Source organism: Periplaneta americana, chromosome 4, assembly GCF_040183065.1.
Source record: "Periplaneta americana isolate PAMFEO1 chromosome 4, P.americana_PAMFEO1_priV1, whole genome shotgun sequence".
In the NCBI taxonomy this organism is placed as follows: domain Eukaryota; kingdom Metazoa; phylum Arthropoda; class Insecta; order Blattodea; family Blattidae; genus Periplaneta; species Periplaneta americana.
In genome coordinates, this window is record NC_091120.1 from 77,772,201 (window position 1) to 78,348,916 (window position 576,716).

Genomic DNA, 576,716 nt, shown 5'->3' on the forward strand with positions numbered 1-576,716 from the left:
AGAGTGCTATTGAACTTAGTTTCATTTCGAATATAGGTGATGCTTTAGTAGAGCACTTGATCCTTTCAATGCAGCTGAAGTTACAATCGGAATAATAGATGTAGGTATTCCAAGCCTCTTAAACACAACTTTCATGAAGAGAGTAGCGGTACCTCTTGCTCCAACCAGAAGTCCGATTACTTCAAGCTCTTTTAGCCGGTAGTTTTGGAGGTAATAGGGAATGGTGGGATTGTTGATATAATTTTTTTCCTTAGGCACTTTTTCCGGCTGTTCTTTATTCGTTTCGAAACGCACAATAACAAAATTCCGTTTACTTGCATTATGTAAATCCCGGTAAGGATCTCACTGGCAGTGTATTTTGTATGAATAAAAGGTCGTGAAACGAATTAATCTGAGTTTGCATTATTTTTATGGAGAAAGTCGCTTTGATATGCGAATGTTTTGGATTAAGAGCACGTTTTCGAAACGAATTATGCTCGTAATCCAAGGTTTTACTGTACTCTATAAGATTTCAAAGAACATCCTGGAAAACATCGACTTCAAAGGAAATTGCAGGAACTGATGTATCATGCTTTAAACAGGTACCCAAATGTTTTCAACAAGAAGGCAGATAGTTTGAACATCTCCTTGCTGAATTAGGGTGTGTAAATTGGGTTGCAAATCCGTATAATTAGAGATATTTTACTTTAATGGTTTCCGAAAATGTATGATAAGACTTTCTTGTGTTAAATTCTAACGTACCTTGTTTACATGTTTCGACCATTTATGGGTCATCCTCAGAACTTGTCGTTGTTGGTCTTGGCGCCTCTTGTTTTGTTTCCTGTGAGGGTGTGTCCGTGTGGTATAATGTAGAGTCAAAGAGTGTGTGTGTTCTAAAATTGACACACGAAAACACACCCTAACGAAATTCTCAACACACAATTCAATTTCAGAACATACACACTCTTTGACTCTACATTATACCACACGAACACACCCTCACATGAAACAAAACAAGAGGCACCAAGACCAACAGCGACCAGTTCTGAGGATGACCCATAAAAGGTCGAAACATGTAAACAAGGTACATTAGAATTTAAAACAAGAAAGTCTTATCATACATATTCCGAAGTGATACAGTGTTAAAAGTTGTGTAATCAAGATGTTTAACAGTTTGTAGTTTTTTACATCACCAATACCACTCTCTTCCATTAACCAAATCGCGAGCGCGCAAGTCAGTCAAGCTACTGTTTTAGTGGTCGGGAGACATTTTTACTAACCAAGTACTTCATAATGTATAATAATTCACATATAGAGACCTACAGAATGCTGAAAATGTCTACTGACAAACTTCATGAATAAACAGATGGGGTGAATAGAAATAATTGTTTAACAACAAAACACATATTCGTATATGTCACCCTTTGTCGCCTGAGGGCATGGAAGTTTTCGCTAGGGTGTCTCTTTAAATAAGCTTCGTTGTTTTGAAGCATGAGCGTAATGAGAGTGGCAACGAGGTCTTGTTTGTGGGGGATCAAGCACGAAAGTGCAAGTTGCTTGCAATGCTTGTTTATAAGTTATGATGAAGTTTTACTGAAAAAAAAGAATAAGATATTTTGTAATTTGACTAAAACAAAAATATGTCCTCTCTACTTCATTGCAAAATAAATAAAAATAACTTAGAATCTACCACCTTGAACTCATGTAATAGGCCTACATAGGTATTGGCGGACTAATAAAATCAATCTTGGCAATTTACTAATGGATTCTCTAGGAATAGTAACTTTTTCTCAACAGCTTCTTTTCAGTCTTCATCGATTCCTCGTACTCGACACTGCACATGTTTCTGTTTCACAATAATTATTTCACTTTAAACATAGATTTTATGTAGTTTGTGTTTATTTATTATTTTTCTTCTGAGACATCACAGACAATGTAGGATGCAATATAAACTCGTTTCACTTCAATACTAACAAATTTAGTCTATTTTTATTTTGAATTTTTCGGTCTTTTATCGTCCATTGGTCATTCTTTAATAAATTTCCTACTTTTTGTTGCATGTTTCCCTTTTTCTACTTTAGAACGGATTTGTTTTCGGTAATTTGTAGTTTGTATTCGAGAATATACTGCAGATTGTATCAGGCAGAAATTTTCCTTATGGTTGCGTCAGTCTGACTCCTGATTCGGCATGTTACGGGCTTTCCCCCATTCAACACAACACAGCAAATACTGTAGCCGTAGTTCCCGCAGTCAGCATATTCTATTTCACAAGTGAAGATGAGAAGATGCGGAAAATAAAGCAGCCGACGATCCTTCAAACTGAGACCACGCGAATGGCAATGGCTCTTTATTGCATTGCTGAATAAGATGTATGTCTAACAATTTCAGTTTCTCCTAATATTTAAATGTGCATTGGCGTGATTTCGGAAATATTAATTATTATTATTATTATTATTATTATTATTATTATTATTATTATTATTATTATCATTCAATCTCATCATCATTTGTTGTTTTGTTCTGTTTTGTATCGTGCAAAACTGTAATTGGCCTTGTGCTGTTGTTTTTGCACGTTAATATTCTAAATAAATAAATAAATAAATAAAATAAATAAATTATTATTATTATTATTGTTATTACTTTTAAAATTGTGAGTGTTTTTTATTTTAATGTCATATGTTCAGAAATTTAAGGTTATTTTATAGATCAATTTTCGAGCCCTATATAATGTATGTTGGAACTCGACGCCATTTGGCAACGGAATATAGCATTATCGTATTTGTCTTGATTGACAGGTTCGTTGAGAATGAAGAAACAATAAAGTATGACCAAGGGACGAACCATATCGGAAGCAGGTCGATACAGTAAATTTATTGTCGTCAATTTATGGTTATATTACAGACCTACAAACTTCCATGCATAATGCGCGAATCATCGACAATTGAATAGCCGCCCAGAACAAGGTTGTAACCAGCAAATACGAAATTCTTAAAAAATGAGGAAAAACATATTGTAATGTACATACTTTTGATATTTTAGAACAAGGGTGACAATCAGACATGTGTGCTGATTTCAATACGCGTACAAGCATTACACGTAGTGCATCATTAACCACCATTATTCACAAGAAAGTGTACTTATGAGAAATGAGGGCTACAACCTTGTTCTGGACGGCTATTCAATTAGGTCCATATAATTATAGAAAGTGGCTTGTATTAGGTAATTAATTTTGTTCATTGTTTAATTTTTTAAATGTGAATCAATTTATTCTAGTCAACCTTGTGAAAAACTTTCTATGCACGTTTGAATGTTAAATTTCTCATGTTTTGCGATTAATAATTTGAATTTAAAATATCATTATTGATTGCTAAAATTATTTTGGGAATAGTTTAATAAATTTTGTAATTTATGTGCAGGAAACTGATACCCTAATTGATTTATGGAAGACATTTCCAATACGGTAAATTTCCAAGATGTACTTCAGTTTCTCTTCCCAATATCATTACCCTATTACTCCATCATACCTGAATCATCTTCTCATCGTCTCTGAATAGTTTGTCTATTTCAATAAGGAAATTAAATAAACATATTACCAACTACATCGAATTAATAATCCTTACATAAACTACATCGAAGTTTATTTTAAACTCATGGCGAACAAAACTACTGACAAATCGTTTCTCTTCAAATGTTTTGGTTTCTCTCATTCTGACTGCATATAATTCTGTATCATCATCTTATACCCATTACTTATTCTTTAGCTAAAAGGAACATTAAAGGAATACTAACTGTAAACAGGATCAGAAGACGAATGTGTGATAACGAATGATCATCTTGCAGATGAGTTCCCATTCTGGGATCAAGGCGAGCTTTGAAAACTTTATTCACAAAGGGCTTCACCAAGTGGTGAAGGCGAAACAGCTGTCACTTTTAATCCCTGGTCGCATTTATCACAGGCTAACAGGATTACCTCTCTATCGATCTGTGTAGGTGAGATGTTTCAGATTCTGAACTCCAACGCTGCAACAATTTTCAACTCTTCCCTGTGTAATCGCTTCATCTTCCATACCACATACGTCGTAATTCTATAGCATATCTAAATGAATGAAGCATTATTTTTAACGGTTTTTCAATACGATGTTCAACTTTGAAATCCGTTCTTCCTCTCATAAATATTGCAACCCAACTTCCGTAAGTGACGTACGAAGGCAATGAGACGTCAGTGTATTCGTCATATCCGCATAGGCCTACATTTTCTTGCCGGACAACCTTTCAAGGAAAAGTACTTTGTCAACGGCAGATATTCAATTTTATCAAAATTGAAATTTTTACCTAACATAGTTTATTAAAAATTTAGAATATACATTATAGATGAGGTATGGGGTTATCTCAAAAGTAGAATGTATCGCAACAAGCCTCGCACCATCATCCAGCCGAAACAAACCATAAGGAACGAAATCAGTGCCATCGAACCTGTTTTGTTGGAGCGCATTATGCAGAACTTTCATAGCAGATTGCAGGAATGTATTCGTTCCCGTGGAGGCTACTAAACTACTTACGAAATGTAGTTTTAAAAATGTAATTAGACAATAATAAATTGCATTGTACTTGATTACTTCCAGTATGGGCTATATGTTTTCTTTCAATTCGTCCTGAGTGTCCCACAACAGGGCTATAAAACCGTCATATTCCACTGCCGCACCTTATATAAATTGCACTTTTAAAAATAAATAGATATATTTTATCAACGTGAAAATGAGTTTAAAAATAAATATGATAATTTATTGAAATAATTGAAATTTGAATATTCACAATTAAAAATGAGTCACATATAATTAATATATAAAAATACATTTGGGCCCTGATATTTCAATTCTTATTTATTTAGAAATGTTTGTAGGTTTTTTTGTCTCCACGTATTACCGTCTATAATGGCAGATTACAGAAATTATATGTTCAGTAGACCTATATGTTTCACACGTGAATGTTGTAACTGGACACAGCCTATGTATGTACACATCTATAAATAAATAATTTATGAAACAATTACAAAATAAATCACAGCAAAACAAAATTATTTTCACTGACTACTTACTTTACGAGTCTCTACACATTATAACGAGTGACTTTAAACATTCTGAGTGTTTCAAAAGAAACAATTCTCCTTCTTTCTGATAAAATACGTTTTCTTCTTTCCTAATGAAGTGCTTGGTGTCAAATTCTTCTATTGGAACAATGATTTCCAACCGTTTAGCTTTGTTTTGTTTTAAATGTTTGCTGAACAGCATACCTGAAATGTGTATGCTGTGCTATACTCCATATACACCTACAACATTACTGTTGCGCGTTGCTTGAAGGTTTTAGATAACCAAACGCAGGACTCTTGTCATCACTCATCACTTCATCATATTCACGTGGGTAATACGTCATAGCAACGTAGTTGCAATAAGATTATGCTCATTTCTTTCATTTTACGAGGGATGGAAAAAAATTGTGGAATTATGTAATTTGAGATGATAGTAGACTTACTTCGAGATCTCTCTCTGAAAGAAAATTATATTCAACAGGATTAGAGATCAGGTAGGATCCTTTTTGTCCAGCGTTGCATAATGAAGAACGACGATGATAACAGACATACGCATTTTATTTTTAACTGAATATGAGAAATTGGATTTGGACAAATAGTAACTATTGATGTAACACATTAATAATTTAAATTATTTCGAAGGACGACATTCTTATTTGTGGACCTACACGAATGGAACATTCTGAAATATTTTTACTGCAATTATACTGACGAAAAGCTAAATTCCTGTATTTTCTTTTCACTGAAATAACTTCTGGCTATTCATTAAAACACACAGAAATTAACAAAAATTGTTTACAAACTACGCTTAATGTTCCTTCGGGTGTTATAATCTTCACATCAAAGAGATAGAAAATTTTCTACATTACCTTGATATAGGTCTATATTTCATAATACATATACCAAATTTCTAATTATATTAAAGGATTAACTAGAAGTCCGGATATATTCCAAGATACACTGTCCTCGAGGTACGATAGTAATATATATTCATTTCATTTCATTAATTTATTTAGTGTTCTTCCGAAGGGCAAGTCTTTCACTGCAAACTCAGCCTTCTCTAACCTTTCTTATTTTCTGCCTTCCTTTTCGTTTCCTCATGTGATCCATATATCTTAATATCGTTTATCATCTGATATCTTCTTCTTCCCCGAACTCTCCAACCATTCCTTCTAGTGCATCCTTCAGTAGACAGTTTCTTCTCAGCGAGTGACCGAACTAATTCCTTTTCGTCTTCTTGATCAATTTCAATATCATTCTTTCTTCACCCACTCTTTCCAACACAGCTTCATTTTTTATTCTCTGTCCACTTCACACGTTTCATTCTTCTCCATATCCACATTTCAAATGCTTCTATTCGCTTCTCTTCACTTCGTCGTGACGTCCATGTTTCTGCACCATATAATACCACACTGCATACAAACCACTTCACTAGTCTCTTCCTTAGTTCTTTTTCAGAAGTCCGCAGAAAATACTTTTTTTTTCTATTAAAAGCTTCCTTTGCCATTGCTATCCTCCTTTTGACTTCCTGGCAGCAGCTCATGTTACTGCTTATAGTACACCCCAAGTATTTGAAGTTGTCCACTTGCTCTACTGCCTCATTTAGAATTCGCAAGTTTATCTTCTGTATTTTTCTTCCTATGACAATGCTCTTCGTCTTATTTGCATTTATTTTCAGCCCATACTGCTCACAGCTGTCAATTAGATCCAGCAGCATATCCTTTAGTATCATTTCCTCTTCTGCTAACAACGTTATATCATCAGAAAATCTTATGCATTTTATTCTTTTTCCTCCTACTATCACTCCTCCCATGTTCTCAAAACATAAAGGAGGGAAACTTAAAAAAGGGGGGGCAAAAATAACAACAGTGAAAAGCCAAATTACATACTATTTTTCAGAATATTATTTATTTAAGTGTTTCTGAAGAAGATGAATAAGTAATGAAATGTTTCCTAACAATTTTTTTACATTTTAATGAATCAATATCATTGTTGCCACATTTAGTAAAGTTGGGTTAAATAGAATATTTAGGATACCGTAACCTTTATTATTATACTTTAAAATTAATAATAATTGCATTAATAACTATAGAAGCAGAAAGAATGCAATTTCCTAATTATTCTAGTCTTTCAGTAACTCTATAATATTCTTCTCTTGCTACGTAGAAGGGTAATGAAGGACATTCCTCCAATCTTCTCGAACAAGACTATACAGGACTGCAGCCATGACGTCATTTGTACTATTTCGACAACTCGCCTAGCATTCCTCAATGTTTTAAATTTATTGCAACATTTATCTACGAGCTTGCTCTACACAAAAAATGAAAGTCATGCCAGCATATAACATCGTTAAATGCTAACAGAACAGTTTGCATGTAAAAGATGGACAACACAAACCTATAAATATAAATTACAAGTTAAATAAAGAGCTTTTTTCTACGCGTGTACGGTCAAACTTTGTCATAGTCAAAACCCTGTGTGTGCATACAAGTGTATTGCTCGGCAAAGCGAATTTCAAACGCGGAAAATATGTGCAACAACGCTTTGACGTCATCATATTGTAACATAAACAGACATCTGATCGATTGCAGAACCGTGACCTACAAGGCTAAGTAGGAAGCTCGTTTTGCCGGGTAATACATGAGTAGAAGCATATACACAGTATACTAGTATATGCACACATGTGTACTTTAGTATTATTGCTCTGTTGTGTTGACAGTTTTCGAACGGCGTTGGTCTAAACCAGTGGTGGGCAAAATGAACGCAACCCACAAGACAGGATTTAAATGGCAACTACATACTGTGGGACGGGTTGCACTCTACAGTGCAGTGACGGATTTACAGACAGTTGCGCCACTACACTCCTACCTACCATATGTAATTATAATAGTCCATTCACGTGATATATAATTAATCATTTTTCAAAGCGATTTCTTCGAAATTGGGATTTATATCTATGCATGCTATTTTCAGTTGCGCAAGGAGATGAGCATCGCTTAAGCGGGATCTGTGGCTGGACTTTATAAATTTCATTTTAGAAAACAGCTGTTCGCATTGGTAGGTTGATGAATACATACCGTCATTTCCCATAACTATGGTTCTGGAACACAACTATGGTCCACGATACAACCATTCAAAGACCATTGTAGAAGTAACATAGACCGTTCGTACATAACTGCAGTGACTTGAATTCAAACTACAGTACAGCAAGAATATAGATAAACGAGGTACTACGTTGTGGAGTACAAAATTTGAATAGTTGTATCGTGGACAATAGTTATGTTCCAGGACCATAGTTATGGGAAATGACGGTACTCATTATTTTTGAAGCAAACTGTCTAAGCAATGGATATGTAGTACTGGACATCTTTTAAAAAAAATTAGCCCCCAGTAGACCTTCACATTCTGCTTTCAAGAAGCCATCATTCTGCAAATCCAGTCCCTCTAACTGCAATTCTGGGATAACATTTTCAATTTAAACATGAAAAGGGGGTGGCAAAAATATTTAAATCTTTCTCCATCCTTCGAAAATCACTGAATCTGTGTTCTTTGAACTCGTATAACAGGTGATCTGTTTTAAGAATGTACATATTTAAGTTCGCGTCCTGAATATTTGTAACTGATCCTAAACTTGAGAAATGAAAGTACCGCCTTCCTTGTAAGTGTGATATCCTCTTGATTATATGATTTTGCGAAAGACATTGTGTCACTAATGAAGTTCCGAAGTACAGCAATCAAGTATAATCCGCCACGTACACGCGCAGTATTTTCATGGAGTGGGGGAAGGGGAAAGTAGGGGGTAAGTTTGATGCTTCGCTGAAGTCTGACTTCACTGGGGCAATGCCGCAGGAATGCCCACCATTGGTCTAAACCGTACCTTAAGTAGTGAAATTATCATAATTTAGATATGGCACGAAGCCCTGATTCCACTAAGGTGGACTCAGGATGTCAAATACAAAACTTACGAATAGATTTATACATACTAAATTAAAGGTTATATTATTTTTATTTTTGAAGATACAGCTCACTCGCATAGGTAATTTTGTCTGTCAAAATCTATATGTAATAAGCAATTGAGAAACTTACTACTAATAGATAAATGTTGTACTAAAATGTAGGTTGATACTATCAGAATTTTGTATAGCGTATGTGTATGGATTTGGAATAATTTATACATATATTTTGTGTATATACAAAATGTTCCATAATTGTAAGTACAAACTGCAAAAGTGAATAGAGGACAATGCACTAAGACAAAAAGTCATAATAAGCATAGGTACGGAAACCAACCGGTTCTATAGGGTTTTATTATGTCTCGTTAGTACAGGTGCTCTGCATTGGAGGATGATAGGGCATAACATTTGCTTAACCCTAGGATGCATGGCCTCTAGGACTTATATCAATGCATAATGGGGGCCTCAAAGGCCCCCCATTATAAATTCAATGGATATTCTTATCTTTTAAGTTCAATTTCAATCTTGTGGTATTTTTATTGTTAGTTATTCAATATGGTGCCATAATAGAATAATAGTCAAATAAAGTGAAGTTGTCTATGTTCTACATGATACTGCCTCATTTCAAATTTATCCATAAATGCTATTAGCTAGTCGATCATATGTCGTGCAATTCTGTAACTCGCACGCGCAACGTGTTAACGATATTTGATATCAGTCTCATCTTGTTGATATTCTATTTTTACCTTTAGCTGTTCTAAAGCAGATCTAGACAGTACTTCTTTACTAAAACGTTCACTGTGTTTATTTGTAACATAAAATGTTATGCGTAAGAACGTGTAATAGAGCATAATACAAGCTTTACCTTCCTTCTTAATAAAAAATCTTTCTCTTTCGACTCATCACTAAAGGGAAATGCTCTGGGGATTATATTGTTTTTCACTTAAAACGAGCAGCTACTTACTGAAGACACGAGCGAACTTGCGTGTTGCAACAACCGCATAAAGACAGTGCAGATAGTACAGAGTGCGTTCTACCTGCACTTAGGTTGTGTTGACACTTTGAGAGCACGAGTTGGTCACCCATGGTCATGGGTGTACCACAGAAGCTGCTTTTCCCAAAGAGGCACATTATCCAAATGATCGCGTAACTCATAATGGAATAATGGAGGTACGTACGATCATTAAGTCTGACAATAAGAAATGAGGTTGCAAGTGTGCCAGATGTATTCACTTGGTGGCCACAGTGATGTTATAATTATCTGAGAAAAGTTTGGTTTCAGTACCTATGTTTATTAGGACTTTTTGACTCTTACATTGTTCTCTAGTCACTTCTGGAGTTCGTACTTGTAATTGTGAAACACTATACAGGCTGTTTCAGAGGTGGTGTTACAAACTTTCAGGGATGATGGCGAAGGGCACATTTATCAATTTGAGATAAGGAACCCTGGTCCGGAAATGACCGAGTCGAAAGTTACAAGCAAAAATAGTTGTGTGGAAATGAAATAATTTTATTCCTCTGTACACCTTATTTATGTGTATTTATCTATACATCTTACAAATACTGCATTCATCTGACGTTGATTACGTTGTCTACTTACAGTATTCCATTCAGTGCGCTGTCTGAGGGATGGGGACAGGGAAACTACACTAAACCAATGCAGATAGCGTAATGTGTAACAGACATGGTCGGTCCTGATATGCACTTCTGTAGACAGCAGTGTATATGTACAAGTTTCAGTGTCCAGTCGATCAGTCCTAGTGAAATGGAGGAGTACACGAGAGCGCAATATGCAGACCTGATTTTCGAATACGGATGAGCCAATGGGAACAGTAGACAAGCTCACACATTGTATTGGGCCAACTACGCACGTACCCATATCATTTTTCCACGACTGTTCCAAAAGTTAAGGGAAGGGGGGCACATGGCGCCAAATTACAATTCCATTTCCATACAGCTATTTTTGCTTATAACTTTCGACTCGCTCATTTCCGGACTATGGTTGCTTATCTCAAATTGATACATGTGTCCTTCGCCATCATTCCTGAAAGTTTGTAATACCACCTCGGAAACACCTGTATTTGTTTCATATTATGGAAGAAACGAAATAAAAAATATAATTTGGACCGATTTCGAGTTAATCAAACACTGAATTTTTTCATGTTGAAATAGAGATCTGTGAAGTTTACACTAAAACTATTAAGTTTATGTGCATCATTCCCGTAGAAATTTACCCACAGAGATTAAATATCAGTAGTTCATGAGAAATCGCTGTACTTTGTGGAACAGAATATAGGCTTATGCTCAGAACCATTTCTTTGGAATCAAGAAAGCTGAAGACGTGTAGGTTTTTTTTTTTTTTTCGAGATAATCTCTAGACATTGTTAGCGCGGGCTTGGGTGGATGATCAGCAAACTAACTTTTTTTGTATTCATAAACCAGTGTTAGCGATATGATATGATATGAATCCTGTACAAGTAACCAGTCGATAGCCGGGGCTAGTTTAGCACGCTCGTTGTGCGGGCTACCGAAATGTCTATTAATAGCACCCTACAAATATATTCCGCAACATCACAATATTTCCTTTTATCAGAAAGTATAAAATTAGCGAAATAAGAAATCGTAAAGAAGGAAAGAAACTCTCCACACAACATACATTTTATTTTTATTTTAGTAGGTTATTTTACGAAGCTTTATCAACAGCTTTGGTTATTTAGCGTCTGAATGAGATGAAGGTGATAATGCCAGTGAAATGAGTCCGGGGTCCAACACCGAAAGTTACCCAGCATTTGCTCATATTGGGTTGAGGGAAAACCCCGGAAAAAAAACCTCAACCAGGTAACATGCCCCGACCGGGAATCGAACCCGGCACAACATACATAAAATATAGTGCAGAGTCAATTTATTGCCACAACGTTTGCTTGATCTTGTAATAGTGCATACCTAAATTTAATACAACATCGACTTCGTAAGTAAGGAGGTTTGCCACTAATGGAAGGAATTCTACTCGCCGTACGTACTGTAAACGTTGCTATTTCTGAATTAGAAACCTTTGGCTGGAGAGTTTACCTGGAACTTGCGAGTGGAGTGTGGTATAAATACATTCTCCGTCCATTATTGGCACACACAGCAAGGCATGCCACGTCATTCTCAAGATAAATAAATTGGATCTGTAATGCAGCATAGGATATATCACAGAATCGAGTTTATGCTCCTAGCTGCCTCTGATGCGGTTGAAACTGTTTCACTTTTAAAGTAAGTACGTGCCAGATGCAAGGTTAGTTACAAAAATGAACGTCTGGTGTTTAAAGTAATGTAAAGTGGTGAACTTCGGAATGGGATTATAGCAAAGGTGGAGGCCTGCGCATGTTATCGACGCGGCAGACGAGGCTCGTGACGTCATCTTTATTACAAATCGCAATCGGACCTCATAAAGCAGCGTGGGCAGTACTTATGAAAATAATATTTTATATCAAACAGAAGCTGTGCTTCAAGTTGTCGCTATTGTAATGTTTGTTATTATTATTATTATTATTATTATTATTATTATTATTATTATTATTATTATTATTATTATTTTCCCATTAGCATCACATTATCAACAACATTATTATTTCACTATCATTATCGTAATCATCATTATTATGATGATTATTATCATTATCATTAGAATTATCATCGTGATTATTATTTATTATTATAATTATTTCCTTGGATCATTAGATATATCGTATTAGAATCTTCACTAATCCTTAATCTATTATTCTCGTTCATTTAAAATATAGGATAGACAATTGGCGAAAAATATGTAGAGAAGAATAAAGAAGTGTAATGTAGTATTTGTGTACCTAGAAAAGACTTTTGACACAGTGAATTGGAATAAAATGTTGGGAATCCTAAAGAAAATAGATGTGGATTGAAAAGAGAGAAGCCTGCTCAGTAATCTTTATATGAAACAACGAGTGAAAATCAGGATAAGAGAAGAAATGTCAGAAGGAAGTGAAATTGGGAGAGGAGGACGTCAAGGATGTCCTTTATCACCTACCCTGCTCAACATCTACTTGGAGGATTTAGTGAAGAACTGTTTTCAGAACATAGGAGGAATGATAGTAGGAGGAAGAAGAATAAAATGCATAAGATTTGCTGATGAAATGGCGTTGTTAGTAGAAGAGGAAATTATACTAAAGGATATGCTACTGGAGCTAAATGACAACTGTGAGCAGTATGGGATGAAGATAAACTCAAATAAGACGAAGAGAATGGTCATAGGAAGAAAAATAAAGAAGATAAACTTGCGAATTCTGAATGAGGCAGTAGAGCAAATCGACAATTTCAAATACTTGGGGTGTACTATAAGCAGTAATATGAGCTGCTGCCAGGAAGTCAAAAAGAGAATAGGAATGGCAAAGGAAGCTTTTAATAGAAAAAGGAGCAAATTCTGCGTACCTCTGAAAAAAGAACTAAAGAAGAGACTAGTGAAGTGCTTTGTATGGAGTGTGTTATTGTATGGGGCAGAAACATGGACATTACGACGAAGTGAAGGGTAGCGAATAGAAGCACTTAAAATATGGATATGGAGAAGAATGGAACGTGTGAAGTGGGCAGAGAGAGTAAGAAATGAAGCTGTGTTGGAAAGAGTTGGTGAAGAAAGAATGATGCTGAAACTGATCAGAAGAGGAAAAGGAACTGGTTGGGTTACTGGCTGAGAAGAAACTGCGTACTGAAGGATGCATTGGAAGGAATGGTGAACGGGAGAAGAGTCCGGGATAGAAGACATGAGGCGATAGACAACTTTAAGATATATGGATCATATGAGGAGACAAAAAGAAAGACAGAGAATAGGAAAGACTGGAGAAAGCTGGGTTTGCAGTGAAAGACCTGCCCTTAGACAGTATACTGAATGAATGAATGAATGAATGAATGAATGAATGAATGAATGAATGAATGAATGAATGAATAAATAATGAAATTTATTTTTTTTAATGTCTTAGATTAAAGTATTACTGGTATACGTATCAGTAAACAAATTATGATTTTTCCAATATTATTGAGGCATAATTAAAGCACTCGTAGGAGAAACATTGTAACACTTCACTATGATGTATTACGGTGAAACACTGCCAATGACCTCACTAATTTTCAGGCTGTGGAAAAGAAATTTCAAAGAAATATCGAAGAAAGTTTATGGATCACATATCTGGTGATATCATATGCTCAAAATTACAAAGAATATGCGCTAAGAGGTAAACTGAATTTATAGATGCAATAAATTGTATGTGCATTCCTAACGTTCGTCTTGCAAAGTAAATGGTAGTACTTGGAACAGGCCACTTAGGCTACGATATAGACCTAAGCGAGAGGACGAGAATTCATTTAATTCATTTGTCTAAATTGTCTTTATATGCATATATAAAATCTGTGTTTATTTAGTTTGTTTATTCATAACGATTGTAAATATTTTACACCAAAATTCTTAATGCGTTTTTCCATTTCGATATGTTTAACAATGTACGAAATTAGTACCCTTTCAACACAGGGATTAGCTAACATAATTTAATTATCTTCAACTATCCTGTCTTTATGCCGTCCGACAATAAGCGCACATAGAATATACTGCCCCGAGGTTTCGTAAATCCCACTGAGAACGCTAGCTTGTGTGCACTGTGCTACTACACAATCTCCCGACTGGCGGTCCAGATACACAAAGGAATTCATCAACGTATTTTACCCGTAAACTGTTAGTGAGGTGATTGAACTATCGTTCTCGCGATATTGCGCATGCGTCATGCTCCAGCTTCATTCCATCACAACAGTGGATTATTATTAGACATGGTAGATTTCTGGAATGTAAGATAAAAATTTAGTGCTTTAAAATCAAATTTAACATTTAAAGCACTTTTAATAGTATAAGTTAGAATTTTCTAGCATTTTAGGGTGAAACATTTTTAATGGAATGTTTGATGATAGAAATTGTGAAAATAATGAATAAGGTAAAATGCTACCTTTAAAGAATGCAGAAAATTTAATGAAAATCTGTTATCTATAGTAATAATAAATCTTTAAGCGAAATTTTTCTGGGAATTTTCGATTTTCCAAAAATAATTGGTGTTAACATGTATAATTAATCATCCTGAAAATGAAAATCGCTTTTTTGAAATTTTTGTTTGTATTTCTGTCTGTCTGTCCGTCTGTCTGTCTATCTGTCTGTCTGTCTGGATGTTTGTTACCTTTCCACGCGATAATGGCTGAACGGATTTCGATGAAAATTGGAACGTAAATTAAGTTCGTTATAACTTAGATTTTAGGCTATATGGCATTCAAAATACTTCATTTAAAAGGGGGATTATAAGGGGGCCTGATTTAAATAAACCGAAATATCTCGCTTATTATTGATTTTTGTGAAAAATATTACATAACAAACGTTTCCTTAAAAATGATTTGCGATAAGTTTTATTCCAGGCAAAATTTTGATAGGACTGATATTTAAGTCTGTCTGTCTGTCTGTCTGTCTAGATGTTTGTTACCTTTTCACGCGATAATGGATGAACGGGATTCGATAAAAATTGGAATATAAATTAAGTTCGTTGTACCTTAGATTTTAGGCTATACGGCATTCAAAATACTTTATTTAAAAGGGGGGTTATAAGGGGGCCTGAATTAAATAAACCGAAATACCTCGCTTATTATTGATTTCTGTGAAAAATGTTACATAGCAAAAGTTTCTTTAAAAATGATTTTCGATAAGTTTTATTCCAGGTAAAAGTTTGATAGGACTGATATTTAAGGATATACAAGAGTTTTAAAATAACAATACAACACATTTCCACTGCCGCCTCAGATTATAGTGTCGTTGTTCCGTAACTTCTATGTGCAAAATATTAAATTTTTTAGTAGGAAAAAAAAACAAATTTATTCATTCTATGGCAGTAGTCCATAGGAGATCGTGAATTCTTACATTTTTGAAAGAAAGAAATATAATTAAGTTATATATAGTAGATTGTATACCCAAATGCTGGATTGGAAAGATACATGCCATTATTCATCACCACCTCAATTACCAATACCAAAAAACATTAATCAAATTCTATAATCAGTTACATGAACACAAGCCATCTACAACACACAATAGAAACAGGAACTCAACAAGAGTAAAAACGGCCTGCTGATATACCCACACATTCTAAACACGCGACATGACCACACATGTTAAGGCGTGAATAAAATATACTTAACAAAAAAAAAAGATGCACAGTAAGTTTAACATAAAAATGATCTTCGTACACAATCAACTCTATTAATTTGGAGGGATTTATTAAAGGATGCATTTAAGACTAATTTAGAAACATGTTAAAGGAATTGTCATTGCACCAAATGAGTGGTCTCTGGACCAAAATGATCGCATTTTAATTATTTAAATACAATTTAAATTAAGTAACGTATTAAACGATTTATTCTTCTATCAAACACGAATGTTCCCTGAACCCAATGTTCTATTTTAATTTTGTAATTACTTTATATTTATTTCTAATAAGTGCAGCGGAGCGCACGGGTACAGCTAGTAGAGAATAAATTATTAACTTTGTCTAAATTCACTTCCTATAATTGGGTACCTCCTCTTACACAAAAGCAGTCAGAGTTTACATACGTTATTCAGAGATCGCGTAAAAAACAAATATTCTGTCTGTAACTACTATACAAAGTTTCATGAAATTCTGTTGGATAGGAGAAAGGTTATTAATTCTGTCTAAATGCATCCCCTGTAATAGGGTAGTTCATCTCATTAAACATTAGGGTTTGCTCACAAAATAAATATTCTGTCTGTAACTACTATACAAAGTTTTATGAAATTCAGTTAGATAGAAGAAATGTTATTAATTCTGACTAAATGAATCCTCTATAATGAGTTAGTTCATCTCATTTAAACTCTGTTCATAGTTAGCATAAAAAAAAACAAATATGCTACCTTAACAACTGTATAAGTTACAATTTCATGAAAATCTGTTGGATGGGTGAAGAGTTACTAACTTTCATTAAATGCACCCCTAATAATGGGGTAGTTTCTTTACACCAAAGTAATCAGAATTTTTATACAAAACAAATATGTTACCTGTAACTATTAAACAAAATTTCATGAAAATCTGTTGAGTAGAAGAACGATTATTAATTTTGTCTAGCTGGATTTGTGTTTAAGAACACTGTGGAACATAGGCGGAGAGAGAATCGTTTCCTTGGGAGGGGGGTGGGGCAAAGCAAAACCACATAATCCCCATATAACGGGGTTATGGGGCAGATCATTTACCTTCTCCCCCCGTTTTAGCTTGACCATGGTACAGTATAATATATCGGAATATGATCATTTTAATAAAGGTATTTTCGGGGGACATGTTTCTTACAGTGTTACATCCATATCCGCGATCTTTCGGACCGAATTGTATAGGGCTTGAACTGTAGATCTACTACAAATTATAATAGGGCATAATTTAAAACAATTCCTCTCTTTCTCTCTCTCGTACAGAATACAGTAGCGTGCAAATTAATCCGAACACGACATATTTTTACATTTTCTGTCATTGTTGGCCTCACAGCTGCTCATACCGCTTTAATTGACATCTGTAGTACGTGTAATTCCATTGTTGAAGGTCTGTCATTATTTGTTTTTATAATATGTGACATTTTGCCTCTAGTTTTGTACTTATAAGCATTTCAGTTGTGTTGAAGATTTAATACTGCAATCCTGTGTACATTCTGTCGTCTTCACAAATGGATACAACTCCACGAAAATGGTCTAAAATTATAACATTAGCAGAGCATTCTTCTATGACACAGAGGAAAATTGCTGCAGAATGTCACATCGGTTTGGCTACTGTTAATTCGATCATAAAACGATACAGGGAGACTGGATTCATCACACCCCAGAAAAAAGGAAACTGTGGCCGGAAAAGGAAGACTTCACCTGCAGATGATCGTTTAATTGTCAGGAAAAGTAAATTAAATCCTAGACTAACTGCTGTCGACTTAACCCGCGAGTTAATGGCTACCACTGGGGCGAATATTCACGTCACAACAGTTCGGCGTAGGCTTTTGGAAGCTGGACGAAGGGCTCGTAAGCCTATTAAGAAGCAACTGCTAACCCGTGTTATGTGCAAAAAACGCTTAATGTGGGCAAAATTACATCAACACTGGACAGGGAATGGCTGGAAGAATGTACTTTTTTCCGATGAGTCTCATTTCGAGGTCCACTGCCACCGTGTTTCTTACGTACGGAAAGGATCCGAAAAAGTAACAGCAGCTCATCTCCAACAAGCACCCAAATACCCCACTAAAGTAATGTTTTGGGGTTGTTTTACACATGAAGGGCCTGGAGCATTAATACCTATCAAGGGAATGATGAATTCTGACAAATATATTCACTTATTGGAAACCAGAATCGTACCCCAGCTGCAAAAATCATTTCGGGTTGACAGAGGTGTGTTCCAACAAGACCTGGCACCATGCCATACGTCTCGAAGAACTACAGAATTCTTCAACAAGAAGAATATTCAGGTACTCCCCTGGCCAGGCAACTCACCCGAATAAACCCCATTGAGAACTTGTGGTCAATTTGCAAAAGAAGAATGCAAAAAATGGATTGTTCTACAAGGGAGAAGATGATTTCTGCCCTCATTGGTGTATGGTTTCGCGATGAAGAAATGAAGAATATTTGTGGGAAATTAGTGGAATCCATGCCAAATCGTCTCAGAGCTGTTATTAGGAACAAGGGAGGCCACATAGATTACTGAGGTATGTCTTAGATCCTTTTTTTTTTTATCCCGTTTGATTGTTTTTGCATAAGTAATTACGTTGTTCGGATTAATTTGCACGCTACTGTAGTTTAATAGTTTATATTACATATCTAAGAACAATATGTGTAGACAAGGTCAGGTAAGCCAAGAACAATTACAAAGAGAGTGTATGATCAAAAAATTCGTCAACGCATATACTGTACATCAATAAAACTACGTAACAGTGCTAACAGAAACATTTTTATATTAAGCTTTCCTGAAAATGTCATATGAAATGTAAACTCTAATTATGTTATTTAATCTCGTCTTTAAGTTTACATATTATACCGGTATCACTTTTCTTTTTTCTGCATTATTCTGCAGTACGTTATTCATATTTCTCCAAGTTGTAGCCTGAACACCTGCAGACTTTTAACACATGAATACAGGCTGTTACAAAATAAACATTACAGTACTCCCATTCCTCAAATGAGGTATAGAAATTCCTATACATTCAAAAATTTAAAATAAATATTATAGTCCAGACATATGATCTGAAGACATTAATTCGTCAATTTAAGCACAGAAACTTAATCATAAACAAACGCAAAAAAGAAAATCTTTTGAATTCAATGTAAGGCGCTTGCCTGCCGGTCTGAAGTTGCGCACGGGCGCGGGTTCGATCCCCGCTTGAGCTAGTTACCTGTTTGGGTTTTTTTCCGAGGTTTTCCCCGACTGTAAGTTGAACGCTAGGTAATCTATGGCGAATCCTCGGCCTCATCTCGCCAAATACCACCTCACTATCACCAATTTCATCGATGCTAAATAACCTCGTAGTTGATACAGCGTCGTTAAATAACCAACATATATATATATATATATATATATATTGAATTCAATGTTCTCTAAGCTTTATAAAATGAGTTCAGGAAAGTTTAAGGGGACACTGCCCCCATACCCCCCATAATTCCGCCTATGCTGTGGAATGTGGGGCTTATGTGAAGTCGGCATTGAACTTCCGAGTTCCTTAAAAGCCATTTGTAATAAATAAGAATTAGTGACTAGAAATATGCAAATAAATTTAGAACCAGGAAGTGGACGACAAGGATCATGGTGATGACGGTAATTAAGGTTACATAAGTAGTATATCACCATCAAATTAATCACAAAAATTTAATTTCGAAGTCTGAGCTCTATGACTCTTGAAACCAACACTTCATGAGGATTATGAATCAACACCGCCCATCCATTAGCAGCGGAATTATTTTATGTATTCAACCGCATAAGATAACACAATACAAACACGGACCTAAGAAAGTGAGAAAGTGAAAGAGAGAAAAGTCCACATTTCTGCTGCTAAATTTATTTCCAGAAACCTTTCACTAGAACCACGAAAATAGAAATTCTGATTTATTTTTAATCTGTTTAATTACTTTCGATTCCATGACACATATACGCCTGTATGCATAGTTCCTCGGGTTTAGCTAAACACTGCATTTCGTGAATTGTTTGGACTTGTTTAGATTATACATTTTAAGAGCTGCGTCAGTCTGTGGCAGTAGAATACACAAGTTAAATTGTTTGATTTTATACAGATCGTTATTTCTCCTCGAATAATTTATATCCTTGCTGTTTATTAAATTTGGACCTCGTTAAAAGACAAGTATATTTTAATAGAAATACCTAACTTTCTTTATTCCTTGTCTTATTTACCGACGTTTAAATGTAAAATGAGGACAATGATTTTTTTTTGTAGGGATATTTTCGCAATAAATTGCGTTCTGGTTTTCTCATGACAATATTTAAGATACTTTACGTCAATTTTAGACAAAGTAAGGAAATATAGAGGTTATTATTTTCCTTTCATTCTTGCAATCTTCATTTCATATTCATTATTACAAATAAAGCACTACAACAAATACTGCTGCTGTTATTGCTATCCCTCCTAAAATCTATTAGAACAATCTTATTTTCTGAATAACATTCCGTCATTGAGTCTCAGATCTATCTGCCCGAGATATCGAAAAAACGCACTATCGGTATTATATTTTTTCGAATGCCATGGAATGTTTCAAGAAATTTTGGGATAACGAGTTCCGAACACAAATTTTTTTAAGGCAAATAGAAAAATACACACAATTTGTTTATGAAAAATAAGGAACAGAAAACGATAATAAGAATGCCGCAAAATTATATAATTTATTTTAATTCGAATAGAAATCACTGTTAAATATCGACTCATATATAATCGTACTGCGATTGTAAGAATTTTAGGATTATAGTTATACAGGGTGTTCAAAAGTGATGTAAGACTTAGCAGATAGATAAACAGTTATTATATTTTCCACCAGTTTGCAATGTACTTCATATTTTCTTTTCCAAGATGAATTATTGAAGTGTAATTCTAATTAGCATTAAACGAATCTACGCAAAGATGTGTCTCAGTGAAACATACAGCAGAGTTCGTACTGGCCAGTCTCTGTCTGATGATTTTCCAATTCACTGCGGGCTAAAGCAAGGAGATACACTATCATCTTTACTTTTTAATTTTTCTCTAGAATATCCATTGGGAAAGTCCAGGATAACAGAGAGGGTTTGGAATTTAACGAGTTACATCGGTTGCTTATTTATGCGGAAGAGTGAATGTGTTAGGAGAAAATCCAAACACGGGAATTTTACTGGAAGCAAGTAAACAGATAGGTTTGGAAGTAAATCTCGAAAAGACAAAGTATATGATTATGTCTCGTGACCAGAATGTAGTACGAAATAGAACTATGAAAACTGGAAATTTATGCTTTGAAAAGTTAGACAAATTCACATATTTTGGAGTAACAGTAACAAATATAAATGACCAGGGAACGGATTTATATGGACTAAAAATATATGAAATATGTAAATATATATGTAGTTATTTTTACCAAAATATGGAATTAAATATGGATTTTTACCAAAATATGGAATTAAATATGGACTTAAAATTATAAAAAAATGACTATGTACGTTAAATATTGGTACATTTTAATCAAACTAAACAAAAAATATAATGGACGTACCTTATCTTCCAATGTAGTTTCAACAAAACACAATTTTTATTGTCTGTTACCATAACAATAGGTTACAAACATTTCTTTCAAGTGCTGAAAAGTGAATCTTCTTCTATTGTCTCTGAGGATAGATTTATACTGACTAAAAGAGCGTTCGACGTCACAAGAAGTAACTGGTACATAATTCAATTTCACAATGTCTGCTGGGGATAAGTCCAAGTTAATCTTCACTGTTGATTCACCACTCATCACAGCAACAACCTTTTGTAGTTCTTCATATCCAGGGTTTTTTGAAAGTACAGTGTCCACCTTAGCTCTTACTGCATCTGCAACTTTACCTCTACCACGATTCAGTTGTTCCACAGTACTATTTATAATTTCAAAACTTTCAGATAGTGAAAGGTGCCTATTTTGGAGACTTTTGAGCGTTTTTATGATGCATGAAAATGTATGCTGAATGTGAGCTAAGTCATTCTTCACACTTATGTCACAGGTAACTGTTTTCGCAGTATCAATTGAGACTGCATCTTCAGAGTCCAATGCAAGGAGAACATTGTTAATAGAGTCTATATGTTCGGCATAATATTCAACTGCTTCTAGCCATGTACCCCATCTAGTTAAAATTGGCTTTGGTGGCAATGGAATTTCAGGGTACATTTCTTTCAACACGTTAACTCTACTGGGAGCTTTGAGAAATACTTTTTTCACTGATGAAATCAACAAATCTACTTTAGGGAAATTGTCTCTGACCACTTCTGCCACACGATGAAATGCATGCGCCACACAAGTAAAATGAGTCAATTTAGGATATACAACAGATAATGCTTGTCCAGCTTTGACCATATAAGGGGCAGCATCGCTAATAAAGAATAACACATTATCGTACATAATACCCTTTGGCCACAGGATACCCATAGCTTCGTTGAACAGTTTAACTATAGTTTTGTTATTGCACTTTTCTAGAACATCACAATGTAAAAGAATTCGTTCAGAATATTGTTCACTTAACAAACCGATAACTACATTACCAACAAGTCTACCTTCTTTGTCGGGAGTCTCATCAATGGAAACCCAAATTGAACTATCTTTAATTTCATCTCTTATCTTCTGTATTGTCTCATCGTAGATGGATGGAGCATACGTCTTCCTAAGTGTTGACTCATCCGGGATTGTATGTTGAGTATATTTTTCAAGGAATTCCCTGAAGACCTTATTCTTTAGTTTGTAGAGAGGAATATCAGCAGAGATGAGAGAACGGCACAGGTCGATGTTAAACTCAGATCTTACATTTGATGTTGTTGGTTGTGTTAAAAACAATAGTCTCTGCTTGGAATTTAGTTGTTTGTTGGCCTGATGTTTACTAGTTGTAATGTGTTGTTGCACCAGGAACTTTTGTGTAGATGATACTGCACACTGACACAAATTACAAAATAATATTTTATTGTCAGTTGATAAACCATCTTCTTTAAATTCTGAAATGTAACTTGTTAGTTTTGATTTTAAATTGACTGAATGACGTACTTTTGGCATATTTACCGTCTTTATAGTATGATTTACAAAACTGAACCTATGTGTACTCTGACTGGCATTTAACTGTTGAGCTGCACAACTGAAGTCTGTTAAAAATTTTAAATTAAATTAATACAGTTTTGTAACTTACTTTCCCATTGTTGATAGGACTGCTAATTTTCAAATAACTCTGATGTTAAAGGGATTACTGAACATGTGTTTAAATCTCTATTGTTGAAATGTATTTTTAAAAGTTAATGGAATTTTGTTTTGTTTTATTGTTAAACCTAATATAATATGGACTGTTTTATATGAAATATGGAAAATATATGGAAATTAACGAAAATATGTACTAAACTCTAAAATATGGAAAAATATGGAAAATAAAAGTAGGATTTTTCAACCCTACACATTGTGAAACATAAAGATAATGCAAAATATAAATTATATTAGCTTTATAAGTAAATATGTATTTACATATAAATCCTTTCCCTGTAAATGACACTCGGGAGAAATTTAAACGCAGAATAAATAAGGGGAATGCCTGTTATTATTCGGTTGAGAAGCTTTTGTCACCTAGCCTGCTGTCAAAAAATCTGAAATTTAGAATTTAGTTATATTACCGGTTGTTCTATATGGTTGTGAAACTAGGACTCTCACTTTGAGAGAGGAAAGAAGATTAAGGGTGTTTGAGAATAATGTTCTTAAAAAATATTTAGGGCTAAGAGGGATGAAGTTACAGGAGAACGAAGAAAGTTAAACAACACCGAACTGCACGCATTGTATTCTTCACCTGCCATAATTAAGAACATTAAATCCAGATGTTTGAGATGAGCAGAACATGTAGCACGAACGGACGAATCCAGAAATGTATGTAGTGTGTTAGTTGAGAGGCCAGAGGGAATAAGATCTTTAGGAAAGCTCGGACATAGATGGGAGGATAATATTAAAATGAATTTCAGGGAGGTGTGATATAATGGTAGGAACTGGATTAATCTTGCTCAGGATAGTGACCTATGGCGGGCTTATGTGAGGATGGCAATGAATCTCCGGGTTATCTAAAAGTTGTTTATAGTTCCAATTATCTAGCTTCTCTCTTACGTCTTCTTGACGATTCCCTTAAACCCATTACGTTTTGTTTTATGTAGGGATATTTTAGTAAAGTTATAGCACCTAACTATATTATTTAATTAAAGAATTCATGAGTTATTGTCATTTCAATAATCTAAAATATACGCAACCTGTGTTATTCAGTTCACGAATTACTCTAGTAACTGCTGTGAAATGCACTCAGAAGGGAAAATGAAATTACTTCTCTTTTCCTAAAACAATGTGAAGAGTTGTTACTTTTTTAACCTATATTCCATTCGCGTTGTGCACAATGTTTGCTTTATTTCTTTACAGAAGTAAAAGTACACAAAACGACAGTCCAATTTCATTAGGTCACAGGCAGCGAAGAGAGTTTTTTTCAATTCTGAACTGTAAAGGAATAAAGAAATAGTTAGTAGAATTGATTTCTTGTCGTATTTTAGAAGCGACAGCCTGAGTGATGGACACAGTAATTAGAGGGCGCTACATGCTCACTGAATGCTTTGTTCTCTTGTCAGGCCGTCACTTTATAATGTCATGTTTGCTTTTTAGTACTTCCGGCTTCCAACTACAAAATGTCTTCATGTACTTTTAATTTTTGTGTCATTAAGAATGAAGTGTTGGAGTGTATGAGGTCATGTACATGTTGAAACGCAAAGAAACAAGTGGCATTTACGTATGAATTAACATCTCACGTTTGTTACTTTTAATATAAATGTACAAGAACGCCTTCTGTCATGGCTATTTCGAGCACGTAATTTTTCTTTTTATATTAATTTTATTCTTTCTTAAAAATATTACGAATTTCACTTTTGTTTCAATCTCTCTGATGTTTCTATACAGGGTGAGTCTAAATTCAACCGTCAAACTTCCAGAAGTTGTAGAGGACATCCGACTTAGGGTGACCAGATTCACATCGATAAAAAAGAGGACACAGAGCTTAAAAACATTGTTCGAGAAAAAAGGACAGAAAATATGTACTTAGATTTAGGGCTTAGACTTAAGCCTATATTATACTTTATGCTCGACCATGCCGAAATGTAGTAATTATACACCTGGTAGCAGCCTTTAATGGACCTAATTAAAGTACACCTATTCATTAAAATTCAGGTGTTCCACCAAACAGAAAATACCATTGTAGCAATATGAAAGCGCAAGTATCGATTATTCTCGGATGTGTAATCGAAAGACAACAATAAATCAATAAATCACCTATATTTGAAATAAAGTCACTTCTGTTACTGTAATAATTAGCGTTAATTGTAAATAATATTCAAATAAATTCAATTTGTCTTCTCGTTTTTCAATGTCAAGGTCAATGTCGACATCTGTTTCTCGGAAAAAATCAATATTTCGCGTCTGCGCAAATCTCACAATTTACGAGGTATTGCACAAGGTCAGTTCCGCTCCTCAGTCAGAGAAGAATAACATGAATACTTATGAATAATTTCAAGTTAGAAATATGGTCGAACATAAAAAGTCGTATGAAACTTGATTATAATGGTAATTAAGACGCTCCTATGAAAATTATGAAACTCGCTTGCGCTCATTTCATAAATATACTCGCGTCTTAATTACTACTATTATAGGCTCGTTGCATAATGTACTATTAAATTACGTCAATATCTATTTTATTACAAACTATTTACAGTACAGATTTAGCCTTACATCATACTTAAAAGTACGTTAATATAATTATATTCTATTACAAAATAATTATGAAAAAACTTGATAATAATAATAATGAATTTACAGTTAGCTACATATGAAAGTCAAGGGAACTATAAAAAAATTATTAAATAGAACAGAAAATACCTATTTATATTTACATTCTCACCCCGATTTACTAGCTACCTCTGAGCAACGCCCATAACAAGGAGGAGCAAAGGGATTTATGAACGTTGGCAAAGAGTATATTCTGTCGATGCTGCTGCCACCTATAGTCAAATTACTTGCAAAGGCGTCGAATCAGATAATTAAAAAATATGAGGTATACATGTTACGAAAAGGAGGACATTTCTTGATGTTTAAAAAATCCCTTCCGGATCCCGGACATAGGCCTAAAAAGGACATGTCAGGACAAAAGAGGGCGTCGAGTCACTCTAATCCTATTAAACAACTGAAGCGTTGGGCCGAATAACAACCTATGTCACACTCTGCTAACTGTGTAGGAGGAACAAAAATGGTACATCGTAATTCCGCTCATAAATTTACTATTGGACGGGCAACATAGACCGTTATTCCATCAATATGTTTTGTACACTAAATGAAGTATACGATTATATGTTATTGAAAATAATATTACTCATCATAGAATATGCTTGTAACATTTTTAACTTCCCAGAAATGCTACTGGGGAATACAGACAATAAACAGCTTTATACAATCAGAATATTGTAAAATATATTACATCAATAAAAAGGTTAAATTATGAACAAAATGATTACGACATTTAATTTTAAATGCTATACAATATATTAATTCATTAAAGTTACACTCATATTATGAATAAACATACAATAGCCTATTGGTCGAATAATAATACTATATATATATATAGTATTATTATTATTCGACCAATATATATATATATTATATATATATATATATATATATATATATATATATATATACTATACTATACTATACTATACTATACTATACGTTACTGTAAATGTTCTTTCCGATTACAAACTTGAATAACTATCGTTAGGAGACACTTAGAAACATGATATTGATATCAATGGAAAGAGAAACTCAAATATGTTGTGTTATCCATTCGGTTAAATCACATGTGCTACTCTTAAATGAGTAAAAATTAGAAAACATGAAATTGTTATCAACAGAAACAGAAACTTTAACAATTTTTAAATTTTTTCACTGGAAAACATGAAACAGAAGGAAAAACATTTGGTTCACAACCATAAGTAAGTCACATGTGCTCAATGTGAGTTCCTTGTGTCATACGACACACATCAAGTCTGTAGTCAATTTCCTGCCATACACATTGTAGCATTGGACCATCCACCAGTGCAATGGCCTCTGTGATGCGGACACGAAGATATTCAATGGTAATGGTGGCTTATACACTTGTTGTTTTACCACAGAAAAAATATCACAAGGAGTGAGGTCGGGGGAACGTGGAGGGCTATGCAAACATTGTAAATCTCCACGGCCAGCATGTCCAATCCACGTCCTTGGAAGTCGTGTATTCAGTTCGTTTATGACATCTAAGTGGTAATGGGGTGGTGCCCCATCCTGCTGAAAAATGAGACTTTCGATGTCCTGTTACAGTTGTGGAAGAAGCCGTAACTGTAACATGTCTAGGTACGAATTACCTGTGACTGTCGACTTGTTCACTCATATTCTTCTAAAATTGCGTTGTACAGTGACAACAGACTGGGATATGTGAAAATCTAGCACACAAAATGCCCTCCTGTCTTCGTTTGCAGACATTTTTCTGTTATATCGTCTCCTAACAACGAAATTAATAAATATGCTACAGGTTCACCAACATAACGAAACATATTTGAGTTTCTCTTTCCATTGATACAAATAACATGTTTCTAAGTGTCTCCTAACGTTAGTTATTATAGTTTGTAATCGGAAAGATCATTTATAATAACATATTATTAGAAAATAACTGCAGTATTGAGATGTAGGGACACTATTAAATTAATCAAAGTTGTAACAATAACAAATGAATAAACAAAATTAAGTATTACATTTGAGAAATTGTTGGAGGATGGAATTTCAACCCCTGTCTCGAATATTCAGCATTCATCTCAACAGATGAGTTATCTGTTAAGTATAAATTTTATTAATAATGAAGACAATAACAATCACAGTTTTTAAATGCTGACTGTAAGAGAGTGATACATTTTAAACAGCTTCTTTCTGACATCAAGAGCTAGTTGTAAGCACATCTCTTTACAAGAATTTCCACAAATCTGCTATGTACTACTACTTCCAAAAATCAAACTTCACAGGCCGATTGACTGGTTTACGCAGTCTCTAACTGACACCTGAAGAGTTTATTCCCACTTTAAACTGTTTGACTGACACATATCGCTGAGGTGTCTGTCAGCTGTAGAAATTACCAGCAGTAGCTTCGTGGCGGCGGGGTAACTCAATTCGTAGAGCAACTTGCAGGTCCCGAGTTCAATTCTGAACGGTGACGGGAATTTGCTTTGTTACTGAAACTTGAATATCGGCCCCAGGAACCCCCTAAGTCTACCTTCAAATTGAGTTCCGGGTCTTGAGTGGATTAAAGACTTTCGGAGTGTGGTTCTGATCTCACCACTTCATTTAGTGGAGGTCATGAAAGCAGGGAATTAGAGATGAACAAAACTAACTGCCGCTCTCGCTCGCTATGTTCGTTACATTTGTCTTTCGAGTCTCGTCTCGTCATTCTTGTGCGCTTCGAGTCTCGCTCATCATTCTCGAAATAGCATTTGGTCGGCGTGGAAATATTTCGTAACATTGAATAACATACATCATTGAAATAAATCTATACTAATAATAAATCTGTAGCCGAAATTTTTTTGGTAATTTTCGATTTTCCAAAAATAATTGGTCCTAACATATATAATTAACCACCCTGACACCGAAAATCGATTTTTTGACATTTTTGTTTGTCTGTCTGTCTGTCTGTCTGTCTGTCTGTCTGTATGTTTGTTACCTTTTCACGCGATAATGGCTGAACGGATTTCGAAGAAAATTGGAATATAAATTAAGTTCGTTGTAACTTAGATTTTAGGCTATATCGATTCAAAATACATTATTTAAAAGGGGGTTATAAGGGGGCCTGAATTAAATAAATCGAAATATCTCGCTTATTATTCATTTTTGTGAAAAATGTTACATAACAAACGTTTCTTTACAAATAATTTGTGATAAATTTTATTCCTTGAAACATTTTGATAGGACTGATGTTTAATGAGATAAATGAGTTTTAAAATTAAAATAACTGCCATCTAAGGCCGTGTAATGAATTAAAAAACAAATGACTTCGTCTATAAGGGGCCTTGAACAGCAACAATCGAAAGTTATGAAAGATAGCCTACAGAGAATGTTTCTGTGTTTGTATGAAGTAATATCGGAAGCTAAATCAACCGACTTGTGTAATTAATTATTATTTCACCATTGCAAAGTGTAGTTTCTCTAGATGGACATAATGCTATAATGTTATTACAGTTACTTCTGATATAATATAATATAATATAATATAATATAATATAATATAATATAATATAATATAATATAATATAATATAATATAATATGTAATATTACATAATATAATTTAAGTTATTTGAAGGGTTCAGAACCATAGTGGGCCAAGCGCCATTTACTGAATACGTAGAAAACAATGGTTAAAATTAAGTTATTACTATAATTCAATGGAAACATATAGCAAGTAAAATAAAATATACACATTAAATCTAAATGAAGTCAATCTTCATTAAACTATGGTTGCATGTAATAAAAATTAAGAAACAGGTTAAAGGAATTGTCACTGCACCAAATGAGTGTCTCTGGACCAAAATGATCGCATTTTAATTATTTGGATGCAAATTAAATTAAGTAACATATTAAACGATTTATCCTTCTATCAAACACGAATATTCCCTGGATCAAACGTCCTATTTTAATTATGTAATTACTTTATATTTATTTCTAACGGGTGCAGCGGAGCGCACGGGTACGTCTAGTAACATTATAAATGTTTAAACGAGACAAAGTGACAAAACAGAACAGTCTCTTAGTTACCGTATCAAATTGTTCTGATTTTATTATATTATATTTCCTATGGTTATATAAAGAGAAAAAAAAATTCTCAAATAAATTTGCATTTCTCAGAAACATAAAACATAACGTTAATATCTTTTACTTGAGATTGCACACTTGAGCTCAAACATATGAAAAGAATATTCCTAGACTTTTAATAAGGGCCTAGTAATTAAATAAATACTGAGGAACGGACTATTATACACTGAAAGGTAGAGATAATGTTTCAAATAGGTTACTCAATTGTTTATACATGTTGTGTTTATGCATATAGTTTTAAATCAGGATCCTTATCAATTTTAAGTAGCTTATTTTACGACGCTGTATCAACATCTCAGGTTATTTAGCGTCTGAATGAAGTGAAGGTGATAATGCCGGTGAAATGAGTCCAGGGTCCAACACCGATACTTAACCAGCATTTGCTCATATTGGGTTGAGGAAAAACCGCAGAAAAACCTCAACCAGGTAACTTGCCCCGACCGGGATTCGAACCTGGACCAGCTGGTTTCGCGGCCACAGGTGTGAAATCCTTATCAATGTTTCTGCATATTGAAACAAGAAAACAGTTTTTTAATGGAAATAAGTATCCTAACACCTATTAGTTAAAAAATATAGTAAAAATATTATACTGGAGTTCACTTTTTTGCTGTCGTGCTGTTTTCTCCTTCAGCCTTTTCCTGCTTCCTCTGCCATTCTCACCTATAGGCTCTTCTCCCTCCATTTTCACGGATATTACATGCACAACTGGACTGCAGCTGCATTAAACTGATACAAAGTTCGACAGTACACTACGTCAATACTGTAAATTGCCAACACTGTTGCCAAAGTAGATAAAAGGTCAGTCAGGTATAAATAGCTGTGGTCAGTCAAAGCTGCTTGACGTTCGGGACTTCGGAAGTGATCAATCTTGACGTCTCGCAGTCTTTACGTCAATGACGCGACGTATACAACATTCTCGTTCGGCTTTGCGGGCGGTGTTAGTCTTGCTTTCTCGATTGTTGTTCATCTCTACAGGGAATGAATGATAGGACGAGGAGTGGAGTGATTCTTATTTATTTTATTGAATTGAATTTTGAAGTTAAAAGACTTAAGTTAAAAAGTTCTATCACTGTCTCCTTCGTTCTTTCACGGCATTTAACGAGGTACACTTTACTTGTTTCTTACGATGATTGCCATAGAAATTATTCTTAGACTTGTGATGCAATTCCAGATATTTTGTGATGACAAACAATTAAACAAAATAATTGTCAGAGTTTGTTAGCGAAAAGGAGAGTATTCCAAGAAAAATTCCTCGCAGGGTTTTTTGTCCTACACAATTTCCGCTTTGATTTTGGGCGGAATCCGAACCTGGGCTTCTAACATGGAAATCACGTTCCACTTCTTCAGCTAAATTGATAACTATGAAAATTTCAGAGAAGTACATTCATACAAATATCGTATATAACTTAATTTCTAGACATTTGAAAGTGTTCATATGCGAACTGAATTCATGATAAGTTTGAAATAGAATTATAGAGATTAGTAAAACATTTCAATCGTTTTACTGTAACTGCAAAGACCGTTATAGACATAAATATTATTACATTTCGAGTGCGACCTTTTTAAAACGTCCCTTACAAACTTGCTCACATATTTTATAAATCATCTTTTATGGAAGGTAAAAAAGTTGCTACAAGTTCTATGCGTGATTTGCCAAATCGTTTCTCCGACAAGAAGATTACATAACTTCAGATCCCAAGAATTGAATTTCCCTCATGTTATATGAAGTTCACAGTCATCAAAATTTCAACTGACGTAGAATATTTGTCACCACCTTATATTAGATTCAGAGAAAGAAAAATGAACGTGTCTTCGAGACGCTATTTTCATCCTAAATGTCGAGTGAAATCTTTATAGCTACTACCTTACTTCTGCAAAGACAGTTCATATAGTTGAGACTGTTATTTAAATGTACTCTAAAATATTTCCACTTTAGTAGAAAATTCTGCGCTGTATCAGGAAAATGTCGGCTTGTAGAATACGTCACCCAGTTTCGGGAACGAAACTGGAATTGTATAGGTTTGAATGTTTTATTTTTGTTTCAGTTTACAAATGGAGTGTATGGGTCTACAAAAGAAGTAATTAATGAGGAGCATGCAATATATTTTATCCTCATATGAAGTGACTTTCTGAAATTAGTTCTAGTTCAAAACAAATTTTTCACTATGTTTCATTCAAAGTGTATCGTACGTGTCTATTATCAATTCAATATTGCAGAACTCGCGATTATATATTAAAGTAACGACTGCATAGATCTCTAGCTGCTTTCGATGCCGAGATATTACTGAGCGAGACAGCGAGGCATCGCTAATTTCATATGTAACTTTGATGCTCTCATGCTCTTAGCACCATTGGACGTGGTCAAACAAGTTACATTGGTTCATGGCCTAACTACTAACCACATACCATCCGGCTGTGGCTCATAACTAGAACCCGAATGTTAGGCAAAATCCCTTTTTTAAACTGAGTGTATGTATGAAAGACATATTAGAGATAAACACGTTTCCACACATTTGGGGACGATAGGCCCAATTTTTATTTTGCCTTTTTTTTTTGCCTATTTTAGCTCCCGTTGCCTATCTTAAGTTTAAATGCCTTTTTAAAGTCATTTTTACGTCGTTATTGTACATTTTCTATAATTTTAATGCATTTAAAATGAACCGCACATAAATTATATAAAAAAAACAAAACACAACTGTTGTGCAAATTAAAAATATATATTCACCTCACACAAATATTTGCTGAGAAACATATTCTCCAGCACTACATATGTTTCAAAAAGTCATAAACTTTTCTCCCCTACCGATTCAATCTTTTATATCACTTCACAAAGATGTTTCAACAGTATAACCCTCAGTGCTCAGGTCACTTGGGTTTACCAGCGAAAGAAAGGTGATGAGGGAAGTATTAAAAGCAAGTCTCCAGGTCCCGTTACTGTTGTCACTTGCACGCACAAGTCACACATACTTTGAAGTCTGTAATCCCTTCTCACACCCCTCTTTTTTAGACAATACACAGTCGGTTTTTCCCATCTCTGAAAGAAAGTAGAGACAGTCCTTCTGAAATAAGTTGTTTTAAGTTTGCTCCAGTCAATTCAGTAGAAGTAGAAAGATCTTCCACCGTGAAAAAGTTCTCTCTGACAGGCGGCTCACTATGACAGTTGACAACTTAAAAAAGCATCTTGTCGTGACCATGTAACCAAGGAAAGTGGGTTTATTAAGTATTTGACTATTTTTTGTCTGTTTCCATGAATAATAAATGCCTATTTCACTACCTATTTTTAATATTTTATTGCCTATATGCCTGCCTATTTAACCAAAATAAATGCCTAAGCATCCGGGCTCTACTCATAACGCTGTTACACTAAGCATTTGCAATCTGACGTCTTTTGCTTCACCACGGATCACGGTGTCCATACTCGGTGTGCGGGAAAGGCGTATTCTACATTGAAATTATTAGTTTGATTGGAGAAGAAAGGATTATTCTAAACCTACTGCATTGCTTTACCACACATGCAACTATTGGTTTCCCCTCTTACTCTTTCCTGCAAGTATCCATTCCAATATCTGTCTCAATGGTCTATCGTCCTCATTACTAACATCTTTCTTCATTTGGTCTTTAACTTCTTCATTAACGGAATAAAGTTATCAATACATTGTGTCGTAGCCCTATTTAAATAAATGTATTTACTTTTATAAAAAGAAAAAGTTATTTTTCAGTATAATTTATTGAACATTCAATTTGCGGTCATGCTACGCAAGTCCTGACAGCAGTTCTAGTGAAATGCAATTCATCTAACAGCAACAAATTTTACACAACAGAATAAATAAAATCATAAGTTTTGGACACAATTATAAAATATAATTTATCAATATTTACATAGATAATAATACAGAAAATGTTACAAATAAAAATGAAATAGGGGTACAAATAATATGAAATAATGTGACATACGTCCTGAGCGGAAGACTTCCAAATTGCTGCTCATTGATACTCTCTTTCGCGGAAATGTGTTAGTTTGCAGTTATTAGAAGCTGAATTGTTGAAACGTTTAGGCCTATCATTATTAGGTTTTCGAGGAAAGTGAAAATTTTAGCGGTAAGTTCTATTCTTGAATATACATTGTTATTTCTCACTGTTAGAAATATTAGTTAGATATATTCCTAAAGAGAAATAGTCTACGTTTATAGCAATCCATGTTTAATTGATTTCGTTTTTAATTTATGATATGTTTTGAGGTTGTGACTTACAACATCAGTGTGTCACAAATATGGAATATGGAATAATAGCAGTCTATTAATGTTTCATCTCCAAATCTTGATCTTTTGTTTCGTTACTAATATTGGCACGTGTAGAAGGAGGGGAAACCTCACCTTCGAACAAACGTGGAAAACAGTGGAAAAGACAATGCAAGAAGCCATGAAACAAGTTCGAGAAAAGATGTGAGAGACGATTCATCTGAATTCAGTATTACGGTTAGGAAAACACCTTCTAATGAAGATGCTGAATGCTTTTCTTAGTGGAAGCCATTTTGGCTTTGAAAGTTTGTTAATCTTGTACCTTGTTAAAAGTATTCCATGTTTGTACCTTCATTTTTATGAAAGAAATATGTTAGATTTTGACGAAATTATTTTTTTCAGACATTTTATAACATCTTACGAACTTCTAAGTCCGGTGTACCATTCACAGGGACATTCAGCAATAAACAGGACGATACTTTACATTCAGTATTCAAACGTTCCAAAACTAAAAAAAAAAAAAAGTATTTCATATTTGTCACACTTCCTCTATAGATAGTTTCTTTAATTTAATTATGAGTACATGACATAACAATTTCTTTATGTATAAATATTCTGTTTAACCAATATATTAGTTTGTCTTTAATAGTTTCATATTCTTAAAATTTCCGAAGTTTGGAATTCTAATAAAAATCCTAGGCACTTCGTAATTTATACATATTTTTCCATATTTATTATTTATTACTTTTTTCACCCTATCTCTCACACTCTCTCTGTCTCTCCGTCTCTCCGTCTCATCAGAAGATTTCCATAATGGTAAACAATGTGATATCTCTCACCAAAAGCTGAAACAGCCGTTAAAAGACCTGGACTCGAATCCCGATAATGGCGGAGACTTGTTTCCGACGAAAAAAGATCAGGTTCCTGAAGACTTTCTTCGGGATTATCACGTTTCCTTTGATTACTCCACAGTCACTCTCCACTTTATTCATCGTCATAATTATTGAAGAGTACAGGAGAAAAACATGACGACTCCAAAATTATTGATTTTCTGTTTTAGATGTCATATAGGCCTAATAGTTTAGGTAGAATAGATTTGTTTAGTTAAAATGCATAGAATAACAACCTCATTAGTCTAAAAATTTTGAAGAATGATAACCCAAAGACAACAGGATATAATGGATGTTGAAACTTTAAATTATCATGAATAACATGAGTTATAATGTTTTTCCCCTGTAGGCCTACTCTTCAATTGTAACAGTGTTCACCAAAAAACGTGTGACGTGCGTACAGTATTGTGATTTGCGTACAGATGACAGTACTCTGAAGAGGCATAGTATACTCTTTTTTTTTCTTTAATTTATTTATTGTCGCTTTAACTTGTAACAAAAGTCATATCGCGACACAAACTTATTTTAACAATAACATAACATATGACAAGTTAATTCATTACAGTAAACATTACATAATTTTATCAAATAATCCAGTTAATTTGAAAAACTTTGTCACAATATTCCAGTAAGAAGGTTCACCAAGAGATCTTGCTATATCGATGGGGGTTTTTAGTTGTTATAACTGATTATATTGAGGACAGTCCTGAATGATGTGTTTAACAGAAAGAGTTTCACTGCAAGTGTTACAAACTGGAGGAGGTTTCTTGTTCAGTAAATAACCATGTGTGAGCTTGGTGTGTCCAATACGTAGTCGGTTGATGAAAACTTGATTCCTTCGGAATAGGTATTTAGTTGGATAGGATAAACTGGAAGCAGTTCTAATTTCTCTGAGTTGGCTAGTAGATGTTTGAACCCAATTGGAGTATCATAGATCATTTAACGTTTTTCTAAATGAGTCGCTATATCATTATTCCAAGTGTCAATGTCCATATCCTGTATAGGAAGACGAGTTGAGTATACTTTTGTGAGGTTGAGGTGGGAGAGTACTCTAGTGAACCTCCATCGCAATCTTAAGTCTACATAGGTGAATTGACAGAAGACACCACATTGTTTGGTCACGATTTTCTTTCATTCATAGTTTTCTGACCAAGAGAAGGTCTTTCATTGAAAATCCAGCATTCTCAAATGTTTCTTCTTAGTCTCCGCATGCGATCCATATATCTTAATGTCGTCTATCATCTGATACATTCTTCTCCCCGAACTCTTCTCCCGTTCGCCATTATTTTCAATGTATCCTTCAGTAGTCAGTTTCTTTTCAGTCAGTGACTCAACTAATTACTTCTTCTCTTCCTCATCGGTTTCAGCATCATTCTTCATTCAACCCAGCTTCATTTCTTAGTCTGTCTGTACAATTCACATGCTTCATTCTTCTCCATTTCCACATCTCAAATGCTTCTAGTCATTTCTCTTCACTTCGTCGTAATGTCCATATTTCTGCCCCCATACAGTGCCACACTCCACACAAAGCACTTCACTAGTCTCTTCCTAAGTTATGTTTCCAGATATGCTCCTTTCCATATTAAAAGCTGCCTTGGTCATTGCTATTCTCCTTTTGGCTTCCTGGTTGCATAAATTTAAAAATCATGTGGAAGTTAAAGTTCAGATAAGGAAAATTATATTACAATTTCAGTCAACAACTTATCAATTTGGTACAAAAACAAGTTTTGTTACAATACCCCACTCAACACTGCAACACAGTAGTCATTACACTCCACAGAACGACAATGACTATTCCCTTGGATTATTGAGAAGAACAACAATGTACTCCTAATCTCAACTAATGTTCACAAAGCACTATGTACAAAACAAAACTGTCAGTTCTCAGTTCACAGTTCGTTCGCCTTGGCTAGTTCTTCTAGCGCACTCAGTCAAGTTCACGGTACATCGAACCCTAGGCCTTCTAGATACAGTTCACTGCACTTCGAACCCAAGACTTCCAGATGCGGTTTCCTGCACGTCGAACCCAAGACTTCCGGACGCGTTGCCTTCGCCTGCACGCTGCCACAGTTATTCACTCAAGTTCATTGCATCTCGAACTCAGATCCACTGGATACGTCTCCGCTAACTAGCTCTCTCACAGCTGACAAACTGACTAAACTGACACACTTGAAGGCTGCTCGCGCTTTATTTATTAAATCACACGTTCTCGAATCTTCGGTTTGCGTGGCTTTGCGAAACTTCCAGATGTTCCCCCCTGCTCCTTCTGCTCCGCGTCACGCCGCATCTTCCCTCGCACTAGATGCGCGCGCAACTTTCCCGACGCGATCAGGTCTTCCAACATGGCGCCACAATATAATGTTGCTATGTTTTAATGGTGGTTGAAAATTGAAGTTCTATGGAATATTTTGTCACTCGAGTCGATGAGGTTATAAAGACATCTGAAATTAATCAATAGGGATTTTACGAACAATAGTTAGAACAGAGAATTATTTGAGAAGCAACAATAGTGATTTTCTGTTAATACTTACGATGTTGAAGGTGGGCCGGAGTCAGAGCTGAAGTCAACTCATCGACACATTACATGGTTTGTACGTACTATGTAGAAAGACTATAGTACCAAGTATTTGATGCTGTCCATTTGCTCTGCTGCCTCATTTGAAATTCTCACGTTTATCTTTTTTTATTTTTCTCTCTATAACTATGGTCTTCGTCTTGTTTGCATTTATTTTCATCCCTTACTGAATCACGATATATATTACAAAAAGCAATAACATTAAATAATATAGGAGTTACAAGGCGCCTACAATCTGCAGTTCTAGCCTTCGGGCTCATCTTCCATAAAAATGAAAGGAGTTGAGTACGGAGGAATGGCTAGTCGGGATGTATGACCATTCATTTTCTTTGTCTAATTGTTTTCAAATACCACACTGTAGAGATAAACGACTTTATTTCCTTACTTGATGAAATTCACACTTGAAACTTCTCCTGACTAAATATCTATCCCGGATGGTAGTTCTGAGTGTAAAGACCAGCACTTTCATGGTTCACTTAAAATGCAATTCTGATATCAGAACCGGTTGCAATTGAAGTGTTTTCTGAGCAAAAAGAACGTTGAGAGTTTCCACTCCTTTTATTGTGCTTAAGTCCGATATTGAGTTTTCCTTTGACCGTAATTATCTGTGTGCTATATTCGCTTTACGTCTCTGCATTTAATCAGAGATGGCATCTCGAGTGAAGCTTAGTGGTAATTCCATTTTCTCTTCAGCAGTTCCAATGATTGATTATACAAGTGCTTCCAATTGACACGCTAATACCAAGGAGAAATTCAAGGCTCCTTGAGAAAAAACAAACACTGCAACCCATCAGCACTCTCCCACAACCTGTCAGCAAGTCTGTACTTTTGGCGCCCATCGTGAAGGCATAATAAATGCACTCGCAGGACTTCTAAATAGATAAGCAGCACGTAAAATCTGATCTTTGAAATTATCCAAGTTTCTGTTGAAGATTAGCAACTCATTCCCAGATACAATTTCTTTAGTACACACAATTTGCCACGTCGAAAAACAGTGAATTGGTGGGATCAGATTAATATTCACAATCTTGTAGTTTGAGTATATCTTATTTACACTTATAAAGTACCTGCAATCTTAGAAATATTTTGTCTGGACTCTGAAACTGGTTTTCCAACTATCATTTATTACTATTATTATTGATTCTTTATTTTTCTATGTACACTTTTAATACTTAAATAGGGTGTTTCAGAAATACTTTGACAAACCTTGGGGGCATGTTCCTTACACCAAAACAAGAAAAAAAAGGTCATATAAACATATGTCCGAAAATGCTTAGTTTTTGTTATTAATGAAAGAACATAATGAAACAATTTATAGTATGTATCAACAGTTCAATGGCCTGCACGTTCCCCCGACCTCAATCCTGTGGATTTTTATCTGTGGGGCCATCTAAAACAATTGGTTTATGCACCAGGCATTCCTAATGGAGAGACACTTCATCAACGTGTCATGGAAGCCTGTGAAGCCGTTCGACACCGTGTGAGAGTATTTGTAAGGGTGCGACAGTCCATGATTTGACGAATGCATGCGTGTGTGGAAGCAAGAGGAGTACATTTTGAACATTTGTTATGGGTTTCTGAATTCTGCAACACTAGCTACCAAGCTGACATTTTAATTGTAAATGTGCGAGCAACAAATTAATACCATCAGTGTTAAAAATGATGTTTTAAAGACTGAAACTCCTTCAATTCATAATGAATTATATTAACAGTAGGCTCAAGTTAGCTTACACAGTAGAACCTCGATAATCCGAACTAATTGGGGCTGAGGTAGTTCGGATTATCAATTCGTTCAAATTATCAAATATATGGAATTACTCTATCTGAACTAAAAAACACATTGTATACTACGCCATTGTCTTTATTTCTTATTCTGGTTAACGTTCCGTTTTATTAGATTTACACCTCATTGCGGATAGAAAGACCTGTATTTAATCTTTTCCTGTATTCTATAGTTTTCTGTGTTTTCCAGTATTGTGCGGACATTCGGTAGTGCATTCCGAATATTGAGGTTTTACTGTATTTATAATATGTGTGAAACACTGTGTTATGAAAAAGACCTAAAAACCTGTGAACTTAATACCAATAATAAAGGCGTATCACGATGTCCGAGGAATTAAAAAAAAATTCTTGTAACTTTTGTTTACAGTATAGTCTATTTATCTCATGAAAATTCTTCTTAATTTTGGACTGAAACTTCATGAAGACTCGTGTTAATACCAAGTTGCGTCAAAATCTCTTAACACTTTTTGAATGATGTTACGTTGAACTCACAGGAACATGCTGGTTTAACTGCATATTACTTCATACTGTAGAATGCATAACTTTGTACAAAGATCTAGTAACTAGTTTAAACAAAATGACTTGATAAATGTCTGTAACGCTGTTATTAATGTTCACAAATATAATTTATACGAAAAGTTTCAGAATCTTTGCACATACAGAGGGGAAAAGAGCAGGAGAGAAAGAGAGAAAGAGAGAGAGAAACGTCTCTGGCTTCCATCAAAACGACTAATTGCTCTCATTCTGCATCCGACAGAAGTAAAATATGGAACGGGTGAAGTTCTTGTGATGGTAATCGAGATAGGTTGAAAGAAAGCTCATTCGTATTTTGACTCGCTTGCAGTTGACGTTCTTTTGTCTAAACGAAGTTTGTTGAACGATATCTCGTTTGAATCGTCTCAATTTCAAATGATTTCATTGGGTTTATGAATAGTAACCAGCGTGTCGTAATCGAGAAGAACGATTCCATCGGGAATAAGGTATTGATTTGTGAATTCCTTTAATTGGAAAGAATTGTTGTCGCTCAACATTGCTTCTCTAATTGCATGAGCTATGATATTTGACACAACTTTTTCCCGTAGATTGCGTTACTTTGATATAAATTTACTGTCATGCATTGAAAAATAAAGCAATTTTAATTGATGAGTGTCAAACTGGTAATTTTCTTTCTTTATTTATTTTAACAAAACTTGGGCTAGAAGCGAAGTATAGTCTAGTATCTTTGATTTAGAGCAGCGGACATCACCATAGTGCACCCTCGGACTAGCGTTTCTTACCCACGCATAAGGCTGACTTGCAGTCGTGACTGCTGACGGGTATGCTTTCTACCATCTGCACGACGGTGCATATTGCTCATACACTTCTTACCCGTTAGCCATTTCAGCGAGTGTTGACCACTGATTTAGAGTATCTCTGGTCGTTAGTAAAAGTATTTTGTTGTCGTTAGTTATGAATATTTCTCGAAATATTTTAAATCAGATACTATAACCTTTCCTGAAAATGTTTTCCTTATTAAGCAATAGTTCAGCTCCTTGATTACGTTAGGATTTTTTAATAATCTGTACTGATATAATTATACATTGTTTTTATTCTCCCCTTTTTAACCCTTGTAACTTATCTCTTCGAGAATTTCATGTTTCTTATCTGGTGTCTTTTTGGCCCCAAGGATATTTGTTATTAATTAGAATATTTTAGAGCCTAATGAATTTTTATAAATAGTATTAGCAAATTGAAAGTTTTTATTGCACTCAAGTTTACTCAATGTATTTAAGCAGTGAATGAATTAATTTAATTTAATTGCTAGTTTAATGACAGACTATTTATTCTGTATCTGTGGTTTTATTTTTTCATTTACTACAGAACATATTCACTTCCCTTGAAATAGATCACAAAAAGGAAAATTTGTTATTGCATCAAGTGTTAATTATTATGTTTAGACAATTAATTAATTAATTTTATCTCATAGCTTACTGCACTAGAAAAAACGAAAAGCTTATTTTACAAATACAAATACTTATTTTTGCACCTACAACATTTTGTCCATAAATTGTGCACCAATACGCCTTGGTTAAATCCCAAATCTCTCCGCAGTGCATATGAAGAGAAGACATTTGTCACCGTTGATAGTGACTCGTCCGTCGAATGCGGACGTTAAGCCTGGCGGCCCCCTTGGTGCTATCCGACAGGAGTAGGCTACGTGCCGGCACCGGGTTTCCCCTTCTACCTTCCTCATCTTCATCATCATCATGACCCATTCCCTACACTACACTTACACGAACACTTAACATACACTCACCCTAGTACACGACATAACTTTTCACATATACACATCATGCATAAAATGGCCCGCCGTAGTGGTGTACAACTTGAAAAATGGGTCACAGTCCTGCCGTCTATCCGCTGTATGCGGAACCTGAATCACGCAAAGTGAAGTGGGTAGGTATTATACCATACACACATTTTATCCGTAGCCTACATGACAGTTTATGCTGTATTTGTTTCATTTGTTTACTTTTCAATGTACATGTTCACTTTGAAAAAGTAGTTTTAATTGTGAAGGAAACTAAAATAACCAAGGATAGCATATCGAGCTTACTCGAATGTTTCGGAGTATATAGATGTAGATATTAACATCAAAATACAGTGTGGGGTCAGAAAAGACCCCAGGTAAGTGTCGAGGGTTAGGAAATATTATTTTTATATGATAAAGAATCGGTGGAGCGGAGAAAAATTGTCTCCTGCACCGGGATTCGAACCTGGGTTTTCAGCTCTACGTGCTGACGCTCTATGCATTAAGTCACACCGGATTCCAGTTCCGATGCCGGATTGAATCCTCTCAATTTAAGCTCCACCTCTTTACTGGCCAACCCTCATGCACTGTGTCACAAATATGTGACAGTGGCACAATGTACAACACACTAATGTGCAGAGGTGCACTCATTACGAGTGACTAAGTGGCCGGGATCCGACGGAATGAGCGCCGTCTTAAATCACAAGTGATTATATACACATATCATATTATAGCGATGTACCGAAATACATATGATATTTCCATGCAGGAATTCTGCGTTATATGATGAAGGATCGGTGGAGCGGAAAAAAAATTCTCTCCGGCACTGGAATTCGAACCCGGGTTGTAAGCTCTACGTAGTAAATAAAGGAGGTATAAGAAACAATTTTCTCACCAATCGTAGACACTATGCATTGCAACGTAGAATTGAGCAATTTCTTGGATACAAATGACTGACTAAGCTGTGGACAGAAAGTTGGTAAAATAAAGTGGGGAATCCACAGATATAACGAAGTCTGGGAACATGAACCACACAACATATTAATGACTTCCTCAGAAAACAGTGACTAATTGTTTTGAAATGATAGACATACATAAGTCTCATTTGTAGCAAATAGTGTTGTAGCTATTTAGATTATATCAATGAAGGTCTCAGAAAATTATAGCCTATTGTCAGAGCGTGTTTCTTAATCAGTACTAAGTCTACAGGAATACAAACATAACAATGGCGCTTGATTTGGTGTCAGTATTGACGTAGTTATCAAAGGTTAGATGACTTACGGAGTATGTTTGATAAACTAATGTGTTTAATGAGAAAACTGTATGAGATATACAGGGACATCTTTTTTAATTAAATTTTTATTCTACCCGAGTTTTTTAATGTACTTCACTTCCACCCCCTCGGCTATTAAACTTCCAATCGTCTTCCACACAGAACCAAGGCCGCGTATGCAGTCAAAGCCGCCTTAAGGTCCTAGTAAACTGTACTGAGTTAGTGAGTATAGTACGTTCCAGAAATATGTTCGCTTTTTCCAGTGACAAAAGAGCTTTCAATATTGAATCACATTTTCGCACAGGTACTGTCGTCCGTTTGCCTACGTCTCATCCCGGTTTCCCACACCCGCTTCTGCTCGCCCCTTTGTAAAGGCGAGTAGCTGGGCTGTCTTAGCTCTTTTCAGAAAACATTAATTTCTGTTAGGAATTGGACGTCTACGTAATATTAAACTGTTTAAAATATCTTAAATAAAAGGGCCTCGTTAAGTAATTAACTGTCACGTGATTTCCTCCCTTTCAACACCGTACGACATAACCACTTGGACGGACAGTAGATAGCATGTCTGAGTAATTTTATCTTTTCGGATCGGGCAGAAGTGAAGATTGAATTTGCAGTACGTAAGGTAGGCTACTCTTTTGCAGAGTAGATACAGAATTATTTCTACATGAGTTACTAGTACGAAGGACGAAACTGGTAATTTGAATGAGGTACAATAGTCTATAGTGCGATAATATGTACAAAAGGACTGAAGCCTGTATCGAAATGAACGGCCACCAGTTTCAAAAATATGTTTAAATATCCATATTGTGATTATTTTTCAATTTAACTTCTTTCTCTATATTGTATGCTAATGTGCTGTAGACAATATAATATACACTGCTTAATGTAAACGTCCGAATGGATAGCCCATGAGTAAAAGCAATACAGTACTGTATTTTGATTAAACAAAAACCTAATGAAAATTATAAAACTCAAAATCGCGATATTTCCTAGTTTATGTAAATGGATGAACTACTTTTCTTCCCTCCTATACCTAGTAAAGTGATTTGTTTGTATTTTACGCCAATATCATCGAACTCCAATCGTGGAAGGGGGTAGCAAGCGATGTTTTCGATTCTCAACCATTAATCCAAAGATATACCCAGGTTAATATTATAAATGTTAGTAAAATTAAAATGATGTCCTTGTATATGTGCATTCCTTGAGGCTGTAGCAAGAGAACGATGGAGGCAAGAATTTGGTCAGGCGGAAAATTTTTAAGAAAAATATAGAGGAATAAACAGTTATTGTATTGTTTATCACGTTTTTAAAGTACTATTTCATATTGTCCGTTGGCCTAGAGTGTGTAACGTAGACTCCTTCCTTCAGGAAAACTCAACAGAAGAGTCTGGCGAAGTCTCATCCGGTGATTTCGCTGAAAAATAATTTTGTTCTCAAAGAAACTGGATCATCGCCATGAACTCGTTTTGTGTATGGCAACTATCGCCGTACCCTTGAAAGTACACTCTAGTAGCAGCTGAATGTCATCGAGTTGGTCAATGAAATCTATAAACATGCGCTAGTTCTCTGCTGCGTTCACTGTTCCATTGAAAGAAAAAAGTTTCTGTATTCCCTCTACAGATGTTTCACACCAAACTCCCAATTTCACTGGGTGCGTAGGCGATTGATCAATGGCGTGCGGATGTTGTGCAGTCCAAATGCGTATATTCTGTGACTTAACGTATGCACGGAAGTGGAAACATGACTCGTCTGTGAATCATTTGATGGACAGTATGGCCAGAATTTTGAACAATAAACGCCTGGAACCAACGATAATATTTCACTCTTCCAGCATTACTGCTTCCATTAGCTGATGAACTTCTGTCAACCTAACACGGCTTTAGTTTGCCTTCTTCGAAGCCTTGTGACAGAACGAGTAAGAGTAGATGCCAGATCTCCTGTGACAAACTGCGTGCCACAGAACACATTCATGGAGTCAAGAATGCAATGAATGTGTATTTGCCGTAATATATAGGTAAATCGGTTGTGTTTAGCACTATAAGCATTCCTTAATATAATTGAATTGTTTAGTTTTAAAAGGACATCAGTCAACAGACACATTTTATTGCGAAATTTAGAAAAAAAACTTTCTAAAATGCTAAATAAGAAACTTTGGTCAATTATATTGAAATTGTGAAGTTATGTGGTTTAATTTTGATTCTCAGACGAGAGATCGTAGTGTTGTTTTAATTTCTGATTCTTCTAATTGAAGAGTCCACTGCAACAATGATGGATGTCATTTGGAATACATTTTGCAGGAGAAGCAATTGAAAGTTTGAAATGCTTAGCACTCAGAGCTTAACTGTGATTTTCCGATCATTACTCGACAATGACTATCAGTGTTAATGCCATATAACTCTCTACGTACATTCTATATGTCTTAAGCTATGCATTGACAGTCTTGGTTCATTTTCGACAAGAAAGTGACATCCATCAGTCTTGCAGTGGACTCTTCAATTAGTAGTTAAATGTTGGAGACTGATGTCCTTTTAAAATAAATTGAACATTGACATTTTCCATTCATTCGTTTCCCAACTAACATAATATTTACTGCTCATATTATAAATTATACAGTTCCAAATTTTGCAACATTGATGCAGCAATCTACAAGAGTAATTGTTATTTATACCATTTGGAATATAATAGTTATAACAACATTTTCATGGGTTAAATAACCACCCATCCCATTATCTTCTGGCCTAGTTGCCTTATAAGTGGTGCCTTCTTGGTATCACTTGTGAGGTTGAAAACTGTCTTCGGAAAGTTGACTAAACAACAACAACAATATATACTTACATCATAATGAAATGCTAACATAGGCTACTATTACTATGTATCAACTCTTGGCTGCGCTCTCTGGTTCTAGTAATGCGCTCTCGTTCGTTAATTCTCTAAGAACGTTCAGAGCTGTTGTCTCTTTCTCGAGCCTCGTAAGTTTGAATTCTCTCAGTGGCAAGACGCTCAAAGCTTCGGGTGCTAGTTCCTCTTGCTCGAACCGCTGAAATGTTTGCATAGTTATTTCGTACACGATTCTTCCATTCTTCCTCATTCTTATTAAGTCTCCGAATTTTCTTTTACCTTCAGGAAGAAATGTTTCGGTGTAACTGAGATTTTTTTTTGGTATTTTCAAGCATAGCCCTAGATCATATATGTAACAGATAACTCATCGCTATGTTAAAATCGGCAGCACTTTGAAGAGAACAACTGCCAGGATCGCCACCCGTCCGCTGTAAACGAACACGAGATTGCAGTACAGTCGCTAATGCAATTCAAATGGGAATTATGACGTGACTCCTTATGTAACAACTAGATGGCGGCGTAGTAAACCTGACAAAAGTTGTTAACCTCAAACCCTATAAGGTCGACCTATCTGGGTATATATGATCTAGGATATAGCATAGGGTTTCTGCCTAACGTTAACGTATAGAACCTTTTTTCAGAAAATATTACCCGAAATTCATAATGTCCAGATTACATATTTTATGCATTAAATAAACGAAAAAAATCGAGTTCAAAGCACCACATGCACTACCGTTCTCTAACAGGCAGCGGTTCCTGAATGCTGTCTGCCATGATTCTCAACAGAGCAAGGCACAACCGCGCGGTGTTATCTACAGAGCGTTCGCTTACATAATGTAGTTGACTGGGCGTCGTGCGACCTGCACGAAGGCCTAACAACACGCTGCAAACCATTTCCCGAACATTCTGGAGTCCACTTCAGTAGGTATCTTTGTAAGAGTGGTTGTGTTGACTTTAAATTACATGTTATTCATCTGACTGTTTTCGTGAAGTGTTGAAATTTGGGAGCGGTTGTGTTGACATAAGATTGCGTGTTATTCTTCTGATTGTGTTAGTGAAGTGTTTAGATTAGCTTCATCACATGACACCACAGAAATTTACATTAGAGTAAAGGGTGTTCATGGTAGAATTTTATCTGAACAAGAGTGAGTGCTGAAAGGTAAGCGGACGATTTACAAGAAAATTTCTTAAAGTTACCGTTCCATATAACACCATACGCAACCTCGTTAAACATTTAGAAAAACTGAGTCAGTATTGAATAAAAATACCGTAGCAAAAGACCACCGTGTGTACATACTGAGAAAAAGCTGGATGAAATAGGAGAAAGATTGGAACACACCCCATACAATTCTCTCCTTCATCTAGCACAAGAAACTGGTGTGTCTAAATCTCCAACATATGAAGCCACTAAAATTCTTAAATCCTTAAGAGATGTCAGAGATGAGTTGCAGCAGGAAATCATTTCCAATACCTGTTGCAATCAAGGTAAATTCAGTAATAATAAAACTGTTGAGGCCTTTGTTTTCACTTCATTGTATTAGTGTGATTGAGGCGGCGATGATATAAACGTATTGCTATTTTCAAACTCATATATCTTGTTAAACATTAGCATTTAAAAATTTTGCATACAATAACACTTATCGAAAACATTATTTAAAGCAACTTTTGTTATGTAACATTTTTCTTAAAAATCAATAATAAACGAGATATTTCGATTTATTTAGCCTACTTCAGACTCCTTGTCATCTCCTTTTGAAGGAAGCATTTTGAATGCGCTATAGTCTAAAATGTAAGTTGGAACTGACTTATTTTAAGGTACATACCAATTTTCGTAGAGATCGGTTGAGACAATATCGAGTGAAACGGTAACAAACATATATACGAACGACAAACATACAAACAAAAATTTCGAAAATACGATTCTCGGTCTCGAGAAAGTTAATTATACATGTTTAGATCATTTATTTTCGCAAAAGCGAAATTTACCAGAAATTTTTTATTATAGTTTTATTAGTAGTATAGATTATTATAATTGTAACCAAATGTGTCTTTTGGAGCATTCAGTTTGGAATATTTCGAGTTATGTTTCTGTGAAACAATTTTTTACGAATTTAATTCATTGTGATTGGAATGACGTTAAAAGTTTTAGACAGTTTCATATTAAATGTTTATATTATTTTATCCCTCCATATTCAATTATGAAGAGAACAATAAAAAAGTGAAGTTAATGCTGGAGATACATGTCATGACGTGATGTCACCAGATATTGAAATTAAAACAGAAGTCGCAACTGTCCACTGACGACCGAGAACGAAGTATTGCAGTGCTTCCAATTTAATTTACTTCCTGTCAATTAGCTTCTAGTCGTCCAGCTCTATTTTACTGAAACAAATAAAACAATGGCTACTGCTACTATTTCTGTACATGCTCATGTACATGCATTCTGTTTTCTTTGTATGACTGAGAATTAGTGTCGTACAAACCCATAGAATATTTATCATCTATCTTGTTTCTATTTTTTTTAAAACAAATTGAACAGAGATTGTGTGTAAACCAAATAAAGGTTAGGTATGAAGTACGTCAAAAATATTATTTCCTAAAGACTCCTTATGCCGTGTGAAGCAAAAATGAAATATTCCTGTTCTATATTATTAATACAAAATTTGTTTAGTGTGTGATATACTTTTATTCTGGTTGCGGTATTGATTAAGTAGTATTAAGTATTGCATATTTTATTGTTATCAAGTCTTTTTTTAATTGTTTGAGATTACAACGTGCTTTTGTAGTTTTAAGTCATGAAAGAAGTGAAAGAAAATAACTATAGATAAGTATTTCCATTCTGTTCCACAACTTATTTGTTTTTACTCATCTTCTCATGGGAGTTGTAAATAGTTTATCATGCAATTGATATCCAGAGTTCTGATTTTATCCATATTGGGTACATTCCAGCACTATAGAGCACTATATTATAACTTTTATTACACAACAAGAATGTAACTTTATTGTTACGCCAATAATAATCACTTTCTACAATTTAATTCTACTCCCGTCACCAATGGAATTTCCACTCCACACAGTAGTAGTATTCGTTGCACTCCACAGACGACAATGACAATTTACTTGGATTATTGAGAACAACAATGAACTCTTAATCTTAACTAATGTTCACAAAGCACTATTTACAAGACAGAACTGTCAGTTCTCAGTTCACAGTTCGTTTGCCTTGGTTAGTTCTTCTAGCTCAGTCACTCAAGTTCACAGTATCTCGAACCCCAGACCTTCAGAGACAGTACACTGAACTTCGAACTCAGGTCCCCCAACTGCGGTCCACTGCACTCGAACTCAGGACTTCGGACGCTCACACTGCTGCGGACACACTCAAGTCGAACTCCGGTCTCGAAGCTGGCTTCACTGCTACACAAGACTGTCTGGCTTGCTGTCCAACGATTACAACTAACTGACCTGCTGCTCAAGTTCACTCGCGTGTCGTATTTATAACTAAACCATATTTTCTGGAGAGTTCGCGATCAGTCGACAGATGCCTAGAAGATAACGCCTATCCAGACTTCTCTGGATTTCTCTCCTCTCCACCGCGATCGCTCTCTCTCCTCTCCACGCCACAGCACATGCCACAGGAAGCAGATGCGCGAGCAACTTACGCCGAACCACGGCCGACCTAGCCCTTCTTCTACCGGTCGTGAGATCGAATCTCAGCTCTGTCACATTATTTTTCACTATACTGTGAAATATTATCTTTTTTATTCCATTTTGAATCTTGCGTACACTACTTTTAACACTTGAATATAAGTAATTGATTAACTAGCGGACTTACTCGTGTTAATTATGTAAGTTTGTACGGCTTACATGATTAACACGAGTAAGTCCGCTAGTTAATCAATTACTTACCTTTTTTATTTTCTTCTAGATGTTTTAATTCGACATAAAACCATGTAAAGCTTTAGTCGCACTCCTTCATATTAATATTTCATTGTGTAATACATTATATTGTCACATGGCATTTCAGCATATAAGAGAGCCAAGATTTGTGTACAAAATTACCACAGTTTTCACGTATTTCATTATTTATAATAACGTTAGATGCTTCTTTTCTATATACTGTACATGTACATCGTAAGATACTTTCATATTGGAACCCTTTGTCGATAAATGATTATTCTTTATTTCTTCTTATTATATATACCATATAATCTGCATATCGAGCAAACTGGACCTATTCATCAGCAAACATTAAAAAAAATTGAGGAGGATATGCCAGCCTAAAACAAATCCGTTCTTCGTTCAAATTAACTAGGTTACAAATTTTCCCTGTCACAATTCTGAAAAATATGTTCATTATTGAAGGTAAAACGCTTTTTCCGTGGTAATTCTTTACATATTTCTGTCACATCACTCTTTTTATAGATAGATGTTATTTTTGGTTTGTTTCATTACTATGCCATTTTCCCTCCACTTTCTGTTTTATTCGTTGTAACTTAATGTCTTATTTATTATCCCCATATTTCATAAGCTCCCATCTAATTTATCTAGGCTAGACAATTTGTTGGTTTCGCTTTTCAAATTGCCTTCTACCTATCTTCTATAGTCATTTCTGTTTTAATGTCTTTTACAATATTTAGTTTTATATTTTATTCATAGATGAAATGTATAAAAATAATAAACTAATTATTAGTGTTTAATGAATCTATTTTCAAGTAAAATACGTTATTGTATTAACTAAATAATTACATATATATAATATAATCTCTTATATTACAAAAATTCGAATTATCAAACAAAATAATAAATCTTTATCAATAAATCATAAGACCAAACCGATATAGATATAAAATTACTAAAAATAAAAAAAATGAGTCTTAAAAAGGATTTTCGTGATAGGGTAAATAATGTAATGTATTAATTACCTTCATTACATATAATGTAATTAAACTTGTACCTAAGATATCATTTTTAATATACGCTTTAATATATTTAATAAATGCATTATCTGCTAAATTAAGGTAATGGGATCCATACCATAATTGGTGGGGGAAATAATTTCTTCTGTAATGACCAACAATTCATCTAAACTCCCCATTAATTACTTTAATAAGATAATCATTTTTCAAATTCATGATTTGCGACATGAATAAATAATTATAATCCGACAGCCTATGAACAACCATGACCGACCAGCCGACTGCTGGCCTCACGTCCACATGCCGAAGCAGAGGTGCACGATCATCCAACCAGAATGGAGGTATCGTGTGGTTAGCACGATGATCCCCCCAGCCTTTATAGCTGGCTTTCGTAATCGGACTTCGTTACCTATCGTAGCTCCCCAAGTATATTACGATTCTGGGTGACACAGGTCCCATACAATGGCCGAAATTTCATAAGAAAATTTATTTCCCCATAGGAAGTCGAACCAGCGCGCATTCCATAACGCGAGTCCTAGGCAGGATGCCTTAGACCAGCGGTGACCAAAACTCGAGCTGCAGTGATTACCTGCGACATATAGCCTATGAAGTAAGGAGACGGAGGAAAGGTGGTTGGCATGAAAACTACAACCAGTGGTGGTTCTTGTACTAACATCTTGATCAATCCCGCGGATAAAAATCTCAAGCTTTGCTGTCTCAGTAATGTCATTGCTGTCATCAACAGCCAGTGAATAATATATGATTTTTCTTGCTTCTTTTTTTAACCTTCCTTTCGAATATAATCAGGAATTTTCTAAATTCTTCTCTCGATACTTAGTCGAGAAATACGTAGTTTTTCAAAATTAAAAACTTCTTCTGGACAAGTTATTTAAGCTATTTTCATCACTACCCTTTTGAGAAATTCTGTTCTATTAAAAGGCTTTAGAGCACGAGATATTTCAAACCCCATTAGGTAGCTGACTTCCTTACATTTATTTATGCTCGACCATGCCGAAATGTACTAATTATACATCTGGTAGCAGTCCTTTAATGCATGTCATTAAAGTACACCTACTCATTAAAGTACAGGTCTTCAGCCAATGATAACTCAGCTTACATGTGTTCAGCCAATGATAAGTCAGCTTTGTACCGTTATAAAACCGCAAGTATCGATTATTCTCGGATATGCAATCGAAACAGAATTAGCGAAAAGTCACGGAGGCTGGAAATCCAATACTGTCGCAGAAGGTTATGTTCTGTTACTATAATAATTAGCGTTAAATGTAAATAATATTCAAATAAACTCAATTTGTCATCTCGTTTTTCAATGTCGAATTCAATAATCAAGGTTATAATATTATAATATTATCAAGTTTAACGGGACTACGTCAAGGTCAATGACATTATTGTTCCTTGGAAAAAATAAATACTTTCGCGTCTGCGCACATCTCACAATTCACGACCTAGAACAAGGTCACTTCCGATCTTGTCAGATACCTACAAATAAAATGTATACATCTGAATACCGGTAATTTCAAGTTAGAAATATGGTCGAGCATAAAAAGTCGTATGAAACTCGCCTATAATGATAATTAAGAAGCTCGTATGAAAATTATGAAACTCGCTTGCGCTCGTTTCATAAATATCCATACTCGATTCTTCATTAGTATCATTATAGGCTCGTTGCATAATGTACTATTATCTCATCTTTCTCTTCCAGGCTATGATTTAAGACATGTCAGTTCCTGGCGTTTAATAGTTCGTTGGCACATAATATTGAATCCGTTTTTCTACAATATTATTATTAAATGAATAACTAATAAATAGTTACCCTCATCTAAAGATTAAGATGATTAAAACTGAGATAAAAGCTAATAATTTTATCCTTCTAAAGAGAAGATCTAAAAATATCAATATTCAGGCACGTACAGAAGAATTATAGAAACATATACTTAGTAGTCAATAATAATAATAATAATAATAATAATAATAATAATAATAATAATAATAATAATAATAATACATTATTCAGCGTGGCAATATGCAAAGTAAACGTGTTACATTTTGTCCGACAGAACAACAAAAAAGTTCTCATTCTTTACGAAAGCACCTCTTACTGCTTGTAGAGACAGTTTGTAAAGCGACATGATACCGCCACTGCTTGCCTTCAGTACGTGAATGAAAAACACAGCAATATGCAGGAAACTCCTCGTACACGTTTGAATGTGATTACATGATGTAATCACGGTACCCGCTTTGGTCACCGCTGCCTTAGACCACAACGCCACGGTGCGAGACGGGGGCATCAATAGAATAAGAAATTAACTTAGTATAATATATTCTCTTACTATTAACCAACAAATAAGTTTAATATGATATTACCAAATAACTTTCGTATGAATAAAGAGGCTTCTAATCTCATTATTTTATTGCTATTTGCGTAATTAATTATTTAAAATTGGAAAAGAAATTAAAATTATGAAGCAATTGGACTGATATTAGAGTTCCCACAAAATACATTAAAGTTACAAGAAAATTACAGGTACCTTTGCAGTGGTAGTAATATCTTAGTGTAAGAAGACATCTTCTCTGTTATTATTGTGTGATGTTTGAGGTAGCCTAATAAATTTCTGGATCTGCCTTCCTACAATTATTGCTTTAAAACTAAAGTTGAAGCAAAATCATTAAGATATGAAAATATGTCATATACGTATGCGGAAGCTTATATTTAGAAATGTTAAATAAAATACATAAGTTATAGATCTTACATATCGTGTACATTTTTTCTTTAATCTTATCCTAGAGTAGGAAACTTTTGTCTACTTCGTAATAAGAGAAAAAACAAAGATTCAGGAATGTTCTTAAGTTACATTGCTAGTTGAAATGACTTCACAAACTAAAATAACAGTTTCCTATATTGCAACAATCTGGATTTCTCGGTAAATGTGAAAAAAAAAGTACAGCTGTACGTTCTTTCCGGAACTTTCTTCTTCAGACAATGAAGTTTCTAAAAGAATCAAGACTTTGATCGGTTTCCACGATCCGACAGCGTTCAAGTTTATTTCCTCTGCGGTAACTCAATCAACTAATAATATGTCTGGTACTAAATGTCAGACGGAAGTGTGGACTAGGCTTTCCCCACTTTGTTTTACACTAATTTATTTTATACTTCCACAGTTCAGTGTATTATATATCTCGCCAATTTTTTCTGATTTTATGACGTCAAAAGCATGTATTGAGCAGTAGGTGTATTCTCCTCTCATATAATAATAATAATAATAATAATAATAATAATAATAATAATAATAATAATTTTATTTTCCCTGGCAGTGTTAAGGCCACCTGGCCCTTTCTTCCACTCAACCAGGATCAAAGCACATACAGAAAAATACATACCGGTAATCAAGTATTAACTTAAAATAATAATAATAATAATAATAATAATAATAATAATAATAAATAAAATAAAATAAAAAGAGAGATTGAATACATATGAATATAAACCACAAACAGGGAAATACATTCTGGTATACAAATATTACAGTATATATTGTAGATTATTCGTCTATAATTCATGCGCTGGATAACGTTTCTCTAACAGTTCGGTCTGTAGTTCTAATTTCTTTTCAATTTTCTCTTTAGTACAGTAGAGCATCGATTATCCGAAATAATTGGAGCCGGAGGGGTGTTCGGATAGCTGATTTTTCGGATAACCAATCATTACGAAAACAAATTGTACCGGTGTTACAGAAGCAGTATGAAACAAAGAAACACTGATACTAAACACAAAACCGTACATATATATTTTGTATCACATGTCTTACAAATAACACAGAGAACTGACTAGCCTAGTTTGACAAGTTCGAAATGGCTATTAAAGCAGACCTATAATTTAGGAAAAGAAGTTTAATTTTTCTTTTTTTCTTTTTGCTTCAGAGCTGAGACTCATTTTTTTTTTTTTTTTTTTTGCAGCCAGATATCGCAAACAGCGCTACCGAAACTTCTTCAAAGCACGCGCGCAAATTGAATTTGCCGACTGGAACGCTTTCGGTTAACCGATGTTTCGGTTGATCGGTATTCGGATAATCGATGCTCTACTGTATTTCTCAATGTGTGGTAGTAACATTCCTTACTTTCTATCATTAATCTACGTTTATTACTCTAAGTTAACTGATGTCTTAGCCCAGGAATGCAGAACTCAGAGAGAGAGAGAGAGAGAGAGAGACAGAGAGAGAGAGAGGTGGAAGCATGAGGAAAGCATTGGTTCCACTTCCACAGTTTACAGGCGTTGAACTGTCCACAACCATGTGGCGGATTTCAACAAGCTGATGCTCATGAAGAAAATGGCGAAAGTATTTCCGACCACAATAAATATAATTAAACACTAAACTTAACCAACGAATTAGGGTTAAATGGAACATATATAATGGTATGTAAACGAATAAAATGCGTTTATATGTAAAAATAAATACATTTATAATATAGGCCTATACTTTAATGATCTAAATGAGACAGTAGAGCAATGCCATCATGAAAATCAAGAAATTTATTACAGGAAAGCTTCAAATAATCACAACAATGCATTTAAACTGTCACAGGTTAACCAAACAGTAAAGCAGGAAAAGTTAATTACCACAATTGGATAAAATACCTTTTGCAAAGCCTCCTTTGTACCGTAACATGTTACAAAATATCTGCAGATGCAGTAACTAACGTTTGTGTCATATGACAGTTATCTTTGAATAACTTGAAAAAAGATTAGAGATATCTCAAAAAGGATTGTACCACTGTTTTTCTCAGAAAATTTCACATGATTCTGAGTATCTACATGACCCTCGTTCCATTAAAAATTTCAAAGTTTCTTTCAAAATAGGAGCTTTTGAGATAGCTGAGGGCTAGAATCGAATGTGTCACTGGTAGAACATTTGGTCTTACAAATACTGGTAACACCAATAGTAATCGAAAATCAGGCATATGGAAGATATTTATATGGTTCCAGTCTTTTGATTCAACTTGTATAATATCATTTTAAGAACATATAAATATCAATTTTCAAGGAAGTAACGCATTTTGAGCACTCCTAACATAGTGAATTTTTTCACATTCTGTACATACGAATGAATCAATACAAGAGAGTCGGAAGTTAATGAAATTATTTTTTTTTCTCGAATAATATGAATTATTGTCTTACTAGAGATATGCTTTGTATAGATTTTCCTCCTGAAAATTTTCTGATATGCCTACAGAGTAATTCAGGAAGAATATTATATCATGTTTTAGGGAGTGGTAATACTGACTATTCAGAGTCAAAAACTTGTTTTCAATTTTCAGTGTGTGTAGAGATACAGCTGTTCGGATCTAACGCTTCCAGTTCTGTCATGGTTCCTCTTGTTTCCGTGGATTTTCGCGCCAGAAATTTACTCTAACAAGGAGAGGACACGCTCTGTATATCACCGAATGGAATAAGATTGTGTGACATGAAAGTACAAGACGTACTGTTTAAAGTCATACCTGGTATGGGTGGCCAATGACCCCTCGTTTTGAAAATATTGGCTATTGTTTCTGACATACTTCCGTTAGGTGCTTAATAGGGAAGCATTAGACTGTGTAACAGCGTAGCCCATATTGTTGGATGCTGAGTTGTTATCCAGGCAACCTAAGTTCGAATCTTAAATGGTCCTATTTTTTTTTCTTTTAATAATGATTAATATTGTGATTACAGTAATCTATTTAGATATATCATATTTCTCAATGTATTGAACGCTTCATCATGTTTTAAACAAATTATAATTAGGTAACATTGTATTGTAAAGGATAAACAATGAAATATTGCTCATGTAGGCAGGTAAGATGTGTCACTGGTGTCTGTTTGTTTCTGTAGCAGCTATTCCATTTCATTGTGTCCCGATTCATTATGATAAATGTCATAAAAACACACAAAACATACATATTTCCTGCACCATGCACAGCAAATGAAAGAAGGTTGTCCACAGTCACACACATTTCTCCGCACTTCTACTGCGAAACAGATGTCATTCACGTTCACAAACACTTCTCGTTCGTTTATTAATTTTGATGCATACCACGCGTATTTCAACATGGCTTTGAATATAGTAGCTGACAACTGAAAGTGAATAAAAAAAAATAAAAAATAATAATAATAATAGTAATAATAACAATAATAATAGTAGTAATAATAATATCAAGCTTTAAAAATGGGAAGGCATTAGGATTCGAACTCAAGTTTCCTGGATGACAACTCAGCATCCAACCATATGAGCTACGCCGTTATACAGTCTAATGTTTTCCTTTTAGACGCCTGACGGAAGTAGGGCTATGTCACAAACAATACCCAATATTTTCAAAACGAGGGGTCATTGGCCACCCATACCAGGTATGACTTTAAACAGTACGTCTTGTACTTTCATCTCACACAATCTTATTCCATTAGGTGATATACAGAGCGTGTCCTCTCCTTGTAGGTGGATTTCTGCCACCTACTCTATGATAAAGAACTTTGTCACCCTCCGGTATGCTTGTACGAAGTTTCCTTGTAAAATGTGGGCTCTGTATTTAGTAAATATATATTTTTGCATTTATACTTAAAAATTTAATTTGAAATATATCCATAAGTTAATGAAATTTTTGGAAAATGTATTACTTATTAAAATTTTCCCATCAATCTTAATATAAACAAAGAAATCTACAACTATTTTAGTTTAACAGCTTTCACTTTAGTGGATTGTAAAATCTTATTTCAAAGCTCTAAAAGTCAAGTGTTAAATCACAGCCTTTGGTATACATACAAAGTCACCGTATCCTTATACATAACATAAACTACAAACCGCACCGTGTTCTGACTTGTGTCATCTCCTGCAGTATTTTAAAAGTAGGTCACGACAACGTCGACAACTCTAGAATTGTATCTAGTTTAAAATACATTACCACTTGTAATGCTGACACGCCTGTCTTGTAAAGCAGCGTCATGCAGTAACCAATGCCAAAACCTCCGAACAAACACACAAGCTCTGCTTTCATATGTGCTAAACCCACACTCATGTATCTCCAATATTCAAGTGGAAGTTGAACGTGCGTCACTAAGAACCGTAAAAGTCTATAGAAATGGGAACAAGAGTAAATTCTATTGCGAAACGGCAGAGCATTGGGTTCGCGCTTTTAATGGAAGCACGCTGCCAATGACGGTATCAAAATTAATGCGCAAGTACCAGAGAAATAAATTCACATTTTTATGACGTTATTGGCATGTTTTATCTAATTCGCGCCACATACATTTGAGAAGTAAACTGTTCAGTTATCATTATTACTATTATTATTATTATTATTATTATTATTATTATTATTATTATTATTATTATTACTATATTCCAACAGTTATATTATCGGTTGTTCTTTATGGTTGTGAAACTTTGAGAGAGGAACATAGGTTAAGGGAGTTTGAGAATAAGGTGCTTAGGAAAATATTTGGGGCTAAGAGGGATGAAGTTACAGGAGAATGGAGAAAGTTACACAACGCAGAACTGCACGCATTCTATTCTTCACCTGACATAATTAGGAACATTAAATCCAGACGTTTGAGATGGGCAGGGCATGTAGCACGTATGGGCGAATGCAGAAATGCATATAGAGTGTTAGTTGGGAGGCCGGAGGGAAAAATACCTTCAGGGAGGCCGAGACATAGATGGGAAGATAATATTAAAATGGATTTGAGGGAGGTGAAATATGATGATAGACTGGATTAATCTTGCTCAGGATAGGGACCAATGGCGGGCTTATGAACCTTCGGGTTCCTTAAAAGCCAGTAAGTAAGTAAGTATTATTACTATATTCCGTTTTCCGTTATTAAGCAGTGTCATATGAACATCATTTCAGCTTCAATTTTTCACGTCATATTCTTCTGTTATGACATATTTATATATTATTAAATACTTTCCCTGAACAAGGATTGTCTAGAAAACCTATACTATGTACAAAATAAAATTTGAGTAGATGTGTTATATGGGTAGTTGCATTATGGTTAGTAAACCAATGAAAGTGAAAAATATAATTACAAATCTGGACATGCAAAGATAGCAATGTTTTATCTACCGTGATTTATTAACAATGTATTTTCTTATTTTCATGGAAGTAAACGAACATTAGTGATTACACATGATGACAAATAAGAAGTGTTCCAAAAATAAACTTTATTTTTTCGAAATGAGCCCTCGTACTCCGACCATAAAGCCGATGATTTCTATATCTTGCAGCAGACGTTCCTGTAGATAATATGGGATTCATTCATTCCTTCATTCTTAGAGTTTTGTCCAAGGCAAGTTTTTCACTGCAAACTCGGCAATCTCATATCTTTTCTATTTTCTGCTATCCTCTTTGTCTCCCCATATAATCCACTTACTGTATCTTAATGTCGTCTGCCATCTGATATCTTCTTATGTCCCGAACTCTTCTCCCATTCACCATTTCTTCCAATGTATCCTTCAGTAGACATTTTCTTTTCAGCCAGTGGCCTAAAAAATTCCTTTCCCTCTTCCTGATCAGTTTCAGCATCATTCTTTCTTCACCCACTTTTTCCACCATAACTTCATTTCTTATTCTGTCTGTCCATTTTACACGTTCCATTCTTCTCCATATCCACATTTCAAATGCTTCTAGTCGCTTCTCTTCACTTTGTCGTAATGTCCATGTTTCTGTCGTATACAATACCACACTCCACATAAAAGCACTTTACAAGTCTCTTCCTTAGGTCTTTTTCCAGAGGTCCGCAGCAGATGCTCCTTTTTCTATTAAAAGCTTCCTTTGCCATTCTGTTCTTCTTTCGACATCTTAACAGCAGCTCATGTTACTGGCACACCCCAAGTATTTGAAGCTGCCCACTTGCTTCACTGCCTCGTTTAGAATTCGTAAGTCTACCTTCTGTATTTTTCTTCCTATGACAATGGTATTTGTCTTATTTGCATTTATCCTCATCCAATAATTCTCACAGCTGTCATTTAGCTTCAGTAGCATATCCCTTAATATCGTCTCCTCTTCTGCTAATAACGTCATATCATCAGCAAATCTTATGCATTTTATTCTTTTTTTTCTCCTACTATTACTGCTCCCATATTCTAAAGCATTTCTTCACTAAATCCTCCAAGTAAATGTTGAATAGGGTTGGTTGATTATAAAGGTAATCCTTGACGTACTACTCTTCCTATTTAACTTCCTTCTGACATTTCTTCTCCTATTCTGACTGACTTTTTCTCGTTGTTTCATACAAAGATCATTGAACAGCCTTCTCTCTTTCCAATTCACATCCATTTTCCTTATGATCCCCGTCAATTTATTCCAATCGACTCAATATGGGTTTATTGACTCTTAAATTAATAATTTTTTTTCCATGTCGATATCTTTCTGTTGGATCTTGCAAGTCTCAAAGGGAATTGCAGGGAAAATTATTATAAAAGGTTTCCGATGGTGATGTAATGCGATCATATCTATCCTATGAGTACTACTGGTGGTTTATATACCATAAACCTCTTCGAAAACAGTAAACCCAGTATTGCGCAGTGGTGCTGACCACACGATCAGTGAAGCCTAACATGTAAGAGAGTCACGTGTTGCTTCAAAGATACCCTCCCCGTAACTTGGTAAAAGGAAGAGATTAAATAATAAGACAAAGAAGAACAAGGAATGATTTGGACCTTAAAATTGTTATTATTTCCTCTGATACTACATACTGTATAAGGAAATGAATTTTGCGGCCTCAATCCTTCGTCTCTAGCTTTGTGAAATCAAAGTATGAGAACCATGACATAATAGCCTATTTTGATCAATTTTGTATAATATTATCAATACAGTAACACAATTGTTGCCTGGCTTTGGAAAAGTCTCCTAGTCACTCAATGTATTCCAGTAAAATCATTAACCTCATCGAGGCAGCCAACGTCCGTCGAGGCATGGCGCTGCTATTTTTTGTGAATAAAATGAAAGTTTTAATTTCTGTGATGTTAACATTTCATGGTTTTGTTAATTTTCTTATTGTTTACATTTAGCGACAAGGATAATTGAATATTATTGATGTTCTAGAACAGTATTACTTCTTTAAAATCTTAACCGGACATGCAGGGTCTATTGGACCGTAGTATGTTTTATTCACTTTCTAACGAGCTTTCAGTCTTTCCATCCATTCGTTGATGATAATGGAATGTTGGGAAATTATTTTGAAGCCTGAACAACAATGACTATTTTTAAATAACGTTATAAATAGGTTATAAAATAAGTGTATGTATGTACTTGTGTGTATGAGTGTATGAAGAGATACAGAGGGAGAGAGAGAGTGTGCGTGACATATTATGAGTGTGACATTGAGAATGAGTGTGAGAGACTGACAGTGAGTACAAGTGTGTGTATGAGTGTGAAAGAAAGAGAGTGAGTGTGAGAGAGAGTGACTGTGAGTGAGAGAGTGAGTGTGTGTGAGAGAACGTGTGAGAGGTAGAGTGTATGAGTGTGAAAGAGTGAGTGTATGTGAGAGATAGGGAGAGTGTGTCCGAGAGTGAGTGTGTGTGAGAGAAAGTGTGTATGGGAGAGGGAGAGTGTGTGTGCGGGAGAGGGAGAGTGTGAGTGAGAGTGTGTGAGAGGAAGAGTAGGTGAGTGTGTGTGAGTGAGTGTGAGGAGTGTCTGATAGAATGTGTGTGAGAGTGAGTGGATGTGTGTGAGAGTGTGTATGAGAGTGAAAGAGAGAAAGCGTGTGTAAGTGAGAGTGTGTAGGTGTTTGAAAGAGTGAGGGTATGAAAAATTGTGAGAATGTTTGAAAGTGAGAAAGAAAATTTAACTCTTGTATGTATGCCATAAATGGGAAAGTATAATATTTGTGTAAATGTGTGTGCATTTTACAAGCAGAATAAGTAGAAAGGATTATGTATTAAATATGTGGTTTTTTTTTCTTATGATAAAATGTATTAAAATTATTTCTATAATATATTGTCATGAATACTTTGGTTGTTACAATATTATTATTGAATAAGTTTAATGTAATTATTTCGTTATGCCGTTGCATTAAAATACCGCATGAATCCGATGGAACCTTTTTGCTAATCTAGATTACAAGGGTAAATTCACACCGTACGCTTTGAAAATAATAATTGAATTAGAATATTTTGTATTAATCTATTTTTTTAAATTACTTCATATATTATATTCTTTTTGTTGCAGAATTGTGATACATGTGGATGGTTCCATACGCCACTGAATCCAGAGCCTGATGGTGCAGGATTTGTAAGTCAATATTTTTATTTGCCATATCTTTTGAAGTACATGAAAATACATTTTGAGGTAGTGCACTGCGTATTTCAAGCTACTGTTCATAGCTGTGTTCGCTATGACTTCAATTTGACGCTTATTAATAAGCCTTCATAATTTGTTTCATCTTCAGTGTACTTCATCACAGAAACATGCCTTCTCAGCTTGTAGTCAAAACACATTACGTTACAAGTAGTGATGGAAGTATTTGAATAAAATAATACGAACTATTTGATTCCTGTCAGTTCTCGAGATATATCTCGGACCGTGAACAAGTATTCGAATACTGTGCTCAAATGGTAAAATATTAATTTTTACTCCATATGTGCTGTACTTTTGGTCCAGCAAAAATACTTCTCTTTACGAGAAAACTCTTAAAAATAAAATTATGTTCTATGGACAAAAAGAAACTGAAGTGTTTAAAATTACAGTATTTTCTGTGGCCTAATTAAAGTTTAAATAATCATGTAATACAATATTGCGACAGAATATCAAGTTTAATGTGCTTAAGGATCTGTTTTAAATTTACCCCAGTCCTCGATTCACTCAATAGTAATGGCGTATGGCATTACGCCCATCTAGAGAAACTACACTTTGAAATAGTGAAGGATTTATCAAAATCGATTATGTAACTTCTGAGATTACTTCATACAAACACCCAAACATTCTCTTCATATTAATATTGATAAACATTGACACATTTATATATTCCCACCGTTAAATGAATATTTTCCTACTGTTGTGCAAGATCGCCTTAAACAGATGCAGTCATTCGTTTTAATTTCATTGCCTAGGGTATATTAGTCTAATGCGGAAATGATAGAACGCATTGCTATTTTAAAACTCGTATATCTCGTTAAATATCAGTCCCATCAAAATGTTGCATGCAATAAAACTTATCGGAAACCTTTTTTAAAGAAACGTTTGTTATGTAACATTTTTCATGAAAATCTATAATATGCGAGATAGGCCTATTTCGATTTATTTAATTCAGGTTCCCTTATAACTCCCTTTTAAATAAAATATTTTTAATGCCTAAAATGTAAGTTAAAACGAACTTAATTTACATTCACATTTTCATATTAATCTGGTCAGCCATTATCGTATAAAAAGGTGACAGACAGACAGACAGACAGACATAGATTGTACAAACAAAAATTTCAAAAATACGATTTTTGGTCTCGGGATGGTTAATTATAAATGTTAACACCATTTATTTTTGGAAAAGAGAAAATTACCAGAAAAAGTTTGGTTGCAGATTAGTTATTAATATAGTTTTGGATTTATTGATTTCAGATCTTCTCCGTAACTCCATATTGTTTATGTGCTTTATTTCATAAATTCTTCACTTTCTTGTAATGTACTCGTAGCTGTTTATTAAAGACAAGAGCCTTCTTACCCGTTTCAAGTTAATTACTGAAGCTCACATCCATGCAATGCTACACCGGAGGGTACTTTTCAATCAAATTAATGAATATCATATATAAGATAATTATTTATCGAATTATTTTACTACAGCATCACTTATCATAAGTCGCTGTACCTGGAAGGGAATATAATTTTAAGTCGTCCGGTATTGGGAATGGGCGTTCTTTTCCATATTCAGATGTCGCCTGTCAGATCCAAGACCGTTTTGTGTCCTGAAGGACCCCGCAGCATCTGAAGTAATTAGCGTCGGTTCTAACTCCAAAACTCCGATCTCTCGAGATAGATATAGCAGTCGCTCCCCGGCACCGGAATTATTGTAAGTTGCTTCACTGCGGTGATACATGTGTCTCCAATGAAAAACAGGAATGCGAACGCTTCGTTAAAAACATTTTGAAAGGAAAGAAGTGTATAACTTTAAGCAAAGGATAATTTCGATGGTGTTTGGGTAAAGGGAGATAAGTCATACAAATAAGTTTTGAGACAAATGAAAATTAAACTTCGGACCCTTATTGCAAATAATTCTTTACACAAATAAAACACGTCAAATATTAGTATTCTTTGGTTTTTTGCTCAACTACTTGCAGAATATAACTTGTGTACTGACCTGGGGAACAAAACTCCACTTGCACAAAAAATAACTTAACCCCCTTTTTTCCTCACACTATCGATTTCTTTATATAAAATATACAGACCTACAATATTATGCAATTTTCTATATTTAAGTTAGGGTCCAGCATAACAGAGTAGAAAACGAGAATTTGCATTATTCATACTGACAACGATACTAAATAGAAATATATAGTCTAACCATTTTTTCCAAATACTGTATACACACAATACCTCTTTCAGCTGGACTTACAACCATGCTAACTGGTCATGGAAGAATCAATGCATATTATCATAGATTCCACATTGTAGAAGACTCGACATGCAGTTGCAATAACGGTGACGAAACGGTAGACCATATTTTATTCGAGTGCACGAAGTACAACACTGCCGGAAACAAATTGGAAAGGACCATAAATTCCAAAGGAGGAAGGTGGCCACCAAACAGACCTGATCTCATTACCAAATACGTAAAAGAATATTGTAAATTCATAAGAGAGGTAGATTAAGAAAGTAGGCAAAGTATGTAGCAATTCGGAAACACAAATATTGGAGAACAGTAAATATCATTATCAAAACCATATAGAACTATGTCACACTGTCTCATCTGTGATTGTAAGAAAATAGTAATTTTGTAAGCTCAAACAGACATGTAATATTACTTATGTAATGGAGCATGTTGTTCAGTAAAGACATTAAAAACAACAGCAACACACACACGGCTGAATAGTGTAATATTACAGTCTAGTATACATATATACAGTCACGAAGCTTGGGATGATTTTTTGCATTTCTCGCGATAGTTTCTAACCGCTTGAGTACTAGGAACAATAGACTGTGCCACTGCAACCGTGATCTAATACGGGCCGTTAGGCAGACCATGTGACTCGCTTAACCTTAACCCTATCACGTTTCAACTATATAAATTAGTTGGAGTGCATAAAGAGTAACAAATATTTGTCCAACATGTAGTGTAATTACATTAATAAAATTTAAAACAATTATTATGAGACACTTCAGATATATTTCACATGCGAATTAAGGTGTAATATTATTTTGGTGTGAAAATTACGTTGTTCATATGTGTAATACCTGCCTTTATTTCGATTAAATACTGCGAAATTCTTGTACATTCATTTATGCACGATTCAGTAATTTTCAGTTGCACCGCACGGATATTTAGATATGTTGAAATTATAGGTTATATTTACTGTACCAGTTGCCCCTTTCTGTCTAATTTTATTGGTCTCCAATGCTCTGCCATTACATATGTATGTTATGTTATGTGGAAATTATAGGTTATGTTTGCTATATTTAACATATATTCTTTTTTATTCTTCCATTCTAAACTTAAAATGTTGATGCGAACAGATTATGTTAACATGTAAAATTCTCTTCACATTAAAATAACACAGTTTTGTAATTATTTCTGCAACATATTTTGCAACAAGAAGCAAACGGAAGTTATGAACACATTACAATAAATAAAATTTAGCAGTAATACGCAATAAAGTTATAATATAATATTTCACTGAGCTCCATACACTGAAATATAAAACCCGAACATACATTACGGCCTGGTCTAGATCGAAAAGGCATTGACTGTGCCGTATTTCACACTGTTTTGAGAAGTTGTGTAAACTGTGAAGTGTTCGTTATCAGTTGTAATAACTGTAAATGGCTAAAATGCAATAATTTGAATAATAATAGGGGACAAGGACACGTTTGTAGTACTATAAATTGTAAGAAAGAGAGGTCGGAGTTATCCTTCCTCCGAAAGATCCAGGAAGGTGAGTTTATAAAATATAATATATACTTTATGAAAATAATATATACACCTTATGTATTTCATATTTCATTAGTGGAAGGAAGGTGTTAATTTTTTCAAAAGAACATGATATCGAAAGTACAATACATTTTATCGTCTGCTAGGAAAAGGGTCTGTGATGAATCGATAGTAGCGATCCTGGTGGTTAGCAACTCTCTATGGATGCATATTTATTAAGTATTGAGCTTCGTGACTGTATATAGTACTAGACTGTGGTAATATGTCGTTGACTATCATCCAATCCCATTATCTCCGGGCTTAGTTGCCTCATGAGTGACGCCTTTTTGGTATCACTTATGAGGTTCAAACTTGTCTTCGGACAGTTCACTAAAAATAAACACCATATTATATGCATGACAATATTGGAAAAGTAAAATTATTTTAAAATAAATACGACATTTTCCAATATCATTAACAATCAATATACGTTTTCAAAGACCTTATGTTACTAACACGTTTGCTTTATCAGGGATGCACCGGGACGTAAAATACGTCACTCAGAATCTAATTGTATTGATTTGAATGTTTTATTTCTGTTTCGGTTTACAAATAGAGAATATAGATCTATGATAAGAGGAGTAATTAATGAAGGGCATGCAAAATATTTTATCGTCATATGAAGTAACATTAAAATAAATAGGCTACATTTCTCAATTATTAAAAATCAATATACGTTTTAAAGTTCCTGTGTTATTTATATGATGACTCGCCAACCTCATTGAATAATCAAGACTTCCTATATGTAGTCAACATGTAGATATCTATTATTGGATAAAAATTCGTTCCGGCACCGGGAATCGCACAGTTGCTGCAGTGTCGTTAAAAATAATCCACTGAAACATGTATAGTATGGTTTAAAAATTCTAAGTTTACTTTGATACCTCAAAAGTGCTAAACAAGTAATATTTCCTTTATTAATTGCAGTCTTTGATGCCACGAAAATGCTGCCCAGAACCTTGTTCAATATCTCAATAGTCAGGACGGTATCTCCAGTTGCAAATATTACTGGTTGTGTTTAAAATGCGGTTTGGGAAATTACCAATGCAGAATATGTAATAAATAATCTTGCACATAAAAACACATAAGCTGATGTTGTGTCAATAATTGTCACGAGAGACTATATTAATAATAATATAAACATAGTCAAGATAATGCACTGGAAACCAGCAACCGTGTCTCCAGCTAATGTTACTGTTACAGGTCACCGTTGATAATATAGAATTCCCATCGTACACTGTATCGGAATGCTTAGATTACAACAGATCCAAAAACCCTTGCTAATAACCAAGATATACTGCTAATAGAGGAGCAACAATCCGCATAATCTCAATAAACGTAGCTATTGTACTGAACATATTCATAAAATGAATACAGCCTAACTAGTCATATAAATACAAAAATACGTTTCGATCAAATTACAAATTACTGTACATTTCTAACACTAAACACATTACTTAACCCATGATCATCAAAAAGTCATTTTATTTTTTCAGTAATATCAAATCAGTAAAGACATTACGTTCCACGGTCTAGTCATAAGATATATTTTTAAAACTAGAAAGAGGACCAGCATCAAATCTTCATTTATTCATTCAAAAACCTTTGATGTTTAATACAAAGAGAAAATAAACAAGTTCAACTAGAGTCGAAAGACAAAGAGTTATGATCTTAAAATTAAGCACAAATCATATCTCATAATATTAATTGTAATTTGATGTTGATATTGTTGTTGTTGAATGCTCTGCGTTGGCGTTTGATAACATTAAGAGTTTTGTTCTCCAATATTTTGTAACACTACGTGACAGCCGTGCCAAGATTACACACACGTTCATATGGAATTCTTTCATACATTCACCGAATGGCATAAAACGTAACTCGGTGACGACAGAACTTCAATAAAATCTATGTGCCTTGCCAAACAGTCGTGATCCAAAATGTCGACAACCGTTTTTCGTGAACCGTCAGGATAGGATTTAATTTTGAACAAGAAATTTGCAATTTTTATTTTTACATGCTGCATTTATTCTGATGGCATTTATATACTTCGTTTTTATCTCTTTTGCTCTTGATATTTTGGAAGGAGAATGACTTCAATGTCGTTTGCATTTGAATGTGCAAAGCCTTTTCTTGCCAAGTAATATGCGGTATCATACCCACAATACCAACATGAAAAGAGATCTACTGGATGGTAAAAATAGTCTCGTCGTTATGAAGCTCAGAAATAATTTGATAAGGGATCAGAGTATCCACACATTTTCGTCAATTGACGACTTTACAACTTTGGATAACAAGTTTTCTGAACAAGTATTCTTCTACTGGAGGTTTTAATGGATTGTTTTATGGCACAAATTTCACCATCAAAATACTTATTTCCTTGTAATAGAATAAAAGAAATGGATTTAACTCACCAGCTCCTATTCTTTTCTCTAAATCTACTAAAGAATCACCTACATAAATATGCATCCAATAGTAAAACATGTTGCATTTGTTACTGAGAATCTCCGGATTAAGTAATTTCAGGACAGGTAAGTTATACTCAGATATTTTGTAATTACTTCCTGATAATTACAAAATTCTATGTGGTGTGTTTGAGTTCAATTGAATTTGTTTTCTCAGCAAAAGTTTTCCTATAGGCTAGATATTTATATAAGCTTCGTAGCTCAGTGAAAGTAATTTGAATACTCAGTTTTCTGTATCAAGAGAACATGTTTTGTATTTGATTTCAGGAAGTCTGATAATACAGGTTTACAATGAATTTTTTTTTTAATTTTAGCTCTCCTTTATGTATTTTTGTGTACTGAAGCCAGAAATTACATAAGAAATTACACATCACGCACTATTTTTAGACAAAACTATATTTTATGTTTTATATTATTAACATACCAGAGATTTTCTGCAACCATAACCCAGTGCTCTAATGTAAAATTTTACACTAACCTGTAGATGAGGATCAGAAACATAATCTAGAAGGCTGTGTGATGTACAGAGTGAAAGTCCTGAAGAGTTTATAAGTTTAAAATCAATAATTTAATAAGATATTTAGGATTACTCATTGAAAATGTTGAGCTCTTACGCTCCAGATTAAAATAAATAAATTTGCTAACACAGGGACATTTCTTCATTGGTACAGGACCACAGAAGAGGAATTTACGCTCTACTCTTCATAAGAGGATGCCTTAGTATACTGCAGTCATATTCCAGGTTTGGTACAGAAGTTCAATTTTCAGTACGAAGTGGATGAATGGGCACTTTTATCGATTCCTCCAAAAGAGGTCATTGATGAATGCTTTTGCACAGTGGCAACAAGTATGTTTAGTTACCTCTTAGTCATTCTGTACACCTTAAAGAAACTATGAGAATCTTGAACTGGTTCTTACAAAGATAAAATATGACCATGTATGATCTTTGAAGATTTGAGAGAGTTGTGGATGCTTCTTGGTTCCCAGGCTGGATATACTAAATTTTCATATTTCCTCTGTGAATGGAACAGCAGAGCAAGAGGTAATCATTGGGAACCAAAACACTGGCTACAAAGAATATCTCTTGAACCTCACACAAGAGAAAAAGCAACAAACACAACTTCACCATGAAAAAAAAGCGATATATAAAGCAGCTGACTAAATCTGAGTTGTTAATTATGACACTCTAATAGCTTTTGGAAAATATACATTTAATATTAGCCACAGGACGTGTTTCACTTCATCACTTTTGGTATTAAATTCAATAACTCTACCTTCACATTGCTAAAAGTGCAAATGCATGTTGCTGAAAAATGGTACGTGATAGAGAAAATCTGAGCTCAGATTTGGATTTAGCACTACAAGACACTGTAAATGTGACATACATTTTTAGAAAAGTTTTTATGACTTTTAATTTTGTAGGTCTGTGTAATTTTTCATACTAGAGATCTTTTTCTTTTAGTAGTAACGACAGTGAGTGGTCTTGTGATATGAACATGATACGCATAACTTCTACTAGAGTTATGTTCACTGTTTCTTGAATGATTCTCAGTGCATAGTTCTGTACTATTCCAGCTACTCTATAACTTCAGCTTATATCACAAGGATTTTACCAGTTCTGAAATATTGGCCTGATGCACGTCCTATGTCTGTAAGTAGTATTAGGTGTTCTTCTGAAGCATTCTTATTCCTTGCCAGCTACTCATTTGAGAATATTCAGCCTGTTAGATGCTTTTATATATTCAAATTTATCACGTGATTTTTCAAAGTAAGTTTACTATTTTACTATCAAAAAGGCATCTAAATATTTTGTTGTATCGGTTTCAAAAATAGTACAGACCGATTATTTAGTCCTGATAGCTCAGCGACGCGAAAGAGGGGAAGTAATAGGAGGAGTTAGGAGAGTTCCGGAGTAGAGATAAGGGCGAGCGGTCGGTAAAGGAATGCAGTACAGCTTAATTGTACCGGAAACATACCGCTCTACCGCACGCATGAAATCCGATCGCTCCGAAGACAAGCGAGTGCATAACCCAAACACTCCTTGGCGTAACTAAATGGACTCGCCTGATCCAGGAGCAGATCGCCGGGGACTGTCAGGACTAAATAATCGTACTGTACTATTGTAATTTAGAGATAGCTCCCTTGCTCTCGATCCTAGAGAGAAGAGTTAAAATGTTTTGAGTTCTGTGTTAATACTCGCGTAATAAATTCTTGCTACACTATTTGTCATATTTCAAGTGATTTCTGCATTCGTGATTTCAAAAGATTTATTTTTTTTATGTTTTTGAAGACTAGATTAGAAGATTGTCCACATAAAAGGCTGATTTGGTCTTTAGTATTTGCAGGAACGTTGACGTCATAACCCACGACATTTACCTGGGATGTTTTCTGACCCCACATTATATTTTATTCTTAATATCTATATCCTGATAGGCCTACTCCGAAACATTGCAGTAACCTAGATATGGTATCCTTGGTTATTTTAGCTTCCTTAACAATTAAAATTATTATTTCTTGATTATATATTGATTTTTTTCATGTTTATTGCTTGGGTTCGTGGATGGCCCCAGCTTTAGAACTCGTCTTTATTTTCGATTTCGAATTGCTTTGCAGTGAAAGTGTTTTGTTTTAAGTAAAGTGAACATGTACTTTGAAAAGTGAACAAATGAAACAAATGCAGCATAAACTGCCATGCAGGCTATAAGTAAAATGTTGTAGGTTCAAGAGCAATTATTTGTATTTGTAAAATTAGATTCTTGTTCTTTCTACTGCAGCAGATGATAAGACTAAATTAAATCTTTAAACATAATTAACACTTGATGCCATAACAATTTCCTTTTTTGTGCTTCATTTAAAGGAAAATGAATGTGTTCTCTGATAATTGAAATAATAAAAACGCAGATACAGACTAAAATATAGTCCGCCATTAAACTAATTAAATTAATTATAATTCATTAATCCATTTTTTAAACATAATGGGCCATATTAATAGACATTATTAGCGCGGGCTTCCGGTGGATGATCAGCGAACTAACGTTTTTCGTATCCATAAACCAGTGTTAACGATATGATATGATATGAATCCTGTACAAGTAATCACTCTATATCCCGGGCTAGTTTAGCACACTTGTATCGCGGGCTAGAGAAATGTCTATGCATAGCACCCAGTCTAGTAAGTCTAGGTGCAATAAAATGTTCAATTTGCTTGTAGTGTATATAAAATGCATTAAGCTGTAAAATATCTTAATTATTATCAACAAATCATCTTGAGGTCAAAAAAAAAAAACCAGATAAGTTGCATGATATTCTAGAGCAACTACGTTGCGAAATGTAGTTACTGAATAAGATAGTACCAGTATACAAAACATATCTTTGTGGTAGGCATCAGTGTCTGTATTATTGCATAATATCTTTGTATAATAAATAGTGATATCTGCTGAAGCATTTTCCATATATTTTGGTATTTTTTAGTTTTTACAGATATTTTTACTCCAGATTATATCATATGCATTCTGGAAATCAATAAAACAGCTGTAGTGTTCTTGTGCTGATTGAAAGCTTCTTATATACATATATGTAGACTGATATTCATTGACCCATTACTTTTTGGCGCGAATTCATCCTGAAACCCGCCCTTATGCAATTCTAAGAACCATGTTAATATAGGAGACACCGTTCACTCCATAGTAAATGCAATTACTCTGGTGAGAAATGGGCCTATAACTATTGTTACTTGCTCATTTGTTCTTTTTAGTACAGGAATGATAACTATTTTTCCAGTCAACTTGTACAGATGGCAACCAAAGCAGGTTAAGTAATTGTAGCAGAACATTTCTACCGTGATCGTCCAAATGTTTAAAAAATTCTGCATTTAATTTGTCTGACTTTAGTGATTTGTTATTTGCAACTAGACTTACGATGTTCTCAGGCAGATGAAATTTGGATACATAAATATGGCTGTGAATATACTCAGGTGCTTGATTATTTCTTTGAATAACCTATTGTTTAAAATCTCTACCACCTACTTTTTCCTTATTTTTAACTTCTTCGCGTAGTGTAGGATGCTTATATGTGTGAAATTTATTGAAAATTGTTTGATATAACAGCATAATTGCTAAATGTTTAAGCATGAAGATTCAAAGAAATATATTATTACATTTTTGGTTGGAATTGAAGAGTTTCATGGAAGAAAGTCCTAATCTACGTTTTTAAACTTTTGAGAGAAACTGTTCTCCTTTCACTAACGTAATAAGGGAAGTAGTGCGTTGTGCTCATCTTATTCAATAAAAAAGGCATAGTATGATATCCCACAACAAAGAGAGTTCATGAGGTTTTTCTTGTGGAATATGTCTAACTTTCCTATTTTTGTGAAGATTATTAATTTTGTGGTCCTACAGAATTTTCTGTTCTGGTTATTGGTTACTAACGGAGAAAAATTCGCTCCGGCGACGGAGATCGAACCCAGGACCCTCACTTTCTCCGAAAAGAGAAAAAACCAAAGAAAAAAGATTCGATCCGATGCTATGAATTGAGTCTCGGCGTAGTTTAGTGGCATAACACTCAGTGCGTATAACTGGAGACCCTGGGTTCGATCCCCGACGCCGGAGATAATTTTTTTTTCCGTTATTAACCAATAATATTATATTTTTGGCAACCATTTCTGATTCATGGCAAACTTCGACATTGAATAAATTTTTAGTTGAAAAAATAGTTCAATAAAACACTACTGTAATATTTGGGTAATAATTTATAGTGACTATTACACTTTTACTACGTCATATTACTTTTGACCAATAAAACGGCACGAAAGGCCGTCTTTCAACCAGTCATGGCTGCTTATCGCACAGTTTTATCACTTCCATAGAATTTGTTTATTTTTATCGCTTCCATAGCATTTGTTTGTTTTTATCACTTCCCTAGCATTTCTTTCTTTGTCCCAACATTTCAAACTGCAAATTCTTTATGGTATTATAAAACTTGGTTTTCGATCGCCATTTCTTTTCCGCATAGACAGTCGACTGAAAATGGAGGCTCCTTTCAAACGGTTTGGTGAAGGTAACATTAGTGAAATAGAATTTTAATAAGACAATTAATATCTATATTATTGTATTAGAGTAGTTTATTTCTCCTAATCTTTATACACTTTCGTCTGTTTTTATCACCTCCCTACCATTTATTTCTTTGTTTGCCAACATTCAACCTGCAAATTCATTACGATACTGTACAACACGCTTTGCGATCGTCATTTGTTTACCGCACAGAAAGTCAACTGAAAATGGTGGCTCCGTTCAAACGTTTTGGTGAAGCTAACATTAGTGAAATAGAGTTTTAGTAAATGAATTAATATTTTATTGTATTAGAGTAGGTACTTTATTTCTTCTAATCGTGTAATAGTCAATTAAATACCATTCGAGTTTTGATTTTCTCTAGATAAATCAAAACCTCTAGTGAGATTACTTTTATACAATATTGCTTCATTTCTATGCAGAAAGTGTAGTGTTTTATTAAAATTATATAAATAGAGAGGTTTTATTAAAATAAAATTTATGAGAGCATACTTTTCCATTTCCTTGATAACATCATAACATTAAATTTTACTTCAAAATAAGTATTTCGAAACCTTTAAGACTACAAAGTGATATTTTACTTCAACGGATTTAAATCAATTTTCTTTTTATCTGTCTGTGTGATCAAATTTCACTGTTAGAGTAGAAGACTAGCAGCGATATAGATAATCTAATAATACGCTCTCGTATATAATCTTCTTTTTATAAGCATATTGTTTTCCTTCTGTGACCTATGTGAAAACAAATCACGAAATACGAAGGTTTATGTCTGCGTAAAATCCACAAGACAAAATCAGATTAATTTGATTTCATTTCGTTTGAGCTGCAACTCAAAGAGCAGTTCGTGACATTTCCTACGAACGCAGCATCTTCCTCGTGTTAACAGTGCTCTTGGAGCTTTCCCAGTCTCTCAGTTAAATTAAATTCAACGTCCAACGGCAAATCTGCTCTGGAGACGGGCTAAGGAGTACAAATCAAATTAGAAACCATGACAAGAACAATCGCACGATTCAATAGCGCAGAAATGGTGGAACAAGTTCAGATTTTATGTAGCCTCTTTATAATGCAACGATGCCTCATGAACTGAATAGTTCCCTGACGAATTGTTTTTAAGGAATTGCGGTTCTGACGAAGAATAAAGGAAGCTAGGTATCGCAATTAGCATTACTATTAACATAATCGTTATTATTATTATTATTATTATTATTATTATTATTATTATTATTATTATTATTATTATTATTATTGTTGTTGATGATGTGCGACCGTCACTGAACGGATGACTACTGCGTTCTACTCCCGCTCACACTTATCAGGATGTCTGACACCACCATTACACTTGATAATAGAAAAGAAACGAGTTTACTGAAAGAGCTGGGGCTCTCAGTATATTATAGGAAAACTATATGGTTACTGAGCTTAGGTTCTACATTCAATTAGTTCAGAATGAAACTATACTTGATTTATACAGTATATACAAAATATATACACAAAATTACAAGTTGGAAGGATTTTCTGTGATTTGTCCAAAGCCTTTGACTGCATAAATCATAAAATGCTGCTAGATAAATTAGATTATTATGGAATTAAAGGTGTTATACACCAGTGGTTTTACTCATATTTCATAGATAGGAAACAGAAAGTCGAAATCAATACAACTATGAAATCTGCCTCGGCATGGGGAACTATTAATAATGGAATACCTCAAGGATCAATATTAGGTCCCCTACTTTTTCTAGTGTTCATAAATGATCTAGCCCCCCTAATAAAAGATGTAGGTCATTCCATATCATTTGCAGATGACATAAGTATAGTAATTACAGCCAATAACTCCAACACATTCCAATCTTCAACAGAGGAAATTCTCTTCAAAATATGTGACTGGTTCTCAGTCAATAAATTAGTATTAAATTGTACCAAAACTAACATAATTCAATTTAAATCCTGTCCAAATTCAACGTTGCAAATTTCTAGTGCAATAATTAACAATAGATCTCTATTGGAAACAACAACCAAATTTCTTGGCTTAAAAATCGATAATGTGTTAAATTGGAAAAATCATATCAAAAGAAATTATCCCCAAACTAAATTCAGCATGTTTTGCTATTAGATCTATGTAAAATATAGTAAATATCAATACCTTAAAAACAATATGCTTTGCATACTTTAACTCGGTAATGAGTTTTGAAGTAATATTCTGGGGAAATTCCACAGATAGTAACAGTATATTCCTATTATAAAAAAAGAGTAATTAGAGTAATAGTAGATACCAGATCTAGGGAATAGTGTAGGACTATTTTCAAAAAACTACAAATAATGCCCATTGCTTGTCAGTATATCTTTTCATTAATAATCTCCTTCTTATGTAATCGTGAAAACTTTGTAACTAATTCAACAGTTCATAGCATATATACACGTCACAAAATGACTTTCATACTCCATCAGCAAGTCTATCGTGCTATCAAAAAGGAGTGCGTTATATGGCAGTAAACATTTTTAATAGCCTACCTATCGATATAAAAAATGAAACTCAAAACATAAGATTATTTAGGGCCAAATGAAAGAAGTACCTAATTTCTCACGCCTTCTATTCTGTAGATGAATTCATGACATTCAATAACGCTTCATGAAATTGATACTAAAACTTTGTGTTGTACTAGTAGATTATACTGTAAATCTCTTCTGTATATATTTCATCTAGACTGTGATTATAAATTAAGACTTTATAATAGTATTAAGTTTTTTGACTTGTTCCATATTCTAGATGTGAAGCAATGTATGAATACTATGGAATGTTAATAAATACTATACTATACTAACGAGTTACTTACATGGTATCTCTCTCATCGGAGCTGACGCCATGACAATGTACTGTCTTCCACTTCTTCTTTACCAAAAACTCTGATTGTGACTCACTGTATCACTGCCTACCGCCAATCCTCTCACCATCACTTTTTATGTTCTCTTATAGGTTTCCCGGTCGGAGTACCACCCACGCTATCCACCAGGTGTGATGGACTTTAAACTCCTTTTGATTATACGTGCTTGAAGATGTCGTCTTAATCAATCATCTGTTACAATTGATTCAATTCAGTTCAATACAATGATAAGTCGCTTTAATGAGACTACGCGTAAGAAAAGAGTTCGAACAATGCGTGATTTAATTTAACCAATTCAAATGCATGCTTTGTTCCACTGGACCAATGCGTTTAGTCCAGCAGTGATTCATGGCGTAAGAATACTTTTATCGTAGCCAGTGATTTACGGCAAGCGCGACAAAACTCTTTAACGCTGGCTAAGCGTCTCTCTATTTCACAAGCTGGGGTTTCATTGGGTGTGTGTTTAAAACCATGTATTTCGCTGACACTGTTCCTGGACAGTTTCAAATTTAATACTCCACAGGAAATTATGCTACAGGGCGTTCTTGAGCCCTGGGGCATAACATAATAATAATAATAATAATAATAATAATAATAATAATAATAATAGAAATAGAATCAACTCATCACAAATGAGATTTCTACGATCACTGACAGGAGTTACCTTGCGGGACCGCATTAGGAGCGAAGACATAAGAAATCAGTGGGAAGTTGAGGAGATGACCGCAGACGTCCAACATTATCAACGTAAATGGAGAAACTACCTTTTTAGGATGCCTGAAAATCGTTTACCAAAGAGACTTTTGTATTATCATCCACGAGGACGAAGAGATTTAGGCAGACCTCACCGACGTTGGACGGACCAATTCCATTTGTAGTTCACAGACGGGAAACAACCCAAAACTGTGTATTGGCAGAATAATAATAATAATAATAATAATAATAATAATAATAATAATAATAATAATAATAATAATAATAATAATAATAATAATAATAATAATAATAATAATAATAATAGTAATAATAATAATAATAATAATAATTATTATTGTTATTATTATTGTTATTATTATTACGCCGACATTTCCTATAGGATTATTATAAAATATAAGATGAACCATGTCGCGGGTCAGCGTCGCCGGTGTGACGGAATTTTGTCCCGCAGGATTCTTTTACATGCCAGTAAATCTACTGACATAAGCCTGTCACATTTGAACACACTTAAATGCCATCGACCTGGGCCGGGATCGAATCCGCAACCTCAAGCATAGAAGGCCAGCGCTATACCACCCACGCTACCGAGGCCGACAGTACAAGACAAAGCGTACGAAGATGTGTCATGTATTGACTCAAGCCAATTTGAATGATAAAACGTTTTTAAAGAAAGATGTTCACCAGTTTTATTTCTAAGGAGGAAGTGGTGAAAATTTGGTGATTTTTTTTATCACTTTCACGAAGTTTTAGAACCCTCCGACGGTTGTGTTATTACGAGTAATTACGCCATCTTTAACAGCATTCACAAAGTTTTAAATGCATGCAAACTTTTAAACTCATTTTTCCGTACTTTGTTTTACCCACTTCTCTGCATTCACATTGCTACGGATTCCACAAATTGTATGATAGGAAGCTGAAATGTTTAGAATAATGCATGTTCTTTAAAGTACAGTAAAACCACAATCTACTGTATACAATCACGAAGCTCAATACATAGTAAATATGCATCCATAGATAGTTGCTAACCACTAGGATCGTTACTATCGCTTCATTACAGACAATGCGAAATAGTACCTGCACAGTCTATTGTTTCTAGTACCCTCATAAACTCAAACTTCGTGACTGTATATACTAGATTGTGGTAAAACCTTGGATTACGAGTAACTTGATTTGCGAGTGTTTTGAAAAACGAGCGAACAATGAGGAAACATTTTTGTGTGATAAACGAGCGACGTCTTGCAACATGATCAGCACGATTTGTATGTATAGCTCGCGCAAGAAACGATTACCGAAAACCAATGGTGGCGTTGCTGTCTGTTTTGACGTGTGTATGTAGGCACGCCGAGGGGGGAGAGGTGAGGGCCGATGGAAGTACTGTCTTTTCCAAGAAGATGAACAAATGAGGACATCATTGTGAAAATAAAGAACGTAGGAAGAGAAAAATTCGAAGCTAATTAAACGCGCAACATATGTTTACGAATGAAATAATAATACCGTGCGATACAAGACACGATTCACATGCAATGGAACAAACTAAAGTCGTAATGTAATTATCACAATGCAAGACTGATTCTATCGATGTCATTTCTCTTCCGACTGTACTCTTGAATATCATTCAAGTTATCTCGTGGCCTTTCCTCTCGCCCGCTCTTCCTTATCGCAGTGTTTGATTCGCATTCCTTCCGTCGGTAATCCGTACTTGCGAGACCTACAACTTGCTTCGCTTGCGAGCAACAGCAAGAGGCACTGGAGGGGATCTCGTCTGAGGAGGAGAAGGGGGATGAGAAAAGAGCGCACGAATTCGTCGCTTCAAATGAGATTAAAGAGGTGTGTAAAAAGTGGGAAGCAGTACAATATTTTGTCCAAATTCGCCACCCTGATAAGGTGTAGCAGTGCGTGCGATAAATCTGTTTAACGACAACCCAATGTCACATTTCAGCAAAATCCTCAAAATGAGACAAAAGCAGTGTGTTATTGGATAGGTTCTTAGTCAGCGCAAAATATTCCAGTCAGTCAAGCAGTCAAAGTGATTCCGTTAGTGATAGCGAAAATATTTTCTTTAAATGTTCAAGAGGTTTACTCAGCAGTAAAATAGGTGAAAGAAACTCAAAAACAAAATACAGTAATGTAATTTATGTTGCAATATTGCATTGAATTTTACCTAAATTGTACAGTATTTTATATGAATAAAAGTTTGTGAACGAATTAATCTGAGTTTGCATTGTTTTTATGGAGAACGTCGCTTTGATATGCGTGTGTTTTGGATTAAGAGCACGTTTTCGAAATGAATTACGCTCGTAATGCAAGGGTTTACTGTATACTTAAGTTAATGTTGCCATTTTTTTTTTCGAAAAATAAAATTGTTTTTGAATAAAAATGAAATGTGTGCATGCACTCTGTATATTTTATACATTTGAATATGATTATGTTTAGTTTTTTCCCTGTTTTTACAAGATAAAGTTAGAAATGTAAAAACACAGTAACTTTACAAAGAGATCAAAGGTAATGTAGAAAAATTTCGGACATGATACTTAAAATTTAGGGTAGAAGAAAAATGTTTAATGTGTGCAAATTATTTTTTTTTATATAATTAACTCCTAAACTACTTAATCTATAAAATGAAACAGAATCACGTCATTATTTATATCAGTAGGATCTGTGGGTCTACAAAAGGTCAAGTCTCCAGCTTAAAAAATGTATAAAATACAAATTTCACTCACCTCCTCCCTTAAAGTAAAAACAAATTAGTGGTAGTGATCAGTTACTGTTTCAGAAATTTCTTCCCCAACTATCTTACAGGTCGGATGACAGAAATGATGAGTTTGCATTGCTTTTTATGGAGAAAATGCTTTGATATGCGAGTGTTTCGGATTAAGAGCACGTTTCGAAACGAATTATGCTTGTAATACAAGGTTTTACTGAACACGTAAATTATGTTGGCATTTTATTTCAAACAATAAAATTGTTTTTGAATAAAAATAAATTATGTGCATACACTCTGTGAATTTTATACACTTTAATACGAATATGTTTAGTTTTTTTCCCTGTTTTTACAAGATAAAGTAACAAAAATATACAAACATAGGAACTTTGCAAAGAGATCAAAGGTAATGTAGAAAAATTTCGTACATGATACTTAAAATATAGGGGAGAAAAATAATTTTGAAAATGTACAACTTATTTTTTTAATATAATTAACTCCTAACTACTTCATCTATAAAATGAAACAGAATCACGTCATTATTTATATCAGTAGGATATGTAAAAAAAAGGTCATGTCTCTAGCTTAAAAATGTATAAAATAGAAATTTCACCCATCTTCTCCCTTAAAGTAAAACCAAATTAGTGCTAGTGATCAGTTACTGTTTCAGAATTTTTTTCGCAACTACCTTACAGGTCGAATGACAGAAATGAACAACATGGACAGGGAATGTACCCGCTAACAATATGGAAATAACACGATAGTGTTGTGTACATTTTGTTGTAAAGTTTTCTATTATGCTCTTTCTGCTGGACTGATAGCAGAGGTCGTCAGCACTCAACAGAACATAAATAAAACACAATAGAAAGCGACGTACTGTTATCACTTCACATCTGTTGTGATAATAATTGTCACATTCACTTCCAGCAAATAGGGCTACGCATTGTCATTTGTATGGCAACATTGTCAAAGAAAACATTCTAACTAGAACCATACAGTTCGGTATGAAATAACGCAACTATCTGCTCTGTGGAATGCATGGAATTGGTATAGAAATGAAGTATGTCCTCGCAAAACACTTTTTCTGTATGCTTGGAACAACTGTGAAAACTCTCTAGTTATTTTTCCCCACCTCGACTTTAGAATGAGCGCTATTCATATTGGTATGCACTGAAAATGTAATGGAACTGTATTACCATTAAATTATTTTAAGTTATTGCACAAAAAGTAACGTAAAAATTTAACCACCCTATACTGCATTTATGAAACACAAGGTATACTTTTTATATCCAAGAAAAGTGAGAGAATTAAAAAGAATCTGCTGTAGACGAGGAAAGGTATAAACTAGACTTCTACTAAAACTGTTGCTTCAACAAGTTAAAAAAGCGTAAGGTAATCCTTAATGAAATATGGAGTAACAGACATCAGAATAAAGCTGGCTGTCGAGTCAAAACTCTTGGCAAACCCAAGTTAATTTTGTCATTAACAAAGACTGTGTTGGGGCAGGTTTTATCCGCGTCTTTACTGCGTAAACCCAGCATTTCTCTATCATCTTATGAAGAAATGATTTGACCTTTTCATCCAGCATTTTGAAAAATTCTGCAGTGCGTCAATTATAAGCAGTTATTTGAATTAGAAATAAATTGAAAATACAGAGGGCGGAGAAAAAAAAAAACAATAATTATAAAACCGCTGCTGCCGTTTTGCGTCCCTCTGCGGTCGAATAATGAACGAATTCATTCCCGCTTTCGATAAATTCGCCGAACAATAACATCCGTGTTGATCCCGCTCACTGGCGAAAAATATTTTCAACACAAACAGAGGAGGATTTTTTTTTTTCTGAACGACTCTGAAAAGAATATTGTTGGTTTCTCATGCCAATTAAATTATGTGGGTTCAAAGAATTATTCAAGAATTCAGTTGGATAAAATACAGCCTGCTCACTATCTACAACTGTATCGAGAAACCCATTGCACGGTCCTGGACAGCGGAAAGATACTTATTGCATGAACTGTCTAAATTTTGGCCTTCATGATGTATCAACAACGCTTTCTTGCTCTTTCTTCCACGGCCTCGTGAAAGTCGATGTTGAATACAACAGACAATAATAAAGAATCGCAATATGACTTTTGCTATAAGTTAAAGCGACAATAAATAAATAAATGAAAAAAATATATATATACCGGTATGTAATAAAGAACAATTGACTGTAGAAGATTGCATTTAATATTATACATGAATCTTTGATCGTATATAATTTTATTTTATTTTTTTTTTAATTAATTTAACATCCATTTGTCCGATTTAAATGTAGCCTATGTTCTCCTGGTTATGAAGGTTAAATGTGCAAACTTTGCCAAATATCAGTCAAAGCGTGTATATTTGTATAGAGTACATACATACATACATACATACATACATACATACATACATACATACATACATACATACATACATACATACATACATACATATATAGCCACATAAGATATTAACCATACATGAATATAAGAGAAAATCAATAACACATCACGGAAGGTTTGAATGTTACATTATTTTCTCACGTTAAATTTGAATCCATTTTAGTTTGCCCGTATGTTTGAAATCTCAGAGTGATTGTTACAGATCAAACCTATTTAATATTGCTGGATTATACCCTTTTAGAAAGCGAAATAAATTAAAATTCCATTAGTGCAATGAACAACTTTTACGCCTTGTGCGTGGAAAGCGGTTAATGGAAGGGATTAACAGTTAACATCTCAATCAGGACAAAATATTCTGCTAGCGTCACGTTGGTCGATAATAAATGAATCGAGGCCTTCCGCCCTGTCACATAGTCCGCTCTTTAATGTAATGTAACCGCTCACGACACCCACATCTCCAGCTATACATTTGTCACACCACGATGTGAATAACAGCGGCTGAGAGAAGCTTACCCCTACAAAATGGAGTACGAATGAAAGGGCTTTTCTAAGGAAGCACCTAAAAGAAATCTCTACGAGAATAGGTGAGCATTTTTGTAGCTACTCCTTCTTTGGTTTCGTTCCATTAAATCTCTTCGAATCTCGTTTTTTTTGTGAGTTTTATTTTAGTAGATATGTCTCTTGTAGTTACTCTCTTCTATGATTATTCTAGTTCTTAGTGGATTGTTACGTTTTCATAAGATCAATACGACATTTTCCTTTGTGCTGTATTATGAACGACAATGCTTCAGTGCTTCTTCATGGTTTCAACTGAATATTTTAAAGATGACATATATCTGCCGGTCGTGGCAGATGTAACTTCAAGTGGCATTAAAGCTGAGTGGGGTCACCGTTGTAGCGTAGAGCAGTGATTCTCAATCGGGGGGCCGCAGAGCAGTTAATGGGGGGCCACAAGCAAAATAATAATAATAATAATAATAATAATAATAATAATAATAATAATAATAATAATAAAGAGGAAGAGTACGTCACATTAAACACAAGAAAAATGAGAGTAGCATTAGCCTAGTGAAGATAAGGTATCTGGACACTTAAAAATAGAAGAGATAGTCTACTGTGGGTAAGGATATTGTCCCCTCTTTTGAAGACGCAATCCATACGCTCCTAAAATGCACAGCAACAAATTACCTGAGAATTAGCGGAATAGGAATAGACTTTTTTAAGATGAATGAGAAGATAGCTTTCACAAAACATTAAACATTAACAAGCATAATAATTTAGGCAAATTCCTGTTTAGGGTTAAAATTAGATGGGAAGAGAAGATAAAGGGACACTGTGAGGAGAGATGATAATGTGAGAGAATCCTTCACTCTACAAAAGCTATTAGTTAAGGAGTAACAAATTAGTAGTCTGTTAAATAGTTAAGTAAACAAGTGAAACGATGAATTAGAATAATAGTGTTAAATGATTTCATATGTGTCACGGGAATCCCTCCATCTTTCCGTCTAATGCCAGGTCGATGAAGGCCAAATTTGAACACTCACAAACGTACGAAATATCTTGAATATATATATATATATATATATATATATATATAAATTAATTTCTGAAAAGTTTAATGCAGTATCTCATAAAGAAAAGATGTTTTAAGTTGTTTTCCTATATAGTAGTAGTAGTAGTAGTAGTAGTAGTAGTAGTAGTAGTAGTAGTAGTAGTAGTAGTAGTAGATTTATTTTGCCTGGCAGAGTTAAGGCCATGAGGCCTTCTCTTCCACTCAACCAGGTATCAATAATATACATGAAATACAAAATTTGATTACAAAACAACACAAAAGAAAATACCTTAGAAATTACATAAAATATAGTAGAAAATTACAATAGTCAAGATCAGTTACATAATATAAAATTACAAATAGTCAAGATCGGTTATGTAATATATAAAAATAAAGTAGAAAATTACACATAATCAAAATCAGTTACATAACATAAGGGGAATATACACACTCACACACACACATACACACACAAACACACAATTTATGAGACCTATAATGCCCGAGATAAATACGACGATTAATGCACTTGAGATATATTATACAGTTAATATACTAATAGGAGAATACATGTGAGTTACAAGACATAAAATGTTGATTAGCAAAGTCGTACTAAATGGCATACAAACATAATTGATTAATAAATATATCAAGATAATAAAAAAAAAGAAAAGAGAAAAAAAAGAAGAGAGAGGAGAAAAAAAATAACAACTTGGTCATTTAAGACTATTTAGAAACTTCCGCAAGAGTCTAGTTCTGTTCATTAAAAATATTTCTAAGTAATGTGTACTTAAAAGATTTTAGACTCCGACTGCTCCTGATTTCCTACTACCCATACATATACTAGTTCCCCTTGGGAGGGACACGGACTTGAACTGTCCTAACACATAGTCCGATTGGGTGGGACCACTGTCCTATCAGGGATTAAAAAGATGTGCACTCCCTAAAGTCCTGCCGCTCAACATGTTCCCCTACCGGCCGCCTCCGAACTCCTGAACAGCCTGCAGAATCCTTTCACCTTTCCATGTAGGAATCACCGCGGTCCCACGAAGTACCATGAGCCCAGGATAGAGCCCACGATACATAGCACTACCAGTAGCAACTAAGGGCCACTTATCGCAAAGTCCAAGTTCGGTGGGGATCCGCAGCCGACTCTGCATCAGTAGCAAGCCCAAAACAGAAGCAAGAAACAGAGATGATGAAGAAAAAGAGAAGAGTAGATGAAGTTGCGACTGTGGAATGATAAAGTGAAACGGGAGTACCTAGAGAAAATCCTCTGAAACGTTTGCTTTGTCCACCACGAATTCCATGACGAATTGGTCGGGAATCGAACCGGGTCGCCTAAATGGAAGGCCAGCATACTAGAATTTGAACGCTGCTTTGCTAAAAGTATAACAAACTTATTAAGACGGGTGTCCATTCATTGTGTTCTGCCCAAAGGCAGGTCTTTCACTGCAAACCCAGCATTCTCCAGTCTTTCCTATTTTCTGCCTTCCTCTTTGTCTCCTCATATGATCCATATATCTTAATGTCGTCTATTATCTGATATCTTCTTCTGCCCGAACTCTTCTCCCGTTCACCATTACTCCAGTGCATCTTTCAGAAGGCAGTTTCTTCTCAACCAGTGACCCAGCCAATTCATTTTCCTTTTTCTGATCAGTTTCAGCATCATTCTTTCTTCACCCACTCTTTCGAACATAGCTTCGTTTCTTATTTTGTCTGTCCATTTCACACGCGCCATTCTTCTCCATATCCACATTTCAAATGTGTCTAGTCGTTTCTCTTCATTTCGTCGTAAAGTCCATGTTTCTGCTCCATACAATGCTACACTCCACACAAAGCACTTCACTAGTCTCTTTCTCATTTCTTTCTTCAGAGGTCCGTAGAAGATGCTCCTTTTTTCTATTAGAAGCTTCCTTTGCCACTGCTAATCTTCTTTTGATGTCTTGGCAGCAGCTCATGTTTCTGTTTATAGTACACCCCAAGTATTTGAAGCTGTCCACTTGCTCTACTCTCTCATTTAGGATTCGCAAGTTTACCTTCTTTACTTTTCTTTCTATGACCATGGCTTTCGTATTGTTGACATTTGGGTGTCCATATCTTTATCTATTTTCACATAAAGCGTGTTACGCCTACATTTCAGTACATATATTGGAGTCGCTCGTCACTCGCGATTTCAGATTTCCGCACTACCAATGTTTGTTAACAGTCCGCTCTTACTTCGGCTAGAGCAGTGATACATCTTTTGAAATCTGAGGAATATGCGTACAAGGGTTTAAAACAATCGAAAAGTCTTCAAAACTGGCAAAATGGCGGCCATGTGAAATTCAGATATAATTTTCACACTCCCCCATCTAAAATGTTTAATGTCTATTAAACCACTCAGCAAACGCTAAAGAAGAAATAGGCCTACTCTTTAGAAAACTCTAACGATGCCTAACAATATGTAAGAAATAAAATTTGTTAAGAAAAAAAATATATACCAAATTTTCAAAAAACATTTCAAACAATTTTATCCTAACCCTTACGATGTGGAGACTAACTGCCACACAAAAGCAAGAAAATTACCGAAAGCGGAAGGAGGCAGAGGACGGTTCACAGAGAACGGAAATGTCCGCCAACATTCAACTTGCCGGCATGACGATTTACGGAAAATTTTCTGTTCAGTCGTAGCTTGAACCCAGGCAGTTCTATCCATGATTTCTTACTACTATCACGTTTGTTATTTATCCATGTCTATTCGTCACAAATTTGTATTTCCAAAATACTTCGAAATTGTGAAATTCACTCAAACTCATGCAGAAAAATTTCAAAATTATTTACTCCGATCTAAATTGGAAGCTGTCTTTTTTTTCATTTCATGTCCCTGTCTAATAACGGAAGTAGTTGACAATATATTGATATGGCGATAATGAGTTACGGTAGAGTGACGACGGTAGTAAATGCCCACGTAATGAGGAGGAAACCACTTTTATAGTCCCATTGTCAACCATAAGTATCAAAGGATTTGCCCGGAATGAAATTCCGATCTCCTTTGATGAGACAATTTCAACTGGCTGAGCTATAGTTGGAGCAAGCTATGGATAATAATCTTGTTCCAGGAATTACTTATAAACTAATTTAAAAAATGGCGCGTAGTCAACACTTCATTTCACATATTATGCAAAAAAAATGCCTTTGTCACCAAAAAGTGGTCATAAAGTGCCATAAAATTACAGCACATGAGAGACTACAAATTATTTTAGAATATTCTAAATATATAAAACATATATAAATATGTAAACATGCTATTTTGTTATATTCTTCCTTACGTTTTCCATATTAACAATTTGTAGCCTACTAAATGAGTTGCTTTTGCTATATTTAAATGTATTTTACTTTCTTTTTTTCTATTATGGTATTGTTTTCATGTTGTTTAATGTCGATTTTATTATGCTATTATTATTATTATTATTATTTTATTTTTTTTTTTTTTTGTAAAATGTTAGTATTCTGTTCCGTAACTTTTTGTTAAATTTTGCTTGTATACTTTGTGACCTGATAGAATGTAAGAGAAGGCCCTATGGCCTTAACTCTGCCAGTATAAATAAAGAATTATTATTATTATTATTATTATTATTATTATTATTATTATTATTATTATTATTATTATTATTAAATAGACCTTCATACTGAAACTGTATCTGTCTTCGATGCTTCGTATTTTCATTCATGTAAATTATTATAATTCTTAAAAATAGTTAATTATATTTATGGTATGTATTTCACGTTCTTGATAACTTGAGACATAATATTTTGTAAATATTTCAAGTGTGAAATGTTTCAAATAAATAATCTGTGATAATATATTTAATATAATAGAAATATGATAACAGGGAATTTTAGTAGTGGAATTATGCAGCTAGTGCCGACTTGCTATTCCTAATCGCCACCTCGTTCAGTCCAAGACTTCTTCTTCTTGAAGTCCCATAGCACTGATGACCTCTCTGATGTTGCAATACCATGTTTTTCTTGGCCCATCCCGCACTCCTCTTTCATTTGGTGACCAATCAAATATCCTTTTAGACCAGCGTTGTTGATCCTTCCTCCAAACCATCATAGTGTTCTTCTTTCAATCCTTTCTAAAACTGCCTCTGCTGTCTGCATCCATCTTCTTATTCCTTTGCATCCGAGGTACTCCTTCGTAATTAATCCATTTCCACTGCTAAAAGTTTCCTTCTACATTCAGTATTCGGAGTCCATACTTCACAGTTATATATAACAAAGGACTGTCTCAACTATTGTTTTTCCTGTATGAATCTTAGTTTTCTGGCTATTTTTTGTACCACCTATTGAATTCAAGGCTCCCAAAATGTTCGTTGCCTGTTCAATTTTAATTTTAATATCTGCAGATCCAATTCCTTCCTTTGTAGTGCTTAAATAGTTAAACTTATCTAATTGTTTAGTTGGTTCTCCGTTAGCAATAGCAGTTTCACATTTACTATTCGAATTAGCGACCAAATATTCTGTTTTTGTAATATTAATTTCCATTCCATATGCTTGTTGTTGTTTGCACAGTTTCTTAAGCATAAGTTCTAGATCATCATCATCTTGAGCTATGCAAGACTGAAACACAGAGAGATTCACTAAAACCTTGGTTTTTGTCAACCGACGCATGCGACGTGCGATGTGCGAGTCCCGCCTCGCAAAAATCCGGACTACACGATAGATAGTGAGTGGTTTCTATAACTGCGAGTTGCGCAGACCTCACAACTCGCATTTATAGAAACCACTCACTAACCCTCGTGTAGTCCGGATATGTGCGACGCGAGGCGAGGCGGGCCTGCATGCGTCAGTTCAGAAAAACCAAGGTTTTATAAATAATTTAAGAGCGGATACAGCGCACACTGAGCAATAAGTTATCGACACTTACTTCACCTCCTTCCACCTAAACTGAGTCAATATTCGGCTATTGGGAAGCAACGCATGGCCGATTAGTAATGTGATTATAATTTTGCATTTAATTAATTGTAATCCATAGAAACTACTTCAGCATTGAAGCTTCATGATATGAAATAAGTCAAAAGTTAAAGAAAAATAATTTTTATTTGCTTATTTAACGACGCTACATTTAATGTCGATGAATTTGGTGATAGCGAGATGAGGTCCAGGATTGACAATAGATTACTTGATATTTGCCTTGCTGTTGAGGAAAATCTTGGAAAAATTCCAACCAGGTAATAAACACATGCGAGAATCGTATCCAAACCCGAACTCTGCTCCGGATTCTTCTAATGGGAATTTATTTTGCAAAAATGAAGTTCTGTAAAACGTTTAACTCTCGCTTTACGAATGGGGAATATTATTTAAATCTTGAATCCCTATCTTGTGTTATTTTTTCTATGCTTTAATTGCACTTAGATATATATACAGATTCCGTAATCAATTGATGTATACACTATTTGAAATACTATTTCACAGCAAAGAAATGAGATAGAAATACGATTTTTGCTGTTTATGTTTCAGAAGACAGTGGAAAGCATGGAAATATGTTCACCTGTTTGTAAACAAACATGACGGTGCAATTATTGCTCGATGAACGTAATTAGACATTGAGATACTTTTGGAAAGTGGAGGATGTTGAGGTTCAACGATGTTGGAGGATTGAATTTGGATCACATCCACCATGAAGGTTAACTATCACAAGAATCCGAGACAATTTTGAAGTCGACGGAACGATGCAAGATGTGTTGAAAGGACGCTGCGGAAGAAAGGGAAGTTCCACCGATAACATAGTCATGCAGGCTTTTACACAATCCCCAAAGAAGTCAATGAAGCTCGTGAGATTGATATCAGCAAATCCAGTGTTCATCGAATTTTGCGAGCTCAAAAATGGAAGCCTTACATTCCGAGACTTGTCCACGCACTAAATGAGGACAACCCAGAGATGGATATGACAAAGAGGAAGTGTTGCGGAGTTCCCGCCTCGATCTCAGGATTTAACCCCTCCAGACTTCTAACTATGGGGAGCTCTAAAGGACACAGTGTACGCCACAAAACCACAACACTGGAGGAACTGAGAGTTCAGATTGAACATGCCTGTAACGATATTCCATTAGCAACAATCCAGTTGGTAAGTCGCTTTGTTGTACGTTGTTCTTGGGAGTGTACTATGGCAGAAAGGAGCCATTTTGAATATGCACGTGCTTATTTCTGTCTCACCTCGTTCCTGAGAAACAATGTTTAAAATGTGTATACATCAATTTGGGACACTCTGTATATTGAAAATAATTCTCTCTTCCCAATTACTGAAATGCTATTAAAAAATCTGGACTAAAATGAACCGCATAACGTAATAACTGTGATGAAGCTAGTACTCATAAAAATTGACTTTACACAGCTTCAGAACACATTGGTTGGTAGATCTCAAGCTGTTTATCGCCCTTTTCACTTATATTGGTGGCAGTTTTCCCTCGTGGCATAGATGTCGTCGACAAACCGGCAGGAGAATACATGACATGTGGAGAAACGCGTCGGTGGTCCTTCAGACTCTTCTGCAACATGGTGAACATAAGTTGCTTATTCGAAGACTAAGGTGCGACATCGTCGACGGCATTTCTTGTTGGAACTGGAGATCACATGGTGTGACCATATGTTATAGAACGGACTTCGAATTGCTGCCTCAAGAAGCCAACTTGTGTAGCAATAGAAATTATTGGAGTAAATCAGAACACCTCTACAGTAATCGAGGGGGAAGAAAAAGGAGTCGTTGTCGCATGTGTCCCAGAAAACCAGACAAGAATACAGAATTTAAGTGTGGAAAATGTCAACTGTGGGCATGCCCAAGTTATTCCTTATTGTAATCCAGTGCGCTAAGTGCAATGAAGACTAGAACTTGTATGAAATGGCAAAGTTGAAAAATGTTCTATTGCTCATGACGGGCCCAAAATCGATAATGTTTAATATAAATAGGCCATGTAATGTAAAACCAGGGTGCGAATTAACGGGGGGATAGGGGATTTCCCCCAAGTTGGAAAGTTATCCCCTTCTCATAAATTTATATTTACATCCCTGCCAGGGATAACTTTTATCTCCCCCTCACAAAATATAATTGTTTTAATACGAGTATACTTTATAAAGTACGATTTCTCTGCGTTTGTCTGAACCTAAATGTAAAACCAATGCAGCTTTTTATCATAGCATGAGTCAAGATCCCAGATTATTAAACAAATTTTATTCTAATATTATATTAACCACGAATCCTCTCCAAATTAATAAAAAAAATTATATTGGATTTATATTTTGGGTTTAAACATAATTACACTTTTTAATCTGTATTCAATATCAATTTTAATTTTATTTTTGTCTATATTGGAATCCCCTCCTGAGCACGAGTCTTACTCATTCAGGAGCGGGCTAGTTTATCTTAAATTGTATTAACTTGTATTCATTTCAAACTTACTATCAATTAAATAAATAAATAAATATGTATGTAAATAAATAAATAATAAATAAATAAGTAAATAGTATGTTCGAATTTCACTAGTTTCCAGTAATAGGCTCAGAAACCTAGAAAAATTTGAATTTCCAGAATTTGCACTACTGACAACAGCTGTTCTTGCTACCAACATAATAGTTAGAAAATCACTACGAGTTGTAGTATTTCTCAATATCGAAATTCGAAAAGAAATTGGCAAAAGAAAATTCAACCTTCTAACTAGAAAATCACCACAATCCACTAGCATATGTAGGCTAGTAATGGGGGAAAAATGCTTAGTTTCACCCTTAGGGTATTAAGTAAGCTGATCCGGACTATATTAAGCATCCCAGTTTGTATACTAGAAGCTGGCCTGGTTTCCTGTTATTTTAGTGTCGGATGCGGATTCCTAAACACGAATTTCTTTTTATGAACATCTTTACAAGTCTTAGAAGTTTGTAATACGGCTACTGTAAGAGGAGTATATCCAGTTTTATTCCGATGGTCAGTGAGTATAATAATGGTCTATACTGAAATAACTCTCTGTCCGTTATGGTAACTGTCAAAATACAAATTGTGTAATTCAATTTCTAATATTCTCTGAAATAAAGATGATAAGAAGGCTTTGTTTCATTTTGTTAGCGGGAGTTGTTTGCATTCGTTAAAACTTGATTACTTTACATCACATACCCTTCCCTACACTCAGACACTTTTATAGCGGTTGCTTTGACGATAGTTGGGCTGTCTTCTTCCATTGCACACACAATATTTATAATCCCATTATGCTGGTTCCTTTGAACTTCATGCAGAAAACGAGGCCACAATGCTTTTAATTTACTTACGGTCAGATGGGCATAAAGAATATATATATATATATATATATATATATATTTGAGACTTGTGGACGCCTTTATTTCAAGCGAAATGTGACATTTAATTTTCTGGGAGTTTTATATGCATGGATTGCTAACTTGATTTTCCGAAAGAATCCGTAGTGACGACCCCGGCTCAGCGCAGACGAGTGCAAGTTTGAAGCAATGAATGTGTGCATAGAGGAGGAGAAATTCCGAGTCTCTCTAGACAAAGATTACGACTTGAAAGCTTCAGCTTCTGGACTTTGTAGCTAAAATAAAATTTTATTATACTGTCTGTATAATTTGTTTATTTCATGTCAGAATGAATTCTGTCCGAGATCGTAGAAATACGATGTAAGCAGACCATAAAGAAGATTGAACACAGAGGACAGAAACAAGAATATAAATCAAAAAATAAATCGTATAAATAAATGATAGGTGGTGATGATAATTCCGGCCATTGTACACTTAAGCCTTGGTTTTTCTAAACCGATGCATGCAAGATGCGAGGCCGCCTCTCACAAATCCGGACTAAACGAGAGATAGTGAGTGGTTTCTATAGCTGCGAGATACGCAGATCTTCGGGCCTCGCACCTCGCATGCGTCAGTTCAGGCAAACCAAGGCTTTACAGATTGAGGCAGCTGTGATACTGCATAAAAGCCTCCCAGGATTTGGATGTGTTTACAATTCTGTGTTGTCTCAGACGGAGGTTGTGTCGTGCTGACCCTATGTCACGAGTCCCACCGATATTCGTTTAATATCAGATCGAAACAAGACTAAATATGGCCTTAGATAAATCGCCTTTCATCATCATCATCATTATCATCATCTTCGTCGTCGTCATCATCATCAGGCCTGAGAAATATATGCCGTTATACTACCAGTGCGCTTCGTGCGCCTCTAACTTTGAGTACGTCTCAGAGTTGGGGTGAGTTAAAACAATGTCTTTCGTTCGTTTGAACTCATGCTTATCATCAAGGTAAGTTAGTTCTCTGCATTTGGATGGTTGAAAGCCACTCTTTTGACTTCGAAACACAACTATCTGCTAAAGAAAAATTTAAAGACATCATTTTCTTTGTTAAAGAAAAATTGCACTATTTTAAATACATTTTTATTTTCTGTCTGTAGAAAATGCACCCAATATAACATTGACAAGTATCAGCCTTATTATTTCACTATGTTAATATGATGGTATATTACGTTTTTGTTTTATATAATTTTTCATTTCATATATTGTTGCAGTGAATAACAAACCATATTTTCAAATTTTCAAAGGAGAATGATTACCTGGTGCTAGAAAAAACAGGTTACATCTAGAAAAACTTCATTCTGCAGAAACGATGAGGACATACTGTTCTCCAACCAGGAGATTAACCGTGAAAGGAATGTGCTTACTATTGCGTCATGTATTGGAGCGAAGTAGATAGATAATATTTTACTGTTATCACGTCAGTTTAAAAAAAACATGCGCTCTCTTGCATATGTTATTTTCTGTATAGAGAAATTAAAAGACCAGGAAATTAACCGTGATCTAATTTTGTAACTAGGGTAGTATAAATATGTGTGCATCAATGTTATCGTTAGGGCTTTGAGAGTTAGCCATTGGAGATGCGTGTACCCACGTGTGTGACCTTATGACATCTTATGACATAAACATTCATTCATAGGAATAACCCGTTGCGTCTCATTCCCCTGAGACTTTCTCCTGGTTGGAGTACAGTATATGAAATATTTTACACACGCATTATATATCTCAAAATCTGTATCATCCTCATATAAAATTGTCACAAATTTTACATAGAGCTAAATATCCATAATGTTTATACAGTATTTTTTTTTCCTCTTGTTTGCTACATTTTTTTCCTATTTTGTGTTCCAACTATTCAGTTCGTTACAATATAATTTACTACAGTCTATGTTATGCCTGTAAAAATACATATAATATGATATTGACAAGTATCAGCCTAATTATTTCACTATGTTAATATGATAGTGTAACACGTTTTTGTTTTACATAATTTTTCATTCCTTATATTGTTGCAGTGAATAACAAACCACATTTTCAGATTTTCAAAGGAGAATGATTGCCTATTGCTAGAAAACACAGCCTTATATCTAGAGAAACTTCGATCCACTTCTGCAGAAACAATGGACGAATATTTCAGATATTTTACACAAGCATCATTTATCTCAAAATCTGTATCATTATTACAAATTTCCTCATTTGAAATTAATTCGTTCTCGGCATCTTGCTATTATTCTTCTTTACAAGACGTTGAATGTTGCCTGTTACGAATAGGAGTAGTCTATTCGGTCGTAAGATAACCGATTAGCTAAAGTTCACTGCTGAACGAAACACACTGAAATCCCCCACCCTAACGCAATTACGTATTGGTACCTAAAGTCAGAGGCGCATGAAGCGCAAGGTAACGGTATACAATTCTTAGCCCTAATCATCATCATCATCACCATCATCATCATCATCATCTTCTTCTTCTTCTTCTTCTTCTTTTTCTTCATCAAACTTCTATACAGTTGGCTTACTTACTGATTTGTTGGAATTTCACGTGCAATTTCCAGTAGTGTCTTCAGTGGTTTTCTTGATTTATACTTACTTTTCGTACGTAATTGAAACTATTTCCTCGAAGAAAGTATAAGCCTAAACATAAAGAATTTGGGGTTCCAAAAATATAAACAATTAAATTTGATTTTCTTTTCAGTCGTATAGCCTTAAGTATAATAAGTCGATTTAGCGTAAGAGGAATTTCTACTGAAGTATTAAAGGATATTAAATTATGTGGTAGCAACTCTTGTGGTTCCAAAGAATTTAAGACTTCAGTTACAAATTCACAATACTGTCCTGGACTGCGTAAAGATACATATTACATGAATTATCTAATTTTAACCTTCATGATGTGTATCAACAATGTTTTTTAATTTCGTGTTATAACACAATAATAGAGAACAAAGTCAGCCGAGTTAGCTCTGTGGTAGCGTGCCTGCCTCCAGACTAGCTGACCCAGGTTCGATTCCCGACAGTGTCAGAAATTTTCATGTAAAATTTCTACCTCCGGACTAGGAGAGATGGCGGTGCACAACTTCTAATTCTCTTCACAATGCATTTGAAGAGAAGACATAGTCACTGTTGATAGTGATTCGTCCGTCGGACGGGGATGTTAAGCCTGGCGGGCTCCTTGGTGCTATTCGACAGGAGTAGGCTACGTGCCGGCACCGGGGTTCCCCTTCTCCCTTCCTCACCGTCATCATCATCATCATCATCATCATCACTCATTCCAGACACTACACCTACACATACACTCACCCTAGTACGTGACATAACTCTCCACAGATACTACACATGTACAGTATGGCCCGCCGAAGTTGTGTACAACTAGAAAATAGGTCACAGTCCTGCCATCTATCAGAAATATGCGTAAAGTGAAGTGGGTAGGCATTGAATACGTACATATAATAAAGAACAATAAATTGACTGCAGAAGATTGCCTTTTAACATTATACATGAATGTTTGATCGTATTTATTTCTATTTTTTATTTTTTTTAATTAACTTAATGTCCATTTGCACAATTTTAATATAGCCTATGTTTTTCTCCTCGTTAAATGTGCAAACTTTGGCACATATCTGTCAAAGCATGCAGATTTGTATAAAGAACATACATACATACATACATACATACATACATACATACATACATACATACATACATACATACATCGGATGGCAGTAAAAGTGAACGTGGAGTTGGAGCAGGAGTAGCAATATTTCACAGTAATGAACTAATCCAACAACTAAGATTCAGATTAGATAATAACTGTTCAAACAACCAAGCTGAACAACTTGCTATCATGAAAGCGTTAGACAATATAAAACGACTAAGAACAATAGGTGAAAGAACATTAGACGAAAGACGAATAGCCATCTATACTGATAGTAAAATTACTCTGGACTCTCTAAGGAATGGAAGCAACCACAACAATCTAATTGAAGGCATCCGAACGAATCTACGGCTGGTGGAGAACGACAAATGGCTAGTGGACTTCGGATGGTTCAAGGCTCATGTGGGGAACTACGGTAACGAACTGGCAGATCATCTAGTGAAGCAGGCAGCGAGTGACGTCGATCTACAAATGTGTTACAAGGTCCCGATGAGTGAAGTAAGGAACCAGCTAGCGGTCATATCCAAGGAAAATGGGAAAGTGAATGATCAACTACTTCCAAAGGTACTCTAACCAAGGCGTTCTTCCCTAGTGTCCAAGATGGATTGAAATTGAAGATAGAAGTAACTCCTAACTTGACAACACTGTTGACCGGACACGGAAGACTCAACGCATATTTTCATCGCTTTAAAATCAAGAATAGTGCGACATGTGTCTGTGGAGATGGGGATCAGACAGTGGATCATGTTATTTATGACTGTACGAAATTAGGAAATGAAATAGGAACACTAATCCAGTCTATACATGAATGTGGTGGGAAGTAGCCTGTGGACAAGACAAAATTAGTGAAAAGTTATGTAAAATATTTTATAAAGTTTGCAAGACTTTGAACAACTACAGTAGGCTGGCTAGTGTATAAGGATAAGTTATTTGGGAAGATAAAGAGGTTAAAGTCAGAATTAAGTGATAAGGGTCCAAAATAGGTTACTTATATTCTGTAAATAAGCTAGGATATTAGAGGATATAATTTATCTGAAAATGGGCTCATCAAAAAGATAGTATATATGTAAATACTGTAAATATTTAAATCCTAGAATATGCAAATAGGTTCTTGTACTTCATAGGTTAGGAATAGGAAAATAAGTTAGAGTAAGAAGTACCAATATTATCTTGGCAGTTGCACATAGTAGATGAAGTACACTAATCCATATTTAATCTAGAACGGCAACATAATAATAGACAATGTAAATGGATTATGTACTTGAAGGTAAACCTAGGCATGTAGTATTACTTCTCATTTGTAATGGAACATGTTGCTCAAAAAAGGTACATACATACATACATACATACATACATACATACATACATACATACATACATACATACATACATACATACATACATACATACATACATACATACGGTTCGATTCCCGGTCGGGGCAAGTTACCTGGTTGAGGTTTTATCCTGGGTTTGTTCTCAACCCAATATGAGCAAAATGCTGGGTAACTTTCGGTGTGGACCCCGGACTCATTTCACCGGCATTATCACCTTCATCTCATTCAGACGCTAAATAACCTAAGCTGTTGATAAAGCGTCGTAAAATATACATACATATCCACATTAACTTTTTGTATGTTATTATTATTATTATTATTATTATTATTATTATTATTATTATTATTATTATTATTGTATTAGTGATAGGTACAGTAAACAAATGTAATCGATAAACTTAACGGTATGGTAGTAGCAATGGCTTGCATATATGCAGGGAAGAAGATCGACTGCTCAAAAGGGAAATAAAATGGAGACACATAAGAAAAAGGAAAATAAGAGGGTTATACAGAAAAGACTGGTGACATAGAGAAAGCTGTAGAAGAAATAAATTTGACAGAAGAGTAATGTTCAGATGGAAGTATATGGAGATTGGAAAGTGAAAAGAGGAGGTAGTTTCAGCAAATCGGGAAGATTGATAGATGTACATTTCAATTCCCTATAACTCACTTTGGATATATATTTAGAGGCAATTGAAAAAAAGAATCTAGTTGTGAATACCAGGGTTCGGATTTGGTAACATGTTTTCTTTCTGTTGGTTCAACATACATGATTCTCCTGTGTTTACAAATTCTGTTCCATTATCCCGGGGCTGTATAAACACAGGCCGTTCGAAATAACAATTTGCTTAACAAATTAAATTTTAACTATGTTTTTCTTATTTTCGTCATTTTTAACCATTTCTAAACCTAGCCTACGTTTCTGTTTTTTACATTTTGTTTCATTACGTCAATGTTCAGTTATTCTCTGATATTTACAGTAGTGAAGTTTGGCTCGTGCTATTAGAATATCAACAATGACGGAGAGGCTTTCAAGTAATATTTAAATTGTTTGGTAACACAGAGTGAAAGTAACATATTTTTCATAATAAGCATGAATTATTGTAAAACATCTATGTCAATAACATAAATAAACATAGAAGTATAATTACTGGGCAAATTTCATGAAACTTTTGGTACTTCAGTAATTTATTTTTTTATTGCAATAGGCTATTTTACGACGCTTTATCAACATCTAAGTTTATTTAGCGTCTGAATGTAATGAAGGTGATAATGCCGGTGAAATGAGTCCAGGGTTCAGCACCGAAAATCACCCAGCATTTGCTCATATTGGGTTGAGGGAAAACCCCGGAAAAAACCTCAACCAGGTAACTTGCCCCGACCGGGAATCGAACCCGGGCCACCTGGTTTCGCGGCCAGACACGCTAACCGTTACTCCACAGGTGTGGACTGGAAATTTACATATGCCCGTTTACAGTACTATAACAGCAATAATTTATCAAACTTTGTGTCATGTGACATGTCCTCTAGTCTCAATAACATCTTTACAAAAGAGTCGAAATTCTAACACTTCTGCAGAGTGTTCCTCGCTGTCTGTTCTTCTGCTCCTGAGTGGATGCACTCTCGCCTGAACCGACGCAAGCGAGGTGCGAGGCCCGCCTCGCACAAATCCAGAAACATGAGAGATAGTGAGTGGTTTCTGTAGTTTCGAGGTGCGCAGACCTGTCTCACTATTTCTCATGTTGTCCGGATTTGTGCGAGGCGGGCCGCGCACCTCGCACGTCGCATGCATCGGTTCAGAAAAACCAAGACGTTAGGTGATGTTTTGATCCGGAATGGATTGCTCGAAATCATCCTCCAGGTTCTGATGATTTCATCAATGAGTTTAGGCCTATTATCATACTGAAACATACAATTGCCATGGAATCATATTTTTGGCATTGTTTCAGGTTTTCCATTGAATGTAGGCACCTTATAATTATATAAATTTGTCCATTTTCCCTATATGAAATGTATATTTATGATCCCATGAGATGATAGATAGGTTCATATTAGGTATCATAATGGAACCACCGTCTTGTTTTACTGTAGGACAGTATTTTCTTTCTGAGAGGTTTTACTTGGATTTTACTAAATCCTACTGCTTCCATATGAGCTGAAAATATTCAACAACATCTAATCATATTACACTATTCCAAATATCTTCCTTTTTAAAACACATCCTTTGCAAACTTTAGTGTCTTGAATCTATTTGTTTCACCAATAAAATGTTTATTTCATCGAAACCTGCCATAATAGTTGTTTCTTCATAAAGCATGATGGATATTCTAGTAAGACAGTTCTTCCTGTAATATCCTGTAGAAGTGAGCGCAATTTTGAAACATAGTCTGGAAGTACTTCAGATTTGTTGTACAATTTAACTGTCATTATTTCCATTTCATTAGTCCACTTTTGGTTTTTTGTGAAATTCTTCTGAGATTTCTGATATTTAAATTTATTTGCTATATACTGTGCTGTGGAACGTGTTTTACAATTTCTCTTGAATCCCTTAAAAATTACCTCTATGTGCAAGTTGAACAATAATTCTCTACCCTCTTCTTTTATCTCATTTCGTTTCCCATCTCTCACACTATAGAAGTGCTTTTAAGAATAAAATGCAAATTAAATTAAATTATGTTTCATTTAACGACGCTCGCAACCGCCGAGATTATATCAGCGTCGCCGGTGTGCCGGAATTTTGTCCCGCAAGAGTTCTTTACATGTCAGTAAAACTACTGATATGAGCATGTTGCATTTAAGCACACTTACTTGCCATCGCCCTGGGCCGGGACAGATCACGCAACCTCGGGCACAGAAGGCCGACACTCTACCGACTGCGCCACCCAGGCCGTCAAAGAAATTTAAACAAAGAAAACTACAGTAAGCATGTTTCTATCAGTGCAGTGCGCATTGATATAGGGAACACAGCTTCACCAGTCTTGGGCTCAAACTAACGCAGAAAGTTTTGTTTACTTTGCTTCTCTTTCGACATTTTTAGAACCATTCAAATTTAAACTGGCATGTACACACCCACGAACTAACGGTTAACTCGTCTGGCCGCGATACCAGGTGGCCCGGGTTCGATTCCCGGTCGGGACAAGTTACCTGGTTGAGTTTTTCCGGGGTTTTCCCTCAACTCATTATGAGCAAATGTTGGGTAACTTTTGCTGCTGGATCCCGGATTCATTTCACCGGCATTATCAACTTCATCTCATTCAGACGCTAAATAACCTAAGATGTTGATAAAGCATCGTAAAATAACCTACTAAAAAAACTAGCATTTAACACTGGCATTATAGGCCTACAGGTGTATTGTAACATAACCGAACCATGTTAAGTCTGAAACTACTATAGCCCAGGCATGTTCAGCGTTGGCAAATCTAGCCTTTAAACGAGGTTCAACAGTGACATAGAATCTCAGAATCAAATGCAGGCCCACGCTTAAAAATATTCTACATCTCTGTTGCACCTCTTTAAAGGCTAGAAATGCCCGCGCTGAACATGCCTGTGCTACACTATTGTACCATATTGCTCATGTATCGAAGGTTCAAGGCCAATGATGCAACACACTGCTAGCAAGACATAGCTAATTATGAGAATGATGTATTCACTTACACGTTTGGTTCTAAAAGTTTGTATAACGTATTAAAAACAATTATTTTAAAGGCTTAAATGTCTAAAAAGTAATAAAAGTATAAATTTTTCGCAACATTCACCATATAGAAAACATAGGAAAATAATTCAAAATAAAATTAGGGTATTTTGGTTCACATTTATATAATACTAGTTCATATTATATTCCGCATTGTTTGTAATATCTTAGAAAAAATATTTAATCAACTTCCTATACCTACTTATAACATATTGTTAGATATAATTAGAATGCTCATTGAAACTAACTTATTACCAAATTTTATTACGCATCTTTCAAATAAACTTAATAAATATTGACAAATTCATGATGTCCGTTTAAACTTGAATGTCATTTAACAATATTTTGAGCAGAGTGTCGCACAGAATTGCATTGCCAACAGTTTTGTATCTGCTGCCCTTAAACCAAACATCAGATATACTAGAGTGCTTGTTTCTGGTAGATTCCAGTGCCATCTTAAGAGTCTCGCACAAAACATCCAATTACCGGAGAAACAAAAGACAGTCATTTACTAAAATCGATTCTTCCTCGTGTTGTTGGAAGAGTGCGAACGCCCCTGCACACGATATATCCATTGCACCATATTTCATCACTAGGGAAGTCAACGGATGCCCTCGTTAATGTTTCCAAGACACAGTGATGTATCCTCACGTGGATTATGGGTCAGAGTAGAGTGTGAGTTGCTATTTTCCCAGATGGGGACACGATCGTCTCTCTTATAGTCGAAAAGTTGTATTTAAAACTATTAAATATTATATTTTTGCATTTCGCACAACAAAAACCATAGCGACTTTGTTATTAAATCTTGAACATTATATAGAGCGTACACATAAAATCTCTTTGCTGTCGGTAGTCATATAGGCTATACGACCTTTGACACAGAAATTGGTCATTGTTCGGAATATCTCGGCAATTATTTTATCATTCAAGGAATGTACCAAAAAATGTTCACATCTCAACATGCAAAATACCTGAGTAAGAACTTTATTACTAAATTAATGCACACATAAAATGATGGCTGTGAGATACATTTAACAATTATTATCAGAATAAATGCTAGAAATGAAGATTTATTTTTCTCTTCGTTTCAACTGGAAGATGCCTCCAGCTTTTAGTGTCGATTATAGCACAGAGAACTAAAGTAAGTGTCAGGTATGGAATTTAATTCTCTTGGTTTAACGTTGGTACTGAAGAGAAAATGACATCCTTGCTACGCCTGACCCCAAGATAAACTGTAAGTAAATTTTAACCTTTATTTTCTCCGTTTTTAATATATGGCGCTTGGCCCACTATGCTCTAACCTTTCAAACACACCCTCTGATTGAGGTTCTGGCTAATATGTACATGTATTATCAGTAGGCCTGTGACATTGGAGCATGTTTACAGTGAAAAGAAGCCAATTCACTACAGGATATACACAGAGTACGCAAGGGTAAGTGTGTACGGAGACGACACAACGCCACGGTACAGTTCATTCAAGTATAATACAAACTGTCATGAAGTGTAGTGTGCTCGGCAGATGACTCAAAAGGAAAGAAACACGACTCGAAACTAGAATATTTAGTTTCACAGTATGGTGCAGTTTGCATTCTAAATAACAATCTGTATTGTAAACTTTGCAATGTTAGCTTTACATCTGCTAAAAACAAGGAATATAATGTTCAAAGGCACGTGAGTACAATGAAACATAAACGGCTGGAACAAGGAAATGTGCAGAACGTTTTTCCAGCGTAAAGAAGGTGATAGAGATGTTCGATAAGAATGATGCAGCTTTTGTAGATATTGTTCTATTACTTCTTTGTGACTCAAATATTGAACAACAGTGTCATTTTATGGTATCATATTTTGGATTTATTCCTCATCCGATTCAAAGTTTAGAAAAGAGTGGAGTTAAACTGGTGGAACATATTTCAGTAATGAATAATATTGTGTCTAAACTAGATAGATAGATAGATAAGTGCATTTATTGATGCATAATAAATTATACAAACTCATGTACACAAGATCCTTCGCACGAGCCCGTACGGCCATTCGTGCTGTAACTATGCACAGTTTGAATCTTCAAAACGAAAATAATGCCTACTAATAATAAAATAGTGAAACAACAGTTATTATTATTACTACCGTTATCATTGATTACCACTATTATAACGAATCTAACTTTATACCAAATTTCACAAAAATAATACAAATAAAATAAAAGGGAGATATGAAAAACACACACGCACAGTGACACACACACACACACACGCACACATACAGACATATATATGTATATATATATAGTATAAACAATTCAATTTCTTGTTGAAGCTGCACCAAATAATCCAAATAATAAATATAAAAGTAATACAGTATATAAATAAAAACATACACACGCAATAAAATACAAAAGACACAGTAAATACAAAAAAAAGAGCATTATCCCCTAATTATATCATTCGCTCAGTGTTAATATTACTCATTGCAACACTAATAAATCTTTCCCTTATCCATCGGCTCCCTCCCCCTCCGCCAATTCCACCCTCAACTGTCGAACTTTTGCCATAAATTTTCCCACACTGTCACAGGATTTAACGTTATTTAATACAGCGTATGTCGCCAAGTGCCCCCTGCTAGATGTAATGAAGGACTCTGGCAGGAATCGTTTCCTCTAAGCTTCTGTGGCTCCACACTCCGACAAAATGTGGTGTGATGTCTCGCCTCTACCGAAAGAGGACATATTCTCGCCCCCTCTTCGTTGACGATTTTAAGTGCCCTCCAGGCTCCTAGACGAAACCAGATTAAACCCAGTCTACCATCTTTGCTACCTCCATAGAGATATAGTTCGGCCCCTCAATTTGTTTTGATAATCGAATACCGGTAGTATACAAGACGACGTAGGCAACAAAATCTGAAACAAAAATGAAATATGTATTACAAAAAAATAATGGGTTCAGTTCACTCTGCCTGGTAGCTAATTTTCAATCGGATGACAGATATACAGTAGATAATTTAGATGTCGAATTGAATGATGTCAAATATTTCACATATGCACCTGTCGTTTCGCACCTTTTCGGCATTCAAATCCATACTAGACAGTAGTAGACACTCATTCGCTTTCGAACTTTGAGAATGCATCTTGTTGTCCACTGTAATTACAAACTAAACACGCAACAGACAATATAACTAAGCCCACGTGTGTTGAATGGAATTTTCTAATAGTTTAAATAAGTTAAATAAAGATAGAAAGTAATTCAAAGAGATGTGTGTATTATTCTCTTCTGCAGACTGTACTGTACAAGACGGAGAGGTGCAGCGTACTCTGTGTACCTATATATTCTGGAGTGGGTTGGCTTTCTTTCACCGTAAACATGCTCCAATGTCATAGGCCTAATTATCAGTAAGGTTCGGATAAAGTAGCTGTAACAGGATAGGCTGTATAGCTGTATAGGATAGGGCTTTGAATTTCCACTAGCTAAAACTATATCTGCTGGGAAGAGCGCGCTCCCATCCCCTGGCTAAAACATCAGTGAATGGACAGTAAGGTCGATAGGAACTGAATATTCGTCGTCACTACTGTCGGCTGGGGGACAAGCGATAACTAGTTAGTGTTTGTAAACAAAACGCACAGACCAAGAATGCCTATCCTGATACAATTAGGCTACTTTATCCGAACCTTAATATATTATCAGACAGTGTTGTTGTTGTTTATTGACATTTCTGGCTTTGAGCCAGAGGCCGATTTAGGGTCTTATACGCGCAGGACGCCCTCTCCAGCCATTGTACATAAATAACAATATAAATATATTTACATATATGAAACTATTTCTGCCATAAGTGCCAGTAGGTGTGTGAGTGCAATGACTGATTCCATTTATTTTGTGTAGGCCTAATTTGTTGATTTTCTATATTTGTAGGGGACTAGTTAGTATTAATATAACATACATATGGTACATATCAGGAATGGTAAACGGGAGAAGAGTTCGGGGTAAAAGATATCACCTGATAGACAAAGTTAATGTATTATTATGGGGAGATTAAGAGGAAAGAAAGAATTTGGGAAGAATGAAAAATGCTGGGTTTGCAGTTAAAGACCTGGTCTTGGGCAGATCACTATGTATGTATGTATGTATGTATGTATGTATGTATGTATGTATGTATGTATGTATGTATGTATGCATTTTTACGTACATACATATTTTTTGTTGAGATTTTAAAGTTTCCCCTTCCGATGGCAGAAGCGTCTGAGTGGTTATGGAGACTTTCATGGTGTAGTGTTATTTTATTGATCTGCCTCTCTGTTGCTGTCGTGTGTCCTCTCAGACAGTATTCAAATTTCCAACAAGTGTTTGCGGTTTTGTTTGTGTGTTTTAGTTTGATGGTTGGGGCTGGTGGTAATTGTAGAGGAGTTTCTCCAGTGTTGTTCTGTTGTTTGTGTTCGGTCGATTTGCGAAGATGTGTTCTCACTTGACGATATGTGTAAGATGAGGAAAAATTGTTTGTATACATCTGAAGTCTGACCAGAGTAAAATGTAGCTATAAAGTCGGCGATGGATGCAATGAGGGGGAAATAAACTGACCACCCTACCCCATTATCCCCTGGCCTAGTTGTCTTATAATTGGTGCCTTCTTGGTATGCATACATTAATTTTAAACTTCACATTATATAACCATTCCAATTTACTCAATCTAATAACGATTAATATTGTAACGTCACATTACATAGTAATTGCATTTAACTTAAATTAGTAACATATTTTATTCTTTTAGATACTACTGAATTGTACTTCAGTATTTCAAGACACAATGGTATTTATAAACTTTCTTCCATATAATAACGTAAGTTTATTTGCATATGCCCATAATATTTTATCGTAACCTACATAGACTCTTAAAAAAAGTTTTCATTTTCAGTATCGAAAACTTTTGACGATGCTCCACTAATACTACACTACCTCATCTAAATATAAGGTAACTCTCAAAGAACTATACTTAAAGAATTACATAGGCCCATCTCATACTTAAATTATGTTTATTTAATTTAATATACCCATAGAAATCTGGTTAAAAATACTTCGATTTCGACCCATAATTTTAACATCGAAATACATACAAAATATGTATAAGAGTTTCATTTTCCAGCTTTGAAAACTTCTAAGAGTTTTTTTTTCAATATTACATCACTGCTCCTAATAAAAGATAACATCTAAACCACACACAAATAATCACGTAAGTCCAAATCGTAGCTATATTTAATTTAATCATACTTGTTTAATCAATTTAATACATGTATACTATTTCTTCTATTTTAGACAATACCTCAACATCGGCCCATAATTCCAAATATCAACCTTACCATACAGACACACGAGAGCAACCACATACTCAACCTTAAAACAATACCACACTAAAACACTAACATAGATACAATAGTCCACACATGTGGAGTAACGGTTAGCACGTCTGGCCGCGAAACCAGGTGGCCCTGGTTCGATTCCCGGTCGGGACAAGTTACCTGGTTGAGATTTTTTCCGGGGTTTTCCCTCAACCAAATATGGGCAAATGCTGGGTAACTTTCGGTGTTGAACCCCGGAATCATTTCACCGGCATTATCACTTTCATCTCATTCAGACGCTAAATAACCTAAGATGCTGATAAAGCGTCGTAAAATAACCTACTAAATAATAATATATACAATATGTAACATAGTCTATACATTTTACATAATGTAAATCAAAATTGTAAACGACTTTTCACTCGCACTAGTAAAATTAATAACTAATACAAATTTTGCATAATCAATCAAAAACACAGGTCAAAAATAATTGTAAAAATGTAAGTGAAAGCTCATAGCATAAATGTGAGAAGTTTTACTTTGTATCCCTTAACTTCTAACCTTTGCTTTTATTGATATTTGATATTCACTATGCTTGTGCACATTGAAAATAAGGTTAACATATTGGATAATGTAAGAATGTATCTGATGATGTCGCTGGCGTAATGAAAACGTTCATACAAACGGCAAAAAAAAAAAATATATATATATATATATATATATATATATATATAAAGTAACTATTCCTTAAATATTTTATAATAAGTCACAGACTGAAAATATTAAAATCTTTTAATTGAAATCACTTGCGAGATTCAGACCTGTCTTTGGACAGTTAACTAAACAAGAACAACATAGTAACCACAACTATAGTGCTTCTACATAAAACAAATGAAGTATTACATAGCGTTACAGAATATAGCTTTTCAAGGTGATGTTTAAGGAAACTATATGGTGCCGTTTAAAAGTGTTCCCGATGACGTCATAACTCGGAAAGTAATAGTCGCAAAAATACTTAGTTTTCAAAAAAATATTCCTTTCTAAATACAAGATTTGAAGTGTCTGAGCTTTTGTCCAGAATATCCTCATTCAATTTTGATTGGAAATATGCGTTAATTTGGATAAACCCTGTATATGATAAAGTAATTGCTCTTCATCACTTTTGTTATTCGTTTTCGATCTGTTACGGTACGAATGAATTCCTTTATTGTTCTCAAGACCGTTTATTCTGTTGTATTATTAGACCTTACATCTGTATCCGACCACGATTCTTCTCTCTTTTTCATAATTTCTTGCGGTATATTTTGTTTTTGTTGATGCACGATGTATAATGCTGTCTTCTTTGTTTCCTTCGTCAGCACGAGTTCTTGTTCTGTAGACCCATTCAGTCTGTGCAGAACATGTTCATTTGTAACTCGGTCGATCCATGAAATCAGAAGTAAGTGGTGGTAAAATCTACAGCCCAAACATCGATCAGTTTTAACTGAGACCTATCTTAATGATGTTTGAACAAACTTCCACCATGAAATTGTAAATTACTCGTACGTCTGTCGTTTTTAAACTAAACAGAGTTACACTATTGCTCTTTTTTCGTAGACTTTGGAGTCATCTGAATAGTTTTAACTCCTTTTACGATGGACTCCTTCAGACTGTAAGATTTTCCAGAATAAAGTTTCACTAATCGTATTAACTTTTAAGAGGATTCGGAACGCCTTACCCCTGTAATGTTAAATTTACTTTAATTCATTACCCATTTGTTCAGCTTTTACTGTGAGAAGAAGTTTGTAAATTTATTTCACGTTCGACCTTTATTTAAACTACATTTTAACATAAGCACTTTTCACTTTTATTGCAACTATGCGAGATAGAATGTTTAAATAATTATTATAGATTAAAAAGAAAAATTAATTTCGTATTTTTTTAATTTTTGTGTTAAAGGATAACTCCTTATTTAAACTTAAAACAGTGAGTAAGGTAGTTATGGTAAAAATTGCATTATTTTAAATTTGATAGAACCTATAAGTAGAAATATAAATTAATTTTCTCTCATTTGTTCATCGTTAATATCTATACATACACAAATACTGTTCTGCCCAAGGGCAGGTTTTTCACTGCAAACTTAGCATTCTCCAAAATTTCCTATATTCTACCTTCCTCTTAGTCTCCACATATGAACCATACATCTTAATGTCGTCTATCATCTGATATCTTCTTTTACCCCGAACTCTTTTCCCGTTCACCATTCCTTTAAGTGCATCCTTGAGTAGGCAGTTTCTTCAAAGAGAGTGACCCAGCCAATTCCTTTTCCTCTTCCTGATCAGTTTTATCATCATTCTTTCTTCACCCACTCTTTTCAACACAGCCTCATTTCTTATTCTGTCTATCCATTTCACATTCTCCATTCTTCTCCATATCCACATTTCAAATGCTTCTAGTCGCTTCTCTTCACTTCGTAGTAAAGTTCATGTTTCTGTATCATACAATGCCACACTCCACACAAAGCACTTCACTAATCTCTGCCTTAGTTTTTTTCAGAGGTCCGCACAAGATGCTCCTTTTTTTTTATCAAAATCTTCCTTTGCAATTGGTATCCTCCTTTTGATTTTCTGGCAGCAGCTCATGCTACTGCTTATAGTACATCCCAAGTATTTGAAGCTGTTCACTTGCTCTATTGCCTTATTTAGTATTGGCACGTTCTTCGTTTTGTTTACATTTATCATCATCCCATACTGGTCACAGCTGTCATTTAGCTCCAATATCACATTTCTTAGTATCGTCTTCTCTTCTGCTAACAATGCCATATCAGCAGCAAATCTTATGCACTTCATTCTTCTTCCTGTTACTATAATCCCTTCCATGTTCTGAAAACATATCTTCCAAGTAGATGTTGAACAGTACAGGTAAAGAGCATCCTTGTTGTACTCCTCTCGCTATTTTACTTCCTACAGACATTTCTTCTATTTTGACTTCGACTCGTTTTATGTAAAAATTACTGAACCGCCTTTCTTTCCAATCCTCACCTGTTTTCTTCAGGATGTCCATCAGTGTTTTCCAATCCACTCTATCAAACGCCTTTTCCATGTCCTTAAATACTATTTACACTTTATTCTGTACCTAGAATCAATAAATTTATTGCGGAATGATGAACATGATGTATAATGGATTATAGTAGAAAATCAACGAGTCTTTATTCAAAATGAACAGTACACAAAGTAGGGTTTATCCTAGTCAGAGGAGATTTTCTTCGCGATTAGGCAAAATAATTTGAAAAAGAAAACAATATAACTTTCTACTAATGAGATAAATTATTTTGTCATCAAAAACAAATAATTGTCCTTTACAGAAATTTTTTCACACTTAGTTATGATCTTCGTATCGATTGTAAATTATAGTACAGTAGAATCAACGCAGAGGTCCACATTGTCAACGGTCTGATTTCACAACGCTGTTAGTTATGTGACAAGAATGGAATATAGTGAAGATTTCAGTAGACATTAATACCGGTACGTGTTACATATCAATATATTTTATACCGATTTTTGTAAATAAAATCAAAATTACATACGATTATTATATTACTTTGTTTCCGGCTTTCTTCGCATTGACCTAGTTCACCATTATACTCTCACAGATCACGTCTGACCGGGTGTGATATTTCTACAGGTAGGTGGCAGGAATGTCGCTATAGATGATAGGACAGTAGATGGGAAATGATAGTGAAGGGTTAATTAGGATTGACGGAGTTCGACATTGGCCCATGTTATTGGTAATGTCCTCAGGATTTAACTGAAGGGCTTGGAAAACCACGAAAATATCTTGTGCTCAATGAACTCTCTTAATTTTGTGATAGCCTATATTTTGTATAACTGATCTGAACTGCGCCCGAGCACGAGTTTCTGCTCTTTCGGGCTGCAATGCCTAATGTAGCTCAAGTATAAAGTATTAAATAAATAGATAGATAGATAGATAGATAGATAGATAGATAGATAGATAGATAGATAGATAGATAGATAGATAGATAGATAGATAGATAGATAGATAGATAGATAGATAGATAGATAGATAGATAGATAGATAGATAGATAGATAGATAGATAGATAGATAGATAGATAGATAGATAGATAGATAGGTAGGTAGGTAGGTAGGTAGGTAGGTAGGTAGGTAGGTAGGTAGGTAGGTAGGTAGGTAGGTAGGTAGGTAGATAGATAGATAGGTAGACAAGTAGACAGATAGATAGATAGATAGATAGATAGATAGATAGATAGATAGATAGATAGATAGATAGATAGATAGATAGATAGATAGATAGATAGATAGATAGATAGATAGATAGATAGATAGATAGATAGATAGATAGATAGATAGATAGATAGATAGATAGATAGATAGATAGATAGATAGATAGATAGATAGATAGATAGATAGATAGATAGATAGATAGATAGATAGATAGATAGATAGATAGATAGATAGATAGATAGATAGATAGATAGATAGATAGATAGATAGATAGATAGATAGATAAATATATATATATATATATATATGCACACAAAGAGATAGATAGATAGATAGATAGATAGATAGATAGATAGATAGATAGATAGATAGATAGATAGATAGATAGATAGATAGATAGATAGATAGATAGATAGATAGATAGATAGATAGATAGATAGATAGGCAGGCAGGCAGGCAGGCAGGCAGGCAGGCAGGCAGGCAGGCAGGCAGGCAGGCAGGCAGGCAGGCAGATAGATAGATAGATAGATAGATAGATAGATAGATAGATAGATAGATAGATAGATAGATAGATAGATAGATAGATAGATAGATAGATAATCGACCTCTGGGATCGAACTCCAGATCTCCCGAATACAAGCCGGTAATAATAATTATTAATACAACGTGCTTTGTACATAGCATAATGATATGCAATATATATATATATATTTCTTGTTAATTTATGCAAAATACCTATGGTGATTAGGATCACGATTTATGTCCATATCGATAGAATATCTAATAAAGAATTGTTTATTCCTCTGGCATATTTCAATAGCGTGGACGATTTTCGTGTAAATTTAATTTAAAAAAATCTAATTTGAAGCCACTGAACAGTGCGATCAGGTTGCAACGTTGTGTCCAGAGAGGGAGGTGGGGTGTAGTTCACCTTAGCAGACGGTTCTGAGTTCGTTGACCTTTTGCATCTATATTAATAGAAGAAACAGGTGTATATTAGCGGCTATGTTACCAGACTGCTGAAACTTACAACTTAATTTTCTAATTAACACTGTATTTAATAGCAAAACGTATTATAGGTTTTCTATAGTCTACATTTAAGTGTACCCTATCGTGTCCATTTCAATCTGCAAGGTTGTTTCACCAAATACCTTACTATATTAATACCGGACATCTGTATACTAGCATCACTGACGTGAGTGCGAAATATAGCGGACCTGACATCTAGCGAAGCGGCGTGGAATTACGTCCACAAATACAAATGTTAGCACAGCGGGATTCGGACTATTGTTTAAAACGTGAGTTACTAATGTGGAATAATATACGAGACACTTAAGAATTTTTTAATAATATTTAATATAAAATTATCTTAGGCTATATCAAAACTGCATATTATGAGAAATATTGCATACTTCATATTACTTTCCGTAATTAATTGTTACATATTCATTCTTTGGTTTAGTGAGACAAAATCAATTCTGATATTACGAGTGAATTCACAATAATGCTTTATATACGCATTGCTGACAACTGCAAAGATAAAATTGATAGTAATCTGATGCTTGTAATAATAAAATTAGTAAAGGCATGTGGACAATAATAAAACTTAATTTGATAAAACTTTAAAATTTCAGAAACAATTTAACTTCTATTCATTTATTAGGTCTCAGTAAAAATGCTAATAATTTGTATTTTTCTATACACACAAAGACGAAGAAATTAGGCCTACTAAAGAATGTTGTCGACTCACGTTTTATGATCCCTCGGAAATCGAAAGTACGATTTGGAGCAATTTGTAATGCTGTAATTTTGTAGCACTTATGAACAGCACATTTGCACCCTGATATTTTAACACAGCACTAATTAATAAAACTATTAACTAGCCCAGCAAGAATATACATTGCAGTTGATTACAGCTTCTTTCGCGAGTATCGCCACACCGGCCGCCTAGTTAGCAGCACCAGCGTCGTTCGCACAAAGAACTGCTAGCTGTTCGGTATTGTTATAGTAAGGTATTTGGCTTCACTTCCACCATATATATACCCCCAATTTACGTACTTCTTCTTCTGCTTCAAGCTGTAGGCTTTAAGCCCTTTGGGGCTCCTTTATTTCTTGTATCCATCTTTTTGCTAGTCGGCCGATACTTCTTTTTCCAGTGGGTACATAGTCAGCAATTATTTTCGGAGAGCTTTCGAGTAATTGGAGTCCTCTGGTGGTGTTACCAGCACCACGCAGAGCCAGATTGGTGGCAGGGCTGCTACCTTATGGTATCCAATCAGGCCATCATATATATTAACCCTGCATGAATGGGTGCTCCCTCCACCTTTCCAGCCGTTGAAGAATTCACCCTTGTTACCCCGGGCATGGGGTGCTACTTTTGGTACGTACTTTTAACCCTTAAATTGGCAAAACAATTTCTCAGACTAGTTTATTAAACCATGTCGGACTGTAAAGAAAACAACTATCGCAATGTCCATATTTTATATGTTGTACAATATTATAGCGTTTTTAATTGCAACTGTTTTAAGAAAAAAGTCTTGGATAGTAGAAGAGGAAGTTTTTTGCCTTGCAACTAATGGCTCCTCTAGACGTATTGACATCATAGCGTATTCCCAGGCTACCAAGAAAGGGTATATAATTGATCCTACCATAAGGATTGAAACGGGGAGTAGCCAGCCGGAGGATGTCAATAAAGAAAAGATCAACATTTATCTGCCAATAGTTCATTACTTCAAAGCAAAATACCAGCTTGAAGACATTGAGGTGATGTTAAGTCACACTGAGCTGGTACTGACGTTGATATGTCTGTCTTAAATTGGCAAAACAATTTCTCAGACTAGTTTATTAAACCATGTCGGACTGTAAAGAAAACAACTATCGCAATGTCCATATTTTATATGTTGTACAATATTATAGCGTTTTTAATTGCAACTGTTTTAAGAAAAAAGTCTTGGATAGTAGAAGAGGAAGTTTTTTGCCTTGCAACTAATGGCTCCTCTAGACGTATTGACATCATAGCGTATTCCCAGGCTACCAAGAAAGGGTATATAATTGATCCTACCATAAGGATTGAAACGGGGAGTAGCCAGCCGGAGGATGTCAATAAAGAAAAGATCAACATTTATCTGCCAATAGTTCATTACTTCAAAGCAAAATACCAGCTTGAAGACATTGAGGTGATGTTAAGTCACACTGAGCTGGTACTGACGTTGATATGTCTGTCTTAAATTGGCAAAACAATTTCTCAGACTAGTTTATTAAACCATGTCGGACTGTAAAGAAAACAACTATCGCAATGTCCATATTTTATATGTTGTACAATATTATAGCGTTTTTAATTGCAACTGTTTTAAGAAAAAAGTCTTGGATAGTAGAAGAGGAAGTTTTTTGCCTTGCAACTAATGGCTCCTCTAGACGTATTGACATCATAGCGTATTCCCAGGCTACCAAGAAAGGGTATATAATTGATCCTACCATAAGGATTGAAACGGGGAGTAGCCAGCCGGAGGATGTCAATAAAGAAAAGATCAACATTTATCTGCCAATAGTTCATTACTTCAAAGCAAAATACCAGCTTGAAGACATTGAGGTGATGTTAAGTCACACTGAGCTGGTACTGACGTTGATATGTCTGTCTTAAAATGTATCATGTTCCGTAATGTAATTAATTTCCATATTTTTTAAGAATTTAGTTAGCATCAGAAGAGTTAACTGTTTAGGAAATATTTCACATGCATATTACTATATTTTCCGAATATACAAAATAAACTTTAATTCAATTTTGAAATTAAATTAAACAATTGAGTAAGGGACAAACTAAAAATTAGCAACAAAACTAAAGAATGCGAAATACTCTCTACGGCTCTACACGAAATAAAATATTGGTGATTGGTTTTGTTATTGGAGCTCGTGGTGTGACTCCCAAGTTCTTTGAAAGCTTCAGGAAAATTTTTGAACTACCACAGACACTTACTGCTGACATCATAACTTCAGTTTTGAAACGCTCTTGCCAAATTCTGAGTCATCATATTCACTCTGTTTAATTTTTTTTTATTCACTTTATATTCATAGGCATGTTTATTTTAATTTTCTTTCTACAAAATTTATGTAAAAATTTAATATTGTAAAATTCATGTAGGAGAGTATACTGAGTCCTTCTGGGCTACCTCCAATGGGAGGCAGTTATTATCTTTTCTTATCTATAGTGTTTTTAATCATTTTTGCGGAACTATACGACGAACATTGGGCAGAACAGTGAGGAAGGAAACTTTATTAAAATTTTACAAAATTATGGTTCTACCAGCATTCCTTTATGGCAGTGAGAGTTGGATATTAAGAAAAGATCAAGAACGTAGAATTTTAGCCAGCGAAATGAAGTTCTTAAGATATGTGGCAGGTTACACCTTGATAGATAAGAAGAGAAATGGAGATATAAGGAAGGAGCTAAAAAATGGCAAGTTTAATCGAGACGATTAACAACTATAGAACTAACTGGATACAACATGTAGACCGAATGCCTGAAACACGCACAACAGAAGCTGCTCTACAGTATATGCCTAGAGGAAGAAGATCGCTGGGAAGACCTAGAATGAGATGGCAAGATCAATTGTGAGGAGATGTAACAGGCCATTCGAGAGGCCTAATACTTGTTTGAAGAAGAAGATGATGATGATGATGACAATATTATAGTAATGTGAAATTTTAATTTTCTTACCAATCTATATATAAAATAAAAAAAAAATTACAGGAGAAAGAGTTCGTCCAAAGGACTGGACTCGGGAAGAGTACCCAAAACGCTCATTGCATTTCCACGTTGAATTCCAATACTTATTTTTTTATTCTGTGTGTAAATATCTCTGTTTAGTTTTATCTACATATAATTTGAACTGGTAATGGATATTACGGGAAAACGGCTGAACGGATGTTAATAAATGACCCCTCATTTTGAAGCTTGAAACCCAAAGTTTTTCAGAAAAATAGTAGTCATCAGTGAAATGTCAATTTTCCTACATCATTTTCGTATTTTCCAAACTCCATCTGTCGTCAGTTTTGAGAAATATATAATGGGTTTTCAGAATAAAACAAAACACAAACACACTACAATAAACAATATCACACGAAGGCTACGACCTGCAGGATTGCTGACATGTTCAGAGTTCAGATGGCTCAGATTCTCTGACATCATAATTCCAATATGTTGATCTTCATTTGTGTAACTTTTTCAGAACGTTTCTGTAATATTGGTTATTAAAAACTTCATTCTTACTAAAAAGAATTTACAGGTCAGATTCTCTGGTGTGTAATTTTCTGAGTACAGCTATCTGTGTATTGATTATTAAAAACTACAAAACTTAAAAATGTTTGATGACATTATTACAATTAAAAATGAAATATTATTATAGTGAATGCCATGATGTATTTGTCACTAATTATAGAGATGAATGCCTTATTGATGATATGGTAGTGAACCCTTTTGGGTTTATATAAGTAGACGTAGATAATATTTGCAGTCAGATCTTCATTTCTACAGGGACATAATTTTATTTTTACTTCAATTTTTATTGTACCAGAGATTTTGAATGTACTTCACTCCCACCCCTTCTACTAAGGAAGTTCCAACTCCACACAGAACCAAGACCGCAGATAGTAAGCAGTACTGAGTTACTGAGTATAGTACGTTCCAGAAATATGTTCGCGTTTTCCAGTGACGAAAGAGCTTTCAATATTGAATCATATTTTCTCACAGGTACTGTCCGTTTGCCTACGTCGCATCCCGATTTCCCCCACCTGCTTCTGCTCGCCCCTCTGTAATAGCTGGGCTGTCTTAGCTCTTTTCTGAAAACATTAATTTCTCTTAGGAATTGGAAGTTTACGTAATATTATACAGCTGTTTAATTTAACTTAAATAAAAAGGCCTCGTTAAGTAATTAACTGTCACGTGATTTCCTCGCTTTCTACAATCCTGCGGCATAACCACTTGGACGGACAGTAGATAGCATGTCTGAGTAATTTTATATTTTCGGGTCGGGCAGTACTTAGAGTAGGTACAGAATTATTTCAACATGAGTTACTAGTACGAAGGACGAAACTGGCAATTGGAATTAGATGCAATAGTCTATAGTGCGATAATATGCACAAAAGAACTGAAGCCTGTATCGAAATGAACGGCCACCATTTTCAAAATTGTGTTTAAATATTCATATTATGATTATTTTTCAATTTAACTTCTTTCTCTATATTGTACGCTAATGTGCTGTAGACAGTATACACTGCATAATGTATACGTTCGCATGGATAACTCACTTCGTGAGTAAAAACACTTATTCTTAATACAGTACTATACTTTGATTAAAGAAAAACCTAATGAAAATTATCAAACTCAAAATCGCGATATTTCCTAGTTTACGTAAATGGATGAACTAATTTTGTTCCTTCCTATACATAGTAGAGTGATTTGTGTTTTACGCCAGTATCACCGAACTCCAGTCTTGGAGGAGGGAGCAAGCGGTGTTTCCGGTTCTCTAAAGGTATAGACAAGTTAATATTAAAAATGTTAGTAAAAATAAAATGATGTCCCTGTATAATATTTACTGTGTGACGGCTATATAGTAGTGTATACAAAACTTACATAAGATGACAATATTGTTATTGAAAATGAAATATTTTTATAGTTATTAATCAAGTGGTATGGATCTATTGCATATTATATTTAATGGTGGTGTGGTGTAGATATTTAAAGCTGAAAGTCAGAATTTATAAAACAGTTATGCTACCGGGTGTTCTTTATGGTTGTGAAACTTGGACTCTCACTTTGAGAGAGGAAGAGATATTAAGTGTGTTCGAAAATAAGATGCAGATGTTTGAGATAGCAGCGCATGTAGCACGTAGGGTTAATCTAGAAATGCCTATTGAGTGTTAGTTGGAAGACCCAAAGGGGAAAGACCTTGAGGGAGGCAGACGTAGATGGGAATATTAAAATGGATCTGAGAGAGGTGAGATATGATGGTAGAGACTGGATTAATCTTGCTAAGGATAGAGATCGATAGTGTCCTTATGTGAGGACGGCAATGAACCTCCGGGTTCCTTAAAAGCCATTTGTAAGTGATATACAGGTACTCACCTTAATATTCGGTCAGATTTTAAATTTCATTATTTTTTAACTTGAGTTACTTAATAAGCGCAAAAAACATAAATAGTATTATTAATTAATTGAAGCACACGATAGAAGAATATTGAGCAAACATTTATTGATTCAGAATTAATACATACCATATAATTTGTCCATTTGAGTATAAAAAGCAAAAAATTGTATACAATTTAATATGCGGTCAGTGTGATACGGTCCCCTTTTCACTGTGTTTACTATGTCGTCTGCAAGCACTGCACAGTGAAGGATGGGCGTGGTATGCTTCAGTTGTCTTCTTGCTGTTAATACTGGCAGACTTGTAGTCCGATTTTGCAAGATCATTGTAATAATGGGACGCAAATATGAATACTAGTTTTGAAAAACGACAGCTTGTTATTTTTCACCATGCGAAGGGAGATACATATAGACAGATATCCGAAATGTTGAATATGAGAAGGAGTACAGTCGGGGACATAATCAGAAGATATGAGAATGGAGACAGGATTGAATATGTGCCGCAGAGAGGGCAACCAAGGAAGTTAACATATACAGCGAGTGTAAAAATTATTCGCACGGTGGGTAATAAAAATATATAGCAATAATAAAATGTGCTTCAAATTCTATACTCTCGACTTTTTAAACATGAATACAAGGTACGTACAAGTATATACATGCTCTGTTATTTATGTACATATAAACACAAAATTAATTGCACAATTCTCAAAATAAAAAATTATGTTTGTTTGAACACAATGATACCAAACAAATATACGAACAAAAAGTATTCGCACACTGGTCACACTTTAGAGAGTTCCTTTTCAATTTCAATACTTTGTAAAGTAGCCCTTGCATTTTACAATAGCCTCTAACCTTCTGGGGATAGAATTTACTAAATTTGAAGTAATACTTGCTGGAATGATGTTCCTCCCTTCTATGATTGCAGTCTTTAGAGACTCTTTGTGGTAATATGCCTGGTTCTAAGTCTTATTTCTAAATAATCCCAAAGGTCTCGATTGGGTTGATGTCTGGTGATCAGAGAGGCGTCTTAAGGCTCGAAGGGATGTTACAGAGAATCCACAGTCGAGTATTGTTGGCCGTAAGTCTGGGGTAGTTGTCTTGCATAAATATGAAATTGCCCCCGATGCCCAATTTTTGGGCACTAGGCACTACATGACCCTTCATAATATCAATGTAATGTTGGCGATCCATATTGCCCTCTATAAAAGCCAACAAACCCACTCCTCTTGAACTCATCCCCCCCCAACTTGTTTCACTGTGGGACGAAGGTTTTACTTTTCTAGTTCAGCATTTTTCTTCTCCACACAAAACTTCTCCCATCAGACTGAAATATATTGAACTTACTTTCATCAGTGAAAAGCATTCTGTTCCAAAATTCTTGGGACCGGTTAAGATTTATTTTAGTAAAGTCTAATCTTTTACTCTTATTAACTTTACTGATGTAGTATTTCCTATGGCGATTCTACCATGGTATTCTCTGCTCCTTAGGTAATTTCGGATTGTACTGTTACATACACTTATACCACAGTCTACTATATACAGTCACGAAGCTTGAGTTTTGAGGGTGCTAGAAACAATAGACTGTGACGGTACTATTTTGCATTGCCTGTAATGAGGCGATATTAGCGATCCTAGTGGTGAGCAACTATCTAATATTTGCATATTTACTACATATTGAGCTTCGCGACTGTATATACTAGACTGTGCTTATACCGAGATCACATTGAAGCTCTGCGGCACTAATATGTGGATTCTTTTTAATTTTTCGTATGATTGTTCTGCCACTGTATTCGTTTATTTTTCTCTTCCAGCCAATTTTCCTTAAATTTTCGTTCGAATTTCTTTCCCCATATCTGTCTGTGATTCCCTTGATGGTTGACTTACCTCTATTCACAAGCGTTGATGTTTCACTCAGTGTTTTACATTGATTATGCAGACGAATGATACTAGCCCTTTCTTTCTTAGAAGTTTCTTTCCCTCTTACTCCCATTTGACGTGATAGCTAATACTACTTGTGATTCTAGAATCAAACTGACTTGGAACATGAATTAGGAGCGTTTTCTTAGTACCATGTGCCTACTGCGTTCCGCATAAGTGCTTTTATTCGTCAACAGAGTTGAGTGTGCGAATACTTTTTACGCAGTAATTTTGTTAGGCATTCAATTTATTGAACTATGACAGAACCTACACGCAAAATTATGAATATGTATTATGTGTATTTGCTATGTCATGTATTATTATTATTATTATTATTATTATTATTATTATTATTATTATTATACGTGAACAGTTTATTTCATACCAAGAGTTAATAGTACTTAATTTAGGTCTCAATTTGTAGTAAAAAAATCGTCGTGCGGAAACTTTTTACATTCACTGTAGTGATTTACGTTCGATCATTAGGAAAGTTAATAAGAACCCTCGAATAAGTGCTTCCCAACTAGCAAAAGACCTAGCAGAAGAATCTACAAAGACTGTGCACCCTGAAACAATTAGAAAAATTTTAAGGAAGAGTGGTTACCATGGAAGAGTGTCTAGGAAACAACCTCTGGTATCTGCAGTTAACAGAAAGAAAATACTTCAGTTTGCAAACAACAACATTGACAAGGATGAAGCATGGTGGAATGACGTCATTTTCGTGGACGAAAGTCCATTTAGCGTTTTTGGTCAGGCTGGTCGGGTGATGATGTGGCGTAAGGTGAAAGAAGATATGAAAATTGATAACTTGCAACCAACAGTGAAGCATGGTGGTGGAAAGGTTATGGTTTGGGGCTGCATGTCAACTACTGGAGTAGGGGAGCTCGTCTTCATTGACGGAAACATGAACAAGGAACAGTTTCTCCAAATCCTGAAACAAAATTTACACAACAGTGCTGAAAAGTTGGGAATAAGTCATACTTTTAAATTTTACGAAGGCAACGACCCCAAACATAAGTCGTATATTGTGCGCAATTTGTTACTGTATAACTGTCCAAAAGATATCGATACGCCTCCCCAATCTCCCGACTGCAACCCTGAAGAAAATCTATGAAATGAGCTGAACAGAAGACTGAGAAAAGTGCCAGTTTCTTCAAAAGAAGAGTTAAAGGGACTACTGAAAGAGGAATGGGGCCGTATTGATGGAACATATACAAGCAGGATCGTAGCCAGTATGCCAGTAACAAGGTATTAATTTCCTGTTGCAGTTGTTATGAAGAAACATATTTTTTATTTCCTACCTTTTAACCGAATATTAAGTTGACTGTGATATTTTTGTTTATATTGATAAAAAAAATGAATTGTCTGATTTTTTGTAATATCAGAATCAATTTGTAAAAATGTATTATATTGTTTACTTTGTATGTAGTACAAATGTTTTTGTTTTATACGCAATAATATATTTATTTCGCTTCAAATTGTTTATTAAAGTTTTGAAATATTCAATTTAAAGCCTGACCGAATAATAAGTTGAGCACCTGTAGATATTTATATGTGTGATTCTCTTCAGTATTGTCTCGAGGAAGCGCAAAAATTATAATGCCTAAGGGAAGACCAAAACGTATTACTTACTGATAAAATAAGTGGCCTACACAATGTTGTAGTGTCCCGATCATTTTAGCAAGATCTCTTGGCAGGATAAAATGATTCTACCCTCTACAGTTCAAGGTAGTTCACGAAACATGCAGCATCTATACCAAGATGCTATGTCTATTGTTGGAAAGCATGGCAAATCTGATATTTTCATAATTCTAATCTACAATCCGCAATGGCCTGAAATAGCTATTGCTTCACTCCCACATGTAAAACCGACTGATAGTCGTGGCATTTTTACTTGCGTTTTCGCATTGAAACTCAGGAACGGATAGGTTCATTAAAAAGTATTGAACATAAAGAAAGCCATTCAGAGGGGTATGTTTCAATATTATGGAAGCAAATAACTTCCAAAATGTCTGATATTTTTCATTGGGAATAAATTTGAAAAATTTTAATTTGAACTTCTAATGAAGTTAGTTAGCAGTATTTGCTGCACAAGCCACTAGTCTTTCTTCTATTGTCCTATTAAAATTTTAGCATATAGACCATTAACCTGTTGTATCCTGTAGGATACTTTGTCAATTTAAGGGTTGAATATAGATTGAAATAATAAACGTGGTCCTTATTCCAATAGCTTTTGCATGGGATTTATTCACCCGACTGCGGTCACTGAGTTCACTGGCAACCAGTACGGGAGGGGGCGCTTCTGTTTGGCGTCGCTTGGACACGGTTCATTCGGTTCGGGTATGTGTTATACCCTATATACTTTTCCTTTCCATTTAATTTCCAACTCCCGGTGGGATGGGATTCGTTGTCAGGGGAAATCAAACGAACTAGCTCGCGACACAGAGCCTCACGCTGACGTATTAATCCTTTCTGGTCATGATTAAAATGACGGAACAGCTCAAAATGCTTATGCGGTGTTACATGTGTTCCTTAACCATCAACTTCTGACACTGGCTCCGATCGCTTTTATGGTTAGTTTTACCCAATAGATAGTGACATAGAATGGAGCTGAATTACAGGATGAAGCTGCAGTAAATATCAAAATAATTAAATTAATTATCCTAGGCATGTACTGTAGCTTCTTTTTCTACATGAGGAACTCTTATCTATAATTTTGGGCTTTTGTGACCACCTCTGCCTGAATGTGTGGTCAGCACGATGGACCGCCGCTAGAAAGATTTAACAAGACAAATTTTAACACATACAGTGAATAACAGAATTATTCGGACACTTAATATTCCAAATGTTTATGTGTATGTTACTAAACATGTTTGCAAAAACGCAGAAAATACGCTTGCGGTTACGTCAAATAAACCAATTTGCATAATATGGATATAAAAAGAGCTTGCTAATGAAATGGTATGTTAATATACTAATATAAAAATAAACAAATATACAATTTACTGCGTAACAAAAATATTCGGACAGTCATGTTGGTCCTATTCTGTATACCCCTGTTGATCACTTACATTACAAAGTAGGTGGAGGTACCGAGTTTTAATAATATGCGAGAGTACTTAGTCTTACTTGTGCTGTCGTTTCAGTAAGACAGAAGACAAAATGGGGTGTAAAGGTAAGCAAACAACATTTAATCAGAGGCAGTTAGTGATATTCCATCACGAAAAAGGGAAAACCATTCCAAACATTGCAGATTTACTTCAGATGAAGAGAAATATAGTGTCTGACATAATCCTCAGATATAACAACGAGGACAGAATAGAGCTGAGAAAGCAAACAGGTCGCCGAAAAGTCCTCACAGATAGAAAAGAATCTCTTATTATCAGACAGATTAAAAAGAACCCTCGTATAAGTGCCCCGAAGTTAGCTTCTGAAATTGAATCAGGTACGGGTAAAAAAGTGCATGCCTAAACAATTAAGAGGGCAATACATAAACGGGGCTACAACGGAAGAATAGCACGAGAAAAGCCTTATGTTTGTGAAAGGAACAGACGTAAACGACTTCAGTTTGCTAAGGAATATGAAAATAAAGGCGAAGATAGGCGAGAAAAGGCTCTTTTTTCTGATGAGAGCAAATTCAATGTTTTTGCAGCGATGGTAGACAAATGTTCTGGAGAAAGCCTAAGGAGGAAATGAAAACCAAGAATTTGTGAGCTATGTTAAACACGGTACAGGAAATGTGATGATATGGGGGTGCATGTCAGCTTCTGGGGTTGGTGAATTGGTGTTCATCGAGGATCTCATGAAGAAGGAAGACTATCTACACCTCCTGCAACATAATTTAGTGAAAAATGCAGAAAAGCTTGGAATTGAAAAGGAATTTATATTTTACCAGCACAACGATCCCAAGCATAACTCCTATATTGTACAAGAATTTCTGCTCTACAAATGCCCTAAAGTGCTTTATCCTCCTCCACAATCGCCGGATTTGAACCCTATTGAACGTTTATGGGAAGAACTTGACAGGAGGGTTGGATCAAGGGCTATTTCTTCTAAAGAAGAGCTAAAAGCAAGACTTCAAGAAGAATGGGTGAAAATTTCTATAGACATAACAAAAAAAAAAAAAATTAGTACATAGCATGCCACGCCGACTGAAAGAGGTTATTAAACAGAAGGGTGGTCCTACAAGGTACTAATAATAGCGAGCTGGAATAGTATTCTTTGTTTTCAAAAAGTGTCCGAATAGTTTTGTTAGTATTAGAAATCAAATGTTTTCTTTTATGTTTTAATAATTAGAAGAAAATTAAGTTAATTGGAATTGTTGTGTTGAAAATGTTTATATGAAATGGGATACTTTTAGGGAAAAAATGAGAAAAGCTTATTTTTATATATTTATATGTAAATATATGTCATTGAATTGTTAGTTCACGGATGTCCAAATATTTTTGTTACTCACTGTAGATCTATCAGTAATCGAACCGCGGATCGTTTGGTTGGGAAGCCCATACTCTATGCAAAACGCTTTCATTATACAGAATAATGATGCGAGATATTTATTTATTTATGTATTTATTTATGTATTTATTTATTTATTTATTTATTTATTTATTTATTCATTCATTCATTTATTTCATTTCATTCATTTATTTCATTTCATTCATTTATTTCATTTCATTTATTCATTTATTTATTTAAATCCACACCAACAGAAGCATGCTTCCAATTACAAGTGGCTTACATAGATACATACACAAAATACATAATAATAAAACAACACAAACGAAAGAAAGAAAATACATAACGGTAGTAGATGCTAGAACATAATATTGCAGTTAATATAGTGCCGAATGGCAATATAATGATGCAAAATTATTTAAAAACTAGAGTAAAAACATTATAATACACTTGTTCATAATTTAAACATCTAAGGAAATACAATTCTTTTTAATATTGTATGAAATTTTTCAACTGTTAAACTGAAATCTAATTGAGAATCACAGTTCAAAGACAGAGAGTTGTAAGTATTGCACATAACAAACAATGGAGAGTTCTTGAAGAAGATAACTCTAGGAATGGGAATAACAAAAGGTTGCCTATTAGGTAATTCTCTCTGCTTTACATTGAATTGAAGGAATTTAAGAAAATCACAGTTATTAAATATACCGTTAACAGTCTTAAGGAGTAAAATTTGACTATTTATTAATCGTCTAGATTTTAAAGTTTTATAATTAAATTAAAAAAGTAACTGATTATATGAAATTTGCTTGTCATAAGACGACAAATATGTTGATATGTTCGGTAAAATGGTGCATAATTGTACCGTTCCAAGATACACGCGTCCGTGACCAGTCCGTATGTTCTTTGGAATTCTCAGTCCAGATATTATAAATTCATTGGTCATATGTACGTTAACAAAATCACCAGAACAGAAAGGAATTCTTTAATAACCTGGCTTTCCAACTTGTATCTCCCCATATGAAACGACGCGATGTTTAGGCAAGAATTTTCTTATAACTTTTTTTATGAACATTAGGTTTACTTTATTGAAACGAGGCAGAAATTCCGAAAAGATCGAACTCAGACCCACCAAGATACGAAAATATTCTTTCTGTTATTTTTGCTCTCGAGAAGAAAGACAGACAAATGAAGGTAATGTTCTTAGGCTGGTATTCATAGTCGACACTTTATATCACCACTTTGCAAAGTGACACTTTTGACGAAAGTGCTCTCTCATATTAGTGGTATTCATAGACGATTGAAGAAGTGCACTTTACAAAGTGTCACTTTACGCCAGCAAAGTGTAAAGTTACAATTTCGTTGGTAACAGAAGTCCCACAATGCCTTTCAAAACAAGTGAACAAACAATAACAAATTAATGACGTATAACCTACAAATTACAATGCTTGTGATTTGAATTGGGAGCCTAATTGATCGCGCGAGAATGAAAATATATATTTAAAGTTGTTTTATTTCAGTTTCTAGTTTTTGTTGCCGATAGTTTAGATTATTTCAGTCAGTTCAGATATACAACATTTTATTAAATAGTTAGTGAGACTGCTGGTGAAATTAGGTTAGGTTTTGTACAGTACATAGCTGATCCATTAATTTATATAGTTAAATTAGGTTTTGTACATATCTTTTTCATTGATTTATTACGTTAAGTATGTATCCGTTCCACTGATCTACAGTATATAGCTCGGTTAGATTTTGTACATATCTTCTATTAGTTTATATAGTTAGGTTAAGTTGGACTCAGTAGGTTAAGTTTTGTGTGTGTACATTATATATTATTTGTCAGGGCTTCCTCAAATTAGAGGCTGCCATTAGACAAAGCATACAAAACAATACAAGAACAAAATAGAAGATGAGAGCTAAAAGAGTAAGAAAAAGGCAAACAAATACACAAACAAACAATGGTAGTTTACAGAAGAAAAAACATTTATAGTAATCAATGAAAGCTAAGAAGGACAAAGAAATATGATAATGGTGCGTCAATTTTTTTCCATACACTGAATTAGAGTCCATATACATGGTTCCGTAAAGATTTGACTGACTCTTTAATTATCGGGAGGGCCAGTTCGTTCAGAAAAGATTTGTGCAGTCCTAGGGTCTTACAGAATTGAGAAGAGAAGTTGGGTATCGTTCCTCTTGCTCCAAACATCAATCCCGTAACACTGATATCGTGATGTTGGTATTTATCTTTATAATAATACGGGATAGTTGGAACGTAGATTGCTCGTTTCTCCTCATGTACGTCTTCGGGCTGTCCTTTATACGTTTCAAACCTGATGGTGGGGTCGATTATCATACCCTGAGACAGGGATTCGCTAATGGCGATTATGTCAATTCATCTGTTACTGCCATTGTCGGCGGTTCCGTGGACTTCTTCATAGACGGTGTATTTTAGTTTTCTAAGGGCATCGGCCAATTTAGTTCTAATTGCATGGTTCCTATGAATACGCAATGTTTCGCCATAAGGACAGGCTCTCAGGACATATCCAAGGGTTTCTATCTCACTGAGGCATCGCCTGCAGTGGTTGTCCTGAGATCTACCGGGTATGGCTCTTACAGCGCTTACGTTGGCAGTCATCTTGATAGCCTCCTTACATTCACCGCTAGTCATTCCATCGGGCTTAGTTATCCATTTGTTAGAGGGAGTGAATTCACTGTACAGAATAACGCCTTTTCCCTTTTGAGGTAAGTTGCACCATGCGTTGTACTCTCGCTGGCGTAATTCGGTCCTAATTTTTCTGGTGTTTATTACTCCACTCGTAGAAGTTAGGTGTTCAGTTTCATCGATTTGAAGGTTGTTCAAACAATGTTTAGCTTCCTCCAGTAGAAATCTAGTGTTGTTTATGTACACATTATTGCACATATTCAACTTCATGCAAGAGTTGACATGTTGCAAGTAGGCTTCCCAACGTGCGCAGAAAATACCTAAGACTTTAAATTTTTTAGTCGGAATATAATTAAATTTATATCGTTAGGTTAGGTTTTATACGTATATCCTACATTGATATATGGTGTTATTTCCTTTATTTTAATTTTTGTCTTTTTCGTGAATAATGATTAGAAGTAAAAAAAATGAAATAAACACATTACTACTGTTATTATTATTATTATTATTATTATTATTATTGTTATTATTATTATTATTATTATTATTATTATTATTACTATTTTCTCTCTCTCGTTTCTATTATTGCCTGCTCTTCAGGAATATTTTGAATTCCAAATGTTTCTACAATGCAAAACAAAATAGCCTAATAGTATGAGATCTCTTTTCATTGTGAGGTTATGACTGCACATGAACTAGAGACAGTAGATGTATTGCTTACCGGCGTGAAAATATATATTACCGGTATCAAAACCGTAGGCCTAATGATTATATCAACATCAAGATAAATCTTATTTCAAAATACAGGTAGTCAACAAAAATCAAAATCATTTTAAATCCAATATACAGTAATTATGGAATCTGCTTAGAAAGCAGGCACGTGAGGTCTCTCAATGCTAATTTCAGATAGTTATGCCTACATTAGATTGAAGTTAGTTTCATATTATTTAAGTTAAAAAAATCCGTTTCAGTAATAAAAAAATAGGTTATATAGGCATATCTACCTACATATCACTTCATCGAATTGAGGTTATAAATATACGAATGTTACTACAGAAATACCTGAACTATAATATTATATATATTACTGTATGGTACATATCTGTAGCATAGAATTTTAATGCAGTCAATAACTGTATTATTGGAGGCACTGGCAAACCTCTATTATTCGTTTCTGTCAACCAGTCATCGAAAATATAAGGAATCTCAATAAGTTTCTTTATCAAATCGGAACAGTTTTTTTTTAATTCTATATCATTATAAAATTCATCGGGATTGTCTTTAGGCCTATCTCTAATGTAGCGCTTTCGTACATTGTCCACTAATTGTGCTATATACCTCTTCCGCACGTTAATAAATAATTCGACGACTTCCAAGACGTCCGACATTTTTCTACAAAGTGACACTTTCGGCTCAAAGTGTGATCGGAAGTACACTTTCATCCAAAGTGATCCTTTGCACCAAAGTGTCGACTGTGCAACGGAAAAGTGACACTTTGCGTATTCCAAAGGACACTTTAATCGAAAGTGTCGACTATGAATACCAGCCTTAGTGTGCTAGACCACTATTAGTAATCACAGAAGGACGTTTGTATTGACTGTTTTTCGGGACCTCAAAACTAAATAATTGTGTACTCTTTATGATAAATGTGTTCTTTTTTGTGTATAAAAAAGCCTTATTTGGTATTGAAAATGATTCCATAAGTAAATATGTCTATAATATTTGTTTATCTCCATGTTAAATTCCTGGGACGGCATGCCAAGGAATGCTACATATTATTATTCATGTTACCAGCGGAGAGTCGTACTTGAGTTCTGAAAGTCTACACAAAATTTCAGCCCTTCATCATAATTTGTTTTTGACATTAGCGTACTATATATAAATTTAAGAATATTTTTGCACATATTATATAATAGTAAATATAGAAAACCCTATATTACATCTGAAAGTTATGTTTCACATGTTAGGATATTTATAAATTGCCCATTATAACCACGTACAAATTACATCAAATAATGACCGCAACTTTTAATGCTTCTGCAGTTTACATATTAGCACATTTATAATTATTTTTCCCATACGTTGAAGTACAAGTAAAACTCTGGATGTGCAATTTTGCTTTCAAACTTTCAATTCCAAATCTATTTCTAGAAACAATATTTCAGTCTCCGGATATATACGACGTCAAAAACCGATACTAGAAAATACAATTACAGCATTTAACCTCATTTCCTGCCAAGTCCAACTGTAGAAAAAGAAACTGTCGTTTTGTAGGGGATCTCGATTCGGTCGCTGATTAAGCCTGCAAAATGTTATAGCTCATCAGTTCATTGGGAGTACACACAAACAAAGCAGTTTGTCTGAGCGCAGGAAGTTGCTCCGACTGCGCAGATTTGCACAGTACAAAAAAGACGCTCGTGGAAGCGGGTAAACCGTCAATCCATTCTCCTTAGTGCTCACGCAACAGTTGTCAGTTTGTTTTTCTGTCGTGTACTCACGCGAATATTACAGATCTCTTCGAACATGTCTGAAGTTGAATTTATTTTTCTTGGTAGTCGCAAATTAAATGTAAAAGAATGACATTCACGAAAGAAGTGATAGGAACGACAATACAATTTTATTTCTATGCTACTATATTATATTTCTTGGTCATGTAATTGCGTGGTATACGATGTTTTAGTTGTACGTATCTCAAATAATTGAATCGCCTCATAGAGTCTATTAGACTTAGTTTTGAGAAAATTAAAGAAAACATTCTGTACACTGTATTCCTTTCTGCATGCAACTCTGAGCCTGACGCTTCAGTTTCTATCTTTCCAAGCATTGCACAGTGGGATGAATTGCGATTCTAGCCGGAACAAAATCTAATATTGATAAATTCCTTTCGAATCGTTGAAAATAGCAAAATGAAGGTAAATTATTATGACAGTTGATGAAATATTTGTATGAGAATTATTATTTTAGTATAGAATGCCTACTTTTTAAAAAAGAATCATACAATAATAAGAATTGCATACAACTAATGCAAATAAAAAATTGAAGTAAACAGAAATTATTTTACAGACTACTATGGAGAGAAAAGTAATATATGTAGTACATTTTATGACTCATGTTCTGTATCTCCAGAAGTGTCGGGTCCGCTAGCGCTACTGTCGTCCTCATCTTGTGGTTGCAGTTGAGCAGTGCTGTTGTTGACACTCGCAGCTGGTACTTGCAGCAGTTTAATTACCTCAACTTACACTTTTCATTTTCTTGGATTTGGATATCGATTGATCTGAGATATGATGGGATCATAAGACACTAACAACATGTGTAGGACATCTAAGTTTCTCTCACGGGAACACTTCCTAGCGTGATCTAACCTGTACTTTTGTAAATGTTTGTGTCTTGCCTCTTGAGCATCTTAAGATAACATCCCAATAGGAAGTATCGCAGTTTCTGCAATTTTTCCTCCATGTGTCAGTATTTTATGCACACTGGATTGCATGTAGCACCATGGATATAACTATTGTACATATAAATGGGCTGTATCATTGGTGTACTTCTCAAACGCCTCAATATACTGTATATTGAATATCCACATGAAATGGTGCATAAAATTACAGAAAATCTGTGAATGAAGTCTTACTAATGCCCGTAATATTGGCTGTAATTTGTAGGTTTTCAAAAAACCGGCCTGCATATTGCCATCATGTGATGTCCCAGAGCCACCAGATTTCGGTTTGTCAATAAGAAGAACTAATTGAGAGCGAAATCAAAAAATAATCTCCTGTTTTCTAGCTTCAAAAATATCTTTGTTGTTGCCTCCGATCTGCTAAGAACAATGCTTTTTTAAGAAAATAATCCTTTTTACGGTGACACTGCAGCCAACGTCTGTTAAAATTGTCCACACCTGTGGAGTAACGGTCAGCGCGTCTGGCCGCGAAATCAGGTGGCCCGGGTTCGAATCCCGGTCGGGGAAAGTTACCTGGCTGAGGTTTTTTCCGGGGTTTTCCCTCAACCCAATACGAGAAAATGCTGGGTAACTTTCGGTGCTGGACTCCGGACTCATTTCACCGGCATTATCACCTTCATTTCATTCAGACGCTAAATAACAGAGATGTTGATACAGCATCGTAAAATAACCCAATAAAATAAAAAAAATCTGTTAAAATTACTTCAAAATATTATGAATGCACTTCTCACTATTAGAATCACATGTTTCAATATATAATTTGTTCAAAACATATCTATATAGTTCATCTAAGTCGCCACTTTTATTGGCAAGTATTGGAAATAGATCACGGCGCGAAATCGCTGGTAGCGGTTTCGAGTCTGAAAAATATTAGCCACATGCAGAGCGGTCAGTAGGAGCAAATGAAACTAGGTTAGTCTTAAAGTGCACACTTAAACCTATATTCTGACATAAAAATAAATGTGACTCTGTGTGACTCTTCTATTATAAGTCAACGTTAACTTTGATAAATAGTTTTTAAAAATCGCATTTGCCGCCCTTAAGTTAACATGCCGTTTCTAAAAATTCAAAGTTATTATGAACATAAAATTTATATAATAATTGTCTACCAACCTTGTTCTTCATTTTACATTTTAGAATCACAAAATGTTTCACTCCCAGATCACAGAAAACAAGCTTTCTTCTTACACTATTTCAGCGTGGCTGAGCAATAAAACTGGTTACGGAGGGGAATCCTCGTCAACATCATTGTGTGACGTCCGTATGTTCAGTGTCGAAGCTTCTTTCTCATAGATAAGCATTCTGTGATTCATTAGCAACAACTTGAGATAGGGCCGCACAAAAATGAGAACGTATGAAAATTGATTTTGTTCCGGCTAGAATCGCAATCCGTCCCACTGTGCATTGGACTGAGTACCTTTCTGCACTGGCCGATGGAGCCACTCATAAAGATGTGATTTCCATCGATATCTATATTTTTCGAAATTTATGACTGAAGCCCCTTCTGCATTGGCGATTCAATTATAGAACAGTCGAGTCAGTAAGTTACAAAATAAATTGAAGTAGCAACCTACATTTTTAAATGAGACACCAGCAGCCATCACCGCTAGATGACAGAATTATACAAGTGTCAAAGTGATCGTTGTGCGGACAAGCGAAACGAAGAAACAGCAGCTCCAAGATGGTGGCACATCTGCAGGAATGTACCATTGTGAAGCAGCTATCCGATCTGCGATTTTTCTGAGTAAATGATCTAGCAGCGAAAATATTAATAAAGAAGTGCGATCAATCGCTGCTTAAAAGTTTTTCTTCTTTGAAATAAACTGTTTCTTTTTCTTTGTTCTGTACAATGTTTTCTTGAAAATCAGTTGGTAATATGAAATCAAGAAGTATGAAATAAATAATAGGTAAATAGCTTTCATAAGTGGTGTGCTGTATAACGTGATTTTGATATGAATGATCAACTTTTTGAATGAGTATAATGCTATGATTATTATTTAACTATGCTGTCTATATGTAATTGCGTGGTTACGAAAAGGGAAACATAGCTACAATAAATTATGAGTTTCTTAACAATCACAATAATGCATGTTGTCGGAATTAAATCGACTTGAAGTGAAGCCTGTAGTTTCAACACAGTTTAATATCCACTGCAACTTTTTTGTACTTACTATATACGACAGAAAAAAAAAGTGCACCTCTGCCCATGCTGCATGGTTACAGCTACTTGTGCGTTCATCTACTTCATAGCTGTGATGGTTACAATTTTTGTGTTATTATTCCTTTGTTAATTTTTGTACGGTCTGCGTTTTTCGCACATCAAAGCGAAGTTACATTCTCTAAAATCTCCCCAATGCTGAAATATTTTCAAGCTATATGCAAAGTTTCTACAATAAATGTGCATATGAGTCTGTTTTTGTCACAGATGTACTAATTGCACAAATTTTTATTGTATCTTGTTGAATATGAATTTAAATCACGCAATTAAGCATTACAGCGGAAAACTTATGTTGCCACAGAAATAACAAGAACTGCTGCTTAATGCAAGCACCTTCTCTTGCAAACTATCCATAGGATTGGGAGTGAGTCTAAAAAAAGAGCAGGAATTCAAGCAGGCAAAAAATAAATAAATGTTTAGACTTGAAAAGAAATTTAAGAAAAGAAAGAAGGGCTGAAGAAAAAAAGAAGAAAAAATAAGATAACAGAAAGTGATGAACAAAGAAATGAAACGAAAGGAAAATGAAGAACAATAAATATAAACAAATAAAATATATAAATATAAACAAATAAATAAAATAATTAATAAAAAGGAATAAATGAGAGAAAGAAGAGAAAAATTCAAAGAAAACAAACAGGTCAAAGACAAGGAAAAATAAAGGAATTAAATACAACATGAAAGAAAATATATGGGAAAATGCGGGAATAAAACGGAAGAAGCAAGGACGAAATTATGAAAGTGCGAAAGAATGAATATTAGAGATGGAAAGAATGAGTGATAGAATAAATAAAAGCTTGAATGAATGAATGATAAGTGAATGAAGTCATTAGTATAATAATTCAGTAATGGGTGAGTGAAAGAATAAATAAAGTAATGAGTAAAATATTTAATTAACAATAAATGAGTTATGAAGTAAAACTTGCACCATACGTAAAATATGTGATGAACAACGAATCACTGCCAATGAAATTAAGTTTTTAAGAAGAACCGCTGGCTGTACTAGATTTTATAAGAAAGAAATTTGGTTATTTTGAAAGAATTAAATATTGATTCAAGTTTAGAGAAAATTCAAAATTATAAACAGAAATCGAAATCTCATTATACTCAGTGTGCCCAGAAGAAGGATACAACGCCAAACACTAAATTACCGCCCTTGAGGAACAAGATGGAGTGAGACCGTAACTGGCCATCAGACTTAATACATGATAGGATGAAGAAGAAGAAGAAGAAGATAAATGCGTGAAATAAGCGATAAGTTCATGAAAGAATGAATGGTAGAATGAGTGAGTGAGTGAGTGAGTGAGTGAGTGAGTGAGTGAGTGAGTGAGTGAGTGAGTGAGTGAGTGGAAAAGAAATTGAATGAATGTGTTAAAGAATGAATGAATGAATAATTGAATGAATCAGTGACTGATTTAAATTAAATTATAGTTTATTTAACGATGCTCGCAACTGCAGAGGTTATATCAGCGTCGCCGGTGTCCCGGAATTTTGTCCCGCAGAAGTTATTTTACATGCCAGTAAATCTACTGACATGAGCCTGTCGCATTTAAACACACTTAAATGCCATCGACCTGGGCCAGGATCCAACCCGCAACCTCGAGCACAGAAGCCCAGCGCTATACGGATTACGCCACCGAGGCCGACTAAGACTGAATTAATAAAATGAAAAATGAGTGATCAGATGACTAACTGACTGACTGTATGAATGAATGAAAATTGAGCGATAAAAAGTACGAATGAATGAATTTAAAACTGAATTAATGATTGAAAGGACGAATGAGTGAATATCAACAAGATGATGAAAGAACGAGTGAAAGAACGAACGAAAGAATGAATTAATGATTGAAAGAGTGATAAAATGAACGAGTGAAGGAATTATTGATTTAGTGAATCAAATAATGAATAAATGAAGGAATTAGTGAATATAAGATTGAATGGCTGAGTGATTCAAAGAATGAATAAACGAAGGAATTAATTAATAAACCGACGGATGAATGAATGAATGAATGAATGAATGAATGAATGAATGAATGAATGAATGAATGAATGAATGAATGAAAGAATGAATGAATGAATGAATGAATGGATGAATGAATGAATATATGAATAAAGGAATACAATTATTGCAGAGTATAAATGCAAGAATGAAAGAAATGAAAAGTGGGTAAAAGAAGGAAGGAATAGGGAAAATGAACGGAAGCAAAGAAAAAGGGAAGAGCTAGAGAAGAAGGTGAGAAGAGGGAAGAAATAACCCAAGTAGAGTACAGTAAATAGTACTGAGAAAAGAAAAATCAGAGATGAAAAGTGGATGACTTGACGGCTGGATAGTTGGAGGATGAAATAATAAAGTGGCGGATGGATGGATGGATGGATGGATGGATGGATGGATGGATGGATGGATGAGTAGGGAAACAGGCTACTTTCGTCAAAAAATGAATATGCACAGTGTTAAATATTTATCAAAAGAAAAAAATTGCTTATATATAAGGATTCAATAGATCAATTCATAATGAACAATGATTAAAAACAATTATGTATGCGACAATTTGAAAAAAGGAAACATTAAGATAAATGATAAAACATAGGAAATCATTTACAATGAAATTTTCTTGGCTACAAATGACTATTAATTATAACTAAGGATGATTTTAACACATGAGATCCTATGGCATCAATCGTTGCATCAGAAATTTTAAATTGTTTAAGTTGATTTAAAGTTTCTCTTGCCACGGGCACCGAACATTATTTTGTATTCTCTTATTTTCTTGCTAACTCCCTTCAGGAAGTTATATAGCTATTTATCTACATACAGTTTGTTTTCAGATTATCGCATAATTGCAATTAAAATTAAATTAGGGGATTTGTATAAAAAAAAAGGTTCGAAAACGTCAAGTCTTGTATTTAAAAATAATTTTTATTATCGAAGCAAAATTTTTGCTGCAATTGTGCTGATTATGACGTGATCCACAACATTATGAAATGATAACCTTTATAGTGTTTAGTTAATCTGTAGGAGTATATTTGTATATCGCTGTGCAACACTTCATTTGTTTTATTCTGAAGCACTATAAGTTACAGTTACTCCGGTAAAAATTCAATTTCTGAAACATCTTCGTAGTCATTGTGTTGTGAAAGCACCTTTATTGATGAAATCAACATCAAACGAGATATTTTTAACAGAAAATGAGAGAATTCTGTTCTAGAAGTTGATAGCATTTTGTTACAGAAAATATACACAAGAGTTATGCATACTTTGTAACAAAACTCATCTAAATCGGCCATATATTTCTGAATCAACTGTGAATAGAAGCGAGATTCAGAGAACATAGACATATCAGAGACAAAATATCTGGTACACCGTCCACTGATAGCAATTTGAAACTTGAAGTTTTGCTGCTGGTCAAAGAGAAAACGCATTCTTCTTTCCGTTTAAAAGTGTGCATAACTCTTGTTCTGCAAGTCTTCAGTCACCATATCCCATCATCATCATCATCATCATCATCATCATCATTATCATCATATCTCAATTCTCCGATTTTCTGTTAAGAGGATCTTGTTCTATGTTGATTTCACCAATAAAAGTGTTTTTTTTTTTACTCCAGCATTATAAACAGTCTTTATTATTAGTGAAAATAATGCATAATATGCCACATTATTGTACCAGAGTCGTAAAATATTACCACGCAAACTAAAACGTCATGAGTTCTATTATGACGTCATAACTTGTGCCGTAAAGTAAAAATTATGAAACGATTTGCCATGCTATTGTAGCTATTTAACACATCATTGTTGTCATAGCAATCTCCATCTTCATAGACCATGATATCAAACTACCCACCATTACAAATATGATGTTATTTCTTTATTGATTGTTTTATAATGCTGTCCTACAAAAAAATAATGTATGAAACACGTTTATAATGTTATACACATACGGTCTTACTAATGAAAACTATATATACAGACGTTTAACTGTCTTATACTTATACAATGAGTAGCTCGTTTCTAAGTCGTGTGTAAATTCCTTACTAATAATCACTACATACGTCGTGTATAACAGTATAACTGTTACACAGCTACGTCATAGTTTCGTCATTACTTCGTTACGAAAGGTAATAGAATATCTGAGGTCCTCTATTGCATCCGATAGAGCTCTCTAGTTTGGCGTGTTACGTATCGATAATACAACTGGCTCTAATCGATTACCACACTATATATTTTGGTCAAAGAGTACAAGCTACAGCAATATTATTCTAATTATTCTGTGGTCTTTGGTTTGTTCTTCTGTGGTTACAAGGCAACCATCATTATAAAATGACAGTCGATACGAACAGCTGTTAGAGAGGCAGCCAATTTTTTCTCTATATACAACTCTTAAACAAGGGGTTCCCTGTATATAACTACTGCAAAGCAATTCCCATTGTATAGTTACAGGGTGTTTATACATCCATTGCTTATGCATGGTTTATTAGTAAAGTTTTTTGTCTCAACTCTGCATAAGTCTCGTATAAGAACTATACACGGTTTATTAGTAAGACTGTTATTATATTCGTCAAAATTAAGACACTCGCTTCGCTCGTTCCCCTAAAAATAGACTCGTGCCATAATATATAGGCTAACATTATAAACCTGTTTCATAATGCACTATTTCATAACACAACAGGTAACAAAATGTATTAACTGCGAGAAACTGGGGCGCAAACTATGAAGTCTTGATATGCACTTATAGAATCCTCATTCGTTCTAAACTGGATTGTGGCTGTATCGTATACAACTCAGCAAAACCATCCTCTTTACAAAAACTTAATGTGGTACAAAACTCAGCACTTCGGATCGCTTTGGGTGCATTCCGAACAAGCCCAATAGCCAGTTTACAAATAGAAGCAGATGAACTGCCTCTTGATATTCGAAGAAAACAACTGAGCATTTCCTATGCTCTTAAAATCGCAGCTTCATCTAGACCTAGCATGAACTCATATATATTCTCTGAACATCATGATAAACAACAAATACATTCAGCACCCTTTTCTTCTAGACTAAAACAATACTTTAACGAAATGAATATGCCAATCCCTTCCATTTCTCAAATAAATAAAAACACTGCCCATCTACCTTGGAGAATCATGTTACCTGAAATAATTCTGGATCTAACATATTATATTAAAACTGAAACGAACAATATTACGTATCAACAATTTTGCAGAAAACAATGGGATCAGTACCGTAATTACCGTCACATATACACAGATGGATCGCAGACTAACCAAGGATGTGGATGTGCTGTAGTTTACCCTGATCACACAATGTTGTATACATTGCCATCTCTTTATTCAGTCTTCATCATGTGAGTTATACGCCATAAAAAATCTTTAGAATATATTCTTGAAACAGAGACTGATAAATCTTATCTTCTTCACACTGATTCTCAGTCAAGATATATTCTCTACCAACGCACTAATTCAAGAAATACACCAGCTCCTCACTGACTTGATGAAACAAGGACAAAAAATAATTCTAATATAGATCCCTTTTTATCAGGGCATTCCTGGAAATGAAACTGTAGATGCCGCAGCAAAAGAAGCTACACGACATGAATTGCATTTTTTTAACGTCTACTCCTCATACAGACACCATTAAATACATATCCAGAAAACTGCACAACCATTGGCAAACATCATGGACAGAGTCATCATCCAGCAAACTTCACGAAATACTACAACTTTCCAGAATGAAATATCCATTACAGAATTTTAAACGTCAAGATTAAGTAATAATCACCAGATTGCGAGTTGGCCACACCAAAATTACACATTCTTATCTTCTAGACAGAACTCTTCCTCCAACTTGCACCAATTGCCACAGTAGGATCTCTGTACGCCATTTAATTTCTGAATGTCCACTATACCACCTTCATCGAGATCAATTCCATATACCAACAGACTTATCAACAGTTCTAAACAACCCATCATTCAGTTCAAACTTAATTAAATTTCTGAAAGCTATCAACATTTACAAATATATCTAAAACGATTATTGTAATACAGTAAACTCTATGTAAACTGTAAGAATTGTTTATGTATTGTCGCAATATGACTTTCTAAGTTAAAGCGACATAAAATAAATAAATTTAAAAAAAGTATTAACAATTATTAGGCTAAATTGTTGCCATAGTAAAAATAATCATAGTACTTCTGTAGAAAACAAATTAAGTCTTGAATAATGATGTAAAAAATATGCTGTTGAGATTATATTAAAATACTACAGGGTGTTATCCAAAATGTTCTCATTAACGTAATGACACGCACAACAATAGTAGAACAAAATAATTTCTTTCCATAAGAAATATCCTATATCGACTTGTATTGATAACATCATTCGATTATCTAACAAAATGAATATTATTATCAGTTACAAACTTAAGTTAAGTTGTTGGATTGTACTTCGAAACGCGTTGAACGTAAACTTTCATTCTTATGAGTTTCTGAATTGATTAAAGTTGCAACACTTGCTACCAAGCTGACAATATCTAACATATTTCATTATGTTCTTTCATTAATAACTAAAATACTAAGGATTTTCGGACAAAATATGTTTATATGAACTTTTTTCTTGTTTTATCGTGAGGAACATGCCCCCAAGGTTTGTCAAAGTATTTCTGAAACACCTTATATATGATTATGATTACTGTAAGACCTCTGTCATATTTTAAGTTTTCTTTATTCCAAAACGACGCAATCTTTGTCTAAAACTTTGTGTTATTGTGCATGTCACTTGAAAACTATCTCAGTCCGTAGACCAGTTGATAAAAGACTAGCCCTGTTCTTTCATAAAAATGAGCTGAACATGTTTTGGGATCACAGTCTTCAATTGCTATTATACGTTACTTTTAAAAATCTCTGTGTATAAATAAATATCTGTAGAAAATAATTTTTCAGTTTAGTTTATTAATCTTCATACAATTTCATTGGAACAGAAAATAGTCTAGTTAATATAGGTCGCAACATTTGTTTTCTTTCATCCTGTACTTTCGTAATAAAATTACGGTGGCGAACTTCATGGAGGCCAATATCTCTCTTTTCCAGTATAAACAGTACACTATATACGCGAACTACACCAATTACTCTTCTTCTGTACATGCTTAAGTGCACTTCATTAAGTATTCCGGTTTAATTTGTAGTCGTACGCGTCAGTATATCCTTGTGGTTGTCCGCTGTGTCAGTGGAAATGCCTCAGTAGTCATTGGCCTGATGCTCCTGGCAGTTTTATTCGCGTAATGAGAGCTTTAAATAAACTATTGAAAAGACCTAACACAAAGGAATCTAATTCCAAGTTAAAGGCAAATGTTTTTGTAAGAATATTGCTATGTTTGGGCTTCCTGTGCAGGATTAAAGGATAGAATGGGAACTTTTGAACTTAATCAGGAACCTTTTAAATAAATTCTACTCCATAGGAAAAATGAAAGGAAAATAGAACACACTACTTCCTCTCAGGTTTATTAGATTTTGATCGATTGATAGACTTCGAATAAAATATGTGACTTCATTCCATTTCATGTTTAAACGATATATTACTTCTGAACTGCATTGAAGTACCGGTTTTAAAATGATGAGCTTAGTATCTCACATTCACTCGCTTTGAAATAATACAGTGATTTTTATGGAAGACGGAAGGAAGTTAATGTAATAGTAACATTTTCAAACATGGAATGCTCAACATGGCAAGGAAAAGTGTCACAAAATTTTGCAATAAATAGCATTCTTTAACCCTTCGGCGGGCGCGTCTTTTCTGGTAACACGACCAGGCGCGCGGAGCACACTGTGCGCTACACAAGCTTTCATTTAAAAAACGGCCTTTTCTATAATGTTAACTTAATAGTTTTAAGAGCATTCTTATACACTTTATTATTATTATTATTATTATTATTATTATTATTATTACTAGCCGTACCCGTGCGCTCCGCTGCACCCGTTAGAAATAAATATAAAGTAATTACATAATTAAAATAGGACATTTGATCCAGGGAACATTCGTGTTTGGTAGAAGGATAAATCGTTTAATATGTTACTTAATTTAAATTGCATTTAAAATATTAAAATGCGATCATTTTGATCCAGAGACCACTCATTTGGTGCAATGACAATTCCTGTAACATGTTTCTTAATTGTTATTACCAATTATTTTTGGAAACGCGAAAATTAACAGAAAAATTTTGGCTACAGATTTATTATTATGTTTATATTGTATTATATTATATTATATTTGAAGCAGTAATTAGGAGAGGGAGAGACCGATTTAATAGCGAAGTGATATAAGTCAGCCGGAAATACATACTCTAGGGTTTACGAAGTGAATACTACAATAAACATATAGTTTTGGAGTTTACACTGCCTTTTATATAAGTAGCCGGCTTGGTAATATTCCTGACATCATCCTACACCACAACCGTACCTCGGCTACCCTGAGTGAATCTCACGCAACACCGAGACGCACCCACCCTCAAATGGCGCCCAACGTGTGGCCACAATCACGACTTCACCCTCATATTATATTATATTATATTATATTATATTATATTATATTATATTATATTATATTATATTATATTATATTATGTAAAAAGTGTGTTGATAACGGATGTACTCGAATTAGAAAGTTTTTAATTTGTTGTGTGAGCTCTTGAATCTCAGGAGGAACAACTTTTACAACAGCGCAACAAAATCTGCTTGGCTCATTACCCAATTTTTTTGCATTGCATTTATTGCATATATATTTTATGTATTTTAACACGATTCAATTGAGCATAGTTAAAATTTGAATTATAAAAAAATGGATTGCTAAGCTAACGTACTATTACTGCATACTAAATCAATACACTCTCGTTGTTCGTTAATTCTCTGAGATAAAAATGAATATGTTCATAAACATTATTTTAAGAAATACAGGAAATGAATATACAGAATAACCTATCAAGTTTTCTGTGCATAAGAAGCTATTTTAATCTTACCTGTCATCAATTCACTCACAAGTTACTGTAATAACATTATAGCATTGTGTCCATCCAGAGAAACTACACTTTCCAATGATGAAATAATAATTAATTATACAAAGCGGTTAATTTAGCTTCCGATATTACTTCATACAAACACAGAAACGTCGTCTGTAGACTATGTTTCATAGCTTTCGATTGTTGTGTCCAAGGCCCCTTGTAGACGAAGTCATTTGTTTTTTATTTCAATACACCGCCTTAGATGGCAGTTATTTTAATTTTAAAACTCATTTATCTCATTAAATATCAGTCCTATCAAAATTTTTCAAGGAATAAAACTTATCGCAAATTATTTTTAAAGAAACGTTTGTTATGTAATATTTTTCACAAAAATCAATAATAAGCGAGATATTTCGATTTATTTAATTCCGGCCCCCTTATAACCCCCTTTTAAATAATGTATTTTGAATGCCATATAGCCTAAAATCTAAGTTACAACGAGCTTAATTTATATTCCAATTTTCATCGAAATCGGTTCAGCCATTATCGCGTGAAAAGGTAACAAACATACAGACAGACAGACAAAAATTTCAAAAAAGCGATTTTCGGTTTCAGGGTGGTTAATCATATATGTTAAGACCAATTATTTTTGGAAAATCAAAAATTACCAGAAAAATTTCGGCTACAGATTTATTATTATTATTATTATTATTATTATTATTATTATTATTATTATTATTATTATTATTATTATTATACAAAGCGAACACTCGAATGGAGGAATAGACGCGCGCAGAAGAAATAGGAACTTATCCGCTTCACACACAATCGGAAAATCACGGCATGGCGCACACCGCCGCACCAGCCGGAGGGCTAAGGAGTAAGGTACACCTTTATGTATCAGAAGTTAACATTTTCAAATGATTCCTCATTTTTTATATAGGATATGCTTCCATATTTCTTGTAGCGGAAGATTTCCTTAGATGTTTCTCAATAGTGTCCGAGATATCCCGTTCAACTTTCACATAGACCTATGTTATTTCACGTGTCTCTTTATATTTAGCCATGTTTTTTGTCACAGTTTTCCGAAGGTTTTATTATATACAGGGCACCTACAATAGTACATTATGCAACCAGCCTATAATGAAGGTAATTAAGAAGTGAGTATGGATATTTTTGAAACGAGCGCAAGCGAGTTTCATAATTTTCATACGAGCTTCTTAATTACCATTATAGGCGAGTTTCATACGACTTTTTATGCTCGACCATATTTCTAACTTGATATTATTAATTTTATTGTAGCATATCTGGAGCAATGTCCCGTATGTTGTGAGATGTGCGCAGACGCGAAAGTATTGATTTTTTTCCGAGGAACAGATGTCGACATTGACCTTACTAGGCCATAAGAACCTACAGAGATAACATTGAAATTAAATTAGACATTGAAAAACGAGATGACAAATTGAATTTATTTGAATATTATTTACAATTAACGCTAATTATTATAGTAACAGAACATAACCTTCTGCGACAGTATTGGATTTCCAGCCTCCGTGACTTTTCGCTAATTCTCTTTCGATTGCATATCCGAGAATAATCGATACTTGCGGTTTATATAACGGTAGAAAGCTCACCTGTCACTGGCTGAACAGTTGTAACCTGAGTCGTCATTGGCTGAAAGACCTGACCTTTAATGAGTAGGTGTACTTTAATGACATGCATTAAAGGTCTGCTACCAGGTGTATAATTACTACATTTCGGCATGGTCGAGCATAAAAGACCTTTCCGGTTTCGAACACATGCAATTTACGTTATATGAATCTAAGATGCATGAAAATATCACCAATGGAAAAAGAAACTCAAAAAGTTTAATTGTGCCAACACTGTTTTCCTAGTTGGTAATACTGCCTCATAATAGTGCATATAAACAAATTTGTTCATTGTTGAGGCGAAATGGCTGCTATAGAGGGCAGAAAAGCTTTTTGTGTGCTTGATTTTAATGTGAACCAGTCAGTTATTAGTGTGCAACGGCATTACTGAACAAACTTTGGTGCAGATCCACCCATTGGACCTACAATCCATAAATGGTACACTGATTTTAAGGCAAGATTCTTCGCAAGCTTTTGTGATATCCGTACCGACTATAGTTGTTGCAAGCCCCAAAACCAGAGGACAAAGTGCTACGAAGAAATTTCTGCATAAGTATGCAGACCTTAATTGAAAAAGATGATGAATTTATTCGTTACGTGGTGTTTTCTGACGGAGCCACTTTTCATCTTTCTAGTAAGATATACGACGAATACGATATGATATCTCATATCTCAGTATCATTCAGTCCTTGTGAAATGAAATTTGGTAAACATGCAATACATTTCTGCTGCTTTATTCCGCCTTTTTCACAATTTAAAAAAGAACTGTTCTAATCAGGAGTAATTAATTTCCAAAATTTTTAATCTGCATTTCCCTAATATTTCCCACAAATGAATTAAATTTGTAAGTGATTCTGGTTTTAAAGTGTTTGTAATAATTGCATAAACATACGTTAAAATCGTTCAGTTATGTATTAAATAACTTACATATATTTTTCTTCAATTTTTATAGAATGTATTATTCCCTGTTAATTAAAGAATTAACCCAGATAAGACTGACGTCCTATATATAGGACACCGGACGTTTTATTTTTTTAACATTGTTGTGTAAGATTTTCATAGTCGGCAATCATGATACCATAATCCTTTTGTGTTATAAATTGCCTTCAATTTTTTTTATTATGTTCAGTCTGTCATAGTCATTGTTGTGAACATATTTGTGTGAGTCATGGCTGAAGAGCAGAACATGTTGTTCTCGAAGTCGGTATATATCACATACTATAGGTATAATGCTTTTGATATAGATAGGGCATACTCGTATGATGTACTTCGTATATAATAATTCATAATTAGATTCAACTTTTGATTTAGTGTTATGCCATATCATGGTAAAGTTAGGCGTACTACATGTAGTACGTCAGTCATAAGAGGGGACATTTCGTGAGACTGATGGTACTCATGTTATTTTAGGGGGTTTTCACTAAATGAAGTCTGACAAATGATTCAGGACGACCAAATTGCTATACCAAAGTGCAATAACATTTCCATCGCCATTTTATCACCAAAAAATGCGTGTGTTAACGTAACTGATGAGGATTCTGGTGATGAAAATAACCCTACAATTGACAGTATGCCTGGTAGTCAGTTGCTAACTGAGACGGAAGTAACCCTCAACACACATGGAGAGGGAATGGATGATTATGATGACGAAAGTCATAATGGTGATGATGAACACAGTAAAGGCGATGGTGAGAATGCAGTAGAAATACTAGTGATTCAGCAACCAATATACAGATGAAGAGATAGAAGAATAAATTTCAATTGGAAAGAAATTGACATACAGCAGGGAAATACTATATTTTTCAATTTCCGTGCACACAGTTTCAAGATACTCTAGAAATTTGGAGAAGAAAATATCAGTGAAATAGCCAATATCATATATTAGTACAACAAAAATATGGGTGGACCAAAACATCAATCTGTACAAAACATCTATTAGAAGCAAGAAATTGTACTTTAGTCTGCATTGACGTAGCAGAACAAAATGCATGGCAGCTATACAAGATAAACTCCAACGAAAAGCTCGATCATCTTGCATTTCGCAAACGTCTTGTCTCATCTGTTCTCGAATCCACTGCTCGACATGTACAGTCAAGCGGTCGTCAACTCACTGCACTCTAGGGCTAGCGTCTCTTTCCCACAGGTCTCTTACAACACCAGCGTGCATTCGTGGCTGCTGGCGGGTATGCTCTCTACCTAGTCCTGCTGCACTTACCCTTTACCCATTTCAGTGAGTGCTGACGACCACTGCAGTAGACCGTCTCATCTAAGACTGAGCAAAACGATTCAAGGTTTGATGGGAGTAATCATTTTGTGGTATCTCAAGGAAAACAAACTCGATGCAGATAGTGTCACACAAAGACAACAATAATATGTATGAAGTGTGATGTTGGTGTACATGTAATATGTTTTATCACGTATCACAACCCATAAACATTCTCGAAAAATGCAATAATCTTATTGTGTGTGAATGATATCATAATTTTGTGTTAATTTAATGTTTTGTTAAGCTAAACAATTTATATATATTTGTGCTAAAACGACTTATGTCATATAATGTTTTTGCATGGGGATATGACTGACGTCCTATATATAGGACACTGAAAATCTCGGATACTATCATCATAAAAAAATATAAAAACAGCTTTGTTATGTTATGCCAACTACAATTAAATAATTCATACAAAAAAATCGTATTTTTTTAACAAAAAATAATTCAGTCTTATCTGGGTTAATAAGTTATGCTATGACTAAGATTATGTTTTATATTAAGATATGTAAAAGACACAAGTAAAATATATTTAAAATATCTATAATATATACAGGGTTCCAACAAATTTCCTTCCAAATTTCGAATCATGTAATTTACGTTCTATGAATCTGAGGTGCATGAAAATAGTACGAATGGAAAGAGAAACTCAAAACGTTTACAAGTAGTTCCTTACCTCAAAAATGTTGAACGTGTCTCCCCCTTGGACGGCACACATCAAGCCTATAATCAAGTTCCACGTAGGTACGCGGATTTTCCCACCCCCAGATTCTGAGGTACATAACAATTATAGATCACACATATTACAACGAAAAAGTCACACTTTCTGTGGATGACTGGAAGTGACTGATTGTGAGAGTGAATGTATATTAAAAATAAAAATTGTGTCCACAGATATAACGAAGTCTGTAAATTACGAACTCACATCGTATTAATGATCTCTTCATTCAATAATACCTTATTATTTTAAATTTATAGGCATACATCAGTTCCACGTGGCAAAAATAGTGTTTTTGACAATTTCGATTAGATCAATGTCTCTCAGAATGTCATATTCGTCAATGCGTGTTTCTTAATCAGTATGGATGTTATGTTAAAACAAACGTGAAAATGGTGCCTGTTTTCGAGGCTAGTGTTGATACAGTCTTCGACTTTTGTTTGATAAGCTGACAGCTAATGAAGATACGTGCAGTTTTCGAGGTTGTAAGCAGGATAGCTAAGAAAGCAACAACTGGATAAGACGAATAATATTACGGAAAAACGAAGTGGGAAAATATATATTCTCTACACTTAATTATTCCGGGGTCATTACCTAAGGCAGCTGTCGGCAAATTTGTACTCACGATGACATCACTGGACGCAAGCCGCAATACATAACGTTTAATATCAATCGAGGAGTATAAAGCACTCCGTTCGGATTCCAGTGGCGGACCTCAACCCAATCATCTGACGTAGAATACACAATATTGATTTATAGATGGACAGATTATATTTTATTTCACTTTTATTTTTACTGTTCTACAACACCCTAGGAAAATACGTCACAAATTACCACTCTTAATACAACTCGTAAATTTTCGTCTGCCAATCACGATCTTTGTTTAGATTTTGCAAGTTTTCGTTCAGAAAACAATTGTTCGGAAATATACTGAATGTAGAGGGCGAAACATAGCAATTATGTAGCGGCAGGCGACCTATGATAGGACTACACATTTTATGGAGAGTATTTTAAATAAATCTAAGCCAGTCTGGTGTGTTATACAATGGCAACGTTTTATGTCCTCACTTACTTCCAGCTGTCTTAATAACACGTTACTCCACCTAATAAGTCGTATTTCGAGTCCCGTATGTTACTACATGTTCTTCTATATTTTTTTTAATGCTTCTAATAACCCCTCTCCTGTTGTATTTTTTTCGAGTGCAATGATATAGAGCAAATATTCTTACACAGAGAGATTCTTCGTAACCCAGCGAGTGAACATTACAAATTCTACTATATCAATTATCTGTGTTTCCACCTAAAGCGAGAGATTATACCATAATTTGATGCATCTTTGAATTTATTTCTCGTTCAGCTAGTGTTTGAATATCACTTATCCTCTTTTTATCATGCGTGTGGGGATACATTCATACTGCTACAACATCAGATTATTCAGGACAAAAAATGTTAGCAACTTTATTCAGACATGTTTTAATGAACTGTCCTTCATTATAACACTTCAATGATTTTGCGATTTCCAAAGCAATAACATAACTTGTATGGAGTTCCCTTTGATTCATAGGTTGTTTCATCATATCTGTGAGAGAAGTGCCTGAGAAAGTGACATAAGTCAGTTTCCACACACCTTTTTTTTGACCATTTATTGACAACTTACACTGGTTTATATCGATTTGATTTTCTTCTGTATGAATTATTGTAATGGGAGAAATACTTATATCTCTTTTTCCAAGCTAGCAGATGTTCCGTAAGTTGTCAATAAATTATGAAAAACGGTTTGTGGAAACTGATTTATGTCACTTTTCCCAAGCACTGCAGATATTTTAGTACTGGTACTGTTATTTGAATTTAGTCTTTTTATGTATTAATTGTTTCGCTCCGTTCAGCCCTATGAAAAGAAAATTACTTTTGTACTTATTTTCTACTGTATACATTTCTGTTTACATTTTTTATTACATATTTTCTTGTTTACTTCTGATTTCTTGATAATCTTATGACTTGTCGTAATTTCGCTAGATGTTAGCCTTATATGTGCCTATTACAATTTTAGAACACAAAAGGCGTCTACATTGTCACCATGTGCACAACAAATACTGTTCCTCCCATTCTTCTTTAAACACACGTATCCGAACAGACGTTTAAGGTTTTTGAGAAAGAAGCATTCTAAATGTAATCAGGTAATCCGTCGCTGATAGATGCCTGTGAACTGGAGTTGTAAGGGAGTTGGATGGAAGGGAGGGGGTGAAGCAAGGACAGTTTACTGCGCTGCCCCTGCGACGTCACTATTGCTAGTGATCACGATGAGATTTTTGCCGATCCCTGATCTAAGGTTTGAGGTAGAAAAATTGCTGAAAAAGCATTTCTCCCTCTACTTTATATTTCTCCATTGCTCTGTTTTCTCTCTCATCAGCCTTTAGTATCTGAAAGAACCACCATCACTACACGAGTTTAACGATAGCTGTAGCTGACCGACGGAACCATGTGTTCGGTTGTATTGGTCACCTGCTCGAACTGAACGAACCGTCCAACAAGATAATTCGATTTGACAATGTCTGCCTCACGTCTGGCTTTAGAAAGCCACATCAAACTAGACCAGACAAGAAGAGATTGAATCAGACAAGATGAAACTAGATGAACCCTGCGCTAACAGGATGCATCCTCAAGTGGTTCACTCAAGCCGAATTAAATTTATTGCACTAATAGATCGTCAAAGCATTTAAATTTCGTAAATACGAACCACCAGCGAATTCGCCATCTCCTTCACCATCTTAATCATCATTAGCATCATCATCAACAAAATAATTAAACCATCTTCATCATATACATACATACATTCATACATACATACATACATACATACATACATACATACATACATACATACATACATACATACATACATACATACATACATACATACATACATACATATTCTGCGCAAGCACAGCTCTTTCACTCCAAACCCAGTATTTTCCAATCTTTCCTATTTTCTGCCTTCTTCTTAGTCTCCGCATATGATCCACTCACCTTAATGTCGTCTATCATTTGATATTTTCTTCTGCCCAGAACTCTTCTCCCGTTTACCATTCCTTCCAGTGCATCCTTTATTACGTAGTTTCTCCACAACCAGTGACCTAACCAATTCCTTTTTCTCTTTCTGATCAGTTTCAGTATCATTCTTTCTTCAACCAATCTTTCCAACACAGCTTCTGTCCATTTCACACGCTCCATTCTCCATATCCACATTTCAAATGTTTCTATTCGCTTCTTTTCACTACGTCGTAATGGCCATGTTTCTGCCCCATACAATGCCACACTCCATACAAAGCATTTCACTAGTCTCTTCCTCAGTTCTTTTTCCAGAGGTCTGCAGAATATGCTCCTTTTTCTATTAAAAGCTTCCTTTTCGAAGATAATATTATAGTACTTAAAATGAAACTAACACAGGTATTGTATTTACTAAGAATTTAATATTAATAAGGAGTCAGAAAGAAAATTTGATAAAATAGACTAAGCTGAGAATCAAATGAATTAAAATGAAGTATCGGTATCACAAATTCACAAGATTTTTTTTTTATATAGAGTTTGTTGAATATAATAAACCTACTTACTTACTTACGGCTTTCAAGGAACACGGAGGTTCACTGCCGTCATCACATAACCCCGCCATCGGTACCTATCCTGAGCAAGATTAATCCAGTCTCTACAATCATATCCCACCTCTCTCAAATCCATTTTAATATTATCCTCCCATCTTCGTGTCTGCCTCCGCAAAGGTATTTTTTTCTCCGGCCTCCCAGCTAATACTCTATATACATTTCTGGATTCGCCTATACGTGCTACATGCTCTGCCCATCTCAAACGTCGGGATCTAATGTTGTTTTTTTTAATTGGGTTATTTTACGACGCTGTATCAACATCTTAGATTATTTAGCGTCTGAATGAAATGAAGGTGATAATGCCGGTGAAATGAGTCCGGGGTCCAGCACCGAAAGTTACCCAGCATTTGCTCATGATGGGTTGAGGGAAAACCCCGGAAAAAACCTCAACCAGATAACTTGCCCCAACCGGGATTCGAACCCGGGCCACCTGCTTTCGCGGCCAGACGCGCTGACCGTTACTCCACAGGTGTGGACTCCAATGTTGTTAATGATAACTTAAATTACGTATTATAAATATCTCCTATTTTTAATTTTTTTTTTCAAATTCAAATTTATTTATTTAATACACTAGGTTTACACCACATTACGCATTGCAGCCCGAAAGAGCAGAAGCTGGTGCTCGAGCGCAGTTCAGTTTAGTTATATAGAATTGAAGAGTGTTTATTCAGCACAATAATATTAATATATAGAGTAATACAGACCATGCAATAACATGTACAAATATAGAGAATACAAAGTACACAAATATTAGATTACGATTTTAAACTCAATTAGCTTAAGAAAAGGCAAAACATTTAAATAATTAATCTAATTTGTTTCCTAAATATATGTGTGTTCAGTGTACTCAGTTCACAGTAAGCTCTAATTAATGCATCATATATTTTTTAGGTCCAAAATTTCTGCTGTGTCTTAATCCAGCAGTTGTGTGGCATTTTGCAATGATTAGAAATAAACTGTAGTTTTGTCTCGTATGATATTCACGAGGATAAAATTTAAATTTATTGTAATTTTTTTGGAAGTAAATCAACAATATTTGTTTATAAATTTGTCCTAGATTTGATACACCAAATTACTGAAAAATTTATTTCGTTGGGTAATGAAATCTGTGGAGTAACGGTTAGCGCGTCTAGCCGCGAAACCAGGTGGCCCGGGTACGATTCCTGGTCGGGGCAAGTTACCTGGTTTAGGTTTTTTCCGGGGTTTTCCCTCAGCCCAATATGAGCAAATGCTGGGTAACTTTCGGTGTTGGACCCCGGACTTATTTCACCGGCATTATCATCATCATCATCATCATCATCATCATCATCATCATCATCATCCTTCATGCATTAGGAAATTGATTCCTGTAGCAGCTACCTTCATCTCATTCAGACTCTGAATAACCTAAGATGTTGATAAAGCGCCGTAAAATAACCTTCTAAAAATACACAAACTTTGATAATTCTTTTTTGGAGCAAATTTAAAACGTGTAGGTCGATATTGCCATTTCTTCCCAACCTAATATACCATACTGAATTATTGATTGAAACAGAGCTAAGTACACAATATGCAGGACATAAATAGTTAAATTAGAACGTAGAATGGAAAATTTGTGGATTGTTTTACGCAATCTGTTACAAAGGAAGGAGATATCGTCGTTGTTCCGGCAATAACTCCTATGTGACATATCTAACGATTTTCAGATTTCTGTTCTATTATATAAGTTAAATAATGATACAACAAATAATAAAATCTCCTATATGTAATTGTATTTCTTTCTTTCGAAAATGTAAGAATTCACAATCTCCTGTGCACTACTGCCATAGAAGAATACAGTAAATGTGTTTTTTTTTTTCCTACTGAAAATGTTCATATTTTGCACATAGGAGTTATTGCAGGAACAACAACGATATGCTTGTCTCATTGTAAATGTTGGTCAATAATAATACCTAAATATTTAAGAATATATAGATACCAACACATCAAAACCATGTCATTATAAATGTTTAGACCATAATTAAGGCTGTATTTTTTTGACAGCAGTTGTAACGCATTTTGTCTTCTCTAATAAATTGTACTTATAAAGTTTTTTCTTGTGGAAGGAGTTTAATAATTTATATTTTTAATTTTTTTTCCAATTGAATAGTTTTCGACATCGCAAATCTTCATGTTGTCCAAACTGTAGAGAGACAGCGCAGTGGATAGACCCGATAAATAGAAAAAGTAAACAAACCTAACCTATTCACCCATTCTCCCCCAAACTCTGCTATCAGTTAACCTGTATCTCTCCCTCTATGACCTGAACTTCGAAGTCTACTTATGTTATATAAATATCCAATAATGAATACAATATCGAGAATAGAATATTGGATTAGTTTTACTTTAAAATTAATACAGTGTTTAGAATTTAAGATTACTTTTTAAATGATAAGGGATTTGCAGTGTTTGGTCTGTATATTCCATCGTACATGCATCCTCTTGTGGTATAGACATAGCCAAATGTGTGATTAGTGCATTATCTGCCCAATAAGCCAGACGTAAACTGAACCCTGCCCTATGCACACATTGTTTGTGACGGACAGTTCCGCCGTGTACAAGGATTAACACGTCAAAAGCACCTCAGCTCACGAGGCGTTCCAATTAACTAATACTAACTCCTTACCTACCGCATCACCTGAATTGCTAACGAGTTGGATTTACACACCGAAGACACTGTCAAAGTACAGCTAATGTAAATGAAAATTATTGACAGAGTTGGTTTTGGCGCACGTTTTCTCAGATTATCAATGGCAGTACTATAATACACAGATATCCCAATTTATCACTGGTGACAGTCGTTCCGGACGTTTCACCCAATCTTTTTCACACCTGGGATATTTCCGCTATGCCACTTTCACCCTGGTCGTTTGCCTGATCTGGTCTGATACCTTTGCCTCCTTGTGCGACTTATCAAAACATTTGATTCTGTTTCTCATGAAATCTCTTAATTTCTAAATTAAATATTATTCTATCAATGGAATTAATTTGGACCTGATAATAAATTATTTGTCTGATCGTAGTCAGTGTGTCTTCTTGAATGGTTCTTATTGTAGTTCTGAGCCTGTTTCTATTGGGGTCTCTCACGACTCTGTTTTGGGACCACTATTATTTTTAATTATGATAAATGACTTGCCTAAAATATTTATAGTAACTCGATTGTATTGCTGATGATACTACTTTGTATCATAATAATGATGACATAATTCATATAAAGTTTGTTATGGATAATTCCTTTAACGAAGCAGCCTCCTGGTTTGAGGCTAATGGATTTCGTTTAAATCAGTTAAGACACAACATGTATTGTTTACGTTAAGTGATTCCACAATTTACAACTCTCAGCCATCTGCTAAACTTTTAGGAATTGTACTGAATCCCAAATTTTCTTGGCCCCCACATATTGAGTATGTTTGTACTCAACTTTCAAGAATTATTTATTTAATAAGCAAATTGAAATCACTGGTGCCTATAACATATGTAAGAAGTGCTTATTTTGCTTTCTTCAATAGTATAATAACGCATGGTATTTCTGTATGGGGAAATAGTTATAGTGTATTTAATGTTCTTCTTACGTATTTTAACTGGTTCTGCTTATGATGCGCACTGTACCCCATAATTTATAAATGAGGCTATTTTGACTTATTAATCTTTACATCTTCACCTCTTTGCTGAAGGTAAAGAAAAATTTAGCAAATTTTTATCACAGATCTGAGCATCATAATTATAATACAAGATACAATTTTAAATTGACTGAATCTAATGTTAGACTGGAAACAACTAAAAAACAATTTATGTTCATGGCAGTATCTATGTTTAATAGATTACATAAGTCTTCACGCACTCTGAACTGTAATATATTTAAGAATGTTTTAAAACGTTGGATGATTAATCATCCATTTTATAGTATTAGTGAATACTTTGAGTCTCATGTTAATAACTTATATTTCTAATAAAATCTTATTCACTCTGTTTTGTTTTTATTATGACTATGTCCATAGTATTTCTATAATACTCATGACTTTAATAAAATCTAATCTTATCTACACAGATATTCCAATTTATCACTTGTAGCAGTCGTTCCCGGACGTTTCACCCAATCTTTTTCACCCTTGGGATATTTCCACTATGTCACTTCCATCATGGTCTTTTCACCCCGAACGTTTCATCCTTACTTTCTTCACCTTTTTTAAGTGTTGGTTTTCGAAAATATTGGTTCAACCTTCCCCATTGTGGAGAAGCATTGTCGATAATATCCATTGTTTTGGTCTCAAAAATTGAAATTACTCACTACATTAAATCTAAATGGGGTGAAAATATTTTGGTATTTCAAAGTTACACTTACCATAAACATTTCGAAACATAAAAAGGACACACTGGACGTGCACCAGAAAACCAGAATGTATGGCGAGTGCAATAACAAAAGGAGGTACACTCGAAATTTTGAAAGTAGATGATCACTAACATGCTTCCGACCAAGAAGAAATTGTTATTAGACAAGTGAAACTAAATTTGTAGTTAGCAGCAGAAAGGCATCCTGAGATTGGATCTGGTAATTTAGTTAGTAAGGAAGTAGCGAATATTTCATTAACATCAGCTGCTCTCATACTGTTACTAGAAAGAACAATGTTGGCAAGATTAGTAAATCGATCTCGTCAACCTCGTCTCCCTGCTAATCCAAAAACCATTCATGAACTTGGTGTCGTGGCACAGGAGTACACAGTAACATCCACTGGGGAACAGTTCTTCCTTAGTGACAATGTTAACGAAATAGAAGAGGATGAAGTCCGGGTCATTATTTTAGCTACCAAAGCAAATCTGAGGTTTCTTGGAACATCGAACACATGGCATATGGACGGAACATTCCACATTTCTCCCGCCATCTTCACACAATTATTTACAGTGCATGGCCTTGTTCAGGCTGATCCACAATAAACCTAGAACGAGAACGTGAAGTGGAGGACGTGAACTTGAAGATTTTTTATTCACAATAAACAGAGAAAGAAAACGACTATGCATATCGATAAGCATGTCAATAACGATATGTAAAGTCAATATGACGCATTCTGATGTTATTTACGTATAATTGATACAGAATATTTAAGAATTAAATTCACGTGGTAAACTAATCTGGTCACATATACATGTGGCATATCTTGAAAGTGGTTCTAAATTTCTGAGTTAGAAACGATGCCTGAAGAAGAAATTATATCACTCCTTCCTTGCTACAAAATATAGGCTGACCAAATAGCTTTATGATGACAAAAGAAAGAATCTAGTAGTCTGTGATCAGAAACGAGAACAGCAAAACTAAAACTTCGCCAAATTTCACGTTCCCTTTCCCGGACTCTGGCAAGCTTCTTGCCCAGACTTAAATATATGTAGGCCTAATTTAATTTTCCGTTCTCGTTCTCGTTTCCGTTTCCGGTTTATTATGGACCAGGCCTTCATGTAAATATTCTTATGACAATAAACGAGAGATGACTTACCAATACATACTCTAGGAACTTAAAGAAGAAAGCAGACAAATGAATGTGCACCTCCTTGACCCGGAAACCACCGTGTCCGATTTTGAGTTCGATATCGTCAGTGAATGTCACACAGTGTTTCCCGATGCAACAAAGGGACTCTTTTTTCCATCTGGAGCAAAGAGTTTGGAGAGAGTGAAGGTGCAAGAGCTTGAACGTGCATATGTTGAGCAAGAAGACCGAAGCATTATGACGGCTGTACACCAAACATTGGGCATAGCATTAGTGTTGTCAACACATAAATTGTATCCGCGTCAGTTTAACACCTGGAAATCCGTCAGAATACTTCAAAATAAAAAAGGCCCACTCAATATATCTATGTATAAATTAAAAGCAAATTTTAACACAACTTACTTACCAGTCTTTATTAAAATAATAATTCGTCAATTTATGACTTGATTACGAGAAAATCTGAAACAGGGGATTCTTTAACATGGTATTGCACAGGCAGGGCTGTTCAAAGAAAAGTAAAAAATCCCCCAAAATTAAACATTTAAAGTGACAGCAGCTAAAACAAAAATCAATAGATGCTGTAAATCGTAAATTCCGCCAGAAAATTCGTCACCCGTCAAAGCCATTCTTTTTCCGTTCGCTACGTTGAAATTCCGTCAAAACTGACAGAATTTCTGTACAGTTGGCAACAATGCTTAGCATTTGTTCCTGTACATCAAAAATGTTAAACGCCTGTACTACGTGCTCATACAGTACTATAAGCAATATAAAACCAACAAGGCTTTTACTTTTCTGCATAATAAAGTACAATCATCGCTCTCAAAAAAGAAATGTGCGGGTTCTTAAGAGCACGCAGTGCAGTCGCTTTGACATCCCTGCTGTACATGACTTTGAGGACAGTTTTGACTCATTGTATAACGAGATACCGAATGAAGTCATTGGTCTTGCAGAGTATTTTGAGTGCACGTACTGTACTGTATATCTGCGGATGAACTCGACGCGTACGTGGGCAGAGGGCGAGACGTTATTCGTGCAGAAGTGCCTCGTTACAGTTCCGACATGTGGAATCAGTTCCACGCCGCACAGCACGGCGAACAAAAAACTAACAACCTTACAGAGGGCTGACACAACCGATTTCAGGCCAAAGTCAACAAGAAACACCCCACCTTTTACTACCTCCTTTGTGAAAATATCAAGGGGTAAGATGACATCCAACGCATAATTACTGAAGTTAAGTCAGGGAAGAAGGTGAAAGAGGCACGAAGCATGAAATACACTCAATTAACAATGAGATTAGAAAACATCACTCAACAGTATGAAAAATACAAAGAGACAGGCCGTGTGTTGGACTACCTACACATACTTGCGGGCACTTAATGACATTGCAGTCGGAATGTGACTACTCTTGGATAGATATATTATGTTATAACATAATTGTAAATGGTAATACAAAAATAAAATATATATATAAAGGCTAATTAATGTTTTCGCTTAATCGTTGGATATAAATGAGGTGGGATGAATGACATACATACAGTATACCGAGTGTTTTTGTGGTGATGTTACAAACTTTCAGGAATGATGAAGGGTAAAGGCATCAATTTGAAACCAGGAACCCCAGTCCGGAAATGCCTCAGTCGAAATTTATACGCCAAAACAGTTGTTCATAGGTTGCAGGAGGTATAACAGTAGAAAGGCAAACAATCCCGCAAATATGTAGCCGTCACGTGAGTACGATTTTGCAGTGAACATGTAGACGGGCATGGTTATTTATTACTTAATAGACCCACATCTTCTTCCACCCGCTTAACTGCAGCAGTTGACGTTCGTCAGCATGAAAGGCCCAGCTCATTGTGCAAAAGTGGTGCTGGTGAATACCTTAATCAGAAGTTTCCTGGAAAGTGGATTGGAAGAGGAGGTCCTGTTTCTTGACCAGCATATTCGCCTTATATATGATTCCACTTGATTTATTCTTGTGGGGTCACGAGTAATCTGTAGAGAATGAAGAGGGCCTCCTAGCAAGAATCTAGCTGCCTGTGACATCTTTAGAATCACTCTGGGGCTATTAGATCACGTGCAAAAAAGATTATTGCGACGTTGTCATGCCTGCATCGACGCTGGGTTCGCCAGTTCGAACAAATGTTGTAAATGTAGTCTTCGTAGCTTGAAGGTAATGCAATTATTAAATCTAGAAACAAACATCTTTGAGTTTTCTTACTGCTCTTCATTAAGCATCCAAAAGGGTTTTGGTTTATAACTTTCGACTGAGACATTTTCGAACCAGGTTTTATTATCTCAAATTATTCCTTTTGCTATTCTCCATCGTCAATGAAAGTTTGTAACATCATCAGGGAAACACCCTGCATATTGGAGGAAACATCATAGGGTGAAATGTATATGGGTGAATGCAGCTCGGGGCGAAAAGATTTGAGCAAAACGAATTATGGTGAAGCAGACAGTGACGAATGCGGTTGCGGACGAAAAAAAGAAAACTGAGTGAAACGTCTAGGAATCATAGCAGTAGCTGTGGTGGAGGCGGTGGTGATGTGGTATACGTATACTACAATGAACATGGCATTAACAAACAATATCTTGTGCTACATGATTAATCATAAAATAAATAGAAATGACGTCGTCTTAATGTGTTTCAAAATACTCGACGGCAAGACCATTAAAGACTTTATCGTCAAGTGCACCACATTACCAACCAACCAACCTACATACCAACGATTTGTTTGTCTGTACTTGAAACGCTGGCTATGTTTAACTGGAGTGACTATTTACAGAAGCATTGGTCGTTCGAATATTAACTGCATGACGTGTCTACAGACGAAAGACAAAATTTGTGAATTTATGTAGAATGGCACGGATATGTGTAATTTTCTTCAAACGTGTGACAATATGCAATGTCAAATTTTTATTATTCCAATATTGTAATTAGCACGGATTCGTGTTTTCTGCATCTGTACAGGAGTATAACGTCATTGTTTCTGCAATAACTCCTATGTGCAAAATATAAAATTGTTCAGTAGGAAGAAAAAACATATTTATTCATTCTATGGCAGTGGTACATGGGAGACTATGAATTCTTACATTTTCGAAACAAAGAAATATAATTACATATAGGAGATTTTATTATTTGCTGTATCACTATTTAAGTTATATAACAGAGCAAAAATCTGAAAAACGATAAATATGTCACATAGGAGTTATTGCAGGAAAAACGACGATAAATAGAATATAGGCTAAAATTTTTGCCTCTAATTACATTTTTAGTTTATGGAATTACAACGCCTATAATTAAGCATTCCCCACTTGTGCTCTTTATTACTATGCCACGATTTACTGGATGTTACAGCTTACCTAAATTTATAGCTTGATTCCAATAATAACTCTTGCATGTTAGTCTTCCCTGCCCATACCATTTGTGTGTTGTTTTCACTTTTACTGCAGTAGCTCTCATAGCTGATCTGCATAATAATAATAATAATAATAATAATAATAATAATAATAATAATAATAATAACAGTAATTGCAGTGGATTGAAGAAACAAATGGAACACATAGAACACGAATGCCAGAATACTGAAATAGGATTGAAGTAAATCACTTGAAATTTATGTAGTCCATAACAGGCCGGATCAAGAATAATTAATGGTAATAATAATAATAATAATAATAATAATAATAATAATAATAATAATAATAATATGGGAAATGCCTGTTATTATTCGGTTGAAAAGCTTTTATCATCCAGTCTGCTGTCAAAAAATCTGAAAGTTAGAATTTATAAACCAGTTATATTACCGGTTGTTCTTTATGGTTGTGAAACTTGGACTCTCACTTTGAGAGAGGAACATAGGTTAAGGGTGTTTGAGAATAAGGTGCATAGGAAAATATTTGGGGCTAAGAGGGATGACGTTACAGGAGAATGGAGAAAGTTACACAACACAGAACTGCACGTATTGTATTCTTCACCTGACGTAATTAGGAACATTAAATCCAGACGTTTGAGATGGGCAGGGCTCGTAGCACGTATGGGCGAATCCAGAAATGCATATAGAGTGTTAGTTGGGAGGCCGGAGGGGAAAAGACCTTTAGGGAAGCCGAGACGTAGATGGGAAGATAATATTAAAATGGATTTGAGGGAGGTGGGATATGATGATAGAGAATGGATTAATCTTGCTCAGGATAGGGACCAATGGCGGGCTTATGTGAGGGCGACAATGAACTTCCGGGTTCCTTAAAAGCTAGTAAGTAAGTAAGTAAGTAAGTAAGTAAGTAAGTAAGTAAGTAAGTAATAATTAATCTTGCGCAAAAGAGGGACCGATGGCGGGCTTATGTAAGGGCGGCAATGAACCTCGGGGTTCTCTAAAAGTTATTTGTAAGTATTATTATTATTATTATTATTATTATTATTATTATTATTATTATTATGGTACATAGTCACCTTTATGTTACTATATTATTGGCTACTTACTGTTGGCTAGCATTAACTCATAATATTTATAATAAATAAACAAATGAATATAATATAGGCTTATTTAAACACAATAAATTATTGTTAGAGGAAGTGTTACAAATATGGAATACCTTTCAAATGAACATTTTTTTTTTCTTATTCCTGATAAAACACATTTACTCCTTTCCTAATGAACGCTCGCTAACAAATCTATAAGAGCACTGACCTCAAAACGCCTAGCTTTGTTTTGTTTTGGCATGTTCGCTGAAGTATGTACGCCGCTCTTTAGTACACCATCCATACCGAAGACTGTTGCGGATTACTCGAAACCTCAAGGTAGCCAAGGGCAGAAACATTCCGATTACCAACTCTAAATTACGATTCGCTTAAACTGGAGCTGATTTAGTTCCGTTGATTTTGGAAGTGAAAATTGTTAAATTTGTAAGGGATTTTTTGTGGAGATGGATTTGAAAACGTAAGGATTTTACACGGATATATTTGAACAAAAAAAAATAATAATAAAAAAAAAAGAAAGAAAGAAATTGTTCGGAAATGTAGTAAATTACGTCTGATATGAGAGGTGCGTGATAATGGAAGTGCAAACGTTCTAGTTTCTAGTGAAGGAAAGGAACGTAGGGATGTAAAACACTCGATACGATGTAATGTAAAGAAAGCAAAACATGTATTAATTCAATACCCACTGAAAATTAGTGAAGCACAACAAATAATAATTAAATAAATACACAATTTCCGTAACGTAACTTCGTTTGTACGTCCGCCATTATGCTAGCCAATACAGTAGAAGCTCTTAAGTTCGACAGAAAACAAGTTCGACTACTTACGTAGAAGAATTAGACACGCCCCTGTAGGGGCACTAAGAAATGGGTTTGCCATTTGAATGCGAATTGGTTTTGTGTCTTGTAGTGATAATTTGTTAAAGGAAAACATAATATTTTATTGATTAGGATATTCATACTTAATCACTGATTTTAAATTAATGAACTCTTCTTTTTCTATTTGAGAATTGTCATGTTTGTGAGACGTAACTGTCTAAACCCACTGTGGTACTAGAAGCGCATACACAAGTCTTGGAATGGGCAGGAAATGCAAGTACAGTACTGTATTCGTTGATGGATAACCAATAAGAATTTGTATTCATTTCACCTGCCACACCCACTAGCCTTATTGGACTGAACATTCAATTCTGTTCAGTCGAACTTAGGAGAGTCCACTGTACTGACTACATCACTAAATAAAAATCACCAGGCTTTGAAAATCCTGCACAGATTTGTATATGCAAGACATAACAAAAACCTAAACTAACCTACATAATCTGTCATAGATTCGTATGTTCGAGGCATAACAGTAGCCTAAACTAATCTAACCTGTCACATATTTGTAGGCCTATATGCAAGGCATAGCGTGAGTGTACACTAGCATGAAACTTTCGTAATGTCACCTAAGTTATGTTAATATGACTGGTAAGACAGTTGAAGATGCATAAGCGGAGTACGAAGGGAACAAACTCAGCGTTAGTTTAACTTACGATTCTATTAATCAGGAGCTGCTGAATACAACACGAGTTTTCATGTGTTGAAACTGTTGTTCTAACTTTAAGTTTTTTTTTAATCGGCGTCGCGGCACTTGTACTCCATTATCTACTTTTTAAAACATATTTATACAATACCTGCACTTAAAATAACAACACCCGTAGCAAAACAAAACGGAAAATAAATCCACGCTACGCGAACACATTGACATGTCAAAGCAAACTAAATTCCGAAATGTTAACCGTTTAATTTCCATCCGCGAATGCAAGCATAAGTCCAATGTTGGCGATGAAAAGTAAATGAAACATAATTGTAGGAGCGACATTTTCCATGACGTAGGCCTACATACATTCTGTTTTAAGGCTCACTCGCAATTTAAACAAATATGAAGACAAATTGAAAATAGGATATTTAACATAAAACAAAGATTCTGAATGTAGCCACATTTAGCTACCGGCGTAGCTCAGGCACTAGCACGTTTTTTATCTGCTGATTTGGATTTCCACTCGGGTTTGGGTTCATTTCCCGCTTGTGCTGATTACCTGGTTCGGTCTTTCCGAAGTTTTTCCCAACTTAAGGCAAATGTCAAACAATCTAACGATGCTAAGTAACTTATTAGGTGATATAGCGTCGTCAAATAACCAAATTAAAAAACACTGCGATGCAGGCTATCAGCTGTTACATTTAAGTTGATGTTCTGCTGTAAATATTAAGAAATATTTCGAGTACAATAAATGAGAATCATGTGATGATTAGGTGATATAATAATAATAATAATAATAATAATAATAATAATAGTAATAGTAATAATAATTTGAGTTTTGGAAATTTTCGCCAGACATACCTCAGTTCTTTTCTTTGTCAAATATGATATACACTATTATTATTAAAATATTATCACAAAATATTATCATTATATAAAGAAGAACAACATGTTTATGCTACCAGAAGAAATTTGACACATCCTTTAGCTGAACCTAAATCTTTTACAACCACTAGAATAAATCATAGCCAGAGTTACGGGCCAAGGTAATACAACTCTATTTTGATAATAAATCCTCATGTAGGTTATTTTGAGTTTAATACATTTAAGAACAAATTAAGCAGATTATTTAATATTCTTGTCCCCTTTTCAGTTTTCTTAATTTCAATATATAGTATTTATTCATTCCAATTAATATTCTGTTCTTGACTTCATTATCTAATTTTATCTTCATAATTATCCTTATTTGGTAATAATTTCTTCGGTTTTGTACTTTTATTGAAACTTTGTTATGTTCCATTTAGTACACAATAGTTATTTATAGGAACCGCCCTCGAACGCGATCTTGATCAAATGGATGTGCGCTACATCAGAAATATGTATTTATTTTATATTGTAGCCCTATGTAGCAATGAATACTAAATACTAAAGTACACTAGACTAGACGGCATTTCTGAAGGCGGTTAGCTTCTATATGCGCCGTAGCATTTCTGGTATGTGACGTCACAAGCTTGTAGAGTAGAACCAATCAGAATCAGTCTATAACAAGCACTTCCCGAGTTCGTTTGTTCACGTGTGAGTGTTTCAATACATTGAATAAGTAAAACTAACATTCACTGTGTGTATGTAAGGTAAATAAATGGAAGAAGAGACTTGAAAAGACAAGTATTACACAAGCAGGCGCGGAAAATAGTGTTTAAGGTGTACAACTATTTTAAAAACGTTAACGAGCAGAACGCTGCCAGCCATCTTGATGCTGGCAGCAACGTTGCCAACATGCAAGAAACGACTGCAGAAGCATGTGGTGTGGGATTGAGAACCGTGCAAAGAATATTGTTAGTGAAGGAAAGAGGGTTTGTTTGGTGTCATGCTTACAGTAATCAACGGCTAAGGTCATTATTGTCTTTTGATAATTTAATATCTCTCCTGCGCTATTTGTATTGCACGTGCGTGAAGTACGATGTGGCAATGTTGTACGCTGCCTTGCTCTCTCTATCTGTCTCTCTCGACGCAAACGCTAGCAGACAACCGCCTTCCGAATTGCCGTCGACTCTACTCGCCTGGAATCTGAAAGCATAGCGGCCGTCAGCTTCGTCTGTAAAACAGAGAGTGCGCATGCGCGAGCATAATATGCTATAGTACTGCTTCTACCCACCGCGTGACATCACTCATGCTTGCATATCCCAGGCGGAAAGTGTATTTATTTATCAATATGGCAACATCGCACACGAATTTTATTGGCAAAATGAAAATATCTTACTACGGTATTGTTGAAACTAACGTTACGTAAAAAATAGCGGATGTAGGATTGTTACGATTCTTTTTAAATCTATCAAAACATCGAAAATTTCCTTCAACTAATAAAGAATACAGTCACCGCTGATGTGGGGTAATTGTTAGCATGGTTGGCCGTGAAACGAGCGACTCCAGATTCAAATCTTGGTTGGGGTAAGTTCCTGGTTGGGAATTTCCCGAAATGTTTCCTCCACCAATTGAAGTAGAATTGCTGGGTAACATTCGTCGTTGGACTGCGGATTCATTTCGCTATCAATAATTCAAATACTGGTACCATTGTCTGCATTGCCATAGCACGGGTTAAGTTCAAATTGCAACGTGCTTTATATGTATATGTTCGGCGACAGATATCATTTCCAGAACAGGACTGTTAAGCACAGTAAGCCTCAAGCTCCGGTGCAAGCGTTCGAGTCCCTCTTCCGTTAGAGAAGAAAAAGAAAACAGCAATGATTGAACATTGACTACGCAGTGACGAAGTGTTTTTATGAAAACAGATTTGCATTTTGAGGTGGCAATTAAAATATGGCAGTTCATATTAGGCCACAGAAGTGTTAAGAACACTGTGGTTCTTTGTAGGGACGATGTCTGAAATGAAAAAGAAAACAGTAATATATTTCGTGTCTGTTTTTAAAGTTAATTTCTGGAACCAAAAGAGCATTGTTTTACCTGATTTAGAAGGTTATAACAATTTGTTACATTAGCCAATTCGTTATAGAAATTGGAAACATCATTATAGAAATTACAGGCCGCTCTGGTGGGTATATTATACTACCCCGAATGGAATGGTGTGCATGTCCTAAGGCCTCCCGCGCGCAGATCCCATTGCGCGCCTCCTCCAAACTCTGCTACAGCCTACGTGATCCCTTTACCATTCCGCTTAGGCCCAAGCACGGTCCCTCAACTCCGGTCCCACGAGTTATCATGAGCCCGGTGGAGCGCCCACGGTTGGTAGAGCTGAGACGAGATGTTATGGCACCAACCTGCGCGAAGTTTTAAATTGCTGGCTAGCAGAGTAGAGGAGTGGGGGTTGTTTGGGTTACGGTTCTCAAGCTCAGAGCAGCAGGCATATGCGTTTAATCTCTTTCCAAAAACATTAGTCTTACCTTAGTATCACCACTTTCCTACTCAAGAGACCGAAGGTACCTAATGAAATTACGCCCGCTATTCCATCTTTATATTCTTATTCTCCGACCGCATCAGACGACTGATCTGTGCTGGAATCAGATGCCCCTAAGTTTACGGAAATGTTCTCCAAAATACTGTCCATCACGTGCTCACTTTCAATGTAATTGTTCTCTACTTTCTTCACATAACCATACACTGATATCCATTCTTGGAAGAAGCGATTGCAGAGTCGGCCTCTGCTTATGCGGAGCGTAGAAATTATAGATGAGTCTTCTTAGGACTTCCTCATCAAAACTGTCTACAGCTGCAACAATCTTCTTCTTCGGCTGTGATTTTTCCGGACTGGAGAAAGAATCTGCTGTTCCTGCCTCAATATTTTTCCCTTCTTTCCTGATTCTTGCCAAGGTTCGCTTTGAAATACCAGTGGCAGCCAGTACTCTTGCATACACGCTTTTCAATGGAATTGGTATTCCGTTTACAGCCTCTTCTAACATGAATTTCCATACATTGTATACTATTTCATGTCCTTGACTATGAACTACGCCATGATTTCACATCCTAGACAATGCCATAATGAGGGCGCTCTGAAGGGCAATGTTTTCAGTATTAGCAATAGCATTAGTAGCAGAACGATCTGAACACTCGGAATGCTAGTAACCAACTAACCCAACACCCCTCCAGTTGAGTGTGAGGGCGAGTCCAAACAAACAAACTAAAATGCGTCCCTCGCGCCGGTGCCATAACTTCTCGTCCGGGCTCTACCACTACCACCAACAACGATGACCACATTATCAACGGGGTCTATGTCCTGTGGCGGCCAGCAGCCGACTCTACATTGGAGTAAGCCCGAAACCTAGGAAAGAAACGAAAATGTTGATGAAAGAGGGGAAGTGTAATTATGATGGGAAATGAGTTACCGAGCAATGCTGTTTCGATTGACTGAAGGAAAACCTCGAAAAAACCTCAACTAGGTAACTTGCTCCAACCAGGATTTGAACCCGGGAACGCTCGTTTCAAGGTGAGACATGCTAACCGTTACTCCACAACGGTAAACAGACTATTGCTCTTATCTATCTACCGTCATGATAGAACCTGTGTGTAGTTCCGAAACGTTGGAAATGTTAAGTTGTAGGACACGGTGGATTAAGGCTGATTCACAATTAACCGGGAACGGAAACGACAACGACAACGAGAACGGAAATAATGTTAAAATAAATGTATTGAAATGTGAGCATTCACAATAGTTAATTGTGAATGCTCAAATAAATACATTTATTTTAACAATACTTCCGTTCTCGTTCTCGTTGTCGTTTCCGTTCCGGATTTATTGTGGACCAGCCTTTACCCGAAAGCATAATTCCGATCACAGACTGTAAAGGCCTAAAAGCTCATATTTTGATAACTGTTATTCTATTTGCACTCATACAGCATATTTCCTTTTAAAAATTGCTTTCATACCTCGCCTAACATACTTCCTTCGCACTACCCCTCTCTTGTTATTTCTCTCTCTTATTCTAGAGGCTGATTGTATTTTGCAAGATTGTTTGGAATCTATTCTTAATATCCAATTTGGCAATCATTCTTGGTCCTTGCTACTTTGCCTATTTCATTTGGTTATCTTGGCATTCGCAATGTTAGCTATATTTGTGTGCCTACGTTTTTAGCCTCGCCTAATGGAGCTCTGAATTTCGTCAAATCTACTCTCTCTCTAGTCACAGTGATGAAATCAGAATTCTTCATATGTCTGAGGCCTTTGAACAATGGTCCTCCGTTACTCACATTGTGGATCTTTCACACAGTCCAGAGTCTCGTCTCAAAAATGCTGGGATCTTGTTCTTGCTTCCAAAACTTTTGACAGCCTTTTTTGCGTCTTCCTCCTCAGATTTTGACAGAGCTCGTTTTCTTGCTTTACGAGAAAAAGAATCAGGATGCTAGCTTCAAGCCTTACCTTCTTCCAACATAGGCACCTTAATAGATAATACGTACTTTAAGATTGCTATTGTCTTAAGGCTTGGCATTAAAATTTGTTTTCCACAAAAATGTATTTGTGGTGCAGATGTCGATTCTTCTGGCCTCCATGGATTAAGTTGCCTCAAAAATTCTGGACGATTTTCCAAACACGTCATGATTAACGACAACATTAAAAGGACCATAATTTCCGCTGGTTTCCCTACCATCCTAGAGCCCAATGGCATAAATCGTTCCGATGGCAAACGTCCAGATGGCTTAACTTTAACACCATGGTCCAAAGGCAAATCACTTTTATGAGATGCCACTTGTTAGCCTATAACACCTTCGCTTCTTCTTATTTGCCCAAAACTTCCAAACTGCTGCATCTGCTGTGACAATTAAACGCAATAAGTATCTCGATCTTCTGGATCGATATAATTTTGTCATTTTCGCCGTAGAATCTATGGGCCCATAGTGTTCTGAGGCGAAGTTGTTAACTTCTGATATCGGCAAGTATTTATCAGCACTTAACGGTGACTCTCGCTCTACGGCTTTCCTCCGCCAAAGAATTAATAGGCCTATTGCCATTCAACGAGGGAATGCTATAAGTGTTATGGGGACTTTTTCAGAAACTAAATCGTTGGAAGAAATACTTTATTTCGTGTAGAGCTGCAGACAGTTTTTCGCATCCTTTAGTTTTGTTGGTACTTTCTAGTTTGTCCCTTCCTCAATTGTTTAATTGAATTTCAAAATTGAAGTAAAGTTTATTTTGTATAAGACAGTTTGATATGTTTTTCGATAATATTGTTCTAAATTAAAACATTAAGTGAAATTGTTAAGTAGGATAAAATCACTCTGTGAATTATTATTGTTACAATATTTTGTTAGTGGTATTTACATTACCTCTAATTTGTCACGAGAATATCCATTTGATCATAATAGCCTTAGCTACAGTATAATTATGTTCGTGTATCTATCTTCTCTTATTGTTATGTATAAATAAACGTTCCCCTTATTTAGAAAATATTTTTAAACATTGCTTTATAAGCATAATTATAAAGATGACTTATTCCTTCGATGTTATGTTATTCCTATTACATTGATCTTCTTTGAAATTGTGACATAGAGAAGAAGTTTAAATAAATATCCACTATTTCCATGATAAAATCTGACCTCTCTCCACAACGCAAATGAGATACATCCATTCTACTCATCCGTTGGAAATCGAACAGTAGTTCGCTATCGTTTGGGCCATAACGTAGGAATTAATTTCTTTTATATGTCATCGTTACAGAATTCATATTTGGTTATTGAAGCACAAAATGGTTCGTTATATTTATGTTCAGATTAGTAAAATCATCGTCATTATCACATACACCGATGTAATAAAAGGATACGATATTACTGAAGAGAGAGAAAATAGATTTCATGAACGCTATTGAGAATCAGACTTGTTTAGTATTGTAAACAGACTGATACAAGCGGGAAACGAATTCCTGCTGCAGTTCAAAATACTAGGCAAGCGTAATTTTAAACGTTGATGTTTTGCCCGCATTCATCATGATTAAACTGTCCACGAAGCGTAGTCGCACATCCCGGTTACACTATTGTCCTCTTTGCAATTAACTCGTTGTATCTGAGCCAATTTATCATTGATAGATCGATTCTTCGGACTAGACAAAGCCAGCAATTGAAATTTTCGTAAAACGAAATGACAATTATCATTGTGTGCTTTTGTGTACAATGGTGACCAAATCGGAAGGTTGATTTGCGCGCTGTGGGAGATAGAGAAAAATAAATAAAAGAAGCAAATGTATTCATTTCAGCAACATCGATTTGTGTGACATAGACCGGAAGGTAATCTCTGAGGATGAAACAGGTTGTTGGATTACCTGGACTGATGACGATTATGATGATGATGATGATGATGATGATGATGATGATGATGATAAGAGAGGAGGATAACCAGTAATCTTTATATGAAGCAACTAATCAAAGTCAGGCTAGGAGAAGAAATGTCAGAGAGAAGTGACACAGCGAGACTAGTACCACAATCTAGTATATACAGTCACGAAGCTCAGTAAGTAATAAATATGCACCCATAGATAGTTGCTAACCACTAGGATCGCTGCTATCGCCTCATTATAGACAATGCGAAATAGTACCGGCACAATCTATTGTTCCTAGCTCCCTCACAACTCAAGCTTCGTGACTGTATATAACTTACTATAACTTACTTTATATGAAAAAACTAATCAAAGTCAGGCTAGGAGAAGCTATGTCAGACAGAAGTGACACAGCGAGACTGGTACCACAGTCTAGTATATACAGTCACGAAGCTCAATAAGTAGTAAATATTCATCCATAGATAGTTGCTAACCACTAGGATTGCTACTATCGCCTCATTACAGACAATGCGAAATAGTACCGGCACAGTCTAGTGTTCCTAGCACCCTCGTGACTCAAGCTTCGTGACTGTATATACTAGACTGTATTAGTACGACAAATATACCGTTTATCACCTAGCCTGTTCAACATCTACTTGGAGGATTTAGTGTTTTCAGAACATGGGAGGAATGTTAGTAGCAGGAAAAAGAATTAAATACATAAGATTTGCTGATGATATGGCATTGTTAGCAGTAGAGGAGACGACATTAAGGAACATGCTACTTGAGCTAAATGACAGTTGTAAGAAGTATGAAATGAAAATAATGCAAACAAGGCGAAGAAAATGTTTATCGCAAGAAAAATAAAGAACACAAATGTGCGAATTCGAAATGAGGCAGTAAAGCAAGTGGACAATTTAAAATATTTGGGGTTTACCATAAGTAGTAACATGAGCTGCTACCAGGAAGTTAAAAGGAGGATATCAATAGTAAAGGAAGCCATTAATAGAAAAAGGAACCTCTTCTGCGGACCTCTGGGAAAATAACTAAGGAAGAGACTAGTGAAGTGTTTTGTGTGGAGTGTGGTATTGCATAAGGCAGATAAAATAAGAAATGAAACTGTACTGAAGAGAGTTGGTGAAGAAAGAATAATGCTGAAACTGATAAGGAAAAGAAAAAAGAAATTGGCTCAGTCACTGAGTAAGAAAGAACTGTCTACTGAAGGTTGCACGGAAGGAATCGTGAACGGCAGAAAATTCGGTGCAGAAATGATAGACAGTAATAAGATACATCATGTCAATCGTATGCGCAGACTAAGAAGAAGACGGAAATTGGAGAATGCTGAGTCTGGGGCAGAAAACTACGACTACTACTACTACTACTACTACTACTACTACTAATAATAATAATAATAATAATAATAATAATAATAATATCAGTAAGTGATATTATTATTATTATTATTATTATTATTATTATTATTATTATTTTACACAGTCATTACTTTATTTTTCCATTAACACATATCTAGGTAATTGTCATTGTCTCAATGTAACACGTGCTGTGCTGATCATACTAATTCTACTATTCCTTTAGTTGTGAGATTATATTCATATGTATTAATTCTTTTTTTTTAAGTTATTACTGTATACTAGATGTATTTTCCTGTTTGGTTTATGTATTCAGTCTCTTTTTTATTATATATATATTTTATTATTGCCATTTTAAAGTTAATACTGATTGTGTATATGTATTAAATCTCTCTTTTTTTACTTAATTATGTTTATTATTTTTTTAAGTTAATATTTGTATACCGGTATGTATTTTTTTGTATGTCATTTGATCCTGGTTGAGTGGAAGATAAGGCCTGATGGTCTTAACTCTGCCAGGGAAAATGAAACTATTATTATTATTATTATTATTATTATTATTATTATTACTATTAATTCACAATAATCAATATCTATTCTCAAATGGTAGAACTTGTCACTGTAAGTTGGTTCACATTAATCATTATACAAAATATTATTCTTCACGTGTTATAGCAAAAGTAATCTTTCCAACAGATTGAATGGAATACACAAGGCAGGGATGCATAACTGGGCGACAGTTGTGGCAGATTCACAAGCCAGAATACGTCACTCATCCCTTCCTTTAATCCCATGCGTCATTGACTTCGTAGGGTAGAGGGAATTTGTATTCAGTGTCTAGTGCTACATGGTTGCAGACTGGTAACGGAGACGTTATACATCGCTGGTAGATTGTGGAAGGGGAACCAATGCTTTCCCCATGCTTCCACTCCTCCCTCTCGACCAGTTCTGTGTCCCTGACATAAGCAACTGTTAGTGAAGTCATTTCGAAACTTCGCGTCAAACTATTCACATAGATATCTGCAGCGGAGAGACAAATTTTAAAATTAGAGACCCGGTCGTTTTTCAGCCTTGCAATTTTAAGGTGCCATGTTCCGCTACTCGAAATTATTATTTCTGTAGCGTTTCCTGCAAACGGTTCGCAATTATCAATCTGTCATTACTTTAGTGGAAAAAAAGATTAAAGAGAGAGAGAGAGGAAACTTCCTTTTGTACCCTTCACCTAGTCTCTCTTGTTTGTTGGACGTACAGAAAATGTTAGGTTGCATAATTAAAGCTTGAATGAAATATTATCTAAAACGTGAAAAACCTAGGCCTTGAGAAATGCATCTGACAGAATTCATTGAGTGGAGTATATTGTTTGGTCAATCACGTGATTGTATCGGGAATTGTCTTTCGTCTACCCGTATTTAAGGTTCATAATCAGAGCTAGGACGTTAGGACGTTGGTACCGAAACTGTGTGGACTACATCTCTTCCGAATGAAAAGTAGTAGAGCAGCTCTCAATGTCAATGAACGAGAACGACAAACATGTACAGCCGGGTAGTAGCGCTCTAATAGTCCACGGTCTTAGAACAGAAAACAACAAACGAATAATATAAAAACACAATAATTTGTGATTTAAACTTTATAACTGCAAATGTAAATAACTTAGCCATACATACATACATACATACATACATACATACATACAAAAATAACATACAAATTATACACTTATGATTCTAGCTTCATTATAATAAATAACAACGAACATTAACACTTTATCAAAAGATATACTCCTTTAATGTTCAGAAAAAAAAAAACATATTTGTACTCTGAAAATAGTCGTTCTACGTCACAGGACTTCACTGGGGCAAATTTAAAATATGATACAGTGTATTTTACTATCATCGGGCGAACAACAACTTTGTGAATCTAATAATGTATCTCTATGTGGCACATAATATTAAACCTGTAATAGTTTTCAAGAAAATATTTCATTTCTATTGTAATGACAGCTAGGATGTTCGTATCGTAATTCTGATGTTGTATGAACTTGGATTGTAACGCAACCGAATGCATAGTAGCACAGCAGCACGAGACGTCAACAGACCAGCAATACAAATAGCCTAAGTATTGGCGGCAGGTAAATGAACTTGTCTTTCAACCGACATTTAACGAAGAATAATTCGGGAAAAAATTAACATGTTACACACCCCTGTTTGCATAATTATTTAATAACAGATAGGTATACTTTCTTGAAATCATGCATAATATTAACATTACGTAAATAATGCAAAATAACAGAATAGCTCACTTTGTTCAAAACCTAAACTGTTCGTATAAATTAACAATATTCTTCAAACTATACACGATTCCACATTGCTCCACAGAATGACACAATGCGTTGTTTATTTGAACTGCGTATCGTTTGTAGCGAACTTGACCAGGGCGAGGCGCGGGTGACATCTATAGGTACTCCTCGCCGTACTCAACTGAAATCTACCGTTCTGGTACGAACTTCTTACCTGTGTTCATAATAGTGATAGTACGAGTAGGTGTTCAAAATGTTTATTTATAAACAAACGTTTAATTCTGTTAACGTTGTGTTAATCGCAAAAATTCTCGTGAAAAAAAAATAAATGTATTCCTAAATTAAGTGGAATCAGCAAAGTAGAAGCGCAATTGGCAAAGTATGCAGTATAATAAAGTTTACAGGCACCCACCCTCCAGAACCAAGTTTGTCTATCGAACTATTTCTAAATGTTTAGTATGTAAGATTGACAGATGAGGAATCAATTGTGAAGCAAGTGAAATGAACACTTAATCTGAGGAATTGACTATCCCAGGCCATGTAGAACTGTAGCTTTTGAGAGCGACTGCTTTCTTCCCCTCTTTTACCCCACCCACCTTTTCTACCTGGTGCTGTCACGGAATTCTAGTTACGCTCGGCTGCATCAACATTCATTCTCGGGGCGGAAGTCGATCATCCCCAATAGAAGTGGAGTGAGGCTGACGTCATAGTTCCCCTACTCTGCGAGTTCTGCAGGCCTGGACTATCCAGTGCTTTCCAGATAATATGGGTACGTACTTCATGTGAGGAATGTAGTGAAACTCTAAGTGAATCACCGTGTAGGTTGTCCACTCAAAGCCACCAAGACCACAAAAAAGAACAAAATAACAATATCAACATTGTTTACAAAAGGAAACCAATGATTTTTTTTTTTTTTTTTTTTTTTTTTTTTTTTTTTTTTTTTTTTTTTAACAAAGGTAAGGAAAAGAGATTCGTTAGCTATAGTTCGAAAACGTTTTTCATTAGTTACGCCCGAATGATAGTTTTATGTATGGAAAACACAGAGAAAATAAAAGCTAGAACAGAGTTGAAAAAAAGTTCTTGTTCACTTTATGAAGGCAAGAAAAGAAAATTAAATGTGCATGATGATTTGAAGTTGTAATCCATATAAATTAAAAAAAATAATAATTCCAATCCAGGGGTAATAATAAGGCTTGAAGTTCATGGATATCACAGTTCGGGACTTTTTTATTTCATTAAAAGTAGAAAAACAATGAAATTTGTTTTCGTTCGTAAGCATGATATGAGGTGCAATTACGCGTACAAAAATCAACACACGACAGATACAACAAAGAGTTCACTTGTCCATTATTTTCCTTCTGATATTTACAGCACTGATCAGGAACGCTTTGATAAGGAAATGAGAACCAATTCACATTATCGTTTACTACAGAAAAGCATACGGAAACTATTATTATGATGTACTGAAGTACGTGTAATATTTCCGTGCAGGATTTCTGCGTTATCATACGATGAAGAATGGATAGAACAGAGAAAAATTCTCTCCGGCACCGGGACTCGAACCCGAGTTTCAGCTCTACATGCTGACGCTTTATCTATGAGACAGTACGAGTACATGAGGGTAAGTCACCAAAGGGAAAACTGAGAGGTAGAACTAAACTGAGGGGATTCAATCTGGCATCGGAACTGGAATCCGGTGTGGCTTAGTGGATAAAGCGTCTGCACGTAGAGCTGAAAATCCGAGTTCGAGTCCCGGTGCCGGAGCGAATTTTTCTTTGTTCTATCCATCCTTCATCATACGGAAACTATGTTCTAGCCTAGATCATATATACCCAGACTGCTCGGCCTTATAAGCTTTGACGGTAACAACTTTTGTCAGGTTTACTATGCTGCCGTCTAGTTGTTACGTAAGTAGTCACGTCATAACTCCCTTTTCAATTGCATTAGCGACTGTACTGCCATCTCGTGTTCGTTTACGGCGGACGGGTGGCGATCCTGGCAGTTGTTCTCTTCAAAGTGCTACCGATTTGAATATCGGGATGAGCAATCTGGATATATATGATCTAGGATTCTAGTCAAACATTGCTCTCACCCAATTCATGTCCATAATGCCTTCATTAGCCAGATTAGTGAAATAAGTTACTAGTTAAGCGATGTATGCAATGGTGGGAGAAAGGAACTGGCCACACAAATCCATTTTCTCCTGGCTTAGTTGTTTTATGAGTGATGTTTTATTGGTGTCACTTATTAGATTCTAAACCTTTCTTAAGGCAGTTGACTAAACAACAACAATGTCTCCATTAGTATGCATAGAGTTCTTTTCCCAAAACTGTTTTATAGTAGCTACTGCAAGAACCGACAAGATTCTTTAGTCCTATTGTTAGCAAAACAATTTTCATGGCAGAAAAGATTGTCGAGGTTTCAGATTCTGGGGCCACGTGCTGATAACAATTAAACGATTAGGATCAAGAAGCATTTTACTCATTCATAGGGATGCTCTACTTGTGCATACGATTCCGCTTGTTTAGAGTGTATCCGTTCCAAAAAGGGCAGTGAACTTTTTCAAATTCCTCCCAGGAAAGGAGGTCAATACCAAGATATCGACAAAAAAGTCCATCAATGGATATCTATTTACTGGTGTTTGTATGAAATATTATTTGCAGGTGATAATCTACATTTTGACCATTTTAAAGGAGACTCCACCTGTTCTCCAAAAGTGTAATCCTTTGTTTATTTCCTGTTTTGTTCTCGAAGATTCTTGTGACATAAGATATTCATATTGCACTAGGAATTACTGCAACAGCCTCCAGAGTTCGTGACACAAACAGTTATAAATTTAATTGAATTGCTATGCCGCTGCATGTCTTCCATAAACAATAGTGATTAGCGCGGCGAGTATGCTAAAAACAAAAACACACTCTGACCTTAAGTTACCTGCGATGTGTCCCAAGAACGTTTACGCAGGTGACTCATTTGTGAAAGAATATAGCCGATAAACCTTTAGTATATATCAAATAGTTCCTTCCGACTTGCAGTTGTCTGGACTCTGGAGCTGTTATACGTACAGATAGATTCAGAGTTAATGGCCCTAGAGATGGATAAAAATAGCTGGAACAGTTTTTTTAAACTGCTTCACAATATTGAAACTGTTTCAGTACGAAACAGTTTCGTGAAATAACCTGTTCCAACTGTTCCAAAGAGTGTTACAGCTCCAATGATCACTTCAACTTTCCTCATAGTTCCAAGAGATAAACAGTTCAATTTCTAAACAGTTTCCTTCCTCTTTGCTGTCTCCAAAGGCTACGTGTAGCGCTATCATCAACCTCCAATCGAAAGTAGATATAATATAGATTTTCCACACGGCCTTCGTGTAACAGTATGTAGCAATTTATTTGTACGAATCAAATTCCCTAATAAATCCGATATTAATAATTATTAGCCGCCCATTGATGGAGAATATGTTTATGGTGCCCTGACATGGTGTTAATTATTAATATACCTCAAAAAATATCATCGGATAATGTCTTATCGTTATTAAACTCTCCTAGGGTTATGTGCGTTATTTTTACTAAAATTGATTTATTTTGAATTGTAGTTATTTACTGCACTCTTTAACAGTAACCTATGAAGAATGACTTTCGTCGTCATAATGCACTGAACAGCTGATTTAAAGACGATTCAAGGGCTTTGAAACATGTTCCTGAAGCAAATGAGAAGTTGAAACAGTTGGAACACTTGGCACCGACGTTGTAAACATATTCTTATGAAACAGTTTCTTTGAAACTGTTATTTTGGAACAGTTTCTTTCGTGAAACAGTTACAGTCGAAACTGTTTCTTAAAAAGAACGGTTTATCCCATGTCTAAATGGCCCCTGTTCTTGGTTGTTTGGCTACTAGTGAATGAGCTATGTGTTGCGTCATAAGAAAGAAATTTAATCACAAATGTATATAGGAGGAGAAGAGGAAAGAAGAAGAATGAAAATAACATCTATGCTCGAAGCTGAGGGACACTCATGTCGAGAAAATATACGTCATCATGACACTGTTTAGTCGACAGACATACTGGTTAAAATAGTAACGGGACGTGTGGAAGAATAATGTGTTTTAAGACGGAGTGTACCGCGACATGAAAAGAAGGAAGTAGATGTTATGACTGTGCGGCCTGACCTGTGTGACCCAGCCCGCCAGTAGTGATGAGTAGGGAGCGGATTTTTATGTGCTAAAAATGTAAATATATTTATTTTATGTGCTAAAAAGTACGAAAATATTTGCTAAAATTAAAAAATATATATATATTTTTTTTTAAATATGACAAAAATACCTTACTTAGCTTGAAAAAAAAATGTTACTAGGTACTCACCAACCACACTTGAGTGCTAGTAGTTGGCCGAGAATTGTAGTGAACAACGAAGGTTATCTCCAAATTCTACATCACAAATGCATACCGATTATCTCTGAACAACGACTTACTGTATACTGTGAAAACGATCTTTCCACATCACAGGACGTCAGACGTGCATATTTAAAGAGAAGAATGTCACAAACACAAACACCGTCAATTTCACCTAGACACATCCTCCAATACTTGAGCAACTTTACACATTTTTTATATCCATTGTTTTTGCCAAACACATTCTGGAATTTGTCCCTTAGTAATTGTGCTTCTGAACCTGGTAGCGAGTCTAGTTTAATTTCCACGGCACGCACCACCCTGTTTCAAACAACAGGTTTTTGGATGTTTCGAGTTTTTTTATGATGTCACACAAAAAGCTTAAATTTGCTAATAGGAAAGCCAAATCGTTTTTTAAACAAACATCTTTCAGTATATCTTGAAGGATATCGATTGACGAAGCCCGATAACAGGGAATCACAACAAGACGTATTGCCTTACTTGATGGACATGAGCGAGAGGCGAGAGATTTGTTTAAATTAAATAATGTTCATACCCGAGCTCTTATCTGTTGTGTTTCACAAACAAAGCGTGGAATGAAATCATCTTCAGCAACAATAAACGTTCCTAATTATGTGTTGCAAGATCTCTCCTCCTTGTCCATGTTAATTTATTCTCTAATAACAACATTGATATGCTGCCTAGCAGTTCTCAGAATTTGAGGCGATACTATTACAAAAATGGATCACTGATACACCACACAGCGCTTAGAAACACAAAGCAACCAAGAATTCTTAAAAAAAAAAGATAACTTACTTCTGAGTGACATAATTGATTTAGTTTTAAAATATTTAAAAGTTCTTGTAAAAAATTATTTAAGTAAAAAAACTCCAAGATTTATGTGTTTATGATAGATTTCCTGAAAATATGTATTTACATAATTTTTTTTTTGTGCAAATATGTATTTTATGTGAAATAAAATTCGGGTTTTAAACTTGAAACTTCATGTTCGGAATTTTTAACTTTGTTAATTGTGTTTCATCACACGCAAAAAGAATATTTAATTACATAGGAATCCGCTTCTTAATGAGTAACTCACTCTTAGTCTATCTACTTACTTTGTTCCAGGCACCAAAATCCCTGAATCAAGCTGTACATCAGTCGCCTTACCTATGAATCACGTATCGGTCTGAGATGGCTATTTCTCCGAGCTATGATTTTGGAACTATAGTCACAGTCGGAACCACTGACAAACCTATCACAGCGACAAAATTGCAGGTTTTCAATTCACACCCTGTTACTGTCGGGAGGGAATCTTTGTGGAGAATGGGTATTCGGGAAAATGTCCGGGAATCATTGTAGTCAATTATAAATTTTATTTTTTATTTAGTAAGATGTGTATTTAAAATTTTTATAAATGCAACATACAATTACCTAGTTTATAATGAAGGTCTTTAAAGATTCCTACTTTCCTTAGTGTTTTATTGACACTGCTCGCAACTGTAATAGTCATAAGAAGACGGGAGAAAGAGACCAGTAGCATCTTGCAGTAATCAGACTTCAGATGTATACAGTACAATTGTTCTTCCTGTAACACACATCGTCAAGTGAGATGTACTGTCTGATAATAAATGTACATATCAGCCAGAACCTTAATCAGAGGTAATAGAGGACGTAGCTGCCATAAGGGCCCATAATCCAAAATGCTGTTCTGAGATATATATAGAGCTGAAATTTTTTAAGCAGTGCACTAAATGCACTAACCAATGAGTATGAAACTGCTGGCTAAGTAGTATTGTGTTTTTTTACGTAATATAACAGAAATTCTAAAAGCATTTTAATCCAATGTTATATATTTAAAGAATAATGTATGCTATAAAAGTAATGAATTTTATAGGCCCTTTTTTCTGGAGAACGTACTTTCAATTCAAAAACAAATATAAGTTGTGTGTAGTCTTTATAAAAATGTACCATTGCTTATATTTTTATATAAAATATAGCACTATTTTTAATAATATTCATTAACATTTTTAGAACTTGAGGTTTTTTTTTCACATAACATAGCAAACAACGAACATTTTGGAAAGTTAGAAATGTTTTCAAAACAAAATAACGAATCATGAATATTTAGACGTTATGACATTTTTTCCACACAAAATAAAAAAATCATGTACATTTGGAAAGTTAAAAATGTTTTCAAAACAAAATAAGGAACAGAAGTTTATCAAACAAGGTAACACATCATGAACTTGTTGGATAGTAAAAAATTGTTTTTCAAACAAGGTAGGATATTATTTTTGTTCATTCCACATCTATATTTTCCATATGATTTCCCTCCTTATCTCTGTCATCATTTTCACTTTCCTCTTCAATTTCCATAGTCTCACAATCAGAAACTTGGAAGAGAGACTCATAAAATGAGCGGCTTTTCTCTTTTATACATTGAAATAAGTCTCTGACATCCTTAACTTTACTTTTCTTCAGTGGAACTCGAGACGCTGATTGAAGATCCAGTCTTGGAGGGCAGTTTATCATGTATGGACATGTTCTATAGCTAAAGGGCTTGTAACATATATTAATATAAACAGGTTCACTAGCATTGTTTTTCAAAATTTCACAGCGAAACTTTGTGGGTATAACAAAATGAACTATGAAGAATCGATTTATGCATTCTCCGAAGAAAGGTCCTTATTGCAGCTACATCTTTAATATAGAGATGGTGATCACTAAATTCAAGGAAAAAAGTAACGACAAAGATGATGATGAATATCATGATGAAAAAGAAAGAAAAAAATAGGTGACAAAGTTGAAGTTAACGAAAATTAAATTTTATAATAAAGAAGGTAAAAAAGAACAAGAAAGAGATGATAAAGACTTGTTTAGTCAACTGTTCGAAGACAGATTTGAATCTCACAAGTGATAACAACAAGACAACACTTATGAGGCATCTAGGCCAGGAGATAGCCTAATGGGGTAGAGTGGCCAGTTCCTTTCTCCCTCCATTGCTTACATCACTGACTAGCTACATATTACACTAATCAGACATCAGATATATACATATAATTGTTCTTCTGACACACATTGTCAAATGAGATGTATTGCCTGATAATAGATGTACATATCAGCCAGAACTTCAATCAGACGTAGATAGAGACTTAAGAGTAGAATAAATATGTTGAAAATCATTAGAAAAAATTAAATGGAAATCAGTCGAAAATAAGGGAAAAGAAAAGTAAATTGAGAAGAAGATGGGAAGAAGATGATAGTTATGACAATGTTAAAGACGAAAGACAAGAAATTGGCGATTGTGAGAAAGAATAACAATAACATAATGAAACTTGTACGTTAATGTCCCCTTACATTTCCATTTCATTATTACTCCCTTGCCGTCCTCTTACCATCACATCGCTCTAAATAGCTCTTTGAGTTGAAAAGGGACGTTAAAGAAAATTACTGTCCATATTATGGGAGATAATTACAGTCAGGCTATGTTTTTATTGCGCGCATATAATCCAATTGGTCTGCCACTTTCACGACGACTGTAGAAGCAACTTACAAGCCTGTTGCTAAAAATTGTCTTTATTCAAAGCTCAGTAAAGTAATCAGTAGATAATTAGTCACTCTGTGTTCAGATGTGTTATCGCCTCTGGCAAAAGCCATCAAGTTGGGTGTGTGCGTCCATGCGAGACGCTTGATGGGGGATAAAATCGATGCCTATTAAACCAGAAATTATATAGTGTCACAATAATTATTCAGTTATCACACCACAATTGTAATTTACAAGAGATAAATTTGGATATATTTCATAAGTAGAATCGAAAGAGAAGATTTAGCTTTGCCTTTCTGCGTGTGAGATGATCGTGAGTTCAAATCCTTTTCTAAAATTCCAAATCTAATTAATTTTAATTGCATAATTCTTCTGAACGGACCAGGAATCTGCTAACATGATTCACTTTCTTACAGTACGTACACGTTGGAGCAACAATAAACGATAAGAGAAACGACGTAGCGACGCTTTGGTATTATCTAAGAATCAAGTGTTCATATCGGAGCAACGAGAACGCGGGAAACGAACATTTTGATTTATCGGTAGAACATATACTATACATTTACTTAATGAAATAAGATATACTGTACAGAAAATATCAGCTGCTATGTTGAAGGGTGACATAACCTAAATACATGTAAAATTGAACCGAATTCGAGGGCTATCTTATTCCAAAGCTTATCTAGTATAAATCCATTGTGATGTGATTTGTTCTTTTGGTTGCATAATGGTTGACGAATAAATACTGAACTGATCAATTTGTCAGTATCCATGATAATTAATTTAATGTTTCGAAATAATCACAAATCCACTAAAATACTCTGATATATTGATAACCAACAATCATTATACAGATTAATATGATCTTAATCACAAATTATGAACGATAACAGCGAATAAAAATAAAATTTTTCTTTTTCGTTGCTTTTATCGTGCATCTTTGCTTTTATCGTTACTTCAGAATGAATACTTACATACAGATTTTAAAGAACCCGGAGGTTCATTGCCACCCTTACATAAGCCCGCCAGCGGTCCCTATCCTGTGTAAGATCAATCCAGTTTCTACCAACATATCCCACCTTCCTCAAATCCATTTTAATATTATCCTCCCATCTACGTCTCGGCCTATGCTGTGGTCGTGCCAGAGAATCAATCCAATTCCGAGGCTTATTGTGTGGTTTCGTAACAAGATGTTTTTTACGTTGGTGGGTTGATAGCTCTTCGCCCAACCCCCAAGCTGGAGGATCACCTCTTATCGGCAGTCCACGACTACTTATTCAATATATTCGCATCTACGCTCCATATCTGGAGGCCGTCTCCTCTATTCGCAACCTGAGGACGCGCCATGCCTTGGTGATAGGGACCCACATTACATGGATGCACAATGCATACTTCAATTAACTCTGATATAACATTGCTGCTTCTTTTATTGCTTATCGTCGCTCTAATGTGTACGTACTCTTATAAAAATAAATTATCTTTTGTAATGCAGGGAAAGCTGAATACTTTAAACTTGACTCACAGATGTCGATAAAAAGAATACTTGTGACACAAAAATATCCAACGAATGGACGAAGAAAGGATTTATACATCATGGGTGATCATATTCAATTACAAAATTATGTGAGACAATTTTCCAATAGAGTAAAGTGACATCAACAACTTTTTTCTTTCATTTTTAACTATATCCTGATTGTACCTATGCAGTGTAAAATATTACCATGGCAACTGTAACTTACCATCAAGCAAACCCTGCATGGTATATTAAAAAAACAATGTACAATAAAAATGTAAGGAAAAACTTTTCGATGTCAATGCACATGAAGTTAGACGTGGTTCTTGTTTGCAATGATGACGACAAATAAGTTTCAATAAATTACTTCATTTCAATATATAAAATCAGATATTTCCGTCTCTATAATAGTTGTTTAAAGCAGCCTTCTCTAAGCATGCCTCAATATGATTTCCACATTACTTACAAATCCCGTAGTTCACATCGAGGCATCATCGGATAACCTCACATTAATTCCGCACACGTTCCCTTGGCGACTCTTCGTTGTTTACAGGTACTTCATAAACGCTGACATTCAAGTGTCTCCACAAATAAAGGCTAGCTGATTGAAGTGTGGTGATTTCTATGGCCGTGATACTAGGTCATTGCATCAAATCCATTGTTGAGCACACAGTTTATCGACGTAATGAACATATCTGATAGGGCTCCATAGTATGTAAACGACAAAATTGTGTTATTGCGTTTATGGTACATTCTCAATTAAAACGACAAGAAGCTCTACTCTCTTAAGAAGAACAGGAAAAACGTGCTGCTATTTTATCAAGGAGCTTCTTCGAAGTATATTTTCATACAGCTTTATATGCATATTCCAATGTTTAATGTGGAACACCAGTGACTCCACTTACACGTACAGTTGTGGTACAGTAAAGGAGGCAAGACCTGTCCTGTGACCAATCATGTGCCATGGCCATATCATCAATGAGTATGGAGGGGGAAGATAGGTTTCAGTCTGAGATGAACTTACGTGTCGGTAGATTCGTATAATAACAACCATCATGAAACAAACTTCCTTACTGATAGCTCATTCTTTCCTCCCTGGCACAGCTCACATGCCAGGTCTCGCCATTTCATCTGTACACAAATTCATTGCCAATAATCACGTAACAACTAAGGCAGTCATGGATTCGAAACCAGGATAGGAGACGGTTGTTTATCAATTTCATAGCCTTTGTTTCTTTTCTCTCTGTTTACCTCATGTCACGGGGTTCTCATAATCTACCAACTTAGAGTTAAATCGAAAAATACCTAGAAATTCATTTCGGTTACACCAATTTAGGAGTATGAAAATATTAAAAGCTTGTACAGTTTTATATGTGCAAATATATCGTCGTTATTTTTATGAAACCTCCTATATGACAGTACAGAAAATAATTTTTCAAGAGGAATAGAAAATTAATTAACGATCAATAGTTCTATAATAATCCTCAATGTTATTCATGTTCATAATATTCACCAACGTTTCCTATCTATTTATTTCTGTACTACCACGTAAGGAGGTATCTTTCATAAAAACAACGACGATAATATACCTTTGTGTAACGTACTACAAACTATAAGTGTATGTCGTTACCATCTGCTACAATTAAATTATGTTAATTTATGACTCAGCATAATCCTTGCCCCGATGCATTTCACAAGTATCAGTCGCTGTTTCATTAAACGGCTCTCTTGTAATTAACCTGGCGAACAACATTTATATTGCATCCTGTTATTAAGGTTGTTGTAGACAACTTGTTAGTGGCTACGGCATATTGAACCTTTATGTAAATTACATTACAAGGGTATACACGTAAGCAATTAGTCTTCTTGTAAGTGACAGAAGGGTCTTGGGTTAACAGCTACTAGTACTACATGCGGGTGCGCTTAGAATTACGGTCGTCTCGAATACATAGGAACTAGGGTACAAAGGTAATATGGAACATCTTTCTCCTAGATTTAATTAGTCTGTAAGGATTTTGAAAGTTAAGACTATATATAATATAGTAAAGTAACTTTTTTGACGTTTAACGTCGTGCATAAATATCTGTAAAAATCAAATTATGTTAGTATAATCCATATCAGTCAAAATTAATTGTTTACTATTTTTATTTTATTTTTTTTTCACAAATGTACTAGAAGTTTACGTTTTTTTCTATTTTTACGCTTCGATTATCTTTTAATTAGTGGTAGCCTACATATTCATTTTAAAATGTTATTGAAAACAATATGATTCATTTTAAATTAAACTTACGCTTTCCAATCTCATTGTACAGTTCAGAATTAAATTTTTATAATTTTGTGTTTGATAACAATATAATTTATTTTACTTACAAAATCTAACGCTTTTGCAAACTGAAGTTTTCTTAGAAATTACTTAAGTTTGTCATATTCAGCTAGTTACAGTGCTATATTATTTTCAAGGAATGAGCGTTGAATATTTTCTGTGCTTCGAAACTTTCGTACCGATAGATATCTCGAACAGGTCTCAGCTTAAGAAATTTCATGAGATCTAAATGAATCGCTCATTTGTAAAACCACATGAGTCCACATTTTTACGAAAATGAGTTACCGGTACTATAGGAAGCACTATGGGTAGACGCATTATTTCCAGTCAAAACAACTTGAGCCCGATAATTACTAAGCATTCTATAAATTCTTAAAATATTGAGTTCTTTCAAAACCATATCAGTTCCGGACTCATGTGGCTTTAACGCATGTGCAGCCATGACGCATTTGCTATCATGCACTTCTTTGTCAAGGTGTTGGACAGTGAGTGTAGTTCCAAGAGTTCTGTAGAAGAAAAAATAATCAACAGTGTTCTATAAAAGTACCTGTACCAGATAGAATAGACATTTTAATAAAACTGCGTCATTTGAAAGCAAAAATGAACAAGATGTGTACCTGTGTACCTTCAAGGTCTTGTATAAATGCATGATATAAAGAGAAAAGGTCTTCGAAGAGAGATCCCAAAGCAAGAAACACTGTCTTTTTTGGAGGGATAATATGCAGTTTATGTTATTTTTTTATTGTGAACTAAAGATATGTCTGTACTCATACATTGCCATTAAACATGTGACATACTTGTATTAAAATTAATTACTCGCCAATAACTTATTTTTTAAGTCGGTATGATATTTTGAATTTACTTTATGAATTATATGAATCATTTTGAATATGAAATAAAAATAACAATATAAATTGATTGAATAATGTATTTCACACTACAACAAACAATACACTCCATATTTTGTGAGGATACTGGAGTTGTTATTATTAGTACTTGTTAAAACGACATGAGTAGGTGTGATCATCTTATTCCTAACGATAGCAACAGCTTTTATAGGGTATGTCCTTCCATGAGGTCAAATATTATTCTGAGGAGCAATAGTAATTACTAATTTATTATCATCAATTCCATACCTAGCTACTGATTTAGTACAATGAGTATGAGGCGATTTTGCTGTAGATATGTAATGCAACACTCAGTCCAAGAAATTAAAAAAATAAATATTTTAAGGTGGTATGAAATGAGATAATTAAGATACAATGCTTTTATAATCAGACATAGGGTAAAGTTGCCTAATTCCGTGATACTGCTAATTTTGTGATACATTTTTTTCACTGAATGTCACGGGGTTGGGTATCTTTCTAGGAAGTTCACCGATGTCTCAAAACTAGGCGAAAGATGCGTCTGGCGTTATAGTCGAACGGCAAAGCTTTGACTGAAATTCAATTTTAAAAAAGTATCACGGGATTAGGGGTATCACGGAAATAGGCAACTTTACTCTACTAATGTATGGTTCTCTTGTAAAAATTTCACAAACCTAACAGAAAATCCATTAACTATAAGTAGTTCTTTCTATTTTTCTCGAAACTTATTTTCTGTGACTCATGTGGTTTTACAAATGACCGATTCAAATATCAGTTATCGTACTGTAAATTCTCGTATCTAAAAGATAGACAATAACAAATATACGTACATGCAGAGAGGAAATGTGAAAAGAAATGTAAATATATGAGAATAATAAAACAAAATAAGGTACACTCAAGAGAACTGTTCAAAACAGAAGACATATCTCCAAGATGAATGCTATACCACGGGACTAAAATGTATCCACGAGTAAAGTAAATAAACAACGAATGAGCAGTGAAAAATAAAGAAATTTATGACTTATAGTTTGTAACTAAAATACACGAGATAACTTATGTAATATATTTCTCAAAGCTCAAGAATGAAAATAAGTCACGCGAACATAAATATCGAAACTACTTCTTGTACAGTAAATTCGTAGACATTTTCTGAGTATTAGCAATCACGTTACTGCAATTTTCGAGACCATTCTTGATCATTTGTCATCTATTTTCTACTATTTTCTTTATTTCTGTTATTAAAACCTAAGTGAACGGTTATAGTAGCCTTCACTAGAAAATGTAAAAAGGTATGGGATGAAGAATGTACGCAAGCATCTTCTGTGTTGCTGTTATATAATATTCTTGAAAATGTTCCTTTTTTGTTATGGTCGGTACAGCACTGTTGGCACGTTAATGGTAGTTGGCGTTCTCAAGGAAAAGCGAAAGCTTCGTAATTCTATTAATATAGCTACTAAACTGTTCGACCATGACCGTGGATTAGGAGGAGGGTTACTACGTGGAAGTGAATAGTTTCAGAATCTATGCTCATGGAACAAGTTCTTATCCTTTGAATATGATGATTAAAGTTAAACCCAGAAAAATATCAGTCTACTGTAATGAGACATCAAATTCTGTTTGGAACACCTAACCGCGATACCCTACCGCACACAAAGCTAAATGGTGAATCAACAGAATATTCTAAAACTGTTAAGAATACTGGCTTCTTTATGGACAACGATCTAAACTGGAATAGTCAGGTAATATATGTAAGAAAAATATTCTCGTTGCTCCATTCTTTAAACTACATGAGGAAATTTCTACCATTTACAGTAAAAAAAAAAAAAATCTTATTCAGATGCTTGTGATGCCCCATTTTGATTATTGCGATTCCTTGCTGACAAATTTACCCATAACCTAGCTGAGAGATTACCATTGTGCTGATATGTGTATAAGATTGATCTGCAATACGCGCAAATTTGATCATATAGGGCCGTATTCATAGACATTCTTAGCGCGGGCTTCCGGTGGATGATCAGCGAACTAACGTTTTTCGTATTCATAAACCAGTGTTAGCGATATGATATGATATGAATCCCGTACAAGTAACCAGTCGATAGCCGCGGCTAGTTTAGCACGCTCGTAGCGCGAGCTAGCGAAATGTCTATGAATAGCACCCGTAAAGCCTTGGTTTTTCTAAACCGACGCATGCGACGTGCGGGATGCGAGGCCCACCTCGCACAAATCCGGACTACACGAGAGATAGTGAGTGGTTTCTATAACTGCGAGATGTGAGGTCTGCGCATCTGGCAACTATAGAAACCACTCACTATCTCTCGTGTAGTCCGGATTTGTGCGAGGCGGACCTCGCACGTCGAATGCGTCGGTACAGAAAAACCAAGGGTTTACACCATCCCTCGAACTTCTACTATGGGTTCGCCTGAAGGAACGAAGAATCATGCATTTATTGTCGCTGATATTTAAACTCTTGCATACCTCTATTCCCATTTATGTGGCAGCAATTTTTCCAGTTTCTCACAACAGTAGGAATCAGAAGCAATCTGTTCTTCTATCCCTCATCACAGAATGTCATTATACTCATCCTCCTATACAGTATCATTACCTGTCTATGAAATTTTCTTTCTAGGAAGGGGGTTGTACATTGGACAAACAACCAACTATTTAAAAAGCGTATCGTTACGAATATTTCACAAAATAAGCCTCGGATGCTAATAGATAAGAACCGTTATTTTTATATGCAGTAAGGACCAGAAGATTAAAATTTGCGGACATGTTATACGTATGGATGACTCCAGCAGCGAAAAACAAATATGTATGAACACCTTTAATAACACTAGGCCACTTGGAAAACCTCGAAGTAGATGGAAAGATGAAATTCAGAAGGAATACATGGAAATGGGAATTACCAACTGGGAGGAACTAGCAAAAGACAGAAAAGAATGGAAGCATCTTTTGCAATCGACATGGAATCGACATGCTCCATCATGTCCTTTTGATTGATTGATTGATTGATTGATTGATTGATTGATTGATTGATTGATTGATTGATTGATTGATTGATTGAAAACCAATGGATATTACCCAAAGAACGACAAAAATATAAGTATATGGTATAACAATAACACGAAATATTAAGTAAACATCATTTCTAATATCTCTTATTATTATTACCACGGCTCTGTGGTAATAGTTTAATACAAAGTGGTAAATTTCATCAAGGGAAGAGCTTTGCAAACTCGTAATTTCAGCAAAATTTATGAAAATATGTGTTCGTTATATGAAAATATTCTGTATCATGCGAAAGTAAGACGATCTGCGTGGAGTAATATGTTGAAAAATGTTTTAGAGTTACGAGCACAACTTTTTAGTGTACCGGTACATGCAAGACGAGAAACCAGAATAGGCAAACCTATTTCCCAATTCTCTTTGATATCTTAGACTAGTTTTTCTTGCTCTTATTTTCGTATACATACACTTCGAATAGTAGTTTGCAAGGTCAAGATGTTAATATAACAGCCAGGGAGAAAATTACTAGATTTATACAGAAGCTCATTTCTGGTCATTATCACTTGACAAAAAGAAATTAGATTCATTCCAGTGTATTAAGAAACTCATGGAAAATTTAGCTACATATAGTATGATAGGCTAATACTGTATGAAAAATTTAACTACATGCAGTATGATAGGCGAATACTGTGTTTATTTTGCCGACAAACAATTAAGTTTCCACAATTTTAAACAATACATTTTTAGTATTTTTCGAAAACAGTTCAAAGTAATTACAACAGTGACAGATGGATAGCGAATCTATTTTTGGACATATTCGTTCAGCTCGCGAAATTCCAGAAAATATGAAGGAAATACTCTTTGAAATATGTATCTGCTTGAATAATTTCAAGGAAAAATTGTTCCGGGGCCGGCAATAGATCCCGGGACCCTTCGGTTAGCGCACGAATGCTCTACCGACTGAGCTACCCGAGGAACTATACACGACACCGTCACAATTTTGCCTTTATATCCACACAATTCAAATGGGCTGACAAGACGCCAGAACGAATCCAACTTTGAGTTAACACAAATTCTTTGTGACTTAAATTGTGGATTTTTGTTAACGTACCTCCAGTAACGAAGGCTCCCAGGATCGATACCCGGCCCCGGAACAATTTTTCCTTGAAATTATTCAAACCTGCTTTACAGGGAGCTACTACCTGAAAGCCGGATTTGCATAATATGTACCCGCTGTTGGAAAGTTCAAACTACACATTTTTTTTTCCAAGAACGTAGACCAGTTTTGCATCAAATGAATGCAAGAAAACCTCTAGCTTGCGAGAAAATACATAGTTATTACAATTTGTGTAATATTTGCAACTTATTATTTCTGAAAAATACATTTCTTATCTATGATCATCATCAAAACAAAAGCGAGAAATGTCCTTGAATCTGAAAATAATGTGATTGTGTATGGAATATGGAGTCCATATTAGAGAAGCTTTCTGAAAAATAGAAACATTTATTACGTAATTTTTTAATTTATAACTACTGAAACATTTTTATTCTTATGTTCAACGTCGTTTATATGCTTACTTCCGAATATAAAATAAATGTATTATATTAATAACATTTTTTTTATTATTTTGCAAATCATCTCGCGATCCCCCCCGAGTTCCTTACACGACCACTGATTTATTTAATATAAAGTGAACCCTCTTTTGAATACGGCATAAAAGAACAAACCCTAATGACATCTTAAGTTTTTATGTTGACTCTTCAGAAACAGAATCGGCATAAAGTTAGCACATAAAATATTTTTTGGAAACTCGCCTAAACATAGGGCCTACGGAAATTGAAATAGTGCCTCCGATATGGAAACAGACGATATACTATCTATAAAAATTAATTCCTTCGTGGTTTTGCAAGGAAGGGTATGATGTATAAAGCCAGCAGAAATTTTTTGTATTTATGTGTCTGTTTAATTTCACTGTATCCATAACAATAAAACTATAGTTCATATAATAGGCCTACATAACATAATAGTTCACTATTCTATTAAAATATTTGTGCACAAACTAGAGATAATAGGCTTCTTTCAAGAGAAACACTGTTTTATATTTTAAAGGACATACATTAAAGGAATGTTTTCTTACCTCTATTAATGTGAGAAGTTTTTCACCAAAAACCATAACTTCATTGTAAGCAATGTTCTCGCACCTTGACAAAATGAGAATAAAAACAACGGGCAAGAATTTATAATGCTTACGCTTTTCCTTTTACTATAAATAAACTAAGAGACCTGCAGAATCTCCACTCAGCATTAAACATGACAGGAATTAGGACACGGTGCTGTAGGTTCTAAGTTACAGTTACATTTGTTTCTGAACACCCCATTTTTTGCGTGCAGAAGAGACTTTTAATGAAAACGCACTGGAGCATTCTGTTTTAATTCTCCCTTTCTCTTATCTAGATTATAACTAAAATTAATAGGAGTGACATTAAAATGGCAGACTAGACTTTTAAAAAATTTTAATCAAAATGAAACAGAGGCTAAATTACAAACCCCAGTGGTATTTAGCTACACAATTCTCTTTCTTCGTTAAAAATACTACAGTATGTTTATTTTAAGAGGTAAGAAGTTCTTTAATATGCTTCCAAACGAAATTAAGGCATGTGAACTGGCCATGCATACATTACTGCATTGTACAGGGACATCATTTTATTTTTGCTAACATTTTTAATATTAACCTGGCTATACCTTTGGATCAACGCCGTTTGCTACCTCCTTCCACGACTGGAGTTCGATGATACTTTCGTAAAATACAAACAACTCACTTTACTAGGTACAGGAGGGAAGAAAAGTAGTTCATCCATTCACGTAAAGTAGGAAATATCGCGATTTTGAGTGTGATAATTTTCATTAGGTTTTGTTTAATCAAAATACAGTACAGTATTAACAATAAGTGTTTTTATTCACGAACTGAGTTATCCATGCGAACTATTCATTATGCAGTGTATATTATACTATCTACAGCACATTAGCGTACGATATAGAGAATGAAGTTAAAATGAAAAATAATAATCATAATATGAATATTTAAACACATTTTTCAAAATGTTCATTTCAATACAGGCTTCAGTTCTTTTGTGCCTATTGAAGCACTATAGACTATTGCATATAATTCCAATTACCAGTTTCGTCCTTCATACTTAGTAACTCATGTTGAAGTAATTCTTTATCTACTCTATAAAATAGTACCTTACGTACTGTAAATTCAATCTTCACTTCTGCCCGACTTGCACAGATAAAATTACTCAGACATGCTATCTACTGTCCGTCCAAGTGGTTATGTCGCAGGATCGTAGAAAGGAGGGGAAGAAATCACGTGATAGTTAATTACTTAACGAGGCCCTTTTATTTAAGTTATTTTGAACAGTTGCATAATATTGCGTAGACGTCCAATTAATTCCTAACAGAAATTAATGTTTTCAGAAAAGAGCTAAGAAAGCCCAGCCACTAGTTTTTACAGTGGAGCGAACAGAAGCAGTGGGGGAAATCGGGATGCGACGTAGGCAAACGGACGACAGTACCTGTGCGAAAATATGATTCAATATTAGAAATTTTCGTCACTGGAAAACGTGAACATATTTCTGAAACGTATTATAATCACTAACTCAGTACTGCGGCCTTGGTTCTGTATGGACGATAGTTGGGTTGGAACTTCGTTTGTAGAAGGGGTGGGAGTGAAGTACATTCAAAAACTCAGGTACAATAAAAGCTGAAGTAAAAATAAAATGATATCCCTGTATTTAGATATGCAGATAAGTTCCCTAATTCTTATCTAAACACTTCATCACATATAGGTAATTGTCATCATCATTACCATCTTATACTTTCAATGTTGGGGCTCTTTAGCATGTTTATCACTGAGGATTGTTAAATAAATTATACTAGCTCTTCACAAGTACCGAAATTCTCTGATAAATAATGTGACTAACATGGCACAAGTTCACCCTTTAAGACAATAGTACAAGTCAAGGTAGAAGCAAGAAACACTCACCCACCCATTCACTCACTCACTCACTCACTCACTCACTCACTCACTCACTCACTTACTCACTCTACTTCCCTGCCAGGAATCGAACTCAGATTCTCTGAGTTTGGAACTAACAACATTACTATTTGAGCCACAGCTCAAGAAAATATAATCTAAATATTTACTTATTTTTAATTTTAGTTTGATGTATTTGGTTACATACATAAATGTTATGCCCATGGGCAGGTTTTTGACTGCAAACGCAGCATTCTCCAATCTTTCCTCTTTTCTGTCTTTCTCTTAGTCTGCGTATATGATCCACATATCTTAATATCATCCATCATCAGATATCTTCTTCCGCCGCGAACTCTTCTCCCGTTCACCATTCCTTCCAGTGCATCCTTCAGTAGGCAGTTTCTTCTCAGCCAATGACCCAACCAATTCCTTTTCCTCTTTCTGATCAGTTTCAGCATCATTTTGTCTTCACCCACTCTTCCAACACAACTTCATTTTTTATTCTGTCTGTTCACTTCACACGCTCCATTATTCTCCATATACATTTCAAATGCTTCTATTCCCTTCTCTTCATTTCGTCGTAAGGTCCGTGTTTATGCCCCCATACAATGCCACACTCCACACAAAGCACAGTCTTGCAGATTGGCCCTAAGCGCAGCACTGTCAGTCCTAATGCATAACCGGCCCAGATCACCCAAGACCAACACTGCTTGGCGCGGCCGCTTCCTAGCACCTTGCGGTGGGCTTCGCAGCCCAGCTTAGCCCATCTCACTCCTCAGCACTCGTCTCAGCACTGCAGTGACGTCATCCCACCAGTTGATTTCATTCTACTGTTTTCCTGCTTGCGCGCTAGTTGTGCTTTCCTTTGATGTGTGGCATGAGCACACCGGACACAGTACAAAATTAAAATATTTTCCACTGCTGTCGAACACAGATTTAAAACTGTCCCTATGGAACTTTTTAAAATTTTCATCCGACTCTGTATTTTTTAACTTTCTTACTGCGATTTTCTCCTTCACTACTTTTTCTGTAGAGAGGTTGTATTTTACGATGTATGTTTTAAAGGCCGGTGTCTGTGATAAAGTCTTTCCGGGTGCTATTACACTATCAATTTTTTTTTTGGCAAAGATCTTTTTATAAGATATATATTATACAATATATGACAGAGTAATGGGTTTTCTTTTATAAAAGTTCCTTTGATAAAAGATCTTTTATTAAATGTGAGTGCAGCTTGTTATCTTTGATAAAATATTTATATACCGTGAAACAAATATGGCGGCACGCAAATATAACTGAACTGTTGCTACCACAAAAATTCTGACATCGGAGTATGAAGCAAATGAAATGTAAATAAAGAATTTTTATAATATAATATTAATATTATATGGGCAAATCCAGAAATGCATATAGAGTGTTAGTTGGGAGGCCGGAGGGAAAAAGATCTTAGGGGAGACCGAGACGTAGATGGGAGGATAATATTAAAATGGATTTGAGGAAAGTGGGATATGATGATTGAGACTGGATTAATCTTGCACAGGATAGGGACCGATGGCGGGGTTATGTAGGGCGGCAATGAACCTGCGGGTTCGTTAAAAGCCATTTGTAAGTAAATAATATTTTATAATAATTTGTATAACTTCTCAAGTCCTCTCATTGTAGCTCTTTCGATAAGTTTAGATGTATACCTCTCTTATCACGTCTTGCAATCCATGGTTTAAGCCCTGACCAGATATTTATTCATGGTGTTATAAACTTAACGCGTAAATAACAGTATAAACAAATCGTAAACTTAACGCGTAAATATTAGTATCAACAAATCCACGAAACGCGTGTTCATTGTTGCGGAACAAGTGTTAGGAGAGATTTGTTCCTAATTTTAGGTCATGTGTGATAAAATCTTCTGAAAAGATTTCATGTAGTGTAGTATACCCCAAATCCTATCTTTTATCAAAGATCTTTGATGTAATATTTTATAATAATATTATTTGTCAAAGAACTTTGATAGTGTAATAGTAGCCTCACAGAGACTGTATTTTCTTTGAGATGCACCATTATTTGGACTCATCTTGAAAAACAGAAATCAAGTGTTTGAAACAGTAGCTGATCGTTGATCGAACCGTACATACAAGCACAAACCCGCGCCAACTCAATTCATAAGTAAATTATAGAAGCGGAAGCTTGGGCTCATGCTTTGATACAAACAAGTTCACCACACTAAACCGCTCCACAAGCAGTCCGCCGCGACCCGTGCGGTGGTGCAGGACGACGGCCCGGGTTAGTTCCGTGCGACACTGCTTAGCTCCTTGCGGTCAGCGGTGGGGAAGCCCGTGGACTTGGACCAATCTGCACGACTCTGACACAAACTACTTCAGTAGATTTCAAAATCGGACAAACATTTTCACAATAGTCGAAGCAGGTTATGATATCAAATCGCAATACAAAAAATAAAGAAAATTACGATTTATACAGAATGCAAGTGATATAATTGTGTAGATTGAAGGCGGCAATGAAATGTATTAAAATAAATGAAAAACCTATTATCCGTTTCTAGTTTAAAAACCAGTACTTGTGAATGGAACCGATATTGGGAAGCTAGAAGACAAATGGGTCAATGAAGATTTTTTCAACGTACCCCCAGCCATTAGAATGAAAATAAAAAATAGAAAATTAGTCCGAAAGCTTACGTAGCACATCGCCGGCTCACTTACGAATACACATACACTCGGTCTGAACAGCGGCGTTCCGTCCGTTGGTCATTCTAGTAGGGTTGCAAAACTTCCTAATGGCAAGAAATAACGAAGAGCATGAATCAATTGTATTTGATTTGCAAGAAAACCATCATTTTTTTAAAGAATAGCAAAGAAATAAATCATTCCTTATCAGTTCTTTTATGATAACAGTAAAAATCAGAACGGTACGGATAGTATTTATAGAGAAAAGCCGTGTTAACGTTTCATTCATTCATAATGTTTTGCAGGTTCTTTACTACAAATCCAGTATTCTCCATTCTTACCTTCCGCCTTCCTCTTAGTCTCCACATATGACCCATTACCTTAATATTGTCTATTATCTGATTTCTTCTTCTGTCTCGGATTTTCCTCCCGTTCACAATTCCTTCCAGAGCATTATTCAGTATGCAGTTTCTTTTCAGACGGGATAATGTAAATTGCCTCCAAGGGCTCTCTTTATCTTTTTATAAGTACAGAAGTTACCTCCCATTTTCCTAAGACGTCGAATCTTCAAACCCTCCACTGAGTGTATCTCTCCTCATCCTCATCTGCAAAAATATGACTTCAATCCGTAGAAAACTAGCAGTCTTTCCAACGCCAGACATCAAATGTTTATCATTTCATTGAATTTCTTAAACGATACTAAGAGGTGTCTATGTGTATGTGTCGCTTAGAAGCCTGGGCAAAAGCACTAAATCTGTTTTACGCAAAGAATTATCTTCACACAGGACAGCACATGACTAGGAGTAGATATAGACCATTCGTTATCTCATGAAACCTACGTGCGCGTCAGGGGAAGAAGAAAGTGGACTGAGAAGCTTCCCTCCCTCGCTACCCTTCTAGGCCTACTAGAAGCTAAAGAGCTTACTTACCCACAATAAGGTTCTTACTATGTACATGCTACGGCTCACGCGAACATTTGGTTTCACAGGATAACAAATGACCTATACCTAGTCCCGTGCAAGGAAGACGAATGTCTTCCACTGCCCACGCCGGAAATGGAAAGACGGACCCAGCGGCAATCTTAGATAGCTAAGAACATTGGTATTAATTTGCAATATAAAACAATCAGAAATGCGTGTGCAGTACGGCTATGTTCTTTTGTTAGATATGCGGTGGGGTTTGTTAGCACAAGCAGCGAGATGAATATATTAATATTATCTGTGTAATTATCTTGGTTTAGTTCTGGAGCTGTTCAACACGGGAATAAAAACTACCCAAGTTAATTACAAGCGCCGCTGGAAGTGCTCCGAGTCCACACAATCACATCCTGCTCATGCTAGTACAGTATATAAAATGCCGAGAGTCATGGAGACTAGAGGCTGGTCCATAATAAACCGAGAATGGGAACCAGTAAGAGAACGGGAAGCGGAGGACGTGACCGTGAAGATTTTTTATTCACAATAAACCGAGAACGGACGACTATGCATATCGATACGTATGTCAATAGCGGTATGTAAAGTCGGTATTACGCATTCTGATGTTATTTGTGTATAATTAACCAATCGCGTTCTCTCGTGAGTACACGCCAGCCAACATGAATACAGGTTAACCAACTACAAAATTTATGGCACGGAATATTTAACCTTTTCAGTCCCCAATTTATATTTAAAAAAATTGAAAAAAAAAAAACGGTCACATAATCATTCTGGGGTTCCAAAAATCCTAAATCAAGTCTTCGCAGAAAATCAAATTTTGGAGCAATTTTTACTCTTGGTGCCCCCAAATTTTAAATTCTAATTTATAATTCTGGTACAGAAATGTTGCAAAAGTGATACTTTTCATTTCTATCAAATTTAATTTTTCAAAATTTAAAAAAAATCCAAGACACTGCAAAAAAATTAAAGGAAAATTATGTATAGTATACTGTACAACAGGATTGAAGGGGTAAGAATTCAATTCACGTGATAGGCTGGTCACATAGACTATACACATAGCATACATTGAAAGTGATTGTACTGAATTTCTTGGTTAGTTACAAGCAATGGATGAAGAAGAAATTATGTCATGGCCTCCTTGCTACAAAATATACGATGACTAAATAGTTTTTTTGATCACAACAGAATGAATCTAGTAGGCTGTGATCGGAAACGAGAACGGTAAATTTAAAAGTTTTCCGACCTTAACGTTTCCGTTACCGAGTCCCGTTAAGCTTTCACGTTAATTGTGAACGGTCACATTTAAATATAATATGTAGGCGTACTTTAACTATGTTTCCGTTCTCGTTCTAGCTGTCGTTTTCGTTCCCAGTTTGTTGCGGATTAGTCTTAACTCTCAAGCCCGGTTCAGACAGTGCTTGTTTCCGTGATGGATTCCAAGGTGGCTGCGCTGATGGCTAGCCTGCGTGCTCACTTGCTGGAAGTAATGCGCTCTGGTGGCTGCTTTGGTGGCTAGCTTGCTGAATTTCGAGGGTAGATTCCTTGCTATTTTTCATGCTGGTTTGCAGGCTGGAACCAAAGATGATGATATAGTATCACCACTGAAACCATGTCGCCATGTTCGTTGTTTTCCAACTAAACCTGTTTTTTCTATCTTCCTTAGTTTCTAAGAAACAGCAATTAAATATCGGACTTCAGCTGTTTTGCACTTATGGCTTAATTACCTTATTACGACATTTACTATTGTTAATGTAGAACTTTAGTTGTTTTTCATGGTTTAGTTTCTTTTTGACCACGAGTGTTGGTAACAGATGACACAGCAGATGATTTTCCAATTTGAACTCTGAAAAGAGCGAGCTCCGTGAGAACAACGACCATCACCGTAGTCAACACGGGAGCCAGCACCGTACCCACCACCCATAAAAAAATCCTTCCTTTATCTGCTTTATTTGTCCACTCGCTACACTCAACTTCTAATCTAAACAGTACGTGTTATTATATCTACGACACTGCAAAATATAAAAAAACTTGTTGTAAATTTTGAAAGCACGAAGACCTAATTTATAACGCGAAGTTAAAAGTAAATTTAACGTTGACATAAAAGCTAGAATCCATGAGATCAACATAGCCATTTACAATATGTCTATCTGAATGTAACCGTACTAACGTAGTTAACACGTTCTGTAAATGACGCGATGTTAATTATGTAGGTCTATCACACAAGATGAGCGACACTTCCAGTAGCTGCTGTGAGGAGGATGAGTACTTAATGCTATTAACATAACACAGTACGTAACTTCTAGTTCGAAGAAACATCTTGAGTTCGTGCATGGAAGCGGCAGCGATAACGGGAGTACCTGCCGTCAGTCGGCCGGAAGAAACACCGGAACGTTCACTGGAACTCGTATTATTTCACAGTCATTTGGAACCAAAGTTGTTTTGTAATTTTTTGTATCTTATGAGCAGAAAATCAGCATCTTGAGATTCCTTGAGGCAATGTATCACCTAGTAGCACTAAATCTGGGCGGTTATAATTTATTGTTAGGTCTACCTTCGTTATTAATAATTTATGAAAGATTTCATTATAATCCTGTTTACGGATTAGCCTATGTATCTACAGTCATCATCATCATCATCATCATCATTATCGACGTCGTCGTCGTCGTTTCCGTCATCGTAAATTTTCAACCAATGTGATTTAGGTGCAACGAACGGAACCCTTGTTTCTTGGCAGCGCTGAGGAATCAGTTCGAATCCCACATGGTTTTCGTTAGATTTCACTAAATGAAAAGCGTCCACAGCTGTGGAGTAACGGTTTTCATGTATGACTGTGAAACGAGCGGGCTCAGGTTCAAATCCTGATTGGGACAAGTTGCGTGGTTGAGGTTGTTCCGAGGTTTTCCCTGAACCCATTAAGAGGAAATGCTGGCTGACTGTCGGCGTTGGACACTGGAATCATTTCACTAGCATTGTCAGCTTCATCTCACTCAAACACTATATAACTATAGCAATTGACAAAACGTCGTAAAATAGCTAATAAAAATTACGACAAATCCTCGTCAAAAAATCATCTTATGACCAATTCCATCGAGGCTAGATAACCGAGCATTTCATACAACGACTTTGAATAACGACTAAAAAAATATATCGTTATTGTTAGCAACATTTATGTGAATGTTCTTGTTATGTAATGGAACCATATACTAATTATGGCACATATAAAAGCTTATAGCAACATACTCACAGTCTTTAGGAGGACTTTCAAAGCTCATGACGAAGAAAACCCAGTTTCGAATTCAAACACTGCGTTTTCTTGGCAAATGTGAAGGAGGTCAGTTTTAGCACATGTAATTGAAAGTTTTTTATTAAGAAGGGATCAGAGTTCGATCTCTGAAAAAAAAATCTTTTGAGGTTTGTGGAAATTAAAGCGGAAGTGGATCGTGATTGTTCAACGTACTTCAGTTTTTTCTGTCATGCCATAGTAACCTCTCATTACGACATGGGTCCATTATCGACTGTATAGTTTCGAAAATCAATTTTACTAAATATATGGCTCCTAAACCGGTCTGATTTCGAATTATGTCCATCCGTGATTAATATTCGAATTAAATTAGCCGCCATACAACTTCATATGTGAAATATTGATTAGGAATCAGATAAAATTGATTTTGATATAATATTTATAAGAATATCACCGTAAGTAGTAGCTATATCCGCAGTGCTTGGGAAAAGTGACATAAGTCAGTTTCCACAAACCTTTTTTGATAATTTATTGACAACTCACACTGGTTTATGTCGATTTGATTTTTTCTGTATGAATTATTGTAATGGGAGAAATACTTACAGTATGTCTCTTTTTTCCAAGCGAGCAGATGTCCCGTAAGTTGTCAATAAATTATCAAAAAGGTTTGTGGAAACTGACTTATGTCACTTTTCCCAGGCACTGCAGATATTATGACAAAGTGTTTTTCGTTTAATGTCTATGAAACTGACGTAAATTGTCTTTATTCAAAGTTTTGCTGAAATGTGAAGACAGGGAAAGTTTTACAAGGAAATTTAACTAAATATCAGGTATTCCAATTAGCAGAAAGTTACACTCAAGTTATGCTAATACAATCCCAAATTTCCATACATGTAAATTAGTCTGTGTAATAGGCAGTTGCTCCATTTACATCGAACTTGTCTTCTTAATGAATTCCAGTATTGTTTCCGTATTATCAAGCCTAACAATTAAAGTGCATGCATACCAAATTAGCTTTCTCGTGTCACACATATTCTCTCTCGCGAATTCTCTAGCTATGTTGGGTTTGCGGTTGTTACGAACGGAATGTTGAGCAAACACGCAAAATTTAATTCAATTCAGAAGATAAACCTTACAAATTAATTTTCAAGTTGTACTAGAAACTAGAAACCCACATGCCGTTAAATGCCAGAAAGTTTACATACAGAGTAAGACATTGAACATAATATTCAAATTCTGGTAAATATCTGGAATTTGATTTGTTGGCATCAAGAAATAGCCTATACAATAGAAACGGTGTAAATGAAGTAAAACTTTGGTCTTGAAGTATACTGTATATTATTAAATGTGATATTTCATGTCTTTCATTTTCTCTTCTCTTCTCTTCTCTTCTCTTCTCTTCTCTTCTCTTCTCTTCTCTTCTCTTCTCTTCTCTTCTCTTCTCTTCTCTTCTCTTCTCTTCTCTTCTCTTCTCTTCTCTTCTCTTCTCTTCTCTTCTCTTCTCTTCTCTTCTCTTCTCTTCTCTTCTCACTTTTGTCCTTTTTATTTTCTCTTTTTTTAAATAATAATAATAATAATAATAATAATAATAATAATAATAATAATAATAATAATAATAATAATGTACTTTAAAATTCATTATGCATTTCTGTACATCACAATAGTCAGCCATTAAGACTATGTCGGTAGGGGGCGTGCCTTCAAAGTAGAGGGTCCGATGTTGAATTTCCGGCTGGGATAATGAAATGAATTTATCTTCGTACATAGGACTGGAAGATTGTCATTTGTTTTGTGATTGTCCTGTGTTGTATCGCGATAACATTGCGTAATGCTGATATCATGACCAGCAGACTCGCATTTCTGAAGAGTCTAATGCAGCCGTGGCGAAAATGCCATCGTGCGCCGAGCCACTGTGTAAGCTGCAACGTGCATAGCACCTATGGAGGCAGGCGGACACCCGAAGGGGAAGTAAAGCAACTGTCTGACTAATTAACGGTTTTTCATTTTCCTTACGTCAAGCACTTAAATAAAATTATATACAGTATAAGGCTACAAACTAATGTATAGTACGTGTAACGAAGAAAGAAATGAACAAGAAAACATAGGACACATTATCACAACCTAAAATTAATTGTCTTCAGAATGTCTCTGCGACAAAGTTTCAAAATCAGGAATTATGTCACTTACTACCAGTCGTAGTTGATCACGAAGGTATTTGTCTGTCAGTCGTGATCTAAATTTGATTTTTACTATTTTCATTGTTGAAAATAATTTTTCACAAACGTAAGTTGTAGCGAACATGGCTTCAACAGAGCAAGCGAAAGAACGAAGCTTCAAATATTTATTTTTTGCCAAAGATTTGGAAAGTTAAACATTTGTCAAGTCCTTACATCTAGCTTTCATTTAACATCACATTGTAAATCTGTGAGTTTAAATTGAAGATCTAACCGCATTATTCGTACATCTGCTGAAAAAGGATCGACGTACAGAGATGATAATAATAATAATAATAATAATAATAATAATAATAATATAATAACAACACGACTTAAACTTTTAATGTTTCATCAGTAACATGTAGTAACATATAATGCCGTTTTATGTTATAGGCTACAACCGTTTTCCTAGTAATACTTGTGAACAAATCATACATTTAATATTCTCATCATATTGTCAGCAAAAAAAAAAAAAAAAAAAAAAATGCATCCTCCCATCCTACTTGAAACTTTCGTTTTTATAGAGGTACATGGTTTCGAGAGAGACATTGCGACGATACGCCACTCGCAGGTCAGAGACAAATACAAATGGAACGGAGTTTGACTGCAGTGAGTGAGAGGGTGGGGATTGTAGGTAGGAAGCAAGGGAAATGCACTGCGAGCCACAATGTGCTCGTGAGTCGCATTTTCGCCACGGCTGGTCTAATGTATACGATAATATAAACCAGGCCTGCACAAGGTTTCCGCTCTCCGAGCCGGCTCACAGCTCATGAGCGGAATGCAGATATTAGCTGCGCTCTGTATAAGGATGGACTGGAAGAAGGGGTGGATCTCGTACAAAATAAACATAAAAGGAAGTACTATTACGAGTGCTTATGAAATGAATTCCCGTTCAGTGTTTACGAAACTATCTTCGACTATTATTAATTAATAAAGAAATATTTATTTTACAGAAATAATACAAATTCTATAGCTATTTAAATGTACAATATCATTTTGTTGTATTCTTATTTATCAGTACATCAAAACAGGGTTTTATGCTGTTGGCAGCTGAAAGGAACTGTAGCCTACTGATCGTAATGAAACATCAGTTACAGATGTTCGATGTCTGCCTTTGATTATAGAAAACAGTTGCTCACAAATATAAATGTTGAGCCAAACATAGCAATCATTTTCACAGCCAGCCTGTGTAGTCGTGGATATTATTGCTAATGTTTAGTCTTGTAAAACTTAACCAGGCTAGTAGTATTATTCAAACGATCTTTAGCCGTTAGGTCACATTGAAGATCAGTAAGTTCGAGCTGTAAATCGTTAAATGTTAAATGTTACGTTCCATCTTTTAGATTCCTCCATACTGTACTGTAGCAGTAGGTAAGCAACGTGAAACATTTACTGAGAATAGGCCTACACACTGCGCTCTACTAGATAACTGAGTGGTCATTTCCCTCTCCTCTACCCATAGCAAGTCTATGTCATTCTGACGTATCTTCCTCTCCGTTTCGGCGAGCGGTAAACACCGCTCTCCCGCTCCGAAGGAGCACGCGCGCTCGTTGAGCGCTGTTTGTGCAGGTATGATATAAACCTCTCTCCTCCCTAAGAAGTGCTGTGTAAGTCGGATAAAAGAGGATATTAAGCATTCTAAGAAAAAGCAGAGAAAGAAAGGACGATGAATAACTAATTTCATAATATTCATATACCATACCCAGATATTTTGTTATTATTTCTATGAATAAGTATGAAATATTAGTCAATTTTAATCAGAACATTTCCCATTAAACTTACTGCAATATGTTAGAATTATGCCCCTAGTCAACTCACTGGAAATTGAAACTTGAAGCTTCACAGCAGTTTACGTGGCTGCAGGCCGTGCCATGTAGAAAGCGAATAAGAATACAAAGTACGAGAAGATGAGACGAGACACTCCGGAATTCGGGGACGAGCAAAACTCTCCCGAATAATAGAAGTGCAACTGCAGCAGTAAAATGATACACCCACTACGGGTTAAATCCGAAGAACCGCGCACATCACGTAGATAACATCCTCTGCTATCGAGTTTCTGCCCTGCTCAGCAACACACTCTGTAAACAGGTGTAGACTTTCCAACACATTATCCTCATACGAGTATATTGTAAGGTTTGTCTTGAGGGGTTTACCTTCGATATTGTATTTCGATTTTATCGACATAATAGTAGAGCTGGTTGTGATATACGCAGCAGCTATGAGGTCGGTTTTCACATTGGGTACTGTGCGGTGACTTTACGGGGGCTACTCGGGGCTGTGTTGTGTATCGTCGGTTTTCACATGAGGGATGTGCGGCGACTGTAACTGGGCAGTTTTTTCTCATATTTTGTAACTTACATACGCCTCTTCTTCTCGGCTAGTTGTAATCATGGCTCCAATCGAGGAAGACATTGTCATCGCTTCTGCGTGGTACCTTATGTTGTATTGTATTGTATTTATTAACATTCCATGGTATTCATGCATTGCTTACAGCTAGAATATGGAACAAGTCAAAAAACTTAATACTATTATAAAGTCTTAATTTATAGTCACAGTCTAGATGAAATATATACAGACGAGATTTACAATATAGTCTACTAGTACAACACAAAGTTTTAGTATCAATTTCATGAAGTGTTATTGAATGTCATGAATTCGCCTACAGAATAGAAGGCGTGAGAAATTAGGTACTTCTTTAATTTGGCCCTAAATAATTTTATGTTTTGAGTATCATTTTTTATATCGATAGGGAGGCTATTAAAAATTTTTACTCCATATAACGCACTCCTTTTTGATAGCACGATAGACTTGCCGATGGAGTATGAAAGTCATTTTTTGACGTGTATTTATGCTATGAACTGTTGAATTAGTCACAAATTTTTCACGATTACGTATGAGGAAGATTATTAATGAAAATATATACTGACAAGACATGGGCAGAAGAGGGACATGAACAGAAAAAAAAATGTATGGATCCATGATTTGTGGAGGGCACACGATGAAGAGGGGAAGTTCCACACCATATTTTGTCGCTTAAAAGATGATCCAGTGAAGTTTCTTAATTATTTTAGAATGAGTTATGGAAAGTTTTATTGTTTGTTGGGACAACTGAGACCTTTACTCGCAAAGAACAACACAAAGTAGAGGATATGTATTGGTCCTAAGGAGCGGCTGAATTAACTCTCAGGTAATTTAATAGTTTACAAGAAGATACATTACGTTTATTTAGTCCTGACAGTCGCCGGAGATATGCGCCTGGGTCAGGCTAGTCCATTTAGTTACGCCAAGGGGTGTATGGGTTAGTTACTCGCTTGTCTTGGAAGTGATCGGATGTCTTGCGTGCGGTAGAGGGGTATGTTTCTAGTACAGTTAAGCTGTACTGCATTCCTTTAGTGATCGCTCGCCCTTATCTCTACTCCGGAGCTCTCCCTACTACTTCTATTATTTTCCCCTTTTTCGCGTCGCTGAGCTGTCAGGACTAAATAATCGGTCTGTACACATGGACATGCACAAGGGACGAAAGCAGATATCAGATAGACTATATACTGATGCAGGAAAGATTCAGTAATTGCTTAAAAATGCAAAGACTTTACTAGGAGCGGATATTAACTCAGATCATGTCCTGCTGATTGGCGAAGTAGATATTCGTCTGAAAAAGAAAAGAGGAGCACAGGTCTCGAAATTGAACATGGAAAATCTGAAGAACGAAGAAGAAAGAAGAAAATTTGAAGTAAATTTTTAAGAGAAAGCCGCTACATTAAAATCCACACCTCAGAATAGTAGTAGGTAGGCTACTGAACTCATCTAAGAAGCTGTATAGAAATAACATCAGAAGAAATAATAGGGTACAGAGAAGGTGAGAGAATTAAGAAACCTTGGATCACAGGGAAAATGTTGGAGAAGATGGAGGAAAGGAGAAAATGGAAAAACATCAACACAGAAGAAGGTAGAAGAAAAAACAGGAAACTAAACAACGTACTAAGAAGAGAAACTGATAAAGCTAAAGAATGCTGGATGAAAGAGAAATGTAAAGAAGTAGAGGATCTAGAGAGAAAAGAAAGATATGATTTAATGCAGCGATCATCAGCACAAAGCACCCTGGCGCTAGCGTCTTTTATCCGCGGGGAAGACACTGAACCATGATGCATTCGTTTTTATTGTAACATTAGGCCATAAGTGAACGAGTATGTAAGATCTCGTGCTCAGAGGGGTGGAGTTTGGGCTTTGAGATGGCCTACAAGCCACAAGTATTGCTGAAGATATTGGTTTGTTAATTATTCAATGTGGAGTATTGTGCAATACATAGAACTGTTACCTATTAAGCATACATTACCGTAGCTCACCCAAATACGTAATTAAGCAATAAAAATATGTAGTGTTATGTTACTGAATAATTAATACTTAATATGTGCCACGTGTATATTTGTAAAATTATTCCATTTCCGACTTTTATTCTTTCAAAAAAACGCAACGTAAGTCTGACATCAAATTTTAGTAGGCCTACGGTACCTTCAAATAGCATTAAATTTAGGTCTAACTACAGTACATGTTGCTAATTATTAATTTCGACAGTATATAAAGTTTTTCATGCGTAAGATTCTGTTTAGTCCTAACTTACATGCATTTGTGCCTAGTCCTCGAATCACTCATGAGCTTCTGTAATAACATAAAGCCTACGTCTATCTAAAGGAACTACACTTTCCAATGATGAAAGAATTATTCAAATCTATTAAATAGTTTCCTGAGATTGCGTCATATAAACACACAAACACTCTCTCTTTATAATAAAATTTAGTATATTAAAAACGCATATGAATATAATCCATATAAAAAGGGTTGTTTAATTTAATATTAATCCGATTGTTGTCCGAGGCCGCCTTAAATAAATGCAATCATTTGTTTTGTCTTTATTACTCGTATATTAATCTGAGGCGGCAATGTCATAAAAAGCAGTGCTATTTTAAAAGAGATATATCTCGCTATATGGTAATGCAGAATTCCTGCACGGAAATATTATGTAGGTACTTCGGTACATCATAGTAATATCAGACCTATTAAAATTTTGCATAGAATAAAACATAACGGAAATCGTTTTAAAGAATATTTTGTTATGTAATATTTTTTATAAAAATGAATATTAAGTCAGATATTTCGATTTATTTAATTCAGGTCCCCCTTATTACCCCCTTTTAAATAAAGTATTTTGAATTACATATAGTCTAAAATCTAACGAACTTAATTTATATTCCAATTTTCATAGAAATCGGTTCAGCCATTATCGTGTGAAAAGGTAACACATCGAAACAGACATACTAACTTACTGGCTTTTAAGGAACCCGGAAGTTCATTGCCGCCCTCACATAAGCCCGTTATTAGTCCCTATCCTGAGCAGGATTAATCCAGTTTCTATCATCATATCCCACCTCCCTCAAATCCATCTTAATATTATCTTCCCATCTACGTCACGGCCTCCCCAAAGATTTTTTTCCCTCCGGCTCACCAACTAACATTCTATATGCATTTCTGGATTCACCCATACATACTACATGCTCTGGATTTAATGTTCCTATTATGTCAGGTGAAGAATACAATGCGTGCATTTCTGTGTTGTGTAACTTTCTCCGTTCTCCTGTAACTTCATCCCTCTTAGCCCCAAATATTTTCCTAAGCACCTTATTCTCAAACACCCCTTAACCTATGTTCCTCTCTCAAAGTGAGAGTCCAAGTTTCACAACCATAAAGAATAACCGGTAATATAACTGTTTTATAAATTCTAACTTTCAGATTTTGTGAGAGCAGACTGGATGATAAAAGCTTCTTTAACCGAATAATAACAGGCATTTCCCATATTTATTCTGTGTTTAATTTCCTCCCGAGTATAATTTATATTTGTTACTGTTGCTCCCAGGTATTTGAATTTTTCCACCTCTACGAAGGATAAATTTCCATTTTTGCTATATTTCCATTTCGTACAATATTCTCGTCACGAGACAGACATACAAAAAAAATTTAAAAAAAAGCTTTTTTCGGTCTCAGGGTGGTTAATTATACATGTTAACACCAATTATTTTTGGAAAGGCGAAAATTACCAGAACAAGTTTGGTTACAGATTTATTATTAGTATAGATTACAGATATTTAATATAATTAGCTAATACAGTAATTATATGACGACAGTACACAAGTGCACAGAATAGAATACAAACAATGTACAGCCGATATCGATCTTGTATTTCTTGTATGGTGTGCCGTAACAGTCCACCAATGCTTTGTGAGTTGACACATGCTAGTGAATGCGAACTAGCTCGGAGTGTGGGAGTCAGATTATTAGCCAACAGGTATTTGTCTGCGTGTTACGAGAACTTGGGACCTACATTTGTAAAGGACTAACATTGACAGATCAAGTGTAAACTTTAAAGCGAGGATATCGCTTAACATTCACTTCTGCTTAACCAAACAAGTAATTTGTACACCGGAAGACAGGCGTCGTGTGTACATTGTCGGTGGACCGTGGACTTCAGAAGTTTAGTCAAGGCCCCTGAACTATGGCACTTGTGTTTCAAATGTTTACTTAGCAATTTTGTGAAGGTGTAAAGTTGTACATTATCATTAAAGATGGCCATTACTATTTAAATATTAATTAAATACTGTATACTATAAACATCGAAACGCCAGATAATAGCATAACATTAAATATGGAAAAAAAAAATCTTTACTGTGTACAAAGCTAATTGTTTCGCTTCACTTGTGCAAAATATTTATTAACATTGGTATTTCCTACATTATAATGACTGATATCGTCACCTGATACTGTACAAGTCCACGTAATTACTAAGAAGTATGTTCAGTTTCTTGCCCAATAATTTACGAAAGGATGGTCTTTATGTAAAGGAAAAAAGTATCTATAGCCTCCAGTAGACGTGCCTCGTACACCGGCGTACAAAGATTTTCTGATCGTGTAAGCGAATATTCTATCCACGGTATAATTCAGAACCAAAGATATGACAAATTGAAACACTTTGAAATAGTTCCGCTAGTTATCAATAGGTAACACTTTTATTGAGACGGGTAAAAAAGTGCTGGGGTACATGATATTGTAGAATAAGTATAAATTATTCTCATAATTGGTAGTATCATCTGTTTCCCACTAAACTTGATGTTTTCCATAATCATTACACGGCGATGAAATTTTGAATTCTATAATGTGGGTCATGGGTATATTTATGTACTACACTGCTCGGTATATAAACATCGAAACGCCAGTTAATAGCATAACATTAAATATGGAAAAAAAAAAAAATACTTTTTAAAAACCTAATTGTATCGCTTCACTTGTGCAAAATATTTATTAACATTGGTATTTCCTACATTATAATGACTGATATCTTCATCTGATACTGTACAAGTCCACGTAATTACTAAGAAGTATGTTCAGTTTCTTACCCAATAATTTACGAAAGGATGGTCTTTATGTAAAAAAGGTTTCTATAGCTTCCAATGGATGTATCCCGTACACTGGCGTTCAAAGATTTTCTGATCGTGTAAGCGAATATTCTAGCCACGGGATAAATCAGAACCAAAGATATGATAAATTGAAACACTTTGAAATAGTTCTGCTAGTTCTCAATATGTAACAATTTTATTGAGACGGGTAAAAAAGTGCTGGGGTAAATGATATTGTAGAATAAGCATAAATTATTCTCATAATTGATAGTATCAGCTGTTTCCCACTAAACTTGATGTTTTCCATAATCATTAGACGGGGATGAAATTTTGAATTCTATAATGTGGGTCATGGGTATATTTATGTACTACACTGCTCGGTATATAAACATCGAAACGCCAGTTAATAGCATAATATTAAATATGGAAGAAAAAAAATTACTTTGTAAAAACCTAATTGTTTCGCTTCACTTGTGCAAAATATTTATTAACATTGGTATTTCCTACATTATAATGACTGATATCGTCACCTGATACTGTACAAGTCCACGTAATTACTAAGAAGTATGTTCAGTTTCTTGTCCAATAATTTACGAAAGGATGGTCTTTATGTAAAGGAAAAAAGTATCTATAGCCTCCAGTGGATGTGCCTCGTACACCGGCGTACAAAGATTTTCTGATTGTGTAAGCGAATATTCTATCCACGGGATAAATCAGAACCAAAGATATGACAAATTGAAACACTTTGAAATAGTTCCCCTAGTTCTCAATATGTAACAATATTATTGAGACGGGTAAAATAGTGCTGGGGTAAATGATATTGTAGAATAAGCATAAATTATTCTCATAATTGATAGTATCAGCTGTTTCCCACTAAACTTGATGTTTTCCATAATCAATAGACGGGGATGAAATTTCGAATTCTACAGGGACATCATTTCATTTTTATTATCATTTTTAATATTAACTTGCCTATACCTCTGGATCAACGCCGTTTGCTACCTCCTTCCACGACTGGAGTTCGATGATACTGGCGTAAAATACAAACAAATCACTTTACTAGGTATAGGAGGGAAGAAAAGAAGTTCATCCATTTACGTAAACTAGGAAATATTGCACTTTTGAGTTTGATCATTTTCATTAGGTTTTTGTTTAACCAAAATACAGTATAGTATTAACAATGAGTGTTTTTACTCACGAACTGAGCTGTCCATGTGGACGTATTCATTATGCAGTATATATTATACTGTCTACAGCACATTAGCGTACAATATAGAGAATGAAGTTAAATTGAAAAATAATCACAATATGGATATTTAAACACATTTTTGAAAATGGTGGCCGTTCATTTCGAAACAGGCTTCAGTTCTAATGTACATATTATCGCACTATAGACTATTGTACCTAATTCCAATTACCAGTTTCGTCATTCGTACCAGTAACCTATGTTGAAATAATTCTGTACCTACTCTATAAAAGAGTACCTTACGTACTGTAAATTTAATCTTCACTTCTGCCTGATCCGAAAAGATAAAATTACTCAGACATACTATCTACTGTCCGTCAAGTGGTTACGTCGCAGCGTCGTAGAAAGGGAGGAAATCACGTGACAGTTAATTACTTAACGAAGCCCTTTTATTTAAGTTATTTTAAACAGTTGTGTAATATTACGTAGACGTCCAATTCCTAACAGAAATTAATATTCTCAGAAAAGAGCTAAGACAGCCCAGCCACTAGCTGGCGAATAAAAGCTGGTGGGGGAAACCGGGATACGACGTAGGCAAATGTGCGACGGTACCTGTGCGAAAATGATTCAATATTGAATGCTCTTTCGTCACTGGAAAACGCGAACATATTTTTGGAACGTACTGTTTCCTATGACCGTAAGGCTACTATGACTGTATATACGGCCTTGGATCTGTGTGGAGGACAGTTGAACTTCATTAGTAGAAGGGCTGGGAGTGAGGTACATTCAAAAACTCAGGTACAATAAAAATTGAAGTAAAAATAAAATTATATCCCTGTATAATGTGGGTAGTCGGTATATTATGTACTACACTGCTCCGTAGGTATAAGTCTCGCAAGCAGGGATTACCGACGATAGGAATGCGAACGAAACAATTCGATAAGGAAGAGCGGGCGACAGGGAAGGTCACGAGATAACTTGAATAATATTCAAGATTACATTCGGAAGAGAAACGACATCGATAGAATTAGTCTTGCATTGTGATAGTTACGTTAAGTTTTTAGTTTCAGATCCACTGCATGTGAATACGTGTCTTGTTTCAAGTGCGTTTATTATAAAATATGTGTTGATGGGGCGTTCCCCTCGCAGTGTATCAGTTATTTTATTTGTAAACATAATGTTACGCGTTTAATTCGCTTCGAATTTTTCTCTTGCTACGCTCTTCATTTCTACAGGCGATGTTCCCATTTGTTCATCTTCTTGGAAGAGGCAGTACTTCCATCGGCCCGCACCACTCGCTCCCTCGGCGTGCCTACATACGTCAAAACAGACAGCAACCTCACCACTGTTTTTCGGTACTCGTTTCTTGCTCGAGCTATATAGGAGAAAGCCAGTGTTTGCCTACTTGTATATAACATGGGGAACAAGTCCTCTGTAATCGCCAAGCATCATGTTTAGGTAGGACATGAAAGTGAAGGAGTATTATTGGTAGTAAAACAATCGATCATACGGGAATGGGTATTTAAGAGTTGTTAATTCATTATAAAATGTAAATATGATAGGTTAAAACAAATTAATTTTATTTCCTAGAATATATCTATCTATAAAATATAATAATAAATAAATTAATTAATTGAGTAAGTAAGTAAATACATATTACCTTAAACTCTCCAGAAATATCCTTATTATTTGAATTGTTCTCGGAGCGTTGAATAATATTCATATTGTCAGAAATACTCAGACGTGAACGCGTTTGTGACATGATGCCTTACTAGGGCTTGGATTCTCGTCACAACAATAGACTACGTTGCACTGTTTTGCTAGTTTATTTAGACTCAAACGCATTCTCCTGAATTTGTGAAGTAGTGTATTGGCAACACTGATTACCATTTTCGTCCGTTATTCTTAGAAGTAATAATAAAAGAATCCTCACCTACACGAACAAATTATCGATCACAATCGATTAATAGTGGTAAGGTATCTCTTAATGCCACTGTACAAGATGCAGAAATTGTAAGTTAAGACATGACTCTGCGTTTTCTTCTTAATAAAGTAAAATGTAAGTGAAAATGAAATTGAAGTGGCGTTCCTATGGCTTTCAGACCATGCCACTATGTCGCGGGGGCTAAGAAAAATACTGGAGGAATAAAATGGTGGTGGTGATAAATAGGCATCTGGAGCATCACTGTCATTACAGTTACTCTTGCTTTAATAAACGGTGTAAAAGACGTTAACCTAGGAAACTTAATTGCCAAGATCTGAGAAAGGAGCCGCTCAAAGTGACCTTCACCTACTGCTGCCAACTGAACAAACATTTGACTAGCGATTTGGACTCTTCAGTGTGTTTACAGAAGTAATAAATTCAAGGTGAAATTTACTTATTTGTGTTGGCATGGACATCGCTAGCGTCATCAAGGCGCTGTGCCTGCCTGTTGGACTATATCAAGAGTCCTGTGTGGTCTGTCTTCATTCTTTATCATTTGTAGAGTGAAATGAATGGAGAGTGCGTGGGATCTTAAAAGCACCGGAACATGTGTCAAAACATAGTAATCCAAACACAAATAAAAGAAATTATTTCAACGTACCATCAATTTGTGTACATATTACTTACTTAACTTTCATTATTTAGTCTAAATTTTACTTTCATTATTCACTTTCATGTTGTTTTATAATCTATATATATTATTTATTTATGTATTTATTTATTCCGGTAGAATTAACGGCATGAGGCCTTCTCTTCCAGCCTACCAGAAGTGATATATACATTGAAACAATAGCAGTAGCAAAAGCAGTAAAATTAATTGTAATACTTAAATATAAAATCGTTATCATGCGCCATTAAGGAGCTTATATATAATGATATATTGACTAAACATGATACATAATTAATTAATTAAAATTTATATCCTAATTCTACTTTATAATAGGCCTAAATGACAACTTATACAAACACTTAGAATAACCTATAAAAATCAGCTAACACTCACGAATCAATTCCACTTAAAAGTAAGTAATTCTTAATTCTCAATTTAAATTGATTAACTGTTCGGCAATCCCTGACATGACGAGGTAGGCGACAAACTGACACGGTGAAAGATATTGAATAGAAAGACGTACGGTGACGAGGAATAGATAATAAAGTCTGATGTTGATTCGACAATGTTGTAAGGTACCAAGCGAATTCTCAGATATTTTGGAGCAGAAGTGAGAAATATTCTAAATAGAACAGATAAAGAATGTGCTCTTCTCCGCTACTTTAGGCGGACTCATGAAAGAACTTCATAAGATGGCGTTATATTAATGACGATATTAGGCCTAATGTAATACTGTAAGCATATCGCATTCAATTAGAATAGGGATATCCTAAACTAGCACCAACAGATAGCGCGTGTGTACTTGGAGGGATGCGTTTTGCGTGTGGATTTGTTTTCCAATATAGCAACACCTATAAACATTGGTGATTTACGTACTGTAGTGTATTAGTATATTAAATACTCTTAAAAACAACTCATAATGTCAAATTTTTGTTGTGTTCCTATATGTAAAAACCAGGGGAAGCTTTTTTTACCTTCAATCAGGTCCCGAAAGATTCTGAATTGTATGCTTTCAACTATAAAAAATATAACTAATTAAATTGCGCCTATTAAACAAAAAGAACTACTTCACATAAGGAATTGCTGGCTACAGTTTCATTTTGGAAGAGAGAAAAGAAAAAATGTTTAATAAAAACATATGCAACCTCGACAGCAAGCTATGTTAGTTTAGATTGTATGCAGCACTTGTAAGAGTCCCCGAAGTGTACGACTGCATTTTGCAATGAGACGATTCTTGACCTACAGTGAACTCTCAATGAACTAGGATGTTTATTATCTAGGACGATCCGTGGTGAAAAAAATATATATAGGTCTATGAATAATATAGTCTATGTAACTTATTGAAACCATGTTTTAATTTCAAATTTTCAAAATCATCATACATAATATCCATGTCCACGACTAATCGTGATACTACTGCAATCATATTATATCATCCTATAAAAAACTGCATTTGTTCTTTCTGCAATTAGAGAAAAAAATACGAGGAATTCAAGCCCCATAGTCCCTTCCCTATAAAAAAGATGCCATTGGTGGTTGCATATCTTGTTTATCGCGAACGGTACCTACTTACAATACTTATGGCTAAAGAGGCAGTATTCACCTTCCACAAAGATCCTTCTTTTTTTATTCGTGCACGTCGTTCTCAAAGTTCTCGTAAGTTCATAAACTTTTAATTTACTTGTATCTATATTCTGCATAATGAAAATTTCCCCATCCATCTCTTGAGGGGAATACTTCAGTATTATATAAGTTTACGCTGTTACTTATTGTAAATTAAATTAGATTATGAGGTAAGAACGTAATGAACTGTAGCATATGACATAATATAGCTCTGTGCCGCGTGGAACACTCCTGTCATCTAGTGGTAAAATTTCGCGTAAGATATCCCTATTAGAGTCTGCCTGGGCGGAAGAGACGGCCAACTGGCCTTAGCTCTGCCAGATTAAATAAATAAATAATAATAATAATAATTATTATTATTATTATAATTATTTTATTATTATTTTCTTAGTATTATTATTACGAAATTTCAGTTCACGTAAGGCAGTATGTATCTCAAACAATAAAATTAATGTCGAATATTTTCACCAATCGAATCGCAATTGCTCTACATTTAAGACTGCAACCTAGTTCGCAAAGTTTTTTAAATGGACACTCAGGTCGCAGTTTAAACAATTAGAAATTCGACTCACTGTCTAACAATGGCTTATAACTAGGGACCGTGCTTTGCCCAGGAGGCTACAAGATTAAGTATTACTGGATTAAGTAGACGATGCACGTCCATCTAGCAAGCGACTAACGGCTCACGCGACTCTCGTTTCGTTAAGTGGAGGAGAACCAAAAATGGATTACTTTAACAATTACACTAATATTTACAATTATATTTAAATTATTTATACAATGTACAGTAAAGCAAGCTATTTTTATTATTTACAGTATAATAAAGAATGTCGACCTACATTGTTCAGTTATTATTTACACTATTAAGCTTATGCACAGTGTTGGGAATTTTATTTCATAGTACTATAGCCTATTTTTGTATAAATTGTGTACAGTAGTGTAAATATTATTTTGTCATGTAAGCCTTCATTCTTTATGATAGTGTAATAGTGAAAATATGATATTTTAGTGTACATAGTGTAAAGAACTGTCAGACATTGACTACTTTCAGAAACCAATTGTCAGAAAAACTCCTTTTCATCTCTAAAATATGACCTTTCTTCAAATATTACTTTTGTAGAATATTTATTTTTAATATATCAATTTTCCTCTATTATGCTAATCATTCTTTCGATTGAAATTATCTTATTTAACGCTAAATTGTAATTGTTTAACTCTTAGAATTACTGTACATATAAGTGCTCTTCCTACTATTATCATTGTTATTATTATCATCATTATTATTACATTATTTTCTGTATTGATGTTTCGATACTATGTTTCAGGGTATTTGTCGTAATATCGTCAATACCAGGGGCTACATTATGTTTTTAAACCGTTTACAATATTAATGAGTTCACATTCATTTACAGGAAACATAAACACAGATGACAAACTGTTATTATAAGTAAGTTTATAGTGATGAGTATTAAATATTTTCTTTTTTATATTAGAGACGATGTCATGGCCTACATTAGTAAAATTATCGTTAAATTCATTTGCAATAGTTTCCTAATTTTCAAGTTTTATTCCATTTCGACTTATAATTGTCTTTAATATAGTATTTTATTGGATGTCAGTATTGTATGTTTCCTGTTCTTAGAGTGTGAGATTGTTACACCGCAGAATAGCAGAGGATACATCACACTGGATTACAGGACAGTCACACAAGTCAAGAGACTATAACACGCAGTCTAGTGGAAGAGAGATAAATACCCGCCCACGCCTTGAAAGGTCCCACTTGGGTTGGGAAGCGCGTACGCGCTATCAGAAGAACATCATCGGTGGTCGGTTTAAATATATTCTATAAAAATACAACAGCTGAGAATGAAAAACTCATCTGTCATGTTTCATGTAGCAACGCTTCACTACTGGAGAGCGAAAGAGCAAATTCCTGCATATGTTTTACAAATTACGCACACAAGAATGGAAGAGAGAAATATGATCTTCACTCTCTATCACAAAGCGAGCGCAATATCTCTATGGTGAGCAAATTACAGAGACAAATGGCAATAGTAGGATAAAAAGGGGTATACATGTATACTGCATATACAGGGTGAGTCAGGAGGAAAGATACATGGTTTGAGGGGTGATAATATTGATAATTCTGAACAAAAAAGTTCATGTGAACATATGTCCTGTTCTTAACGGTTTCGGAGAAAACTAATGGAAACAATGAGGAACGGGGTAAGTGTGGTGATAGTAAATTTAAACATAGTTACCTTATGTTCTATTTAATTGTGTACTTTTCTTTACAGAACATACTAAAAAATTTCACCGTTAACTTCAGTACACTTTACAGCTTTTGTAGACAGCTGCTCTGTTGCTGATCTGAGCTGATTCGAACCTTCCTTTACTTGAGCACAAGCATGTAAAATGCCAGTGAGAAGTTCCTCCCTTCTCTCCACTTTGGGCTTGTAGACTTCGCTCTTAAGGCAGCCTCACACACAGTAATTCAATGGAGAAGATTGGGTGACCTCGGTGGCCAAGAAATTACTCCACCGCGACCGATCCAACGCCCAAGATACGTTTCATTAATCCTAATCTAATGTCGATTTGGTTGCGTCCACATGTGAGTGTACGACTCATAGATTTGATCAAGAAATATCGAAGCCATCCAGTTTCTTGCGTGCTTGACGGGACGACTCAAATTAAATTTATACATCTATGATATATACCACCGGGAATGTGGTATAAAGGTGAAAAGACTGGAAGGGAATGCGTAGTATGAAGAACGGTGAGGTGGGTTTAACCGGTAGCATATATGGTACGAAACTCATTCCATGATGGGTACACAAAAAGCCTATTATTTAAGCTGAAGTATGCTCCATGTCCCGCTCATTAAGTTCCTCTATACCTGTACGTAGAGCAAGTAAACAGCTTCAAATTCGTGGGATGTTCTTGCGGCCAGGAAGTCAAAAGGAGGATAGCAATAGCAAAGGAAGCTTTTAATATAAAAACGAGCATCTTCTGCGGACCTCTGGAAAAATAACTAAGAAAGAGACCAGTGAATTGCTTTGTGTGGAGTGTGGCATTGTGTGGGGCAGAGAACGGACATTACGACGAAATGAAGAGAAACGAATAGAAGCTTTCGAAATGTGGATATGGAAAAGAATGGAGCGTGTGAAGTGGACAGACAGAATAAGAGATGAAGTTTTGTTGGAAAGAGTGGGTGAAGAAAGAATGATGCTGAAACTGATCAGAAACAGAAAAAGGAATTGGTTGGGCCAATGGCTGAAAAAAAAACTGCCTACTGAAGGACGCACTGGAAGGAATGGTGAACGGGAGAAAAGTTCGAGGCAGAAGAAGATATCAGATGATAGATGACGTTAAGATATGTGGATCATATGCGGAGAATAAGAGGAACGCAGAAAATAGGAAATATTGGAGAATGCTGAGTTTGCAGTGAAAGATTTTCCCATGGGAAAAACATGTATGTATGTATGTATGTATGTATGTATGTATGTATGTATGTATGTATGTATGTATGTATGTATGTATGTAGGCCTATTGAAAAGCTATTGTATGCTAAAGAATATAATACTGAAAAATGAATTTGAAATGTTCATAAGGTACGATCTTGTGAGTTAAGAGGTACACCGAAGTGAAATTTATATATTCCTTCCACAAGAAAACTAACGTGAAAGGAATAAAAAAATTCTAGGTAAGCTGTATCGGGAGGGACGACCGCAAGTTTTATGCGTGAATATTTCTCTTGGGATGGTATGTTGAATGTAAGATATCCGTTGCCTATACGCCCTCTCTATATACGGTTCGACATTGTGAATTTTCTCTCTTCACCCAACTTCACTATTTTTTTTTCAATTTAATTCGTCGACTGCTGATCTTTACCTAATTCAGATTAGCCTGATTCGGTATTAATCCTTTCATACTATTTCTAACGTTCCATCGCTTCGCGTTTTCGAGGTACACTACCTCGGCTGCCGTACGACCCGTAAATTCGTGCTTCAAATTTCTCCCTCCTGTGTATCGCTAGATGACCTCATCCGTACAATAATAGTTTAGGGTCTATATTGTATAATAAAGTGTTTATATGTATGTTGCGGTTTGAGTTCTGTGTGCATTAGCATTAGGCCTACTGTATATTTGTTACGATTATGCCCTACTACTTAAAAACTTGTGCTACGATGCAGTTGCGTACAGTCCCGTTACTTCCATTTGTACTTTTTCCTTTAAACGACTAACGCTCTTTTAAAGTTATGTGTACTATAACTAGAATAGCAGACATTACGGATAACTGTTATTACTCGAATTCTGATTATTATTCGGGTCCCTTCTAGCATTTAGCAATTTCAGGCAATCGGCCAAGATTGCAACCCTCTCGTTCCTAGCCTACTGCTAAGATTCCAGTGCGATATCTCGTGTTTCATCGCCCAGAACAGATTCTATTTTCTACATAAGGAGAAGGATTGAAAGATCTGCATAATTTAGCAGTAATTTTCAGCATATAATCCATCTATTTTACTTTGCAGGAATCTCAATCTTACGCGGCAAAGTAATTTCCCTTTATACTTTAACGCGGATTTAGTATAACATATGCTCGTATGTCTACAGATTTTTTTGTTAAAAAGCAAAGAGTTTGAAAGAGCTAAAATAACGTTTCTTTTCTTTGCCCTTCCTTTTCTTTGCTCACTTCTTTCTCTCCTTTTATTGCATTCATATTTTCTGTCTCTTTCTATCTGAATGTTTCTTTCGTATATTCACTTAGAGGCGGCGCTAGGATTTGCGATGGCCTGTATCAAAATAATAATAATAATAATAATAATAATAATAATAATAATAATAATAATAATAATAATAATAGAAGTAGTATATTAAATTACTAAGCTGAATTCTGACCATGCCTTCGTTTTTAGTCTTACAAAAATTCTTCTTACTCACTGACAATATATCACAGGAAGAACTTATATACTAATATAATATATAAATATATAATATGATATATAATATAATACTAATACTTGTATAATAGTACAAAGTCTTTGATCACAGTAATCTATTTGGGTTATATTTTTTAAATGAACTGAAATGTCTGTACACGAAATCAAAACTCATTTCATTTTTATACTTTTAACTGAATTGAAATTTTGAATTAAATCTGAATAGTCTGGACTATTTTCATGGAATTTTAGACGAGTACTAAGGTTTTTCCAGTCGTTACACCCCTGAGGAGATAATGCTGTCATTGAGGTCGAAAAAAGTCGACAAGCAAAACAATATACCCTATCTCGATTTTTATAATATAGGCTACAAGCCAACGTCGATTCTATTTTTCTTTATTGCTTAAAATCCTGAAATAGTGGATAGATGAAAAGTGTCTTGTATTGACGTCCAATGGAAACGCAGCAATTTCTTCTCGAACGAGTTCTTTTTCGACAATTTGCAGCCTTTTCTTGTCCTGAATTGAATGTGACCAATTGCCAGGGTCAGCGCTATCAAAAAATGCATATTTCACTAATTAAACCTCCTTCATTAACGTTTTCATTAGGAGACGCACTGCAAGTGTCACCGATTATGTTATTTACTTACTTACTTTTGGCTTTTAAGGAACCCGGAGATTCATTGCCGCCCTCACATTAAGCTCGCCATCGGTCTCTATCCTGTGCAAGATTAATCCAGTCTCTATCATCACATTCCACTTCCCTCAAATCCATTTTAATATTATCCTCCCATCTTTATAATACTTTCATTAGATTGATTGTATTCACATTTATTTGTAGAAGTGGGGGAGGGGTTGTTGAAGGGTCAAATCATCAATTCTGGCAAAAAAACTCTGTTACGGGCTCTGTTTCATCGATTTTAATATATTTTAACATTAAACCGCATAACTGCTTCCTCAATTGCTCTGTCGCCGCCCATTTTTTGCCTTTTTAAATGGCCTGATTTGAATTTTCTACATCTGTCGCGTTCTCTCCCGGACATTACAACGAAAACATAACACAGTAAACTTAAAAAAAATGATAAGCTTAACTCTCTTTGGAAAGTATAACGGAATAAACAACACTGTAACCGTACCGTAACAAGAACGAACTTGACTTGTCGGTCAGATGTTAACTGTGATATTGCTTGTAACATAAATATGGCTCATTGGAATTTATATTGAGTGACAATTTGAGGTAATTTTATATATTTATTATTAGGTAATGAAATATTTACAAACTTTATATTTCAAGAAAATATACATTTATTGGTCTTACATAACGTGTTCTAAACGTTTCAAATTTAATTTAATAATTTGTAATAATTATTTCATTTTGATCATTATTTATAATATTTCTCATTGTTGATCGAATGTGCGCGTGGAGCGGAAGGAACGAAAATACGAGTTCCAAAAAAGCCGATCGAGTGAAAAAAAAAAAAAAGATAGAATGAATGCACTGTTGACTACACTTTGAAAGTTAGACTCTGGTGTCAATTATTATTATATTCCATTAGGGATGGAAATAAATAAGAATGTGGAAACGAAGGAAGAAATAACACGTAACTAAAAGGAAACATAGGTATCTGAATGAAAAGTTAAATTTTAAATATACTCGTAGTCGCTTGGAGGTCTTAGCGGACTAGCCTATTTTGCCTTTATGTAGCGCCGCTTCTGGAAAATAATTCTCTTCTATTATTCTTCTTTATTTTTCCTGTTCCTAATTTTTCCAGTAGTTTCTCATTATACGAGTAAGTTTTTTGATGAGGGAAAAAAATATACGAGTTTCCTGGAAAAATATTTTCCAAATATCTCATAGTATTTGAAGAAAGTTTTTTTCCTCATGCCGTATCCTGTCTGGGTACAGACATTCCCCTAAGCAATTGCACTGATTTTGATCATATTCACTCTATACCAGTAAATTTATCTCGAAATAATGCACGATATATAATAAGTTTTAGCAAAAATATATCAACTGCTCTAAATTTTAAATAAAAACACACAATGACGATTCACTTTAAGGATTATCAGAGTATTTTCTTCGTAATGTTTTGGTTGCAGAAAATGAATCAATTGAAAAAATAAATGAGACTGTGAAGCTAGAAAAAGCTTCATTTATATATATTTTAATATATCGTCGTTGTTCCTACAATAACTCATATGTGCAAAAAATAAAATTTGTCAGTAGGAAGAAAAAACACATTTATTCATTCTATGCTGGTAGTAGCTTTATTTTCTAAGAAAAGAGTGTTCGTAGTTTTCGTTTCAAATTCAACATTAGTTTTTACCCATTTGGCCAGATAGAAGTAATGTAGAACACTTTATTGTTAAAGGTTTATCGGACCCTAGTCGTAATTTTTTTTACACATAAAAAGGCCAATTTTCATAAATATAAATTAGTATTATAAATTATTACAATGAAAGAACTAAGAAAGAAACTAGTGAAGTGCTTTATGAGGAGTTAGCATTTTATGGGTCAGAAACATGGATATTACAACGAAGTGAAGAAAAACTACTATAATCATTTGAAATGTGGTTATGGAGAAGTATGGAACATGTAAAATGGACAGACAAAATAAAAAATGTAGCTGTGCCAGAAAGAGTGGATGAGGAAGGAATGATGCTGAAAGTGATCAGGAAGAGAAAAAGTAATTGGCTGAATCACTGACTGAGAAGAAGCTGCCTACTGAAGGATGCACTGGAAGGAATGGTGTACGGGAGAAAAGGTCGGGGCAGAAGAAGATATCAGATGATAGACAACATTAACATGGGCCGTATGCGGAGACTAAGAGGAAGACGGAAAATAGCAACGATTGAAGAATTCTGGGTTTGCATTGAAAGATCTAGTTAATCACCTCAAGACTCGAAGCATAAGTCCCGCTTCCTACCTCTATATGAAACCAGGTTACTCCGATTTTCATCAGTAGCAAAATAGTAATAGCAATGACTACAATAGACGAAACTTTTAATTATACAAAAGTTGTTGTTTTCTAATGCCAGGCGTTTGACAATAAAGTCATTTGACCTCTTGCACTCCAATATTTTTCAAAGATATTATCATGACCAGCCACTGAAGCACAGATTTTGAGGTGTTCTGAATCCATTTCTTGGTTTGAGTTGCACAATGGACAGTTAGGGGACTGATATATTCCAATTCTATGCAGGTGTTTGGCCAAACAATCATGGCCTGTTGCCAATCTAAATGCAGGTACAGACGATTTTCGTGGTAAATCGGGAATTAACTGTGGATTTTGATGCAGAGAGTTCCATTTTTTCCCATGGGATTGTGTTATCAAATTTTGTTTGTTGAAGTCTAAGTATGTAGATTTAATAAATCTTTTCACAGAGTACTATGTAGATTTAGTAACAGGTCTGTAAGTAGCAGTGCTGCCCTTCTTTGCTAAAGCATCCGCATTCTCGTTTCCCAGGATTCCACAGTGGGATGGTATCCATTGGAATACAATTCTTTTATTGAGTGGTATTAATTGAGAGAGCATTTTAGTTATTTCTGCTGTTTGAGATGAAAGTGTGTGTTTAGAGACTATTGATAGAATAGCTGCTTTGGAGTCTGACAATATAACTGCATTTTTAAATTTACTGATATGGCATAGAAGATTCCTGAGACTTTCACTTATTGCAATGATTTCTCCATCAAAACTTGTTGTTCCATACCCAAGAGATCTATAAAGTGAGAAGAGACAGCACGTAACACCTGCACCGGCACCTTGTTCTCTGGAGATCAAGGATCCGTCAGTGTATAAATGAAGCCAGTTTTGTGGAGGGTATCTAATATTAATTGTCTCTAAAGACAATTGTTTTAGTATTTCAGTGTTTACTTCTGATTTCAGTATTTCTTCTGTTAAATTTAGATTATATTCCATATTTAATAGAGTTAAAGGCTTTGGTTTAATTTGTAGGTTTTCTTTTAAATTCGGGATATTATACAAAAGTAGTATATCAGCTTCAACATAGCAATTCATGAAGTAAAGTCTAATGCTTTTCTTTTTTGGAGCTATAAAAATAAGAGAAGTTTTGTACAGTATGTATAAGTTAATAACCGAAGTTTATCTTATATCGGTGATACTTGTATGTTGTACAATATATGAGTCATAGTAAGGGCAACTATATCGAGCCCAGTTTTTTTCCTCTTACCAATGCCAGCTGTATGTTGTGTGGCGTTCACCCTTCTCTCTCATATAAAATAAGGTTAAAAAACGTACGACGCTTATGAGCGTTCGGAGTGTAAGTAATAAGGGAGAAATTCAAAGCCCCCACTCCACTAAAACCGCTGTACTAGTTCCCTCCGACTCCAGTCCAAGGCCACACGCTTTAGTGTTTGGCGTTGTTTTGATAAATGGTGTAATAATTAACGTAAAATTCAGTCTTGGAAGGAAGATTTATGATTCACCTGTAGCTTTAGCACCTGCGAAATTGAAATACACTAAGGATCCGCTACCGTAAATTCCGTTGCCATGGAGCATATAGACTACTTAAGCTGCTTCTACACGGTTCAATTTTCCATGCGCGTACGCATGCAATCTGGAATAAATATTGAAAGAATCAAGTTTAAAACTCGCTTTCAATTAAGATGCATGAAGATTTTGTGTCTACATTGTGCATCTGTTTGAACGTCACCTTCTCTGGGCATATAGGCCTATATTAATTAATATTAAATATTAATCTTGTATGCATTGCTGTGGAGTAACGGTTAGCATATCTGACCGTGAAACGAGCGGGCCCGGGTTCAAATCATGGTTGGGATTTTTCCGAGATTTTCCCTCAACCAGTTGTAGCAGAATTGCTGGATAACTTTCGACGTTGGATCTGGGACTCATTTCGCTATAATTCATATATTCAAATGTCATTGTTATCATTACCATAACCTGGATTAAGTTCGCTGTGCAGCGTGTTGAATTGGTACTAGAGCGTGTTATTAACTGAATTACCTAGGAATAACTTTTGTCTTATATTCAGTGTTTCACTATTTCAGACAATCTTTGTACTTGTTTCTTTTCATCTGATTATTTAATACTTTTAACGCTGCATATCTCGTTTAGTGTTTGTTTCAGATTTATGTTTCAGTTACATTAAAGATTGGATGGGGTTAAAATATCCAATACCTTTATGTGTTTACCTTTAGTGGAATTAATTATTTATAGTCGCCTGACTGCATGGTCTTATAGCTGGTACTTAATGATAGACCTATTTAATACAATAATTAAACTACTGTACTTTGCAGGAACATTTCAACACTTACTTACAAATGGCTTCTGTTGAGACTTGAAAGCAATGCTTTACTTTTCGCTGATGATCTAGTTCTCATAGCATCAACTGAAGATGATTTACAATATTCAGTACAAAATTTAAATATGGTCAGTGAAAAATATAACATGGAAATTAATATTGAAACAACGAAAATTATGTCATTTTGTGGAAAATTCCCTGTACCAAGTAAATTCTGCTTGAATAATAAAATAATAGAAAGAGTAAATACTTTCACTTACTTTGGCTATACACTATCATCTTATGATGAAGTAGATATTGCTGAAAAAATATGTAAATATAATAAAACAATGGGGATCATTAATAAAATCATGAAACCTTCACTAGTACAAAGACACACAAGAATAGGCTTGTATAAAACCTTAGCACAGCCAGTATTAAGCTATGGTAGTGAAGCGTGGAATGTGAAGAATAAAGATGTCAGTAGAATAACAGCAAGTGAGATGAGGTTCATGAGAACAACAGCTGGATATACTCGCTGGGATCATATAAAAAAATGAGGACACAATGCAAGAACTTCAAATAGAACCCATTATGCAGTACATCAGCAAATATCAACTTCAACGGAAGGGTCATCTCGAAAGAATGGATCGATGCAGAATTCCAAAGCGCTCTTTCATTACCATCCGCATGGCAAAAGATCTCTAGGTCGTCCGAAGAAGAGATGGACTGAAAATTCTAGTTTGAGACCGTAACAGGCCACTCGGTCTAATATTTGTTAGGAAGACGATGACGACTTACAAATGGCTTTTAAGGAACCCGGAGGTTCATTGCCGCCCTCACATAAGCCCGCCATTAATCCCTATCCTGTGCAAGATTAATCCAGTCTCTATCATCATATTCCACCTTCCTCAAATCCATTTTAATATTATCCTCCCATCTACATCTCGGCCACCCCAAAGGTCTTTTTCCTTCCGGCTTCCCAACTAACACTTTATTTGCACTTCTGAATTCGCCAATACGTGCCATATGCCCTTCCCAGCTGAAACGTCTGGATTTATTGTTCCTAATTATGTCAGGTGAAGAATACAAAGCGTGCAGTGCCTATGTTGTATAACTTTCTCCATTCTCCTGTAACTTCATCCTTCTTAGCCCCAAATATTTTCCTAAGAACCATTTTCTCAAATACCCTTAATTTCTCTTCCTCTCTCAAAGTGAGATTCCAAGTTTTACAACCATACAGAGCAACCAGTAATATAACGGTTTTTTATAAGTCCTAACTTACAGTTTTTTTGACAGCAGACTAGATGACATAAGGTTCTCAACCGAATAATAACAGGCAATTTCCATAGTTATTTTGCGTTTAATTTCCTCCCGAGTGTCTTTTATATTTGTTACTGTTGCTCCAATATATATATATGAATTTGGAACATTTTAACACAGATTACAATAATTTATTGAACAAGTCTATGACTTTAAAAAATGTTATTAATTTCGCACAAGTACTAGCGCCTCCCGCTGTATTTGGCAATTCTGAGATGTTCATCAGTTCCGCCATTGTAGTAAAGAGTGTACTCACTGATGACGTATTTGACTATAAACCTAGTATTGTATGGAGTACACTCCGGGGAATGCTAATAGAGTTGAAGATACTGGTGGCGGATAAGTAAGTTTTTAACGGCCTTTTCATAAACACTATTGAATATTAGCATATTTCTTTGTAAAGTCTGAAATAGTAAATTCACCGGCTAGTTTGTGGTGCGAATGTTCTACGTTAAAGCCAACTCTTGTTATTTAGGATAATATTGGCATGCACTGTACACGGCAAAAAGGATGAATAGAGTTGCCGGAGCATTCAGCGTCATATGCCATCGTTGTATGAAGTTTAGAAGGCAGACCGGACCTAGCCGTAAACACAGAAACAAAGCGAATACAGTGTTATTCTAAGTGTATACAAATGTATAGTATACGTTCACATACAGGAAGAAAAGGCACAATGTTTATTTTCATAAACTTTGAGATCAGCCTGAAACTTGTCACGTACGAGTATTGCAAATGTCACGGCATGGATATCCAAATGATATGTTAAACCTGGTGTTGAAAATCTTTCTTTAGTATTCATAAGACATATTTTCATACATTTTATTAATGTTAAGATTATTGGGAAGATATATTCGATCACTTTTTGACTGACAATAATGACTTTTCCTTCCCTTGAATGATTTAATGTGGTTGAGCACACTTTCGAAGACATCATCAGGATTTTTGTTGTGATGATTATGATGTTTTCCTCATTGATCTTTAGGTGGCATACCTGTAGATTTGAGAGAGTTCTGTAGTACCTGAACGAGCTTGTAAAAGATCCCATGCAAGGAAATGAATGCTTTCAAACACACTGGTATTTCTTCCATGTCAGATTTTAACAGCCTTACCTTATAAGAATACTTTCTATAATGTAATTTAGCTTCTGCGAAGGAATATTTCAGAAGGTTCCTCATAAGAGGAAGTAAGTCTAAAATTTCAACCGTCAATGATCTTTTGTTTTTATATGTGAATTTATTTTTTATGACAGTACCTAGTGCCTCTCTACTACATTATGCATTAATTGTATCAAAGCACCTAGAGCATATTAATATTTTTTCACTTAAGAATGTATGCTCATTAAAGGCTTGCTTTAATAACTATTAGGCTATATTATAACAATTTATTTGGTTTTCTTCTTTAACCTGATCATTCATTCTCTTCTCTTGCATATTATTAAATTACTCTAATTGTTATTAAGTTAATTAATATCGTAATTTATGCATTAAATAACATAGACCCTGTGAGTTCATCATAGCAAAGTAGGCCTACTAGTGCATTGCAAACTCTTTTCTACGGGTTACTACACTCTATACCAGATATCTTTGGAGCAGATATAAACAACGAAACGAAATGCAAGAGAGCGCGGTTCACACGATACTGAATGTCTGTGTATGAATTAAGTGACCGACTACGTTCATATAACGATAACCGAAAATTAAAGTAATGTGTCTTTAAACCTATCTTCTTGCATCAATCACTAGTTGCACTGCTGTCGTCTGCTCATACACCGCACAGATGCTAGACGCAATAGACGCGTCTCTGAATACCGTCTCGTAACCAGGATATGCACGCGCTAGTGTCTACAACGCTCTCAGCTAAGTAATGACTCGCCAACCAATGGGAGCGCAGCGATAACATGAGATGCATCAATACCCTTGTTATGGTCTGCTCCAAAGACATCTGGAATAGAGTGTAGTAGAGTAGGAGGGACAACTCCTTGGTTGCCGCTGCTTCCTTCGCGCAAGAAAAGCACAAGGAACATCATGCGCTCGAATGCTTGTTCATCCTTCTTGCCGTGTAGTCCTCATATGAACATATCCTAAACTGACAGCTTTTCTGAAACGAAAGCATGAGTCGTAAAAACCGAAAAAATATAGTGTTTTCAATAGACAATAAATGTGGTGATTGCAATTGTTTGTATAAATTTCAGTTGTCGACAGAAGAATAAGTGTATCTTGGCATTTGTGAAGATAAGTAAATTACTGACCTCCCGTTGCCAATAGAAACCAAAGAAGTGACAGTAAAATAACTTCTTTCCTTAGAATCAATGTAATAACAATGTACTTACTAGAGCAGGAGTGGGAAAACAAAATAAAGCTACTAAGAGATAGGCCTGCATCATTAACACAGTTAACTAAACAGAGAACTGAGTTGTTATGAAAGATGCAAAAGTATAAAGAAGAAAGTGTGTGTGTGATATTCATGGCCATGTTCCTATTTTAGTCTTTATTTCATATTTTCTGTCTCTATAATTTTTAAGATCGTGCATTATGTACAGACCCAGAAACAAAATTTCGGCCACATGAAATTTCCAGTGCTTACTGTGCATGCGCAGTATGTTATAACTAGGGGGCGGTTGTTGATGAAAAGTTATGCTCTTATTTTTCACATTAGGGCAATGCCTATTAGTATAGAAATCCTTTCTATGTTAATATCAATGTAAAAAAGTAATTTCTTATATTGAATTTTTTGACGTTTTTGAATTAATAGGCCATTTTTATATATTTTCCGGCATTTTTTTAATACTTTGAAGATCTTTTAGATCATTTGGAATGCATTTTACTTTCTTCTTTACTGATAGGTCTGTTAAATCATTTTGTAACAAATAAGTAATTACCTACTGAATAAGTGAATTACAGTGAAGTTTGAGTTTTATAGCTTGGAACAGACTCTAAAGTCCATCCCTCATTCCACTGAAGGCTTCACTTCACACAACGGAAGTAATATAAAATGCTTGACAGCAGCTTAGTTTAAGTGAGGACTTTGACCGCTACTGTTCTTTTGTCGGTAAGAGGGTGTCTTTAGAATTTATGTTTGGAAGGGGGAACTTTCACCATGTCCTGGACAGGACGTTGTGTCTTCAACATGGTTCGGAAGGGATGTCTACTCTAGTAGACTATTTTTAATACAAAGATTGCAAAAATGCACGCTGTACCCACAATTTGTTTTGTCATTCACACTCCCTCATCTGGAAAATCTGATAGCGAAAGTGAAGCGCGGAAGGAGATGGAAATGAAGGCACTGACATGGACCACCCCTGATTGAAACACATTGTAAACCGTAATTAAAATCTATAATTTTCCCTTAAAACCTTCATTTTGTTGCATGTTCTTTTCCTTTATCTTAGCCAAATATCAGGAAGTTGCCTTCTGTCTCTGAGATTTGCAGGGAAGTCATTGAAAAAGGTGACTAATTTTTAAGACGTTGTGGTACGAGTACAGTGAATAATATTTAAATGTCATTTTATTTTAATTTTATGTCATTTTTCCATTAGTTTAAGGGCATTTTAATGATCATTTTAAGTTGAATTTTAAGTCATCAACCTCCGCCCTCCTAGTTATAACTGGAACTGGGAAAATTCAGGTGGCCCAAATTTTGTTTCTGGGTCTGTACAGAATTCTCTGCTTTAAGTAATGAAGTAACTGAGAAAGTTTCGGGCATGGAATGGAATGGCGGTCGGGACAAGGTAACTGATTGAGGTTTTTTCTGGTGTTTTTCTTCAAACCTTCCAGTAAATGCTGGTAACTTTCGACGTCTGGTCCTCGGGCTCATTTTTCGGCATTATCTTCATCATCTACGAAAATTAATGGAAAATAATTATCTATTATCTATTTTCCTAGTACAGTCTTACAGTTGCCTATTGTTAAGACATTCGTTACTACTAATCTGGTAGCTATCAGATAGCCAATGATCATTCCGGTCAGGCACTTAATGAAGAAAGGTTATGTACATAGTGAAGTAAAATTGGATTAACTCTTAAGCGTATTAGAGATGAAAATAGTATTATTTTTTTCTGCTTTTAATAGGTTATTTTAAGATACTGTACCAACATCTTAGGTTATTTAGCGTCTGAATGAGATGAAGGTGATAATTCCGGTGAAATGAGTCCGGGGTTCAGCACCAAAATTTACCCAGCATTTGCTCAAACTGGGTTGACGAAAAACCCCAACCAGGTGAATTTCCCCGTCCGGGATTCGAACCCAGACCACTTGGTTTCGCGGCCAGACGCGCTAAGCGTTATTCCACAGGTGTGGACACTTTTTTCTGTTAAAAATCATTATCTGAAATGCACAATTGAAACACCACAGCTCATCAGATCTGACAACCCCTTTATAAGCCTTCTTCGCAACGTGTAGTCAGCTCGTCAGCTGTTTGGTTTGAAGTCTGTAACCTGCGGAATGTTGTTTAGAATTGCGTATTGTAACGTTGCTGACATCGGCATGTATCTCTCACATGGATAATCTTACAGACTTCCACTCTTTATGCATTCAGACTATAGGTCGACATTTTGAATAGTTCATCTAAATAAATGTAAACAGAATACATAATAATAATTTTTGAAAACAAACTTAAGTCCGAGAGCATAGTTAAGGCCGGTGACCGATGCGAGTGGCACGTAGAGGGGAAGGCAGTAGGGGATACACGTTTGGAGGCAGTGCGACAAGACAGTGAATGTGTGCGACAGAGAATACAGCCTACAGACCGAGTAAAAACATTGCCTCTATTGTTTAATTTACTTGTCAATGGACTCATTTCACTACAGGTTGATGTTTTCCGCACCGCCAGTATAACTCTCTCGAGAGGGAGCGTGACTGCCATCTACATGGTATCAGCGATTGTATCAAACTGGCCTATGCACCTCCTGCTTACGCTTCATAGACTCGCCCAATCCTCGCGCGCATCGTGTTTACACTGGCCGTGACTATGCTCTCGGGCTATACTACACTTCGTTCCACAATGTCTGCCAGATGACGTAAACATTGCCGGTAGAGAGAGATATATATATAGAAGAATAATTGCTGTTGAACAAATAGCAGAGGTCTCATTCCACGTTTATCTTGAAGTTGGGCGGTCTGTCAAGTACAACAGAAATTCTAATGCCATTTTAGTCCGAAATAAATACTATTCTACCAATAATTTTCTCCTAAATGTTAACACCGATTTTCTGGATAAGTAGGCCTACTAACCGTACGATTCTGATTTATACTTTCATTATTAAGAAAACTAATTAAGAAATTCTTTATCTCTGTGCAGTTTTTCAATATAATGGACGATTTTCTTTTCAAGTTAAATAAAAAGATTAACACGTATCGTCATTTCCTGTCATTAGGAAGTCTGGCAACCCTACTGGAGTGACTCACAGGCGGAAGTCTGCTGTTCAGAACGAGTGCGTTTGTGCTTTCGAACGATAGCCGATGACGCGTTGTTACCAAACTACACTGACTTTCAGCCTAATTTGCTAATTAACCATGCACTTTATCACAAAACGCATAATATGATTTAACATTATATATATATATATATATATATATATATATATATATATATATATTAAATTCTGGGTCTTTTAGATTTATCGTGTTTATCGTGTGAACAAAGTGTACATTTCTTCTGTACTCAACCCATGTTATTCACATTGCATGAAGCGTGGTTTGACTCTCCTCTAGTAGCTAAATATTGTTTCATTATCTAGAGTCGAGAGCCTTTAGAATGACAAAATGTCGGTGTGTTACCATCTTAATGCAGTATTTCACATCTGGAACACCCACTCGTTACAGAATACACACGGGAGCCGTGAGCTAACACACAACATAAACCTGTGAATTACCTTATCTTTGCACATGCACACAGCTATTGCTTTAATGCGCCGCATGAATTTGGCTGCATTACTCTCCACATTACGGATTCCAGTATATGTAATAATTTCTCATTCTAAACACAAGAATTTGGCAACATTTCAGGTACTAAGCAGCCGTCAGAATTTCCATAAGGTACCGTAACTCAGTTGCTGGGATCCATAAGATCGACATTACATTACGTACTAAAATGATCATCATTGACAAGCAATAATTTAAATTCCTACTTATCTGAGATGGAGAACTAGAATAAAATATGGGATGGAGTAGACTGAAATTATTCGGGATGTCAAGACCCTACATGGGCTGCAGCGCCTAGAAGTAAGTAGGCTTACCTAAGCAAGTATTGTTTTTAGTTTGTGTTAGGACTTTCCTTCTGCCACTTCAAATTTTGCTCGTTTTAAGTTGTTATATAACAGGCGAGAACAGCCGCCGTTTCAGGACGTTTCGTCCTTCATATTGTGTCCACTTTTTTGTGCTCGAAGATATTTAGTTTATATTTGTATTTTACTTCTGCTACTTCAAATTTTTCTAATTTCGAAATGTTATATAATAGGCGAGAATAGCCGCTATTTCTGGACGTTTCGACTAAGTTTTTATGTCAAATGACATTTAGTTTGTGTTTGTATTTTACTCCCGGCATTCGAATTTTGCCAGTTTTAAAATATTGCATAATGGGCCAGAATAGCCGCTGTTACAGGACGTTTCGTCCACTATGTTTCATCCACTTCTCTGTGTCCAATGACATTCAGTTTGTGTTTGTATTTTACTTCTGCCATCTCAAATTTTGCTCGTTTTAAAATGTTAGGTAATGGACGCAAATAGCCGCCGTTTTAGGACGTTTCGTCCACCATGTTTTTTTAGTAGGTTATTTCACGACGTCTCTGTCATCATATCCCACCTCGATTCACTTTCTCTGATAGACAAAATTTCGGTAACATTATGTTCAAAATCTCATGAGGTTTCAAAAATTGCGTCCGACAAACTCAGTCAGGTATTACAGAAAAATTCCGGTACCGTAAAACTACGCAACTATGGTCCACATTTATGACATTTTAACTTACAGTTTATCTAATAGAAATAGGATATTTTTAACAGCCTTTTGTTTGTGTGTCTAGGTAGTGCAGGTTGTTTTTTTAAGCCTATTAGTCATAAAAAGTGTAAGGTAAGAATTTGTTAATATATTATTTCTTAAACATTGGACCATTGTTGTATATGATGTTGACAACTTTGGTCCATGTGGAAAATTCCATACTAAATCAATACTGGACTACAGTTGAGAGACTCTAGTGGAAGAACATGACAGCCTCATATGTCTTAGTAAAAAAGACACAGTTTAATGCAAACAAATTGTAAATTTTCTTGAAAAAGAATGCAATTTAGAAACTTATGAAACACAGTAGAACATTAAAACAAAGACATTGCTCAAGATTAAAGAAACCATAGATAAGAAATCATAAATATTGTGAAACAATTAAATAAACGTTTTTACTAATATTTTCACTTCAATGGTTTTTCTATCTTCTAGTTCTGGCACACGATATAAAGCACACATTTTTAGGGATAGTGGATAATCTCTGCCCTTCAGGAGATGTTTTCCACTGATCTAGAATTTGACGCCATTAAAATTTTAGTGGCCTAAAATAGGCCACGTCTAAAGGTTGCAACAAATGGGTGCTATTTGGAGGGAGAGCCACAAATGCAATGTTATGTAATCACATTGTTTTTTATATCAGCTAGACATAGTTCCATTTGACGATCACTATACATCTTGTAAGCACGCCCACCCACCTTCCTTCTGGACACTTTATCACACGACATGATGAATTCCTGGGACAAAATAACATGGCTTTCAAGAATGGTCCAAAGAATTATTTGGACTATAGTTGAAATCAAAGTACGAAATTTTAAATTTTTTGCCATTAACTTCAAAATTTACATAAATGTAAACTTTACTATATCTAAAATACGTAACAGTAACATTACGTTTTGAAATATAATGGCATCAAAACTAAAGCTTACCTTGAAGTAATATATCTGAATAAAAGTTATCAGACGATGCAACAGGTACAATCTTGTTAGTATGAAATCAGCGAATACATAACCGCAACAAGGGTAGCGATCTTTTGGCAAACTATTGGAACAAACAGCATCATATAATAACTGATTAAAAAGCAAATGACATCCACTAGATGTCACCAGCAGCTGCGTTAGATGTATTTTGGTTTGAAGGTGCATTTGGACCATAGTTGCGCTCTAGGACCATAGTTGCGTAGTTTTACGGTAACAAAACACTGTGTCAAATTTCTAAAAGGTTTTCTGGTGAAGAAACAGATATTGAAGAGGAATTCACCGAAGAAGAACTCTGATACTATCCACATGCGCCTGTGATGCCATGCGACGTGGAAAGAACATTTTCACTTTACAAATCATTCTTCACTGACAGACGCAGAAGCTTCACGCAGGAAAATCTCAGGATGACCTTGCTTGCATACTGCAACAGCCTTCAATAAGGGAAGAGTTCTACGAAACAAATAATTTATCATCGTATTTCCGTGTTTGTTTATTTTGGTGCTTATTTCCACCAGTTTTCGTGCTTATTTGCTTGGTTATTGTACTGTTTGATTCTGCTTAGAAATCTGGTATATTATTTTAATGTACCGAAGTACATACGATATTTCCATGCAGATATTCTGCGTCATCATACGATGAAAGAGTAATGGAACGGAGAAAAATTCTCTCCGGCACCGGGATTTGAACCCGGGTTTTCAGCTCTACGTGCTGATGCTTTATCCACTAAGCCACACCGGATACCCATCCCGGTGTCGGACAGAATCGTCTCAGTTTAAGTTCCAATTCTTGAGTTCCCCCTAATGGCCGCCCTCTGCACTACGTCATAGATGCCTATGAACGTAGGACTGAAGACCACACACATGTGCTGAGGTGCACTCGTTATGAGTGACTAGTTGGCCGGGATCCGACGGAATAAGCGCCGTCTTAAATCACGAAATGATTTACGTCTTAAATCACGAAGTGATTTACGCATACCATATATATTATTTTAATGTACCGAAGTACATATGATATTTCCATGCAGATATTCTGCGTCATCGTACGATGAAAGAGTAATGGAACTCTTTCATCGTTAGAAATCTGGACTTTAATCATTATTCTTCAACCATGTCCATCATAATTACCATTATAGTTAGCGGCCACCGGCGTAGGTCGTGCGGTAGTGCGATTGGCTGCTGATTCAAAGCTGCGCTCGAGTGTGGGTTCGATTCCTACTTGGACTGATTACCTGGTTTGATTTTTCCTGTGTTTTTCCCAACCATAAGGCGTTTGTCAGGTAATCTGTGGTGAATCGTCTACCTCAACTCGCCAAATACCATATCGCTATCAATAATTCCATCGACGGGAAATAACCGAGTAGTCGATACTGCGTCGCTAAATAACCAAGTTAAAAGAAACTGTCGTTAGTTCCTTGAACCGAACCCAAGTTATCAGAATGGCAATCTCGCCCTCTAACACTGAACAACCAGAATGGAAAGTGTCTTGTTACAGCTCTGTATTTTGAAAAACATTCACGTAAATTTTATCTAAACTAACTAATGAAATTAATTACACAATATTGTAATATTTGTAATTCGAATAATTGGCTCAGTAACATGAATTCGTTGAGTTTTCTAAAATTTATACACCGATATGACAGTATTATTATACTATACGGAAATGTTTGTCTCGCAGCATTTTTCCTTAAAAACTCCCACATACTCACATGAGGCATAATGTAACACAATTTATATTTCGTTAAAATCGCTATACAAACCTTTGCTAGCTATCACCACCCACATTTGTATGGAAGCATTATATCCATGACTTTAATCCCAGAGATATAAACAGAACGGTAGATGCTGACGATCGATGGATCAGCAATGTATACACTCCTTGTATCCCCAGGCTAAATCCCTAAACATTGAATCAGTTCATGTGTCTCATGTTCCGAGAATGACGCCATTCTGAAGCGAACTGAAAGTGCACGTGTTAATCTGATATTCCGTGAGGCTTGAAACAGAATTCTGTACAAGCCAAGCTGAATACCTGAAACATAAGCTAAATGCTCGGCCATTATGCCCACAATGCAGACACAATAATAATAATAATAATAATAATAATAATAATAATAATAATAATAATAATAATAATAGTATTAATGATAATAATAATAAATAACTGTTATTATTATCATCATAATCATAGTCACTCTTAAGTATATATATATATATATATATATATATATATATATATATATATATATATAGTGGATTATTTTACGACGCTGTATCAACATCTCAGGTCATTTAGCGTCTGAATGAAGTGAAGGTGTTAATGCCGGTGAAATGAGTCCGGGGTCCAACACCGATAGTTACCCAGCATTTGCTCATAATGGACTGAGAGAAAATCCCGGAGAAAATCTCAACCAGGTAACTTGCCCCGACCGGGATTCGAACCCGGGCGATCTGGTTTCGCGGAGAGACGCGCTAGCCTTTACTCCACAGGTGTGGACCTCTTAAGTATAAACTAGCTATTTCATAATGTTAATAATGTAACCTCTAACCTCTAACCTCTATTGAAAATTCCAACCTAAGCAAGATGAAGTGGTGAGACTCACGAGACCTAGGGTCAGCATTGTAATACTGAACATCATATTGAAAGCAGACATGCATCTATGTTATGGCGTAGCTTTGACGATGGACACATCTTTTCGAAAATGTTACGTTATGTTTTATTTAACGACGCTCGCAACTGCCGAGGTTATACAGCGTCGCCGGTGTGCCGGAAATTTGTCCCGCAGTAATTCTTTTACATGCCAGTAAATCAATCTACTAACATGAGCCTGTCGCATTTAAGCACACTTAAATGCCATCGACCTGGTCTGGGATCGAACCTGCAACCTCAGGCACAGAAAGCCAGCGCTATACCAACTGCTCCAACCAGGTCGACCATCTGTTCGATTCCCTACTGCGCTTCATTCCCTGGTTGGGATTTTTCCAAAGTTTTACGCAATTATAAGGCGAATGTCATGTAATCTTATGCCGAATCCTAGGATTCATATTACAAAATGCCATCTCCATATAACTAGATCCAATGGAGTCGTTAAATAATCGACTAAAATGAAATGTTTGACATGTAGTAGTAGTAGTAGTAGTAGTAGTAGTAGTAGTAGTAGTAGTAGTAGTAGTAGTAGTAGTAGTGGTAGTAGTAGTGGTAGTGATAATATCAATAGTAGGTAGTATTAGTAGTGGTGTTGGTGGTGGTAATAGTAATAGTAGTGGTAACAAGAGTAATAGTACCTGGTATTAGTAGCAATATTGGTATTGATATTGGTCGTGATAGTAGAGTAGTGGTGATAGTAGTAGTAGTAGTAGTAGTAGTAGTAGTAGTAGTAGTAGTAGTAGTAGTAGTGATAATAGCTTATAGGCTACTTCGTTCCATAATGTCTCACAGGCGATATAAACATTGCCGGCAGAAAGAGGGAAAAGGATAATAATAATTGCTATTCAACCAATGGCAGAGGTCTCGTTCCACGTTTGTCTTGAAGTTGACTGATCTGAAGCGTTCTGTCTCCTCGATTTCACCGAGAATCCCAACTTGACTGGCCGTTCCGCGAGCCGAATGTGTCGGACACAATGAACATGAAAGCCACTGCTTTATACCAACGTTAAAATGTTTAAAGTCTTGTATTGAATGCAGCTTTTGAAATTAAATTTGGCTATAACTTTTGTATTTTTTAAGGAAAGGTTGAATATGTAAACTCACAATGTAACACAAATTTCAAATAACTGTTACTGATGAAAAATTTAGATTGTAGGTGTCACTGTTTATTTAAAGAGTATCGCAGTATCGAAATGAAATTCTAACTGAAGTTATCTGTAATATTTCACTTATGTTAGACAAAAAACTCAATTGCATTGCCAAACATTATCTGTAAAATCTTTCTAGGCACAGTTCTAGGCCCTATTCTATTTTTAATATATATTAATGACTTATTAAAAATTGACATACAACAATACAATGGTGTTCACTATTCTTATGCAGATGACACAGTTTTACTTTTTGGTGGAAAAACCTGGTATGACGCATATAATAATTCAAATAATGGACTTAAATTAATAAAAAAAATGGTTTGACATAAATTATCTTTCTATCAACGAAAATAAAACCATAATTATTCCATTCTCATTATCTGAAAAATGTAACAAACCTCCTACATCTATATTAAGTATTAAATTACATAATTCTGATTGTTGTCTTATACAGTGTCAATGTCCGATTATTAAAGAGTCCTCTGAAGTTAAGTATTTAGGCATAATTTTCGATAATCATTTAAAATGGAAGCAACACATTAATTACCTTTGTAATAAATTACGTAAAATAGTATATTATTTTGTTTTATTGAGGAATTACTTGTCAATAAATTTATTACGTAAAATATATTTAACTTTATTTCAATCGGTAATTATGTATGGAATTATAGGATGGGGTAGCTCATTTAAATCCAATTTTAATCCACTTTATTTATTACAAAAGAAAATAATTAAAATATGTCTTCATAAACCTATTGATTTTCCATCTCAGAATTTGTTTCTAGACTTTAATGTACTTAACGTAAGACACATTTATTATATTGTATTAATAAAATTCATACATAAAAATAGAAATAATTTTGAATTGTATTCTCGTAGTTATGAAACAAAAGGTATGAATTCTTTAAGATTGTTTGAACCAAAATGCAACACTGTTACAGTATTTAATCGTAGTAGTAATTTAGGCCCAAGAATATATAACAAATTTATATTTAAATGTCCTAATCTTGTCAATTCGAATAGTTCTAGCATTAAATTTAAAAAGTTATATATGGATTTTATAAAAATTGAAAAATTGTAAATTTAAATTTATATACTATAATTGCAAATTGTATTGTATAATTATCAGTGGCGTATACTGGTTAAAGGGTTTGGGCTACCGCTGATCCTATTATTACACAAAATATATCTAACAATTACTTTAATTTTAATTACTATGGTAAAACTAATAATACAAAATTATTACATTATGTTATATTATAAACTTTTTCTTTTGTAATTTCCTTGGGCTACCGCCGGTAGCCCGCAAAATACACCCCTGATAATTATTAATTATAATTGTATTGTATAAATATTAATTTCAATTCAGGAATCCGCCCCTGAGCACGAGTTCTACTCTTTCAGGGGCGAGCTAAAGTTTCTCTGTATATTTTATATTTTATGTTATAATTATTAGCAAAATAATAAATAAATAAATAAATACAGGCTGCCGTCTTTTTCACAGTCGCCGGAGACGGTCTACAGGCTCAAGAATTGTCCACACAACATAGGGTCGAAACTTGATAGTTTTTCAGAAAAAATATTTATTTTGTTATTTCATTTGCATTATACTGCTTATATCGTTAGTAAAATTACGAAAACAATTACATCAGTAGGTATATCTGGGAAAGATTTAATATTAGTTCCAATATATATTTGTGTCTTCTATTACGTTTTCGTGAAATTAAATAAAAATGTATGCTTAAATTTGTTAATATTCTGGCGTGGCAACGTTCAGCAGGCAGTATTCTGCACAGACATACTTAAGTACGAGTCAGCTGAGTTCAAGCTCCCTGTCCATAGCTCTACTGCCGAGCGGTTGGCAGTTCAGTACAGGGTATTCCATAAACAACTTACAATGTCATTCACAGTTCAGGAATATCGTATGTTATTAATTTGTGGAGAAAGTCGTCGTAATTCAAGTGGGGCAAAAAGGATGTACCGTCAACGTTTTCCTGAAAGAAGGTTATCTAATCGGCGAACTTTTGTAGCAGTTTATCAACGATTATTAGAAACTAAAAGTCTCTTACTCCGTTTCAACAATCACACAACCATAAATTTGTTTAAAAATGATACTGCTTTACGGAAGCGGGAAAAATTAAAATGTTGCATTACAAAAAATTCGTGTGATTTCGTGCAGGAAGCCACTATTGTTTATCCTTTAGACGTACAATTAAAAAATGGAGCAATATTGTTAAATAAAGTGTAAATTTACCATAATGTTATATTAATGTGAGTGAGAGTTTCTATTTGCTGCTCGTTTTATGTCAACAACAGTATTGTAATGGTCGCTCCTGCATTAGAACAGAGCATCTGTTTTGTATCGGTATGTCTCCACCCGCTTGAGCTGTACTGTGTAGGCCTACTTTTAAACCCCCTCCTCCCCGCTTGAGCTGTACTAGCCTATATACTTCTAAACTCCCTCCTCTCCATCCAGCAACGTTGCAAAATGTCTATTATTGTAAACTTTAATAATTAGTTAAATATTGCAATTAGAAAAAAATTCTAAGGACACTTTTTCTTCCTTATGACATGAATAATCCTCAATTAAAATAATGGCATTTATATACCCCTAACACCCTGTACATTTGTAAAATATAATTATAGCACAGATGAATGGCCAGGAATGTCAGGGATTTTGTAATGTACGTAATTTCCACAAATATAGCGTAATTTCATTCATACTGAATATTTTTGTGGTTTATAGTTAGTTTTTCACACACCATTTTTTTCAGTTCCGTAATTCTGATGCTTGTAATGATTTGTAGGAAAATATTTTATGTCTAATTTAACTACATTGCTTCAGTTAGTATATAAGCTGTAATGAAAAAGTAGCTGTAATCCAGGTAGTGCCTAAAGTCACATACAGTAGCTATGAGTAGCGTATTTTAAAAATGTATTTTTAGTCTTCTTATCATGCATTTAACTTTAGGTTTCAGTCTAATATATATGTGAAAACAAAACTAACGCATACAAATCCTGATAATGGGAATGCATCTGCGAATATGATTAGTTCTGTAAGCCTTTCTTATGTAATTATGTGTTAATTTTAATATCAGACACTTCAAAAGAAGACATATCCTCCATCGAACCTCCAATTCGAACTTACGACGAAGTAATTTGACTGGCAATAAGGCAACCAAAGCAGTGAACCCCCTAGCTTCATTATCTTTGCCAGGAAGCTAGACTAGAAGACGTTCCCCTGCATTCACGAGTTTGAAAGGCAACTTCTGCACGAGGACACTGCAGCGCAAGTCTAATTACGCCTTTTCTATCAGCGTTAATATCTCGGGTGCCTACAACTCTCAGCACTTTGTATGCACTGCACCGAACTCATCTTCATCTTCACGCTGAAATAAATCTTCATCCGTCCAGACTGGAGAGACGAATCTTAGTGCTAAAACTGCACTAAAGCAATCAGATCACACCATCGTATTTGAGAATTTGAAAATTTTGAATATAGTTATAAATTAACAGAGAAAAAATAAGAAAGAAGTCATGGAACTTATATCTTATTCTATACATTGGAACGAAATAAATGAAGCATATCTGAATGCATAAAAGAATTAAAACAAAGTGATACAAGTGAAATTAAAAAAAACGTGAGATAAGTCCATATTGTAAATCTTTAAAGTTACTTATGTTCAGAGAAAGAGTAATATAAGTGCAGTTCCAGTCAGTGCTACTTCGTGTTGGCATTACTCTTGTATTACAATGCATAAAGAGTTTTGATTGAGAGGCAAAGTAATACAAGTGTATTGTTTACATAGTGATGTTGCGTTTCTTCTGTTTATGACTAATTCATTTGATATAATGGAGATAGATAATATAGTACAGCCACAGTCTAGTATATACAGCCACGAAGCTTGAGTTGTGAAGTTGCTAGGAACAGTAGATTGTGCCGGTACTATTTTGCATTGTCTGTAATAAGGCGATATTAGCGTTCCTAGTGGTTAGCAACTATCTATGGATGTATATTTACTACGTATTGAGCTTCGTGACTGTATATACCAGACTGTGGTAGAGCTGACTTTTCGAACCATCTTCGTGGAAGGCCTGCACATATTGAATTTGACTAACTATACAGTGATCCAAGAAGGATAAATTTTGCTAAGTCGAGCAATTTGCAAGAGCTAAAGAAATTTATCCCATCCATACACTACTCCTTCTTTGATGACCTGAAGCATGAGGAGTGGCCTATAATAAGGACTGCAGGACGTGCACGTGGAAGAGGAAGTTCAAGGAATATTCTCGGTAGGAGACCTACAGATGCACTTCATGACAGAAACACAGATCCTGCAGCAGACAGAGACGCGACTTACTCATATGAGGCTAGTGAAGTAATTGGACAGCGACTAAGGCTGAATTTAATTTTAAATTAAAAATGTTCTGAACCCACTTCTTACGGTGATATAGACACATTTTGTGTCATAGTATGATAACAAGAAAGCTCAAATATTTCAATGTTGTAAGCAATGTTCTTTTTCTTCTTTTAAATAATATAAAAATATAGAAAATCTTTGCACTTATATTACTTCCCCACAAAAATATTTCCGTGGCAAAATAATGCAAGTGACTTCAGGATCCAATTTTACCTAAACTGTTTTAGAATAGATAATTTCTATTTAGAAGTTAAAACATATAGGTACCAGCATATAGAACTGTAACTTTACAGCAACATACCCCTGTAACAGATTTTTTAATTTCCTTTTCAACTTCAAAGTCATTTGCCTCAAAACTCACTAAACGTTACTTGCATCACTTTTTTCTGAGTGCCTCAAATATGGTAATATTTGAAACTACAAATACACACGAAATTGCAGCCATAATATCATGTATTCTTTGGAGGCATAGAATTAATATTTTGAGGTACACCTATAAGACATAACTCGTATTGTACATTTTTAATTTACTTCGTATTACGTAGTTTGCAAAAAAAACTGCTTAAATTTGTATACATGGTGGAAGTGAAATAGCCTTACAGATTTTCAGAGCGAATAGCTCATGCTTTATATAACAAAAAACTATAATGTCATATTGATGGGAAGTTAATAGTTTTTTCAGAAAAAACTTTATTTTCCTCAAATATTTAACAACCTCTTATTCGGTAACTAATGCGAGTAGGATCGTGGTTTTTGTCCATATCGATAGGAAATCTAATAAAGAATAATTTATCCCTCTGGCGTATTTCAATAGACGGTTTTCGTGTAAGTTTAACTTTAAAAACCTCTAATTGGAAGTCATTGCACGATGTAAGTTGGTTCAAACATAGCGCCAGAGAACAGGTCATCTAGCGAGACACACAGAGTTCGTTGACCTTTTACATCTGTATCACGAAAAGAATGTGTTAGTGGTGATGTTGCCGGACTGCTGAAATTTCAAACATAATTTTCTAATTAAACGTGCTTTTAATCACAGAACGTAATACAGGTTTTCTATTCCTTCAAATGTACTCTATCGTCCCTTTCAATCTGCAGGATCATTTCACGTCCACTCTGTATAGTGCACACATCTCAAAACAAATTACAGTATTGTATTATAAAGTAAATCCATTACCATCGGCCGAGTTTTGAACCCTCTGCGCTGTAATCCAATGGCTAGTATGGTAGCCGCAAGGTGCAAATAATTATATTCGAATAAAAAGAATAGGATAGACATGTCCTACTCACAGTTTTTAGATTTGATTACCAGATACTGGTAATGGGTGACCCATCTATCTGGCTAGTTGCTGATAATAATTGAAGGGGATGAGGTATGTGGGAAGGGATAGACAGGACAACTTAGATTGTCAAAATCTGACAGGTGGCCTGGATGGTATTCGTGAATCCAACGCTGACAGTTGGGCCATCCTGCCTCAATCTCTGATAGAGCTAGGTCCCATTCTCCAAGTCTCAGGCGTTCGAAACCCCAAACCCTTCTTGAACCCGACGCATCAGCCAGATCCCATCCACAGATGAGAAGCCTTTCCTATATCACCATCGGAAAACCGTATTACCCTAAAGACTTCACGCCAGCTGCAACCGAAATAATATTTAAGTTTAATAACAAGACAAACACTACATTTTCGTGTAGTATATATGTTAATTTAAAGTAATACGAGCACATAATTTATGTTCAGTCAAGTTTTGTTTGTTGTTGCAGTTTAAGACAATTTTATTTTACCATATCCTATTTTACTTTTGACATATGAGTACATTTCAGGATTTTGTTTTATATTTTCATTATATTTTAATACGACAAGAGTTGAAGAAGAAATATTTGTATTTTGAATCATTGATCATTTTAAATGTATATATTTTGTTGCAATAAACTTATAATTTTTGTTAACATTCAGGTTGAAGAACAGGTTATGTAGGCCTACTCGTTCACTTATAACAGTATACTGAGATCCTAGAAACCTTTGAAACAAATTCATTTAACTTATTTAGCTAAACTCTGTTACCAGATGAAAAACAAATTCTTTCTTCGGAAAAGCAGGATTTTCCTGAAAACATTACACGTGACATGTCGCTTATTTATAGTATTTTATGTAAGGTAAATTATTAGTCTTAGTATGGAATAAAATTCATAAAAAACTGTTAATAATCATTATTTAATTTAACTATTTAACTGTACAAATTATAAATAAGTTTAACCTTGTTTTAATTTCCTGTTAATTGGTACTTCTCTGATGGTTCGATTTGCTTGAACGAGGAATATTTTCATCCAGTAAAAACTTGTGGGAATTCAGAGATGTCTTGAATTGTATTTTAAAAACATAAATCCTCTAATGGTCTCCAGACATAGACGTTTCACGCTTTGGTTCACTGAGTAATAATAATAATAATAATAATAATAATAATAATAATAATAATAATAATAATAATAATAATAATAATAATAATAAAATAATAATAATAATAATAATAAAATAATAATAATAATAATAATAATAATAAATTTATTTATTTATCTATTTATTTAATTTTATTTATTTATTTATTTAATTGTATTTATTTATTCATTTATTTATTTATTTATCTATCTGTCTGCCTGCCTGTCTGTCTGTCTGTCTGTCTGTCTATCCTGGCAGAGTTAAGGCCATAGACCCTTCTCTTACGCTCTACCGGGTCACAAAGTAGCCCTATACAAGCAGTGAAAACTTAAAAAAAAGTTAAAGAACAGAATATTAACATATTACAAAAAAATAATAGTAACATAACAAAATGGACAACAAACAATTTGAAAATAATACCATAATAGAAAAAAGAAAGTAAAATACAGATCTAATGTTTGGGGTATAATAAAAGCAACTCAGTACAAATAGTTAGTAGGGAAAACGTAAGGAGGAATACAACAAGTGAAATGTAATAAAATAATAATAAAAAAGAAGAAAAATATACAAAAATTAAGTAAAATCCACAATAAAAGAGTATGATAATAAATTCATCTGGTGATCAAGAGAACAAAAAAAGGGGGGGAAAGGAAGAAAAAGAAATATACATGTTTTTTACAAAACTATCGCAGAGAAAAGGGCTTATAATTGAAAGGAAATGACTATAGAAAAAAGCAGGACAATTTATGACTATCTACAATATGTCTATCTGGCCGAAAACATGACATGTCAGGCAAAATCTGGACCTCTGATGACCCTAGGTGGACTCAGTGCTACTGTCTTGCTTGAGATTAGCACTTACGCCTACGGCTGTCATTACTCGTATTTTCCGTAGAAAATAAATTCATTTGATTCAGTAATTAATCCTCGCACAAGTACTTCTTCGTCGCATCACGTGTGTATCAATGCCAGTCATTATATAGAAATACTGTACTCCACCCGTAACTCGCTTCCAAGGACAATTCAAAGCAACACATTTCCACGACCCATTCTGACTTAATTATATAGGATGAAAAAATGTTTAATGAAGACCCCCTACGGTGGCTGACAAGCAAACGTTCTGATGGGGGCAGATAAAAAAAGTTAATTTTTTTTCTTCCACCATGTTAAGAATGTCAAAAGAAGTGCTTATACAAATTTTGGCCACTCGACCGCAATTACGAGGCCGTCCAGAAAGTGATTTTCCCTAGGACCGTTTATAGAAAAAAACACAATTGCATAGAAATATTTATTGAAACAGATACAGCAATTTTTGTGCTATTTGTCAACATATCCCTCACTGGAATTGAGACATTTGTCATACCATGGGATCAATTGTTGTGTCGTAGAGGTCTGCCGCCTCAGATCGGAACCAGCGTTTGACTGCGTCTGCACCTCTCTCTTTCGATCCCATGATATGAGAAATGTCTCAATTCCGATGGAAAATATGTTGAAAAATAGCTTAACAATTGCTGTGTCCGTTCCAATAAATTTGTGCGATGAATTTTTTTTTTTTTTCTGTTAGCGGCCCCTAGCGAACTTATTTTTTTACGGCCCTCGTAATTGCGATCAAGTGGCCAAAATTGGCACTTCTTTTGACATTATTAACATGGTGGAAGAAAAAAATATCACTTTTTTATCTGCCCCCAACAGAACGTTTGCTTGTGAGAGGTCAGACCTCCGGTCTGTCACGCAGACGACCCGAGTTCGAATCCCGGTCAGGTCTGAGATTTTTCATTGAAACATTCATAGTGACGCTGTGGCGGACAAGTTCGCAGTTGGGGCTTTCTCGGAGTTCTCCTGTTTTCTCCCCATAGGCCTACTAGAAATCTACATCATTCCGTCAATATTTATCCATTTCGTCGTCATTCCATAGCATTCCGCGATCGCCGGCTGGCGACGCACGGAAGGGGCCGGCCTAGGGAGGAGGAGGGATTGCCTGCTCGAAACTTCGTAACAGGACGCAGTACTGGGCCATAGTGCCTCCTCCCGTAAGTTCCATTCCGATCGGGATGATACCGAATGAGCTAGAATGAGAATTGAATGGAAAAGAAAGGTATGCCACAGAATGAGATATGACACTAGGTTAAATAATGAACCTTTAAACTACAAATATTTAATGAATACAATGTGATAACCAGGGACGACACTTCGTCCCAGCGTGGACGGATTTTAGGTTGGTTGTTGCTTGCCTATATTGACGTCACGGAGGCCATGGGTTCGAAGGTACTGAACTGTGATAGGAAAGGGCAAACTGTGTGTGCTGCGCCGAAGAACGAACATACTTTTGATTTGTTTAGGATTCGAACCTATGCTACTCTCCGCCGCTGCCTGCTTGTTTTGCATTGTAGTGGCTTACCTACAGTTCCTACAGCACTACTGAGCCGTTGTCACTTAATGGCAAGGTGGTTGTGATCGTGACTCTGTGTGCAGTAGTGTAAACATAATACAATGTAGTCTGACAAGAGCTCTAAACTGAATGCAATTGCAACTTCGTTTGGATGCGAATATTTCAGTGTGGAGAGTAACAACATACTCTGTAAAGTGTGCAACAAGGTATAAAGATAAATGTTCGTTAAGATTTGCAAAAGCACTATGAAACGAAAAAGTATAGTGAACTTTTGCCGTTATTTCTCTCATCTGCTCGGTTTACAAACTCTGAGTTTTATAATGATTTGTGCGAGGTGATGGTAAATGCAAATAGTCCAATACGCAAGCTCAGTAATCCACAATTTCAGCGGTTTATGGAAAAATACACGTCTAGAAAACTGCCTAGTATAACATCAATGCGTATGCACAACTTATTTATCCTCTGCATATACGAAAAATCTCTGAACCCATTTGAACAGCTATAAGTAGTAACAAAATATTTGTATCTATAGATGAGACATCGGATGCTGTGGAAAGATAAGTAGCTCACGTTGTTGTAGGAGTGATGATCTCCAATGAACAAGGAAAGAAATTTTTGTTGACATCGAAAATACTAGAAAAAGTAAACAGTGCAACTATTGTTAATCTTTTTGAGATGCACCTATGTATAACATCGCGCGATGTTGAGCGAACTATCTCGCAGTACAAGCACATTTTAAGTAAAAACAGAAGGAATTTCTCTTTTTCACACTTAAAAATGCACATTGTTATATATTGCAACGGACTACAGTTTGTATCAGAATAATGTACGTAACTCTATTGCAAATACTTTTGTGCGAGATCGTGCATATTTGCTTGCTTTCCGCACAAAACCAATACGCGATAAGTGTGAAATACCACATTCAGTATTCCCAACGTAACACACACACAACAATTTCCCTCTTCTTACCGCTTAAGTGCCATATTCATTTTACTGCTTTAGGCTTTTAACATATTATTTTTAGAGACGTTCAACATAGTAATAATTATAAATTGGAAACTTACCACTGCAATTTCACCTAAATTGCAATGTTAATTATTGTTTTTAAATATTTTCAAAAATTAAGTACTACTCCACTAAAGTTACTGCATTCGTCATGCAAGTAACATTAAGGAAGCCGTGAAAAAATCAACAAGATTCCAGATGCCGATGTTATTACTGCAATATGTTATATAAAATGATATTGTTAAAATATTAAAATGAAAAAAAAAAATCATTACATAACCTTACCGTTTGTTTTAAGTTCGCATTTATAGACTGGGGGAAAAAAAAGACAGACGTATATCACGACCTGCTGGAGTATAGTAAACACAGAAAACATTTTAAAGCAACAATGTTGAAGATATTTTTGTTTTCCAAAATTTCCGTCATTGAACAGAAACCAAGATGGAGATTTAATTGCAACTAATTAGAAATTCGTCTTTCAGGTATGTAATAAACGATCTTCGCACAAAATAATGTACGATACACGAGCGGTATGTTTTCTTTCATGTTCTCGGAAATTAAAAAAGCTCAACTACGTTTCGCTTTTCCAATCTTTTCCTCGAAAATGAAAAAATTTCAACATGCCGCTCTTGTAACGCATATTACTATAGTTTGTCCAAAACAACTTCCGACCTGACGAATGGAGCCTTTAGCATGTTACCATGACAACCATTCAAATCAACCAATCACGAGGGACGCGTAACCATGGTAACGGGACGGTATTGCCGTGTCTATGTTTACAAGCTGCACGTGAATACCACGGCCTAGCGGTGAATGCAGTGCCCGGAATGACTGAGTTGGCTGGTTAACGCGTGCTTTGTGTGAATTAAAAATATTATTTAGTTGTATTATTGTTTTAGCGTATTGATAATTATTGTGTTTAAATTATATTACACGTATTATCTTCGTTGTCATTGGTGGAGTGTGTGGCTAGTGTGCGTTTTCTAGTTTCTGCGAGAGTTTCTAAACAGGTGACTTGCGCAATGTCGGAAGGAAGGAAAAGCAGGCGGAGAACAAAGAATATTGTACAAGGTGCCTCGTTAAAGATTCAAGCCTCTTTTACCTTTGGCGCAAGTCGTAATTAGAACTGCTGCTTGTGTTAAAATTAATAAGAGCACTGTTATCGATATTGGAAAAGAAAAATGCCGTGGACATTTTAATCATAAATATTTTTTAGTTTACTATTTTTTTCAACGTCTTTCTAACAACATTACATAGAAGAATACCGACACTCATAGAAGTAAAGGATTCGTATTAAATTTAAACCTGTTTTTACAGTTTACAATCCTTTCGACGCTTTTCTAACGGTATTACATTGAAGAATACCACTATTACTACTACCACTACCACTACTATTACTACTACTACTACTACTACTAATAATAATAATAATAATAATGATAATAATAGTAATAATAATAACAATAATAATAATAATAGACTAATAAAAGTAATAATGTACACCAATTTTAATGCCTAGTGTTCAACAAATTGGTTAGAAATGTATACGTTCATGTCAGCCGTTCATTACTGCACTCTATCGGCAGCGCGCTCGCTTACACGAAAGATGGGCAACATGACAACACTGCTCCCCCTTCTCTGTAAACTATCAAGTCGGAAGTAGTTTTGGTCAAGGTATAGTGTGCAAATCATTGTTGTATATGATGTTGTAAATATGTGTAAGTAATTTTGTAAACATGTAACTAATCAAGGCATAATGCTACGCGCATACATACTATACGACAGTGGTAACCTGTAGGAACGTTGCATTTTTGTTCCGCCGATCTATACCAGCAAACAGTGCGTGCTGTCGCTGGACTGCTCCTATCAACTAGTAAACACAGGTACTCTATACACCAGTACCAGTGAACCTCGTGGCGAACTGGGACAAAGTGTCGTCCCTGGTGATAACTGATAATAAAGTAACAATGTAATTGAAATGAGAGGGTAGATTAATATAGGCCAGTGATGTCAACGAGAGCGCAGGCGTGCCTCACAGCCCGTATGCGCTGTACAGAGCACGTAGGGCACACGCGTACCAGTCACTGGTGAACACAAGGATTGTACATTATACATTGGGGATGGAGCGGAAGAAGTCGTACAGTAAGTTTCAGGCTGACTGGATTTTTTAATTCTTATGTAGTGAAAGAAGAGGTGATGCTCTTTGTTTGGTATGCGGAAAGCATTTAATTACAAAGAAAGTCAGTGTCAAACGCCACTATGATAAGTTTCATGCAGACAGATTTAAGGGTTATGAAGGAGTTGATCGCCTGAAGTTATTAGGCGATTTAAAGATTGGTGTAAGTATTCAAATTTTGTTCTTGACATTAAGTAGTAGTGTAGATGTAGTACTGGTGGAGCTTCTTTCTCATTGCACTGTATCTACTATATGTTTACAGAATGAAGAAGTACAAACAAGAGCGTGTGTTACTATGAGCGCAGATTTATTACATTTATGTTTTAGGCCTATTAATTTTTTTTTCGAAATATAGAATGTCCTACGATTTCTTTTGCATTTTGTCTAAGTTTAAAAAAGACAAGCAGGATTATATACTAATAATTACATATGAGATCATTATATAACAATATATTATATACTAATTACTATTATCTGAAACTATATAAGTTAAGGAGAGTCTGTATTTGTTACTTATTTCAGTATTTTATAATTAATTTCATTTATTAGAGAGATACCTGCTGCAAAATATGCTTTGATTTCTTGTTGGTCTTTTTGTTATGAATTAATTAATAATGTTCATAATACTAAGTACAAGATTATGTAACAATTACATAGCAATTAATTACATAGGCCTCATTTTCTAAAACTGCGTAAGTTAAAGAGATTAGGCCTAATGTTTGTTATTTGTTGTAGACTTATTTCATTTTTACAGATTCAGAATGTCTTATGATTTATTTTACTTTTATATTAATTTGAAACAGAACAGCAATGTTTGTGTACTATTGTATAGTTTCATAATCATGTAACAGTTAATTGTCGGTAGATATTAATTATTATCTGAAACTGTGTAAGTTAAGGATAGTCTATGTTTATTATTTATTGTACTATTTTATGATCCATTACATTTATAGTGGGGTTGCCTACCTGCTGCAAAGCATGCTTTGATTTCTTGTTTCTTGAGTATGACACACTATCTACTGTTTAACAGAAGCAGTTTAATTCGCCTGACAGTGGAAGGCCAATACAGCTCATTTTGCGCACCCCTTTTAGTTCACCACTGCTGCCTGCTAAATAGATTCATTGCAACGAGACAGCGCCCGATCGCCCGTAGAATCAAGTACGTACTCTTGACCTTGACATCGCTGATATAGGCCTCCCAGAGTCTAGTATATAGTCACGAAGCTCAATACGTAGGGAATATGCATCCCTAGATAGTTGATAACCACTAGGATCGCTACTATCGCCTCATCACGGACAATGCGAAATAATATCGACACAGTCTATTGTTCCTAGGACTCTCAACAACTCAAGCTTCGTGACTGTATATACAAGACTGTAGGCCTACTATGAAATATCACTGTCACGAATGCGAACATCTTGAAAATTAATGTCAACTGGTTTTTCATCGGAGAATAAGAATTAGACTTACCTGCATCTTGGATTGCAATCTAGTGAAATATTTATTCGGGTAACAGTTCGTAACTCTGTAATCTATTTATATAACTACAGCAGGACATAAATCATCTCTTAAATATACAAGAAAAATTATGCAAGATACCATTCAGTAAATAAATAAACCAGACCAACGCAAGATTTTTAATGGAAAGTCTCTTAAAAGGACTGTAAATCATAACGCAGACTCTGAAGGGAATACATTGCCAGGATAGCAATTCAAAGTAAATGCATCCGCAATTCTTAGATATGATTTACGGCAACATTATCTCCTGTACTTGGAAATACGCACGAAATAAACAACACAGACACCACAACGTAGTTCATATGAAGTTAGTACTAACATCGAATCTGTTTGTGTCGGGAAAAAAATTCTAAGAAATATAGTCAGTAGTCCGTGGAAATAATAATAATAACAAATGTTGGCTGAAAGTTGGTCTAAACTTAGATACGCTCGGACAGTCTTCTGATGGATAGCTTATAGTAGCTTCTCCAATAAAATCTTCAGTCTGCTCTCATCTCTGCACAATGCAGGTTGTGATCTTTTTCTTTCTCACGGTTTAACTCGAAAACGGTTCACGTCACAGCGTAGTAACGAATGTATAAAAACTGCGTGTGTAAAGTTAGCACTGCAATGTAAGGGAGATAAATTAGGTAATGTTGGCATTATCTTTCAGGGATGTTAATTGATACTCCATTAGTATCGTAACAGTGTTTGTGTTGTGAAGTGTATACGTTCTGGAATTGAGGATTTGTTAAAGTATTATTCTGTATTTTTAAATGTTTTAAGTGCATATTTTCCTTTCGCATTAACGAGAGATGTAAATTAAACATATTAACTAAAGAAGACTTACATATAAATGCGAAATAATATAATACTCTTCCAAAGGTCGTTATGTACGTACAGTATGTATTTTGTGAAGTCGTTATTGTAAGAAGACAGTGCGCTTAGAAACTACAGATGTGAAAATGTTTTTATTGTTGTATATTATGCTAAACGTTTATACCTGAAGATAATTAAATGATGCACAGTGCACTTATGTGGCTCGGAATGGAAAACTGTGGCATCATTATATAAATTGTAATTGCAAACGTAGATTTATCATTGTTCCAAACGGCTAGAAGATACGGGCGTGTTTTTTGTGTATTTAGTCTGTGAAAAAAAAAAACTGACTCTTGATGTATTTTTATTGTGTACAATATTGTGCTGTGCTACGAACATAGATGGCAAATTTTAATACTGCAGAGCAAATTTAACGCTGTTTTCATCAAAATAAAACACTGAATTCTAATTGCTTAGGTGACCAACATAAACATGCTGTGTTTGAATATGAATGTGTTCTGCGAAGTGCATTAAAATGGAGATTCTTCATAACATACTAGTTCTACTAAAATGTTCATAGCAGTGGATTACACGTGTACACGTGACAGTATTCTTCTGTGTTAACCTTACATTGAGAGGCAGCAATTTCTGGTAAGTAGGTATTTCATTTACATTCTCCCTTTTAAGCGTTCGTTAATAATGTTTCTAGTTAAAAAATTAAAACCAAGAATAATTATCATTATATCCAATATTCAAAATAGAATAATAGCCTGTGTTAAATTTTCAGGGTTTTTTTTTTCCATTATTATATTTGTCGAAGACATAGAGTTAAATATACGTAGTGTCGGTATATATTCAAACATCATCAGAACTTTCAACTTTTTAAAATATTCCTTGGCTTGCGTTTCTTCGACATTTCAGGCTCTTCTTCTGTCACGAGCTAACACTGCACTACACCTACTTTTATAGAATTCAAGAAATATTGCAATAGCCGTTCAAAAATATTATTCATAGCCTATAAACCGATTAAATAGACTAATATTTCTAGTTAAGTTGTATTGGGATTAATTAGCAAATTTAACTAGGATTGAGAAAGGATTGGGAACGTTTCCTAAGTGTTGTACCAAATTACCAAATGACCTGCGTAAAAGTTTCAATCATAGACGTAGATAGAATGATTTCCTTGGGGGGTCACAATAGAACGATAAAATAAGCTAATTCATAAATAACTATCATGATCATTAGGCCCCGGGAAAAGTATTGCTATCAGCTTAGTATGCAACATAGCATACCTGCTTTGAGAGGGATGGGGTAAGTAACGATAGACACCGTGACGCTGGCAGTAGTGCAGTTTGGTTCATGAGAAATGAAGTAATACATGAAAGTTTCATTATTTGTGCGTCCTTTTGACTAGTTTCCAGTGATTAGCTATGAAACTTACAAAGTGCAATTCTAATTTATTCTCATTAAGAGACCTAAATATTTCATTGTACTTGACATAGGCCTACTGGTAATAATATTATTTACGTATTGATGCGTTGCAATGAACTATGACATGCATGTGCAAGACATGTAACGTGTATCATAACGTGTTTCAAGAAACTTAGCAGATTTCTTCATATAGCTTGCAGCATCTGTAACATATAGTAACACATTTTAATTGCACACATGATGGCCATAGTAACTCCACAGCAGTATCAAAAAGTTCACATATGGTAGAATAATTAACCCTCTCTAACAATTCACTCATTAAGAGATATGGTCTACAGCAACATTCCGCACTAAGGGCAGCCACAACTACATTTGCAACGTGACGTCCAACGGAGACCATGCTTTCATCTATAGAAAGAAACCCATATCTTCTCATTTTGTAATTTACACTTCTCTTCACGCAGACATTCCTAATATGCATATTGCACATACTTCTTCCGCAGTGTTCCTTCTTTAGGAATTTGTCTTCCAGTGTACTTTTCTGAAAAGTTACGGAGTTTCGCGTTTTATAATTGGTTTAACGGAATATTTGAAGTAATGAACGCGTCACACATATCATCGAAATGTTCGTTCAAGTAGTTGTGAAGGAGATTCCTGCTGCACCTTGCTTAAATTCTGCTGTCTTTTACGTGCGCGTTTATGCTTATTGCTATTTATATACTTCTTAACGTTGCATGCCATGTCGGCTGCCAATTTCACAAAACAGTTCATTACCATGGATGGAAAACACATTTTCTCCATATTGACGAACATACTTCCTTAGTGCTTCTATCTTGCGTACTTTTGGTCTCGGCATTCTGAAGACCCTTGTCGATTGCTTTGGACTGCGTTATACTAAGCTACGCCGGCACTACTACTACCTGCACAGTGATGCATGCGACAGTCCTCGGTTCATAAACATTAGCTATACTACATCGCGCGTTTCCCTGTAAGCAATACTTTCTCCGGGGTCTAATGATCATACAAACGCTCATACAAGCGGGGAGGGGTCCCGAAGGCTTCCACCGCAGCCTGATACTTATTGTGCTTTCCACTCCTGTTCTGTGAATGATATTTGCAGCCGAACTACAGCGCTCTTATACCAATACAGCAGGCTATACAGTGAACTTAACCCGGTTATGGTAATGATGACAATGACATTTGAATTAGTAATGGCGAAATGAGTCCCAGGTCCAACGCCGAAAGTTACCCAGCAATCCTGCTTCAATTAGTAGCGGAAAAACCCAATCAGTTAACTTGTCCCAACCGAGGTTTGAGCCCGCTCGTTTTAGTCATGCCTGCTGAATGTTACTCTATAGCGGTGTACAGTACATAGCTATACACACAATGAAAAAATTAATATTCATTGTCCTCTGTTACTTATAGACTGCATTGCTTAGCTGAGTACAGAAAAAGTCAATTATATCAAATAAATACCATATTTTCGATTTCTGGTAACGGGATTCTAAGATTCATGCGCGAACTAGGGAACTGTGTCATCAATGATACTATAGCATGCTTCCTACTTAACCACTCCGCTATTTGTTATCACTAGAGTCCTGCGTTTGGTTACTTTCAGTACAAGTTAAGTGCACATGGATCTTACTAGCTTCACTCTGCGTGTCAGACCTGTAATGAGTCCGTCTCCAGCTCCGTTGCGTTGTTTACATCTGCTTATTCCTGTAGGAACTGAAAAATGAGAACAGTATTCACGTACAGATTCTAGATACTTTCTTCTATATAACACATTTTTAATCCAAAAATTAAAACCCAATGCTCATTATTTTTCTCCTTTTTATAGAGTTTGAATATTTAAATTTCATTTTTAGAAATAAATAGATAATTTTATCAGTTAAATGATCTTAAAAGTAAATAATATGATAATTTATTGGAAGGATTGAAATTTGAATATTCACAATTGAAATTAAGTTAATATTGAAATATATAAAATATATTTCTATCCTTATGTTTCGACATTCGTTCATTTAGAAATGTTGTAGGTTGTTTTGTCTCTATGTATTTCCGTGTGTGATGCGAGATTATAGAAATTAATTATGAATACCTACTTGTTTTAGTCTATACGTGAACGTTGTAAACTGTATATGTTGTTGTTGTTTAATCAACTGTCTGAAGACAGGTCTGAACCTCACAAGTGATACCAAGAAGGCACCATTTATGAGGAAACTAGGCAAGGGGATATGGGGTAGAGTGGCCAGTTCATTTCCCCCTCCAGTGCATAAATCTTCGACTAGCTACATATTACACTAGTCAGACTGTGTACGTAGGACTACACATTTGTAAATAAATTTTGACATTTCGATAATACAATAAATCACAGTAAAAAGAGAATTATTTACGCTGATTAATTGTTTCTGTAGGACCAAAAAATTAATCTTTACGTAGATTATTCCAGCGATAGTGCATATTACTGTGTAATCCCGGCCACCAAGTCACTCAACTGAGTGCGCTCCTTGTATAATGGCAGTTGACTTAATATAAAAAAAAACAAAGTATCCACATACATGTCGAACTTGGAATCAGGCCACAAAGGAGAAAAACACTGCAGGAGAGAGAATCGATCCGGTGCTGTGGATTGAACTTCGGCGTAGCTCAATGGTTACAGCGCTTGGTACGTAGAACCAAAGACCCGGGTTCGATCCCCGGTGCCAGAGCGAATTTTTCTCCTCTAATATTAATTGCTTCTTGTTTTGTTTCGGCATGTTGACTGCCTTACTTACTGAAACATATACAGGGTTGGTGCAGCAGGCTATACTCCATAATATATGTCACTGCTGCGGTTTGCTTGGAGGCTGTAGTCTAGGTAATCAAACCCAGGATTCTAGTTATCACTTGGGTGTGGTAATTAGTTGTAGGTTGAATATCATCGTTCACCGACGCTTAAAATATGATTCGTAGTATTAGCTGGTTCTTCATTATTAAGCCTATTAATACGGTTATACCATAAGTCTGATTAGTAAAATATGTTACTAGTCAGCGATGTATGCAGTGGAAGGGGAAAGGAACCGGTCACCCTACACCACCATACCACTATATCCTAGCTTAATTGCCTCATGAGTGATGACTTACTGGCGTCTGAAGAGGTTCCAACCTGTCATCGGACAATTGACTAAACAACAACACGTTTATTTCCACTTTGTTCTAGACTTTTAAATAAGGAACAGACATCTCGCGAACTCACTGTCACATGAAGTGAACTAAATGAACTCTCGCCAGAAAATTTTCCAGGCTTCTCCCAATTATTTCTTACCCATACTACAAAAAGATTCAATAATTGCCTTAAACTGTAAAGATGCTTGTACTTAAAGAGAGAGAGAGAATGTACTTGTATATAGAAATATAATGATTTTAAATGTATTTAACTCGCAATAGTTACGGAAACACACCCCAGCGGATGGTAAAACACAATGCAACACAATCCCCACAATCAGATGCTATGTGCCAAATATGCTAAATCCATGGTGCCATTAAAGTAAACTTTTACGACGTTAAATGCTAACCTTTTTCTTTCGTGATTCCCATCACCTTTCTCTTTGTTCTATGAACAATACTGTACTTAGACCTACAGTATGCAAGTTATAGCCTATCGCTTATGTCAGTAAAATCGACTCGTGTATCAAGTATACCGCGTAGGCCTATACTGTAGGTTTACGATTCATGGATTAGACACTCTGGATTCCATAATGTTTGACAGGCGATGTAAATATTGCCGGCAGAGAAAGGGAGAAAGATAATTGCTAAACAACCAATGGGAGAGGTCACATCCCAGGCTTATCTTGAAGTTGGGCGGTCTGAAGCGTTCTACCTCCGCCCAACTTCAAGCTAAACCTGGAATGTGACCTCTGCCATTGGCTTAATAGTAATTATCCTTCTCCCTCTTTCTGCCGGAAAATTTTACGTCGCCTGTCAGACATAATGGAACGAAATATAGTTACAGTGCAATCGAATGAACTTTGTTTACGTAACTGAATTGCATTATTTATACCGTTCGACTGTGTCCGCATAAGTCACAAACTTTAGGTGGCGAAATATCCTTCGAAAGAAATACCCCACTCATTTCAAAATTACGCGAATGGTTAGTTACGGCACACCATTCTACATCACTAGCAACTCTACAGCACCGTCATAGAGTTGAAAAATCTTCCGCAAGGATTCGTAGTAATACGAGTAACAGTGGAGGCAACATCTGAAATACGAAAAAAAGCGAATGAAAGCTTATTCCATATTCCAAATAGAAAATGACCTTTACAGTTGCTGGGATAGCAGTACGCCGAAATTTGTTACGAGATTAAGAAAGGTTTGATGAGAAGTTACTTAAGTGACGTGCGTGTCTGTTTTTCATATCTCCCTTCTATTTTATTTGTATTATTTTTGTGAAATTTGGTATAAAGTTAGATTAGTAGTAATAGTGGTAATCAATGATAACGGTAGTAATAATAATAATAACTGTTGTTTCACTGTTTTATTATTAGTAGGCATTATTTTCCTTTTGAAGATTCAAACTGTGCATAGTTACAGCACGAATGGCCGTATGAGTTCGTGCAAAGGATCTTGTGTACGTGAGTTTGTATAATTTATTATGCATCAATAAATGCACTTATCTATCTATCTATCTATCTATCTATCTATCTATCTATCTATCTATCTATCTATCTATCTATCTATCTATCTATCTATCTATCTATCTATCTATCTATCTATCTATCTATCTATCTATCTATCTATCTATCTATCTATCTATCTATCTATCTATCTATCTATCTATCTATCTATCTATCTATCTATCTATCTATCTATCTATCTATCTATCTATCTATCTATCTATCTATCTATCTATCTATCTATCTATCTACCTACCTACCTACCTACCTACCTACCTACCTACCTACCTACCTACCTACCTACCTACCTACCTACCTACCTACCTACCTACCTACCTACCTACCTACCTACCTACCTACCTACCTACCTACCTACCTACCTACCTACCTACCTACCTACCTACCTACCTACCTACCTACCTACCTACCTACCTACCTACCTACCTACCTACCTACCTACCTACCTACCTACCTACCTACCTACCTACCTACCTACCTATCTATCTATCTATCTATATCTCCATCTCCATCTCCATGTCCATGTCCATGTCCATGTCCATGTCCATATCTCTCTATCTCTCTATCTCTCTATAGCTCTCTATATCTATATCTCTCTATCTCTAGCTCTCTCTATCTCTCTATCTCTCTCTATCTCTATCTCTATCTCTCTCTATCTCTATCTCTCTCTATATCTATATCTCTATCTCTCTCTATATCTATATCTCTATCTCTCTCTATATCTATATCTCTATCTCTCTCTATATCTCTATCTCTCTATCTCTCTATATCTCTATCTCTCTATATCTCTATCTCTCTATATCTCTATATCTATATCTATCTCTATCTCTATCTCTATATCTCTCTCTATATCTCTATCTCTCTATCTATATATCTATATATATATCTATATATCTATATATATATCTATATATCTATATATATATCTATATATCTATATATCTATCTACTTAAGTGACAGAGCGAATCTTTGACTAATAGCCCAGGTAACCCCGAATTCTGTGACAAGGTTAGAGTGGGTTACATGAAGGGATACATAAGTGACAGAAGGTCGAGGATATCTGCGTGGTGCCATATGCAGTGCATGGGTTGGTAGCACTGAAAAACTGACGTCATAGCTCGGTAGTTCTTTGTTTGTAATGTTGTAGAAATCCGTCTGTTAGACGGTATTTTGGTATTATAAGAAAAGAGACGATTTGACGCGGGCGGGTTTATAGCTTTCTCAGTGTTCACATCGTGTTACTAAAAGTATTCTTTTATAGGTTATCTCAGTGTTTTCAAATGTGCTATGAAATCATAAACCCTACCTTGTCGTGTACCCAACTTCATTATTTACAAGTGCTCCTACCATTTCGATAAATTGTTATATTTTCTTTCAGTCAAGTTATTGCTGCTACTCATTTAAATGTTTTGCCTTTCTTTAAATTTATATATACAGGCTGATCCGTTTGGGTATGGGTAAAATAAAAGCACAGTAAAACATTTACTACTGAACTTTATTTGTTTAAACTTTGTGCATACAACACTGAAAGATGGGAGATTCCTGAGAGCTCAACATGAACCCATTGCGCAACCTGCACAACTCGTAACGGCGATGAAATTCAGCCCATGTCCGTTGTAACATAAGAGGGGTGATTTGTTGAAAAGCTTGAATAATTTTTACTCTCAGATCATCAATGTTCCTGGATTTCTGTGAATAGACAATGTCTGACAAAACCCTACACGAAGAAGTCAAGAGAGATTAGATCTGTGGAGTTTGGGGACCAAGCCCAGAGATAGCTGCTTCTCGTACTGGGTTTCGCCTGCAACCTCCTGCATGTTTTTTTTTTTTTTTTTTTTTTAAACACAGAACCTGTTTCTACAAATGTTCGATACCACAGCATTATGGAATCGTATTTAGGTACATAACGCACACCATACTCACGTCGAAATTCCCTTTGAACTATTTTACCCCTCTCTAATTTAGCATACCAAAAAACACATTGTGCCTGATGTTGATTTGTAGTAACCATTTTAATCATCTACGATTTTCATTTTTCCCTTCAGATTACGCATTGTTGATCCTAATATATGGAAACTCCCTCTTTTAATCACAATATGACCAGCAAGAAATTTTTCTTACTATCATAATGTGAATAAGCCATTCGCAGAATGTTACACTAGTATCCGCACTCAATACCTGTTGCACATCGTCATAGGTAGCCTATTGGTTACTGAGCTTGTCAGTGGATAAGAGAGTCACTGATTGAATCCCCACCGACGGTCAAGAATTTTTAAGGGTATAAAGTTGGGCCTGGGTAGCGTAGTCGGTATAGCGCTGGCGTTCTGTGGTCGAGGTTGCAGGTTTGATCCTGGCCCAGGTCGCTGGCATTTGAATGTGTTTTTAATGTGACAAGCTCATGTCAGTAGATTTACTGGCATGTAAAAGAACTCAAATAAAGCATAATTTAATTTTAATTCCATCATGGCTTCCTTATAAAGAGAGATAAAGCTGTAGGCTCTGTGTCGTATGTTTACAACACGCAAAAGAAACCTGTCTCTGATGTTATTCGTTTTATGACAATAAAACCTGTGTTAATTATAGATGTTTCATGATAGTTTAGCTGTATTTTTCCATCCGGCGTCGTTTGGTTAATCACTCAGAGGGGTAAGAACTTTCTCTCTTTCGCCGACGCGGCGCTTCGGTACATGCTGCAGTCATGGTGTACTGTGCTCACTAATGCTTTTTCTCATATCATAAGCCAGGTCCAGGCGCAACAACCAATGTTGTCAATTCGTGAGACGTATCCCATTTCATGGATTTGTTTTTTTAGAAAAATAAATTGAAACTGAGACATAGTTTTTTTTTTCAAATATCCATAGTATGGGACAATGAGATTTGTAGTTTTAGAAAATTACAATAGATATGACTTCTAAAATGTTATTTAATGTTCAAACTTATTTTTGGAGATGTTTAAAACCCCCGTATGAAGTTCTTGCAATTATTAATTGCACTATCTTTACTACCTTTATATACATGTCAGTCATGTGCTAATTAACATAGCCTACTGATAGAAAATTACATTTAAAGTAAAGGACTAGCATCTGACATCACACAATAAAAACAATCTCCGCTGTCTCTTGTAATTGACCGTGTTGATTCCACAAACTAGCATACGCTTTTTGAAAATATACACCGATTTCGACCATTGGACTTACGAGGTTTTAGAAGTAAGCCGACGGATATGCCTATCTTTTTCCATATATATGTTGAGCGTCAGATTTCCAGCCCATTATAATGCTACTGGCCCTTATTTCAAACTTTGCTTTTCTTCTACTGAAAACTTTCAATATATTCTAACGCAGAATATTTCATTAACAAATAATTGAGGCGTTTTCTGGAATAATAACGTACTTTACGTTGTTTTTACGTTATCAGCAAATCATATTAAATTCTTACGTGCCTCTCCACTACCCTGAAACGAGTGGGTCCGGATTCATATACTGGTTGAAACAAGTTACCTGGTTGGGGTTTTTCTGGGGTTTTCCCTCAACCAATTCAAGCAGAAATTTCTGGATAACTTTGGCGTTGGCGGACCTTTTTCGCCATCATTAATTCACATATCATCCATACCATAGCCCGGGTTAAGTGTACGGTAGGCCGTTCGGCTACAAGTACCATTCGCAGAACGGGAGTGGTAAGCACAATAAACCTCAGGCAGCAGAAGTCCCTCCTCCGCAAAATTATTTCTCTCCAACAAACAGCGTCGTCTAGAAACATTTGATTCTCGTTTTGAGGAATGCTGTTATACTACATGTAAAATTTTTGATGCTTTGAATCTCAAATTCAACCAGAGAATGCCTCAATTATGTATTAAACCCACGATTCTTGTATTAAACCCACGATTCTGTTTAACAAAGGATAGCTGCTAATTGGAAGCGCTGAATGCGAACACGTCTGTTTTTTATAGCAAGCAATGACAGCGAGGTAAGTCATTGCCTATCATAGTATAACCACAGTCTAGTATATACAGTACAGTCACGAAGCTTGAGTTGCGAGATTTCTGGGAACAATAGACTGTGCCGGTACTATTTCGCATTGTCTGTAATGAGGCGATATAGCGATCCTAGTGGTTAGCAACTGTCTATGGATGCATATTTACTACGTATTGAGCTTCGTGACTATATATGCTAGAATGTGGTATAACATTGCTGAGCATGCAGTGGGAAAGCTGTTTTTATATCGGTGAGGCGAAGCGCGACTCCTTGAACGGAAGACATGTTGACGAGTAGCGTGAAAGCTTCACACACAGTTACCTCTACAGTATATCCAGAAAGAAACGTAACCTAATCGACCGAAGTCGTATGGAAAATTACCCACTTTTATCCAAATCTTACTGCATTAAAGGATATGGAATATGCACAGACTTCAAACCTATCTAGATAGCTGACATTGTATTGAAAAAATGAGGCTAGAAGCAGCAATATTGAAAGTTGGCAAGAATGTGTGTTCGCACCACAGATTTATTTGGTATGCTATATATGCAGTAATCATATTGAGTGTGATGTATTCACAAAATGCCGATGCCATGAGACACTTTTGGGTATACAAACCATACATTTCATACATAACGAGATTCCTTACTTCTCTTCGGGAAGCGAGGCCGGCAGCCATCATTTTTAAAGAGGGCGCCAAAAAATTCTGTTATATCCTGAAAAATGTGCAATATTCATATTGAAAGTTTATCACAAAATGCCGATGTTATGTGCTGCTTTTGGGTGCATAAGCAGCTATTACGTGCCAGCTCGACAAATGGTGGAACAGTTAATTCACGACCTTAGTTCCTAAAGCTTTCGAGATAGCCAGTTACCGATCTAGGCAGGTTTGAAATCTATAGATATTATGTATGTATGTATTTTTTATTTTTGTAGGTTATTTTACGACGCTTTATCAACAGCTCAGGTTATTTAGCGTCTGAATGAGATGAAGGTGATAATGCCGGTGAAATGAATCCGGGGTCCAACACCGAAAGTTACCCACCATTTGCTCATATTGGGTTGAGGGAAAACCCCGGAAAAACCTCAACCAGATAACTTGCCCCGACCGGGAATCGAACCCGGGCCACCTGGTTTCGCGGCCAGACGCGCTAACCGTTACTCCACAGGTGTGGACTGTATGTATGTATATATGTATTTTTTATTAAAAGTGTTGACTATTGTGACTTCTGCACGGCTCAGTATATACGAATCTTGAAAATATAGATACTTTGTAGAGATTTTCGGAATTTCTACTTTAAATAGTTTCCGTCTCAATTTATTCGGCCTCGTGCATATAAGTCTACTGAAAGCGTAAAATTTGAATGTGACAACACTGCCGTTTTTGTGTTGAGGAACACAGCACATATTTTTTTAGTTGGTTATTTAACAACACTGTATCAGCTACTCGGTTATTTAGCGTCGATTAGATTGATGACAGCGAGATGGTATTTGGCCGAGGATTCACCAGAGGTTACCTGACATTCTCTCTACGGTTGAGGAAAACTTCGGAAAAACCTGACAAAGTAATCAGCCCAAGCGGGAAGCGAATCGACGCCCGAGCGCAACTCCGGATCGACAGGCTAGTACGCTCAGCCGATTGAGCTACGCCGGTAGCCTTAGCTGATATACTGCAGAAGGAAAACATAAAAGGTTATCATTATGTCAACTGATTTTGTTAGTAAACCTGGAGTTGAGATAACAAAGGTTTTATTGTTATGGAATGAACTACAGACGGCTTCAAGTATACTTTTGTGGCAATTTTCCTCTTTTGTCAAGATTTAGAGATGTTGCACAGTGGACTTCTATCAGTGACACTGGCTTGTTTCACTTACTACTCGTATTCCATCCATCCATCCATCCTTCAGTCCGTCCGTCCGTTCGTCCATCCATCCATCCATCCATCCATCCATCCATCCATCTACCCATCCGTCCATCCATCCATAAATCGAATATTTCTACAAAATAAGAAATTACTTTCAAATTTACAGACAATAAAGCATTAAAACAGTAGACCTTTATTCTAGTAAGCATTTCAAGATATTAACGTAACATAACTCGAGACTTTAGCACTGTGATGTCAACGAGAGCGCAAGCGTGCCTCATCGCCCGTATGCGCTGTTCAGAGCCAGTAGCCAGTAGCCAGTAGCCAGAGCCCAACATCAATATGGAAAAAGATAGACATATCCTTCGGCTTACTTCTAAAACCTCCTAAGTCCAATGATTGAAATCTGTTAAATTTAACCAAGTTCATGACCCATTTTCTCAGAAACCTTCATAAGTAGAAAGATTAAACTTTTACCATATATTATAGTAAGCATTATGATGATGATGATGATGATGATGATGATGATGATGATGATGATGATGATGTAGATGTATACACAAGTACGTTTACTTATTATAAAAACTATACAAATTACAAATTTTGTGTTATGAAAATGAATTTTGGAAAAAAAAAAGAAGGGAGAGAATTGATTTTTTTTTTTTTTTTAATTTTCAAACTATCCAATATAGAAACATTTCCCTGTATTAAAAGTAGGGGATAATTATTGAGAACATATGGTAAAAATTTGATCTTTGTGTCTTAGGTACAAACTGAGATAATGGCTTATATGTTAAACGAAATGTAATTTTTAGGAAACTTCAAAGTTTACAAGAAACGACAATTGATAGGTGATAAATAAAATACTTTCCAATTTTCAAAATAGTAAGTATCATATATAATTTAATCCTTGAATTCTGTAGAATACAATGAGACAAAAAAATAAAATTTGAAAATTCCGTCATTTTTGAGGTTCCGAACCCCCTTAAACTAATAGACTATCTAAAGTGTTGTGATAAATTTGTGAATCTAAATTTTGTAGCCTATTTATTTTATATACGCAGTTGTTTCAACGTGAAAGTATTTTACTTTGATGTATGTGCATACATATCTATTTCGATTTTGTGTCGAGATGTTTCTTTTTTTTGTCATTTTGGAAGCATATTGTTGCTATGGAACAGAGCTAGGCGACCCACCAAGTGGAGAAAGTAGGGGTGGATATATGAGTACAGCTCGCACGCATTCCATACAGCTGACTTGTGCTAAAAGTACCGTGCATTGGCAGAGGTAACGTCTCGTTCACAAATATTTCCTGCAACAGTTCATGGCTTCAATCCATTTTTTTTTCACGAACTGAAAATAGCATTCAGCGAAAAGTCTGCAAGATGTCATTTTAATACACATAATGACGAGAATAACATGGACGGTTTTTAGTTCTATTTTCCTATAAAGTTGCTGTAGCGAAAATTCATTTTTCAGCCAGATGCATGAGCAATTTCACAGATGTAAAGTAGTTAACAGTAACTACTTTATGTCCTCCATGCTCGAAACTCTATCCACATTGATTTGGGATAACAACACTGCCTCCAATCCAAATTTCTTTTGCCTGTTGTAATCTTTCCTGCTGCTGCTCAAATGAAGATAAATAGAAATAGTGATGAGGAGGAAATCACTGACCTGTGATTTTTATCACGATGATCGAAAAATCACGATCACACCTGTGATTAAACAGATTTTTAAGCAGTGATCACAGTTCGAGAGCTAAACTGTTCACCAGCTGAGGCAGTTCATGTTCTTTTCTCATTGCGTGCGTTTCGCTGTAGTGCTTATGCTAGTAGTAACAAAACTGAGAACAGCTACGCTAGCAATCTGTGAGCGCCGGATTTTAACAATACTTTCAGTGTAGCCAACTCAATAGATTTCAGGCTGATCCTGGCAGATTTCAATTTCTTAAAGCAGAAAAATATAGTATTGTCAACCGACAGCCGAAAATATGGCAAGATTTTACATTGCTTAATTGATTCCATTATTTTAAGCAGTGAAGTTATTAATTGGCTACACTATTCAACTAGTAAAATTACACTAATAACATTTTATAAAATATGACAATGATTAAAAAATAACAATATTTCATTCATCTCAAGGATGTGTGAATTATGAGAAAAATTAATACTTTTCCGTTTTATACCTATATAATATTTCACTTCAGGAATACTGGACAAGATCAAATGGACACTCATTATATTGGGTACCTAATCGGACGACAGATGTTCAGTTTGTCTATAGCATTAGATTAAATGAATAAATAAATATATATAAATAAAAAATAAACTCTGACGTCCAATTTTTAATCTATTTTTAAAATGATGAAATGCATATATTTACAACTCAGTATTGTGCTTACACTTTACTTCTGTGAAGTACAAACACATTACCTCGACATTTTCTCGCCCTCTCCTACCATGTGCGAAATATCGACAGCATTGAAACATCGTAGTGAGACGCTCTGATGAGCGGGGAAGAATGGACTATTCCGTGTTTACCTCGAACAAGTTCGCAGTTCAATCACTGTTTATTACTGTTTCACTGTCTGAGATCACTGTGATCATAAATGAGCAATCACAGGTCGAACAGTGATCACAAAAGAGCAATTTATTTCATCACAAGAAAGAAAGAAAGAAAGAAACAAAGAAACAAAGAAACAAAGAAAGAAAGAAAGAAAAGTAAGTAAAGGGATGGATGATTGTGCGTGAAAATTTGAAGAAAAATGGGTGGGGAAAGAGAGAAGAAAATGAAGAAACTAAAGAATGAAAAAAAAAAGAAAGACAGACATAAAGAAATAAAGAAATAAATAAAGAAAGAAAGAAAGGAAAAGAAAACGAAGGGAGAAATAAAATTAAGAAATACAAAAGAAAAGAAGAAAGAATTAAATGTTTAAACAAGAAGTGGAATAAAAAGAAGTAGAGGGAAAGTAACAGAAAACTGGAAGGAGAAAAAAATTATGAAGGAATCAGATATACAGTAGATAGGTGCGAATAAATAAAACAAGAAAATAGATAAACATTTGATAAAAAAGAAACACAGTTAAAATATTATACAGTTTTAACCACACCAAATTGCACATACAATAGCGCAAATTGGACTAGAAACAGTTAATATTATTGTCGTGAGTATTAGAACGATGCTATTATAGACACAACCAGTTTTTTATTGCTGGGAACAGCACTCTGCAAACAGGTCTTCAAGAACGGTGAAGAAGCAATAGCCGTACCATTTATAGTCTTGATGAAGGCTTCGCTTAGGGCACACAGTAGTGTGGGTAGTGAAATTTCATTTGGGATCGAAGCAGTTGAATAAAATACTGCTCCATTCCAATGCTAAGTACGCTGATGCAATACCTTTTTTTATTAATTTTTACAATTAAAATGCTGTTGCGGATGTTGTGGAACACCAGCGGCAATTTATAAAACGGTCTGTGTTTTTTTATATATATTAATGAATGCCGTTAAGTACATCAAGAGATTATTTGCAATATGGGATTTAATGAATTCGTTTGTTCATTTTTCATTATATATTATATTTCATAAATATTTTATTTTATAATACTTTACATTCGCTGGCTTGTTAATTGTTATGTATTAATAAATAAGTCACTCTATAGCAAACTTATATTATAAAACCTCTTTAATTCTGAAATATAGCTGATTGAAGCTCGGATTTTATCGGTGTATAAAACAACTGACTCTGTAACCGTTAAAAATAGGACACATAGACCGGTATTTGTAACTGTCCTTACCGCCTCCAAAATGATGTAGCCTACATTCGTGGTGATTCTCTCTATGTACAGTAGTGGTAAAAAAAAAAACCGGACCGACCCTCGTAACTGATTTCAGAGCCTTGTTCACTCCAGAGCACAATAGACTGGTAACTAAGACTTTCGTGGTTCGAATCCTGCCTGGGAAGGAAACCTTTTTTTTTTTTTTTCTGTTCCTTATTCAGATTTATTTCTAATACTTTTCGATTGCTGGCAAAATTCATGTTCTGGGAATAATAAGTTAATTAAGTAGTAAAATATCGCTACAATGGAAAAGTATTAGGAATAAATTTGAATAAGGAACAAAACAAAGTTTTCCTCCCAGGCAGGATTCGAACCACGAAAGTCTTAGTTTCCAGTCTGTCGTGCTCTGAGTGAACAAGGCTCTGAAATCAGCTACAAGGGTCGGTCCGGTTTTTTTTTTCCACTTCTGTACACTGACTTTCAAAGATATCTGACTCTACTAATGGATAGTGGTCGATAATTTGTTGGTGTAAGTGTGTAAGTGTGGACTGTTTAGTTATTACTTCCATGAATAGAGGCGAAGATAATAGTATTGTAGTCAATCGTAGATAAATATACCCGTGCTATAGAATTCAATTTTTCATCCCACTCTACTGATTGTAAAACAACACAGTTTGGCTGGAGACCGCTGATATTGACTATTAGAAGAATGATTTATGCAGGGGCGTATTCTGCGGACTACCGGGGCTACCGGCGGTAGCCCAAGGAAATTACAAAAGAAAAAGTTTATAATATTACATAATGTAATAATTTTGTATTATTAGTTTTACCACAGTAATTAAAATTAAAGTAATTGTTAGATTTATATGCGCTCTCTGCTCTCGAAAAGAAACAAGTTGTCAAGGCGGCATCACTGGAGAAACCGCTTGCTACGTGAGGTAGCCTGTAACCGTACCGCGCACGCTGTCCGGTCGCACAACTGCCCATCCCCCCGCTCTCTTCTGTTTCCAACGTGCAGTGTAAGGCCGGGTGAGTTGCCGCTCTCGTGATCGGTTTCTTCGCAGGCGCGAAGCAACAGTACGCTTAGCACGCTAGCTGATGAATGTAATTGTGTTCTTGCAGTGCAGTATTTTAAATTTGTGATTTGTTCGAGTGTCTAAGAGTTATATTAATTGTGAATTATTAAGTTTTTAATTTCCCAATTAAGTGATATTGTGAAAAATATGGCAGAACAAGTTTCTGGAGAGGTTTGTGTTGAAAATGACTGTGTAATAGAAGGTTTATTAAAAGTGCCTTTTAACCGCCGTACATACAACGAAGAAGTTGAAATTGTGAAAATGGAAAGACCAACTCCTGAGTTGAATTTGTAAATGGACGTAAAAGAAAAACAGCGTGAGTACACACGCCATTTCACTTCAACATCATATGGTAAGTGGAATTGGTTGTGTGGTAGTTCTAAACTGTCTAAACTATTTTACTGGCCATGTTTGTTATTTAGCCGCGAAACTAATGTGTGGTCAAAAGAGGGTTTTCTAATATCAACTCCCTTCGAACGGCAGTCCTAAAACACGACAAATCAAAAGCTCATATTTGTAGTAGCATGAACTTTGCAAACTTTGGGAAGACAAGAATTGATTTACCGCTAGATAAGCAAAAAGCTCTACATATCAACCAAAACAATGCTCCTGTGGAAAAAAAATCGGGAGATTTTACTGCATCTTATTAACGCAGTCTGCTTTCTAGGAAAACAAGAATTGGCTTTTCGGGATCATAATGAGAGTGTGGAATCAGACTATAGAGGAAATTATATTGAATATTTATGTTCCTTAAGTGAATTTTACCATTTACTGGCCAATCATCTTGAGAGTTCAACAGTATTTCGTGGTACTTCTCCCGCAATTCATAATGACTTAATATTTGCTATAAGTGGGGTTATGATAAAGAACATAAAATCTGAAATAGAAGAAGCACCTTTTGCGGCCATTGTTGTTGATGAAACAAGTTACTGCTCTAATCAGAGTCAATTGTCCACTGTTTTAAGATACGTCGATAGTACTGCCAATGTTCAAGAACGGTTTATAGGATTCACAAATGTCAGTTCGGGCAAAACTGCTGCTGCTTGGTTTCAGCATGTGGAAGGTGTTATAGCAGAATACAATTCGGCAATAAGTTAATTGCACAGACATACGATGGTGCTTCAGTTATGGCGGGAAATATTAATGGCTTAAAAACAAAAGTTCAAGGAAAGTATCCTCAAGCACTATTTGTCCATTGTTACAGCCATGTTCTCAATTTAGTTTTGCAACAAACTACTTCATCCATTCCAGAATGCCGCATTTTTTTTCAAAACACTGTCGGGTATAGCTGCATTTTTCTCATAATTTCCTAAAAGATCAGAAAAACTCAAGAATTTATGAAAAAGAAACTCCCAAAAGTAGCACCAACTAGATGCAATTTTACATCTCGGCTTGTAAATACAGTAAAGTAATACAGAGAACAACTGACTGCTTTGTTTGAAAATATCATTTGTAATGACTCTGAAGAAAACTGGGTTGATGATGTAATAGTGCAGGCTCAAGGATATTTGTATTTTTTCACACAGTTTCAGAATATATTTCTTCTTGAAGTCTATGCTAGAGTGTTCGCACATACAGATGTGCTCTACAATATTCTTCAGACAAAAAGTCTAGACATAGCATACTGCTTGCAAGAGGTATCAAAGTTAAAAAAATACTATATTCGAGTTCAGACGTAGTGGGTTTCCGTCCATATGGAGTGATATGGAAAATGAAAATTCTTCAGCCAATACAATGGGACCACCATTAAAGCGAAGAAAAGGAGATAATGAATTGAAATACAGGCAGCTGTACTACAGCATACTAGATCGTATGCACATGGAAATTACTGACAGATTTTCTGATTATGGAAAGCTTCAGTTCACATATCTTCTAGATTCTCAAAAATTTTCTGCTTATAGAGAAAACTTCCCGAATGAGGCACTAAACTAATTATTTCAGTCCTATAACAGTCACTTTGATCAAGTACGTTTGAAAAATGAATTAAGTGTAATATATTCAGCAGAGGTCTTTGATTTTTCGAACAAACCTATCCATGAAATATTATCTGCCATATATGAAAACCAACTGAACCAAGTTATTCCTGAAGTCCTTAAATTGGCAACATTAATTGTGACAATACCAGCTACGTCAGCATCAGTAGATAGAACATTTTCTGCGTTGAAGAGAATAAAATCCTACTGTAGATCAACTCATACAAAAGAACGTTTATCCGGCTTGGCACTGATGTCCATTGAAAAGTCATTTCTACAGAAACTTCGCAAGCGGCCCAACTGTAATTTCAATGATGAAGTCATCAAAGTATTTTCGTCCCAATCAAGACGTCTGAAATTCATACATAAATAGGTAAGGAATTTTATTATAGGGACTTTAAAATATATTTTGTGTAATAATAGGGTCAGTGATAGCCCAGACCCTTAAACCAGTACACGCCACTGGATTTATGCTTAATCCACATAATCTTTTTCCTTGACACTTTTAACGGCTCCCAATAATGGTTCCACCTATTGAGAACTAGCGGAACTCTTCGAAGCTTGTCAATTTTTCATATCTTTGGTTCTGACTTTTCCCGTGGTTGGAAAGTTCGCTTACATGATCATAAAATCGTAGGTCGGATACCTTTGAGCGTCAGCGTACACAAAGAGCATGTAAATACAGTGGAAGACTGCTAGATATCCAAATAAAATACTAGAATTTTAATATTAAATTATTTTGGAACAACAAGCTTATTTAAAATCGGGGAAGTTTTGGATTCAACTCTTTTATAATTTTCGAAGTCATATTGAGCATTACTAAATTAATCCGTGCCACTTTAACTATGATGATCGCAGTGGTAGTGAGGAAGACAATATTTCCCACCAATAATATCAAAAGATTTCAATTAACCTCAGAGGACGTGTAATCATCGAATTTTCCAGTAACTTGGAAAAGAAAAACGGATATCAAGATATCAAGGAAATTTATTATATATTCAAGGTAAAACATACTCATTCAGTGACTGAATTTTAGAAGAGATAAAATTAAAAAATTGTCACCTAGTGCCATTTACTGTGTAAGAAGCTCCTGGTGCTCAACTGAGAGCTTGACAATTCAGATGCCTGCACGGTTGTGCACGGTGTCAGATGAGTGCTGAAATGTTTAATTATTCCGTTTCGTGACTGAAGGAAGCAAATTGCAGCTTTCAGTGCGCTGGGGAGACACAAGTCCCCACTTGCTCAACTATTAATGCTTCTGAAACTGAGGAGAGCTTGTAGAGACCCTCTTTGTCTATCATTTTAACTGTTGGAAGGTAACTCTTTGTTGAGTTTTGACTCTACTATTGACACTTTCAACACTGTTTTATTCCTGCCCTCATTAACCTACTTTATAAATCCAGGTTATTTGTCATACCTTTGAGAGAAATTAGAGACCTTAAACCTTTCAGTTGCATTAGTCTTACTATCCGTTTATTTTAAGTGTAGTTTTTAATGACACTTTTAAACTACTGGAACTTTTTCAATTAGCTTCGGCTTCATCAAACTTAAAGTAGCGCTTTCATACAAATTACAAGTGGATTTAATGGAGAGTACACACCCGAAGCATTCCACCACGAAAATGCGCTCGAGTATATAATATTACCCAAGTAGCTATTCATGCTATAGCATTTGTTCAAAATTTAAGTAACTTCTCCATTTTAATGTGAAGGTCGAAGTACCTTTGCTTAATTGGAAATGAAGTACTCAAAGTTTATTCATTCCGCCTTTGGTTACATCCATCCTATTTTACATTCTTAATCTAACAAGTGAGGTCTCGAAAAGGAAAAGTAATATTTTGCGGAAATCCATAAAGGAAAAGTAATGTTTTGCAGAAATCCATAAAGGAAAAGTAACGTTTTGCAGAAATCCATAAAGGAAAAGTAATGTTTTGCAGAAATCCATATATAGTTTCAAATTAGACTTAAACACGTGTGGATTATTGGAGTAGACGGTCAAATATTTAACAACTACTCCTTAAAACGATGCCGATGTTAGGATAATTCAATAAGAAACTCGGGCAACTAAGTGGCTACGTTGTTACAGAACTGGACGGCACTATACCTAACATACTGAAGCTCATGTAGGCTGTACAGCGTTGCCAACCCATAGGCTTGACTGGATCGCACAATTGGTTCAAAATTATCGTATTTTTTATTGGAGGATCGTAACTACATATAAAATAGGCCTATTTCATCTAAACACCCTCCACAGTGTTTTATTTAAACAATTCTTATAAGGAAATAATTGTTAAAAATTAAATATCAGCCCATAAAATTATTTTTAAACACTTTGTTGTCTCCGTACCTTGTAAAGGATCCTCAGAAGGATCAACAACAGAACGAACAGAAGAGCCAGAAGGTACATCTAGCCCTTTTAGAGTTTGTTTCAGCAGAGAAAAACCAAGCTTTAAATTAAGGAATTGTTTACCATTTTTAGAGTAGGACCTACTAGGGCCACTGTCACCGTCTTCTGAGTCTATTGCCACTATTTTAAGTCAGAACCTATTACCACAGTCTAGTATATACAGTCACGAAGCTTGAGTTATTGAGGTTGCTAGGAACAATAGACTCTGCAGGTACTATTTCGCATTGTTTGTAATGAGGCGATAGTAGCGAACCTAGTGGTTAGCAACTATCTATGGATGCATATTTATTACATAGTGAGCTTCGTGTCTGTATATACTAGACTGTGCTATTACAATGACAGAACACGACTGGCACAAGCAAGTACCGGTACTATAACAGACTGTTCCTTGTTCCTTTGTATGTACAAAATAGGCCCATATATTGATTATGTTTATTTCCTTTTTGTGTTGTGGGGTTCTCAAAACATTACAACCAACTTTACAGTAATAACAACAGTAATTATGTTTAAGCTATTGAGAGGATTGGAGAGACCATGTCTCTAAGGTATTTTGAAATAAACAAAGGAATGTTTGTCAGCATCATTTTTTAATATCCACGAGTTTAGTAATAGACACTACGTTATTTCTTATCACTATAATAACGTTTACCAAAATCAAACTGTCATGTCACTTGGACCTGGCGACATAGAAGAGCAATGTACTTGTAACGCCGAAGTGTTACATCCAGAAACTACTTAAATGTATAAATGAAATATATCTGCAATACTTCAGAAATGTATATATAAAATTTCAAGTGTCGTAAATTATACTAAATGTTTAAAATTCTCTCTTTTTGACATGTTTTACCCTCTTTGCCGACAGGATCGTACATTTTGCGTATTATCCATGGGTTGAATAATACGATCGTACATAATACCAAATTATCGCACATGTACGATCCAGGTCGTACGGTTGGCAACACTGAGGCTGTAGAATGACAGGAACCAGTTGTGGGCCCTGTTCATCACTTGACTCCGCCATCCGCTACATTACTCGTTCCTCTTCAGCTTTCTATGAGTATATCCATAATACAATTCCCTGGTGATTGTCTTCCGTATCTGAATCTCTAGTCATCGAGATCTCCAGGAGTGGGCGCACGTAATTCGAGAGATATTTCATAGGATGCATTAATCTCGTATATAATTTGAGAGAACAATCCTACAAGGATAGGCAAATTCTTGTTTTGGGGAACAGGCATAAAATATTTCGAGACTACTTTGCAACATACTACACGGAGCAACAAATTCCTTTCCACTTTTCTGAGACAACTGGCATATTGCTGTTTTATTTTTTTTTTTTTTCTGTTTTCGACATATAATTATATTAACCGTAACTTCCTCCCTAACTTCAATTTTTTTAATACTGAATTAATATTGGCTCGCTTCTCTAGTCAAGGATGTTACATATTAATGGCGTATATAGCCAACTCAATTCTGTGCAGCAGAAGTACACCGCTGGTAAGTATACCGCTGTTGCACAGAACACAATGGTATAGCAAATAGGCCTACAAACTGTATCTGTTTCATACTACCCTCAAAATTAATTAATTAATAATGTTGTTACATAACATACAAAGTCAAAATTTAAACAGCTATGTTCTTCTGAATACCACCTACAGCCATTGTTGCGTCGATAGCAACACGCATTAGCTGGAAATAATTTGACTAATTATTATTTCCATAAAGGGTAAACAAAATTAACAGATGTAAAGTAACATGTAATAAAATTGTAATAACACAATGTAGAACATATTGTGCCTTAACACAAAGAACTCTCTATAACACCTTTCGAAATTTTGTAAGTGAAAATCTTTAACCCCTCTCTTTACTTTCTCATAATAAAGTAATTATAAATAAATCTATTTTTATATATTTTCGGAAATTAAAGTTTACATAATTATTTTTGATATCGAGAATTGATTTTAGATGTTATTTCTATACATCAGTTTCTGCAATTCAGTATTGCATTGCTATCTACGAATCATTTCATCCCAGAATGCAGAGCTTCTTTACATGTTCAGCGAGAAGAGTTGTGCAGGCCGTGAAGGAAGGAGTGCTTGCGGACGAATGAACACAATTGAATTGGATTTTAGAAATTCCACTCCATTGTTTTGTTTTCGAAGTACTTAAGTGCTTATGGAGAGACTCCACTGAAAATAATGAAAATTTCCCAAAAATTATTGTTGACTATTTCACTTTTTTTAGATATATATTTTTATATCCCAAATGATTTAGTTGAATTCTGATAACATATATACTTAAATTTTATTTAATTAAGACTGTAAAGGCATTTAAAGACTATCAAAATTGTTTTTCCATCAAAGTATTCTTTTTTTTTTTTTTTACAAATTTCTGATTACAAATCTAGTAACTCTTCGTTCTAATGTTGGCTCCCTGAAGTTACTAGATGAATGTAGCGGAGGAGAATTTTGATTTACATAAATATTAATTTTACTTCGAAATCCGTTTTTCCGCAAGTTTATTTTTCTTGATTCAATACTACCTTTTTTGCCAAATATTAATCAGTCTGAATGGAATTTTTACTGCAAGTATTTATGAGGTAGCTGCATGTTTCTGTTTATTTATTTTGACAGAAACGCTGCTAGCTTATTTTATTATTTTTTTCATGAATTATAGAAAAAAATAACACTTACAAATTAAAAAAAACTTTTAAAGTGAGTAAATGAGATATTTCATCAAATGAATGCATAGAAATGTTTCTCTGTGTCTTGTTAATATAACAAAAAATAAAGCTTAAAAACTTGGGTTTGAAAATATTTTTTTAAATAATGGGAAAAAATCAAAAGCCAAAAACATTTGGGAGCTCAAAGTTTGGGTATTGTTTGTTCTTCACATAGTAAACATGCTCTCAAAATTTGTTTGGATAAAAAAAAAGATTAGGAAAAAAGTTGTCATTTATAGTGGAATGTGCTCTTAACATAGTAGGCCTCAGTACAGTACTTTGTCTTTGGAAAGGAGTTAACGATATAAAGATAAATATTCTGTAAATTTGCAGAAAATGAAATACTGTAATTCACTTACGGGGTTAGGTACAGCTTACAGCAGTAAAATTTTGAAAATATTCAACATTTTTTTCCTCCAGTACTGTAGCTTGTGCAGTAATGAAAATTAATATGTGTAAAACACTGTCCTTCTGTTATACGATAAAATATTTTTATGTCAAAAAAATTATTTACATTTTTTTTTTACAAATCCAGTTAACTGCACTGATGAAGCGTTTCCCACATAACTCAAAAACTATCTAACATTATGTGACGAAATTTTTTGTGTGTACTTGTGCATGTCATATCTACAATATGGTGCAAGATCACTTCTCTATCTTTGATAGATTGTCTGACAAAAAATAAATACATTAAAAAAAATAATAATAATAGTAATAATAATAATAATAATAATTTATTTTAGCTTGCAGAGTTAAGGCCGTAAGGCCTTCTCTTCCACTCAACCAGCAAAAAGTATACATACATATGTATCAACTTACAAAGAATTCAACAATTTGATTTAGATAAGAGCTACATGTATACAAGAGTTATTTACGAATTAAACAACAAAATACTATGAACTATTAATTAAACACTGAAATGCAAACTATGTAGCAGAATTAAGCTAAAATACATAGAATGTTAATATATTTCAAATAATGTTAGATAATAGAAAGAGATTATTATGAGACAATTTTGAAAATACAGCAGTATCAGGATGCATGTCTAAAGGAAGGAGTAACAATGTAGACAGTGATAGTTTAAGTCAGTATGTTTGGAGTGAAATGCTAAGAAGGTTATCTTTTAAGCTGTTTTTAAAAGTGTTTATTGTCTTGCAGCTCCTAATACTTTGTGACAGGGAATTCCATTGCCGCGAGGTGGATACTGTAAAAGATTATGAATAACGAGATGTTCTATGAAGAGGTATACTTAACGCGCCACAGATAAGTGATCTGCTATTTACGTCGTGGTTAGAGTATAGAAAAGAGAAACGAGACGAATATCACGAGTCAAATATCAGTATTTTCTTCTAACACAAAATAAAAAAAAAATATTTATTAAGCAATGTAGTTGAAAGAGCATGGTATTGTAAACATGCGTTTCAGCAATAAAATAAAGGAGAGTTAACAAGTTTATGAGTTACGAGGGGAACTCTTCATCGCTGCACAGTAAACTGCCATCATTTTGAATTTTGAGAAAAAAATAAATAAATATTTTTTTTTTTTATAACGTAAAAATATTTTTTCGTATAGCAGAAAGACAGTATTTTACACATACCAATTTTCATTATTGTACAAGGTACAGTAATGGAAGAAAAAAAATGTTGAATATTTCCAAAAATTTTACTGCTGTAAGCTGTACCTAACCCCTTAATCTGCTAAATGTGTAATCGTAACAGATCCATTGGGGTCTAATACATGAAGGCTCATGATGATGATGATTATAATAATAATAATAATAATAATAATTATTATTATTATTATTATTATTATTATTATTATTATTATTATTATTATTATTATTATTATTATTAATGTGACGAAAAGAGAACATGAAACACGAAAGTTATACGATCACCTCCAAATCCCGGAGATAATTTTATCGGTCAGTGACTGAGAGCGGAAGTATTGAGCTAATTACTGGTTACTCCTGCATTATGCTTGAAAGCTGGTAGATCCGTAATTTAACCATATACTGAAGACAACAAAACTACAACAGGAACCTGCTTCCGTTACTGATCTTCCCTTGACCGCATAAAGAGCAACTTATGTAAGAGGAATTTTAATTGATTAACTTTCGTTATTGACAAAAATATAAAACAATTGACGGTACAAACTTTGCAATTCCTTTCGACTTCATGTCGAATTCATGTTAAGTTATGCTTATTATTTAAATCATTAATATGACTTATGGAGTCAGTAAAGAACATGTAGCCATTTTAGGCCATGACAAAGAATAAGTTAGAACATACTTCTTTCTTTATTCTTTGTAACCAAAGATGAAGGTAAAAGTATCCTTCTAAAACCACACATGTTTTGCACTTTATCAGCTTTGAAAATAGGCCTGTTTAATGTTGTTTTCTGTAAAGCTTTTTAAAATAATTCATAATGACTCCCTTAAATAATTCTGATGTATTTGTCAGGAGCTAGAGACATATAAATAAACGTTTCATAAGCGTTAGCTATTGGATTTGAGGATAAAAATAAACTTCACTCTAATGAATGATATCTGTTTAAAAGTGGAGTTCGTATTTACACTCAAATCGACGTTCGTATTTACACTCAATCATTGAAATGAAGGAACTTTTAGAACTATTAATTGTATGGATATTGGCTATGGTGAAAGCTTTGAGTGTAGTAGAAGTGTGAAGTATTGATTGTTCGCAAAACTGACCTTCTTTTGAGAAAACGTTTGCAGAATCACTTGTCTGGGAAATGCTGCACGTGACAACCAGCTGCTAGACTTACTCGTCAAGTCTTCAGCGAATTGTAAGAGTTATTTTTACATCTCAATACAACGTAGTCTGACTAGACAGATTCTAAACAGTGATTTGTGTACGAGCATATGTCAGTTTGAAAGAAATCACAGTGATTACTTCCACATACCAATTGGCGTGTTGAAGATACGGAATAGAATTGATTTTATGCCAATGAATTCGTAATTTAACTTCAGTTTTGTACTTTTATTCTTTATAGAATTAGCAGAACTTAGTTTTCGAATCCAATTTTAATAATGATTATCGTTAGTATTTTATACTTCGTAATGTTTATGATTAGATGCATATTTCATTTTTAGCAATATATTTCTTCTATAATTAATAATGAAACAGTCTTAATCTCTACTACGAATGAATGTTCAAATCCTTCAAGCATAACCTTTTGTATTGTAGTATTTGGACCTGTATTTTCAGTCTCTCGCTTTCTCACATGCTCCCAGAACCTTTCTCAATACATATAATTATTCCATAAATATTCTCTAATTGGCAATAATGATTATTTCTTCCTATGTAGCTAATATGAAGACATAAATCTTTTGGTTTTCCATCTCAAAAATTGTTTTTAGACTTTAATGACCTTAAAATAAGACAAATTTATTATATTGTATTAATAAAATTCATACGTAAAAATCGAAATAATTTTGAATTGTAGTCTCATAGTTATGAAACAAAAGGTATCATGAATTATTTAAGACTGTTTGAACCAAAATGCAACACTGCTATAGTATTTAATCATAGTAGTAATTTAGGCCCAAAATATATAACAAATTTATATTTACATATCCTAATCTTCTCTCCTGAGAAATATGGTAAAATGGAGTTACCCCTTCTTGCACCAGACTGTTCAATTTTATTATTATTATTATTATTATTATTATTGTAGTTATTATTTTTATTATCTGTCTCTCTTCGTCTCTCTGTCTGTCTCACGCCGCGCTCTGTAGCGGTGTGCTATACTTACAGATGTATTTTGCGTACGGCACATTTTGAATAGCAAGGTTGTGCACTTTTTTTTTTTATTTATTCGCGTCTTTGTATTCTTGAAATAATGCCAGTAATATTATGGACAGTTCGACTGATGGAGAGCCTTAAAATATATTTCAGGGTTGCGTCGCCAGACCCGATCGCAATCTTGGTTTCGTATTTTAAAACCTTTCACATACATGAGGACCCGAACCTGGAAAACACTTCGGCTGCTTCTCAATGGAGTCGATGGAAGTCTAGTTTGGATAAAGTATGATAAAAGGCAGACAAAATCCGCGCTGCGTGAAATATGTCCTGTTGCTGGGTATTGAATTTTTAACTCTAAGAGTTGTAATAAATTGCAAATGTTCGAGAGCGTGTCTCGCGTTTAGGGAAAATGGCTTCACAAAGACATCGAACGCGGGGCGCAATCTGAAATAGAAGTTTTAGGAATAGAAATATAGCTCTAGAGACGTAAATTATGTTTTTTTTTGTAGATAATAGATCTATTGATAATAATAATTCTAAGTAGAAGTAGTAATCATAATAAATAATAATAATAATAATAATAATAATAATAATAATAGTGTTGTGGGATTTAATCGATTAATCGATCAATTTCTGTTGTAAGATTAATCGACCAAAATATTTAATCGAATAATCGAGTCGATTAAAATTAATCGGTTGTAGTTGATATTAATTATAATTTTGTTAATACACACTCATACTAAAAACTCCGAGAATATTTCTCTCTAAAAAATTGCTTACTTAAAGGCAAACTGTTATTTTCTAACGGTAAACCAGGTAGCGTAGGAAAAATCGTTGCACAAACACTTCACTACCTATGAGGACAGTGACCTAGTCTACCTCTATTGAAAGTTGAAACACAATGCGAAACCTTTATTAAATGTTATGGTCTTCCAAGAAAACTTCCACCTTGTTGTCAGTTCATCTTCCAAGCATATGAAATACATACTTTTCTGGGATTCGTGCCCCTCATTCCTTATAAAATAGCCATGTCTACACTGTGTGCAAGTGAGAGCGTAAGTATCTTGTCTTTTTTTTTTTTTTTTTTCTAAAATCTGGTAATTCGGGTTACAATACGGGCCAATCTTCTGTTTCGACTGCTATACTTTTGCAGGTGCTTGCAGTTTCTGTACTGAGTTTGTATATGACGGTTGTGTGTTTAGTTTCATAAAGAAAAAAAAATCAGTTTTCTGTGGTCTGTGAAAAGTGTAAACTCCATTATGTCATATGAGAATATGAGATGTAAGCTCGGTGAAACGTTTGGATTTAAATTGAATGATCGCGGAGAAATGCTTGACAGAAAAAAAAAGTTTTTACGTTTAGTGATGCAGGAAACATGTTACTAAACGTAGAGCGGCACTTAATTCGGAGCATGTGAATGCACTCACATGTTTAAAATCATTAAGGAAGCAGTATTAACTAGGTGAGTCTTCATACTTTTTGTTATTTACGTTTGTCTCAAAAATTCCCGGAGAAATTAACACAAATTATAAGCCTCATAATAAATATGTTAGTTAATTAAAATAGTTGTTTTGTAATATAACGGTATAACGGTATAACATATAACCTATCGATTAATCGATTAAATTCAAATAGTTAATCAATTAAATATTTTGATCGATCGACAGCACTAAATAATAATAATAATAATAATAATAATAATAATAATAATAATTGTGAAATTTACCTGAACTTTCAAGACATGTATTGCTGCCACGTACCGGTACCCTTGAAACCGTTCACCACCTCGTACAGATGTTGGTCAACCAAAGCAAATTGTCTTTGAAATATGTTCAATCAGAACTGTTAAATACTGTTAAATCAGAAATGAAGTGCACAATTTAAAAAAAGGAATACATGAAGAGTAAGTGATAGAATAGAATCGAAAATAAAGATAATTCTTTTTTAAGTGAAGCATATATTTCCTTTCCCAGTGCTTAAACTTTCGGATGTATTATTATGTTTACTTACCTAAATCCGAGAAATGTGTAATATTTTCTTTTGAAAGCTGGCTCTCCCAGGAAGAAACTTGATTTCGGAGGCGTTAATTTTGTCTGTCATGTCTGTTATTAGATGGTTTTTAGACATTTATCGTAGGCTACTGATCAGTTATGCCAACCCAAAAGCAAGATCTGCAACCCAATCAGAGTTCTGAAAAATTGGTTGCGGGCGTCTTTTCATTTCCACAAATTAATTCTGAAATAGAATCTTCCAGTTCAAATATCGTTTCAAAACAAAACGACACGCTTTCTATCTGCTACAGCTATAACCCTACCCCAATCGTGTTTCGATGGAGGTTCTTTGAGTGCACTGTGCACAGCGGACGTCACACGTGCATTGTGCACCGTATGAGTAGCCCTGGTTTAGATTATTAGATGTCTTTCTTTTTCGAAACAATTTACATTAAATATGTCACTACATCTCTTGTGATGGCGTCTAACATCTCATTTCTCTTCTACCGCTGGGATATGTGATTTATTGGCTATATGAATTAGTTCTGATACGCTATCATGTCATTAACTTAGAGATCTTGAATTTCTCAAGTTTAAGAATTATCTATATCTTACAGATTTATAACAGGATTCTTGATGTGTACCTCTAGGTTTCTTAAGTTTTATGATTTTAGAACTACACAATAAAAATAAAATTCCCATAAAAGTAAAATGGAAAAGTAAATATTCACAAAGGTTAAAGGTTTCTGTTGAGATCAACTTCATCGAAGTAGCATTGCATCGTCCTCTTCCCGCGTTTATTATCAGTTTCCCTTTTTTCACGTATCATGTCAGTACGTGCTGGGGACATGTATCAACTTCGCAGTTAGATATTCGCCGTGGAGTTTGGAACTAAAGCCATCATGCTTTTATCTGTATCGTCTTCGAAATTTAAGACCCTGTTTTCCTCATATGTTGAGCAATGGGAAGAGACGAGAAGGATTTTCGAGGCAAACCCAAAGAAAAGCTCTAGTGTGAGTTCTGGCTCTTTACAATAATAATGCAATAATTTAATGTTTGAACATACAGTGGGCACACAGTAAACAATACTTTATATTGTTCATTATCTAGTTATGTCTAAATTTAAAACATAATTTCAGAAAACTTTAAGTATTTAATTAAAATTAATGGAAGCTACAATAGAGAATTTTGGCGGTTAAAAATAGAGACAGTTCAGGAAACAAAGAATCCCTTACAATATTCAATATTTCTAAGCGTTTTGTTTTGAATTATAAAATCCCATACATTCAGCTTATTTATATCTACTATCTCCATTATGTTCTTCTCCGAGGACAAGAAACTGAGAGCGACTATTTCATTCACAGAGATAATTTTCATTTCATTTCATTTCATTTCATTTCATGTATTGTATCCATAGACCTTACATTATCATTATAGCTTTTAAATATGAAACAAGGCAAAAGTTGTGCAAAATATACAGTAGGCCTACATAGTCAGCAGATTAATTCAATTTATTGATATGAGCATTAATTGAAGGGTTCAGAACCATAGTGGACAAAGCGCCATTTACTAAAACCGTAGAAAACAAGAGTTAAAATGAAGTTATTACTATAATTAAATGGAAACATATAGCAAGTAATATAAAGTATACATATTAAAACTAAATGATATGCCAATTTTAATTAAACTATGGTATTCACTTAACTTTAACCCTTGCTTTCTCCGTTTTTAATAAATGTCGCTTGGCCCACTATGGCTCTGAACCCTTCAATTTATCAGTTGGGTAGAAGTTACGAGTTTTGTTAATTCAGTTCCCAACTTTTCTCTCATCTCTTCAAAGCTGTAAGATGATTAGGCAGTATACTGAAGATCGTAATACATGAAAAGTGAACTCCTTTTTGTGATAACTGAGACAGACAAGGCTATATTCATATTTGATTTGTGTTTCGTATTAAAATATTAATATTTTAATTAGTACTAAATATAGTTTGGCTTTTAACACAAATTATAATCAGGAAGAGAATGCACTCACAATGTAAGGCTAATATTGATCAATTTTTTTTAAATCGTCTTACATGATGCCGTTTTATGCATACCTATCATTATTCTTAGTGTCTCCTTTCGTAAGACAAAAATACTTAGTTTCAGATCAGTTTTCCAAGAATATTAATCCATAATTAATTATGTAATAAAAGTCTGCGAAGTATGTCATTTTAAGCATGTTTATATAGCCAGAAGAAAAATAAGGATTTTAATGCATAACTGGCAGAACACGATTCGAGGGCTCAGTGTGAAACTAATGTAACAACAAAAATTGACATTTTTAGTCTTTACATGAATCGATAATAGTAATCCGTTCTTCTACTTGATCACAAAAATCATAACTCAGTTCCGAACAGTTATGTATATAGCCTAATACAATTCGTAACTACAAACCATGATAGTATATTTCATCTGAAATAAGCGTATTATTTGTTAATTTTATTGAGATTGCAGTTACATTAGTTTCACATTAAGTCCTCGAATTTAGGTATAATTTATTTTATGTGTGTTTTCCATTTCATATAGGCTACTTACAGATTTTTTAAAATCAGTTTCATTTAATCTGATTCTAAAAGAAAACTGAGCACTTTTATGTGTGCTATATTTGATTACACCATTCTCTGTAAACATTAACTGCGAATTTATTTGCACTTAACTATTCACTGATTGGATTTAACATTGTATGCGATAAGCAGGCAACGCATTTTCGTTCCCAAACGTACAGCGGATCGAGTAGTTTTTCTTCTCGTACATCCATTACGTCACGTGGATGCATAAGCAGGATATAACTGCAAGCAAATACGCATGGGATCATTAAATAATTTTGATGTAATGTATTATAAATATGTGCCTGTAGCGTCATGTGACGTAGAAAGAACATTCTCTTAGTTTAAACAAATTTTATGTGATGTTCGTAAAAGATTTGCATTTCATAACCTCAGAATATATGTTTTCGTTCACTGCAACGGGATAGATTTTGATAAATGAATTATTTGTATATTATTGTGTAAAATTTAAATATTGCTAATTTGTATATTGATTTTTATTATTATTTTATCCCTATAACGTCATGTGGCGTAGGAAGAACATTTTCTTAGCTTAAATTTTTATTGACACTTATAATAAAAGATACGAATTTCATAATCTCAGAATATATGTTTTTGTTCATCGTAACGGAGTTGACTTCGTTAAATAAATTAATTGTATAAATTATATATAGAGTATTTACAATTAATGTGTATCATGTTTACTGTTATATTCTATAATATATATTATATATACTAATTCAGTATTATTATCGACCTAATTATATTTTCTGTCATATGTAGCACTAATATTTTGTACAGAGCTAGTTACGCAGTGTTAGTGCGCTTATATGGTTGAAAGTAGCTGGACAGACCATTTAAATATGGTAGCAATTCCACTTACAGTTTGTCATGATCCATTATTATTCTGTACCGAATTAGGTTATACCTTTCGTAGCGTCCTGACGCAAGCATTTAGGGTCAGAGTTTGAATTCTAAAACTACAGGATATACTAACCGATAACTTTTTAACTAATTTGGGAACGAAAGTGGGCTGCCTTGTGATAAATGTTTATAAAGTGATCATATTACTTACTTGAGTTGATCATAATTTTTGTATTATCTACAAATAAGATTACCTGGGATATGATTTATGGTTGGGAATAAATTATTAATACAAACCAGAAACAATAATTGACTACAATTTTATTGATCTCTGAGGAACTCCATGTTTAATATTTCTACATTTTGCTTGATCAATATCCATTCTGCGCACAACCTGATCTTGCAGGTGTAGGCCTATAAGTGATGTATTCATTCGAAAAATATGGACGTAATAGATCCATAACTGCTAAATTATGGGATAAATTGTCAGAGTAAGGAAAACGTTTCATAGAAATTTTAACTGGCTTTCATTTTATTTCCCGTTGCGCTTATTTAACTGACACTATGTGTAATAGCGAAATTATCAGAAAGTTAATTGACACAGTAGGTAAAGTTCTTAATTACTCAGTGTTGTAATATACAACATTATTTTAATTACCATGTGAAGCAAGTGTCGGGAGTTTAAAACATACATGTGTCACTGTAATTAAGCGGCAAAAGAGAAAAAATCGCAAATAAACAGAATAAAACATTTCTGTTAATTAATGGAACTGCCGTTACACTGCTGTACTGAAGCCTGGTCTCTGAAGAATAGAAATTATTTTATTATACTTTTACTTTAAAATTACTGCGAAAATTTCGAAATTTAGATTATCTAATTGTAATATAAACTACATCATCAAATGAAGGGTTCAGAACTGTAGTGGGCCAAGCGCCAAATATTAGAGACGTAGAAAACAAGGGTTAAAATTAAGTTATTAGCATAATTCAGTGGACATCTATAGCTAGTAATATAAAGTATGCACATTAAAACTAAATGATATGTTAGTCTTCATTAAACTATGGTATTCATTTACCTTTAACACTTACTTTCTCCGTTTTTAATAAATGGCGCTTGGCCCACTATGGCTCTGAACCCTTCAAATAGAAAGTAATTATTTTGAATTTCAATTTAAAATATTTGATATAGAATACAAGGCCAAACTACTTAAATGGTAACTTAATATTAATGCAATAAAACGAATATTTTATTTACAAACCACAACAAAAATATACGTATCCGAAGAAAACCCAAATTAAAATATGCAGAATCGAACAGGTAGTCTTGCTTAAGAAACAGATTTAGAAGAAAGAAAATGAAGCTGAAAATGGAGTGAAGATTGTTATGGTTCTGCTTATGTATATTACAAGAATTAGCATTTTTATAAATTGACGGCTTGTGAACATATAAAAAATACAGATTTATTTCATTTCGAGTAATTTGATGCACTTTTAACTCTTCCTTAAACACCTCCATTTATATGATTAAAAAGCTTCTATGAGACTTCAACAGGTTTAATATAAACCTCGTGCAAACACTGTATATCATCGTTCCTTTAGCATGGGAGGGTTTTTATTGCATCGCATATTAGGACACAGATTTTGTGCTGATTACAGCAGCTTCATTTTTAAAATGTTATAATACAAATTATTAATATTTGAGAAGGCTTAATGAACTGCAGTAACTGGTACGTCAGTGTTATGTACGCATTAGCATCTGTTCCAGCGGGGGTGGCTTTGTATTATCTGGAACTCATTACCATGCGTTTAACATATTTCTTTGATGTTTGGCTTGTAAAGTCTGAATATTTTGTAATATAATAGTAACAACGCTCAGTATAGGCCTATCATCAACATTAACATAAAAATTTTAGTCAATTATAACTGGAAGCGTTTAATTATTAATTTAAACACAATTGTCCAATTCCAGAACTGTTCATATAACACCTCGCTTTGGAAATCAAATATTACTGCAGTGGTGCACTCACAAGAGAACCTTCCCAGGTCATGGTGCTTGAATTTAATGAAAATGCATATTTAAGCTAATTTTCGTTCTTTAAGAAACGTTGTGACAGTCGTTCGTTTCGTTTTTTCCTCGCTTGTGAAATATATTGACTTGCAAATTGATGCTACTCATACCGCTTCTTGTGCCCACTCGAATCCTCATACTCCCATACTATCACAGCTCTCGCATTAATGTTCTAGTCAATTTTTTTCTCTTAACTCACATTATATAAGTTTTGCTGATGATATGGCGTTGTTAGCAGAAGAGAACATGATACTAAAGAATATGCTACTGGAGCTAAATTGTGAGCGCTATGGAATGAAGATAAATGCAAACAAAACGAAGAGCATGGTCATAGGAAGAAAAATACAGAAGATAAACTTGCAAATTCTAAATGAGGCAGTAGAACAAGTAGACAGCTTCAAATACTATAAACAGTATTATGAGCTGCTGCCAGGAAGTCAAAAGGAGGATAGCAATGGCCAAGGAAGCTTTTAATAGAAAAAAGAGCACTTTCTGCGGACCTCTGGAAAAAGAACTAAGGAAGAGACTAGTGAAGTGCTTTGTATGAAGTGTGGCATTGTTTGGGGCAGCAACATTCACATTGCGACGAAGTGAAGAGAAGCGAATAGAAGCATTTGAAATGTGGGTATGGAGAATAATGGAACGTGTGAAGTGGACAGAGAGATTAAGAAATGAAGCTGTGTTGGAAAGCGTGGGTGATGAAAGAATGATGCTGAAACTGATCAGGAAGAGGAAAAGGAATTGTTTCGGTCACTGGCTGAGAAGAAACTGCCTACTGAAGGATGCACTAGAAGGAATGGTGAACGGGAGAAAAGTTTGGGGTAGAAGAAGATGATATATCATAGACAACATTAAGATATATGGATTATATGACGAAACGAAATTGAAGATAGAAAATAGGAAAAATGTGAGAAAGCTGGGTTTAGCAGTGAAAGACCTATCCTTGAGCAGAACACTAAATGGATGAACTCACATTAATACAGTATTAGCACAGTCTAGTATATACAGTCACGAAGCTCGGGTTTATGAGGGTACTAGGAACAATAGATTGCGCAGGTATCGCATTATCTGTAATGAGGGGATAGCAGCGATCCTAGTGGTTAGCAACTATCTATGGATGCATATTTACTACGTATTGAGCTTCGTGACTGTATATACTAGACTGTGGTAGTAGTGTAATCCATGGCATCTCACTCATTCGTACACCGTCCAAATCGAAATCCATAGGTATGCAGTTGGAAATCTAGGAACACGACCATACATATACAAGAAACGAAAGGGGAATTTTGACTTAAAGTGAAACAACGTGTAAACAAAGATAAGCCATTTATTGTCGTGGTCGGTGCAAGTAGTCCGATAAACTTACAAAAAATCACACGAGAAGATAGTTAAGATGTGTATTCTCCCAAATGTTAAGAAGAGACACACTACTACTTCTGGATTCCTTCTGAAGTGGTCAGATAGATGACACTATATTTACTGATGAAGAAGTAAACAATACTCTACATGGTAAGACAATTAAAACACAAGTTATCCCTCCAAAAACTACAAGGTTCGTGTAATCCTTGGATGTGTATTTTTAAGGCAATATAAAATTGTAATTTGAGGGCTAGAAGAGTATTTTAGACATAAAATCAACTATGAAAACATTCCGGACACATTGCACGATAGGGGCTTCATAATGACATTACATTTTGTTGTGTATCACCAGTTTCATTCACCTGTCCTCAAAGACATGCTAATTTACTCGTTGCAGAGGTGTGGATATGTGACAGAGAAACATGTGAGATAGTTTGATAACGCTCTTGCAACAATGTTGCATCTTGGAAACAGTGTACTGTGTTACAGTAGTGTGTATAATACCAGCCTATACATAAATATTTGTACTGTTCAATGTCGCTTTGTCCCGACCACTTCATTTCGTATGCACACTACCATATTTAAGGCGAGTCACAAAGTTAATACATATTTTAAATTCAAATTGATTTTGTATTTCAGTAAGAGTACTGTATTAATGTGAGTTTAGAGAAAATAAAAATAGACTAGAGCAGGGATGCGAAACTCGCTAGTAGGGGTGAGATATATTTTTATCCATCCAATCTATACGATAGAATGCATGTCAGTGTTTTGACATCTAGCATGAAATCAAACCGCTGGCTACGTCGTCGCCAGTGGCGTGTTTCAAAGCTAGTTTGTTAGTAACACAATGCAATACAGAACACTACAATAATACCGGGACTTCATTTTGTTTTTACTAGCATTTCTAATATTAACCTGACTATACCTTTGGATTAACGGTTGAGAACCAGATAGACTTTTTTTACTTCCTTCCAAGACCGGATTTTGATAATACTAGTATAAAATACAAACAAATCAATTTACTAGGTATAGGAGGGAAGAAAAGTAGTGCATCCATTTATGTAAACTGGGAACTATTACGATTTTGAGTTTGATAATTTTCGTTATGATTTTATTTAATCAAAATACAGTACAGTATTAAAAATACGTCTTTTTACTCACTAACTGATCTATCCATGCGGACAAATTCATTATGCTATGGGGAGTGCATTTAAATTGAAAAATAATCAAAATTTGCATATTTTAAACAAATTATTGAAAATGTTTTCTACGTTCGTTTCGATACAGGCTTAAGTTATTTTGTGCATAGTATCGAAAACGTTTTCAAGCATATCTTATGAAATTTAATGCATTTTTTCTTGAATGTAATTCTTTAATTCTTCTGTTGTTGTAGGATGTTTAGCAAAGACAACTGTTTTATTTGCGCCTGTTGAAGTAATTCTGTACCTACTGTATAACAGAATGCCTTACGTACTGTAAATTCAGTCTTCACTTCTGCCCCATTCGCACAGATAAATTTACCCAGACATGCTATCTACTGTCCGCCCAAGTGGTTATGTCGCAGGGTCGTAGAAAGGAGGGAAATCACGTGAAAGTTATTTACTTAACGAGGACATTTCATTTAAAGAATTTTAAACACTTTATAATATTACGTAGACGTCCAATTCCTAACAGCAAAGTTTTCAGGAAAGAGCTAAGACAGCTCATCCACTAGCCTTTACAGAGGGGTGAGCAGACACGTGTGGGGGAAACCGGGAATCGACGTAAGCAAACGGACACAGTACCTGTGCGAAAATAGTATTAAATAATGAATGCACTTTATTCACTGGAAAATACGACCATATTGCTGGAACGTACTATACTCACTGACTCAGTACTGTATACTGTGACCCTAAGGCGACTTTAACTGCATATGCGATCTTGGTTCTGTCTGGAAGACGTGTGAAAATTTACTAGTAGAAGAGGATGGAAGGGAAGTATATTCAAAATCTCAGGAACAATAAAAATTAAAGTAAAAATAAAATGATGTCCCTGTATAACAGAGACAGTCGTACAATATTATTCGTGTTGGACATATTCTGAAGAGCAACGCTGATACCTTTTAGCTTTCACCAGTTTGTCAATAACGGACTGAATATCTGACATAATCTAAATTGGAACACTAAATGAAAATCAGTTAATCTGCTGTGTATGTCGTTTTCAATGATATTCATCTTGAAAATAACTGTTCGCATGGATAAGTCGAGCCGAACATTATCATTAATCGTCTAGGAAACAATCGTAGGTTTGCAAACTTCTCTTCTGGTAGACTTTTGTAAATCTCAGGACCAGACATCCCTGAACATCGGGTAGCTGTATTATCATGCAAGTCAGTTAATTCTAATTGCAGTTCAGAGGGAACTTCAATAGGAGCAAATGTGAGAGGGCAGGTGAACAGTTGCACCTCTTTGTCGATAGACGTGTTTTAGAAATGTGTTTCGAGATAATAAAACTAACCTTCACTATTTTCTCATTTTCTTTCTCAGACGGGATTTCATTTAGTCTAAGTTTATAGCTGCTTTCCATTTCCTCCAGTTTCTTCTTTCGTTGTACCTTGTAAAAAAAAAAAAAAAAAGAAAAGAAGCTAATAGCTCAATATTAATGCATAAATCGCTGCTAGCGATGGCTACAAATACTGCATAACAATAATTATACATACCTGAAAGTACATGTTTCCCATAGTTTGTATGATGAGATTTGTGTAAGTGAAATAATAAATAAACACAATTATTTCAGTGCAAATGGCACGGCAGTCGGTTTATACTATAATCTTATAAGTGTATGCCGTGGAACAAACTACATGCAGAAGTCAATGCTACTACGTTAACTAATAATATAATGTAGCTGGAATTGCTTAAATATATATGTATGCTTAGTTAGCAGTTCGAAGACTGGTTGGAACCTCATAAATTGCATGAATAAGGCATAACTAATATGGCAACTAAGCCAGGAGATAATGAGCTCTTATTGCCAGTTAATTTTCCCCTCCTTTCAATACATAGCTGACTAGTAACAGTTCACCAATCAGATTTGAGATGTTTGCAACAATAAATTGTTCTTCCTATGATATTTCTGTCCTGCTAATTACAGTGCTTATGACCAGTGGCAACTCGTGATATTTTTTGTATGAAGGATATGAGATTGACGACTGATGACCAAGAGAGAAACTATTACAATAATAATAATAATAATAATAATAATAATAATAATAATAATATAATATTAGTAATATAATATTAGTAATATAATATTAATAATGATGATGATAATAATAATGATGACAATAATAATAGTGATAATAATAATAATAATAATAATAATAATAATAATATAATATTAGTAATATAATATTAATAATGATAATGATGATGGTAATAATAATAATAATAATAATAATAATAATAATAATAATAATAACAAAGCATGAAAAATCAATACAAGTATGCCTTGTTAGTCTATGACTCACCATTCTGGAACTGGCAATTTATTTGTAGTGAAGTTCGATTCTCCTCCCCATTTTAGTTCCGAATATGGCTCCTAAGCTATTGTACGCCCGATATTACCGATGTTCCGTCTTACGTTTGCGCAATTAATTTCTTGCCACAGTTAAATTCTTGTAAATGATCAAATACAACTTCAGATATTCTTTCGGCTCTCCTGTCATCTGAAAGTGCTGTTAATTCTTGTGTTCGTATAGCTTATTTTATTTATCTTTATGTAATTTTGTTTTTATTTTATTTTTTATAATATATTATTTTAAATTATTTATTATTTCGCTTATTCTGTTATTTTAAAATGGCCAATGAACTGCATTTAAGGAGGCTATAAGGATACTTGAAAATTCTTATTGTAGTCTCTGACAGAGTCTCCAGCACCCAGAAAGAAGGATCGTAGTATTAGGATACACGGTTATATCGTCAAACGCCGTTAAAGTCAAGGCATACCCCGCCCTCCGCACTCTCCCCTGCCCGCTAACTTCACTGCTAGAAAAAGTCGTTTGTTGTGAGATATTTGGATGGTTCCTCGGAAATTATTTCTGAGCTGTGCAGTGGCGGCAACTCACGACAAAAAGTGGAAGCTGAAAGGAAATGATTACGTAGGACGCATTGAAAATCAAAATCTGTAATTAAAATGTTTTCTATCCCCAGAGGCACGAAATTAAACTGTAGGATTATCCTCATATCCTTCATGGAGGAATCTCCACTGCTTATGACAGTTAGTGGTGAAGATGTATTAGTATTGAAACATACCCACTTCCGGTAATTTGACATGAGCTCTGTTGCGTAGTTACTTTATCTGGTATAAATAAAGTACTTGTTTCAGTCTGACAGGTGGTCTAGGTGGCATTCTTGAATACGAAACTGACAACAGAGCCAGGTCCCAACAGCAGATGAGAAGACTGGACCTCTAAGTCCTAAATCCTGTGTCAGCATCAGAAACCCATACTGCCCCCAACATGTGACTCTAGCCTATCTTTTGCGAATCATAAATTAAACGAGGGAAAGGTGGAAAATATTTTTTAAATGCAAGGAAGAAACGAAAATTCTCGAAAAAACTCTTGTGCAACTTCTGCTTTATCCACTATAGATTTCATCACGATCGGACTGGGAATCGAACACGGACCATCTGGATGAAAAATCGGCGCTTTGGAGCTGAGCCACAGGCGCGGAGAATATGGTGCTTTTAAGATCATTTAGTCAAATAAATAAATAAACTAGACTCTAAGGGTGCTATTCATAGACATTTCGCAACACGCGCTACGAGCGTACTAAGCTAGCCCCGGCTATCCGCTGGTTACTAGTACAGAATTCAAATCATATCCTATCGCTAACACTGGTTTATGAATACGAAAAACGCTGATCATCCACCGGAAGCCCGCGCTAAAAATGTGTATGAATACGGCCCTCAGTATGGTAATAACAACATTTGACTTTATTTATTTAGGATGTTGTTGAATTACAATGACAAGCATAGGAATAAATTGAAGGGTTCAGAGCCATAGTGGGCCAAGCGCCATTTATTAAAAACTGAGAGCACAAGGGGTAAAGTTAAGTGAATACCATAGTTTAAAGAAGACTGACATATAATTTACTTTAATGTGCATAATTTATATTACTCGTTATATGTTGCACGAAATTATGGCAATGACTTAATTTTAACCCTTATTTTATCCATTTTTAATATATGGCGCTTGGCCCACTACCCACTATGGCTCTGAACCTTCAATTATTCTTTTATCTACCAGGAGTCCAGCTGATCTGAGGGAGGGTTGTTCCAGAAATTTGTATAAACTGAAGAATGAAACCTCTTTGTGGGGTTTCACTGTAATATGTACATGTTTACAGTTTATAATTTAGGTACTAACCTCTTTTGTGGTACTATGTACTCACAGCTTGTGCGAAGCAAACAAGCGACCTGTCCTGGTAACTAGAGTGCTTATGACAGCTAGTAGCGAAGATGGATTAGTATTGAAACATACCCACTCCAGGTAATTTGACATGAAAACACAGCCATATGGACGGTAGGTCTGTTGCGTAGCTACAGTGTCTGGCAGAAATATAGTACAGGCCGAATCTATATTAAGAACTTGTTTATTATCCTTTTAGCATGCATTTGTTGCTAATTTTGCTTCTCTGCTCCTTCTTAATGGGAAGCGTTTGACGCCTTCTTGCCAAGGAAAGATAATCCAGGGTTGCCATACGTACGACTATAGTCGTACGCATACGACTATTTTGACTAATTGTACGTGGTACGACCGTACTTTATGTCGTACGCAATTTTGTACGACTATTTCACTGAAGGGGAAAAAATAATTGGGAACTTATAATATTGGTCTATAATTAAAATGAAATTTATGATTAATTCGTCCCTTTTAGATAAGTTTTCTTCATTTAATATGTCCTGGACTAATATGACAGGAACATGCTTTTAAGGGGGGGATGCTTTGAAAATCGATCTGTAACTATGCTTGCCATGCAAGTCATAATTTATCTTGAGCTTTAGGTTTCACGTAGACGGCGCCGTTATATCAAAATAATACGAGTTTAATTTTATTAACTTCCTTGTTTGTTCGATAAAGGAAATCTTTTATCAATTAAATAGTGCCGCACTATCATTTAGAAGTCTAAACGCGCCGACATTATAGAGGTGTCGGGTTTGAGTCTACTGTAGATGAATTAATTTGATATAATTTTCAGCCGCTGCATTTATTGGCCTATCTGCCGACGCGCCGGCCAAAGATCAAATTCTGCTGACTTTAAATATAAGAAATTTGTTTCTAACCAAGCGTCATCGTGCACGCCTTAGGCCTACTGCGATGATAGTGTTGATGATGAAGAAATGGGTGGTGATTTGTTTCAATGCTGAATGTCATTGTGGATGTGAACTATAATTAGTAGTACTTTTATTTGGAAATAAAATTTACTGGTAGATATATTTATTTTGCGATTCTTTATCAACTGCGTAATGACATGAAGGTGATAATGTCAGTGAAATGACTCCAGCGCCGAAAGTTAACCAGCATTTGCTCTTAATGGGTAGAGGGAAAACCTGGAAACAACGTCAACCAGATAACTCGTCTCATCCGGGATTTCAACTCTGGCCCGCTCGTTTCACAGTCAGACTGCTAACCATTACTACACAGCGGTGGACTAGAAGTATATTAAGAAGTTGATAAATGTACGACAATTTTATGCTGAAGTACGACAATTTTTATAAGTTAGTACGACGGTTTCGATTCCTTTATCTGGCAACCCTGAGATAATCTTTCAATCACATCCAGTTTGCCAGGGGTTTTATTTACTCATGAGGTTATACGAATTACAAAAAAAAAAAAAAAAAGAAATATTGTAGGCCTAACACTACAAAAAGCCGATTTGTGGGTTTTCACGAATATCTATGTTTTCAGTATTTCTGGTGTTTAAGAAGTGGTTTCCGGCACTCTGTCTGTCTATACACAATGATTTTTCCTAGAAAAGTTGGATGAATGTTGTTTATGTTGAATTTCCTGAAGTCATTTCCACCAGTGAATGATTCCTCTGAAGTTCAATAATTTTCAGAGTAAATTAATGTCTTTATTTGGAATATAATTAGTTATAATGAAAATTAATTATTCTTCTAGATCTGATCTAGAGACTATTATCAATTTTTCCTACATAACTAGAGTGGTAATATATCCAGTATGTGCCTAATCGTTATTCGCCACGAAAAAAATACTGTATTACGTAAGTGGAATGAGTTATGCAACAACAGATTAATTTTTTTGTCCTCTGCAGGCAAATAGTCGTAACTGCAGTATATTCTGTAATACAGCGAGTTTTCTGGTAATTTAATCCAGCTTAACGAATAATTATCTAATGGCAGCAAACATGAATTTAAAAATCGAAATTAAATTACCTGAGGATAACTATTATCACGAATTGTATTCGCCAAGATAATCCCGATGCGAACAACTGTAATTGAAGGGTTCAGAACCATAGTGGGCCAAGCGCCATTTACTAAAACCATAGAAAACAAGGGTTAAAATGAAGTTATTACCATAATTCATTGGAAACATATAAGAAGTAATATAAAGTATACACATTCAAACTAAATGATATGTCAGTCTTCATTAAAATATGGTACTCACTTAACTTTAACCCTTGCTTTCTTCGTTTTTAATAAATGGCGCATGGCCCACTATGGCTATGAACCCTTCAATTCTGAAAAACTAAAACACTCGAGATTATAATAATAAGATCCAGAAAAACAGTCGAATCGAAGCAGAGATGATAAGAATAAAATGCTCCTTGGAATAAAAACAACTGGACATTTGAGGTTATAACACAGTCTAATATATACAGTTACGAAGATTGAGTTGATGAGAGTACTAGGAACAATAGACTGTGCCGGTACTATTTCTAATTATCTGTGATGAGGCAAAAGTAGCGATCCTAATGGTTAGCAACTATCTATGGATGCATATTCCTTACGTATTGAGCTTCGTGACTGTATATACTAGACTGTTGTTATAACATCACTTTATATTAAACACTTTTATCATTACTTATCTATAATTTTCAACATGTTTAATTTTATTGTAAACATTTTTGCTTACAGTAATTAATTCTGCAATTATAGTAATTAATTATTGTTGCATGTTGAGACTGCGAGTCTCTCGTAATTACTTGATTGTTGATACATCGAAACAGAGACGATACAAATGAAACAAATGAACGTAGGAGGAGGGAAACTATCATTTATTAATTTTGAGCAGCGTACTTTTAACTATCACTGTAATTCGAATCTCATCGGACAATCTAGCGTTGAAGAGCTCGTTCATTGGCTGAGACGTTCGCGTGGGATTATCTTTAAAATACCTGAATACAAGGTTTCTTATTTTCCCCTCTCAACATTGAGTTTCAGTTCATACTCACTTCCTTTTCCTCCGTTTTGTATTCTATGACAGCAGACTAATACATAGATTTTTTATTGTAAAATTCACATCATATTTTTATTATACACACATAATACATACATTATGTATTCCAGCCCAGACCCAGTATTTTCTTATTTTTCCTATTTTCTGCCTTCCTTTTTTGTCTCCGCTTACGATCCATAATTCTTGATCTCGTCTATCAACTGATATCTTCTTCCGCCCCAAAGTCTTCTCCCGTTCACCATTCCTTCCAGTACATCCTCCAGAAGATAGTTTCTTCTTAGCCAGTGACCCAACCAATTCCTTTTTCTCTTCCTGATCAGTTTCAGCATCATTCTTACTTCAGCCACTCCTTTCAGCAAAGCTTCATTTCTTATTCTGTCTGTCCATTTCACACACTCCATTCTTCTCCATATCCACATTCCAAATTCTTCCAGTCGTTTCTCTTCACTTCGTTGTAATTTCTATGTTTCTGCTACATACAATGCCATACTACACACAAAGCACTTCACTTGTCTCTATGTTAGTTCCTTTTCCAGAAGACCGCAGATGCTCCTTTTATGGACATTATGGCGAAGTGAAGAAAAGCGACTGGACTCGTTTGAAATGTGGTTATGGAGAAGAATGGAAGGTGTGAAATGGACAGACAGAATAAGAAATGAAGCTGTGTTGGAAAGAGTGAGTGAAGAAAGAATGATGCTGAAACTGATCAGGGCGAGAAAAAGAAATTGCCTGGTTCACTGTCTGGGAAGAAATTGCCTACTGAAGGATGCACTGGAAGGAATGGTGAATGGGAGAAGAGTTAGGGTTAGAAGAAGATATCGATGATAGACGACATTGAAATACTGTATATGGATCAAATGCGGTGACTAAGAGGAAGGCAGAAAATAGGAAAGATTGGAGTCGGCTGGGTTAGCAGTGAAAGAACTGACCTTGTACAGAACACTATGTATGTATGTATGTATGTATGTATGTATGTATGTATGTATGTATGTATGTATGTATGTATGTTACTGGCCTACGTAAAACTATATATGTATGTAGCATAATATTAGACCCACATTAGTGGCACAACTGCATTTGGATTTCTCCCAGGCTTACATCTCCAATTCATATCATGCTCTGCCAGTCGTAGACTATTTCTTTAATCTATTAATTTAATAGAGTGGAGTTCTGAGTGACGGAACACTTAACTTACTGTAGTGAGGAGAAATATCATGACCCCAAATAACGTGATATAGAAATTAACGTTTGAATGCATGTCTGCGTTATTTATTTAAATATTTGTTCAGGATATAAAATTAAATTTTACTGTTTTTACCATACTTGAAAAAATGCGAAAGTATTCATAGAAGTTGAAGTTATCTTGGAATGAAGTCAGCCGTTGTGATTGTACACATCCTATACACATACACAGACGCGCGCGCGAGTGCAAACACACACACACACACACACACATATATATATATACATACATACATACATACATACATACATTCATTGTTTGGAGTTACAGGTTTCAAATCGACAAACTGTCTTCCTCTCTTTCTGTTGTTAAGGCTGGTTGTTGTAACAACCCCAAGCTACAACGAAAGTAACTTTGATCGGGGAAGCGTGAAATTGGAAGTAAAACAAAACAAAGTGACACACAAGAAACAGACCTTCCTTATCCCAGTAGCAATACTACATCAGCAGGAACAAAATCAAGGGACAACATACATGTAATGCCTTTGCCATTTTGCGTACGTGACCTGACGTCAGCGAGTAGGACCCATTCCTACGTTGGGTTGCAATCCTAAGATTTTTCTTTATCGGGGAGCGTTAGAAAAGTCTATAGGCTATGTCGAAATGCTGAAAATCTATCAATGGGAATAGTGTATAGGTGACAAATTGTCGGTTATAAAATAATTTTAAGTTTTATTTAGATATTTTCTTTCTTTAATTACAGGCACATATAAATCTTACAGCAAACAGTATTTACTTATCTTAATTTCATTACACTAAATCCTGTATAGGTGTTACACGCAATGAAAGGGATTTCTTAAAATCCCCTGTCAGTTTTATTAATTTTTCTATTTCACTATCTTTTCCCCCCCCCTTTCTATTGTTTCACATTTTACAATTTTTAGACTTTGATTTCTTGGCGCTCTGACGTAATTAGAACCTTACACAGTAGATACATAGCGTTACCCCGATGACGTAGGGTACGTTAGCATGGCATCAAGTCTCTAATAATAAAACACAGAACATCAAATTAATAACAATAAAGTTCAATATTCGTATCCGGTGAGGCATTCATATATTATTTACCTTAATCTTCGCGCAAAATTTGCAAATGTTGTGACGCTGTTAGCAGAAGAGTAAATGATACTAAGGGATATACTGCTGGAGCTAAATAACAGCTGTGAGCAGTATGAGGCAGAGATAAATGCAAACAGTATGAAGACCGTGACTATCGGAAGAAAAATAAAAAAGGTAAACGTAGTTAATCGGCGATGTATGCATTGGAGGGGGAAAGGAACTGACCAACCTACCCCATTGTCTCCAGACCTAGTTGCCTCATGAGGGATGCCTTATTGGTGTTACTTATGAGATTCAAACCTGTCTTCGGACAGTTGACTAAACAAACAACGAGCGCATTCGAAATGAGGCAGTGGAGTAAATGGACAGCTTCAAACACTTGGGATCCTATAAGAAGTAACATAGTTGCTGCCAAAGGGAGGATAGCAATGGCAAATGAAATCCTTAATAGGAAAAGGAGAATTTTCTGCTGACTTTTGAAAAATAACTAAGGAAGTGTTTTATATGGAGTGCGGAAAAATGTTAAATGTTATGTTTTATTTAACGACGCTCGCAACTGCAGAGATTATATCAGCGTCGCCCGGATGTGCCGGAATTTTGTCCCGCAGGAGCTCTTTTACATGCCAGTAAATCTACTGACATGAGCCTGTCGCATTTAAGCACACTTAAATGTCATCGACCTGGCCCGGGATCGAACCCGCAACCTTGGGCATAGAAGGCCAGCGCTATACCAACTCGCCAACCAGGTCGACTGAAGTGTGGAATTGTATGGGACAGAAACATGGAAACTGAGAAGAAGTGAAGAGGAACTTCTAGAAGCGTTTGGTATGTGAACATGGCGAAGGATTGAGCGTGTGAAATGGACAGAGAAAATAGAAATTAATGTGTGCTAGAAAGAGTGGGTGAAGAAAGAATAATATTTAAACTGATCAGGAAGAGAAATACAAATTGACTGTGTATGCGCAAATCTATGTCTTCAGGAGACTTAAATGTCTCCCACATAACTATAATGCATCCTCTACTAATGAGAGATTTGAAGCCAGTTTTACTATTAATTCTCTTAATCTTGCTGAACAATTGACTCTAAATATGTATGCTCTACTCCACTGATTACTCCACATCGCTCAATTTAATTAATTTGTTTTTTTTTTGGTACTGCTTTTTATATATTTCCGTACAAAAAAGTAATACGCAAAGACTAGCCCCTTTCCTACAGTCCGCCACTGGGTGTCTATCGTGTTTATTTTCAGCATAACCGCGAGCGTGTTCTGTCTCAAATAGTCGGTTTGGAGCGCAAGTTATCTGTTTATATTTTCCGACCATTTCTGGGCATGGAGATACCTACATCTGCAACGCCAAATTCAAGATACTGTATAGGCCGCGCCACCTTTTTCGGCATGTGAAATAAGTAATGGCATCCTTAAGTTCGAGTGTCTTATCTTTCTAGCAGTCTATGGACGATAAAGCTGACAACTGTGACTGGCAGATTGTTGATGTGACGTGTATTTAGGAGGAGGTACCGTTCTCAGCTGCAGTGGCAACAGAAACTCACTGACTGGACACTGTACTCAAGGACACACCGCAGGAACGCTGGCGTAGGGAAAGTTAATTGCAAGTACCGGTATATTACTTTTGCCACAGTCTGGGCAGAAAGACTGACAACTGCGATTGGCAGATTGCTGACGTAACGTGTATATGAGATGGTACCATTCTCAGCTACATTATCAGCAGATGCTCACAGAATGTGCATTGTACTCAAGGACACGCGCCAGAAACGCTGGCGTCAGCAATACACGTATAGCTCTATTTCCAAACAGTTCTATGTCGACAATCTTTCGGTACATACATAGTGTTCTGCCAAATGACAGGTCTTTCAGTGCAAATCTAGCATTCTCGAATATAAATAACAAATTCATAAGAGTTTTTTTGTTCAAAATGGCCGATATTATGATTTTCCAGAATATTGATCTCTACTTCTGGACAGTCTATATAGATTTCATTAATTAGGACTAGGAAAGGGAACGTACTGAGAAAACAAATCCCACGCCAGATTCTATTAAATTCGTCGAATTTTGAACTTGAAGCTGTTGCGTGGACAGCCGATGCTCTGGTCGTTCGATTAATGCTGCGATGTAGTGGGTTAGCCTATAGAATAAGGTAGACGGGCGCTGTGTCGCTGCGTCCTTTAATTAAATGCCTATGTACATTGCATTGTCCTCCCATGCCCACATTGCCTGCCGATCCGCTACCTGCCTAATTATCCCGACATTTCCAAGAAATAAATTGAGTAGACGAGAACATATAGCTGACTCTAATGAATTGCTGACATTACTCGTAAGGACATTGCTCGTTTTGGTAACTGGGTTCTAATACCAGTATTAGTAATTAAGAACTAACTCAATAAGAACGATTTTAAATATATAAATACTATTGTATACAGGGTGGAAGGTCACCTATTACATTGACAAGGGAAGTCAATGACAACAAGTTTTTCTCAAATAAGTTTTTCGATACGTCCAATAGTTTTTGAGAATACGGAATGTAACGTATTGCAACACTGCAGCGCTCCTTGAGGTCATTGCTCTGCAGTGGGGGGGGAATGTAACTACAACCATTCACTTCGCAAGACTTGCGATCGAAACGTATCTGATGAGACGTTTTTGTTTACATTTTCCTCTCGCAAGTCTTGCAGAATGATTGCAGTGAGTGTAAACTCACTCCCACTGCGGAGCAATGACCTCAAGGAACGTTTCAGTGTTGCAACACGTTACATTTCATATTCTCAGAACTATTGGACGTATCAAAAAACTTATTTCACAAAACTTATTCTCATGGACTTGATATATTATTTCTGTAAATTAATGTAATTGGCCCTCTTCCACTCTGTATATGTAAACTGTATGTGCAGTAAGTGCAGGTAGAAAATATTTCTATAATTAACTATTTCCAGTCCGTCGGTATAACTTAATGGATAGTGCATGAGTCTTCTAACCAGGTGGTCCGTGACCCTATTCCTGGTGTGAGCGGAAATTTATTCCATTCCAGGGGACTGGGTGCTTATCACTTGTCTTGTACTTGGCCTATGTCCTCTCCGCGGTGGCCGTATATCGTGCAGACAACACGATCGGGATGTTGACATTGTGAGATAGTCTAAAACAGTGGTCGTCAGCACTCGCTGAAATGGGTAAAGGGTAACGAGTGTATCGCAATATGCACCGTCGTGCAGAAGGGAGAGTCAGAAAGCATACCCGCCAGCAGTCACAGATGCAAGCTAGTGCAATGGGGCATAAGAATAAAACTGAAGGATTTCCTTCGAAGCAAGAGGTTGAAGTATAAGCATATGCTTCGAATTGTAAGAATAACCTCTACCTTATCCTTCGACCTTATGCTTCTAAGACAGGAGTATGTGCTCACGAATGTTGTTGTGTCGTTTCATGTTGCAGTACTGTGTATTTGTCGGCGCTCTTTGTCAGCTGAGTGCGGGTGTTCGGTTTCATAAAGAAATGCGATAAGCAGCAATGGTAGGCATCCCAATGACAAAGCAAGTTTCCTTCTGATGCTAATAAACCACACTCATTTCAATCACGCACCGTGGCGTCGTGGTCTAAGGCATCTTGCCTAGGACTCGCGTTACGGAATGCACGCTGGTTCGAGTCCTCGTGAGGGAAGAAATTTTCTCATAAAATTTCGGCCAGTGTATGGGTCCGGTACCCACCCAGCATCGTGATGCACTTGGGGAGCTACGATAGATAGCGAAAATCCGGTTTCGCAAACCAGTTATGACGGCTGGGGGGATCATCGTGCTAACCACACGATACCTCCATTCTGATTGGATGATCGTCCACCTCTACTTCGGCATGTGAACGTGAGGCCAGCAGCCGGCTGGTCGGTCTTGGCCCTTCAGGGCTGTTAAGCCATGGATTTACTTTTACTTTACATTTCAATCACAACTAAATAAGGATTCCACGTGGTTAAAACTGCATCTTCCGATTCAGACAGCGGTAGCTTTGTGCCCCTTGAAAGTACAATTATATTTTTAGCTACACATCCTGGAATATTAGAAAAAAGTGACAAGTTCCAGAAGTGAAAAGGAAAAAAAAAGAGGTAGCATTTCAGAAAATTATAAAAATTATTGTAAGAAAATTCGGCATACTAATAAATTCCTCTTAACATGCGTCTTTGAAGTACCCATAACAGCATTATTAAATATTATAATTAAGCCTACTATAAGAAATACTGATAGTTAATTAAAGTTTCTACGTTGATCTGTGTGCATCAATAAAATACGAGTAGTAAAATTATACCAATGCAGTGACGTGAATGTATTTGAAGTCCTTCCAGTGGCAGGTTCCTCTTGCTCTTCAGTATTTTCATCTTCATTTAAATCCTATATATTGTCTGTAAAGTCATAATTATGATCATATAGGTACTTCGCTAGCTTACATTGTGCAACACAAAGCAACAAACAATATGACTGTTGGGATATTTGAGGCAGCATTGTACAGGCGTATTGTAGAATGGGAAACCTGCTTCATAGTTGGCCAAAGGAACGTTCTGTTATAAATAACTGTCTCTTTATTTAAAAATCCGATTTCGATATGATACCATGAGCCATGGTTCGAAGCCGCCACTCAATAGGACAGGTATTTTTAAATCCACTGAACACATCACGAACTGATGAATTTTTCCTTATTCTACAGTCAAGAACGGACCCTGGCCAACTGCAACACTAGTAAAGCATTCTTTTGCTTTGCATGTAGCTTGCAACATACTCCTAATTTTATCACCATATCACCATGCTGTGTATGTTTAGCAATACGCACGAGTGCAGTCTAATACACTGATTACACTCGGAAAATTTAATTTCTATAACTATTCAGGTTCATATCTTGTAATGATGGTGACAACTTGAGCCATTTGTTCGCTTTTTCCGTTATATTTAAATACATTAATAATAGTTTTACTCATAGTGGTCCAATGTATACCCATCTCTTCTGCAATACCGGAGCTCCAAGCCCTTCCTATATCAGCATCGGAAACCCGTACTACTCCCAAGAATTCACTCTAACCTATTTTTACTATTGCAGATAATAGATGAAATGGAATGTTGCAGGGAACGGGAGTATCCCGAGAAAAATCTTTGCAACGTCTGATTTGTCTACCACAAATTCCAACACGACCTGGCCAAGGATCGAATCCGGGCCTCCGGGATTGTAGACAGCGCGCTAGCACTTGGGCCCCTCCTCTTATCTCCTGTGTTTCCTCCAGAAAATGTGATGTAATCCATTGGATATTTTCTTCATTAAGTGTATATATACTGCTCCCTAACAGTACACCAACGTAATTTGTAGTATTTTTCACGACGTAATGCGACTGGTAATTCAACCAGATCAGTAAACTACAGAGATGAGTCTGCTCCTGACCAGACTTCACTTTTTAGAAGGATATGCTTCGGAATCGAAGGATATGCTTCACTTTATTCATACATTTTTTCTAATTCTGAAGCAAAAGGTTGCGCTCCAAGCAAATGCTTCTTCCTGTGAAGCAAGTGCTCTTTTCCTATTGCTTCATCAAGAGCAGAAGGTTTTGCTCTGCATTTTATTATTAAAATCTGAAGCACATCCTTCAAAATAGTAGAGTAAAAGGATATGCTCAACTTTATTCTTACGGCCCAATGTCTTATCCGCGGGTGAGGGACAATAGCCCGAAGGTGCCCTGTGCTGATGACCGCTGGTTTAAAAGGATATCCTCTTCTACGCTATTCTATTTTAAATCTGTAAATGGAGGAGCTTAAGTAATGAGACAAAGAAGAACTATATTCTATGTTTTCATAATCTTCTGTCTAAATACCATAACATATTTATAGAAAATATTCATTTGAACGCTCAATACATGACTTCTCTGTCATTATAGTGTGTTTTCTTTCAATTTTTATTTAAATAATGCAAACTTCTCTATGACTCTCACCAGTGTTGGTCTCAATTTTCTTTTAATTAATGTTAATTTCCTATTACTTTCGTAGATATTGATCTGAATTTTTATTTCAATAAAGTAAACTTCTCTATTATTTTCGTAAGTGTTGCTCTCAATTTTTATTAAAATAGTGTAAAGTTATCTAATACTCCCGAAAGGTTACTCTGAATTTATATTTAAATAATGCAAACTTCATTATTCTCGTAGGTGTTGTACTGAAATTTTATTTAAATAATGCAAACTTCTGTATTATTCTCATAAGAGTTGCTCTGAAATTTTATTAAAATGATGAAAATATTATATTATTCTAGTAGGTTGTTGCTCTGAATTTTTTCTTAAAATAATAAAGAATTCTTCATTACTCTTGAATACGTTGCTGTGAATTTTTATTAAACTAATGCAAACTTCTCTATTACTCTCGTAGGTGTTGTAAATTTGTATTAAAATAATGCAAACTTCTCTATAACTCTAGTAGGTGTTGTAAATTTTTATTAAAATAACGCAAATTTCTCTATTACTCTCGTCGGTGTTGTAAATTTTTATTAAAATATGCAAACCTCTCTATTACTCTCGTAGGTGTTGTAAATTTTTATTAAAATATGCAAACCTCTCTATTACTCTCGTAGGTGTTGTAAATTTTTATTAAAATATACAAACCTCTCTATTACTCTCGTAGGTGTTCTAAATTTTTATTAAAATATGCAAACCTCTCTATTACTCTCGTAGGTGTTGTTGTAAATTTTTATTAAAATAAAGCAAATTTCTCTATTACTCTCGTAGGTGTTGTAAATTTTTATAAAAAATAATGCAAATTTCTCTATTACTCTCGTAGGTGTTGTAAATTTTTATTAAAATAACGCAAATGTCTCTATTACTCTCGTAGGTGTTGTAAATTTTTATTAAAATAATGCAAATTTCTCTATTACTCTCGTAGGTGTTGTAAATTTTTATTAAAATAACGCAAATTTCTCTATTACTCTCGTAGGTGTTGTAAATTTTTATTAAAATAACGCAAATTTCTCTATTACTCTCGTAGGTGTTGTAAATTTTTATTAAAATAAAGCAAATTTCTCTATTACTCTCGTAGGTGTTGTAAATTTTTATTAAAATAACGCAAATTTCTCTATTACTCTCGTAGGTGTTGTAAATTTTTATTAAAATAACTCAAATTTCTCTATTACTCTCGTAGGTGTTGTAAATTTTTATTAAAATATGCAAACCTCTCTATTACTCTCGTAGGTGTTGTAAATTTTTATTAAAATAACGCAAATTTCTCTATTACTCTCGTAGGTGTTGTTGTAAATTTTTATACAAATAATTCAAATTTCTCTATTACTCTCGTAGGTGTTGTAAATTTTTATTAAAATAACGCAAATTTCTCTATTACTCTCGTAGGTGTTGTTGTAAATTTTTATAAAAATAATGCAAACCTCTCTATTACTCTCGTAGGTGTTGTAAATGTTTATTACAGTAATGCAAACTCCTTTAATACTCTCGTAGGTGGTGTTGTAAATTTTTATTTAAATGATGCAAACTTCTCTATTACTCTCGTCGGTGTTGTAAATTTTTATTTAAATAATGCAAACTTCTCTATTACTCTCGTAAGTATTGTTGTGCATTTATATTCAAATGATGCCAACTTCTCTATTACTCTCGTAGGTGTTGTAAATTTTTATTAAAATACTGCAACTTCTCTATTACTCTCATAGGTGGTGTTGTAAATTTTATTAAAATAATGCATATTTCTGTATTACTTTCGTAGGTGTTCTGAATTTTTATTAGAATAATGCGAAATGCATATTTCTGCATTACTTTCGTAGGTGTACTGAATTTTTATTAGAATAATGCGAAATTCTCCATGTATGTGTGTGTTCAATCTGTGCTAGACCAGCAGTGGAGCCACCAGTAATATGAAGAGTCCGCATCATCTTAATAATTTAGAGGTCGGACATAGCATTTTTTTAGTTGGTTATTTAACGACAAGGTATCAACTACAAGATTATTTAGCGTCGATGAGGTTTTTAATAGCGAGATGAGGCCCAGGATTTGCCATAGATTACCTGGCATTCACCTTACGGTTGGGAAAACCTCGGAAAAAACCCAATCAGGAATGAAGCGGGGATCGAAACCCGCGGCCGAGCACAACTTCAGACCGTCAGGCAAGCGCCTTAATCTCTCACTTGTTTCATCTCGCATTCATGTAAAATCTATCACTAAATATTACTACCATTGACCCGTTCCGTTCCCCATTCTTGTAATACCAACACCAAACTTTGCCTTCAGAAATTGTAACCGTTGCCCACATCATCTCCCATTCTTCTAAATCTATTAAGAAACATCATTTTTAGAAAGTCAATCCCGTTTCCCATTCTTTTAAAAATAGTCCCGCGCCGTGGCGTCATGATCTAAGGCATCCTGCCTAGGATTCGCGTAAAGGAATGCGCGCTAGTTCGAGTCCTCATGGGGAAAGAAATTTTCTTGTGAAATTTCGGCCAGTGTATGGGATCGGTGCCCATCCAGCATCGTGATGCACTTGAGCTACGATAGGTAGGGAATCCGGTTGCGAAAGCCAGCTATAACGGCTGGGGGGATCATCGTGCTAACCACACGATACCTCCATTCTGGTTGAATGATCGTCCACATCTGCTTCGGCATGAGAACGTGAGGCAAGCAGCCAACTGGTCGGTCTGGGCCCTTCAAGGGCTCTGGCGCCACAGACGGATTCTTGTAAAAACTGTCATCAGATATTATCATTAGACATTTTGACCGTTGATCCGTTCCGAACCCCATTGTTGTAAATCTGTCACTAAATATCTGCAGTGCCTGGAAATTTCCACAAACGTTTTTTGATAATTTATTGACAACTTACGGAACATCTAATCGCTTGGAAAAAGAGACATTAGTATTTCTCCCATTACAATAACTAATACAGAGAAAAGTCAAATCGACATAAACCAGTGTAAGTTGTCAATAAATTATCAACAAAAGGTTTGTGGAAACTGACTTATGTCACTTTTCCCAGGCACTGCAGATATTATCTTCAGAAATTACAACCGTTGATCCACTCCGTACCCAATTGCTTTGAAATATATCACTAAATATTATCTTTAGAAATTAGAAGTGTTGATCCGTTCCGCTCCGCATTCTTGTAAAAATTATCAGTTAATATCTTTAGAAATTAAAATTGTTGATTCGTTCCATTCCCCATTCTTGCAAAAACTATTATCAGATATTATCTTTAGACATTAGAGCCATTCATCCGTTCCGCTGTCCAATCTTGTAAAACTGACATAAAATATTACTTACTGATCATTCATTCATTCATTCATTCATTCATTCATTCGTTCATTCATTCATTCATTCATTCATTCATTCATTCATTCATTCATTCCATGTTCAGCTCAAGGATAGGTCTTTCATCTGATATCTTCGTCTGCCCGTAACTCTTCTCCCTTTCACCATTCCTTCCAATGCATCCTTCAGTTTTTCAGCCAGTGACCCAACCAATTCCTATTCCTCTTCCTGATCAGTTTCAGCATCATTCTTTTTTCACACTCTTTCCAGCACAGCTCCATTTCTTATTTTGTCTGTCCACTTCACACGTTCCAATCTTCTCCAAATCCACATTTAAAATGCTTCTATTCGCTTCGCTTCTCTTCACTTCGCTTATTGATAAGTAGAGACATTTTCTGGCAATGCGATCAGCATGGCATAACGGCAACACTGTAGATAACACAGATCAAGGTCACCTGCGTAGTTCAGGCAGTAGCGCGTTTGCCTGCCGATCCGGAGTTTCGCTCGGACGTGGGTTCGATTACCCATTTGGCTTATTACCTGATTGGTTTTTTTCCGAAATTTTCTCCCAACTGTAAGGCGAATATGAGGTAATCTATGTTGCTATCACCAATTCGATAGTCGCTAAATAACCCAGTAGTTAATACAGCGTTGTTAAATAACCAAAGTAAAAAACACAGAGCAACGCAAGTTAAGACCACACTCAGTTTCTTACCAATTATATAAATAATCTGCACTTCTTTGCCAGGAACCGAACCCCACGTCAATGTATTTGCATTAATAAACACTATAAATTATTCCTTAGTAACTGAATCAATACATATTAGTAATAAAACAAATTAATTGGAAATTAATTAATTTAAATAGGAATTATATTTCTGCCTATGCTAATTTGTATCGTCACTAACTTGTTTTAGATTCTTCTCATTTTGCATCTCCCAGTACAGAAGATTTGATTTCTGAGGAACACTCCCTCTGCAGATGCTGCACATTGTGGGCATGCGAGAGTGGAAGAAGAGGGGGAGGTTGGTTTGAGGGCCTTGTGAAGGCAGATTTTAATTCGATGCCAAAGACATGCCCCCTTCAAGTGGTAGTTGTGGATGCGACTACAGAGATGGAAAAAGGAGGAGAGGGAACGTGTACGAAGGGGGTTTGAAGAGAAATCAATTTATGAAGTTCCCTGGTTTGAAACCTATCCCTCCTCCCGCAATTCCCTCTGTACTTCCCACTTAGGCCAGCAACTTAATTGTCTTCGTCGTGGCCATATCTTCGACAACGCATTCCTACTGTCTGGTTTGTGCATCTCCTCGGGGAACTGCAATCCGCACAACAGCGCTAGGACCAGTCCTATAGTCGTTGCCATGCGACGTAAATGGCATGTATTTAGATGATCAATGCAATGACTTTCGTGCGAGATCGTGCGTATTTGCTTGGTTTCCGCACAAAACCAATCTGCGGAAAGTCTAAAATTTCACATTCAGTATTCCCAACCTAACACGCATAACAATTTCCCTCTTCTTACCGCTTAAGTGACATATTGATTTTACTGCTTTAGGCTTTTAACATATTATTTTTAGAGACGTTCAATATAGTAATATTTATAAATTGGAAACTTACCACTGCAATTTCACCTAAATTGCACTGTTAATTATTGTTTTTAAACATTTGAAAAAATTAAGTAAACTCTACAACTCCACTAAAGTTACTGCATTCGTAATGCAAGTAACATTAAGGAAGCCGTGAAAAAATCAACAAGATTCCAGACTCATCATAGACTGGGGGGGGGGGAGACAGACGTATGTCACGGCCTGCTGGAGTATAGTAAACACAGAAAACATTTTAAAGCAACAATGTTGAAGATATATATCTTCGTTTTGCAAATTTGCCATCATTAAACAGAAACCAAGATGGAGATTTCATTGCAACTAATTAGAAATTCCTCTTTCAGGTATGTAATAAACGATCTTCGCTCAACTACGTTTCGCTTTTTCAAACTTTTCCTCGAACATGAAAACTTCAACATACCGCTCGTGTAACGCATATTACTATTGTACATACTACAGCAAAATATTGTCAAATTCAATAAAGCTTCGTGAATTAGATTATTATTATTATAGGCTACTTTACTCTTACTATTTCTGCAATGTGCACGTGGTTGAATAAAAAATGTACGAACAAGAATATACACAGTATCTCCTGGCCTAGTTGCCTCATAAGTGGTGCCTTCTTGGTATCACTTGTGAAGTTCAGACCTGTCTCCAGACAGTTGGCTACTAAACAGCAACAATACACACAGTAGCGTCGTGCATTACAGGCGGTATGTTCGGTTCAAGTTTTTCTAGTATGGCGAAGATCGATATTCGCCGATGTTCTCTATGCAGGAGGAGGACTGTCGTGTTTGTTCCACCTTGTTATAAAAATATTCGCTATACTGCTCTCCCACCTCTAAATGTTTTAAGCACTTAAGAATTTTAGCACAGATCTTGTTGTTAGTATTTCGTATGAAATAAGACTAAGTTTGTAATGTCTTGGTTGCCTCTCTCATGTTCGAGAATTGCAGGACACTAATACACAGTTCGACTATAGTAAGGAATATAAGCCATGTTTTTGAAGGTCACTCGTAACTAGTGCGATGTTGTACAGTTGAACTGAAGCTCTATCTCTTTTTCTCTAGTGCAGTGATGTCAAAGCAAGCGCATTTTTCTGACCTTGACGTCGTGCGCGGGCATCAAGCGCTAAGTATGGAAAGAGGAAGGGTTGTGTATATGAATAAGCAGCCTGTTGGTTTAAGAAAACAGTGGTGCGCAAACTTCAAACGGAACGTGAAATTTTATGTCGTTATTTTTATATAACTTCTTTCTGTTTGATATTATCTATATCGTCTGTAAAACAAAAGTACTAACACCAATTTCTTAATATTGCTGTTGTGTTTTAAATATCAATAACATAATGAAGAGTTAAGAAGGAATATTCACATAAATTCCATAGCAGTAAACTATACTGTACTAAATGGATGAAACACACAATTCATAAAGAAAGTGATATCCAAAAAAGAAGAGATTGAGTATGACATGATAAGTTGGAATTGATATTGATGGTACATTTAGTAATCAATAAACTAATCAAAACAATATTACAGCACAAAGCAAAGTTACCTGAGTACTATACATGTTTTAAGTGTAATTAATAATCCATAACAAAACTCTTATCGCATTATGCTTTTAAGGTGATATTGGTGAGCAACTTCCTATCATCAGAATATTAAATTATTTTCTCGAAATGTGCTGAAACTATAGAGCTGACATTTTAACAACACATGGGCACGTATCTTTTGCTTATGATGTAACAGTAGTTACTTTGTTAATTCACTTCCTTACAAACATGCGAATATTTTCAAAAATTTCAGTACACTATCTTCAGTAATACGTATTTACAGTATATTAGATTTACGAAAACATTCTGTAAGGCTACTAAATAAATGGGCCTATATCTGAAAATTTCACTTTTCTATAAAAAAAAAAGCTGAGAAAATATTTCTTTTCAATAAAAAATCAAACTTGTGAAAAATGAGCATTAAAATTAAAACTTACATTCTTATAATGCACTTATACTTCTCAGGCAAATCTAAAAATTAACATGGATACAGTTTTAATAAGTTCTCTTCCCTTTATCCATTAAATCAGTGCTGGCCATCCCTGAATGTAGCTCGACCAAGCGGCATATACTACCTCTTTCGTCTGTCTCTTTCCTTTCCGCTGTAAAGCGCTCAGGCTCTCCTGAGCTCTAAAGCGCGTGCTTGCTCCTATGGGCATAAATTGACATGACTGCTTTACTGTGACATGCGCATGTGCACATTATGCACGTCTTACATGTAAAGCAAGTGCTTAAGAGAAAATCATTCATGCGCTCTTTATTCTTTAAAAGTGTGAAATTCTTTTTTCTTCTGTTATGAAGGCTACGTAGTTAAATAGATAGCATAGTTTTAAGAATTTTAAAGGATTATTTTTAAATTAGCCTTAATTTGTACGTTGAAAGAAAACAATATATTTGAGGCAGGTCACATTAAAAATGTATTGCCTATTAATTTTAGTATATGAACTAATTAAATAATCTAAAAATATAAATATTGCTTGATTACACAACTTTTAACACTATATCAATTTGGAAAACGTATTTTGTGTCTTCCACGTGTTAAATTTTGTTACCTTGTTAACATGTTTCGGCCTGCTATTGGCTATCATCAGAACATCAGGCCGAAACATGTTAACAAGGTAACATAAAATTTGACACGTGAAAGACACAAAATACGTTTTCCAAAATCTAAAAATATTTATTTAACTCAACTTTGTAGTTTTTTCTCAAATTATTGTATTTTCGAATGGAGATATTAAGAGTGTACCGTATGTTATTTTGCTTGGTTATTTAACGACATTGTATTAACTGTGCAGTTTTATAGAGTGTTCGGAAATGGTGATAGTGATATGTATCTGAGGATTCGCATGGAATTGACTTACATTTGCACTATGCTTGGAGAATCTCGGGAAAGAAAACAAATATAATGTAATTACCCTGGTCGGGATTCGAATCTTACCCGAGAGTAAGGTCTGAATAAGAGTCTCGCTCACTTTACTTTTGATCACGTGAGTGAACTGTTTCTCCTTCGTGTTACGTCTCGTGTCTTAAAGTTACTATCAAATAAACAATTAATTATTACATTAACAGAAAATGTTTGTGCAATGTTCGGTAAACTGATATATCATCCAAAGTATAACATGATTCTTCCAGGGTGAATTTTGTAGTGTTACAGGTGTGTACGTAGTTTAATTTCAAAGTAACTGAAGGGCATCCAGATGTTCTGTTGTAGACTATGGAACTACTATTTTTGATGAAGCGATTGTGGGTCTGATGATGACTTACTGCATACCAAGAGTTTCAGTTCTTTTCTTTGTTGATTTTGTTAATGTGCATTCCAGAATGGTTACGTCAGATGTTTTGAAAGGCACAGTGATGCACGCAAACTTTTGTTTTCGGTTGATAGCTAAATTGATATGGACATCTAAAAGGAATTTCAGACGAATAAACGATCATCCTTGAAGACTTAATTTCTTGCAGCTTTCATCGACAAAAAAAAATATATATAATAAAAAATAGAGGGAAAGAACATGTGTACCTGGTTCTTGTTCAAAGGGTGTTATTATATGAGCCAAATATTTGGACCATAATTAAGTATGCAACATCAATACAGGTTCCTGGCAACTGAAATGGAATTTGGCAATTGGCCAGAAATACCTTCAGGTTAAAGCTACGAGAGTTAGCGGGAGTGGGAGAGAGTACGAGGGCTCTACATTTATTTTGAAGGTTACTACCAAATGGTGGAAGTTTTTACTTGTAGCTGAAATCTTCAGCAGCATTTTGCAATATAATTCGAAGGCTTAATATGATACTAATGTAACTACAAAAATTGCTATTTTTACGTTTTTACTCCATTCGATAATAAGTCGTTCTTCTACTTAGTCACAAAAAATCGTAACTCAGTTCCGAACAATCTTCTATATAATACAATTTTATTCCTGAGTACAAACCATGATGTATAGTGCATGTGAAATAAGCATATTGCCAGTTAAGAAATTTGTTGTGAATAAAATTCGGATTGTAGTTATTTCAGTTTCACATTAAGCACTCACATTTTTACAATGGAATATCTCCATCACCCAACACTAAAAGATGGAATTTTATACTACAGCAAAATATCTTTATGCAACAAGTTTATGAAAGATAACGAATAACTCCTTTGTTAGCCCCATAATAGTATTATGAAGTAGTTTTTTTTGTCTATTCATTCATTTTATGTAAAAACCAGGTGTATTATACGTACATACATATCTACCTACACACACACACACACACACACACACACACACACACACACGCGCGCGCGCGCGCACACACACACACAGACGGAACTTAAAACGTTACTTGGAACGAGAAACATTAATAAGGGAGCCTCATTCATTTTCATCTCTTTATTTTCAATAACAATAATATTTAACAATTTTCTAAATCTATTTCCATATATTTTTACCAGAACAAGTCACATAACATTGTATGTATGTATGTATGTATGTATGTATGTATGTATGTATGTATGTATGTATGTATGTATGTATATATGTGTGTATGTATGTATGAAATCATTAAGATTGACTTTCCACGCGTGTTCAAACACAGTCTCTAGGTCTCACGTATTTGTTGCTTTTCACTGTAGAGCTAGGCTATAAACAGCTTTTTTGCGACAGTGCAATCTTCTCTCTTATATTTCATTTTGACTTTAAGGTTCGGCGTACATTAATTGCAAATTTGAAAGTATTTGGAGGAACAGAAATTAATTGTCATTGCGATTGAAATGTTTGCTTCATTTGCAATAAACCCAACAATGTTAATTAGTTCATTCCTATGTACAAGGAGAACCCGCATATATACGTAGTCTACTTGGAACAATTCTTTCTAATACATAGGACGGGCTTCCAATATTTATTTTAAAAAAAGTAATGTTATTCAGTTGTATTTTCACAATATGGACGCGAGACAAACGCGTGCGCAATTCATACGTAAATGTAGAAAGTTAATATACAACGCTGGAATTATTCACATAAAGTTAGAAAAATAAAAAATAATATCTACAGGAAGTTGTCATGTACTGACATACAGCACCAATAGACCTTACAGTGTACTATAAAGTATTTATTTAATAAAAATATTAATAATAATACTATTATTATTATTATTATTATTATTATATTTTACTTTATGATAGAAACTCTCCTGTGGGTTTACAGACAGTTTTCCTCATTGTATCACTAGAATAGATCATGTAGCTTCTTGTAACATGTGTCTTTCAAGCAGGTTGCTACCTTGTTTGAACGTTGAACATTTTCAACTTTCGGAATTTGTAAAAACTGTTTCTAAAACAATTATAATTATTTCGTAATCATCCAGTATGCACTGAGACACTTCATGTGGCATAAGAATTTGAATTGCAAATAATAATAATAATAATAATAATAATAATAATAATAATGATAATAATATAATTTTTATTAAGCGCATTTTTATTAATTTTATTCACGAGTCCATTCATGTGTTCCCATCCTATTCGGGAAATAGTCCTAATAAATGCCACTCGACGATCTGTGTAGGCTATTTGATTTTAGGGCTACCGATAATCTCATATTCTCTCGTGGTATTACATATGATAAAGTGGTAGCAGTTAACTTTCTAGTCTTCTATTGTGAGCATTGTCGCAAATAACGTATCAGAAGAGATACCCATACTTCCGTTTATTTGCCACACCATTTTGTGATGTTCTACCAATATCCTCCGCAATATTAATAAATCTGAACAGTAACTTACTATGGACTTCTCACATCATTTTTACTTGAGAATTGTGACTCTCCGTCGTTTTTCTCCAGATATATTTTGCCAGCGCTTGTTCTAAATCTTCGAATGTGTAACTCGTAAGACTTTTTAATTAGTAAGACACTCGATAATTAGTAGTTAGTAGGAAGACGATTTTAAACAAACAATTATAAAAGGAATCCTACGTTTATGAGAAATTCATTTTCAACGTACGTATAATGACGTGAGATTTTCCACCTTCCAGCACTAACAAGACTTCGAGCGCTGTAGGGGATCTTAAAGGGGAAGTTCTCTCGCCTGTGGACATCTATGCCATATGAAACAATTTTATTGAAGATTCATTTATTAAGTTTACTCGCATGGCTATGAATTCAATTTAGTCGTTTTCTTTTTATGTTGCTGAACTATGTAGGTCTATATTGTGATGTTTAATTTCGTCAATAAAAATAGTGAGAAAATTGATAATTCCGTGTTATTCATATTTATGATTTACTTAAAGATTATTATTTTTTTGTCCTACAGAATCCAGAGCTCCGGATCGAACCCTCCTCCTCTAGAGTTTTCCCTTTGTGTCCTTAAACCTCGACACATACAGGGTGTTTCCGGGCTAGTGTTACAAACTTTCAGGGATGATGGAGAAGGGCACATGTACCAATTTGAGGTAAGGAACCCTGGTCCGGAAATGACTGAGTCGAAATTTATAAGCAAAAATAGTTGTGTGGAAATGGAACTGTAATTTGGCACCACGTGCCCTCCTTCCCTTAACCTTTGGAACAGTCGTGGAAGGAAGGTATGGGCCGGATGTCTCCTACGTGGGTACTTGTACCCAATACAATCTGTGAGCTTGTCTACTGTTCCCATTTGCTCATCCGTATTCGAAAATCATGCCTGCATATTCCGCTCTCGTGTACTCCTCCATTTCACTAGGACTGAACGACTGGACACTGCAACTTGTACACATACATTGCTGTCTACAGACGTGCATATCAGGACCGACCATGTCCGTTACACATTACGCCATCTGCATTGCTTTAGTTTAGTTTCCTGTCCCCATCCCTCAGACAATGCACTGAACGGAATACTGTAGGTAGGCATCGTAAACAACGTCAGATGAATACAGTATGTGTAAGATGTACAGATAAATACACATAAATAAGGTGTACAGAGGAATAAAATTATTTTATTTCCATACAACTATTTTTGATTATAACTTTCGACTCGGTCATTTCCGGATCAGGGTTCCTTATCTCAAATTGATACGTGTGTCCTTCGCCATAATCCCTGAAAGTTTGTAACACCTGCCCAGAAACACCCTGTAAATATACAGGGTAAACCGCATTAATTCTTGTGGATGACTCTTTGAATGAAGGGCAACAAAAAAGCCAAATACCATGTTCCTATATTTTGAATAGTTCTTCAGAAAAACGTGTATTTAAAAATACATGAATTATGAAAACTTGCAACGCTGCGCCCTACAATCAGCTGGGAGTAACACATTAAGTTGTGTTGCTCTCAAAAAACCATTCCACTTGGATTTTTGAAGATTAATGCCATCATGCCATGTACACTGCATTTAAACTCGTAATAAAAATACGGATGATATACCGTTTAACGTTTCTCGTGTTCTGTCCATTCTACGCAACATAAATCTTTCCCACGCTCAATCCAGATGAAATGTGTACACTGTTTCCTCGGCAGGCCAACGGTCTTTAGATGAACGAATCATACTTCATGGCGAACGCTCTCTAATATTCCTGACAATGAAATGAGAAACTATTATTCTAAAGCAACACAGAAAATTAAGGCACCCGATGAAGGGAGAGGAAGAGGAAGAATCTAAGAAAATGCTAGCTGATGTACTTTGCAAGAAAAAGTGTAGAGATGAACAAGAAACTGGAGCACACTCTCATTTGTAAACGAGAAACACTGTAGGATTCTTAAGATGACATCCCTCGGTATCAGCCTTTAGGAATTGCATTGCTGTTGAAGTACTGTACTAGCACTGGTGGTTTCGGGTATACCTCGATTGGACTCGAAAGAAAAAGTAAACGGTGCTCTCGTATCCCTTTAAGCAAACACATCAGTTGCGCTCGGAGCCAATTATTTGATTACAAACTTAACTTCTGCATTGTTTTCTTCCGGGATTTTAACTTAAAATACAATTAATTCCTTGCGAAAAAAAACAAAAAAAACAAAAAAATACATGTGCGGAATTGCATAGTTTTTTCTCACTTAACTTTAACAGTGAACAGTCACATAATTATATACAATTTCGTAGATTCTGTCATTCGAAATGAAAGACACACGAAACATGCATAGGTTCAGACGAAAATATACATATAAAACTGAAACTGTAGGTCGAAGAACTCATTTTTCAACATAGACAAGGAAATATTAGTTCACTACATTTCATCAAAAGCATTATTTATTACAAATAAAAATATGTATTCATGAGCCAATTATTTTAAACTTTTTGATGAGTACCAAGTTATCGGTACTAACATTTTAAGGAGCAACAAGTTACCGATACAAATATGTATATTAAACACTTTGGTGAGTATAAAGTTACCAGTAATAATATTTGAAACACTTTAACGAGTAACAAGTTACCGATAAAAATATATTAAACACTTTGATGGGTACGAAGTTACAGATACAATTATTTTAAACACTTTAACGAGTACCAAGTTACCGGTACAAATATTTTAAACACTTTAACGAGTGCCAAGTTACCGGTAAAAATATTTTAAACACTTTAACGAGTATCAAGTTACCGGTACAAATATTTTTAACACTTTGACGGGTACCAAGTTATAGATTGAATTATTTTAAACACTTTAACGAGTACCAAGTTAGCGGTACAAATATTTTAAAAATTTTAACGAGTACCAAGTTACCGGTACGAATATTTTAAAAACTTTAACGAGTACCAAGTTACCGGTACAAATATTTTAAACACTTTAACGAGTACCAAGTTATAGATTGAATTATTTTAAACACTTTAACGAGTACCAAGTTATAGATTGAATTATTTTAAACACTTTAACGAGTACCAAGTTACCGGTACAAATATTTTTAACACTTTGACGAGTACCAAGTTACAGATTGAATTATTTTAAATACTTTAACGAGTATCAAGTTACCGGTACAAATATTAAACACTTTGACTAGTATCAAGTTACAGATTGAATTATTTTAAACACTTTAACGAGTCCCAAGTAACCGGTATAAATATTTTAAACACTTTGACGAGTACCAAGTTACCAGTATAAATATTTTAAACACTTTGACTAGTACCAAGTTACAGATTGAAATATTTTAAACAATTTTGACTAGTCCCAAGTTACCGGTACAAATATTTTAAACACTTTGACGAGTACCAAGTTACAGATTGAAATATTTTAAACACTTTAACGAGTACCAAGTTACCGGTATAAATATTTTAAACACTTTGACGAGTACCAAGTTACAGATTGAAATATTTTAAAGAATTTAACGAGTCCCAAGTTACCGGTACAAATATTTTAAACACTTTGACGCGTACCAAGTTATAGATTGAAATATTTTAAACACTTTAACGAGTACCAAGTTACCTGTACAAATATTTTAAACACTTTAAGGAGTACCAAGTTGCAGATTGAAATATTTTAAACAATTTAACGAGTATCAAGTTACCGGTACAAATATTTTAAACATATCGATGAGTACAAAGTTACCGATACATATATTTTAAATATATCGACGAGTACAAAGTTACCTGTACAAATATTTTAAACACTTTAACGCGTACCAAGTTACCGGTACAAATATTTTAAACACTTTGACGGATACCAATGTAATTGTAAAATTATTTTCAACGACATTTTTAACAATAGCTGTTGACAGCAAATTGTCGCGTGTAATATTAATAATAATAATAATAATAATAATAATAATAATAATAATAATAATAATAATAATTTATTTAACCAGGCATGTAGAGTCGAGAGTCTCTATAAAATGGAAAGAAAAATTCTGCCGCGCGGAAATTGACTACTAGGCGCAACTGATGTAGGCCTATAACCAAACTGACCACCGGTCGTAACTGATGAGTTCGGATCAGGTAAGATTTTATCTTGAACGCGATTGATGAACTCCTGTTGTTTAAAAAACATGCGACAATTTTCCTTGATGAGCATCAGTGTTGTAGTTGTAATATATTTGTAATAGGGTCTGGGACTCCGGGACGAGAAGGATGTAGTTTTAAGTGATATACAAATTTTGGCATGGCTTTTGTCAAAAAAAGAATTAACTTGAAAGATCGATATTTCAATTAAATAACATAGAATAATTCATATCATGAAATCTGAGATATCTAGGCAAATTTTAACGGCACAATTTGCAATTTGAATTAAGCACAATGGTCCCATATCAGGGCCTTATTTCGCATACGTTTCTTCATTTTTTGTGTTGCGTGTAATTCATCTTTTACGTAAATTTTGTAGTTCGCTGTAAAGAACTCAGATTCGAGACACCTTTATTTTTAGTATTAATTAGAGTTAAATTATTTTCTTTAATTTATTCATAAATACTGCGTCGATGACAACACTTCCAGCAGCAATTCTGTATAGAATTAGAATTAAGTTTTGTGCAGGGAAATATAGACTTACCCCAAATATATATATATATATATATATATATATATATATATATATATATATATAGTTTTATTATCTTTCGTCACGATACTGAAAGGGTCGAAAAGATTTCCTACTTGTGAATATTTCGTAGTTGTTAAAATATTTTATTCGAGTGAGAACGAAGCTAGCCGAAAGTTTCAGACTTTGAAGCGGATTGAATCTAATAAGTGAACAATCTAATTTTAGTATGATACTTGTATGACCACTTGTAAGTTGTACAGATACATTCGAACAACCTAGTAGACTCTTTCCTTTTGACCGCCAGCTCTTTGATTTTGTTCTGCCTTATGAAAATCTACGGGTAACCCTTTAATCAAGGAAGTTTTTCAGAGAGAAATCCAACAATAGAGGTAATCAAAGATACACTTTATAAATATAAAAATACGAAATTAAACTTCGCCAACTTCGAAACTTTAATGACATAGACGTTACTTTTAATTGAAGTGGACGATGTTTCCGGTCTATTTTATATTAAAAACGAGATGAAACTTGTACATGTGCCTGTGTAACAAAACTTTGTGGAAAGCCACTAACTTTACGGGAAAAGTAATAAAGAACTTGTCTCGTCTTTGTTCTCCTTTTTCCGGGCGCATCTTGTCTGCTTAATATTGTTTACCGTCTGTTTAATGAGAAAGCATCAGTATCTTCTCAAGGAAACGGAACATAGCAAAGGTACAATGTGTTTAAACTCATTTTGGAGTGAGTTTTGCGGCTTTGCTTCTGTGGGACACTAATGTGCAGAATATTATTTCAGTTTTGGACATATTCCTCACTCACATAGAAACAGGAGTTACTGCACAATTTTGGAGTTTAATGAATTTCAGTTCTATCATGATGTATCTTCAAATGATGTATCCCTATATATATCTCTTGTAATTTTGGCAAAGAATCGGTAGAACGAAGAAAAATTCTCTCCGGCACCGGGACTCGAACCCGGGTTTCCAGCTTTATCGTGATGGCGCTTTATCCACTAAGCCACACCAGATTCAAGTTCCGATGTTGGATTCAATCCCTCTCATTTTTAAGGTCTACCTACTGTGTTCCCCTTTGTTGGGCTACCCTCATGTACCGTGTTACAGTATATGTGATAGTACAGTAGACACAATGTCCAACCACACGTACAGAGGTGCACTCATTACGAGTGGCTAAATGACCGGGGTCCGACGGAACATAGAGCCGTCTTGCATCACGAAGTGATTACTTACGCTTTATCATATTACTGTGATGTACCGAAGTACATATAGAGTGCAGTAATTCTGCGTTTCGATATGACGCCATGTTCAATCGGAAGGAGTAGAAAAAGTAGGAGAGCATAGATGGGTAAGAAACAATATGGCAATAAGGAATAGAGAGAGAATGAGGAGTAGAAACAAGAGACAGGTAACATGTAGGAGTAGGAATCAGTTGGTAGGAGAAAAATAATTGTGAGGAGGATAAGAAGTGAAAATATGATATAAAAATGAGAGGAGAACAAATGAGAAGGATAGAGAAGGGAACAAATGACAAGAGGATGAGAGGAGAGCAAATGGGAGGAAAATGAGAAGGGGGGGAAAGTGAGAAGAATGTAAAGGGAATAAATAGGAGGATGAGAGGAGGACAATTGAGGAAAGGATGAGGAAAATGAGAGGAGAATAAATGAGAGGAGGATGAGAGGAGAGGAAAAGAGAGGATGATTTGAGATCAAATGAGAAGAGGACAACTGAGGAGAAGATGAGAGGAGAATAAATGAGAGGACAAGTGATGCGAGGTTGAGGGGAGAATAAATGAGATGAATTTGTGACTTGTACAAATTAGAGGAGGATGAGAGAACAAACGAGGGAAGTAAGAAAGTAGAATAATTGAGAAGAGGATGAGAGGAGATCAAATGAAAGGATGATGAGAGGAGAAAAATGAGACGAACACGAACTTAGAACTAATGAGGGGAGGACAATTGTTAGGAGGATGATGAGAATAGAACAAATGAGAGGAAGATGAGATGAGAACAAATGAGAAGGATTTAGAAGGGAACAAATGAGAGGAGGATAAGGGAGGAACAAATGAGAAGGATGAGACGGGAATAAATGAGATGGATGAGAGGGGAGTAAATGAGAGGAAGATGAGGGTGGAAAAAATGAGAAGAATGGGAGGGGAAACAAATAGAATGAGGATGAGTGGGGAACAAATGGGAGGAGGATGAGAGGGGAACAAATGAGAAGGATTGAGAAGGAAACAAATGAAGAGGATGAGAGGAACAAATGAGAAGGATTGAGAAGGAAACAAATGAAGAGGATGAGAGGAACAAATGAGAATGATTGAGAAGGAAACAAATGGCGAGGATGAGAGGAACAAATGAGAATGAGAGGGGAACGAATGAGAGGAGGGTGAGGGAAGAATAAATAAGAAGGATGAAAGGGGAATACATGAGAAGGATTGAGAAAGAAACAAATGACGAGGATGAGACGAATAAATGAGAATGAGAGGGGAACGAATGAGAGGAGAATAAATGAGAAGGGTGAAAGGGGAATAAATGAGAGAGAGAAGAAGTAAACAAGTGGGATGAATGCGAAGGAAAGAAATAAGAGGAGGATGAGATGAGAACAAGTGAGAAAAGGATAAGAAGATGAGAGGAGAACAAATGAGAGTAGAACAGCTGAGGAGAAGTTCAGAGGAGAATAAATGAGGAGAGAGAGAGAGAGAGAGAGGAGAACAAATGAGAGGACAAGTGATGCGAGGTTGAGAGAGAATAAATGAGATGAATTTGTGACTTTTACAAATTATAGGAGGATGAGTGGAGAACAAACGAGGGGAATATGAAAGAAGAATAATTGAGAAGTGGGTTAGAGGAGAACAAATGAGAGGATGATGAGAGGAGAACAGATGAGAAGAGGACAATTGTAAGGAGGATGAGAGGCGAACGAATGTGACGAGGAATTTGAGGAACGGTTTGAGAAGGAAATGAAGAAGAACGTAAGGATGAAATATGTTGAATATGAAGAGGGGGGGAAAACGAAAATAATGGAAATTAAATATCAGTTATGTATGGATAAACAGAAGGTCCATGAGTGAGTAGGAAAGAAAGTAGAAAATGAAAAATAAAGATGCAAGGAAAAGGGAATTAAGAGTGAAGTGAAGATCAAGAAATAAAGGAAATAGAAGAGCCTTAGTAATTTGAATATAAAAATTATTTCGACTATTTTATCGTAAATGTTTTCGTAATCCAGAGTATTTCGTACGACGTACACTGTCGCTAATTTCATGACATACAGTAATAACTAGGCTCCGTTTTTCAGCTACCTATAAACTGCAATGAAGTTGCCTGATTCGAAGTATATGTGACGTCACAGCGCAGGTACAGGTACGTTTATATACAAAATAGTTACTCATCTTCTGCTTTCCTCCGCTACAAAGTCAAAATTGGGACGCAGTCATAGTGAGTAGTCCTATCTATTACTGCTCCTACTAGTCGTATTATTTAAATAAGTACATCTTTGTAGCTGACTGATGATTCATTGCAGAGGTAAAATGCTTTAGATAAGACGTTCAAGCGTGTAATATTGCAGGACATAGTTAAATTTGAACTAATATTTTCACTCTCAATATATACAACATTACATATAAACTGTGTAAAATAAACGTAAAATTGACCAAAACAGTGCAATGAAAGACACTGTAATATCAAAAGGCACAGAAAGTGTGTTGAATGTAATTCTAATGAACCAGTACCATCAAAATCTGAAAATAATGAAGATATTAACTCGACGGTTAGCATGGATTTGTGTAGCCTACCGTGATGCTCAGTACCAACATCCCAATTAAATAATCTACATTATTTTAGGGAATTTCTAGAATAGTATATAGAAAATTATGGGTTTTCAGTGATGAGCGACGTATGCAATATCATAATCAAACACGAATAAATACAAGACAATAGAAATGTAGTATACCAATAACGTCATGTAAGTTACTATTGAAAGAATTTCTTGCAATATGAAATCATTTCAAGTGGCATCTGCATATGTTCAAGTTTCATAACTTACGAATACACGTTATTATTCACTGCAAAGATCACGACGAAAATGAACGTCATGGCTCAAGCATGAGTTTACTAGTATAGCTTCAGAATGTCTGTGCCTAGTAATAACATTCTAAAATCATTTCAACTAATTTATCGTAAATGGTTTCGTAATGCAGAGTATTTCGTACGACGTACACTGTCGCTAATTTCATGATATATAGAAATAACTTGTAAAATTATTTAATTTGATTTCTATTATGTCGAATCTCCATTAGTATACTAAAGTAATAAGGCAGGGAATAAACCAACAAGATTCAGTTTGCAGTTAAAGACATCTGGTGTCCCGACGTACATTCAGGGTTATTCCTTGCGAGTCTCCCACGAAAGATATTTTCGAAATTAAATTAGACGTTATTGCTAAGCCCCTTCCTGCCTGGATAGCGTACCATTCGACTGATGGAAACAGAATGTTTGTCCGAACACACACTGTCTGTCAATATCTTTACTGCTCAAGATGTGACCTCCAGGTCGGCTGTACCATTTGTCTTACTTTTCAGAGGCAGCGAGGTTTAATTTTTCAAAGGATAGGCGAACCTGGACGTAATCGACAGAAAGCTAGAGAGAGAGAAAAAAAAGAAAGACCGTAACATGTGCCAGAGCTCCACCATGGTTTTACACTTCTTTCTTTGTCTGCAGAAAGCTGCGAGTAGCTTACTCTGTGTATAAGTTTTCTGAATCGGAATTTCTATTGTAACTTCGAATTTCTTCGGTAAGTGGAACGTTTTGTCATATTTTCGTTAATATGTATAAGGATTACTTTCTTCTTAATTTAGTAATATTTATTTTTGTATTTATTTATTTAACCTGGTAGAGATAAGGTCGTCAGGCCTTCTCTGCCCCTCTACCAGGGGATTACAACTATGACATGAACAATAAAATTAATCGTAAGCGCATTACGAAATCGCCCCTGAAATACGTAAGGAAATATAAAAGACTCGGGAAATTCTATTATGATATCTTAAGAAAGTTCTTAGTATATGCGTAATGAGTATAATTTTTTTTTTTTAACACAAAATGATCTTCGACTAGTCAATTCTATCGTGGCGTAATTGATACATGTTATATAACCCTTTACACTTTATCACATTGTTGCATTAACCAAACATTATACAGAACATTATGTCTTGAAAACTTAAACATAGGATCAATTAATTTTAATTTCCCTACATATCATCTTTCATAGAGACTTTTTTGAAGATATTTTCTGCTATAGCAAATGTTAAAATTTAGTTTGTAACCAATCCTTATTAAACAAGCATATGTGTACATTAACCGATTCCGTCTAATAACATAAAATGTATTTTTTAACATTTTTTTTTGCCTTTTGTTCGGCATCTTCAGGTCATACAATTTGTTACATGTGAAAATCTTCTGATTACATAAAAGAAATCGCTTTAAAAGGTACAGGTTATAGTATTATTTTTCAATAGTTACGTTTTAATGAGAAATAATACTACTGTACTTTTCAAAGCCAAAATAGTTTTATGTAATTAAAAATTTTAACATATAACAATTATATAACTTGAAGATGCCGAACAAGAGATAGGCGAAAATATTTGGAAAATAAATATTAACCTATATTTTATTGATAAGTTATTAGTGGGGCTCGAATTTTTATTTGCTAAATATTATTTTTTTGTTCTAAAATCGGGAAAATATGTGGCAAAAAAGGAAAAATATTTATTTTTCAATTATTTTATGTGAATATAAAAAATATGCAATACTCAGTAGTATAAATTATGCTGTCTCGCCAACTGCTGAAGAATTACAGGATACAGTGAGATTCATCCTCATTTTGTTCATCAAATGACTGACAATTATAGCGGAATGCTGCCTTGTATTGGAAAAAAATAGCGCCCTAGCCATTGAAAAACAACATGTACTTCCTAGAGACATGTTTCTGATTGGAAACGAAAACAGAAGCAGCTGATGTTCATGAAATTATAATCGCTTCCTGAACCAGCGTTATGATAACTTACAAGGCACGCCTAAATAACACATCAATGTTTGTATGTGTTAGTTACAGTACAATTTTTTAGTGGTGACTGCTCTTATCGCTTGTGGTGAGAGATCAGACTGCAGTTCCACAGGTCCACAGATAGGCACTTTCGAGAAACAGTTGCCAGCTGTCACGTCTAAGCAACTGCACTGAACATTCGGGTGATGATTAATCTGAAATGGGGTTTTTGTCGAATATTATTTGATGAAAACTTAATTTTTATTTTTTATGTGAGTATTTCAAAATATGTATTTACATAAAAAGGTAAAATATGTTTTTATGTGAAATTAAATTTAAAATATATGCTCAGGTGACTTTTTCCGAAACTTAAAACACAATTACCAGTTTCTGTTACAGTGCAAATGAAATATTTATTTACCTAAGAATCCTAGCCCTATTTATTAGACGGAATTGGTTCATTATTTATTATTTAGTAGATTTATTTCTGCTGGTAGAGTTAAGGCCATAAAGCCTTCTCTTCCACTTAACCAGTATAACAACAGTAGCAAATATAAAAATAGCAGAAATACAGGAACAATATACAATTAATAATAATAATAATAATAATAATAATAATAATAATAATAATAATAATAATAAAAATAATAATAATAAAAAAAAAATAATAATAATAATAATAATAATAATACTAACAAAATGAAAACAAGTTTAGTTACATGTATTTCTAAGAATCAGACAATCATCGTAGTGTGAAATTTAGACGTATGTAAACAAAAATGGGAAATTTTAACACATGGAAAATGCAAAAATAAATATTAAAACAATAGTTTATAACGATAAATAAATATTTTTTTAAAGGGAATATTAGTTTTAATAACGACTTTATCCAGGATTTTGATGACCTGATTCAACACATTTGAATTCCAGACCATGTATCTTCCCTTATTCATGTAGGCATAATCACATTCCGTGAACCAACATGACGGCTGAATCTCAAACACTCGACTTCTCTCGAAAAATCAATGATTGCTGTCAACTGCTTTTGCTCCTGACAGCTCGTTTTGAACATTTGCCTTCCCGTATTCGTAAAGCGCATACAAAATATCCTAACCTAGTTGTGCCAATGGAAGAGAATTTTCGTAAGTAAAGTCTCACGCACTACATTATTAATTACGTGTTTCCTCATGATGTTACCTTGATTTATAATTATTGGACTCCATATAATTTACGGAGATGGTTAACAGACGATTGTGAAGGGATGATAGCAATAAAGAAATGATGCCGTAAGACTTTGCGACTTTGTCGCTAAATCTGGTGATTTTTTATCATTTTTCGGCGACAGCTTCTTTTAACTTAGAAATTTAGCGACTTTTTAAGTATCTTATAGCGACAAAAATAAAAACTTTCTCTATTGATAATGAGGTATGTAACGACTTTTGAACTTTTTTGGCGCCCCTACACTTTAGTTGGCAACACTGCACACATTTAAGTAACCAGCACACTGCTGGCTTGCTCTACTTCAACACTTGTGCTTCCTTTCTTCTTGAAATAACTTACTGTTCCACATAGTAGATATAATATCCAAAGGTATAAAAGTAGTGTTTATTCCAGGAATTCACCACGCGAAAGCGTTCGTAACTTCATTCATAGCACGTGCATCTCAGTTTAAACACGAACCGCCAGAATACACAAAAGACTTTCGCCAGATTTTAATCTAAGCGAGTATTGAAGGTATGAAACGAAACTGAAAACTTCGTTTCATTCTCACTGTTCTGAAATATCATAATTGCAAGTGAATCCTACGATTATTTAAAGAGGATGTTCTCAATGAATTTTTAGAAACATGAATCTGTCCTGTCCTAGCAATAACGTATATCTAAGTAAATCTAACTAAAATTTAAGAGTAACAGAATAACACAAGCACTCAGCAATAAATACCAACGAACAATTAAGAACTAGGAAAAATTTCTTTGGTAAACTTCGAAATGGAACCCGAGACTTCGTAGTGTGTAGCAAGTTTTCCTAATAATTAAATAATAATCCGTGGCGCTACAGTCCGTGAAGGGCCTAGACCGACCAGCCGGGTGCTGGCCTCACGCCCACATGCCGAAGCAGAGGTGGACGATCATCCAACCAGAATGGAGGTATCGTGTGGTTAGCACGATGATCCTCCCAGCCATTACAGCTGGCTTTCGCAACCGGATTTCGCTACCTATCGTAGCTCCCCAAGTGCATCACGATGCTGGGCGGGCACGGTCCCATACACTGGCCGAAATTTCATGAGAAAATTTCTTTCCCCACGGGACTTGAACGAGCGCGCATACCATAACGCGAGTGCTAGGCAGACAAAAGAATTGGGCGTTTTCAATTAACCGGGAAAAATAAAATTGCACAAATGTCAGGTCTAAGTTAGTTAGCCTACTAGGATCAAATGAAAAGCATTTACTGCGAGTTCTAAGTTTAAGATACGTCCAGCTCTATGGCTTTATGGTTAGCGTATCCTCTTTCGATCCAAATGGTCAGTATTCGTTTGCCGGTGTAGGCAGTGAATTTTGTCCTCCATACAAGGGGCTAGAGTTTTTCTTTTGTCGTGTGCTGTCCTGTGCTGTGTCCGCCGTGGTCCTGTGCCATGCTGACCACATGGTCGTGACACCGTATTATCTATGTTTAGTGTTGGTCCAAAGATGTATCCTTCCTTATACTGCATTAGCTTGTAATTCGGTAGCAGATGAAGAAATAAAAGGAAACGAAATATCGTGGATTTACGAGCCAAACTCATTAAGTAAAAAATATTATTTCTGATTGAGAAAAAGGCTATATAATGCACATAAATGTATGTGTATAAATTTATAAATGAAATGAAATACACTTAAATAGCAACAACTTACTAAAAGTTATATATTTTTCAGGATTCAATTTTGTCACATGAAAAACTCCTTTTTCTCAGATGTAATATCTTTTTACTTAATGTGCTTTGCTTGTAAACCGGCGATATGTATATTAAGAATTACAAAACGTGACGAATTTTAATTAAGATTTAGGCCTAAAACTACTGCCTTTATTTCATAGACTATTATAATCGCTTGGGGTATTTAGTTTAAAGTTAGAATTATTTTTTCTCACACTCCAATCTTTCTTTTTGTATGTTATGGAGGGACCTAATAAATTTATGTGTAGTCCACACCTGTAGAATAACGGTCAGCGCGTCTGGACGCGAAACCAGGTGGCCCGGGTTCGATTCCCGGTCGGGGCAAGTTACCTGGTTGAGGTTTTTTCCGGGGTTTTCCCTCATCCAATACGAGCAAATGCTAGGTAACTTTCGGTGCTGGACCACGGACTCATTTCACCGACATTATCACCTTCATTTCATTCGGACGCTAAATAACCTGAGATGTTGATACAGCGTTGTAAAATAACCCAATAAAATAAAATAAATAAATTTATGTTGCAGGACCTTTTAATTCCAAACTGTTTTGTTCGAGATTATAAATTAAGATCTAGATCTTGTTTCAGTACCCAAAGATAGTATAGATCATAGATTTCCAATTGTACCGCGTACGAGACAACCCCTGGCATAAGCAATCCGCAGCACATATTGTTTAAGGTCCTTTTTCCTATTTCATATGGAAAATTGTTGACCTTAGCAGAGCATGCTTGACGTGGAATATCTCCTGGTTCTATAGGCATTTGGACACCCATTGTATGGATTCTTTTTGAAGTTTTTCGCAACGTGTACAATGGCTAATTGACAATAAAAAATAACCCAAACGAAATATACGAGTTAAATAGTGAAATAAAGATTCAGGAACTTCCACAGAACAAAATTAACACAGAATGCCTTACATGTGTAGAACAATGGTTGTAATTGTTCCTTAGTCAGTGGAACTTTTATCCCGAAACCACTGAGCATAATTTGCAAGGATTTATCGCAGCTCTGTAGAGTTAGACAATGCAACTCCAGGGAGCGAGATGAACCGCGATGTCAGCAACTTGTGTTGAATGCATTACATTTCCGTCACAGAATAAACACTAATGATTAATGTTTGATTTCCTAGCGAAACGCAATTCGGAGCAGGCAACGAGGTTATCGAACCGTCTCCCTGTACCAAGTGGAGCGTCGGCAAACGTAAATAGCTGCCAGGTGTTTCTGTCATAAACGGCATCTTAATTGCCAAACACATCTAACTCCTCTGGTCGTTTATAGGTCGCCAGAATCAAGCTTCCGTTCCGTTATATAAATACCTGCAGTGTTGTTACTTCCTTTCCTTACAATTTGGAGTTTGCTTTTGTAGCCCCGTCAGCTGTTTGTTTCCGACTGAAGGGATCCGGTTATATCCCGAGAAGATCTTGATCTTGTAAGCTTTATGGACTTGTTTTCTCCGAATAAGTGCACAGTTACTTGGACGCTAGAACATCGGTTTTCCATATCAGAGACTTGGCTTTAAATTCCGGCGAGACCAACTTCAATATTTTTAGACAAAGATATTATTTTGAACAGATTTTCGAGGAGCACTTCATTTCCCCAGCCGTCATACAACTATTCTTCAGTAAGGGGTAGGCGGAAACTGGACACTGCTTTTCGAGGGACCCACTAATCCTTCCTAGATACTGCACACTGATTCACAAAGCTCTTACTAATCTTACTCGGAAACTGCACAATTTACCAAATATGGGATCTGTATAAGTTATCTTTTATTGGAGATATGTCACGTACTTTGAGGTTTTCTATAGGCAAGATTTGACAAACGGCATTAAATTTTTTGATGGCTTACAATTAGCATCATCGATGGCTTTCATTTTCGTAGCTGCATTAATTATTTGGCGATTTAATTTGCTAATGTTCACCACATGTTATGCTCACCGCGTTCTCTAATAACTTTTAATATTGTTCAGCAAGCTATAAATTTTTGTATTGCATTTTCTAACACAACACCGCCACAACGCGTATGCAAATAAAAACGGATTTGAAGTCGAACTTCATTTCGTATCGATGTCTCTCATTAAGAAATGAGCCTATTCATATCTTTCATAATAAACAGTCTTCCCGCTATAAGCAATTGTGAGAACTTCCAATAACGGGAAATGTGATCAAATAAATGAAGAGCGTTATCTTTCGAATTTTATTACTTCCCTTGTCAGATTGCTGACTCGGCATTGCATTATAACTGCAGAAATTGATCGCAACGATCCGAACTATATATTAAAATTCAGTTCCCCTCACAGCTTAATGTCTGCATCCGATCTAAGAGGATAGGAGGAAGTTTATATCCCTATGCATCTAGAATTTTAATTTTCAACTACGTCTGAATACGTGAAACGAAATGACAGGAATAATTTTAAAAGTTCTCACTTTCTCTTTTTCCCTTCGTGAAAAGAAGTGAGTTAAGTACATATAAAAATGAAGTATCCTACGAACATTTGTTTTAGTTTCGTGTTTCATAGAAAAAAGTAATTCAAGAATACCTTAAGTGAGTCGCCTAGAATCAAAATACATTTTATCCAAAAATCTTATGCGTCAGAAAAGATGAAAAACTAGTGCAGTTGGACTCCACACAGTGATTTTATTACTAAAGTTAAGGAAGATAAAATCCAGTTTGACTCCAAACGAGCAATTTATCACAATCTATGCACAATTCTGCACTGAAACATGCCTTAATCCTATATTTCATAACTTGCAGAAAATGCAGTTTGATTCTAAGTGATTCAAGTATGGCTTTATGTAGAAGGATATTATAATATTATTTCACTTCATTAAAAAAAAGAGAAGTCTCTGGTTTTTTGACGGAAGTGCATTTATATCTAAAGCCTTGGTTTCTCTGAACCGACGCATGCGAGATGCGAGGTGCTAGGTCCGCCTCGGACAAATCCGGACTACAGAAGATATAGTGAGTGGTTTCTATAGCTGCGAGATGCGAGGTCTGTGCGCCTCGCATTTACAGAAACCACTCACTGTCTCTTCTGTAGTCCGGATTTTTGCGAGCTGGGCCTCGCACCTCGCATCTCGCATGCGTCGGTTCAGAGAAACCAAGGCTTAAGGGTTCCGAGAGAAATACGAGTGATGAAACCGGGTAACAGAATCAGGGAACCAAAAATATAAGGCTGTTTAAACGTGAGATAACTCAAGAAAGAAAATATTTGTGATATTTAACCTTGTATGTAAAATACTCGGAAAATAAATACTTATTAGAGATGAACAAAACTAACTGTCGCTCTCGCTGTTTTTGTTGCATTTATCTTTCGAGTCTCGTCTCGTCATTCTCGTGCGCTTCGAGTCTCGCTCATCATTCTCGAAATAGCATTTGGTCGGCATGGACAGGTTTCGTAACTTTGAATAACATACATCATTGAAATAAATAACATTATGAATATGTAAATGAGACAAAAAGACAAAACAACAGTATCTTAGTTATCAAAGTGTTCCGGTTTCATTACAATTATGATATTACCTGTGGTTATACAAACAGGAAAAAAGAACAATTCTCAATTAAATTTACATTTATAATTTATTTTACGACGCTTTATCAACAGCTTAGGTTATTTAGCGTCTGAATGAGATGAAGGTGATAATGCCGGTGAAATGAGTCCGGGGTCCAGCACCGAAAGTTACCCAGCATTTGCTCATATTGGGTTGAGGGAAAACCCCGGAAAAAACCTCAACCAGGTAACTTGCCCCGACCGGGAATCGAACCCGGGCCACCTGGTTTCGCGGCAAGACGTGCTAACCGTTACTCCACAGGTGTGGACCTGAATTTATAGGAAACATAAAACATAGCGTTAATATATTTTTACTTGAGATTGCACACTTGATCTCAAACACATGAAAAGAAAATTCGTAGCCTTTTAATAAGGGCCTAGTAATTAAATAAAGATTGGGGAACGGATTATTATACACGGAAAGGTAGAGATAATGTTTCAAATAGGCTACTTGATTGTTTATGCATATATAACAGTTGCCAAAGTAGATAAAAGTTCAGTCAGGTATAAACAACTGTGGCGATTCAAGGCTGCTTGACGTTCGGGACTTCGGGAGTGATTAGTCTCGACGTCTCGAAACACAAGCAGTCTTTACGTCAACGACGCGACGTATGCAACATTGTCTTGCGGGTTTTCCGCTTTGCGGGCGCTGTTAGTCTTGCTTTCTCGATCGTTGTTCATCTCTAATACCTATCTTTAAGTTAGTATCCAGTTTTATTTATATTTTTCTTTCCTCTTTTTCCTTACTTTTACCATCTTCTCTCCGCTGTCTGTTCAGTATTTCACCTTATTTATTTCTCACCTTCTCTCGATTATCTTATGAAGTCTTTCGTCGTATTTCTTTCTCCTCACAAAAGATAATTTCCTAGAATGTACTTAAGCGATTTCGGAAGTTATGTCATGTTCTTTTACGTTACTTCAGCCTTATTAGTAAAGCCCAGTGTTTTGCTACCGATATAATCAAAATATATTAGCTGTGTGCGGAGTATAGCGCAACATCAAGCTGTAGGGTTAGTATGCTCCGTTTATGATTAATATTGTGAAGTACGAGTGTAGCATCGGTAGCCTAGTTCCGCTGTTAGTGCGGTCTTTTTGTGCTAACAAATCCACGGGTATTTCAAAGTTCTGCGTTTCTTTTATGCTACCCCGTTCATGGGTAAATAGCCTATTTCAAAGATCTGTCTACAAAATTAAAATGCTCTAAAACACTAGTTAACGCGCTCCGATTAGTGTAACATTTATAGCAAGAAATACACGAATCGCCAGCAATATCTGCCACTGAGAATGTTAAGGCTAAGTTATCGAGTGTTCTATAGAAAAATCCCAGATATTCTACAATTTGTGGTATAAGGAATATTATGATAGGCTACGATAGACAGAAGAGTTGTAACAATTCAAGGAACGGATTGTTACAGTTGAATTAAACAATTAAGAATAGTTTGGTATATTTGAGAACAGAAAACATTTCAAGATACAAATCCTCATAAAATAGCCATAGCTAATATTTTAAATTTCACGTTGCTTTGGGTGTACTTTTTGAGCCTTATTAGTATAGATATTTTTTACTTGGTTATTTAACGACGCTGTATCAACTACGAGGTTATTTAGCGTCGATGGGATTGCTGATAGCAAGATGATATTTAGCGAGATGAGGCTGAGGATTCGCCATAGATTACCTGACATTTGCCTTATGATTGGGGAAAACCTCGGGAAAAACCCAGCCATGTAATCAGCCCAAGCGGAAATCGAACCCGCGCCCGAACGTAACTCCTTATCGGCAGGCAAGCGCCTTAACCGACTGAGCTACGCCGGTGGCTTATTAGTATATTATAATAATGATTTAACAAGGAACGAATTGTTACTTGTAGATATACAAACAAGAATAACTTAGTAACTTGGAGAACGGAAGTACATTTGAAGATATATAAATGGTCATAAAATAGCTGTGAAATGATTTATAATCAGGCAGCGCATTTTCGTTCCCAAACGTACAGCGGATCGAGTAGCTTCTTCTGGTAGCTACATCTATTACGTCACATGGATTCATAAGCAAGGTAGACTTGCAAGCAGGTACGCATGGGGTCATTAAATAATAATGATAATGTATTATAAATATGCCCCTGTAACGTCATTATGACGTAGAAAGAACAGTCTCTTAGTTTAAACAAATTTTATGCGTTCTTCGTAAAAGATTTGCATTTCATAACCTCAGAATGTATATTTTCGTTCACTGCAAGGCGATGTGTTTTGATAAACGAATTATTTGGACTGTGTAAAATGTAAATATTGATTTTTGTTATTATTATTATTATTATTATTATTATTATTATTATTATTATTATTATTATTATTATTATGTCTCTGTAACGTCATGTGACGTAGAAAGAACATTTTCTTAGTTTAAACAAATTTTTGCTAGCACTTATAGTAAAAGATATGAATTTCATGATCTCAGAATATATATGTTTTTGCTCAGAGTTGATTTTCTTAAATGAAATAATTATATATATATATTATAGGCTATATGGAGTATTTACACGGAAATTTTACTTGAAGCAAGTAAAGCGATTGGTTTGGAATAAATCCCGAAAAGACAAAATATATGATTATGTCTCGTGACCAGAATATTGTACGAAATGGAAATATAAAAATTGGATATTTATCCTTCGAAGAAGTGGAAAAATTCAAATACCTTGAAGCAACAGTAACAAATATAAATGACACTCGGGAGGAAATTAAACGCAGAATAAATATGGGAAATGCGTGTTATTATTCGGTTGAGAAGCTCTTATCATCCAGTCTGCTGTCCAAAAATCTGAAAGTTAGAATGTATAAAACAGTTATATTACCGGTTTTTCTGTATGGTTGTGAAACTTGGACTCTCACTCTGAGAGAGGAACATAGGTTAAGGGTGTTTGAGAATAAGGTGCTTAGGAAAATATTTGGGGCTAAGCGGGATGAAGTTACAGGAGAATGGAGAAAGTTACACAACGCAGAACTGCACGCATTGTATTCTTCACCTGACATAATTAGGAACATTATACTCAGTCGTTTGAGATGAGCAGGGCATGTAGCACGTATGGGCGAATCCAGAAATGCATATAGAGTGTTAGTTGGGAGACCGGAGGGAAAAATACCTTTAAGGAGGCCGAGACGTAGATGGGAGGATAATATTAAAATTGATTTGAGGGAGGTGGGATATGATGATAGAGACTGGATTAATCTTGCACAGGATAGGGACCGATGGCGGGCTTATGTGAGGGCGGCAATGAACCTTCGGGTTCCTTAAAAGCCATTTGTAAGTAAGTAAGTATATATAGAGTATTTACAGTTAATGTGTATTATGTTTACTGTTATCTTCTATAATACAGTACATAATGTATATTGTATACACTTATTCAGTAGTATTATCGATCTAATTATGTTTTCTATAATATGTAGCACTAATATTTTGTACAGAGTTAGTTTCGCAGTGTTAATGCGTTTATATGGTCAAAAAGTAGCTGGAAAGACCATTTCAATCTAGTAGCAATCCCAGTTACAGTTGTCATGCTCCATTATTATCATTTACCTAAGCTACGTTATACCTTTCGTAACGTCCTGACGTAAGCATTTAGGGTCAGAGATTGAACTCTGAAACTCCAGGATATACTAACCGATAACTTTCCTAACTTGTTTGGGAACGAAAATGTGCTGCTTGGTTATAATATACAGAAATTTGAAGTGTATTAAAATTTAAATTTCATAATAGGCCCACATATTTAAAATATATGCAGATTGCTCCCAAAAGAGCAAATGCTCGTGCTTGAGATAGTTCCAATTACATAGTAATTATAATACCAGAATTGTCTCAATTTAACAATCTCACATACTGCTACTATTTCTAGACTATATCTACAGCTTTAAAGGACGTTGGTCTCTGAAACAATTAAGCAATTTCAGCCCAATCCTCCCTGTCAGCAGCCTTTGTCCACTATCGTCTCACTCCTATCCCTTTTCAGTCCTGTTCCACATCATTAATCCACTTTCTCTAAGCCTGCCTTTCTGTCTACGTCCTCTAGAAAATCCATTAAGACATTCTTGGCACATCACTCCTCCTGCATTCTTATGACATGTCCCACCCACACAGGTCTGTTGCTCTCAGTTTCAATGGTAATAACCGGCTTGAAGTAAAGACCTTTGAGTTTTTGGTTCGTTCTAATCCTTGAAGTATTTCCATCTCCAAAAAATGTTACGTACGATTTTCATCACTATCATTCATCAAAGTTTACACCATTAATGATAACTTCTGGCTTCAGTTTATGGTTGTTCTATTCATCTTCTAACAGGCCGTCCTCGATTTCGTTCTCTTCTGGGCGTACATTCCTTGGCAGCCTTTATTCCGATTTTTGGTGGTGTGTCGGGTATCGCAATGCCAAAATTTACGAACACGGAATATCTCGATATCGTATGGCAGCCGTGGCGAAAATGTGACGCGCGAGCACATTGTGGCTCGCAATGATAGCTACGCATTTCTCTTGCCTCCTACCTCCCCCAACCCCAACCCTCTCACTCACTGGAGTCAAACTCCGTTCCATTTGTGTTTGTCTCTGACCTGCGAGCGGCGTATCGTCGCAATGTCTCTCTCGAAACCATGTACCTCTACAGAAACGAAAGTTCAAAGTAGGCCGGGAACACGTTTTTTTTTTTTTTTTGCTGACAATATGATGAGAATATTAATTGTATGATTTGTTCACAAGTATTACGAGGATATGAGTTGTATAACATAAAACGGCATTATATTACATGTCACTCATGAAACATTAAAAGGTTAAGTATTATTATTATTATTATTATTATTATTATTATTATCATAATCATCGTCATCATCTCTGTAAGTCGATCATTTTTTCAGCAGATGTACAAATAATTCGGTTAGATCTTCAATTTAAACTCACTGATTTATAATGTGACGTTAAATGAAAGCTACATGTAAGGACTTGACAAATGTTGAAATTTTCAAATCTTTGCCAAAAAATAAATATCCGAAGCTTCGTTCTTTTGCCTGCTCTGTTGAAACCATGTTCGCTACAACTTACGTTTGTGAAAAATTATTTTCAACAATGAAAATAGGAAAAACCAAATTTAGATCACAACTGACAGACTGAACACCTTCGTGATCAACTACGACTGGCAGTAAGTGACATAATTCCTGGTTTTGAAACTATGTCACAGATATACTCTGAAGACAGTTAATTTTAGGTTGTGTTGTTATTAATTTCTTTCTTCGTTACACGTACTAAACATTAGTTTGTAACCTTATACTGTATAAAATTATATTTAAGTGCTTGACGTAAGGAAAATGAAAATCCGTTAAGTCAGACAGTTGCTTCACTTCCCCTTCGGGTGTTCGCCTCCCTCCATAGGTGCTATGCACGTTACAGGTTACACAGTGGCTCGGCGCAGGATCACATTTACGCCACGGCTGTCGTATGGTTTTAATTTACGGCGAAACAAGATGTAGTTCCTTTGTAGCTCAAAGGCTTTATGCAGAACGATATCCGGAAAGGAATGTGTCAAATGCAGACACATTTATTGCTGTCTGTTAGCAATACCAATGTAATACCAGGCTACCATAATTGTGGGCTCGATGTTAGCGGCGGTGTTGCCAGACGTCTAAAACTCGCAACTTAATTATTTGATTAACCGTGCATTTAATCACAGAACGTATTTTGCGTTTTTTATTCGTTTCAGTGTACTCTATCGTTCCCTTTAATTTGTGCGTTTATTTCACTTCCACCCTGCATAACATTGGTGCTCAATAAAATTGTTCATACATTGATTTAACGATATTTGTATCAGGAGTAACTTTTCGAAAACTTGATCCCCTTTTCATAAAATTAAATAACCGAAAATATAGTTTTATGATGAAAGTCACAATTTTGTTATTATTTTTGGTCGCTAAGATACATATATGTAGTCATGTGTAGTCGCCCTCGGTAGCGCAGTTGGTATAGCGCTGGCCTTCTGTGCTCGAGTTTGCGGGTTCGATCCCGGCCGAGGTCGATGGCATTTAAGTGTATTTAAATGAGACAGGCTCATGTCAGTAGATTTACTGGCATGTAAAAGAACTCCTACGGGACAAAAATTCCGGCACACCGGCGACACTGATATAACCTCTGCAGTTGCGAGCGTCGTTAAATAAACCATATTTTTTTTTTTACATATGCGTATCAAACATGAAAGCTGTATCTTCAGAAATGTTGAAATTTTCATTTTCTCTATAGTACTCCCTCAAATGTTCAATGAAAACTGTAGTCACCAGTGTAGCTGACAAGCAAACGTTCTATGGCGGCAGATAAAAAAAAGCTCTTCCGCCATGTTAATAATGTGAAAAGAAGTGTTTATACAAATTTTGGCCACTCGGCCGCAATTACGAGGACCGTAAAAATAAATTCGCCAGGGACCGTTAACAGAAAGAAAACACAAATTAATTGGAAAAATTTATTGGAACAGACACAGCAATTGTTGAGCTATTTTCAACATATTCCCCACCGAAATTGAGACATTTGTCACATCATGGGATCGATAGAGAGCTGCAGATGGCTATCAAACGCTGATCACAGGCAGCTGACTTCTACGACACAAGGATACAAAAATTGATCCCATGGTATGACAAATGTCTCAGTTCCAGTGGGGGATATGTTGACAAATAGCTCAACAATTGGTGTATCTGTTTAAATAAATATTTCCATGCAATTCTGGTTTTTTTCTGTAAACGGCCTCAGGGAAAATCATTTTCTGGACGTCCTCGTAATTACGGTCGAGTGGCCAAAATTTGTATAAGCACTTCTTTTGACATTATTAATATGGTGTAAGAAAAAAAATAACTTCTTTATGTGCCATCAGAATGATTCCTTGGGAGAGGTAACGAGATGGCTACACTTGGATGTATTTTCGAATCCCACTTGGAGTGATCAACTATTTTCTTTCCTAGACTTTCGCAACTGTGAGGCAAATGTTACATAAACCCAAACAGACTTTTATAGCTCATTTTGCCAAATATTTCCTGCGAATATCCATTTCATCGAAGCCATATAACTTCGCATATGATACGGAGTCGTTAAATGTTCGATGGAAATTATAATTAGAGTCCATTAGCCTGTGGCTCAAAAATGGAGAACGGATTGAGTAATATGTCGAAACCTGAAAGGAAAATTTTTTTGCGGAACCTAGTAATTATGTCTGACACAAAGCCGTGTGGCTGAGGGAAGCTGTCACAACTTTGTTGTGGTCTATGTCAAAATATAGGGTTTCAAATTCAGTTAATCCCATTTCTGTTGTATTCATAAGCTTCCGCATCTGTAGGAATACAATATAAAAATAATGAACATGAGCTACATGTCTTCCCATGTGATTTGAAAACCCCTGTAAGCCGATTATTATTTTCAGTTCCTGAGAGTTCTTTAAAACACTGCAGCATGTTCTGAAAACTATACGGGCATTCTCGCTTTCATGTACGTCCATTTTCCTTCCGTATAGTCAAATTTAAACCCGAATAATTTTACGTGATTTTAAAAAGAAATCTATTGAGGTTTTATTTAAAAACCCTTAACTGTTAGGATATACTGTACTCAAAGTACTGTACTTGTTGTATATTATTATTTTATTACCACTTATGAAGAAATAAGCTAATTTATTTTTGTTCTAAAAATTGCATGAAGTAAACTAATATGCAAAAAAGAAGTGTATATATTCCATAATTCATAAATTTGCAATAAAATAATATACAACAATTTATTTTAGCGAAGTAGATTGTTCCTAGATTAATTTCAGTAAATGTATCACAAAATATTCTCGCACTTTGATGGTACAAGATTCATTATTTAATAAGTATGATGATGCAAGTTAGATTATTTAGTAAGTATGGGAAAGAACTTAAAAGAGAGACACGAAATGTTACGGATATTTTAAAGGACAAGAGACCGCACTCTTGAAACAGGGTAATATCACAGTCTAGTATATACAGTCACGAAGCTCAATACGTGGTAAATATGCATCTATAGATAGTTGCTAACCACTAGGATCGTTAATATCGCCTCATTACAGACAATGCGAAATAGTACCGGCACAGTCTATTGTTCCTAGCACCCTCACAACTCAAGCTACGTGACATGATCGAGAGAGGTTGGTTAAACCGCGACCTGTAATAAAGAACATTGTAGCTTATGGGATGAATGAATGAATGAATGAATGAATGAATGAATGAATGCATGAAGGAATGAATGAATGAATAGAATGAATGAATGAATTAATTAATGCTAGCCATGATGTTCCATGTTTGGCACAGGCCTCCTGTTAGAACCCCCTCGACACGGATGGCTCAAGTGTACTCGCTTGGTGAGCCAATCCAGGCGAGCTTGTCGTATATAGACTACTGTCGTGACATGGTTACTAAAACTGTTAAACTTTACTTAGTCTCAGCACTTTGTTCTTTGTTACACTGTCCACATAATACTAACACCAGCACTTTGACAAAAACTGATTGCTATTTATACTATTTAACTAACATTTTCACAACACTGATTTTACTATTTACAAAATTTATTCCACACTTTCACAAATAGTGCCTTTACTATTTACACTATCTTAACACTGAGCTTATGAATTAGAAAACTTAAACTTCACATCTGTGGAGTAACGGTTAGCGCGTCTGGCCGCGAAACCAGGAAATCCGGGTTCGATTCCGGGGTTTTCCCTCACCCAATATGAGCAAATGCTGGGTAACTTTCGGTGCTGGACTCCGAACCATTTCACCGGCATTATCACCTTCATCTCATTCAGACGCTAAATAAGCTGAGATGTTGATAAAAAAAAAGGTAAAGGTATCCCCGTAACATGCCATGAAGGCATTTGGGGGGCATGGAGGTAGAGACCCATGCTTTCCATGACCTCGGCACTAGAATGAGGTGGTGTGGTCGGCACCAGCTCCGACCGCCTTTTACCCCCGGGAAAGACCCGGTACTCAATTTTATAGGAGGCTGAGTGAACCTCGGGGCCGTTCTGAAAGTTTGGCAACAAGAAAAAATCCTGTCACCACCTGGGATCGAACCCCGGACCTTCCAGTCCGTAGCCAGCTGCTCTACCAACTGAGCTACCCGGCCGCTGAGATGTTGATAAAGCGTCGTAAAATAACCTACTGGGGGGGGGGAGAAGAAATTTTAATATTTTGCAAGGACGTTATAATCTACAGATTTATAAATAACTTACGGAATAGGTAAAATAACATGCGAACTCAATTACAAGATGAGTTTATAAAAAAATTATCATAAAATTAAATATAACAAAATATTATTTAAGGTGCTGAAGTAAATATATTGCAAATAAAAAAAATACTGAAAAAAAAGCAAAGGAAAAATTGGCACGTAACTTAAAGGAATCCCACTTCAAATCATTTTATGAAAAGTTATATTATACAATGTGTACAGATACGGAAATAAAATTTGGAACTCCCTTATTGTATAATTTTCGCTTACAACATACTGCGCATGTAGAGTAAACAAGAGCCCCTGTATGCTACTTGTAGACAGTCGTGTGAAATTGTTGCGTACATACAGTTGGATTTCCAACAACATTCGCTCCAAATTTTAATTCCGTATCTGCACACCCTTTGCCAAGAAAAATAATAGCTCACCTATAGCGTGAATTTGTCTAAGGATCGTTCGATGCACACGGAGAAAAATTAAGCATCGAGGATGAAATCAATTGGTAGCAGCGAGGTATATATATGTCACGAAACGACATATCGCCTACGAAGCCTTTATGGCTTAGCAATAGAGCTCTTTTCTTCTCGTTCGAAAGACCAGGATTCAATTCTCCCTACGTAGGCCTATGTTTAAAGTAGGCATGTATCAGCATGCAGCGTTAGTGGTTTTAATTTTAATTTTAATATCCAACTGTACAATTGATCTTATGCAGGCTGTCCCATTTATCTTGTGTGCCTCAAATACTTTTATTTTTGGACTGGAATTGAAAATGTGAAGAGTCCACTGCAAAAAAGGGAGAAATGTCATACATTTGTGTACTATAGATCAAAGGGAGTAGAATATAATACACTTTGTTGCATTGCAAGAAAAATGATGGTTCCAGATCTACATCGTGTTGATGGATTGGTATACCACACAGAAATGTCAAAGTTGAATTGCATTTCCTGCAAAATGCAATACATTCCTTCTTTTTGCAGTGGATTCTTCATATATTTTTGGTAGTTATTTTACAACAAGAAACAAATATAAATATGGAGGTTTGGTTCATGTAACTGCATTCTTGTACAAGATACAAGTGAAGTCATCTCTTTTAAAGAGCACCGCATAATTTAACCATGTCCAACGATTTACGATCTTTAATACAAGTTAAAAATGTATCATAATGCCACCATGCAAACTATAACAATAAAATAAAGAAAGACGAATCACGCCAGAATGTTTTGTTTCTTATTGTTCGCAGTAAACATACATGTACGCCCTGCATGTAGTACATGGCTCGCAAAACTTTTGTCCTATGAAATAATGTGGAAGTGAACTTCGTGAGATATTATGTTGGCAATATGTCTACATACCCCACTCCACATGTCGTCCTGGGAAGGGAGGTATTTGAACTCTGAGTTGCAGATATATACCTAGCTAATCGAACCAAAGACAATCTTTTAGAGCAATAACGGCATATGTAACCAACAGAAATAAAACATTCAGTCTAATCTGCACCGAAATGTTTAAAACATGTTTATTTCTCTTGAGTATTATATAATATTCCAGGAAAATTTTTCATCTTCCCTGCACGTATAAATACCATGTTGGATCATAAACATATACTGTAATAGATCACATAGCGTTTTGACAAAAAATATTATGAATATCCATGCGAAAATGCAATATTTCCAGATTAAAGATTTTCTCAAGCACCAGTCATAGACCTATTCAGGTATTTCTTCCTGTTGGGTCCACAAGGTTACAACCAGAATATATAACATGAACACAACGCAGTGGACGTATTATTTCTGTCGCTGTTTGGGAATGAATTTCCAGACTATGAGGAGGAACTCTGTGTAAAATTGAAGAGAATTAGACTTCCCAGCAATATATCCACATCCTCGAAAACACATATGATACCTAGCAAGGCATGTTGCAACCTGATATAATTATATTTTTTCAACAGGACAATTTCTCCATCTACACAACTTTGTTATATCAGATATTGTTCCAATATCATGTTTGGTGTTGAATGCACAGACATTTGATATTTCTATATGCTTTGCTTATTTTTTTAGTTCGTTACATCCACATTCTCGTTCCATTACAATGTGAGAGTAATATTCAAACCTTTTTTTATGTGTGCAAAATGTAAATTAAACTGCTGTATCCTACGGGATATAATTGACAATCAAGTTTTAAATTATACACATACCCATAAAAAATTGTCTGAATAAAATTATTTACCCGATTTTTTAGAATATTAATCAGTTGATTGTTAGCGCTACCTTTAATTAATGTAAATTTATTAGCGTAGTGTTATTACCATAACAGCCAAAGAAAAATAAGCTATAGGCGCATTATAACGCAAAGAACCGTGGCGCGAGAAGGAGCTACAAAATTCCATGTTCATTAAATTTATCTATATCACTAGACCACTAAGTAAACATATTCTCTTTAACCCTCGGTCTATACCTGGGGTATTTCGTGACCCCACTCCTTTATTTTTTACAAATGCATATGTAAAATGTTGACATAACTCTCCCATGTTCCAGATATGCTATTTGTGAACATTTGGCTACAATTATGTTACATCGTCATGATCCTAGTATAAGCGGTATAACAATTTTTTTCATTTTTATCACATGGGGTCAGAAAAGACCCCAGGTATAGAGTATACTAATTTTTTATAATGAATTTATTACTTGGTCTTGCTCTTGGTGTATTTTATGACAACAATGGGACAAATACAGATCGAATATTGATATTTCTTGAACTGGGGTGCACTGTTGTGAAATATTTGAAAATTTTTAGTGAATTCTTTTCAGTTTGCAGTAGATTTCTGATGAAGCAAGTCGGTTTGTCTCTTTATAATATTGATTTTCAGAAAGGTTATAGCCTTAATCATGGTCTGAAAGACGCAGACCACAGTGATAGTGAATGTGACAATGATTTCATATTCGAAAGCGACGGCGGTGTTGCGGAAGTAGATGTGACAGGAAGATATTCAAGTTGAAGACGAAATAGATATTGATTCTATTGATGCAGATGATAACGTCAATGTATTATGACACATTTACCTACATCAAGAAATGGACAAGTGAACTATGCTACTCAGCCATCACTACAGCGTAAGCAACCTTCTAGAAATATAGTGGGCCAAACAGCTAACATTCCTCAGCATGTTAGGTTATAGCCTACTTGCAAATTAGATCGGATTGTTTCTCTCTCTTTATAACTGATCACATGTTGAATAGAATATCAATGCATACTAACAATCGTGATGAAGATGTGAAAGATAAATACATTTCTCTTCAGCACTGGAGTAAGCCGGATTCAACAAAACTACAGGCTTTCTTCGGTCTTCTCATAACAGCAGGGGTGCACACAGCAAGGGGGAAACTACTTGATGAATTTTGGTCCAAAGAATATGGTTTGCCTATTTTCCGAGCTACAATGAGTTATTCGCGATTTTCAAGTATTTTAATGTGTCTCCGTTTCGACGACAAACTGACAAGGAAAAAAGGAAAGCTGCATGAGGGTCAAAAGCAGAAGTCATACGTGTATTTTCTGAAATGTTTGTTGATGGGTATATGACGTCTTATATTCCTGAACCGTACACTACAGTAGATGAACACCTGTGTATATTCAGAGACGATGTCCAATCAAAGTTTACATTTCTTCCAAGCCAGGGAAACATGGGATAAAGATATGGGCTGCCGTGGATCGTGAGACAAACTTTTGAAAAATGCACAAATTTATACAGGAAAATCTGCAGAGGAAAGAGAGCTAAGTCAAGGAAAAGGTCTTGTAAATGATATTGTGGATTATGTGAGAGGAAGTGAAAGGAATGTTACTGTTGACAATTTTTTCACAAGTTTTGAATTAGGACAAGAACTGCTACAGAAGAACCAACACTAGTGGGAACACTTCGAGCCAATCGAAAAGAGATCCCTAAAGATGTAAAGTAAAGTAAAGCAAATAAAATTCCATGGCACTACAGCCCATGAAGATCCAAGACCGACCAGCCGGCTGCTGGCCTCATGTCCACATGCCGAAGCAGAGGTAGACGATCATCCAACCAGAATGGACGTATCGTGTGGTTAGCACAATGATCCCCCCAGCTGGTTTGCGAAACCGGATTTTCGCTACCTATCGTAGATCCCCAAGTGCACCACAATGCTAGGTGGGCACCGGTTCCATACACTGGCCGAAATTTCATGAGAAAATTTCTTCCACCAATGGGGAATGGAACCAGCGCGCATTCCGTAACGCGAGACCTAGGCAGGATGCCTTAGACAATGACGCCACGGCGCGGAACATGTTACAAATGTATGAATACAAAAACACCCTGTATAATGATATTCTAATATGAGATAATTTATACTGTAGTAATTATTAGTCATTGTCTTTTATTATTATTATACTTATGGCATTCTAAAGTGCTATTAACAACAACAAAACAACAGTCCAAAGAGTTTGTGAGAATTATGTGCTGTTAAATTTTCATTAATACTTTTTAACAGTAATAAAACAACTTTACTAAAAATGTACTGCCATAAAATCTTGAATAAATACCGAAATACATAAATTATCCAATAATTATACTTACAACTTCCTATTTTTAAGTTAGTTGAAAGAAATCTATCCGGGATCAAAAAAGACCCCAGGTATAGAGTACGTTTCTCCAAAGCAGATGTAGACCTAGGGTTAAGTTTACTACTGTAAGTAGCTTGGTTCAGACTTTTTGTTGTGAGGAGGGGTGGTGTACTACCTGCCACCTACGCTACTGTCCTAGAGTGAGTACAAATAACAACTTAAGAAGAGAAAAACTGTACAGTATATCGGACAAAAGTTTTGCGAGCGAGTATACATAACACGTAAACAAACCAAAACGGCCGTTTAGGCCAACATCTCCATTTCTTTCCTATATTTCGGGCTTGCTGCGATGTAGAATCGGCTGAGGCCCGCAACTGAACATGGACTTCATTGTATGTAGTGATTAGTTGCTGGTGATAGTGCTATGTACCGTGGGCTCTCCTCTGGGCTTATGATACCTCGTGTGACCAAGGCTGAGGGACCGCGATGATGGCAACACGGAATTTATGGTAGACAAAGCAGATATCGCAGAGGGCTTTTCTCTAGTACTCCCATTTCTTGCTATCATTACACCAACACTCTCCACTTCCTACCACATTTCATTTATCATCTGCAATAGTAAATCTTTAATTGCTGAAAATGGAACATTATGGCAAAAATCAAAGTTTGCCATAAAACATACTGACAGTAGGATTCCTCCACTTAAAGTCTGCAACCAATGGTTTTCAACACCTGAACAAAAAGTAAAAATTGTCTCTGAACAGTTATATCAGCAGTTTCAACCAAATCCCAGTCTTGACCCAGATTTCGCTCATCAAATTCATGAAAGTTTAACACAACCTCTTCAAATATCTTACTTTGGATAATTTTTATACCAGGACAAGTCAGAAATCAATCTCCAAAGAAGAAAGCTCCTGACCATGACCTTATTGTTCAACCTCTCCTTAAAAATTTTTGTAGAAAACCACTCGTTCTTCTAACACAAATCTACAATGCAGTTCTACGTTTAACATATTTCCCTAGACAATGGAAGCATGCCATAGTGGTTATGATCCCCAAGCCTGATAAAGATAAAAGCAACTCTTCAAATTACCGCCCAATAAGTCTGCTGCCATTACTATCAAAAATATTTGAAAAACTACTTATACCTCATCTCTTAAAACAACTCCAAGGGACTATTCCTTCAACGCAATTTGGATTTAAAGCAAACACTCTTGTCCACAACAACTTCATCGGATCACAGATTCTATTTTAGATACATATGAGGAAAAGGCGGTGTGCTTGGGTCTCTTCCTAGACAAAGAAACGGCATTTGATAAAGTATGGCATGAAGGCTTGCTCGCAAAGCTTAAAAATCATGTATCAGATACCTATTATTTAATAATCAAGTCATACCTTTCACAACGTAAATTCTCCGTTAAATACGAATCTGCTCAGTCAAAATCAAATATTGTTCAATCTGGAGTACCGCAGGGTAGTATTTTGGGACCACTGCTTTATTTCTATATACATCGGATTTTCCAACTTAAGATCACTTAACAATAGCCCATTTTGCTGATAATATTGCCATTCTTAGTAAAGATACTTGTGAATCTGCAGCAGAACAACTGAACATTTTTTGTGAAAAAATTTCCACATGGTGTAAGCAATGGCGAGTAATTATGAATCCTCAAAAATCAAATTTAGTCAGATTTACTTATAAGAGAAACACTGTAAATTATCCAGTAACATTATGTGGTTCAGTAGTACCAATGGCTCAATCTGTCAGATATCTTGGATTAATCTCGGATAGCAAACTTACTTGGCATAACCACATATCAGCTATTGTTAAAAGAATTAGACACAGAATCTATCTGCTAAAACACATTATTCAAGAGAAATCTCCATTGCCTCTACACTACAAGAGACTTATCTATATTTCAATCGTGCGCCCTGTGTAGCAATATGGATGTTCAATTTGGGGATCTGCTTCTGCATCACAAATAAGAAGAATACAGGTCATGCAAAATCGCTATTTGAGGCTGATGTCTGGTGCACCTTGGTATATTAATAACAAGAACCTGCACGATGATCTCTGTATTCCTGAGGTGAAGGAGGTCCTAAGACACAGCTACATCAGACTGTACAACTCCTTCCTAAACCACATGAATCCGCTACTTCAAGTAATTGTCACTAATCCACCGCAAGATCCAGCCCGCAGAAGATTAAAAAGAAAACGGCATAGTGATATGAGGCTATAGGGTACTTTTGGGATTGCCAGTGGGCAATACCCATAAACAAATGTCAAGTTGTTTTATTTTATTTGTTTTTCTTTTGTTTTCTTTTCTCTGTTTGTTATTCCCAACTATAATGTATTTATTTATGTACAATAAAGTTTACTTCAATATTAAAAAAATAGTAAAAATAGGCTGGAGTGAAGTCTTGGGGGTTTTACAGGTTTCCGATGGTCACATAAGAAGGGCTTGGGGCTCCGGACCCCTGGGGCTTATCAGGCTACTCGTCCGCGAAGCGGGATCTGGCTCTATCAGGGGCTGAGACAGGATGGCCTACCTGTAAGCGTCGGATTCACGAATGCCATCCAGATAGTCCGACAGGTGGAAATCATCGCAAACAAAGGCGCACAATGGGTCAAACTGTGGCTAAGTCTACGGACCCGGGACGGGTCCAGCCCACGCCAAAGCCAAGCCAAGCCCACGCCTGTTACGTGACAGTGTATTGCGTGGACGCTGGTAATGTTATTGCTGACGCCAGCGTTTCTGGCGAGTGTCCTTGAGTACAATGCACAGTCTGCGAGCTTCTGTTGATAGTGTAGCCGAGAATGGTACCATCTCCTATACACGTCACGTCAGCAATCTGCCAACCACAGTTGCCAGTCTTATTGCGCAGACTGCGGAAAAAGTAAGATGCTCGCACTTAACTTTCCCTATGCTAGAGTTCGCGTGGTGTGTCCTTGAGTGCAGTCTCCAGCCAGTGAGTTTATGTTGCCAATGCTGCTGAGAACGGTTTCTCCTCCAAACTGCACGTCATACCAACATTCTACCAATCACAATTGTCAGCTTTATCGCCCATAGACTGCTACAAAGTTAAGACACTCGCACTTAAGGTTCCCATTACTTTTTTCACATGCCAAAAACGGTGGTACGGCCTATACCTACTCGCTCAGTCTACCTAAGAGCGTGCTGAAATTGCCTGTTGTCCTTTCCTTTACATGTTTGGCATCATTTTAACATGTTCATCAATGCTGACTGAAGTTCCCGTCGAGAAATAGAGGCAGTTTCCTGACGGACGTTATGCTTGAGATCTTCTAGGATGCGTGGGTTTTAAGCCTATCCTGTACACTTTAACTCTGAATGAACCCCGAAGTTAAAAATCACAGGGAAGGAGGTCAAATCGAGAGATCGAGCAGGCAATACATTAACATTAATGACGCCGTCCTGGAAACGTTTTCTGTATGAACGTGGCAGTATTTTGCTGAAAGAACGAGTAATTTTCTTCCATCTCGCTGAACTCTTGAAAAAAGAGCATAAAGTCAGATCGGCATTAAATGTTTCTTCAAAAGAATGATCCAACACTTCTTTTCCTGCTCATGGCATACCACATACCGACTTCTTCGTCATATAGCCAAATCCGTCTGAAATATGTCTGTTTTTTCAGTGAACCACTAGCAGTAGTTTTGCAAATTACATGACAAGTCTCGCTAAAGAAGAAAATAATATAATGGGTTTATTTCTCTCTAATGCACCTTATTCACCATCAATTCACAAAATGTTTTTGTATCGTCGTGTTATACTTCATGAAACACGTTAATTTTGTATGGTTTCATTTTTAACAACTTTGTAGTTATATACGCGGAAGAACGAGAAATTCTCACGTGGAGTAGTGACGAGTATGTTATAATTTTTAATGTGATATTAGAGCGCCAATATACTATACTCGTGCATATTGGATGGTGCCATTTCGAGCAACTTATTTAAATGTGACAGAATAAAGTTGGAAGAATGTGATATTATGTTTGTTAAAGTTAATTATCTTTATCTATAAACTGTGCCTTTCTCTTACCATTTTCTAATCTATAAAATCTGTGCAAATACTAGCACCCAGACAATAGGCCCAGATCATACTCTATAGACATTACAATCTTTCGAATTTTAGAGAAGTTTCTATCTGTGTTCGGCATCCCAATATCCACGTCTGCAAGTGGGTTAACCTATTTTCCTGCCACTTTATTGAAAAAATATCATAGACTAATACTTGTAACTGACTTTCGTGTTCTTTAATTGCTAGTTACCACCCCATATATCAAAGCTATACGTTTGTAATGCGGTTCGGTCACTGAAATATTCTCTTTACACATATAATTTTTCAGTGGCCTTGTTTAGAAATCTTTTTATGAGTGTTAAAGACATTCATAATGAAACAATGAAGAATATGATTTCTGATTAGTAGAAACCAAGTTTAAGAATTAAAATGCGTGACTTTTGTCACTAAATTTATTTCTCGGGAAAAAATATCTGTATATAGCATATAAACTAAGATACCTGTCACAACAAGTAATTTCGGCAGGAGATCGTTACTAACTCTTTGAAAATCGCACAAATAATTGGATAAAGTATGTGCTTTACATAATATACAATATTACTCGGTGAACAGATTATGAGTTTTCCGCGCTACGCGCGGGGCTGCATGGGCCATGAAGCCTGTACTCACGGCCGTACAGCAACATGAGTCTGCGCTTTACCAAACTACAACTTAAAACTGGAGGCACGGGCTAATAATATTACAAAAAATTAAATGACATATTATACTCACCCGTATTACCAAAAGGAGATGTTGGGACTTATTTATTTTATATTCCAAACATTTCTGGCATTGACTAATGAAATTATCTAGGCGATGCCCGATATCACCGAGAACTTTTTTAATTGAGCACTGTGCGTCGTCGTATTCATTTCTTATCTCGAACCCTCCCTGTTTCCCGAAATTTAACTGATTTAAGAATCGCAGAACGACTTGGAAAGCGATCATCAGGGAAGTTTTCTTGAAGTTACCTCCTTACAGCATGGACAGATTCTTTACTCACATATGAATAGTAAATAAACCATCGTTGTATAATAGCATACTTTGGCCTTTTATCACTACGCAACCTGAAATTTGTCCTTTTTATGAGAATGCGTGTATTAGGTATATATTTTCACGGTCAGAAAGCATATGCAATTAGTTTTTCTCTATCACGTACAGTTTGTTTAAAATTCATATTTGTGGAGCTTGTTTCCAAAAGGTACCAAATCCAACAGGCCTAATTTTACTGGAAATGAAAAAAAAACTGCTCATAGCTGTAAAAAATATTATATATTGTTATGGCTTCATGTCACTATTCTTTATGTGTCATCAATCATAGTTAGGCACATATTTAAGATATTTCACACTTATACAAGAAGTTATTAATGATATTAGTTTGGATTTGGTACATTTTGGCAACAAAATTGGATGTGGTACATATTGGCATGAAATAATTTAGTATTATGAATGGGGATGTACAGGAATTATTTAATAGCCCTGTAAAATTTTATAAATAATTATTAAACATTCTTCATTAAATTTCACAAAATGGAGGCTATGTTTGTTCTAATCATCATAATTAACATCAATATTAGCCTCATCCTCTGTTCTAACAACAGACTCAAAATGTATAATATTACTGTAAAATGGGAGTTTATGTCACAATAGCCCAAACAACTAACACGTCACCACAATAGCCAATGAAATTTCTGCACAACGCTTGACGTATCAGTGACGCAAAGTCGAGAACCAATAGGAGGAACACGCTTGAGATTTGGTATGTTTTGGCATGAAACTCAGCATGGATGTGGTATTTTCTGCTGTAAAACACTATTTTCAGTGACTTCTGGAGACAGGATTTGGCGTTTTTTCGAGAGAAATGGTTATTGTTTCCGTTCTAAAGGTCGCTAAGAATGTGGTGCCATTTGTAAGTCATTTTTCGAAAATTGTGGATTTGGTACCTTTTGGAAACAAGCTCCACATTTATTGTTTTATGGCTTTTCCTTAAGAACATAATTTTAACGTGTAAGGTATGTGAATATTTGAATCTTTCGCTTTTATATATTTCATTAATTCCATTTGTGTTTTTTTCTCATATTGGCAGCCATTCTGTGCTGCCACCTATGTTAACATGATTAACTAACGACATTTTCTTTATTTTGAGAATTTTCTGTCTGTTAATGATATCATGCTGTGGATCTAGAAGAGGAGTAAGCAAATGCCTTGTATTTCTGCTATAACGTGTTTTAAGAAGTGAATTTTGCTATAATGCGACGTTTGTGTAAAAATAATCCTAATTTATTTTGTTATGTATGTGGAGGCCTTATCTTCAAGACTCAAAAGTGTAGCCTTACACCTCTAGGTAAAAAATATATTATGAACTATATTTTGGGTGTCATGTTGAGGACCGCGGTATGTTATGGGCACCTCATATACGCAACAAATTCATGTTCCAGTTTTTTTAGAAATTGACTACAAATTAAACGTAATACAACGAAATTCGTTATACCTATGGTTATAGATAGAAGTACAAGCCTTCATGCACCTCAGGAATACATTCCCAAAACTGAGTGATGCAAAGATTAAGGGAGGGATGTTTATTTAGTCCACAAATAAAAGCAGTCATGCAAGATGAAGACATCGGAAACGAACTATCGGAAGTGAAAAAAATGTCCTGGAATACATTTAAATCAGTATGCACAAATTTCTTTTGAGCTAAAAAATCTTCAGATAATGAAATTATTGTAAGTGATATGCTACGCTACTTTCATGTTATGAGATGCAATAATTATGTCTTAAAGTTACATTTTCTAGACAGTCATCTAGACTTCTTTCCGAGAAAACTTGGTGCTATCAGCGATAAGCATTGCGAAAGGTTTCACGAAGAAATACTTGTTATCAAAAGCGCTTCACTAAAAGATGATGTGTAAGTATATTGGGTGAATATTGCTGGTCAGTCATTAGAGTTATCCCAGGACGTACTTAAAGCGCAGATCTTCAAGAAAGTCGTTCTAATTTTTGTTTCGCAATTTTTTTTTACATTTTTTGTTTGTCAGTTAAACTTATGTAAGTAGGCTATAGAAGTATTTGTATAGCGTAATTGGTACGTGATAGAAAATTTTGGATTTCAGAAATGAATTCAATGTATCTTGTTTAGTTAAAATCACATAGTTTCATCCAAAGGACATAAAAAAAAAAATAAAATTGTTGCGCAGTGTTATTAATCATACTTTTTTTAGCACTCTACTGTACAAGTGCGGTTTAATCAGCCGTTTGATCAGATTGATGACGCGTTCCTGCGCTCCCTGGCGCCGTTGACTGGGCTGGCTCACCTCGCGCGGCGGGAAACACATAATCTGTTCACCCTGTAGGGTAAAGGTCCCTAATTCCATGATACCTCTAATCTCGTGATAAAATTTCAATTGACTGCCATGGAGTTGTGGTCTCTGACTTTTAAGTTTTTGAAATACCTAACAGATGCCAGGAGATGTCTTCTTTTCAATTCTATTGACTACCCGCCTTTTTAATAGAAGCAGTCGACTGCAGAAGCTTTTATTCAGTGAAAGGTGGTTGACCAGTAAGTTTTTCTTTCTCTTGCTACCGATCCTGAAGAAAACTTTTATAGTCCACACCTGTGGAGTAACGTTCAGCCCGTCTGGCCGCGAAACCAGGTGGTCCGGGTTCTATTTCCGGTCGGAGAATGTTACCTGGTTGAGGTTTTTCCCGGGGTTTTCCTCAACCCAATATGAGCAAATGCTGGGTAACTTTCGGTGCTGCACCCCGGACTCATTTCACCGGCATTATCACCTTCATCTCATTGAGGCACTAAATAACCGAAGATGTTAATAAAGCGTCGTAAAATAACCTACTAAAATAAAATAAAAACATTTTATATTTGAGGTAAGAATTAATATAGCATTATAAAAATGATATCATATTAGTGTAGATTATAGTCAGCTGAATCAATGTATATGATTATTTAAACATTGTGAGACAATAACAATGCTACAGGAGCTTTCCCATTTTCGGATTTATTTTCATATTTCTCCTTCCTGGCTCACTCGACCAGTGATGTCAATGGTAAATTGTGAAAATTTACGTCTATGAAAGAAAATAGTTCATGGAAATAATAATAGAAATAAGTTATAGAAAACATCAATTATAATTATAATAAAATAATAGGGCATATATTTAACTTAATTATTGCTGTTGTTAGGAATATAAATAATGAGAAATAATTGTGTTATAATTCAATTTATTGAAATTTAATTTTGTATTGAATTTAACTTTCAGTTTATTTTGTTTATAATATATCATATGTAATATGTATTCCTGTAGTTACACAAGTATTTTCTATGAAATTTGTCACGTAGGCCCTTTTTCTATGTTGTAATTTCTTGCTTAATCATATTAAAATAATATACCATGACTTTAAAGTGTTTTTCATAATACACGTTTGTTTTCTGAGCAGTTAATGAGGATTATTTTAGTATCACGGAATTAGGAAACCACTGTCACGGAATTTGAATCCCTGTCACGGATTTAGGAGCCACTGTATAACAATGAAGAATCATATATTATATATCAAACTTGTGAAACTGTTGACACTGAATGTTGTAAAAACTGTAGTTAAAGGTCCAAATAACGTCATTTATTTATTTATTTATTTATTTATTTATTTATTTATTTATTTATTTATTTATTTATTCTGGTGTAGTTAAGGCCAGCAGGCCTTCTCTTCCACAACACCAGGAATACAAATACAATAATAGAAATAAACAGAAAAATACACTATATACAAAATAAAGCTACACAAGAAATAAAGAGAGAGAGAAAAAACACTATAAACAAAGTAGGGCTACACAAAAATATACACAGGTTGCAGTCACACAGGTGTTATTTGAAAATTTTAATACAATTTGGCATAAATATAGACTTTATTAAATATGTCATGGAATTCGGCTACCTTACCCTATTATTTGTTTCACTGTCACAGTGTAATATTGAGTGAGCATTGTAGAATTATTATTGATCTGCGATTCAAATTTTTCTGTGGGATATTCATTTCACTTGATATATATGCACTGTTGCCAACATATCGCCCTACAATCTCGTAACTTTTCAATAAAAAGTAGCTAAATCTCTCCAAAGTTTGTTAAAAATCCCCAGAAATGTCGCTAAAAATTAATAATAAATATCACTAAATAAAAATAAGAAAAAGATACATATGCGGAGAAAAATATAATTTCGTCATCGTCACTCTCTTCTACGGAGTCTGGTTGTATTGTTGACGGCTGTGATGTTGAGGTGGAAGGTGTGGGAACAGCTGATTCTGAATACCCTGCACTTGATCCAATCATTGACACTACACTTTCTGACAAATTGTAAGTGTGGAAATTTTCACCCAAGCGTTTGACCACATTTTTTTTTTTTTTTTGTGAAACCTAACATTTTTTAAAATCTTATATAATAATATATTAAAACCAGCAAAAACTACATTCTCATTTGCTACACACGAACTGTCGGCACAAAATTCCAAAACTCAATTGCCGCAAGTCGGTTCGGAATGGAAAATCTCCACGTTGCTAGGAAGAAAGGACCAAGAATTAGTTGGAGCTCACGACTCGTCACGTGACAATCAAAGTTGCCGCCGTTTATGGGTGTTGGAGCAGTAGCATTGAGAGAGACTCCTAACCCGTGAGAATCATTGAATCAGCATCTTTCACCCTGATCACTGATCACAAATATATGAGATCAGGGCTTTCACGTATGAATCGTTAGACTACTCAGTCTCTTCTAAAACTAAGAAGTGCATGACTTCAGTTGAATATTTTAAATTAAAAGAAAGGAAAAAGTGGAAGAATATAAAAATCAGCAGAAAAGTCGCTAATCGTATTTTACAAAATTTGTCGCCTAGACTGATTCAAAATTCCCTAGATTTAGCGACTTATCGCTAAATATGGCAACACTGTATATATGCGAAAGATTATGCCTGGCTTCTTAGCTTCGTAGCATATTAGCAAGAAATAATATTGCTGACAGTGGAAAGTTATTACCTTTTCCTGCAACCTTTTGTATCCGAAATAGGGCATATTTTTGTACCTTTCCTACCACATTTTTTCTCTCAAAATTCACAGCTCTACTGGCAACTTGCAACCAGTCGTACAGATCTCGTATTTTATCTCTGCTTCTGTGCAACGTCACATTTGTGGTGGGAAAGTGAGGAGATGGGAGGAAAGTTGTAATGCTTTTCAATACGCTGACGCCTACGTTGTAAGATAAGCCATTTGAAATTTAACTTTCACTGACCAGCAGAGATATATTCCGAGATTTGTATCAGGGCGTGGATTCATAACACAATTTTTTATGTAATATCGTCCACTAGCTCCAAAAATATGTAACATGATCATTCGCAAAAAAATAAGTAACATGGTCACCAAATATGGATGAGTACACTCACATAGGCAAAATAAAAATATTTAGGTTACAGGTCAGAATAAAAAATATAGATCTGTATTAGTATAATCTTTCATTCAGTGACACAAACTATAAATACGGCTTGTTCTTTTGTATCAGACAGTAGATACATGATTCCAATACGCTTTGCTGTCATTGTCAGAGGTCCTTTTTGTATTACGGAATTCCTATGCACAAAACGACAGACTAAAAATCCTCGGATCGAGTTTCATCTGACATATGTTTGTCATTTTTTGTTACTTCTCTTCCAGAGCGGATGCTGAACAGACTCAAACTGCATAGCAATATCGGCTCTGACGGGATATTGTGTGAAAACGAATGTGGAGTGTATATACTGATGTTTATTATTACAATATCCTGTGACATTTCATTTTCTGAACGTCCACTAGAGTACAGTGTTGGAGTGTTTTAGACTATAGCAATTACTTCTCAACTTCTTCATCAAAAGGACTTCGCAAGAATCAGAAAAGTTTTCTGTAACTGTAAGGCATAACTTTTCTTAACTTTTATCGCCATACATGAGCCGTGTATTAATGTGTGTTCTGACCAGAATTATTTAGGTTGGTTTTAGAAATGGAAGTAAGCATTTGAACTTATTATTTTCCGTAATCGTCCTCGGGTATTTTTTGGTTCTACTTCAAAAGATAAAATGTTTAAAGCTGAAAATCTGAAAACTATAAAATTATGTTAAATTATAATTACAATAAAAATGCAAATCACAAAATTGTTGCTAATCTAACATCATAAGAAATTGGTTATACTCCGTTTACATTTCTAATTGATGCAGTTTAAAATAAATCATTAGGCCTATATTTTCGTAAGAGAAAGATAATGAAGACGATGACTATGATGATGATGAAGAAGACGATAACTAAGATGATGACGAACACTATGACTAAGATGACGAAGACGACAAAGACGGTGACGAAGACAACAAAGACGATGACGAAGACGTCAAAGACGATTAAGATTACGACAAAGACATTGAAGAAGATGAACAAATACTGTGACGAAGATGAAAAACTCGATAATAAGATGACGAAGGTGACAACGAAGACAATGATGAAGGTGACGACGAATAAGGTGAAAGGTAACGAAAAATAGGAAGACAAAGTGACGAAAAATTGGATGATAAAAGTAACAACGACGAATGAAATGACAAAGGTGACGACGATGTCGATGACAAATTTGACGACAAATAAGATGACAAGGTGACAAAGAGAAGGATGACAATGATGACGACAAATCGGAGAGATATGACAAAGAAAAGAACGACAAAGATGACGAATAGGATAACAGAGGATACGTCAAAGACAATAACAAATGTGACGACGAAAATTATGACAATGGTGACAATGAAGACTATGATAGAACGAAGATGATGGGAGAGATGATGACGAAAACAATAGTAAAGTTGATGACGAAAACTATGACAGAGGTGACGACGAAGACAATGACAGAGGTGATGACGAAGACGATGACAGTTGACGAAGAGGATGACAGAGTTGACGACGAAGACGATGACAGTTGACGACGAAGACGATGGCAGAGTTGACGACGAAGACGATGGCAGAGGTGACGACGAAGACGATGACAGTTGACGACGAAGACGATAGCAGAGGTGACGACGAAGCGATGACAGAGGTGATGACGAAGACAATGGCAGGGGTGACGACGAAGACTATGGCAGGGGTGACGACGAAGACTATGACAGAGGTGATGACGAAGACGATGGCAGAGTTGACGACGAAGACGATGGCAGAGTTGACGACGAAGACGATGACAGGTAACGACGAAGAGGATGACGAGTTGACGACGAAGAGAATGACTGAGTTTACGACGAAGACGATGACAGTTGACGACGAAGACGGTGACAGTTGACGACGAAGACGATGGCAGAGTTGACGACGAAGACGATGATAGAGGTGACGACGAAGACGATGACAGTTGACGACGAAGACGATGGCAGAGGTGACGACGAAGCGATGACAGAGGTGATGACGAAGACAATGACAGAGGTGACGACGAAGACTATGGCAGGGGTGACGACGAAGACTATGACAGAGGTGATGACGAAGACGATGGCAGAGTTGACGACGAAGACGATAGCAGAGTTGACGACGAAGACGATGACAGGTGACGACGAAGAGGATGACGAGTTGACGACGAAGAGAATGACTGAGTTTACGACGAAGACGATGACAGTTGATGACGAAGACGGTGACAGTTGACGACGAAGACGAAGGCAGAGTTGACGACGAAGACGATGATAGAGGTGACGACGAAGACGATGGCAGCGTTGACGACGAAGACGATGGCAGAGGTGACGACGAAGACGATGGCAGAGTTGACGACAAAGACGATGATAGAGGTGACGACGAAGACGATGGCAGAGTTGACGACGAAGACGATGATAGAGGTGACGACGAAGACGATGGCAGCGTTGACGACGAAGACGATGGCAGAGGTGACGACGAAGACGATGGCAGAGTTGACGACAAAGACGATGATAGAGGTGACGACAAAGACGATGATAGAGGTGACGACGAAGACGATGGCAGCGTTGACGACGAAGACGATGGCAGAGGTGACGACGAAGACGATGGCAGAGTTGACGACAAAGACGATGATAGAGGTGACGACGAAGACGATGATAGAGGTGACGACGAAGACGATGGCAGCGTTGACGACGAAGACGATGGCAGCGTTGACGACGAAGACGATGGCAGAGGTGACGACGAAGACGATGATAGAGGTGACGACGAAGACGATGGCAGAGTTGACGACGAAGACGATGATAGAGGTGACGACGAAGACGATGGCAGAGTTGACGACGAAGACGATGGCAGAGTTGACAACAAAGACGATGACAGAGTGAGAGAAATGATGACAAAGTTCATATGAAAGAGGTGACGACGAAAAGGTTGGCAGAGTTGACGACAAAGAGGGTGACAAAAGTGACAAGAACGAAGAGGACTATGAAAACAATAACGAATATAAGTAGGAAAACGATACGAAAATGACGAAGATGACAATGATAATGATAGTGCAGTGATGAGTAGCGTAATGATGACGAAGACAACGATGACTGTGATGAGGGGATGATGGTAACGGAAAAAATGGTAACGGCAACGACGATGACGACTGCTACATAAGTGATGCGACGATGAAAATGAAATGTTAGACTCATTGCTGAAATACTTTTCTGTGGAGTAAGGATCAGATTTGGATAACTCTGCACTTTGGTATGTAGTGTATAATCGCTTTAGGTAAAGGTACGAAAGTTCAGATATTTGCACACGCCAAGCAACATTGTCTTCAATAGAAACCACGCTCAAGTTCAAAGTTATGAGAAACTTACACAACACTGCAGAGCTGAGAACATTAATCATATCCTGACAGTTTCAACGCCTTTAATTTTGAATATAAAATTGAAACGTACTAGAGCGTATGATCCAGAACTTCCAATTCTCAGATCGTATTATAGAGTTGGTTGCATAAACATATATAGGAATGTCTACTGACATAATTTATATTTTAGTACTTTATATAAGATCACGCAGGGTAAAGAAACCTTGATATTGTGAATTTGTAATGCAGATCGAGCAATGATTTTCTGACAATGCATGCAATGAAAGATAAAAATCTGTTACAGTCTATAAAATGAACAAATGAGTGAGAAAAATAATAATACGAGTTCGCGTCTTGTATGAGTTCTGAAAACTACCTGACATTTATGTGAACTCCTAGCCTAGCGGCTACCAGTCTCACTTTAATAACATCTTTCCACTTAATGGATTTAACAGAATTTTACAGGGATAGAAAGCCTAAATATACCGTAACATAAGAAACACGGTTAACGGTATCGGTGAAATAATGTAGCGATTAATAATAATAATTATTATTGGTATTTAGTTATTATTCATTTACTTATTATTTATTTATCTATTATTTAGTTCTGTATTTATTTATTTATAGAATTATGTATTTAGTTATATATTATTTTTACCTATTTATGTGTGGATATATATATACATATTTGTTTGTTTATTTGTTCATTTGTTTGTTTATTTGTTTATTTAATCCAGTGAGCTCTAGTACAGAGCTCAGTAATTTAATCTCGTAGTAGACCTTGCCTGCCGCCCAGCCAGACTTTAATCCAATACAATAGCCTTATCTATTACAAGATATAAATTAATAAAATCATGACAATCATTGCATTCTTCAAGTCCAAAAACATATCAGGGCTTTACTTGAAGTAATTTAAAACTGGTTTTTCTAAATACCAATAGAGTGGTTCGTGGGAAGATTCCTGACTTTTTCTTTGATTGAAAATTTAAGATACTGTTCATTTAGTTTTGAATTTCATACTGAAATATTAAAGTCTGGAAGGTATTGTGAAACTATATTTTTGGTACAAACAGAAAACATTAATTACCTTGTTTAGAGATGCAGGTTTTATTTTTACCTGCACTGTAGGCATATTTCCCCGATAATCGGGTAAGACGGCAAATGCAGTTAATACATTTACTGATAAATGTATTTTACCTGAACTTGGTTTGATACATGTGTATAACAAAATTGACTTAATCTAAAGTTCATGGACACTTTTTCACAGTCTTTGCACATATTTCATTTCCGTGTGCAAGACTCGTGAAATCACATCTTGCACACAATGGATTCAATCCAGTATATTTTTTTGTCATAATTCTTTTTAGGAGACTTTTAAGGGTAAGATAAGAAATCCCGTATGCTTGCTATGCTCTAAAACAGTTCATACCCTCTATTATAACCTGTTCCATCGCAAGTTGAAGACTGTCCTCAATCCAGTGACTTCTATCAGAGAATCTTAAGTAATGTTTACACATTCCCTGCAATAAAACAAAAAATAAAACTATTGCATCAAGTTGCCATCTTATCCCGAAAAAAAGTGATCATCTTCCCCAAGTACCGGGGTAAGACGCCTAGTGCTGTGACGCAACCTAAGATGGCGGAACAAGATCGTTGGTTGTTAACAATACAAAGTTTAGAACCTTTACTACAATATCCATTACAAAGGTTTGACAGTTATTACGAATTCAAGGGTGTATTAAAATTTTAACATGCCTTTGCAATTATTTTATAGCAGAAAAATGAGCTGTTTTCTTGCTTTTCCTCTTCTCACAACAAGAACACGTGGCAAAATGAGTTGGCTTCCACTCTACAGACATTCAACTGTCTTAGTGATCATGAAGACATGCGCGTGGTGTTCTCTCTTGGAAGAATGTAATAATAGAATAAATGGGCACAAGTCGTGCATAAGGTAGTTAAGCTACATAAGATACAGATTGAATTTAGCACTCTGTTGCTCACATTGTTTGTTCTCAATGTTCTACTGAGGATTTCCCTCTAACTGGCCACCTTGTTCATTATTCACAGAATTCTACCAGGGATTTCATTCGTTTTTTGCATTTGGTTACGTGGTATCGGTCACACGGGTCGCACAGTTCACACACACACACACACACACACACACACACAGAGTTGTTCCCGGGTTCGTGGAAGCACTTGGTCTTGCATGTTTTGTGGTGGTATCCATGCACCGCTATTGAGTTCGCTAGGTGTCAGAGATCTTGATTTGCGTCGGTCCAGGATCTGTTTGTCACGGCTTCTGTTGTATAAAAATCCAACTATATGTCCCTTCTCTTTTTCTCCCTTTCGTGTAGAAGTTTCTTTGAGCTGTCGGTAGATGCTCAAAGAAATTTGGAAGAATGTGAAACTACAAAGAAATAAGCTTCTTCCCCAGATAGTCATTTCCCCCCGATTTACTCTATCCTCTGGTTTGTAATATTATGTTATTGTAACCTTTATTTCAAATCAAGAATAAAACTTTTATTCAAAGCAACAATAATCACTTTCTATAATAATTGAAGGTAAACACTCCCGACAACAATGGGATTTCCACTCCACACAGTAACACAGTATTCGTTATTGCACCCCACAGACGACAATGACAATTTACTTGGATTATTGAAAACAACAATGTACTGCTAATCTTAAATAATGTTCACAAAACACTATTTACAAATCAGAACTGTCAGTTCTCAGTTCACAGTTCGTTTGTCTTGGCTAGTTCTTCTGGCTCAGTCACTCGAGTTCACAGTATCTCGAACCCCAGATCTTCAGAGACAGTCCACTGAACTTCGAACTCAGGTCCCCCAACTGCGGTCCACTGCACTCGAACTCAGGGCTTCGAATGCTCGCGCAGCTGCGGACACACTCAAGTCGAACTCCGGTCTCGAAGCTGGCTTCACTGCTACACAAGACTGGCTGGCTTGCTGTCCAACGATTAAAACAACACTGTTCAAGTTCACTCGCGTGTCGTATTTTATAACCAAACCATAGTTTCCGTAAAGTACGATCTCGCGAACAATCGACAGATGTCTAGAAGATGACGCCTATCCAGACCTCTCTGGATTTATCCCCTCCGTCACCAGCTGCTTTACTGCCCCCTCTCTGTCGCGGACTAAAGTGCCGTCGTTCCTCTTGCGTCGCGCCCCTCCAGATCCGAGCGGCTGCAGCCTTCTTCGCCGCGTTTTCTCGTGCGCCCCGCCCTCTGCGGGACGCGTGATCGAGCCTCGACGTGGCTGTCACATTATTTTAGTTGATATTCTTCATTGTTCACAGACGTAGCAAAGTTTTTAATTTCCTTTTTAAGATCTTATTTTAGATCATTTGTTTTTCTTCTTCCTCAACACTGGGCTCTGCAGTCGGATGAAAGTCCGAATTTGTTATGTGTCTGCTCCTGTCGTTACACTTTCCTCTTTCCTTTGGGTGTCTAATTAAGAGTTTTTTATTTAGCTTTCAATGTACTTGTCCACGTAATACATTATTTAGTCTTTAGTGTGGCAATTTATAATACGAAATCTTTTGTAACTAGGTTTTAAGCACGAAATCATGTTATGAGAGAAATATTAAAATAAATTTGAAGGACATAAATGGAATGGAGGATAGAACGTCTAAGCAAAATTTAAAATGCGATCTACATGGAAGAAGAAAACGATTCAAATTTGCTGTGAGATACAGGCAGCAGTTTAAAAATGGAACCGGAAGGTGGCAATCGACACAAGCTGTGAAAATAATGACTATACGTGACGTCGGGGAAACAAAGCTCTAATTGCCACAAAGCAATCTCGCTTGCACTTAAATTATCTGTCCCTGTCAGTTGCCTGAACTCCATTGAGAAATAAATAGGCTACACAGTAGAGCAACGCATTTTCCTCTATGAAACGCATATACTTGTGTCTACTTCAACTTTCGTAGCTTCTCCGCTACCTAATGTGATCAAATACGTCTAAGTTAGGCTGCTATTACACTATCAAAGTTCTTTGACAAAGACCTTTTATAAAATATAAGTTATATTATAACATATGTGACAGTATAATAGGTTTTCTTTTATAACAGTTTCTTTGATAAATGATCTTTTATAAAATGTATGTACATCTTGTTATCTTTGATCAAAGATTTCTATACCTTGAAACAAATATGGTGGACTCGGAACGCAAATACAGTGGACTCTCCTAAGTTCGACAGAACGGAATTGAAAGTTCAGTCCAATATGGGTAGTAGGTATGGCAGGTGAAATGGATACAAATTCTTATTGGTTATCCATTAATGAATATAGTATTGTACTTGCATTTCCTGCCCGCCCCGAGACTTGTGTATGCGCTTCTAGTACCACAGTGGGTTTCGACAGTTCCGTCTCAAAAACATCACAATTCTCAAATAGAAATAGAAGAGTTCATTAATTTAAAATCAGTGATTAAATATGGATGTCCTAATCAATAAAATATTATGTTTTCCTTTAACAAAAGTATCACTACAAGACACAGGACCAATTCCCAATCAAATGGCAAACCCATTTCTTAGTGCCCGTATAGGGGCGTGTCTAATTCTCCTACGTAAGCAGTCGAACTACAGAATGTCGAACTTGTTTTCTGTCGAACTTAAGAGCTTCCACTGTATAACTGGATTGTTGCTACCACAACAATTCTGATATGTGTGGAGGGCATGAAATGTTGTAAATAAATAATTTGTATAATATAATATTAATATTATGACGTGTTAACTGTTGTGGAACAAGTGTTAGGGAGCTTTTGTTCCTAATTTTAGGTTATATTTGATAAAAATATTTTATAAATGATTTTATGTAGTGTAATATACCCGAAATGCTATCTTCTATCAAAATCTCTGATAAAATATTTTATTATATTCTTTGTAAAAGAAATTTGATAGTGTAATAACAGCCTTACCGTTTAAAAATTTCCGCTTTCAACCTTAGCAGTTATTGTGGTATTCAAAATTCTTGGATGCAAGTGTATCATGGAATTTCGGCGCATTGCCGATTTGAGGCCGGAGTATTGCTAGTTGTTTCCCAATGGGAATGATGGGAAAACCTGGCTATAAGTGCTGCCACTATGACAATTTAAACAAATATTATGAATACCCTATATTTACAGAATATGCCAGTTTTATTGAATTGATATAGATATAATTGAAGTATGAAATAGTTCTTTTGTATCGCCGACTTATAATTTTTACAGTCGAAGAAAAAGCAGTCATTTTAACCACTCTTATTCAGCTGGTCAGTGATTAGGTGTTAGGCGATCTTATTTTGTCTGAATATTAGAGACATGCCGTTGACATGAACAGTTCGGTTAGTGGAAGGAATATGTTATCAATAATTTTCTGCTTAATATTCAGCCATTGTGTTCATACGAGTATGTTACTCCAATCACTGTACGTATAATATGTGGTATGTATATTGTCAGGGATGGGCAACTCGTGCTCACAAAGTGCTAAAAAAACCTTGGAAGGGAGAAAGACAGACGAAGCCATCCGTAGCAGTTGCAAGGTGTTTGTAATTTCGCTGCAAAGCAGTTCACTGCCACGGTGCGCTCTGGCGGCTCATGCAGGTGGTCGTGATATCTACTCCATGATTTGAATTTGTATAATAATTATAGTAATTTTAGACGGACTGTACCTAAGCACACATAACAAAATTATATTATTTCCTATCTTTGTAAATTAGTTTATTACTGGGGACACAAACTGAATACAACATTTTCAAGATATAACAAACATAGCTGCAACACTTATTTATTATTACACTACTTGTTAATATTTCTTATTATATGTCTTATTTTTTTTAAACATAGAACGCGAGAATTTACAAGTGTTTATACATTAAATATTATTCCTCTTTTCTCAGAAAGGTAATAGTCTGTGTTCGCAAATAATCACAAATTCAAGGAAATATTTTGTACATGTCACGGCAGAGGAAATAAACTTACTTCTAAGCTCTTTATGTATATTGAGAGCTCTTACACTTCTTTCTTGTACAGTATTAAACTCTGACTCAAGCACATAATGTGGAAGCAAAGAGTATATTTGGAAATTCTGACTTAGGCAGCATTACGAACGGTTCGATTCATGATTTCGATAGAATTTGAATGGCGTGCTGTTCTGTAGATTTATCAATTCAAGCTATAAACTTTCAGAATATTCTATCGTCTGTAAGCCAAAAGGATTTCAGAAAAGTCTCGATCCCTTGTCAATTGTCACTTTTTTCCAAACTTACCAGTGAATTCTGCTATAGGGCTTGAAGTAGGGTTTTATATTTGATAAGATTTTCTTATCATTCTTCAAGCTAGTTTATAGCCAAAGAAATTGAAGTTGTCAATGTTCTACATGATACTGCCACATTTCAAATTTATCCATAAATGCTCTTAGCTAGTCGATCATATGTCATGGACTTCTTTAACTCGCACGCACAACGTGCTAGCGATATTTGATATCAGTCTCACCTTGTTGATATCGAATTTTTACCTTTAGCTATTCTAAAGCATATCTAGACAGTATTTCTTTACTAAAACTTTCACTGTGTTTATTATTTGTAACATAAAATGTCGTGCGTAAGAAAGTGTAATAAAACATAATACAAGCTTTACCTCCCTTCTTAATAAAAAAAAATCTTTCTCTTTCGACTCATCACTGAAGGGAAATGATCTGGGTATTATATTGTTTTTCACTTAAAACAAGCCGCCACTTACTGCAGAAGCGAGTAAACTTGTGTCTTGCAAGAACGGCATATATGCACTACAGCTAATATAGAGTCCGTCCTACCTGCACTGAGGTGTGTTCACACTTTGAGAGCACGAGTTGCCCACCCATGTATATTGTGGATAAAAATTAGATTGAAACTGATAAATCATTGTGCGCTCTAACTTTGGGGATCAATAATAATAATAATAATAATAATAATAATAATAATAATAATAATAATAATAATAATAATAATGGATACTTGGAGCTCTGTGACATGCGATGTAGTTTTCATTCTTGTCACCATGATATTCACTTACAATATCAATAATCTCTCGAGCGTATAGCCTACAGTACATTGAGTTGGATTTCTTTTTATGTATTTGTGTTCTAGACCACGTTGGAAATATACGAAACCATTTATGTTTCGGTTCTTTGAATTAAATGTGAAAATAAACAACGCGTCTACAAACGCCTTCTACCACTCACTAAAATAATATTTTGTTTCTTCCCCCCCCCCTGACATTTTTGTTACTTCAGATGTTAAGTGCCATAAAATCGTGTGCAAAATATTTACTTACAGTAGTTCTCAAATCGCTATCTGCTATGCTATTTTTTGGTTTTCATTTATGCGTGTGGGCAACAATTTGCATTGTGTAACTTTTTATATTACACCTGTAATTGAGTGCTCGGAATGTTTTACTGAGCTACTCGAAACTATACTGCAATAGAGCATCGAAATGGAAGTATTTCGCAGTTGGTTAATGTAATTGGCTAACTGCTTCTGTGAGACTAAGTTGTTTTTAGTAGTAACAGTTTGGTGAAGCTGATGCCAACACTAGACCGCATTGTTGCGAATAACTAACTCGACATTTAGACTGATCTTTGTGTCTCCAATTTAATGATGAAAGTTTATTACCATGGAGAACCTAATTGGACTAGTTAACTGCTCAGTCATTGACTTAACTCTTGTAAATGAGAAGTGAAAAGCATGGATTTAGTTGCATAGATAAACTGGAACCAGAGTACAGAACAAAATGTACAGAAGCACATAATTATACAGAGTGATTCACGAGGATTTACTGTCCTTTACGGAGCTTATTTCTGAAGACATTTTGAGCAAAACAGTCTATAAACATAGTTACTATTCTCAATATTTACAGAGTTACACTAGTTTAAAGTTGTTTGTAAAAGTACGTTTTTTATTTAATTTGGAGATAAAAGAATAGGCTAATACAAATAGAGAATGAACCATTCAGAAGTATCATTTCTTTAATTGGCAAGTATTATGAAGCTAAAAAAGTGCTATGAACTTCTTAGTTGCTTCGTACAGACATCTTTTCATATTTTTAACTAGAAAATTACATTATTCTTACGCACTTATCACAACAATTATTACAAATCACACCATTTCCACTGACTTAATTATTTGCAGTTCAATTTTGCATCCTAATTTACAGTCTTGGAGAGTTTACAACACATTTTAAAAAATGTCGCCGTCCGCTTGAGTACACTTGGCCGCACGCTTGTGAACGGCACTCGTCGCGCTACGTAATTGCATACGGCTATCTTTGATTTCCGTAGCGCTCGCGCTGGCTGCTGACTGCACGCTGACAAAGATCACGCGTTCACAGCAATGCGTTCCAATAACGAAAAGTAACTCTGTAAATATTGAGAATAGGACTCATGTTTATATGACATTTTTTGCTCAGAATGTCTTCGGAAATAAGGTCCATAAAGGATGGTAAATCCTCGTCAATCAGCCTGTAATATTACAACGATAAAACTTACAATACCTTTGCAGTTAGCAGATTTCAAATAATAGTTAACAGTATTGAAAATACTGTAAATATATGTACGAGTAAAGTGCATAATTGAATAATTTCCAAATAATTGGAAGCGTTGAACTTAACATATCCAACCCCCTCATATTTATATTCATTATCATAATCATCATCCCTCGTCTTTGATGGTGTGATTCATTTTATTCTAAATCTGCCATTTGTTTGTTTGTTAAGATGGTGCCATTCTCTTCCATACGGTATAAAACTTACTTCATATTGTTTTAAATTTCTCTTATTCTCCATCTTTTGACACTGTGATACAAACCCAATTCATAAGTTTGAATAAATTCCCTAGTTGCATAACCTTGTAATTCTTCTGTAATACGAGCACTTAGATTTTGTGGTCGATAAATAACTGGCTGTTGGTCTAGCGACGGTTATTTTTCTATCAGCGTTGTGTGTTCATGTATATTTTTGCCTTTACGCAGATCGTTGGAAGATTCACGGATCATATAATGTTGAGTGTTTAATTTCTTAGAGGAACTGGGTTACTGTGTCTTCTGATATATCTCAGTGCTAAAAATTCATGGGATCCGGAACTCATTCTTTATATACTATATCTTTCTTTTCCTCCAGTATATTACAGCTTATACCAATTTATCAGAACTCTTCACATATTTTTCTTGAACACTCATTGCGTTTTATCACCTGAGTAGCAGATACAATGAGATGATTAATAATTCTTAATATATATTTTTCTCTTTTGGGATTAGTACATATATTACGATATCTCAGCGATTTTTTCTTACAAAGCTGTATGTTAATGCAACGGTCCGGCGTATGTAAAAAAAATAGATCGTCAACAAATAAATACAAAATATAATTATTAAAATAAACTAAAAACCAAAAGGCTCCATACACTTAATCAACATTACTCATCAGATTTGGAGTAAGAAGCTGGTAACCAGATAGGCTACTTTCGGGTGCGGGTTCAAATTCCACTGATGACCTGGTTGAATTTTGTACGACAATTTCTACAACTGTAAGGCGTATATCAGATAATCCATGTAAATGCTGCGTTAGCTCGCCAAAATGAAACTTCGCTACCACATTCCAAGGTAATATAATGTAAGGTAATTTGTGTAATTTAAGTAATATGTATGTATGTATGTATGTATGTATGTATGTATGTATGTATGTATGTATGTATGTTTGTATGTATGTATGTATGTATGTGTGTATGTATGTATGTATGTATGTATGTATGTATGTATGTATGTATGTATGTATGTTAGCTCGCTTACTGCCACCATAAAGTTCTTCTCATTGTCAGCTACGGCGCACGAATATATTTGGTTTTACGAGATAACGAATGACCTATATAAGTACTAATAATACTAATAATATTACTGCTACCACCATTACGACCATTTTCATTACAATCACCATCACAGACTACTAATAAGCAAAATATTAAATGTCTGTCAATATGCTTATGTGTAGATCTCTTTCTTGCAATGCTTCTTCTATTTTCTTCCCCTACGAATTTATTTCCCCTCTGGTTTCTTACATTTGATTCGAACTCGACGTATCTTTTTGCAGGTACTTCTTATTTTTCTTTCACTGCGAACATTCCCATATCAGCTTAAAATTTGGTTGATTTTACTTAAGGAGTAAACAATAATTATTACATTTTTAATATTGAACAGATATTTTGATAGTTTTGACCATATTTCTGAACAACCAGCACATGTTGATTCATATTTTATGAATCTTACTACATATAATTTGATTCCTACTCTATAAGAACCTTTTCAAATATTCAGTAAATGAAGTGTTTCTCACCTTGAGGCTGATGTCGACTCAGAATTGGGTACAATTTCGAAGATATCAAAAGTCAGAAATGTGTAGGATTTAGAAGATTTCAAAAATTTTCATTTAATTATTGTAAAAAGAAAACTTGTCAGATCATTTGCATTTAAGTATACTTTGTGAAATTAATCTCCAACAGACTTTTTTAATGGTGCTGAATGATGATGATGATGATGATGATGATGATGATGTTTGATGATATTGTATGTTGACATTAATTCGAATATTTTCACTAGAATTTTAATGAAAAACTTCATTAAAAATACTGTTCTTCTTTCTTTCCTGAGTCTATTTTTTGTTATTTGACTTTCTCTGAAAAAAGAATTTGCGCAGGTGTACATAATTACGTAGAAATTGCAAGGACGGTATGCAGAAGGCCATATTTTTTTTTCCACTGAATAAAGAATATAATACGTTTTAACATATAGAGATATAAATGTTCATGTGCCATAAAATAAAGAAATACCAAGATGCGTTACATTAATATCGGTACCTTCAAAGACATGATGTAGAATTTCAAAGCTTCTGGCTTCTGTATAGATAATGAATAGTAACATGATTGTACTTGCACGAGTAGGTAAATAATTTGGCTGCAGCTGTAATGAAAGGAGTCTGACGTTAATCACATATGATGTGTGACGTGTCCTCATTATGGGAAACATGACTGACGGTAACGTCAAAGCTACCTGCGTCGCAAAGAAAGCGCCGCCATTTATTTCTGATGAGATCATACGCACTGGAGTTGTAGGGGCTACCAACACCCCCTACCTTATTCTGTACTCATGCGACACTAGTGGAATTTGAACGTGAAACAAAATGTACAGTCACTACTAGAGTGAAGTGGCTACTTTTGTAAGACGCGACGGAGATATACCTTTTTAAGCCTTCCGGCATGTTGGAAAAGTCTTACTAATCGCCCGGTGTTTGGGTAGTCACCTAGGTAAGATGCATAGATACTAGAGATGAACAACGATCGAGAAAGCAAGAATAACAGCTCCGCAAAGCCAAAAACCCGCACGACAATGTTGTATACGTCGCATCGTTGCCGTAAAGACTGCTTGTGAGTGTTTCGAGACTTCGAGATTGATCACTCCCGAAGTCCGGAACGTCAAACAGCCTTGAATCGCCACAGTTGTTTAAACCTGACAACTTTTATCTACTTTGGTAACTGTTATACAGGGAGTTTCCGAGGTGGTGTTACAAATTTTTCAGGGATAATGGCGAAGGGCACATGTAGCAATTTGAGATAAGGAACCATGGTCCGGAAATGACTGAGCGGAAAGTTATAAGCAAAAATAGTTGTGTAGAAATGGAATTGTAATTTGGAACCACGTGCCCTCCCTCCCTTAACCTTTGGAACAGCCGTGGACAAATGGTTTGAACCGAATGTCTCCTAAATGGGTATTTGACCCGATACAATCTGTGAGTTTGTCTGCTGATCCGTATTCGAAAATCAGGTCTGCTTATTCCGCTCCTATGTACTCCTCCATTTCACTAGGACTGATCGACTGGACACTGCAACTTGTACACATACACTGCTGTCTACAGACGTGCATATCAGGACCGACCATATCCGTTACATATTACGCTATCTGCATTGCTTTAGTGCAGTTTCCTGTCTCCATCCCTCACACAGTGCACTGAATGGAATACTGTAAGTAGACAACGTAAACAACGTCAGATGAATAGAGTGTGTGTAAGATGTACAGATAAATACACATAAATAAAGTGTACAGAGGAATAAAATTATTTCATTTCCACACAACTCTTTTCGCTTGTAACTTTCGACTCGGTCATTTCCGGATCAGGGTTCTTTATCTCAAATTGATACATATTGCCCTTCGCCATCATCCCTCAAAGTTTGTAATACCACCTCGGAAACACTCTGTATATGTATAAACAATCAAGTAGCCTGTTTCAAACATCATCTCTACCTTTCAGTGTATAATAATCCGGTCCCCAATCTTTATTTAATTACTAGGCCCTTATTAAAACGCTAGGAATTTTCTTTTCATATTTTTGAGATCAAGTGTGCAATCTCAAGTAAAAAGACATTAACGTTATGTTTTATGTTTCTTAGAAATGCAATTTTATTTGAGATTTTTTTTCTATTTATATAACCATAGGTAATATATAATAGAACCAGAACATTTTGATAACTAACTGGTCTGTTTTGTCTTTTTGTCTCATTTAAACATTTATAATTTTATTTATTTCAATGATGTATGTTATTCGAAGTTACGAAATCTTTCCACGCCGACCAAATGCTATTTCGAAAATGATGAGTGAGACTCGAAGCGCACGGGAATGACGAGACGAGACTCGAAAGACAAATGCAACGAACACAGCGAGAGAGAGCGGTAGTTAGTTTTGTTCATCTGTAATAGATACATGGTGGTAACACTGCCACGCTAGGCGTCTAGGGTGCTAGCCCGCGCTACGAGCGTGCTAAATTAGCCCCGGCTATCGACTTTTTACTTGTACAGGATTCATATCATATCATATCGTTAACACTGGTTTATGAATACGAAAAACGTTAATTCGCTGTTCATCCACCGGAAGCCCGCGCTAAGAATGTCTATGAATATAGCCCATTGGTGACCAGTCTTTCCTTGCTTCGCTGTTCAACAGTACGAATATACATACCTCTTTAAAAATTAACTAGGAAATTATTTATTATAAGAAATACTAATTTGGAAGATGGTTTGCTATGTAGCTACCATTATGTTATGTGCATATGTTAATCTTGACAAAGTTACGCCTTTACGTCTTTGTTTAATATCTGTGCTACACTTTCCAAATATTTTCAATACTACAACGCTTTTATGCAATTGATCGTAGGGATTCTACACTGTATCTCATTTAGGAATAGCTTCAATCAAAACTTCATCCATATTATTATCCATTATTACTGCAAACACTCGACAATAATTAATCTAGTACGTGAAAAAATTATGTTAGCTGTCTGCTAGCTACCCAGAGAAATCAGATGAAAATATGAGCGAGACAAGTGGCCAACAACTTTGGAACCAACGCAAATACTTCCTCTCAATTTGTAAGGCCTCGCGATCGCATACCTTTTGATTATTTATTCTTCCAATTCCTCTTCTTTCATTGTCATTGTTTTAGTTTATGACGTGTTAGACACAGAAACATCCAACACTCCGGAGTAATGTATTGACTCTTATCGTCAGTGATTCAGCTGGTAGTTTCCCCTTTTCTTGCTTTGATTGATGGTGGCGTCGGCAGGTAAATCTGTAAAGGTGAAATTTTCCGCGTCTGGTCCATGGTACACAAACCCATAAATGTGGCAAAACTCTAACCACTGTGAAAGTCTCAATAATACGTCAGGAAGGACAACACTCCATACATTACCAATTTCACCTTCGCTGCACATTTCACCTAGTGATTTTCTACGTCGTAAACCGGGTTCAAATTCGTGGCTCATCCAAGTGGAATTTATAGTAAAAAAAGAGACAGTATTTAGGACACGTATTCACAACATGCTCTTTCATCAGAATTTTATATTCTCAGAGGAATTTAATTTCAGTGGCGCAACAACAGGGAGTAAGGGGGTAAAATATACCCCCAAAATTCAAAGGGTGTAATAGTATAGTTTTACATTCCTAAAAATTAGAGACGTATATACTCGTAGTATAATGTTGTAAACCCTTATTTGTAACCAAAATGTCAAGTGTATAATTTACATTAATGAGATAATGAGACGAAAGAATTTTAAACATACAATATCTCAAGAATTTAAGAAAGACAGCAAATAAGAGCAAAAAGTAACGTAACATAAAGTTGTGGGCAGGAAGAAGAATCAATTTCAAACCATGAAATAAATAAATAGATAGATAGACAGACAGATAGACAGACAGATAGACAGATAGATAGGTAGGTAGGTAGGTAGGTAGGTAGGTAGGTAGGTAGGTAGGTAGGTAGGTAGGTAGGTAGGTAGGTAGGTGGATGGATGGATGGCTAGATAGGTAATTTGACAACTAAAATAATCTTCCCAAAAACGTCGTTTTAAACAATTATTCTTAAAACATCAGGAATTTGGTAAAAATCTATATTCTAAAGGAAGATGGTTGAAAGTTATTAAAAATGCTTACTCCCTTTCGTTCTATAAGTTACTGAGGAAATAGAATTAGAATCATTGCGACACTCACAAGAAACGAATGTTGTTATGGTCCGTTGTTTAAGACATCAGAACACGAATTCAAACAGAATTTCAACATTTTCGAAGTCTGTCATTCAACGTGTTTTTTTGAAAACTTCAACAATTATTTATTTAATGATAAAATACATATATTTGGTCAAGTTTTTGTTACAGTGTTCATAAAATCGATAAAATACATTAAAATTGAAGGAGATATACTACAGTTGTATAAGCACTTTATAAGTCTGTTGAGCTTTATCATAAATGTTTCGGAGAAGCCTCAAGAGACATATAAAGTGCTCATACAGCTGTAGTAGCCTATATCTCCTTTAATTTTAATGTATTTTAATTATTTATTTGTTTGTTAATTTAATTAATTTTTTTATTTACAGTGCAATTTTTAGTTGTTTATTTATCGATAGAAGTATTAATATTATGCTCTTTCTATGAAAAGGTCTGTTACATCACACATTTTCTCAAAAGAAAAATACAAATAGAAGATAACGGTAAAAACAATAATATATAATATAGATGCTGTGTACTTTCCAATTTTTTCTTACAAAAGTGTTACCCCCTCTAACAAATTACGTTGTTACACCACGATTCAACGATTAATAGCCATCTTAACCATCGTTCTAGTGTAATATAAACCCATTCTCATGGTGTAAAACGGGTGAGGCAGAAGATGGCAACGTGTTTAAGCTTCCGGCGGGTTATTGTTAGTATCAGTTGAGGTAGTCATAAGAAGACTCTCTGTTGAAGTTATTATCCACGACAGTAGTCACTGCGATAATAAAAAAAGGGTTAAGTAGGTTCGAACATTTTGGACTTTTTAATGGTATTATAGTGTTCAAATTTTTTTTGTTTTTTTAATTCCTACTGATACGGAGTAATTGTTATAGGAAAAACCACGAGTTAATTTATCTCAAATGAATGAACGGCACAAGTACTCCTAATATTTCTGGATTGTTTTACGAAAATAATAATTACATAGTAACATAATTATGGTAGGTGCGCAAGAAATAAGTCGTTTAAAGCGTTATGTTGAGTACCACAACAAACACGATCTTTCTTTAGAGCCTTTTTGTCATCATTGAAACTTGATCATCGCCGAACTTGACATCCTTCGGATCGGTCAGTCATGTTTGTTTAGTAATCCACTGCAATTTTTTGCATCTTACGACTTCAATGTGGTTGGTTATTACTACTGGCTCCACAGAGAAGCAGCTGCCAGTTAAATGAGATAATTTGTTTGCAATAATTTGTGTATGATAATTATTTTGCTTTTCCCATACGGTTCTGATTTGTTGAAGTTCAGCGCATATTTACGCAACATTGATTAATGACTTTACAGTGAAATAATCAGTAATTAAACTAGTCTGCGATGAAATTCCTGCCTCCAAAGTTTTAATGTTTTTAGGATATTTTTAGCATGCTGAAATCAAATTCAAAGCCAGAAAGTTCCTATCGCGTACTATTCTTTTGTTATTTTAATTTTCTTATAATATATTACGACAATTTATAGCATAATTATTTAAACTATAATACTTTAACATATGTAGGTTTAGTATGTTAGGATATGAAAACCAAATGTATTCAACATGTTTTTTTAAGGTGTTTACATTGAAAACCAAGGACACCGGATGTTTCTTAGCAGATAGGGGATGCAAGCGAATAAGAAAGTCAGGGCGAAATAACGTGCAGCCATGTAATTATTTTTATTTGTGGAAGACAGAAATGTCAGCCACTCCTTGGTGAGAGACTGAACTCAACTCGTCCAGGTCCTCTCACATTTCACTAGTCTGCGTTTCTTTTGGAAACGAAACGAAATCAGTTTGAAGCTTTATTGTGGAGTAGAATGTTGAAAGTTTTTAGTTCAATGAGACAGTATTTACAATGTTGCATCGAGGATGTCTAAATAATCCAAATCACTTTTGTTACATAACTTATGTAGGTTATACACATTGCCTGAGCAGAGGTGTAATATTACAGATTTTGTGGAAAAGTCATACCATGCCTATTTTAGAATCAAACTTGGAGACCAAAGTAAAGCTTGGGCACCACACAAAGTATGTAGAGTATACATTGAAGAACCTCGTTATTTGATCAATTGGAGAAGACCGTTGCTATCCTTTGGAGTACCTATGGTTTGGAGAGAGCAGTCGAACCATAGTAATGACTGTGACTGCTACTTCTGTTCGTGTGATGTGAAGGAGTACGATTCTAAGAATAAAAAACAAATCGTGTATTCAGTTGCTCGGTCAGCCATTTTATCTATGCCTGATGTACCAATCCCTGTGCGACCAGAAAATCTTGAACATTTTCATCCGAGTCTGATGTAGAAGTGAGGGAAATTGTTCATTCATTCATTCATTCATTCATTCATTCATTCATTCATTCATTCATTCATTCATTCATTCATTCATTCATTCATTCATTTATTTTATTCCATAGATCTTACATGAGCAATGAAGCTTTAAGATGTGGAACATGTCAACATTTTACAATATTACAATTACAATTTTTACAAATTTTTATAGTTTTACAATTTAGTAATTTTCTACAATTTTTACAATGTTGTACAATTTTTTTTACATTTTTTTACATTTTGGCGAGATGTAGTGAGATGAGATGAGGTCCGAGGATTCGCCAAAATATTACCCGGCATTTGCCTTTTCGGTGGGGGAAACCTCGGAAAAACCCAACCAGGTAATCAAATCAAAGGGGGTAATCAAATCAAAGGTGTTGATGCCAAGGACTCGCCATAGACCATCCGGCTTCAGTCCCACGGCTGTGGAAAACCTCCGAAGAAACCAAAGTCCAAAGGGGGATCCAACCCAAGCCCGAACGCAGCTCCGGAACAGCAGCCCAGCGAGTCTGCCGACTGAGCTACATCGATGGCTCTACTAAAAGTATACAATACATAGCCAATCAGATTATTAAATTTACAAACACAAACGATCATTCATAAGTTGAGCTATATTATAATACAAAACAATTTAATTAAATTTAAGGCATAAACAATTCAACCAGTTGTGATATACAGAAATTGATAATACATATCATGCAAACTACTTCAATTACAAACACAAACAATTTATCAGTAGAGCTATATAGATTACTATTCAATTTAAAGCATATACAATTCATCGGCCAAAACTATAAAAATATATACAATACAAAGTAGAATACTTTCATTAAGCTATACAAATTTGTGCAATTAATATCAAGTAGATTAATTCAATTTATAATCATAAACAATTCATCAGTTGAGCTATACATATTACCATTCAATTTACAGTAGGTCTATATACAATTCCTCAGTAGAGCTACACAGACTAGTAATCATTTTAAGAACATATACAATTCATCAGCCAAACTATACAAACATATACAATCAAATTAGTTCAATTTACAAACTTATTTTCGTTAAGCTATACAATTCATATGAAGTAGATTAATTCAATTTATAAGCTTAAACAATTCATCAGTTGACGTATACAGTACATACAATTCATCAGTTATGCTAAACAAAAAATACAATACATAGTAAACAGATTAAGTCAATATAAAAACATATTTTAGTTGAGCTATATAAAATTGTACATGTCATTTAAGTAGAATAATTCAATTCACAAGCATAAACAATTCATCAATTGTGTAGAAGGTATGAGTATGTAGAAATTTGGTTAATTCTTTTCTGAACCTTTTCTCGTTGTTCTTCAAATCTTTAAGATTATTAGGCAGTGCATTGAAGACTGTTATACATGAATAGCGAACTCCTTTTTTAAAACAGCTTAGACTAACAGAGGGTAGATGAAGATCTGATTTATGTCTTGTATTAAAATGATGAATGTCTTGATTAGTACTGAATTTATCTTGGTTCTTAATATACAGCATCATTAGGGAAAGAATGTATTCACAAGGTAAAGTCAAGATTTCTAAGTTTCGGAAAATATTTTTACATGAGGTCCTTTTATGCACACCGGCCATTATTATTATAGCTTTCTTTTGTAAAACAAAAACGTGTTTAGCTTCAGACGAGTTACCCCAGAATATTAATCCATATTTCATTACAGAGTGAAAATATGCAAAGTATGACATTTTAAGTAAGTTTATATCACCAATAGTAGATAAGGATCTTAATGCATAACAGGCAGAGCTCAATTTACGAGTAATACATTCTATATGCGTTTTCCAGTTCAAGTGATTATCCAATTCTAAACCAAGAAACTTTGTGCTTATAGATTCTTTGAGATGAGTTCCATTTAATCGAATACTGTAGGAAACCTGAGCACTATTGTGTGTACTAAATTTGACTGCACTGGTTTTATCAACATTAAGTGCTAGTTTATTTGCATGGAACCATTCATTCATTAGATTCAGCACTGTATTAGAAGTGTTTATAAAATGATCGTATTGTTTGCTTGAAATAATTACACTTGTATCATCTGCAAATAAAATTACTTTAGATAAATTGTTTATGGTCAAGGCTAAATCATTAATATAAACTAGAAACAACAATGGACCTAAAATTGACCCCTGCGGAACACCATGTTTAATATTTCTAAATTCTGAATAAGTAACTTTATGACTATTTGGTACATTTATTTCTACTTTTTGTTTTCTATTTGATAAGTACGATGTAAACCAACCCAACATCTCATCTTTAATACCATAAAACTTCAATTTTTTTACTAATATACTATGGTCTACACAATCAAATGCTTTAGCCAAGTCACAAAAAATCCCACCTACATGTAGTTTCGAATTTAATGAATTTAGTATTTCATCCACCAAACTAAAAGCAGCATTCTCTGTCGATTTTTGTTTTCTAAATCCAAACTGTTCTAAAACTAATATATTGTTGGACTCCAGGTAGATTAATAATCTATTATACATAACTTTCTCAAACACTTTTGAAAATGTTGTTAATAATGATATGGGTCTGTAATTAGCAATAGTACATTTATCTCCCTTTTTGTATATTGGTTTTACTATTGAATATTTGAGTCTTTCTGGAAAAATACCACATTGCATTGACAAATTGCATAGATAGCTTAACGGATGGGATAATATTTCAGAACAAGCTTTCAGAACTTTACTTGGAATTTCATCATATCCAGAGGAATATTTTGTTTTTAGTTGTTTTATCACATGCATGATTTCTGCTGCGGTAGTGGGAATAAATTTGAGACCTAAAAACTCAGTGTTAAATGCATCAGTTAGGTAACCAAGTGCAGCATCTTCTGGACAATCTTGAATGTTTAAGTTCTGAATAATATTTATATAGAAGTCGTTAAAATGATTTGCAATTGATTTTGGGTTATCTATTTTACTATCATTGATTTTAATGCAAGTAATATTTTCACTCTTTGAATATCGATTAGTTTCATTTTTAATAATATCCCAAATAGTTTTAATCTTATTATCTGAATTTTGTATTTTTTCATTCAGATACATTTTCTTAGCATCTTTTATAACTTTTGTCAAAGTTTTACAGTAATTCTTGTAGTAATTAAGAACATAAGGATCATCACTATTCCTACTCATTAAATATAGATTCCTTTTTCTAGCACATGATATTTTAATTCCCTGAGTTATCCACATGTTTTTACTTTTACATTTTTTCACCACCTTGACTGGAAAACATTCATTGAAATAATTCGTAAATGTAGTGAAAAATGCATTAAATTTAGTATTAATATCAATGGTATCGGTACTATATACATTTTCCCAAGATTCATTTTGTAGACATGTATTTAAATGATGAAGAGATTCAGCATTTATAATCCTTTTTTTTTATTTTTAGATTAACACTTTGGAATTTTTCACTCATATTGAAAACACTTAGAATTTGTGCATCGTGATCAGACAGGCCATTGACTAATGGTACTGTTGAATAGGAATTCAATCTACTTTTATCTATAAATATATTATCAATGGCAGTACTACTTCCAGCTTGTGTTCTGGTTGGAAAACTTACTGTGTGACTAAGATTATAAGTTTCAAGAAGTGAGTTTAATTTTCTTTTCCGTGAGCTTTCTGATAGATAATCTATGTTTATGTCACCACAGATTACAAATTCGGTATGTGGTTTATAAAGTCTTTTCAATAATGAATCTAAGTTAGTTGTAAATTTCTTATAATCTCCCATTGGCGCCCTATAAACACATAAGATAATTAAATTTGATATCTCATAACCAATTTGTATTCCACAGATTTCAATATCTTGTTCAAGGCAAAAATCAGATATATCAATTTTACTAAATAATAGATCCTCTCTGATAAAAATACAGGCACCCCCTTTTTGGAAGACATCTCTACAGAAATGAGAACCTAATACATATCCATGTAAAGACAGTTGTAGTATTTCCTGTTGCTTCATATGATGTTCAGTTATACATAATATCTGAGGTTTATGCTTTTGAGTTGCTAAAGAAGTGATCAATTCATCAGTTTTTTGTTTTAATCCCCTAATATTTTGATGAAAAATAGTGAAGTTACTGTGTTCATTACTAGAAACATCAGAGCATTTACAATTTAGTTGAACTTGTTTCAAACACCTTACTGGTGGGAGGTTTAACCTAAAAAAGGAGAAGCCCTAGCATTAACTAACACAGGAATATTACAACTCTGCTTTTTAACATGGCTGCCTCTGATGCTATTAGCAATAAGAACCGAAAGGTGCACCTTGCCTCTACCATTCAGATGCAAGCCATGTGACGTATATTCATACCTTCTTATAGGGCTTACATCTATCAAACCAATGTGTGATGCCCCAGGTCTCATCAGAGCCCGGTCAAGCCGCACATTCACACTCCGCACCCTCCTGTGAAGATACGGCTTGTCGTACCTGCTGAAAAGACTGAGAAATCCCACATTGGTATGGCTGCTCATCTCAATTATGTTGTTGACATCTTTCTCAATAGAATAGTTACAATCGTTATCAATACTATTACCTGGCCCACCCACTATAACTACATGATCCCTCTTAGAAAATTCTGAACTCAATTTCATCATATCCTCAACAACATTCTTGAGAGGAGCATTAGGCTTACATACACTAGATACTTCAAACTCATCGCCCAGTTTCGACTTCAAAAGTGAGGAAATACCTCTTGCATGGCTGCTTCCTAAAATCAATACTTTACTCCTACAATCATTAACCTTATCTGTTTTCTGACTTACCTTTACTAGTGTCGATACTGGGTCTGAGTTCTCCTGATCAACATTCATTGCTTGAAGAGCACTGAATTTGTTGGTCAGTTTGATTGATGCAGCATCATCCGCAGAGAAACGTCTACTCCTAGATTTGGAATTCTTCGGTTTCATCCAAGTGTGAGATCTCCCTTTATTCGAAACACTAATGCTATCCTTCAAAGCTCTCAATTTATTAATTTCACACTTTGCCTCATCTAATTCCAATTCTAGGGCTCTGATTCTCTCCAGTTGATCGCGCATCTTTCTATCATATATACAATCACTACATTCCCAACTACCTTTGTCAACAAAATTATCAGGATCTATATCTATACATTTCCAATGAAAACAGAAATTACAATTATTACATACCAATCCTTTCACTACAATCCTTCTACAACTACGACAGTTTCCAGACAGAGCAGCCATAGCACACATTATGTATATACTGTACCTTATTTACAAATTCAATTTCACTCACTTTTCAATTTAATGTACTTACGTATATTAGTTTTAGGTTATTTCTACCCTTTAGTATCACCACACTATAATATTTCAATAGGCCAACACTACACTTTATCACTTCACTATACCACACTTTTCGACGTTGAAACTACACGACACGTCACTGCACTTATATTTCGGTGACAGTGACTATCTACCAGAATCGGGTGCTGCACAACGTAACCAGATGAATTAAATGATTTAGTGAGGGATCTTGCCCTCCCTAAAGAGTTCGCTGAGTTGTGAGGTTCTAGACTCCAAGAAAAAATTCTGCTGTGCCCAGAAACATCATTCTACTGTGCTCCAACCACGAGAAAGTCTTTGCGGAATAAAACGGAGCGGGGTAATGCTGTGAATGAATTTTTATATCATAAGATGTCATAAGGTCACACACGTGGCTACTCGTAACTCTATTGGCTCGCTCTCACAGCACAAACAGTAACATTTTTACACATATATTTATACTACCCTAGTTACAAAATTAGATCACTGTTAATCTCCTGGTCTTTTAATCTCTCCATTTAGGAAGTAACATATGCAGGAGAGCGCATGGTTTTTAAACTGACGTTATGACGATAATATTATCTATCTACTTCGCTCCAATAGCTGACGCAATAGTAAGCTCATTCCTTTCACGGTTGATCTCCTGTTTGCAGAACAGTATTGGTACCGACAACGTGAAATAGGATTTAACTACTTTTTCTCCGAAGATGATAATCTTCTATATTGCAGTAATGTGAAAGAATTTATGCTAAAAATTTGGACTTCCAAACTATGACCTAAGTGAATGGAGACTGTTCATTGATGCTTCCAAGCGAAGTTTAAAGGATTTTCTTCTTCGTAACGGAAACATTTTTGGTTCAGTGCCCGTTGCCTATTCAGTGATTCTCAAAGAATCATACACAAATTTGCAACTGCTGTTATTGCGACTAGACTACAGGAACACAACTGGCAAGTTTGTGATGATTTCAAAGTTCTTACTATGTTGCTGTATCAACAATCTGGTTTTACCAAATTTCCATGCATTTTTTGCCTGTGGGATAGTAGGGCACGAGTTGATCACTGGACTATGAAAGATTGGCCACCTCGACAAAATTTGGAAGTCGCTTCTAACAAGGGAACCTTCTATCATGGTGAATTGGAAAGGCGGTAATACCGTACATTTTTGGAAAGAGGAGGCAAAAGTAAGCCAGGAGGTGAAATTTTTCCGCCTGACCTTCATAGGAACAAAAGTTATTTAAAATGGCAGTCTGTGGGAAGTGACTCAATGTGCACACTTAAAGGTTAAAATGAAGTTGTTTTCGAAGTCACTGCATTGCAAACGAGATATTACAGCTGTTGTACATTTGAATTCAAACATTATGAACATTGATCTTCATGAAATGAAGAAATTCTGGGCGAAAATACTTGCCAAAGTATATCCATCATATCTGCCTTCCGCATATTCGTTGAACCAGAAGCTTTTGATTTGATGTTATATGGGTCAGCAGGTTTATATTTAGGGTATTTTTTCTGTCATTCGGCTGACACAAGATACATTAGGGAGAAGATCTGTCAGTCCATGGAAATGACTGGCATAATCGTGTAGGAATGTGTCGCAGCAGCCTCTGATCCTACTGTGGCATATCTCTTCTTTCTTCATTTGAAACGCAGGATTCGGTCAGGGTGAATCTCTATTTCAAATCGACTTTGAACAGTGTTGAGTATCTGGCGAGGAGTGGAGCCACAATCGATGTATAACTGCTTCATCTTCTACACAAAATTGTCCGAATTCTGTTTCACCCACGAGTCTGAAGTTAAGACCGTTATCACTATCAATTTGAGCCTACACCTGTAGACTTCAAAGCCTGATAGTTATGTCATGAAAAACAGCGTTCGTACTTGACATTTGTTTGAAATGATGCAGAACCATGGTATTAATGTCAGCCATTCCGTGTTTCTTCTTCATCACTTTTGCATCTTAATCGTAAAGCATCCCCTGTGTGAGAGGAAATCTATTTCTTACAGAAGTGAAGGATCGTCTGTTTGCGCTGACTTTATCGTTCATATAGTCGAGCTCTCTCTGTTTTTAATCGTCGTCTGGTTCTTTTAGACGTGCTGGTTTGCGAAGATGTTTCCATTTCTTCAGCGTCCTCCGCTTTCTGGTCGTCTTATTGGCGTTCCGAAATAGTTTCGTCTTCGATATCACCATAAACTTCCTGCCCATCTTCCACGTCCAAATTTGGTGTTTCGTCCATAAGGAGCGACGTGTACGCTTCCATGACCTCATGTTCGTCCTTTAACTCATCCTTCGATTGATTTAACATCCAGATGTCTGCGACTGACTGTTTAACGTCACTGGTCCCAAACTCGCGCACAGCAACTGATCCATAACTTTAGGATCAATCCTGTATCTGATACAAACGGCAACAATTACTTGTCACGCACCCCAACAGACCACGAATGAGAAACAAAACTTTAGATTGGAGCTTTAACATGTAGTAGCGTCAACATGCATACCCTTCCGTAAGAGGAGAAGAGCTGGCTTACGAATTCGTACGATGAGAGGCGAGGAGTGTGTGATCAGTGATTAGTCACACAGTCTGAACACAAATCAAACATAAGAGTAGCTATCAGCAGAATTAGCTCGAACAAGACTTATCTTTCCGTACGATGAAAGTAGGTGGCCGCCTCCTAGAGATAATATGCAGTACCATTTAAAACGCACAACTATAATATCTCGTTTGCAATGCAGTGACTTCGAAAACAACTTTATTTTAACCTTTAAGTGTGCACATTGTGTACTTCCCACAGACTGTCATGTCAGATTTACAGTCCCATAACTTTTGTCCCTGTGGAGCTCAGGCGGAAAAATTTCACCAGCTGACTTACTTTTACCTCCTCTTTCCAAAGATATACGGCATTACCGCCTTTTCAATTCACCATGATAGAAGGTTCCCTTGTAAGAAAGTTGTGCGCCAAAGCCTTGTGAGTTCTTCTAAAGTTGTGCTGCCACCTCTCCACATCAAGCTTGGCTTAATGAAAAAGCTTGTAAAAGCTTTAAATAAGGAAGGAGACTGTTTTAAGTACATATGTGAGAAATTTCCACTACTATCTGAAGCAAATTGATAGAAGATATGTATTTAATGGTCCTGACATAAGATAACATATGTCTGGTGCAGCATTTAAAAACACTATGGATGAAAAGGAGAAATCAGCATGGACGTTGTTTTGTGAAGTTGTTTTAAAATTTCTTGGCAACAAGGATCCTAATTACCGAAACAGTGTGGCTAACATGCTTGAAGCATACAAGGAATTTGGTTGTAACGTGAGCATCAACATTTTCTGTTTTCTCAGCTAGATTATTTCCCCGAAAATCTAGGATTTTTCATCTAAGAGCAAGATGAACGATATCACAAGAATCTGCAGCAGTTCGAAAGGAGGTACCAGGGACGCTGGAGCATCATTATGCTTGGTGATTATTGTTGAATGTTAAAGCGTGAAATACCTGTAGAGAAACATAAAAGAAAGAGGAACAGAAGGACTTTTTCAATTAAGAAGCAAATGGTGTGATTTTTTGTGTGATTGTGTTAATTTATACGTCCAATAGTGAAGTAAGTAAGACAAAACAAAGCAAAAACATTCTAGTGGCATGTATGAATAACCATACACATAACTTGAGCAAGTTGTGTCTTTTAAATATTGTTTTTGGATTTGAAATAAAAGAGTGAAATGAAAACGTTTGTGATGAAATTCACGTAATTATACAATACATTTATAGTGGTTTTGCAAACAAACCTGACGTGATAGAAGCAAACGGATTGAAAATTCGCATTCAGCACATCTATATTATATAAAATCACATTACTTAGTTTAGGCAACAAACACAAAGTTGAAATTCGCAGGCTAGTGTTATTTTTTCCTTCGAAGTGTAGAATCTCAGACGTAGCTCATCCATTTTTTGACGGCTGTAATTTCTTCTTATATAAGAATTTCAGTACAATTGTTATATGTTAATGCTAACCATATTATGCAAGGTTAAGAAGGAACAGTATATTACGGTACAGCTTATGCATTATGTCCAGACCCTCCCCCACTCTTCCTACAGAGCTGCGCACGAGATCGGATGAATCACGAATTGTAGGGGAATGGGTTAGCCTTTGCCTTGAACTCGGCAGACACACGCCCGACCTTCCCTTTTACTCCTACCCCCTTAAAAGAAACGTTCCCTTCCTGCGCATCGCGAGTGTCTTGACAAAATGCATGAGCTGTACAAAGTTGAAAAGTGCCTTTTATAAAATAGAGGTAAAGTTTTAAAAACGAGCAGAGCGAGTTTTTCAGTTTCCCAGATTTTGTAATGCACTTCACAAACATGTATTGTACAGCATTATTGTTGCACGATAGTATAATTTGAAAATACTATTTTTAAAAACTTTAATATACAGTACGTACGTTACACTATGGGTATGAACAGCTGATGATGGCTAACGTACAAACTTCACCATTCATGTACTTCTAATATTTCGTGTTCAATTGGAATAATTTTTTATTTCCTTTTTGTTAATTGAACTTTGAATTGTTTAAATGAAGTCCAGTACATTTTCAATGCACTGATTTGTTTCTTCTATGCATAATTAACACTGCCTTTTCTGTATGAATTTACGTGCATTGTAGCATATACGAGTATAGAAGGCATTGGTTTTCATTACAACACTAAAGCTGTTATTTGTAATATTGCAATATACTTACGTAGGTTGACAACACTGAATTCAGTAAAATCACCTTTCAATCGTGACGGCCGTATGCTGTAACGACGAGAAAACGCACTAATGTGTAAAAAATATTATTACATTTTGTTTCATAATTGCTAAAATATCTGCACTACATTTAACAAAGGTGGATTAAAAATGCTTGCAAAGCTTCGTTAAAAATAAACTCAGGTCCTGAAAAGAATACCCTTCAAATGGCCTTCATTATCGTTGAGATATTTTCATTCTACAAAGTTAGCCCTTGATTTCTGTAACTCTTCCTGGGACACAGTGTCGATCTGTTCTTAATTCTTCTCTTTAGGATTTCACTGCATTTGATCAAGTCTGATAAACAGGTCGTTTATTGTACCCCATAGAAAGAAATCAGGGGCAGCAATGTTAGGAGATCTAGCAGGCCATACATTGTTCCCATATCGAGAAATGATTCGACAGAAAAACATATCCTGTAGCACATTCATTGAACTCCGAAAAGTAAGGGACATTGCATTATTATGTTGGAACCACATATTTCACATTCTTAGAAGGTGCATGTGAATTATAGAGCTTATCTCGATAATATACGGCGTTGAGAATTTTTGTTTTGCCAGTTCTTCCTTGATGAAATATGGCCCGATAATAGTGGAAACTCTTAAGCCACACCAAAATTTAACTTAAACAGTAATAAAGGAAACCTTCTGCAATTGAAGAGGATTTTCTTGATGTCAATAGCAAAAATTCTGCCTGTTGACATATCGGCAAAGTTTGCTACATCAGACATTTTATGTATGGTGTAATTATAAAATCCACTTAAAGAACACTACGCGATTTGCTTTATATTTCTCTGTACTGTGTACTCTTATAATCTCTTTTACTTGGATTTTACTTATAGTCGTTTATCTACGAGTTGACATGGAGATTGTTGGGAATGGTACATTGGGTTTTCATTTTGCAACCGTCTACTAAATCAATATTTGTATCTTCGTTGTAGTGAAAGTGGGAATCAATCCGGTATTTTCTTTTGAATAAACTACATTTTTAGTTATTTATGATCGAGAAAATTAAAAACTTCTATAAAATTTGCTATCCCAAGAATTGAATCCGGAACTTCTTCATAATGACTCTTAGATTCTCGTCAAAGTGCTCTGGGAGAACTTACCTCACATGCTCTAGTTCTTACAGGTTCTGATCGGAGACAGACTTCTAACTTGTTCAGTCTTCAAGGATACGGGTTAACTCATTACATGATGATATTTCGAGAGCCCATATGCTTGGAGATAGAACCAGATAGAAGCTATCAAGCATCAAAAACATTCATTTTCGTCACACGGTTGAAACCAGTTCATCAATGCAAGAGTATGACCATACATAAGTCGAGAAGAAGTTATTTCGTTCTGATCTTTGAACACTGCAGTTGAAGGATCTGTATCGGACGTGATTAAGGATTAAGTAGCTTTTTCTAATATTACGGGTGACATACTGCATTTTTCTTAATGTGGAAGAACTGTGAATCTAGCTGTCTCATCAAGCACTAGCCAATGAGAAAGACTCACCAGAATGCAAATTTTCACTCACTTTCCTTATTAGAACTCAAACATCTTTTAGTAAGATCAGATTTTTGTGTTTATGTAATCTTTGTGCCCAGTTTGCGTTCTTCAAACTAATACCATAAATACGAGTCATTCTACCATGTTCAACAAGAGCGCACTTGCAAAATTATCATGTAGGTAAGTAGAGAATATTTACATAAAATATATGTGCAACAACGTTTTCTACATACCTACAAGTTGAATTTCGAATTTGATTGAATTTAAGGGAGGAACCATTACGATTTTATTAGGTCTATTGCACTGAATAAATGAATTAAGTACATTTATCGATACACAATTATACAAACTCATGTACACAAGATCCTTCGCACGAGCCCGTACGGCCATTCTTGCTATAACTATGCACAGTTTGAATTTTCAAAGAAAACAAAAGTAATACTACTAATAATAAAATATTAAAACAATTCTATTGCACTGATTTTAAGCTAGGCCAGGGCTGGGCATCGGGAGCGGAACCAGTCACTAAATGGGGACGCTTAATATTCATCCGTCACTGAATCAACGCTGCGCGGTGTTCGGCGGGGAAGAAAGGGGATGAAGAGAAATCATATGGCTCCCCGTGAGAGAGTATAATCCGCTCTTGCTGAACAGCCTTGAGCTAGGCGGATAGCCAACCCACACTCGCACACAAAGGTTCGCTACCTACCCAGGTATCCAGGATACAATCTCATATGTACCTAAGCAGACTCTCTCAGGTTCCTAGCAGGCAGCCCCATATATCCATAGACCAGCTCCCTCGATGCGCCGCCAGCCGGCGTTCGAGGAATGCTATGCAAAATACGGGATGGAGAGATGTTGACGGAATACTGTAGCTGTCTAAAATGAGGAAACGGGAGATCCCCGAGCGACCTTGTCCGCGACAAGTGTCATTTTAAATTACTTACTTACAAATGGCTTTTAAGGAACCCAGAGCTTCATTGCCGCCCTCACATAAGCCCGCATCTGTCGTTATCCTGAGCAAGATTCATCCAGTCTCTACAACCATGCCTACTTCGCTCAAATTCATTTTAATATTATTCTTCCATCTACATCTCGGCCTCCTCAGAGGTCTTTTTCCCTCCGGCCTCCCAAATAACACACTATATCCATTTCTGGATTCGCCCATATGTGCTACATGCCGTGCCCATCTCAAACGTTTTGATTTAATGTTTCTAATTATGTTAGGTGAAGAATACAATGCGTGCAGTTCTACGTTGTGTAACTTTCTCCATTCTCCTGTAACTTCATCCCTCTTATCCCCAAATATGTTCCTAAGCACCTTATTCTCAAACATCCTTAACATCCGTTCCACTGTCAGAATGAGAGTCCAAGATTCACACAACCATACAGAGCAAAGTCTTTATAAATTCTAAATTTCAGATTTTTGAGAGCAGACTGGATGACAAAAGCTTCCCAACCGAATAATAACAGGCATTTCCCATATTTATTCTCCGTTTAATTTCCTCCCGAATGTCATTTATATTTGTTGAATTTTTCCACTCCTTCAAAGGATAAATTTCCATTACATGCAATATTTTGGTCACGAGGCCTAATCATGTACTTTGTTCTTACAGGATTTACTTCCAGACCTATCTCTTTACTTGTTTCAAGTAAAATTCCCGTATTGTCCCTGATAGTTTGTGGATTTTCTCCTAACATATTCACGTCATTCTCATAGACAAGAAGCTGATGTAACCCGTTCAATTCCAAACCCTCTCTGTTATCCTGGACTTTCCTAGTGACATAATCTATAGATTTTTCAATAAAAATTCCCAGATTTGACCGAGAATAGAACCGGGCCGCCTGCGTGACAGGCTGAGGGATAGCTGCAAGTTACAGGAAATTATAAGGTGAATTACGGATGGTTCAGGAAGATTTATAAGTCGCCAGATTTAAGAGACCTTTTGCTGTGTATCAAAGCTCTCGCCAATTTTTTCCATTCAGTAGGTTTTTCGAGACGTTACGTTCGTCACGGTACTGATATCTTCATGGTCGTGAATTTTAATCAGAAAACTTTTCATTTGCACTTAGTACCACCTAAGATAGCACATCAACCTGTACTATATTCTTTAATGAGATGAAGTGGAATTAACTTTAACTACTACTACTACTACTGCTACTACTACTACTACTACTACTACTACTACTACTACTACTACTAGTACTACTAATATTATTATTATAATATTGTGACAGCGACGTGAGATTCGAACTCACGACCAGCGTCCCGCGAGAGAGAGCATATCGCGCGGGCTTCATGAAGCATGAGGGACGGCGCGCGGCGGAGAGGGGAAAGGCCCACGCGACGAGGGGAGAGTGCACGCGCAACTGCTGCATGCGGAGTAAGGGGGAATGGACCTTCCCGACCCTTCCAGAAGTGCGTCGAAGTGGAGATATCCAGATAATTCTCTACACACCTGTAGAAATTTCTCGCAACTATGATTTTGCTATAAAAGAAGAAGCGCCAGCGAACTCGAGCAGTTTTTCAGTTATTCAGTCAGTGAGTAAGCCAGAGCAAGCAAGCCAGTCAAGCCAACCGGAGTTCGACTCGAGTGTGCGTCCGCATCTGCGTCAGCATCCGAAGGCCTGAGTTCGAGTGCAGTGGACCGCAGTTGGAGGGACCTGAGTTCGAGTGCAGTGGACCGCAGTTGGAGGGACCCGAGTTCGAGTACAGTGAACTGTCTCTGAAGGTCTGTGGTTCGAGATACTGTGAACTCGAGTGACTGAGATAGAAGAACTGTGAACTGAGAACTGATAGTTCTGATTTGTAAATAGTGCATTGTAAATATTAGTTAAGATTAACAGTTCATTGTTGTTCGTACTAGTCCAAGTAAATTGTCATTGTCGTCGGTGGAGTGCTATAACGAATACTGTGTTGAGTGAAAATCCAATTGTTGACGAGAGCGTTTAAGGCGAATTATAGAAAGGAATTATTGTTGTGACGAATAAATTACATTGTTGTTACTAATAAAATTTACAATATAATACTATTATATATATATATATATATATATATATATATATATATAATATTATGATTATTATAAATTTGTCAGAACAAAGACACAAATTCTGTATAACCTATACAAAATCTCTCTAGCACCCCTAGAAAGAGTAAATACTCATGCTCTGGGGGCATTCCACAAAATTTTAACAAATCGTGGCCTTGGTTTGACAAGGTTCTAAGTACTTTTTCCTTACTTTTGAGATACAGAGCTTCAAAGATTCAATTGATTGTAATATGAACATTTATTTCTTATACTTATGAAATGTTACGTATGGCATCTTAAAGCATTGGACTTGAAGTACATACTTTCATAGCCTAATTAGACCACTTATTCATTTCATTTAGAATATTTAATTTTGCAGTTAGAACTATGTCCTTCCATAATGAATTTTCAGGGTGAGACAAGGTTCTAAGTGCTGATAGAACTCTGTCAAACTATATTTCTATTCATTAAAACATTATTATTCGTTACATAAAACATTTAAACTTTGAAAAAATTGTGCTCTTTTAATTTATAATTGGATAACAATTGACATTAAATAAAGTACAGAAATTAAAATTGTAGTTTGTGAAATCAATCAGATCTCTGTTATATCACTCTTCATGAAAGGCCAATCTCACTTGATGTTATGTGTGGAAGATGTCTACTTCAAATATTACACTTCCATGACGGCAGATTAGACACAACTTTCCGTACCTTCTTTTTGGTGTATTTTCTTCGTTATTTCTGAAATTAATAGTTACATATGTATTTTTTGTTACTAGTAGTTCTGTTATAATTGCAATTTTTCTTGTATTATTTAAATATATTTCTATATTTTATTTCTTTATATTATATTACATTTTTCACTTAAACAAATAATTACACAATTAAAAATATCGGTTTAAGGAGTCTCTTGAAAGTGAAGGTAGTCATCAAATTTATTATTGACGAACAGAAAATGTATATGTTAAGTAGTGGGGATGTGTAAATGTTATGAACACGTGAAAAAAAATGGCTAAGTGGAAAACGAAGGGATTGGACATAAAAACCATCTTACGTAATGTTTGGCTGCCCTATGTACTCAAAACTCTCTTCAGTGTGTAAATCTTTGTCCACCGAAATGCTATTGTTGGCATTCTAATCCTGTGAAACTGTACGTCACCTAATTGAAGAAATTACATTCTTGGGGTTGTTTTGTCATAATCTTCATTGTCAGATGAAGTAGGAGGAACATATCGTGAGAACTTTGATATCCCACTTTCATTACGCTGATAACTGTTTCTTATGGGAAAAAAGTACCGTTATACTGATATTTGTTCTCAAGTAATTATCAATAATCTGAACACACTACGAATATATTTATCAATACGCCATAAAAGTTACAAATAAAATATGATCTGTTTAGCTCAGCATAACAAAAATTAAATTCCTGGATGTTTGCGAGAGAATAGTAGCAGCTTGCAGTTAGAACCTTGTCAAAATAAATATTTTCAAAAGTTGTCATCAGATAGAACTCTGTCACATTGCTAGTTTATTCATTTTTCAACAAATGGTGCTGAAATGTATTTATAAGCTAGACAGTATTATGAAGAGTGATTACAAACCAAAGCCACGAAATGTATTATTAATCAGAAGAAGGAAAAGTAAATAAAAAGGATAAGAAAACACGGATATCACAATAATTGATATTTTCTCAAAACAATAATATTTTAATTGGCATTTTTAAAATAAGGAGCCTTAGCAAATTATATGTTTGGGAATTTAGCTGTTATCTTAAGTTTACATAGCACGACAGCTAGTGTTATTTGAAACTTTAGAGTTGAAGTAAACTGAAGAGAGCTGGCCCAAAAAGAGGAAAGAAAAACTCACTGTAACCTCTTTTGTTCCCAAGTAACATTGTAGTTAACGCTGGGGATCGAACTATAGTTCTAGGAATAGACAGTCCACTTTCCACAGCTGAACTATTGGAAGCGTAAGCCATTGTAAATTCTGAGAGGATTAGATGAACTTCGATATGCTAATGGTTTCTCGATCGTATTCCAAGTATTGGGGGTAATGATGATAATGTTATAAAACTAGTTTAATGGTAATTTCACTAATGCACTAGTCTTCCTCTCCTCCCAAATTAATATCTACGTTCAATGTATTCTGCTCATAACTTGGAGCAGGGGTGGAAGAAAGACTTCCACAGCGCTCTTCCCTACTTTATAATAAGACTGTAATATATTTTTTTGCCAAGGTAAGAATGCGTTTAGCTCCTTCTCTGAGATCAATAAAACTATTACTTTCACCTATAGTGTCCAATATTTCATCTCGTACTGAGTGAATAAGAATGATTTGACAATAGAGACGAGTAATGAAAATCCTTCGTTTGTTCAAGTCCTTTTTATTCCGTTTTACTACATTTTTTACTTCATTATTGAATTACATTCCAAATATGCCCTTGTTGTCTAGTTTTTAATTATGCACAGGAAGACAACCTGTTACGGTAAATGGCTTCCTCGAACCTTCTGGACATAATCTGATTATTTAATGGATTCTGTAGAAATCCGTGTCTAATTTATGTTGCCGTTTTTACCTTCCATTATTAGCTTGAATTTTACTAAGTTTTTTTTCCACTTTGGTGACATAAAAGATTCAACAAATCTGTGAAATATTTAAATGTATATGTGAATAAAATGAGAACAGAATGTTTTCAAATTTCAGGGATAAACATCGAGAGCTGTTTATATAAAAAAATTAAAGGGGAAAGTTTATATATACAAGATGTTTCCAAGATGGTGTTACAAACTTTCAGGGATGATGGCGAAGGGCACATGTATCAATTTGAGATAGGGAACCCTGGTCCGGAAATGACGGAGTCGAAAGTTACAAGCGAAAGTAGTTGTGTGGAAATGAAATAATTTTATTCCTCTGTACACCCCCTAATTGTGTGTATTTACCTGTACATCTTACACATACTGTATTCATCTGGCGTTGTTTACTTTGTCTACTTACAGTATTCCATTCAGTGCGCTGTCTGAGGGATGGAGACAGGAAACTACTCTAAAGCAATGCAGATAGCGTAATATGTAACAGATATGGTCGGTCCTGATATGCATGTCTGTAGACAGCAGCGTATGTGTACAAGTTGCAGTGTCCAGTCGATCAGTCCTAGTGAAATGGAGGAGTACATGAGAGCGGAATAAGCAGACCTGATTTTCAAATACGGATGAGCCAATGGGAACAGTAGACAAGCTAACAGATTGTATCGGGACAAGTACCCACGTAGGAGAATTCCGCCCCATACCATCTTTCCACGACTGTTCCAAAGGTTAAGGGAAGGAGGGTACGTGGCGCCAAATTACAATTCCATTTCCACACAAATATTTTTGCTTAAACTTTCGACTCTGTCATTTCCGAACCATGGTTCCTCATCTCAAATTGATACATGTGCCCTTCGCCATCATCTCTTAAAGTTTGTAACACCACCTCGGAAACACTCTGTATATATGACGAAAATTTAAAAATTGCAAGAAGTGCCATTTTACATCTGCAACTTGCAACACATTATAAATATTGGTTCCAGCTTTAATTTTAACTTCGAAAATAAAAAGCCGTATATGCAATTGTACACCACATGTTATAGTCCAAGCAAGGTATTAGTAAACACTTGATCTTTAAGGTGTCTTAGAGGACAGTTTCACCTTGATTATTTTTTCAGTATGCCTTCAGAGTTTATTGCAAGCATGCCTTTAATTTTATGTATGTTTGAAAATGTGGTTCATACATATTCGCCACCTGCTAGATTGGTAGGCCTACTAGTATGTAGGCTAATATACACGGTCATTATCGTCGTGTTTCTCTTGGGAAATGTATCAGTTATAGCGTCTGAATGAGATGGAGGTGATAATTGTAGCAAGATGAGTACAGGGTCCAGCGCCGAAAGTTACTTAGCATTTGCTCTTAATGGGTTGAGGGAAAGCCCTGAAAAAACCTCAACCAGGTAAATTGTCCCAACCACGATTTGAACCCGAGCCCGCTAGTTTCACGGCCAGACGTACTAACCGTTACTCCACAGCGGTGGACATGGATTTATTACGTTGTTTTCATACTTATAGGCAGTACCACACATAGAGGTTTTGTCCATACGGAAAAAATTCGTACAACGTTTTATTCCGCAGATAGTTCACTTTCAAAAGCCACGTTTTTTTAAAGTTATCGAGAAACTTTTATATCAAATTGGAGAGCCCAACAAACTACTAAATTCCATGATGTTTCAAAGCATTCATGAACTCACGTACGCCACTCACAGTGACAGCGATGAGCCGTCCTGCGCAGATGCAACAGTGCATAGCTATCTCGTCTGAAACCTATAAACCTATAGCATGTATTTCTGTGTTCCACTACAAACAGTCTACGGAATATTGGAAATTGATATTGTGCTAGGTAACAGTACTGTTAAACAATTTGATATGTCCCAAAATGTGCTAAGACACTTGACGTATGTATGTTTATTTGAACAATTTGCATTACATTTAAAACTGAAAGAATGTCTTAAGAATAATCATTTTAATATCGTATCACAATGACTTAGCTCAGTTTGGAACGTTTAGACTACTGACTTAGCACACTTCGGAAAAAAAACTGTGAGATTATAATGGGAATAACACGGAACATAACACAGTTTGGAAAGTTTCAACTGTATTCCTGTATAGATGCATGGGAAATAATTACTTTAATCTATCAAATAAAAAATCGTTTAAAAATGACTTAGCAACCATGTAACCATGATCGGATTAAAGGGGACAAGATCATATAATAAAAATAGGATAGTTCCAGTGGAATGTCGCAGACGATGCAGTCTGAGAATTGATAACCTCGTGCTATGAGTCCTACAACTTTTAATCTAATACCACTTATTAATATAGGTACAGTAAATATAATTAAAATAATCTAAAAAAAAGAGCTGTAGCGAATTAGTTACTAATTTACTGATTGATCTGGCGTATGCATAATACGTGTAACAGTAACAATATTAATATTAAGAAGAATCGCTGTATAGCGCTGGCCTTCTGTGCTCGAGGTTGCGGGTTCGATCCCGGTCCAGGTCGATGGTATTTAAGTGTGCTTAAATGCGACAGGCTCATGTCAGTAGATTTACTGGCATGTAAAAGAACTCCTGCGCGACAAAATTCCGGCATACCGACGACGCTGATATAACCATGGCAGTTGCGAGCGTCGTTAAATAACTCTCCCCCCCCTTTTTTTTTTCCAAATTCACAGTTATCATTACCAGATTATTCTGTTCCTCTCATAAATCAGTAGTTTTATTCTCTGGGCTGACTATCCCTGTTAATTTTGTAGGAAACATTTCTGTATACAGGAGCTAGAGTATGCTGTGTAGTTCTCGTGTGGGTGTGTCCCTTTCAGCTGGATCCAACAGGTGTGCCATTAACAACAGCATAGAATAGATGAACTCTCTCTGTGGGCACTCACCAGTGGTTAATTTATTAGAGCATGTGACAGAATGTAACACAGAAAACCGCTGAAATGCTGCTGCCAGACTAAGATACGACGATGTTAGTTCTGTTGTGGGCAATAGAGATAAAGACTTTGCCAGCAGTCTCATCAGTGGTCAGTAGCTTGTTTAGTAAGAAGCAACGTCACGCCCAGAGTTTGCGTGAATGAAGACGAAATTTCTTCTAATTATTCTCGATTCAGTTCACTTAATACCAATTAAGATACTGTAGTTAACATTATATTAAGTGAAACTTTATGTATTACAGAGAAGTGCAATGTAAAATAGGTATTTGACAGTTCTACTCCTTAAAACTAATAATTTAAATTGAATTAAATGAGTTTCCAGAGTAAAATGAGACTGCTATTTTACGAAAAAGAAACAACTTATTTACTTAATATTGCAGGAAAATAATTATTTTTATGATGCTAAAGTTGAAGTGAGAAATATTAAAATTTAAATGCGAAGGAAATTAATGTAAAGAGAATAAATTACATAACAGACAGAAATATAATGGAATAAATGGAAAGCGAGGATGGCCTATGGCGAATCCTCGGCATCACTTCATTTCACCTCTTTGATTTGAATACCTGGTTAGGTTTTTTCCGAGATTTTCCCAAACCAAAAGGCAAATGCCGGGTAATCTTTTGGCTAATCCTCGGACCTCAACTCACATCACCTGAAGTAAAAATTGTAATTATGATATTGTAAAATTTTGACTTGTTCCACATCTTAAAGCTTCATTGCTCATGTAATATCTATGGAATATAATAAATGAATAAATGAAATAACGGAAAAGAAATAAATACTGAAAGTAAGAAAATAAGTGTCTATAAAACAACGGAGATAACATACTAGACAGTGTAAAATGAGACTGTTCTTTTAAGAACAAGAAACTATTAATTTACTTAACATTGCAGGAAAATAATTATTTTTATGATGCTAAAGTTGAAGTGAGAAATATTAAAATTTGTACAGAAATGCGAAGGATATTAATGTAAAGACAATAAATTACATAAAAGACAGAAATATAATGGAATAAATGAAAAGCAAGGTAAGAAATAACGGAAAAGAAATAAATACTGAAAGTAAGAAAGTAAATGTCTATAAAACAACGAAGGTAACATATTAGACAGGAGAAGAAAATTAATGTGAGAAAACTTAAAATAAAGAAATGTAATGAAATTGAAACGGAATTATAAAGAAATTAAATTTACGCTAATATAAAGAAATGAAATTGAACTAATTTATTTTGTTCTATAATATAATTCCCAACGGAACACATTGGCTATCCAGACTAATTATTGGTTTTGTCAAAGTGGTTGGCAGTCTAGTGACATATGTGGTTCGATAACGTGGAGTGTGAAATTGTATGTCAAACATTATGTAAATGAAGCCACTGATTTCTATACAGGCGGCACTGACGATGTCAAATTGTCGGCTGCGTTTCAGCCCCTACTAAATATGCGCGATAACTTTCGTTACTGCCTAGCGGGTTGCATGGCATTAAGGTATGAAGGAGTTCACACATTTAGTAATATCCAGAATCTCTGTAACATCTGGTACAGCAGTATTGCCATAATTTGACGTTTCTAGTGACGATAGCATATTAATGATCACTCAAAACCACACTTGCATCAGCTCAAAACCACAGACTGGGAAAATTACAGTGTAAAAGCGACATAAATTACACTTGCAGAGAAAATTTTTGTTACTGAAAAAAACTTGTTTAAACGTCTGTTTTGTTTTAAAAGTGACAGGGATTCACAAAATCCCAATGATTGATTGACTACATCATTGTTTCATTGTTTTGTTTTGTCATTGTTTCATTTTTATGAGTGGTAACTCTCTTGTGTCCATGACGAAACAATGCTAAATTATTAATATATATTTAATTTACCCTGTTTGCCTATAAAGCAATAGTAAAATCGTCAATTTTAAGTTGACTTTACTCAATTACATGACTCGTCCATTGACACAATAATTTCCATATTAATATCCGGTTATATGCAGGTAAAGCTATTTGCTTTTTAGATAACGCTCATCGTGTATTCACTTGCAAGTAGATAACACAACACTCCACAGATGACAGCATGAGGTTATGGATAGTCACGTGTCAGAGATTATTTAATATATATTGATAATTGAAGTGGAATGCAACTGTTTTAATAAAAATGAAATTGAATCAACAAAATCTTCTTAACTAGTAATCGTCCATAGAGTTGAATGAAAATTCATAGTTGGCACAACTGGTAACAAGAGAACAGCCAATCTGTAGAGCTCTGAGTTCTGAATTCACAATTTGGCCTACGTCTGTGTTCATTATACAACGGAGTGGGCCATGAAAATTTTAGTTCTCCTTGGAAACGGTTTGTTGCTAATTGATTTATATCTTTCTGACTAGAACTAAAACTGTTCTTGAGTTTCAGTTACATATTATATTGTATTCACGCTACAGATCATAACACACTACTGCCATCTAGCGAAATATTTGTAATGATGAGATGGTATAACAATAGATTTTCAAGATAGTTTAGTATTTTAGTAAGTGAATTAATATTTTATTATATTAGAGTGCTTTATTTCTTCTAATCTTTATAGACTTTCTTATAATCGTGTAATAGGTAATTACATTCCACTCGAGTTTTGATTTTCTGTAGATAAATCTGAACCTCTAGTGAGATTACTGTAGAATATATGTCATTCCATTTTCGACCAATGAAGTGTAATTAAATTTTGAATTCTAACCAATCACAGTCAAACATCACGATAATTTTTGCAGCTAGATTTATCGCTATCAATTTATCGCATGGTCGTTCTTTTGTTTAGTTGGTGTCGTCAACTGTTGACGAGCATGAATCCATTAAGATGCATGTACACGGTTAAACTGTTCTTTCAACTTTACGCATTCAACCAATGAATGCAAGATTGATTGCTAATATTAATTAATATATTTATGCAGTGAAGGCGATGTTCAAAACGGCGCACCATGTAGACACAAAATCTTTATGTACGTTTTAAACTTGATCATTTCAATATCATTTCCAGACTGCATGCATACATGCATGGAAAGTTGAACTGTGTAAATGCAGCTTCAGTCCCGTTACACACTACAGAGAGAATGCGTTTGTCGATCTGTGGAAAATGCTTTCCTGTAGCACGAGTAACGGTCGAAATAAGACAAGCTGACACATGGTCCCGCGCCCACAGGTAACTAACCTAATTGTAACCTATAAAATCTGTACTACCGGTACGTGAATGAAATTAAAGAATTAATAGAAAGTCAGATGTTCAAATTTATGTAAGAGCGCATAACAACCCAAAGACCTTGTATTATATACAAGGTCTTTGATCAGACTGCCTTTCTTATGGCTTAATAAAAGCGTGTTTTAATTATCTATACAGAGATGGGTTTACTGTTTAGCAACATGTCTCGCCGTAGTGTGAACATATATGCATTCTTATATAACTGTTTGCACACAATATTACATAGTTTTTTTTAGTTCTCAGTGTAGTGTGTAATGTAACGACGAAGTACTAAATAAAGTGTAAAATTCCACTTCCACATCTTCTTCTTCTAATTCCATGTCCATTGTAGGTAATCTGAAAAAAAATACACTCCATTCAGATTTGATAACTGCGTTTACAACAATTCTTCTTTTAATTAATTATTAATCAGGTTATTTTAATAAAATTATATTATAAAATGTTTAAATTATATTATGAATTTAGCAGATAATGAAAACATATTTCTGTTATAATAATAAGAGAAAAATGCAGTGCATGTAATTAACATTGTTAAAACTGTATTTTGCTTTTCGCAATTGGCATTACTGAATAACATCCAATTTCTTTTTGCAGTAATCGATATTCAATCTATCTCAAATTCACAATGTCTGAATAGATTAAGTATTCGTAAATATAGAACTATTAACAATTTGTGAGCGAATTTTAGGAATATATTATTTATATTTTTAATTTATTTACGAAATAGTCCCAATAAATGTCACTCGAGGTCTGAGATTTGCCAGATAAATCCACTCCCATCGCTCGTGAATTTGTCGGGAAATCTCAGACCTCTCGTGACATTACTACAGATAAAACTCTACAACGAAACTGAACTTTTTTAAAGGACGTATACAATTTTAACCTGTCAAATGAGATATATAGTCAGACTCTTTAAAGTTCCTTAAAGCTCACGTCAAAAATTACGATATTAAATTTGGCTAAATATACTTTACCATAACTATTACCTCTATGATGAAATTCTGATGATGCAACACAATATATATTGGATATTGATTTCATGGGTTTGAATGACGGCTCAAATCCACTCTTCCTGTGGGGGAAATGAATCTTTCGCAAGGGTCTGAGTCAGTACAGATATTCATGGTTACTGATCTTTCATACTCAGGATTTTCACTCATCTCCACTACCAGACGTTTCTATATAAATCCGCGTCAGAGCAGGAAGATTTATGCAAAGTTTTGTGGCACTTGACACGTACATCCAAACATGTGAGACTTGTTTTATAAACTCTAAATTATAGAACAAGATTCAATCTTCTTTGCAGTATGCTTCATACTTCGTGAATCTTTGCCATGGTTTCGTGGTAGAGTTCCCTACGAAGAAAGAGGGAAACGGTAACGATGTTATCCCCCTTCTTGAAGTCTTCGTTCACAACGTTTCCATAGATAATTTGATTTCTGTACCCGATGTAAATTTGTCAAATTTTAGGAATTATTTTCGAAACCACGTCATCCATTTGTAAGCATGAACGAATAGACTTAAATTACTTAAATTTAAAATACAAAATATTCCTCAATATTCGGAAATTATTAAATAAGAATTGAAGCAGGTGAAATTAAATTTCTTAAATATGTTGCGGGTTATACACTATTGGACAAAAAAAGAAATGAAGATATTAGAAAAGAATTAAAAATAGATAGTATAATTCAACTTATTAAAGAATATCAACATAATTGGAAAGAACACGTAAATAGAATGCCAACAACAAGTATAACGAGAGCAACCATGAATTATAATCCATCAGGAAGGAGATTGTTAGAAGACCAGTAAAACGTTGACGAGATCAATTTTAATGGAGGTGGAACAGGCCCAAAGGCCTAAACCTCGAGGAAGAAGAAGAAGAAGAAGATTATGATGATTATATACTGCCAATATACACGTAGGCTACATTACAACAAATACTTAGACTTGGAACATATTTAATAATTTATTTTAATACATTTAAACAGTATTGCCAGCTCTAACTTTCACTTTGGCGACCCGGCTTCAATCCTCGCCTGGATCAAAGTGGAATTTGTGTTGAACAAAATAGATGTTTAGAGGTTTTTCTTGAGAATCTTCAGTTTCCACTCACTAGCTATTATTACTTTATCGAAAATTTACCATCACTATGCAACCTCCCGAACCAAATCGTCGAAAGAAATAAATATGCATCTTGATTACACAACTTTTAACACAATATCACTTTGGAAGACCAGCAACGACCAGTTCTGATGATGGCCCGATAGCAGGCCGAAACATGTTAACAAGGTAACATAAAATTTAACACGTGAATGATATATAACACGTTTTCCAAAATAAATATGGTTAAAAGATGAAGTTCTACGCATTCTTTTTTATAAAGTATCTAAAACGTATTAGACGTCTTAGCCTACTGCACTTCGCCCACGACAATTTTCATCCACTGCACTTTACCTACTTCACTTTACCCACTACTTTTTGTCTATGCGGCTGACGTGAATATATTAAGAGAAGATCCACAAACTATTAGGAAAACACGAACATTTTACTTCGAGCAAGTAAAGCGCTAGGTTTGGAAGTAAACGCCGAAAAGGTAAAGTATATGATTATCTCTCGTGACCAGTATATTGTACGAAAAGGAAGCATAAAAATTGGAAATTTATCCTTTGAAGAAGTGGAAAAATTCAAATATCATGGAGCAACAGTAACAAATATAAATGACACTCGGGAGGAAATTAAACGCAGAATGCGTGTTGTTATTCGGTTGAGAAGATTTTGACATCTAGTCTGCTGTCAAAACTCTGAAAGTTAGAATTTATAAAACAGTTATATTACCGATTGTTCTTTATGGCTGTGAAACTTGGACTCCCACTTTCAGAGAGGAACAGAGATTAAGGGTGTTTGAGAATAAGGTTCCTAGGAAAATATTTGGGGCTAAAAGTGATGAAGTTACAGGATAATGGAGAAAGTTATACAATGCAGAACTGCACTCATTGTATTCTTCACCAGACATAATTAGGAACATTAAATCCAAACGTTTGAGATTGGCAGGGCATGTAGCACGTATGGGCGAATCCAGAAATGCATATAGAGTGTTAGTTGGGAGGCCGGAGGGAATAAGACCTTTGAGGATGTCGAGACGTAAGTGGGAAGATAATATAAAAATGGATTTGAGGAAGGTGGGATATGATGATAGAGACTGGGTTAATCTTGCACAGGATAGGGACCGATGGCAGGCTTATGTGAGGGCGGCAGAGAATCTCCGGGTTCCTTAAAAGCCATTTGTAAGTAAGTTGCATAGCACTTCGTCTACTGTACTTCGTGTACTACTTTTGCTCTACTGTACCTTGCCTTCTGTTCTCACCTATTAAAATTACCTCAATATGAAACAAGAAGAAGACAAAAATGAAACTTATTTGAATTTGTTTTATGATATATATTCATAGGCTGAAAATATGACTACAGCCTTGTAGGTACTGTAATATTCTATTAATTTCTTTGTACTGAGCATAATTTTGAGCCATGCGCTGCAGACGTCTGTTGACAGGAAGATACTGTACTTGAGAGGTTTTTCTCTCACGTTTCTGCCAGACTATTTGCAGCATTATAATTTCATTATCGTTTTGTATTTTTTAAACTCGCGAAATAAATAATGATGCGATGGACGGCGTTTCCCTACATTAATTTACAGTAAATCCATTGTGCCACACTTCTGTTAGGTTGTTTGTCCTAGTTGGCGTAATATTGTAAAAGGAGGCTCTCCAGGATGCTCCAGTGCAATTCTTTTCATCGTTGAAACAATTTTTCTACATGACACTAATTCCTGATTTGTTGCACAACTATGCTCAGTAGTTTTCACTATCCTGGTGGGGCCCCTTCAGATACAGCTCTACCTAGACAGGTTTTACTGTCAATGCAGCGACAATACATTCGACCAATTTGCGATTTTTTTGTGCTACAAGTATCCTTCGTAAGGCAGAAGACTTCCACCTTTGAATGACGGTATTAATTCCCCTTTCATTACTGCCCAAAATTACTGCTACAATGGCTGAAGCGTCAAACATTTTGATTGTTTGAAGTAATAGCAAGGTTTAAATCGATCCTTAATTGGTAACATACCTTACACTGCTCACCACAAATATTTGTGGCACAAATTAGGAACATTGACTCAAATACAGTACCGGTAAACTGTAGGAGACAAACTGTAGAAGGAAGAGAGAAGTAGGTAAACTGTAGGAGGCTAACGCAAATAAGCAAGAATACCTGGTTTCATCTAAAATTACACTGCACAACATGAAATTTGTCCTTTATATAAAAATATGTGTATTCGATGTATTTTTTGATGGAAAAAACGAATCTGCAGTTAGTTTTTGTCCAGCACGTACTGTTCTTCCAAATAAAAAGTTATTTATTGTTAGTGAAATGTTACACTACTTTAACCTTTTGGGATGTAACATGTCACTGAAAGTACACTTTCTTCACAGCCACCTGAACTTCGTTCCAAGAAACCTTGGTGCTATAAGCGATGAACACGGGGAGAGTTTTCATCAGGAAATATCTACCTTCGAAAAGCGCTTCAGTGGAAGGTGGAATGCAAGTATTCTGGCTAATATTCGAGAGCAGGTAGTCATTCTAGAGCAGGTAGTCGTCGAGAACAGGTTGTCTTAAAGAGCAGGTAGAATGGGTTGTGAACTAGCAGTGTACCGGGCGAGGATCGGTACCTGGACGGCGCGGACGGTGAAGTGGATTCCGGCAGCTTCGGCCCAGGGGAGTGCGGAACCTACCCTGAGCAGTTTTGTGATCCTTATACTAGCCATGCTGTTGGTGATTGGAGGAGTGGAACTGAACCCAGGACCTGTGGAATCTGTGAAGTGCGGAGTCTGCAGAAACAATTTGAGGACTGACCTTCTGTGCATCACCTGTTCGACGTGGTTTCACTTCAGCTGCCAAAAACTCAGCATATTGAGGAGAACTGGCGGTGTAAGGAATGTATGAGGGACATTGCTGTTGCGACCACGGACACAGAAATTCAGTTGCTGAAGAAAGAGGTGGCGGAACTGAAAGGAAATCTGCAACAGACGGAAGAACGACTGAGAGAGATGGAAGCAGAGAACAGGCGACTACACGAGGAACGACACGGGGAGGCGAGCGAGGAGAAGCAGATATTGGTGATAGGATATTCCATGGTGCGACATGTGGGACAGGAAAATAAGGACCTCGAAATGCTGTGCTACCCGGGGATACGAGTCGACGAAGTGAAACTCAAATTGGAGCAACAGGAGAAAAGGGACAAGAAAACTGTAATATTACATGTGGGGACCAATGACCTGAGGCGACGATTTGAGTACGTTATGGGAGATATGTACGATTTGGCAGTAAGGACGAAGGAGCTGTACCCCCAGGCAAAGATAATTATCAGCGGGATAGTGCGGCGAAGAGATTTTCATTGGACTCGGATTGGGCGACTCAATGAGGCATTCGACTGGGTGGCAGATAGAACGGGAGCAACATTCGTGGACCCAAATTCGTGGATCGGTGACGGGGACCTGGGACGTGATGGAGTCCATCTAAATCGACGAGGAGCGACGGGACTAGGAGCGCTGTTCTCGAGGGCGGCGACAACGCAGAGAAGCAACGACCGGGAATGACGGCGGCAAATAGTATGTATACGAGTACTATTACAACGGCGGAGGAAGCGGCAACGGCGACGGCATCGGGAGAGACGGAGGCGGTAGCGGCGGCCACAGCGGAAACAACAGGGATCACCAATATTATGTCATGTAATGGTAAGTCTTTAGTGGTGCTGCAGGTAAATTGTAGAAGTATTTATAATAAATCAATTGAGTTCTGGAACCTAGTAGATTCGCATAATCCTGACGTCATAATAAGAACGGAATCATGGCTTTCCAGCGAAGTAATAGATTCAGAAGTATTTAGAAACGATTATGTAACATACAGACGCGACCGTGTAGGAACAGGGGGGAGGGGTTTTTATATGTGTAAAAGAGTGCCTGCAGAGCGCTGAAAATTTTAAGGACTCGGAGTTCGAAATGTTGGGTGTAGACATAGCGGATGATTATTCGCGAAACATATTACACATCATCGGCTTATACAGGGCCCCGAGAGAAGGCTTGAACGTACTATATAAAATAAGAGATATGTTGGAAAATAGAAAAATTCGCGGGCAGTATGTTATCGTTGCGGGGGACATAAACTTGCCCCAGGTAAACTGGCAGGTACAATAGAGGGAGGGATGAGTCAAGCCCAGTCATTAGTAAACTCACTCATCTGGAAACATAACTTAATTCAGGTAACAGACAGGGCGACAAGGGGAGATTCGTTACTAGACATATTTCTTTTAAGACCCTCAGAAATAGTCGCAGGTGTTGAAGTGATTCCAGGTATTAGTGACCACGACGCGGTAATTCTTGAAATATTATGGAATGCTAAGTACAAGCAAAGCGGAAAAAAGAACAAAAATATCTTGCAATATAGTGAAGAGGACAGAAAAGGCTTCCGAAATTATCTTAGGGAAAAGTACTCATTATGGGTAGTAAAGGGCAGTAGTGTAGAAGAATACTGGGCGGAGTTCAAGCAGATTATATTAACAGGAATACAGAAATTTATCCCGGTTAAACGCTTATCAAACAATCCCGATCCGGAATTTTATAATAAATACATACGGAAACTGAAAACAAAACTAAGGAAATACTACAGAGAGCTCAAGGAAACCCGTGCAAAACAAACAAAATTCACACAACTATCGAAAGAACTGCTTAATGCGAAGAAGACAGCGCAGGAAAATTATCTAAATAAAGTTTTCAAAGGTGAACAAAACGGGTGGAGGGAATTTTATAAATATGTGAAGAGACGACGCAAGGAAAACTATTCGAACCTCTCCCTAAAAATGACCGCAATCAATTTATCGTACAGGACAGCGAAAAAAAACAGAAAAATTAAATTCCTATAATGCCACTGTTTTTGGGATGAGGACAATAATACCACACTTAGCTTCTGTGGAAAATACGGGTCAGTTTTCTATCAAGCCTAGGGACATAAGGAGAAGGATCTCTAAATTGAAAACTCATAAATCAGTAGGACCTGATGGTATCGCCGGAGACGTACTAAAATTGGGAGGGGAAGCCATGATTCCCTATCTAGTGCGTATATTTGAAATATCAATTAACAATGGTACTGTCCCGCGAGATTGGAAAGATGCAATAGTGGTTCCAATTTATAAGTCAGGGTCCCGCTCAGATACAAAAAATTACAGACCGGTCAGCCTCACCTCTGTAGTTTGCAAACAGATGGAACACTTGATTTCAGCTTATCTAAGGCAGCATTGTGATGACTCAAATTGGTTACATAACTGTCAGCATGGATTTCGGGGGGGCTATTCATGTGAGAGTCAATTAGTAACTGTATGTCAGGATTTAGAAGACGGAATAGATTCCAGTAGCCAAGTAGATGCAGTGATTATTGACTTTTCACGCGCATTCGATGTAGTCCCACACGATATATTGTTGGTTAAACTACAATAAACGGGGATTGACTTCAGAGTGCTCCAGTGGATCAAGGAATTTTTAACTTGTCGCACTCAGAGAGTACGGGTGGGGGAGGAATTATCGAACTCAATTGAAATTACTTCCGGGGTCCCGCAGGGAAGTGTGTTGGGGCCTCTTCTATTCTTGGCTTTTGTAAATGATCTGCCAGTTAATATCTTGTCTAAGGTTCGCTTATTCGCGGATGATTGTATGGTATACAGGGAAATAAAATGTTATGAAGATATTACTCTTCTCCAGAATGACCTCAATAGAATGAACGATTGGGCATTAGCCAACAAAATGAAAATAAATTCTCTAAAGAGCAAAGCCATTATCTTTACAAGGAAAAGAAATAAAATAGTTGCATCGTATACGTTAGGGTGAAACCATTCTGGAAGTTAACAAATGTAAATATCTCGGAATAACATTTAGCAGCGATCTCGGCTGGGGGGAACACGTTATAGACACAGCGGGAAAAGCATGGAGAGCGTTACACTTTGTAATGAGGGTACTAAGAAAAGGTTCTGATAAGTCCAAAGAGATTGCATATAAATCACTAGTACGTCCAGTAATTGAATATGGTGCTGCATGTTGGGATCCTTACAGATTAGAACATATTAAGACACTGGAAAAGATTCAAAAATCGGGCTCTCAAGTGTTGTCGGAAAAATTCACCATTAAAATGGGACACACTCACGGACAGGAGAACGCGAATTCGATTATGCGCACTGTTCAAAACATAGAGAGGTGAGCCTGCCTGGAGAGAAATAAAAAATAGGTTGCAGTCGCCAAATTACTCTTCTAGGAACGACCACTCATATAAATTGAGGGAAAGAAGGCAGAGGACGGACACTGGAAAGTTTTCTTTTCTCAATCCCGAACAGTGGAATGCTTTATCTGCAGACTTACTAAAGGCTTTACCAACAACCAAAAATGTATTTAAAAATAGGCTTAAGGACCTCACTAATAGACGGTAATTATACACAGTATTTAAAGGGTGTAAATGATATGTTGTTATTGAAGTGTTGTATCAGTGAAGAATTATGTTGTGTCAGTGAAGTGTGTTGTATCAGTGAAGAAGTATGTCGTGTCAGTGAAGTGTGCTGTGTAAGTGAAACGTGTTCCTGTCAGTGAAGCTTTATAGTTTGTAGTGGCAGTGCAAAGTATTTGAACAGTGAAATGTTTTTGAAGTGTTAGTGAAATCAGGATAGAATCAGTGAAATGTGTCGTAGTTCCAGTGCAGTGAGTGAGTTGACAGCGAAATGAGTGTAATTTTGAAAGGTACTTGTGCAGATATGAACATATCATACTCGTGGGGTTTAGTTCGATCTTAGTTTTAAGATACAAATTAGATTTATTTCAAATGTTATTTTAAGTGATCGTTTCATTTAATTTAGTATATTCCCTGTTGTTGTTATTATTATTATTATTATTATTATTATTATTATTATTATTATTGTTAGTATTAATTATTAGTGTTATTAGTATTATTATTATTAATTGTATTTTTAATAGTTGGTTATGGATTAATACGTACATAAGAAGGTAAATCTGTGATGTGTGTGTAAAATTTAATGCGTTGATTTGGATTTAAAGATAGAAATTAGCGTAGAGGTGAATGGGTATGAATAAATGGACGATGCTCTGATTACTTAAATAAATACTTGGTTCGTACGGAGTGGGGATTAAATAGTTGAAAGGATAGAATGATATCTCTTGGTTTGAAGGGTGTGAATGGATTAATAGCTCAGTTGTATGGCAAGCGTGCTTTGTGGACTGGTAGACTGAGAGAACCGATTGATGAACCTGAAAAATGACTGAATTAAAAATAGAAGAAATATGATTTGCACACAGACATGATATTTGAAATGTCATACAGATCATTAGTAATATTATTGATTTCCAATTTTGACACAGTGTTAAGGCTTCAAGTGAAAAGTGAATTAAAATTGAATATGTCAAAGAATACGATGCAGTATTTTAAAATAGGTTTCAGATGTTTTGCGGGACCAAGATGTGTTTTCAAACGGTATTTTAATGATCGAGTTTTGTAATTTTTCCAAGCATATTGGAAATTTTTTGTAGTATATCTCATACGTATGAGACAGGAAGTTTAATATGAATACGATTACCTGTAAGTCTTATCTTGGATTGCATGACCTGGCTAATTGTCTGGCATTTGTAGCTTTTTGGATTCTATAAATTTCAGTTTTCAGGTTTGAACTGTAACAATTTTATCTATTGAGGATAAGATAGAAACCAGATTAATATTCTCAACGCGTTGACAATTAAGTATTCTATTAAATTCTAACAAGAATTGATGATGACCTCTCGTTCCATATCGTTGGAAAAATAAAATAAATATTTCCTTCATTAATAAACATATCCTTGGTGATAGATTATGGTTTGCCCGTCGAAAAGAAAGAGTATATGTTAATTTACGGCTTTACAGCGTATAAAACATCCGCCGGTGCCGATCTAAAAAATCGCGGTCCGTATATTTATGCGAATGTCCTTTTCTCGTAGTCATTTTAGTGCGTTATTTTACTATGTTTTATCAATATCTATGGTTACCTAGCGTCTGAATGATATAAAGGTGATAATGCCGGCGAAATGAGTCCAGGGTCCAACGCCGAAAGTTACCCAGGATTAGTTCTTAATGGATTGAGAAAGAAACCTGAAGCAGGTAATTTCTTCCAATCAGGATTTGAACCCGGGCTAACCGTTACAGCGCATTGGTGGACTCCCATAGTCTTCTTCAAGAACAAATACTGTACTGTAAACGTAAAGTTGAGTCATACCTGTGAAAATTGAACCAGAGTTAAAATACTGACCGCTTCAAGGCAATGTCAACCAACAACCGTACTGTAAGCCTAAAAAAACTGACCTAATTTTTCACTGTAGAAACGTGAGATAACATATAATAACTAAGAGCTACATACTTAATTAGAAATGGCTTTTAAGGAACCCGGAGGTTCATTGCCGCTCTCACATAAGCCCGCCTTCGGGCAAGATTAATCCAGTCTCTAGCATCATACCCCAACTCCCTCAAATTCATTTTAATATTATTCTCCCATCTACGTCTTGGCTATCCCAGAGGTCTTTTCCTTCGTGATAACTATCACTGTATATGCATTTCTGGATTAATCCATATGTGCTACATGCCCTGCCCATTTCAAACATCAGGATTTAATGTTAGTTGAAGAATACATTGCGTGCAGTTATGCATTGTGTAACATTCTCCATTCTCCTGTAACTTCATCCCTCTTAGCCCCAAATAGTTTCCTAAACACGTTATTCTCAAACACCCTAAATCTCTGTTCCTTTCTCAATGTGAGAGTCCAAGTTTTACAATCATATAGAACAGCCGGTAAAATATCTGTTTTATAAATTCAAACTTTCAACTTTTTCGAGAGCATAATGGATGATAAAAACTTTTCAACCGATTAATGACAGTCATAGCCCATATTTATTCTGCGTTTAATTTCCTCTCGAGAGTCATTTATATTTCTTACTGTTACTCAAAGGTACTTGAATTTTTTCACTTTTTACAGGAATAAATTTGCAATATTTGTAATTTTCGTTTCATACTATGTTCTGTTCACGAGACATAACCATATACTTTGTTTTTTCGGGGTTTAATTCCAAACCTATCTCCTTACTAGCATCAAGTAAAATTCCCGTGTTTTTCCTAATCTTTTGTGGATTTTTTTCTAACATATTCACGTCATTCGTATAAACAAGCAGCTGATGTACAGTAGCGCTCAGAAGTATTTTGTAGAAAGCATGTCACAATTACATAAAGATAAGTATTGAATAGAAAAAATGCCACTGGATAATTGAAAAATATGTATTTCTAAACCATTTAGTAACTTACGAAAATACATTTAGTTTAAACAGAGTTATCTTGCCAAAAAAAAAAAAGTTAAAAATTCTTCTAAATCAAAAGTAATTTTTAAGTCCAAGTATGTAATAATAAAACAAAAATATTCTGGACTGTAAGAAAAAAATCAGTATTTTGTTGCATACCGCTGAGCTTTGATCACAGCAGCACATCTGTTTGACATTGAATCCATAAGATTTTGTAATTGCTCGAGTGGAAGTTCTGACTATTCTTCTAACAAGGCAGCAAAGAACTGATCCTTATTTGAGTAACTTCTACGACGAACACGTCGATCCAATTCATGTCACAGATGTTCAATAAGACTAAGATTCGGAGTCTGGCTCAGCCAATCCAAAAGTTTGATTTTTTTATCTGCAAGGAATTTTTTAAATGGCTGAAAGTGTGTCCTGCTGAAAAATCCAATTACGTGACATATTCTTCCTCCTATGTGGAACCATATTCTTTTCTAAAATATTACTGTACATGAAACGATCCGTATTCCCTTCTATTTGGACTAGAGAACTAACTCCATTTCTAGAAAAACATTCCCACACAATGATGCTACTACCACTGTGCTTAATGGTCAGTATCTGGTATTTTTTGTTGTCTCTTTTGCTTTTTTGGCCGACGTACATACGTTTCGAGCGAGATTTATCGTAGCGCGTGTAGCGTAAAGTAAACCTTGTTGCAGAGTAACTAACACTATTGTTGAAAATATAGAAGCACGAACTTTTTTACATACCAGTATGGACACACTGAGTGAAATAACAAAGATGTTACAAGAAATATGAAATCGTGTAATAAATGTTATGTGACGTTGTAATAAAACACTAATAGGCCTACTGTGTGGTTTTATTAAAATATTCCGATAACTAGAGTAGGCCTACTATGCCCGGTTTATTTTAATCTATAGTATGAAATCATTCTTGTACACATACATACATATAATATGGCGGGGGAACAATGAAAGAAAGGTACATCAATTTTTAATGTTTTAATTAAAAATTTGAAAAATAAAAAATATTATTCATAAAATTCTAGTAACAAAATTGAAGGTAAAGAATGTAAGTGAAAAGCATTGTAATTATATTAACTAGTGTTGTGGGATTTAATCGATTAATCGATCAATTTATGTTGTAAGATTAATCGATTACAAATATTTAATGGAATAAGCTAATCGAGTCGATTAATATTAATCGGTTGTAGTTGATATTAATTGTTATTTTGTTAATACAAACTCATACTAAAAATTCCTACCATATTTATCTCTCGGAAATTGCTTATTTAAAAGCACAATAGTACTGTAATTTTCTATCTGTAAACCAGGTGGAGTAGGAAAAATCTTTGCACAAACACTTCAGAAAGAGATGGAAATATGAAGACAGTGATCTAGTCTACCTCTATCGAAAGTTGAAACACAATGCGAAACCCTTGTTGAGTTTTATGGTTTTCCAAGAAAACTTCCACCTTGTTGTCAGCTCATCTTCCTAGCATATAAAATAGATACTTTTCTGGGATTCGTCACCTTCATCCCTTTTAAAATAGCCATGTCTACACTGTGTGCAAGTGACAGCGTAACTACCTTCTCTTTCTAAATCTGGTAATTCGATTACAATAGGGGCCAGTCTTCTGTTTCGACCGCTGCAGTTATGCAGTTGCAGTTTCTGTACTGAGTTTTTATATGAAGGTTGTGTGTTTAGTTTGATAAAGAAAAAAAAATCAGTTTTCTGTGGTTTGTGAAAAGTGTCAACTCCATTATGTCATATGAGAATTTGAGAGGTAAACTCGGTGAAACGTATGGATTTGAATTGAATCATCGTGGAGAAATGCTTGACAGAAAGAAAGTTTTTTCGTGTTTACTTATGCAGGAAACATTGTTACTAAACGTAGAGCAGCACTTAATTCGGAGCATGTAAATACACTCACATGTTTAAAATCATGGATGAAGCAGTCTTCATACTTTTTGTTATTTATGTTTGTCTCAAAAATTCCCGGAGAAATTGACACAGTAAATTATATAAGCCTCATAATAAATATGTAACTAATTAAAATAGTTGTTTTGTAATATAACGATACAATACATACAGATATACAACATTTAATACTTATGTTTATCACTGAACACAAGTTAAATTGAACAATAATTATGTATTACAGTATATTAAAACATTTTATCAAGTCGATCAAAACTCGATTAAATTCAAGTAGTTAATCGATTAAATAATTTAATCGATCAACAGCACTAATATTAACCAAATGCGAACATTGACAGTTTTTAAAATTCCTACTGAGGTGGTATCTATTAATTTCTATGTAACTTATGTAGGTATATGAATATCTCACTAAAGTAATTTATAAATACTGAGTGCGTTTGAAAGTCGCCCTTTCTAAGCTTATTATATAAAATTAGAGAGACTATTTCTTGATGAATAGGAAAAAAGCAGCACTCCCTTCCATCTCCTATAAAAAAAAAATTTGCGAGCTAGATGTTCTGAAACCTCGAATTTCGTCAAAATCCACTTTGTGACAAAGATGAAAATGACGCTATTCAAATGAAAATCTCTCAAAAGCCAAGGAGGATAAAACGATTGATCGCATAACTGACAAAGACGGAATTGACCGTGACTCCGTCTCTTTCTGCCTTCACAAGCCCCCAGAGAGACAGAAATCGCATATGCAATCCCTAAAACTTGAGCATAGAATTCGGCCTGCCTGATGACATGCATTATGGATGACACTAGCTTCAAAGCCGAACAGGAGAGAAGAGAAGCGTCAGCAATATCCTCAGCTAAAGTGCATCAAACATTGTGAATGAGGAGGTGGGAGCACAAGCCACGTCAGCTAAGGAGACAAACCACTGGCTTCATATTGACAAAGAAAGCAACGGCAACAAGATTAAGACTACAACCTACCGTTTTTCATGCATTATTTTACTAATAGCTTATTTCTCTTACATTCGCTCTCTTCGTTTAATTTGTATTTATTTTCACTACTTATGTATAATAATAATAATAATAATAATAATAATAATAATAATAATAATAATAATAATAATAATAATTTGCTATTTGGGAAAAGGAAATTGTACCAGAACAATGGAAGGAGTCCATAATTATACCTATTTTTAAGAAGGGGATAAGACTAACTTTGGTAACTTTCGAGGAATTATCACTTTTGTTGAGGTCATAGAAAAATGTGTCCAATATTCGTTTGAGAAGATTAACTCCGTACGTAGATGAAATTATTGGGGATCATCAGTGCGGTTTTCGGCGTAATAGATCGACTATTGATCAGATTTTTTGTATTGGACAGATAATGGAGAAAAAATGGGAGTATAAGGCTACAGTACATCAGTTATTCATAGATTTCAAAAAGGCATATGACTCGGTTAAGAGGGAAGTATTATATGACATTCTTATTGAATTTGGTATTCCCAAGAAACTAGTTCGATTAATTAAAATGTGTCTCAGTGAAACATACAGCAGAGTCCGTATAGGTCAGTTTCTATCTGATCCTTTTCCAGTTCACTGCGGGCTAAAGCAGGGAGATGCACAGTCACCTTTACTTTTTAACTTCGCTCTAGAATATGCCATTAGGAAAGTTCAGGATAACAGACAGGGTTTGGCATTGATCGGGTTACATCAGCTTCTTGTCTATGCGGATGACGTGAATACGTTAAAAAAAAATCCACAAACGACTAGGGAAAACACGGAAATTTTACTTGAAGCAAGTAAAGCGATAGGTTTGGAAGTAAATCCCGAAAAGACAAAGTATATGATTATGTCTCGTGACGAGAATATTGTACGAAATGGAAATATAAAAATTGGAGATTCATCCTTCGAAGAGGTGGAAAAATTCAAATATATTGGAGCAACAGTAACAAATATAAATGACCATCGGGAGGAAATTAAACGCAGAATCAATACGGGAATTGCGTGTTATTATTCGATTGAGAAGCTTTTGTCTTCTAGTTTGCTGTCAAAAAATGTCAAAGTTAGAATTTATAAAACAGTTATATTACCGGTTGTTCTGTATGGTTTTGAAACTAGGACGCTCACTTTGAGAGAGAATAAGGTTCTTAGGAAAATATTTGGGGCTAAAAGGGATGAAGTTACAGAAGAATGGAGAAAGTTACACAACGCAGAACTGCACGCATTGTATTCCTCACCTGACATAATTAGGAACATTAAATCCAGACGTTTGAGTTGGGCAGGGCATGTAGCACGTATGGGCGAATCCAGAAGTGCATATAGAGTGTTAGTTGGGAGACCGGAGGGAAATAGACCTTTGGTGAGGCCGAGACGTAGATGGGAGGATAATATTAAAATGGATTTGAGGGAGGTGGGATATGATGATAGAGAGTGGTTTAATCTTGCACAGGATAGGGACCGATGGCGTGCTTATGTGAGGGCCGCAATGAACGTGCGGGTTCCTTAAAAGCCATTTTTAAGTAATAACAGCAGTAATAGTAATAATGATAATGGTAATAATAATGATGATGATGATGATAATAATAATAATAATAATCACCATCATCATCATCATCATTAGACCAGGGATTACTATGTAATTATTATGAATTCTATTCTTCACAATGCAGGTGTTCAGAAAATAGAAATACCATCGAAATATCGTATTAAAGTTGCCTATATTATTTGACTCTTCATTTTACATATTGATACCAAGAATTAGCCTACACATACAGTGGCGAAGCGTGAGCTAATAAAGGGGTAAGCATATTTATTTTTTTATTTAACCTGTTTGAATCATATTATTATCGAAATAAACTTCTCTGTTGTCGTGCTTGTTGCTGTCAAAAACAAAACAGAAACAAACAAAAGAAGAGAGAAAATGTGTCTACTGAAACTTCAGCGATCTGAAAAATATTTCCAGAGGTATTTCGATACATGCTTCTTCAGTTGAGCACAATATTCGTTGCTTAATAAAAATTAAATAGTTAAGCGTACTGAAATCAACTCGCAGCATACCAGCTTATTTGAAGATTGACATTATTTTTTCATTAATGATGATAATAATAATAATAATAATAATAATAATAATGATGTCAATCATAATAAAGTATCATCAATAATAAACATTTTGTATAGAAGGTAGCCTGCTTAAACTACTTACTACCTAATCCTAATAACTCTTTATTCAAATTGGCCAATAGGAGCTCTTCTTACTGCAACACGTACCCCCCTCCACTTACGTCATGATGTGGTTCTCTCATATGTCAATGCACCAGTCAACACCACGCAACTGGCCATGTAACATCGGTTCTTCCTACAGCTCCAAAATTTCGTAAGTATTTTATTGCTAGATAACTTTCTTTTGCTCCGTATATGTCTACTTTCCTTACTTAAACACTTTTTTATTGATTCTTACAGATTCATAACACGCTACCATTCTTTGCTTCGTGATGACTGCTGCAACTTTTTACCCATTTTAACCGTGTCATCGTTATACTCATAAGCTGCACACATGTTTTTGCAGACTTCTATTCAAGGCACAGATTCTGTATTTTAACATTTAGACTCTATATGAAGTTTAATTACTACAACTACCACGCCTTTTTCAAGTTATTATCATCACATTGCTTTCTGTTTGTGCAGTCATTCATAACGTTGTAATTATCTCACATCATGTATTTTATCATATTTTATTATATTGCATTTTACCTAGTACGTCTTTATGCTTAAAGCATTACCATATGCTAATTAGACCTGAAGATGCCCTTTAATTGGCGAAAGCGCTAGTCATATTTTATTGTATAATGACCTAATGTAATTTATTGTACTACTCATTAGGTTAAAATAGACAGTTATTGAAGGATTTATTATACTTATTTCATTTACTTACTACAGGCCTCACCAAGGATTTCGGTCAGCAGCCGCCACTGCTGTATGCCTTCGTTTTCTTTCCTCTGTATATCCTTTCCTTGATTCTTCTTTGCCGTATTTTTATTAATTTTCAGCTTTCTCCACATTTCTGTAAAATTGCTTTTAGAAATGCATTTAGGGTATCGTACTTGGCAAACTGTCAGAGTGATAAAAATTCATCACTGTAGCAATTAACCATCTCAGTTGCAGCAACTCGAAACTCCATCCTTCAGAATAGGAAGAGCATAGATGGATGGAAAAAAATTCAGTTTGTTTCAAAATGACGAGCGTAATAACTCGTCAAGTACTGGCGTTCTGCATGCATTACTGCACCATTTTTTTTGTAACGTTTATAGTTTTAAAACTCATTTGCAGTGTAATGTCAGCGTGACGCACAATTAGGAGCACAATTGTCGCAGTGTAGCTCGCTTCCACAGCGATGAGTGTATTGTGCCATCTCTCGCTTGAATATCGCGTGGGAGCCGGATGTTCTGCTCGGAGACGATAAATTACACACGTCAGCCTGGAGGGAACAGGTACCGCACGGAGGCAGTTCTCAAGCCCTGGCCTCGCAACGGTGCGAATATTTAAAGACAGACAACATCTTTCTCACGTCTTTCAGGAAACCAACCGAGGAGCAGAGTGTTTCCGTGCAGTTTCTCTTAAAAGCTTCCATGGCCGAGACACGTTTTAGAAGAATAACAGAGAGCCAGGCGCAAGTAAATATGTGAGGATAAAAGCAAAATTGAGTAGAGAAAGAAATGAAATAGTCATAGAAAAGAAAACTGGAAGAAAAGAATGAAACTAAGAGTAGAGAGAGAAATAAAGGCTATAACAGAGGAATAGAGAAAGAAATAAAGATGGAAAAGAGAGAAGGAAGGAAGAAAGAAAATTACGAAAGAGAAATGAAGAAAAAAGGTAATGTTAGTTGTAGTTATAATCAGATATCCTACTAATTGGAACACATGTTCTGTAGTAGTGAATTTCTTAAATAAATAAATAAATTAAGCCTATTAGGCCTACTATATAATACAGTATACCGGTATTGAATTTATTAACATAGTGTTATATTTACACTGTAATTTGCCAATTATAGGTACATTTTACATTTTTGGCTATGATACCTATACTTAACTCTTTTTAATTTATTTTTATTTGGTATTTTTCATTTATATCTATATCTGTGTCTTTTATGTAGGTAGTATCTACTTGTTTCTTTTTTTTTTTCATTTTTAATTTTTAATTTGGAATTACACTTGTATCTTGCATTTGTTTCTGTTTTATCTCTTTTTTCATGTTATATGCAATTCTATGTTTTTAACAAATATCTCTACTGTCTATTGTCATTGGGGCTTTGCCCTGTTATAGACATAAATAATTAAATAAATACATATATATATGCACAAAAGAAAAGGAAAAAAGACAGAGATCGGTAGGAATAGAGATAAAAAAAATAAAATGGGAAGTGAACAATCCAATAAATAAACATTTGAAGGAATGGATATTTTGAGGAAGACTAAACTGTAGGTACAAGAGATGAACAACGATCGAGAAAGCGAGATTAACACCGCCCGCAAAGCCGAAAATCCGCACGACAATGTTGTATTACGTCGCGTCCTTGTCGTAAAGATTGGTTGTGAGTGTTTCGAGATTCCCGAAATCCTGAAGTCAAGCAGCCTTGAATTTCTACAGTTGTTTATACCTGACTGAACTTTTATCTACTTTGGCAACTGATACAGACAAACAAGTAGCCTATTTGAAACATCATATCTACCTTTCAGTATATAATAATTCGTTCCCCAGTGTTTATTTAATTACTAGATCCTTATTAAAAGGCTCAGAATTTTCTTTTCATATGTTTGAGAGCAAGTATGCAACCTCAAGTAAAAAGATATAAACGTTATGTTTTATGTTTCTTAGAAATGCAAGTTTATTTGAGATTTTTTTTTCTATTTATATAACCATAGGAATATATAATAGAACCAGAACACTTTGATAACTAAGATACTGTTCTCTTTCATCTTTTTGTCTCAATTAAACATTTATAACGTTGTTTATTTCAATTATGTATGTTATTCAAAGTTACGAAATCTTTCCACGCCGATCAAATGCTATTTCGAGAATGATGAGCGAGACTCGAAGCGCACGAGAATGACGAGACGAGAGTCGAAAGACAAATGCAACGAACACAGCGTGAGAGAGCGGCAGTTAGTTTTGTTCATCTCTAGTAGGTACAAATGATGTATTTTGAAGATTACGAAGAATAGTACATATCTGAGTTTTGTTTGTTTGTTTAGTCAACTGTCCGAAGACAAGTCTGCACCTGACAAGTGATAACTAAAGACACCACTTATGAGGCAACTAAGTCAGGAGAAAATGAGTTAGGGTGGCCAGTACCTTTCCCTCCTCCATTGTATACATCGCCGATTAGCTAGGCTACATGTTACACTAATCAGACTTCAGATGCATACAAACAATTGTTTTTCCTCTGACACATATCGTCAAGTGGGATGTACTGCCTGATAATAGATGTATATATCCGCCAGAACCTTAATCGGAGGATAATATTGGATTATGAAAATAAATAGATGAATGAATAAGTAAATAAATAAAAACTGAATAAGCGAATCTAAGGTAATGTGGTCGTTTTCCTCGTGTTTATTTATCCAATCACAAAGCGCTTTATTTTTTACACAAAAATTAGAATAAGATTTGTGTTTAGTTTATATTTTACGCATTAAGAGCAAATGTTAGATAAGTTTCGGCATCGAATCCTGAACTCATTGCATCATTATAATTACCTTCATTTCCATCCATATTTTCTATTTCCATACGCATGTCATTGCACAGTGCGATTGAAAAATCCCTCCGCAGCTATATTAGTTCTAGTAACCCTAAAATTCAATTCTATAGAAAGTTGGCACTCCCCCATTCATTCCGGTTTGACAACCTCACATCCCCAGTCCATCATATGCTTAGCAGCCAATGCTGCCACTTGAATTCTCTACCTAGTGGATTCTCGGCTACACAAGCACTGCGGAGAGACTTTTCGATCGTACTGTACCGTATAAGGTAAAAAGAATCCGATGTAGTGAGTGCCCCAATCTCAGAACTTGAATCTTTATTATTATTCGACAAAAAGTAGGCAGAGGCGCAAATGGATAAAAAGCAATGTGTCTAGCGTTAGCACAAAAAAAAAACTATCGAGACATTTGTTCAGAATAAGAATTATTTCGGCTTTAATACAAGACATTGCAATGGCTATTGCATATATTTTAGTAGACTAAAAGTTGACTGTCATTCACCAAATACATTTGGGCTCCAATTTTGTACTAAGACTAGTAGCAGTATTGGCACCGGCGGCGGTGGTGGTGGTGGTGGTGGTGGTGGTGGTGGTGGTGGTGGTGGTGGTGGCATTAGTGCATATCAGGGACGTTATTAAAATTTTGAAGTTATTAACTGAAAAATGTTTTCATTCTATAGAAGAGCAGCCTACTCCACTGTTCACAATATTGTTATTGACTATTTTCTATAAAAGATACTATTGCCATTTAGATATTTTAATAATATTACTGAATGAAATGAATACACAATTAATAATTAGAGATGAAAATATAATCTCAAATGAAATGTTCCACACTTGTGGAGTAACGGTTAGCGCATCTGGCCGCGAAACTAGGTGGCCCGAGTTCGATTCCCGGTTGGGGCAAGTTACCTGGTTGAGGTTTTCTCCGGAGCTTTCCCTCAACCAAATATGAGCAAATGCTGGGTAACTTTCGGTGCTGGACCCCGGACTTATTTCACTGGCATTATCACCTTACTCTCATTCAGACGCTAAATAACCTAAGATGTTGATAAAACGTCGTAAAATAACCTACCAAAATAAAAAAAATAAATAAAATGAAAATACTTCCTTACAAATGGCTTTTAAGGAACCCGGAGGTTCATTGCCGCTCTCACATAAGCCCGCATTCGGTCTCTGTCCTGAACAAGATTAATGCAGTCTCTACTATCATATCCCACCTTCCTCAAATCCATTTCAATATTATCCTCCCATCCACATATCGGCCACCTGAAAGATCTTTTTAGTCAGGTCTTCCAACTAATACTCTATATGGTGAAGTATGATTGGAGCGGAGAAAAATTCTCTCCGGTACTGGGACTCGAACCCAGGTTTTCAGCTCTACGTGCTGACGCTTTATCCACTAAGTCACACCGGATTCCAATTCCGATGTCGGATTGAATCCTCTCAGTTTAAGTTCCACCTCTTAGTTTCCCTTTTAGTGGCCTACCCTCATGCACTGTGTCACAGATGTGTGACAGTGGCACAATGTCCAACACACTATGTACAGAGATGCACTCATTGCGAGTGACTAGACTAGACGGCAGTCCGGAAGGCGGTCCGCTGTAGCGTTTGCGTCGAGAGAGACAGATAATGAGAGAAAGGCAATGTACAGCATTGCCACATCGTACACTACGCGCGGTCGCAATACAAGTAGCTGAGGAAAGAATTTCAATTTTCAAAAGACAATAATGACCTTGGCCGTTGATTACTGCAAGTATGATAAACCTTTCATCAGAACATTATCAAATCTTAAGTTCTATTAATAATGCTTATACCAAGAAGAGATGGACTGAAAATTCTAGTTTGAGACCGTAACAGGCCACTCGGCCTAATACTTGCTAGGAAGACGACGACCAAGTTTTAACATTTTTGTGTGGGTATTATTATTATATTATTATTATTATTATTATTATTATTATTATTATTATTATTATTATTATTATTATGTTATCACACAGTTTTAATATGAAATGTATACGGTGTATTACTAGAAGAAATGATACATTATTTAATTTGAAATTGTATTTAGGTCTATTTCTAGACGCAAATTATTTTAGCTAGTTAAATACCCTACAATAACTACGAGTACCATATTATATTGTCACATTTCGGTCACATTTAATATAAATTAAGATTTAATGAATATTCAATACCTGGTTTTAATCGAAGTTGCTAATTCCCTCATCTGTTCCGTCAGATTCTTCAGAGTCGGATTCTCAAAGGTGAATTACAAACCGTTCCATGATTTCGTCTCTCGAAATTTACCTTCGATAATCCTGGCTGCTACTATATCAGTGCGTTCCATTAACATCTTCCTTCCATCATTTTTAATAATAATAATAATGTTTTATTTTCGCTGGCAGAGTTAAGGCCATAAGACCTTCTCTTCCACTCAACCAGCCTTAATCAGTACAATACATAAATTTAAATTACAAATATTTTCACTACACTTAAAAGGTTCTCCAGCAATAATCTTCACTACACATTTATTTAAATTTAGATAAATCTATAAGGTAAAGTAGTAACTTAATTTATGAGCTAATTTAATTCAATGAATTATAATTAATTTAATATTTGAGATAGCTAGTAAAATGATGAAAATTAATTTAATATAAGCTTACTAGGACTATGTTACAGGGAGAATATATATATATATATATTTCTATTTCTATAATGAGAATATTAATGTAATTGTCATTAGAGGCTTTGTAAATCTATTTAGAGAAATTAAAGATAATAATAATAAGAATGGACAGATGTTAGTTTCATTATAAGTAACAAATATTAATCAGCAATTCATCTGTTAAGTAAGAATTTATGCAATTTTGACCTAAATGAAGCTATTGTCCAACAACCCCTTATATCACTCGGAAGCGAGTTCCAATTTCTAGCAACTGAAACTGTATAGGATGAAGAATATAAAGATGTCTTGTGGTAGGGTATAATGAGTAAATTGTTATAATGAGATCTTGTACTTAGCTGATGATATGCGGATAAATTTTGAAAACGAGAAGCCAAATATATTGGGGTAGCGGTGCGCAGAATTGCGCTTTTTGTAAGTGAAACCTATTCCTTTCATTACGCGAAGCATAGAAGTTTCACTACCTTTGAACCCTACAGCTTCGTTCATTTTCTTTACTAGCTTTTTAGCTGTTGGAAATTCTCCTTCGCGGTACATATCTAATACTGTACGTCACAGCACATTTTTATAAAAATCATCTAATTCAGTGACTATTTTTACACGACGAGGATGTTTTCAAGGAGAACGAAACGTGGCAGTTCCGCTCACATTAAAAGATTTGTTTCCTTCACTAACAATTCTTTGCACGGTTCGCAAACTCACACCACATGCTTTTGTAGTCGACTCCTGTGCTTTGGCAACTTTGCGGCCAGCACCATGATGCCCGGCAGAGTTCTGCTCGTTGATGTTTTTAAAATAATTATACACCTTAAACACTATTTCCCGCGCCTGCCTGTGCAGTACTTGTCTTTTTATAGTATCTCCTTCCATTTATTTACCTTACACATACAAAGTATATGTTAGTATTACTTATTCGATGTTTTAAAACACTCACACGTGAACAAATTAACTCGAGAAGCACTTGTTACTGACTGATTCTGATTGGTTCTCCTGTTCAAGCTTGTGACGTCACATGCCATACAGGCTACGGCGCATCTAGTAACCGTCCGCCTTCCAAATTGCCGTCTAGTATAAGTGGCCGGGAAACGTACTCCAGTACATCACAATAATATAATACTCTATATGCATTTCTGGATTCGTCCATACGTGCTACACGCTCCGCCCATCTCAATCGTCTGGATTGAATGTTCCTAATTAAGTTATGTGGAGAATACAATGAGTGCAGTTCTGCGTTGTGTAATTTTCTCTGTTCTCCTGTAACTTCATCTCTATTAGCACCAAATATTTTCCTAACTGCATATTCTCAAATACCCGTAACATCTGTTCCTCTCTCAAACTGAGATTTAAAATTTCACAACATACAGAACTTCAGTGATATAACTTTTATAAATTCTAACTTTCAACCGTTTTGAGAGCAGATTGGATGACAAAAACTTCTCAACCGAATAATAACAAGCATTTCCCATATTTATTCTGCGTTTACTTTCCTCTCGAGTGTCATTTATTTGTTACTGTTGCTCCAAGATATTTGAATTTTTCCACCTCCCCAAAGGATAAATTTCTAATTTGTATATTTCCATTTCGTACAATATTCTGGTCACGAGACATAATCATATACTTTGTCTTTTCGGAATTCACAGTTTATATTTACTGTTTGAATTGTTATATTGAATTATTTCATCGTTACAATTGCTTGTTTTTTTAAAATATGTGTATGATAACGTTATGCAATTTGTGTTCTTTTGTTTTGTGTGTTTTTGGAAAATATAATTTTAATTAATGCTCCGCCATAAATGTTGTAACTAAAACCTTGTGCATCCCTCGTGATTATCGTTCGTCTTGTCCTCCGCCCAAGCGTTGCTGCACTTTGTTTACGTTTTCACTGTGCCTAAACGAGACGCTGTACTGTACTTATATTATAATTTTGTGTGCCTTAGAGTATTATTGCTTTCTATCTACAACCCGGGTGGTCGTCCTGCTTGTCTTATTTCAGGAGAACCTTTTATTTCATAAGTCAACATTTTCAGTTATACGTAGAGGGAATTCTAAATGATAGGAGTTTCACATAACGCATCAATACTAAACTTAATCGAAATCAGTTGATCCGCTGTCAAGAGTTCCCTGTATGCACAAAGCAAACTTATTATGAAGGCACTGCAGGGATGCGAAATTGTCTGAAATGGGAAATTACAGGGATAAATCCTTTGATGACGTAAGAGAACACAGATCATAATATTAGACAGGGAGATGCTCACCTACACACATAAGCGCCATGATATAACGCCAGTGGGAAGCCGCCTCCCATACATCTTGATTTGGGGCGTGTTACTCACCCGACCTTGTTAGCGAGTAAGCCCGAATTTATAATAGCTTACGTGACGAATTCAGACATCAAATTCTGCCTGGCTTAACGTTATAGCTGCTTTTTCTCAGAAAAGTGTTTCAAATAATATATTTCCTTTAATCCGATTCATCGTCAATAAATCAACGTTGAAAAAGTCTACAATATTCCAATTAGCATTTGCGCTATATTCCACAGGGAGAGCCGTATTTCAGTCATTTATCTGGGAAATCTCAGACCTCGAGTGACATTTATTAAGACTATTTCGTGAATAAAATAAAAATGTAAATAATATATTCATAAAATTCGATCACAAAATGTTAATAATTGTATATTAACGAATACTTAACCTATTCAGACATTGTGAAGTTGAAATACTCGTAGATGAATATCGATTACTGCAATAAAGAAATTCGATGTTATTATTCAGTAATGCCAATTGCGAAAAACGAAATACAGGTTTAATAAAGTTAATTACATGTACTGCACTTTTCTCTTATTATTATAACATAAATACATTTTCATTATCTGCTGAAATCATAATTTAATTTAACAGTAACAGTGGGGACAGCTATATACCAATGCTTATGTGTTCACAGCGAGACATGTTGCTACACAGTGACGCCACATCTGTATAGATATGCCTAATTAAAACACGAATTTTATTACGCCATACGGAAGGCAGTTTGATCAAAGACCTTATTATTACCATGCAAGGTCTTTGGGTTTGATATGTGGTGATGTTACATAAATTGGAACATCTGACTTTCTATTAATTGTTTCATTTCATTCACAAAAGACAAATTTTATAGGCTACAATTATAGGTTGCGTTACCTGTGGGAGCAGGACTAATGTCAGCTGTGCCTTATTTCGACCGTTACTTACAATCAGTGCTACACGAAAGCATTTTTTATAGCTCGACAAACGCATTCTCGCTGTAGTGTGTATCGGAACTAAAGCTGCATCTACACAGTTCAATATTCCAATCGCGTATGCGTGCGATCTGGGAAGAATATTGAAAGATTCAAGTTTAAAAGGTACGTTCAATTAAGATGCATGAAGATTTTGTGTCTACATGGTGCACCGTTTTGAACGTCGTCTTCCCTGTGTAAATATATTAATTAATATTAAATATCAGTCTTGCATTCATTGCTTTAAAGTTCCAAGAAACGTTTAACCGTGTAGTTGCATCTTAATGTATTCATGATCATCAATTTAAGGGGAAACAGTTGGCGACAACGACTAAACAAAAGAACGACCATGCGATAAATTGATAGCGATAAATCTAGCTGCAAAAATTATCGCAAAGTGTGACTGTGATTGGTTGGAATTCATAATTTCATTACACTTCATTGGTCGAAAATGGAATGACGTCATATAAACGAAATAGTCATAGAAATACTCGTATATAGGGAGTGAACTTCAGATGGGTTCCATGAGAGTTGCAACCGAGAAAGATAGATTCTGCTTTTCCTATTTCTAGAATTTAAATTGTACATTAAATAAATAAAGCACCATATGATTTTTCTTTATTCAGGGTTTATTTTATAGCAATTAGAAATTTACCACGTTATTTCCTAAATCATTGACTACAAATACCATCTTTCCACAATGTCCGAGAACAAAAATGTTCAAAAAGCCGAAGGGCCAAAAGAAAATGTCCTATTTCCTATATTAAGTCCAATACAGTACTTAAAGTACTTCAAGTCCAGAAATTAAGTATTCTACATTGTTGTATTTCTATGGTTATTAGATATTGCAATACCAATTCTATATCAACATGGCCCAAATTTTAGAGTCGCGGAAGAATAAACCTTTGCTGCACTATTAAGGTTAGGGGAGAGTCGGGTAGTATCGGACATCGGGTAATATCGGAGAGTGAGTTTCTTTCATCTACCACACGATGATAGTACCTGATTGACATGGTTACGTTTCTGTGATGTCGCATAGAGAAACGTAACCATGTCATTCAGGTACTATATGGTGGTAGATGAAAGAAACGCACTGTCCGATACTACCCGACTCTCCCCTATATCTACAGTAAACATATAGTGTACAGAAGAAGAGAAGAGAAAGAAGAGAATGTAATTCTCGATGCACAACAAATCGAAATTTAGATAATATCAAAATTTATACGTGTGGTACTAACGCTCATCTACATGAAGCTAACACAGTAAATGCAGCAAACAGAGAAACCATGTCTACTATAAAAAGAAGAGCTACTGAACATCCGAATGAACCTCCTTTACTTTCTCGTTTTTTCGCTCAATTTTTTTGGCGATTTATTTGCATGCTTTCTTTCACACCACACTTTCGTTCGTTCAGCCCATAATTTTACATATTTAGTACCGAAGATCTTCTCAAAAATGTATTTCCACTAACTCGTTTCCGCTGTATTTACAACACTACGTGGCTACGGTGTAGCTCAGTCGGTTGAGGCTCTTGCCTGCCTATCCTGGAGTTGCACTCGGGCTTGGATTCGATTCTCGCTTGGGCTGATTAACTGGTTGGGTTTTTTCCGAGGTTTTCCCCAATCGTAAGGCGAATATCAAGTGATCATTTCGCCAAATACAAAATAAATGAAGATAAAAATTGTAGCCTGATCATGCCATAGTTAAACATGTAGAGCATAACTTAATAGTTGAACCTACTGTAAGGAATGATTCAACGCTTAATAAAACTTGTAGCCTGATCGTGCTATAGTTAAACATGTAGAGCGTAACTTGATATGTTGAACCTACTGTAAGGAATGATTCAACGCTTAAAAGAAAAAAAAAATAATCCCCATACACACAGTCCAAATTTACTTTGTTCTATTTTTGAAACTGAAATTTTACTTCATTAACACTGTTGACGAAATGAATTAGTACATTTATATTCGTCTGTGTATAAAAAGCTATCGATATTTTATTAACTGCTCCGTCAACACAATTTCGCAAAATTCTCCAATAATTTCAGTTCTCTTCACAAGAGCACTATGAGTTGCAAGTTTTTTGTACCTTACATTTATTAACAAAGGTGCTCCGCTTCATTTCAGTTAACTATCTAGAAACTTATTGAATGACGGATTTCCTAACAAATTTATTCGTTATGTAGATACTATTTTCTAGTGTGATAGTTTACATGACTTCATTATACTTCATTATTGTGTATGGGTATAGATATACCGTAGCCTACTAGTTAATGTAATCAATGAAGTTTAAATAGTATAATCGGAAATCATCTGATTTTGAAAGGCTAGTGGTAGCAATAATAGGACATTTATAACATTGTATGAACCATGATAGGTAGTCATTTTGATCACACTTAAAAAAAAATATGCTGGTACAAGACAGAATCTAAAATTAAGTTATTAACAATCTTATCATTAAAAGAACTATACAGGGTGTTTAAAAATACGGGGCATAATTTCAGGTATGTATTTCCCAAATGTAGACAATCAAAATAGTTCATTACAACATGTGTCCGGAAATGCTTTATTTCCGAGTTATGGCCTTCACAACATTGAAATTCACCGGATCGTTTTTCTTTCCGCAGGTCGTTGTCGTCAAAGGAGACATTAAGAGGGCACTCTGACAGTTCATTCCGAGGCGAAGGTTACATTCAGTGTTGTGTAGGCGTTAGACTGTGCGACATGTATTGAAATCAACAGCTGGCAGAGATAGACTTCATGTACGGTAAGGCGGATGGCAATGCTGCGCTGGCTCGTCGTTTGTACCAGGAGAGGTACCCACAGCGACAGTGTCCAGATCGGAAGACATTTGTACGTCTCCATTACCGTCTGTGCAAGTACGGAAAATTTAACTCTCCTGGTTTGGGAAGGGGACGACCAAGATCTACAACTCCAGAAGTACAGGAGGAGATTCTGGAGGCTGTGAACATGACTCCTCCTATCAGCACACGAAGGGTAGCGTTGCAAGTCAATGTTCCTCATACGACTGTTTGGAGACTGTTGAAAGAGTACCGTATCAATTGTATCCTTATCATTTGCAACGTGTACAGGCCCTGTCACCAGCAGATTACCCTGCACGAGTTAGGTTCTGTCAGTGGTTCTTGCAGCAGTGTGGTGTAAATCTGAACTTTCCTGCCTTAGTATTATTTACAGAGGAAGCACAGTTCACACGAGATGGCATAACAAATTTCCACAATCAGCATGTATGGGCGTATGAAAACCCACGTGCAACTGTTCCATCTCATCACCAGGTGCGGTTCTCCCTCAACATGTGGGCCGGTATCATTGGTGATCGATTAGTTGGACCCCATGTACTTGTGAACAGACTTACGGGGCAGGCGTACACAAACTTCCTGGAAAACACCATACCTTCATGTTTTAGAAGATACTCTACTGATCAATCGTCAACACATTCACTTCTTGCAGGATGGCGCTCCTGCACACTTCAGTCGTACGGCTTGCCGGTACTTGGATCGAAGGTTTCCTGATCGATGGATAGGTAGAGGTGGCCCAATTGCTTGGCCTCCACGCTCACCTGATCTGAACCCTCTCGATTTCTACTTGTGGGGCCATTTAAAATCATTGGTTTATTCGTCTCCGGTGCCTGATTTGGAATCCCTTCGGAATCGAACTGTGGCATGTTCTGAGGACGTACGCAATACTCCTGGAGTTTGGGATCGTGTTCGCAGGTCAATGAGACATCGATGTGAGATGTGTATTCAAGCAGGAGGTGAACATTTTGAACATCTTCTGTAATGACAACGACCTGCGGAAAGAAAAACGTTCCGGTGAATTTCAATGTTGTGAAGGCCGTAACTCGGAAATGAAGCATTTCCGGACGCATGTTGTAATGAACTATTTTGATTGTCTACATGTGGGAAATACATACCTGAAATTATGTCCCGTATTTTTTAAAAACCCTGTACATTCTAGGAGATCCATACAATTTCATCCCAGCAAATCCTCTAGTAACCCCAGTCCATCTTCAACCAGAATGATACTTCCTATTTGCGTACGCCATTTTATGATCAATTCCCAACAAATTAGGAGGGGTAATTGCCCTAGTAATATTAATTGCAACCCTTTTCATTATACCTATATATAGCTCAAATTTCCGAGGTATACAATTTTACCCTTAATCAAATTATATTATGACTAATAAGAAGTAGTCTATTGTAATTTTGCTAACATGAACTGGTGCACGATCAGTAGAGGATCCTTATACCATCACTGGACAAATCTTAAGAATATTATAGTTTTCATATTATATTATTCACTCCATAATAATACAATTCTGAGATTATTTAAATAATTAAATTTAAAAAGCTTTAAAGAAAAGTATACGTTTTGAAAGCATAAGAAAGGAGTTAGGAACTTCTATCAACTTTACTTAAATGAATAGACCTAAATCAATAATAAAAATAAATAAATTCTAATGCCCAAAATATATACATATAATGATAAAGGCAAAAATTCCTTTCAAGCCAAATACATTAACTTGTTAGAACGAAAACGCGGTATTGTACCATGATCCCGAACAAATATAAAAGAGATAAGAGAAAGATTAAAATAAAAAAATATATAGGCGATGCCACAGTGAGGTTGAAACTTTGGCTCATGTCTTGGGTTCATGCCCATTTGGCGAAACTCTTCATAACAGCAGACATCACAAGATCAGGTCTGTAATCGCAACATACCTTAAGTCCAATGGCTACACTACTTATGAAGAAGTCCATGGAATAGCGGATACCGGAAGTCTTCGGCGTATTGATATTATAACATTTAAACCTGGAGGTTATATTCTGGATCCGACCATCAGATTCGAGACGCATTAGAATCAACTTGAGGAGGTGAATCTAGAGAAAAGGAGAATTTATGAACCCACTATCCCTTATTACAAAACATCTTATAAACTCAGGGATATAGAAGTCATCGGATTAATGGTGGGCGCAAGAGGGACCATAACAAAACTATTTGTGTCATTCTGTCATAAATTTGGATTCCCAACAACAACAATTAAGGAAATTTCGATTATAGCTTTGAAGGGTTCTCTGCAGATTTTACGGCGACATTTGTATTTCACTTCAAATTACAGTTGAATTTTCTCAGTTTATTTTTTTAACTGTATTTTTATAAATTTTCATTATGTGAAATATTATCTACTGCAAATTTCAGTTTCTTGCAAACAAATTTCTTGTAAGATATTTTTAATGTCATCTTAAATGTTACTGTTTAACATTCTTTGTCTTTGGCAACCTCACCAAGTTGAGGAAGATTAGATTATATATCACTACCTTAAAAATAATAGAAAATAATATACTCATAAATAAAATATTACCATATTCCGCCAAAAAAATTTATGCAAAACCACCACTTCTATATTCAACATTAAAACCAGAAACTAATTCCGACTCACCTTCAGAAAAATCAATAGGAGTACGATTATATACGTACATGAGTAATACGTTTTAAGTACTGAATTCATTCTCAAAGTCAGTGTCGTATATTAACCTACATCCTGTAGACTCTGTGTTTGTTTTGTTTGTGTTCATGGATGTATAAGTTTGTGTGTACTACGATTTAACAACCAAGGAATGATTTAAGAAAAAAAGAGGCAGCTGTAGGTAGCAGATGTCTTGGTTGTGCAATGTAGAACAGTGGACGGTTTTAATAACAGTAGAAGAATTTATTCATACTGCAAAGAACCGAGAACAGATGGGAAAAATAATGGAAAGCATGCTGTAAATGAACCCTAGAAATAAAGTTATAGCTTATAACTTTTTCTGTTACGCCAAAATCGTTCTTAGCACAGTGACACCACAGTGTGAAATGTTCTTTCTCCATACAGATGTGTTTTTGGGTCAATCCATGGAATATAGGACATTGATGCAGAAAAATAAAATTTTGTTCTGATCTATGTATAAGATCTTATTTGAAAGTTTATTGTATCTAGTTTAGTAATTTAGCACTGAAAGTGAATCAGTTTTCGTTACTTAATCAAAAACATACATAAAACCTACCACTGTGCACTTAATTTCTAATATGGTTCAAACAGAGCAATTTGGCAATCTTATATTTACTAACTGAAACTGAATATCCACATGGTGGTTTTTGAGGACAGTCTTTGTTGTATCTAGTTAATGTTCCAGTAGTGGTTGGGTAGAATCGGGTATACTGAATCATATTTTCAGTTAAGTCAAGCAAACGTGAACAATGTATCACACCCGTTACCATAAAATGCTTTTCTTCATGATAATTGAATAATACATGCTTCTTTACACTTAAATTTGTAGCTGTAAAATTAGTCCAATACCACCAGTATATTCTGATATTATATGATTTGGAAACCTTATCATTTGATTAATTTTAATGGTTAAGGGTGTGACATCTTTATCGTAAGATTTCAACTTTGCAATGAACTCTTAGGCCTAGATATATTGTGCTACCTAAGTAAATCAATATTGATTTTAGGTTAGATAATCATGCCTATGACATCAAAATAAAAAAGTTTCAAGGCGCCGTGCCAAGTTGAAAGAGGACACTGAAAAATATCAACAATATCTAGAGAAAGAAAGACAACAGGAATGGAAGGTGTAATCAGATCAACTGATCTCAACTGTAGCCAAAAAAAAAAGAAAACAAAAACATTTGGAAGACAAAAATATGTGCATGAATGTTAACTGCGGAGATTTAGATGATTCAAGCAGAAAAATGGTGGAGAAGTTGGCTATAGGGCACTGATTCAGCAATGATAATGGACTTCTTTAGTTTAAATATCTAAATAAACAGGGAAAAGTGTGGGTGTATTCTAAAGAAATGTCATGGGAATCCAGAAAGCAGAACTCCCAAAACCAAGAATGTTAGATAGCAGAAATCGCATGAGTTTCAAACAGCCTAATTTTCAGAAATGATGAGTTCATTTATAATAACCTGTAATCACTTTATGTTATTCAACAGTTATTAGTCTGTATGTAATATTGTATACTGAATAGGCATAGTACAATTGAATAACAGTCAAAATATATCAATTTATTATTGCGCAAGTCACACCCGTAACCATCTGTCACAACGGTAACCATAATTTTCCAAATTAATATTTCATTCCACAACCACCTATATACAGATATTATTGTTCTATGTTCCTTATTGTAGGTGCCTTAAGTACACACAAAAAATTGTGCCTGAAATCTAAATAAATTCACAGAAATCTGACCGGGAGAATGAGAAGTCAAATTTCCATGTTCTTTTCATGTCACGCCCGTAACCATTACATTATTAATTTTATTCTGACGTTTATAATAATTTAAAATATTTCCTCACAGACCCAAAGAACAACTTTAATTGTAGTAATTCCCATTTTGGCAATTTTCCAAATACGTGCAGCCACAGATTTTCATGCCCGTTTATTGTTGCAGATGTCACACCCGTCACCATGGATGGGACCCTTGTGTTCACTCTAACGATCTACAAAAGAAACTGTAGAAAATAAACTTCATTAGGCAGATTAGGAGTCTAACGCTGTGAAACAAAATTCTGTGACGGGCCTTTTACGAGGACTTTAATAGCCGGTTTCATCAACCTTCATTATCATTATAACGTCTAGATAAATAATTTAATGATGCGTTAGTCAGTTTTTGTGTTTCACCAAGCATCGTTATTGCTTACGCATCTTTAAATTCATCGTTAATTTATTAGGACATATTCGTCGCGTTAAAATAGTAACGAAACCTTCAGAAGTCAACAACATGGCAAACGTATTCAATGCTGAAATTCTTTATATAGAATTTCAACATAATGGCGAATTTATATGTGGTAATATCATTCGGAATAATGATTTTGTAATTTTAATTGATAAAGAATCCCACAAAAGCTACACATTAAGGAAATGAGTAGTAAGAATATTTCTAGAACAGGGCTGGGCACCGGAAGCGAATCCAAACTCTAAACGGGGACGCTTAATATTCAACCGTTACGGCATTAACGGTGCGCGGTGTTCGGCGGGGAAGGAAAGGTTTGAAGAAAAGTCATATGGTTCCCCGTGAGAAAGAATAATTCGCTCTTGCTGTCCAGCGCTGTTCTAGAAGAAACTGAATATAGGTTAGAATACAACAGATAGGAATCACCCACTAAAAGCCTCTTCAACAGATTCTTCTCACTTTAATATTCTATGTTACAGGAAGTCTTGAAATAGCAATTGATGATATGAAAGAGGTGTCAAAAGCTGTATTGTCTAGATATGTGAATAAAGTATCATACGTACTATCAACATTACGACCACAATACATATAGCTAAATTTCCTGTTGTTATTAACACGATAGATTGTGTACATGCTCCAGTCGTATTTCCTGACAGTAATATGACCGACAGATTCTGCAATAGATTATCCCATTTTTCATTCAATATTCATACAATTTCATTACAAACTCCGCATAGAGAAATTGTGGAGAAACTAGCGCTGAGATAGTTTCCTTCGTACTCCGCTTATACCACCTTGCACATATGAATCTGTGACAGGTTGAGTTTGGTTAGTTTAAGTTTTGTATGCCTTGCATATATCAACTGCATTTCCACTAAAAATCCCTTATAAATTAAACGATTTTCACTTCCGAAATCATCAGAACTACCTCAGCTCTAGTTTTACTGATATTGTAAATCGATGTCCAGGGTCAGTATACGATAGCACAACATTCCAAAGATGTAAAAGGAGGATGCCTTTTGAAATGGGAAGAATGCAAGGAGGTTTACTTTTAGGAGACAATGGATACCCCTTAAAATCCAATTTAATGACACCGCTCCTGCATCCTATTACACAAGGAGGGCAAGATTGTTACAGGATAGGCCTACCTAAATCTTATTGAAATACAGTAATATGCAATTTATGGAAGAGGCGATTTCCCGTCCTACAGTTAGGCCTAAGAACAACTGCTGAGAATGCTATGTATATAGGCCTAATTGTGACATAAATTTTGAAACTGTCCACCTTATCGTCAGCAAAATTCTTCTATGGTCCTGCACTTAAGCTTCTATGCTTAATAGTGACGAAGACTTCTAATTAGCTATTCACATATTACTGAGTGTGTGACTAACAACGTGACACAATTCCATTCCATAAATAGGAATGTTTGTTGTAAAATATCTTTTGTTGAGTTTCTGGCATTGCGAATCTACTTGCTCTCCTCCAGGTGACTGTTAGCAATGTATATATGGTGTAATGCATTAACCTACGTCTCTGAAAATGTATTTCTGAAACATCGTCAACTTTTCATTTAAGCACACGATTTAAATGTTGAAAGCACACAAATATTTTATTACAGCTTAAACAAGGAAATATTTACAGCAAAGTTGATGCAATCATAAAGGAAAGAGCTCTCTTGTGATAAAGAGCGAAAGCCTTCATGACGTCCGGCAAAACTTTTGTAAACCTGGATCATTTATGAACACTCACCATTCCTGTAACTAAAATATGTTTCGTAATAAAGTTGATATTGCTGTGTATGAATTTGTAACATTTCATTACTCTGTGTTATATTTGTTCTGTTTCTGTAACAATTTAACTTCACAATTTGAAGCTAATTGCAATAAATTGACGCGTTTTTAAGGATTCGAGGTTATTACATGGCTTCATGAACAGGGAAAAACTGAATAAATAACGTTATAATTGTGCTCATTCTACATAATATTTCATGTTTGTTAGGAAGTGCTAGAATAATATTTAGTTTAGAGGCTTCTCAAATGCAAAGTACCGATACTGCATTGGGAAGACAAAGCAATAAGAGGGAAATAACAACAGTATCACAAAATCAGAATATAGTACTCGTATATTGGTTAGGTGAGAAAATGCGTTTCCTAATTGATTTTTCCAAAATTCAATCCGAAGCGTTTTTCTTTTGCTATCGCTCACGCAAAATACTGTATGCGTGTCACTGGAATTCGTCTTGTCGGTACAACAACTTTTGTCACCATGTTGTTTCGATCGCATTCGTCTCGGAATAAATGAGGCAGTTATTCAAAGAAAGACTCAACTCGTCATTTTACAGAAGGAACAAGTATGAATAGGTCATCTCAGCAGCAAATATCTACACAAAGTTAATTTTTAAGATCATAATATAATATTTAGAGCACTTTCAAGAAGCTGTGAAATAATTTTCTCTTTCAGTGACTGCTTCAAAAGCCTTTGTTTTTCATTTTAAAATGGCAGAATTGGGCCCTTCTTTCAGAATACTATTATTTTAGAACTAACATTTCTCTTAATTCTTATCTACACTATTAATAAATCTGTAACCAAAATTTTTATAGTAATTTTCGATTTTAAAAGAGTAATTGGTGTTAACATGACGTATAATAGGGTGGAGTGAATCAATACATTAAATTGTTTTCTTTTTAGCTTTTCTCTAAATGTATTAGTTGCAAAAATCTGTCTTTTCACTTAACTTAGGGATGTGAAAAATATGGAGTTTCTAATTTTAATTTAGAGGTGCCACAAGGGTTTGAAGTTTCTTAAAATCATAATTTTTTGCATTTTTATATAGTTGTTCTATTATTTTGTTTTTCATTATATAGCTAGTGAATTGTTGTAAGATCACACATTTAAATTTTATTTGGAAGACTCTAAATTGGGGTTGCAGAATACAGTATTTTTCTGTATTCATCATGGTAAGCACGAACCAATTATTGTACTATTCTTGTATAACTGACTGTCGGAATAGATGCCTTTACCCAGATTTCCTTACTTCTGATAGCAACTCTTTCTGAAATCTCTTCAACAGTAGGTTCTTTTGATTTAAAGTGAGGTTTTAGTTCATTTTTTACCATAGATAATATTTCATTACGTCATGATAGGTAGGAATTGTAATGGCTTCAGCCCCTCCGGCATTCCGAATAGAGGGCAGCAGGTCAGATTTCTTGTATTAATTAGAGCCATTGTTCCGATTTAAATACCCTGCAACATAAGAAAAAGAGTTTTGTGATTATGCCCAATTTTCTTATAAATTGAGGTTTCTGTGACACTTCAAGATGAAATAACAGGGGACCAAAAATATGCAGAGTCTTTTAATATGTATTTTTTTATGTTTTCCTGGTATTCTGTTCAGATTAAACCACTGGAAAATGTTCTCTCACTAAAAAATCTGAACCTACAAATTTTGTGAAAATTTCAAAATATAGTGCTCTTGGGACACCTCTAAATATTAAGGTAGAGAAAAAATATTTTGCATTGTTCTTTATGATATCAAACCACAACTTTTTCCTGGTATTACATTTTTATTCCGTAAACTTCATATTTTCACTCCACCCCAATAGATAATTAACTATCCTGAGACCAAAAATCGAGTTTTTGTAATTTTTGTTTGTATGTCTGTCTGGATATTTACCTTTTCACGCGATAATTGCCGAACCTTTGTCGGTGGAATTTGTATTATATTTCTCTACTTAGTGTAAAATATACTGGTACAGATTTAATTTGTGAGACCATTAAACATATAGTACCAATTTAATGTACTATGAGTTTGTTTGGTTTCATGAAATGAGTTAATTTTTTGTTCGTAATGATGGACCCTATTTAACTGTGCCTTTATAGACGTTGAGTTTCAGCCTTGTTTCTCCCTCATTTCTGCCACACGCTACACTCAAAAGGCTCCGCAGCTACTAGATCCAAATAGATTCATAGCGATATTCGGAACATCGTTTTAATACCTTATATATTATTTTCGCAACTTTTTTGGCACTTACACTAATAAGACATATCAGTGTTCAAAATTTGAATGTTCTACGCAACCTTTTTTGTAAGTGATCCGCATATTCGAAGCTTCATTCCTAGAGGAGAACGTTTCAGGTTGACTCTTGAAAATAAAAGTTCCCACCGCTAAATAATGTCTGAGCGCCAGCTTTGAAACCCCGGCAGGAATGCGGCGTGGAACCCGGTAGACTGTACTATACTTGCTGAGTCACGTCTGCCCGCTCCCCACTTCCTCATACGGCGCGGTTTCAGAGCTGCCGCTCAGACAATAAGTACCACATTAATGCAGTACAGGCTATTACAAAATAAGTCTGCTGGCCACCATAATGAAGTTCTACAGTAAGATCCGAAAGTCTTGTCATCCATCCCTCTTATTTTATGTTGATGTGCATCCATTTTGAACATGTCATAGCAGATTTGTGACAATGGTTGATACTTTACGTTCCAGCTTGTTTAGTGATCCAAAACATCAGTATGGGACCATCATTGTCGCGGCACAAAATGATGGGGCGCCATGTCCTGTGTGAAATTTTCCGCAGTAAAGGCGGTGTGATTTCCCTGAATGCCTCCCTAACAGCTTGCTTCAAATCTTAAATTGTCTGGTATCGATGTTTCGAAACATGCTGCTTAATTATTCCCCAAAGAAAAATCACACCGCCTTTGCTGCGAAAAATTTCACACAGGACATGGTGCCGCATCATTTTGTGCCGCGACAATGATGGTGCCCATACTGATCTTCTGGATCACTAAACAAGCTGGAACATGAAGTATCAACCATTGTCACACATCTGCTATGACATGTTCAAAATGGATGCACATGAACATACACACAATGGGGAGGGGGTGAGAACACTTTCGGAGCTTCCTGTACTTTGGAGTTTCGAATTCAAATCCAGGTCTATTGAAGTAGAATATGCGAAGTTGAAAGATGATAATATTAGAGAATATTTTGTTGGAGTACTTCATTTTAACTGCATGTTATATATTTAAAGTAATTAAGTATGAAGTCTCGAAGTAATCTCTTGGAAATGAAAAAGTTTCTGTGTTCTGTGTCAAGCAAATACACAACGTGTGACTTGGAATTATATATCTTGCATAGAGATCGGTCACACGCAAAGCAACAGTGTTAAAGCTTATGAAGAATTGTCGTTAGGCTCACAGTTGCGGCATTAACAAAGCTTCATCAAATTGCATGCCAGAAGATAAATATTATCTGAACAAGCGTAGCATGTCTCGCTACGATAATAATGGATTTATACGCCTTTAGAGTTTTTCATCACACAAAACACACGCAGTCATTGCACGCACGTTGCACGAATTTGTGGCTATGTTGCAGATTTTGCAGTATAGACCCAATCAATATGCGTCGAGGGGACCTTGAGCTCGACCGCATAAGTAGCTCACAAAACTTTTCAAGTACCGGTACATCATCCTCGTCTTTCAACTAACTTGTAGGTCGGTCAGCTAACAAGCAAACATTCTGATGACGGCAGATAACAAAGTTTAATTTTTTTTCTTCCACCATGTTAATAATGTCAAAAGAAGTGTTAATACAAATTTTGGACATTCGACCGCAATTACGAGGCCGTCCAGAAAGTGATTTTCCCTGGGACAGTTTACAGAAAAAAACACAATAAAATTGCATGGTAAGACTTATTGAAAGAGATACAGCAATTGTTGCGCTATTTGTCAACATACCCCCCCCCCCACTGGAACCGAGACATTTGTCATGCCATGCGATCAATTTTTGTATCCTTGTGTCCCAGAAGTCAGTTGCCTGGGATCGGAATCAGCGTTTGACAGCCGTCTGCACCTCTCCGTCGATCACATGATATAACAAATGTCTCAATTCTAGTGGGGAATACGTTGAAAAATAGCTCAATAATTGCTGTCTCTGTTCCAATAAATTTTTCAAATGAAATTGTGTTTTCTTTCTGTTAATGGACCCTGCCGAACTTAATTTTCACAGCCCTCGTAATTGAGGTTGAGTCGCCAAAATTTATATGGGCACTTATTTTGACATTATTAACATGGTGAAAGAAAAAAAATAACTTTTTTATCTGCCCTCATCAGAATGTTTGCTTGTAAGAGCTTTACACCATAGAGAAAGCATTTCGATCCCATGCAAATCTTAACGGAAAAAGTGGTTGTGGTAATGTTTTTGATAGAAAAATTGGCAGGGGAATGATCGAATCCTTATAGTTGCGTGAAAAAGTTATGCTGTTCGTGATCGTTATTGTGATCATGATCCTTAGTAAGGATGCTTGGGTTTTATTTAATTAGATTCGTTAATTATCGTACTTCAATATTGCTTCTTAATAAAATTTCATGAGGCATATTCTCAAGATGATAATGCAATAAAATTGATAATCGAAACGTTTTACACATTGATATGACGCCAATGAGTTTGAGGTCTTTGAAATTTTAGTACAGATAATTTAATTTATTTGAAAATTAATACCACATTTAAGTACCTAGTTTATAATTATATGCTATATTACGTGAAAATATTTAGGTGTAATATTAGTAAGGATGATTGGAAAGAATAAAATGAAAATACCGTAAATAAAAGAAACTTAGCACTAACAGCAATAGACAAATGATTAAATAAATGGCTGAACATAGATAGCAAAAGATTAAATGATATTTACAGAGCGATATTTGAAGTAAACATACTATATAATGTTGAGATATGGAGAAATTACTTATCAGAAGTATTACTCGACCAAGGCCAGTGGAGTTCTGCAAGTCGGAGCCGTGGCGCTACTGCTCCTGCTTTCGTAATACCGCATCGCGATAGTTCACATTACGTCCTCGGCTCCAATCGCCTTGGTCGAGTAATAAATATAGATAGAATAAGATGAAAACAAGTCTATTTACAATCCATGTATTCCTCACTTCAGTGAGAGATACAAAATGAATGTCAATACATGGGAAGTGAAAGGTCTTCTTTTTGGCGCTAGGGGAACTTCATTTAAGTTAACCAAAACCGTTCATCTTTCTCTTAAATTTTCTAATGAGAACATTAACAAAATTTGTCTAATGATATTGAGAGATTCATTATCCATTTTACACAATCACTTGTATAAAACTACGTAATATTATTTACTTCATTTCATTATTCTTCATTGTACTTTAATCTTACGTTTCTCCGAAATCAAATTGTACTTTATTTTTAAATTTACCATTGTTTTGTATTCTCTGCGCGAATCATATTATATTTTATTTTTAAGTTAACTTTTTCTTTGTGTTCTGAATCCTAGTGGTCAGCCATAGATGTCGGCCAGATGTCCCAAATTGTGGAATTAGTACTTGTAAGAAATATTTAGGGATCCCATGGAATGCCTCAAATATAGCAGCCAGAAATAGGGATGTAGGCTATTAGGGGAACATTATTAGTTAGAAAATTAAATGTTTGTGTTATATTGTAGGTTAAGAAAAAATTATATCTTGAAAATATGTTTAAGATTCCTACAAACGATGAAAATTAAATCTAATTGGATAAAGGAATTAGAAAATAATGTAAGCAATTTGTGACTAAATTGGTTATGGCAAGAAATTGGTGAAATGAATATAAATTTGATATGTAAAATTATAATGGAAAGGGGTAACGAGATAGTGAGACAGGAAATGTTTAGCAATTTAGGCTAATGGTTAAAATCATTAACACAGTAAATTACAAAGAAATTAAAAGCGTATGGGGACAGGAAGAATATACAAAAGTTAAGAATAGGAAAGGAAGATGGAACTAGCGTGGTGAAAATTGTGAATTTGGAGGTTAAAAATAGAAGAGGAAACATAAGAAAAGATATATGTTCTTTATGTAATCAAAAAGAAGACGCGTTACACATTCTATCTTACATTTAAAATGAAAGAACTTTTTTTTTTATTCAGGAGTCATTATTAAAACTAAATGTAGAAATAGCATGTAGGAAATTGTATAGAATAGCAAACGGAAGAAAATTAACGGAGCTCTGAATATTGTTGTATATAGGCCTAGTAAAGAAAAAATGGGAAGGGAAAACTAAGGTATAAACATACGTGTATGTATATAAATAAGAAATAGTAATTAAAGGGAAAGAGTTTTTGTTAAGAAATAACTAGAATGATTGTTCGTAGTATGTAACGGCTAGCTGATTTCCAAACTACTTTGTTTTAAACATCATAATTTCATTCATCCAAGGCCTATTGCAATTCATGACGTTATCATGTTAGCAGAACGTACGACCATGTTTCTCGAATGTCAACAACATAGACATTTCACATTAAAAGTGGCTGTGGGAAAGAAACATTTCTATTCTATTATTTCATTAACGCTGTGTCGCGATGTAATTTTCTTTGAATAACAACTACTATTATTAAAATTGATGTAAATTGAAAAATTGTTTTAATTTACGTATTTTAATTTATCTTAGCTCACCTGCTGTGTTTTCTTGCTTTGCACTGTTATATTCTATTCTGCTCTGTCCTGCATTCCTTGCTCAACTCTTTATTTCATGCTCTGGTCTCCTCAGTTATACCGTCAAGTGTTCACTTTCGCCTCGATCTGCTGTGTTTAGTTCTGCCTTGTTTGTTGAATTTTGTTGAGTTCTGTAGTCCGGATTATCTTGCATTATACCTTAAATTAGAAACCTAACCCTTTTCGCCGTATTAGAACATAATATATGCCAATGAATTGTAGTGATTTTCTAGTTGTCAAGTTAAATATTCTTTTGCCAACTTTGCCTCGAATATCAGTACTGACAAATACAACTGACAGTTACTATCTGTTATGCTGAGAGCATCACTTGCCTTTGAAGAAGGTTGCAACGTTCATGAAACGAAAGTTACTAGAGTGTGTTATTTGAAACTAGAACATAATGAATAATAATTAATAACACTAATAAATAATACAGTAATAAATAAACAAGTATGTAAATGAATAAGCAAGTATGTAAATAAGTAGGCAAATAGGTAAATATGTAAATAAAAATGAAATTAGTAACTATTTGCAAATAAATATGTATCTAAATAAGTAAATAAGTCAGTTAGCATCATTGAAAAGAAGATTATTAAGAGATAATCTTAACACTGAACCCCACTATACCCTTTATTTTGTCAGTCCTGTCCTGATGTATATTTCGAAACAAATTATTATAACATCCTCGTCCTCCTGCATAGCCGAAAGGCAGTTCAACTTTCTCAGAGATGACAAAAGACCCGCCTATTCATTGTGATTTTGCCAAATCAACTACTTAATTAGGATATGAGTGGAAAATAAATACTAAATTCTCACGATTTATCAACACGACAAAATGACATAGTGATCATTATTGATGAAAAGAAACCATTAAATTATTATAAAAGATCTTATCTCTCTCTTCTTCTGAAGAATCTGTTATTTCTATACAAATGTTTCTTCTTCCGTCATCAAAAATAGATTAGACGAACTGGTAACTGCGTTTTTTCTGCTAACGTGATTAATGTAGTTTCTCTCTTCCAAGTGCCAGTGGTTGTAGGCTTTCTTCAATAACAAATTTATTTCTCCTTAAGGGCTTTTTTTAGGTTTCCTAATGCAGTCCTGTTCTTTATTTCTGACCACATAATAACGATTGTCCCATTTATTGTATGGGTTTGACACAAAACAGTTCTCAAAACCGAATGTCCAGCTCTTCAGTCGACAAGGATTGCTGACAAACAAGTTTTCCTCAGGGTATACCAACGCCAGCATAATCTTAGGATGGAATATCTCTAATATTTTCTAAATGTTTTTGACACCAGGTGATTTTATTTGTTGTTTTAATCCTCGTTGACTCTTTAGGCGAAGTATGATATTTAAAACCCATGTTTTATAAGGGTGTTTTTATCTCCATATGGGAATTCATAATGTCACAATTTTTTTTCTTCCGTCATAGATACCGCTAGGGCATAGATGTCTAATAATTGTAACTCGTACGAGGTAACCCCTGGCGTAAGCAACCCGCAGCGCATATTCTTTAAGGTCGTTTTTCCTATTTTATATGAAAAGTTGTTGACCTTAACAGAGTATGCTTGACGTGCAATATCTGCTGGTCCTATAGCCGTTTTGACACCCATGCGCTAGGGCATGAGCTGTGGGAGATTTTCATTTCCATAATAGAAAATTTTCCACGAAAAGAATCGCGTAAAATCGTCTATTTTATCAAACTGAAACTTTCACTCTGAATTTTCTTTTTGTGGGAGTCTGGTAATTGTTCACAACAAGGATTTTGTTTTTTTCCACGATGGTAATACCAACACCTGTTGCTTCTACTATCAAGTTATTCAGATTATTTCTTCTTACTACACCATAATTTTCCATATAACTTGTAAAAAAATAATAATTTGTTGTGCCCTAACTTCCCTGATTGTTCACGTAATTTAGCACCTCTCCCAAATTATAATATATCGTTATTTGTTGGAGTTATTGGATAAGTAGTCCCAGATTTCTGAACTTCTTAGTTCAGCTTTGTCAGAATGAGATTATTTATTTTTCAACCACGCTTGGAAAAAGAAAGACATACCGGTATTATTGATTTAATAAGTAACCACAACTCATAACTAGCACGCACCAAAAATACAAAGAAAACAATGTCCATTTTCCACCTTCGAAGTAATGTGGCAGGGTATGAAAGAAAGAGTACTTTTATTTACTAGTATTTACAGTAAGCGGTAAAGGTTGGGTGCCTCGAGCATTTTCTCACACAAAGAACGTTATGTTATATTCACAACTATTACCTTGGCCTCTTCAATTCTTCCCTGTTATGTTCTTCTCTCACATTATCTACTTTGGGCTAATTTTCTCTGTTCTAGGTTGTCACGCTTTATTTTCACCTCACCTGCCGCTTTATTCTACTCTGATTTGGTTTGTCACACTCTTTTAGTTCTGGAATGCAATGTGCCCAGCTGTAGTAGATCTTTTTTACTCATAGCGTATTTTGAGTCTTTGGTAGACATAGCTCCGATAATGGAAACCCACCTGGAATAAAGTAGGATTTAAAAAAATCATATTTTAAGCGTATATTTTGCTATTTTCTCTGAAATTTGCAATATTATATATTCTCTACAAATAGTATTTTATGCTCAAGAAATCTATTGATAAATGTTTAAATTTTATTTTATAAATGTAAAAAAATGTAATGCGCAACTTTCATGTTCTCCGAGATATAACTGTATTATTTGAAATCATTAACAGAAATTATGATATCAATGCTTGTCCAACAGTTAAGCACGAAACTATAGAAATATATATAATTAGTGACAATTTCTCTGATTAGCTTCACTAGAATCCACCAGTTTCAAATCTCTTTCAATATTTACCTGATTTAACAATCGGTTTTATTTGCTTACGAATTTAATTAATTACTGTTGGTCAAATGTACCTCTCTTCATTAAGCTGTATTCTAATTTAATTCAGAAAATAATAATCTGAATAACAAGTAAAATGACTCGCTTACAATGAATGTCTTTATGAAATAATTTTAAACTATATTTTAACTTAAATAAGATTATTAGTAACTTATGTTACTGCTTACAAAAGCGTAGTTATAGCCTAAAAGCTTAAAAAATATATCTGCAAATTAAAAACATAATAAATATAATAATAATAGATGTTATTTTCTAACAACGTAAAATGTAAACTACCGTAACAGAAAACACGGCATTTCCAATTTATAAAAATCACATAAAACACTCCTAATTTCTCCATATTTATTCAGTACCCACAATCGTAGAGGAATACAGGGTGGAAGGTAATGTAATATTTTAATTGACAGGAGCCATATATATCATTATTTAGAGTAAGTTTTGTCAAATAAAACAAATTATAGGACGTACGGGTATTGAGATAATTACAAGGGTTTCGAAAGCGCTGACGGCAATTGCAAGATGTCTCAACGCCGCAAAAGTAGTACCCCACACTCCATGCGATCAGCGACTTGAAAGGGTTGGGTTAAGTTCAACTACAGTCCCATGTGTACCTTGCAGCGGGGGAGGGGGAGGGCGGCTGCAAACAAAAAATGTACTGAGCTTCGGTGCAATACTTCGCGAGCTAATCTGGGGATAAATCTTCGCACAAAAATGACCTACGTAAACTCCGGATAGGGATGTAACTGTTGTTTGTTTAGTTTGTGAAATTTAATGTCAGAAAATGTAAATTAATAACCCGAATGAACAAAATAGCTCGTGTCCGGGCGCAGTTCAACAATGAATACAGAATTATCAACTTACAATACAATACAATACACTAACAATTCAATACTAAGTATGACGTAATAATTTTAATGTAAGAAGAAATACGTACAGTAATAACAAGAAATAACCTGAAAATCAGGAAATAATGTTCAAATTAGTGAAAACACTTCGGATTGAAGTTTCAGTTACAATTAATGAAAAAAAACTGATGTAACTTTGTGAAGAAAATGTAATTAACATTACAGTTTGTTGTTTTACGAATCACTAATTCTGGGCGTTAATAATGAAGTAGAGAGTAATAAACACTGTAAACCACATTCCACTCACATTTTACAGGTACTGTTCAAAATGTCCACCATCAGCGTGCGTGCAGCTTTCACATCTTCTAGTCCAATTATAACGAACTCTGACCAGTAGTTCTTCATTGTTCCGAAATTCTTCCGCGGCCTGGATCATGTCTAAGTACTCACGATTTGTGAACTCTGGCACCTCGTAGTTTTGAAATAAACTAAACTGTATCGCTCTACGTCCAACTGGACACTAGTGCAATGTAAACATCACAACAGCTGATCAGTTGCGAGTACTACGAGACTGCCGTCCCGACAGCGATGCCAGATTTTTAGACCTTCTGTACGTCACTCGACAATCAATGTTTCCCATGTTTCTTCTATCGATTAATTCGAAATCTGTGAATTTACTAATTAAAATACTGCTGCAACGTGAACATAACAAACGTTCTCTTCGTTGTTATACAAGAAATTAAGCCGTATTTTAAACAGTATTCGTAAAATTCGAGATCGAAATGTCGGCATAAAAGTATTATTTCTTCAAAAACCTCGCAAAAAACGGGCAAAATGGTATTAGACTTTTTTGTTCGTTATATTTTAAGGAATCACACCCTACAATTAATGTACTACCTTACCTTCCACCCTGTATAGTGGAATCTTGGCGGTCCCATATAGGATTCTATTTTTCAGTATTTGGGCGCATTTCTGCAATACCGTACTTTGCCTTACCATGCTTTGACATGCCCTATTGTGCTCAAGCCCACGCTGTTTTGCCTTGTATATCTTTATCAACTCTACTTTGCCTTACTCTTGCCTGCCACGTCCTGTTCTGCTCTACTCTGCTCTAACTTTTCCTGCACTGCTTCTTTCCATATTTATCTGTTTTTGTCCTACTCTGCTTCTCTGCTATTCTGTTTTTCCCTGTTCTTCCTCGACTTGAACCAATTTGTTTTCATAAGTTCTGTTTTGCCCTGTTCTGTCCTGTAATGTACTTTAGGCTACTCTGTATTCTTCTGAATTGTCATATTCTTCTTTTTTGCCTGACATTTGTCATTATCAACCTATAAGACCTGAAGAACTACTGATGATGAAATTAAGGTAGCCTACCACCCAGCATCGTGATGCACTTGGGGAGCTACGATAGGTAGCGAAAATCCGGTTCAGCAAACCACTATAACGGCTGAGGGGATCATCGTGCTAACCACACGATACCTCCATTCTCGTTGGATGATCGTTCACCTCTGCTTCGGCATGTGAACGTGAGATCAGCAGCCTGCGGTTCGGACTTGGTCCTTCAGGGTTGTAGGGCCATGGATTTACTTATTTTTTTTACTTATAAATAAAACACAAATTTTAGGATCTGATGTAATGCTTATTGCCCTACTGAACTAATCTCATATCGCTTCAAATTATTCCGATTCAGTGAGCTAAAGTGTATTATTGTAAAAAAAAAATAAATAAATAAAACGTGAAAACATCAAATATAAATTATACTCTCGGCTACTGCGCCCATCAGAATTAATACAAGATCATTTTGGAATCGAATCTAATTTCGTTGCTGAAAAGTAACCAGACGATAGACTGAACTGCGGTTAAGACTGGATATAGCGCTTCAGAAATTCTTATTTTAACAGTAGTTGCATGCAATATATCTCATTTCCATTACAGTAAAACCCCTCTTAATCCAAAACGATTTTTTTTTCTCCCCACTGCTATAATTTGTTCATCCGCTATAGAATGGCTACAGATTTAAGTGTCAATGTCATCAGAACAATGCTACATCTGTTTTCCACCTCCATTCCCCAAACACTTGTTTTGTATAGTATCCGGGCGTGGCCAGTGAGACGTTCTTTTTGCACCCCCTTCTCGTCCCACCTACCCGGGAATTACAGGAGTATTGTGTATGCATTCGAGGTAAGTTTCCAATTTTTCATTCATTTGGTTTTGTTGCAGTTATCGCGTTATCGGCACGTCTTAATTTTAGTTACTCGAGAGCGATGTCGAGTAAAATGTTTATTGGATGTAAAATGGATTTAAATTTATTGGGTTATTTTACGACGCTGCAACAACATCTCAGGTTATTTAGCGTCTGAATGATATAAAGGTGATAATGCCAGTGAAATGAGTCCGGGGTCCAGCACCGAAAGTTACCCAGCATTTGCTCGTATTGGGTTGAGGGAAAACCCCGGAAAAAAACCTCAACCAGGTAACTTGCCCCGACCGGGATTCGAACCCGGGCCACCTGGTTTCGCGGCCAGACGCGCTAACCGTTACTCCATAGGTGTGGATTGTAAAATGGATGCGCATTTACAATATGTATTAAAATCATTGAAATTTTTGTTTATAATTTACATCCTTAACGATCTATTTTCTTTCCCACTTTTACCGAAAATATTTCTCACCTATTATCCGAAAAATCACGTTATCCGAAATGACTCCGCCTCCTTTATTTCGGATAAACGGGGTTCGACTGTATATAATTACGTTCCATGAATTCAAATTAGCGAAACAGAATTAATGAAGACAGTACGAGTAAATTGTTTATAGAGTCTTATTACTCCCACGTGGTTATATGTATCCGGGCCTCACAGTTCAATAGGTATGATCACAAACAATTAGCATTTTCTAGGTCAATAAAGCAATTATTTAATTTATACTGCTTCCTTTTTCGTCACATTTATTAACTGAAGCTTGCTACATCGATTTCACGGGCAGAGAAGCATAAAACTACCGGAGAAGTAGCAGCTGTTCGTTCAGAAACAAAATTAAATAATAATATGTAACCTTAGCTTACGTAACATTGCACAAGTGAGCGAGTGTAGAATTTAACGCTTTAACACCCAAGTAGTTTTGTATGTGTTTAAGTATATTTTAGTCTAATAATTAATAATAATTAAATAAGAAATGCGGATCTTTAATTAGTGTTCTGCTTAATTCCAATATTAAATTACTGGATGTATGTTATACAAAGCTGTATAAAAAGAGAACCATTAACCCAGTTTTCCCTGTTAAAAAACTTACAAACCAACAATAATCAAGTTACATAGAACATTTTGGCAAGATCAGTCCTCATCAGGTTAGCATTTGTGATAACAAAATTACAAAGCACTTCCACATATGCAGAACACATCACAAATGCTACACATACAGATACATCAACACAGACATGAAAGTTCTACACATCCAACCAAAAAGCCAGAAACTAAACACACTAGAACAATACGAAATATACATATCCAAATAAAATTTTTGACACAACTCAATTTCAAAACACACACACTCTTTGACTCCACATTACACTACACAAACATACCCCCTCAGCAAACAAAACAAAAGGCGCCAAAACCAGCAACGACCAGATCTGATGATGGCCAATAGCAGGCCGAAACATGTTAACAAGTTTACATAAAATTTAACACGTGAAATATATATAATACGTTTTCCAAACTGCAGAAAATTGATTTTTAAGGAGTCTTTTGGATTAACCAACAAGAGAGATTATGAAATATTAGTTGAAGCAAAATTACATCTTTTATTAAATATTAATGAGTACGGATAACATTGTCTTCAGCTTGTAGATGGAACACCCTAGATACCTAGAGAGATTCCTTGCTACATACCACGTGGGAAAGATTCGATGGAAGATCGTACCTCGCAAACGATAGTTGGAAACCACATATCACTAGGCCTATTTATTGAAAGTAAGATGATTACCATAATGATAATGATAATGATGATTATTGCTACTAAGATACGAACAAAACGCTACACTTTTTTTCTACTAATGTCCTATACAGTATTTATTTATTTAGTCCTATTTATTTAACCTGGTAGAGATAAGTCCACCAGGCCTTCTCTTCCCCTCTACCAGGGGATTACAACTACAATATTTCGATTTTCATTGGACCGATCACCTGGTTGGATTTTCTCCGACGCTTCCCCAACCGCAAAGCGAATATTTGGATAATCTATAGCGAATCCTTGGTCTCATCTCGCCAAATACGATCTCGCTATCATCAATGCAATCGACACTAAATAACCCACCATCATCTGTGTATTTTGAACTGGCGGCGGCTCAAAGTCAAGCAGTGGACTGTACTTACTATGTGTGCTTACTCAAATCCAGAACCTTTCTCCTAACTGTCAGCTGGGACAGCCGGAATTACCAGTGCTTCATTTCATATTTCAGTTCAGTGACTCGTGCATGATTTGTACGTTTGTACGTGACCTTGATCCGCCAGTTCGAAATGCATAGACAATAGTTGACGCAGCATCGGTAAATAACCAAATAAATTGAATTTTTTATAAATTCTTTAAAAAACAAACACGAAAATATGAATGAATGAATGAATGAATGAATGAATGAAGTGCATTTATTGATACACAATAAAATTATACAAACTCATGTACACAAGATCCTTCGCACGAGCCTGTACGGCCATTCGTGCTATAACTATGCACAGTTTGAATTTTCAAAGAAAACAAAAAGAATACTACCAATAATAAAATAGTAAAACAACAGTTCTTATTATTACTACCATTATCATTAATGATCACAATTACAACTAATCTAATGTCATACCAATTTCACAAAAATAATAAAAATCAAATAAATGTAAGATATGGGAAAAAACAGTGAAACGTATACCTATAAACAATTCAATTCTTTATTAAAATTACAATAAATAATCCAAATAATAAATATAAAGGTAAGACATAAAATATGTTTAGTAATAGCTTATTGTGATAACACTGATAACATTTATTCAGGTTTCAAAACTTAAGAGGTGAAAACTGTAGAAAGGTAACAAAATTTACGTATACAGTATATACCCAACACCGACACATCCCTTCATCCTTGTTTTCTTCTTTTTCTGTTCTTTTTTAGTTACTCTTTCTTTCTTTCTCTTTCTTTCTTTCTTTCGTTCTTCTTTCTTTCTATCTTCATTTATTTATTTATTCTTTATTTATTTCTTTTTTCTTTATTTCTTTCTCTTTCCTCCTTTAATTCTCTATTTCTTTCATTCATTCTTTATTTATTTATTTTTCTTTCTTTCTTTCTTTCTCTTTCTTCCTTTAATTCTCTATTTCTTTCATTCATTCTTTATTTATTTCTTTTTCTTTCTTTCTTTATTTATTTCTTTCTCTTTCTTCCTTTCTTTCTTACTTTAATTCTCTATTTCTTTCATTCATTCTTTATTTATTTCTTTTTCTTTCTTTCTTTCTTTCCTTCTTTCTTTCTTTCTCTTTCTTTCTTTCTTCCTTTAGTTCTCTATTTCTTTCATTCATTCTTTATTTATTTCTTTTTCTTTCCTTCTTTCTTTATTTCTTTCTCTTTCTTCCTTTCTTTCTTTAATTCTCTATTTCTTTCATTCATTCTTTATTTATTTCTTTTTCTTTCTTTCTTTCTTTATTTCTTTCTCTTTCTTCCTTTTTTCTTCCTTTAATTCTCTATTTCTTTCATTCATTCTTTATTTATTTCTTTTTCTTTCTTTCTTTCTTTCTTTCTTCTTTCTTCCTTTATTTCTTTGTTTAGTTCTTTCGTTCTTTCATTTTTTCTTTCTTTCTTGTTTTTCCTTCCTTCCTTTCTTTGTTTGTTTGTTTCTTTCTTTATTTCTCTTTTCTTCTTTCTTCCTTTCTTTCTTGATTTCTTTATTCCTTTATTTCTTTATCTTGCTTTCTTTCTTCTTTCCTTCTCTCTTCTTTCTTTATTTCCTTCTTTCTTCTTCCTTTCTTTATTTGTTTCTTTCTTCTTTCTTTCTTTATTTGTTTCTTTCTTCTTTCTTTCTTTGTGTACCTCTTCTCGTTTTCTCTTATTTTCTTCTTTTATCTATATTACTTCATCTCCTCGTCCTTCTCCTTCTCAGGTTTCGCTTTCTTGTCTATTACGATTTCATTCTTAATTTTTCCAGCGCCAAACATTAAATCTTGTGATATGCAATAATTTTATTGTTATATTTCCATTCATCACAATCCTCTAATAATTTGTCCACGTTTGTTCCCTCAACACAACCTTTCACCGACAATAGAACTTTCGTCTTTATATCCATTTTGCTTCCCATGTGTGGAACTACCGTACTGAAATTCTGGCAGAATTGTGATATTTAATTCTACAGAATGTCCCATAAGTTTGGAACCACATGCCAAATCTCTGAAATACTGTTTCTTCTTCTTTGCAGGTACTTCTGAAGCCAGAGTGATTTTAAGTAAAGAGGAATGATATTCAAGCTATTCTGTTTGTTGGCAACCGCAATCATAGGAAATTAGCCCTGGAATTATATCTGTTGCACCCTGAAAGAGCACCGATTACAAAAAGCTGGATGGGAAATCTCATTAAAAATTCTGAGAGACGTGGTAGACAAACTGCTTAGTGGATCACGAGAACGTCAACAGATGAGCAGACAATAAGTTTTCTCACGCAATTTTTGTGTAATCGGCGCTCTTTCAGGGTGCAACCGATTTAATTCCTGGACAAATTCCTTGTGATTACGGCGGCCAACAAAGAGGATCGCTTAAATATCATTCTGCTTTACTTAATAATATCACTCTGGCTTCAGAAGTACCTGTAAAGAAGAAGAAATAGTATTTAAGAAATATGGCCTATACTGGATGTTCATTTCAAAGTGTGTCATGACGTCACTGTTGTGAGTCAGCGATTTGAAGCGAGTTTCAGCTTTTATGTCAGAGAAGATGCCTATTAATCAAGGCTTTCAATCTGAACTTGAGAACGTGTACGGTATAACTTGAATGTCGTAGCAACAGATGGCGGTCTGTACGGTCTGTGTGCTACCATAACCTCTTTCGAACTGTGTTCTGCGCGGGCAAGTCGTACGCAGGATATTTGTTATCATCCGTTGCATACCGCAACATTCCACAACACAAATCAAATGCTCCGTGTCCATGTTGACCATCCAAGTTAATGTCAACAAATACGTAAGTAATCGTCTTAACCCTCTCGCCATATCCCGACAGTAAGAAAAAAACTCACCTCAGTACGTGTTTCTAAACAGTTCACATTCCTGCCACTACCGGCGTTACCGCACGTATCGGTACGTACTTCCAGAGTCCGTGGGTACCCACGGACTCTGCGTACTTCAGAATGAACGCCGTACTTGCTAGGCAACTTCTCTCGCATTTAGGTAATACACCTCTGCTGAAGTGTAGGAAGATTGAATTCTCTAGGCTCATCGGCTAGCCATATGACGGCATACAGCGAGCCGTGACACACTTTGAACTGAACACGCAGTAGTTCCAGACTTATGGGACACTCTGTACTCTATTTTAACAGTCAGAAACTCTTCTGTTTCGACATTAAACCCCACTGAGGTATATTTTGTTCACTGTGTTGTTGAGAATTGTTTGGTAGTTTATTCGATGCACGTGGCCTTTTGATGTGGATATGCATTGCGGCTTACAGTTGCCAATTGTAATCGGATAAAACTAAAAGTAAGATAATTTTCATATCGAAACAGATCGAATGTCACAGCGAGAGTAATTACAATTTGTAATCGGATAAAGGTAATATCAAAATTTGAATGTATTAAATAACAATTTACGCGTGTTCATGGTGTGGAAAATTGTTTTGTGAGCCGAAATGGCAGGGAACATTCTCACGAAGCGATCGTAATTAAATTATATTATACCATTAAATGCTTCAGTTCTCTCCGAAAAAGAGGGAAAAAGTATGTTAATATGGATACAATTAAATTCAGATTTTAAATGAAATAATATAGGCATGAGCTAGTGCTTTGAAACAAGAATTATATTGTGCTTGATTGTACAGGGACATCACTTTATATTTACCAACATTTTTAACATTAACCTGGCTATACTCGGAAACACTGTTGCCCCCTTCCATTACAGGAGTTTGATGTTACTAGTGCAATATGTAAACAAATCATTCTACTAGGTATAGGAGGAGAGAAAAGTAGTGTATCCATTTATGTTGTAGGGAAATACGATATTACGATTTTCAGTTTGATGATCACTTTTACGGAATTTATCAAAATACAGTAGAGTAGTAGCATTTTTTTTTTTTCAAAAACTCAACTTTTCAGGCGGATATGTTCGTTATGTATTGTCTACTTTATTTAGCATAATTAATTATTAGTGTTAACATACAATATAGAGAGTGGATTTAAATTGAGGGGCTCATAAGTAAAGGGCTGTAAGTGCACTTAAGTTACTTTTGAGAAAATGGGGTTTATATATTTAAGCTTTCGAAAAATCGGTGAAATTTTTATTTAAATTTTAATGTGTGATGCGATTAAAATATCCCTTTGCCACTAAAATTTTAGATACTTTAGCTTACACTGGATGCACTTAACTCATGTTATTACAAATGTCACTAGCATTCCTTTGCTTCTAGCCACCTCAATTAAAAATAAGCTAATCTTAATTTTTAAACAAGTTGCTGAAAATGGTTGCCGTTCATTACAATGCAGGCTTCAATTCTTTACGCATATTATTAAAAACATTTTGAAGCATATTCTCTGAAATTGAATTTATCGTTTCTTGAATATAATTTTTAGTACGATGTTATTGATATAGGTTCTTTCTTCTATAGAAAACGCAACCATATTTATGAAACACACTATACACTGCAATGTTTACTTCACTACTTGAAGGCTTCGAATGCAACAGCGGTCGTAAGTTTGTGTGTCTGACGGGAGCAAGGACATTAGTGAAGTGGTTGGAGTGAAGTACATTCAGAAATACAGATACAATAAAAATGCAAGTAAAAATAAAATGATTTCCCTGTATAACTTAATCTTAATGTGTATATTTCTGCATTCATATAAAAGAATAGGAAGATGTTTAGAAAAGTAAAATTTCACATATACAAATCAATAATCTAACCATAGAAACAGACAGAATCTGAAGTGAAGCTGTGCTAGGAAGAGTGGATCAAGAAAGACTAATGCTCAAGGCGATCAGAAAGAGAAAAAGGAATTGATGGATCACTGACTAAGAAGAAACTGCCTATTGAAGAATGCACTGGAAGGGATGGTGAACGGGAGAAAAGTCTGGGGTACAAGAAGATATCAGATGATAGACAACATTAAGATATCCGGATTGTATGCGGAGACTAAGGGAAAGGCGGAAAATAGAAAAAAAAAATACTTGTCCTTGGTCAGAACACTATAAATGAATAAATGAAATAATCCCAACCTAACTTATGCCTGTGAGACAAAGATCCTAATCCAGGCCTGGGCTCTAATAACTCAATAGAGTCCCTGCAGATTTCCTCTTAACTCCCCACTCCACCTTCTCCGGCTAAGATGAGTAGCCAGGATGGTAAGCATTGCTGAGTGACGGATTATAAGGTGGGGATCATAGCCTTTACGAACTTCCGGCTCTCACTGGCCACCTGAAATCCATCACTGATGCACAGTGTCTACTGTGCGTTTGTTTATAAGGCAGTGTAAGCAAAAAAGAACATGGGCGGGGTTTCAGAGTTCCATTCCACTTCCCTGTTGTGCCCAGGGCTGCCCTAACCAGAAACAAGTATCAGAAACTTAGAATTTTTTTAAGAATGTACTGGTATTAAGTAAGTTTTTTGTGGTAATAATATAACCTCTAACATTAGATTAGAGAATATTAAGAAATGATATTTTCCAACTTTATAAAGAAGTAGACAAAGTAGCAAAACTCATAAAAAGGAGATGGCGGTGGATTGAACACATCAACAGAGCACCAGAAAAAAAGAAACTCAGGCAATGGCCTGTGGATAAGCTTCGGAGCTTCTACCCTGACGCTTATCCTCAGACCATGTACACCAGCCGCGGAAGCCTACGCGAACACTAAACTTAGGCAGTGTTTTGAACAAATGTCGAGGGAAAAACCGTGAGGGCGCCTTGTGACGAGATTCCAAGATAACTTAAAAAAAGACGTTATATCTTAAAATTTGAGTAATTGGAACTGTATTTGTATTAATGGTGACAGTTGACGTCAAGTTGTACAGTCAACAAAAAATAACCGACATGGTTTATAAAGCTTAATAATAATAATAATAATAATAATAATAATAATAATAATAATAATAGTAGTAGGAATAATATAATAATAATAATAATAATAATAATAATAAAAGAGAAAAACAAAGTAAAAAAGTATGTTTACAGATCTTCATGACAATATAAGATTTCATCATCCATAATACAAAAAGAGTAGTTTTAGTCAGATCCTCTCAATTTGTACATTACAACTACATCTAAAATATTGAAAAGATTTATTTTTATACGTAGGCCTATTTTTAATTTTATACACCCTATAGTAAGATTAAGTGAGAACTATTTATCCAATTCTTAATCTTCACAATTAGTCGCAATTTTAGTTTACATAAAGTAAACATTTCCATTTTCTTCTGTGTTTCAGATCATCAGAAACCAAAAGGACCTGAAGATCAAGAAATTGGCCATCTGGTGAGTAACATATTTCATCATGTCAAGGCTACATCATTTCACGAAGTTCTAGACTTTCATTAAAAGGTACAGTCCTAGACACCCAAATTGACCGATCTCCTGTAGCGTGAATTTGTATAAGTCCACCTTCGGGAAGGAAAAGTTGTTTATTTTGAACCTAATTTACCAATTGAATATATCTTTATCTGTTCGCATCGCCTATTATTTCTGCTCTTTCTTCTACTTTCGTATCCGTTTGCGTTCGGGCCACTGGGAACAGTACTCAAAGATGCGTTCGCCTCACAGGATCAGCTGCCCCAGCACCGAGGAGCAGTTCTTTCTGCTCCTGCTCTGCGAGTAAGAATAGAAGATGCAACAACACATAAAAGAATGCTGCTGTGCTCAACATAACATATGAATACATAAGGTTTATTCGCAACAAAATTAAAAACATGAACGCCTATCCAGTATTGGATAATTTTGGTAATGCAAATATCGTTGATCGGAAGCTAAGCTTCATTGAAAAAGGTAAGGAAATGCATATTGACAATAACGGTGTTGTTCTTTAAAGAACACTTGCAAACGCAAATGACTTTCATATGTTAATTCTGAAGCATCTAAATTGAGCGACATATTACATCACAAAATTTGATATTTTTGCAAGTAACATCTTGAATCAACTCGTGTTCTTGTGATATATGCAAGAAAAATCGAACGTTATATTAGAACCAATTAATTATTATATCAACTATTACTGATCTCTATAAATAACAACTTTCTTCATTACGTGAATAATTAATTTTTTATCCTAAAATTATAAAATATAATTTCGATGGTGGAAATTACACTGACTACCGCTTCAATTCTTCATGGCAGCAGGTAGGCCTACTAAAAGACTTCTGAATGACTATGAGAAAAATGTTACTAAAACAATGGTAATGTTAGCCATTTTCTTCCACTCGTTCATTGTTCCACTGTCATAAATGGCCCCTATTGTGTAGAAGTCGTTAAATAAAGAAGTAGCTTCCATGTAGCTGAAACACGATGCAATTAGATGGAAAACTGAAAGCCATGGCGTAATTTTGCACATCTTACTACTAATCGCCTGCATTGAGTGTTTCAAGATGTGACTCAAACGATGCTATTCAATTTTTATTTTCTTGTATTATTTTCGCATTATACTTACAGTAAAAGGAACAACATTTTGACTTCGCACAAGAATAATTCTGTAACTTGATTTAAGAATAGTTTCCATCATCATGGATGATATTGCTTTCGATAACATTGAAGTCGTTACATTGCTGTATTGACTCAAGAACTACTAAGCTGCGATTCGTCATGTGGAAGGCTAAGAGGGGGGGGGGGATTGCTCGCGCTTTGTTTTGACTTTTTAATAGACTAGGAATTACTTTACTATGTTACTACACAATTTTCTATATCAGGAACATTCTAAAATACACAAATATAAGAGTTTATGAAAATAGTCTTATAAAAATGTATATTTCTGATATAGGCTAACGCTTTGGCTATTTAAACTTCAGACTCGTCTATACTAAGTAATCAACAAAAACATACTGTTGCAGAAAGAACAAAACTAAAAGCCAAAGTCATAAATTGCTTAATTCTCAAGAGCTTTTTTCACTCACTTTCACTTTCACAATTGGTGCATATAAATAGTTTTTGCAGAACAAACATACTTATAACATCTACAGCAAACTGTAGACACCTTTATCATTTTGTCTTTTTCCCTTTTTGAGGTTTCAGTCTTAATTAAGTTTGTATAGCCAGCGGTACCTACCAACAATCAAACAATGTATCTTAATCTCATTATTGAGAAATACTTTCAGACAGAAAAGTTGTCACACCCATGTCTAAAGGGGATCAAAAATTGCCCGCACTATAGATAAAGATTATAGGCAGATTTAAATAATTCGTCCACACCTGTGGAGTAACGGCTAGCGCGTCTGACCGCGAAACCAGATGGCCCGTGTTCGATTCCCGGTCGGAACAATTTACCTGGTTGAGGTTTTTTCCTGAGTTTTCCCTAAATCCAATATGAGAGAATGCAGGGTAATTTTCGGTGCTGGACCCCGGCCTCATTTCACAGGCATTATCACCTTAATCTCATTCAGACGCTAAATAACCTAAGATGTTGATAAAGCGTCGTAAAATAACCTACTAAAAATTAAATAATTCATAAAAATTATAAATCCATGTTATTATGTACGTGAGATATTAATCTACAACTACCTAAAATCCTGCTTCTTCAGTTCAACAATTACATATATTACACTAATAAAACCAATACTGGGGGAAATTCTGCCCCCCCCCCCAGCAGGGCTAGGGTTAACAGACTTTCCAAAGAATTCGTGTTTAATACATATCTGAGAGTGATTTTGATATCTGCATTTTTACTGCAAATTAAGGATTACATCTCTGATGAAAGTTCCACTTTATTTAAAGCACTTTGGCTGAAACCCACGTCATAGTTTACAATATAAATTTTACTGTAATATGCTTTCTCTTCTTCATAAATGGCACTACTGTCCAAGGCGGACCTTCGCCTTCCTTCTTCATTGACCTCCTCCAGTTGTCTCTGCCCTTAGATCTTGTATTGTACATTGCGATTTGACATTTCCTTATGATATTATACACATCATCCCACTGTCTAACTTTAGATCTCCCTCTCTGTCTCTTTCCCTGGGGTTGATTAACAAAAACTTGACAGAGACCTCTGTTTTCTTCCATTCTATTCACATGTTCTATCCACTTTAATCTCATAATTTAAAAAAATGCGACAAAATCCAAACCCTTATACAGCTGCTTTAGTTCATTGATGGTCCTTATTCTACACTCATTAACTTTGACTCGTCCCAATATTTTCCTCAAATTTTCCGTTCAAAAACGGCCAGCCGTTTACTGATGTCTGCATATAGGGTCCAGGTCTCTGCTCCATTGATTACTGTACTATAGGTCTTAAAAGAGATTTATACATTCTTAGTTTCGTATTTATATGTACCATCTGACTCCTCAATATGCTCTATTTGCTGCACCAATCCTAGTTTCCACTTGAATTTCATTATTACGTGTCAAACATGTGCCTAAATATGTGAATTTATTCTTTTTTTTTTTCAAAATGATATTTGTCTGTTTTTATTATCTTATTGTCTAGATGGAAGTTCCTTGACAAAACCATGTATTTCGTTTTTTGCTCATTAATTTTTAATCCCAATTGACTAATTTGCTCCACTAAGGCTGTAAATGTTTCACTAACATTCTTTTGTCTTCTTCCCAGTATAACAAGATCATCTGCATAGGCTAGAATCTGGCTACATTTATTAAATATTGTTCCTTTAGTTTGGATGAAGGCCTTCCTAATTGCAATTTCAAGTACAATATTAAATAATAAGAGTGCTATTGCATCCCCATGTCTCAGACCTTTACCGCCCACACCTGTGGAGTAACGGTCAGCGCGTCTGGCCGCGAAACCAGGTGGCCCGGGTTCAAATCCCGGTCGGGGCAAGTTACCTGGTTGAGGTTTTTTCTGAGGTTTTCCCTCATCCCAATACGAGCAAATGCTGGGTAACTTTCGGTGCTGGATCCCGGACTCATTTCACCGGCATTATCACCATTTCATTCAGACGCTAAATAACCTAGTTGTTGATACAGCGTCGTAAAATAACCCCCCCCCCAAAGAATGCAAATATGAAGAATGATGTTTTCATTGTCTTTGATGAAAAATGTGATAGCACAGTACATTTTTATTTTACGTATTTTTTCTCTTATTTGATGTTTTCAGTGTAGATACAATACATAAATATTGCCTAAATAAGATCTTAAGAAGTGATAACTCCTTTTACAAGTTAGAATAATCTGTAAGAAATCTTTCATAAATTGTATGCTACAAGTATTAAAATTAATGGGACGCCTTTTTTCTGCTGTAGCGTGAAATATATTCCGAAACTTTTTACAGTAATAATTTCTGCAAGTAACACGCTAGGTTGTACGATACACACAATATGAAATACAGTAACATGCTCAGTAAATCTATTGCTAAAGTGTATCAGAGTCACGAATGAAATAGCGGAAGAAACGAATAAAAATTCGGAACTGTTAAGTTGGTTGCTGTGTAAACAGTTGGCGAAACTGATTACGATATTGCTATTCAATTCGTGTTACAAATTTCAGTATCCGTAGCTATGTAACAGATGAATGGATTGTAAATAAACCCCATCGCGGCGACCCGGCTCTAAGGCGAGAGGCTCGCCGACTCTACTTACTCAGAAGGCTTGCTGTAGTTGATATGCAACGCAATATCAGTAATTCGATACACCATAAATTATATTAATGTGCAATGTTACTAAATATAAGTAGACAAAACAATATTCACGCTCGCTAGACAGTCCGATCCAGTCTCTCTGTAGAAGTGATTGCGTTGACGTTAGATTGCGTGTTATTCCTCTGATTGTGTTAGTTAAGTGTTCAGACTTAGTTTTAGGAATGGTTTTTTTGCTACTGTCGCTATGTAAAAGTAATATTAAATGTAAATGTGGAACGGTGACATTAGGAAATTTTCTTGAAAATCGTCTTTTTCAATAATTAAGTCTCTATTTTTTTTCGTTGTTGTTATCTCTATAGCATCTTGCCTATTCGTGCTTTATGGTTGTACGATGGACGTACTAACTGATGGAGTTACTTGATAACAATGTTACGCTGAAACTTTTGTTCAGGTTACTGCCAGCGACAGTCCTGATAGCCTATATTGTATTTTATATTTTTGAAGATACGGCACACTCAAGAAAAAATCACCGAGAACCGAGCCCGGGAGTCGAACCCGGGCCCTCCAGATCTGAAAGCTAGCATGCTGACCAACAGACCACGGAGGCAGTCAAATTAAGTCTCTGTTATGAAAATAATTTTCTGTAATGTAAATTTCTGTGGTGTCATGTGAGCAAGCTAATGTAAACACTTCACTAACACAATCAGAAGAATAACACGCAATATAACTTCAACACAACCACTCCTGAATCTAATCACTTCACTAATACGATCAAAATAACACGTAATCTAATATCAACACAACCACTCCTACAGAGAGATTGAACTGTAGTTTCCGAACGTACGAGAGACGGTTTGCCGCGTGTTGCATGGCCTTCGTGTCGGTCGCGCGCCGCTGGTCGATCTACATTATGTAAGCGAACCAGGGAGGAATCAAGAATGGGATGGGCCTCTGGCGAAAGTAATAAGTGTGCCTGGTGGGTAAAAAAATAAACTAATGATAGCTATATTATTATTATTATTATTATTATTATTATTATTATTATTATTATTATTACAGTTAAGGTTAGTTACTCTAATTTGAGGCCCCCGGCTACGCCCATGCTTTAAAACGGCACTGAATCGAACGTTCTGTAATTGCAGTACGGATGATGTCTAAGAGTATAGTAATGTTTAAGATATGAATTCAGTGCCACCCCCTAGAGGTGAATACACGTTCCTCCATTTCATAAAACATAAACAGTCGAAACAATTATAAGCACGGCAGGAACAACTTCACTCTTTCATATACTGATGCAAAGTTCTCCTTGAATTGGATGCAAATAAAAAATGTATTGATCCAATAGAACCCATTATCGGATTTCCCACACTTAGGTTGTGTGGAGACGAAAGGTGCATGCTAGTCTAAATAGCATTTGAAGTGCTTGTGTAACAGGTTCGAAACGGACGTTCGTTTCTCTCAAGACTCTTTCCAAAGTACTGTTTACTGTCACTTTTACATGTCATTCGCTTCAGAGAAGTAGCTACAGCTTATACAGAGTTGTTAATATAAATTGAACGTTTTATTGCCTCTAAATGTACAGCTCTAGACACAAAAATGACCTCTCTCTTGTTGCGTGAATTTTGTCAAAGTCCACTTCGGGCAGCGCCTGGTTCACACGACTAGGTTAAAGATGTTTATTTTCACCTAATTTATTCCTTGAATATATATTCATTATAGATTATTCACAACACTTGGTTTATAAATACGTCGAAAAGGTAACAAACAAATAAACAAACAAAAGAAAGGAAAAACAGAGCGTAGTCGTGCGTAAAGAGGCTCATACACGCTCAGTTTAATTGCGTAAAAGAACTGACAAAAATATGTCAAGATGTCAAGATTCGGGTCGAAAAATTTTGGTTGAAAGTATGGCCAAATGAATAAGACGCATGTCTCTGCTTTTTTTTCCATATAGGCCTGGATTCAAGAGAAAAAAATGCAAAATTACAAGTCAAAAGACTGTAGCGTAACTCTTTATTGCTGCAACAAGAAATTATGTGGCGGTGGCTCAGGCGGTACCGTGTTGGACTCGAGCGTAGGCAGTGCATAAAATTCGCGTTCGTATCCCTTTTCTTCGTTTTTTTATGTTTTTATTTCAATACACATATTCGTAGCTTCCTAAGGTTATATCATTTTGCAATGCATACGAAAATTAATGGTTTGAAGAATAAATTTCCATCTTATATTGCGTCTTATTACGTTGCATCGACACGAAGTACTACTTCGGATTATTTACAATACTAAATATCGGTGATTAATAATTGTAAACTATGCAAATCTAGTCTTTCAGGTAAGGCTCACTGTAAAGCAGATTTGAATAATTTCAAGGGAAAAATTATTCCGGGGCCGGGTAGCTCAGTGGTAGAGCGCTGGTACGTTCAACCAGAGGTCCCGGGATCGATACCCGGCCCCGGAACAATTTTTCCCTTGAAATTATTCAAATCTGCTTTACAGTGAGCCATACCTGAAAGACTAGACTTGCATAGTATATACGTCACTGTGTACGTTAACAGAAAACCACAATTCCAAGTCATACAGAGTTTGTGTGCACTCGATGTGGGTCTCTGGCGTTTCGTCAGCCCACGCGAGTTGTGTAGATATAAAGGGAAAAGTTGAGACGGTGTCGGGTGGAGTTCCCGGGTAGCTCAGTTGGAAAGAGCGCTGGTACGTTCAACCAGAGGTCCCGGGATCGATACCCGGCCCCGGAACAATTTTTCCCTTGAAATTATTCAATAATTGTAAACTTTGTAGTTTCTCTTTAATTTATTTTCTCACAAATTATTTCACAAATTTTGAAAAACATTCTTTCAGTACATGCAAAACATCCTAATAAACAATTCCTGAAAAATTCAGATATCTGGATTAAATAAAAGTTGATAAAAGATTGGTTTTGTATGGAAAAACCTAAACTTACGGAAAACAGGAGTTAAAATATGACATATTAGATACAGCAGGCCGCCTCCTTAGAAAAACGAAAAGTAAATTTGTATTTTATATTAGTATAAACATATGTGAATATGCTGTTTTAAGGAGGAAAAATTAAAGAAAAAATTGGAATTCTCCAAAAGTTCAAAAATTTATGAACACTGAGCGTTAATATTAAAATTTGTATACCTCTTCTTAGAAAATCGAACAATTGAAATAGATGCAATTTCAGCAGGCCTATTAACATACATACATACATGCATATATACACATACATACATACATACATACATACATACATACATAAATACATTTTTATATATTAAGATAACATATGCATCATGTATGGTGAATCACAGATCTCAAATTCAAGAGGAGAGAAAGAGATGTGAATTGCGTCACTAACATGGCCATTGCAACAACTAACTAACCCTCTCTATGGATATGATGAAATAACAATTTTAGGCTTATAATCATGTTACTTAAGGCCAATTACTCTTTCAAATAAAGTAATTACTTTTTGAATATTGGGAATCTCTCTTAATTTATTAGGAGGGTCGAGGACCCTTTATTAATTTTATTGGGTGTGAACGCCCCCAGTTCTATAAGTTGAGAGGGCAGAAAGTAACTTCCCCTCAATTTCGACGCCTAAGGAACTGCTTGTATTCCTACTTTGTCAGATTGTTTAAGTTCTAAAGTTGTGATAAAATAAGCACATCGTCTCTTTCATTTATTTATTTTATTAATGTAGGTTGAATATATTCGTTACAAGTCGAAACAAAAATGAAGATATCGGAAGAGAACTGAATATATTTAATCCAAATGACAAAGTAAGAGATTATTAGAAATCATTTATGCACATATACAGAAAGAATGGAAGATCACCGAATCAAAAAATGCTAATAAATTACAAATCAACAGGCGAGAGACGACAAAAGAGGCAACTGAAGAGACGGAAGGATTATTTCGACTTACTATGAGACTGGAACGGGCCAATAGGCCTAAACCTTTTCTTGTTCTTGTTTTTGATGTTGATAATGATAATTATGATGACGATTACATTATTTAATTCACATATTTTGAATAATACTGCAAGGAAATAAACTATGAACAGTAATAGTCTATTAGCCGGTTTCACCAAGCTTCAGTAAATCAATCCAAATGAAACATCAACTAGTGAACATTAAAATATTTAACGATTCAGTAAAATATGAGCTGTTTACCAACCAAAATTTCTTTTAATGAACAGTAGTAAGTAATGTCTCATTACGGATAAAGAAGTGCGATAAATTAATTTTTCATAACTATATCAGAACATCGTTATACAAAAACACAGTCTACTATATCGGAAATCGTGTACACTGCAGTATTAGAAAAAAGTTTTGTTGTGGCTCTTGGTAGTGGAAATGTTGAAGTTTTGACCGCGATTTACACGAGTCTGTTTATATGTGCGCTGTCTCCATAGACTTCTAGCCGAGCAGCTATAATGTTTCGTCACGCTACTTACCTAATGACTCTCCGGTGAAGTAGTCAGTAGCTTGCGGTCTCGGGTCTATAGGTTGCGATATGCAGGCCTACTGCTGTTACGACATGTTACGACGCAAATCATAGGAGAAAATATGTACTCAGTAGTCTATGAGCTTCGTGAAACTAATTCTTATTAAAATCATTTATAAAATATTTACTGTTGCAGTTTCAATGTTGGAAAATTGAGCGCTGAGTCGTTTGCTAGAACAATATACTGTATTTCAACTCTCCCTTTTTGTTATATAAACACTACACCACTGATGGGCATTGCGGCAGTAATAACATTTCTTACCGCATAGTGCTTCGGGACTTCTAGCTGAAAATGAGTCGAGTGGCCTGAAACTTTGTATTAGTCACGTGATTCGCAGCATCCTGCAAGGGACGTCTCACGAGTGATGTCTAAATTTCTCCTTCCTCCCATTTATAAAGTAAATAACACTCGCACTCTGTAAACGTCGGTCTTCTACTCACTCAGTTCCTTTGCAACGCCTGTATAAAATCTTACATTGCATCCTGCTTTCAAGGGAACAAAAAGCAAGTAGCAATTCACCTGCACAAGATTACGTAAGGCTTGGGGTTTCTGAAAGTTAGAAGTTAAGTCGTCGAGTTCAGTTTCTTGTAACTCTGCTTCAACAAATATGAGGCTACGTAATCGTAACTGTTATGAGATGCAAACTTTGTAATCATCATAAAAAAGTAGTTTCTTTAACTTTCGAATGTTCGGTAATAAGATGTAGACGCATATTAAATATTTACATTATAATAAATGTGCCTATAAATAATGTTCCTTATTTGGGGCATTTGTAATTTTAAAATTATTGAAACTCATCTTCGTCATCAAACTGCTTCGATATTTCGGACCGAGTTTTCTCTGAATTTGAAACAATTGTCGCACCGCCAATAAAATGGCGGGATATGTAAATCATATCTTCAATAAATCAACACATGAAGGCCTGTGACAAAAGTAAGTTATGTCAAATATCTGTGTACATTTGTCACGCTAGGAAATTTCTTATACATTTGATCGCTTTAAACTGCACGGTTATTAAGTGTGACGTAGATGTTAATTAACATGCGTTTAGTCTACACCTGTGGAGTAACGGTCAGCGCGTCTGGCTGCGAAACCAGGTGGCCCGGGTTCGAATCCCGGTCGGGGCAAGTTGCCTGGTTGAGGTTTTTTCCTGGGTTTTCCCTCAACCCAATACGAGCAAATGCTGGGTAACTTTCGGTGCTGGACCCCGGACTCATTTCACCGGCATTATCACCTTCATTTCATTCAGACGCTAAATAACCTAGATGTTGATACAGCGTCGTAAAATAACCCAATAAAATAAATAAAAAACATGCGTTATTAGTGTTATTACTAGGCTCCGTATTCCAGCTACCTAAAGACTGAAGTTAAAGACATATTGGGTATATAGTAAGCTGAACACAGGTAATGCAACCGATATGGATGTAAACAAGCCAATCGTCTCTGCGTGTTCGTGGAGTACAGTCAACTCCCGACATTTTGAAGCTATATTAGCAAACACATGCTTGAGCCGTGATGTTCATTTTCGTCTTGATCTTTGCAGTGAATAATAACGTGCATTCGATAGTTACGGACTTGACCATATGCGGGTGTCACTTCAAATGATTTTGTATTACATTTATTAGTGCATGATTTAGTACAGATTAGCAGAATGTTAGTCCTTTACGTTTTCGTCCATTCGTAATTTGGTCCTAATTTTACGTTTGTCCAATTATATGTTTGTCCTGCATCAAATTTTGTCCACAAATCTTTCGTCCATGTAATTTTAGTATTACGTGAAATTTCGTCCTATATATATTTGTCCTTACTTGATTTAATCCAGATTTATTTACTTGAAATTTTCGTAGCTGTGTTTATTACAAAAAGAGAATCACTGAAATAAAACGTGAGATTTATTTTCAGTTATTTCAAAGAACAAAGATCATGCATTCATTGCAGCTATTTCTTAGAAAATGTAAACTCCTTCTTTAATTTCCATTTTCAAGGTTCTGCGAGTTGCTGTGTAATTCCACTACAGGTTGACCGATTCTCACATCGCCAATATATCCTGGTTCGATTCTTATTATAAGAGTGGTGTTGATAACAGTAGCCGTCTTTTATGAGCAATGATTTGTTCCTTTTTGAAGTAGGCCTAATTACGCTGGGATCCATACCTGATAATTTTAAGTAAAACTATTGTATGTATTTCCCTAGCATCACCTGCCCATTTTTGAGTTCTCCATTATTTGGTATTATATTGTTGGCCTCTGTTTAAAATATGATTCTAGTATCTGAATATCTAAAATCAATCACGGTTGGACAATATGTATATTGGACTAAATTTTTGTGGACTATAAATTTCTGGACGAAATTTACTCTTGGACGAAAATGCTATGGACTTAAATATGTTGGTCATAGAAATTTAGACGAAATGTTGTATTGGACGAAAATGTTTGGACAAACATTCCTGAAATCGTAGTACAAGATATTCGTATTGTCTGATATTTTTTCGTGTTTCATTAGGATGTTGCATGTCGCTCATTACTGAAAATCCACTAATTTTCCATAAATTCCCTAAAATGTATATTATTTAATTTATTAATTAGGATGTTGTGATTGAGCATCATGTATGCTGCACAAATTCATGCTAAACATCGAGTTAGACTAACATGTTCATAATTTTGAGATTTTTAATGATACTGGTTCTTTTGGATTACGTTCAACATTTTGTGCCTTTTTATTATTGCAATGTTTTTCAGTGCATTGTTTTCGAAACTTTTACGTTTAAATTACACAAATTATATGTAATGTTGTTGAAAATATTAGTTGAATTATCCTCAACTATGCCCTGCAGTATTACACGCTTGAGCGTCTTACCTAAAGCATTTTACCTCTTCAATTAACCTTCAACCAGCCATAAAGATGTAGTTACTTAAATACGACTAGTAAGAGCAGTGATCGATAATAATTAGTTTCTATGAGTAAATGCTGGGTAACTTCCGATGCTGGACGCCGGGCTCATTTCACCGGCATTATCACCTTCAACTCATTCAGACGCTAAATAACCTAAGATGTTGATAAAGCGTCGTAAAATAACCTACTAAAATAAAAATAATAATTAGTTTCATCGTACTAACGCCTTTAAAAAAGAATGTCCTAGTGAAATGACTGTGCACATTCAACCTTTCTGTAAATTCATAGAGACTTAAGATTAAACACGCTTTGTTTTCTAAAGAGAAATATTGTGCTTATTATTACTCCAGAGAATTAATAAAACCATGAGTAAACACATTCTCTGTGAAAGTGATGTTAATTATGTAGGAGCCCTGCAGCTCTCTGCAACCTTCAAGATATTTCTTTAGACATTAAGGTTGAGAGGAAATTCATTATCTCGCAGTTTTCAGACCTTCTAGTGATGTTAGATAGCTGTAACACGACAGATGTAACAGTTGTACTCATAATATTACTCAAGATAGTTGGATGTTACATTTTCTATGTAATTCAACAACACTCTTTGAAACTGCTTGGAGTAATAAGGCTGTCATAATATTTACTCAGTTGCAGGGCAATATTTCATTGTTTTTCTTGTACCTTTCTTGTGTACACATAACAACAAAGAAGGCATCAGGTAGGTCACATTACTGTGGGATTCATACTGTAAAAGCTAACATGGAGGGTTGACAAAATTTTTCAAAAACATCTAAGAACCTTTATGTTATGGGGCTTATACATAGATTTTTATTCTTTTTTTTTAAATAAATAAATATCTCATAAAAAGTAATTACGCTCTCATTTCTCAGAAACAGATACATTTCACATTTTGTATTCATCGCGGATCAAAAAACTACAGTAATACACTTAATTTGCTTTTAAACATAAAATTGCTTATTTTGGTATTATTTGGGGGATATTTCGCATTTATTGTCATTGCGAAAATTAACCATTTTTTCTACCATCTCTAATGATGGCACATTTCTTACAATACGTTTTAAGTGTTTCGCAACAGTTTAGTACTTCACGAAATTTCCATTAACATTCCTGCTAATAATCTCTTTTCCTTCAGTTATCATATGTAAAACAGCACGAGCAGATCTGAGATTACTTATAAATAGAGACCGGAATCTTAGCCGTTATTCTTTGAAGTTATGGAATTTGTTCAATGAGCCAAATGACTTCACGATGTGTAGTGACGCGCATTTTATTTGTCACTCGATATAATTAAGAATGTTAAATCCAGACGTTTGAGATGGACAGGGCATGTAGCACGTATGGGCGAATCCAGAAGTGCATATAGAATGTTAGTTGGGAGACCGGAAGGAAAAAGACCTTTGGGGAGGCCGAGACGTAGATGGGGGGGATAATAATTAAATGGATTTGAGGGAGATGGGATATGATTGTAGAGACTGGAGTAATCTTGCTCAGGATAGGGACCGATGGTGAGCTGATGTGAGGATGGCAATGAACGTCCGGGTTTGCTAAAAGCCGTAAGTAAGTCAGTAATATCAGTAAATGAACCGGATAAGCGGGATAATTAAACGATGGGCTATATTGTCAAATACGGTCGACTAGCACTGAATTATACATTCATAATATTTTTTTATAAAATTACCTTACTATGTGGAAGCGAAACTTGCCCCATAATTAGGAGAGTTACAAAAAAACTGAAAGCTGCATGAATAAGGTTCTTGAGATCTTTGCTGGACTTTACTAGGTTAGATACACAGAAATATACAGATATTCAGGAACTCTCAAAGTCCAGAATAAAATAAAATAAACCACACCAATAGAATTGGAAAGACCACGTAAATAGAATGAAGCAGACAGGATCCGAAACAAATTTTTTTATACGAGCCAGAAGGGCGAAAAGATTTGGAGTAATTAAGAAATAGAGAATATTCAGCAGCAATAGCTGAACACTACATATGAGCCTAATCAAGAATCGTTCTTGATGGTACGAAGATTTTTATTTTGTTTTGCTTTTGTTTTTATTTCAGTTTCTTTATATTTTGCCTTTTTATTTGTTCTTTATTTTGTTTTTATTTTTTGGTGTTTTCCTTACTCTTGCATTATTATTTTTTGATATGTGATTCCGAAGTCATTTTAGTTTTTTTTATTTTAAAGTTAAATGTAAGTGTATTATCTAAGTAGCCTATATTTGCTTACTTTTATTGTTCAGTCGGATTGTATTAGTAGAACGATCACAAAAATCCAAACGTATATGAAAATCGGATACTTCCTACATGCAATGAATAGATGAGATTGTTGTACCTTTAAACACTTTTCACATTTTATTTTATTTTTTTAATTTTGGGAAATTAAATTTTTTAATTGAAAAAAATACTTGAAATAATTATTGAAGATTCCTTTGCAACTTCCTATGTGTATTTTCTTGTTTTACAGATCTGTTAAGGATGGAAAAAATAAAATATAGGGATATGTAATGTAATATAAGTTGGAACACGTGGAATATAGGTGGGAATATAGCTGTAAGAACTGACAATCATATTTAAAATGTATTTGCAATCATAAACCAGAGCAGGCTTCTCTGATTGAGATTTTATTTCCTGGAGAAGCAATAACTGCTTCAACAGCTTTCTTCAAGGCATCCAGTCAATTGGGGGTCTCTTAACTCCAGACCTACTTCGTGACATGATATTAAAATAAAAGGAGAACAAAAACCGATAGTATCGTGTACCTTGGAAAATGTTACATGGTACAATATGTTTTGTGTTTAAAGGTGCAAGAGGGTGCACGTTTAAACAAATATGGCTCTCAAAACTATAGATTCGAATAAATCTTGAAAATTAAAGTATGTTATTACTCACCAGATGATGGGGAACACACTGTACTTGATAGATATTAACAAATAATCTTGTGGCCCAGATGATTTACCTCCTTATGTATTGAAAGCTTGTTTCGAAGTACTTATGTATCCTTTATGTTTGTTGTATAATTTAATTTAAAAAACAAAAACTTTTCCGAAAATGTGGTAATTAACAAAGGTTTGCCCTGTGTTTAAATCTGGTGATAATAGTAAAATTGAAAATTATAGACCCACTGCAGTAGTTTGTGCCCTGTCCAAGGTATTTGAGCAGATTCTATATACACGAATATTTCAACATGTTTATAGTGCAATTGATATAAATCAGCATGGATTTTACACCCATAGGTCTACCACAACAAATGTAATTAATTTTACACAAAAGGCATTTAATACATTACATAATCGCAGAAATTTAGACGTGATATACCTTGATTTTTCCAAAGCCTTTGATAAAATTGACCATAAAATTTTAATTAATAAACTTTCAAGTTTTGGATTATCTTATTCATATTTACAGTTAATAATGTCATATCTTACAAACAGGCAGCAGTATCTTTCATTCAATCAAGTAAAATCAATACCATTCACAGTAACTTCAGGTGTACCCCAAGGATCTAATCTTGGTCCCTTGTTATTTTTACTTTATATCAATGACTTACCTAAACAGATTTTGCACACTAAATATTTACTATATGCTGATGATGTTAAATTGTATAAAGTCATTGACAAGCAACAAGACGTTTTTGATCTACAGCATGATTTGGACAGACTATATAGATGGAGTATCGATAATTTTCTTCTGTTAAATCTTAATAAATGTTGCTTTATGACAGATTCTAAAAATAAGACAGTTGCTCAAACTTCGTATGAAATTAATGGTGTGAAGGTACCTAGAGTAGAATCATTTAAGGATTTGGGTATTTATTTTACACACAACTTATGTTTTCAAATGCACTTAAATCACGTGGTAATTGATGCATATAGAAAATTAGGATTTATAATCAGAAATACAAAAGAATTAAAAAATATAAATACTATTGATACTCTCTATAAAACTATGGTTAGAAGTAATCTAGAGTATGCGTCTGTAATATGGTCACCTCAGTTCAAATTTTACTCTATAAGACTGTTAATGGTATATTGAATAACTGTGATTTTCTTAAATTCCTTCAGTTCAATCTAAAAAGAACAGAATTACGTCATAGGCAACCTTTTATTATTCCTATTCCTAGAACTGTTTTCTTCAAGAACTCTCCATTGTTTGTTATATGTATTACTTACAACTGTCTGTCTTTAAACTGTGATTCTCAATTGGATTTCAGTTTAACAATTGAAAAATGTCATACAATATTAAAAAGCATCGTATTTCCTTAGATATTTAAATTATGAAGAAGTGTATTATAATGTTTTTACTCAAGTTTTTAAATAATTTTGCATAATTATTTTGACATTTGGCACTATATTAACTGTAATATTATATTCTAGCATCTACTACCATTATATATTTTCTTTCTTTCGTGTTGTTTGTTTTGTTGTTTTTTCTCTCTCTTATTATGTATTTTTTGTGTATACATCTGTGTAAGCCACCTGTAATTGGAAGCCTGCTTCTGTTGGTGGTGGATTTAAAATAAAATAAAAAAATAAAAAAAAATAAAAAATACAATCTGGTTTTGTGTTAGAAAACGTATATCAATGAACGAAATGTTTACTTTTGGTACTAAAAAAATTCTTTTGTCCACAGAACTCACACTTTGCAATAAATCAAACTGAAACTACGACCAGAGCTACTTCGCGGCTTTCTCTACAATCTACTTCAGATTGAGTCCTCTAGATAACAGCAAAAATTAAAAAACAAAAAATGTTCAAAGTGACACTTTGCTAAAGGTACAACAGTCTCCCCTATACAAGTTAGGTGGCGATGTAATGGAAATTACATGCTTGCAGGTTTGCAACAGTGTTTACTTTTCTTTCATTGTTAAAATTAAGACGTTTATCCTCCAAGAATACATATTAGATTATATGAGAAAAGAGTACTGCAATTCAGTAGCTCATTGTCTGAACCTACTTTACGTACTGTGTAGACTCAATTTTCCTTTATCTATTTAAACTAAAGGATGGGTTCTCATCTTATTAAAGGAAGAAGTTACTCCTGAAGTCTTAAGTTTGCTCCGAGAGATCTTTTACACAACTTGGCTCCAGCATGTGACGGATAGATGCACTTCGTAGGAGAATGGCTGTCATTCCTCTACATCTGTCTAGAAAGGTGTCTCGAAAATTGGAGCTTGCTCTGCAGTAACTTTCAACAAGATTTAACAATTTCCTTTTCATTTCACAAGCGAGGAGTCTGCCAATCACACGTATATAATTATAATGTGATGTGATTGTTATCTAAAATAGGAATATTTAGCAAATATTCTTAGCAAATATTCCTTGTAAGAGCACGGTATTCAAGAATTTAACTTCATATTTTCTTCTGTCCGAAGACAGGTCTGAACCCCACAAGTGATACCAAAAAGGCATCGCTTATGAGGAAACTAGACCAGGAGATAATGGGTAGGGTGGTCAGTTCCTTCCCCCCTCCATTGCATACCGTAAATCGCCTATTAGCTACATATAATTTATCATTTTTATTATTGCTATATCACGCATTTATTTTCATGAACTTTAAGAAATTAGATATTATTATTTATCTAGAAAGTTTGCTTAAATTTTTAAATTGAATATGAAAGATTTGTGGGCGGCTGCTTCTTCCGATGAATTGTGTCCATTTGTCTTGAGATTTGTACTAGAGACTTTGTCTTCGCTATATTTTGGATAGTGTCATTTAGTATATACCAATTGAAAGATACAGGCTCAGATAGAGTAAATGAGTAGATATAAGTTTATCTCATACAGGGTTGTTTCCGATCTCGATAATGAATTGGAATGATATCATGTCCGTCTGGAGTCACACGAGTCATGTGGTGCGAGGTGACAGTCCAGTAGTGAGTGATCTCATAGTCAGAGTGCACGGCGACTCACAACAAGAATATCGACCCTTTCGAATGCCAAGTACAATTAAGTGAAAATAAAAGAAGCCTGCAATAAACGAGGTTTCGTTATTTCCAAGAAAGGCATCTTCTATGTACTTAATAAGATTGGTAAAGCTCGAATGTAATTAATTTGTATCATCTCGTGGGGTGCGGCGACTTGTGACGGGGGGTGGATCTGCTTGCTTTTTCCACTCTGGAATTAATGTCATCCGAGCTTTGTCAGTCTTATTAGGTACACACAAGATGCCTTTCTTGGAAATAATGAAACCACGTTTTTTGCTGGCTCCTATAACTGTACTTGTCATCGAAAGGGTTGTTATATACTCCTCCAAAAAAGGCTCGATTTTCTTAGGCATTGCTATGTGATACACCGTGCACTCTGATTATGAAATCACTCACTACTGTTCTGTCACCTCTCTCCGCAATTCAGCTGTCGGTGTGATTCCTGACGCACACGACGTCATTCAAATTCGTTATCAGAGATCGGAAACAACCCTCTGTATATCTTTGAACTGCAGTGCTTGTCAATTTTCTATTACAAATAAACCTATTTTTTTAACTAACTTACAGTACACGCTAAATCGAACAGTACTGAAAATGGATACTGTGTTTTTATCCAGGTAATAATCTATAAACTGCACTTAAACAGTTTAATAAACATATCTCTGTAAAGCAAATCTTGTTCATTAACGCCATTTTTTTTAATAAAATACATATTCAAAATTTGTTCCTTTATTTTCTGTACGGCATTCATAACGTTCACGTAGATTCTCATATGATTTTAAACAGAGGTTGGTGCAAGAAATCCACCGTCTTTTCCCGTAATTTCACAATAGGCCCTAATATACGCCTTTAACATACCCCATTCGTGCAGAATATAAATAGCAAAAAATGACTTTTATGATTCCACTAATAGCTATAATAATAATAATAATAATAATAATAATAATAATAATAATAGTAATAATAATAATAATTACTGGCTTTTAACCCTTTGAAGCGCAGTGGTTACAATACATAACCATCTTTCAAATTTGAGTTTCCTGCCCATTTACAGTGTGATTTTTATATCAGAACTACTGCGCTGCGTTCACTGATCCCTAGTAACTGTAGAAGAATTTATTTTCCCTATATTTGTGTTGCTCCACTAAGATGGCCGATATTGTTGTGTATAGTTGGGATGTGGAAGACTCGCTACGTGTTTTTATTTCGGTTGTATGCTAAAAATCACAGTTACGTAAGTTTCTATTTAGTATTATTTGTCTTTCGGTCTTTTAGAACATATTTCAGTAAAAAGATTGTAATTTCTCCGACACATGTGGCGTCAATATAGAAATAACGTGGTGGTTTCAAAACGTAACCACTACGCAAACAGGGCAGTTATGCTTACCATATCCAACAAAATGTTCTATTTTTGTGTCAGCTTATTCATCATGGCTACAAGGAAGAGATGGTTGGTGACAATTACAAAGTGTTTTTGACAACTTTTTCACAAATTTGAATCTGATGATCTCTAAGGGAGCAAAATTGTATGCATGTGGTACAGTTAGACATGGGTGTATTGGTTTACCACACGACGAAAGAAGAGGCCGCGACATGAAACGTGGTGAGAGTGATAACCGTACGTCATATGCTGGAGTGGCCTGGCTCAAATGGAAGGATAGAAGGTCCATTCTTTTCCTCTCTAATTACCACGCAACACATGTGAAATGGCACTTTGCCTTAATGAAACCAGAAACTGTTTCCTTTTGTATAATTCGCAATAAGTCTGAAGATACTGTATTTTGCAGTATTGCATAGTGGTTTTATCATGAAACAACCCATTTTCTGTGTAAAAAATGGAAGTTTTTAAAAATTTTAAAGTTTGAGGCATTTCTCTTAGACAAATAAAAGTTTAATTTCATTGCAAACACAATTTTTTATTTCCTTCCCAAATGCGTGCATCAAAGGTTTAAAGAACGAGCAGGTTCATTGCCGCTCTCACATAAGCCCACCATTGGTCCCTATTCTGAGCAAAATTAATCCAGTCTCTACCATCATATCCCACCTCCCTCAAATCCATTTTAATATTATCTTCCCATCTACGTCTCGGCCCCCCAAAGGTCTTTTTTCCTACGGCCTCCCAACTAACACTCTATATGCATTTCTGGATTCGCCCGTACGTGCTACATGCCCTATCCATCTCAAACGTCTGGATTTAATGTTCCTAATTATGTCAGGTGAAGAATACAATGCGTACAGTTCTGTGTTGTGTAACTTTCTCCATTCTCCTGTAACTTCATCCCGCTTAGCCCCAAATATTTTCCTAAGCACCTTATTCTCGAACACTCTTAACCTCTGTTTCTCCGTCAAAGTGATAGTCCAAGTTTCACAACTGTACAGAACAACCGGTAATATAATTGTTTTATAAATTCTAACTTCCAGATTTTTTGACAGCAGACTGGATGATAAAAGCTTCTCAGCCGAATAATAACACGCATTTCCTATATTTATTCTGTGTTTAATTTCCTCCTGAGTATAATTTATATTTGATACTATTGCTCCCAGGTATTTGAATTTTTCCACCTTTTCAAAGGATAAATTTCCAATTTTTATATAATAATAATAATAATAATAATAATAATAATAATAATAATAATAATAATAATAATAATTATTATTATTATTATTATTATTATTATTATTATTATTATTATTATTATTATTATTATTATTATAATGCTTTATTTTATCTGAGAGTTAAGGGCTTGAGGCTCTCTTTTCCACTCAACCAGAAAATAAAAAGGAAATACACGGTATAAGCCCAAGTACTGATTGAAACTTCGTCGTATGATGAACAAGATCATGATATACTTAGAAAAGCATTATAAATAAAATGGACGGAAAATTAAATGTATTTTATATATGAACCGGTGAACAGCTGGCATGGATATAATATTTTGCTGATATGAGAAGCAGATTTGTGAAGTGATTTGTATCAAGTGTTCGATATTCAGCTATGAAAACTTATCTGGAAACTCGCTCTGGAACGAGTAACGTTACGGAAGTTACCTTTGCACTGCAGGAAGCACGTCAACAAATTAATACCGCGTCATTGAACAGAGAATATCGAGAACCAGAACACGATTTACTCAATTGGACACATGCGCCACGAATCTGAAATGCTACTTCAATATTTTTATGTCGAATTACTTAGCTGTTATTTAAACAACGAAGTGACAATAATGAGTGATAACATATTTGAATATAGACCTACGAATTCTTTATTCAAAGTCCATCACTCCAGAGTAGCGGTTAGTATGTCTGGCTGTAAAACGAGCGGACTCAGGTTGAAATGCTAGTTGGGGCAAATTACCTGGTTGAGGTCTTTTCCGGAGGTTTCCCTGAACTATTGAGACTAAATGTTGAGTAACTTTCGACTCTGAGTACATTTCACTCATACTCTACATAACAATTATAGTTGATATAGTTTCTTAAATAAACCGATTAAAAGAAACTTTTCTTATGTTTTGAACCTCAATTTCTAGATTTATTATACGGTTTTATTTATTTCATATTCGACCAAACCATCCTTCCTAATGCCGAAGTGATTAAAGCATGGAGCTATACCTGCACGACTCCTTTGCACCTTAATGGTGTTTAAAGGAGATGCCGTTACTTATTTTAAGTAGTAAGTAATTGATGCGCAAGACTTTTTCGTATGTGACAATTACTCTGGATGCTTCTGTGAAATTTATTCAATTGTTTCTTTCTATATAATAATAATAACAATAATAATAATAAATATAATTGATTTTAAGTAGAAATAGATACTCTACACAATTATAAAATTAGCAACTCTACTATGAAACAAATCAATTATTGATATAAATTATTAATATCACGGAGTAAATATAAAATAATATAAAATGAAAATAAAATAATATAAAGTATGAGTAAAATGAAATAGAAGACATTAACTTTACAGTTATACTTACTTACTTACTAACTTACTTACTTACTTACTGGGTTTTTAGGAACCCAGAGGTTCATTGCCGCCCTCACATACGCCCGCCATTGGTCCCTATCCTGAGCAAGATTAATCCAGTCTCTACCATCATATCCCACCTCCCTCAAATCCATTTTAATATTATCTTCCCATCTACGTCTCGGTCTCCCCAAAGTTATAGTTATAATAAAAGTATTCTTCCCTCACTTTGAAACTCCTGAATTTTAGCTCCATTTTCACATTCAGCAGAGCTAAATATCAAAATTGAACGGAATTGTAACAGTGTTATTGCTGACGCATCTAGCATCTGTCCTTGAGTACAATGCAGTCTGCGAGCATCTGTTGATAGTGTAACTGAGAACGGACCACCTCCTATACACATCACGTCAGCAATCTGCCAACCACAGTGCCAGTCTTACTGGCCAAACTGCGACAAAAGTAAGATACTCTCACTTAACTTCCCTACTCTAGCGTTCCTGAGGTGTGTCCTTGAGTACAGTGTCCAGTCAGTGAGTTTCTGCTACCATTGAAACTTTATTTAATTTTTATTATTTTTGTGAAATTTGATTTGAAGTTAGGTTAGTTGTAATTGTGATAATTAATGATAACGGTAGTAATAACAATAACTGTTGTCTTACTATTTTATTATTAGTATGTATTATTTTCGTTTTGAAGATTCAAACTGTGCATAGTTATAGCACGAATGACCGTACGGGCTCGTGCGGAGGATCTTGTGTACATGAGTTTGTATATTTTATTATGCATCGATAAATGCACTTACCTACCACTGCAACTGAGAACGGTACCTCCTCCTAAATACACGTCACATCATCAATCTGTCAATCACAGTTGTCAGCTTTATCGCCCATGCTCTGCTACAAACGTAAGGCACTCACACTTAAGATTCACATTACTTATTTCACATGCCAAAAACGGTGGCGCGGCCTATAATGTTATTGTCACCGGACCGACATAGCTTAGTCGATAGGCGCGTTTTCGTACCCTTCTGCATCTGCGCTCGGGCGTGGATTCTATTCCCCCTAAGGCTGATTATGCCAGTACATTATATTACCTTCTGACAAACATTAGGCCTTCGGATAATAATGTCTCTCATATCACTGATAACAGCTGCCCTTTCATAATCTATATCTATACTAATAATAAATCTGTAGCCGAAATTTTTCTGGTAATTTTCGATTTCCAAAAATAATTAGTCCTAACATATATAATTAACCGCCCTGAAACCGAAAATCGCTTTTTTGTAATTTTTGTTTGTATGTCTATCTGGATGTTTGTTACCTTTTCACGCGATAATGGCTGAACCGATTTATACGAAAATTGGAATATAAATTAAGTTCGTTGTAACTTAGAATTTAGGCTATATGGCATTCAAAATATTTTATTTAAAAGGAGGGTTATAAGGGGGCTTGAATTAAATAAATAGAAATATCTCCCTTATTATTAATTATAATGAAAAATAGTACATAATAAAAGTTTCTTCAAAACTAATTTCCGATAAGTTTTATTCTATACAAAATTTTGATACGACCGATATTTAATGAGATAAATGAGTTTCAAAATTACAATAACGTCATCTAAGGCGGTGTAATGAAATAAAAAGCAAATGACTTCGTCTATAAGGGGCCTTGGACACCAAAAATCGAAAGCTATGAATCATAGCCTACAGAGAATGTTTCTGTGTTTGTATGAAGTAATATCGGAAGCTAAATTAACCGATTTGTATAATTAATTATTAATTCACCATTGGAAAGTGTAGTTTCTCTAGATGGACATAATGCTATAATGTTATTACAGTAACTTGTGAGTGAATTGAGGACAGGTAAGATTAAAATAGCTTCTTATGCACAGAAAACTTGATAGGCTATTCTGTACATTCGTTTCCTATATTTCCTAAAATAATTTTTATGACTGAATGAGTGGTCTCTGGATCAAAAATGATCGCATTTTAATTATGCAAATACAATTTAAATTAAGTAACATAATAAACGATTTAGCATTTTAATTTTTTTAATACAATGTAAATTAAATAACATACTGTAATAAACGATATATCCTTCTATCAAACACGAATGTTCCCTGGATCAAATGTCCTATTTTAATTATGTACTTTATATTTATTTCTAACGGGTACAGCGGATCGCACGGGTACGGCTAGTTATTTATACGACTGTAGAGGGCGATGCACTTTTCTAGTTCCTGGAAAGACTTTATTTTCTGTTTTGTTCAAATATTATAGCTATATTCATTTTTGCTTATTCTACTTCTTCCTGGAGTTACCTCGTAAATTCCATACAGTTAACTTTATTAGTGAAGAATTCCTAGTCTGTTTCTTGCCTTGATTGTCTTTGTTAGATGAACTGGTTTATTCCTTTGAAGATTCTGAATAAGAGAGATTTCCTCATGATGAATTGCCAGTCCAACGATAAGTAAAATTGGCAATAGTTAAATATCTTCAAACATGGCCGTTTTTCTTACTGAGTATGCTCGCTTAGCCAATAGTCCCAGTTTTCGGTCGCCGAAATCTCTCCTTTATCCTTTCCCATTGGTAACAACAATGATATTGCATTATTCAGGGATCACGACGTGAACGGGGGTGTAGGGTTTTCTGGCAGAAATGTTGGTTTTCTGGAGAGGTGACGTTTCAAAAGATTTTTTGAATGCCAGCAATTGGTATCAGTAGGAGCCTTTGTGCTCATTAACAGCCTTTCATCCCCATTAACCCATTTTAGTATACTGTATAAGTATCTCCACCTGACTGTACAACTCTGTTACGCTTTCAGCCCGCTAAGGAAATTTACTTGCAGCTGTAACTAGCTGTTTTCCGTCTGGTGGTTGACGTAAAGACATTTGTGTCATCACATCATTAGAACACAACACGTAATCACGTCTCCAAAATCCATTTGCTTATCTAATTCATCACTGCTATGACTGTTCGAGGAACCTCCTTCGTGTTGCATCATCAGAACTCTGTGACAGTTCATGAACGATGATGTGTCTACCGCAGGGGAAGATAAATCGTGTGAATGTTAATCTATTTCCGTTTTAACAATGCAATTATTATTACTCACAAACACAAATGACGCTTAAAATCTGGGGCAGAACACAGCATGACGAAAAAAGCTTTATAATGGCTAATACGTATTAAAGCAGTAACATATTCAACTGTTGTACGCAACTTACTTTTAAGATCAAAACTACAATAAGTTTAAGAGGAGAGTACGGTATTTTTTTAAACTTTTTTCCTACTTGGTATAAAATATTAATTTTTTGTATGTAGAGAGCTCATGGCTATGCAACTCAACAAAATATAAATATTTTGGAAAAAAAAATTGCTTGGGGGCCAGGTTTGAAAAAACAATGTACCCAATGCAGGATTTTACTAAAACCGATATATCTAAGCCATTTTTAAAGATAAATTCAAACAGTTTGTTACTATTTACTTGTAAAGGCATGCTCTACAAACTGTCTATAACAGAATTTTGATATTGGTCCCTACATTTGTAAAATAAACAATTAAAATTTAATAACACTCTTTTTATTTTATTTCTTGCAAACAGACAGACTTATTTTTAAAATGAAATCTATTAGGAAACTTCTGTTACAGAGAAACGTTTCCTAGTAGTCTAGAGAATGTGTATTCTAAATTTCATGCATATATCTTTAATAGTTCAGAAATTATATCGATTTTTTCCTGGCAAATAAAGTTCCAGAGCGCAGGAACTTTAAAAATGGCGTCTCAACATCCTATAAGGACACAGATACCCACAAAATGTTATACAATGTATTCCACACACATCAAAGAGTATTTTAAAGAATAATTTGGTTTTGAAAAGTGAAAATAAATTTCCGGAAACAACAATCAAAGGGCGGTGTGATTTTAAAAAAATCGAGACCGCAGGAAGATTAAAAATGCCGTCTCAACATCCGATACGGGCATAAATACCCACAAAATGTTATACAATGTATCCCACACATATCACAGAGTATTTTAAGAAAAAAAATATGTTTTGAAAATTTACTCATTTTTTACAAAAAAAAATCCTCTCTCCCTAAGAGATGAATTTTCTGTTCCATTACATCAACTTGCTTCTTATACAAAACGAAGACAGATAGAGGTTTAATGCAATATGGCATACTATTTTCGTCGGTTCCAGTTGGTTTAATGTTACGTTGCTTTTAAGAAGTTCACTAGCGGGAGAATGAGTCGCTTATGGAGGACTTTTAAGTTAATGTGATTATAGCCTTCTTAATCATGTCACGTTAAAGTCTTTACCTACGTTTTACAGAAAACAAGTGCAGAAGCATCTACTAAGATGTGACATTGATGAAGTAAGATGGATGGCGAAGATTAAGGTTGAGAGATGCGAAGCAAAGTTCTGTTGCCATGTGCAGTTAGGGGGAATCTCATTTGTATACACATGCCTAATGAAGCTAAAAAAGTTTTATCTACCGACTAGTAAGCAACAGGCGTACACTAATTTGAAACTGATTATTTTCATCAAGTCTGTTATTTTTCTTTCTCCTCTTTTTGCTTCTTCTTGATATCCTTTACTTCATTGTGAGTCCTTCTATAAAATATCTTTGAGACCAACATTGCAATATTTTATTCGAAATGTTTGATTTTTGTTCGTGATTTTCTTTACCTTAATTTGCTTCCCTTCTTTTTCTGTTGCCATTTATTCTACACTACAGGATGTTCTAATACTCGTATTTTCTGCGATTTTCATCTGCCATCTCCGAACGTTTCATATTCTTAGCCTAGACATTCTTTGCAAATCTCTTCTCTTATATCCTTTGTTGATGTAGTGTAGGCCTACAACGGTGTCTTTTTTGCTTTAATTTTAAGCGCTAATGGGTAAATATTTTATGTTCTATGTATTCAAAATTCAGCCAATTAATTTTTTTCGAACGTCCACGTTTTATACCAATGTCAATTTTTACATCAGACTCCTAAATTTATGTTTCGTTTATATATGAGACATCTAATTTAGAAACTATATTATGTAATCAGGTTCATTTCAAATTCAGCATGTAAACATGTTCAAGTACCAAATCACATCTTATTCCGTTGTCTTCACTTCAAAAAATAAATATTAAAATTTGTTTGTCAACACCTGTTGATTTCCCAACACATTTCAGTTTTTCAGAATTTTGTGTTCATAATGTTCAATAAAATTATAATTTAACTATGTTGATCTTTTTAAGAAAAGCGTGAGTATGAAGATGTCATCGAAACACTTCATAATACTAGGTTAAATAATTATGTTAATTAATTACTTCAATCAAAATAAAATACAAAATATGGGAAAATTTATTCATCAGATTATGGAACAAGGGTATATAATCACTTATTTACTTTATTAAAATAAATCCAGAATTAAATTTCCTTAATAGGATTTTCAATAAGAGAATTAAATATTGTATTTCTTTGAATCAAAACTGTCCAATATTTCAGTTTTTGTATAAACATTTTTTCTCAACTTTCCCCTTAATTTCTACTTAAAATTTTAATTACATGACTTAACTTCTAGTGTTATATTATGTAGCGAATCCGTTCTTGCTTTTAGTTAATCATGTTACATTCACCATAATTGATGTCAAAATTGTGAGAAATACGTTATCTTTTTCAGAATTAAGCAACTGCAAGCTTACAAAACGCAAGTCACATGTGGGGCTGCAGTGATGGACGAAATTCCTTCGCTCGTATATTGAGAACCATTTTATATTTTGAGTTGCGGATAATGAATAATAATAATAATAATAATATAATGAATTAATGCCTGTAATGATTTCGTTTCAAATTTTTCTTGAAGTTTGTGAATGCAAGCAATAGCAGTTTAAAAAGGCTATTAAATTCAAATTTTATGCATTAAAATTACATGTTATAGGAATAACACTTCTGTGATTTGAAAGTGAAGATCATGTGGTTACAGAAATTAGGATTTTTTTTTATAAATTATGTTGCGACGGGAGGACCGTAATGGGATTATAAATAAGATGCCGCAGAAGTCTTTAAAGATGACAAATTAATAGGAAACTGTTTCATTTTTTGGATCATTGAAAAGGTAACATTCATTTAAAGCGAACTCTTGTATGAGTTATACAAGAAAATATAATATAATTAATATCATTATCCACCTTTTATTAGGGGTATCCCTTCTTCTTAAAGTTTTCTTTGTCAACTTTTTGACGCATTAAACCATCAAGTTAAACACCCACACGTAAGCTGAGGTGTATACATACCAAATCACCCATACGTAGTTCTTCTAAAACCACTACGCTAGTACACAGCAAACCATCCACGATCACTCTGTTTTCAGCATGCATTAAACCAACTAGAACACCCACACGTAAGCTGAGGCGTACATATACCATATCACCCATTCTAAATCTACAAGCATATATTTCTGCTAACACAATGATGTTTTTGCTACTATTTGGATGCAGTCACCTATATACGTAATCAATAAATTCAAGATTGATGAATGAAGAACAGCCAAATGTATTGCTAAACAACTACCAAGGATCAATTGTAACAGCATGACAATACGACACATAAGATTTTATCAATGTTATCATTATTATTATTAACTTATTAATCATCTATTATTGTTTTATAAAATTTGTCTTTTAAAATTTATTACTATTACATCACCATTTCACTCATAGTCTAATTAACAAATTCAATTTAAACCTTTTATATTGCTGACATTCATGCTTGGCAATAATTTAATGCTTGTCATTTAATCATTCATATGTGTTTTGTAACATGAGTTATATGTATATGCAATCACATTTGACATGTCCTGGGAATCATTTTCTACAAAAATCTTTTTACTTATAATAACATAATACATAAAACGCATGAAAACCTATCTGTCATGTATATTACAATGTATATTCGTTAATTTGTTCAAGTTCTAGATTACGTGTTTTTAACATATCTGATGATGCCGAAAAGGCGAAAACGTTAATATTCTATACATGTTGTAGCAAATAAACATTTGCAAATAGATAAATCTTATGGATTGAACTCAAAATATTTTCATTATAACTTATTGAAACATAATTAATAATTGTATCTTATACAAAATATTGGCTATTCTAATTCATTAAAGGCTTGTAATATTTTTCCGAAACAATTTGAGCTACCGAAATATAAGACTAATTACCGCGTCTATCATAAATTTATCTCACTGTTGTAGAAGGAAGTTAGCTAAGAATTGATTGTAATTCCTATCTTGACACTTTACACTTACTTAGAATATTTTTGATTTAGACTATAACCTTTCAACTACGAATGCGAAAAAATTTTCACCAACACTGTGTTCTGCCGCTGTTACAGCTAACACATTGGAGCCTGTCAGAAACGAGGTTACCGTTTCCATTCTGGCATATTAAATCGCATAGATTCACGTTAAAAATAAAAGAGACTGGAAGTTCAGGCGAACAGTTTGTAAACTCGCTCGCATATTCACGATCATGGTCCATTCATGCGAGAGGCTGGTTCAGAAAGAATTATGTTTTAGTTTTAAATCGAAAAAACAAAGTTAAAACATTTCAAATATTTTTCTCTCCTGCATTTTTTGCCTTATAAACTGAGTTACACAGAATGCAGTCAATTTATAGCTTTATGGAGGCGTGTTCACTCGCTGTCATCATGACTTGTGTCTGTTCCTACTGGTTTTCCGATTACACGGCTGTCCAACACACGTACACATCTACTGACTAGCTGACCTGAGGAAGTTATACTCTACAGCTACACAGTTAATGCAATTAGTTTTGGTGGGTTCTGTTTTCACTCATGCAGTCAATGAAGTTTTGGTCTGCTTTCCACGTCATTGGAGATTCGTGTGTGCCATTTGAAGAGAAACATTACTTCTTCTTCTTTGTCACAGATTTTGGTCTTATCTGTTTCAACATCAAGAGAATTTATCTCTCCAACTGTTTAGGGGACGTCCTACATCTCTTCTTCCCCTAGGTTTATAATCTAGTAAGAGGGATGGTATTCTGTTAGCTTCCATCCTTTGTACAGGGGCATCGTTTTATTTTTACTAACATTTTTAATATTAACCTGGCTATACCTTTAGAGAACCAGAAACACCGTTTGCTACCTCCTTCCACGACTGTAGTTCGATGATACTGGCGTAAAACACAAAATCACTTTACTAGGTATAGGAGGGAAGGAAAGTAGTTCATCCATTTACGTAAACTAGGAAATATCGCGATTTTGAGTTCGATAATTTTCATTAGGTTTTTGTTTAATCAAAATGCAGTACTATATTAAGAATAAATTAAGTGTTTTTACTCACGACCTGAGTTATCCACGCGAACGTATTCATTATGCAATGTATATTAAGCTTATACTGTCTACAGCACATTAGCGTACAATACAGAGAATGAAGTTAAATTGAAAAATAATTAATCATAATATGGATATTTAAACACATTTTTGAAAATGGTGGCCGTTCATTTCGATATAGGCTTCAGTTCTTTTATGCATATTATCGCACTATAGACTATTGCAGCTAATTCCAATTGCCATTTTCGTCCTTCGTACTAGTAACTCATGTTGAAATAATTCTGTACCTACTCTATAAAAGAGTACCTTACGTGCTATAAATTTAATCTTCCCTTCTGCCCGACCCGCACAGATAACATTACTCAGACATGCTATCTACTGTCCGTCCATGTGGTTATGCCGCAGGATCGTAGAAAGGGGGGAAATCACGTGGCAGTTAATTACTTAAAGAGGCCCTTTTATTTAAGTTATTATAAACAGTTGTATAATATTACGTAAACGTCCAATTCCTAACAGAAATTAATGTTTTCAGAAAAGAGCTAAGAAAGCCCAGCCACTAGTATTTACAGTGGAGCGAGCAGAAGCAGGTGGGGGAAATCGGGATGCGACGTAGCAAACGGACAGTACCTGTGCGAAAATATGATTCAATATTGATAGCTCTTTCGTCACTGGAAAACGCGAACATATTTCTGGAACGTACTATACTCACTAACTCAGTGCTGTTAACTATATGCGGCCTTGGTTCTGTATGGTGGACGGTTGAACTTCATTAGTAGAAGGAGTGGAAGTGAAGTACATTGAAAAACTCAGGTACAATAAAAATTGAAGTAAAAATAAAATGATGTCCCTGTATATTCTTATATCAGTTATCCTGCAGTTCATCTATTCTTTCCTCGAGGCGAAATTTTTTTAGATCTTTCCTAATATCTTGATTTCTTTTCTTACATACAGGGTGTTGCAAAACTCCATAATCAAACTTCTAGGGATGGTAGAGGAGCTCAAAACAAAGATTTTTTTTAATAACCATAGGTCGGAAACAAATAGTTACTTCAGTCGTCACCTTCGAACGCAGACAAGAGTTACGTTAGTCGCCACCTTCGAACGCATCGCTGAATAGAAACTAGCACCTCTGCTCTTCACAAACGCGTCACAATTAGCAGCCTGCACACAGCTTTTACGTGGTACATTCGTGAACATTGGATTGGCCGGGGTGGACCCATTGCATGACCTGCTCGTTCTCCTGACCTTACCCCACTCGATTTTTTGTGTGCGGACATTTAAAGAGTTTAGTGTATGAAACGCCAATTGTGTCAGAGGAGGACCTTATTGCTCGGAATCTTGTAGCTGCCGATCACTTACAAGATCAAGATGAAGTATTTCAACGTATGAGAGACGCATTATCACGTCTTTGTACATCATATATTGAAATATGAGGCCGCACGTTTGAACAATACCTTTAGCAAAAGTCACCAAAACCACTCTGAATGTCTGTCAGCAATGTCTGTATTCGAAGGTGACGACTGACGTAACTATTGCTTTCCGACCTATGGTTATATAACAAAAAATCTTTGTTTTTGGTCTCCTCTACCATCCCCAGAATTTGGAGTATGGAGTTTTGAAACATCCTGTGGAAGTGTTACTCCCGCTACTCAAAGTAGGAACTTCACCTCTGTCGTTTGTTTTCCTTTTAACCGAGCGGTTTAGTCTCCAGTTCTCACTTTCATAAGTAAGAATGGGTATTATCATCATTTTATAAAATTGTAACTGTTTAGTTTTCAGTCTTATGTTTTTAATGTTGTACATATTATTCTACACATTCTATGAAATCTGATTAATTTTATGTTTACATCTTCTTCCGGCCAATAAGGCACATTAAATTATATATAATTATAATTATTGATCTGTTCTATTGTTTTATTTAACGACGGTGTATCAACTACTAGGTTATTTAGCGTCGATGAGATTGGTGATAGCGAAATGGTATTTGGCGAGTTGAGGCCGAATATTCGTCATAGATTACCTGGCATTCACCTTACGGTTGGGGAAAGCCTCGGTAAAAACCCAACCAGATAACCAGCCCACGCGGGGATCGAACTCGCGTTCGAGCGCAACTTCAGACCGGCAGGGAAGCTCTTTAACCGACTGAGCCACGCCGGTGGCTTTCTGTTCTATTATTTGGTTGTTAATCATTGTTGTGCATCTCATGTGATTTTTCCCTTTTACTACCACCACTTTAATCTTTGTTTCTGAAAGTTTCAAAACGTATTTATTTGCTATTTTATTGATTTTATTAACAGCCAATTGTACATTATTGTCTGAATTACTAAAAATGACCTGGTCGTCTGCAAATAAAACAATGTTCAAAGTTAGGATTGGTATTTTCCACGCTAGAGGGCCTGGTCTGTCGGTACTACAACCAAACATTTCTTCCACTACTCCGGTGGACATCCTCAGTCTTAATATGTTTTTATTGTGTGGATATATTTAATATAAAGATAAGTTTTTGTCGGACAATAAAAATTGTATATATTAATTCAATACAAGTTATCGAAACTTCAAGCAAAAGGAATATTATTATTATTATTATTATTATTATTATTATTATTATTATTATTATTATTATTATTATCATTTATAATACGGTCGACTCTAAGTCATCCTAATTGCTTGATTCATCAAAATATAGGTTATTGTCTCATTCTAAATCACTCATTTTAGTAGAACACTTGATACTAAAAAATTGAAAACCAGTACGCTTATGTTTTACACACAATCTCTTGTTTGTCTATATTGTCTACAACCAGTAAGATTATTTGAAAACCCATATCCCTCTGCTGTTAACAAGATGGATAAAGGAAGACATATTCGCAGATTGTTGTGGGCATGTCCAGAACATTCAGTCCCTACTCTTAACCAGGAACTGTTTTCGCTCTTTCTAGACCAATTATGAAGCAAAATTTGCCATCGCAGTTCCAGAAGTCATGCTGAAAGTTTGTTTTAACGCTTTATAAGTTATCGCGCATGCTCAGACAGTTCTTACACGATGTTTCTGCGTATTGGTACAAATCTATAATAGAAATAAATTTAGACAACCAATCATACAATAGTATTCAGTATTTAAGATACGATATTTCTTACAGTCAACGAAAATAAGTTAAATATCAAGCACTACTTGGAACTATTCTCAAAATGTTGAAAAAAAATATGATTTGGAACGATGCACAAAAAATATATCTTAAGCTACAGCAACTCTAACTGATAGTTTGGCTGTGAAACTGGAAAAACCGAAAATAAAAGGTCATATGAACCTGATCCAATCAACAAAATGAAACAAATATTCAAGAAAGAGAGATGAACATGGTTGACGGTGAACACTGTAATACCCCGAATGAAGTAATGATATGCACACCATAATGGAAAAGAAATATTAATGTCATGTAAGCGACGAAGAAAGTCATGAGGTCGGAAAAGAAGGATCTTAGTTATCTAGTTAAAGAAGCACTAGGACACTAAAGTCTTGGTTTTTCTGAACCGATGCATGCGACGTGCGAGGTGCGTGGCCCGCCTCGCACAAATCCAGATTACATGAGAGATAGTGAGTGGTTTCTATAACTGAGATATGCGTGGTCTGCGCACCTCGCAGCCATACAAACCACTCATTATCTCTCATGCAGTCCAGATTTGTGCGAGGCGGGCCTCGCACATCGCATGCGTCGGTTCAGAAAAACCAAGGCTTAAGGTCGGTTTTGAATCTTATACTTGGTCTGATCATTGCTTTCAGAGGTTTCAACATCTTTCCAGTCTCTAGTTCTAGAGCTAATTATCGTTCATTATTTGTGAACTTTCCGATCCAATTTATATTGTCTAATTGGATCAGTTAAGATTTATTCTTTATGGCCATATTTTTCGTCTCATTCTGTGACGAAGTTCATTAATAAATAGGTAAAATAATAATAATGACCATTATTGTCATTTCGCTCTCTCTCTGGATAGTCTCTATAATCTAAATTGGAGATAAAGAATCATCAATCACTATGACGACAGAGTATGAGAACTTGAATTGCAAAATGAGATGTGTTTGGGCACAAAAAGTTTACCCACTTGTTAACCAACAGAGGAGGAACAAAACCAGGAAATTCAAATCTCTCCCTCGCGTGACGTTAGGGCTACCCAATGTAGTTGAATGTTTTAATGGGCAGAGTTTCCGCTTTTATTTGTCACGAAAGTTGCATTTTCGGTAGAGAGACTTGTCCTTGATAAAGTACTCACGTGATCTCCGATATTCAAAAAACTTCTTTAATCTGGATCCACACTGCCTCTTGTTAAGTACAATCTACTCTTTTATCAGCATAAATTTATTGCTTCACTTGGCGCAACGTCATTAATTAAACCAATAAATATTATCACTAGCGCACATACACCGTATTTTGTTTTCTTTTATATATTTTCATTATGGTGACCTGAACCATGCATTTTTAACGTTGCCCTGGAATAGCCATTAGGAAAGTCAGGAAAACAGAGAGGGTTTGGAATTGAACGGGTTACATCAGTTGCTTCTTTTTGCGGATGACGTGAGTACGTTAGGAGAAAATCCAGGAACTATTAGAGAAAACACAGGAATTGTACTTCAAATAAGTAAAGCGATAGGTTTGGAAGTAAATCCCGAAAAGACAAAGTATATGATTATGTCTCGTGACCAGAACATAGTACGAAATGGAAATATAAAAATTGGAAACTTATCCCTTGAAGAGATGGAAAAGTTCAAATATCTTACAGCAACAGTAACAAATATAAATGATACTCGGGAGGAAATTAAACGCAGAATAAATATGGTAAATGCGAGTTATTATTCGGTTGAGAAGCTTTTGGGGTCAGAGAGGTTAAGAGTGTTTGAGAATAAGGTGCTTAGGAAAATATTTGGAGCTAAGAGGGATGAAGTTACAGGAGAATGGAGAAAGTTACACAACGTAGGATTGAATGCATTTTATTCTTCACCTGACATAATTAGGAACATTAAATCCAGACGTTAAGCTAGGCAGGACATGTAGCACGTAGGCTATGGGTGAATGCAGAAATGCATAAAAGTGTTAGTTGGAAGAACTTAGGGGGGGAAAAGATCTTTATCTACCCTTTGTTAGTCTAAGCTGTTTTAAAAATGGAGTTCGCTATGCTTGTATAACAGTCTTCAATGCACTGCCTAATTATCTTAAAGATTTGAAGAACCACGAGAACAGGTTCAGAAAAGAATTAACCAAATTTCTACAAACTCATACCTTCTACACAACTGATGAATTGCTTATGCTTGTGAATTGCATTATTCTACTTAAATGACATGTACAATTTTATATAGCTCAACTAAAATATGTTTTTATATTGACTTAACCTGTTTACTATGCATTGTATATTTTTGTTTAGCATAACTGATGAATTGTATGTGCTGTAAATTGAATAGTATACTGTATAGGTCAACTGATGAATTGTTTAAGCTTATAAATTGAATTAATCTACTTCATATGAATTGTACAATTTTGTATAGCTTAACGAAAATAAGTTTGCAAATTGAACTAATTTGAATGTATATGTTTTTATAGTTTGGCTGATGAATTGTATATGCTTTTAAAATGATTACTTTGTGTTTGTAATTTGAAGTAGTTTGGATGATATGTATTATCAATTTCTGTATATCACAACTGGGTGAATTGTTTATGCCTTAAATTTGATTAACTTACTTGTTTTGTATTATACATGTAGCTCAACTGATGAATGATCGTTTGCGTTTGTAAATTTAATAATCTGATTGGCTATGTATTGTATACTTTTATTAGAGCCATCGATGTAGCTCAGTCGGCAGACTCGCTGGACTGCTGATCCGGAGCTGCGTTCGGGCTTGGGTTGGATCCCCCTTTGGTCTTTGGTTTCTTCCGAGGTTTTCCACAGCCGTGGGACTGAAGCCGGATGGTCTATGGCGTGTCCTTGGCATCAACCCCGTTGATTTGATTACACCCCTTTGATTTGATTACCTGGTTGGGTTTTTCCGAGGTTTCCCCAACCAAAAGGCAAATGCCGGGTAATATTTTGGCGAATCCTCGGACCTTACCTCATCTCACTACATCTCGCCAAAATATTGTAAAAAATTGCACAAAATTGTAAAAATTGTAGAAAATTACTAAATTGTAAAACTATAAAAATTTGTAAAAATTTTAATTATAATATTGTAAAATTTTGACTTATTCCACATCTTAAAGCTTTATTGCTCATGTAAGATCTATGGAATAAAATGAATGAATGAATGAATGAACACCTTTGGGCAGGCCGAGACGTATGTAAGTATAATATCAAAATGAAGTTGAGGGAGGTGAGATTGCTAAAGCCTGAATTAATCTTGCTCAGGATAGGGACCGAGGGCGGCAATGAACCTCCGGGTTGTCAAAAAGCCGTAAGTAAGTAATACTATCCTTAGCATGGCTTCTTTCAGGAGGAAAGTAAAGATGGAATTTTCGTGTCGTAGATTTACGGCATATAAAGAATCCTAGCCACCTACAGGGCTCGAGGTAAATTTTGTCGGAATTTATCGCTCACGTAAAAATTTTGAGGTAGAAAAATGGGCCAGTAAGTGCAGTTAAGTGGAGCGGAAGGGAGCATGAACATTGCTCCAAAATCTACTGCTAATCCATATTGCACACAAAAGTTATTAGCTTGCATGGCATGTACATCTATATAATTGTACAAAACAGCTCAAGAAGCTTAGTTGCATTATTATAAAAGAAATATATTTTCAGTTGTATTAATTGCATTAACCAGTTAACTATTAATTATAAAACAATTTAATGATTGTTTCTGCTGACTGAAATTCCATACAAATCTGTTGCAGAAGATAGATTTCTATATAATCACAATCGCAATCACTACCACTACAATAATCACAGTATGTTAGTTTAAGGTATTCGTCTGGCGGAAATCCCTGACTATAATAGTCTATGGCAGCGTTGTCAGACACAGCCTAAACGAGCGGAGCGCTCCACTATAACTCGTTATGTGCTCCGGTGCTTCCACAGACATAAGCAAGTTCACGCTCCGACTGGACGTTTCTAGCACCATAACCGGTTTCGGAGCTTACAACTCTGACACTACTGGTCTATGGTGACAATGCCACAAGGTTAAAACTTAGGACAACACAAAACGAGAAGAAAAGAAGTTTTTTGAAATTGGAATGAAGAATCATTTGAACTTAAAATTACACCTAAATTTTATTGAGTTCTGCCTATTATGCATTAAGATCCTTATATTCTATTGACTATATAAATACTCTCAAAGTAGCATACTTTACATGCTTTCATTCTATGATGAAATGCTAGTTTGGACTAACACTTTCGGGCAATTCATCTGAAGCTAAACATATTATTTTTGTTCTAAAAAATGAAGCCCTACATATAATGACGTGCATAAAAGGACGTCATGTAAAAAGATTTTTCACAAATTGAGAAATAGTGACCTTACTTTATGAGCACATACTTTCCTGACAATGTCTTGTGTGAAGAAACAAGATACATTTAGTACCAATTAAAACATTCATAATTTTAATACAACGCACAAATAAGATCTCCATCTACTCTCTGTTAATATCATCAGTTCCACATATCAAAGCTAAAATGCTGATATAAGACCTGTGGACTACAGGAAATACAATTTTTCTAATTTAACTGCTGGAAACAGAAGTCGGGTGCATTTCACTTTCAAATAGAAGCGCTACCCTGAACCACAGTGTATATGTATATCATAGAAAGATATAACATTCAATACATTCCAACAATGTCATCCTATTGCTTTAGTGGTCCCTGCTGACTATGTGAACGAATCTCAACAAAGAAACTTTGACATCACTGAAGTGACGTTTCAATTTCAACAGTATCGCTGCATGCAGCTTTGTAGGCTCTCGTTTGATGGGAAATCCGCATGTTCTGAACTGAACACGTCCTTTATTAACATCCCAATTCTCTCTGGAGTCCAGAATTTCATTCTATCCTCTGGACAAACAAGACGTAATTGGTCATATCTCTCTCAGCAGTGACCTACGGCTTTGTGTATCTATCTATACTCTGCCCTCTTATTTGTGTGTGAGATATCCTTCAAATTTATATAATGGTCGTTTTCGTATAGCTATTGGGCATTGCTGGTAACCATTTTCATAAAAATCTAATGCTACGCTATGTGTAAGCTAATATAATGTAGTTTGATGTACATATTGGTTTATTTCAATTTTTTTGTAATATAGGCCTAGTCAGTAGTATTTATAGTATGGTATATATCTCTGGAAATAGTGGGTAATTTCTTTCCATGTAAAAGTTAAAATGTGATCATAATTATACTATATTCTAACTGTCAGGTAAATATACAATCTTCTATTTGTCATGGATATTATAGTAATATATTCATTACTCTTATGGACACAGACATAATTTTTCCTTTTTACTTTGTTGTTTTTTGGAGAACAATGAAAAGGTATTGCCATGTTAAAAAAATGTTGATTTCAATATTTCGACTGAAATGCATGTTTTCAAGCATTCTACAAAAAGGTATTTTCGTAGGCCTATATGTCTTCTGTCCATATAAATAAATTTTCTACAAAATCGTTGGGCGAATTTCGTTTATATTGAGTACATATGAATGAATTATTCTAGAAAAGACGCACATGAATAGTTATTTACTGTACAAGTCTTAAAAATGAGTTTTATTTTGTGAGTAGGTATGTTCGCGAAACGAGGCAGCAGGCCAAGTGTAGCACTCCTACGAGCAAAATAAAATTATGTCTAACATTTTATCCTACACTTTGAGAGAGAAACAGAGGTCAAGGGTGTTTGAGAATAAGGTGCTTAGAAAAATATTTGGGACTAAGAAGGATGAAGTTATAGGAGAATGCAGAAAGTTACCCAACGCAGAACCGCACGCATTTTATTCTTCACCTGACATAGTTAGGAACATTAAATTCAGACATTTGAGATGGACAGAGTAGGTAGCACGTATGGGCGAATCCAGAAATGCATATAGAGTGCTATATTATATTATTGATAGAGATTGACAACTAGGACTACTTTTGATTGTACTGAAAACTTTTAAATCGTCGGCAAATAAGAGATAATCAGAACTTATTTTTTACATACATCGACTATGAATATTATAAATAGAAGAGGTCATAAAGTAGAGTCCTGTGGGACAATTTATGTTACAAGGATCAGAGTGCATGGGTCTATTAAACAGTCTTATGCATAATTGTCTATTACTTAAATAATTTTCGAACCAGTTTACGTAGCTGACATCTCAGCTGAACTCCAGTCATATCCGCAACCAGTATTCCTTGCGACGTATCAGTAATCTGGTAGTTTGCTGTATTGTAGGGCAGAGAAATGCATTGCCATAAATGGAGATCACATTGAGCACCTCCTATTAACAAGTGATCAGATCTCAGAAAGTATGTGTCGTAGGACCCATGTTTATTAGACATTGTTTTCTTGTTTTGATGTATATCTCGTAAAATATTGGATAGTTTTTTTAAACGCCCTGTATGTATATATAAATGTCATTTACTGTAAGATCTGTGTGTATTAATAATAAGTCAGGGGTAATACCTACATTTATTATCATAAAGGCACGTGTTATGAAACTAGCAAACATAAAGACGCTTTAAGGTCTACAGCAGGTCGTTCTCGTCTTTTTGCGTACGTCTGCAATAATGGGAGATACATATATATATATATATATATATATATATATATATATATATATACATATGTATGTATATGACATGTGTTAAGACAAAACGCACTCGCTGTCAGCAGGACTGTCTCAGTGTCTTAATTCACTTGGATTTAAACTCTCGTCAATTCTTTATTACACCGGGAGTTATGTTCTTCCTTGTGACTGTCCATAAAAGTTTTATCTCCTCGCATACTGCTCATGTTATGGTACTGTTGTTTCCGTAAACTCTTTAGGAAATCAAATGCGTAATATTTTACGGAAGTTCACTGTGCTCAGAGAGTTGAAATATTTCCGTAATCAAGGTAAATTGATTTCATAAACTTTGCACTGTACCTTACAATATTTATAATTAGGCTCCGTATTCCAGCTACCTAAAGACTGAAGTTAAAGACACATTGGGTATATAGTACGCCGAACACAGGTAATGCAACGGATAAGGATATAAACAAACACGTCGTTGCTGCGTGTTCGTGGAGTACAGTCAACTTCCGACATTCTGAAGCTATACTAGTAAACACATGCTTGAGCCGAGATGTTTATTTTCGTCGTGATCTTTGCAATGAATAATAACGTGCGTTCGTAAGTTACAGAACTTGAACATGTCACTTGAAATGATTTTATATTGCAAGAAATTCTTTCAATAGCACATGACGTTATTGGTGCATGACGTACTAGAAGATATTTCTATTGTCTGATATTTTTTTTCGCGTTACATTAGGATATTGCATATGTCGCTCAGCACTGATAATCCACTAATTCTCTATGCACTTTTCTAGAAATTCCCTAAAATGAAGATGATTAATATTAATTGGGGTGTTGGCACTGAACATCATTGTAGGCTACACAAATCCATGCTAAACGTCGAGTTAATATCTTCATAATTTTCAGATTTTAATGGTACTGGTTCTTTTGAATTACGTTCAACACACTTTTTTGCACCTTCTGGTATTGCAGTGTCTTTCAGTGCACTGTTTTTGTCACCTTTACGTTCATCTTACACAATTTATATATAGCGTTGTCTATATTGACAGTGAAAATATTAGTTTAAATATCCTCAACTATGCCCTGCAATATTACACGCTTGAGCGTCTTACCTAAGGCACTTTACCTCTGCAGTGAACCTTCAATCAGCCACAAAGATGTAGTTATTTAAATAATACGACTAGTACGAACAGTTATCGATAAGACTACTCACTATGACTGCGTGCCGGTTTTGACTTTCTAGACGAAGAGGGCAGAGGATGCGTAACAATTTTGTATACGAACATACCTGTACCTGCGCTGTGACGTCACATTATACTTCGAATCAGACAACCTCATTCCAGTTTATAAGTAGCTGGAATATGAAGCTTATTTATAATGTTATGTTTCGGAATAGTATGTCGCCTCCATCGTTAGGATTTCTCGACAGTAGCTCTTGGTAACTTTTTCAATAGATAGATTCCCTCTTTTTTAAATAACGGCAATCCAGGTTTTTTTGTACAATAAATAAATAATTGGATAACCTCAGTGTACGAACTTATCTTTTATTTATATTAAGAGACTAAAAAGCCATTATTTGGTAACCAAACTTTGACTAACGTTTTCGACCACATAGTAGTTATCATCAGGCCTTTGCAAGTATCATAGTTATAATAGTGAATACAAAATTCTTGAGATGTATGGACATAATGCTGTCAAGTAGCTTATGGTTTAAATTAAGAATTAAAATAAAATTATTAACAAAAGATTAAACACTTTAGCTTTACATGATATTAATTGCATTAATTAAATTAATATATTCTTCCTTTTAGATATCACTGAGGCGTAATCTACAACTTCTAGACACCATAGCATTTATATAATTTCTTTCACATAACAACGTAAGTTTACTCACATACGCTTATAACATTTTACTATAACATACACAGCCACTTAAAAAAAAATTCTTACCTTTCAGCATCAAAAGTTGACGATGCATCAACCATACTGCACTACTCTTCAACAGAAGATGAATTTCAAATCATAAATGAATTACATATCATCGTTTTACCTGCAATAACTCCTTACTTACTTACTTATTTACTTATTTACTTACTTACTGGCGTTTAAGGAATCCGGAGGTTCATTGCCGCCCTCACATAAGCCCGCCATTGGTCCCTATCCTGAGCAAGATTAATCCAGTCTCTGACATCATATCCCACCTCCCTCAAATCCATTTTAATATTATCCTCCCATCCACGTCTCGATCTCCCCAAAGGTATTTTTCCCTCAGACCTCCCAACTAACACTCTATATGCATTTCTGGATTCGCCCATACATGCTACATGCCCTGACCATCTTAAACGTCTGGATTTAATGTTCCTAATTATGTCAGGTGAAGAATACAATGCGTGCAGTTCTGCGTTGTGTAACTTTCTCCATTCTCCTGTAACTTCATCCCTCTTAGCCCCAAATATTTTTCTAAGCACCTTATTCTCAAACAGCCTTAACTTATTTTCCTCTCTCAAAGTGACAGTCCAAGTTTCACAACCATAAAGAACAAACGGTAATATAACTGTTTTATAAATTCTAACTTTCAGATTTTTTGACAACAGACTAGATGATAAAAGTTTCTCAACTGAATAATAACAGGCATTTCCATATTGTCCACATCTGTGGAGTAACGGTCAGCGTGTCTGGCCGCGAAACCAGGTGGCCCGGGTTCGAATCCCGGTGGGGGCAAGTTACCTGGTTGAGGTTTTTTCCGGGGTTTTCCCTCAACCCTATACGAGCAAATGCTGGGTAACTTTCGGTGCTGGACCCCGGACTCACTTCACCGGCATTATCACCTTCATTTCATTCAGACGCTAAATAACCTAGATGTTGATAAAGCGTCGTAAAATAACCCAATAAAATTAAAAAAAAAATAATTCCATATTTATTCTGTGTTTAATTTCCTGCCGAGCATCATTTATATTTGTTACTGTTGCTCCCAGGTATTTGAATTTTTGCACCTCTTCAAAGGATACATTTCCAATTGTTATATTTCCATTTCGTACAATATTCTCGTCACGAGAAATAATCATATACTTTATCTTTTCGGGATTTACTTCCAAACCTATTTCTTCGCTTGCTTCAAGTAAAATTCCCGTATTATTTATTTGCAATGACTCCTATATGACATATTTATCGATTTCCAGGTTTTTGCTCTATTAAATAACTTAAATAGTGATACAGCAAATAATAAAATCTCCTATATGTAATTATATTTCTTTGTTTCGAAAATGTAAGAATTCACAGTCTCCTATGTACGGCTGCCATAGGATGAATAAATGGGTTTTTTTCCTCCTACTGAACGATTTTATATTTTGCACGTAGGAGTTATTGCAGGAACAACGACGTTATGCTCATCCACACACCATTTGATGAAACTATCTATTTAATTTAACATATACACAGAATTTCAACCATTAAATACTTCGATGTCTATCTATAATGCCAATATCGAAACACGAAACAAATATTTATAAGAGCTTCACTTTTCAACTTTGAAAAACTTGAGGGTATTAGAACATAACCATGTAAGTCCAAATTACACATGTATTCTTATGTAGACGTTTCCCAATTTAATTCTTCTATTTAAATAATATTTAACATCGGTTATAATTCTAAATAACGAATATAAATGCAATATCAACACACATCACACATTTCACATATGGTAAATTAAAATTATATACGAGCTTTCACTTGCACTAATAAACAAGACCAATTATAGACATTTTAATAATTACGAAATGCAAATGACAGCTCGTAACGTATTTTGTAAATGTTTTTACTTTAATATATTTTATCTTGTATTGTAAACTCACTCTTCACTCTTGTTTTATTGTTTCACTTCATTGATATTTGTTATTTGATGTTCACTATGTTCACACGCATTGATAAAATTGAGGTTAATATATTGGTTAATTATAGAATGTATCTGATGATGTTGCTGTACTATGAAAACGTTCATACAAACAGTAAAATATGTAATATAAAGGAATCACTCCTTCAATATTATATGATAAGTCATTGACTGAAAAATAATAAACTTTTTCAATCGAAATGAGTAAAGTTCAAAAGTTTCATCACCAAATAATGGCTTTTTAGTCCATTAACAGAAATAAAAGATAAGTTCATAGACTGATATTATCCAATTATTTATTTGCTGCACAAAGAATCGCAACCTATCTGGAAAAAAAAATATCATTGAGCTTCGCAATCCAGACGACGCACAGTGTGCAAAAACGCAAATCTAGCTGGACAAAATTAGTAACGTCTCTGGATTCTAACGTATTGTTATGAAACATTTTTTTTTTTTTGTATACAAACTCTATGTTTGAGTAAGAGGAACTATTCTTTTAACTGAGATGATTTCAGACATAACATAGTTTTATGAAATATTGTACGAAAGTTACAAGTAGCATATATTTTTGTGTAAAAACTATATTTATGGTTCCATAACACGAACTATCCCTTTATAGAGGTTCATTTACACAAACGTAACTTCTCTCCCACATAACAGATTTTTATGAAAATTTGTACACGAGTTCAGGTAGTATATATTTCTTTGTGTACATACTCTGACTAGATCTGTATTCTACCTGTAGACCTAATTGTTGTACAAAATTTCATAAAAATATATTATATGGGAAAGAAGTTATTAATTTTGTCTAAATGTAACACTATACAAGGACAGTTCCTCTTATAGAAACATAATCAGACTTGGTAGACAGAAAAATGTGTGCTGTCTCTAACTTCTGTATAAAGTTTCATAAAAATATGTTAGATAGGAGAGAAGTTATTAATTTTGTTTAAATGCACTACTATAAAGTGGTAGTTCCTCTTATGGTAGCATAAAGAGAGTTTGCACAGATAAAATATGTGCCCCCTCTAAGGCTGTAAAAAGTTTTATAACAATCTGTTACAATGCAGAGAAGTTGTTAATTTTGTTCAACTACCTACTAGATTTGCATTCTGATCCACGGCGCGTTTGTTAAGGTTAGATAAAAATGTGTCCAATGTACGTATTTTTAACCAGATGTTCGGTGTCATGTGAATAATTTTGCAGGCCTAAAACACGCTCATAGTGATTAAAAACTTTCTTATACCACGAGTCTTTTCTGCTGTTAAACCAAACATGAAACAGTTGCCGCTGCGTTAACGTGTGCCCCGCCATTGAAAACAATTACTGATAAATGCGCAAGAACGCGCAAACTTTAAAACAAGGAATCAACACTCTAAATGATGTTGTATTAAATGGTAAGAGAATTGTTATAACCGGACGTCACTCTAAATGATATTGTATTAAATGGTAAGAGAATTGTTATAACCGGACGTCACCGGCTATACTAAAACTTACATTATATTTGGAGAACTTAAAAAAAATATTTGTTTTTTTTTTTTCAATTGTAATATTTAAACAGTACCGTAAGAAGAAAAATACTTTAAAAACTTGAAATTGAAGTTACATTAGTAAGAACTTAGCTATCTGAATAGATTCAATGCCTCACAACATAAAAAATCACTCATATTTGGCATTTATTCACCCAAATCATAAGCCTCTCTGTCTAGGATTAAACCGGAGCTAGAAGTGTTAGAAAGATCTCGTTGTTCATACCCTTCTAAATACAGTAGAACCTCCATTTTCCGTGGTAATGAAGGGGATGGGCGGAACGGTTTGTCGAAAAAATCGGATAATCCGTTCTATAAAAGATTTTTGTAAATTTAGTGAATAATGCTTACACTTTTGTAATTTCCTCTATGGTTTTGTTTTGAACACGCTAGGTAGTGGATCAGAAGTTCACTGATTTAAGTCTGGTTGTTAACAACGGGCTTTTAGGGAACAAGGAAATTTCTTGTAGTAGCTGTCTGTCTGTTGAAAGAGGAATAGTGGAGGTCTCATATTGTAGATTTACATAATTTATATACGTCATCCTTCATTTTTATTAAATTGCACACAGTTGTGACTGCAATCTCGTATTCTGAGATGAGCAAAGTTTCTCATTCCCCAAACCACTCAGTTATTTGCACTTTTTTATACTTAGCAGAACACGATTTCTTTTGATACTCATTTTATATTGAAGTTATACAGTACAACTCGCACAGTCGACCATACTTTCTAAGGGTAAAATCTTGTAATAACCTTCTCTAGAAAAAATAACTTGCTAATATAATATGTAGTAGCATACTCCATATATACCTGTACGAAAAAAGGAACAGAAAGCCAATCGGATAATCCACTAATCGGTTAATAGGGTGACGGATAATCGGGGTTCTACTGTATAGCTATCTGCTGATAAAACAATAAAAGCTATTTCTCACAACATTCTCCAAATGTTAAAGAACATGAATTCATATTTATGCCTGTCTATGCCTAACCAAACAAGTCGAAATTTGATTTTTGTCCACCTAGATTGGAAAAATTGCACGTTGTGCGATGATAGAAAACAAAAGATGATTTAAAGTCCCCCCTCAGTATCTAAATTTACGTGTCTTTTTGTTCAAAATTAAATTAAATTTAAATAAATAGTTACTTAGACTATGACGTTTAGAAATGCAAAGCCCTGTAGTACAGCATATTGGATATTACAAAGAGGACGAAGGATTACTTACGTACTAGAAATGAACAAGACAAACAGCGCCCGCTAAGCCGAAAACCCTCGCGACTGTGTTGTATACGTCCGCGTCGTTGACGTAAAGACTGCTTGCGAGTGTTTCGAGACGTCGAGATTGATCACTCTCGAAGTCCCGAATGTCAAGCAACCTTGAATCGCCACAGTTGTTAATACCTGACTGAACTTTTATCTACTTTACATATGTATAAACAATCAAGTAGCCTATTTCAAACAACATCTCTACCTTTCAGTGTAGGCTATAATAATCCTTTCCCTAGTATTTATTTAATTACTAGGCCCTTATTAAAAGGCTAGGAATTTTCTTTTCATATGTTTGAAATCAAGTGTGTAATCTCAAGTAAACAGATATTAACGTTAGGTTTTATGTTTCATAGGAATGCAAATTTATTTGATAATTTTTTTTATTGATATAACCGTAGATAATATCATATAATAGAACCAGAACATTTTGTTAACTAAGATACTGTTCATTTAAACATTTATAAGGTTATTTCAATTATGTATGTTATTCAAAGTTACGAAATTTTTCCACGCCGACCAAATGCTATTTCGAGAATGATGAGCGAGACTCGAAGCGCACGAGAATGACGAGACGAGTCTCGAAAGACAAATGCAACGAACACAGCGAGAGCGGCAGTTAGTTTTGTTCATCTCTATTACGTACAATAAAATTGGTCGGAGAAAAGTATTTAACCTAATTTTACGTACTTATATATTTAGCGTAATATCGTTTATTAATTCCATAAGCAGTAAGTGCGTGCGTTCCATTTAATTTAACTGATTATTTTTATTTTATTATAAATAATTTTATGCGTTCTGCCTTATCTTTATATTCATATTAATATAATTACACAGAGCTGTGTAAAATGTTACGGAATGTTAGGGAAATCTTGAAGTAAAATGTTTGTTATCTTTAATAGATATAGTCTAGACCTATAATATTGCGTAAAATTATGAACACAACGATGTAAAGTTTCTCTTTGGTGAATGCTTTCTTCATCCCAAAGGCAAACGAATGAGAGATAGATTATGTATATCGCACTGCCAAACAGTTTTGATTCCACAAGTTCCAGGAACTGGCTTATTACATTCGCTGTAAGTAACACACTTCAACCGGCAATCTGTTGTGTCTACATAACATCAGATAAAGTTCCCTTCCCTCGAGTGATGTAATAAACGTTTTTACGGATATTGAAACCACAATATCATCCCAAGTTATTTGAGACGCACATATAGGCTATGCCTTGATATTAACGCACATATAGGCTATGCCTTGATATTACATATGTATGTACAGATTAAGATCCTGTATTTGATTATAGATTGGAGGAAAATCGTATTACGGTACATGATTCAAATACTGAATACGATATAATATGAGATTTAGAAATGTGGCGACATAAATGCCATATCTCTGAGAAAATTATATGCAGGAATTTTACTATAAAATGGAAATACTGTAGGAATGAATGACGTAAGCTGGGGATTTTTAAGTGTGACTTAAATGCTGATCTTTTGCAAAATAATATCATATTACCATTGATAAATCGAATTATAAGGCAAGGATATCATACTAATTTTAATAATGAAGAAATGCATTCACTGTCTCTTCTGTTTAGAATCATGCATACTGTACTTCTACTCCGAATTATCTGTTATCGCGCTTTCAGTTTCTTACAACTCTTCGAAACCGACATCAAGCACTTCTTTCTATCCCTCATCATAGAACGTCTTTATACTCATCTTCCTATACTGTAGAAATACCTCGCCTCTGGAATTCGTTACTAATGATGTCAGGGAATGCCGGACTTTATCACAATTCAAAATTAAATTGGAAAATTTTGCCTTAGTTAATGTTTTTTAAGTATTGCTAGAAGCATTGATTTGTGCTATTTTTTTCTTTTTCTTTTTTAATCTAGATCAAAATTGAAAGTTTCTTGTTTATGTTAGTTAATTAGTTAGGATACAATTAATTATGATACTTAATCACTCATTTAAAGTTTGTGTGACTGCAACCTGCGTATATATTTGTGTGGCTTTACTTTGTTTATAGTGTTTTCTCTCTCTCTCTCTTTATTTTTTTTGTAGCTTTATTTTGTATATAGTGTTTTTTTCTCTGTTTTTCTATATTATTGTATTTGTAATCCTGGTGTTGTGGAAGAGAAGGCCTGATGGCCTTAACTACACCAGATTAAATAAATAAATAAATAAATAAATAAATAAATAAATAAATAAATAAATAAATAAATAAATATCGACATAAATCCACTCAATGTAACATTGTATTATTAATCCCCTGGTAGAGGGGCAGAGAAGGCCTGATGGCCTTATCTCTACCAGGTTAAATAAATAAATCTAATCTAAATCTAATCTAAATCTATTTGTGACAATATACCGTATTAATCTGACAACACTGAACATTGTATACTCAGACCTATCTGAGCTTATGAGGGATAATGACAATAGTTTAGAATATAATGCTTAACACAGGGGTCCTCAAAGCCCCATTCACAATGAAAATTAAACATAACCGTAACATAAACACAGAAATTTGCGGCCAGGTTACGGAATGGGATCATTCACAATGATTCACATAAACACTGACATTAATATTGCCGTTAGACGTTAACATGAAAGTTTGCAAACTCCAAACTTTCGTGCTTATGCTTACGTGATTTGCAAACAGTACACAGTCGTGGAGCGCTGAAGTATATGACAGAATATGAGGTAATGTCGTAGTTGTTACGTTACCATGGTTACCAATTATCTTTGCGGTTATCTTTATGTTCCCATTATTAATGATGGCATGACTTCTTGATTTTACCGTAACGTTTACATTCTTAAGTTAACGCTTACGTTATGTTTAATTTTCATTGTGAATGGGCCTTTAACCTTTTTTGGCCAAGACCCAAAGTTAACGAAATGGACGATAAACGTGCGCGACCCATGGGCCTATTTTGAAGTTAAACAGTGCTGGTGTAATAAAAACAACTAAATAAGTGTAGCAATTAATTTATTAAAATATAGAGTTATAATATTTCATAATAAGCAATTATTATAAAATATAATCATAAACCCAAGCACTTTCATTAACATTTATTTAAGTTTATTTTTTTCGGGAAGCTACGGTGACCCTTGTTTGGGTCGCAACCCATAGGTTAAGAGCCCCTAGCTTAACAGTTCAGTAAAATTCCACACATATATTGTAAACCGAAACGAAATAAGATAAAAAGCTAAATTTAAACAGTGAGACAGCCTAATACAGTAGACTCTTGCTAATAAGGCCATTCTTTACACAAACTAGTGCCGGATTAGCGAGAGTGCCGGAATACTGAGAATGCTTACAATGTAGTTAAATTCAATGTTACAAGTAGCGCAAACCACTTCACCTGCGATCAGCGCGTGTATACGTACTATATGTAACACATGGTACCGATGCAAATTTTCCAGAAAACAGCTACAGTAAAAGAGATAGGAAGTACACTAGAAGGAGGCCAGATTAGCGAGAGTTTACTGTAGTAAAAATTTGTGAACCGAGAATCAAACAACTTAATAGACAAATAGCCTATTTGATGATGATGATAATTATGATGATAACAGTAATGATGATGATGATGATAATAAATAATAATAATAATAATAATAATAATAATAATAATAGTGTATGTATGTATTTATTCACACTGCAAATGGGTAAATACCCGGTGGCAGTGGTAACTAGAGAGAATATCATCGAAATGATAGCCGTCCAAATCTTGGATTTAAAAATCGGCATCCTAATCAATTCAAATGAACAAAAAAGAAAATGTAAATTAATGTAAAAAAATACATAATGAAATTTAAAAAAAGAATATTCTGCGACAAGATGTGATAGCTATCAAAACGATAAAAATTTATTGAAAATAAATAATATACATTGAATATTGTAAAGATCAATAGAGATTGATGATTGATGATGTTCAATGAAGATTTGAAAATGATTGATGCAATTGTCTGAAGAGTCGTATCAGGAACCTTTAATTTTTTGAGGATCTCCAATGTAAATTTGGGATTTGTTCCTTGCGCACCGAACGTAAGTCCAATGACATTCCAATCTTGAACATTATATTTATGACTGAGATCATCACAGCATGGAAGGTAAATAGCCCGTTTCTCTTCATGTACCTGCTTTGGTTGATCTTCATTAATTTCGAACCTTACAGTGGGGTCAAGAATGAGACCAGTTTTTTTTTATCTCGGTCAGTTATTATGATGTCAGCACGCCGTGTAGATCCTTCCGTAGAAAGACACAGAACTTCTTCATATACTTCGTATTCACCATGTTCTCTTAATCTGTTAGCAATTATTGAGCGGACTGTGTTATGTCTGTCAATTCGCAATAATTCGCCAGAAACCTAGCACGTGGGGTAACGTTTCAACGTCATTGCATCTCCTGCAATGGGTATTGCTAAGGCTTCTACCGGGGAGAGATCTAACTGCGATAACATTGGTGCTCATTTTAATGGCCTCGGTCCATTGGCCACAAGATAGACCTTTCTTATTGCTAATCCAGGTGTTACCTTTTTCCAGAGAGAATAGAATGTAATTCCTTTATCTTTCCAGGTAATGCGCTCCACTGATTATAAGAAATGACACGAAGTAGTTTACGGAAGTTACGTGGTTCCAATATCGTTGACATTAATTGGTAAGTGGCGAAGGCTGTCAGTAATTTCGGCTTGAAGGTTCCTAGTTTGATTAATATAAGGGTTGCCTTCTTGAACTAATAATCTGCAAACATTAAGATGTTGGAGAAAAGCTTCCCACTGTGCTTTAAAAATTCCAAGTCCTCTCAAATTTCGAGGTGCATATAGCATTGCATCCGGTACATCTGTCGGTAAACCAACGATTTCCTTGACAGAACTACGGATAAGTTTAGCACTATCATTAAGAAATTTTAATTTAAGATCCTTTAACGGTGCACATTGAAATGGATAGATAAGCTGAGGCCAAATATATTGGTTTAAAATGTATAGTTTTTGATCAGGAATGAGCAAAGGTGATGACACTAGGTGCTTAAGACTATCTGTCAATTTATTAATAATTTCTGTAGGATTAAATTTAATTTCATCACGAAAAGTGATTCCCAAATATTTGATATTTTCATTGGAAGTCAGACAGGATATTATAGATCTATCTATTAACTTAAAAGACTGAGAAGAGAGTTGACCTCGGTGAAGACAAATGACTTTACTTTAATCAGTATTAATCTGCAGCCAATAATTACAACTAATAATAGATTACAATTCATAATATTAATAATAAAATAATAAAAACAATATGTAATAATATTAACAAGCAGCATTATAAATTAAACAGCATCCTAATAGAAGCAGCATCCTAAATTGGAAACAACATCCTAAATTAAATAAATAGTAATAATAGTTATAGATAATAAATATTTGTCACAATTTTACATATAAATATATCATTTTTATTAAAACTTACGTATAGGTCTAAAATTATGAGAAAGTACACATGCCTTACATATGTAACATTGTCTAGCCTCATTTCCTTCTCGATGATATTATTCCTTCTAGTTTTTTACTATATTCGTATTAAAATACATTAAAGATAGTAACGTAAATTATTTGAAATATTAAGCAATTTTGAAATGAAATGATTCTTACTTTGAATACGAGTAAATATAATATTGTATGAAATAATAATAATAATAATAATAATAATAATAATAATAATAATAATAATGATACAAAATTTTAAGTTTCCAGTCTGAACTAATAGTGACATTATTAGGGAAGAACAGATAAGTGACACTAAGAATAATTCTGAATTTAAAACAAAAACCAAAAGAAAGGCAAAGAAGTTCGCGAGACACTGGGCTTCCAAATAATATCGAAGGGCGGCGACTATTCCCGGCAGATTATCATACCAATGTCACATTCAAGAGAGATCTGATAGACTAAGCAGTTACAGTGGAGGAGAGAATAATATGAGATATGAAGGGCAAATTCGAGACCTCTGGGGAAAAATATGAAAACAAGGTAGGAAGTAGAGGGATGCATTGCATTACGTCAAATTTGTTGATTTTGCGATAGTACGAAATAGATAAACTTCTTGCGTACAGTGTGAATGCGTCGCAATGTTTTTGCATCAATACTGATATAACATTTTGGTTATAAAATGTTTACTGCCGTTAATTAGATCCATTTCATTTATGTATTTAGTTTTTGCACGCTTTTAAAATATCTAATTACTATTATTGTTATTAATTTTTTTTTCGTATTCACTAGTATTGATGTGTTATTATTGTACATATGTTGTGCTGTCGTATCATTAACCAATCTCTCTTGTGGGAACATTAATAGTAATAATAATCATAAGTAAATAAATGATTGAATGATAAATGAATAAATAAATAAATAAATAAATAAATAAATAAATAAATAAATAAATAAATAAGCAAGTAAATAAAGCGACAAAAGAGAGAAATAAATCGATAAACGAATAAGTAAATCGATACTGTCATGACAAGTGTTGTATTGCATGTTTCTACGTATTCACATTTTTTTATGTTCTAGTGATATTTAACTTATTTTATATTTTTGTTTTCATATTTTCCGATAATGGTATATCTATAATGTGATAAGTTGAGCTATATATAGCCATGATTTTTCTTACTGTGTGTACTTAAAAATATTGTATTCATTGTATGCTTTGTACTGCACTATTTTATTACTACTATTATTATTATTATTTATTATTATTATTATTATTATTATTATTATTATTATCAATAATTGTCTTATTTTTTATACTTTGTATGTCTCATTTATTTGACCTCATGTTAACATTTTATTATGATTTTTCCTTTCTTTCTGTATGTTATATATCATGTCTGATTTCTACTTACTTGTTGTTTAAATTTTATTATTATTATTATTATTATTATTATTATTATTATTATTATCTTATTCAGTTTTGTGTGTAAAATTGTAGTGTACTTTGTATATTTGTAGTGTTTTTGTAACGCAGTTTTACTCCTGGTTGAGTGTTAGAGAAGGCCGTATGACCTTAACTCTGCCAGGTTAAATAAATCATTATTATTATTATTATTATTATTATTATTATTATTATTATTATTATTATTATTATTATTATAAAGAAATAAATAAATCGATAAACAAAAATAAACAAATATGTAAATAAGTAAATATATAAACACATATATACATACATAAAGAAATACATAAATAATTCAATAAATCAATCAATAAAGGAAAAAAGAAATAAAATTATAAAGCACGTATGGAAAATGCTAGCATTTTACTACTAATTTCATATGTTACACTACTTTTACTTATTTAAATAACTAGGTTTTCAATTGTCAATTTAAAAAAAAATTAAACCACTCTCCTAAACGTCAAAGATTCGTTATTTTCGGCGTTCCAATGATTTTATTCCTGCTGGTGTTTCTTGGGTCATTATTTTAATCAGTCTTACTGGTGTAGATTTCATGACATTTCAATATGTTCAATTTAAATATTATTACTATATCTGAATCTTTACATAAATAACAAATAAGACCCACCTAGACCTAGGCCTATATAGTATATATTTATTTCATAATTTTTCATTTCATTGATAGAGTCCTTCAGCGCTTCAAAAATATTACGTTAACTTTTCTTTAGATTATGTGTACCAACCTATTTTGGTTATTGTTCATGTTTAGCATGCATTCCTTAAACCAGCATAGGAATATTTTAAACGTAATTCCTAGATTTTTTGCAATTGATTATACTTTTTTTTTTTTAATATTCCATTGGGCATGATAACTTTTACTTACATTTTGAATTATAACACTGGTTTTAACTTTCACGTTGTTTTTTGGGTTTAATGTCTCCACATATTTAATAATCCAATATGGTTGGATGATCGTCCATCTCTCCTTTGGCATGTGGACGTGAAGCCAGCAGCCGGCTGATCGGTCTGGGCCCTTCACGGGCTGTAGCGCCACGGATTATTATTATCACATATTTAATAATGATGTATATGTATAGTAATGGTGATTGAAAATCTTAACTACTGATACTTCTTCTGATACTACTAAGATACTACTGATATTACTTCTGATACTACTAAGCTTCTCGGTATTCAAATTCTTTAATTTTAAGATAATTTGTTTCAGTCATTAAGATACGCCGTCTTTGTTATAGGCGTCGTATTTTATAGTTGAAACTTTCCCGCTCACGATTCCTGCTGTCTTGAAGTATTTCTTCGAACTTCTTCGTTTCTGTTGGCCTACATTTCAGAATTCATGTTGTAATCCTGCTCTCATCCATCATCTGTATGTTCTGTTGTTTTCCTTCCACTATCTTGTCATTTATTTAATACATTTTAAGTTATTTTCTTGTGTCTTCATCCCGGGCTTTTATCTCCTACTGTTCAATCTCGCTCGCTTGTTTTCTATGTCTTTGTTTTATGTTTACGTCTCTATTCCTTGCATTAAAATATTGACAGTCACGACCTTCTAAAACTTTAACTACACATTTATTCTTTTATTTACGTGTCCTATTTACCATTCGACATCTACAGATAAACATTAAAAACTAAGGGCCGTATTCATAGACATTCCTAACGCGGGTTTCCGGTGGATGATCAGTGAACTAACTTTTTTCGTATTCATAAACCAGTGTTAGCGATATATGATATGATATATGATATATGATATGATATGATATGATATGATATGATATGATATGATATGATATGATATGATATGATATGATATGATATGATATGATATGATATGATATGATATGAATCCCGTACAAGTAACCAGTCGACAGCCGGGGTTAGTTTAGCGCCCTCGTAGCGCGAGCTAGCGAAATGTCTATGAATAGCACCCTTAGTGGTAAAGAGCGTTTCTCCAAGAAACAAGTTTCGCTGGATGTATGCTATGTGCGTCACGGTCGATATTTTAATCCTAAAATGTGCATTGGTAAACATTTTAGCGGCGCCACGCGACTAGAGCAATTACTGCAAGTAACATGGCTAAGTACGCCATGGCACCTAAATTTCTTTTAATTGGACAAAAATCTGGTAAATTTTTGGGCTACATTTCTGGACTTTCCATTTGTACAGACTAATGCAGACTAATGAATGTAAGAGTGACAAATGAATTGCGAAGGAATGAATAATGTAGGCCTATGTAACTCATAATATAGGGACGACACTTTGTCGCAGTTCGCCACGAGGTACACTGGTACTGGTGTATAGAGTACCTGTGTTTACTAGTTGATAGGAGCAGTCCAGCGACAGCACGCGACTGTTTGCTGGTATAGATCGGCGAAAAGAAAATGCAACGTTTCTACAGGTTACCACTGCCGTATAGTATGTATGCGCGTAACATATACCTTGATTAGTTACATCCAAAGGACGGATCAGAGTGACTGTTCTTACAAGTTTACTCACCATTTACTATAGTCTGTTTATGTTGAAGCAGAGACGGTGACTGAAGAAGTACACAACGGGCGCGTACCTGCAATGTCCGTACAGTTTTTTCAAAAGAATGCGTATACTTTGCTGTACATGACGGCTGTGAATTTGTATTCCGTTATAAAACACTACATTGTACTTGCGTGTAAAGTGAATACTACGTAGTCTGTGCATTGCAGTGGACAATAATGAACTGCGGAGATTGTCCAAAGTGAACGTTCTGCGTCTCTCACTTAAACAAAAATTATGTCGTGAGAAACTCCTTTCGACATCGCAAGACGTAATAGGTGCATACGAATAATATACTAACATATCAATATCTGATATATTTTTTTCCACTTTTTGATCTGGAGGGCTCTGTTTGTTTTTGCAGCAACACATCTCGCACACCACACATGATTGAAAAATCATTATTTTTTGCTAACACATTCTGAAGTTTCTCGTTCACTTTTTTTCGTAACTTTCCGGCTTTGGTTTCCTTAAGTTTTACAGATAACCTACTTCTTCCACTATGTGTATAGTCTTCGGCATGTGTAAATCAGATGTTTGTAACAACGTTATGGCTTTCGGTAAGTGACAAAAATTCTTCTGTATGAAATCTAAACTGATCGAAAAATCAACTGAAATTAGGGATTTTGCTATTTCAATTGCATGTGCCTCACAATTTGAACATAATATGTGGCATAATAGAAGGCAGCGTCCAACCAACTACTCTATCTTGTTGTTATGGGGTTTGGTGCAAGGGGAACCCCGGGAGCGATTTCCATGAATTTTTGTATTCGGGAAGGTGCTTTCAGAAAAATTTTCTTAACATTACCTATAAAGCTATCGACGTCACTATAAGAATAGTGAATTACTTTCGCCACCCTATGGAGTCCATGTGCTAATCAAGCTAGGTGAACCAACTTTGGATACATTATTTTTGTGTCCTTGGCCGTCTTTATCATATAGAGCGCAGCATCTGTGGCTAAAGGAAATACATTATTATACTTGATACCATTAGGTCACAAAATATCCATGGCATTAGAAAATACAATTGCCATTGTTGTGTGGTTCACCATTTCTATCGTCTCACACGTTAGTAAATATCTCTTTCAAGTAGGCCACTACTATGAGTAGTTCATCGGATACCCGTATTCCCACATATAAACTTCACAATTACTTTTACTAGTAGTAGCTTACGCCACCTGTTTGCGAAGCGGAACATGATGTTCCTACTACATACTGTATAATTCTTTACCCCCTGTCTGTACCTAGGGAACACGTGCCGAGACATTCTGCTCTCTGCATCAGTAACATGAAGTCACGGAACTTGGTCACTCTGATCGCCCTCTGGTTACAGCTTTACAATATTACTTACGCATATTTATAACAACGAGTTAGCCAAATTACACACAAGTATTTGTAATCGAGTTACGTACATTATTCTGATACATACTGTAGTCCGTTACAATATACTGTATAACAATGTGCATTTTTAAGTGTGAAAAAGATAAATTCCTTCTGTTTTCACTAGAAATATGCTTGTACAGAGAAGGTTCGCTCAGCATCGCAAGATGTTATGCATAGGTGCATCTCAAAAAGCTTAACAATAGTTGCACTGTTTACTTTTTCTAGTATTTCTGATATCAACAAAAATTTATTTCCTGGTTCATTGGAGAACATCATTCTACAACAACGTGAGCTACTTATAGTCCCACAGCATCCGATGTTTCATCTATAGATACAAATATTTTGTTTCTGCCTGTAACTGTTCCAATGGGTTCAGACGATAAATTGGTTGTACGCATTGATATTATACTAGGCAGTTTTCTAGACGTGTATTTTTCCATAAACCGCTGAAAATGTTGATTACTTACCTTGCGTATTGGACTATTCGCCGATATTATCATCTCGCACAAATCATTATAAAACTCAGAGTTTGTAAACCGAGCAGATGAGAGAAATAACAGCAAAAGTTGACTATGCTTTTTCGTTTCACAATGCTTTTGCAAATCTTTACGAACATTTACCTTTAGTTCTGTGTTGCACACTTTACAGCTTATATTATCGCCCTCCACAGAAATACTCACTTCCAAACGCAGTTGCAACTGCATTCAGTTTAGAGCTCTTGTCTGACTACATTGTATATATTTGCACACAGAGCCACGATCGCAATCACCTTGCCATTAAATGACAACGGCACCAGTAGTACTTAGGAACCGTAGGTACCTAACCACTACAATGCAAAACAAACAGGCAGCGGCAGAGAGCAGCATAGATTCGAATCCTAAACAAATCAAACGTACGTACGTTCGTTCTCCGGTGCAGCACACACAGGTTGCCCTTTCCTGTCACAGCGCAGTACCTTCGAACCCAAGATCTCCGTGACGTCAATATAGAAAAGCAACAACCAACCTAAAATCCGTCCATGCTGGGACAAAGTGTCGTCCCTGCGAGTCATAAACTAATGAATCTGTGGCTGATCAAAAATTAATTGTTAAATTCATAAAGGTGTAAGCCATTAACTGAGTCTCTGTTCAATCTCTTCCGCGATGTACACCAAACATATGACTTAAGTTTCTTGTACGAAAATATTTAACTGATTTGTTGAATATTTATAGGCCTATTCAGCGATAGTATTTCTGGCCTGTAAAACTGTTTTATGCATACTACAGAAATAGAAACGATTTATGTAAATCAGGAACTAAAGCAGGCTGGAAGAATAATTGCTATACCAACTGTTTTATTGGTTCTGTCGAACGGATCCTACGCTGGGAACAACATTACAGGGAAATGGAATTTTGATGTCGTGAACATTTGTCCCTGCAGGCTTTCACATGACATTACAATTTTCCACTTCAAAGAAATCGCCATTGGCGAAATGAGAGAATGATGGATTCTACTATGTACATACAGCTGGTTACTTCCTCTGAGTTCTTGTGGGAAACAAAACTGCCTTCATTCATCAATCTACCGGATAAGATAAAAAAAATATTTAAAAAGGCACATAACGTGACTGTCGATGTTATTTTTAGTGATTAATTTCTCTGTTTATGGGCAACACGCTCTTCACTCAATCATCGTTTCTCTTCGATGAAATTACTTATATCTTCTTGTTCTTTCGATTCCTCATCTCCCGACTTTTCTTTATAACAAAGTACTTAAATTACTTTTATTACCCAATATAAGTTCAACGAAGGAGCATACTTGTTTTGTGGCTGATTTTCGAAAAAAAAAAACCCAAAATAGAGTATCATTCAAAAGTCATTTAAATTTTTGAAGCGGTATGTTATATCTTCTTCTTCGGCTTTTTCTTCTTTTATAGGTTTGTCGTCTTCAGTGTCCATCTGTTCCTATTGCTCCAGTCACCTCCTTTTAATTTTCTGCCTTCCTTTATAGGTCTGACATGGGTTTTCCATTTCAAACTTGGTCTTCCACGTTTATTATCTCCCGGTGGTGACCACTGGAAAACACTTTAGGCCATCTTTCATTCCCCATTCTTTGTATATGGCAATATCATTTAAGAGTTTGATTTTATATTCTTTTTATAATGGAGGTATTAATTTTCATTTCACTCCAAACTATTTCATTTGTAATTTTATCTTGTCGTGTCATTTGTAAACTACTTTTCAAATAGTCAAATTCGACCGTTCTAATTTTATTTCTCTGTTTATCAGTTAATGGCAAAGTGTCATTTTCGTGCAATAAAATAGTATGTATAATAATATGATCAATTTTAATTTCGTTTTATTTTGTAATATTTTTGTTTCAAATTATTCCATGTAGACATTTGGTGGCAATTTTTATTCGTATATCTCTTTCACATGTTCCTGTATCGGTAAGTTATAGCTATGTATTATAATATTTAAGATGAAAGAAATACAAAAACATAACTGTGTTGGGCAAACAGTGTTTTTTTTTTTTTTTCATTTCTTATCTTTTGCATTTCCACAGTTATAATTTTTCTAATATATGTTTTTTTTATTTTTAATATATAAATGTTCTCTATTTTTTAACAATTACTTCGATTCACATTGCTGAAATTGTTTGATTCTTAGAATTACATGTAAGGAAACTTGTTCTCATTTTGCCCTTATTTATTATTATTATTATTATTATTATTATTATTATTATTATTATTTGATTGATTTATTTATTGATTGATTGAATATTGTTTCTGTAGTTCTGTCATTTTTATATTTGCTATTGTTCTTACGCTGATTGAGTGGAAGAAAAGGCATTATTCCTTAACTCTGCCAGTAGAAATAAACACATTAAATAAATAAATAATGTTGGTGATTAAATACGTATTAATAATGTTATTAGTACTTCTACAAAATTTTGAAGTTTCAAGCCATGATTCTAATTAAATATTAGCTGGTCCAATGCTATTACGTCATTATCGTCCTCAACATTCATGGGTTAAAGGAAGTGGTTTCTTTCGACCCTTATGCAGGTCAGAATTGATACTTCCGACGTTTTCTTGGTCTTTCGATGTATCTATGTCCTTTTCGATTATAGAATAAGAGTTGTATGTCTGTACGGTTATCGTTCATTCGGTGAAGTTGTTCCAGCCTTGGTGTTCCTACATTTTTCTATGTTTTCGTCTCTATTAAATACAGTTCTTCTAGTATGTCTGTATTGCATCTCCGAAATGTCCTGCCACATTTCAGTTCCTTTCATTTTCTTTAGTTGGCTCTTCGTCAGAATCCAATTTTCTGACCCATAAAGTAACACAGGAATTGCCATAATTTTGTAGAATTTAGTTTGTTTACTCACTGTTTTAAAATGCCTTTCAATCATTCCACACATATGTCACCAAGTAGCCTAAATAATTAAAACTACTGACTTATTCTAATATTTGGTTTTCTGTTATGTCATGAAAGCATTAGGAGTCTTTCCCAAGATCTGACATTGCGATTGTATGTAAGGTTTAGTTATAAATATGACTGCGAAATACATGTCTTTTTACTCTAACTGCGCTACTGTTTATCATTGAGGATATTGCCATAAACACAGAGAACATACACTACCCTTCTTAGTACAGATGAGTACCTCAAAGCAACTTCAGTACAGAAAAGATTGCAGGCTGATACTGTCTGCCGTTACGAAAGAGTGTTTTGCGGTTCAGTCTCCCGTTACCAGAGCGTGTTTTTAAAGATGCCTAATGAAACCAGATGTCTTTCTAGCAAATTCGGTCAACTTAATGTCCAAGTATGGCGAACATATAATTTCTTCTTTTTCTTTCTTTGCCAAATTTGGAATGTCTTCGGGTTAATGCTAGAAGACATTTAGTGAAGCACAATACGTCAGCGTGCTCTTCAAATAGTTCAACAGGATGAAGTGTTACAGAACTAACACCACTCAAAACATGAATTTCATAGAAACGTATGTAATACTTACATCTGCTAATATCTATGTAAATAAAATGACCAAGAAAGAACTGAATGAATTTTTGTGCAAATATACTTAAAAGTCAATTCAATATCGTTCATATGAAACACTTCATGAATTCACTTATCGCTTCAGCAGATGTGGAACGCAACTAATCATACAAAGCGATATCGGTTGAACGACATTAATATTTGTTGGAAAATATGAATATGTGCCTTCTTGTTTTTTGCAACAATGCATGACTTCAAGTCCGGTACACAACGGGCCAGGTATGAAAAACTGTTGGCCTTTCAGATGAACCAAACATGTAGCAACTCTCGGTCCAAAAACAAAAGAAAATAAAAATAAAACACTAGAAAGGACAACGCACTCTAGAAGAAGAAACAAGACGTAATAATATAACTCTCCACAAGAGGGGAGCACTAACATAAAAAGTAACCAAGCCAGTAACAAAGACAAAGACTGTTGAAGACTCTAATCTTGGAACCTGATAGGAATGCGACGCGAACCTACAGTTCGCGATAGTGACCCCTTTTAGTAATGCTAGCCTGCTACTAGATGTCTAAAAGTTGTGTTCTGTTCCTACCTCACAGCGGAAGCTATTGAGCAAGTCATTTCAGCATCACATTCAGGTGCGTTATCACTGTTCTCACTACCCCTACTGCAATCACCGTCATCAGTATTACTAATGTTATCACTATCACTATCACTATCACTGTCGTAAGCACCCTTAAATTGATAATAATTAGCTTGTAATGTTGGGGACCGATAGGGTGCGTTATACTGGCTTCAAATTGACTATCCGTTCACCAGTCAGTACTCTAGCATACATAAACAGTGTACCTGCTGAATACTCCGTTGGCCAATCACCTGCTGAATAATAATGCCGAAGGTTGAAGGTTCTCAGGCACATAGTTTTGCAGCAGAATTCGGTGAGAGTTTTGAAGTGAATGACGGGAATACTATATGTAAATTATGCAATACAAATATACGAGATTACAGGCGATATTATATACTACAGAGACAATATAGCACAAGAAAATAAAAGAGGAAACTCAAACCCACTAATAATTCTATGATAGTTATTCTGCACATAACGAAAGGTACGTAAAAATATACCTTTATAATGCTATTTAGCGTATGTTTACTTTTAGGCCTGTCCAGATTTGTTTATGTGCACCTTGTTATTCGTGTAATCGATCGCAGAACCAAGTCAATGTCCTCGTACTAGCTCACGTCCCGGGCCTATGTACCATACTACAGTCAACTTCTATAATCGGTCCCCAACATTATAAGCCTAATAATTTTATTAATGATGTACTGTATGATTGAAGTCTATGTTTTTCACAGTACCCTATTGTTTTTCTATATTTTCAATGTGTCAACAGATTTCTTCTCAGTTCGTGTGGACACTTACACACTCATTTTGCCAACATTTTCGAAATATCATATTGCTATTTACCCAGATCTCATCTATATAAAAAACCTGATTGTCCCTTCCTCCGGAATTCATTTATTTGCACCAGATATAGCTACCTCCAGTCTACGATAGGTGAAATTATTTTCAGAACGGCTTAATATCGAAAACGTGCAATGATAATATACAGAGCGTTCGCCTACGAGTGAGGCCAGGAAAGCAGCATGTACTGATACGCCGCTTTGTGCGCGCAGTTGTTGAGACACGGTCGACAATCCAGGACATCAAGGTCGACAAGTTATCAGTTTTGAACCAGCTGTTGCAGTATTTAACACGTACAGTGCAGTTTCTTGACACAGTTGTTTAAATATTCAGCGTTGTGTAAAATTTGTTAACAATGCAAAACGCAAAATTCACGCTTGAACAGACAGTTTTTATGTATGATGCATATGTGAAAACAGTCATGTAGAGAGGTGCGTAGGCAATTTGAAGTGAAATATCCGGGTGCTCCAATTCAGGGTATAGAAACTGTTAGACGTCTTGTTAACAAATTAAGGACAACAGGGTCGATAAATGCTACAATTCTTAAGCGAAAACAAAGAGTATTGACGGAAGAAAAAATTGAAACCAGTGCATCATTTACACGCTCTCCTAATAAATCTCTAAGAAGGTTTCACAGGAAGTTAGTGTTTCAAAAACATCAGTCTTTACTGCTGCTAAACTTTTAAAATTAAAACCCTACAGAGTATAGTATAGAAAGCGGAAGCTTACGGATAGACGATTCCCGCAAGCGACACCGCAGGCAGGCCGCTTTCCTGGCCCCACCGCAGGCGAACGCTCTGTGCAAGCCTCAGTATGTTATCTGTTCTTTTTGATTCCCCGCTTAGCCCCGCTTCCTCACCCCTCAAGTCCCAAGATTGGAGTCTTCAACAGTAGGTGTTTCGGGGAGATCTAACATAATGAAAACGATAGGTGTCTAACTGTGGCAACATACAGTATATTAGTAAGGACGTTCTTACTGTAAGGGCGTAGTGAACACCACAGTGCAATAATCTTAAACATTTCCTCAGAAAATAGGATAATGCTCCAATCAATGTACGCAAGTTCATGTAACTCCCACTTATAAATTACATATTCTCCGCATTTGTGCACAAGAACCAAAGTCTCAGATCTAACTCAGCAAGTTAAAGTGATACCACTCGAGTTTAGCGGCTTGTAGTGACAGCAGGAACCTACACGAGATAAAGTTATGATTCTGGCGCTGTCGTGAATCTATTTTCAGTGCCATCTGTTGAGAAACACTCCAGTCACAAACACGCTCGTTGCGTCACACTTTTAAGTGTCACTTGTAAAAGCGGACAGCCATTACGGATCCGATTTCTCGATATTGATGTCTCTTTACGTCTTGCTTCAGTTCACACACCCAATTCTTTGACAGAAATGGATAATACGATTGCGCTGATTTTTTTAGCTCACTGAATTTTACGTTGATTTAATGAGCTTCAGAGAAGCTTTCCTACAATGCCGTCTCGTTAACTGACAATAAGGATTATGAAATTATTTTAGCATAGGCCTAGTCCGTGGTAATTTAACACTTCCATCATCGTCGTCGTCGTCGTCATCATCATCATCATCATTATCATCATCAACATAAACTACAAGGCTCAGATCCTTAGATATTTGCTGATTTCACAAAGGTTATTGAAAAAACAGGCCTTTTGCGTCGATTAATTAAATATAAATTTATTTTCCAGTATAGAACTCATCTGTTTGTTGCACTAAAATGAATACAGGGTTGTTTCCCAACTCTGATAACGAATTTGAATGAAATCATGTTCGTCACGAGTCACACGACAGCTGAACTGTGGCGCGAGGTGACAGACCAGTAGTGAGTGATCTCGTAGTCAGAGTGCACGGCGACTCACAACAGAAATTCCCAGTAAAGAGGTACATAACAACCCTTTCCGATGCCAAGTACAGTTAAGTGAAAATAAAAGAAGCCTGCCAAGAAAGGAATCTTCCGTCTACTTAATAAGATTGGTAAAGCTCGAATGGAATTAATTTGTATCATCTCGTGGGGTGCGGCGACTTGTGACGGGGGGTTGATTTGCTTGCTTTTTCTACTCTGTAATTAATCCCATCCGTGCTTCGCCAATCTTATTAGGTACACACAAGAAGCCTTTCTTGGAAATAACGAAACCAGGTTTTTTGCAAGCTCCTATGCTTTTCACGTAACTGTACTTGGCATCGGAAAGGGTCGATTTTCTTGGGCATTGCTATGTGATACACCGTGCACTCTGATTATGAAATCACTCACTACTGGTCTGTCACTTCTCACCGCAATTCAGCTGTCGGTGTGATTCCTGACGCACATAACGTCATTCAAATTCGTTATCAGAGATCGGAAACAGTCCTGTATAATGCAAACAAATTGCTGCAAATATTTTTATGCCATTGTAGCATTATAAACAGGTTGTTACTGCATCGAAAATCGTGCATAATTGGCTTATTAGTAGGACTCGGATTATGAAGACCTAAAAGTTAGTATTGCAACGTACTGTAGTATAGTTCAAGCTAACATTCCCACTATCTCAGGTAGACTCCTCGTTATCACTAGGTACTTCGTTACGCCTAGTGAACATTGACTTCGAAATCTATTCACAATTTTTCAACAATAAACGGAAACGAAAGGAAGATTACAGTACCCTACCCACATGTAACAAAATCTGTGGCGCGGTTTACACAAGAAACAATTCTTTTCCTTTGAAATACCATGTGTTAAGCAAAGACTCTTTGAATTCAAAAGAAGTGTAAACCAGACGCTTACCTTACACATTCTAACACAAAAGTAATTATATATACTCACTGTCATTTTTAACTTTTATGTCCTCAAAATCCTAGCCCTACTTGTTGGCCTATAGCACGCGCGCCGATAAAAGCAATGACGTATTTGCTATGACGTAATACCGGAACGTTTGCTATCTTGGTTATCGCTTCTACGCGCGACGAAACAAGAAATGTAATGCAGGACAGAAGGCAACGTATCATTAATTTCCAATCTTTAACAATTTTGTACCACTTTTGTAATATCACATAACACACTTCTGTGGTTCAGAGAAACTATATTAACAAAATAAAGGAACATTTGTAACATAAACTACAAGGTCATCCATTACCCTTTACTCAATGCCAAGGCCAGGCGCAAGTAATCGATACGAACGTATGAAGACAATTTGTCAGCTATGGATCCCGAATTGAATATATTTCATAATTTATTTCCTACAATTTATAATGTTAAGATGTCATGAAGTGTTGTATCCAACTCGTGGATAATCTTATTGTGACACTCACTCATGCTATAATCATCAAGATTATCCACTTGTTGCATAAATAACTGTTATATACTTTTCATATAAAAAGGACAGAGAAGAGTGGATGAACTGTTTTGCTAGGTTATGGAAGTAAAAATTACACACAAAGCTCACGTGTATGTTGATATTAATAGTATATATTGTAATTAAAAGGCTATGGGTAGCACGTGTACAGAAATGTTGTGGGGAATCATAGCCAGTAAGCTTGATGTAGAAATACATATAGCATATTATCATATCATGTACATTTTCTTCATAAAATTACTCACTTATTACAGCTGTTTACATAATAATATATCTGAATAGATTCTAAGCAAATGTTTGTCACCGGCTTATCTCAGGCGTTTGCTTGCTGATTCGGAGTTGCAGTCGGGTGTAGATTCGATTCCTGCTTGTGTTGTTTACCTGATTGGGTTTATTCCGATCTGTTCCCCAACCGCAACACGAATGTCAGGTAATCTATGGTGAATCCTCGGCCCCGTCTCGCCAAATACTATCTCACTATCACCAATTTAATCAACATTAAATAACTTGTAGTTGATACGGCATCGTTAAATAACTGAGTGACAAAAGTAGATGTTATTTTCATTTACTTCTGTCCTTATTAGTTTTTAGGCTTTCACTTAAATGTGTTTAGAACTATAACCTTTTCGCTGTAAGAAAAATCCCAATATAAACAATAGCATATGACTGAAGTCAGGCTTCATTGCCTGCTGTTTGGCGCCATAGATTCTCAGTACGTGTTCCTGCCTATTGTTGTACATTCTTTTCCATGTTAAACATTTCCCGTTACTCGTCAAGTAGGCCTAACCTCGCTACTATGCATTCGTTTGCTTAGGAAACATTTACTTTATAATAATTACTGTAATTAAAACTCACTTAACTTATTATATACAGTTAAGACTATTTGTTTTTCTCCGCTTTTGAGAGGGTTTCTACTCTTATGTTTAATAACCAAAAACACCGAGGATGCAGAAGCCATACTTCAGTACCACGTGCTTACGTGAACAACTACGAGCTCAAGTGACGCCAGCTTGTTACAGGAACAGACTACCTCGGTATTACTGTTGGTATTCATCCGCGTTCATAGTACATAACAAAATATAAAAGTAGCTTTTCTTTTACATAGCGGTTTACATATGAGTGAAGTTATATATTATGTTTCATCGTATTTAACGACTAGAATTCAATTTTTATTGTCAAATAATACAAGATTGTGGTTTCCAAATACGAACTATGTTTTCCTGCGTTGTGTGAGTGTTTCGGCTGGGAGCCAATCACGGATATGACAGCAACGTGCTTATGTTTACATTAGAATTTTTCTTACAGCGAAAACAGTATAGACTTTTGTTTATAGTACTTTGACATTTAATGTAATTTAGACTAAGTAACTGAGATTATTTTTATACCTGTGTTTTTCTATGATCTATTAGTGCATGATAAACTGCAAATCTAAGAAAGTGTATTTCCCCTGGCTTTTACTTTTACACAAATGTGGACCAACCAGCGTAGCGATGAAGGACAATTCAACTATTTCTGAAACAGTTTAAATTGGAAATAACTCATAAAACTTGTAACAAAAATTGAAAAAATACATTAGTTATTAAATAATTTTACAATCTAACTTTCTTGTCAGATGCTCTCTAGCGGTGCGATTATCGAAAACGGGGATTCCGATATATTACAAAGACCTTAGTTGGTGCGAAAAACGAAATTCATTTTCTCATTCAGCTTATGTGAATAAATAATAATTGCACTGTTGCGAGTCGAATAAATGCCGTGCTATACAATGCAATTAAATCTTTTAATTGTCCAATGATTATTTTTTAAATGGTTATATGTCTGTCCGAACATTGCCTTCAGCTATTCTACTGTAGGCTACTGTTTCCTCGGGCTCTATGTTACGTCATGAACATTTAGTACAATGACCATCAATCGCATCTAGTAAATTGGATTTTGAGCTCTACTTGCCAATTGGAGATAATTACAGTGCATTCAGGAAACTCTTATAATTATTTTACGTTTTTATTCTTCAAATGCTGCATGCAACAGACTGTTGTACATACATTGTATCACATCGCTTGCATGTAAAGAATTATTGTGTAAAAAAATAATAATAATAATAATCACTCCGTGTTTTGTTCTATTGAATTACTGCACAACAAGGAGCATTTCCAATAGAGGGCTGCAGAATAAGGCTTACAACCGGTTTTCATTCTACCGATCAGAGAGCATCCATCAAAGTAGAGAATTCGACCGAATTTTCGAATTTCAACCGGTTATTAGACAGAACATTGACATTTTCTGAGTACACAAACGAGTAACAATTGAGCTGTTCAGACCAGAAGTGATGTAAGTCAAGAATGGGTAATGAGAGTTAAAGTAAACAGTCTGTAAAATACAATAACAATTAATATTCAATTTATTTAAACTATTAGTAGTCACTGGATAGGAAGAAGGGCATATTAACTGCTACTTTGCGCTGTATTTTACAGAATTTTTACTTTAAACCTCATTACCCAATTCTGACTTTCACCACTTTTGCTCTTAACGGCTCAATTGAAGGAAATTTACCATGCGTAATTTAAAACACATTTGCTTAATTTGCTTAATTTATTACACTTATCTTAATAACGTAGGCTATATACAGTAGATGAGCAAATGGACACAGATAGCTAACAACAAAGGAAATAAGTGTATTGCATAATATGAAATCTAGTGTGTAGAGAAATGCAAGAATAGAATACATTACAGTTATTTACTAAATAGAAGAGAAAATAAGTACATACATTCTATTGTAACGTTTACACTTTAAAATCAAAATGCATACCTCTAAAAAGTAGTTGTTAATGCCTTTAGTTACTCTAAGCAAAGGAATTATTTATTTTATATTATTTATTTATTTTATTTTAATAGGTTATTTTACGACGCTTTATCAACAGCTTAGGTTATTTAGCGTCTGAATGAGATGAAGGTGATAATGCCGGTGAAATGAGTCCGGGGTCCAACACCGAAAGTTACCAAGCATTTGCTCATATTGGGTTGAGGGAAAACCACGGAAAAATCCTCAACCAGGTAATTTGTCCCGACCTGGAATCGAACCCGGACCACCTGGTGTCGCGGCTAGACGCACTAATCGTTACTCCACAGGTGTGGACTATTTAATTAATAAATCATTTTTAAGAAGATACGTTTTGTTCTTGACGATACCAACTGTAATACCTGAATCACTGATATCGATCGATCAATCAATTAATCAACCAACCAGTCAATCAATCAATCAGTGAATCACTGGATCAGTCAATGAATCAATCAATGAGTCGATGGATGGATGGCTGAATGGATCGATGGATGATTGATTGATTGATTGATTGTAGCGAGGGAAGAAGAATTATCAATTAAATAGTAGGGTTACACGATGACGATCGCGTCCATGCAAGGACTCTTGAAATTCCTGCATGGCTCAATGTGGTTAGCCTTTGCCGTCCACCCACAAAGAGCGAGAAACAACTCGAATATTCGTTAAACCGAACCTGAGACACTCCGCGAGACGGAAGAACTTTGGCTACTGACTACAGCGCAAGGTCATGGATGAATTTTATATAATAGGATGCGAAACTTGCTGAGTTTTCCGTAACACATACTAGAGGCGCTGTTGTAGAAATTGATCTTGCTGCCACCTGTTGGGTGGAGGGGCGTTATTACATCTAGCAGCGCACCAAGTAGCGAAAAGAGTAACTAATTAGGCCTACTCCATGCATTTAGCAGCGCACCTGGTGACGAAAATGTTAAACTGTGTAGAAAGTATTCCCTCCCACCCTCATCGATATTCAAAACTAACCAAATTTAAAATAAAACATTTACATTTTTATTCCTCACAGCATCTTCTACTGAAAATTCTTACCGGAGCCAACAGGAAGATGAAAGAGACGACCTATTTTACACTACCCAAATAAAATATAACCAGACTGAGACAAAAAATAAAGGAAAAGGTTAGATAATTGGGATTGTATTCTTTGGGTATTTATTGTACAACGCAATGGAAAAGTCTGCAAGAACTACTGTACTTAGATAGTTCAATTTATTATATTAGGCTACTATTACTTTACAATACATTGAACAACACTATTATTACTATGTCCATAAACATCACTGTTTAACATACACTGCTTATACACACGTAGTATCATTTTATGTTCACTTATTAGCAAGTTTCTGTCTGTCATCTTGTCTCCTCGAGCAATATCTTGAACGGATAAATAGAGAAATCTGGGTAATGTATCCAACACGTAGTTCTAATGTTCACCACCTATGACGTTGGGCGCTGATCATCTTATTTGTGCCCCCTGCCACCAATGGTGATGACCGCAGTTTCGCATCCTATTATATATTTATCCATGGCAAACTGTTCAAGAGCATTATATCATTTCTATTTTTCGTAACCGATTGTGCACGACTCTAATTCCCAAACCACCCCTACGTACCTTCCTCTTAACATTTTCTACTCATCTTTCCTCTGTTTTACTTATTCCCAGTTGGTGCACAGCACTCCTAGTGTCAAGCGCGTGGTTTTGTGTGCGGTTTGTGTAAATGCGTTCTTTCGTGCAAAATTATAAAAAATAATATAATCCCGAAAAGAACACGCTTCCCACGTACAAAGGCTTAATAATGTGCTCTCTCGAGCTAAAACTAGACATGTTGCTGTTAGAAAACTTTGATTAGGGCGCTGTGCTAAGAGTAAAGAATATCTTGTGTCAAGAAAGTGTGCCCCTTGCATCAACGTGGATCTTATAAACTCACAATATGTACACAAAAATTTTGTCCAGTAACTTCATGTGATGGTGAACGATCGTATTCAATATTCATAAATATCCTTGTAGACCAGGCCTGCACAAGGTTTGCGCTCTCCGAGCCGGCTCACAGCTCATGAGCGGAATGCAGATATTAGCTGCGCTCTGTATAAGGGTGGACTGGAAAAAGGGGTGATCTCGTACAAAATATACACAAAAGAAGTACTATTACGAGTGTTTATGAAACGAATTCCCGTTCAGTGTTTGCAAAACTATCTTGGACTATTATTAATTAATAAAGAAATATTTATTTTACAGAAATAATAGAAATTCTATAGCTACTTAAATGTACAATATCATTTTGTTATATTTTTATTTATCAGTACATCAAAACGAAGTTTTATGCTGTTGGCAGCTGAAAGGAACAGTAGCCTACTGATCGTAATGAAACATCAGTTACAGATGTTCGATGTCTGCCTTTATTAAGGTTGATTATAGAAAACAGTTGCTCACAAATATAAATGTTGAGCCAAACATAGCAATCATTTTCACAGCCAGCCTGTGTAGGTAGTCGTGGATATTATTGCTAATGTTTAGTCTTGTAAAACTCAACCAGGCTAGTAGTATTATTCAAACGATCTTTAGCTCTTAGGTCACATTGAAGATCAATAAGTTCGAGCTGTAAATCGTTAAATGTTAAATGTTACGTTCCGTCTTTTAGATTCTTGCATACTGTACTACAGCAGTAGGTAAGCAACGTGAAACTGTTACTGAGAATAGGCCTACACACTGCACTCCACTAGATAATTGAGTTGTCGTTTCCCTTTCCTCTACCTACAGCAAGTCTATGTCATTCTGACGTACCTTCCTCTCCGTTTCGGCGAGCGGTAAACATAGCTCTCCCGCTCCGAAGGAGCGCGCGCGCTCGTTGAGCGCTGTTTGTGGAGGTATGTTTTAGACAATATGCAAAGTATGACAACGGAGAATCTTGAAAAGTTGTTAGTTGTGTTTTGCAAGCAAAAATGTAAGAAAGGAATAAAATGTATATATTTGATTTTAATGTCCATTAATCGGTGCATTACAATTGCGTCAAGCATTATTTTATATTGGTTACAAAAGCGCCAAATGACCACATAACGAAAATGCCATTGGCAATGCTACAATAGCTCCACAATCGGTGTACCTGCATACTTCGGTAACACTCACGGTTTATTGAATGTGCTCAATTCTATCATTGTATCAGTCTCGTGCTTACCGCTATCAGTCTTATGCGGAAATGAACTTCACTGTGGCTACCACTAATAAAAGTGTGCCTTGTATAGTACGTAATGGTTTTAAGTATAGAAAAATAAGAGTTATGAGCTGTGGAGAAATATCATGAAGGTGTACTTTCAAAGCTTATTCAAATAGAATTGTAACCAAGTACCTATATGTATTTTAAGTGAATATGGAAACCATTCACATGAAACATCTACCGAATGCATAATATTGGACAGCCATGTTTTATGAAATAGTTGTAAGTGTATAGCAGAGGAGCGGTTACATGAGAAACCCCAGCAAAATAATACGACGGGAGTTATGTGCAGTAGAAAATAATTCATTGAACTGGATAACCATTTTGAATGTTCTAATGGCTATGTGTAGAAAAAGGAGGAAATCACTCTCTGTTGCTCCTAAAGATTTGAAACAGACTTTATCACAATTCTTATGCACTCACGAAGGCAATACTTTAGCTGATGGAACTTTCTATGTATGTCCCAAGTTTCCCCCCCCCCCCCCGCAATTGTACATAGCGCACGTAATAAGAAATTATGTCTACTTTCAGTTAATATTTTGCTTCCTTCCCTGTAAGTCGGCGCAGTGCTATGAAGCGATGTGGACTGTAACACGTAGAACATGCAATACGTTTGGTTTGAACTTTTCACCTGTAAAGGCTGGTTCACAATAAACCGGGAACGGAAACGACAACGAGAACGGAAATATTGTTAAAATAATGTATTTAAATTAACTATTGTGAATGCTCACATTTAAATGCATTTATTTTAACAATACTTCCGTTCTCGTTGTCGTTTCCGTTCCCGGTTTATTGTGAACCAGCCTTAACAGTGATACTTGACTTTGAAAAATCTGTACATTTAAGATTTCTTAGAGTTTACCCGAAACTGAAATAAGATTCTGCAGTTTTCATTTAGGACAGGCTTTCCTTCGTAAAGTTCACTATTTAGGTCTAAAAGATGGTTATTTAAAGAACACAGAAAACGGCAAATGATTGAAATATTGCTTTGGACTGTCATTCCTTTCTCATAATGAAGTACTGTCCGTTACTCAGGAGAAGACAAGCGGAAAGAATGTGACCTTCTTGACTATCGCTGTTGATTATTATAAACATCGCTCAGATAAGCATCCCAGTAGCCAGGTTATTACTCGTGCAGGAAACATGAGTAACAATGCGTATGGAAATTAAAGCTAAATTGAACAGAAGGAGACCTAATGTTTCCGCTGACTGCAGTACAAATATTGCACTTGGTGGCGTACATTATCTGTTCACATCCCTATCTCCTCAGTCTGCTCTCGTCTTCTCCTGAGTCACCGTAGAGGAAGCGTTTGTGGAATTAATGTCAATAATTCCTGACAACAAATTTCTGGTGTTGGCGCTTTTGTTATACAGTGATTGGCGCATATGTAATACGCGGTTTCTTCCATTGGCGCTTATGCCATCTATCCCCCCCAAAAATTGGCGCTTATGATCGCCAGCCCCATTGACAACCATATAGGCTTACACTTACCTGACATTATTCATATTTTGTTTTGTAGAAAAATAGTAAACCCTAAAAAAATGGGATTTTGCATATTTTTGCATGTTTCTTGTATTATTATTCATATTTCAGACTTTGTTTATGCATATGAGTTCTGATTCTAGTTTTTAAATATATAAGCCTAATCCATTTCAAAGGGCGTAATATCATATGACGTCTGACATACTCTAATCCTACGTGTTTCTGTATTTAAACATTGCACACATCCATTCCATCATTCACGTAATACATTAACAGTTCCATCATGCACCCTCGTCTCCAGCAATGAAAGCTTCTATTCATGGCACATGCATTGTGAGAGCATCGAGACGAATCTATCCGTAACACTCGGAGACTGTTTCCACAGGTCGCATCTTTAATGAAACAGACACGCGCTTTCATTTGTTGGTGTTGACAGGAATTGACGTGGGTGGTAGATTAAACTTTCATTATACGATAAATTATGAGCACTGATGTAGGTGTTAACGACAGTGATGAAGGTGGTATTCATAGTGGTACAGGTTATATTGATTTTCGTGATGGTGGTGGTGTTGTTCGTGCTAGCGGTTCTAGAGTGCGTGTTAGTGTAGTTCTTTTACAATCTCTTTAGAGCTGCTTAAATTCCTAGGCGATCAAAGATGATTGGGTCTTAATCCATCCTCACAGAAATTAATACATGATATATAAAGAAACAATGCTTGATTTTCGCAAAATTACTCGTTTTCAACATCCCTGATCCCAGAAATTTGTTTTCGACATGTTGTTTCTCTCCCTTTCTATCTGTCCATCCATCTGTATGCAGGGTTTTTTTTCTAATCCTTAAATTCGCAAAGTACCCTATAGGATATAACAGGTTAATAGGCTATATGCTATAATATTAATAGAACAATAGCCTTTCTTTTCCCGAAGACTTTACTAAAGCTACAATTCGAAATTTTCGAGAAGAATTGAGAGGTCGTGAATATGAATCATGGAAGACCCTTTCAGGACGGGGTAAAGGTGTTGAGATGTATAGCGAAGTAACAGCCGCCAACAGTTGGATTGCAAACAAGAAAGGACTTTCGACTAGTGAATGGATATCGAGCCTGAAATTGACAGCAAATTTAGCAGCTGTTCGTTCCGTTCCTGGCAGATCTCTCGACGGTACCCGGTGCAGAGATGGCTGCCCGAAGATTGAAACTTTAGCACACGTCTTGGGATTCTGTGAACAGGGATTGTTCTTGAGGAAGTCTAGACATCATCTTGTAAGATCCAAAATTGCTGCCGTATTAAGAAATATGGGCTGGATAGTAGAAGAAGAAATCTCCTGTCTAGCTGAAAATGGGTCAACGAGACGAGTAGATATTTTAGCGTACAATGCTGACACTAAACAGGGCATCATTGTGACCCCACGATACGTCTTGAAGTAGAATATCATCAGTCAGCCGTGGCCCACCTTGAGAAGAAGTCGATCTATGAGCCTACAGTCAACTATTTCAAGCTGAATTATGCCTTAATTCACGTTGAGGTATTCGGCTTGCTCATAGGTGCTCGAGGGACTATACCAGATTTTTCGAAGAATTTCGACGCCAGTTTGCTCTGCCAACATCTCTGAGGGATGACATTGTGATAATTGTGTTAAAAAATCCTGCCAAATCCTAATTAATCACATGGTGCCACATTAATGGCAATTGTAATTTTTCACGCCCTTTTCTTTGTTTCCCTTCTTTAAAATTTAATATCTATGTTGACATAGGCCTATGTATAATAATTTTTTGAGGATATGCTGAGTCCGTAAGGGCTACCCTCAATGGGGGCAGTTTATTATTATTATTATTATTATTATTATTATTATTATTATTATTATTATTATTATTAAAATTTCACAATATAGATGGCCATGGAATGAGATCGGAGAAACAGAACGGTTTGACGTGAACTTATTAGTGTCATTTAAGGTGTTCCTACTTATTTTATGCAAGATATACATAGTAATTATTCCTTTTAAAACAAAGTGATATTCGGATAATGATTTATTGAATGACTTTGGGAAAATAGTCACTTTTTCGCCTTGTTTCTTGAACTGCTATGTGTTGCTATAGACATTTTATCAACAACGTCCAGTTTTTTTTATTGGTTTTGCATATCTTGATATGAAAGTTTTATAGTTCTGTGCTGTGTCTGATATAAGTGTTATAGATCCTTACCTGGTCAAATATAAGCAAATCTTTGATATTTCCTACTACATGGAGGCTGCAACAGGAGAAGAGTCAACCGACATAAATAATATTTCTTTAGATACTTGTAACAAAACGCAGAGTCCTAATCAAATTCAGTCTAATTATTGTGAAAAATGTTTCTTAAATTCAAGAGGAATAGCCAACATATTAGTAAATCTCACCCAGATATTAATCGAGAACGTCTCATTCGTAAACAACCCAAATGCTCAACAATCGTGTGGAAGAACAATTCCAATAATTTAACTAATAATTCTGAAAACCACTCTGCTGCTAATACAAGTCCTTTATCCTTCTACAAACAAAATCTTTCTACTTGGAAGGATAAATTTAGTGCAGAGTTATCCGACAATGTGTTTGATGATGTGACACAGGAATTCCTGATTTTCTTATCCGAAGCAATTGATTATCTGCCCGGACCCAAACATCCAACCAGGAAATATTACGAAGCAAGAAAACTAAAGAAAAATTTTAATAATCAGAGGACTTACAGCAGATCCACTAGCCCAGAAAGAGCCACAAAACGAGACCGACAGAAAAGGAAAAACAGATTTCTCTATGAGAAAACACAATTCGACTACTTCAATCAACGGCGGAAAGCAATAAGAACAGTATTGAGTCAAAATATACCAACGTGGAAATTATATGTCGGCCAGGTGCAACAACTTTACAGTTCAAATTGTTCTCAACCAAATAACAAAATTCTATCAGAATATCCATCTCATTACGCCGAAGCAGAAATACTCGAATTAGATTAAACATTCCAGAAATCTATAACCAAGTCAGAAGTTGCGCTTTCAATGTCTCGTATCGCGGTGGACACCGCTCCTGGTCAGACCACGTCCTTTTGAGAGTTCTGAAGGATGATACTGCTGCAGAAATCATCTCCTCCATAGCTACAAGAATGCTCCCTCCAGACTGGTCACGTACCTCCATGCCTCCAGACCGCAAGAAGTGTTCTCAGTTATAAATCTGGTGATGAAAATGACTGGAGACCAATTACTACTTGTTCCGTGTTATGTAGGGTAATTGAACGCGTCCTCGATAAACGCCTTCGAGAATACATAAAATTCAACCCTCATAAGAGGGGATTTACACATTCTCCAGGGACAATAGTTAATATATCCCTTCTCAGGTCCATTTTAATGTCCGCAAAGTCTAAAAAATGTGATGGAATTCTTGTTTTCCTTGACATTAGTAAGGCATTCGATAATATCGTGCACTTGCACCTATCATACACATTTGATAGCTTGCTTATTCCAACCTTGTTGAAAACGTTAATTTTGAGTCATCAACTAAATAATTCCACTAGAGTAGAAATCAATCATAAAAAAAACTAATCCCATAGATTTACGAAAAGGAGTTATGCAAGGATCGCCCCTTTCACCCGCATTATACAATCTATGTACTGATCACATCCTTAATGAATTGTCAGAAGACTCGATCGCTGCCGAATACGGTTTCGATCTTGTTTCAGGTTTAAAGCCCATTACTGTACTTGGTTTTGCAGATGATACTGTTATCATAGCTAAAAAGAAAATCTCTGCTTTAGAACTCACAAGGATGGCTAGTGATCGTTTCAAAGCTATTGGTTTAGATATAAATGTCAATAAATCTGCAGCTATTAATATTTCTCGCGGTAAATTGCATACAAATCAACTAAACATTTCTGATGACACTACTATTACATGCTTAACTGCAAATGAACATGCACGATACTTAGGTGTTAATTTTTGTGACGTTTGTATATTCGATTCCCAAACCGTTTTGAATGACCTGAAAACTAGATTAGATTTGCTAATTTCGTTGCCTTTATTACATCCCGATCAAAAGTTTTGTATATTAAATTCCTCAATTTGCCCATCATTAATCTACACATTTCAGACAATGCCCTTGAAAACAATACCCAATACTTTTTTAGATAACGCTGATAAAATTATTAAAAGCACACTTAAAGTAATTTTGCACGTACCAGCTGACACACCCGATTCAATGGTATATACACATCGTAAATATAAAGGTCTTGGTCTTTTTAGAGTACGCTGGGAATCCACGCTACAACATATTAACGGCTTAAGGTTATTACACAAAACTAATGATCCTTACATTACTTCCACTAGCGACCTTATTGAGGAGAGCAAAACATGTTTAAAGAGCCTTAAATTAACTCCTGCTAATTCTTTTTTAAAATAATCGTGAACATTTTGTGGACAAAAGGGTAAAGGAGTTATTCTTAACAAAGAGTTCCTCCCAGCAAACAGCTGGATAAGAAATCACAAAGGTCTAACCCTCTAGAAATGGATAGACGCCCTTAAAATGGTAGGCTATGTTGCTCCGGTCCGAGCTGTACCGGGTAGAAGTCGGGATGGTACCCGCTGTAGGCACTGTCTCAGCGAGATTGAAACTCTTCCCCATATCCTTGGCTTCTGCCCCTATAGTGAGGCCCTTCGCAACATCCGTCACCATGCTGTCCGTTCTATGCTGGCCGAGGGACTGAAGGAAGTAGGGTTTATAGTCCATCAAGAGGTGCAGGGACTAGCCACGCAAGGAAGTGTTCGGTGAATTGATATCATTGCCATTAAGAACAACTCGGCATACATTCTCGATCCCACCATCAGATTTGAGACACATGCAGATCAACCGCATGAGGTGGACAGTGAAAAGAAACGGATCTATGAACCAACAATCCCGTTCTATAAAGATAAATATAGCCTGTCCCACATTAATGTAATAGGTCTGATGGTGGGAGCACGAGGTACCATACTCTCCTTCTTTGCCAACAAATGTAAAAACCTGGGCCTAACACACAGCATTGTGAAGGAAATAGCCATTAGTGCAATCAAAGGATCGGTTCAGATATTGAGAAATCATTTGTATGGGAGTGATAATGGAAATTTCAAGTTATCGTAACCGATGGCTGTTGATTGGTTTAGATATCAATGCACAATATATACGTACTATTATTTTTCTCGCGGTATATGGCATTCCGATCATTCTAACCTATCCGATGATATTTTTTTCCCAACTTTCTTAACTCTAAATGAGCACAAACGTTACTTAGATGTAAATTTTTCCGACATTTTGTATATTCGATTCCCTAATCGTTTCAAATGTATATCATTTTACCTTTTAGGTGTGTTTCCAAATTATATGTAATGCGCTTTGTCAAATCTGGCAACCTTTTCTTAAGGAAAGCTAAATTTATATTTATACTAGAGGTTTGTGCAGCAAATGCTGCCAACTAAGTTCATTAGGTGTTCAAATAAAAATTTTTCGATTTCTTTTCAATGAAGAATAACAGACATTTTGAAAGTTATTTGCTTCCATAAGAATGAAACATACTCCCTATGAATGATTTTTTATGTTAATACTTTTTCTTGAACCTATCCACCTTCAGTTTTTGAGTTTGAACGCGAAAACACAAGTAACAATGTCAGGATGATTAATGGGTTTTTCATGTGGGAGTAAAGCAACAGCTAGTTCAGTCATTGTGGAATATAGGTGAAACTTAAAAAAGTCAGGTTTGCTATGCTTTGTAACAATAGACATAGCATCTTGGTATAGCTTCTGTATGGAGAGCTTGGAATGGAGAGGGTAAAATCATTTTATCCTGCTAAGAGATCTTGCTGAAATGGTCGGGAGACTACAACATTTTGTAGGCTTCTTATTTTATCAGTAAGTAATACATTTTGGTCTTTCCTTAAAAACTGTAATTTTTGCGCTCTCTCGAGCCAATACTGAAGAGAATGACGCATATAAATATCTACACCACACCACCATTAAGTATATGAAAAAGACCCAAACCCACTTGATTAATAAATATAAAAATATTTGATTTTTAATAGTGCGACGGTTGATCTGCGCCGCACGTTGGTTGCGCCATTTGCGACGGTCAGTGCGTGTGTTGGTCCACGTGGGCGCAATCACGATGGTTACTCTCTCCTTCCTCTGCCGCGTCGCCGACAAAGTCCGGATCGCTTAGCTCAGCTGAGACGCCAATACACGATGCTGTCCCACGGTGGAGATGATCTCTTTTCAGGGACACTGTGGTTTTGTGGGTGAAGGATTTTAATGTGATTTTTGTCGATCAGACGAACAGAATGAGAAAAAAACCATGGAGTATAGTTCCACTAGTCCGGGTTATTATGATCACGTCCCTACGTGAATATGAACGACGGAATACTGGCTGTTATCTTCTCTGTAATCTCGGCAACGTTTTTCTTTTATCTAGCGTCTGTTTAAGTCACTCCTACTATACCCCGAGTAAGTCACAAACTCAAAAACACGAAGTCTCCACTTTACCACTTCGATCGGCTCAATGGCCGGGAATTGTATGAGAGCGTGTCTTGGTTCGCCCCACGTTTAAATACCTGCCGTGGTGACGCGCTCCCAGGACGCTACTTTTGTTTAGGCTAGCTAGAGCCATCGCGCGCGTTCCTCGACAAGGAAAACCCACGCTAGAGTTCAACAGTCTTGCGCGCGTCTTCGGGTTGAGTGCCCACACACTTAGGCTTAATGTACTTGCCGCCTCCATGTCTGTGAGTAACAAAACACCTATTATACGCTTCGCCGATCACAAGCGCTTGGGTACGAATACCTTAAGAAAAGGAGAAATCTCCGAGATGAAGCTATACCGTATTTGATATAAAAGAAATATCTCTTCCTATCGCTAGACCACCCGACTACAGCTTCAATAGCAATATTATTACCTTCGTAAGTTTTGTAGTTTTATGTATAAATAATAGTCGCCACTCAGTAAATTATAGAAATGAAGATCTAATTTAAGATATTGTCTATATCTACGTATATAACCCCAAAACATTTCACTCTCATATCATCAATGTAGCAGTAATATATATAATTAATGAACAATAGTCGCATATGGCATTAACTATAATAAAATTTCATTTCTAATGGTAATAATGTCATCAAACCACCTCAAGTTTGTAGATTTTAATATTCAATACATATCTGTACTCAGAAAATTACACACCACAGAATCAGACATGTAAATTATTTTTTAGCAAGTCTTGAAGTTTTTAATAACCAATTGAATTTGCATTCTAAATACGTTAGCAATCCTGCAGGTCATAGTCTTCGTGTAATCCCTATTGTTTATTGTAGTGTGTTTTGTTTTATTCTGAAATACAATTAGTTCTCAAAACGGACGAAAGATATATTTTGGAAAATAGAAAAATAATGTAGGAAAATTGACATTTCACTGAAAACTGCTATTTTTCTGAAAAACTTTGGGTTCCAAGCTTCAAAATGAGGGGTCATTTATTAAAATCCGTACAGCCGTATTCCCGTAATTTCCATTACCAGTTCAAATTATATATATATAGATTGTACAACATATAAAATATGGACATAACGAATAGTAGTTTTCTTTACAGTCCGACACTGTTTAATAAACTAGTGTGAGAAATGAAGTTTTGCCAATTTAAGGGTTAGCAATTCTGAAACATCGAATCAAGCAGTTCGGCAAGGTTGTAGTCTGTCAACAACTTTACTTAATCACAGTATAGAAAACATACAGTAAAGACACCTAAGCCATTTCGTGGGAACAAATTCTGAGTGCGCATGTCACGAAACCGGGTGTATTATCTGAAACCTCCACCAGATGGTTCTCCATCTACAACAAGACTGGCATAATTTAACATTAACTGAAAATATTTATTACTCATATTTTAACAATGTGAAAGACATGAGGCAAAGGAATGGCAACATAATCATAATAATAATTATTACTTCCGTATGTAAACATCATGAAAATATTCACTAATTGACGCTAATTTTAAAGTCACTGGTAGATGCTTATGTTGGTAACGTAATATTGAACCATTAGCTACATAGATCATGACATTCGGTTCGATTAAGTTACGACGTCAACAATGGATATAATAAAATTTTGTTGACTAGCTAATAACATTATATTAGTGATTGATATAATTTCATACCAGTAACATTATACTTAGGCCTACATGATTATTCCTATTATTGACAGTAATATTTTGTATATTGATATTGATTGTGGTTTCCAAATTTGAATTAACATACACATTAAAATTTCTAACTGTATCGGTTGAATAGACTGTCTCTAAAGAGGCTACACTGTAAGTGAAAGAAAACATAACCTCGAATTCTTAATAATTACCCGCTTACGTTGGTATATAGCTAGCTCTTGGATCTAGCTATGAAAGAGTGATTGAAAAGAGACAAAAATTGATATGGGCAATGACTCTTGCCCGTGTAGTAACATGCCGTAGTTTGAACTCCGTGAGTGCATTATTTCCTAGGTTCGAGGCTTGTATAGAGATAAGTAATTAGTATGCGTATGAAGGAGTTAAAAAATGTCAAAATTTACATACATAGCCTAATGATTTTTGCCCATAGTAATAAGCCAACTTTGTAAGGGAATTATTTTTTGAGTTCGACTCTTACAAAATTATAAGACGTAATTAGGGTTTGGTGTAGGCTCTTGTGTCTAGCTATAGAGTTAAGAATTTGTATTACTGACTACAAAAAATCCTTTACGAGAATGGAAGAAGGTAAGAATTTGTTAATTAAAATGTGTTACTACAATATATCTTTTACGAAAATGGAAGAAGGCAAGAATATTGTAATTCAAACGTAGCCTATTACAGCAAAGGAAAAGTTAAAGAAGTTACCCGGATTTAACTGTTGCCAGTTAAGCATTGTCCTCCAACTGCAGTAGTCCATAATGAATTACGTAGTTATGTGATAAAAGTTGCAGTAGATACAGTAATTATTAGGCCCTCTTTTTACACCTGGTAGTTAGGCCTACAATTAGTAGCCTACATCGGATATATACTGAATACATTTTTAATTGTAACAGGTTACCTCGAATTTTTGTTTATTTATTAAATGTTCCCCTGATGTATGTATTTTACAACAAATTGTGATCCAAGATGAAATGCAATGGATATGAAGAAACAGAATAAAACGGTAAGCACTTCGCTAATATTATGTTTTACTTCAATCATGAACGCTGCAATTTTATATATATTTTGAAAAGAAGAAGTGAATTTTCATTAGACCTACATAATAAGACATAAATATCACTACAGAACAAAGGAGTAATTACAACAGTTATTATAAAGTTTCATCTTAAAGTTTAGCATGTCTGAACAGCTGATCGCTAAAATCAGCTGTTAGCTCTGTCGATACTAGCGACATGGTTGGATTCATTGAGAACTAGACCTCCCTGAGCTTGATTTTAGTACCAACAACATCAAAGGTGCCGACAAGAGTTGTCTCTACTGTATCTTCTTTATACTGTGACTTAATTTATATTTGGACGATATGCTAAAGGAGTGGAATAAACAGATAACACAAAGAGACAAATGAATTTATATTAATAAAGATATATATCAATACGTTACTGTTTGTAGATGACCAGGCTCTTATCGAAATGTCTGAGGAAGAACTGCAGTATGGTGCATATAAGCTAAATTCAATAGCAAAAGCTTATAATTCTGAGATATAAAAATCTAAAACCGAAATAATGGCATTCAAAGGGAAGGACCATGTAAGATCAAAAATTGTAGTAGATGACATTGTTCTTAAACAAGTGTCACACTTTAATTATTTGGGAAATGATATATCCTATAGTTATGATAGAGACGTACAAATAAAACTTTCCAAGTACCAATATATGTGTGTGGTACAATCAGAAGAGTTTCAGGAAATAAAACAAGGAAAGAAACACAATTAAAATTCTATAAGGCTATAGCAGTTCCATCCCTCTTATATGGTAGTGAGAATTGGGTCCTAAGACAGAAAGAAATTAATAATATACAGTCATCAGAAATGAAATTTCTAAGAGCAGTCAAGGGATGTACAAGACTAGAGCATATAAGAAATGAAAGCATAAAGGAGGAATTAGAAGTTAAATCAATAATTCAGCAAGTCGGTGATTATAAGAAAAGATGGATCGACTATTTACAGAGAAAGGATTATGGAAGGTTTCCGAAGTTGGCGTGGAATTATAAACCACGAGGAAGACGGGACCCTGGCAGACCAAGAAAGCGATGGAGTATTGAGCCGGAACAGGCCATAAGGCCTATACCATGAAGAAGATGATGATGAACTTTTTTGGTGGATACCGGTAATGTTCAAATACTCCATCTACGAGTAAATTTACGAGAGAATAATGCAAATGAAATACAATTTTAGTATACAACTACTAAGTATTTATTTTAGATCGTAAATATAAACTGTTCTTGAACTCGAAATAAGGACCATAACGAATTTTTACGTGAGGCGTCTATATTCGACCCACAAGGAGAGCAAATTGTAACATTTTAACAATGTTTTCCTATAAACTGTAACGTCTTGTCTTGGTTTTTCTTCTCATTACGAGGGCTCCTGGTCTCGAACGGCTCGTACATGTAGACATGTTTTGGCCCATTGTGCGCCCTATTTGTGCAATGATTGTCCAAGTCCGACAGGTGCCGGGATGTCATTCATGTATCCGGATAGGTGGGCCATCCTGCCTCAGACACTGATAGAGCCAGGTTCCCTCTGCATACGAATAGCCTGGTTAGCCCCAGGGGCCCGGAGTCCCAAGCACTTCCCAACATCGTCGGTTGACAGGTTGCCACCCTATCTCAGACCCTGAGGGTCGATTTCTAAAACACGTTCGAAATCGTGATTCCAAACCTTGGCTTTTGAACCGCGATCGAGATCTGAATCCTTATGCGATTTCTAAAAGAAGTCGAGACGCGGCTTGAGAAGAAACTGAGGTACGTGGGTTTTATACATGGCAACGCAGCTAAGAATCGATTTTTATTTCTGTACACAGTCGACATTAGAAATAAATGAACGTCGGGATTATTATTTTTATTGAATTGCAATAAGTAACGTTCTTTTGTTCTCAGCTAAGGCATTGTTATGTTAAGGGAATATACGTGCGTTTAAAATATTAGCATTACTTATAGTATTTAATAGGGAACGGATTTTTAGCTACCAGAATGATATTACCCAAATAATTAGCACAAGTCGAACGTTTATGTTGTAGTTTATCGTTTGTTCGTAACTACTACCAACATTAACTATCTGAAAACCCGGTTCTAAGAAATTAATAAAATTAATAACCTAAATATTAACTGGATTAAAATTTCAATTGAAACTAAAATGTAGTATGGTTCTATATTCACATATAGGCCCTAATAGGCTAGTACTACGTGGAAAGCCCCAGTAGCATGAAACTTAAAATAAGAAGACAAAATCACGCTTGATTCATATTCTTGTAGGCCCACAATATTTTCGAGTATTAAATGAAATGTTCAAAACTGCTGTAAAGACTAAGAATTAAGATATATCATCCTGTAGGCATAAAGGTGTAATTAATACCTATAAAATTTTATATCTTACTTCCCTCAAAGCAACAAGAAAGTGTAAAAAAATGGTCAAACTGTCGCCTCTTGCATTTCGTTGCAGATTATTATTTAGCATTCTTGCTAAATTTTGCGTTGATTTCTTCGAAAATCGAAATATTCGCCAGAATTTATCGTCGTTATATAGTTACAAAGGATTATTCCTCTCTCTCTCATCACTCCAATCCGGAGATTTAATACTCGTAGATAGAAATTTTCCTTTCATAATCATCCAGTTGATCTACTACCTCCATCTTGTATACATGAAGCCGTGGTTATAAACCTGCCCCAGCCGTGGTCTCTGCTTCAGACAATGTTTTCGAGCCGTGGCTCAGAAAAATGAAAAGGACCTTCGTTTTATAAATCCAAACGGGGTTTAAAGCCATGGTCGTGGCCTAGACCTCGGTTTAGAAATCACCTCAGCCATTTTTTACTATTGTATGAAATGAGGAGAAGTTGGAGAGCGTTGATAGATTGACAGAGGGAAACGGGAATAGCCGAGAGAAACCCTCTGAAACGCCTGCTTTGTGCACTACAAATTCCATCACGACCTGGCCGGGGATCGAACCCGGCCGCCTGGATGGAACATCATCGCGCTAGCACTACAGCCACAGACGCGACAAACTCTGACGTTACTCGTGGCACCATGGATAGGAAAGTGTAAGATGAACTTCGTGTCTCGTCTTTTTCATTTGGTGCCTGTCGCTCCTGTCTCTATTGAATATGCCTAACCCTCGCGCAGTTACCTACATAAATTTTGGCATTTTCCAAATTAAAACCTTAAAAAACGGAGCCTTTGTTCTCGTGCGAGTCTACTCGAGCGTCACTCCCCTAGTGGAAGAGGTCGGATCCCTTGTCCAGCGAGGTTAGCGACTTTTCTACACAGGTATTTCTCATTTTCTGAAATTCTGCCCTGGTGCTGTGCAGTCATATTTGTGACATTCCTCCCCCTAGTGTAATGAATATTAACGTGTATTTTCTTACATTTCTTGAAACGCAACAGCGGAATCGGAGTGAGATAAGTGGTCAATAGGCTTGGAACTCACATTTACACTTTCTTTCAGCCCCGAATTCCCTTGCAAGGACTCACGATTGAGTACCTTTTAATTTTTTCTCCTCATTGTCATTGTCTCGCTCATTTTGTAATTATTAGACCTTCTATGGTATCCATTGCATACAGAATAACAACGCCTAAAACTTTCCACACAATCTAAGTCATTTCATAATTCCTCTGTCATTTTTTAAGCTTCTTTGATATATATATGGTGAAGAAATAAATGAAATGTACTACCAGTATATCAACAGACTGTGTGTTTCGTACAAATTAATCATCATATTCACAATTATTTCTGATCTTCATTACAAATATTGTAAATCTCAGTAGCCCCTAGACTGATCCAGGTATTCACTACTTGTAATGAAGAGCGCCTCATTGTTACAGTATTAGCGTCCGTTATCATAAACGTCTTTGTTAGTGTTAGTTTATCATAAGAACGTGTAGCACTACAGCATATTTTAATATTCCTGTAACTTTTAAATGGTAAATTTGCGAAGTCAATTTTAGGAATGAGTATAGAATGGAAATTACTATTTTATCAAAAGTGGTAAAATATAAATTACATCCTATATAATTAAGCATGAGATGAAGAGAGAGAATGGTTAAATAAGTCATGAAAGCACTATAATGTCTTATCGACGACAAGAATACATAGAAATAAAGATATTATTCATTAGTGCTTCCACTACTACTTATTCTTAAAAACCACTCTTACTTTTTTCATTATTTTTGTTCCTAGCAACTTTTGGCTTTTAAGTATTCTCAAATATATTTGCAGGCCTTCATAGTAATGTCTAGTGTTAAGTACTCACTGACACTAGCTGTTGCTCTCATTCCATAAGTTAAAGCTTGAAGGAGATAAATTCCAAAGATTAAAAGCAAGCAAATCCACCCCTCGTCACAAGGCGCACCACCCCAGAAGGTAATACAAATTAATCCCATCCGAGCTTTACCAGTGTTATTAATTACATAGAAGATGACTTTCTTGGAAATAAAGAAACCACGTATTTTTGCAGCCTTCTAATATTTTCACTTAACTAAACTTGCCATTGGAAAGGGTCGTAATGCACCCCTTCCAAAAGGCTCGATTTTCTTGGGCATTGTTGCTGTGAGACACCGTGCACTCTATGAAATTACTCTCTCTCTCTTACCACAGTTCACCTGTCTTGTTTCTCCTGACGCACATGACGTCATTCAAAATTCCAGAGATCGGAAACAACACTGTACACTTTCATTTTCAACAATTGGAGCGTCGGCTGGAACAATGTTATAAGTTACATTTGGTAAAATTTACAGGAGCTGCAAAAATGTGTACACGTACAACGTTGTTCTTATAGGGTAGCAAACTTTTGAGTGGACAAATTTCACGTACTGCATTGATGGACAGTTGCAAGCCAAAGAGTATAGCAAGGTAACATGACATACAAGATTATTACACGGAAACACGCCGAATCAAAATTTTGTAACTTACAATGTTGTTCCAGCCGACGCTTCAATTATTGATCTTCAAATTGCTAAATCTCTCCTACGAAACCGCAACTTCAAGCAATAAACATGTAAATGCAACCATTGCTTCTGGCCAGCAACAAATTCAAATCCTTTATTCTTTAGTAACACACTGTGTCAACCACATCTTGTCGTCTTGTTAACTCAGTTCCAAGCGTATTTTGAAACCACATACTTACTTTGTAGGAGATTGGGTACGTTGCACATTGTATCAAAAGGACTCCTTTACTTCGACTTCACCCTTTGATGGATGTAATTCTGTCTGAGGTAAGAGTTGGTACAAAACCCTCTCAGACAAATATCTCTGTGCAGTGGTACAGATATTGTGTACAGAGGAATGTGGCTATCTGAGACTCAGAGATACGAGTAAATGCAATTCTGTAAGGTGGAACTTCTGTGTTTAAAAAAATATTCATGGTATGCCCTTCGGTGATTGAAAGAGAACATGCGGTGAGTTTCAGGAAAGTTGCTTCAATTGAAGACGGATTGCAGCTCATTGATACAAACTTAACAAGCAATATACGAGTAGAAGCTCAACGTTGAACATCTTATTACTCTTCTCTTTCCTACTCCTGTCCTCACTTTCATATTCTTCACTTACATCCTTCTGATCTTTCTTCTCTTAAATCTCAACCTTTTTCGTGTAACATTCTTCCTTATCATCAATATATTATCAACGTCTTTATATCTAAGCATCACAATCATGTTCATTCTTTCTCTTTTCACATCTTTATCCCTCTTGTCCTCTCCTTGTCTTCATTCCCTCTCACATTATGTTCATCCTTATTTTTATGTTTCTCATTTTTCTTTTCCTTGGAAAGTGTGATCTAATCTTAGTTTCTTTAAGATTTTTACCCGCGCTTCCTATCATTGACATTTCTTCTTTCTTATCTTTATATTTATATTTGTTGTTATAATTTATAACTGTCAATAGCATCACTTTCGATGCACATGACAATAAATAAATAAATAAATAAATAAGTTCATAATTATTTCAGTAAACAAATAAATATGTGTATGGTTGTATGTATGTATGTATGTATGTATGTATGTATGTATGTATGTATGTATGTATGTATGTATGTATGTATGTAAATAAATCAATCAATAAATATGTAAATACATAATTAAATGGATAGATAAATGAATGGATAAATAAATAACTAAATAAATAATGGGACACGCAATACATGTGGTTGAGGCAAAGGCATTGATGCATTATAGAATTGACTTAATATTTATACCTGAGGAACTCCATGTTTGATATTTCTGATTTATGAGTGACTAACTTTGTAATTATTTGATATATTTAAGCCCTCATTTTGTTTTCTATATGATAAGTAACCTGTAAAGAAGCCGGAAGTCTAATCTTTTATACCACGAAACCTTAATTTATGTATAAATATATTGTGATCTATATGGTCATATGCTTTAGCTAAGTCACTAAATATTCCTCCAACATGTAATTTGGAATTTAAATAATTCCAGTTCTTCATACACTAATCTAAAACTGTGTCCTCTATCGATATTTGTTTCATAAATTCAAACTGCTCTAAAACTAATTTATTATTCGATTTCAAATAATAACATAGTGGATTACACATGGTTGTCTTAAAGAATTTCGAAAATGATGTAAATAATGATAATGAATATACTAGTATCGAAGATGTATCTCCCATTTTGTTTCGATTGTTTGTTCATGGTGTATATAATTATATGGATCTATAATTTATTAACATAGTATGTCTATCTCCCATTTTGTTCTGATTGTTTGCTCATTCTTTAAAATCTTAGATATTATTTTGAAATTTTTATCATTTTTAATATCCTTTACCTGATATTTAGTGCATCATTTCCGTTATTTATTTGTTGATAATATATTTAATTCATTTTTAAAGTTTCCTACTTTCAAACGTATTTTATTATATATTTGTTTGTATGTTCGTATATCTAGATTTTGGTTATGATCTCTTTTCATGTTCGTAATTTTAAATTTTGTTGTCTTCCCGTTTTGAACTAACGTTTCAGAGTGATATACTTCCGATGTATATTAATGATAGAAATTGTAACATATTTGGCTATACTATAATTACTAATATTTTCTCTACCTTTAGTTCATGTTGTTCCTATTTTAGATTTGGTTGCATCTTCATTTTAAAATTATCTCGTTTTAACTGTCATTGTGTGCTCGTTTTCCTTATACAGTATTATATGTTAAAAATAGTAACTGATTCGTTTTTATATTCATTTTTATCCTTCTGTTTGAAGATAGTTAAAACAGTCTTAGTTAAGTATTTTTGCGTCCAATTCTATTTAATTTATAAGTTTAAAATCGGTGACCTTGAACTCGTACTCTTTTTACTACAGTTTATAAAAGATGCCTCCGTCTTCCTGATCCTAACTCTTAACAGGCACTTCAGATTCATAATATGAAAGTGCCATGAGTTTGTAAACTATAAATTGTGTACATACATAGGCTATATACTAGAAATGAACAACGATCGAGAAAGCAAGACTAACAGCGCCCGCAAAGCCGAAAATCCGCACGACAATGTTGTATTGGTCGCGTCGTTGACGCAAAGACTGCTTGTGAGTGTTTCGAGACGTCGAGATTGATAACTGTCGAAGTGTCGAACGTCAAGGATCCTTGAATCAACACAGTTGTTTATACCCGACTGAACTTTTATCTACTTTGGCAACTGTTATATAGGTATAAAGAATATTTGAAATATCGTCTCTACCTTTCAGTGTATAATAATCCGTTCCCCAATCTTTATTTAATTACTAGGCTCTTATTAAAATGCTAGGAATTTTTTTTCATATGTTTGAGATCAAGTGTGCAATTTCAAGTAAAGGATTTTAATATTATGTTTTATGTTTCTTAGCAATGCAAATTTATTTGAGAATTGTTTTTTTTTTTATTTATATAACCATAGATAATATCATATATTAGAACCAGAACATTTTGATAATTAAGATACTGTTCAGTTTTGCCTTTTTGTCGCATTTAAAGATTTATAATTTTATTTATTTCAATGATGTATGTTATTCAAAGTTACGAAATATTTCCATGCCGACTAAATGCTATTTCGAGAATGATGAGTGAGACTCGAAGCGCACGAGAAAGACGAGATGAGACTCGAAAGACAAAGACAACGAACACAGCGAGCGAGAGCGGCAGTTAGTTTTGTTCATCTCTAATACATACATACATACATACATACGTACAAATGACAGGTCTTTCATTGCAAACTCAGCACAGTATGTTACGATAAATTTTAATTTTACTCGATGTTCTGTATCCTTCTACTAAACTTTAATGTAATTTGGTGGTTACCCGTAGAAAGAAGAAAAACGTAATTCGTTGCAGTGATCATCGAAGCAGAAGGCGTTTAGCAAATATGTTGGGAGGTGTAGCAAGCTTTGTGATAAGATCTTTCCAGTCGAGCTAGCAGAACAAGAAGGTCTGTCTGACATTTGGCAAACAGAGAAACGGCATGACGAATTGCTTCGCAGAGATCCCGGCCAACGAGAGGTAAAACACAGTTGCAACCTGAGCTTCACAGCCGAGTGTTCCGATCGTTTCGTTGAAGGGAATTGCTGACGCGACGCGGCGTCACATGCTGCAACGGAAGGATGTGTAACAGGCACGCTAATGTGATTTCGCTCCTTGTGTGGCTTCTCGCACTCTCGCTCCACAATGATGATTCCCTACATCTAGGCTACAAGATAAGCAATTGATTTCGTGTTATGTGTCAATTGGCGAACTGCTTCCCACAACGAAGACCCGGCAATAGTTCCTCACAAAAGCAAATTCAATTATACAATAAATGGGAGGTTAAAGGCTGCTTTCGGTAACTTAAGACACTAAATTCTTAGAGGTTATGACATATATCTTAGAATTCTGTATGCTCTATTTGTGTTGGATTTTGAACAAACGTATATGTATACAGGGTGTTTAAAAATACGGGGCATAATTTCAGGTATGTATTTCCCACATGTAGAAAATCAAAATAGTTCATTACAGCATGTGTCCGGAAATGCTCCATTTCCGAGTTATAGCCTTCACAACATCGAAATTCACCGGAACGTTTTTCTTTCCGCAGGTCATTGTCATTACAGAAGATGTTCAAAATGTCCACCTCCTGTTTGACTACACACCTCACATCGATGTCTCATTGACCTGCGAACACGATCCCAAACTCCAGGAGTATTGCGTATATCCTCAGAACATGCCACAATTCGATTCCGAAGGGATTCCAAATCAGGCACCGGAGACGAATAAACCAATGATTTTAAATAGCCCCACAAGTAGAAATCGAGAGGGTTCAGATCAGGTGAGCGTGGAGGCCAAGCAATTGGGCCACCTCTACCTATCCATCGATCAGGAAACCTTCGATCCAAGTACCGGCGAGCCGTACGACTGAAGTGTGCAGGAGCGCCATCATGCAAGAAGTGAATGTGTTGACGATTGATCAGTGGAGTGTCTTCTAAAACATGAGGTATGGTGTTTTCCAGGAAGTTTGTGTACGCCTGCCCCGTAAGTCTGTTTACAAGTACATGGGGTCCAACTAATCGATCACCAATGATACCGGCCCACATGTTGAGGGAGAACCGCACCTGGTGATGAGATGGAACAGTTGCACGTGGGTTTTCATACGTCCATACATGCTGATTGTGGAAATTTGTTACGCCGTCTCGTGTGAACTGTGCTTCATCTGTAAATAATACTAAGGCAGGAAAGTTCGGATTTACACCACACTGCTGCAAGAACCACTGATAGAACCTAACTCGTGCAGGGTAATCTGCTGGTGACAGGGCCTGTACATGTTGCAAATGATAAGGATACAATTGATACTCTTTCAAAAGTCTCCAGACAGTCGTATGAGAAACATTGACTTGCAACGCTACCCTTCGTGTGCTGATAGAAGGAGTCATGTTCACAGCCTCCAGAATCTCCTCCTGTACTTCTGGAGTTGTAGATGTTGGTCGTCCCCTTACCAAACCAGGAGAGTTAAATTTTCCATACTCGGACAGACGGTAATGGAGACGTACAAATGTCTTCCGGTCTGGACATTGTCGCTTTGGTACCTCTCCTGGTACAAACGACGAGCCAGCACAGCATTGCCGTCCGCCTTACCGTACATGAAGTGTATCTCTGCCAGCTCTTGATTTGAATACATGTCGCACAGTCTAACGCCTACACAACACTGAATGTAACCTTCGCCTCGGAATGAACTGTCAGAGTGTCCTCTTAATGTCTCCTTTGACGGCAACGACCTGCGGAAAGAAAAACGTTCCGGTGAATTTCAATGTTGTGAAAGCCATAACTCGGAAATAAAGCATTTCCGGACACATGTTGTAATGAACTATTTTGATTGTCTACATGTGGGAAATACATACCTGAAATTATGCCAAGTATTTTTGAGACACTCTGTATACATTGCAACAAAAATAACTGGGATAAACTTTGGCCGCGAGTTCTCCATACAAACTCAAGAAAAAATGTCATATCCTCATACCACAGTCTATAGTCGCGACGATGTTATTCCCGGCGTGACTCTTACTCTTTGCTTACGTCTTAAGAAGTGAAGGCTCTATGAAGTCTAGGTAGGTAGTATCGTTCGCCATTTTTGTTCTTTCGTTGCACAGATACCATAAGAAGGAATCAATTTGCCACACCTTTAAACATTATCATATCTTAGCTCCTATGATAATAAATCAAACGCACTGTAATTCAGGAAATAATTGAGCGGAAAATAACGTCTTCGTGTGCTTTCTGCGAACGCCAACAAAAGAGCCAAAATGGCGGGCGATTATATTAAGTATTTATCGAACCTTAGGAACTTCATAACGTCTTCATCAACGAATCGCAAGACGCGCACGTTTAAATGTAGCCGACCTGCAACGTAATTGGCTGCCGGAAATTAGAGCGACGGGACTATAGTATATACAGTCACGAAGCTCAATACGTAGGGAATATGCATCCATAGATAGTTGCTAACCACTAGGATCGCTACTATCGCCTAATCACAGACAATTCGAAATAATAGTATCGCCACGGAATCACGCTTAATGTTCGGCATGTTTTTGAGCGGCCTCGTGCAAACATTCGGAAGGTCTTTGAAATTTAATTGTATTATAGTTTTCAATTTCTTATGTCGCCGCTCTAATCACTCAATCAATGTTGCAACCAATAAGCTGCTTCCATTACAAAATGACATCTACTTGTCTAATCCACGTGAACTAAAACCAAGGTTGCAATGTCTTGTGCTGAGGAAAAACATTAAGATATGTGATTAAAAATTATCATTAAAGAGTTATTATTAAGAGTTACGAATGCCAACGTACTCATATATGAAACAATAATAATAACAATAATAGTAATAATAATAATAATAATAATAATAGCCACTTAACAATATAACAAACTATTGCTTATTCTTATCGAAGGAGTAGAGGTGACAACGTGACGCTTAGAGTGAAACCTACAGAACAACAATCAGTCTTCAAAATTAAGTTTTAAAAGCACACCGAACATTATTGTATAATACCGGCATGTTAAGTATGAGGCCGCGGCGATAATACCGGCACAGTCTTTTGTTCCTAGTACCCTCAAAAACTCAAGCTTCGTGACTGTATATACTAGACTGTGGACATACTATGTCAGGTACCAAATATTAATCATTCATCCATTCATTCATAATGTTCTGCCCAAGGGTACATCTTTCACTGCAAACCCAGCATTCTCCAATCTTTCCTATTTTCCGCCTTCCTCTGACAAGCAAATATTCTCATAGGGGCAGATAAAAAAATAATTTCTTCTTTTCACCATGTTAATAACGTCAAAACAAGTGCTTATACCAGTTTTGGCCACTCGAGCGCAATTACGAGGACCCTCCAGAAAGTAAGTTTCCCGGGGACCGTTTAGAGAAAGAAAACACAATTTCTTGGAGCGTTTTATTGGAACAGATACTGAAATTATTTAGCTAGTTTTCAACGTATTTCCCACCAGAATTGAGACATTGCCATACTATGGAATCAACAGAGTGATGCAGACGGCTGCCACACAATAGTTCCGATCCCAGTCGGCAGACTTCTACGACACAGGGATAAAAAAGTAGATCCCACGGTATGATAAATATTTCATTTCCGGTGAAGAATATGACGAAAAAAAGTTCAACAGTATTTGTATCTGTTACAATAAATCTTTCCATGAAATTAAGTTTTCTCTCTGTAAACGGCCCCAGAAAACTTACTTCCTGCGGGTCCTCGTAATTGAGCTCGAGTGGCCAAAATTTGTATAAGCACTTGTTTTAACATTATTAACATAGTGAAAGAAAAAAATAATTTTTGTGCGAGATCGTTGCTTATTTGCTTGGTCTCCGCACAAAACCGGTCCGCGGAAAGTCCAAAATTCCACATTCAGTATTCCCAACCTAACACACATAACGATTTCCCTCTTCTTACCGCTTAAGTGACATATTGATTTCACTGCTTTAGGCTTTTAACATATTATTTTTAGAGACGTTCAATATAGTAATAATTATAAATTGGAAACTTACCACTGCAATTTCACCTAAATTGCACTGTTAATTATTGTTTTTAAATATTTGCAGAAATTAAGTAAACTCCACAACTCCACTAAAGTTACTGCATTCGTGAAAAAATCAACAAGATTCCAGACTCATCATAGACTGGGGGGAAAAAGACAGACGTATATCACGGCCTGCTGGAGTATAGTAAACACAGAAAACATTTTAAAGCAACAATGTTGAAGATAGATATTTTTGTTTTGAAAATTTGCCGTCATTGAACAGAAACCAAGATGGAGGTTTCATTGTAACTAATTAGAAATTCCTCTTTCAGGTATGTAATAAACGATCTTCGCACAAAATTATGTACGATACACGAGAGGTATGTTTTCTTTCAATTCTCGGAAATTAAAAATGCTAAACTACGTTTCGCGTTTTCAAACTTTTCCTTGAACATGAAAACTTCAACATACCGCTCTTGTAACGCATATTACTATTTTATCTGCCCCCATGAGAATGTTTGCTTGTTATCTATCATATGATAGGCCTATTTTCTTCTGCCCCGAACTTTTCTTTCGTTCACCATTGCTTCCAATGTACTACGCAGTTTCTTCTTAGCTAGTGACCCAGACAATTTATTTTTCTCTTCCCGAGCAGTTTCAGCATTATTCTTTCTTCACCCACTCTTTCTAGCACAGCTTCATTTCTTATGCTGTCTCTCTATTTCACACTCTCCATTCTTCTCCATAGCCATATTTCAAATGGTTCTAGTGATTTCTCTTCACTTCGTCGCAGTGTCCATGTATGTTCTATTGTAAATATTTCATAACCCTTTGGTCTGATTACCTGGTTGGGTTTTTACTGAGGTTTTCCCCAACCATAAGGCAAATGCCGGGTAATCTTTTGGCGAATTCTCGGGCCTCACATCATCTCACTATGTCTCGCCAAATTATTGTAAAAAAATTGTAGAAAATTGTAGAAAATTACAAAATTGTAAAACTGTAAAGTTGTAAAATATTGTAAAAATTATAAAAATTTGTAAATGTTATGTTTTATTTAACGACGCTCGCAACTGCAGAGGTTATATCAGCGTCGCCGGATGTGCCGGAATTTTGTCCCGCAGGAGTTCTTTTACATGCCAGTAAATCTACCGACATGAGCCTGTCACATTTAAGCACACTTAAATGCCATCGACCTGGCCCGGGATCGAACCCACAACCTTGGGCATAGAAGGCCAGCGCTATACCAACTTGCCAACTAGGTCGACTAAAAATTTGTAAAAATTGTAATTGTAATATTGTAAAATTTTGACTTATTCCACATCTTAAAGCTTCATTGCTCATGTAAGACGTATGGAATATAATAAATGAAATGAAATGAAAAATATCACTTCCAAATTGCTTGTTTCGGCTGTCTAGTCTAGTTGCTGATATAAAAAAATAATATGTAAAAGTCGTGATATGTTTCTATTTTATTACTTGAAGTTCAGTGATTTTGTTGCTATTATGTTTGTATTATTTTATTGACTCCTACACATATAAACACATTAAACTTATGTAGATAAAACTACTGTATATCTGTCTCTAGGACTGGTTTGGTAGGATATGATGGTAGGGACTGGATTAATCTTGCTCAGGATAGGGACCGATGGCGGGTTTATGTCAGGACGGCAATGAATCTCCGGGTTCCTTAAAAGCCATTTGTAAGTAAGTAAGGAAGGACTGGTTTGGTAGAAGAAAGTATTGTGTTTCAAAAATGTGTCATTTTATAAAATAATATGCAAATATTTATATAACAGCAAAAGTAAAATATAACATTAAAAACTAAGTAAAACAAATATATAAGTAAAATATATTGTAGGCCCTACAACCCCATTTATACTCTCACGTGACTTTAGTGATTGGGCTAGTCCTCTAGGAGTACAAAATTGCTACCAACTGCAGTCAAAAAACATAACGCAAGCGCTTTTCACACATCTCTCAGACCTCTAAGCTGCCGTACTAGTATTCAAATTGCATTACTTGAAAAGGTTCCATTAAATTGTCGCATTACCTAGATTCGCGATCTTCCCCTACAAGTCCTTTCGATGGTACGGACTACCCTGTATTGAAACACATTCTAATTTAATAAGTAGCAGTTTTATATTTATTTCAAAATCAAAGCGATTAATTTATATTAAAAGCTTATATTTCAATTAAATCTTGTCTGCCAAGAATTATCATTCCATTTTTAATGTAGCTTACGGTACGTAATTGGTATAAGTTGAATGGAAACGGTATTCTGATTTCTTATGAAGTAAATCTTTCATTTTTTATTTAAAATATTACGAGTATATTATAAATACTTTTCTACAAATTATTATATTTTATGTGCATCATTCTGGAATAAATTGACTGGTAGAAACATAATAATGATCAAATCTCTCCAATAGTTCAGAAAACATTTCTGTAGACCTACATAAGCAGGAGACAGAAAGACAAGCAACACTTCCAAAACCATTTTTTTTTTTTTTTTGTTTGGTAACAGGGAGTCGAAAACCGTATTTATTCATTCGTAGCTTTCTGCCCGAAGGTAAGTTTTTAGCTGCAAGTTCAGTATGATATATATGATATGATATGGTATGATATGATATGATATGATATAATATGATATGATATGATATGATATGATATGATATGATATGATATATGATATGATATGATATGATATGATATGATATGATATGATATGATATGATATGATATGATATGATATGATATGATATGATATGATATATGATGATATGATATATGATGATATGATATATGTGATGTGATGATATGATATGATATGATATGATATGATATGATATGATATGATATGATATGATATGATATGATATGATATGATATGATATGATATGATATATGAATCCCATACAAGTAACCAGTTGATAGCCGGGGCTAGTTTAGCACGTTCCTAGCGCGAGCTAGCGAAATTTCTATGAGTAGCAAGGGTAGAATTGAACTTTGTACTGTATGTCTGTCTGACTCATTATTGATCTGCATCAATCGCTTTCACTTAAAATAATGGAGGGATTTTATTTGTATTCAGTGGCTAAAGGTCAATGCATCTGGGAATAAAGCAGATGAAATATGTACAGATTTTTACTAAATAACTAATGGATTTGAAATAAAAATTGTTTTTGCGAGTTAATGGTTTTTATTTGAAAATAAACATAAACGTGAGATTTATTAATTTCCAATATGTTCACTCCAGGCTACAAGCATTTGTGAAGTGACTTTCGTGAATGGGAAATGTGACGATTTATTGAAATCTTTACCGAGTTATAGGGCATAAATAGATTAAGCCTACATTACATCAGATTATAATATGAGACATTTCAATTATGCCATGCTTTCGTTACGCATCCTGACTGAATTTAGTAGCAATAATTTGTCCTCCTGCCTAAGAACGAGGCTAGTGACTGAAGACACATACTGGTAGTAGTATTTATTAGGTGCTAGGTTCTCCCACACGTCTTCCGTTCATTCGTTTGCTTCAGTTTGTTTTTAACAGTTCAGTAATTGTATTATAATTATTTTAATAGTTTTTTTTATTAATTAACACATATTTTAAACATACGTCTCCCTTTGCCATGTCTAAGCATACAGAATGTCTAAAAAATAGACCGAAAAATTATGTGGTAATAAACCCAGAGTAAATAAATATGCCAGTGAAAACCTCACAGTCCAATTTTAAATATTTTTCAAGTTATTATTGCATGAATTTGTAACAGTCCAGTCCTAATAATGAAAGTTAGACAATGTCTGCAAGACCTAGAGAAGGGATAGTATATGTGTTATTTATAGGAAATACATTCCCGGTATTTTATATTTCTTTTCACTCAAATGATTTCCACTTTCTTCTCGTAGGTAAAATTATGCTGCCTCAACCTAACTCCGAGTGACTAGGCAGTGTATGGAAAGCCGATCTATGATTCAGCTGAGCGTTAGAAGTTATAGAGTTCGATGCTATATTAGTAATCAAATGTCCAATACGTATGATGTACGATGTACAAGACAGTGCCTAATCATATATTATAATCATTTTATATGTATGGAGATCTGTTCTATGATACAGCTGAGAGTTAGAAGTTATACAGTTTGATGCTAGATGCTAATCAAATGTCCAAACGTATGATGTACAATGTAAAACAACACAGTGCCTAATAATATATATTATATTCATTTTATATCTCAGAACATATTTCAGTTAGAGCATTAAAACATTATTATTTCGTATTTTTTTTTTAATTAAAGGACATTTCATAAAATTTTGTCGGTTTAGTTTTAGACACTCTGTATATGAGTTAATAAAATGTCAAGAACATAATGGCAACAAGAATGATGGATATTAGTAATTATTTAAAGTAGTAAAACAGAATGAAACAGTGCATCTTAGGCACTCATGATACAGAAAAATCTGGGAGTGATTAGTGTCCTGCGTTTATTTACTTTGAGTACAAGTTAGATGCACATGGACCATACTAGCTCCGCTTGCAAAGGAGGGCTTTGACTCATCTCTCCGTTCCGTTTCGTGTTTTACATCTGCTTATTCGTATGAGGCAGTATAGGCACTGAACAATGAGAATGCTACACACGTAGAAAATATACTATCATGTGTATTTAATAACAAACAATATATATATATATATATATATATATATATATATATATATATATATATATAATTTGAACTGGTAATGGAAATTACGAAAAAACGGCTGAACGGATTTCAATAAATGACCCCTCATTTTGAACTCAAAGTTTTTCGGAAAAATAATAGTTTTCAGTGAAATGCCAATTTTTCAACATAATTTTTCTATTTTCCAAAATCCATCTGTCGTCAGTTTTGAGAACTAGGTAATTGTATTCACGGCCGACTTCATGTTACCTTCGCGAGCATCAAGTCGGCCGTGTTGCATTTAAGAATAAAACAAAACACACATTACGGTAAATAATATTACACGAAGGCCATGATCTGCAAGAATGCTGACATATTTAGAGCTAAAATTAAATTGATTATAAAAAACTTAACTTATTAAAATAATTTACAGGTTCGATTCTGTGGTGTGTAATTTTCTGGGTACAGCTGTGTATTGGATATTAAAAACTACAAAACTTGAGGTGGTTTGATGACATTATTACCATTAGAAATGAAATATTATTGTAGTTAATGCCATGATGATATTTTTCATTAATTATACATATTAATGCTACATTGATGGTAAGAAAGTGAAACGTTTTGGGGTTATATAAGTAGATGTAGAGAATAACTTAAATTAGATTTTAATTTCTATATTTTACTGAGTGGCGGCTATATAGTATATATAGTATATATTACTGAAAGCTATAAAACTTACGTAAGATAATAATATTATTAAAAATCAAATATTTTTATAGTTATTGATTAAGTGGGGTTGGCTCTTTTTTTTCTTATATTTAATGGCGGTGTGGTGTAGATATTTATATGCGTGGTTCTCTTCAGTATTGGCTCGAGAGAGAGCATCTTTCATTATTACGGAAGCAAATAACTTTCATTGAAAATACATCTGAAAAATGTTTATTTGAACGTCTAATAAACTTAGTTTGCAGCATTTGCTGCACAAGCAACTAGTATTTATTTAAAGTCATATTATATACAACAGGAGATTATTCTCACAATACATAAAATGCATCTACTTTAGACTCTAGATAGATCTACTTTTTGGTTTCACAATATATTTGTCATCCAGAAAATATCACTGTTTTTCGTCTATTTACAGACTTTTGAAGATTTAAATTACACTTAAAAAATAAATATATATTATATTAAAGCGAAATGAGTTTGAAAGTAAATAATATGATAATTTATTGAAAGAATTGAAATTTGATTAATCAAAATTAAAAATGAGTGAATATTGAAATATATATAATAGGCCCTATATTTCGGCTCTGATCTTTAAACTTCTGTTTATTTAGAAAGTTTATAGATTGTTTTTGTCTCCATGTATTACCATCTCTCATGCCAGATTACAGAAATTAATTTTGAATACGCATACTTGTTTTACACGTGAACATGGTAAATGGACACAGCCTACATGTGTACACATCTATAAATAAATAAATACATAAATAAATAAATGGTAGAAATTAAAATAATATGATAAATCAACAAAAACTAAATTATTTACACTGATTACTTGTACGAGTCTCTACACATTACAACGAGTGACTGTAAACATTTTAAATGTTTCAAAAGAAAAAATTCTGATTTCTGGTAAAAATACGCTTTCTTCAGTCCTAATGAAGTGATCGTTACCAAATTCTACTATTGGAACACTTATTTCCAACCGTCTAGCTTCGTTTGTTTGGCATATTTCGCTGAACATCAGGCCTGAAGTGTGTACACTCTTCTATACTCCGTACATACCTACACTGTTGTGCGTTGTTCGGAGCTTTAGGTAACCAAACGCAGGACTCTAGTGAGTAGTAGTGGAATAAGTCTTTAGAACGAAACACTGGGGCTAACTTCCTTCACCTATAATATACGCCTATTGAAGCAAATATAAATTAAAATATCACGTTTCCTATTCAACCGCCTCTCCTTGGTAGATAAGTTAGAAAAGAGAAACCCAAAAGAGGACGTAGGCTTATAGTACACAATACAGGTGGAAAGTCTATCGCTATGAGATTGGACTGTTCAAAGCATTGGTGTGCAAGATTTTGTAGTTTTAATGTGTGTATGTGTTTTCAAATATTGTAAGGACGTATTTCTATCGAAAATAACATTTTAAAGTTCATAAACATGGATCTGGAAACAATTCCTTCCGCACACACCCCGATACTTTCAATGTAAGCTTGATTCTAGTAAGAGTTCAATGTTGGCGTTTTAACAGAGAATAATAACCAAATTCAATAATATGAGGAAATTCGTGTATGAAAAATCAAGGAACATATGGTCGTAGGGTACATCGAAGTAGGAAAGGGCCATGTTAAACACTTGTAATAGTATGGCCAGTCTTGTGCTGATTTTGTTTATTTCTACTGAACTTTGTTTTATTTAATTGTATTAATCGTTCCTTAGCTTTCTTTTTGTACCCGTATGTTTGATATTTCTAAACATTTGTAATAATGTCAGAAGAATGAATTGAGACAAACACATAAACAAAATAGAGATAACACATTAGCGAAAAAGAGTACGCGACTGAATACCTCAACAAAAACATCTTTAGAAAAATCACAGCTATGATGGAAGAATGTCAGAAGGGGTAACTAGATTTTAGACTTAAAAAAAAATTGTAGCCATTTGAAACTTAACTCTTACCATTGACTATTTGGAGGTTTATTTTTGCAGCGAGTTTGTGATGGTTTGACGACTGTTTGAAGACTATTCCAACCTCAGCTATTAGTCATGATCAGCGATGTATTAGCCTATGTGTTTTGGTATAGTCACAGTCTAGTATATACAGTCCCGAAGCTCAATACGTAGGTAATATGCAACCATAAATAGTTGCTAACCACTAGGATCGCTACTATCGCCTCATCACAGACAATGCGAAATAGTACCGGCATAGTCTATTGTTCCTAGTACCCTCACAACTCAAGCTTCATGACTGTATATACTAGACCGTGGTATAGTTCAACTGCTTGCTTTATTATTGTTTCGTACAGTTCAACCAGTTATTACGTATTGTATGTTCTTGTAGAATGTAGTTCAGGCGCCAGACTCACTTGCGTGCTGATCCAGAGCCGCGCTTGGGCTTGGATTAGATTCCCGCTTGGTTGATTACTTGGTTGGGTTTTTACCGAGGTTTTCCTAACCGTAAAACAAATTACTGTAGTTATAATCTAAGGAGAACCCTTGCCTCACTTCATGTCGCCAAGAAATTTTGTAACTCTCGACGTGTTCCAGATCTTAAATAAGATCTATGGAATACAATAAATGAAATTAAATGAAAGTGATAGGTTTGAAATAATTTCATAGAATCCCTGCATGAACGCTCATGTATTGTAAAATAATTTATGAATCTCGGAGATGAAGATGTAGGCTAATTAAATTGCACAAAATGTAGATGGAAACAAAATCTTAATGTATAAAGTGCGTGTGTGCCATTTCAGTGGATAAAAGTAAAGCACAACTCTCTTAATGCGTATGCGTCGCTGTTGTATTTTGAGATTGGTTCGCGCTTGATCTGCAAATTTTTATGAAAGTCAGGAAATGGTTTGTTGACGGTTTTGTATGTTGCAAGAACTCCTGACTTTAATCAGCAAGTAGTCAGAGTTTGAAGTTATCGCTGCACGAACAGTAAAGCCGATGTGCGCATGCTCATAACGGTTGGAAACGTTGGGAACTGCCGCAGAAACAAACCTATTTTAACCGCAGTGTCATATAATTTTCTGTGGAAACTTGTGTAGTTTTAAGTTTAATCAGAAGTTGATACAGTGTCTGAACAATAAATGACGAATTGTCAGTTACCATCATAATAATGCATAGGCAGGCATCGTAACATGTCTGGAATATCATTTTCGTAGTTCGCTCTCTTGTGGTGTATCAGAGCTATATTCCAAACTTTCTTCTCAAAATAAACCAAAAGCAGAACACAGACTTATTCTACACAAGTTCTTGTAAGAACGTAGTTTCCACGGTTATATCGAAAGTAGTCGCATCGGATCTTAACTTAGCCAACTTTATCATTCTCTTCCGCGAACGGGTGTTAGTGCCTATGTTCAACCATATCGTCCATCAATAAAGTAAATATTGGTCTTTGCGTGACCAGTTCTTTTATTGTCTTTTGAATAGAGAAGAAATGAAAATAAATTTCAAGAACAAAGTCACATTTTTCGTTATGGAAATCTTCAAGGGGTCAATTCAATTCCTTTTGCCTGAATACAAGATAAAGTTTTCAATGTGTACTCTTTCTTACACAATAATATTCATTCATTCATAGTGTTTTGCCGAAGGGCAGATCTTTCATTGCATACCCAGCATTCTCCAGTCTTTCCTATTTTCTGCCTTCTTCTTTGTCTCCTCATATGATCCATATATTTAATGTCGTCTAACATCTGATATTTTCTTCTGCCACGAACTCTTCTCCCGTTCACCATTCCTTCCAGTGCATCCTTCAGTAGGCAGTTTCATCTCAAGCAGTGACCCAGCCAATGCCTTTTCCTGTTTCTGATCAGTTTCAGCATCATTCGTCCTTCATCCACTCTTTTCAACACAGCTTCGTTTCTTACTCTGTCCATTTTGTTCAAAAGTGCATTTGCGGTTGCTTAAAACGACTCCCATTGGATGTATTTAAGAGAGAAGTTATTAGTTGCAGTAACATCATTAATAATTTTATATGATAAATATTTCGATATCATTATGTAACCTACACGTTGTTCAGTATCTCTGCAACAGAAAAATGCTAGTAATGGGTTAATAATGAAGTGAGTCGGAGAGTTTATGGACGTAAAATACTTTTACCAGCGAGGGCCCTTTTAAGCGAAATTGACGAAGGAAAAGTTTTAAATTTCTTTTTTTTTTTTTTTGCATGGATGGATGGATGGATGGATGGATGGATGGATGGATGGACTTACAGACTAACAGTTTCCTGATTCACTGTTTGAGCTTATGTTAACAGGTAGGGTGACACGTCTTGCCTTTCTACAGCCACAGAGTCCATAGAGTTCCCGTGCTCCGCCGCTCTATTGTGCCCATCTGTCGATTCTTATATTTCGCAACGATGGTTTTGGACTCATTTGATTAGTATGAGTATGTATTTTCCTTCTGTTGTGCTCCTTTCTCAATGTTTGAACTTCGAGGCATTTTCAAAGTTCACAAGATTTTACTTCTTTTCCAAAGTTGAGGGACCAATTTACCCCACGTCGTTTCTTTTTCTAATTTATCTAGTCGAGCTCGTCGCGCTCAATTCATCGACACCTTGAACGTCCGAATCTGTGCAGACCTTGCGGACTTTGACTTCAGCGTGAGAAGCAGTATGGTGTTGTGAGGTCAGAATTTAATTATGCACTTTAAAGTAATACTGTTATTTCGTATATATTACATTTAACCTAGCCTCTATACATGTCTGATATAATAAAATGACATCAATTATACTGGGGTAAGTATAATGCACATTGCGGTTGAGGTACCGTGGTTTACAGCGTTAAGAAGTTTAAATATTCCGATAATATTGTGGCACCCGTCTGAATTGTTCTGGTCGCGTCAGGGAGTTGCGCACGCATCTAGCGAGAAGGAAGGCGCGGGGAAACGGAAACACAAACCCCTGACGCTAGCCGCGGTACGGAGCAAGGGAGAGGAGAACTACGGTGACGGTGCGGAGCAGAGAAATTAAGGAAGCATCTCGAAGCAGATTTCTCTCGAAGATTCTGAAAGGCACGCGAATCGAAGACTCCAGAACATGAGGTTTAATAAATAACATCGTGAGTGCCGACAAAAGAGTCAGTCAGTCTTCGGAAGTCAGTCTACAAGTTAGTCTTCGAGTGAGCAAGGAAGCCAGCCTTCGAGAGCATCTGGAAGACTGGAGTTCGACGTGCAGTGAACTTGAGTGAGTCCGTAACTGTAGCAGTGTCCAGGCGAGCGCGACGCTTCCGGAAGACCTGAGTTCGATGTGCAGTGAACTTGAACAGTGAGCTAGAAGAGCTAGCCAAGGGGAATGAACTGTGAACTGAGAACTGATAGTTTTGTTCTGCATATAGTGCATTGTGAACATTAATTGAAATTAGGAGTACATTGTTGTTCCTCTTAATAATACACGTCGTGCATTGTCATTGTCGTCGGGTGGAGTGCTATAGTGGCTATTGTGTTGCTGTGTTGAGTGGAATACCCATTGTTGTAGGGTGAATTATTGGAAATAAAAGTCACATTGTTAGCGGGTGTGCAGTGGTTAAAGTGGAAATAAAAGTCACAATATCAAATACTACCTAAAGGAGGCAAGTACTCACCTATTGAACTGCGCGCCTTCACACGTGCAATTTACCATTGCAGCAGTTTTCAAGAAGTGCTGTGCTTAAATTTGTTTTGTCTTCTTTAAAGGCTTCTTTGATTGGACATATGCATTGCTTCCCATATCACAGCTAAGTATCTAGCAATATCTGATAGCATACCCGTATGGAAGCGTAGTTAAATAAACTGGATACGAATTAGCAATACTACTTTACAGTGCGTATACTTCCGACCCCAAGTAATGTTACATCCATACTCTTTATAACAGATTGGAGATTTTCTAAAATATTGTTCTTGTACTGTAGGCCTACATTATTCGTCTTTGTATTATGGATTCCAAAGAAGAGTTTGAAGATAAATTGATATATTGTGTGCGTTGTTTTCCTGTTATTTATGACGTTAGCAAGAGTCGTACAAGGACAGGATTTCTAAAAAAAAATTCTTGGAAAAGTAGCCTATCCTTCTATTGAAAGTATTTGTGGCACCCTCAGTTGCAGAGTAAACCTGTAGGTCTAATCTTAAATCATTAACATCATCATCCTCCTCTTGAAGCAACAGCCAACAAGGCAACCACAAGTGGGTCCATGTCAACACGAAACGCGCGAATTTCATGATACTCCTAGCGAGATGCACAGAATGACGGTCTATTAAAAACCACGACAGTGCGCGCCATGCACACGTCAAACTTTTGGCTTAACGTTGTGCCGCACTATATTCACGCAGGCTTCATTGCGCGGTTGTTAAATTTCAAGGCTTTAGTCTATATTTTAACTCTTTGAGACTAGACCCATTTGTTTAGATGAAAACAAAGCCAGATTTAGTGATGTAGGTTAGCATTCTTCTCAGCGCTTAACCACAGTAGATCCTTGACTCTTTGCTAGACTACTTGTTTAAAACTCCCATCACCTGCTCGTCATCTGTAGTAGATCAGTGCATTTTTAAAACTTAGCTGCAGGAACACATTTAAGTCCGTTCAGTTGGAAAGACGCTGTAGAACTTCCAGTTGCATTCTTTGCAGGAAACCTTGAACGTCACATGCGATATGCTTCGCTTGGTATGTAACCAAGTACGCCTGTCAGCCTTCTACATCTATTGTTTGTAATCGCTGTATGAAGATGAAGGATGCTCACTCCTGTAAATTTCCGAGGATTTATAAGCACAGATTACGAGAAAGTGTATTACTGCTCTTTGGTTCGTTTTGAACTCTTGCTTTTTTTTTTTTTAGCAAATATTACCTTTGAATAGGCCTAACATTTTGCAAAGAATCATCGCCACCAGATAGTCGGATTGGTTATTGTGCAAAGTGAAACGCTTAAATAATCATCGTGAACAGTTTTAAAATAGCTAATATTGATTCCTGAAACGAAATATTATAGTATGTTATGAAACGAGCCTATAATGGTTGTAATTAAGACGCGAGTATGTTTATGAAACGAGCATTTTAGGAAAGATGCATACGACCGTTTTTGTTCGACCATAATTAAATATCTTATTTTTTATTCGTTTTTTACAAATATCTTGCCTTGTTACTTTAGTGATAATGAAATGGTGAACATATATATATATTTTTTTTTCAGCTTTTTCTCCACTATTGCAACAGATGGTACGGATGTAGTGTCTTTTCAGTGTGTTTCCGAGTAGTGCAACAGATGGCAGGTGTGTATGTCATATTTATTGATTTTTTGCAGGGCTTGGTATAGAAAATTTAACCTCAAATCAACAGACATTAAAACACAGAAATGAATTCAATTTACTATATTATTAAAATTAACATGAACAAATTTTATTTTACTTTAAATACATGTTGATTGTGCAGTTTGTAATATTTATCTGGGGAATGGTTCCCACTGGATTGTGTGAAGTTGAGTTAATGTTTATTTGAGTGATCGGATCAATGTCACTTCCACAACTCGCGCTTTCCAATTTTGGATTGGTGCTTTCAAGGCTTGCTGGATGTTGCACGTACGATATTAATCAATATCATATGTGCTTAGTTGGAAAGCGATAGTTGAAATAACGTAATGAATAGCAGTGCTTTAATGCATGTCATTAAGATACAGTTACGTCACATGTAATGAGCGTATTATAGTATGGTTGAGCAAAAAAAAAACTATTTTCATTTGATAACCTATTCTTGAGCTACTAATCATTATATTAATACATTGTAGTTCTGAAACAAACCTATGAGACACGTCTTGAAATGCAATTTATAATTTTCATTTTAATATTAAAATATAAAAATACAGTAGGCCTAAATTAATGAACCTCACTTTTATTAAGGAAATCAACCTAATTATAATAGAAAATTTGTTTTGAAAGTCGCTCAGGAATTACAATAAGGAAGAAGGGAAATGTTATTCAAACAGCGAAGTACGAAAATTGAAGCGTGTTCGTTAATTAAGACTCGGGAACACGAGCGCTCCAAGCGGACGGGTCGATCATGAATATGAATGGCGGCGCTGACCTCTGTCTTATGACCTGGCCGTAACGGCGCCTCACATTACGCATTTCTGAAAACTTTTTCTTTTCAAATATCTTATTACACAGCACTGGAAGCATGAATACAAAATCGTCTTTCAGAAACGAGATATGCATCTTTGATTTTACTCTTACATTTGTAACTGCGTGGTTACATGATAAATATTCATGCAATGAAGTACACCCTCTGAATAATTATATGACTGAATATTATACCTAGAAATACTTTTTTTAAATTTTAAGTTAATTATAAAATCCAGCAGTCTTGTTACTAATTTTAGTTTGTTTTAAAATTTATCCATTAACTCTCCTTCAAAATTTACTTTAACATTACTTTCTCCAGAGTCATTACAGCCGTCACGAAATAAGCTTCTCAACAGTGTCATTCTTGCAAATCAAGATTTTCAGGTATAACTCCCTGTAAAGTTGATTTGAATAATTTCGAGGGAAAAATTGTTCCGGAGCCGGGTATCGAACCCGGGACCTTTGGTTTAACGTACCAACGCTCTACCACTGAGCTACTCGGGAACTCTAACCGACACCGATCCAATTTTTCCCTCTATATCCACAGACCTCAAAGTGGGCTGACAACCGTCAAGCAACCAACTTCGAGTGCACACTAACTCCGTGTGACTTAAATTGTGGTTTTCTGTTAACGAACAGTAACGTGTATTATGCAAATCAAGATTTTCAGGTATAACTCCCTGTAAAGTTGATTTGAATAATTTCGAGGGAAAAATTGTTCCGGAGCCGGGTATCGAACCCGGGACCTTTGGTTTAACGTACCAACGCTCTACCACTGAACTACTCGGGAACTCTAACCGACACCGATCCAATTTTTCCCTCTATATCCACAGACCTCAAAGTGGGCTGACAACCGTCAAGCAACCAACTTCGAGTGCACACTAACTCCGTGTGACTTAAATTGTGGTTTTCTGTTAACGAACAGTAACGTGTATTATGCAAATCAGGATTTTCAGGTATAACTCCCTGTAAAGTTGATTTGAATAATTTCGAGGGAAAAATTGTTCCGGAGCCGGGTATCGAACCCGGGACCTTTGGTTTAACGTACCAACGCTCTACCACTGAGCTACTCGGGAACTTTAACCGACACCGATCCAATTTTTCCCTCTATATCCACAGACCTCAAAGTGGGCTGACAACCGTCAAGCAACCAACTTCGAGTGCACACTAACTCCATGTGACTTAAATTGTGGTTTTCTGTTAACGAACAGTAACGTGTATTATGCAAATCAGGATTTTCAGGTATAACTCCCTGTAAAGTTGATTTGAATAATTTCGAGGGAAAAATTGTTCCGGAGCCGGGTATCGAACCCGGGACCTTTGGTTTAACGTACCAACGCTCTACCACTGAGCTACTCGGGAACTCTAACCGACACCGATCCAATTTTTCCCTCTATATCCACAGACCTCAAAGTGGGCTGACAACCGTCAAGCAACCAACTTCGAGTGCACACTAACTCCGTGTGACTTAAATTGTGGTTTTCTGTTAACGAACAGTAACGTGTATTATGCAAATGAAGATTTTCAGGTTGGTACGTTAAACCAAAGGTCCCGGGTTCGATACCCGGCTCCGGAACAATTTTTCCCTCGAAATTATTCAAATCAACTCTACAGGGAGTTATACCTGAAAATCTTGATTTGCATAATACACGTTACTGTTCGTTAACAGAAAACCACAATTTAAGTCACACGGAGTTAGTGTGCACTCGAAGTTGGTTGCTTGACGGTTGTCAGCCCACTTTGAGGTCTGTGGATATAGAGGGAAAAATTGGATCGGTGTCGGTTAGAGTTCCCGAGTAGCTCAGTGATAGAGCGTTGGTACGTTAAACCAAAGGTCCCGGGTTCGATACCCGGCTCCGGAACAATTTTTCCCTCGAAATTATTCAGTGTCATTCTTATCTCCTCAAATGTTCTTTCTTTGGCTTCTCTAAGTTGATGTATCGTCGTTGGAAAAAAATTATATCGACTCTGTTCCATTAGTTTAATGAGTAGATATAATCTATTAATTATTTATTTAAATTTATGTAAAGTTCCGTGAAAATAATTTGATTAGTGTATTAGATATTCATCCCATGGTGTATTATTAATATGTACTGCATAAAATGATTTCAAAATGAAACCAAACATCACACTAACAGACAGTACATCAACATAGATATTACAATAATTTCAAGAAAAAATTGTTCCGGGGCCGATATCAATTCCGAAACCCTTCGCTTAGCGTACGAATGCTCTATCGACTGAGCTACCACAGGAACTATACACGACACCGTCACAATTTTTCCTTTATATCCACACAACTCAAATGGGCTGACAAGACGCCAGAACCCAACTTCGAGTGCACACAAATTCTGTGTGACTGAAATTGTGGCTTCCTGTTAACGTACCTCCAGTAACGAATATATTAAGCAAATGTTGCTTTCATGTAGTAGCTCGCTGCTTTACAGGGAACTACTACCTGAAAGCCAGATTTGCATAATAGATATTACACTTATAATAATAAAATAGACCAACAAAAATAATTCTTCAGGTCTGGCCAATTCAGAGGACGATCTACAGAAAGAAATATAGGCCTACTCATTTAGAAACTTAACAAAAATATTTCAGTCTGGATTTAACACAGAAAAAGTCAAATTAATGATATTTTTGGAAAAGAATCCAACTTGTCACTACGAAATAAAATTACAGTAAACAGAAAATGTTAGAAACCAATATAAAATTAAAAAAATAATAATTTCATTGATTATAATAGCTCAAAATATAAGAACCTATTTCTGATCAAGCACAAATAATAAAACAAAGTGTTCCAATATCTTCTTTACGATTAGTTCAAAATATACATTGTTCCTAAGTAGTACAATGACGGAGGTTAATAGGTGACAGATCGAACATTTTTAAGGAGATATATCCAGAAACGTCACAAAATTAACGTAGACACTACATCTGACGAATATGTTAAAATACTTCGTAACACTTGCTGCCTAATATTGATTTACAGTCATCACATATTTGGTACGAAATGTATTACATGGTCAAAACATTGAAAATATTTGAATTGGTAAGGAACATTGAATATAAAACTATTGAATAATTAATGAGGGTCATATTATTAGGTGAAATGAAATTGGTAATTTCAGTGTTAAACCTGCCACTATTTCGGTGAGTATTTCATGAAATAAGTTGTCAATTCTATTATGTCACAGTTAATATAGGATGTTTAAAAAAAATGTTGAAAATTTTTACAGAATATAGCATTGGTCGAAACTAGAAAAAAAAAAGTTCCTTAAACATGTGTCCGTTAACAAATATGAGATATGATCCATGCTGTATTGTGGCCTAAGATACCCACTTGCTGATAAGTAGACACTACAGAAATTGTTCTATGTGGTTACCACGCCTTGTTACACATGCTTTAGCCCTTCTCAGTGAATCACGAACTCTTGCGACCAGGATTTGCTCATATGCATTGGATACACTTTTCTGTAACGTTTGTACGTTGCCGATGGGTGTGGCATACACCAATGTGTTTAAATATCCCCATAGCCAGAAATTCAACATATTTAGGTCAGGTGATCGAGGAGGCCATGTTACTGGGCCTCCTCGACCAATTCATCGCACATTAAACCTCCGGGTTAGGTATTGTTGTACGAGGCGTAGAAAGGTGGTACTCTTTCCTGCATAAACAGAAAGACTGCCTACAATACTGAATTCTGTACTACTGTACGTACTTACTAATGCAAGTAAAATGATAGACGCCATAGTATCTTGAACCTTTGTTTATTACTACATTTTCCGTTTACTTCTATTGAGGGATGCTATCCGCTCTTAAAACATTCACCATTGTTTTGTGCTTTTAAACAAATGACGATCATAGGGCACAATACAGCATGACCCATCTCTCAACAGATATTTATTTCCGAACACATGTTTATAGTAACTTGTTTCTAGTTTTGACCTAACTTATGCTACCTCCTTTTTTAATATTCGATACTTTTTTAAAGACCCTGTATAACTTACTATTGCTTTCCTGATTTTTCTTGCATATATCGCATATCAACATCACATGGTTTCTATCATTGTCTATACGAAGATTTGTGAGGCAGTCAGTGAGTATTTTCGTGTACACAGAAAAATCCCTTCACTCCCAATTTTAGATGTAGAGAAGCACTCTTTCTGGAGACAATTCACACCAAATGCAATGTGTTCACCCAAAACCTCTTCGAATCAAAATATAGCCTCCGTTGCATAACATACTGCAGCATATAATATACAATATTCTTCAATCTTTGCTGCGGTCAACTACAGAAATCGATCTTTTTTCGATAGTCATAGAGAAAGTAAAATGAGTGCACACAATATCCATCGATAAAATACAGAGATATTGGCATTACCAAGTGATTGACAAATTAACTGAAAGAAAAGTCACATACAGGCTGTTTTAACAACACTGAATAATATTCTGTTGTATATTTCGTAGTTTCTGCGATAGCTGGGGTATATTTTGTGGCTATTGACACATTTTGCACAGCGGTCGAAATTTCGCGTTAGGTACGTCGAGAGTTTGTTTTGCTTAAATACGGTGTTTTAGGATCTAGAATGGTAAGTGTAACAAAGAAAGTATTGTACAAAATGTCGCGCGTCTCGCTATTACCAAACAATACGTTCCCCAAAAGTGAGCAATTAAGATCTTAACTAGTCTACAAGTAACTGCATATAGTCATACGTAGAGCCCGGATGTCAGGCAAAATGCCTTTTTTAAACTGAGTGTATGTATGAAAGACCTATTAGAGATAAACACGTTTTCACGCATTTGGGGACGATAGGCCCAATTTTTATTTTGCCTGTTTTGCTTATTTTAAGGTTAAATGTCTTTTTTTAACCTTTTTACGTCGTTATTGTACATTTTCTATATTTTTAATGCATTTAAAATAAACCACACATAAATTATATAAAAAAAACGGTTGTACATTTTAAAACTAGATATTCACATCACACAAATATTGCTGAGAATCTTATTCTCCAGCAATACATATGTTTCCAAAAAATAGTAAACTTTTCTCCCCTACCGATTCCATCTTTTATGTCACTTAACAAAGATGTTTGAACAATATAACCCTAAATGCTCAGGTCACTTCGGGATTTACCAGCGAAAGAAAGAGGATGAGGTAAGTATTAAAAGCAAGTCTCCAGGTCCCGTTACTGTTGTCGCTTGCACGAACAAGTCACGCGTACTTTGAAGTCTCCAATGCCTTCTCACACCCCTCTTTTTGAGACAATACACAGTCGGTTTTTCCCGATCTCTGAAAGAAAGTAGAGGCAGAAATATATAGTCGCTTTTAAGTTTGCTCCAATCACTTCAATAGAAGGACAGTTGACAACTTAAAAAAAAACATATTGTTGTGACGTGTAACCAAGGAAAGTGAGTACCGTATGGAATTGTTTATGAAGTGCAGGGACATCATTTTATTTTTACTAACATTTTTAATATTAACTTGCCTATACTTCTGGATCAACGCTGTTTGCTACACCCTTCCACGACTGGAATTCGACGATACTGGCGTAATACACAAACAAATCACTTTACTAGGTATAGGAGGGAAGAAAAGTAGTTCATCCATTTAGGTAAACTATGAAATATTGCGCTTTTGAGTTTGGTCATTTCCATTATTATTTTGTTTAATCAAAATACAGTACAGTATTAACAATGAGTGTTTTTACTCACGAATTGAGCTGTCCATGTGGACGTATTCATTATGCAGTGTATATTATACTGTCTACAGCACATTAGCGTACATTATAGAGAATGAAGTTAAATTTAAAAATAATGATAATATGGATATTTAAACACATTTTTTAAATGGTGGCCGTTCATTTCGATGCAGGCTTCAGTTCTAATGTGCATATTATCGCACTATAGACTATTGTACCTAATCCAAATTAACATTTTCGTCCTTCGTACTAGTAACTTATGTTTGATATAATTATGTACTTATTCTATAAAAGAGTACCTTAATTACTGTAAATTCAATCTTCGCTTCTGCCCGATCCGAAAAGATAAAATTACTCAGACATGCTATCTACTGTCCGTCCAAGTGGTTATGTCGTAGGGTCGTAGAAAGGGAGGAAATCACGTAACAGTTAATTACTTAACGAGGCCCTTTTATTTAAGTTATTTTAAACAGTTATATAATATTACGTAGACGTCCAGTTCCTAACAGAAATTAATGTTCTCAGAAAAGAGCTAAAACAGCCCAGCCACTAGCTGGCGAATAAAAGTTGGTGAGGGAAACCGGGATACGACGTAGGCAAATGGACGACAGTACCTGTGCGAAAATGATTCAATATTGAAAGCTCTTTCGTCACTGGAAAACGCGAACATATTTTTGGAACATACTGTTTTCTATAACCGTAAGACTACTATGACACTATATACGGTCTTGGATCTGTGTGAAGGACGGTTAAACTTCATTAGTAGACGGGGTGGGAGTAAAGTGTATTCAAAAACTCAGGTACAATAAAAATTGAAGTAAAAATAAAATGATGTCCCTGTATTTGTCTATTTTTTGCTTGTTTTCATGAATAATAAATGCCTATTTCACTGCCTATTTTCACTACTTTTAGTGCCTATATTCCTGCCTATTTTAACCAAAATAAATGCCTAAACATCCGGGCTCTAGTCATATGAAATTATTATACTACCCATAAAATTAAATGCTGAGAACCGATTTTACGAAGTGTCTTTTAATCTTGATTTCACTGAAGACAATGTCTAATTGAAATTCAGCAACGTTAGACTTTTCAAGTAGTAATTTAAGGAACAAACTAATGTTAGAGAATAACCCTGAACAATGCCTACATCCTATTTCCTCTCCATTGTGTAGGCTGTTATAACAGCCGGGCAGTAAGTTTTGTTACAAAGCTCGGAAGGACGCTAAGTAGTTGGAACTCAACTAACAGCAAATGGCTTCATTGTCCGCAGGATTCAACGTAAACCACATATCCACGTAGATAAGTGGATGCTTGTACGTTATTCAGCCACTTCTATTGTTAATGTCTCTTGGGCAGAAAAGTGATATAATTGCATTCTGGACACGACAGAAGTGGGTCAATATCCAGGGACGCTATTTCTCTGCAACCAGCTTAATAAGCATGAAGAATAACAATAGTACACTTTACACAGAAACAATCCAGACTAAATTTACTGGTTGGTTTCTGGGATAATTATATTATTTGTCTCCATATCTGTTATCAGGTCAAGCACGTATGACAAGTAAATTTCAAGCCAGAAGTCATATAATTATACATACAATTATTTATTAAGCAATATTAACAGAGTACGTACCTCAATGTGGCAAAATTATTTATAGAAAAAAAGTACAGTAAAACCACAGTCTACAGTATACAGTCACGAAGCTCAATACGTAGTAAATATTCATCCATTGATCGTTGCTAACCACTAGGATCGCTAATATCGCCTCATTAGAGACACTGCGAAATAGTACCGGCACAGTCTATTGTTCCTAGCACCCTCACAACTGAAGCTTCGTGACTGTATATACTAGACGGTGGTATAACCTTCGTTAATCGTACATCTATTAAACGAAAACCGGTTTAACCGAAACGCATAGACCTAAGTCGTGTAACTAAATAGCCTATTTGTAAATAAATTTGCTGTATTTATGAAATACACTGCTCCGCCGTTTCAGTCTAAACAAAGCAGCAAAACAGTACAACGTGCTCTGTTGTGACGAGAATCCAAGCCTCCGCGTGTCGTTAAGGCGTCAAGTTCAGATATGAATATTTCTGTCAAAGTAAATATTATTGAACGCCTTGAAAACGGCGCACATACTAACGATATTGCTGGTGTCGTTAAGTTAATATTTACTAATTTTTAATTAATTTCTTTATTTATAGGTTTATATTTCATTTATACAATTCTTCATTTGTACATTACTTAATTGATACATTTATTCATATCTTGTATCTTCGTTTTTTCATTTTTTCATACCTCCATTTATTTTATCATTCATTTATTTCTTCATATTTTCCTACCTTCATTAATTAATTAATTCATTAATTCATTCATTCATTCATTCATTCATTCATTCTTTTTCTTGCTTTCTTACTTTCTTCCTATCTTGTTATTTTATTTATTATATTTTATATTCTATGAAATAATAGTACATTATGCAACGAGCCTATAATGATAGTAATTAAGACGCAAGTATGATTCTTTATGAAACGAGCGCAAGCGAGTTTCATAATTTTCATACGAGTGTCTTAATTACCATTATAGGCAAGTTTCATACAACTTTTTATGCTTGACCATATTTCTAACTTGAAAGTATTCAAAATTATGGTTATGTGCGAACTGACCTGAATTGTGAGATGTGAGCAGACGCGAAAGTATTGATTTTTTCCGAGGCCGAATTTCATTGACCTTGGCACAGAATAAGATGAACATTACTCTGGTATAACCTGAATATTGATTTAGAATTGAAAAACGACATGACAAATTGAATTTATTTGGATATTATTTACAATTAACTCTAATTATTACAGTAACAGAACATAACCTTCTGCGACAAGTATTGGATTTCCAGCCTCCGTGACTTTTCGCTAATTTTCTTTCGATTGCATATCCGAGAATAATCAATACTTGCGGTTTTATAACGGTACAAAGCTGACTTGTCATTGGCTGAGGTTTTATAACGGTACAAAGCTGACTTGTCATTGGCTGAACATCTGTACTTTAATGCGTAAGTGTACTTTAATGACATGCATTGAAGGACTGCTACCAGGTGTATAATTACTAAATTTCGGCATGGTGGAGCATAAAATTAATTTATATTAACGTCATATCAGAATCACTTTTTTAACCAATTAACTCTTAAATACTTATTTCCGTATGATCGATCTTTTTACTGTCCATATTATTCTTCGACTTTCATGCTCTACCTAAACATGATGCTTGCCGATTGCAAAGGACTTGTTTCGCATGTCACATCTAAGTAGGTAAATTGGCTTTTTTCTATATCGACGGAGCAGTGTGCAAAATTAACCTAGGATGTTACTGCATACTCAAATATTTATTTTATCAACACACTATGGGCAAAATATAAGAGCAAAATAAGAAACTGTTCCCAAGATAAGTGGTTGTTTTCACTAAGCAGGTCAGAAGAATGTAACGGGAAATGAATAAGAAAAAGGAAAACATTAAGAAATTAATGGAAAGTATGGAAGTAGAAATGAATGAGGAAAAGAATTGGAATAGAAATAAATGGGAAAAATTAAAGAAAAGAGTTTTGAATAAGAGAAACATGAAATTGGGAAGGAATTGAAATAAGAAATGATAGGTAAATAAATGAAAGGATGAATCGAAAGGGGAATTAATTAGAAAAGTGAAATCAAAGGAGAAATTAATGAGAAAAAATATGTCAAGGGGAAAATGAATGAGAAAATAGAAATGAAGTTACAAATGACAGAAAAAAGATGTCAAATGAGACATGAAGGAAAAAATGGAAATGGAAGGAGAGATGAATGAGAAAAAATAAATCGAAAGAGAAAAGAATGAGAAAAGAGAAATCAAAATAGATAAGAATTCAAATATCGAAATAATAATGAAAGGAGGAATTAGTGAGAAAATCGAATGGAAGGAAAAATTAAAGAGGGAAGAGAAATAAGACAAGAAAAGCATAAAAATATAAAGGAAAGAAGAGATTAATCATAATAATGAATAAAAGAAGAAGTGGAAGAAAATGTAATGGCAGGAAATACAACAATTAAAGCGAAATAACGAGGTAAATAAAGGAACGAATTGAACTGTTTGGTGAAATGAAAGAGAAAATAGGAACCAAAAGAAAATCCAAGAAGTAAATAGAAATGAACGAAAAAAGGAGTAGAAAATGAAAATTAGCCTAAAGGATAAATGATTAAGAAAACAAGGATGAAAAGAGAAAGGAAGGAGAAATGGGAAGTGAAGTGTAAATTAAAAAAATGAATATGAAGTATTTTAAAAAAGAAATTAAGAAGCGAAATTAAAGAAGGAAAGGAAGATGTGAAAAATAAGGAAAAAGACGAGACGCAGGAAACAAAGAAATTATGGAAGAGGAAAGAAAGGAAGGACGAAAGGAATGAAGCATGTATGAAGGATGAAAGGATGGAATAAGGAAGAAAAAACAAAAAATAAATACATTGTAAATAATACAATAACAATGGTATAAGAAATTGTGAATAAGATACCTATACAAGTACGAATATAAATTCAGGAACTGAATTTTATTGAACAGTTCTTTCTAAC